The sequence below is a fragment of the Rhinichthys klamathensis genome, unplaced genomic scaffold, assembly GCF_029890125.1.
Source record: "Rhinichthys klamathensis goyatoka isolate OS25496 unplaced genomic scaffold, OSU_Roscu_1.1 h1tg000040l_1, whole genome shotgun sequence".
NCBI classification, from domain to species: Eukaryota; Metazoa; Chordata; class Actinopteri; order Cypriniformes; family Leuciscidae; genus Rhinichthys; species Rhinichthys klamathensis.
In genome coordinates this window covers 940,085-1,516,800 of record NW_026606587.1, presented here as the reverse complement: position 1 = coordinate 1,516,800, position 576,716 = coordinate 940,085, and the positions used below count along the sequence as shown (strand labels likewise).

The 576,716-nt window shown below is 39.0% G+C and overlaps 23 protein-coding genes and 1 pseudogene across 37 annotated transcripts; 12 read left to right on the top strand and 12 right to left on the bottom strand.

The window, feature by feature from the left end:
• Positions 1-2,157: 2,157 nt before the first annotated feature.
• Positions 2,158-13,881, top strand: kdm2ba (lysine (K)-specific demethylase 2Ba). Of its 2 annotated transcripts, none has more exons than XM_056246580.1 (10): positions 2,158-2,528; positions 7,763-8,029; positions 8,530-8,673; positions 8,948-9,034; positions 9,482-9,829; positions 9,914-10,920; positions 11,670-11,833; positions 11,919-12,080; positions 12,199-12,417; positions 13,300-13,881. In XM_056246580.1, exons 1-10 carry the CDS (start codon positions 2,472-2,474, stop codon positions 13,488-13,490), a joined length of 2,646 nt encoding a protein of 881 aa, XP_056102555.1. In that variant the 5' UTR covers positions 2,158-2,471; the 3' UTR covers positions 13,491-13,881. The 2 variants fall into 2 exon arrangements, with proteins under 2 accessions (XP_056102555.1, XP_056102556.1); XM_056246581.1 differs by having other exon boundaries at positions 2,159-2,528; positions 9,521-9,829.
• A 1,804-nt stretch (positions 13,882-15,685) lies between these two features.
• On the bottom strand, positions 15,686-25,436 carry rnf34a (ring finger protein 34a). Of its 2 annotated transcripts, XM_056246582.1 has the most exons (9): positions 25,304-25,436; positions 23,669-23,887; positions 22,130-22,317; positions 21,828-22,026; positions 19,414-19,476; positions 18,260-18,461; positions 18,062-18,091; positions 17,829-17,870; positions 15,686-16,596 (listed from the first exon to the last, which is right to left on the bottom strand). In XM_056246582.1, the coding sequence occupies exons 1-9, from the start codon at positions 25,307-25,309 to the stop codon at positions 16,412-16,414; spliced, it is 1,134 nt and encodes a 377-aa protein (XP_056102557.1). In that variant the 5' UTR covers positions 25,310-25,436; the 3' UTR covers positions 15,686-16,411. The 2 variants fall into 2 exon arrangements, with proteins under 2 accessions (XP_056102557.1, XP_056102558.1); XM_056246583.1 differs by lacking the exon at positions 17,829-17,870.
• A 1,516-nt stretch (positions 25,437-26,952) lies between these two features.
• anapc5 (anaphase promoting complex subunit 5) lies at positions 26,953-37,800 on the top strand. The gene is made up of 17 exons (XM_056246579.1): positions 26,953-27,284; positions 27,427-27,506; positions 27,603-27,706; positions 28,833-29,055; positions 29,938-29,998; positions 30,093-30,194; positions 30,276-30,466; positions 30,622-30,703; positions 31,286-31,378; positions 31,514-31,695; positions 34,501-34,636; positions 34,783-34,857; positions 34,953-35,074; positions 35,152-35,259; positions 36,896-37,043; positions 37,251-37,413; positions 37,500-37,800. Exons 1-17 carry the CDS (start codon positions 27,084-27,086, stop codon positions 37,709-37,711), a joined length of 2,283 nt encoding a protein of 760 aa, XP_056102554.1. The 5' UTR covers positions 26,953-27,083; the 3' UTR covers positions 37,712-37,800.
• A 264-nt stretch (positions 37,801-38,064) lies between these two features.
• Positions 38,065-40,351, top strand: gpx8 (glutathione peroxidase 8 (putative)). The gene is made up of 3 exons (XM_056246507.1): positions 38,065-38,343; positions 38,473-38,734; positions 39,970-40,351. The coding sequence occupies exons 1-3, from the start codon at positions 38,137-38,139 to the stop codon at positions 40,131-40,133; spliced, it is 633 nt and encodes a 210-aa protein (XP_056102482.1). The 5' UTR covers positions 38,065-38,136; the 3' UTR covers positions 40,134-40,351.
• A 7,503-nt stretch (positions 40,352-47,854) lies between these two features.
• Positions 47,855-106,333, bottom strand: lrrc75ba (leucine rich repeat containing 75Ba). 2 transcript variants are annotated; one of them, XM_056246578.1, is made up of 6 exons: positions 105,720-106,333; positions 89,706-89,834; positions 77,099-77,211; positions 49,717-50,062; positions 48,100-48,295; positions 47,855-47,945 (listed from the first exon to the last, which is right to left on the bottom strand). In XM_056246578.1, exons 1-6 carry the CDS (start codon positions 105,990-105,992, stop codon positions 47,938-47,940), a joined length of 1,065 nt encoding a protein of 354 aa, XP_056102553.1. In that variant the 5' UTR covers positions 105,993-106,333; the 3' UTR covers positions 47,855-47,937. The 2 variants fall into 2 exon arrangements, with proteins under 2 accessions (XP_056102553.1, XP_056102552.1); XM_056246577.1 differs by having other exon boundaries at positions 47,855-48,295; positions 105,720-106,331.
• A 6,413-nt stretch (positions 106,334-112,746) lies between these two features.
• Positions 112,747-125,525, top strand: ggt1a (gamma-glutamyltransferase 1a). Its single transcript, XM_056246576.1, has 13 exons — positions 112,747-112,846; positions 114,242-114,418; positions 114,497-114,627; positions 115,189-115,278; positions 116,261-116,453; positions 116,725-116,885; positions 116,972-117,121; positions 120,067-120,203; positions 120,434-120,621; positions 120,861-120,988; positions 121,110-121,222; positions 122,187-122,300; positions 125,049-125,525. Exons 1-13 carry the CDS (start codon positions 112,818-112,820, stop codon positions 125,193-125,195), a joined length of 1,758 nt encoding a protein of 585 aa, XP_056102551.1. The 5' UTR covers positions 112,747-112,817; the 3' UTR covers positions 125,196-125,525.
• Positions 125,526-131,484: 5,959 nt separating this feature from the next.
• ggt5a (gamma-glutamyltransferase 5a) lies at positions 131,485-151,961 on the bottom strand. Of its 2 annotated transcripts, none has more exons than XM_056246575.1 (12): positions 151,541-151,961; positions 145,629-145,756; positions 145,436-145,531; positions 144,929-145,118; positions 144,638-144,798; positions 144,414-144,560; positions 138,472-138,602; positions 137,983-138,167; positions 137,732-137,823; positions 135,234-135,346; positions 131,874-131,984; positions 131,485-131,780 (listed from the first exon to the last, which is right to left on the bottom strand). In XM_056246575.1, the coding sequence occupies exons 1-12, from the start codon at positions 151,705-151,707 to the stop codon at positions 131,685-131,687; spliced, it is 1,617 nt and encodes a 538-aa protein (XP_056102550.1). In that variant the 5' UTR covers positions 151,708-151,961; the 3' UTR covers positions 131,485-131,684. The 2 variants fall into 2 exon arrangements, with proteins under 2 accessions (XP_056102550.1, XP_056102549.1); XM_056246574.1 differs by having other exon boundaries at positions 131,486-131,784; positions 151,541-151,959.
• A 3,864-nt stretch (positions 151,962-155,825) lies between these two features.
• asphd2 (aspartate beta-hydroxylase domain containing 2) lies at positions 155,826-172,646 on the top strand. The gene is made up of 4 exons (XM_056246573.1): positions 155,826-155,973; positions 156,639-157,839; positions 158,743-158,856; positions 171,417-172,646. Exons 2-4 carry the CDS (start codon positions 156,954-156,956, stop codon positions 171,524-171,526), a joined length of 1,110 nt encoding a protein of 369 aa, XP_056102548.1. The 5' UTR covers positions 155,826-155,973; positions 156,639-156,953; the 3' UTR covers positions 171,527-172,646.
• Positions 172,647-176,203: 3,557 nt separating this feature from the next.
• Positions 176,204-195,587, top strand: cabp1a (calcium binding protein 1a). 3 transcript variants are annotated; one of them, XM_056246570.1, is made up of 7 exons: positions 176,204-177,133; positions 189,971-190,001; positions 190,104-190,298; positions 190,383-190,492; positions 190,595-190,669; positions 192,780-192,852; positions 194,554-195,587. In XM_056246570.1, the coding sequence occupies exons 1-7, from the start codon at positions 176,453-176,455 to the stop codon at positions 194,577-194,579; spliced, it is 1,191 nt and encodes a 396-aa protein (XP_056102545.1). In that variant the 5' UTR covers positions 176,204-176,452; the 3' UTR covers positions 194,580-195,587. The 3 variants fall into 3 exon arrangements, with proteins under 3 accessions (XP_056102545.1, XP_056102546.1, XP_056102547.1); XM_056246571.1 differs by having other exon boundaries at positions 176,205-177,133; positions 190,155-190,298; XM_056246572.1 differs by lacking the exon at positions 176,204-177,133 and adding an exon at positions 189,488-189,871 and having other exon boundaries at positions 190,155-190,298.
• Positions 195,588-196,705: 1,118 nt separating this feature from the next.
• mlec (malectin) lies at positions 196,706-203,815 on the top strand. The gene is made up of 6 exons (XM_056246569.1): positions 196,706-197,114; positions 197,896-198,100; positions 199,464-199,642; positions 199,824-200,000; positions 202,451-202,508; positions 203,335-203,815. The coding sequence occupies exons 2-6, from the start codon at positions 197,899-197,901 to the stop codon at positions 203,574-203,576; spliced, it is 858 nt and encodes a 285-aa protein (XP_056102544.1). The 5' UTR covers positions 196,706-197,114; positions 197,896-197,898; the 3' UTR covers positions 203,577-203,815.
• A 3,384-nt stretch (positions 203,816-207,199) lies between these two features.
• On the top strand, positions 207,200-215,310 carry unc119.1 (unc-119 homolog 1). Its single transcript, XM_056246568.1, has 5 exons — positions 207,200-207,533; positions 207,926-208,039; positions 212,581-212,689; positions 213,854-214,026; positions 214,405-215,310. The coding sequence occupies exons 1-5, from the start codon at positions 207,308-207,310 to the stop codon at positions 214,515-214,517; spliced, it is 735 nt and encodes a 244-aa protein (XP_056102543.1). The 5' UTR covers positions 207,200-207,307; the 3' UTR covers positions 214,518-215,310.
• A 4,096-nt stretch (positions 215,311-219,406) lies between these two features.
• LOC130081859 (phenazine biosynthesis-like domain-containing protein) lies at positions 219,407-221,798 on the bottom strand (annotated as a pseudogene).
• A 5,915-nt stretch (positions 221,799-227,713) lies between these two features.
• On the top strand, positions 227,714-232,453 carry LOC130081848 (uncharacterized). 2 transcript variants are annotated; one of them, XM_056246554.1, is made up of 7 exons: positions 227,714-227,792; positions 227,918-227,980; positions 228,151-228,267; positions 228,476-228,574; positions 228,662-228,769; positions 229,970-230,480; positions 231,826-232,453. In XM_056246554.1, the coding sequence occupies exons 1-7, from the start codon at positions 227,761-227,763 to the stop codon at positions 232,354-232,356; spliced, it is 1,461 nt and encodes a 486-aa protein (XP_056102529.1). In that variant the 5' UTR covers positions 227,714-227,760; the 3' UTR covers positions 232,357-232,453. The 2 variants fall into 2 exon arrangements, with proteins under 2 accessions (XP_056102529.1, XP_056102528.1); XM_056246553.1 differs by lacking the exon at positions 227,714-227,792 and having other exon boundaries at positions 227,811-227,980.
• A 1,647-nt stretch (positions 232,454-234,100) lies between these two features.
• On the top strand, positions 234,101-238,972 carry cunh12orf43 (chromosome unknown C12orf43 homolog). Of its 2 annotated transcripts, none has more exons than XM_056246564.1 (6): positions 234,101-234,538; positions 234,658-234,731; positions 234,817-234,915; positions 235,042-235,112; positions 235,302-235,392; positions 238,434-238,972. In XM_056246564.1, the coding sequence occupies exons 1-6, from the start codon at positions 234,530-234,532 to the stop codon at positions 238,774-238,776; spliced, it is 687 nt and encodes a 228-aa protein (XP_056102539.1). In that variant the 5' UTR covers positions 234,101-234,529; the 3' UTR covers positions 238,777-238,972. The 2 variants fall into 2 exon arrangements, with proteins under 2 accessions (XP_056102539.1, XP_056102538.1); XM_056246563.1 differs by having other exon boundaries at positions 234,105-234,538; positions 234,710-234,731.
• Positions 238,973-239,108: 136 nt separating this feature from the next.
• hnf1a (HNF1 homeobox a) lies at positions 239,109-252,464 on the bottom strand. Its single transcript, XM_056246552.1, has 10 exons — positions 251,840-252,464; positions 250,218-250,417; positions 249,947-250,127; positions 248,546-248,748; positions 248,205-248,353; positions 245,689-245,830; positions 245,430-245,606; positions 242,108-242,223; positions 241,214-241,298; positions 239,109-239,434 (listed from the first exon to the last, which is right to left on the bottom strand). The coding sequence occupies exons 1-10, from the start codon at positions 252,133-252,135 to the stop codon at positions 239,304-239,306; spliced, it is 1,680 nt and encodes a 559-aa protein (XP_056102527.1). The 5' UTR covers positions 252,136-252,464; the 3' UTR covers positions 239,109-239,303.
• A 2,169-nt stretch (positions 252,465-254,633) lies between these two features.
• On the bottom strand, positions 254,634-257,079 carry si:ch211-170d8.2 (uncharacterized protein LOC571755 homolog). The gene is made up of 3 exons (XM_056246559.1): positions 256,280-257,079; positions 255,529-255,673; positions 254,634-255,384 (listed from the first exon to the last, which is right to left on the bottom strand). The coding sequence occupies exons 1-3, from the start codon at positions 256,701-256,703 to the stop codon at positions 255,018-255,020; spliced, it is 936 nt and encodes a 311-aa protein (XP_056102534.1). The 5' UTR covers positions 256,704-257,079; the 3' UTR covers positions 254,634-255,017.
• A 922-nt stretch (positions 257,080-258,001) lies between these two features.
• On the bottom strand, positions 258,002-270,326 carry hps4 (HPS4 biogenesis of lysosomal organelles complex 3 subunit 2). The gene is made up of 13 exons (XM_056246551.1): positions 270,252-270,326; positions 268,946-268,987; positions 267,878-267,968; positions 266,651-266,794; positions 266,396-266,503; positions 264,918-265,034; positions 263,519-263,613; positions 261,833-261,905; positions 261,617-261,750; positions 260,058-260,835; positions 259,030-259,156; positions 258,738-258,849; positions 258,002-258,543 (listed from the first exon to the last, which is right to left on the bottom strand). Exons 2-13 carry the CDS (start codon positions 268,978-268,980, stop codon positions 258,372-258,374), a joined length of 1,986 nt encoding a protein of 661 aa, XP_056102526.1. The 5' UTR covers positions 268,981-268,987; positions 270,252-270,326; the 3' UTR covers positions 258,002-258,371.
• A 1,130-nt stretch (positions 270,327-271,456) lies between these two features.
• Positions 271,457-568,792, bottom strand: LOC130081856 (cytochrome c oxidase subunit 6A, mitochondrial). Its single transcript, XM_056246566.1, has 4 exons — positions 568,754-568,792; positions 273,637-273,817; positions 273,165-273,304; positions 271,457-271,816 (listed from the first exon to the last, which is right to left on the bottom strand). Exons 1-4 carry the CDS (start codon positions 568,775-568,777, stop codon positions 271,727-271,729), a joined length of 435 nt encoding a protein of 144 aa, XP_056102541.1. The 5' UTR covers positions 568,778-568,792; the 3' UTR covers positions 271,457-271,726.
• On the top strand, positions 280,131-284,984 carry LOC130081853 (C-type lectin domain family 4 member E-like). Its single transcript, XM_056246562.1, has 8 exons — positions 280,131-280,256; positions 280,720-280,803; positions 281,434-281,517; positions 281,652-281,744; positions 281,876-281,929; positions 282,622-282,761; positions 282,844-282,956; positions 284,767-284,984. Exons 2-8 carry the CDS (start codon positions 280,722-280,724, stop codon positions 284,930-284,932), a joined length of 732 nt encoding a protein of 243 aa, XP_056102537.1. The 5' UTR covers positions 280,131-280,256; positions 280,720-280,721; the 3' UTR covers positions 284,933-284,984.
• pla2g1b (phospholipase A2, group IB (pancreas)) lies at positions 285,921-288,984 on the bottom strand. Its single transcript, XM_056246565.1, has 4 exons — positions 288,918-288,984; positions 287,722-287,872; positions 286,550-286,683; positions 285,921-286,102 (listed from the first exon to the last, which is right to left on the bottom strand). Exons 1-4 carry the CDS (start codon positions 288,982-288,984, stop codon positions 285,981-285,983), a joined length of 474 nt encoding a protein of 157 aa, XP_056102540.1. The 3' UTR covers positions 285,921-285,980.
• On the bottom strand, positions 313,306-330,246 carry prkab1b (protein kinase, AMP-activated, beta 1 non-catalytic subunit, b). 2 transcript variants are annotated; one of them, XM_056246561.1, is made up of 8 exons: positions 330,240-330,246; positions 328,997-329,147; positions 328,733-328,884; positions 323,826-323,919; positions 322,380-322,494; positions 322,163-322,296; positions 315,142-315,210; positions 313,306-313,806 (listed from the first exon to the last, which is right to left on the bottom strand). In XM_056246561.1, exons 2-8 carry the CDS (start codon positions 329,138-329,140, stop codon positions 313,729-313,731), a joined length of 786 nt encoding a protein of 261 aa, XP_056102536.1. In that variant the 5' UTR covers positions 329,141-329,147; positions 330,240-330,246; the 3' UTR covers positions 313,306-313,728. The 2 variants fall into 2 exon arrangements, with proteins under 2 accessions (XP_056102536.1, XP_056102535.1); XM_056246560.1 differs by lacking the exon at positions 330,240-330,246 and having other exon boundaries at positions 329,000-329,147.
• Positions 339,328-340,937, top strand: si:dkey-63d15.12 (uncharacterized). The gene is made up of 5 exons (XM_056246567.1): positions 339,328-339,464; positions 339,631-339,768; positions 340,188-340,222; positions 340,319-340,417; positions 340,573-340,937. The coding sequence occupies exons 2-5, from the start codon at positions 339,696-339,698 to the stop codon at positions 340,669-340,671; spliced, it is 306 nt and encodes a 101-aa protein (XP_056102542.1). The 5' UTR covers positions 339,328-339,464; positions 339,631-339,695; the 3' UTR covers positions 340,672-340,937.
• Positions 341,543-368,374, bottom strand: msi1b (musashi RNA binding protein 1b). Of its 4 annotated transcripts, none has more exons than XM_056246556.1 (14): positions 368,196-368,372; positions 367,896-367,936; positions 366,596-366,677; positions 366,381-366,465; positions 359,626-359,667; positions 359,421-359,513; positions 347,774-347,822; positions 346,361-346,443; positions 346,150-346,267; positions 345,888-345,968; positions 344,364-344,420; positions 344,000-344,062; positions 343,685-343,818; positions 341,543-342,896 (listed from the first exon to the last, which is right to left on the bottom strand). In XM_056246556.1, exons 1-14 carry the CDS (start codon positions 368,324-368,326, stop codon positions 342,855-342,857), a joined length of 1,101 nt encoding a protein of 366 aa, XP_056102531.1. In that variant the 5' UTR covers positions 368,327-368,372; the 3' UTR covers positions 341,543-342,854. The 4 variants fall into 4 exon arrangements, with proteins under 4 accessions (XP_056102531.1, XP_056102530.1, XP_056102533.1 ...); XM_056246555.1 differs by having other exon boundaries at positions 343,685-343,839; positions 368,196-368,369; XM_056246558.1 differs by lacking the exon at positions 344,364-344,420 and having other exon boundaries at positions 368,196-368,374.
• On the bottom strand, positions 377,908-412,536 carry lzts1 (leucine zipper, putative tumor suppressor 1). 3 transcript variants are annotated; one of them, XM_056246549.1, is made up of 6 exons: positions 412,490-412,536; positions 381,271-381,768; positions 379,594-380,436; positions 379,244-379,432; positions 378,854-379,048; positions 377,908-378,762 (listed from the first exon to the last, which is right to left on the bottom strand). In XM_056246549.1, exons 2-6 carry the CDS (start codon positions 381,628-381,630, stop codon positions 378,187-378,189), a joined length of 2,163 nt encoding a protein of 720 aa, XP_056102524.1. In that variant the 5' UTR covers positions 381,631-381,768; positions 412,490-412,536; the 3' UTR covers positions 377,908-378,186. The 3 variants fall into 3 exon arrangements, with proteins under 3 accessions (XP_056102524.1, XP_056102523.1, XP_056102525.1); XM_056246548.1 differs by lacking the exon at positions 412,490-412,536 and adding an exon at positions 384,207-384,314; XM_056246550.1 differs by lacking the exons at positions 381,271-381,768; positions 412,490-412,536 and adding an exon at positions 384,207-384,362.
• Positions 568,793-576,716: the final 7,924 nt, after the last annotated feature.

The window sequence follows — 576,716 nt, the reverse complement described above, 5'->3', positions numbered from 1 at the left end:
AAATTGGTTTCTTGAACATGACAATGAGTTCACTGTACTAAAATGGCCTCCACAGTCACCAGATCTCAACCCAATAGAGCATCTTTGGGATGTGGTGGAACGGGAGATTCGCATCATGGATGTGCAGCCGACAAATCTGCGGCAACTGTGTGATGCCCTCATGTCAATATGGACCAAACTCCCTGAGGAATGCTTCCAGCACCTTGTTGAATCTATGCCACGAAGAATCGAGGCAGTTCTGAAGGCAAAAGGGGGTCCAACCCGTTACTAGCATGGGGTACCTAATAAAGTGGCCGGTGAGTGTACACTCACCTAAAGGATTATTAGGAGCACCATACTAATACTGTGTTTGACCCCCTTTCGCCTTCAGAACTGCCTTAATTCTACATGGCATTGATTCAACAAGGTGCTGAAAGCATTCTTTAGAAATGTTGGCCCACATTGATAGGATAGCATCTTGCAGTTGATGGGATGCACATCCAGGGCACGAAGCTCCCGCTCCACCACATCCCAAAGATGCTCTATTGGGTTGAGATCTGGTGACTGTGGGGGCCATTTTAGTACAGTGAACTCATTGCCATGTTCAAGAAACCAATTTGAAATGATTCGAGCTTTGTGACATGGTGCATTATCCTGCTGGAAGTAGCCATCAGAGGATGGGTACATGGTGGCCATAAAGGGATGGACATGGTCAGAAACAATGCTCAGGTAGGCCGTGGCATTTAAACGATGCCCAATTGGCACTAAGGGGCCTAAAGTGTGCCAAGAAAACATCCCCCACACCATTACTACACCACCACCACCAGCCTGCACAATGGTAACAAGGCATGATGGATCCATGTTCTCATTCTGTTTACGCCTAATTCTGACTCTACCATCTGAATGTCTCAACAGAAATCGAGACTCATCAGACAAGGCAACATTTTTCCAGTCTTCAACTGTCCAATTTTGGTGAGCTCTTGCAAATTGTAGCCTATTTTTCCTATTTGTAGTGGAGATGAGTGGTACCCGGTGGGGTCTTCTGCTGTTGTAGCCCATCCGCCTCAAGGTTATGCGTGTTGTGGCTTCACAAATGCTTTGCTGCATACCTCGGTTGTAACGAGTGGTTATTTCAGTCAAAGTTGCTCCTCTATCAGCTTGAATCAGTCGGCCCATTCTCCTCTGACCTCTAGCATCAACAAGGCATTTTCGCCCACAGGACTGCCTCATACTGGATGTTTTTCCCTTTTCACACCATTCTTTGTAAAGCCTAGAAATGGTTGTGTGTGAAAATCCCAGTAACTGAGCAGATTGTGAAATACTCAGACCGGCCCATCTGGCACCAACAACCATGCCACGCTCAAAATTGCTTAAATCACCTTTCTTTCCCATTCTGACATTCAGTTTGGAGTTCAGGAGATTGTCTTGACCAGGACCACACCCCTAAATGCATTGAAGCAATTGCCATGTGATTGGTTGTTTAGATAATTGCATTAATGAGAAATTGAACAGGTGTTCCTAATAATCCTTTAGGTGAGTGTATACTGTATATAGTATATATTGAGAACTTTGTAAATTATAAAAGTTCAGTTTTTATAATAAATTTACATTATACTAGTATCTGTGGGACATCCTATTGTTTTTCATCTTTGAGAATTTCTGAATAGATGTAAGATGTTGAACAGGTTATTCTGGTGAGTTCAGTCTTAGCATTTAATGAATAAAAGTTGTATTTTGGTTCAAACAACATCTACCCAAATGAGGATGCCCAAATCTGCCATTCAGCAGAATTGGTTGCATGCACTGATCCAAACAAAGCCCACTTCCTTAAATCAGACTTATTTGAGATTTCCTAAATTAAATAGAGGCCCTTAAATGTGATGTATTTGACCATTGTCATTCAAATGAGCACCCCACCATGTTTCACTGCTGCATAAGACTTTCGTGCACTGATGGTTGCAGAAAGGCAAGCAACACAGCAACACATTAGACTGAAGCAATCAAACCCCAAGTTAACCGATAACTTCCTGTATTTGTAAGAGGAAGACAACATCAGACCCTCTGAATCACTCGCAGAGCGAGACCTTGCTCTTGCATGGTAATGTCAGTAGTCCTTTTGTGTGCATCAGTGCCGCCCCTCCCCCTCTCAATCTCCCACCCAGACCCACACAGTACAATGTGTGCTCTTTGTAGGCAAGCCTGTAACTGGACGCCAGGTGGTCTGTGATTGGCTGAGTCGAGGCCCTCTCTCCCCCGTCTTCTTTTTCTGGTGCATATGCATGAGATAGCAGGCTGGTGTGTGCCTGTGCAGCTGCTTGTTCTAGACAGGAAAAGAGAGGGAGAGAAACAGGAGCGAGACATTGGGGAAGGTTAGAGGAAGAGGAATAGAGAAAGGAAATCGGGTGAGGAGACGGAGGGCGACTGTGATTGGGGGGGTTGTGGTAGCCATGTCTATTTTCTGTTTGTCTGGCTGGCTATGAGATCAGGCAGCCATGGCCATGTCACTGAGCGCCGACGATGAGGATTACGACTCGGACACAGCCGAACAGGTCAGCACACTCTCTCTCTTTCTCCACATACACACAAACAATTAGCTGCCTTCTCAGGTTCCCTTCCTTGTAGCACCATGCCCACATTTTAAACAAGGCATGTTTTTTCTCCACCTCCTGCTTTCTTCGCCTTCCTTGCCATCTTTCTTCTCTCTCTCTGAAACAGTTAGTAATAGGACATTGTAGGACTGTGGACTACTAAACGTGTAGTAATAACACTGGAGAGGTTTCCATGCGACAGGAAAGAAAACACATACAATAGAGAAGAGTGGTATCACCACTGAGCCTCTGTCTTATTGTTTGTCTCCATTGAGCTTCAGCTTTCAGTTTTGATTGGTTTGACACATGCATGCTTCCTTCAGAAAGACTTGCTTTAAGGAAAAAAGCATGTTCCTTTTACTTTTTCTTTGTGTTGTTTGGATGTGGTTTTTACTTGTTTGTCTCATTTGTTTGGTTGGGAGAACTGAAATGTTGTAGATGGTAGACTTTGTGGGTTGTGATGTACTCTGACTTTCACACATGTGCAGGGTTTTTAGGGAGTGAAACCTGTATTGAAGGAAGACTAAAGTTCCTCTAAGCAGCAGCATGACTGGACATGTGTTGCCCTTAAGTTCCCTTCCCATGATGCATTGCTGCTTAAATTGTTTTCTAGGAAATGGAACATCATGCTTGGTTTGTTGTTTTTAAGTGCAGACAAAATCTAGACTAGGACACAGATTTTCTTTTGCACCCATTTGAAAGGTTAAAAAATAATTAGGTACAGGTGAACACAACATGCGTTTGATTTGTGCAACAGTTATATATATATATATATATATATATATATTTTTATATATATATATATATATATATATATATATATATATTAGTCATAATCAGTATAGATAAGTCATATAGAACACAGACATATATAAACATATATTTTGGTAGCATGCACATATATTGATATCACTGAACCAAGTAGGCCACGTGTGCTCACTAACAATGTGTGCATTTCAAATAACTTAATCCCTGTTGTGATGTATAACTGGGTCTTGAATCTTTAAAACAGTTTCTTTGGCTGTTGAAGACTGGGGGAGGGGAGGAGCAAAGTGTGTGTTTTTTTTTGGGGGGGGGGGGGGGGGGGGACAATAGAGGGAGGGGGATGCCTGGCTGCTCTTGGGCCCCCTGTCTGGGTTCATCTTGGGTAGTCTATAAGTCAAATGATACATTTGCTAAGACTCTTTTTGGTTTAAAGGTGTGGTCATATTAGTTAATTTTTTTTTTATTGGGGGTTAATTTCACGGACGAAAAACGGTCTATTTGTGAAGTGGTTGTGAATGTACTACAGTACAGTGCGTTTCACTCAGAAGTCGCTTTCAAACCTAGCAACTTTCTGTCGGTCAACATAGTGAATCCTAGCATGGGAAAACCCAGACAACTTCCGGCAAATTTAGATTTGCTCTGAAAGTTAGTCTGGCAAAGAGCTCATTCAAGCCCATTTCCAATCCGTCGAAATCGAGGCACCAATCAGAAACGTTGGGGCGGGCTTTACACGATGAGGACAGCGCTGGGATTTTGAAGCAGATTTTGTAGCCTACATTATAAAGATGGATGCCGCCGTCGAACGTCACTCGTTCGAATCAGCTATCGCGTCTGTTTTAAGCGATTTGAACGTTTCCTTTTTGTTAAAAACCGAGCAAAGAACAACACTCGGGGAGATGTTTCTCCACCGCTCTGCATACGTCATCTCCTTCATCGCTCTGATTGGGTTTAGGTCTATCCGCGACGTTCGTTGGTGATGCCCCTCTGGAAATGATTTGTCTATGACGCTTTGCCAGACCATAACTCAGTTACAACTGAGAATGGTCTGGTTTTAACCAGGCTAAGTGAATCCACCTGACCAATTCGAACCCATTGCGAAATCTGCATAGGGAAATCTTTCGGCTTCATATGAAATTTTTGATAAAAAATGGATTGAAATTACTGAATTTCTTAGAAAATTGGCTAAACACCGGTAAATGTGACTGCACCTTAAAGCTTTAATAGATTAGACTGATTTACACAAATTGCACAGTGCTTTGATCTTCAAATATTTGTTTCTTCCACAGAGCACCTCAACAAAGTTTAACATGTTTTCATTGACTTGGTCATCACTATTGTGCAGAGGCGGTAGTTTTCACTCTTCTGCAAGATCACTGGTTGCAATGAGGCCTTATGACTCATTGGGTCCTTTGACTTGTGTCATGGCATGGGCATTATAAAGTGCCAAGAATTAGACATAATAAACTCTCACCCATGCCTAATAACATATTCACGCACACTGTAATTATGCTTCCATTGGTGTGTACATGGGATGATGTGTGGTTGATCTCATCTACAACATGAATGAGTGTTTTAGGTGAATAGCGTGTTTGTTTGTGATGCATTCAAGTCATATTGTGTGACCAAACTTCATTTCCCATAATTTTTTGTGGCAGCACATATATTAAATAAAATCACTTGAATGGACATCACAGAGTAGGCCTAATTATTATTTCCAAACTCATAAATGGGATCTTCCCACGAGGGCTTGAATGCCACCGCAACAGATGATGCATGTGGATTTTCCAAAATGGAGAATAATTATGGGTGGACTTAGTTTGGAAAAAACATGTCTAGGTGAATTGCATGCTGACAGGAATGAATAGCCTTGAGGAGGAAACATGATGTCCTTAGGTGTAGACCATTGTGACGGAATGATTCCTTCAAGACCCAATCGCAGATCATAGATTGGAGACTATTGATTGGTGGAATATTACAACTAGCCTTGAGAAGACAGTAAAAGGAATGAGGCTCCTCAAAAAGTACAGTCTGTGCTATTTGTTTATTCATGTATTTTGCTGGACTCAGAGGTATCTATGTAGATAGACCTAAAGTTCACATCCATTGATGTTGCAACATATAATGGAAGAGTAACTGGAGAACATCTGAATGAGCTGGTGTCTAATCTAGGATCAGCTTCATCAGTCTAAACAGTCATTTGTTTGAGGTAGAGATTACGTCTTAGATCCTCATACATGTGTATCCATTGGACAGCTGATGAATACTGGCTGCAATAGAGCAGTCTTTTTGAAATGACTATCTTTCATATTGGGTTCCACACTCGGACAGCAGGAATAGAGGTCACAGCTGTGATGTATCACTCCAAAGCACAAAAACACTGTTGTACTCTAATAGTAAGCATTCTTATAGTCTGCAGTCTGTCCCGCTCTGCAGTTCCCTGAATCTGTTGGGATGAAACATAGTGCCAGGCAATGGTTGTGTTCTAGTTGTTTTGGTGTGAATGAAATGGTGTCGTATGGAAAAAAACTGGGTTTTGCAAGGGCAGGAATACCTCTACGGCAGTATTTGCTTTCAATGTCTAAAACACGCCATTAAGATGAATATAGCACCATTGATCTTGACTGTATTTCAGTTTTACAGTTCTTCTATTTAGTACCTCAGAGGAAATATCTCAGAGGAAATATCTCAGATGAAATGCAACTGGAAACGAAATCATAAAAAAAGGGGCGTTAAACCCAATCGTCAACCAGTTCCCCCTTCTGAGCCAATTAAATGTTGAATAGAAGTATTCCTTCACTCCACCAGTCAGCAAGAACTGCTGTGTTGCCATGGTTACATTGCAGAAGGACAGACTTCCAGTACTGCACTGCAGTTTTGTGCTTGTGTTGTAATGTATTTATTATCTGAGCTGAGGAGGCAAGACAATGACACTGTGTAATGGAGAAAGCTGATATTAGGATTATTTTAGAGAGGATGATGATGATGCTAATATCAGACATAGTAATGTTAAGCAAGCTCGACGTAAATGCAAGCTTGACGTAATAAAGAACAAATTGTTCTCACACATATGCATCTGTAACACCTGGTACCAGTGAAAATCCCTTTTCTCCTTTAAAAAAACACTACAGGAACCCTTTGCTAAATCTGTAATTGGATCGTTAGTCACTTTGGATAAAAGCATCTACTAAATGTAATGTAAATTAAGATTAAATCACATTACTATGCGACACATAATTTACTCACCTAAGAAAATGTAAATGTCGACCTAATGCTAGTTTTCAGTATATTATATGCTATATATGTTATACAGAGGGGGCTATCTGGAAACACATTTTTATCTTGATTTGGCGTTGTTGGCAATTTCATATATAGAAGTAGTAGTGATTGCACCATGGCTCAGTGAGTCAGAGATTAATATACAGTAATGCTAGACCAGAGTCCTGAACTTCACTTTCTGTATTTGCAACTAGGTAGTATTTTAAATATTATTACGGGTCCAAAGTACTATTGCACACGATCTCCTCTGTAACCAGAACAAATTAGCTGGAATCCACCATTTCTGCTGCTTATTACTACATTAGAGAGCAATCACAGTGATCCAAATAGCAGAGCAGCATAATTACGTTTTTAAATGGGTTATATTTCAATAGCTGAGCTGCATATGCAATTCAACAGAGATGCACAGTCGAGTAAGAAGTGATGATAAACAATAACTTTCAGATGTTGTAAATCTCAAGGGTGGAAGAATAAAGGATATGAACATAGATTATTTTGATTTGAACCATATATCGCATAGTGGAGTAGATTCATACAGGGATGGTGGGTGGGTAAACAAGAGGGACTGGAAAGAGCTTTGAAACAACGGAGAGCTGTATAATGTGCAGAATGAAGTCATTACAGAAGAGCACCTGTGATACTCAACACGTATTTCTACCAGTGAGCTAATCACATTTGAACCAGGTGCCTGTGCCATTTTTTATATATTTTTTGCCAAGCAAATGGTATAAAGGAGACCATGTGGGCTGCAGCTATGCATTTTTCTCGCTAGTTTAGCAACATTAAACCAACAGCCAACTTAGCCTATTACCATCCAACGATACACCAAAATTAGGTGTTTACTATCAAACCTCATATAGAACCAGCTCATAACAAAATTCTGAACCAATTTCACCCCTGTTCCCAGGTGTCTAGTACACTTAAAATGGCAAGTTTGAAATGCAAATGTAAAACAATACACTAAATAAAAGAACCATCAAAATTGTCAGATTGTGCTTTTAAAAGCATGTAGGAGATTCTTCTGTTTTAGGCCTCAAATTAGCCTTTGGACTGGAGCTGGACTCTATTTTAGTGTTCTATGGGAAGCAGTTCTTCTACATGGCTGTCTTCTATTTTAACTTTATAGTTTAATTTTCATTCTTTTTTTCCATTAGCAACGGCTTCCCAACAGACCCAAGCCTAAAATGGCTGCATCAACAGCAACAACTCCGGCAGCAACCACATCTTCATCCACTGCTACAGCGGTCAAGCTGCCATCCAATCGAACCTCCTCTGGAGCTCGCCGCAGGCGCACACGATGCCGGAAGTGCGAGGCATGTGTGCGGACGGAATGTGGAGAGTGTCACTTCTGTAAGGACATGAAGAAGTTTGGAGGACCTGGTCGAATGAAACAGTCTTGCATTATGAGACAATGTATAGCGGTAAGAAACTCAATTCAAACCAACACTGAGATGATTCATGAACCAAATGTAATACATTAAATCACAACCCCATTTCAGAATTTTTTTCCTTGAGAGACACCCATTTTTAGACTCAATATGATTTAGGAACAGTCTTTGTGAGGAATCTACTTTAGCCAGACCCTTCAATTTCATTGAAATTAAGGAATAAGTATTGGAATTACTTCATAGAGCAAATGAATGAGGAACTGGCAGATGTAGAGGTAGTTAAAGGAGATGCATCAATACAGAGGTTTAGTCATTCATCAAACTGAGATCCAGAAGATATGCCTGAACTTTACAACCAAATTAAGTTAACTGTAATTCAGTTGAATAGTCAGTTTAATTTTATTAACCATCACCTTAAAATGTGTTTACCCAAATAGGCATGTGTTATTTTATTAAATTCATGTTTTTTTTAAGCACAATTTTTCTAAATGTTGATATTCTGGATGTTAATGTGTTGGCATGTGGTTCCACAGCCTGTGTTGCCGCACACAGCAGTGTGTGTGGTATGTGGTGAAGCTGGTAAAGAAGACACACTTGATGATGAAGATGAAAAATTTAACGCCATGCTCATGGAGTGCTCTATCTGCAACGAGATTGTCCACCCAAACTGCCTCAAGGTCAGACCGCACCCTAACCTAACCATTGACTTAAGAACTGTTCTAAAGTAAATGGATTGCAGTGTATACTGTGCTCTTTTGTTTTGCGTGGGCACAAAAGGAAGGAAGAGATTAGACTGAAGTGCATGTTAGTGGGTGGCTCTGTTTTTAACACTCTTTAGTTCCCCTTTAGTGTGTGGGGGTGTAATGTATTCACATTACTTGGCTAAAGTGTGTCTTCATAAACGTTCTTAGACATCTCTTCTGCTCTAAGTTCGGTCTCTTGCCTATACAGGTAAAGGATGCAGCCGGGGTAGTAAATGATGAGCTTCCTAACTGCTGGGAATGTCCAAAATGCAATTATGCTGGAAAAACTGGAAAAGTGAGTATTTGGGGAACAGCAGTACAGTGGTTTGGTAGTATTGAGATACAAAGATTTAAAAAAATATATATATTGTAGTGTTTATTAAAGTCCTTTGTTATGAGTTGTGGTATGCATTGATATGTTTTTGTAACTTTGTTTCATTAATTTCATACTTTTGAAGTTGTTGCCTCACATATTTAGTTCCTGTTTTAGTTTCTTACAAAAAGCATTAAGCATCACTCAGAATGACAAGGCCGTAAGCAAACTGTCAAACCAGATCTAGATGCAAATAAAATGCAAATAGTTGTGTTGTGATCATTTTAATTCCGTTAAGTAACTGACAGGTTGTCGAGCTCTTTCCCTTAATATAAACTCTAAAAATGTTTTAGCAATTAAATAGGAAATGTCATGTATCATACCAATTCATGCTTGTTGAACAGTTTATAATAATCATAAGGTATAAAGTTGTCTTTTGTATTTTCTTGCCACTCTTTGGCCTGCAAGCAAAAACGGGGCCCAGGCTTTAAGTACGCATCCAACCTGCCAGGGTCCCTTCTGAGGGAGCAAAAAGCAGGTCGTGACGGTAGAGAGGAAGGGGACCAGACATTGACAGGTGCAGCATCCATCAAAAGGAAGAGTGAGAGGGAGGAAACTCCCAGGCTGAAGACTGAGGATCTTCCCTCACGTCTACCCCCACTCTTGACCCCCAGTGGCCTGCCAAGACCACGATCCGAAGTTCCCAACTTCTTAAGGAAGAAGAGGAAGTTATTTGATGACGATGAAGAGGAAGAGGAGGCTAGTGCTAAAAAGAAGGTAACATTTACACAGACAAGCATTATTTGCATAAACAAATCTGCTGTAGTTTTTCATTTAGTAACTTTGTTGACACATTTTTAGCCGAAGAAACCCTGGAGGTCTGAAGAGCCTTTGATTCCCAAACTCTCTCACATGAGAACAGAAGAGGAGGAAGACAACTCTGATGAGGAGGAAGAGAGGCAGGAGAAGCGAGAACCGCCTCGTCGTTCATTTAAGAAAGACTACAGCACAGTGAGAAAAGAGGAAGTGCATGAAGAAGAGAGACGGGAGGAGAGAGATTCACCTTTCAGATCCCTAAAGGAGTTTAACACCCTAAAGAAAGAAGAAGACCAAGAAGAAGACAAAGACGAAGATGATGAGGAAGAGGAGGATGAGAGTAATGGCAAACGAGGCAGGGACAGCAGCCCTGCACTGAAGAACCATTCTTTATCGCTTGAGAGTGACGCATCGCGGTGCAGCTCCCCAAGGGCAGGGCCGAGCAGTGAAGGCAGTGAGACGCAAGAAAAGGCACCACGTCCTCGGGCGAGGCGACACCGGCGGAAGCCCCCTAACCGCCAGCTTAGCGCAGAACTCAGCAAGCAGCTTAACATGGAGATCCGTCGCACAGAGCATTCACTGGCCAATGAGAACCAGCAGCCACTCAAGAGTGAACCCGAGGACAGCGAGAACGAGGAACCAAAGAGAGGCTTACGGAACGGGACTTCAGGGAATGTAGGAGGAGGAGGTGGAGGAGTAGAAAGGGGAGCAGGCGGAGAGGGAGGAGGGGAGCGACCACACTTACGAGCAAGGGAGATGAACGGGACGTCTTGGGAGCTGCGGCACTTCTACCCTCCTCAGATCACCCCACTTGGCTTGAACCGCAGTTCACCTACAGTCAGACCACTTCCTGCACGTTCCCCTCCCAAGTGTGTTCAGATGGAGCGGCATGTGATCCGGCCACCTCCAATTTGCCCTCCACCTGATAGGCTACCACTAGCTGATGGGCGTAATCATATTGTGCCCAGAGAAGCGTGGTTGGCTATCTTCAGTCACTTGAGCCATCGTGAACTTTGTGTGTGCATGCGCGTGTGCAGGACATGGAATCGCTGGTAAGAAAAACCTAAAGACTGTTTTATCTTTTCACACTTCAAAATTTAGACTTATTATCTCTGGCCCTGTCCCAAATGTCACCCTCAACTATGCCGGTCCTTCTCAATTAGTTTACACTTTGGTCACATTATGTTGCAAGGACAGTTTGGTTTACAGTGTTTCCCAACTCTACTCCTAGTGGCACACCAACAGAACACATTTTCGAACTCTTCCTATTCAAACATCTGTTTCAACTCATCAGCTCCAAGACTCTAAGACCTGAAATGCATGGATCACATAATGGAGACATCCAAAATATTTACTGTTGTTGTGCCTTTAGGAACAGGGTTGAGAAATACTGGGGTAGTAGACCATTGTAAAATCCCATCTCAACCATGAAATGACAAATAGGACACCCTACAGCAAGGGTGTCCATTCCTTCTTATGGAGGGTCACCTTCCTGCAGAGTTTACCTTCAACCCTCATTAAACACACGTCAACCATCTACTCAAGATCTTCAGGACTTCCAAAAACTTCCAGGCAGCTGTTTTGGAGCAAACTGAAGCTAAACTTTGCAGGAAATTGGCCCTTCAGCAGCAGGATTGTACACCCCTGCCCTGCAATGTCATGGACTTAAGAGACATGTGCAATTGGAAGTTCCATTTTGGGACAGGTCCTATACAATTATTACAATGACATTTTATAGTTGGTCACTTTTAGAGCTGTGGATTTGTGGTTTTAATTAACATCTTTTTATTTATCTTTTTAGGTGTTGTGACAAGAGATTGTGGACTCATATCGATTTGAAGCGCTGTAAGTCCATCACACCACTCATGCTGAGTGGGATAATTCGCAGACAGCCCATCACTTTGGACTTGAGCTGGACCAACATCTCCAAGAAGCAATTAAGCTGGCTTATTAACCGACTACCAGGTCAGTGTTCATGTGAGCAAGTATGTAGATCCACGTCATCCAAATCTGTGCAGCTATTACTAAATGCTTGTGTGTTTGGATACAGGACTGAGGGTGCTCCTCCTATCAGGCTGTTCATGGGTGGCCGTTTCGGCTCTCTGCACATCCAGCTGTCCTCTACTGCGTACTCTAGATCTGCAGTGGGTGGAGGGGCTCAAAGACCCCCAGATGAGGGACCTACTATCCCCTCCGACTGACAACAGACCAGGTATGTTAACTTTCAACACTTCAGATCGATATGCGCACATCCAAGACCCAGAATCAAATACATACAATACAGTGACTTAATCAGATGGCATATTCTCTAATTTGGCTTTGTCTAACAGGTCAGATGGACACACGCAGCAAACTACGGAATGTTACTGACCTGCGTCTGGCTGGTTTGGACCTCACGGACTGCTCTCTGCGTCTCATAATTAAAAATATGCCTCTACTCTCCCGTCTGGACTTGAGTTACTGCAACCATATCAATGACCAGTCAGTAAACCTGCTGACTGCTGCAGGGACCACCACGAGAGACTCCCTAACCGATGTCAACCTTTCTGGTAATTGCACTGTTTAAATATTTAGTCACAAATCCAATTGTAATACTATAACAAATGCTGGACCAGTGCCCAATCTTGAACCGTTGTTTCCACCAAAGATAATTTGGCTTCTTATTGTTCCCTTAAGGCTAATTTACACTGCTCCAACACCAAAAGATATGTTCACTGGGTTTGATTGGGTCAGTATGTTACCCCTGTTGGTGTCTGTTGCAGTTGGTCTGCGTATGTTTTCACCAACTGAACATGTTTAATCTGCATTTGTTAGTTGTAGAATGTCTTAGCAGTGATGTAATGGGGCCAGTTGCATTAACTGCTAAGACTAGTCTTAAAAGTTAGTCATCAATTTGTTTCTTTAAGACTGTTCATATCTTTTTCAAATCAGTTACATAAAAATGTAGATTGGTCTAATTTGACCACGAAAAGTAAGCCCCTGGTTGATTGTCGCATTGGTTGAAATCTGGTGTCTGCAGTGTGAACTGGTCTCGAACCAAAAACATTAGCAGCTAGCGGGCAAGAAAATGCAGCCATCACTTAAAGTTTCCAAAACAACAACTCAGTCTGGCTACACTGACACAAAAAATTCTCTCATTTTAATCAGTGAAGCTGTCAACTCAGGAAGCATCCAATGTGTGCAGGTTGCGACATTTGGCTCCTAAGATTTGTGGGCCTGTTCAGAGTGAGATCCCCAGGCACCGGCACTATTTCAGTGAAAAATCCATAAGTTATTCTGTGGGGACCTATGAAAAAGAATTACTTCAATGCAACTCCTGTGGTACACAGGTTTAACATTTGTTTACTTAGGACCTTAGGAGTCTAATGCTGTAAAACTCTTAATTCCCCCTCACTGATTACTGATCTCTTCTTTCTGAATTCTCTCTTTAGTGTGCAACAGGGTCACTGATCAGTCACTGAGTTACTTCAAACGCTGCGGAAGCATCTGCCGCATTGACCTGCGATTTTCCAAGCAGGTGAGCAGACAGGCATGTGAGCGCTTCATTGCTGAGATGTCGGTCATTGTTCCCTTCAAACTGCAAGAGGATAAACTGCTCCAAAAACTACACAGCACCCCCTAGTGTCTGGGAGGAATTGAACACCAGTCTAAAATGATACCATGTATCAGGTGCACTCATGTGTTCGGACTGAAACTGGATTCGCACACTTAAAAAAAAAAAAAAAAGCACTGCAACACGTATGTGGACAAAGCGTTTGGTCATCTTCTTTCAAACTGGAGAGAAGAGCAGACGTATTGTACTTAAAGGCACATAATTCTGCTCCTAGTCTGAATGGTGTATTTTAATGATGATGGACTTTATTCTTCAAATTCTGTTAATCTTTAAGAGGAGATGTATGTGTTATTACCAGGAAATTGTATTTAAATGGTGGTGTAGTAGAAAGCAGAGGAAGTAATGGGTATATATACACACAACATCCACATACTCACTGGATACTACACACACCTCTTAATCAATGGTAAGCATGATTGTACATTATTCAAAATTCAATTTTTTTGTACAAAAGATGTATCAGTTCAGATTTCTGTGCTATATTTGGTTCAGTCCTGGATATATGTATTGTTCTTTATTTTGTTTTTTAATATAATGGAATTTTTAAATATCTCTGTCCATTTTATGTAATCAGCATTGGAATGTTCCAGTCTGATCAGCATTTTTCAGATGTTTTGACTGCTTTGAATTTCAAGTACTTGCTGTTCTTATCTCAAACAGGTATAGAAGTGGAATTTGTTATTATGAGGTCTATTTATAAACCAGTGCCATATTCCATCTGTTGTTTTACAGTTTTAACAGCCAAGCCTTCAGCCATCAGTAGGGCAGGCTATATTTCATAGCTATGCCTGTGTAGAGCACAGCTCTACAAGTGTTAGACCAAACAAATTACTGATTATTTAACCTTGTTAGCAAGTAATTTGTTTTGTTCAACATATCAGGTAGTTCTGCATTTTTCCCCATGAGGTAAAAAAAAGACTTTGCTGAACCTCCATCCAGTATTTGTCTGAGATTCATCATGTGCTTTTTATTCCTTCCACAGTGATTATTATTGTAAAATGGTAACTGTTATGATGACAGATGATTTTAATGGTGTGTATTATTGTGAGTTTTGTCTCAGGATATTTACTGTCAGAAAGAGGGAGTCTGCCATTTGATCTAAGCCACCATACTTGTACCACTATAAATTAAGGCATTTTTCGCCATCTAAAACATTCTAATGTACATCCGGCTATTTATATTTGTATGTAATTAAAAAAAAATGTACCGTGAGACATTTGAAAAGGGAAGTTATTTTTCAACCAAATGTAAATGTGCTTGTATTAGAATAACTTCAAATATGAAATTTAAAATGTTGCTTAAAGCAGGGAACATTTTAAAGCCAATGTGAAGTGCCATTAGCAATCTGTTTTAATCTTAGATATTTCCTAGTGGGAAAAAATTAAGACATTTTCAAATAGTCAATTTTGATTTCATATTGACTTGGCAAATAATGAACCGGAACAACAAATTGACATTTAATAATCACGATGCAGTACAGTCCAGTGAAAATCTTTCTTAGCACTTTTATTTAAGTATCACAACTAAGTTAATTCGTTAGTTAATTCTATATTAAATTAACGGCAACTGACCAAAAGAAAAAGTTATTTTTTGTTAAGAAAAATAAACTTATCTGAATAGGCATTTACACAGGAATTAAAGACATGTCAGACATAACAGGTAAAACAAGGATGTAATGAATCTGAATATACACCTAAATGTTATATGTAATATCCCTTATAATGTAAAATATATCACCACACAAAAAGAGAGGCTGGTATTGCTGTGGTGCAGCTGATGCTTGTCAGCGCTATGTAATGTGCCATGATGCAACTTCTAACCAGGTTTATCATACACATTAATAATGGCTTCAAAATATGGGTAGATTATTTGTTTGGGTTGTGACGACTTTTTTTTAAGGTTTAACGACGTACATTAATTCAAGTACTAACAACAACAACTGTAGTGCATTAGGAGACAGAAATGCACCTTTTTGGCACCCAAATCATCCCTCTTCTTTTACACCGTGCATCATTTTGAAGTTATGGTTGCTTTGCACATACATAAAACGCACATTTTCAAATGCTATCGATTTAAATCAGTAATATTGTACCGGTTTATGGTCCTACTTTCAATTATGACACACATCCCAAACATTTAAGTATTTGGTGCATAAAAACAGTTCCATCCTCTCTTGTTTGTCACCACTTACACTGGAAAAGTCAGTCACATATTCAAGAAACCAGCAAGTGTCCTAAGACTCTGACAAAGAAAAAGTAATTGATTAAAAAAATGTATGGTCATTTATGGTTAAAGTAATATGATTAAATGATTAACAGGACTAATCTGTTGTGGACCATGAAACGTTCATTATGCCACTTATAATTTGTTGAATGGTACCACTGTCAAGTTATCACGAGGTACAATGTTTCTTGTAGGAAAAACTTTTTTCAAAAATCCAAGAGGCTTCACAATACAAACAGGAAACAAAGGCCCATTCACAGATGCTGCAAAACAAAGCAAAAAGGAAATAAAAGAGCAATAGGAACATTCAGATACTTCCATCCTGAGTTATGGTGCATGATGATGAACCCACTTGAGTAATATATTTGTTTCTTTTCTTGAGTTTCTCACAGTGCTTGCATGTGATCTGCGAGCAGAATGTCTTCAAAGCTGTAGGATATCAAGTCAAGGCTGTGAGGTGTTGCAGCTGAACAATTGCATATTATTACAGAGCCTCTTAGAAGAGCTTGTGGAATGTTTTTACTGAAGCATTTATTGACAAAGCCATTGTGGCCCACCATCTGAAGTCTTCCTCAAACGTCGTGAAAAATTAAGCAGAGGACTTTATCTTCCTCCCTAATTCGATGTGAAGACGGGCACTTGCTGGGTGCGTCCTCACCCAATCCTAATGCAGTCTGCAGGTGGAACAGGACGTACTCCCAGAAGTATTAAGACTTGAAAACATGCACAGCCCTGATAACGTATTGTCTGCATATAGGGCATTCATTCATGCGCTTCCCGCATTTAGTGCAGGTGACCATGTGACCGCACTCCAGCAGTACACAGTCAATGACGGCGTCCATGCAGATGCGACACAGGCTGTCGTCATTTGATAACTGGGTCCTGCAACCATCTGCAGTGAGAGAGAGGAAAAAGACATGAGCCATTACATTGTGTGCCAATCCATCTGTAAGAACATGATCTTGAGTTCATCAATGGGTTCATGTCAATTCTAACCCAGACAGCAACATAGTGTCGGCTCAGATCCGGCCCCCATCTGGTATGCGCTAAATCCACATGTACCAGATGTGGCTCGGATTTGGGTCGACACTATGTTACTCTCTGGGGAAGAACCAATCACAACCAGAGATGGCCACAATTCAAGTAAGATACCTCCAACTAGTGACGCACCGGAATCGAATGGAAATAAAAATAGACCGAAACAGATTATTATTATTTTTTAACTGCATTTTTCAGTCTCAGCGGGCCTAAATCATTACCTAAAAACAGTTAACTCTTCTTCAATGACACAGAACAGGTTTTTCAGTGTAAACACTCTCTAAATAGACACTCTCTTATTTGTTGTGCTGCTCACATCTTTTGCAATGTCTCATGCACGACAGTGTTCTGCACGACAAGGAAGAAAGATGCAGATGTTCACAAAGAACGTGTTTTTCCATTCTACTGCGCTACTTTCCCATTGTTTTTCAATGTAAACGCGCTAGAGTAGATGAACGTCTTTAAACGTTGCGCTTATGTCTTTTGCAGCGTCCTGCGCATGGCATGACTGTATAAAAACACTGAAGAAGTTTTAAAATGCGCATCTGTAGACCTTGCGCCTTTGACTCATTCCACTGACCTGCGTCTCACGTTTATAACAGCCAAAAAACATGTTCTGTTTGAACCGGCCCTATGACTGATTTATTTCCTGTGAACTACACCATGAACAGCACACCCAGTTCAATTACAAAATTACCCAAAACCCAATTACCGAAACTTTATTTTCCCTTTCGGTAAAAACATTCATTTCAGTGCATCACTACATCCCAACTCTTGCATTGTGCAGTTTATTTCAATTCTAGCCATACAAAAAAAATAATACTTGATGAAGGGCATGGATGAAATGGGATAATGGGGGTAAACCGTCAAAGGAGAAACATTTTTATGACCCCTAACAAAACAATTATTACTACATTATAAATCATTTATGGCAGTGTAAACAATGGCACTTTACATTTTTCCTTTGAGAATACATGCTATCTGGCAGTGGCCATGCAGGGAGGGGGTTGAAGTGCAATGACATCACAAACTGCAGTGCACTGGTGAGTGTGACCAGGGAGCATTTCCACCAATCACAAGCCTTACCTCCGATTCCACCATTGCAGATTGGAGGGGGATAAGCTACCACTTAAGTGGGAGGAGCAAAGCACAGCTATTAGACTCAGCTAGGAGTTATTATTAGTTAAACAGTCCATTTAATTTACTGTGGAACCTGAGCAGATCATCAATGAAATCAACTGAGACCTTAAAAACTAAAAAAGCATTTGCACTCTTTTAATGAATTTTTTCATTCAAACTGTGAGGTGAAAATTTCTTACCTGCAGTGATGGGGTTGCTCACATTTTCAACTGAAAAAAAAAAGAGCATGCGTTTATAAAAATGAATATACATAGACATATATATACATACAGAGTCTTTTTAAATATTTTTTTATTTTTTTGGCAAACGTTTATTTTTAGACTGTGTGTTGCTTTATTCATGGAGCAGTGTTAGTGCAGAGCAGTGTTAGCACTCACTAGATTTGCGATTGTCCTCATTCTCCCGGTAAAGCCTCCTGACGCGCTCCACCAGCTCCCACTTCTCACAGCAGCCGGAGAAGCTCACAAAGTTCCTCGCAAGGATCTCCTTCAGCTGCCTGACCGTCAACTGCTCCACGTCACCAAGGGAGGACAGATCTGACAGAGAAGCTCTAGCCCGCCGCCGCGTCTGAGGACTAACCTGATGGTAACGGGACATTCTAGTCATGTTATATAATCTCTGCAATTTAACCCTCGTATTGTCCGTTCAGACCCCCATTTGATGTTTCCCTCAAAAGCATTGTTCCCTTCCTCTCACTGGCATGAGATTTTGTGACTTGTTTCATTCTCGATCTATACACAAAAAACTGAAACATTGGAAATGAACAAGAAAGGCGAAAAATTAAGTATTTTTTATCTTTCATTTAAAAAAAAAAAAAAAAAAAAAAAAAAAAATCCAGCATAATTTGAATTTTCACACAGAAATTAAGGCCTGGTGCTAAAGCAAGAATGCAAAGTGGAACAAACATGCTCACAATCTCTCTCTCTCTCCCCAAGTGTGACTGCAACAAACCATATTTGTATAATATTTGGCAAACAAAATCAGCCACAAATGCAGATATGAAGGGGTGAGACCTAACACACGCACAAATACACATGCACGCACACAAACACTTTCGCATGCACACATACACGCATGCGTGCACACACCATTTCATTTCTGCTTATTGCTATTGGTTTTATTTACATATTTTTTTAAATACAATTTCTTATTCCAAAGTTAATGATTATTTACATTTAGTTCATTAAAATAAATAATTTGTGAATAAAATCGGACTTAAGTTTTTTTGTGGCATTTCAGTTATATTTTTACAAACTTGTGTGGAATTATTGCAACATGTTTTCTTCTAACCAGCAGATTGCACCTAGATCTATATCCAGAAACGACTCCTATTTAATTTAGATCATCATTAAAGTATTTTTTTTTTTTTTCAGAAAAAAATAATATTTTATATGCAAGCTAATGGTGTAGAGTAATTTTGTGGTAAGTGGGTGTGGAGATGATATTCTTATTTTGACCAGCCCAAGAAAGTATGTATTACAGTTCATGACAATGTTAGTCATTTCAATTACCAGTAAGAGAATTAACTCACCTCTGGTGTGTGTTCTGCCTGGTCGAGGTTAAGGAGTGAGACTGAAGTGGAGTCCTCAATATCCTATCATCAGCAAGGAATGTTTGCACAGAAAGAAAATAATTAGCCATCCACACTAAGAACAGCTTTACAAAGGATTCACCATTGACTGCCACAAAAAATCAAGTAAGCCAAGTATCTTTCAGTTACAACATCATTCAACCCTCTTGTTAATAGTGGTATAAATGGAATGAAGTACACTTTAATCCAATGGCAAAATTGTGCAAACCAGTTCATTTTTGCACAGCCATTTTGAGCACAGATTTTTGTGCACATCAGTGCATTCTGGGTAGGATTGCATCAGCCATGCATACGTTCTTTGGAACGTAAAGTCCACACTACAGGCATAGTAACTACTAGCTAGTTTGTAACTAACTGCACTTTATTTGGTTGCACCATTTGTTCAAGGTAGCTAGGTAGTCAGTTCTCTAAAGTAATGCTTGTAAAAACTAATATGGCATTTATCCTTTAATGATCCAATAGCAGCCTTCAAATTCATGAGCAGAAGTTGTATTTCTGTTTATTCTTGATTCTAACTTATTTTGGCTCATGTAGCTAATGGTCAGATCAATACAGTTGGCTGCTTTATCTTTCAATCAACACAAGTTTCTCTGCAAATTCAATTATACTGTGCCTTGTTTACAAAACGAAATGCTCTGAACAAACATATAATCCTCCGATGTGATACGGGACATGAAGCGATGCAGTTCTAAAGTCTATACAGAGACGCAAAAACGCGTGAACATGACGAACATTCTTTCACTCTTCCATTTGTCCAGGTGTCGACAGACTCAAGCGCGTGGAGCATGTCAGAAACTGAATGTGCATCTGTATACTGTATCCAATGTAGACAGCGTCAGTGAATATAGTGGGTCCTATTTGCTTTTGACGTGACGCTCACATTCAGGGTAGGCAAATGTCAGCCGATAAATAAATGAACGCCAGTGGGCGTGGCCTATGATGCGATATAACCATTCGTCGATCTCTTGCTCTGGAGGCAGTCATATGCAAAAATGTATTTGCCTGTGTGACATCACAGATCCCGCAATATCAAAACAAACTGTTTTTGGAGCTTGATTAAATAAATGCTTTGTTTATAATGAGGAGGACGTTTTAAGACCATATGTCAAAAGATCATGAGCCCTTTAAACAGTAGTATGCTATAATGGTCACATGATCTCATCATATTGCACATTTAATGGTACCTGGTTATCTTGGGAATCTATTCTTTATCTTGGGTTATCTATTATGTTGCACTTTTAATCCAATTTTTGTAATGTTTTATTATTCAATTATTATTTAAATGAGTCAAGTACATTGTATTGTGGGATACAATATGCAGCACAATGAGCTCAGGATGTTACTGCTCATTTTGGCAAATATATTAGGGTATTTCATGCATACAGAAAATTTGCATACTGGAATGTATGTAATTGAATGGTTAAAAAAAAACTCATAAAACTCACGGTTCGAATCATGTTACGTTTTTTTGAGATACGGATTGGAACATTTTTTTGGATCAGCAAGAGAAAAAAAAAAAAGAGAAAAAGAAAACTTGGCTTTTCATTTATTACTTAAAGCACACTTTAAGTACTCCGATACCACAGCAAAAACTACTTTCCTAACTAATAAAGTTCAAACATTATTAAAGGCAAACAAATACACTAATTACAAGCATAGATAAATACAATATAACAGTTACAAATAAAATAACAGTAGTATTCATTTCATTTACAGAAATTCAGTAATTACATTTAAAATAACACTATAGTGTTCACTGTATAAATTTAATATAGATTATTCTTTGTTAAAACTGTGTTTTTTGTGGTTTGATTAACATTAATGACATGGACAACAGCAGGTATTTATAGGCTGCTGTCACTTTAAGGCCTAATGCACGGATCCATTATAATGATACACATCTGTTTTCTTTCTCAACTGTTTACGTTCACTTAAGACATAACCGTCTGTCTACCTGCCGAGACAGGTATTTTGACCAATTTTGTGTGTATGTGTCCATCCAAGTGCAAGGAGACGTGAAAGAGGAATCAATTCGAAGTTTGCGCGCTATCTGAAACGCACCTCTCTGTGTGTGCGGCTGTGTGCGCAGATAACTGCAAACCTCTCTTTTGCCTCTTCTAGTGCTACAATGGTTTAACATCTACCGAATGTGTAAACTGGCAAGACACATGCTAATTATAAACTTTCAATCTATAAAAGGTTAAACTTGCAATCTATAAAAGTTAAACTTGCAATCAATCCACGAATCCCGAGCCGTGGAGCTTGGCACGGATCAACTACGTTCCGTTTAACCCCTAATGTAAACATGTTATTCCAAACAGCCATGCTCACAGATTAGAATCAGCTGGACACACCTGATTGGACTCGGAGCTGTTGCTCCTACTGATTGGTTCTCCTTGAGCTGGAGAGAGAGCTGAGAGAGGGGAAGTGGGCTCTTCAATTGAAGGGGGTGGGCTATACAGGGGGCGTGACTGCAGAGAAGGCGTGTCTGGATCATCCTCACTTTCGGCACCTTGATGGCAAAGCACCAAGTCCACAAGGTCCTCTTTCTCCCTAAGGATTCAAAGCATTCAAACAACTCAAAAACACTAATGATATGGTCATAATATACCCAATTATTAATAATGCTCACATACTGTTGCCTGTGTGAAAGTACCTGCAGGTATCAGTGTTAATATTGCGTAACGTAAGGTACTGCCGCAAGTCCTTAACACGCAAACGCATGAGCTGTGGACGCTGGAATGAAGTGCCCTTCAGCAGCTGACAAGTTGTGCATCTGCGCTGGTTTTCCTGAAGTACTGAGCACAGCGAACAAAAACTCTTCTTACAGTCACAACAGATGTGCTACGGTGGAGAAAAAGAGGGAATTTGTGCTTAATCAAAAGGACAAAAAGCAAGGCTGTGATAAAATTACAATCTCTCATCTCAAACTAAAGAAAAGACATGCAGATTGTGGATTATTGCCTAACTCTACTATATGTTTTTATCATGTCAGAAGGTACTTACTAGCCTTGTAAAAAAATAAGTGTGCTTAATTGTACTGAATGCGCATTTGTCCTGTACTTCAAATCTTAAAAGTATATAGTTAATAATGTTCAAGAAGTTAAAGTGTAAGATTTGGTAAAGGTAAGGTAAGTGTACACTTTCATGACGGTTTCTTAACACACTTAAGTGCACTTTTAAAATCGTAATAAGTAAAAATGAGAACTTACTTAAAATAGCATTTTAAGCTTTAAAGTACACTTATTTTGATGTTACTTATTTTAAATGCTTGTCAGTACATTCGGCAGTACACTTTATCCATATTTTAAAGACAACAGAATTATGAATTTACGTACAAAGTAGTCCTACTTAATTGCATTTAATATAAAATAAAACAATACATTTTTGTGTCTGAATTACATTATATTCAGTGTCTGAATGTAATGTAATTAAGTGTCTGAAAACATAACATTCAGTTTCCACTTAAGCATGTTCTATTAACGTATATCATTATAAAATAAGTCATCTTTTTAAAAGTATGCTGCTAAACTGTACTTTTTCACAAAGATAAAGGCCCAATGGAATCAAAATGAGAGATTTGTGCATTTTAGTCTATGTATATTCAATTTAAGGTCATCTATATGTCGAAAAAAACCAAGGTGGAGCAGTGCAAGTGATCTATTTTGTAAGTCAAGAGTAAAATATTTTATGGCTTTAATGAGAAAGTTGATGTATAAATGTATTTGTCGGCTGGATGATTAACATAACCTTGAGTCTAGAAAAAGTCGAATTGAATATATGCCACTCTACCTCTAAAATTGACCAAATAAAGTTTAGTCGATTTTAAAATGTACAATCTTTGTCTTCTGGGAAAATAGGAAAAAAAAATATTGATGATGACTCATCTTGCACGCACACGAATATAAAAATTTGTGTCCAATCAAAAGCTACATAGAATCAAAATGTCCACTACCTTAATAGCACCAACCAGCTATATTTGTCCGGCTGTGATTTACTGTAAATTTTGTTTTACATGTACAAGCCGTCAACATGGTCCCAACTTACAGATTCAGAAGGAAATACATCAACATCAAAAAGAAATGTATGTTTCTGCAGCCATTTCATGGGGTCTTTAATCTAATAAATGCTTTTAGATTTAATGTGCGGAACAAATGAGATTGTATGGCAATGGCAGGTGTGCAGGTCTACCTACCCTTCTCCTAAAGACAGAGAAGGCTTGTCTACAGGACTGACACACAAGGCTGGTGTTGGTGGAGTTGGTAGGTGGGTATGTGGAGTATCCTGCAGTGGGAGCAAAACGAAACGGTCCTGCACCTGCCCCGAAACCTGGCTGCTGCCCTCTCACGGCCCCGGTACCCATCACTTCATTCAGCAGACCACAGCATGATGCCCACATGGACGAGGCCCCCGCCTGCACGGAAAACAATCACAAAAGACTTCAAAAACAAATGATGACAAATTATGAGGTTTTCAAACCTTTGAGGTTGTATTAAGACTAGTGCTGTCAATCCAATTTTTTTTTTTTTTTTACACATTTCATGTGTGGCTGTATCTAAATAGGTTCTCTTTTGCGTCATATTATGCTGGAATGGTTTAAAAGCACTTGAATAAATTATCGGCTGATCATAGGATAGGCCAACATGCAGACAGTCCTCAGTCGGTCTCTCTCTCGCTTCGTAGGGCTGGTGAATGAAACCCAGATAGTGTGATCACATACTGCAATGCATGCTGGGTTAATTGCATTATAAAAAAAAATAAAAAAGGGGCAAGGCCTGGTTGAGTTGCAGTAGTAGTGAGTTGAAATTTGCAGTTATGTGCAGTAATTCGCAAGGGGAGTAACAAACATGCTCAAAGCAGTTGACCAATCACAACACATTGGTCCAGCCAGCCAATCAGAGCACATTGTGCTTTCCGACATGGAGGAAGTCATAGAGACCAGAAATAAACATAATGTTACTGAAAAACAGGGAACGGAGGTGCTGCAACAATTTAAATTATGTGAAAACTAATGTGTTTTTGAACATTCAACCATGAATCTAGCACACCCCTTTTACAAAATCAAGATTTTGTAAAAGTGCATAATAGGTCCCCTTTAAACAGAAAATATTAATCATCGAAATTAACACGTTATTTTTAACAGCCCTAATTAAGACACATCTAACATGTAGAAAATTGCCATTGTGAGAGTGATACTACCTTGTGCATGATAACAATAGTAAGTCTGAGCTGCTGTGCTTTATTTCCCCATTCAGAATGTCCTGCCCAGAAATAGTTCCCATTGACTGGGATCAATCTCATTACAGATGGATGGGAATAGGGCTAAGCTATAACAAGGGATTAGTGTGCTTTAAAGGACTTCTGACTGCAGCTAGTGCTCTTAGTCACACTCAACAGAGAGTAACCATGGTGTTTTTATTTTCATGGGGAGCCAACAGGATAATCAACTCCCAATTGTCATTGTGTGACACAGTGAAGGATCGGTCCTGTTGCTGGGTCTCGCCTCCCAACAAATGAAAACATGAGAACAGAATAGTTTAAAAAAACATTACTGATCATTGCATCTAACAACTGAATACTGAAATACACTACACAAATTATATAATTTGACTGAGAATATATATATATATATTAGGCATGAAAGATGTCATCAATGCACAAAACCACACAATACAAATAATGCATGAAAAGCTAAACTGGAAATCAGCTGTTACTTATCAAGCTGATAGCAAATGTAGCAGATTATTAATGCTAGCCTGATGCACAGGCAGCACAGCCAACATAGAAACAAGTTCAAAAACTATACAAGCATTATGAGAAATTACTGTACCTTCATAGCAGCTCAAAGACACCACGGGAAGTCACCCAGCTGCATGCAAAGGAAGCCAAAACATTGCTCACAAACGGCTAACTCTTCATTTCACAGTCGCTGTCTACAGCTGCCGCACCAAGAGGATCGCTATGACTGTGATTAAGTGTTTTCAGCCAATCACAGTGGTGGATATCCTGTGACGCAATACCAGCCAGCCAATCATCTCGTATCCCCAGTAGTGCAGCGGAAGTTTGTGCATTTCTATTAGAGTTTCTCATTTGCTGTTTAGTTTATTACACTTATGTAATGGAAGTATTTGTTTAAATTACTTTTGTAATTTTAGCTTGATAGCTTAACCCCAGTCTAACGAGTTCGCATCCTAGATCCTTATTATTTGTCGGACAGAATTATTATATGAGCGGAAAGTTAGCGTTTTCAAACAGAGTGATATTACACCATAAATAGTGGTTTAAGTATTTCTTGTGGTTTATCACTTATTAACACTTATTTTAAGGAATGTTTATTAGCAGATTAATTGACTCAGATACTGAATAATTCATGAGTGTCACCTGAGTCACAGGTCACTGTTGCTGTTCCAACAGATGACAATCCATTATTGATCAGTAGTTTTAAGCTTTATGTTTAAAGCTTAGCTGTATAATCGGATTCAGAATTGTTGTTTAGTGGCGTTATGTGTTGTCAAACTGTAAACTAGATATTGGTGAACACCTCTTAAATCTTTGTGGATAGTTTAAAAAAAATCCCCAGACGATCATGTCCCCTTAAGTACAAATGTGAAGGGTAAATGTATTTTGAACAATGTAGGCATAGTCATCACTTGATAAAAATCCACTGACATCATTAAAAAATATTATTTGAAATAAAAAGATGTGAAAAAGCAGTACAATTGGAAACAATATCACAATATCCTATAAACTATTTATTCTTAGATTTTGTTCATGTATATTAATAATTGACATATAGTTAGTAGGATTTCTTTCAAATGTAAAATACCATGTCATTTAAATATTCAATATTTGCGACCTCTACCGTATGCAGATATAAAAATAATAATATTTGCGGACATCTTTAACGATTAAACGATTAACGATTCCTGATTTGTCTCAGGAATATTGAAAATTAGCTGAAACCCCTTGAAATTATCATTAACTCTGTGTTGGAATATATACAGTTGTTGTTAAGGAATCGGAATCGATTTATCAGCACTGCAGCCCGTACTAAAACGGGTTTTCACTAAATCTATTGAACCGTTTTGCAAAGCTGATTTTAACGATTTATCATCATCGGGTTAAATGTCTCGAGTGTCACTGAACCGAAAACCGTCTTTTTCAAAGACACCCGACTCGTAACGGACTCATTGAAACGAATTGTTCACAAGAACCGATACAAGAACTGATCTTTAAAACATAATCGATTCGTCTGTGCTCTACATTCCGTCCTGGAACGTAAACGGAACTGGAGGGTATTTTGATGAAAAGTCTCCGGCTGTTTGTCAGCAAATGATCCATGTGAATATATTCGAATATGTCCATGTTTGATTAATAACCTAACGCATCAAACAAAGTGGTTATGATTATAGATTTTCACGTTGAAGAAAGGCTTCAAATCGCTATGACTGCATTTGAAACACTGTTGATATTTTACCGTATTAGCACACATAATGTAAGCTAGCTTACCACATAGCATAGTTGTTTTTTTCTTCTATTAAACTAGAGTATTTACTGCACCGATATACTTCATTTTATTGATATTTGAGGAATATAAGTCCCGAGAGGCAATGGCCAGTGTGCATGAAAGTCTGTATTTCAACCCCATGATGACAAATGGGGTTGTTCATGCCAATATCTTCGGCATAAAGGATTGGGTCACTCCATACAAGATCGCAGTGTTAGTTTTACTGTATGAGATGTCCACAACCAAACCAATGGCACTTCTAGACAGAAGACGCCTGAACAAACTCATCCTGCCTTTACAACAGGTATGTAGCTTGTTTTCTTGTAGGGCTGTTTATGCCTACCCTGTGTGCCCCTTTTTAAAAAAAATAATGTAATGTTTTCAGACACTTAATTTTCTAGATTAAACCATACTGCACATGTTTGATTTGTGTTTGTGATGACCAGGGTGCAGATTTGACCCTGAAGCAGTTTGTGAAGATAGTAGAGGAATGCTGTCCTCGCATGGTCAATGCTGTTAAAGTCAGGTACAGTAGGCATCTTATCTTTATAAAGAACTTTTCTACCTGGGTTGGTTTTTATATATTAGTCGTACATATAATTATAACCTTCTTCTTTTTCAGGTTGATTTTAATGGCTGGTGGAGAGTTGCAGGACATGGAGCACTTTTTTACTATCCTGCCAAATGCATTCAGTGACTCGGAGGCATTCAAAACTAGTGTTGTTGGTACGTATATGTGTTTCTTTCAGGGCCGTAACCAAAATGACCATCAAATATTGGCAAATTTAAAAGGTTAATTCACCCAAAAATGAAAATTCTGTCATTATTTACTCCGCCTCATGTCGTTCCAAACCGATAAGACTTTCATTCATATTTGGAACACAAATGAAGATATTTTGATTAACAGATTGAATTTAGGCTTTTATTCACAAATCAACATTCATCAATGCACACATCAGTTATGTTCGTTTGACGTGCTAGAACCAATGGCGTTCGTTCTCGCGCATCAAGCAAGTATGGTTGAGCTGTTTATGTTCACTGATCAATGTTTTTATGTGAATAAAAGCTTAAATTGAATCTGTTCATCATATAAAGAGATTGAATCTCTTCAGAAAATTTGGACTACACCGCTCAATTCATATGGATTAATTTTACAATCTCTTTATGAACTCTTTTGAAGCGTCAAAGTGTCAGTTGCGTAGCAGTCAATGGAGGGACAGAAAACGCTCAGATTTCATAAAAAATATCTTAATATGATCATCCTCATGCTAGGAACCCCCACCCTAAAATTTAAAAGACAGTTCTATATTTTTAAGTATAAAGACCTAATTAATACTGTGTAAATATTAGTATTATAAATGTCAATTATGTTACATTGCGGTTTTTCTATTCTCTGTAGTATGGTTAAATGTATTATTTAAATCAAGTTATTTTTAAATTTATATTTTACAAATGTTATTTATTTTAAATTAATGTTTTTGTTTATTTGTTTTAGTTATTTATTCAAATCTAAATGTATTTATTAATTGTAATCAAAGTATTATTTTAATAAAATGTATTTATTTAGTTATTTTGTTTAATCTTTTATATATATATATATATATATATATATATTGAACTGCTTTTCTTTGAACTTTCCACCATTTGTCCACCTATGAACCCATTTTAACTGAAGAATCATATGATGTAAAATGTGTCAGATGAGATCATGTTCTCCATTGAAGTACATTGATCACTTTCTAACAGTATAAAAGAGTGTTAAGGGCTTATTTTGGGGAATACAAAATATCTGTGATTAATGTGAGACAGATTCATCTGTGAATCTGAACCCTTAATCTCTTTGTGTTTGTAGGTCTGTTCATGCGTCAGATGCTGCTGGCCTACAATAAACTATCCTTCAGTCAGGTATATAAGCTGTACAAGTCCCTACAGCAGTACTGCCATCGTGGAAACCAGACGGAGCTGTCGGCTCTGTCCACTGAAGACATGGAGCTGACCAGCAATGAAGACCCCAGCGCCGAGCGCATAGACAAAGATGAGCTGGACACTACATCTCTACACCAGTCCGAACTGAGGTCAGAGGGAATCATGTGTTACTTGTATTATTAGTGGAATCAGGGTTGTGTTATTGTGTTGGGGTCAGTTTGACCCGTATTGGTACTCTTTATTTCTTGTAATTTTGTGACTTTCTCATTTAGGGCCTTGAATGTGCATGCAAAGTTTTAACTCAAATGTGTTTTGGAAAGGCTGTAGAAATTGTGGTTACATCAATTGTGTTAGGGATAAAATTGACCCCATTGGTTTTCATGCAATTCACCAAAAATCAACACTTTAAAAAAAACCAAAAGAGTCAGGTTAAAAAGGCTTTTTCTTCATCCACATCCACAGTTTCACAGTCAACATCTGTGAAAGGATGTTTTGGGTTGTTAGTTTTTTTGGATCTCATGCACTTGACTCTTGCAGGACTGAAAAGAAGTGCAAGAAACCCATTTTACACTCACGAGGGGTTGAGAATCAGACATAACAATAGGCAGAGACTGTTTACACAAAGTACAAACAGCAATAAATACTACTTACACCTAGTACAACTATTTTTAGATAGATACTGTTTATACTTAGCTGTAGTTATTTGCTTCTCAGTGTGCAAATAGTTACAAGAACTCTTTATATTTTTTGTGTCAATTCAGCTAATTTTGCAAATAAAAATATGTGGGTCAAATTGACCCCTAACACAATAGAAATAGATGGAAAATTATTCAATTTCTCACATATTTTTAGTCTCTGTCAAACTACAATAGATGTTTTCTGTTTTTACATGAATGTTTAGTTTTTTTCCATACTGTCTACTTTTGGCAATCTGCATGGAAACTAATGGGAAGTCAATTTGAACCCAACAAGCAGAGGATTATTGAATAGGAATGGAACTGACTGTGGTGGTTATTTTCTGTTTTCATCAGATCTGATGAGACCCAAGGTCCTTTATCTCAGAAACAAGCAGAATACTTCCTTGCACGACAGGTTTGTTTTAAACTAGAAGAGATTTGGCTTTCATAAACACAGCTGTCTATGATTCCTTTTGCCCTGTATGATTGCCATCTTGTTTTTTTCCCAGGCGTACCTCCTTAAGAACGATGAAAACAAGGCCATGTCGCCAGCTAAGTTACAGGACGAGCTCAACAACATTCTCAAATTTAATCCTGACTTTGCCGAAGCTGTAAGCTGAACTCCTTCCTTTCAAGAAACAGAGGATTAATCTCTTTTTACTAAAACTGAGCCTCTCTCTGTCTCTTCACAGCATTACCTCAGCTATCTGAACAGTATGCGAGTGCAGGACATCTTCATCTCCACTCACAGCCTCCTGCACTACTTCGACCGCCTCATTCTTTCCGGTGGAGAGGGGAAAAGCAATGGAGATGAAGGCTATGGCCGCAGTTTACGATACGCTGTCCTTAATCTGGCAACCTTGCACTGTCGTTTTGGACACTAGTGAGTATTAGTTGTCTAGATTATGTTTTGAGCACTACATTGTGTCAGGAGCATTTTAAAATAAATGTGGCAGCAAATCAGAATTTTAGCCTCTTAGTCTGAACTGAACTGTTGTTATATGACTAAAGCTGATTTCTATGGTTGTGTATGTGCAGTCAACAGGCTGATCTGGCTCTGCAGGAAGCCATCCGCATCGCACAGGAAGCAAATGACCATGTGTGTCTCCAGCACTGTCTGGTAAGAGCAGTTTCTCTCATTACTTGCCTCCACAAAATTTAAAGGTTATTAGAATTACCAAAAACATATGCAAACTATACTTTACCTTTATGACCTTTCAATAATATATTTGTAGGTAGGTTTTTAACATGAATACTAATAAGAAATGTTTCAATCCCATTTCAATTACTACCCCATATCCAGAAAAGTTGGGACATTTTGTAAAATGCTATAAAATCAAGAATTTGTGGTCTGTTCATTCTCTTGTACCTTTAACTGACAAAAGTACAGAGAAAAGATTTCCAATGTTTTCACTGACCAACTTAATTGATTTTTGGAAATATAATCAAAGGTTGATTTCTTTGTACTTTTGTCCATTAAATAAAGGTTAAATTACTTTTTTTTTTTATCAAATGCAGCCTTGGTGAGCATAAGAGACGTCTTTCAAAAACATAAATACAACCCTCTACAATGCGAGTAAATCGGTTTAAGCGATTAATCGGTTCTGGTGTCCGTAGAGGTTTGATAGAGGTTGTGTGTGTGTGTGTATTATGCTTAACAGTGCCTGCTGTATTCTTATTTTTTTCTAATTTGTGATTTTAGAGTTGGCTGTACACACTAGAACAGATGAAAGGATCTGATAGTGTGGTACTAACGGAAGACTCTGTGAAAATTGCAGCTCACTTTTGCCTCCCTGTAAGTAGCTGATTAAGATGGAACCATTTTAATGCCCTTATAATAGGGAAATGCTTTGCATAACCACAAGACATAATAAATGGCATCAGGCACATTAATTCACATTCAATTAATGCTCCCCGTTGTGTTTTGCAGTATTTAGCTTCTCTAGGCATCCAGTCCCTGGTCCAGCAGGGCGCAAAACAGGGCATGCCTGCCAACAAGCTGCTGGACGCCCTGCGAGGAACCGACATCATGCACTGGAAGCAAAGCCTCTCTGAGCTGATAGAAATCAGCCTGGCACAGACCACCTCCATATGGAGGATGTATGGCAAAAGGTCAGATAACATTATGAAATTTAAAGGTGACATATATAGCATGTCAAATTTGCCCCTTTTTTGGGTGTGAGAAAAAAACACGCCATTTTGTGTGTGTCCCTTTAAATGCAAATGAGCTGCTGCTCCCCGCCTCCGTTTAGAAGATGGACGATCCTTTACACGACGCTTTGGATAAAACGGCAGTAACAAAACACGTGAATAATCTCACTCATCCAAAATCTCAAAAATAACCAGTTGCGGAGTGCAGCCTTACGCCGCCTTCACACTGGCAGTTGAAATCAGCTCCGATACGGCTTCGAAACGACCGGAAGTCATTCATTTCCTATGGAGATTCGCAGACCGCATGCGAATGGGTCCGAACCGGGTCCGAACGAGTGCGGTGCGAAAAAAATCGTGTCAGTTGGTCATCCGGATGCGTTCAAAAAATTGAACTCTTGCGAAAGGCTACGGCCGGTTCCTATCCGACAATTCCAGCGGAAGTTAGCGTTGCTATGGCACTGATAAACAAACCTGAATTCTTAACTTTTAATAAAATAAATAATGATATTTTATAATGATAAGTTGTCATGTCATTTTTTTTTATTTTCATGATTTTCTAATGTTATTAGGCCAGTTAATACAATTAAAATGTATAATTAAATATTGTGGCCGTTTTCCCTCACCCCGCTCATTCACTCACATACAGCCAGAAAATTCCATGATGGCAAATCGTCGGCTGGTCAATGCTCTTGCTGTTGCTCTCCTATACTGGAGACGCAAGCAGAAAAAGAAGAGATCTAATCTCTCCACCATTTTTGTTCTACTCGCTTCCGACGCTTTTCAACGGTGTAGTACGGCGTCCGCTGGGGGCGTATTGCGTATTACAGAGCTGATTTCAACTGCCAGGGTGAAGGCGGCGTTACGGAGAGACTCTGGAAGAGGTTGCAACTTTTAGACGAACCTTGACGTTTCTGAACGGTTAGTGGATACATTTATGTAGCTGTTGTGGGATTACATTAATTCATCTCATCGACTTGCATGTACCGTCATGTTTAACTTTTTACAAAAGTTGACACAGTTCCCTGAGATCTTTATAAGACAGCTGTGACATTTTTTGGTCAAATAGTGTTCTGTGCTCGTCTGTGCAGCCAACGACTGAACAGTTTGCATGCTTTGCTCGAACTTTTGCCATTGCGTTAGAACTGGTTATACTGTTGTCGCTTGCGTAAACCAAATGGCGACGGCGTTGGTGGAAACGTGCAGATTATGGGGCGGTAATATTATAATAAGACCCCTTCCTACGTCAGAAGGGGAGCGAAATCTGTTCGGCTTATTTTTTGACATGCTTGCAGAGAAAGGCTTACCAAAAGAAAGTTACTGAGTTGTCACTTTTCACGTTTTCTGAGTTGCACCGGGGACCTGATTATAGCTCTTAAACACGGAAAAAGTCAGATTTTCATATGTCCCCTTTAAAGGTGCCCTAGAATGTGAAATTGAATTTATTTTGGCATAGTTAAATAACATGAGTTCAGTACATGGACCTGACATACAGTGAGTCTCAAACACCATTGTTTTCTCCTTATTTAAATCTCGTTTTTGAAAAACACCCCTGAAAAATAGGCGAATCTCCACATAACACCGACTGTGACGCAACAGTCGGGATCATTAATATGTACGACTCCAATAATTTGCACATGCCAGCCCATGTTCAATGCCAGGCGGAACTGCACAGCCGAAGCATAGCAGTTGATCGAACATCTCATTTTCACATCTTCCCAAAGTTGTGTGGGGTCCAAACATTTCACCGACGACTGTTTCCTCAACTTGGGCCAATACAGAGCTGGCCTCGATGAACGTCTAAAAAAAATCGATCGAGCTACCAAGCAACACTTTCTGATGTGTAATTTTGTTCAAGTTCAGACAGGTAATCTTTCTCTCAAAATCGTTCAATACTGTTTATGCATCAGTAAGTCAAGCCAGTGACTAAAATATCAGCTTCACATCGTTTCTTTTAGTAGGATGAAAAAAACCTTATTTAAATTGTGAATAAATTATACAGAAAGCGATCAAAGAACAATCTTTCCACACAGCGCGAGTTTATCTGGACAACTCGTTATGAAATCAATGATGCACGTTACACTGCACAACGAAGCTCTTACTGTATGTACATCATCATGTTTGCATTGGTGAAAGCATTAGAGAGAGTGCAGAAACTGCGTTGCAATGATAAGATCTTCATTCCCGCGATCAACAGACTGTCATCTGCTTGCTCAATGCTCATCACGGCAACATTTTATGTGATGAGAATAGATCTAAATACTTTAAAAACATCTCACGATTCGTTAATCTCGATACCTGTAATAGTAAAAACGTATAATAGCTGTAGTAAAAGTATTCGAGAGAGTTTCACATGTAATACGTAGCTATTTCATATGCAAGCATGTCAGCCAATCACAGCAGTGGCCGGTTACACTGAATCCCACAGCAGACACGCCCCTTCAAACAGAGCGTTCAAATCAGAGGCTAAAATCAGGCTAGGAAAAATGCCTTTTATTTCTAAATTATGACTATTTTTGATCTAAAACACATACTAACATTATAAGGGCAACCCAGGAAACATTATAAAATAATAAAATAACCCCATTCTAGGGCACCTTTAAGAGAACTGTGAAGTGAAATGAAATTTATTTCAATCATATGTAAATAATATGTCTTCAAACAGACTGTAAGGGCTCACACTTCCATTCTGCATTGATGTTAGTGCTACATCTCATACAGTTTTGCAGGTTTTATGTTGTTAAAGCAGATTTTTTGCGTTCTCTGTAGCACTATGGCACGGCAGCAGGCTCAGCTCCTGTTGAATATGAACAGTCTGGAGCCGGTGAACTTTAGCGTGCAGCAGAACAACACTGAGGCCTTTGCCGTCGCTCTCTGCCATCTGTCTGAACTCCATGCTGAGCAGGTACCTGACCTCTCTCACAAGTACATGAACACAAATGCTTCTTGGTGCATACGCTTGATTTCATGTATTGCTCTGTGCCAAAATGTATCGAATGCTAAATTAGCATGTTTTCCAGTTCCAGTTGTGATTCTTTTTTCCGTCTTCAGGGCCATTATGCTGTTGTGACTGACATCATGAAACACTTGAAGCAGCAGTTTCCTCCCCATACCCAACATGCCAAAGTACTGCTGAACAAAATATAGGCTTCATAAAGCACAAATCAGCAGCTGATATATATATGATATATATATTTTTTCTCTCTTTCTCTTTTTAACAGCTCTGGATGCTATGCGATCTGAAAATTAAATTTGAAAAGGCTATGAATGATGGGAAATACCATTTGGCTGAACCTCATGTCACTGCTATCTCTGCCTTAAACAGCACTGAGGGATTGTACAGGTAGATAACGGCACATATTATACGTTTTTTAGTAGGTTGGGCTGTACAAGTGATTGCTAATGTCCTTGTCTGTTCAGGAAAGCCCAGTTGCTGAAAGCTCTGAATCAGACGTCTGAAGCCTCGAAGATTCTACAGCAGCTGCAGCAGCAGTGTGAGAAGAGTAAGAACACCGAGATGATCATCAGGTATGCCTTCATGAAAAGAAAAGTCCGAGATCCCATTGGAAATCTGGGATTCAAGATCTAATTGAAACCTGGAAATAAGTGATGATTGACAAAATTGACTTGCACTTTCTTACTGGCTGCTGAAAATTCTGGTTTGTTAAGTATTTTAAAATGCAAAACGGTTTGATAGAGACCCGACCGGTCACAAGGAGAATCACACCAGGCATCCGTTTAAAGGTCGTTTCAAAAGAAGTTTAATGCTTTAAAGGCAAGGAAGTGCAAAAAGGTCCATACCTTTAGTTAATTGGAACATACCATTTTCTGTAAAACTAACTCTTGTCTCTCTAAACATTTCAGCAAGTTCCCTCGATGATAGTTAAGACAATGGGTCTCATTCATGAAACATTCGTAAATATACGAGTAAATATGCGAGTGATTTGCGCGTAAAGAGACCTTCCCGAAAACTCTTCTCCTGATTCACAAATACTTCGTAAACGTCAGATGTGATAGTGAAATGTGTGTGTGTGTTAATGAATTCCAATCAGTCGTAAATGGGATGCGCGTGCACGTTCATTCTCAATTACCATAAATCCCGCCTATTAAATCCGACTGACAACTATATATGGGCATCATATTATGACATGAATGCGAATGAAAAAAAAAAATTCTCAGATGCAGAAATTTAAATTTTATTATCAGAAGTTCATTCAAAACGCCACATTTTATTTTCAAGCGTACATAGTGGCGTATCGGGTCCTAAAAAAAAAGGAAGCTTGGCAGCATATTAGATGCAGTTAATGGAGTTTCATCTGTTAATCGAACATTCCCAGAAGTGAGAAGAAAATGGTTCGACATTAAGCTTGAGAGCAAAAAACGAATTAGTTCACTTCGGAAAAATAGTATTCAAACTGGAGAAGGACCACCATCGCAGATGCTATTACTGGCTCTCATAATAAGAAAAACCGGATGTAATTACTATATATAATATTTTTTCAAAATGCTGTGCAAATATGTACCCGATTAAGGTGAATTAAAATGCAGCCTTATTAATGAGCAAAACGTTCGGGTGTTAAGCGCACTATTTACGCGTGGCTGGGAGCAGGTGTAGATTTCTTGTGTACCAACTAACATTTGGAAAATACAAACATTTTAATGAATCCGAAAATTTACGCCAGAACCACTTTACACACGATTTACACAAAAATTCGTTCTGCTCGTGTTTTATGAATGAGACCCAAAGAGTTTAAAAACAATCAATCAATAAAACAGACAGGCAAGAGAAAAACAAATATTGTCATTTGAACAACTGATATTTCCTAAATAAATTAAAAGGAGCATTTCCCCACCTCCCAGGGTGTGCACATACCTAGAGGTAAGGCCCAGTCTTCTAACAGCAGGAAATAAAACAGTATAAACCCACATGAACAATTATTTCATGCATGATACAAAAAAAAACAATAAGGACACAATTTTGAGGCATGGAGAAGCAACACTGGCTCGCGATCACACGGTTATTTTTTATTGTAATATTTCACACGATTACTTTTTTTTTTCGCTTTAAAAAAAGACCCCACATTTTTTAAGTGTATATTTGAAATCTTGTTAGAACGGCAGTGTTCCCATGTCAGATTTTAACTCTTCGGTGTTTGTGTGGCAGGGTGATGCTGGCCTCTGCAGAACTCCACTGGGACTCTTCTGGATTTGCATCAGGTCTGCCGTTACTCTTACAGGCTCTTGCTCTGTCACGCCAACACAACCTTCAGAGCTTGACCTCAGAGACGGTGTTACACCTGGCATTTACACAGGTACACCAACAAGAACCTTCACAGTTTGTGCTCAGACACCTGATAATGACTGACAAATGCTCACAAAACATCTCCCAGTTCCTTGATTTCACCTAAGAATTCACTGAAGTGTTTTTTAAGTATACCTGTGTGTTTGTTAGATGAAAGATGAAGAAATTGTGTAATTTTCAACTAGGAGTGTCTGATATTGATCATCTCTCTTGATAGCTGATGTTGGGGATTCCTGAGCAGGCTCTTGCACTGGTGCAGGACGTGTTGGAGTCGGTTTTGGCTCACGGTTCTCTGATAGACAAGGGCAGAGCTCTGCTGTTGGCCGCTCGCTGTCAGATGACTTTAGCAGGAACTACTGCACAGAAACACAGACTGACTGGTACTGCCTGAGTCCTGTTTGACACCCATCTCACTGTATTCAAGTCATACTTCATACGTTTAAGTGATGTATTTTCTTTCCTACAGCACTGGAACAAGCCGTGCACACTTTAGAGGAGGCAGCTGTGTATTTCTCTCGTCTTGACTGTAAAGAGCGTATGAGAGACATACATTATCTACAGGCACGCTTGCATCACACTCTCGGCAACGTCTCTCAACGCAACAAATACGCCATGCTCTTCCGCCTGCTGGATCAGGAGCTGCCGTCCTCCGGGATGACTGTGGTCAATCGTCTTTAGGAAACATCTGCTATGGTGTTAATGAACGACACCAAACATTGTACCGTGTGCATACTGGAAATAAATTTTATTTTGTATGTGAAAAACTACATTTTTACCCTTTTTTTTATACATGTGGGGATGGGGGAAGCAAAAAAAAAAAATTGTGTCATGCTAATTTAAAATGTACACAGATCTTAAAATAAAAGAGTAGAAATTATGAACTTACACGGTAGACAATAACAAAATAGCATTATATGAATTAATGCAAATTTAAGGTGCTGAGCTGACCCTTCAATTTTCCTTCATGTGTGACTGACAGCTTTCTCTACCGAATAACTTTCGGACACGCCCCCTTTCATTTCGACACGCCCACTGTTCTGACCAGCAAAAGAGCCATATTTGAAGTTTTTCTCCCAGATTTCTCCACATATTTATCCTCCATCATGGAGGCGCTTGGGGGATACCCCACCAAATCATCTGCTTCTAAAGCAGGACTGTTCAAGGTTTTACTGAGTGTGGCCGTGTGCATGGGCTCACTGTACCTACTGCAAAGTAAACTGTCAAAGTCGCGAAAAGCCAAAGATTTCTACTCGTATGAAGTGAAGGACGCGAGAGGCAGAGCTGTCTCACTGGAAAAGTATCGAGGGAAAGTAAGTTGCATTTTTTTTTTAATGTTTTAAGTGGTTTGACGTCATTTGTAAGACTTTTGAGAAACATAATTCCCCTAGTTTTGTGCTGCAGTATTTTGACTCGAGGGCTCGCTGTCTCTGTGATAACAGGTCTCTCTGGTTGTAAACGTGGCGAGTGGAAGCGAGTTAACGGAGCAGAATTACCGGGCTCTGCAGGAGCTTCACCGGGAGCTCGGCACGTCTCATTTTAACGTGCTCGCGTTTCCCTGCTCGCAATACGGTGACACCGAATCAGGCACCAGTCGAGAAATCGAGGCGTTTGCCAAATCCAACTACGGTGTAACGTTCCCCATCTTTAGCAAGATCAAAATAATGGGGTCTGAGGCGGAGCCCGCATTCAGATTCATAACAGGTAAGTTAGGTTTTACCTGAGGATAATCTTCATTCAAAAACTTTCAAGTTTTACACAAAATAAAAATTGCAGCACCTTTGCGAAATAACATCAGAACGATTTACAGTCACAATTAGCTGAAAACTTATGTGTTTTCTAGATTTATTGTTTAGAGCGGGGAAGAAGGGCGACCCCTTATGGGCGCTGCCATTTCGACATCACGTGACCAGTTCCTACTACTTGATTGTAAGAAATTATCAATAACAGCAGCAGTATATTTATTTTATATAGCACAGTACGTTTTCAAAATTCAAAGCATAAATATAAAAGTACATTAAAAAAACACAAGGAAACCAAACAAAATTCCATCCTCGCATAATATCAGTAGCTTGAGGTGGGTTGTTGGTGCATCCTAACTAATGCACAATTCAATGCCATTTTGCAGTATAAATAGTGTGAGTTCTGTGTTTACACCAGGGCTGGTGCAAGCTCAACTGCCGCTCTATGCAAAACACTTTTGTGCCGCCCACACCACACTTCACACTCACGAATCACGAAATAAAACTTCATGAATTAGCTCAAGATTATTGGACAGACACACACACACGGTGACCATTGGCGACAGAATGTAGACGTGACTCATGCGACAAAAGTTCAGAAAGTTTAAACTTGCAAATTAGCAGCACATTTTGCGCGCGACAACCAATAGGAGTGAAGACTGTTCACTACCAGCGACTTTCTCGCATCATGTCTCCAGTGGCTGGTGGTGAAAGTTCATTTAGATTTAGAATAACTAACGGGGTGATATAAATGCAATAATTCCAAATGAATGTCCCAAAAAATATCCCCTCTCTTTCTTGCCACCCTAGACGGCTGTCTAGTTTACCTATAGATACACACCATCCCTAGTTCACACTGAAAATTCCCCCCAAAAATGTAAAAAATAACAAAGTGTGGACACTTGGTGGCCTCTTCATGCACTCAACTTTCTTTGTGCAGTGGAGGGCGAGGTGCTATCGTACTCTGATGGGAATTGGGACACAATTTATGGTAGCTCATTGCACACAGGGAACCCACCCATAAATATTTGATCTCAGACCTGTAAATTTTAGTGACAGCCCAGCTATGGGATAGCAAAGCAAATCCTAACCTCTGGTTTGAAATATGAGGACATTTCTAAATTAATTCATTTATAGTAATATTGAATAATGAATAATATTATGGACTCAATATTCTAAAACTTTTTTTCTTTCTAGATTCAGTACAGAAAATGCCGAAATGGAACTTCTGGAAGTTTCTTGTGAGTTCGGAAGGCCAGGTGGTGCGTTTCTGGAAGCCGGAGGAGTCCATAGAGGACATTCGAAAGGAAGCCACAGCCCTTGTGCGGAATATAATACTGAAAAAAAGACAGGAGCTATGATGTGCACAACCCCCCTCAGAGACTCATAAGTGAAGCATTGTGCACATTTAAGTGCGTATAGATCATCTGTGGTCAAATGCGGAGGGCTTCACCTACATTGACATCAATGAGAATGAATAATTCTGGTTAATGTGAATGATACTGACAGAAGATGATCGCTTGAGGCCTGGCTTTGTGTTCTTGTGTATTTAATAAAATTTTACATTTTGTCATTGGTAGTATGATTTTGCAAAACAAAAACAAAACACCTTTTAAATCTGTCTTTTTGATTTTTTTTTTTACTAGTTTGATTCTTGTGACAATATGCAATAATGCACGTTTCTGATAATGTTTCTGGTATGTCAATCAGTCATGCAATCATCAATTAAATATGTCACTCATCTGGAATAAAAGGAAGGTATTGCAGATAAACGCATATTCATAATTTACTATAATGATGTAATTTACGAAAATATTTACAAACTTGCTTATTATAAATGCTTATTCAAGAGGAGCTGAATTTGCCATTGGCTGATGGTAAAATAGTAACAATGAATCTAAAAATCGCAAGGGATCATCAGTGTGAGTAAAATAATGTTATGCTTAACATCTCAAAAAACATCCAATTTGGTTACAGTTATATTTGTATGTTTGATTTTTTTTGGGTTGTTTTAAGCCTTTAATCCTAACAAAATCCATCATCAAAATGATTTTTTTTTTTTTTCAAAGGAATGTTGTTTGATTCACAAAGCTTACATTATAAGAAAAATCTGTATTTTAAGCTCATTTCCTCTGGGTCATAAAAACCATAATGCCTAACACAAAACTCTTGATGCATATTTATTATTATTCCACTTATTTGCTGTAGTAGTGGAGGTTTGTTTGAATTTTTTGAATTTTTAAACACTCTTCTATAAACCAATTTAAATCTAGCTGATTTGACAAACAAAGAATGTCCGATATTCATTTTCGTCCATGTCCACTAGATGGCACAATCGCCCAACTTGACAAATCTCCCTCACACACTTTCATGTCGCACTTTTCACATTGCATTGTACTGATAGATTTGCTCTTGCTTTAAGTGAGAGGTTTTATATGGATTTTTTTTTTTATGTTTGTGGGACTTTGTGTAAAGGGAAAGAAATTAGAAAAGTAAAGTACATTCTTTGTAGAATGCACTAAGAATAGTACATTGAAAGTAAACGAAAGGAAGAAACTTTATCTCTGTGAAAATGACGTGAGTGAAGATTTGGGAAAATAAACAAGAGAGTCCATGTCCTGTGGAATAACTTACATGTATCGGCTCATTCGGCCTAGCGTAACATTTAATTGCTAACCAGGCCTATTTATTTTGTAACCAAAGCTTTGTGCTTCACTCGTGACGTAATATTCACCTAAAATACATTCACACAACATTCACACACAAAAATTGTGTTATGGCATACATAGGCTACCACCACCGGTTTTGACCGGTACAAGAGTAGGCCTATGCATATTTAGTGTGTAGAATGCAGCAGACGGTACAGACGGGTACTGCTTTAAATACAGGTGATTTATTTAATAAATAATTGCATTTAAATTCTGTAAAAAATAAATAAATACATTTGATTGTTATTTGAAGTAATAATTTGTTTTGGTCCCTCCGCCCCTCCCCCTGAGGAGGTCTGTGCACGCCACTGCTAAATAGGCTATAAAGTAATTACTAGCATAATGTATAGAGTGCATATAGGTATATACTAGGCCTATATGTACATTTTATAGTTTAGGCTACATTGACATTACATATTAGTGAGCATTAGTATTTAGCATTCTCTAGCCTACATTATAGCATTATATGTAGGCTAGATGTAGCCTACATTATAGCATTCAGAATTAGATGTAATGTTTACAATGTGAAGTTTAGCAAACTTTTTGGTCAGGGTGGGGGGTTGGGGTATTCTATTCCCCCTTTTTTGGGTAAATCTTTTGCTTCTGTCCAGTGTTTTGTATTTTTATATATCATTTAAGCAGATCCCTTAGAAAGTGACAGGCCTTGTATGCTCATTCTTCATCCTCCTGACTGATGTGACAGAAATGGCGAAGAGACTTTACAAAGACCAGAGTAATGAGTTTGATGTCCATCTCTGCCAACTCAATCACCTTCCCTGCCCTCGTGTTTAACGGGTTCAGCCTGACCTATCTATCATGCTGTTTGTTATTAGAACTGAATGTTCTTAGAGGAAAAACATCTTCAGAACTAAATGTACCAAGTGTCCAGACAAGTGAAAGCGTACATTCTTAAGCTTCAAAGTTCAGCCTGGTGGGGTTACCGCTGCCTGACTGTGCTCTGACATTTTGTGAGCTCTGATCAAAAGGCCTCGCTCGCTTTGACAGCACTGAAGACCCCATAAGGTGCATCGCTGGGCATAAAAATCCATGGGAACTTTCAAGACTGAGCATAACGAATGAAAAATACATGGGGAATATTTTCTTGTTGGCATGTCAATAAATTAAACAGTTAAAATGTCCCAATGTTATACATTGCATACGTTTATTCTGTGGAACACAAAAGGTGACTTTTAGAAGACTATCTTTTGATTGGTCAATGAATCATTATGAGATCATCGTGTGATGTCTCTGCGAGCAGGGTACGCGGAGGAAGAATGGTCTTATTATTGGGAGATATGAGGGTCAGTGGCTCAACCATTTGACAAAGTATAGCAGCTACTGTAACTTGGATCACGTGTATCTTATTGATAACCAATCACATTACAGCCTTGACGTCATTAAATTTCGTTCAGAGTTGTGCGACAGTCAGTCACTGTTTGCGGAGACCATAGAAATGACTGAGAAGAGCCGTAAACTGAATCATACCTGTCGCGCAATTGTCCGTGACCTATCTTATAAAACAGCATTTTTTTCAGTGTAAACTCTAAAAATAGATCAATCCAAAACAAATGTTTATGAGCAAACATGTTGAAGATTAGCCGATGGGCTGTCGGTTCATTAAATGAGAAGCGAAAGCGGTTTATTCAGCATAGAAGCCTCTCCTCCATTGACATCCATTAAAAAAAAACAGCCTCTTTAATTGTTACTCTTCTTTCGGATAAGGCTACAAGTGGCTTTGGTATGGTATGGAAATACATATGTTGACAGGCAGGTAGGACATAAATGCTTGGACGAACATTTTTTTGCTCCTGAGACTAAAGATATGTACATTTTTAATATTTAGAATCCTTCTTTTATTGATTGCTATCAGGATTTGAAGAGATCCATTATAACAAAAAGTGTTATTAAAAAAATGGCCTTCCCTACCTTTAATGTACAGTATCGGTCAAAAGTTTGGAAACATTAAGGTTTTTGAAAGTGGTCTCTTAATCTAATTTATTTGATCAAAAATACAATAATATCACCAATACAGTGAAATAGTATTACAATTTAAAGAAAGCTTTAAGATAATTAATAATTCATATTTAATTAATAAAGTCACCATTAAATCAAAGTTTTTAATCAAAATAACTTCTCCCTCTTGCAGTGACATCTCTTCTCTGATGATGCGTCATCACATCACAGCAATACCAAACAATCCAATTAATTTCCAATGGACAAAATCAAGTCCTGCCCTAAATTTTGTCTTGTGCGAGAAGCCTTTTCACTTAGATATACGTCACAAAAGGAAAGAAAAGACCATTGCAACTTCTGTTTTATGCCAAGTACAATGATGTCCACTTATTTATTTGTTTTGTATTTGTGTAATAATATTAAGACAAACATTGTTACAGTCATGCCTTCAGCATGATACAAGTTTGTAAATTTTCCTTTAAGGATTACATTTAGGCCCGTTCTTTACACAAAGCTATCGTGTGACTTAAAGACTGGGAATGCAGCTTTTATATGGTTTTATGGTGCTTTATGTAGTAAATACGAGTAAATAATGACAAAAAGTTATAAATTGTGGGTCAACTCTCTTTTTAGGAACAAGCCTTTTTTAAATTTCCTTCTAATTTTTTTTTTACCTTTATTTGCTTTTTTCAGTAGGTTTTGTTTAGCCATGGGGTGGCAGACGAGGACTCCGGCAGTATTTCTTCCGCAGTAACGTGGGTCTGTCACATCAACACAGACCATGACATGCATCATAATTCCCAAGACCATAACAGAACTGTCTCGAAAGCCGTTACAGCATTAGTTTATACAAGCAAATGTAACAGGGCAGAACCGCCTGCACTTGTTTGAGATCACAGTGACAATAACAAGTGTACACACACTGCTGAAGATCTGTTTACAGATGTTTAACACACACACACTCTTTATAACCACTATCATATACACACACTGACAAGAACCATACAAGCTCGACTGCATATTTGAGTGGAACTGGGCATCTGTGTCCTGTTACATGTCTCTAGAAAGATAATACGACTTTTTTAAAAGGGATATTTCACCCAAAATTTTAAATTTTGTCATTATTTCCTCATCCTCATTTCATTCAAAATCTGTTGCTATTATTTTTTCGCCAGAGGCTATTTAGGCTACACTAAGTGCAAATAGAGATAGATGCAATGTAGGCCTACACTAAATGAAAATAGCAGTATTTTCTTAGCGACATAATTATGCTATTTACACTAAGTAAAAACAGTATTTTCTATGCACTAGGTGTAAATAGTAGATAGATGCTATTTAAAAAGTGCAAATAGTAGCAGATACTATTTGCAACTCACTTTATAGTAGTAAATGATAAAACAGTATGCAATAATAACAACATATTCAGTGTATATGATTAAAATCATAAATGGATGCCGCCTTATTTGGACATTACTTATCCCATGTCTTTAAAACCCACCCCTACTCTTTTCCCAACCTCTAAAACACTATTTCCGTTAGGTGCTTTATTTATAAACTTTACTAATTTTCGAATATTTTCTTAATTTTTATTTAAATGAAATGCCTCTCCGAGCTGATGTGCATCGAAAAAGGGAAAATACTAAGTTATAGGAGAAAGCTGGAATTGAACTTGTGGTCTTTCCATGTCACTGCTCCTGTTACCAGACAGGTTTCTTTTGTAATTTTGTCTGGCTCAAAAAGACTTGGTGTAACACTTGGCGTAACACTACGCATTGTTTTTCTATGAAACTTAAAGGGAGAATTTGAAGAATGTTCTTTCCATGTAATAGTTTATAGTTACTACTCCAATCAAGCTATCAAACAAAAACAGAACCATAAAAGCTTATCCCTATTATGTGTGTGCTATATTCCAAGTCTTCTAAAGCCAACAGTTTTGAATAAGAAAAATATTTAACTGACATATCATGTGAGGTTGGACATCAAATGCCAATGGTTCATGACCAAATGCTATTGAGGTCATATTTGATCGTCATATTGTTGTAGTTTGCTATTGCTGTGATGTCATTTGAGTGACAGGTTGTCCCTGCCCTCGTACCAGTAAACACATCATCAGAGAAGAGAAGTTATTTTTATTAAAGATTATGAAGGCACATGAATTTGAAAAAAAAAATAACGATGTGCACAGACAAATCATTTATAATAAATGCAATATTCCATAAAAAAATCTGAATTGACCATTTTGACCTCATGGTGACTTTAAAAGAGAGATTGTTACTGTATTTAAAAAAAAGAGTTGCATCACAATTCTTAAAAAAAAAAAAAAACTGCAGTGCATATGGGGGTGAGTAAGTGACAGAATTGTGTTTTTTTTTTTTGTTGAACTATTTCTTTAACATTTCAGAAGAGCTTGTGTGTGTGTGTGTGTGTAATATTCCCTCAGGCTGTCACAGATCCTAGCACAACCACCATCATAAAAACTTCTCTGAATCTGTTCTCCAGCTCATCAATCAGCAGATGGGCACCTCACCAACCTCCCACAGACACATTCAACCATCAAACGCTTTCACGCCGATTTGCCATCTCTTAAAAATAAACAAGAAAGAATTATTTTGCCACGCCCATGGTATTATCAATAAAAGTTTATTACAGAAGCGTTTAACAGTCAGTCTCATAAACTATTTAATACAGGATGTTTGAAGCACAGATTAAGAGGACACTGTATGACACAGATAGAGACTTGCACATAAACAACTTGACCAATAAACTGCCCTCTATAACCTGCCACTGACTGAGTGTATTAGTTTGCTTAGCATTGTGGGTATTGACACCATCATGCCGTTTATGAGTAACAGATACAGCATTACGCAGGTTAAACATCAAACCAAACCAATTACCAAGCCTGGTAAGTGTAATGATCTTAAAGGGCCAAACAACAAATACAAAGACAAGCCGCTTAAAGTTCTGAATATTCCAGATTTTTTTTTTTATATATTCAGCCTTGAAAAGTTAAAAAGAGGTTATTTTGTGTATAATTTGAATTTGTTGAGGCCCTGTGAAGATGGTTGTTGTGTAATATTACATATAATATAGTCTGAAGTTAACGACAACAACACTGAGAAAACATTAAGATAACATTAAACAAATACACACACAAAACTGACACATTTAAAAGAATACATATAATATCATACATAACACTGACATTTAACTATTTGATCATCTGTGATTTACCCCTAAACAACTAAGTGCTGGTTAGTACAGTAACTATTTGTTTGGCTCATTTTTGTTTCAGAATTACGTAAAAATGTTATATTCCAAGACGACAATGCTACAACAAGCGTTTCAGTCACAAACCTGATGAAAACAGACTAAAGTGCTCAGGTAATCAAAGGCCATGGAACAATCATTAGCTCTTTAGCTCAAGGTCCATTTATTTTGACATTAATTACTTGTCTGCCAAAATTTGATTTAAAAACTCTGTTACAGCCAAGGTTATTTTGAGCATGAGGTTAAGAACAGTTAACAAAATGTAAAGTGTACCAGACGTGAATAATCACTTTTAGTAAAGTGTACCAGACGTGACTAATCAAGACTAGAATGTAGAATAGATTTTAAAATACACTATATGGATGAAAAAAGCCATATTTCACTGGACCATTCCAAAGGGAACAGCAATGCTTTGACACAGCAAGACATATTTTAAGAGGTATATTTAGGATGTAGACTATGACTTAAACATAAATAAGAAGCTATTATCATTCAATAAACTTTCATATATAACAAAAAACGTATCTTATACAACAAAAACGTATCTGTGTTGAAATGTACCTGTTGTCTTCTAAGATAGCTTTGTTCATCATTAGTAGACAACAAAAACAAGCCGCTGGCAATTCAACATCATTGACAACTACACGACAAGTGGTGTGTGTGGGTATTCACATGTGAACATTTTGGAAAGGGGGGGAAAATGCAAAAGTCTTGACATAGCAGTTTTGCTTGCGTCACGTGACGTGGGTCATCTGTATAGTCTGTTGAGCTGGTTTCATGGCTTTTGTTGGGAGATTAGTAGAGCACACACAGAGTGGTGATAGGTCCTGCTGCGGCAGAGACAGCCTCAGCAATGCAACTCTGACAAATACGACCAAACCTGACCCCACAAAATTCCTAACCATACCTTGGTTAAAACCGGGATCCATAGCGCTTCACATCAACCGTTGGTATGCATCAGCCAGTTGATTGACTCTGGGATTTCTAATTCGCATTTTTTCCTGTCCGTCACTGGTTCTTTGTGACCGAAGAGGGGCGTAAGAAAGCATCTCTCGGTGGTCGCCTCCAATGAACCCCCACCTTGAGTCAAGGAGCGTCATCTGCCAACACAGTAAGTCAATGGTGAAGCTTTTAGAGCGTTTCAAACTTGCCGTGTTTCACCGTTCGCTGTGTTCAGGTGGTTAGGTGGCTCTTTATATGTGATGCTGTTGGTTCACACATAACCACAATGGGAAGGTCATTGAGCTGCGGTGGAGGAGGGAGATGGTAAAAGGTGTTGATTGGGAGAAATGGTACAGAGAGAAGAGGAATCTCTTGCTTGCGCTCTCCCATTCTTTCTTTATCCCCGTCAGATGAACGTAATTGGTTCACCTCTCGCAATGGCGCAGGTTAAAGCTACCTGAACTTTTCTGTTCCCCAATGCTCCATGGCTCCAGGTCCTCCTCTTCCTCATCATCCTCCTCTTCTTCGTAGTGGCTGGGTTCTTCAATGGAACTCTCCATGCGGTAGCAATAGGGCTGACCCTCTGTGTACTCATAGATGGTGGGGAGACTGCTCTTTAGACTACAGCGTCGCCGTAGGGACACCAGTAGAGACTGAGAACAGAGTAGAAACAGTTAGACAACTCTGAGATACAATTACTTACAGATAATGATTGTACTAAAGTCCTTTTAAGGCAAGTCATTTGACTTGGCAGCCATCTTTGAAATTCCTCTCGGGCAGCTATTTCAGTCATGCAAGTACAGCTCCTATCTCTTTGAATGGGGAAACATCAAATTCTCCAAAGCTGATCACCAAGTTTACAAATAAATTTCATATTTGAACTCACCAATGAAATCTGACAACAACTATCACATCCATTTTTATTTCTAAACGGTCAAATCATGACAAAAAAAACAGCATTTTTCAGACTGGATCAGCAAATGTGCAGTCATGAGCTTCTAATGGCAGCTGAAGTGAAGCAATGACTCTACAAATTGGGGATTGGCTCTTTCATTTAGAAGGCGGGACTTATTTCACCATATTATGAATTTTCTCCCATTCATAATATGAGTGCACCATTTTTCTATTTATAAAGTCTTTGCTGTGACACATTGTGCAGATTAAGGTAGGGGTGTCTATTGTCTGGATGTGGATGTTACAGAAAGTGTATGTGCTCTGGATGAGATCATCTTACATAATTTATTTCTTATTTTAGATGGGATACCAGCAGTACTTGAATTGACAACTGTTACCAAGAAACTTGGTTTAAAAGGTCTAAAATCGCTTTTATTTCGACAAAGGTCAAACTAAATGAGATGAAAACATAATGGTAACACTTTGCAATAAGGTACAATTTTTAACATCAGTTAATGCATTAGGTATGATGAACTAACAATAAGCAACACTATTTATTAATCTAGGTTTATGTAAATTTCTTCTTATTGTTCATTTTCAATTCATGTTTGTTTATAATGCAAAAATATTATAAAGACAATTAACATGAACAAAGATTTAAAAATGCTGTAAAAGGACTTCATTGTTAGTTCAGGACACCTAAAGAATTAACTAATGTTAGGGCTCTTCTCCTTAGGGAAAACTAGTCCCATCCAAATAGAATTTAATTAAATGGTTTGCCCTGCCAGTTGAAAAAGGTGATGGACAACGTGTCAAACAAATATTCATCTTGTATAATGTGATTCGCCCAAGACGAACATGTTCCTGGATCAACATCCTTGATGGTCCTACTTCAACATTAAAGTGAGGAATAAGATTATGCTTAAGGCTGGGGTTAGGTATGATTATGTAGACAAAGATCTTGTCTTTAATTTTAGGGGTTAGTTAGGCTTAAGGCTGGAGCTAACTTTTTGTTCAAAGAATACGGTTCCAGGAGCATCACGGATGTCCTAATGGCTAATTCAGGCTGTGCCTTATATCTGGCAGCACAACCATGTTTTCCACAAAATGAAGCATTTATCACAGTGTTAATACTACATTAAGGGGGACTGTGATTGATTTTAAGATTCTGTTGTTTTACCTGTGGCATGGTAAATATGTCCACGTTGTTGCCTAGGTCAATCCAGGCAAGACAAGTGAACATCTTGGATTCTTTGAGGGCTTCAGACAGATCTTTAAGGATGCCAAGAGTCAGACGGTTCCCATTGAGAGCCAGTGTTGTGAGTTTGGGCAATGCACCCAGGAAGGGCAGAAGTAGACGTAGGCCCTCATCCCGGAGCTCAGTGAAACTAAGATCTACGGATATCACAGCGCCCCCACTGGTCTGGAGGTAATATGCCACGTGCCGTATGTCTCGAGTTGATAAAGGGATGCCAGAGAGGTCCACCGAGTCGCTGCAGAGCTTCTTCTGAAGTGTTGTTTTAAGACTGAAAAGTGGAAAAAAACAATTAATATATACTGAGGAATTACTTAAACAAAGATACAAGCATTAGGGTGATTTTGTCTCTAAATCTGATCATTTAATGCTGCGACTTTAACTAAATTGAGGTTGAGGATTTGGTTATTTGGTCTATATTAAAATCCTTCTCTTCTGGCTAAGAGCAGGGCTCTGTAATAGCTTTGTGTTTCCAGCATTTTAAACTCCAGAGACAGGGGAAAGGAAGAACACTGTGGTGGGGTCAGTGAGTGTTACATGTACTTAACTGTCCAGACTTTGTCCAAAAAATATCAAATCCGAGTTGCAATCATATCAGAATTCATAACAATCTATCATTTTATAATGTGTGAGTAAAAGTAGGCTGTACACTTAATCAAAACTAATGTTTTTCAGCATATTTGCCTGTATGGATTGCATTAAGATTATGTTTTACCCTAAAATTTATTACAAATGTAGCAATCACAGTACATTTCAATATTCTAGTGAATAAAAGTGTAAATCATTTAAATAAAATATGTAAGCCTGGCTTCTTTCTATGAGGATAGGTAAAGCTCTCAAATTGGTGGGACTTTGCAACAAAGACCCAATAAATAAAATGTGTTGATTTAGGTGACTGACAGTATTTAGACATATCTGAAATTGAACCCTGTTATAACATTCAGTGTTCTCAAACTTGTTCTTTGGCATTCAGAATTAGATTATTTCAAATGTATTATATCAAAAGTAGGTAAATAATTTCACTGTTTAGTACAATAGTTTGTGAAGTAGCTTTTGGGAACAACACTACATATATAAATCAGAATAAACATAAAAAAAACTGAGTACACAGTTAGTTATTGCTATCGTGAGAAGCACCTGTTTGCACTGGCATGTGCATTTCATCTTTACTGCATCCATATACAGATAAACATCAATTCAATGAAAATTATCCTTTTTTTAACGACTCATATATACAGTTTATGTGCACATATCCTCTAGCTTCAGTAGCTGGCATCGAGAGCCTTTGCAAAAATCAGATAAGAGCTTTAAAAGCTTTCTTGCATGAATTGCCTGTTACGAGTCTTTGACTTGGCCAATCCAAACCGCTTGTTTCTTCCCTTTGAGACAATTTCTGAGCGTTTGAGCTAGATGCAAGGTCCAAAGTCATGAAAAGACTTCTCAGGTACTCTCTGATGTGCTTTCATGGTAATGTAGGCTTTATGATGGAAGGTAGAAATGCAGCCCATAATGCTTCTACTATACTGCTCTTTGATATGAGGTTATTTGGCAAAGCTATAACTATCTGGCACACTTCAGTCATGCAAATACATTTATTTTGCAAAGCTTCTTTCTTTGAGGACTTGGATAGAGACAAGTTGTGCAGTGATTTTTGTTTTCATCTTCTCATGTACTTTAAAGCTGCTGTAGGTAACTTTTGAAAAAATGTATTTGCTAAAACTGTCATTATGTCCTGACAGTAGAATATGAGACAGATAATCTGTGTAAAAATCAAGCTCCTCTGGCTCCTCCCAGTGGTCCTATTGCCATTTGCAAGAAATACACGCTCCCGGTCAGAAACAACCAATCAGAGCCAGGAGGAGTGTCTTAGCAGTGTCAATCCCGCTCGTGTACGCGCTGATCACACCCCTCTCTTGCACAGCGTGAGCCGTCGTTCAAACTCCATATTGCCGGCGTGCTGCAGCTGTGCCTATGACGGAGAAACAACCTAAACTGGCAATTCTCGAGTGACACCTGCTCATAAAACAAAGAGGTAAAAGGAAAAAGACTGATGACGATAAACAAGCGAAAAAAACAGAATTACACAGAGCCCATTGACTCGGTGTCAAAACTCTTGCCGCATAACATGTAGATAAAATGTCACGCACTCTGCTAAGCAACAATTGAAACCTGCTAATTCACTGGTTTGTCATGTTGCTGAAATAATGTACTAGCACACCTTGTCTAGCATTATATATCGCTAGATTAATTACTTACATACTGTAACGTTAGTTACCGTTATATTAACGTTATCTTACTAGCTATTTATAACTTATAGAAAGAGTACAACGTTATAAAGTAGTAATGGGCGATATAAACGATATGCAATATAAACGATACAAAATTGGTCTACGATATGGATTTTAATTATATTGCAGTATCGCGATAATGCATGTTGACGCAATCTACCCGCAAAATTTAGAGCCACGAGCTGCAAACGGCTGCAACGCATCATCGTATTCGACATCTTGAGTAAACATGGCTGAAAGCGAAACGGAGGAGAGTATAAAAAAACCGGTGCAACATCCATTGGTTCGGATTTAAGCCGTCCGACGAGCAGCAGCAAACTATACTCTGTATGGGCAACAGTTCTGGCTAACGCCTGTTTCACACATATTCCGTTTGCAGTGCATATGTAGGCTATATATTTTTTCCGTACCCATGTTAACAGGCCTGCACGCGGATGCGGTGCGGCAATGCGTTCCAGGAGCGGTGTGTATACAGCAGTGCAGTGATCGTTTCCACACAGTCTATTTCTGCTGTGCTGCACGTGCTGAATTAAAGTGACAGCGAATGGTTCATGGTCAAAATGAACACGGATTGATATGAAAATATAGTAATCTTTTTACTAATATAGTAAAAAAAAAAATTATACTATTTTTCAATCATTTTCTTTTTAACTTTAAGCTCGGGGTAATTAAAGCAAGGAAACTACACAGTAACATTACCTCAACAACGCGACATAATGGATGCACTTGTCTCTTCGTGAAACAAGTTCTTTGTGATTGCAATATTTCTTGTAAAAAAGATTTAAATGCAAAAGAAAAGGTATGAGAGAGCTGTTTATGTCAATTATGTATGTTTTAATTTAAAATGTTTGCGATGTTAACATAAATGTATAAATGTTTTGCCACTTGCTTGAGCAACTTACTATATAAATCTATATAGAAGTAATAATATGTTTTTAAGTGTTATAAATTTAAACGTGAATAGCCTTGTGAAAGAGTGCGTAAGTCTTGTGAAAGAGTGCGTATTACTAGCCTACTGTCTGTGTACAAATAGAATCACAATGCTGAAACTCTTTTATATTATTTTATAAAAGACACTAATAATATAAATAGTGATTTAAAATAAAAAATAGAGGATTAATGTTGTTTGTCGAACAGCCGTAGATCAGTTGCACACTGCAAACCATATGTGAAAGCACAATAGCGCGTGCTGCTCCTGTGCCGCACACCACCGCACTGCACTGCACAAGGAGTATGTGTGAAACAGGCGTGCACTACAGGAAATAAACCCAATACTTTAAGCTTTTTCTTTGTTAAAGTCTCTGCAGCTAGTGTACTTGAATTTTATTCATCTGCAACATTATGTTCTATAATTACAGTTTTGCATAATTAATGTTTTTAAAACAAATACATTTTGCAGTTTGGCTTTCCTTATGGTCTGTCTAACCTGTTCTGAAATGGTTCTATTATAATTTATTTATCGTGATATATATCGTAATCGCAAGAGGCTGCAATGTATATCGCAATATGGATTTTAGGCCATATCGCCCATCCCTATTATAAAGTTACATGTAGGCTATTGCAAAATACATAATGATTTGAGGACCAAGTTTGTAGTCAAAGTATGGGCAGGCCATAGTCAATGTAAAGCATATTATTGACGTTTAGTCCCTATTAGTGAATGTGCCATATAACTTTTTATCCGCTGTTATCGGTGGCCCTGTTTACTAGCCTGCGCGTTCACGACAGGCTCCGCTGTGGAGGACGAGCTGTGGAGGACGAGCTGTGGAGGGAGGGCTGTAGCGCAGCAGACAGCAAGGGGGTGGGACCTGTAAGTTGTGCTTGTTCGAATTTTCAGGCTAAGTCAACGTTTTCTCAAAACTCCCTACTGCAGCTTTAACATAGATTTGCTTGCAAATTAATTCAATTGTAAAAATTAGTGCAAACTGTTATTTAATGTGGTGGTGTTTTTATGTACAGTTTTTGACCAAACTTACATAGACTAAAAACATTATTGGACACAAACAAATTTGGACACGTTAATTGGTGTGAAGAAGTCATTAATGAAATGGTTTGTCTTTATTTTGACTCTAATTAAAAGGACGACAGCCAAAGATGTACTGTGGAAACATACAGTCTATAAGAGGAGATAAAACCTCCTAAAGTATTATTTTCTTCTCAAATAATTTCTGAAGTAGGTTCACAGTCAGAGTTCACTATTGTTCTGCCAAACTGTGGATTCCTGCTGCTGATGAAAGCTGCTGTTATGATGGGTTTTTTCTGATGATGTTGCTGGCATCAGTGCCTTTCTACTCGCCCACAATAAATCTTCTTTTCACTCTCAATGTACAGTTGCAAAGAAATTCATATTTAGTTCAAAGTCCAACATTCACCTGAACTGTACTTTTTGGATTTGAGATTTAGACAGTCAAAACTTGATTATTTTAGAAATATAACAAATGATAAAAAAAGAGATACGAATGTTTATTAGAAAGTGTAATTCAATGTCAAAATACTTTCTCCTTTCCCAGTCTAATATATGATATTCCTTTGTGAAAAAGAAGTGCACTTAATTGTATCTGTGATATATTTATAAAAAACCTACTTGCCAATAATATAATATAAATGAAATGGAACGCCATAAAGTGTACTTAAGGAGAGTGCAATTTCAAGATGTTTCTTTACACATTTAAATACACCTTTAAAAAGTCCACTTTGTAATAATCTCAAATGAAAAGTTTTACTTTAAAAGTGCATTTTAAATCATTATGTTTAAATAATTTTTGCTTTAAAGATCGTATTTGTTGACTACCATCCTAAAGCACATGTACAAGTACTTGATTGTAATTTTAACTGTAGTGTTATTTGACATTACATTCAAAGTTAATATGTAAAAAATTATAATTCATATTTACAAATGTAAAATTCCAAATATACAAACAAGTTTCAATAGAAATGGCATTGAAGTATATTTTAGATTACTATAAATATTTGTCAGTACATTTGACAGTACACTTTAACCAGGGCTTGACATTAACTTTTTTGCTCACTAGCCAATGTGGCTAGTGGTTTTCCAAAGTTACTAGCCACACAGCATTTTTACTAGCCACATTTTTGTTGTTGTGAAATTACCTGATTAAAGTTGACTATGGCGTGCTAAAATTTACTTGAACTAGATTTACAACCCTTTTAAATGTAAAACCACTGTACACACGCAAATCAAGACTAGGTATAACAATACAGGTCATTATCATTAGCTCTGATAAGGTTGTGTGTAAAGCTCCTTTAAAGCTCCTATAAAACCATGTATTAAGATGAAGACATAGCTTCTTATTGCATAATAAAAGTGGTGCATGGATGTAGAAGATTAATAAAAAAATATAAAAAACTAAACTGAAAAAACCTTTAGCATTAGAAACACTGTCTGTTTAAATATCAGAATCGGAATTACTTTATTGAGCCCCGATGGGAAATTCGTTGTTACAAGTTGCGTTTTCTGTGTCTTTGCACAGCAGAAACGTGTCTGACTGGTGTCTGCTGGTAACGTACATGGAGGGCTATCTCGGGATTCGGGCGTTGCAGCATAGACGGCAAAATAGGCTATAAGAATATTTCGTTCTGTATTGACAGGTGCAATATTTGATTTTTTTAAAATTATATCTGCATTTGCCAAAACCTATGGACTTTCAAACATAAAAATGCCATTTATTAATATGTGTTCGTGTCAACATGACATATTTTCCTATTCTATTTAGCCTGGAAACGCTTCCAACAGGCTTGCGTGTCGCGTGAGAAATAGGCGTCGGTTTTTTTTCTAGCATGCACGCGTTTTCGGCGCGGCTCGAGACGCGCGTCACGCAGGCAGTGTGCAAGTTCTAACCTGTTAACATGGGAGCCGAAATAAAAACGGACACACCACGCAGCTGAGACGCGCACGCCACGCAGCCAGTGCGCTTCAGATGCCTTTTGAAAAGACTACAATTATTCAACCCGCCAAAGTGGCTAGTTGAAGTGACTGTGTTACCCGCCACGAGCAAAATCCACCCGCATTTGGCGGGTTGGTGGGTGTTAATGTCAAGCCCTGACTTTAACCATATTTTAAAGACAATAGAATTATAATATCAAATTACATATGAAGATGTATATCCTGCTTAAGTGGGTCAAATAACTCTCAAGTTTAGCTAATTGCATTATAATACGTTTAGCAATTGTATGTCTGAAAACATTACATTCATTTCACAAGTATCTTTTAAAGTGTAGGCTACTTTCCATTATAAGTACTATTTAAAAGCATGTTTGTAGGTTTTATACAGTGTCTGTGGTGCTATTAAAACTGATCTGATAGTATGAGGATGTAGACTAGCCTGCTAACTAATGGTGTGAGTCTGAGACGTGGCTTTGTCTTTGGTTGACCAATAGCAGACAGCAGGGTTCAGGAAACCTTTTTTAAAACATTATTTTTTGCAATTCCATTTGGTGCCTAATGGTGCTAAAATTGTACACTTCCCCTTTAAAACCAAGTGAAATCCATCTGCTGACACATCAGAAAATTAAACACATAATCTTTAAAAAATAAAGTGATGTTAGGGGAAAAAACTCCTTTCAAAACAGCAGTACCTCCCCTCTACAGTCCTCTATCAGAACCATTACCATATCCTTGCCAGTCTGTGTGCTTCATTTTGACCTAGTTCCATTAACAGGATCAATAAAACACAAACACAGACATACATCTGCTTGAAAATCACTCAGCTCCACAGATGTACATGATACATTTTTCATGATTTGGGCCACACGGTAACAATGCACAGTTTGAAATGGAAATATGGCGAGTCTTGCAAAATACACTGCCACACGAACCACAGGACAGAGATCAAAAGAATATTAATTTGCCAAGGAAACACACACACCCACTGAGATGCAAATGCATTATTACAATCCTCTCAAAGGCTGATATCTCTTCATGAAATCCTACTGACAGTCTTCCTCTATTTTCTCATTACAGGTAGCAGGTGGCATCACTCTTCTGTGTTTGCGCCCAAATTCAATTTCTTTTCCAAATATAACTTCAGGTCCAAACCCCCTGGGGTTTATGCTGTATACGAATGTCCAAAGGCTATATTTTGACAAACAGTGGTTCTTTTAAGCTTGCTGCCTCATTTCTGCTAACTCACAAGCCAATCTGCTCTGCCTTTAAACAGTGACATTTGAGGGATCTCTGTGATTAAATGGCAATAGGTTGGCCCATGAAAAGGCTGCGTGCTTTGATGAAATGCTGAAGAAGTTCTTTGAAGATGCGTTAGGAATCAATTTAGATAAAAAGTCAGCAAGGGAGGTGCTTTTGAGAGAAAATAAGGTTAGTCTGACCTGCCAAACTTGCTTCAAAACTGAATGAATTAAAGACAAGGACAAATTGGTTATTAAAAACAAATATTTTTTAGATTTTGCCATTTTAAGCATGGTAAAAAGGTAAAATTAATCATACTTGTATCTAGTTGTGCAGTAAAACATTTACACAACCTTAAAACAGGATAAATCTACTTGAGGATCACAAATGAATATAGTATTTTTGTAAGTTGACATGTAGTTGCAAAGTTACTTATAGTTAGAGGACTGTCTAAAGTGGACTGTCGAAATGAAGTGTTACCGTATTTTTCTTGATTTTAAGGGGGTCAGCGGATGCCCATTTTCCACAAGTTGATGTGATTCTTTAGGGTCTTCATGTAAAGTTTGTAAGATACTTTGGTTAAAATTCCTCAATGGTTGTGTAAAACAACACCCTTTTTACCTCCTCAAAAACAGCTCTGTTTCCAGCGATCTGTTTCGGTGCATGTCTCTTTAAATGATAATGAGCAACTGCTCACCCCACCCCTCTCTTCCATGGGGGGTGTCGACACAAGACACGCAAATGGCTGAGGGTGGAAATATGCTAATATGACAGTCCGTCATCGGTCGTAGGCGGAGCATGAGCAGTATGACATCATATTGCTCAGAAAATAGACGGCTTGATTATTGAGAGTGTTTAGGCTTTTTGAGGATTAAAAAAAAGGAGGGAATGGATTTTTTTAATTGTACAGTGGTTGTGTCCACACACCATATAAAAGTACATTTTGCATCTGATGACCCTTTTAAGCATAATCTCACTAAATTGTTACATTATATCTTGATATATTCATAATCATTTTTTAATATTAATTGTAGTTATATCGATCGATCGCACTTTTTAATTGAGTGACAGTATACTGTATGTATGTATGTATGTTGTGACTTCCAGGTTTTGAAACATAAACTGAGACGCAAATGTGCCTTTTTTCCACTGCAGGATGGGTAAAAGAATAATAAGTAATTTTAATGTGTTATTTATTGGTTTATTTTTTTCGCGACTGGGTGCCAGTTTGAATTACAGTCACTTCGGGCTCACTTCGCGTTCCTTGGCAACCAGTGGCTATGACTGACATTCATTTTCCTTACAGTCAGCTTTCGTACAATCACAGAGACTAAGCATTCTGCACTCAGGCAGCGCCAATGTGTGTTCCCTTCGCAGCACATTTCCAGTCTATGGAAGTATGTGAGTTTTGAAACATGTAGAAGACAAAATTTTGGCCACGCTGAGCTGAAAAGATTTCCTCCTTAGCACCTCATTTTCTCCCTCTAGCCATCCCTGACGTGTCTGATTCAAGCTTCACTCCATTTTGTTTTTGCAGAGTCATCAATGATGCAAAATATCTCCATTATTAATTCTGGCCCAAAGTTACCTTCTGTCTCTTCACACATGCACAAATTGCATGCATTAAACTGACAGCCCCACTAACTATATCACAATTATAGAGGAAAAAGGAAAAATATTTCCATATTTTCCTTTGATGTTTTATTATTCTGACACCTGTGGCAATGAGAATTGACCAGGGGAAAGTAAACAATCTTTTCTGCTTTACTGGCATATTACACAATCAGTAATCAACGTGCTCTTCTCATTCTCACATTCTAAATCGCATTCATTCAGATTTTGTTCACAAATGGTTGAAAAGAGGCAAACAGCATAGCACAGTATCTCCTAGTGAAACGGTTGTTCATTAAAGCAACACCAAGTAACTTTTCTTCTGCGCTCGCCCTACAGGTTGGCAGCGGAATTGTCCATTACCGCTGTCGTAAATAATTTAGCCTACCGTAGCCTACTGTCGCACGCGCACGCTCGCTGTTTATCCAGCACCGGCTTTGGAATCAACAATGGCCACAGACAATTTGAGGAAGTGGTGGGGGAAGTGACGTATGCCGTAAAGCAGTCGAATTTTGTAGTTCTTTTTGTGCTCCGGTTACTACCCAAAACCCGAAGTTGCAAGTAAAAGCGATACAGACCACGTCAGGCTATGGCAGACGTGTCATTTAACCTATTGTAAGTCGATGTACCATCACAAGGGTCTTGGGAATATATTATGAAGGTTGAAAAACTACATAGTGTTACTTTAAAAAGCAAATATACAAATCTGAACACTGAACACAAAAATGTATTCTTGCATTACTGCAGAATCCTACCTAAATATGAATTTCTCATTCAGTGATCTGTTTAAATGAATAAAGGAATAAGGGAAGTCGTGTCTAATATGCTAATTAGAGGCACGAGAAACCAACCAACTGCGTCAAACCAGCAGATTTGACATCTTTAACACCTGCATGACTTTGTGCTAAGGCACATGTATGGAGTCAAGCTCTACTTTCTCAGATACAGCCTAATCTGACAGACTTTTTCTCTAGAAACTGTTCTGCTTTGACAGTGAAAAGACCTAAACAGATGTATGGCAGTCGAGCATGAAAAGAAGATAGCATTAAGACCTTATGATTGTTAGAAGTACTGTGGGTAGTTGTAACCAAACATGACTCAATACATTCCCATGAAATTCTGTGGTAAAAGAGCACATTTAAATCAGAGTAAAAAATCTTTCGTTCAGCATAAAAAAGGGAGCGTCTTTCATAAATTCCAAAGATCTGTATCTCAATATGAGATACCCCCACCCCCACCCCCATGGCTATATAATGGCTATTTAATAGTGTGAATGTAGTGTTTAACGGGTAGTAGGAGAAGGCTTTAAAAAACAGGGAAAAGTAATGTCCCAATAAGGCAGCATCCATTTATGATTTTAGTGAATATAATAACATACACTGAATATGCTGTTGTTATTATTGCATACTGTTTTATAATGTACTACAATACACTGAGGTGAAAATAGTATCTGCCACTCTTTGCACTAAGTATAAATCTAACAACAAGTGCAAATACAATACTGCTATTTCCACTTAGTGTAAATAGCATCTGCCAATAAATTACTTTTGTATAAGAGACTTTTTTCAAAAGCATAAAAAAATGTACCAACCCCAAACATTTGAACTGTACTAGTGTGTTATAGGCATAATTTACAGTGAGGTCCCCAAAACTTTTTTGCATGACAGATTTTGTCCCTGATTTATAGTCAAGCAACTGACTCCAATAGTATCCAGCTGCAGACCCGCAGCACCACCAGTTTCAGAACCCCAGCGCCAGAACCGGAAGTAAGGGGCGGAGCTTACGTTCTAACACCAGCGCCAGGACCGGAAGTAAGGGGCGGAGCTTACGTTCTAACACCAGCGCCAGGACCGGCAGTGAGGGGCGGAGCTTACGTTCTAAACCGAGTAATTTAAAAATGAAAAGACCTTTTGTCGATCAAATGATCAAAATCCACCCAAAATGAGATTGATAATCAATAGAATCTGAAGAAAGCTATTCATTAAATTTCCCGTTCACTCCCCTTTCGTCTTTTGATATTAAACGACTGTAAATAATGACACATTTGTCACAAAAAACAACTAACAATGTATAAGTAGAACTAAAAACGCACGGGGGTGGGGGTAAAACATAACATACTTTAATGATAAATTAAGGTACAGTGCAATAAGCATTTTAAAACATTGATTTTGTGTAATATCATTGATTGTATAGTTATCCGTTTCATTGTATTATGAGAGTTACTTCATGATCATGATGGTGAAAAATAATGCTTGAAACTTATGGGCATTTTATATAAAATATACTTTATTTCACAAGAATATGTGCAGCACGCATTTTTCTTTATGTTAAATAATTTCCTTCTCAAAAATCTTTCCATCTCAGAACCAAGTGTCCAACTTTGGCAATTGTCTCATCTGGGCCATATGTCCCCAAAGCCCATTCAAGCTTAAAGACAAATGAGAGAAGAAATTACATAGTGTATATATATATATATATATATATTAAAAAAATTATCTCCGCCATGCTTGTCTCAATGTCAATAATTCCGCCCCTCCCTCACTTCCGGTTCTGGCGCTGGGGTTCTGAAACTGGTGGTGCTGCGGGTCTGCAGCTGGATATATCTCACTGACACTGGGATGAATTGATACACTAAGAGATAACGTTCTCATAATATTATAGGTCTCCCTGGTGTGTGTGTGTGTGTGTGTGTGGCCTAGTAAACCGTACATTATGGGAACAAAAGGTCCTTGTGGGGGCATTTTTTGGTCAGCATGAGGAAAATAGCTTATAAATCTTACTAAATGATGTTTTTTGAAAATATAAAAATGCAGAAAGTTTTCTGTGATGGGTAGGCTAGTATGGGGACAAAATGTCCCTACAAAGATGGCAATATCTGAAATCCTTGTCCTTGTGGGGACGTTTTTTGGTCCCCATGGGGAAAAGAGCTTAGAAATCATACTGTGGCGAACAGGACAAGGCCAAGGGCCGTGAGAGAGCGGCGCGAGGCCGGTGGCGTGATTGATAATGAGCGACACCTGCGCGATGCACAGGTCTCGTATCTCTCACGGAGGAGCGGAAGCATAAAAGGAGGAGCGACGACAGTGAAGAGAGGACAGGCCTGGACTTGTGTTTTGTTTGTTTTATTATATGTGACAGCAGTCGTCCGTGAGGGGCTGCTGTCTTTTACTTTCATTTTGTTGTTGATTTATTTTTTTATTAAAATCTTTAAATGTTCGCAGGTTCCCGCCTCCTTCTTCCCATAACATCTGAACGGTGTTACACATACTAGGTGATGTTTTTTTGAACATGTAAAAAAGCAGAAAGTTTTCTGTGATGGGTAGGTTTAGGGTTAGGGTTGGTGTAAGGGGATAGAATATACAGTTTGTAAAGTATAAAACCCTTATGCTTATGGAAAGTACACATAAAACATGAAAACTCAACATGTGTGTTTGTCTGACTATGCTGATGGTCTACAAATGGGACATATCAAAAGTCTTCCACCACAAAGCAAAAATGATTTTGCAAAACCTGTACACAAGTAGAAAAGGTGGTTTTCAGGGGCCAGCTCTTCATCCCTGAATGGGTCTGAAAGGCTTTGAGAGGTGAGAGACCAACCAAGCAGAATGAGTGACAGAGAAAAGGAAGACAAGTGCAACAAAGACATGCCTCCCACCGCTGTTGGCATGGCAATGGCTGTTTTCTACCTGAGTGGATGCTTTTACACCTTTGATCAGCGTGAGATTCAGACTTACACCCGCCTCCAGGAGCAGATGCTGGTCTGTCTTTATATGAAGGCCTGCCAATAACACTAACACATTATAGCCTTAACTGAGCACAGGTATACAACACACAGAAGTATAAACACTGCCAATTACATGCCACTTGAGAACCGAAACACCAATCGCTGACATTAAAATCACAAATACAGGTTTGAAAAAACAAAAGGGTGAGTAAATGATGACAGTATTGTCATTTGTTTGTGTAAACTAATCTTTAAAATCTCTGGGATCTCTGATTTACTCCAGAGAAATAAACCCTAGTAATCGTACATGTGTCTCCACTAGAGTTCCAGAAAAGATCTCAATTTTCAACAGTGTCACAAACTGCTTATTTTTGCCAACACGCCAATTCACAATCAAAACCAAACATTGCAACATTAAGTTTATAGCTTGAAGGTTGTATGCAGGGACATTTCTAAGTTCACCCTTTGCTTTTGGGAAACAATCATTATATATTAGGAGTTATATTTTGCTTGGCGACAGTGCAAATAATTTTTTTTAGCCTTGCTGCATAAATTTACAATTCCACGACCCTGGCAAATGGTTACATCAATAAATGAACACACAATCAGTAAGCTGCAATCTGTTATTATGCTAGTCCCTAATTATTAATCAGGCAGGACCACTGGGTGAATGTAATGTCACATAATTAATATTCATAAGCTCTCTAATTCTCTTGTTTCATGGTGCCTATGCCTTGTTGATTATGGAAACATTCTAGTTTTGTTGGTTCACTCGCTAAAGCATACATTTACATACATTTGAAGTCTTTTTCTCTGAAAACTGAGCTTTTTAAAGACGCACTCCGAAGTCTTGAAATTTGAAAACGTTGTTTTCGTGTTGTAGGGTGGATTGTGAAAATGGAGGTATTTGAAAACTATTATGCATGTTTAGTCACACATACTGTACCAATAGATATTTAAGTTTATACTGGTATCTGCCTGATATGTGCTATTCACCTTCACAGTGTTGCTAAAGATACATGTTACTTTGTTCAATCTCAATATTACATTCCTGCAAAGGTCACAGAAAATGTCCTCACAATTGTCCTGAGTGGCATCATCTGGCAGAACCCTCCACGTCTCCCGTCCAAGGCCTGTAAGACGAGGCAGCGCTGGCTGCTAAAACCTACAGTGCCACTGGACAGGTCACTTCCGACCTGCATGCGGTGGCCATCCTGCAACTCCATCAGGCCAAAGCACAAAAAACTGCACGAGGGTAGTTCTGAGCCGGGGTTGATCCAGGAACTGCACACGGTGACTGACTTTGCCCTCTGGGCGAAGAAAGTCAGAGCGAGGGGCCTCGGCCAGACGTTGTCCACCTTGGTGGTCCAGGAACGCAGTGTCGGCGACACTGTCGAGGACTTTTCCCAGCAGTTCTCAACAGTCTAAAAGCAGACTGAGGCCATTAAGCACCTCCTGCCCCGGCGTAATACCACCGTCACCCCCTGCAGATTCTACACCTGCTCCGGCGTGAATGGAGATGATGCCCCCGGAGGAGGCAGATCCAGCCCTTGCATTGCTGTGTTCTTGAGATGCATGCCCGATCAGTCAGCCCCTGTACTGGGCTAGATGACCCATATGTTGTGATTCCCTCTTGGTAATCCCATGTATATTCTTCAATGGTACGGTTTCCCTGTCGGTAAACCAGTGGCTTTCCCTGGGCAGATTCCACTCTGCCCCGTCTCTGCGTCTGTAGTGGTTCCATCCCTGTCTAGGCAGGACCTACAGCAGAGATCTTCCATATGTAGCACTTCCCCACAGGTCAGTCCATATGTGTATTTCCACATGCTCCTCCCTACGGGTAGGATGTGGCCTCTGTAGCGTCCCTCTCGTTTGGACTAGGTATGTTTCCCCAGCGTTTACAACACTGGTCATGGCTGAAAAAAAATAGGAATAAAGAACCAAAGCACTCTTCCCGTGAAGTGACATACAGGAACAGCAGCTACAACCTTCTCTTGTCCCTTTCCTGTGCCTTGTCCCTTTCATCCCATTGGCATTGAGGACTATTAACTTTTGGGCTTACGTGGGGCGCAGGGGTAGGTTACGACTGTATGAGGGCAGTTGCCAAAAGGCCACGCTACGGCTTGCCAGCATCTGCGTCTCCAACTCTCATAACACAGTTCCATACGAACCCCATTTGTCAGTCTTTGACATAACGTTGAACGTGACTGACAGATAGGAAACATCCGTTACTGATGTAACCCTTGTTTCCTGATGGAGGATTATGTCCCTCCTGCCACATCCCTGAACCAGCCCGCTGAATGGCCAAGATCCCTGTCTGGGCTCCTCAGCATAAACCTGAATGAGTAATTGTGTGCCGCCATCTTATTTACCCGTATTTACGGGGGAGTGACTTTGCATGCAAATTCCACACGCCAATTCCATTGGCCATTTTTCTATAACTAGGAGGTGATTGGGGCTCCCAAGTGAAAACCAATTTGTCAGTCTTAAACATAACATGTATTACAAAACAGTATTGTAATGATATTTCTCAAAATTACTGTTTTCACTGTATTTTTGATCAAATAAATGCAGCTTTGGTGAGCATAAGAAACTTTCAAAAACATAAAAAATCTTACCAACACCAAACGGTAGTATGGGTAATTTAAATACCTCAGATTCGTCATTGCATTCATGCATCAATCTCTGTGATGAATTACAATCCTCAACAACTGCAAAAACACATTGCAAATAGAAAATGTTGATGCAAGGGTTGTAGAATTAATCACACAGCCCTAATAAATGTGAAAGCAAAAATAATACATTAGGCCGACCAACAGATTGTGTTTGTATATGTCTGATCATGCATGTGTGCAGTCTGGTTAAATCAGACAGTCACATAATCATCGCCGACAGTCGCTTTACACTGCCAATCAAAGATATGAGGGTTACAGAATGATGGTCCTCTCTCAAGCAGATTCACCACAATGCCTGTCTTACACTCTTGATCAAGCTGCAAGAAACCACACACAAAAGACCTAGCACAACATGAAATCCTACTTCTTTCATCACCACTTGGATCTATCTCTTCCTCCCTCCCTGTTTTGCATTATCAGACTGTTTTGCTCAATTTTTCCTATCATGCAACCCACCCTGATGTTACATTAATCACCCCCTCCCCCCTGTATAATTAAAGTATCTTCAGTTACCATTCACACAAGTTAAACCCCAATGAAAGTCTGATGATATCTCTACAAGACAGGAGCAAACTAATGCAGATACATCAAAAGTGAACAGACACATATAAATCTGTCAATTATAATATAACCAACCCTCTTTCTCATTTTGTTCTTCATTTCCATGTAAATGGAGCTCGATTACAGTGATATGGCACCTAATAGGACCAGCATGCATTCATAAAATAAAAAATAGTGGATGAACAGGCACACTAATGAAGTAACCTATAAAATAACGCAATAAATATTGTCTGAAAACAGTCAGAGATGTCTTAATATAATACGCAGTTCCTCTGTCTGTGCCTGGTTTCTGTTGAGTAGAGCAGCAAGGACCTGCGGACTCTCTGTTTGTCAGATTGACTTATATGAACACAAAGCTCTAGGGAGAGTATAACAGATCCTCCAAATCAGTGCTCCTGAAAGTAGGTTGAAAGTTGGTTAGCAGAACTGTATGAAGAGTTTTAAAAATGTGTCCTAGCGATTGTAAAAACTGTAATCATGGAGTACCATTGTAAGCTTATTATGAGATTTATACATAAAACATGAAAAATGGTTTGCCCATGGTCTAAAATAACTTAATTTAAGATATGTGATTTGAAATCAAGTATTAATATAGCATGTAATTGTTGCCTATCAGTCGCTCATGTTCGACATTACGTGAATCGTCACACGCCCCGGCCCGCAGCGCGGGTATTAACAGGAAGCGGGCGCACGCACCTTTGTCTTTCACTTCAGAGCCGATCTTCCTGTTTGTCTTCGTGGAAACAGACTGCTACTGCATTGAAGAAGCTTCTCTTCTCCTTCTTACTATTCAGTGTTGATGTGACGGCGCGAACAACGAGTGGCCGCGAGCTCAAACAACTGCTGTTGTCGCAGCATAAAGAGTATTGTGTCGGTTCGGTGGGCGTTCTCCTGAAAGTGTACTCAGTGACCATTCCCTGGGTGCCTCAGCACTGTGTGAGAATCACAAAAGAGCTTTTTTTCTTCACAAAAGAGTAACAGGATTCCGCCTGTGCGTTTCTGGATGCGGTCGTTCCCTGGAGCCAGCAGACGGCCACAATAGCTGCCTCTCGTGTTTGGGTTTTCAGCACGCCGAGGCAGCCTTTGTGAATAACTCATGTTCCCATTGCGGGAATATGACTATGGCAGCGTTAATATCGAGACTTGCTTACCTCAAGGGAGGTGCAGTCCCCTCGCCTATGCTCCGATCTAGTGCCTATTCTGGACCTCAAAATAGACCTACTTCGGCGCATAGCCAGGGTGATCTGAGGATTACCATGAGGGCTTCCCCGCTGAGGCAATCTCCGTGGGTCCCTCACGCCTCACAAACGCTGCCGCCATTGGAGCCTTCAAAGAGATGGAGATGAGGATTCGGCTGCGTTACACCCTTCAGGGAGTGTAGCGTTGCCCGAGTCCAATCCAAAATGGGCGGTGAAATAATGCTTTCCCAGTCCGCCGAGAAGGTCGGGGTTGTGTGGAATCCCAACCACGTCCCGAACCGTTTTGGTTAGACGATTGGTTTCTCGGGGCGGGCCGTGCTGGTTCTCAGTGCGCCGCCCTGGTGCCATCACCCTCGATGGCGGAGCAGCTAAGGGGTATGTGGATGTCCCACTAGTGGAGCGTGCCGTTGCGATGCAGCTGTGTCCAGCGTCTGCTTCCTCTTAGCGGGGTAATCCGCGCCTCCCGTCCAAGGCTTGTAAGTTTTCATCCGGTCTTACGGCGAAGGCTTACAGAGCCTGTGGACAGGCTGTTTCCGCCCTCCATGCCATGACGCTCTTGCAGGTCCACCAGGCCCAAGCGCTCATGGACATGCACGAGGGTGGTTCTGACCCAGAGCTCCTGAGAAACTGCATGTTCCATTGGTCAGGCAATGTCCGCCTTGGTGGTCCACAAGCGTCACCTCTGGCTAAACCTGGCGGATATGAGGGACACCGATAAATATCGGTTCCTGGATGCCCCTCTTTCCCAGGTTGGGTTATTCGGCGACGCAGTCGAGAGCTTTGCCCAACAGTTCTCGGCCGCCCAGAAGCAGACGGAGGCCATCCTACACATCCTGCCCTGGTGGACCGCTGCTGCTCCCACCCATCCGCAGACCCTCCGGGCCCTATTTTAACGATCTGAAACGCAAGTATCAAATGCGAAACGCACTCGCAGACCCCCCTTCGGGCAACTATGCCGTCCGAGTCGGGTCCCTGCATTCTGCCGCAGTGCCCCACCCCGGGTACGTCTGTCGTGCTGTTGGTCCCGCTTGCACGGTGTCTGGGAGCCTGGCTAGCGCTTCCCAGCCCGTCTCGCTGCCTCATCCGTACCATCAGACTCGGCGATGCGATTCAGTTCGCCCGGCACCCCCCAGCCTTCAGGGGCATTCAGTTCACCCGTGTTCTGGCGGACAATGCCCCTGTGCTCTGGGCAGAGATTGCAGTCCTACTGGTGAAGGACGCGATCGAGCCGGTCCCTCCAGCTGTTATGAAGACAGGCTTCTACAGCCTGAACATCATTGTACCCAAGAAAGGCGGTGGGTTACGACCAATCTTGGACCTGCGTGTCCTGAACCGGTCCCTTCACAGGCTGCCATTCAAGATGCTTTTCGTTGAATGGTGTTCTTCTCACCAGGAGAACCACCGAACTTGCCCGATCAGAGTTGTGCTTTCCCTCCTGCAAGGTGGGTTGGAACGAAGGCTGTCTATCTCCACCCTTAAAGTGTATGTTGCCACTATCGCCGCACATCACGATGCAGTTAAGGTTAAGTTGCTGGGAAAGCACGACCTGATCGTCGGGTTCCTGAGGGGGGCGAGGAGACTAAATCCGCCTCGCCCACTCTCTATACCCTCATGGGATTTGTCTCTGGTCCTTTCGGCACTTCAGAGACCACACTTTGAGCCTCTGCAAACAGCTCAGTTAAAAATTCTGTCCTGTAAGACAGTACTCCTGGTTGGATTGGCCTCCATCAAGAGGGTAGGGGACCTGAATGCATTTTCGGACGATGAATCGTGCCTGGAATTCGACCCGGCTAACTCTCACGTAATCCTGAGACCCCGGCCCGGATACGTGCCCAAGGTTCCTACCACTCCCTTCTGGGACCAGGTGGTGAACCTGCAAGCGCTGCCTTCGGAGGAGGCAGACCCAGCCCTGGCTTTTCTCTGTCCCGTTCGCGTTCTGCGCCTATAAGTGGATAGAGGTCAAAGCCTCAGAACCTCAGACCAGCTCTTCGTCTGTTACGGAGGCCAGCAGAAGGGGAAGGCTGTCTCCAAGCAGAGGATGGCCCACTGGATAGCGGATGCCATCGCCTTGGCTTACAAAGCCCAAGGCGTGCCTTGCCCGCCCGGGTTGAGAGCCCACTCCACTAGGAGCTAGCTCCACTTCCTGCTCAGCTACTGTTCGGACGCTCTTGCTTAGAATAGAATAGAATAGAATGAGGCATTTATATAGCGCTTTCATTTGTACTACTGTACACCCAAAGCGCTTTACAATCATATCAGGGGGTCTCTCCTCAACCACCACCAGTGTGCAGCATCCACTTGGATGATCCGACGGCAGCCACAGTACAACAGCGCCAGTGCACTCACCACACACCAGCTATAGGTGGAGAGGAGAGAGAGTGATAGAGCCAATTCAATGGATGGGGATTATTAGGAGGCCATGATTGGCAAGGGTCAATGGGTGGAATGTGGCCAGGACACCAGGGTTACACCCCTACTCTTTACGAGAAATGCCATGGGATTTTAAATGACCACAGAGAGTCAGGACCTCGGTTTAACGTCTCATCTGAAGGACGGATGCTTACTGCTCCGCGCTTTGCTCTATTGCTTTTATATTTTTATATTTTATCTCCTTTTAATCACTTAATTTGAACTTCAGCAAATCAGTGCTCAAACGACAAAGCTTGGATTACTACAAAAAAGCAGAATTCTTTTATCCGACCAGCCTCCCACTGAAAGCCGCCATCAGCATACATTCTGGGGAAGGGAAAACACACAATTGCCTATATTCAAAAGGATAAGAGAGAAAATGCCTCTTCTGGTTCAAGAATCTACTTGCTGCACAAACTGCCACAGATTTTTACAAAGGATTGCAGTTCTTGAAACAAAGTTACTTGCAGGACCACCAAACCAGACGGAACACACAACAGAGCTTCGTCATGGACGCCCTCAGCATACAGCCGGTGAGTCCCATGAATCTAGTGCTCCTCGACAGGCCATATTGAGTGTAGAGACACAAGCCGTAACGGATCAACTTACAAATCGATGGCACAAACGGGGAGCGAGACCCAAAGGCACTCGAGACATCAAATTGTCACGAGCATCACATATTGCCGCAGTAGCATCCTCTACCCCAGATACGGCTCTGACAAGGATTGCAAACACTGATTTCCTACCATCACCTATACATCTTGAGAACAGATTTGAAGTATTAATGAATGTAGATGAGGAATCCCCAAATGTGATGAATGTGATAAAACAAAGATCGAATCAGCCAGTAGCTAACACTGATGCTAACTGGCGCTCAAGGTCGAGCAGACAGCAACACTCAGCTCAGAGCGCATCCGGGCCCAGGACTCTGATAGTGGTTGACTCCATAATCAGAAACATTAGCAGCAGGGATACAACTACGTGCTGCCTTCCACAAGCAACAACATCTGATGTAAACAGGGAACTTCAGAACATTCTGATGAAACATAAGACCACAAATCGACTTATCATTCATGTGGGGAAGAATGATATTCATAAAGAGCAGTCAGAACTCCTTAAGAAGGATTTCAATTAACTTTTTGAAACACTTAAAAGACTGAAAGTTCAGACATTCATCAGTGGACCACTCCCAGTAAGAGGAACCAACAGGTTTTCATGGTTGCTTGGGCTTAATACATGGCTGCAAAAAACCTGCAATATAAAAGGAGTGAACATAATTGACAACTTCAATCTTTTCTGGAGTCAGAGACAACTGTTTCAACAGGATGGCCACCACCCAAACATCATTCTTCTGCAGTGTATGCCAATCCACTCAACCTGAATGGCACACACACACCTGGACACAGTATGAATGACCACAGGCCTTTACTTCAGCACCTGAATGGACATGCGGTTGACATATCACACAAGGACAATGATAACACCACTCAGCCACAACAACCTCTGCTCACGGACACAATCTCAGCTGAGCCCTGCCCACAGAGCTCACCGCAGACAGACTGTGACATATTAGAACTGCTCCCAGATTCAGCACCCAAGGACGACTTTCTGGAAAACAGCCAGGGAAGCCAGGACAACATATTACAGCCTCCGATAACACCAGAGCAACAGCCCCACTCACCAGACACGTTATCCCTCTCTCTAGCATCTCCACTACTGTGCTTCTTAGAGAAAATGGAAGAACTAGTGTATGCTGGAACCAAACTATCCCACTCTTTTGCTGCGAGCCCCCAGGTATCAACCAAAAAACGGCAGGCCCCGGAACCACCAAAGCCTGCGGGCCCAGCTCGCCCTCCCCCTCCTCCTGTGAGAGCTATTCGGCCTCTGCCACAACGCCAGGGCCCACACCCTCCTCCATCTGCTCCAGGTGATACCAGCTCTCAGTGATATGTGGGTCTCTGCTATGATAACAGTAACTTTCTAAAATGTTTACAGAACAAGTAAAAGATGTCTATCAATAAAAAGTTTTAAAGATGTCTATCAATGAAAGCAAATATCATTTGGGAATAACCCATATTTCGAATATCTGGGTATTGTGTTAAAAGGTGCTCCAGACATTTTACTTATCATTATTTACAGGCCTCCAAAATACTCTCCAGCCTTTGCTGAGGACTTTACAGAACTGTTATAAACAATTACTGTTTTACCATTGCTGGAGATTTTAACATTTACATAGATAATGCAGAAACCAATATGGCAAAAGAAATCAAAACCGTTTTAAAAACTTTTGATCTGACTCAGCATGTATATGGTCCCACACACAATCGTGGACACACTCTAGATTTACTTATCAGTAAGGGTCTAAACAACGATTGCTATTAAGGATGTAGCACTATCTGATAATTTCTGTATTTTCTTTGATATATTGATCTCTCCTGCCATTGAAGCTAGATCTGTTTGTCAAGAAGAGATGCTTAAATGAGAACACTAGTGTACTATTTATGAAGGCTATATCTTTAACACCAAGCATATCTGCTGACTATGTTGATTTTCTCATTGATTCTTTTAACTCAAAAGTTAAAAGTGTAATTGATGATATTGCTCCTGTGAAAGTCAGGAAGAAGAGTGGCAGACAAAAAGCACCTTGGAGAAACTCAACAGCTGTGCAAAATATGAAAAGACAATGCAGAAAAGCAGAGTGCATGTGGCGGAAGACAAAACTTGTCGTCCATTATAACATCTACAAAGACAGCATCCATGCTTTCAATATGGAACTAGGCAAAGCTAGACAGACTTTCTTCTCGAATATTATAAACAGCAACTTAAACAACTCTTTTTGCTACTGTAGAGAGACTGACAAACCCACCAGGCCAGATTCCCAAAGAAATGCTCTCAGACAGCAAATGCAGTGAGTTTGCTTCCTTCTTCTCTGAGAAAATCAATAATATCAGAAAAGAGATCAGCACATCCTTGAGTTGCGCTTGGGTCAGACATATTAGACCACAACCTGAGAAAGTAGTTAATATGTCTGATTTCGAAGAAATTGATGGCAACATTTTAAGAAAGAGCACCTTAAAACATCAACCTGCGCCCTTGACGCACTTCCCACATCTGTTTTCAAATGTGTGTTAAACAGCTTAGAAGCAGATCTCCAAGAAGTGGTAAATGCCTCACTTCTCTCTGGGAGTTTTCCAAACTCCATGAAAACTGCAGTTGTGAAGCCCCTCCTTAAAAAGAGCAATCTGGATAAGACCATATTAAGCAACTATAGACCGATCTCAAATCTTCCTTTCATAGGCAAGATCGTTGAAAAGGTTGTCTTCAATCAGCTTAATTCTTAAGCTCGAACTGATACTTTGACAATTTTCAATCTGGTTTCCGACCGCATCACAACACAGAGACAACGCTCATAAAGATAATAAACGTTATTCGCTTAAATACTGATTCAGGAAAATTATCAGTGCTGGTACTACTCGACCTCAGCGCTACATTTGACACTGTCGATCACAACATACTTCTTGATAGGATGGAAAACTGGGTGGGACTTTATGGGATAGTCCGAAAATGGTTCAGGTCATACTTATGGACATCCATGACATGCGGAGTCCCTCAAGGCTCAATTCTTGCGCCACTCCTATTCAACCTGTACATGCTCCCACTGAGCCAAATAATGAGAAAGAATCAAATCGCTTACCACAGCTATACAGATGACACACAGTTCTACTTAGCCCTATCGCCTAACAACTACAGCCCCATTGCAAGAATTAGATGCTTTGTTTCCAGTCAAGACTTAGAGAAACTTGTGCATGCTTTCATCACCAGCAGGGTGGATTATTGTAATGGACTCCTCACCGGCCTTCCCAAAAAGACCATAAGACAGTTGCAGCTCATACAGAACGCTGCTGCCAGGATTCTGAGCAGAACCAGAAAATATGAACATGTCACACCAGTCCTCAGGTCTTTCACATTCAAATCCAGACTGAAAACACATCTGTTTAGCTGTGCATTTACTGAATGAGCACTGTGCCACTGTGCGTCCGACTGTTTGTACTGTATTTTCTTTTCTTTTTTATTCTAAACTGTTTTAAATATTCTTATTTCTTTCGATTATTTTAATTTCTTCTATGTAAAGCACTTTGAATTACCATTGTGTATGAAATGTGCTATATAAATAAACTCGCCTTGCCTTGCTTAGGAGTTCTTCCTGGACGCTGGCACACGGTGCCTCGCTGACAGATATATCTGTAGAGCTGCGGGCTGGGCGACACCTAACATGTTCGCTAGGTTTTATAGCCTACACGTTGAGCCAGTTTCTTCCTGTGTGCTCGCTTCAACCAGCCAGTAACACCGAAGTTCCCGCTCTAGTGTCGGCTTGCTGCGCCACTCCCCTCCACATAGAGGATATGTGCGCTTTTTGGCTCCAGTCGAGTTCCCCACTTAGTTCCCCACGTTGAGGAGCGTCTGGGGCCAGACCTAGTGCTCGTATGCTTCTGTAACTTGTGCTAGGCTGGGTTCCATATGTTGTGATCCCTACTGGATGTGGCAGCAACCGTGGCGTTTTCCATAGGCATCACAATTACGTTGTCACGTCGACGTAACGTTGAACGCGAGCAACTGATAGGGAACGTCTCGGTTACAAATGTAACCCTCGTTCCCTGAAGGAGGGAATGGGAGACGTTACTTCCCGTCGCCACGGTTGCTGACCATCGCTGCACGGCAGTCACGATCTCGGCTCCTCAGCGAAAAACAAAGGTGCGTGCGCCCGCTTCCTCTTTATACCCGCGCTGCGGGGTGGGGCGCGTGACGCGATTCACGCACGCAAACGTTCATTGGGTCGTTCTGTAGACACTCGAAGATTATAGGGCTCCATGAAGTGGTCCCAATTTCCCCTTCAGGGAACGAGGGTTTTTGCGACTCAAGTTAATTTATCTTGTTTTGAGGACTTTTAGAAATTTCATAATATCTTAATAATATCTTATTTTATGTATGTCTACATATTTTACTGGACAACAAAATTAATAAAGTAAAAGATTTTGTCATTGAACCATTTGATAGCATCACTGAACCACTGGAACTGCCACATTATCTTTTTTATAAGGGATATGACCTTGTTTCAAAATGACCAGTACAGTGACAGTTGCTTATGTTTAGCAACCCTGCATAATACATGAGACTGTATTAGTGTGAAAATGCCTCTCTCTCTCTCTCTCATCCACTTACTGCTTTATCCTCCCATGAGAGCCTAAAGGTAATGGAGCAGGGCAGCATGGTTAATTCAGTATGTGGAAACACTGCATTGAGCAGAGGCAATGGATTGAGGGTGCACGTAATGGCAATGTGGGTGGTACATGTACATTTATTCACTTTTCAACAAGCACACATATGCAAATTAAATTCTGCAACCATTGACTGGTGCTTGTAAAACACACTGCAAACTGGTTGCTCAAATTAATTTAATTAATCAGGCGAAGTGAACAGATTTATGTTGGATAACTTAGGTTCGGGAGTATTACAATCGGGAGTATGTTACAAAGGGCATTTATGGCTCTCTCTTCAGACAGCACTTCTCAGATCCAGCAGCGGTGCTGTTAAAAAGACTACTAATCAATAGCCAAGATGAAGGGGGGCGTGGGGGAGGGGGGTGCTGATATTAATGGGCCAGTGGTGGCAGGTCAAAGCTGTAATTTGTTACACTCATCTATAATCACACTGTTTGAAACTACTACCAGATTTCTGTTCAATAACTCATGGAACAGATCTGTAGTTTATGCAAATTTCAGAAGATTTCCAAGGTCTTAAAAGGGAAGGAAATGGAAAAATGATGTGGACCAGTATTATCTAAAACTAAAACTGGCAACTAACTGAAATAAACAGAAATGTTGCCTTGGCAACTGACTGAAATAAAATGTTTAAATACTAAAATGTCTAAAACTAAAACAAAAAAAAATTAAGCTAAACATATAAACATATTTGCAACAATAAATTAAATGTATTTTTCACATTTTATACAATACTTGAGTGAGATAAAGCTAAACATATTTGTCTTGCAGTTTACTGAGTAGAAATTTAAAGAGGATTCAAGACAGTCTTTATTAGTATCCACAGGTAAATCCTAACAGAGGCAGGAGAGCAAACACAACCATAATATTGACGAGACCTAACAACACTGAACTGAAACAAGAGAACTTACATATACATGTAAATGAGGATAATTAAAGAAACACACCTGAACTGAATAACGAATCACATTAGTGTCCATTACGACAGATTAGACAGTGCAAAACGAACACAAAGTCCAAACAAAGAGAATCTGTGACAGTACACCCCCTTCCGGAAGACGGGAAGTAGGGTGGGGACTCTGAGGGAGGACGAGGAGATGGCGAAGGGTTGGAGAGGAGTGGGCGAAGGGATAGTGAGAACAGGCAGACTGGAGGAGGCTTTGGTGGAGGACGAAGATCTGGGAGGGGGATGGATAACAGGCCAGTCCAGGGTGCTGAGGTTTGTGGATGAATCCAGGTGATGGCCTTGAACAGGGTCGTGCAAATGGAGAACCAGGGCACAGCCACGAATTCGCACCATGGAATTCCATTCGTAGCTGGAGGGAGGAGCCATGGTGTGAAGATGTTTGACATCACCTTGGGGACGACTGGAGGCGATGACTGTGATGGTGGTGGAGCCCACAGTGCAGACGGAGAGCCGATGAGATGGAGAGTCAAGGCGGCCGTAAAGGAGCTTGGAATGGTGTTTGGAGAGGTGGTGGGAGAGGGAGGCTGTGTGGGGTGAACAGGACTGAAGACAAACACACAAATTGTCCATAGGGTCCAGCCAACACTCACACTCAGTGGTGGGAGGGTTGGCGGGGCTCGCTTCCATTCCCTTGTACTCCACGAGTGCTCCCACGGCAATGGACGATTCAGCTGGCTTGCACACCTGGTCAGACGGGGTCGCCCTAGATTTCCCGGTCTGTCCTGTCTCGATCACAGAGATCGCCCTTGAAATCTCTTCCTGTCTCGTCTCGGCCAGAGAGGCCATTCTAAGTTCCCAAGTCTCGTCTCGTCAAGGAAGCCGCGATTAAATAATATGTTTGCCTTGCCACTGACATCACTCATGAATGTCCTGCCTGCCCTGTTTCACGCGATCTGCCTTGGTGGTCCTCAGCTACGCCTTGGTTGTCTTCAGCTCCACTGTGGGGGTCACCAGTTCTGCCTAATCTGCTGTGGTGGTCTTTTGCTCCACCTCAGTCTCCAGTCTTGCCTCCACTCCATGGACCTGGCCCTCTGTCCCGTCCCCAGGTCCGCCTCCACTCCACTTCCCTCCTGGACTTATGTGACGGGTTGAGAAGCGCTTATGTGATGGGTCTGGTATATGCTCCTTAAGAGGGAGGGGGGCTATGTAACATTGTGACAATTGTGACAATATAATATAATATAATATATAATTGTCACGTTAAGGTCTTGTTTTTTTTGTTTTTTTTTCCCTTTGTTCAGTTTTCCTGCTCTTTATTAGTTAATATGGATCGTTGTGCGCTTCATTGCAGACACTCAACCCATGACAATAATATAATATAATATAATATAAAAGCTGTAGTAAATAGTATATCAGTTTTAGCATTAATGCTGAGGGATGGAATTAAATAATTTACTCCATATCAGCATATTCTGATGTTTTGATGCCATAAAACAGAGAAAGTTTCTCACCAAGCCTGGGCCTTTCGCCGAGTCATACTTTTTCTAAGCCACTTGGAGTGAGGGGTCAGGTGGTAGATGAGCTGTCTGCAGATTTTATCAGTCGACTTCAGAGTCTCTGAGTCCTGAAACAACAACATGATTAGAAAGGCACAATAAGAATAAAAAAAAGAGTCATTTGATTAAACTTGACAAGATAAATGTGGGGCCTGCAGCATGAAGTTCTCATATTCTGTGAGTAAACAAATAATTCACTACATAAGGAGCAGATCAGGGCAGTTTCTTATTGCAATCTTTTTTTCTGAAGTTTGATGGACTTTTTAGATCTAAATTTGTATTTGGACAAAAATACATCTGAAAAAGAATCTTCTCAGAGACTGAAAACAGTAATCTCCTCTGATATATAATCCATAGCGGCTTGGTGTCTTTTTTTTTTTTTTTGTCTTGTGGTTTTGCAAAGATGGCCGTCTGAAGCTTTGAATCATTAAACTCCTTCAATGTCTACCAGCCAAATCAGACTAATTCCTCAGATATAGATCTGTGAAAGTCAAGACCGAACAAATACATTTAAGATGATTCGTTCAAATCATTTTTAAACAAATGAGCTTTTTTTGGCAGGTCAATCTGTCTCTGTCTGTGCTGTCTACAAGTATCTCGATAAAGTAGATAAGAGAGTTGTCATTGAATGTGACACTTTTGTGCCTTTAAATTAAATTACAAAACTCATTGATTTTAATTTCAGAGAAAGTCCATTTTTATATAGCCTACATCTATACAATGTCATCTGAACATGTTGCTGAAGATTGTCTGCATTGAACAGTGGCAGTATGGTTATATTGTAGTTAACTTTACCCTTGATCACACAGGACCAAAGCATGGTCGCATAGATGACACAATTTGTTAACCCCGGAATTAAAATGTACAAAATGTATTACTGTGGATCACTGCTGTGGATTTTGATGTCACAATACAACCAGACTCCCTAAACCAAAATTTCACTGTTGCCTTCTATTAATAACTTGCACCCTGCTTAGATGGAAATCTCTGGACCTCCCACTGGCAAAAGCGAGATGATGGTTTCACATTTAGAGATACAAACCTGGTAAGAATGCACTGACTGTAGGAGGTGGAATAAATCATGTCATCAAATATTTATGCTGGAACAGGTGTGATGTTAAACCAACGGCATTTAATACCCTTGTGAAACCAATGCCCATTACTTTTCCTCTTTGTAACGCAAAATGCTGAGGTGCAAATTAAATTCACAACCGCAAACATTTTGTCTGTAATATTTAGACTGCAAACCAGCTTAAAGTGGACACTAAATGTGATTTTAAAAAGTACTGTACATTTAAATGAAGTCATTGTCGTTGTTTTCAGCTCAAAAACAGGTCCTTTTTATGCAAAGCTTATACACCATATTCACAAAAATGAGTCTGGCTACAATTAATGTTTAAAGCTATTTCCATCTGTGGAATTTTATATAACATATTTGTGAATTTATTTATTTAAAAGATGATTATATGATGGAGAAGTGCATTATAATTGGGCATACATTATACATCTGTGTTGCAGACGTTCACAATTTAGCCAACAGTCCCAGTAAAGTATGCCAGATTGTGTATGAAAGGCCATTTCCTCCACATAAAAAAATAAAATCATGCTTTGGTTCCTCATGATTATGACATAAGTCAAAATTACGAGATAAAAAGTCATAATTGGACTTTATGTAAAAAATTTACTTTATGTAATAATCATGTCATTTTATGTAATTACTTAACCCTTTTATCTCATAATTGTGACTTAGGGTGTATTCACACCAGGAAAGTCCGATAGTTCACTTGCTTTGGTCCGGACCAAATAATTATTTTTTTTTTATTTCTTTTTTGGTACGGTTCGCTTTTACACTGCTCTTTTTGCAAGTGAACCAAAATTTGTAAACAAAACCACACTTGTGCTAAGGTCGTCCATTCATTGGACAAGGATTCTCAAGTAGGGAAATCAGGAAGTGCAAAAAAGGCTCAGCATGGAGATATTTCGTACTGCAATATTTGTTCTTTTACTAATTTTGTGTTATTCTGTGCTACATGGGCAGCTGTGATACATGGGCATCTGCCCAAATGTTAATAAGGCAGCTCGTCTCTTCGAAGCTCCAGGTCAAACCACGACTCATTTAATCAAATGTAGTAGGCTACAACAGATCACTTTCCCATAACGCAACTCCGAGGTTAACCTGTTAACTCAAAGGTGCAGTGCTTTCTTGCAATTGGGTCGGTTCATGTTCACACCGTAAACGAACCGTACCAGAGTTTGTTTGGAACCGTACAGAGACCACCTCTTCAGCTGGGTCTTGGTTCGGTTGTTTGGTCCGCACCCGAGTTCGATTTCTGTATTCACACCTGCCCAAAAGGTCCGCACCAAGGGGGGAAACGAACTAGAGTTCGATTCAATTGAACCAAACAAGGCAGGTGTGAATACACCCTTAGTATCTGTCACGGTTCCAGCCATACCAATCAACGTCAGACCCTGCAACTCCACCTCTCCGTTCCAACTCACCTGACTACTGATTTCCTGCACCTGTCACTAATTAACCAGGACCTGCATATAAGCCCACACTCACTTTCACTAAGCTGTCTGGTCCCATCTCTCACCTACGTGCAAGACTTTCCTGACACCCTGTTTGCTGATCATCGTCATCCTCGGTCTACCCTCATCTTCATCGGTCCCGGTCTATCCTAATTTACAAGAGCTATTTAACTCAAGTTAAGTGATTCCTGTGCTTGCTGACACTCAGTGACATTTACCTGTGTTTCTTCACCTATTCTCCTCAATAAATACCTGTGAACGATTGTCCTGTTGCCTGTGCTTCCATGTTTTGTGACAGAAGACCAGAAGACCAGACCGCAACAGTAATATGGATCCCGGGACTCCTTTAGCCTCGCAAACGATCTGTTCGCCGACTTAGTTCACCAGCTTTGCCAGTCACTCCTTCCTCCAGTCGCCGCTCCCTCACCTGACCTGCCTGCCAGTCCCATGGCCTTACCAGCAACATTCTCAGAACTGCAGCGGCTTTATCCTTAAATGCACTGTTATTTGAGTGATGTCTGCTCATTTCATTTCAGCAAATTTCATTGACTTGGGCTCCGCAGGAGTTTCAAGAGACTTCATCAACCGTTTCCACATCCCACAAATCCCTTGCCAGAAGATGAATGTCCACTCATCCTGGGGAAACCACTCAGACGAGGTATTATTACCCACTGCACTCAATCACTCACTCTTTGCATTGGTGCCATCCATTATAAAAAAGTCACCCCTGGCTAAAACATCGTAATCCTCATATCTCCAGGACCTCTGGTGACATTCTCTCGTGGCATGACAACTGCTTTAAGACAGTTAAACGATTGCCATCGTATTCCCTGTCTACAACTTCTGTCTCGACCCATCTTAGCTACCAAATCATCTGATGTGCTCCTCCTAGCGACCACAAGATCCCAGAGGAGTATGTGGTGTTCCAGTATGTATTCAGTAAGCAACCAGCTACCTGTTTACCACCTCATAGGCCATAGGACTGTTCTATTGAATTGCTGCCTGGTGCCACCCTGCCAAAGGTAAGAGTGTATCCATTATCCTTCTCAGAACAAAAGGCCATGGAGGAGTATATAGAAGAGGCTCTTCGCCAGGGTTACATCTGCACTTCTACATCCCCTGCCGCTTCTAACTTTTTCTTTGTGGCTAAGAAGGATGGAGGCTTGTGAATCGATCATCGATCATAAAGGCATCGATCATAAAGCCCTCAAACAAGCAGACTGTATTGTACAAATATATCCTTCCTCTGGTCCCGGCGGCACTTGAGATGCTGAGAGGTGCTTCCATTTTCACCAAGTTGGACCTGCGCAGCATGTACAATCGCATTCGGATATGGAGGGGGGACAAATGGCAGACCACCTTCATAACACCATCAGGGCACTATGAATATCGTCTTATGCCGTATGGGCATGCGAACTCACCCTCCGTATTCCAGACCTTCATGAATGAGGTTTTCCGGGAGTACCTGCATCGTTTTGTGATCATCTATATTAACGACATCCTGATCTACTCCCGGAACGAGGCAGACCATCGCCTCTGCGCTACGCAGGTCCTCCAAAAGCTGAGGGAGAATCACCATTACCTCAAGTTTGAAAAATGTGAATTTCATCGCTCCTCTATTCAGTTCCTGGACTATATCATCGATGCCAAAGGTATCCAGATGGACCAGAGGAAGGTGGACACTGTCCGTAACTGGCCCATATACACCATCATAAAGGAACTCTTCAAATTAAGCACCTTATCAGATCCTCTCACCTCCCTGCTACGCAAGATGCCCAAGTCTCCGTCTTGGTCTCCAGCAGCCACGGAGGCATTCCATCAGCTCAAGCAGGCGTTCACCACCACTCCACAATGGGTGTTGGAGCAGTGGTATCACAGCAGCAGGGTTATCCAAGAATGCTCCATCCATGTGCCTTTTTTTTTCTCCAAGAAATTATTCCCAGCGGGGCAGAATTATGACATCAGCAATCAGAAACTTCTAGCCATCAAATTGGCTTTGGATGAATGGCGTCACTGCCTCAAAGAAGCCAAATACTTGAACCCTCGTCAGGACAGATGGGCTCTATTCTTCACCAGTGTAACTTCACTGTGTCTTACTGTCCTGGAACAAAGAATCAAAAAGCTGTTGCTCTTTTTCCGTATGCATGCCCCTGACCAACCAATGAGAATTTTTGGCACCTAGACGACCAGATCGCGGAAGCTACCCACACAGAACCTGCTCCGCCGGGAGGTCCTGATGGATGAACTTATGTTCCATTGGCTCTGTGACTTTCCCTTATGGACTCGAAGAAAAATAAGACACCTTTTTAGACCGTGGACCCCAGATCGTCTCAAGAGTTTAAAAGGCATTCTTCTGCCTCATAGGTGTGTCAGTAAATTTGACATCTGTCTACCACCCTCAAACGAATGGGGAGACAGAGAGGAAGATCTAGGAGATAGGACGCTTCCTGAGATCGTATTGCCATAGCCACAAACACAGCTGGAACTGGTACCTTTCAGTGCATACTCAGGTTCCAGTCTCTTGTTTCCCTAGTCAGGAGAGCCGCCAAAGGTGCCAGCTGTCAACCACTGGTTCCAGGAGAACGAGAGGGTCTGGGACTCAGCACACGTCCATCTGCAAAGGGCAGTTAGGAGGCACAAGAGCCAGGCCGACATCTGCAGAGCTGTAACACCCACCTACCTCCCAGGTCAAAAGAGACATACGTCTACGGCTGCCCTGCCGTAAGCTGAGTCTCAGATACATTGCGCCATTCACGATTCAAAGGTAGATCAATCCCGTTGATTGAGCAAAAGCAAAAGCACAGACTAATTATATTAGCCTACATTTGATTACCCCATTAGTCACTTTAGAATTACTGCTATTATAAAAATACACTTACTTGTAAGTTTAAAATTCTACATATGGCACATTTATTGTCCAATAACAATTATTTAGTTTGGCGCGCACAACGGCGCTCGCTCACGGAAGTATGTGAAGTTTAGCGGAGATTCGCTTGCAGTAGGCTTGTCATCTCCTGACAGCAAAATGTAACTATTTGCATTTCTAACATTTACAGATGGATAATATACCTGTGAGGGTTTTGTAAGGATGAACCCAATTGCAGACAGTTTGCGAAAACACACAAGGTTTATTTGACAAAAAGGAAAACAAAACCCACGATGGGGTAAAACAAGACTGAAGGGCAAAAACAAAGACTAACAACACTAGACTAAGACTTGACAGGTAACTAGACAAATAACTAATAACAGCAACAAGATCAGGATTGTACAAGACAGAGTTCTTCACTAGATACTCACGAGAGGGTCAACACACAGGTAAGGTATCACGAGCGGGTCAACACACAGGTAAGGTATCACATGATACACACACTGAGAATCACAATGAACCGGCACAAGACAGCAAACACAAGGGGATTAAATAGAGAGACTAATGATAACAACAGGTGACACAGGTAAAGCAATAATGACAAAACGAGGATAACAAGGGGGCGGGGCCAGAGGACGAGACAACACAAGCACATGCTCCAAACCAAAGGCCACGTGCTTGCACACAAAACATGGTTCTGTCATGATCCTGCCTCAAGAATTAAAGAACAACAAGAACTAGATGGCAGAATCATGACAATACCTGTGAAATATGAGTTATGCAGTGAGAAAAACACCACATCTTAATGCATTAAACTGAGATAATCTGTATGTCTCATGTTTAGGACAAATTGGATTATGCACGTCCCCACAGCAGCTCAATCTGTGTCCTTCGCTATTTTTCAGATACACTCGCATACCACTGTATATTGATATGAACGATATTATCTCATTCCATATCGTTTTATAATATAATAAATATATAGATATATAGTACAAACTCTATATACCAACCAGCCCTACTTAGTATATAAATATTTCATAATTTTTGACATAATTCTGTCTTTTTTGTCATAACTATGACTTTTTATGTAATGTTTATGGCTTTTTTTGGAGGCCAATCTGTCTCTGTCTGTACTCCATGTACAAATATTCTCGACAAAGTCTCACAATTGTGACTTACTATCTCATTATTTCAATTCTATCTTACTATGTCATTATTCGACCTTTCATCTCAAATTTGTGATCTAGCAGGGTTTGAAATTAACACCCGCCAAACCCACCAAATTGGCATAAATTGGGTAAAAATCAACTATGGCGGTTAACGCTGTCAGAATGGCTAGTAGAATCTCTGAATGCCCAGTAGCCACATAATTTTTTGTCATTAATTTTACATTTATCTTTTAATTGTGACTTAATATCTCAAAAAAATTCAAGATGATTAATTAAAATAATCGAAAATGAACAGGCTTTATTGGGAGGTCAATTGGTATGCCATAATTTTGACTTTTTGAGTCATTATAACGTTATGTCATTATTTTGACATTATATCTCATAATTGTGACTTAGTATCTCATAATTTCAACTTTGTCATTACTTCGACTTTTTATCTCATAATTGTGAATTAGTATATCAAAATTTCAAGGCTTTTGTCATAATTTTGTCTTTGTCATAATTGTGACTTTTTGTAATTTGTTTTGGGTTTTTTGGGAGGCCAATCTGTCTCTGAATGAGGTCCATGTACATATTGGTCCATCACTTGTTTGTACAGCTCTGTAGGCCTTGACACGCTAGTGTTACGGATCGTTGTAGCAGTGGAGTTAATTCCCTTGGCTGATGCAGACAAATTATCGAATAAAATATTCAGTCTATGGGCTTATTTTTCTTTATTAATCCCATACCCCCAGCCAACCAACCCCCTCACACACTGCTAATTTTTACGTTTATACCCCAACACCAGCACTGTAATGATCAGCTCCCACTCTATTCAAAATAGCCTAGCCAAAAGTCTGAATTATTTCTTTGTTCTTTTAATCTACATTTTTCTACTGTGAAGACCTGAATTTTACGTAAGCCTAGCGTATATCAATTGATGCACCCAAATTTTGGCTACCGAAAATTTGCGGCCGAAATGGTTTTAGAGGGCTGAAATCAGTCGAAAGTGATGTTTAATTAAAGTGCTCCTCTGATGGTTAATTTTCGTGCACACTGCTTGGATATACTACAACAGGTAATCATGTCAGCTGTGTGGACGCTAAAGCGTCTCACAATATTAATTTCTTGTTTTTAATACTGATTGCCGGATTCTTTAGATCTAAAGGCTACTCTTTTCTGTATGCATAAACAACTTCACTAGCCTAAATATTTGTAGTGTGTCTGCCATAATCGCAATAAGCTTAACTTTGTTAAAGAAAGTCTCAGCTTTCAGATTCTGTCAATTTTTGTCATGAAATTCAAACAAGAAATAGGCTAGGCCTACCGTTTTGGCGCACTTACTTTTGACAGATCGCGTTCAAGCGGCAGCACGGATCAAACAGCTTGTGAACCGATCTACAACTAGTTACAGCAATAAATAAACATGAATAAATATCAGAAGGTATGTTGAAAGATACAGTAGGCCTAGCCTTCAACTTACAGAAATGTATCATGTCTCACGAAGTTTCTCAATCTCAACCTCGGAATGACCTCAACAGTTGTCACTTACCGTTACATTAGGAAAAGCTAGCCTATTCAATGTCCATTGCTCGACATAAAGTTAGCTAAAAATATTTCTAGAGAAGAGCGTTTTTCTATTATGCTCTGTACATATTCATTATGTTTTACTTAACCTGTTACTGATGTCTTCATTATTTAATGTAGGCTATGTTTGAATAAATCTATCAGTTAGGCATTGTTTGATGATTTTTTTTTTTATTGGAATAGAAACATTTTAGGCCTAAAAAGATATTAACATTCTATATTTATTCAATATAAAACTGCCTTATGTGCAATTTAAATGTTTGCACTCCTCAGTTTTTTGAGTGTTAGATTATTAAATACATTTTATTGGTCAGTTGATTATAAACGTTATTTTCGTTTTCCATTTCGATTTTTGGCTAAATTAAAATGTTAATTTCAGTTTATTTCAGTTCATCACTAAAATGCATGAAATAATTCAAAAGTATTAGCCTATAATACAATGATAGTGATATATTATACCAATAAAACCATTTTAAAATAATGTTTTTTGTTTGTTTTTTTCCCTTTCAAGCCATGTTCAGTTTCAGTTTGCAGCCAATCCTATTTTCAGTTTCGGCCCAGCAATTCATTTCAAGATGCTAAGTTGGTTCCATATCAGGGAACTCGAGCTGTGTGACAACGCTTTGGGAACGCCCCTGCGTGAGTGCGTCATGAAGCATGTATGAAATCAGTCCAATGGCGAGACGGAACGTCATAGGCGGGTGACGTCATCGACCAGGAAACTATATAAGCACCCCAAAACACAAGCGCGTCAGCTTCTGAGTCTTCAGCAAGCGCTCTGTGTGTGAAATATATCAGTCTGTGTCTCAAAGTGTTTTAGTCTGTCCTTAGTATTGCTAGGCAGGAGTTTTCACGTAAAAAAACTATAAAAAGAGACTATATTATGGCGAGCGAACAGCAGTTCAGAAAGTGTGTTCATCCCTGCCCACGTTCTATTACGGGTGGGGACACTCACGATCTGTGTGTTGTTTGTATGGGAGTGCAGCATGCCCAGTCAGCTCTCGAGGGAGCTGATTGTGAGCATTGCGAGCGTATGTCAATGAAAACGCTCCGCTCCCGCCGAGCCTTCTTCGAGGAGAGTGGTTCGGTGTGCGCTCCCCGCGGTTTGGGTCCCGCTGCTGCCGAGGCACAACGAAGGCTTCAATCGTGGGGTTCGCAAATGGATCTATCAGCGGGGATTGAGACGGGCTCTGCCTTATCTCAGCCCTTACGTGGTAGATCCAGTGCCTCAGATCTGGGTGTGGAAGCACGCGCTGCGGTTTCTTCCCCCGGGCTGAGACACCAACACTTCAACTATCCAGTTCTGAGGAATTGGATGTTGAAAGTGTTGATACAGCAAAGACTGGGGACTCGTCACTCCAGTCTCCTGCTAGTGAGGAGCTCATGGAGGTGTTGACTCGTGCAGTTGAAAAATTAAGCATTGAGTGGCCAGCTGATAGACAGGAGTCTAGATCTAAAAGCAAGTTGGATGAGAGATTTTTGCCATCTCGCGCTGCACCTCCACGCCGGTTAGGGCTGTTGGAACGAATTCCGAAATTCGAATATAATTCGAATATTAAAAACATCAATACTATTCGAATGCTGAAGTTACTATTCGAATATTGTTTTTTTATGTATATATATATTTTTTTTTTATATATATAAACAGGAAAGAGGCCGCACTATGCATAAATTGTTTTATTTGCACAAACGCGTTTCAAGAAGGCACGCGCCGAAACGCGTTTGTGCAAATAAAACAATTTATGCATAGTGCGGCCTCTTTCCTGTTTAACGTTATATATTCTAATCATCAGGCCAGCATTCTTAAAGTTTAAGTTTAATCATTGAGTGAAGCCTGCTCCTATTCCCATTCATTAATTTTTTTTATATGGAATCTTGCCTTTCTTGCCACCTTGACTTACACACATGTGAAAATGAAATGCTTTTGTTTCGTCTGATGAACAATAAAGTTTTTGAATCGTAACACAATTGTGCACGTTATCCACGCTGTATCATCATAACAATACTGTCAAAAATGGTAAATGTTTAACAACTTAAAAAAGCGCCCGTGAAGCGCAAATATCTTGGTGAAAACTCAACGGATTCGGCGAGCACCAAACTCGTTGGAACCGTCTAGTCGAATTGAAAAGAACGATATAAGTTTCAGAATTTTTGGTGGTGTTTTAGCGGAGATATTAGCCGAAAACCAATCGGTAGCGCTTCAACCATATTCAGCACGAATAAAATGTTTATTGTAATGTTAGATATCCCTCTAGTGGACAGAACGTGTAACAACAACCACATGCTATAGTGGCATTGGCGATCCATAAGCCTGAGTAATGTCGTAAATATTAATAATAGGATGAATTTGAGCATTTAGTATTCGAATATTATTCGAATATTAAATAAAATAAGGAATGGAATTCGAATAGTATTAGAGGAAGATTGACAGCCCTAACGCCGGTGTCTGCCGTTCTTTCCTGATCTCCACACCGAGGTGTCGAGATCATGGAAAAGACCGGTTTGGTCCAGAATATTCACACATCAGACATCTATATATTCGAATATTTCTGAGGCTAAGATTTATGGCTATGGGGCGATGCCTAAGGCTGAGGAAGTGTTGGCGAGCCACCTTTCTCCTGACACGGCATCGTCCTTTAAGACACCGGCGTTGCCCACCAAGCCATTAAATACACCTCGGCTTTGGTGGGCAAAGCTTACTCGGCGGCTGGACAGGCAGCATCTTGTTTGCATACTATGTCGATTCTTCAAGCGTATCAAGCAGATTTGTTGAAAGACATTAGTGAGGGGGAGGAAATAAGTGCTGATGTAATAAGAGAGTTACGTCAGGCAGCCGATCTCTCTCTCCGTGCCACCAAGGAGACGGCCAGATCAGTGGGCCGTTCTATGGCAGCCCTGGTGGCCACGGAGAGGCACTTATGGTTAAACCTTTAAAATATGAAAGAGAGAGAGAAATCTTTCCTTCTGGACGCCCCGCTTTCAACTGCTGGCCTCTTCGGTGACTCAGTAAATACAGTCATCAAGAGGTTTCAGGAAGAGAAAAAGCAGGCGGCGGCGCTCCAGAAGTTTCTCCCTCTCCGCGTGCATGTCCCCAGGGCTGCTGGGCGGGAGCAGACCCGGGCGTCGAGTATCTCCTCGCAGAGGGCGCAACAAAAACGGAGCGTCGCGTCTCGTTTGGGGACTGGGACGAGACCTCGAGACCATCTGGAGGACAGTTATTGTTGCCAGGAAGGCCTCGTCAAAGAAGTCCTGACGTCAGGAACGTCAGGATGATAAGGGTGGTCCCCACCGAGAGGGGAAGGTGTTCGCCGCAGTACACGGCACCCGTTCTCTCTCGGTGCCCTCAGGGGCCCGTTCTGCCAACCCCGCCTGCGTGCCGGGGCGTAGACAGTCCCAGCGAGCGCTTTCCCGAGGGACGTTCGGCCGCTCTGAGGAGCGGTTTAGAGCGGTCAGACCAGTTGTTCCCTGCCGGTGCGCCGTTACAGGGCACTGTGTCTGCCGCTCAAAATATTCCAGAGGCCAGTCTCGAGAGACTGGTACCCTTAGTAGAATTTTTGGCAGAGTGGAAAAGCCTTCCAAATGTATCTCAATGGGTCCTGCAGACTATCGAGAAGGGGTACGCGATTCAGTTCAGATCACGCCCGCCTCGCTTTTGAGGGGTTCTGCCCACAGTGGTGGGCCCCGAGCAGGCTCTGGATATGGAACAGGAGGTGAAAACTCTCCTGCTGAAGGGGGCTATATGAGTTCTTCCTCCCAGCAGAGAGTTGGGTTATTACAGCCGATATTTCATCGTTCCAAAGAAGGATGGGGGGGTTGCGTCCAATTTTAGATCTGCGCCTGTTAAATCGCTCAGTAGGGAAGCTACTTGGATAGCTGGAAAAGATCCTGGATAGCTGTAGGGCTGACTTAAGGTGCACTGACGCTTTTCTGATCTTCAATCATATCATACTTTCAGCATATCAGCAAATTCAGACACAGTGTCTCAGACAACAGGATTTATTCATTTTAGGAATGGTTATGACACAAGGTATTACAATAAGGCCATCAATAGAATGTTTAATCTCATCCATTTTGAGTTTATCAAGTCTTGTGCTTAAAAGTTTAATGAACCAAGTCTTTATGATTTGATTGAACAGACTCAACTAACCTTCTGAAATGCAGACTAGCTTTTAAATGAATACATGAAGAAACACTATTAGGTGCATTAGTTATCATTAGTTATGCAAATCAGATGCCTTAGTTATCATTCCAAGTCTTGTCTTGTGTTTCATTTGTGAGCCATGTGTGGATTACGAAATTGTTTGTGAGCTCAATTTGATGGCTGCAGTAAATCAGTACACTATATGCAAACACATTTGTTTTCATTTACTCTGAGTAGCAATCAACAAAGTGAAGAAAAAACACGCTCAAGTGAAACTGAATGACTCACCTTCTTTGGGCACTGCATGTCTCTAGCCAGACAAAGCAGGAGCTCATGAGATATGGGGTCCACCAGGTTAAGGAATGATGCATTCTTATAGAGGATATCATTGAGTGACGTACCCTCTAATCCCAAGTCCTGAAAAAGAAAAGAAAACACAAAGAGAGCACATATTATCAGTCACTCACTCAAGATGCCTTTTCTGACTGTTTCATCATGTACTGTGTGCTTCTGAATTACATACATACATGTTTATATTTGTCCTTATTCAAACTGGTACCCCCTGGAATTTATGCTGAAAACGATTAAAATATTACTACTATAAATTCATATATACTGTATATATACACTGCCATTCAAAAGTTTGGGATCGGTAAGATTTTTTTATGTTTTTAAAAGAAGTCTCTTATGCTCACCAAGACTGCATTTATTTGATCAATAATATTGTGAAATTGTATTACAATAAGTGTTATGGTCAGCCGCAAAAATAACCCTGTCCACACCTTTATAGCGCAAATTTTTCACTGCATGTCTTTAGTAAATCCTGACAGTAGTTTTGTAATGCCAAAAGAGGGTGCTGGTGCAAGCTGTAAGCAAATTTGGCCCTATATCTAATAATTCTGACTTTTTGTCAATTTCGATTTAATGTCATTTAAAGTCATTTAAATGTCATCATTTTATCGTTGTATTTCATAATTATGACTCATAATTATGACTCAAAAAACAATCTCCGATATTTTGAATTTGGACTGCAGTACCTATTTCGACCACTGTCATTCTTACAGACTGCACCTTTAACAGTACATTATTCAATAACATGCTAAAACTATTTTGCAGAGAGTTGTCATGATTGAACTGGAAACTAATATATATATATATATATATAATATATATATATACTTTATATAAAGAAAAGTGTGCCATTCTAAAAACACAACAGTTTTTGTATTGGTAGGGAGTATTAAGTGCGTACATTCATTGGGTTCCTCTTTAGAATCGGCAGGTGGCATTTGCGCTTGGTTTGGGGGGAAAAATCATGTGATTGTTGTATAATGATTTCTGCCCAAAAATTAGACACGTCTTTCAGATGATTAAAATTAAAGGCTACTATTTAATTCTGCAATTAGAACATTTAACTAGCACAAAAAAATCTTAATTTGGATGAAGCATTAAAATAAAATTAATTTAACAAGAATTACGAGATGCTGCGCTGATTTAAGCGCTATAGGAAAACATCTTTGTTTGACTGGTTGTGAACAAGTGTGGCAAACACACCAAGAATTAATATTAAATAACCTCTGATGATGACGTCAGAGGCTATAAATAGATGTGAAACAGGTGCGCTTTCAGGTCACTTTGTCTGAAGAACATCCTGAAAACGCCCTGAGTGTGGCAATGCATTGCAACATCTTGTTCCCGCTTTTTCAGGAAACAGAGTTACAGTCAAGTAACCCAAGACATTCCCATTCAAAAAAGAGTTTCTCCTGCAGAGGCATAGAAAACTGCGGAGGACAGAAGGCTTCAAGAATAACTGGATGCACGGTCGAAAATGGAACTTTGGGAAGATAGTCGGGGTAAGGACAACAGCTAAGTCCCAGATGGGTGGTCTTTGTCGCCTAGCTTCATGAATGAAGCGGGCCATCAGAGGGTGTTTCCCCACTGAAACCCCGTCAATCAGAGCGTGGCAAGCCGAAATAGCGACCACAAATACTCTGAGATTAGCAGGACATATGCTGCTGACATATCTGCCTGCTTTCCTGCAGAAATTCCAGCACTAAAACAATCTGGCAGTGGACTGGGTCTGCATTATGTACATTACACCACCTTTCAAAGACACAACGCTTAATGGCATACATTCTTCTAGTGGAGGGAGTCCTTGAATGGTCTCTATTACATCCGCTGGAAGTCCAGCATCTCTTAGCCGGTCCCACTCAGGGGCCAAAAATTAAGGTTCCAAAGCTTGTGCCAGCATGGAATAGCATCCCATGCGCATGAGAAAGAAGGTCCATTCTGTTCGGTATCTCCCAGGGCGAGGCGTTGAGGAGGGATATTATTTCCGAGAACCAGACTCTGGTCGGCCAACGAGGCACTATCAGCAAGATGCAAGACCCTTGTCGACAGACCTTGGCCAGGACTCCCGGGAGCAGAGCGCTTGGCAGGAAAGCATAGAGACGTTTCCTGGGCTGGAGGAGTCAGTGAGAAGTAAAGGGGACATTGCGTTGTGAAGCAAAGAGGTCCACCTCTGCTTTGTAAAAGCTTTCCCAGATCTGACTGACAGACACAGTGTGTCACTTCCCCGTGTGTCACCTCCCATCTGGACAATAAATCTGCTCCAAAATTCGTGCTTCCAGCAATGTAAATTGCCCTGTGGGATAGGAACTGTCCTGAGCCCAAAGCAGAACCTGCTACGCTAGTTTGTTCAAACGGCGCGAACGCAGTCCGCCCCGGCGATTTACATAAGCGACTACCACTGTGTTGTCCACCTGCACCAGGACATGGTAGCCCCTTGACTGCCAGAGGAAGTATTTCAGGGCCAGAAATACAGCCATAAATTCAAGGCAATTGATGTGCCAGTCAAGATGATAGCCTCTTGATAGATAGCCAGACCCCTTGGGCTGGTGCTTCTCCCGAACTTTGCTAATAAAACATCATATTGTGACACCAATCTTGGGTTGAGTTTGAGACACAATAACTTTGACTGTCAACCTTTTGAACTTGAATGTTCTGAGAGAACGATTCAGACCGGGAAGGTCTAGAATCGAACACAACACCCCATCTTTTTTGGGAACCAGAAAATTGCAGCTGTAATAACCTGACTGTCTGTCTGAAAGGGGAACATGTCCTATGGCCACTCCCATCTCCTATTGTCCAACAGAGTTCACAGTTATTGTATCAGCAAGTGAGCCTATTCCGGCTTCACAGTAGTGGAGACCACGCCGTTAAAATGCGTAGGACGGCACGCAAACGGTATCCTGTAGTCTTTTCCTACGGTTCTCATAACCCTAGGACAGGGGTCGGGAACCTTTTTTGACCAAAGAGCCATTTTTTCATTTTTGGTTAATGCATTTTTCCAAAAGAGCCACAGTAAAATAATTATATAATATTATTATTAAAGACGTGCTTTTTATCAATAATTTCAACAGCATTAGGCTAAAAACAAACAAATATTTAGCAAAGTTACAATATTAATTGTGAAGGGCTTTCACTGTGAGGTTGAGTTATCAACTGATGAGCATAAATCCTCTCTGTCTGCGTGAGAGAGAGAGAGAGAGAGAGAGAGAGAGAGAGAGAGAGAGAGAGAGAGAGAGAGAGAGAGAGAGAGAGAGAACACAGTACTTACATTTACTGTGTTTACGTGAATACTCGACTTGCCATTTTTATATATTTCTGTATTTATTTGGCCGTTTAGGTGCGCGACCGAAGACAAAGGCTATGCTTTTCCGTGTTGCGCGCACACAGCATCCTGCCAGTAATTCCGTTCTCTTTCGCGAATTATCGCGCTTTTAATATTTTTTTTTCAATATAAAGCACATCCTTCTCTTTTTTTCATTCCTTCAATTTTTGTTAGTAATAACTTAAAACAGAATCGTCAACTGCAATCTGCGTGGATTATCAAAAATACGACCCATTTGTCATAAAAGGTCTCAGCGGCAAAAGTGAAAGTATTAAAGTTTATGCTGATTTTCGCCATTATGCCTACCTTAAACAAGCTGCAGCTGCTTGAATCCCAATGCAGGAGCTGTAGGTTATCACAGAGACAAGTTGATTGCTCTGATGACTCGTAACACTCGTGAGCGCGACCAGCACTGAATAGGCTACGCACTTTTGCCGGTACAACATGAATATACTTATTATCATAAACGTTTAACTAACTTCGGTAGACTGTGCTACAAGGGAATTGTAACTGGCAGATTTTTCTGCAGAGAGCCCATCTCTATTGATGTGTCTTTTTTTTTGTTTCGCTCGTCTGTTGGTTAAGGGGTGAGAGACCTCGCGAGCCACATGATTTTTGCCAAAGAGCCAGGTATGGCTCGCGAGCCATAGGTTCCCGACCGCTGCCCTAGGAGATATGTTTGGCAGGAGTTTCCACGCTGCCAACTTCTCTGAAAGGGGCCCTAATTTTGACGCAGTGTCTGGCAACGCAACATCTTGTGACGCAACGTCTTGTGACACAATGTCTTGATGGGGGAATGTTAAATATCCCCTGCCCTGGGTACCGGCAGGAAGCAACTGAATATTTAACATTTCCCTGGAAACCGCTGCCCCCCGAAACACCAGAGGTGGCAGGGATGGAACAACGGTGTGAGGGTGTCGGGAAGGAGCTCGCTTTAGATGCTGAATTTTTACGCGCCCTGTCCAAGAGGGGGGCATACCCCCTCAATCCTGGGTGCAAAAGCCTCAGGACTACTTCTTCATAGCTAAGATCATCGATCTCAGGTCCAGCTTCTTCTTTAATGGTAGAGGCTGGCACGCTGGTCCCAAATCTTTCCGATAGGGAGCACGACTTGCCACGCTCTGTTTCTGAGTTTCTCTCTTTTGAGAAGCTGGACCCGGTTGCGGCTGGGTGGCTGACAGCCCCTACCCTTGAGCATGACGGGGGAGAAACTTAACCCTGTAGAACCTGAAGCTAAAATAGGTCAAATATTTCACATATTAAGTTTTTTGACTGTAAAATTCTTACAGAATGTGCTATCTTCAAGTGCAAGGTGTCTTTTTTTTTAGAAAACAAATGGCTTTCAATAAATTACAGTTGTTGACCATTTATGTTTGTAGTGAGTTTGTAAATAGACTTTAAATGGACAAAAAGTAATACATTTTTCTGATTTGTAAAAAAATCATGAACGAAAGAATCTAACACTTCAACTTCTAACACTAACACTTTTCTCCATTTACTCTCCATTGTTCTCTGTAAGCCATTACAGAGAACAATGTTAAAATTTAATAATTTTTAAACAAATTAGCTATCAGCAGCATATTTGATTTGTAATTTTACTGACTTGAGAGAAAACTCTCCACCATTGTGGCTTCAATGGTCCTAATTTAGAACTTTCTCACCTTTTAAAATCTTTGTATATTTAGTCTGTTTGTAATTTTGTGTTTGACGGCTGTCCCAAAAAGTCAACCAGCCCACCGGGAAAGTGGAGAACATAACTTTCATGTATAATGCAACTTTGATTTACATAGACAAGAATAACTCTAGAATGGCAAGATTGGGGTGTTTCACTGAGACAGAGTGAAAGCCACAGACTTTCAGTAACAGAGAGGGGATTATGAAACCGCCTCCATTGGGTTATTAATATTCAGAGACCATATGCTTTTATCTATGGTGACTTGCATATTCGGATGGAACAGGTCTTTGCACTCAGTGCAGTTGGAGTGTGCATGCTTAAATGTGTTTAGCTGCAGGGAAAGAGACGCCCACACCTACCCATCTCTCTGTTCCCTACTCTTCTCCATCCATCTGGCACCAAACATTTTTTTCCCCCATTATGGTGTGCTGAATCTCAAAAGAGCACAGGGGTCACTTCAGCTTCTGGAAAGCCCAGGTTAGACCAGCATGAATTTCCATAATGAATATTGGATAGTGCTGGATTGATACTTAAGCTTGTTTCTTTCAACCCAGGCTCATTGGGAAAATGTGCCTGTGGCGACATTTCTGCTAAATGATATTACGTTGCTATGTGCACATTTCACGACACTTTCAACGTGAAATGTCAAATGAGTGGTACTAAAAGTGTGTTCAGTTTATTCTGAAACAGGTGAAAGTGAATCTGACAACATTTTATTACGTTGGTTGTCGTCCAGTACATATTGCGGCAGTTCGGAAATTAATGTTCAGTGAGTGGCGCTAAAAGGTTAATTCTCTATTACATTTGAAAACAATACACTAAACCCTACCCTAACCCAACCGATTGTGTTTAGAAAAAGCAAACATGAGATAAAATCGCATTTGCTGAAGCAACTATGCCAATTTAGCTTTAAAAATTGTTTTTTACTGCCTCTGGTGTTCATTTCAACTGGAAACTGCAGTGAATTGTATGTACAGGTATGTTTTCCAATGATCATTTGTTGGTTTCCTTGGTGCAAATTAGTAGCTATGCATTGTCTGTAAAAGCTAATAAAATACTTTCATTTATACTTTCATTTAGCTGTGTCCAAGTAATGTAAATCCCAATAGTGTTCTATGAAATCCAGACAGCAAGTGAGTAGAATATGAAAAAAGCACATAAAAAGATGTGTAGGCCCAGTTATGTACACATACACGTCTCAAAGAGTGGGCAAGATGGATGTGTTTTTTTTTTTGTGAGTGTCTAATGATGCGTGACTCTTTACCTAAACAAACCATTTTATCTTAGTATGACCAACACACACTGAGAGAAACAACGACATTATTGTGAAAGTCATCTCAAATTGGCCTCAGAGGTTAGGGAGACGGTGAGTAGGACATCATAATAATAAACCTTTTAGGATTTGAAATAATTCCTGTTACTGTGACTTCCAAGAATCTTAATAATAAGATCTCTATGACAAGCCTTTTGAGAAAGAGACTTCGGTAAAACACCAAGCACCGATAGAAAGCTGCCTCAAGTTATATCATACGAGATCTGGGGCTGTCAACTGTTTTTTAAGATGCAGTCCGGCTATCTGGTATCTCTGTATGCCAAAAGAATTATTCATCAATGTGAGTTCACTAGCAGTCCTGTCACCAACACACATCTAGAGGAAGACGGGGCAAGATGCCCCCAGACTAGGATGTCCCCCTTTGGTTCAAATTCCACTTGACCATAGAATTAAGTCCATTTACCATTGCATAAGTTGACATCTGAACATCATCTTTTGTGGGATTTATTCTGTCTGAACAGGTTTAAAGTTAGTGCAGAAAAGTTACCTGCTTTTTAACTAATAAAGTTCATGTTTGTTCCAGAGAGAGTGTTGCACCTTTTCTCCAAGCAAGATGAACTTTTAAAGTTTAATTCCACCTCCTTTTCAGTTGGTTGAGCACCAGTTCTTAGTTTACAAATTTTTTTTGTCACTGAATAATAGTGCTCTCCGAATTTACATCACATACAATCAATCAAAATCAAATATGTTAATGTCTATTTGCACATTTAAATAATTAATTAATATATGTTCAAAAACAATAAATGTAATCTTATATTGCAAATATTTTCACTAAAATATATAAACTAAACTGATACTGAATATAATATTTAATTTGGTATTTTAGGGGTTGTTTACACGACACCATTTTCATAAAAACAGAAATCTTTTTATGCGTTTTAGCCATTCATTTACACAACAACGGCATTTGGGGCCTGAAAATGCAAATTGTCGAAAACGGGTTTCAAAATCCAAGTTTTTGAAACCAATACTGTTATTATCTCTGTGTAAAACGGTGACGGAATATTACGGTTGCGTCTGAAAACTGAAAAATGCTGCCTTCAGAGGATGCATTCCAAGGTAAGAATGCATCAAGGCATGTCCTAATCCAAAGTTAGCTTCACTTCCTGTCTCTTGAGATACCTTCATCTGATCGATTTTTGAAATAGCATAGCATAGATGTATATTTCACTGCCTTTGATATTCCACAATCCTGTGCTTTCCATTCTGTGACAGTTGAGCTAAAGAAAGAAAGATGGCGTCTGAAAGTTGCGGTTGGTCATCAGTTTGTGTGTAAATGTACGTTTTTGACCAACGGTTTCCACTTTTGATGTCATTTCTTAACGAGAGCACTTAATTATTTGCTTATTTATCACCAAAGGTCTATTTTGCTATAGAACATTAAACCGTTCAATGCCTCAGAAGTCTGTCTGAAATGTATTTTGTTGAGGTAGAGGCAGAAGCTTTTGGACAGAGCCTCCATGTTCAGTCTGTGGGCAAGTAGTGTTTCTTTACAAAGTGACATAGCCAACTACTGGCCTGGCATGAATAATACAGCGATTTTAGACGTTTTTGTGGATCTGCACTGATAAAAATGATTTTGTGGTGAAGTAGATACTACAGAAAAAAACAATGTAATTTACATGAAAAAGTTAGTTCAGGCAATAATTTAAAAAACGAAGTAAATTCTATATTAGTACTCAATTCAAGCGCGTAGAAATGAAAGCGTAAATATGAACGTTTTAAAATTAAGTAAAATTACTCAACTGCTAGAGGGTCCGCATATCCCAATTTCTTTGCTGTTACAAATTAGCAAATGTTTCCATTTATTTCCCCTAATAACATATTGAATGATGCATCATCATCCTGCACATGCTAAATTCACACGTTGCAATTTATCATCATTTGTAAATGTTGTTGTACAGGGGGTTATCCTATGTTCTCTTATCAGTTCCTTCCAAGTCCACTCTAATTGTGTTAGGTTCTGTTAGCGGCTCTGAAACATGAGACCTATTTTAAATTCTCTGTTTCTTGCTAATGGGAGAAAGCCTTAATAAAGACTGAGAATGCACACAGAGGACCACACCGTGAATCTCTGGTGACATGCTTGTCACCGCATAGGTATCCAAGACTATCTCTCAGTGTAGATTAAACGCTCTCTGCTCTGGGATGTCAAATTCTCAGTCTAATTAACAGCACATCCTGAGAGAAGGAGACGATGAAAAGAGGAGAATAGAGGGCACAGTGTGAATAAAAAATATGCACACGTGACTAATAGATATAAGATATGTACAGGCCTGTGCATGTCCTGTCCTTGATTCGTATGGCATATTGTACATAAGACAATTTTTACCTCTAGTTTTGTTTATTAACCGCGGAGGAATTAAAAGGAGGAAACTTTTTCATTTAAATAATACATACATGATCAGGGTTTTTCCTGGCTCAAAATGAGGTGGAGGTGGTAAAATTGTAACACTATGGGGTCCGGGGACATGTCCCCCCGGGAGAATTTTTTTTACATTTTAAAGATAAATTCAATAATCTGGTGCACTTTGATTCACTCAAATCTGTTGTTAAAAATAAATAATAATCCACCCGCCAACCACCCATATTCTTTGATTTAGATATCTGCATCTGATCATCACATTACAATTATTCAATTAAGCATGATAATTATGGTAACATATCACACTGAGGTACGCTGATTTAAAATGAACATTTATTTAAATTAAAAGTTCTTCTTTTGGCAAAATTACATTTCCTTTATAGCCTAAACAGAGGCTTTACTCCCTTTTAAACTTAAATTGTCAATGTTTCATTTTTGAAAACACTCTTAGTGGAATGTTTTTTTGTACCTTTATAAAGGGCATTTTCCCCCTAATTTTATTTAATGTATGCTCTAAATTTCTTTTCAAATTCTTACATTTTATCAATACATTCAATTAAAATAATAAGACACTGGCTGTTACCAATCAAATTAAATAATTTACATTGAAAAATTATAACTGTATAAAATGAGATTATGAGATTGTTTTGAATATTTTTTGAATATACAAATAAGGAATGTTGAAAAGGCGACCTGCAGCGACAAAGTCGCTTGTAGTGTGAATGCAGCTTTAATGAGCGAGTCATTGAGTCATTCATTCAAACGATTCGTTCAAACGGCTGATTTATTCAGAATGAGGCATTCACAGTAAACTTATGTTCTCAGCATTATGGGATGACATTTAATTTAGTTATATATGATATGCCATACATGAGTTCATGATTTCAGACCACTGTAATAATATAGGTGGTAAAACGTTCCCGATGATCTCAATAGCTAATAAACATAGGCAGTGCACAGTGTACAGTGTTACCAGCACAACAACAAAACACTATCAGGATAACATACTGTACATGACACTAATATAATGCGATAAACAAAATATAAATAAGAAGAAAATATAATAACAAAATATAATCAAATGGGATGCATCACATAAGAAGTTCTGGGATCCTCTTTTTTTTTTAAACCATTTTCACAGTTAAAAGGCACCAAATTTTAACAAAATTTTACTGTAAAAAGAAATTTGTTTCAAAATTCTTGTTTCTTCTTACCATTTAAAAATATATATATTTGATAAGACAGCTAGCAACAGATCCATTTATAATTGGCAGATGCTTTTCTAATCAAAACAACAGACGGAAATCAAAAGTAGCCAATTTAGATGAGCAAAGCAACAGCATTTGAGTTCATTTGGAATGAGGAGATGAGCAGCTGCAAAGACGAGAACATCGAGAGAGAGAGAGAGAGAGAGAGAGAGAGAGAGAGAGAGAGAGAGAGAGAGAGAGAGAGAGAGAGAGAGAGAGAGAGAGAGAGAGAGAGAGAGAGAGAGAGAGAGAGAGAGAGAGAGAGAGAGAGAGAGAGAGATGGCTGGGTGTAAGTTTTATAGAGTTGGATGGATGGATCTTTGGGAGGAAAATAATGGAAGAACTTTTTAAACTCCATTAAGATGAGGAATAGCTCATATTTTGACACTAATCGTATGATATCAGAAAGAGATTGTAAGGAGAACGGGAACTCATTAACTGTGACAAGTTCTGCCCTCATATCAAGTTCGTATTTATTTATATAGCACATTTAAAAACAGCAAACAGGGCTGACCAAAGTGCTGAACAATAGACAAGATAAATAACAAGGACAAACCACACATTCATGACAAAATATCACAATGAATTAAAAGCTAAAGAAGAAAAATGGGTTTTAAGAAGATTTAAAAAACGGTTAGAGATTGATCCGCTCTGATATAAACCGGAAGGCTGTTCCACAGCATAGGGCCAGCAATCGCAAAGGCTCTGTCCCCTCTATCCTTTAACCGTGATCTGGGGACAGACAGAAGTCTCTGATCACGAGACCACAGGTTTCGTGTGGGATTGTGTGGACAGAGTAGCTCAGACAATAGCTTGGTGCCAGATTATTTACGGATTTAAAAACAAAGAGAAGAATTTTAAACTCAATTCTAAAATGCACAGGTAGCCAATGCAGTGATTTTAAGATAGGTGAAACATGATCAAATTTACGTTTTCTTTTGAGGAAATTTGCCGCAGCATTCTGTACTAATTGGAGACGAGCAAGAGAGTGTTTGGGTATGCCATAGTAAAGAGAGTTGCAATAATCCAACCGCGATGTAATGAGCGCATGGACAGCAATCTCTAAGGTTTTCTCAGAGAGAGAGGATTTGATCATAGAGAGAAGACGTAGCTGGAAAAAACAAGAACTAATCACCGCATTTATTTGTTTTTCAAATTTGAGGTTCTGATCCCAGAGAACACCTAAATTCTTAATGCAAGATGAAGTTGGATAAAGATAATCCAGATCAATGTTACTGCTATTATGGTTGTCATGGGGGCCAAAGACTATAACCTCCGTTTTGGATTTTGAGAAAACGACATTTTTACTTCTTCGTTGCGTTTCAGAGGCAAATACATTTGTGTATCATCTGCATAGCAGTGAACACTTTTAACAAAGCAAGAGACACAATGTCAACCTTTCTTTTTGCTCCAGGCAACATAATAAAAAAAGTCTTAACATTTTGGAATTTTCTTCAGTGAATAAATGTGATTTTTTTTTATGTTAAAGATGCAGTAAGCCATTTCTGAGCAACAATGTTGATCTTTGAAATCAATCCAAACAAACACACCCCTCCTTCATTGATCCACCCCCAAAATGCACAAACACACAATTCAAGAGTAAAGCGCAGAACAAGAAAGTGCAGATGACGGAGGAACAACAAGGAAGAACAAAAAATGAACATACAGTACACTAGAGAATATACAAGCAAGAGTTCTTTGTTAGTCGTCAGCAGTTCACCGGCTCCAGATAAACAATGACCCCCAAAACTGTCCTGTTACTATAGCTAAGATTACAACAACAGCATATCTTGGTTCTGTGAAACATAATCAGAACCAATGTTACTCACGTATGGAGCAGAAACAACGCAACCTCAGCGTCCGTTTTCGTGTCTTGCTGCTTTAGGTCACTCCAGCGCTGGAAAGCTTTTCTAATATTAATGTGGGCTCTAAAGCGGATGCCTGATCATAACCCTTCTATCCCTTTTGAAAGGGAACCCGTACTGCGTCAATGACGCTATTGGGGAATGCCCTCCACGTGAACCGGTGTCTGAAAAGCTATCCAATCGCGGCAATCGAATTTGACCGGCGACAGCCTATGAAGTCACTACTAGTGTGACCCGGAAGTATAAAAGGGGCGCCTAGAGAACATGTCATCCTCTTTTCGTCTTCAGGGACTGTTTTATCTGATTTGCAATCACCTGAAAAAGGTAAGAATCTCAGGTTTCAGACACCAGATGACACACACACAACTTGTGTGTTTATTGTTTGGGCGAAGAGCACGCACGATCAGCTCTTGAGAGACCTGATTGTGCAGAATGTGAGAGTTTTCCCTCTTTTAGAGGAAAGAGGGACAGGCATCTGGGCCCAGTGGTTCGGGTCCTGCTTGTGCTGAGGCACTGCGGAGACTCGGATCATGGAGTTCCCAGATGGAGCTCGCTGACAAGTTTGAGAGAGGTGCTTCTCTCTCACGCCCGTCAGAAGCTCGCGAGGGTGAGCTGCTGGACGAGGATGTGTTATCTCTTACATCCTCTAATCCAGCAGCAAGTGCTCTGCTGGCACCTAGCCCAAGAGAGCAGGAGAGGGCTGATGAGGGTGAAGAAGAGGTACAACCTGAACCCTCACAGCCTCCCTGCCCCGCGTATGATGAGCTGTTGGGTGTTATGGAGCGCGCTTCAGCGAGGCTTCAGCTGCCGTGGGAGCGCGTGAAGGAAGGAGCCGTTCGCGGCAGGCTGGATGAGCGGTTCCTTTTTGGCCATAAGTCCCTAGCTCCCGTGAGCCTTCCATTCTTTCCAGATCTGCATACTATGATCAAGAAGGCATGGAAGAATCCATATTCTGCACACATCCATCGTCAGCAGCGAGCAAACTACGCTGATGTCGAGGGGATGCGTGAACATGGGTATGTATGTGTTGATGCTCCCAATCGACGAGACAAAAAACAAGCAAAAATAACGACTTTATTCAACTATTCATTTCCTTCTCTGTGGGCCTCGAGTTAGTTCACGTAGTGTAACTGCGCACCGCTTCTGGGTTGTATATGACATACAACACAGAAGCGCTGCGCAGTTACACTACGTGAACTAACTCGAGGCCACTGTCTAACTCTAGCACACTGTCCATTGGCAATGTAAAGTAGGAAAAACCGGGCCTATAGTATTTATATGAGTACACCTATGATATCTGAGGCTAGTTCTGCTAACAAGTATCGCTATCAAGTAGTAGGCTTTCACAGGCCTCGTTGAAGGTGGTTCCACTATCTTGTGGGTTTTTAGCAATAAAATAAGATCATCATGTTGTAGGCTCCCTTTGAGCCTCCCTGATTCTAGCCCAGAGCCTGGTCAAATATATATATATATATATATATATTATTTTCCTAGCTACCCTAAGTCTGGTTAGAAGGTTGAAGGACTCTCACGAGGCCTCCCTGCTAGATTAGCCTAAGAGCTGGAGGCGCTCCCCTTATCTAGGATCCCTTTAGAGTGCCACAATGTTTTAAAGCACTACTGTAGATCCAGGATTGAGTAGAGTTACTCCCCTCATTATCAAGCACTATACTGAGTTCTACTCTCCAGGATGCCCGTCTCTATATGTTCCGGTTTCACTATTGGTTTTGTGAGAGACTCTGTTTGGGAAAACAGACAGGTTGTTGGCAAGACTGGGTCAGTAGATTTGATCAGATCAGCCTCCCTGGTGGCATGTGGCTCTATGGTTGACTCTATGTCCCCCTCAGAAAGTGACTGGACAGGACTCCTTTTGGACCCCCTGGCCATATTCCCTTAAAGGAACCCCTTCCTTGGAAGCTGTTGGTTCCAAGCCTTTGAGCGGCCTTGGTAGGCCTTCCGTTGTTCGGAGGCCTCTTTGAGGCTTATAGCTTGGGCAGTGACCGTAGGGAATAATGTCACTGACAGCCTGTATGTGACCCGAAGGGGGAGTGTTTTCTTGGCGTTTTAGGTTGAAACTGCCAGTTCTGACGTTTTGTCATGACCCATAATTGGCATGCACTCCCCTCAGCATGGTGGGATTGTACTTTGTTCCCCAATTCCGTTATCGACGCAGTGCGAGTTCCCTTTCGAAAGGGAACATCTAGGTTATGACTGTAACCTCTGTTCCCTGAGAACAGGGAACGAGACACTGCGTCGTTAGCCATGCCTGCTGAACAGTCCCTTCAGACAAAAGTGGATGACATGTTCTCTAGGCGCCCCTTTTATACTTCCAGGTCACACTAGTAGTGACGTCATAGGCTGTCGCCGCTCAAATTCGATTGCCGTGATTGGATAGCTTTTCAAACACCGGTTCACGTGGAGGGCGTTGCCCAATAGCGTCATCGACGCAGTGTCTCGTTCCCTGTTCTCAGGGAACAGAGGTTACAGTCGTAACCTAGACGTTTTCCAGTGATATTCCTCTAAAACTTTTCTCTTTTGTAATGTCTCTCAGCCATCTCTCTCTCTCTACAAATCCCCCCTACAAATTCAAGAAACCTGTTTGAATTGAATACGACAATTGAACACTACAATAATTGATTTAATCTATTCAGCATCTAGGAATGCCTTAAATATCATATAACATACTAGGCCTACATTGTTTATTTTATTGCCTTTTACAAACATAAGCTTTTGACTTATTCTTACACATACACATGACACACTTAAGCGAGTGACCTCCTGATCTCCTGTCATCAGTGGTCAGCTCTCTCTCTGCTGTTCTGTGCTACTGGCACTCTGTGTTGAATTTGAGCATATGGGTCACACTGTGACAGAACAAATGTACCATAGAAGTATCCAGGCATTAGTATTAGGTGTTTGTGTAGAGTCTAGACAACAAATAATAGCAGCAACAAATCCAGGGAAATGATTTCTTGTAAGATGACTCACTGCAAAGTGAGCTGCACGGTCGGTGTCTGAAGTGGAAATGCCATTTCACTTTACTAGATACAATATAAGGGTCAATGACACATAAGGATGTCTGAGATCATGAAAATGAGAAATGTAGTTTAAAACACATGTGGCATGTTTTTAGAAATATAACTTTTGTATTCACTGTAGATTCATATGTTTGAAAAACATTTATAGCAGTTTTTACACACAAAAAATCATGTTAAAAAAAGGCAAAGTGTCAAGTGGTGCAACCATCAAGTAAAAAGTATTAAAATGTTTTCCTTGCACCTAACATACACATGAGTGTGCACAACTTGAATTTATAAATTTTATTACTTTGTTTATTTATTTATTTTATTTATTTATACAGTCTATACAAATAGAAATATCATGAATTTTGAGTCACAAAAATGTCTTCAAAAGGTCGTAATAAAAAAATAAAGACTAATACTGACTAATAAAAAAAAATACTGACCTTGACAGAGTCATGAGAATCTAAATGGACATTTGAATGTTTTCTGGTCACATGAAAACAAAATGGCTCCCTGCATGTTGGTTATGCCACACTGACTTTCATTTGGAAGACATAAATTCAAATATTATCTTAAATATGAATAATTTTGGATTTTGTTTTTAGATTAATACATGCTTGTTTTACTTTATAATAGTTATATAATATAATTTTAAGAAATAATATTTGAATTATTATAATATATTACAGTTATACCAAAACTAATCAAGTCAACATTTCTTTTTTCAAGAATTGAAATCTCCAGAGCTACTTTAAGCCCCACAAAAACATCAGAATAACGTTTAATTTAGAAAATGAGAACATGTTTACCATAGAAGAAGTTATTTCTGCATGAATTTCATTTTATGATGTCCTTTGAGTGTTCAGGCAACTGATGTACTTGTGCAATATTTGCGTCAGTGATTGCAACTACATGATCTACAAATGCAATGCCAATCAAGCAGAGAGAGAGAGAGAGAGAGAGAGAGAGAGAGAGAGAGAGAGAGAGAGAGAGAGAGGAGAGAGAGAGAGAGAGAGAGAGAGAGAGAGAGAGAGAGAGAGAAAGAGAAATTCATGCATGTTTTACAGCTGCCTGTGTCAGATGCACTTGTTTATTAAGCACTGCTGGACATTTTCACTCACCTTCCTCAACAGTTTGAGCACGTCCGTCGCATCTTCTATCTTCCTCTCCTGGAGGAGCTTCTGAATCTCTCGGACCCAGGCGACTCGTCTGACATACGGGCTGTGGTTGGCTCTCCTCAGAACCCCCGGCAGCTTATCCGACCTGAGCATCAGGGATGTAAACAAGAAGTCTCCGCTCCGATCGCTCTCTCCCGTGCTGTCTAGATGCTTCCGTCGCCTTCTTGAAAAATTATCGTTGTCGAGACTGTTTTGTCGGCTGAGCCTAGAGCCCATGATTTCAGTCACGTTAAAAATCACAGTGTTACTCTAAATACGACCTTTTTACCTCTCACGGCGTAACCATGGCACCCCGGACGATAACGCCCAGCGGTCCCCACATCGGTCCGAACTTGGGTAGCACACTCGGTCTGCTTACAGCCTCTTTGTGCAGTTCGCCCGACGACACACGCAGTAGTTTTCGCTGCGGGTTTGTCAGTGTTTTGTTCTTTATGCCAGCTCTCACGTCCTTGTATTTGTGTTTGTTGTCAGTAAGACACGTCCGCCCGATGCTCTGGTTGGTATTCAGTGGATGATGGTGATGCTCTCCAGCACCGCGCGTGGATCATTACTGCTCTGCTGTCCTGCCATTGGCTCGTGGTGTTTCGTGTATGTGCCCCACATGCCAAGAGAAAAATGTATATGGTGGTGAGGGGAAATCAAAACATTTTAATCGAATTTTAATTGAAGTTTTTTTGTTTTGTTTTTAACTGAGGGTGAATTAAGTTATGGTGAATTGAATATGATGTCAAATTTGAAAGAAACTATCAGTTCTAGACAAAAACAGCCACGAAAAGTGAATTGAGACTTTTGATAAATTTGTCTCTCAGATGTTTCTTCAGTTTAAAAAGACAATTCAAGGATTTCTTAGTCACACTGTTCTCAGATTTGTTGAAATTTCAGTTACACATGTTTTCTTCAAATTCATCCAAAAAGAAATTAGGCCTATTTATGCTCTCTAATATTATTGAATTAAGGGTAACACTATACAACAAGGTCTCAACTTTACAACAAGGTCTCATTTGTACACATTAGTTAATGCATTAGCCTAAAGCAAATCTGTTTATGTTTTGTTACACTTGTCTGCATTTAAAAAATATACACATACATATAACATATAGCTAAAACATATAGCTATAGCCTATATATAGGCCTATATAGCCTATATCCGCATATAGCCTATATCCGCCGATAGGCTATATCAGATTTTTAAATCACCAAATATTTGTATAGGCATCAGCCTTAAAAATCCTTTATCGGTTGGGCTCTACTTCATACACAGAGCGGTCATCGACATGGTGAAAAGGGCGTCATTTGATCGTGTTTTCCTGAAAACTACAGACCTTTTAGAACAACAAGTTGTACCCAACCTAGTATATCGTTGATCATCTGTTTCTCCGTAAAGGGGAGAGACAGTGAGAGAGAGAGAGAAAAAGAGGTGCTCAACAATCAGAGTCAGCTCTTGTACAATTGTGGTCACTGTGGGAAGCTAGTTTGATTTTGACAGACTGTACAGACATGACTAGGCTATAGTTAGTTATTCTTATGTTAGGCTGTATTTTCATAGATTTTAATCTGCTTTTATTCCAATAAAATCTGTTGATTTTGTTCTGTGATTGTTTCCATTTTGTCTTTTGTTGTATAGATATTTATAGATCTCTTTTGCTGTCACAGTTAACATCACAAGAAATGGAGTTGGAGAAAGTGGTTTTGTTTTAAACTAAAGAAAAACCCACAGCTTCCTTTTACTGTTTCTAAAAATTAAGATAGCCTACTGTGTGAGTTTGGGCCACGAGTTCTGGGAGGTGGGGAGGGGGGCCTCCAAGATTTTGTGCCCAGGGCCAGTGGCGTAGGTTTGATTTTGAAATTGGTGGGGACGGGGACATCAATATTTAATATATTTAAAGTTTTGATCGAAAATATTGCTAGGGATATATCAGTGTCACTGGATATTGGTAGGGACACGTCCCTAGCGTCCCTACTAAATTCTACGCCCCTGCCCAGGGCCCTCTGCTTTCTAAGGCCCCATCCACACTACTGCGTTTTAGTTTAGAAACGGAGAATTAAAACGAATACGATCTCCGTCCACACCAGCGTTTTAGCTGCGTATTAGAATTGATCTCCGTCCACATTAAAACGACTGAAAACGCGGATCACGTGACCATTCACCAACACTGGGCATGCGCGTGCCGGTGTAAACACAACTTCATTGATAAAATTATCCCACCATGCTCTGGGTTAACCCCAAACCGACGCTCCGTACGGTCAACGCCGCCGCTGCACGCGGGGAATTGTCACAGATCGCTCGAATAATAGCTTCACTCCGGCGCATGTAGGCAGTTATAGCGTTGTAAAATGCAGAATTTACTTGTACAACAGCTGCTAGCAAAGATATAGGCTACGCCATGACTGATGACACCCAATCATAGAGCCGAGCGTGAGCCTCTACTACGTCATCGTTTCTAAAGTCCTCCGTTTTGACCCGTCTACACTAAAACGCCCTCCGGAGAATCAAAACGAAAAACGGGTCGGCAGCGTTTCTAAACTTCTCCGTTTTGGGTCTCCGTTTTTTCCGTTTTAGTGTGGACGGGAGGTGCAAACGTAGCAAAAGGTCTCCGTTTTTAAACGAAAACGCAGTAGTGTGGACGGGGCCTAAATCCGTGCCTGACCTAACTAACATGGGACGGATTTCGCGGGAAATTCCATAATTCCATCATGCACACTAAATAGCCTATAGCTACTTTTTCTAATATGATAGCTTTTTCGGGAGGGCTTAAGATGCTTTTGGGAAACGCACCCATGATAAGGCTAGTGATGGGAAAACGAAGCTTTTCGAAACTCGAACCATTTCTTCGCAAAATCAGATTCAGGCCCCGTCCACACTAATGCGTTTTTGTTTAAAAACGGAGACCTTTTGCTACGTTTGCACCTCCCGTCCACACTAAAACGGCAAAAACGGAGACCCAAAACGGAGAAGTTTAGAAACGCTGCCGACCCGTTTTTCGTTTTGAATCTCCGGAGGGCGTTTTAGTGTAGACGGGACAAAACGGAGAACTTTAGAAACGATGACGTAGTAGAGGCTCACGCTCGGCTCTATGATTGGGTGTCATCAGTCATGGCTTATATCTTTGCTAGCCGCTGTTGTACAAGTAAATTCTGCATTTTACAGCGCTATAACTGCCTACATGCGCCGGAGTCAAGCTATTATTCCAGCGATCTGTGACAATTCCCGTGTGCAGCGGCGGCGTTGACCGTACATGGAGCGTCGGTTTGGGGTTAACCCAGAGCATGGTGGGATAATTTTATCAATGAAGTTGTGTTTACACCGGCGCGCGCATGCCCAGTGTTGGTGAAAGGTCACGTGATCCGCGTTTTCAGTCGTTTTAATGTGGACGGAGATCAATTCTAATACGCAGCTAAAACGCTGGTGTGGACGGAGATCGTATTCGTTTTAATTATCCGTTTCTAAACTAAAACGCAGTAGTGTGGATGGGGCCTCAGTGTTTGCGATGCACTCGGCGGCACCTGCTGGTATAACGCAGTAAACTCACATTAACCAATTGCTAACGTTTTTCAAGAAAATGTAAGCTAAATAAATCTACAAATATATAATTAAATATGACGATTTTGTAGGTATTTGAATGTTTAGGCTACTGCTTGGTTTGTGTGTTAGGCAGGGCTTGGCAAAATAGGTAAATTACAAGTTACAAATACAATAATCCTTTTTGTAAATTACAAGTTACAAATACAATTATCCTTTTTGTATTAGCTATAGGCTACACGCATGTATAAGTATTACAAATCATTAAATTAATGTAAACCTTCATTATGAAACTGACCTGAGATCAGGATCAGCAGGGTAGCCTATTAAGCGTTCACCAGCTCAATGCCATTTAGCGACGAACCATCCGAATTTTGAAATGTTTCGAAACCATGAAACAATTCGAAACAGTAGACGTAACCAGGGCCGTTTTTAACGGCTAGTCTGGACGTAACGAAGCGTTTGCTGAAATCGCGTGACTTGGCGAGTTTGACTAGATCCGAACCACTGATTGGGAACAAAAGTCAGATTCGTAAATGTTTCAAACTAAGCTTTAATAAGGAGGAGGATTTCAAAAGCGCCAGTCACTAGATGAGCAACTGCTACCATGGGTATGTAGGCTACAAACAGATTGTTGACTTGTGAAGGAAGAGCCGAGTCCAAGCCCACTTTAGCCTACCAAAACGGCGATCCTCCTTGTGTAACTGGCAGTTTTATTCACCGCTAGAGGGTCATCCGTGGATCTGTGGTTTCCGCCACAGAATATTAATAATTGCAACTTTTTATCTCGCAATTCTGACTTTAACTCGCAATTGCAAGTTTAAAAAGCACAATTCAGAGAATAACAGTCAGAATTGCGAGATAAAAAGTCAGAATTGTGAGATAAAAAATCTAATTACCTTTTTAATTTCTTATTCGGTGGGGGAAACAAGCTTCCATATAAAAGTTAGGCTACTTGTAGGGTGTAAGTAGGCCTAGCCTAATTTTAGGGGAAACATCTGAGATGTAGCAATAGCTACAATTTATCAACTCATGAATTGATAAAGTTAAGGTATGGCGCTGAAATGCTCTCTAACCTAAATATGTGTAATAAATATTAAACAGTTAAAGGAAAATGCTTAACACCTTCACGAAGATTCAATCCATATCGCAGGTCTTCTGTTGGCATTGAATGTCCATGACATATTTTGTCTCACTGAAAGCCTTATAGCTGATAATGTGGCCTAGACGGTCGCTTAAGCTTTTCTTATTTAGCTGCTGTAAAGCTTTTCGTTATCTGTTATCTTATAAGTGACAGATTGAATAGACCTTAGCAACAGACCTTACTGATGTCCCCGTCTGATTTGCAGACTTGCAGACTTTTTTCAAAATATCTGCTGAAACTCCATCTGTCTTTTATTTCCAATGTGAAGGCAAGCTATATGGACACACACAAAATGAGTTGGGTTGGTTTTATTGCTGGCTGTAGTAGCATAATATGCCAGTAAATATGGCATATTCCACTTATATGGGTCAAAACATAACATTCTCACATTAAAATCAGTTGTTTGGCTCTGCACATTGTTGCTTTACAAATGAGTGCTTCTGTTGTGTTGTTACTCCATGTAAGTAAATACAATTTATATATTTTCATATAGGCCTACGTGTCTACTTCATATGTGAAAATAGCTCTGATATGCTGTAATGTCAGTGAAATTCAGTGTTATGATTTCATATTATGTGCAATCTCAGCAATACCAGTGGCTCATTGATTGTTCAATTCCAAAACATCTGTCTGTCCAAGTCACTGATAACTAAAACAAGACTGTACATTATATCAGAATGAAAGCGAGATTATAAGCATTTTTAAAAGGGCGTTAGGAGCATGTATCATTTATTAATTCAATTCATGCTAAGATAATTCAGTACTCAGATAAGTAAGGGCTGAAGTTGTTTTAATTGTTTCAAACTGACTTGATTGATTGTTCGATTGTCAGCATTAATGGGATGAATTAATCAAGTAACGTGTCATGATATGTTGTAAAACTTATTTCCAAATTAAATCTGTGAAGTCCTATCTATTCCCCTGAAACCGTTGACACATATAAATACTCATGCACAGACATGCTCTTTATCTATTTTCTTAATTAATTGAAGTTTTATTGCTTGAAGGGACTGCTGAGTGACAAAGCATATTAATAAATGCGGAACAGTGTGTGACACATAATGGGAGGAGCTGAAGACATGCTGACACACACTTAGTAAATTTATGACTTTGGGACAAAAGGTCTCTTGAACAGGTCTAATGATGCTTCAAGTGTCTTGTCCCACACTGAAAAGTGCTGACCGGTTGTTTTTACAGTGACATTTTTACATAACTGTGCTCTTTAACGCCAGTTACAAGGTCATGGAATTTTCTGTCATTGGTATAAAGTGCCAAAGGCCTGAAATGATCTTTAGCATTCCTTAATGGAGCAATTCCTCCTGAATAAAGTTCCTGGAAGCTTTACAAACATAAACATGACATTTTCAAAGTCAAGAATCCCTCATCCCTCATCCCTCATGTAGCTGCGAGTCAACACCAACATGCTACATCAGAGGTGTTTCTTTCAAATCTTACGTAACAGGAAATGCTGACTCACATAAATAAGCTTCAAAAATGATGCCCAAAAGTCTAAAACCACCAGTGAAAATGCTTCTATGGATTATTTTCTAATTCAATAGGCCACATTCATTACAAATTATATTATCAGCATAAAAAAATTAGGCAACCATACTTCGATAACATTACATTAATGGCTACATTACACTTTTTTTCACAATTTCTAAGAATGTGGTGTGAGACATTTTGCTGTAATGAAGCCTGTGCTGAAGCTGTCACAGACATTTCATTCAAAACCGATGATCCATGTTATCCGTCATGATTTCAGAATGATCACAGAGTGTCTTGTTCTTCAGTGGAAGAAATAATATGTGATCTTTTGTACAGGGGAATTTACATGCCAATGTCACACATTTACTTGTTTGATTAGTGACCTAGAAATACTCCTGACTCGTTAATATTTTTTTTTTTTTTTTTTTTTTTTTTTGCTGTGTTTTACAATATTTAATCCTAGAAAATGTCTGGGCATTTTTACAGTTTTAAATGTTTTTTTTATTCAATCTGGTTTCAGACTTGTTTTAAACCCCACTATTATTATTTTGTTGTTGTTTCAATGTCTTAAGGATGGACATTGATTAAGGGTGGGATTAAATGTCTCAAGGGTGGGGTGAATGCACTGTCATCACAATCTTGCAGTAGTTTTACCTATGAAGCTCCTTAAAAACAGGGTGAGGTTTCATGTGAGTAATACCTGTTTTTACTGTCAGGACTTTTTGAAAAATAATCCTGTTTTAGCCAATCCCCCATGTAAAGTTGATTTATAACCTCTGGAGTTAAATTTGAATTAGCACAGATTATATCTGTCCCCAGTCCCATTCACTCTTGTGTTGATACATCCACTACAAGAAAAAGGATACGGTTTTATGGATTATTAAGGATTATGGTTCACCAGACGAAATCATCTGTGAGGTATGTTATGTCTCTCTATCTATCTATCTATCTATCTATCTATCTATCTATCTATCTATCTATCTATCTATCTATCTATCTATCTATCTATCTATCTATCTATCTATCTATCTATCTATCTATCTATCTATCTGTCTGTCTCTCTGTCTATCAATCTGTCTCTATCTTTCATCTTTTTGTCTGTCTCTGTCTATCTTTTATCTGTCTGTCTGTCTATCTGTCTCTTATATTTCTCATATTTCTATTGATCAATTGTCTGTCTGTCTCTGTCTATCGGTCTGTCTCTGTCTGTCATCTTTCTGTCTGTCTGTCTATCGGTCAGTCTATATATTTAATCTTTTTGTCTGTCTGTCTTTCTCATCACTGTCTCTGTCTATCTTTCATCTTTTTGTCTGTCTGTCTGTCTCTATCTATCTATCTATCTATCTATCTATCTATCTATATCTATATATCTATCTAATGACTCTCTCTGACTATCAATCTGTCTCTGTAAATCATCTTTCTGTCTGCGTATCTAATTCTGTCTGCCTGTCTATCAATCTTCTGTGTCTGTCAATTTGTCATCATCTATCTATCTGTCTGTATATCGATCTATCGCGGTCTAGCATATTTCTGTCCGTCTGTCTGTCTATCTATCTCTTTGTCTATCGATCGGTCTATCTATCTATCATCTATCTCATTGAAGTGTGAGTGTTTTTCAGATGTTGTTGGCTGCCTTTAATTACTTCCACAACATCTGTTTTAACTTTTGACTGTCTCGAAATGCATATAATATTGGACTATAATTAGGAAAATAAAATTCAGGGATTGTATCTTGTGTGACTGTTGTATGGCTTGGATTTACAGGGTTGATACAGAGCACAATTTGTAGAGTGTCATGACATTGTAGAATGCTGAGCCTTATTATTAAACTTACAGAACAGCTGTAAACAGTGATGATGATAGTGATGTGTTACTGTAAAGGGTTTATTCAACAGGTCCAGTGAGCTGGGTGACATTTCATTGTTATCCATTTCTCCTAAAAAATTACCTGAGGTTTACACCCGTGCTTCTATTCATAAACAGCGCATGTTGAAAAGGTGATGTAACTTGTATGCTTATTTTGGGGGGAGAAATGTTCTCTATGATCACAAAAAAAATGCATGCCCATATACTGCTGCATATATTTGAAACTCATTGTTTCTGTAAGTACAATTCACTGATCAACTGAGAATGATGAAGTAAATGACATTGAAATGGTGCTGACAAGCACATGTCAGTCTACAAACTAAATAAATATATTTGTATTGTGTGTAATGAGTGATGATCTCATAAATTTCATCAAGCATACATCAAATTACACACTCAAATATGATTATCTCAGAGGTCCTTTATTCACATTCTGTATCCATTCAGGAAAATGGTTAAGAAGTCTCTTGTTGCTGGGCTGGTGGTCTTGCTTGTGGCTGCAGTTGGTTTTTTCATGGGTGTGTATTTGGGGATCGGAAACAGGAGATTTGCTGTATCCTCTGACCATTTCTACTCAAAAGCAGCAGTGGCAGCAGATGCCGGGAAGTGCTCTGAGATTGGGAGGTAAGAGTCCAAAGATCCAGAGTTTCCTTGCATGCCATTGAACGTCACTTACACACCCAGCTTTCTTTATGTTTGCAGGGACATCTTAAAGCGCAATGGTTCAGCAGTTGATGCTTCTATTGCTGCTCTGTTGTGTGTTGGGCTGTTTAATCCACACAGCATGGGCATTGGAGGAGGGCTATTCTTCACCATTTACAATGCAGCAACAGGTAAAACACTGATATTTATGCATTCATCTGATGCTTTCCTAGGGATCGAATCCATGACCTTTGCGTTGCCTTCATTGAACACATTGAATTAAATGTAAAACATACTCCAATAATCTTCGGAAAATCATTTAAACTGCAGGGCTCCACAAAATTTACATCCCTTTCTAGTAACCCTGGCACTGAAGGACATTGTTTTAGGAATTTAATATGACGCAGAGGTTATTTGCCATTCAGCAGATACTTGTCATGCAAAGTGACTTACAGTACATTAATTGATATGACATGCCCAATAGCAACCTGGGGGCAAGTGCCTAGAAAAAGGCCACATGGTTTGACTCAGCATCATGGTGACCACAAATCTTACGTCACTCTTACTTGGTAGTTAATGTCAGCAAATGACGTGAATAACCACTGCCTCATTAGGTGAAGGTAACAAGAGTAAACAACAATTGATGGTGACTCACAAGCCTTAATGTTTTAGTAATTTATAGTCTTCATAAACAACACTCAAAATGACAGTCTTGACAATGAAATAAATAAATTCCATGTTTTTGTCCACAGGAAAGGTGGAGACAATTGATGCCAGAGAAACTGCTCCAATGAACGCTTCAGAGAACATGTTTGGCAATAACACCCAGCTGTCACGAAAAGGTATCTTTGCCATTAATATTACCATAACGTATCACCAAGTCCAGCCTCCATTCTGTATTATAATTGCGTTACTTAGTTACTTTTTATGGAAAGTAATACATTGTTACTATTTTTACACTTTTTCTCACCTGGGCTGGGTTCTATTTTTGGCAAATGTAAAGGCCATAGCACACCAAAAGGTAAATGATGCAGGAGAAGACAGTTCAACACTCTTACTTCAGCAATAAAACATAAATAAATAAAACACAAATGTGATTTTTAACTATGGCATATTTTCCTGATTTTTTCCGGCATGTTTGTCACATCATATGACTTTGATTTGGTGGACAAAAGTTTTTCAAATATTAGTAAAGGATTTTTTTTTATTCATATTAATTTATTATTTTTTTAAGACATAGGCTTAATAATACAAATTTATGCCAAACTACACTACGGTTAAAAGGTTTGGGGTTGGTAAGATTTGTTTATGCCTCATATACTCATCAAGGCTGCATTTATTTAATCAAAAATACAGTAAAACAGTAACATTGTGAAATATGATTACAATTTTAAATCATTCTAATATTCTGATTTGGTGTTCAATAAACATTTCTTGTCATTATCAATGTTGAATACAGTCGTGCTATAATACAAAATCTGATACAAAATTCATCAGAAACTGTAATAGGATTCGTTGATGATATATGTACAAAAGAACAGCAGTTATTTGAAATATAAATCTTTTTGAAACATTATGAATGTCTTTACTGTCAATTTTGATCAATTTATTGAATCCTTTCTGAATGAAAGTATTAATTTCTCTCAGAATTGTTTCCAGAATTTTCTTCTTTTAAATAGTCTTTTTAAATTGCATTAAGTGGTTTAAAGTATTTTTGAATAAATTAACAGATAGGACAGAAAATGAGTGTCATGTCGTTGACCTTATTGCAGTTCTGGCCCTTGAATGATGAAAACACTGTACTGTGTCTTGTTTGAATGGCAGGAGGGTTGTCCATCGCCATACCAGGAGAAATCCGTGGTTACGAGATGGCGCACAAAAGACATGGGAGACTGCCATGGAGGGAACTGTTTCAGCCCAGTATAGAATTGGCACGCAATGGTTTTCCAATTGGCAAGTCCTTGGCCAATGCCATTGCAAAAAACAAAGAATCAATTCTGAGTGACGTGATGTTGTGGTAAGAATTTATCTTTTGGACGCTACAGAAACTGGGCAATCTGAGGAAAATCTACTTATCATAAATGAAAATGGCACATTGAGTTTCTCAGTGTCAAGTAACAAGTGTAGCAAGGTATACCGTTGTGTACTGTTGTGTAATTTGAGATTGCATCAATAATTCTACTGATATTAAACACATAACTAGTCGAACTCGCCACACTCTATAAACACTGCCTCTACTAGTAGTTTTAATGAAATCATAATGATCTTGTCCTCTCTCTGTGTTCCAGTGAAGTGTTTTGTGACTCAAACAAAAACCTCCTGAGGGCAAATGATATCATTAGATTTCTCAAACTCGCTGACACCTATGAGAGGATAGCGGAAGAAGGGCCGGATGTTTTTTACAATGGATCTATGGCCCAGAATATAGTGAATGATATCCAGGCTGCAGGTCACTTCATACTTTCTTTGTTTAACACTATTTATCATGCCTTAAAGGTAATCTAACCTCATTTTAATAAAATACTGTCATTACAGGAGGGATTATAACACTTGAGGACCTAATGGAATATAAGCCAGTGTTAAATGAGACCCCGTTGAAGTTAACTGTGGGGGAGTACACCATTAATATTCCTGATGCTCCATCCAGTGGACCTGTACTCGCTCTGATTCTTAACATAGTGGATGGTGAGTCTTTCTGCATGCTTGCATCAAGGAGATGGATGGATTGTTCTTTACAACGTATTTAAGCGTTTAGAGATCATGTTCAAACATTTGATAGAGATGACTGAGTTATGGATAACTATGAGAGAACATGTTGTTTTTTGAGCAGGATTTGAGTAACTGAGTATGTAATAATCCTTCATCACCCCAGACATATATTAACTCACTCAGAGACGCTATGTCAGAGTGCAGTCTTCATTGAGTAATCCCAGGATTACGCAAAAGAGCTTCATTCATGAGGGCGAGCAGCATCATGTTATGCATTACGAAAGAACGTACTGTACATTTAGCTGATCATTATTGCAAAATAAACGTCAACAAGGCGAGCAGGATAAGATCTTGTATCACCCTGTAGAGGGTTTTACATTTAAAGACCCAGGACCATATATGATGAATGAAGACCAAGTGACCATGTGCTGTCTGTTTCTACAAATTATGTTTTATTAACAAAGTTCGGGAGGAGCACGTTCAGATAATTAACACGAGCACTCAGCAATCAATGATAAGAGGCGTATATAGATTCAGCGGTCTCACCTCAATCCATTGACAGTTTTGCAGCATCCCTCCCCTTCTCCACTCTTCTAGTCCTAACCATTTACATACGGGGGGGAGTACTCTGGGTTCGGGCCGAATTCCGAGCTCGGAGCCCTCCCCCTGGACAGCACGCCAAATATGCATTAAACTTTACTCCCTCTAATTTTATGTAAGTGTGAACTCGTGAAGTGATGTTAGGAGGACTCTCCTTAGGGTGAATCCACGCAAAGCTGGTGGTCCAGATGGCATCCAAAGCCGCGTTTTCAAGGAATGTGCCTATCAACTGGCGGATGTTTTTACAGACATTTTTTAACATTTCCCTTGAGCAAGCGGTCGTCCCGGTTTGCTTCAAATACACCCCCATCACCCCAGTGCCTCAAAACAAAAGTCCACAGTGTAATGCCTAAATGACTATCGCCCTGTTGCACTCACCCCTGTGATCATGAAGTGCTTTGAAAAACTGGTCATGGCTCACCTCAAAGCACACATTCCATCCACACTGGACCCTCAACAACATGCATACAAACATACCCGCTCCGCAGATGATGGTATCGCATTCACAATTCATCTGGCCCTCACACATCTGGAGAACAAAGACTCATACGTTAGAATGCTGTTTATTGACTTTAGCTCAGCATTTAACACAATCATCCAACAGACACTAATTGAAAAATTGTCAATGTGCAACTGGATTCTTGACTTCCTGAGCAACAGATGACAGGTTGTCAAAATCAATACACAGACCTCTCAGCCCATCCCACTGAGCACGGGTGCACCACAAGGCTGTGTACTGAATCCACTGTTATACACCCTTCTGACCAATGCCTGCACTGCAAAAAGTTTGCAGATGACACTACAGTGGTGGGGCTTATCATCAACAATGACGAAGGGATGAAGTGGACCAACTCATAGCCTGGTGTGACTACAATAATCTCGCCTTGAATGTCAACAAGACAAAAGAGATGATTGTTGACTTTAGACGCACCAAAGCCCCACACCAGCCCTTATCCATCAAAGGCACAAAAGTCGAAACAACACAGAAGTTTAAATTCCTGGGCCTGAACATATCCAGTGACCTCACATGGTCATCGAACACCTCCTCCTTAGTAAAGAAGGCCCAACAACGCCTGTATTTTCAAAGAAGGCTAAAGAGATCAGGCATGACCCCCTCTATCCTCACTGCTTTCTACAGATGTGTAATTGAGAGTGTACTATTAACCAGCTGTTTCACGGTCTGGTATGGAAACTGCTCTGCATCTGACAGGAAAGCCCTACAGCGGGTAGTGAAGTCGGCACAGCGTATCACTGGGACCAGCCTTCCTGCTAATGAAGATCTCTACAACACAAGGTGTGTGAAAAAAGCAACCTCCATCTTGAAGGACTCCTCTCACCCTTCCCACATCTGGTTCAAGGCCCTCCCATCTGGGAGGAGGCTAAGAAGCATCCAGGCCAGAACATCCAGACTCAAAAACAGTTTCTTCCCGCAAGCGGTCAGACTTCTGAACCGCAAGCCTGAGTGCACCTAACCACCCCCAACCCGCCAAAAGATTGTGACCATACCCCCATTATAATATATATATATTTATTAATTTACTCGTATCTCAATGCTGCTACACTTATATATTGCTTTAATTATTTGTATAATTTATTGTCCATCTTTTTGTATATCTATTGTTTACATTACTGTTGTCTTTTCTTAGTCTTCATGAATGTGGGAATGTGCGGGAAGAATGTGTTACCCTCGTTGTTCCCTGAAGGAACTGTTTCGTTTTTAACAATTGCCATGCAGTGTGCTAAAAATGACAATAAAGTTGACTTTGACATGATCTTTTTTAAAAAGTCCATCATGATGTACAAAACAAGATCCAACTCAATAATGTTTAAAAAATATGAATACTGAGGTCATTTTCACTGCAATCTATGAAAGAGATTCAAGATGCCAGTGCCAGTTTTGTTTACATGAAACAAGAGAAACGAATGGAATGATACACAGCATTGCCATTGACGATGGAGAATATTAGAAAATATCTGATCGCAGAATTCCACATTCCAGAGAGCCGTGTAACTATGACACAGGATGTTTCTGCATTCCACTGTGCTGCTTTTCCATTGTTTATCTATGTAAACATATATTTTTCTATGTATCAACCTCTTTTACCATAAACGCTACATTTTTAGAACTCCGTGTTATACACAAATGCAACGGTCAAACACGTCCATTTAGTGTATGTTTACATAGAACAGTGGAAAAGAATCACAGTGGAATTGTCCCTAAGACTTACTGAATTGTGTAAGCAAAGTAAATGTTTGCGTTTTGATCTTATGGAAATGTATTACCGTAATTATTCACATCAAGCATTCAACTCTCATTTTAGGTTACAACTTCTCAAACAGCAGTGTGTCCACAGCAGAGAAGAAGACTTTGACATATCACCGCATCGTAGAGGCATTTCGTTTTGCTTATGCAAAGAGGAGTAAACTGGGAGACCCGCGTTACCTCAACATTACTGACGTGAGTTCAGCTATTTTGTACATATTTAGTTTTTTTTTGTGCCTTATACAAGGAGTTATGGGAATTAAAGCAACCCGATCTCATGCAATTTTACTCAAGATCTGTGAAGTGGTTTAAAGAGTGCTTTTATTGTCTGAATATTTTCCCAAGGCCTCTAACTGTTCCGATTTCATGCACCTACGAGTTCAATGGCCTCTTGTAAATCTCTTTTCAATTATCTCCTTTCCCAGCTCATCCAAAACATGACCTCAGACTACTTTGCAGACAACATCAGGAGTAAAATCACAGATGACACCACTCACCCAGACACCTACTACGATCCCGAGTACTTTGTACCCGATGACCACGGCACGGCTCACCTGTCAGTCATCGCAGAGGATGGGAGCGCGGTGGCGGCCACCAGCACTATCAACCTTTAGTAAGAGGAAAAAAGGGCACTAGACCTATGTTTCTCACTTTATTTATTTTTAAAAACAGTGTTCCTCTAACAATATTTATATAGTCTGCTCTCATGTGTCAGTCTGGATCCCTGATAAAGAAAAATATGATTGTTTTTGGTGTCAAAAAAATATTTTAAGTGGACCTCAGGGGGAAATTCTATATTTGTGTTCTCTTCATTTTGATCTGATTATCTTGATCTTTCTTATTTTCTCACAGTTTTGGCTCTAAGGTGATGTCACGCTCAACTGGGATTATCTTTAATGATGAGATGGATGATTTCAGCTCTCCTTACATTACCAATGGCTTTGGGGTTCCCCCTTCACCCAACAACTTCATTCAGCCAGGTGTCTTGGGTTTTACAGCCTAAAATAAAATAATAAAATAAAATACCCCTTTTTATTTCTATAGACACACTGGTAAAATTCAAATGAAGTCATGTACATACTACTTTTTTCTTTTGACAAGGTAAAAGACCACTTTCATCGATGTGCCCCACGATAATATTTGACAAACACAACAGAGTCAAAATGGTGGTTGGGGCCTCAGGTGGGACGAAAATCACTACAGCAACTGCTCTGGTAACCACAAATATCAAAATCTGTTTAATATCTGTATATATATCTGTTGTGGCAACAATTCTGTTAAACATCATCACTGAGTAAGAGACAACTCGGAATCAAATTATTAAAAGAGAAATATTTATTCTTGCAAGAATAGGCCCAGTCGCCAACACAGCAGTTACCCTGTGGAGTGAGTGAGACCCAGAACACAAAATCAGAGCAATCTTTATACTGTTCTTTCCAAGGCTGTTTGCTATAGGCCTTGCCTCTCAGTAACTTTCCACAGACAAAGGACCCAATGTTGGTCCACTCCTCTTCAATGGCTGTGCGAAGTTGCTGGATATTGGCAGGACCTGGAACACACTGTCGTATACGCCGATCCAGAGCATCCCAAACACATTCATTCATGCTACCTACAGCGTGCGACAGCGTGTTCCAGGTCCTGCCAATATCCAGCAACTTCGCACAGCCATTGAAGAGGAGTGGACCAACATTCCACAGGCCATAATCAACAACCTTTTTTTTTTTCTCTCGGGGGGTCCCCCCAGCCCCCCCAATACAGTAAAACTGCACATTTTAGAGTGGCCTTTTATTGTGGCCAGCCTAAGGTACACCTGTGCAATAATCATGCTGTCTAATCAGCATCTTGATATGCCACACCTGTGAGGTGGATGGATTATCTCGGCAAAGGAGAAGTGCTCACTAACACAGATTTAGACACATTTGTGAACAATATTTGAGAGAAATAGGCCTTTTGTGTACATAGAAAAAGTCTTAGATCTTTGAATTCAGCTCATGAAAAATGGGGGCAAAAACAAAAGTGTTGCGTTTATAATTTTGTTCAGTGTGTGTATATACATATATATATGTATATATATATATATTGGATGCATGTGCCAAACATGCAGCAGTGTTTCCCAACCATGGCTTTGAATGTCTTCCTTCACTTTCTCTCTTATAACACTAATTTCACTTGTCCCAGGTGATCCTGAACTCACTGTTCTTTCACTACGATCTGAAGAAAGCGGTTACAGAACCAAGAGTCCACAACCAACTCAATCCCAACATGACAGTTGTAGAAGAGGACTTTGAGCAGGTGGGTTTCTGCACTTGACCATTGAACTTTCTTAATTTAAAGGGTTAGTTCACCCCAAAATGAAAATTCTGTCAGTAATTACTCACCCTCATGTTGTTCCAACCCTTCAAGACTTTCGTTCATCTTCGGAACACAAATTAAGATATTTTTGATTAAATCTGAGAGCTGGATCACTCCTCCATAGGCTTCTTAAAGGAATACTTCAGGATTTAGCATTAAGCTTTGTATTAGTAGAAAACCTGTAGTATTTTTTAAAATTACCGTGCTTTCCACCCTCATATCCCCCTGAGACCAGAGATTTATGTATTTTTTGTCTGGAAAAAATCCTCCGATGACGCAAAAATCGTCATTTTGCGTCCTCTGAGGATTTTTTGGCCAGAGGCTAAAGACTACAGCCAGTAGTAGGGGCTGTCCCGCATGTTCTCAACCCGCCCATAGAGGGTGGGATCTCAACGATCTCACTCACAGAATGTACACATAGTGTCAGACATCTTTTTTGGAAGCTAAGCTAGCAGGCCCTTGTTCTGTGGAGAAAGCTGAGTAACTTAGTAGGAGAAAGCTGAGTACTAGGGGTTACCATTCATCCTCTTTTTCCCGGACATGTCCGGCCGTCGAGATCGTACAAAATGTCCGGGATTCAGCTTTTGCTTTCTGCAGTCGCCATTCATTGTTTACATGCACACCTTTTGTTTCAATCTAACTGAATTCATTCCGATTGGTGAATCTGAATGTAGTGTTTACATGAACGCTAAACAAGTGATCGGTTGATGTGCGTTTTAACATTGCTAAGAAAATTCCCGCTCCTCCGTGAGAAATACGAGACCGGTGCGTCTCACAGGTGTCGCTCATCAGTAATCACGCCCTCGGCCTCGTCCTGCTCGCCACAGTAAACATAATGAATGACGACTGTAGAACGCAAAAGCCGAATCCCGGACATTTTGGGCGATCTTGAAATCCCGGGCAGACTCATCATGGAGACTCACTAGTAGGGTTGGGTACCGAAACTCGGTGCCAATAGGGAACCGGTTCCGACGTAAACGGTAGTAACTAGACCGAATAAGAACGACAATTTCGGTGCCTGATTTCGGTGCCTGACTTAGGCACACGCGCACACACACACGCACAGTCTCTTCTGTCTCGCATGCGCGCTCTTGCTCGCAAGGTTTGGCTGCATTTCACGTGTAAAATTACGCGTCAGAACGCCCTCTGGGTGTGCCGATAGTCTGAATCCATATAGAATCAAGCCAATTCATTGGCTGATGTCGCGGGCGCCGCCTCGACGCACTTACGTCGTCATATTATGTTGGCGCGCGCGCGCCATCTGCTCCTCAGATTTCTTTGCCGAAAAAGGAAGCTGGTCGGCAGCGCAAGGAGCTTGGCAGCGTCTCGTTCCCTATTGAGAGAACATAGGTTACACCAGTAACCAGAGATGTTCTCTTTCATAGGTTCACTCAACGCTGCGTAGCTAAGAAGCAGTGGATTTGGATTTGTAGGCTGCTGTATCACGTGCCGTTTGAACTGACGCGCTACAGCGATCGGTCTCTTTTCAAAGAGCCAAAACGTTATTTATTGTGTGAATCTCGTAAAAATATTGACAGAATCTGACAGATGTGGATTTGTTCCATATCAAAAGTAACCTTGTCGTCCTCTTTGTCCGCGATTTTTCTGTGTGAAAAGGGTCAATTGCGTGAGTCTCACGGTCAATGCGTGAGAGTTGGCAGCTCTCCCGCTAGTAATCTCTATTAATCTCCAGTATTATTACATTGTTTGATACAATATTGTTTTATTTGATATTATGTAAATGTGAATTTTTATTTTATATTGGTTTTATTATTATTTGTATTTATTGTTTAAAGATTTACGTTAATATTGTGTCCAGTTTGGCCCTGTAAATAAAAGGGTATTATTTTTTGATAAAGTGTGTGCGGTTTCGTTTTCTTAAGTACCGTTTCAAGAACCGTTTAGGCACCGAAACCGTTTAAAAAATACCGAGTAGGTACTGGTATCGGATAAAACCCAACCGATACCCAACCCTACTCACTAGTAGCCTATACTTGTTGTTTAACTACTGCGCTCTGTTACCGGTAGACGTGGCCTCCTAGGGCAGCGAAGCAAGTGCATTCTGGGAGTTGTTGTCTTTCATCCACATAAGCCAAAAATACATTTTCTGGCTTTTCTCAGTCTAGAAAGCTCCAAATTAAAAAATAATTTCACATTTCTTCTACATAAATGACCCATTTTAAATACACATTCATCTTTCCAGAGGTGAGGTATCCCTTTAAGGGATTGAAACTTGCCGGCCCAGAAAAGTTATAGACATCGTTAAAATAGTCCAAGTATGGCTCAATCTTAAGTTTATCAAGCGACGAGAATACTTGTGCGCAAAAAAAACAAACAAAAATAACGACTTTATTCAACTATTAATTTCCTTCTCTGTGGGCTTCGAGATAGTTCAAATAGTGTAACAGCGCAGCGCTTCTAGGTTGTACTATTTTAACGATGTCTTTAACTTTTCTGGGCCGGCAAGTTTCGATCCCTTAGAAGCCTATGGAGGAGTGATCCAGCTCTCAGATTTAATAAAAAATATCTTAATTTGTGTTCCGAAGATGAACGAAAGTCTTACGGGGTTAGAACAACATGAGGGTGAGTAATTACTGACAGAATTTTCATTTTGGGGTGAACTAACCCTTTATGTCATGATAAAACAGTTCATTAACTCTGTAAGGCCTGTGTGACATGATTCTACAGAGTGTTCTTGATGGCTTGGCTCAGAAGAATCATGTAACAGAGCTGCTGAGGACGCCAGGAGCAGTAGTGCAGGCCATCGTGCGACAAGGGGACAAACTCTGCGCTGAATCTGATCCCAGGAAAGGCGGCTATCCTGCAGGATACTGAACGCCACTCCCTCTCACCCTTCTCACATTTTGTGGACTTTCGTTCATTGGTGACTCAATCAAGAACCAGGAAAGACTAATATACACATTCAAAAGCAATTAGTCCAACAATCAACATGGACTATAATGCACAAGGTTGCACAAAGACTCCCTGTATTTATTAACTTTTCTTTTTGACGGGAAAATGTTTCATCGGTATCAATAGTGCCTTACTTTCATATTGAACGGTCTATGGTTTTACCAAGCTTATTTATTCCTTTTGTGTGTAGAGAAGAGTATTGATTATCAGTATGTGGGGGTCATTTGGTACCTGATTCCATTGTACAGGTTCTTTGTTGTGTGATTGAGGTTTTTTGGACATGGGGTCAATGTTAAGAGTGCTCCAAAATGAGGATGTGCGACTCTTGTTCAAGTCAGGGAAATAAGTATGAAATTAAAATATTACAGGTATTTATTGTACATCATGCTGACTGCATGGGACTGAGATTCTTCCCAGCTAACAGGGATGTTCTTAGAACTTTGGCTAACGTTCTGGCAAGGTTCTACAGTAACGTTAAAGGGTTAGTTCACCCAAAAATGAAAATTATGTCATTAATGACTCACCCTCATGTCGTCCCAAGCCCGTAAGACCTCCGTTCATCTTCGGAACACAGTTTAAGATATTTTAGATTTAGTCCGAGAGCTTTTTGTCCCTCCATTGAAAATTTATGTACGGTATACTGTCCTTGTCCAGAAAGGAAATAAAGACATCATCAAAGTAGTCCATGTGACATCAGTGGGTTAGTTAGAATGTTTTGAAGCATCGGAAATACATTTTGGTCCAAAAATAACAAAAACTACGACTTTATTCAGCATTGCATTGTCTTCCGGTTCTGTTGTCAATCCGCGTTCAGTGACGCTGCTGACGTAAGACGCTGCTGACGTGTATCTGGTGCGAAAGAGCTTCGTTTACAGTCTGAGGGAGACGCACGCTGTAAACAAAACAACCTTCGCAAACATGTCTAAGGATTTCGACACAGAGGAAGACTTGCATTTTTTTGCCCAGCCATATTTATTTGAACCTGAATACACGAACGCACCAGATAACACGTCAGCAACGTCTTACGTCATCAGCATCACTGCGGACTCGTGAACGTGTATTGACAACAGAACCGGAAGACAATACAATGCTGAATAAAGTCATAGTTTTTTTTTTTTTTTTTGGACCAAAATGTATTTTCGATGCTTCAAAACATTCTAACTAACCCACTGATGTCACATGGACTACTTTGATGATGTCTTTATTTCCTTTCTGGACAAGGACAGTATACCGTACATACATTTTCAATGGATGGAACGAAAGCTCTCGGACTAAATCTAAAATATCTTAAACTGTTCCGAAGATGAACGGATGTCTTACGGGCTTGGGACGACATGAGGGTGAGTCATTAATGACATAATTTTCATTTTTGGGTGAACTAACCCTTTAATACAATGTTTGTTCAAAGTTATCTGGTCTTTAATAATGTTCTCAAAACGTTAGCAGCACAAAATATTATTGATAAATCATTGATCATGGAACTTTTTTTTTCTGAAACGTGGACATTTTTGGACTTTAGTTGGACATTTTTTTAAATGTTACTACTTGATTCAGAATCTTCATAAAACATTCAAAAGTAACATTCCCATAATGTTAGCAAAATGGAACATTTCCTTAAAGTTCATATAACCAAGAAAAAATGCTTTTAAAACATTTAAAAACTGAACATTTTGAACATTCAGAAATACAGGGAATGTTAGCAAAATGTTCTTAGAACATATTTGTGTTAGCTCAGCTGATATTCAAAGGGATAGTTCCCCCCAAAATTAATATTCATTCATCATGTACTCACTCTCAAGTTGTTCTGAACCTGTAGACTTTTTGTATTCTATATTGTATTCTACTGTAGAACACAAAATATGTGCTATTTTCTCGTCTCAGAGCAGTAACAATGAATGACTAGAGATTTCATGCTTCAAAAATGGTGGACAGTATGACTTGTATATATCAAATTTAATTTGTTTTTGTGTTCAACAGAAGAAAAAAAGTCATATTAGTTGGAAAACCATTTCATTTTTGGGGTGAACTACCTCTTTAAGCTTCTATTTTTCATGGTAGACAAACTGGATAACAAGACACTGCTAAAATGTGTGAGGAAACTATTACTATCTATAAGATGAATGTTCGATTAAAGCAGCAACCAACATATTATTTTTTAAATGGTGAACTGGAATGATATTGTTCTTATGGTGAAGAGAAGCTGTTATTGACATCAGAGCCATTCATACGTAAAATCCTGGGAGAATGGCATGCAAGGCATCAGATTACCTCACTGGACATGTTACTCTATACAGCCATTCTCTCCGAGATGACTTTCATAATGTGAAATGCTGAACCGCAATAACAACTGTTTTTCTGTTATAAGTAAATGACTTGTGTACATGAAACAGACCTGAGCTTAAATGTAGTAAAACATTATGTTCACTTCAGGTCTGAATGTTACATTAGAAGTCTGCAAGGCAATATATAATGTAACATTGTGTAACTGTAACTTAAAAACATTTTAAATCAAGCCATGAAAAAGGTTATTAAGAGATACCCAGGTCCATCATAACAACATCTAATATTAAACGTGTGTAGAGATATTCATCAGAAGTCCCTGTTATTATCTAATGTTATCTGATTGTATGTTGAATTACATTATGAGCTATCACTAGACTGTTGAACGTTGTCTTTTTTTGTTACCAAATCATAAAACTGCAATATCATGCTGTATAATGTATATCACATTCAAGCTATTTCATGAAGCTATGTTAATTTATCATGAAATGACACTGTGGTGGAAATGTAAAGTGCATTCAGACAAATAAAATACATTTGTGTATATATTTTTTAAACATCCACTGTCCTCTGGATGCTGCTATGCTGTTAATTAAACTGTTTTGGACCGATAGATGTTTGCCGTCGCATTCATAAGTGTTCGTATAAATATTTTAAGAGCTAATTACTAAATAATGCAAGCTGTATTTTATGAAACAGTGCCATATAAACCAGCTCTGAGGCAAAAACATGTTTTGAAAATTGAAAGGCATGATAGGCTACTAGCCAATTATCACATGGACAGTCTGGAGCAACACACAGGAATACATTTTTATAAAGGTAGAAGAGCAAACTTCTTTGAAAGAATGATACAAATCAAGTAAACAAGATTTAACCTATGAACTAATGAAAATCTGGTTTTAAAGGCCTTTAATACCCGTGTAGTATAATTTCTGCATCACTAAACAGGTTGAGGTTTCACTCCTTACTTATGTTATTGGTCGGTCGGCCAGCTCCCTCCCCAACACACGCCACCGGTTCAATCAAAGTTATTATGTTCTGATTTGTAAACGATCAAGGTTAGTCATGGCTCCATTAGCCCCTGCTGGTAAGATGCCTTAATTACACACATCTTTATTCTTTGACATTTATTCAAATGTAATATCTATAGGCTGCATAGAAGAAAAAACGTGTTGCCATGCTGCCTTATCAGGCAATGACTTTCCAGGCAGCGTTTGTGCACGAAGGTATACCTCACGAAACTGACTTCGGACAGACTTCTGAGGCAACAATGAAATGATATACAATATAGAGCGAGCTTTGGTGGTAACATAGAAAATATTTAATTACTTAAATAGTAATATCTCTCTAGAAATGACAGTGGAAAACGTTGGTCAAACATGACAATTACATGCAAACCGACGACCAACTGCAACTTTCAGACTTATTTTTTAAGCCCAACTGTCACGGAATGGAAAGCAGAGGATTGTGGGATATTAGGCAGCGAAGGATACATCTATGCTGCCTTCAAAAATGAAGTATCAGGATACAGGAAGTGAAGCTAACAAGGGTTTTGGACATGCCTCGACACCTTCCTAATATAGAATGCATCGTCCGAAGGCAGCATTTTTAACCATATAGGCTAGGCTAGGACCCAGCCTTAATTTCATTTTATGGTAGCTTTATTTCATTTAAATTTGTTGAATTTTTCACATTAGCCTATTATTCAAACGTTAGGGGTCAGTAAGTGTTTTTTTTGTGAAAGAAATTTATACTTTTATAAAAATATCATATTCACATAAATGCTGTTTTTTTCTGACTTTCTAATTAAAGAATCCTAAAAAAAAAAAGTCTCATGATTGCCACAAAAGTATGAAGCAGCACAACTGTTTTCAACATTGATAATAATAAGAAATATCATAATTATTTCAATATATATATTGTTCTTTATTTATTTCATTTAATTTGAATTCATTTTTGATCAAATAAATCCAGCCTTGGTGAGAATAAGAGACCTTACAAAACATTTGAAAAAATCATACCGAACAACTTTAAAACAGTAGCATATGTATATTTTTATACAAAAGTGTATAACTTTTAGCTATTTGACATGTTTTTATATTATAAGCATTACTCCATAATGCAGTAGCAGCCTGCAAAACATGTAAGTGAAGTGCCTCAGGCTTTGTCTGTGTGTGATTTGCATATATTTCAATGTTGACTTTCCTCAGCAGGGAAAAGACAGAATACAAAAAATTCAAGGAAGCATTCTTTTCCGCAAAAGCCCTGAAGCTACTCGCTGACAGGAGTGCGGTCACCTGAATGCTCATAACTCACTGCAGGGCTTTGTTAAGATTCATGAATTTTCCGTCAAAGAGTTTTCAGTGCGCACATTCATACTTTGAATGAGCTGAAAACTAAGAAAAATCCACTGATTGACACACAAAAGGCAATGTCCAAAAGCGCACAAGTGTCTGACAGTTGTATTGTCCCACAGCTGGCAGTTGCTGAGGGTGACTGTAAGTTTGGCCTGAGGAGAGATGATTCGGTATTCTACTGTCAGACAGGAAACCCTCTGGCTTCCGTATGCTCTCAGCTCCAGGATGAAAAGCATAAAGGAATAAGAATGAGAAAGATTTTGGGTACCAGCAGGCAGAATCAGGACTAAAGCTCCCCTGTGGACTTCAAATGGAAGTGACTGGGCTTTAGGCATGCACAGACGGCAGACTCTAAGGGTTTGCTGACTGCCACTCAAGTCATGCTAACTGTTTATGCCAAGCGATTACACGACGACGTTTCTTTCTTGTGCTCCGGAATAGCTAGAGCTCATAATGCTCTGTTTATCTTTCCGATCGTGATGCCAAAGCTAATGCAATCACTCGCATTGTTCATAGCCTCCGATGGGATCTCGCTGTGCATTTTCATTAGTCAGACACATCTTTTTTTCAGAGCTTTGCAAGTTAATTATAAAGAAATGCCAGGCGTCTTGCTGTGGAGGCATCATTGGTGAGCAGCTGAGCTAAACATTCCCTTTGACCATCCATCTGCACATTTCAGAGCTATTGAGAGTTGCCAAGAACCTGTGACAGGCGGTCAGCAATCAATAATGTGACTGGAAGACTTTTTGAAGAGCCTGTAGAGTCCTGTTGTACACCATTACAAATGTTTTGACACAATCTAATTGCAATTCTAATTTAAAACTTCAGATATGGGGTTTTCAAGCAACATCCAAGTAAAAATAATCACATAGATGTTATATTATATTCAGGGCCCCTGGGGAATGTGCATGACCTCCCAAAAATTAGGAAATGTGTTTCAGCTAATATTAGATGAGAGTATATAGAGAATAGAACACATCTTACACTATAATGTACGCTACTATAATACAAATAGTAGCATACACAACCCTTAAACATTCAAATATAGATTTTTCGCAGTAATATTTTACATTTTACAATCTTTTCATTTAAATGATGTACATTTAAAGTATTTTAGAGTTAGTTTTTTTTTAGATTCTAATGACATAAAAAGGTAAGATTTCAATTACTCAGAGATCAGTTGTGAAATAATTATTAATGACATGAATAATGAAACAATTCACATTTTTTTCAACAAAAGAGTTTATGTAAAACATCTGTTGTAGTCGGTACAAATGTTGCTTCATTTCTATTTGTTTAACCTTCATAAACAAAATAAATATGAAATAAAGACATTGAACGTGAAAATAACAAACTTTTAAAATGTTTGCCAGTGTTTTAAGTTTTAGAAAAAAATGTGACACTACCATTCAAAAGTTTGGGCTAGCAAGATTTGCCCTTTTAGATGGCACAAATCAACTCATATTATACAAGTTTTGTAGTACACAGTAATTTTTTTAAATGTGCCACTAAAGTAGTCGCCCATGATAAAATAACATACTGTGTATACACACACATACACACATTTCATTAATAATTTTCACATTAAAATGTCAAAACTTCTTGATGGCGCTTGCTGTTATTTGTCAGTTTGCCATCCTCCCAGTGCACTTCATCCACACACGGCACAGATGCGTCAAGCAGAGTTGAGAGATCTGGTGTGAATTAGTCTCCAGCTGCACTCCAGGTCAATACCCTGCAGCTTTTCCATTTTTCCGCGAGTCAGATACAGCCTCTATGCAGTTGTTTTCCTTTGATACTGCATTAACCACATTATAAAACATCTGCGGGATTTTGACTCTGTGTCCAATCTTGTTAAGTGACTCCAAAACTATCTGAGGAAGAAAAGAGATGAAAGCGGCTCAAAAAATATCACTTGATCCTTTACAAACAATTTACAACAGGGACATTTGTGTCTACTTACCTTGTCAAACAAGGGCTCGAAGTTGAGAAAGTTTTTGGAGTCCACAAACACCACAGGGGCGTCGATGGAATCTTGTATCGTCTTGCCGAACCACAGGAAGTTCATGAGAGTCTAGCCAGAGGGGTTTTAGTCAGAGTTGGATTACTAAAGCACAATGCGTTAAATTTGCTCAGTTTAAGGGTAAGATCTACTAACAGCTTTCACCAGCACAAACCTTTTTTTGGCATTAAAACACTACAGTCAGGATTGACTAAAGACAAGCAGTGAAAAATTTTCTCTGAAAAGGTGTGGACAGTCCGGCCGACCTTATTGCACATGCATTTGTACGTTTTTCCCTTTCAGACGCAACATTTATGGGAGGAGAGTATTTAAATGAATCATGCAACATGATTTACTAAGGTTTGTAGTAGTCAATTTACTGGTATTTGCACCATTATTTAACGCACAAAAAAGTATTGCTGCGTCCAAAATCGAATACTTTCCCACTATATAGTATGCAAAAAATAGTAAGCCAACAGAGTTGCATGCCCGAATACATAGTATTCTTCGAAAAACAGTAGGGAAAAAGTACCCGGATGACCTTGTCACATTAATGTTCAGTTAGTTTCTGTTTTGTATGGACTTCACGTGTGTTTCTTTGTCTTAAGCCCAATTCGCACTGGATTAGTATTATCTGGAGACCTCGTGTGATTTAGAAATTAGTATGGTGTATAGCGATATGAACTCCATTCTTCGCGAAAGATGGATAAAAAGGCGCACAGGAAACAAAAACCTTGAAAAAAATTATAAACGGGTTCCGCCAAATCACAGAGATGCCGATTCGCACGGGACTAATATTATCACAGGACCTCTGTGTTCGGTGAAATATGGTAGGTCATTTGCGGGGGAATTTTTACTTTACAAATCACAGACATGGCCGATTCGCACGGGATTAAGATCACAGACAACCTCCACAATTATTACAAATGACTAGAGGTCACCAGGTAATACTAATCCAGTGCGAATAGGGCTTTAGTTTCCCGCCAGTCATCAGTTGTCATGGATACTTCTCTAATCATCACACCTGTTCGTTATCAACTCATTATCACTGTGTATTTTAGTTGCTCTGTTTCACCCTTCGGTTGATGGTTGTTGTTCATGTTTGCGTGTAGACATGTCGTTACATTGCCTTCATCTTCGTGGATTACCTGAGTTTAAAAGACCTTTTTGTTTATTGAAACCTTTTTGAACTTTCCTTCAGCTTCTTCATCTTCGTAATGTTGTGAATGGCAGTTAAGTGACGCAACTAATGCCTTAGGTCACATAACAGTGACAACATGACGGATGTAGTAGGGGAGCGCGGGGCACAACCTAACGCGGGGTTAAATGTAACACGGACCTTTTACATAGTTAGTCAGGATCAAGCCGGTTATGTTACCGCTCTTTTTCTCTCGCTGCCAGAAGACGGTCTCCCGTGAATTTGTGGAAAGTTTTGAAAATATTTCGTGAAGATACTGGACAAAGAGTGGTTTGACACCATGCAAGTAAATTTTTTTCATCATAGGTTTTTTTTCGGTTTCTGAGTTGGGTGTGTACGTTTCCAAATCTAACTTTATATTGCCTTAATCACTGTCTTGTTTGCTAAAACATAGCACCGTTTTGAAACATGTCAGCAACTGTTAGCTAGGCTTAAAATATGTTTCACACAGCGGGGTTAGTTGTAGCACAGTGTTACAACTAAGCCGCCAAGTGTAGGCCTACAATGATAATCAAATGAAAACAGGGAGCCACACAACTTTTCAGGTTTGAGTAATTATTTATATATTTAACTTTGTTGGACTTTCGCAAACAATGTTGGAATTTAAAATGTAGTTTACTATGCATTGATCACTTGTTTATTTATTAAAAATATGGCCTGTTTTTAATGCAATAAACCCTTTAAATTTTGATTTTAAGCTCATTTGTATTATTACTGTTATTAATAATAATAATTTTACATGCAGCTGCCACACACAAATCTAATTCAATTGCAATTACAATATTTGATTTTTATTTATTTATTGCAAAACTGTGCAGCCTCTATCCATGATATTGATCCATAATAGAAGGATGATTGGATGAGGGATGGATGTATGGATATCTATCTATACAGATGCACAACCAATATCAAACTATACAAATAAAATCGTACTGAATTATGTGTGTTACACTGAAGTGTTACAACTAACCCCGCATATGGGGTAAGTTGTAACATTTGCACTTCTGTCACTTTTTAGTGCAACAGTACGAAAATGGCAGGTCCTAGAAAAAAACTTTAAGTGTTCATTTGTAGCAGAGATGTGTATGTTGCTTGTGTAAAAAAAAAAAGTTGAATCTAACTTAATCATTTTTTTAATAATTGAGCCAAAACCAAAATGTGTTAGGTTGTGCCCCGCTCTCCCCTATACCAGAATTTCATGCATACTACACACATTCATACTAAATAGAATTCACTTTTCACAAAGTAAGTTTTAAACTAAATGCAGTACAGTACCTACCGTATAGTATGAGATTTCAGACACAGCACGTCTTAACTAATTTAGCGCTTGACGTGACCGTGATAGTTGCTGTTAGGAGGAGGCACTGCACATAATAGAGTGTCTGGTAGAAGGTAGAGAATTTTTTTCCACTCGTGTTTATTTATGTGGAATTCCAAAGGAAGATGCTATCTGAACATATAGCGTGCAAAGCCACGTTATTTATAATTTGCTGTGTTGTTAGTAGATTACCCACACCTGATTATCATCGCCTCTGCTTGTTTTCGACCCTATGGTCAGCAGTCAGGTTCCGAAAGTAAAAACTCTATAGTGTCAACACTCTCCAAAATAGCTCTTTAGCTCCGCCCACTCCCATGAAGCACTGCAAATAATGTAATTGAGTCGATCTCTCTATGCTTTCAAAATACTTAAATGTTTGTATATACTTGCATATTTTGCAATAAACTTAAAATATATTGCTTTTATATATAATTAACATAAGTAGTTTTAAGATTTCTTCATTTTAATTTGATTATGCTGTTCGCAATGCTTCATGGGATTGTAATTCTCTCACTAAAGCCGTTAAGCACACAGTCTTGTACTTTTGTCTTATTGTCCGATTTTCAAAAAAAAAATCAAACTTTTCCAAACACAATTCAAAAGTTTGGAGTGTTGGGATTCACCTCGTAGCTGGTTGGCTTGGTCTATGGCTTATAACTCTTTATCAAAGACTTTTTATAAATCCCAATGGGAAAAATGAATGGGAAAAAAATCCAGAACTTTCCCCTCCATCGGCTCTTCTATGGGATCATGCTAATTTGCCCCGTTTAAAAAATCTGGCCCTAAAAGTGCAGATTAAACTCACCAGCGCCACCCCGGTGGTGATCATACTGCCCCCTGAGGCTCCTATGACCACGATGTGTTTCTGAGATCGGGAGTAAAGGATCACTGGAGACATGGAGGAAGGCGGCTGCTCACCTTCACATAGATACACACAGAACAGATACTTATACCACAAAAATATTCTACATGTTAAACTTTATCGCCAGCATTTGTATTTTCATTAAAGAACTTACAAGAATTATTTCTTAATCCATGTATTATTTGAGCCGTGAAGCTGTCTAAATCAACATTTTTGATGTTGGGATACCGAAAAGAGTGCAGGGATCTATTTTTACTTGATCTAACCTATAAAAATGACTTGTGTTGGTGCAACCTAATTTAATTTAGTCTGATTAAAAGACATTTTGAATAAAAGCAATTAGTTATCACATGAGGAATGTTTTAGGTTACCTAAATGTACAGGTCCTTCTAAAAAAATTTGCATATTGTGATAAAGTTAATTATTTTCCATAATGTAATGATAAAAATTAAACTTCCATATATTTTAGATTCATTGCACACCAACTGAAATATTTCAGGTCTTTTATTGTTTTAATACTGATGATTTTGGCATACAGCTCATGAAAACCCAAAATTCCTGTCTCAAAAAATTAGCATATTTCATCCGACCGATAAAATAAGTGTTTTTAATACAAAAAAAAAAAGAGTCAACCTTCAAATAATTATGTTCAGTTATGCACTCAATAGTCAATACTTGGTCGGGAATCCTTTTGCAGAAATGACTGCTTCAATGCGGCGTGGCATGGAGGCAATCAGCCTGTGGTACTGCTGAGGTGTTATGGAGGCCCAGGATGCTTCGATAGCGGCCTTAAGCTCATCCAGAGTGTTGGGTCTTGCGTCTCTCAACTTTCTCTTCACAATATCCCACAGATTCTCTATGGGGTTCAGGTCAGGAGAGTTGGCAGGCCAATTGAGCACAGTAATACCATGGTCAGTAAACCCTTTACCAGTGGTTTTGGCACTATGAGCAGGTGCCAGGTCGTGCTGAAAAATGAAATCTTCATCTCCATAAAGCTTTTCAGCAGATGGAAGCATGAAGTGCTCCAAAATCTCCTCATAGCTAGCTGCATTGACCCTGCCCTTGATAAAACACAGTGCACCAACACCAGCAGCTGACATGGCACCCCAGACCATCACTGACTGTGGGTACTTGACACTGGACTTCAGGCATTATGGCATTTCCTTCTCCCCAGTCTTCCTCCAGACTCTGGCACCTTGATTTCCGAATGACATGCAAAACTGAGCAACAGTCCAGTGCTGCTTTTCTGTAGCCCAGGTCAGGCGCTTCTGCCGCTGTTTCTGGTTCAAAAGTGGCTTGACCTGGGGAATGCGGCACCTGTAGCCCATTTCCTGCACACGCCTGTGCACGGTGGCTCTGGATGTTTCTACTCCAGACTCAGTCCACTGCTTCCGCAGGTCCCCCAAGGTCTGGAATCGGTCCTTCTCCACAATCTTCCTCAGGGTCCGGTCACCTCTTCTCGTTGTGCAGCGTTTTTTGCCACACTTTTTCCTTCCCACAGACTTCCCTCTGAGGTGCCTTGATGCAGCACTCTGGGAACAGTCTATTTGTTCAGAAATTTCTTTCTGTCTTACCCTCTTGCTTGAGGGTGTCAATGATGGCCTTCTGGACAGCAGTCAGGTCGGCAGTCTTACCCATGATTGCGGTTTTGAGTAATGAAACAGGCTGGGAGTTTTTAAAAGCCTCAGGAATCTTTTGCAGGTGTTTAGAGTTCATTAGTTGATTCAGATGATTAGGTTAATAGCTTGTTTAGAGACCCTTTTCATGATATGCTAATTTTTTTAGAAGGACCTGTATATGTTTAAGTCATGTGGGTATATATTTTTTTAAATTATGGATGATACAGGTAAGCCTATAATTATATTATGTCTGATAAGCGATAAATGGCAGAGATTGTCTCTTTTGTCTAAATAAAAAATAAAACACTAAAAACTAAAACCAATCATTTGAATATTGCAAGCAAATTTAGGCACCGGAAACAATAAAATGTACAGATCAGATTTTTACAGATTTTTCGAAGGTGTAAATAAAACAAAGATTATTGGAGTATTTTTCAAGAAAACAATTTCAGTCTTTCTACTTCAAAATGTCCCATTTAATACAATATGTTTCTTGCCGTTGGTGAAATTTACTAGCAATTTCTGAGTAAAAATATAATTTTTCAGAATTGTTCTTTCATCTTCAAGTCATCTAAATGTAAAATAGGGGAAATTAGCATGCACAAATAAATATCTAATATCGTCTGATACAATCATTAAAAAAAATCTGTAATGTTGGCTGATAAACAATATGGTACCGATTTATTGTGCATCCCTAAATAACAGTGTGTGTCCACTTGTAAGTGTTCTCCTATTGTAGAATGTATATCGATACTGAAATATTCCATTAATTTTGGGAGCTGCATATGTATATTTGGGAGCCATTTGTGAAAGTTTACTAACCAGCATGAATCTGCTCTGTTTTTCCACAGAAGTCTGCGAGTTGATCATTGAGCAGGATGCCTGTTTTGGAGGAGAAAATTCTGGATCCAAACCTGAGAAACAAGAACAGCAAGTCAGTTTTGACACTTTCTAAAGTACCATTTTACTCCAGTATAGCATTGCGTTTATTAATAAAGTAATAATATAATGACAATATTATCTCATTGTGCTCTAGAGCTTGTATAAAAGGTGAGAATGATACTTGAGTGTACATGTGGTTGATGGTGCTGGTCACAGATACCGCCATCCCATCCTCAGCGAGCACGGACACATGAGTGGTGCCATGTGAGTCCAGGTATGGAGTGGCGTTGTAGTAGCTGGCATCATAAGTGCGGTCAGGGCTGATTTTTGCTCTCACTTTGTCCGCAAAATGCTTCTGAATGATCTCAACTGCCTCCTATTCAAGCCACACAGAACGTCGAGGATGATGAACTAATGCATGACTTTATGTGTGCCAACCAGTGGGTTGCCAGCAATAATGTCAGTGTTGCTGTGCTGTACTCTACTGCCTGCAGTAATGATCACCCAGAACACAGCACTTAAGTCATTATCGCAGATTACACCAGTGCCTCTAGAGAGTGTAATGACTGTAATGTTTCTGTTGAGTTACTAAAGCAGAGCCTGACCAATGGTATCATGCCTATAACGCTTACACAGAAGTTTAATGTGTAAAACAAACGAGTTCCTCCTACAGAGCCTACCGTTTTAGAGGCAAAGTTGGGATCTTTCATGAACTTCTTAAGACCGTTGGCAAATTTACAGGTTTCAACGTAACGTTGGAATGTTAAGACCTTCTCATCCCCCTCCATAGATGAAGAGTTTGGATTAAAACCTGAGGAGCACAGAGAACTTAATCAGTCTAACAGTTTAGAAACAACAACAAAACAAGGTTTTGTTAAATTGATCGTTAATATGATCGAAGAAACAATATATTCATCTTTTGAAGGATACCACAGTGCACCAAAAGACATTTGACTAAAAAGAAGTGATACATTACATTGTGCAATACAACATTGTGGTTGCTACAAGTGTTTTTAGCACATTGTTTTGTGGTTGCTTGCTATGTTGTTTCTCAATGGTTTTCTTAGTGGCAGACAGGGCTTGACATTAACACCTGCCAACTCGCCAGATGCGGGTGGATTGAGGGTTTCATTTTATATATAATATACCGGTATACATTTTTCAATTGTAGTCTTTTAAAAAAGGCATCTGAAATAATAAACTAAGTGCAATGTAGTGTTGTCAAAAATATAGATTTTTCGATATCGATACTGAAATATCTGAAATGCATCCAATACTCATTTTCCGCAGAATAGATACGATACCAGCTGCGCTTTTTCATCTCATCTCTCTGACAGCGAGTTTACACACAAACCCGACTCCCCTCACTCGCTCATTTCATTTGCTCCGGATGAGTATTGTTGCTGTTACAGGGCTTGAATTTCGCCGTGGGATTGCGTGTATTGCGCATAATTTTACTCATTACCACAGATTTTGTGCTCACACCCAAAGTGTGCACATAAAGCCGCCTCTCAGTACTAAATTTAGTCATTTTTTGCTGCTTATTGCACCTAAACAGTAAAATACAACCAAAATAATGTCAAAATGCCGGTCTTGGCGAGTTTTCACGTAAATACAGTCAGTTATGTTTTAAAGGTACAATATGTAAGAATTTTGTAATAAAATATCTGAAAAACCCTTGCACAGTGTTATATATTTCCTGCAGTTGTGTTCATACAATATCCCCAAAGTTCCCAAAGATTTTATTAATTTCAGAGTAATTCTAATTTTAAATAATGGGCCGTCCCTGTTTACTTGTCGCTTGTCAATGACGTAAAATCCGCGTTATCCCTGGTTTCCGCTCGTACTGCCATAGTAACCATGGCGACAGACGTGGACAACAGCGTTACGTCCAGTGGCACGCTCACGTTGTTGTTGTTTCGTTCAAACATTATGGACCATGGCAAGCAGACTTTGTGACAAAAGGAGAACTAAAACGAGGATCAATATCAGCGTGGCGTTTTCGAGATGCCGAGAGTTCCACGTCCGTGACAAACTTTGACTTGACAGAGACGCGAATGTTGCATGTACTTTATTAGACAGGTGAGCAAATGTACATAAAACTAATCAATGTTATATAGTTCAACATCATGCAATGTTAGAAAATGATCTGTATGTTATTCTAATGTTGATCTAGCTTCCTGCTAGTCTCATACAGGCAAACAAACTAACACATAGAATAACATTATAACTTTCACCACACTCAAATGCAGTTTAGTGTGATAGTGTACTGTAGACCAAGTGAAACAGCGCTGCGTTACCTCACAAGTTGAATTCGTCTAATAAACTGACCTGTGTGAGTATTAAAGCAATACCAAGGAACTTTTCCTCTGCGGTCGCCCTACAGGTTGGAAGCGGAATTGTCCATTTCCGCTGTCGTAAATAATTTAGCCTACCGTTGCACGCGCACGCTCGCTGTTTATCCAGCACCGGCTTTGGAATCAACAATGGCCACAGACAATTTGAGGAAGTGGTGGGGGAAGTGACGTATGCCGTAAAGCAGTCGAATTTTGTAGTTCTTTTTGTGCTCCGGTTACTACCCGATACCCGAAGTTACATAGTGGAAGTAAAAGCGATACAGACCACGTCAGGCTATGGCAGAAGTGTCATTTAACCTATTGTAAGTCAATGTACCATCACAAGGGTCTTGGAAATATATTTTGAAGGTTGAAAAACTACATAGTGTTACTTTAATACAGCACTTGCGGGTAGTTCGGGAGAATGAAATGTCCTCATTCCTTTATATCCGCGGGACTCGTGGGACTCGCGTTTGGCGCTGATATCTGTCTCTCATTAGCAATCGCGCCCTACTTTATCCCACAGTCATGTTAAAAACATCAATGTATTCACTCATCCATAAACATTATTAGATCCATCAACTTGACGACAAGTTCCATAATTCCGCTGGAATTTGCGTCATCTACCTACACCTTTGTTATTGTAAGAGGTTAGCGACCCCTAGCGGCGAATTTTTTTTTTACATATTGTAGCTTTAAGCAGAGGTGGGAGTAAGTCACACATGTGCAAGTCACAAGCAAGTCTCAAGTCTTAACCTTTGAGTCTCAAGCAAGTCCAAGTCAATTTTTTATAAAAGCAAGCAAGTCAAGTCAAGTCACTGCCTTATGTCAAGCAAGTCAAGTCAAGTCGTAGCTTGGGTCACAAGTCACTGGCAAGTCATACAAACGTTTGATGATTTCACTGAATTTATATATTAAAATAAGTTAAAACTACATAAGTTGTTGTGGACTATGGTTTTATTTGCAACATATTTTTTTTAAATATGCATTTCCACATACAGCTGAGTGGTTACTACAATAAAAATCTAAAAAATAAAAAATAAATACAATTTCAAACTACATAGCCTAAAATGTAAATGTAACTGAAATTAGGCCAACATTAAAGCATGAAAAAATAAATATGCCTCAAACATTGCAGAAGACCATTAAAAGGTATTAAACAATTCACAATTCAAGTATAATGGTTCCTATGCCACCAAATGGCATTCTTCAAACTGGCATCCCCTTTATATAAGTTATATAACAGCCGTTGGCATTTAGCCTATTATGAAGTTAAAACCGCCGATAGGTGGCGCCAAATCACCGTCTTAATGTACGAGTCATAGAAGCAGTCAACTGATTTGTTCAAAATGACAGATTCGTTCTGGAACTAAGCAACTAGGTCACTGAATCACAAATACGCATAACTCTTTCTGTGGCTTGTTTGGAACTATTGTCATTGGAGAAATAGAGCAAAAACAGAAAATATTTGGAATATTATGTCTAAAATGTCACATCACAATATTCACTCTTTGTTTACTGAACTGTTTTATAAAATCATCACATTTGCAATCGCGCCAATAATCTGGAAATATTTTTTTATATATGTTATAATTATGAAAATAACTCATAGGGCCATTTTTCCACCACATTTTGAATTTTGGGTGCATATTAATTCTGCTGGCATTTTTTCCACCAACCCCCTGATAACATTAAGAGAAACATAAACGACAAAACTAACAGTTTTCTATATTGTTTTTCGTCATTGGAAAGAACAACATTTTTGACATTAAAGCATGATTTAAAAAGAAATGTGGCAAATGTTATACAAAACATATACCATACTAAATTATCATTTGAATATTGACAACATTAAGCTACATTTGAAAACATAATTGTGTATAAAGAGGCATGCTGTTTTGACCAATATTATTCTCTCTAGATTTAAAGATAGTCAAATTAACTATAACAAACAGGTTAAACAAGCCATAGCTTACTTTTAGACGTGGTGAATGAAGTTCGACTGTTCGAGGTTGTGATGGTCGTCCGATATCCCTTGCCAGTTATTATGCGTACAACAAATCTTCTTGCATGAATATGGTCATTTTCTAGTGTTTATATCCAAAAAGATACGATGCAGGGAGATGTTTTTGTATTTAGCGCGCTCACCGCGATGTAGGCTATTTCTGGGCTTGTGCAGCGTCACGCAATCGCGCAGAATCTGATGACTGACGTCAATCGTTCCGTTGCTTTCATTTTGTTTATCAATGGATGTTGCGATGATTTATAGAAAAATGTATATCAAGTCATTCTCGAGTCATACAGTTCAGGTCAAGTCAAGTCTCAAGTCATTGGATCTCAAGTCAAAGTCAAGTCGAGTCATTTTCTTAATTTAGTCAAGCAAGTCTCAAGTCCTTAAATTTGCGACTCGAGTCTGACTCGAATCAAGTCATGTGACTCGAGTCCCCCATCTCTGGCTTTAAGTGAACGTAACCAGTTGAGAAAGAAAACGCATGTGTAACAGTATAATGGGTCTGTGTGTCAGGTCTTAAAGTGACAGAAACCTAATATACCTGCTGCCAAATTATGAGATATTACAAATATCTATATGTCAGTATGTCCCCATGGTATGGTATCGATGTCAAAATTGTGATCAGTGAAAAAGCTGAGTGGCTAGTAACTTTGGAAAACCACTAGCCACAGTGGCTGTTGAGCAAATAGTTAATGTCAAGCCCTGTTGGCCGAAGTCAAAAGAGCTCAAGTCAAGTCTTTATGATATTCTGGCCCCTTTACACCACAATTCAAAAGTATGGGGGTCAGTAATCATTTAATCATTAAACTTACATGTGAACAACATTAACTCTTCGGGGTCGCTGATCACGCCGGCGTGATCAAATCACATGCCCAGTTTAAGACGTCGAAGCATAAAAACAAAGTCACGTTGAGCGCTGCCGTCCACTTCTGTCGAAAGTGCTGGCTTGAAATTCTATTTTACTTTTTGTTTTGTGTTGATAAACCACGTAAAAACGGAGATATGATAATTTAAACTTTATATAAAAAAAAATGACGTGTATATTGACGCGTTCGTAAAAGAACGCAAGATGGGATGTGACAGACGTTGCTTTTATTCTAATAACTTTGTCGATTTTTGTCATAAAACAAAACGGAGAAAAACGTGTGAATCTGCTGACTCTGCTCTTTAGGCTGCACATTTTACGGAATGGAGGAGGAGCCAACTGAGCAAAGACGCGAAATTGAAAGGCAGGAGATTTACGGAGTAGATAAAGAGAGACATATATACGTTATATATAGAGAGAGAGATATTATTGCTAGTTTGAGTAGATTTTGAGAGTAGTTTGAATAGTGTAGATCGTTTAGGAGTAGTTTAGGTAGTTTAGGAGTAGATTTAGATAAACTGTTTTGAGGAGTGGCACAGATGAAAAAAAAAAAAAAAAAAAAAAAAAAAAAAAACCTGATATTTGTTGTATGTATAGTTTGATTTTGTGTTCATTTTACCTTTAGTATGGTATATTTGCACTATTGAGGAACCCCTCTTACTCAAGGAATGAAAGCCCTGTAATGTAGCTGTCTGTGTAATTGTACATTAAGTGTTTTGTAGAGTTTCTAAGCAAAAAAGAAAAGAAAAAAATGCCTATTGCCACACCTGCTTTTTGCTGTATATAGTTTGATTTTATCTCAATTTTACCTTTTTTTTATGTTGTATTAGCACTATTTGGGAGCCCTCATACTCTGGGAATGCAAGGCCTTAAATATAGCTCTCTGTAGAATTGTGTGCACTTTTTTTTTTTAAAGTGGCAAAGCTAAAAAGAAAAAAAAAAGCCTATGGCTACACCCGCTTTATTTGTAAATCATATTTGTTTTTGTATATAGCTTGATTATATCTGAATTGTACCTGTATTTGTTGACATTTACAACTTGTGTCTACATTTTAAACCTTTTAAAATGCTTCATTGAGCATGTTTGTGTTTTTTGTAGTAGAAAAGCTATAATTTTTCTATTCGGATTTTGTGTTTTTTGTGTGATTTTGGGTCCAGTATGTTGATACAGTACACCAAAGTGAAAAACTAATTGTCTGGTCATATAGGTGATGATGTGCTGAAAAAAATGATACCAAAAATTAGTATGGTAAACATTTGTTTATGTCGCAAAATTAAAAAAATTAAAAAGTAATCAAAAAGGGCCAAAATAGCCCAAGACTCTGAAGGGTTAATAGTGATGCTTGTCGTAGCAAGTACAACTAATAAACCTAATAAAGGACAAAGGTACAGGTTAATAAGTTGTCTCACCTAGCATGGTGTTGAGTATGAAGCTAAGTGTAGCTCCGCCTGCTGGCGGTGGAGGAAAGTACATGTCATACTCTCCTAGATTCACTTCCCAGGCATCGGATTCAGACGCCTTGAACAAACTCAAGTCCTCCAGAGTAATTGTTGCACCTGAAATACACAGTAAATAAACTGATTCCTGTATATTTATACAAATCGGAATAATAGAGAGTGACGTTGTGAATTACCTGCAGCTTGTATATCACTGACAAGGTGTTTGGCGATGTCTCCAGTGTATAAAGCATCCGCCCCATGTTCTGCGATAATCTCAAGTGTATCTGCTAGTTTCTCAAATTTCACTATGTCCCCCTCTTTCAATTGCTCACCTTGTTCATTCTGGAATAACTGGCTATAAAACACACACGCATCCAAGTGACTTTTTTGGTCTTAAATTTCATTATATAAAAAAAAAAAACCTCTTGGTGTAAAAGGGAACATTATGAGTCTGAATTCATTCTGAATGGGAGTACATGTGTTACCGTAGTGGTGAGTCTGGCTTCTCCTTTAAAAGAAGTGGCAAAAATCGAGAGAGCACATAGGGAATGCGGACGCCCTCTCTAGCCATCTTGATAGTGGGCTGAAATAAACTGGCCCACGGCAGACGTCCATACAGTTTATGAGCTCGCTCATAGCCACGGATATCACCCGGGACACCGATCCAGTGAGCCCCTATAGAGAGAGAAAGAGAGATAAACTATAGCTATATGTGCTTAAAGTGCTCGATGCACTACGAGTTTTGTAAATATAAAAAATGAGACGACTACTTCCAGTGTAAAGCATAACAAGGTCTGTAAGTAAAGAAAGAAACAGTGCACTGAATCTTCCCCAAGGGGCATTGTACATTATTTATCTAAGTGTATCATATTTTATGCAGGAAACACTTTATTTACACTATCAGCATATTTAAAGGTGAATAATGTGTGATAGAAACAATACTTTGTGTGGTTGCAAGAAACAAAAGTTCATCCATCTTAACACACTCTCACCTTCCGCTGTGTAAATTGTTGTTGGGCACATGGCAAGAAGGTCTGTTTTAAAAGCTTTTGGGACAGTCTCTCTGGCATTGATTATTTTCACTTTGCCTAGATAACAAAGATATTGATAAATAATAACAAAAATATACATTATACCTTACATAGAAATAATAAGTAATTTAAGGTATGTATGTAGGAATCTCACCACTTTGTTCCCGGATTGTAAATATAGAGCCGCCACCGATGCCCATGCTCTGGGGATGTATGATTGACGTGCACAGCAAAGTAGCAATGGCGCCATCTACCGCTGACCCACCAGACTGCAGTATATCTCTAGGAGAAAAAGACTGAAAAATGAGCTGTGGGATACAAAGGACCTCCAAATATGATGATCCCCCTGCAAAGGGCCCTTTTCCTAAAATTTAAAGGCGGCTATAGTTATGTAACAATATAGAAAATTAGTAGTTTCCCAAATTAAATAACTGAAATAAATTGACAGCGTATCAAGGCCCTTTCGCACCAAGGGCGATAACTATAACAATAATAACGATACAGAAGATACAGGCCTAGTTATAAAAATCATTCTAAATGTAAAAGTTAAGTTAAGGAAAGAACGCAAAGAACCTCAGTTAAGGAAAATGGCACAGAAAAAAGAATTCGTTGGAATCACTTTGAAAATTGTATAAAGAATTTTAAAAACATTGACAGCCAATCAGAATGACATAACTGAAGCGTGTTTAAACAGAATGTTATCGTGCGTTTGGTGTGGATGCAAATTAGTTATCATCATAGTTATTTTCTTTATTGTTGATGTAAACGGGCCTTTATTCTACATATTTGGTCCAAACCAGAGTTCGATGCTCCCTCTTCTCCTGCAGGATTCTGTTCAGACTGTATTTTTTCCAGTCATTACCACAGAACTTTTTTTGTCATCGTAGCGGCAGCTATTGTTCAGGGCCGCCCGTTCAAACCAATTGCCTGCTACTTCTGAATCTGATTGCTTTTAGGGAAAGCTGCTCAAACTGCTGGTCTAGGATCAGTTATCTCCGCAATAATAGCATATTGGCAAAACTTTTGTCAATCGATCCAGTGAGTGTCTGTTTGCGCTCAGGAGAACTGTAAAGTCAAAATTAAGTATGTGTTCTGAGTTTGTCACACCACAGAAAAATGTGTTATTAGTCACCCAGCCAAATTTGAATGATAAAAAAGCCAGCAAGTACATAAAATAAGCTATCAAAATCTTGAAAAAATGAGCAGTATTCTCTGCTCTCAAACGCTGGGGGCGTGTCCACTGGCTGCGCTGAAACCACGCCCACTCGCGGGAAAGCTGCCGTCATCGACTCGCCACACTCAACTCTACAGCCGGAATGGATGCTCGCACGGTGGGCACGCACTGCCGATGATGGCACCAGTTGTCGGCGCGACTGGAGGATGAAGGCTGAGACGGGAGATAGTCGGTTCGGCCCCATTCACCAGTAACATCGGATTATCAGTGAATCCCAGTTGTCTCTGATGAAACTATCCCGTGTAAAATGATCACTTACAGAGGTGGGTTTTGGCGGTGATCCTCAGCTCTTCATCAAGGTGGCTCTTCACAAAATTAATCCACTTCTTCTTGATGTAATCGTTTTTCGGAAATGTAAATAAGGACACCGATCTGTTTTGTACTGATCCGGTGATCGCATCCAGGTAGTAACGTTATGCATTTCCGTGACAAAGGCATAGCTAGCTAGCAATCTGTAGGCCGTTACTAATAATAGTACTGACAGTAACTCGCGAATGAGCGGCAAACTAATGTGAATGTGCTCTATATATAATATTGTTAGGAGCGGCCAGCCTCACCGGCTTTAGTGCGTCATCAAGTAGGGGCGTGTCCAGGAGCTCAAGGGCTCCAGTGCGTCATCGAGCCCCGTTTTAGCCCCGCCCGGAAAATAGCAATGGTGAAAAACTGTTTAACGGTCTAACTCCACAATTCAGTACTTCACAGTTCACAGTCTTTGTAATATGTTTAATCAATACATTTCTAACATTTATAATGTGTTTAGAATTTTTTTTTGAAATTGCCTTTACAGGGACTTTAAAGGTTTCTATTTACAATGTGTTTTTGCAGCGTTGAGCAGTGTGGCCCATGGTGTGGCCAATCACAAACATATCTGTTGTATTTCTTGAAAGCGATGGCCAATCAGATGTGTTTAAGTTAGCACTGATTAAAAACACTGGCATTTTGAGTGGTGAGTGGATTCGGAGTTCTGCACGCCCACCAAATCCTCTCAAATAACAAAGTGTAGACATTATAATTAAATATTCATTGTGCAGTCAGCTTCATTGACTATAATGGAAGTTTGTGAGATTGCAATGAACTGAGTGACAGATTTTTATTGATTATAAAGGGAGCGCTTGTATGCTCCTTTTCTGTTAAAATGAACAGTGGCTTGTGAACGTCGTAGACGCTTAAATAACACATATATTTTTATCGGGAGCGTTTATGCTGGAATGTGTAGGTTTTGCGGTGACACATAACTTGAATCTATTTCAAGAAAATCTATTTAAATGTGTTTCTTCTAGCCACCCTGCAGGTTCACCCTCCGCATATACTATAGCCTATATATGATATAGGGCCGTGTGTGTTTGTGTGTGTGTGTGCTTGCCTTTAACTATGACGTCTGGCTCACTTGTTCAGCAGGTTTCACTATAATTTTTTTTAACAGTGAGGACATTTTGAACCTCGCAATCAAACCTATAGGGGGAGACCAGGTATGGTTGTAACATCGGGAGAGTTGTAACACCACCAATTCCACCAATCAGGGATAAGCTAGGAGTCCTATGATCATTTCATTATTTATCCACGTCCTCCCAGATCCCATATGAATGGTTGTCAAGGCTACATGCAGATTTTATAAAGAAAAAGCTGATTTTTAGGTACAAATATAATTTTAATTAAAACTATATATTTTTTTCATACTTAAACTTTTGCAGATAAAATCATATAACTTATATTACATTAAATTGTAGTTTCTCAGGCAAAATAAGATGCATTTTTAACCTGTTCATTTCAAACTATTACGCTAATACGGCTAAACACTGGCTGACAGGGGTGAGGTTGGAGGCTAACACATGTTTAAAAAGTGTTACAACCATACCCTTACATATACAACTAACAACAGTTTATTTGAAATCATTTTATTATAATAACAGAATGCCTAGAGAGGGAAAAGAATGAGTGTGCATGCCAGTGTTTTATAAAAAAGGAACTGATGAGGTTTCAAAGAAGGGCAGATCAGTGAGATCAGTTGCGACAACAATGTTGAAGGCCAGTGGTGAGGATTCTGAGACCTCATACAATGAAAACTTTTATGTTGTCTGTATAGAGCCATTTGGCAAATCAAAGTAAAAGGAAGTGTGGGTAAAATGTGCCCGTCTCTGGGCCCACCAAGCCTGCATTCAACAACACAGATTTGTTTTACCATTGTTACTCTGATTGAGAATATTCACACATATACACTAATTTACACTTTTGTTGTTGTTTTGTTAGACCTATGCTCTTTACACAGGTACAATGCAGTTGAGTGTTCATTAAAGGTACATGTAGGATTTTTCGCCACCAGGGGTCGCTAACCTCTTATACAATACAATACAAAAGGCGTATATCTATGACGCAAAGAATTAAGCGGAATTATGGATCTTGTTGTCAAGCTGATGGATCTTTTATGGATGAGTGAATACTTTGATGTTTTTAACATGACTGGGATGGAGCAGGGCGCGATTGCTAATGAGAGACGTAAGTTATACCGCCACACGCAACGTGAGTCCTGCGGATATAAAGGAATGGACATTTCATTCTACCGAACTACACGCAAGAGCTGAATTAATACTCACACAGGTCAGTTTATTAGACGAATTAAACTGACCTGTGTGAGTATTAATTCACACAGGTCAGTTTATTAGACGAATTAATCTTGAGGTAACACAGCGCTGTTTCACTTGCTCTAACAGTTACACTATCACACTAAACTGCATTTGAGTGTGTTGAATGTTGTTAGTTAGTTTGTTTGTTGGCTATATGAGACTAGCAGTAAGCTAGATCAACATTAGAATAACATACAGATCATATTCTAACATTTCATCATGTTGAACTAAATAACATTAGTTTTATGTACATTTGCTCACCTGTAAAGTAACTTACATGCAACACTCGCGTCTCTTGTCAAGTCGAAGTTAGTCGCGGACGTGGAGCTCTCGGCATCTCGAAAGATGTTGATCTTCGTTTTAGTCCTCTTTTTGTCTCAAAGTCTGTTTGCCATGGTCCATAATGTTTGAACAAAACAACAACAGCGTGAGCGTCCTTCTAGGCATAACCCAGTTGTCCACGTCTGTCGCCATGGTTACTATGGCAGTACGAGCGGAAACCGAGGGAAACGCGGATATGACGCCATTGACTGGCGACTCCTCACCCCTGCTGACACGTCCCGTTTCCTTGGTTAAAATCGCAATTTTCTCACGATTTACAAATAGTTGGAAACATTGGGGATATTGTAAGTAATCAACTAAACAAAATATATAACATTGGCCTAGTGGTTTTTGGATATTTTACTGCAAAAATCCTACATATTGTACCTTTAAGCATAAATACTGCTAAGGAAGTTTGTTTGTGTATTGTTAAAGTGTCTTCGAGCTGTGGTCGATCACAGAAGAGGCATTGTTTTGTATTGTTCTTTTTTTTTGGATTGTTTCAGTAAACCTGTTTTTGAAGAATATTGCATGGAGTGACTGCTGTTTTTGCTTCTTTTGTCTAATTGTTATAACTTACCCCAGCATGTGTTACAACCAACCCTGGTATGGTGGAATAGTTTGTAACGGCACACCATGTATTTGACATCAATAAGGGCTGTGATATTACAGAGATTTGAATGGGTGCATTTTGTAGTAAACAATGTGGGTACTTTACTTTGTATAAAAGTTCAAGCACTCTACCTCAAACATTCATCGAGTTACATATGCTGAAGCAAAAAGTGTTACAACCATACCTGGTCTCCCCGAACACACAATTTGACCAAATCACATTGGTAAAAGCTTTCAAGCCATAGCTCAAAAAGTTCTAGAATTAAATAATCCTTTTTTAGCTGCTGTCAAAATATAATGCAGTCAATAAAATTAAAATATCGCAATTAATCATATGATTTCCAAAAAAGCAGAGTGAAACAGTCAGTATAATCAATAATTTGCCCGTCTATGTTAAAAACTGTTGTCTCTTGAACATGTTACATTGACATGTTAACTTTAGTCAGCAATGAAATACAATTCGACAGATCCTTTTTGCCTTCCCTTGACTGTTTAACACCCCCTGGGCTAATTGTCGAGGAACTGTTGATGAGAGAGATTAAAAAACTAAATAAAAAAAACACACACGAGGAAGTAACTTGGAAAATACATTACCAAACATATTAAACATATTCCAATTGTTACAGCAGACAGTCGCGTATCATAAGCGCGTTGAGACCCGTCATACGCAGGAATAATGATTTTTATTTACAAATTAAATGATCTATAGACGTCTTTAATGATAAGCCTACTTTCTAACCACAGGACTGTCACCTTTCAAAGACCCATTTCTAACAGTGTTTCTTCTAAAGAAACAATTGACAAACAAGCAACAGACTTAAATCTACAACATTGTTGAAGTAATCGTATAGGCTGCTGATGATTTTTTAGCTATATAGGGCTAAATGATCAGTTGTTGTCAAGGAATGTCTCCTTTAGTGAAATGAAGCCAAAGATTTGTCAATAGGATTACTAGGCTGTGAAGATACTTCAACTGATTAACTTCCAACTTTCTGTGAATATCTAACCGGACGTCTCACCTCATTAGCCACTTGTGTCCTCAAATTTACCTGACCCAGCCATCACACAGGATTACAAGAACCTTGTCATTTTCCAGAAAACGTGATATCCCGCATCATTATGCTTGTTCGATTGAAAGATTCGGAAGCTATTTTAAATTATTTTCTAAAACATTAAAGTAATCATCCGAAAGCACACTATTTATGATTCAGACGTTTCAGAATGCAAATAATTATTGTAGCCTATACAGTAAGGCACCGAGTATCTACCATCACTTACCGCCCAATCTTTGAACAGGTTTCCGAGTCCGCTGCCACTGCTCCTTTTTTGTAGAGTCCCTCAGCGCACTCCTCGTTAAAGTGAGCCACGCAAATAATTATAATTACAATAATACATATAAGCGGAATACTCATAAACAAACAAACTTTCTCTTTTCGTCTAGCCATTGTAACCCGACCTAGTGCGTCTTTGCTTTATCACTGAACTTCTTCTCGCGTAGCCTACAGCAGCTGCACTTCCACAATTATCCCTCCCCTTCTTTACACTGTCAACGCATAATTAAGCGCATTGTCAAGGTGTAGAGGTCGAGTCTAAAGCGGATTGCGGAAAGTGTTGCTGTAAGAAGCGTTTTTGCACTCTCCAAATGCCATTTGGCAGACTTTATTCACACAGAGACGTTACCACTGGAGCAAAGGGCTGGACGACCACCTGGCGTTTGTTTACATTTAGGCTACAACCTTTTGTTTCTCACCACCACATATGTTGGGTCTCAGAAATTCCTGCCACGTGAAAAGTGAGTTACCACAGCCATTTCTTCCTAACATGACTCTTAACACTAACAGTTTTGTTGATTAGTTTGATTCTGTTAAAAATACTAATTAACTAAAAAAATGTCACCCTGTTTACATTAGATTACTCCAACTAAACTCTGTTTAGTTGGCTTGATTTTGTAATTTTGTGGTATGTTTCACTTTAATGTAGGCTATCCGTCAAATCAGATGTTACATGGTGCACATTTCTGTAAAACATTACAATTTTTTTTACAGTGTAAGGCAAACATCTCATATCCTATCAACCTGTAGCCTATGTCAACAAAAAAAGGATTTATTCAGAAATCATTCATATTGTAAAATGTCTTTCAATCACTGAAAAAAAATATTTTCATGTTTTATCACAACTTTTTTTTCTTTTGTCAAATCAATCATTACTGTGATTTAGATAAAACTATTTTCAGTTTCTGTTGATTAAACCATTCTTCGTTGATTTAACAATTAGTTTTAATTTTCTACTCAAAATTGTAAGGCAACCAGGTAACTTACTTTTTTAAGTTACTTATACTTTAACCAACAATTTGTTTTGTTTTTTACATACAAGAGACCATGCTATTGTGAATGTAGTCACGGCTAAACAAAAACATTTCAACCGTTAAAAAGTTTCAGCGGAACGGGTTTGCTTTCTCCATGTAGGCCATGTCATGTGACGTATGAAGTCATTCAGTGTTCCCCGCCTCCATTTTCATGTGGCTTCATCTGACAGTAAAGCCCAACCTATACTTCAGTTTTATCATGTACGCTACTATGTGATTATAATTGGATGTCATTAGCATAGTATGTGCCCAAAGTATACTTCAGTTTTACACTTATGTTAGGATATATACAGTCAGTGCAAGTGAAGTACCATTCACCATCATACTGAATACGTGCAGCCATATTTTTCTAACCACGCAGAAACAGACGGAACAACAACAAACTACAGGAGACTGCAACAGCAGACTTTCTCACAGACAAGCACTTGTGTGAAGGCAGTTAAGAGTCATCTTTATTGGTCATAACTTCTGGAGAGAAATAGAGTAGGCTACACACTGGACAAGGATGAAACTTTCTAGTGCACACCCAGATAGCACAAGTCTATTTGATGTTATATTTACATCTGGAAGACGTATTTTTAAGAGTGTTTGCTCATCTGCCAGACGTCTAGGACGTTTCCTGTCAGATGTCAAATAGACGTTTAGAAGATGTCAGTTTAACATGCATTTTAAATCATTACATCTTAAAGACATCTTCTAAACGTCTATTTGACATCTGACAGGAAACGTCCTATAGACGTCTTGCAGATGAGCAAACACTCTTAAAAATACGTCTTCCAGATGTAAATATAACATCAAATAGACTTGTGCTATCTGGGCATTATGTTGAGCGTGCTATCAAAGTATTTTAGGGCTGCCAACTCTCACGCATTCAGCGTGAGACTCACGCAATTGAGCCAATTCTCACGCTCTCACGCCACACCCCCGATTTCTCACGCTGAAGTGTCAACCCGGTCGGTCAAATGCCTGAAAGATAAGTTTATCTATAGATCTAGCATTTGAGGCACACCCCCCCCCCCTCCCCCTCCCCCTCCTCCTCCTCCTCCTCCTCCCCCTCCCCCTCCCCCTCCCCCTCCCCCTCCCCCTCCTCCTCTCTCTACCATTTGAGCCAGCCACCCCACCACCATTTGAGCCAGCCACCCCCCCCCCCCCCTCTTCCCCCTACTCCCCCTCCCCCTCTCTCACGCCAAGCTAAACTCAAAAGTTGCCAGCTCTGATTTGCATCAAACCTGAAGTTTACTTTAGACTTGAAGTGCCCACTGAATGTGCATAGCCTGCACGTAGATATGTATAGGCCTACTATACAGAATTTTATGCATATGCTATTCGGACAAGAGAAAAGCTCTGACATTACATTGTGCTATCCAAAAAAAATTTGAAACCCACTATGGGTGTTGGATAGTGACATGTTGAACAGATATTTAATGTCATTGATTATAACAGGACTGGAATATTGTATTGGCTGGATCGTTGTGGTTTGTTATTGCTATCTCGTGCGCCCTCGCGCCAGTAAACTTCTTTGTCCGTTATGATTTCATGGTGACAGCTGTTAGAAAGCAAAATTGTATTTATGGATAAGTGTAACTTAAACTAAACCTGCATATGACTTGTAAACTTTTTCAAGTAGCCTTCGTAGTATTTTTGTGAGGTAGGCCTATCTCATATGAGGGCTGGGTAAAAGGGGAGGTCCTTAATGAAATCTATCTTTGATTCGCCCACTGACGCAACCCCACCACGGCACATAAGGAAACGGTTCATCTCGTGTGTCACCTCAAGGCAAGTTTCAAATTTGGCACAGACTGTGTATTCTGAACAATGGCAGGTTTAATTTATGCGAATGCAAACCATTTTGAACAGGATATTATAGGCTAGCCTGTAAAGCAGACTTCCGCAAAACTGTTGGCTACTAGCCTACTGAGATGACATTGAAACCAATATAAGAGTAACAACAACACCAAAAAAACTAATCGACGAAGACCATTTGCAACATACTATCAAGATATTTTTAAACAAACCACAAAGCGTTACATTTGTTGCGATTCCATGGGGAAACTGGTCTCACGAGCATGACGTCATATGAAGTTGTCGGCTTGGCATATAATGCACCATGGGAATTGTAGGCTGTTGTGTCACTTGTAACAGCTACTAATGCTTTTATTATAACACGCACTGTGCGAATAAAGCTGCCACATATAAGAACCACGTGGCAGAAGCAGGATTTACTCTGTTCACTTTATCATAATTATCCGTGATATAGCCTTGTTGTTGCACTTTATATTCATGAATAATTAAAAAATGAATTAATATAACAATAACAAATCGTTGAAATCTTCTGAATCTTTTTCAAATCTATCCATTCATATTAAGTGTTTTTTGACTAACGCAAACCTTTTTCAAACCTTTGCGTAGCCTATTGAATTAACAAGGAGAGAAGGGAGACTGAAGAATTCTGATTGTGTGAATGACTGATTATTTTAATTCATAATTTATTTAGACTAATTTATTGTTGTCTTGATTAGGCTACTGTTGAAATGAAAGAGAAATCAATATTGTTTTTGTAATTTATTGGGAAACCGTTTTAAATGCTTAAACACTCTTTCTCTTATTGGTATGTGGACAGCAAATTTTAATGAAGATAATACAATTTATTTCCATGGACGAGTCATTGTTTTGTAGCCTACTAATCATTTTTGTGAAAGATTCATGACTCTTTCGCTCGAGCACAAAATCGGCTTGTCCACCTACCGGTTAACGATATAACCCGCAGAGAGGCTGTAACCCAATACAATAATTCATTTTTATATTTTATGTAATAAAAATTACTTTGGTGAACGGATAGAAAAGATTCGAGTAACTGGGATGATTCAAAATCCTCACCACTACTGACAGTTACACCCCTCTTTATGCGGTTTACAACCTGCATGCATAGTAAGGGGAAGCTTGATTTTAATAGCGAATTTAAAATATTATTTGACCTACAATAAAATTATATATTGTCCATGTTAATGGTGCTATTATAGGCATTATCGATATTAATAATATAATGAAGCATTTGTTATGGTTTCAGTAGCCAGTCAGTCAGTAGCCTTAGCCTATGCGTCTTCTAAACGCCCAGATTTCAATGATGAGACGTCGGGCGTCTGTCATGTTGTTTTCTGCCCGGTTGTCTCTGGCGTTATGGACGTCGTCTGACAGCGCTTTACGGACATAAGGGCAGGACTAGAGACTGCAATGAAACAGCGACAGGGGGGTGTCTGAGAGGGAAGTGTAGAGGAAGAATAACTGGCATTGCTGGGCGGAACAGTCGCTGAAAATCTGACAGACAAGAAGTGCCGCGCAGTTCTCGGTAAATATCAATTTGAATGAACGTCATTTGCGCATTGACTCGTTATAATCGTAGCCTATTATTGCATGCTGGATCTCTTGATTTTTAGCTGGGGTTTCTTTTTCTTTGTGCTGTGTTATTGTACGCATTCCCCTGCTGTTACTCTCTCTCAATCTGTCTGTGTTGACAGACGCCGGGTTTGTTTTTGTCTTTCATCTCTACTAGCCTGTCAGGATGCATTGCATTCTAACCGAAGGGTCCTAATGCAACAGTAATGCAACAATTCCCTGTTCTCTTCGTGTAAGCCAATTAGGCTCTATGGTCTAATTTGTTCCTTCAGGTTTGTGTTGACTGTATTGCAGTATACCTTGAAATTCTCTCATGACTCATGATTCTAAAAAGTGCAGTGCGGAGGTGTTGCAAAGACTGAATTTGAAATGTCATGCCCGTCTGTGTGTGCTGCGGTCTCTATCAAGCTGCTCGTCGGTCTGTGCGTGAGTGTGTGTATGTGGGGGATGTGTGTGTGGGTGGGTGGTATATAAAATGATCATGTGGTCAAACCGGGCTGTCAAGGCAGGTGTGATGCAGTTTGCCTCATCGGCAATGTCGGCATAGTGATATTCTGCTGCACTTTATCACAAAATGTTCTTATATCTTTTTTCTTTTTTTTTTGCTCTCTTTTCCAGGTGCCCTCCGGTGCACTGTGTCTCTGTTGGCTGGGATCAGGAGGCGAGGAGCAGCTGAAATATCTCACACTATCAACATTTCCGAATGCATTGAAACGGATGAGAAAAGCTCGCTTGAATTAACCAAAGCGACTGGAACGCGATCCAATTAGACAAAAAGCTCTTCGAAAATGAAGCAAAAACACGAGGCAGCGTCACTTTACTAAAACAACAAATCAAACCGAACCCAACAGATAAGAATACTCAAAATCATATCTATGTACGTCTAAGAGTGTGTGTTTGAGTTGGAGTGTGAATCTATGTTCGTATGCAGGGATGGAGTGGTCTTTAGAGCGGATGAGGGAATGGGTGGCAGGTGGCATGCAGTCGGTGCGAGAGTGTGAGACCAGTGCTCTAGGCACTGCTCTTTGTCTCGCCTTTCTGTTTATCTGGTACTGCTACCGCGTGGGATGCGAGCACGCCGTCCCTTCGCTCCGTGGTGGTTTCAGCCCAGAGCCACGTGGCGGAGCCCTACCTGGTGGAGTTCTCGCCTCGGATCTCTCGGCCCGCGGAGGCTCGTCGAAACTCCGTCAGGTCGGAGGAAGCGGTGTCAGCGAGGAAGAACTCAACGGCTTCGCCTACTGCCAGTCAACTGAATGCTTCCGTTGCTCCAAGCCTGGCGAGGGCCTGAACCAGCGGCTCTACCATAGCCTGCAGGAGTACGCCAAGCGCTACACCTGGGCCGGCATGGGCCGCGTCCACAAGGGCGTACGCGAGCAGGGCCGCTATCTGCTCTGCAGCCGGCCCTCCATCCAGAAACCTGAGGTCTTCTTCCTACCGGACCTTCCCTCGGCTCCTTTCTTCTCACGGGAGGCGCAGAAGCATGACGTGGAGCTTCTGGAGAGAAGTTTCCCTGCACTTCTGGCCGAATTCGAGAGCGTGTACCGGCTGCCGTCCAGTCGGACCGGCTCCTCGCTTCCACTGGGCTGGAAGGCCAACAGCACACCCCGTGGCCAGTGGTGGACCTTCTATCTGGTGAACCAGGGAACTCCGATGGTGCTGAACGCCAGGCGGTGTCCGCGTACGTGGAGGGTGCTCGGCCAGCTCCGTACCTTTATTGCGAATAATGTGTTTGGAAACGCCTGCTTCTCAGTGCTCAGTCCTGGAACAACCATCACTGAACACTACGGCCCAACCAACGTACGCCTGCGCTGCCATCTTGGTAAGAGGTCAAAGGATGTGAATCTATGTACACTACCTGTTGAAAGTTTGGGCACAGCTACTTATTGTTTATTATTTACAAATATTTTACAACTACATTTTAGAATAATCTCATCTATACTGTGACATAGTGTATCACAGATGGATGTATGGAAATGTTTATAATAATATTGAATTACACTACCATTCAAACATTAAATTGTTCAGCAAGAATGCATTAAATTGCGAGTTAAGTTCACCCCTATTTATATTTCAAATAAAGGATGTTCTTTTAAACTTTCTATTCATCAAAGAATCTAGAACAAAAATGCAACATGGTTTCCACAAAATATTAAGCAGCACAGCTGTTTGAAATATTGATAATAATACAAATATTTCTTGAGCAGCAAATCAGAATGATTTCTGAAGGATCATGTGACACTGAAGACTGGAAAAATGATGCCACCACAGGAATAAATGACATTTTAACATCTTAAACTTGTAATACTTCACAATATTATGTTTTTTACTGTATTGTAATAAAAAAAAAATGCAGCCCAGGTAAGCAGAAGATCTTAATATTTCCAAACCTAAACTTTTTTTTAATGGTGTAATGTTAAACAAATCATATTTGATCATCTTCAGATTCACAGCCCAACTTCATCAGTTTTGATGAAGAGTTTGCATGAATGCTGGATACTTGTTGGATGCTTTACTTTTACTAAAAAACTTTTAGTTATGTAAAGAAATTAATATATAAGTTTATATTTCTCTACAGAACTGATTTCAAGCATTTTCAAGATCATGAGAAAAATAAACTTTAGCCGAACGTTTCCAAACATCTGACTGGCAATGTATGCATTATATGTGACACCAGCAGTCTGTGCCTGTTTAAGGTATAGCCATTTTCCCTCTGTGTGTGCAGGACTGAAGGTGCCCTCTGGTTGTGAATTGGTAGTTGGTGGAGAGCCGCAGTGCTGGTCTGAGGGAAGCTGCCTGCTGTTCGATGACTCTTTTCTTCACACTGCATTTCATGATGGTGAGAAACAGAAACAGTGTGCAGAATAAGTATAATAGATTGTGGTGCAATTAGAAATAAATCATTTGAAAATGAATACATTTGGAAAAACTAAATTGAACCTGTTAAAAATGAACATGTAACAGATTTATACTTTAAAGAGGAATTTATGAATTATGTAGTCTAATAATCTACAGTAAATAATAATATAATAATCCTATTATAGTATTTTTCATGCATAAAAAAAGGCTAAAAGCAAGTAAATACTGTAACCAACAGTGTACTTAGTAATCTAGTTTTTGCACACTTGGAATCATATTTTTACAGCTAACACTAATTTTACAGTACACAGTGAATATGTCATGATTCATGAATATGACAATGAAAAACTGGATATAGCACAGCATAATTTGAAATCTTTTTTTTTTATACTTGCTCTTTCTTGTCCAGTGATAGCTGATAGCTCCTGTCTGTAACCAATTCACACAATACACATGTTTTTATACAGGCTATGCACACTAGATCTAACAGCTGGATATGTCGCAGTTTTTCAGGTTCTGGCCATTAAATGTTTATTAGATGCTCAAAGACTTGTTTAAAATGCGTATTTGCTGAATGCTGACAGTATATGAAAAAGTATTATAGTATTTGCTTTTCAATTATTAGACGGAACTGTTAAAGGGATAGTTCACCCCAAAATGAAAATTCCGTCATTAATTATTCACCCTCATGTCGTTCCAAACCTGTAAGACTTTCGTTCATCTTCAGAACACAAGAAGAAGGTTTTGATGAAATCTGAGAGCTTTATGTTCAGAGAGTAAACTAATGAAGGCTAAGAATAGGAGCTCCATGCATCTGTATTCAAGCACTGCGTCTCTCAGCTCTGTCAAAAATACAAGTCCTGCTTATGACACTTTTTGGCCAAACAGAAAAACGTATCGATGCAAATAATTAAAAAATGCCAAATATCGGCCAATATATCTAGTGTGCAGTTAGTTGCACTAAGAAAAGCTTCACTATTTCTGTTAATCATATTTTATTTACCATATATTATGAATTATATATTATAACTAAATTATGAATGATTCTCTAAAACATTTTAGGGGGGATTTTTTGAGGACAGGTGTGCACTGTGCAGGTAATTCTGTAAGAGATCAGACTTAAAGTCCACAGGAAATCAAAATGGAAGTTTTTTTGGCTTTTAGTATGTGTTAGTTGTTATCTATAATCTAGTGTGCTCCAAAACAATGACACAATTAGTATTTAGAAGATATAAGCATTCAAAACTTACAGTCTCTGTCTTCCGACAAATATGGATCAATGATTTTGATGACATCACTCTGCACTTCAGCTTCTCATCTGATTTTCTGTCCAATCAAATGCTCTCTAGAATCTGAAGCGTCCCGCCCGTTGTACATTATAATTATACTGCGGCTAAAATCGGTCACTTGTTCACACAATTAATATTAACAACCACAGCGCGCACACAGTCTGCTCCGGTTTATAGACACGATAGCACCGAGCGGATCATATGCACGAGTCGGCGCAGACCACATAACGTTTGGCGTATTCTGCATAGAATGCTATATTTTAAAGAGATATGGAGGAAAAACGGTTCGATTAGAAGGAAACTGTGGCTTTACCGAGCTCAATGGCTCTGGCCAGCTGATATAAACGAAACGCTATTGGCTATTTAAAAAAGGGGAGGAGCTGTTTGATATGTCCCGCCCATAGACTGTAAAAAAAAAATGGACAAAGCGTCTGTGACGTCACCCATAGACTTTCTGAATAACGGTTTTGAGGCCGTTTATGGGGGGTATCTTTTGAAAATCTTGGGAAATCCTAACCCCGCCCACCTTCTGGCCAATCCATATATGGGTAAAAGGGCGGCTTTGTGTGAGACTGAGCCGGCCGATGGACGCGCCTCTTCAGCCAAGCAGCCTCAGCTATCTGTACCGTTACAAGATCGACTGGCAGACAGTGGTGGAGGAAGTACTGAATCTCAGTACTTAAGTAAAGTACAATTAACCAGAGACATATTTACTGTAGTGAAAGTAGAAGTACCACAATGACAACCCTACTTAAAGGAGAACTCCGGCGCAAAATGAACCTTTGGTCTAATTACACATTGTTACCTAGTCAACCGTTATCTGAGATTTGTTTTCATGATTATCGAATGCAAATAGTTTTATCTCTAAAAACAGTTTAGCCTATAAAGCTAGTATAACGCTAGTATATTGGGCATCGAGTAATGACAAATAAAAATCGCTTGTTAATACCACTAACAAGGCTCAAAATAGCCCCACACTAACACGGTAGCATAATGAGGGTCCCTACCTTCAAACCGAAGCATTGAGAACTTTGTCAGTGTCCAGACAGTTTAATAAGAAGATATTTAATACATACAGTCAACTTCGCGTATACAGACAGAAGCCATCTTTGAAAAACAGTCTCTACCAGTTGATCTACGAACGCCGATCCAAGTGCGCTGGTGAGATGTGAACGAGCTATAAGTTGTGATAAGGTGAGCGCGAACAGCAGGCTTGGATCGGCGTTCGTAGATCGACTGGTAGAGACTGTTTTTCAAAGATGGCTTCTGCCTGTATACGTGAAGTTCTTTAAGTCAAAAGTAAAAAGTACCTCATTTTAAATGTACTTTAAGTATTAAAAGTAAAAGTACTTGCATAACAATTAATTTTCTTAATGTCTATATTCTAATGATTAATAAAACAGTTAATCCTAACTCATTGAACCTAATAATCCTATAATGATGTTCAATAATGATGGAAAAGCCGTTATTTTTTTTATTTTTTTTTACCATTTCTGAACAAGCTTGCACTTAGGCAATATACACATCAAGCTTAATTTGACGGGGTTTGGCTGTAAACGCAATTCATTTTTGGCGTAATTCTGAACCTCTTGGCTTGCCATACTAATCCTAACCAAACGTATAATAGGCTACACGCACCCCACACCACTACTAAACCTACCCATGCGTATCCTGTGCACGTAAAAACAAATTTCCGCGTACAAATTGCACGATAAACACACTGCGTGCTATAGAGACGCATTTAGTGTGACCGGGTTGATATGGCAACCAAACTTCACTGGTGAGACAAACGTGCGACGAACGGACGGTCAGGATGACGTTTTGGCAGGGGAAAACTAATCCGAAAATGTAACAGAACGTTGTAGAAATGTAGTGGAGTAGAAAGTATAATAATTGCTGCAAAATGTAACGAAGTAAAAGTAATAAGTATGCACTATTGATTCTACTTAAGTAAAGTAAAGATATGTGAAAAATGTACTTAAGTAAAGTAACGAAGTATTTGTACTTCGTTACATTCCACCACTGCTGGCAGACTAGGCTACTTTTTACAGTCTATGGCTACTACATTCACTGCAAAGCTGCTGAAGAGTACAACCCATCAAAATATGTTAACACTCCAATGTGGGACATATCAGTCTATTCTTATGTTACATTTATTCATTTGGCAGACGCATTTACAGTGTTTCAAACGTCAGTTATAACCGGTTATAACCATAGGTAAACTACCTCGGACGCTAACTTATCTGAGACGATTTAATGCTAACTGTTGCAGTGCCACTGCCCACAAACATTGATGCTAAATAGTGCTAACTACGTGAAATAGTAGTGGAATGTCACTTACCGGAAAAAAACAGAGCGAAGTAGCCTACTCCTACAGTGTCGGTTAGTGCAGTTATAGCAGAGCAACCCATTTTATGTACGATAATTCAAAACAAATGTTCAGAAAGGATACAGAAGTGGGATGATGTGTTGTGTCAGATCATGGCCGAGACGTCAAATTTCAGGAATTCCACTCGGCGCAGCCCGTTATCAGCTGTCAATCAAAGTTAACCACGCCCTTATTTGTCATACATTTTATATCTAAATACGATCTAAACTAACCATGGGACCAACCTGTAAAAACATGAATTTATGCTGTGAAAACGGACATTTTAACATGGGGTCTATGGACATTTGCTCCATTTTGGGACCTGCAATTTTCGATGTATTGCAGTTTTTCGCACTTCCGGGTAGGCTTCATTTTTCAGATTAGAATGTTGCCGCTTGGTCCCACCCTATCTTCCTGTTTCAGTGGAAATTATGTCAACACATTGAATAACGCTGTGCGTTTCAAGGCACTTCACTGGGCCTTTAAAATCATCATGAAATCAAAATGGACAATTCTTTTTTTATTTTTTTTATTGCAGTTGTCTAGCAGGAGAAATAGGTTCCCATGTATCCGTTTGGCTTTTTTTTTTTTTGTAACCTGTTTTTTTGGGACCCTAATGGTGTCTAGTTTGGAATTTTTGATGTTGCCGAGGTCAACTAATGTCCCATGGGGTTCGTTTGGCGGCCATCTCGAAGTGATGTCAGCGCTAGGGGTGAAAAATGAGATTATCTCCTGAACCACACAACATACAAAGACAAATGAACCCACTTTTTTATATAATTCTGACACCAGGAATCAAATGGAAAGGTCATTGACATGGTACAACCACTCTTTTTTGGTGAAAAATAGACAAATAACACATTTTAGGCTCATAACGATGTAACTTAAATTGCTATTTTGTTTTTGCAATAGTTTCCTGCATTAGTCCTGTTTGTCATATGCCCATGAATGAGGTGTCAAATCGTGCGGATTATTGAGGAGAGGTGTGCTATATCTTTTATAAGCGATCGGGCGTATAATGTTTGCCCATAGACTTAACATTGCAACGAATTTTGGAGAGTCGTAGCTCTAAGCGAGGATTTCGTAGAAACATATGGGTTACCACATTTGAAGAGGCTGGCAGGCTCTGTAAGAACATACCTCACAATGAGGTGTAAGTTGTACCCCTGGGGGGCAAGATCTGCCCAAAGTTGCCCCAAAGACATACTATGGTGAAGGGACGGCCCATGAAACAGGGATTGCGCATACGTGTTTATCCCACTATGTAACTTGCATAGGAATTTTGTATCAAACATAACTCTGGATCACAGTGTCATAGAGACAGGGGGTGGTCTCTCAGGATCACCATAAAGCCACACCCTAGCAACCATTTAGAACACCCTAGCAACTAGTTCCATAGACTTCCACCGAAAGAGGTCAAAGGGATATCTTGGGATAGAAGTGTCATAGAAACATGAGGGTGGGCTCATTTGACTCGGGGCAGTAAACAGCCAATCACAAATCACCTTCAACACTTCCTAGCCATGCCCTAGCAACCATTGTCGAGCACCCTAGCAACCCAAACCCAAAGAGGGATGGGACATTAGTTGACCTCGGGAACATCAAAAATTCTTAACTAGACACCATTAGGGTCCCAAAAAAACAGGTTACAAAAAAATGCCAAACAGGTACATGGGAACCTATTTCTCCTGCTAGACTACAGTGTTTACAATAAATTATTTATCTGTGCACATTATTATAGGTTTTTTTTTTTTAAATGGGCAGCGGCTATTTACCGTAAGCGTAAATAGTAGTTGAATGCTATTTACAGTTAGTGCAAATAGTGGCAAATACTATTAGCACCTCAGTGTATTGTAGTATATTATAAAACAGTGCGAAAAATAACAATAAATTCAGTATATATGATTATATTTATTAAAAACATGAATGAATGGCACCTTATTGGGACATTGTCCCTTTCCCTAAAGCCCTCCCCTACACCTACCCCTAACAATACCCGTTAATAACTCCTTATTCACACCAAATATCTGTTATTAATGTTCCCTCAAATTCTTTATTCAAAATAATTTCCCCTTAACATTGCAGCGTCATCTTTTCTCTTCTCTAATGGCATGTTTACTGGCGTGAGGGCGGGACAACCTGTCACTGTTGTGGCAAAATCAATTATTAAACAAAAAGCATCACGTTAAGAGACAGGATTCCAAATTGTATAAAAAATAAAGTATTTTATTCTTGCAAGAATAGTTCCCAGTCAACCAAACAGACCAGCTGCAGGCAGAGTGAGACCACGAGGAGGGTTTTTCTAGTAGCTTTATAGTGTTCTTATCTCTTGTCATTCATTTGTTTAGAAAAGGAGGAACAATGGCTTAATGGCCACCCCCAAGACCTTCTAACCCCAGGGGTTTTCTCACCTCTGAAGTCAGAGGTCACTGCCTAATCATCTCCTGATTGTCTCACACACCTACCTCCAGCTGTATCAACATATCAACAGAAGAAACAGGGCCCTTTGTTCTCGATCAACTCAGGGATATCATAAAGAGATCATACGATATTTCAGTGCAATGTCTATTATTAATCAGTCAATATTAACATTTCCGCAACAATTCCCCGCTTTTTATCATTCAGATTACCCATAATCAAATTTTAAGTCATATCATCACACTTATACTCTTCATTTCTGACTTTTGTATAAATGATCGCTCTTCTTAACCATTTGTGCTTAACTCGATTAATATTTTTCATTGTAACTTCCGCTACTTGTATCGTCTGCATAATTTTGTTCACCCTTGGGTTAGACCAGGGGTCTCAAACTCAACTTAACTGGGGGCCGCTGGAGGTAGAGTCTGGGTCAGGCTGGGCCGCATCAAGTATTCCACAAAAAAATAGTATTCAAGTATTCCAAAAAAGGAGCACAACTGATCCAATCTTCTCAATCTTTATTATTAACGTTTCTTCTGATCTGTTCCTCTGAATTTGAACATTCCTTTCTGTACATGATTGGTTCTTTATGAGCTGTCCTTCTGACAGTTGAAGTTCATATTACAAACTTTCTTTATCTTTTCCTTATAACACATATTTGTGGTACTTATATTTCCTCATGTCCTTTTTATTTTCAATATGATATTGAATGTTTTTTTGGAAGGCACATTTCCTTTTATTATACTTAGAAAAACAATTATTGCTTTTGAAATACAAATATTTGCAGTCATGTCTGCCCGTCTTATTGAATTCTTTCTACACATGTATAGTGTCTCAGGCAAATTACTTACTTTGCACAAATCAAAGCAAACCTTCTTATCAACCTGTTGGACACATATTACAAGCTCAAAATGACTATTCTCACATTGTTTTAGAGCAAGGATCTCCAACACGTCGCTCGTGAGCTACCAGTAGCTCGAGGCCTGATTGGTGGTAGCTCGCCAAGGGGCCGTTCACATATCGCGCTCACATATTTTGCACGCTCAAGTTCGTTATTTCAAATGTAGGCGCGCGGCAAGCCCGCTCATAATTGAAGCGACGCGCTAATTTTTTCCAGGCGCAGTATGTTTGTACTTTGCGGTTGTCTATGACAACTATTGACAACAAACCCACCGTAAGCTGTCACGAGACTATCTATGGTAGCCCATAAGGGATAAAAAAATAAAAACGCGGCACACGCCAAGGGGCGCACTAACATTAAACTTTAATGTCAAGTAGGGGGCCACAAAATATCACCCCGCAGGCCTCAAATGGCCCTCGGGCCGCGAGTTTGAGACCACTGGGTTAGACTGTCATTTTCCAATTGAACAGCCTCCTATTCACCCATAAATAACAACATTATCAGAATAACACATTAACATTATTCCACGTCCATCTCTTAATGTCTGATTTTCGTATGCCTGATCACTCTACTTGAATTTTGGAAAGAATATTTTGAAAGTAATACAAATTTTAAAAATAAAAAGTTTGTAGCAAATAGGTAAACACTTTTGTCTAAGACCGGGCTAAACGAGTAAACACTGTTACCGCATTTCTGACATAAAATCAGACCCTCAGTCATCTCAGACATAGGTTACAGCATAGTAGGAATAAAGAAAAATAATAGTTAAAATAAAAATATAAACATAAAATAAAATCCCTCATTTCAAATTTCTTTGATTATTTTTAATCCTACAAATCCACCCTTGGCACCGGTGGCCACACGCATGAAGTCCAAAGGTAGCACAGTCCATAGTCCAAGACATGCTTTCTGTTGTGTAGATGTCATCTTCAGTTGTAATACCAGTTGGTCAGTCTTTGTTTTCCTTTCAGCCCTGCTTTATGAGGCTTCCATCAAATGTTGTTCCACCGTTCATAGATATGCAAATCATCCATCACACACCTAACACCTCCACAAGAACAGGCACTGGATCTGGGAGCAAACGAGTGAGACAGTGGGACATCAAACTCGGAGCTGTATCTTTCTTAGACAGGACACTTGATATTAACTTAGGCAGCATGGATTCTGAAATTTAAAAGAGCATAGCCCAACAACCAACAAAAGCATACAGCATTCTTCATTGGTCAGAGGTTTGATATGGTCAGATTAAAATTTTCTTAAATTGATGTACTTCAAAATATGGTCAAGGGAGAATAAAATAAGATCGTACAAGCTCTTACACTGTTTCTGGAAACATTTAAATAAAACGAAACAAATGCTGGTTAAAAAAAAACATTTCATGAAGTGTATCAGCAAAATCATTCAGTGTAACCAAACGCAGAGATTCAATTGAATTAATGTCCCAAAACATTGTTGAAAGTAAAATGGACAAAATACAAATAAGAAGAAATCAAATAAGTTTCAGAAATGTTCCAAAAGCATTAATGAGAATACAAATATTTGTACTTGGGTGAAAATGAGAAACAATGAGACAAATGAAAACCTTAAGTTATTAAGTACTAAATCAACACTAACAAGCTTTTGTTTAATCAAATGTCTTTTTTTTACACATTTTACATTTAGCAACTGTTAATTCTGTAACACTGCTTCTGCTTAGCCTATTTTATCTTTATAAAAATAATAATGTTTCAAATTTCATCTAACTCTGCCCATTGTTTTGGTCACTATTAGCTTGCAAATGACTTCAATTCGCTGCACCTCCCGAAGCAGTCTGTCCCAATCAGGAATGTAAAACAGAGCTATCAGTGACAGTGGCTGATTCAATCACAATATCCAAATCATTATCATTGGCAGAACGTTAATTTTCATAAGTTGCATGTGTTTTCAATACAACATATTACAGTTCCCCGGCATCGTAATCAGGGTTCTAAATTAACTTTTTTGATCACCAGCCAATGTGGCTGGTAACTTTCTAAAGTTACCAGCCATTTAGAATTTCCACTAGCCAAATTTTTTCCGGTGAAAATAAGAGAAATTATGAGTGCCACTGAATGCATTTGATAATTTTATTAACATTGTTGGCATGAAAAACACAAATAAAGTACAATACAAGACAGAAAGTGCAAACATTTCATTTCAAGTTTGGGATCTATCTCTATTAGGGATGTGCACGAATATTAGAATTTTCGCTCTGTAATTATTATTAAAAAAATAAAATACTAATACTTTTTTTCTTCATTTTTTTTTCGCAGTTATAATTAAATGCACTGGGTGGAGCATTTAACAAGTGGATTGTGTTTTTGATCACATAATGTCGTTGTCTGCCTCGCGAAGTTTGGAATTACTTAGATGAAAATGATAGCCTATTACAAAATGGAATTACGTTTAATCAATTATTAATTATTATTATTATTATCATAATATCACCACCACAATGAGAAATCACATGAAATCCAAAGAAACAGCAGTCGACTGAGGAAGCAGCTGTCCATCACTGCATTAACGACTGCAGGTCAGCAGCTGTACCCCGATATCTTCTGGTAGCAAAATGATTTTGACATATGCTTCCTTTAAGTTTCGTTGAGGGAGACAGGTTTAAGAACAGAAAACGCAAAGTGCTGTTACTTCACTTTGCACACACACACACACGCGCGCGCGTCTCTGCAACGCCTGTGTGTCAGCGCAGCGCGTTTTCTCACTCGAGCATGTGGATATTATTGTTTTTCTCAACATGAACGTGAAACAATATAAACACGATAATCATATGCTGACTCGAGTATGTAGGCTACGGTCTGTACGATAACTGCGCAGTCTGCTTTTTTTTTTTTTTCTTTTTTTTTTTTTTTTTCCCCGTTTGCGCTGCCTGAGCTTAAATGCTTTTGTTGTTTATATATTTTGTTTACACATATTGTTTAATGTTTTCAACTAAAAGAAAACCTTAAGATATATAGTAAGCTTGTTGTGTATAGGCTATTGCCTAATGTATAAGCTTGTAAGAAATAATGACAAAAACCTTAAACTTAAAAAAAATAACGTAGGCTATCTCTCGTTAAACGACATTTAAATTTAAACCCAGAAGTCTGTCCCAACCACCGCCGCATTTAGTTTAATCTTAACTTTTTACTTTAGCTACTTTACTAGCTCCCTCCTCTTTCAGTCTGCTCCCTGCTCTGGCTCGTTCTTCATCTTCCTTGTGTTTTCTGGTGGACGGACGCGTACGCTCCGTTTGTTTCCATGATCATTTCTCGCGCTGGTTTCACTGCAAACTGCGCGCAGCCAATGGGCGTATGAAACGTCATCACGTAGCATTATGGCAGTGTTTATGGGAAATGTAGGAAGTACTGCCAGGGGGATAAATGACTGAGAACAGAACCTTATGCATCACCGGCCAAACTGGCTAGTAAGTTTTTATTAACACCCGCCAAAATGAATTTTAACCCGCATTTGGCGGGTTGGGGGGTGTTAATTTAGAACCCTGATCGTAACCCCTCCTACCCAGTTTCTGTAATTTTCCTTAAAGATATCCCATATCTTTAGTTTACCCCCCCAGGCAGGTCAAACTGTCTTTGTCCCTTAGAAGCCAAAAGGCCTTCATTTACGACCTAAATTACTTTCTGCTCCTCTCAGGAGGGGGGCACGGGACTACATTTTATTACTAAACGACCTCCTGTATTCTCTTCTCGGGCCCTAGGTGTCTATCTTCCTGGCCCATCTGGTTTTATTACGTTTGTTCTTTCCTGCCCCCTTCAGCTGCTAGAAACCCTCACAAAAACATATAACTAAATGAAATTAACAGTTTGGAAACAAATGAATATAAGTAATACAGAATTTTTCCGTAACAGTTTAACTTTGATCATACTTGTCCAGGGAAATTATCCCAGACCCATAATTTCCTTTATAAAACAGATAATATCTTTTCTTCCTTCAATGACTTAATATCAACCTTATTGATTTCCAGAATCTTTAGACATAACTGTCTCTATCATTAACACTAATTACAGACCTTTTAGGTTCAAGAAAACATGATGGTTGTCAAACTAAAACTAAACATCATCAGCATGACTGTTCAGTTATTCATACAGTATAAAGAAATTTAGCATGTCATCAATTTCATTAACACTGGTTTGAGAGCTTATTCTTCTATCAAATGGTAAGTCAGCAGATTCAACTTAATATTATCATTATTCCTCAGCTCCACTTCTACTGTTTCCCAGAAACCCCAAGATCCTATTACTCATATTTCAGTCCCTAAATTACACAGACAGCTATCATAGCCGCTTGCACCTTCAATTTTTGTTATAAAAATATGCTAATCTATTCTTCAATACCCTTGTTTTCATAACATCAATACAATAAAGCGCATTCATATCATCATTTCAATCATATTTTATCATTATTTTTATCATTAAAATATAGAATTTTCCCGTTTTACTTGATAAAACTTTTTATATCACTGTTAATCATATGCAATGCCTTATTTTATTCTGAAACTCATTTTTCATATAATTTCAACTTAATTTGATTTAACAGGCGTTCATAAATAGTTCCATGAATTCTATCTATCCCTAAATGCTACTTCTTTCTGCATTATAGTCTGCTCACATTCTTTATACACATTACAAAAACAATCACAATTACTGCTTTTCACTTTTTCTTCAAACATTCATCTGAAACACTGCTCCTCATTCACAACATTGCTCAAAAACACACACACACAAAGAAAACTGGTGTGTAAAACTGTAGGTGATCCTATACTGGCTGAACGCTATCTCTCCTGGATTTTCCCTCGACGCGCCTAATAATCTGTCAGATATCTCCGACAGATCCGATTTTCTTAACCTAAAAATCGGCCAGGGGTCGTCAATTATGGTTTACCCAAAATCAATATTTCAGTTAGCCCTAATTAACAAATGATGTGGCAAAATCTCTTGACCTGTTCGTAGGTCTCAATTTCCCACCTTTGCGAGAGCTCAATTCTCAGTCAAAACTTCTTGACTCAGCCTCAGTTTAGAAAATCTCTTAACCCATTTAGGGTCTCAATTTTCTTGGTCGAGGACCTCTTGCCCCAGTCTATGCCTTAAATCTCGCACCATAGAAAACAGTTTCAGATATCATAAAGAGATCATACGATATTTCAGTGCAATGTCTATTATTAATCAGTCAATATTAAAATTCCGCAACAGTCACTCACATGACATCACAACATAAGCAAACCAAAACCATCCAATCAATTTCCGATGGACAAAATCAAGTCCCGCCTAAAATGTTTTCTTCTTCACGAAGCCGTTTCACTTGGATATACGTCACAATAGAAAAAGAAAAGACTATCGCAACTTGTTTCATGCCGACTTTTTAAGTATTTTTGATAGACGGATTATAAAATGGCATACAGGAAACCACTCCGAACACATTAGCAACACCCTGGCAACCACTCACAACAACATGCTGAAAAGTTTTGCCGGGGCAAGAAAATGATAGTATTTACCATTTACATCATGAATTCCATATACTGTATGTGTGCTCAGGTTCTGCAGAAGATGGCCCGAGAGTCGTGTTCATGGTGGACCTGTGGCATCCAAACGTGGCAGCAGCCGAAAGACAGGCACTGGACTACATCTTCACCCCTGGACGCTGAAAGAGAGCTGGGAGAAGAGTAAAGGGTTAACAATTTCCATTGTATTAACAGTATGAGATGAGTGCAAAGGGAAAGACAGAGTGTGGAGAGCATCAGTCTCTTCCTCTAGTATACGTACCTTTACTCTCACTTAACTTCTTGGCACTGCTTCAGTAGAGACTCCGATGTACCGTCACTATTGTACATTTATCAATGTTTACAGACCTCTTCAAGTTTAACCATAGCCAAAACCTGCTGGTGAACTGTGCTTGAGACAAAGCCCTCGCAATGTTCATGTTGTTCTTACAATTTAGCTGCAGGGTCACTTTATACCCAGTGAGTGTCATAGTATCATTTCACCAAAAGCATTGACAGTCAATCGCACATGGAAATGCACTTTTTGCCAAGCCTGGTTGCCACAGCTAGGTAGGATTGTATAGGAAGCACAGTACAATGTTTGGTCTGTACATTTTTACTGAGGTTAGGCTTACAGAAGCGAAGCTAAACAGTCGTAAAACGACATATGCTGCAATGACAGTGGATTTGACATTTACAGCAAAGGTATGTGGATATATGGCAGAGATGGTATGCGAAGTGAACTGAAGCACTTCCAGCTATTGTGTAAAATGACCTCCTCCATTAAACGCACTAGTGGCAAGTTATTTTTCTGCCACGTCCAAGTCAGGGTCGGATCGTTGCGATGGGGATGAATACGAGCACATCAAATCAGCCTGCTTTCCACTTTACTCTTTCCTACCTTGAATTTTCGAAACGATTCAAAACTTATCAATCACTTTGTATCTCTGTGAAACTAAAGAGGGACAGGGCGCTTCATATTTTCCGGAAAACGCAACGTTATGGCTGTTAATATGTGCTAGGTTCAACCTTATTGTGCTTTGTCGTACTGCTTGTAAGCAGAGCTTTCGTGGTTGTCGCATCGATATGGGTACATTCCTTTTGTAAGACAGACCGTTTTGAGACCGTTTCGTGAGCAGTGACATTTTATATCATTGTGAGACTTTTGGAGTTGCAGATCAATTTTATGACAATGTTCCTACTTCCATGTTTCCAAATTGTGTGTCATGGACTCACTTTGCAATGGATTGAGTAATTCTGTTGATTTAATAAAGAACTAATTCAATATTTGGCTTTGTGTACTTTGTGGCAATGCTTGTATTTAAATATATCGTGACACGTTCTTGTGTGTTAATGCAAATTAACTGTGGGTGGGTATGAAAAAGATCTGGTAGCAATAACATTAGCTGCTTCTCAGGAACACCTGCTATTTGGACAAACATTAAAGCAACACGCTGGATGTTTGGAGGATTTTGTATATGGGGGTGGCAGATAGAAGGCTAGCGCTGCAAACTGCATCCATTATCAGACTGCAGCTCTGGAGATTTACATAATACATATTCCTCTTTTGCTAACACAGAAGGGAGAGATAAATAGTAGATGAATGGAACGGTAGATAAAAGGCAGATGCAATCCACCTACAGTCCATTTCTGTTCTCCAGATTGCATTTTGCAGAGGTTGCAGATCTAATATTCAGTCAGTATTCATAAGACCTTAATACTGCAGAAAATCATTAGAATGACATTCCAAACTGCATTTTCTTATGTAAATATTTAATGGCCTTTGAACCAACATGTAAAATGTCAAATCCAATTCCCAGCTGCAGCAGACACACTTCCCTGCTAACAAAATAGGCTAATGTTCATATTGTTTATGTTCTCTGAACGTTCAAAATGTCCGGGTTTTGAATGTTTAAAAAACGTTTTTTTCTTTGTTATGGGAACGTTAATATTATTTAAAAAAGATAACTTTCAACAAACATTCTACTAACGTTAGTTGAAGGTTTTTTGTTCATAACTTTGAGGACCTTAGCCAAAATTCTGAGAATGTTCCCCATTAGCTGGGCCTGGGTTGTCACATCATCATTCTGATGATAATGAAATACTTTTCTCAAAACAGATTATTTTCCAAATGGGCGGATTGGTAAAGATTTGATCCGGGCCACATTAACTTTAGCAAAGTTGTAGAAAATGTACATATTCACCATACTGAGTACTAGCTATAGGTAGGCTATAGTTTTATATAGTCCACATAGAACGAGTTTTTTTCCCCGTTTTTTTTTTTTTTCATTCCACTGCGCGGTTTTTCCACTAATAATGTTTTATGTAAACATGCTATAGACGAAAGCGTTTGACCCTTCCACCCGCCTTACTTCTATTGCAGCGCTCAAGTTAAAATATATTAGATTTTAAAAAGACTTTATGTGTGATAATGATTGTACTTGCACAGAAACGTTCATCAGTCTATTGCGATGTAGTATAATTGCCGCAAGGGGGAGCTAGACAGTCATTTCTCGATGGAAGTGACAGGGCGTCTGAACGAGCAGCTAATGGATGAATGTTTCCACTCATCTTCTGAAGGTCAAGGTTAGGATTTTTAATTGGATGAGCAAGGCCTACATCAGCACAAAAGGGCACCTTTTACCAATAGCTGTGTCTGAGAGAGAAAACCGTGACAGCTGTTGGAGCTTGGCAACATAGTGGAGCGACATTATGAAGCAGACAGGGACACTGCAGGGCACATTCCCTGAGCACTACAGCAGACAACACACACACACACACACACACACACACGTACACACCATAGAATTTGTAACCTAACAACATGGGCGAATGCAACAACAACAACAACAACAAAAGTGAGCAAGATGGGAGATGCTAAAAAAATTCAAATTAAATTTTGCATTAGACAACATTTTTTTTGGCAACACTCATCATTCAAGAATATTTAGAAGAAAATAAACATCTATACAGCCTATTTACAAAGTGCAGATACGACATCGTAGGTCTGTAAACCCTGTTAGTAAAGAACAAAAGGCCCTTTACTGAAAGAACCTGAAATACATCATCCATCAGACACATATAAACTGAAGTAAAATTGAAGTATATTTTTCAGAATCTATGCTTTTTGAGAATTCAGGTTATTGGGGAATTGAGGAGAATTGTGCTTATTGAGAAATAGGTTGATTTTCTGTTAGTACAGTACTTTATTTTGTTATAAGAAAGACTAATTAAAGAATGTTAGTAACTCTTTCTGTTCATGCATGATTTATAGCACAGGCAAAAGAGAACAAAAATGTCTCAATTTCCTAATAATATAATTCTATAGATTATAGCCTTACCTTTTATGTTGTGTATGTTTGCATACATCTTTTGAAGATGGGTTTCAGAAATAAGGCTTGGAAATGTGCAAGGCAGAGGTGAACTTTTGAGTTTAAATGTCATGTTTTATGCAGGTTATCTCAGTTCTGGTTCATAAGGAATAAATGGACCGTGGAGTGGCCTGAGGCTGGGATGTCCTGCACATGCTGTGCAATGGGATGCTGTGTTTAATCAAGTGAAAATCTGTGGGCGAATGAAGACTCCTCATCATGATGCGTTCTGAAAACTTTACCACCCCGGGGACACAGAGCACATTCAAGATGGTGGAACTAAAAAAAAAAAAAACCTGAAGACTAAAATGATCAAATTGAGCATTGAAAAAACAATATTAAACTTTTTTTTTTTTATCTCATGATTGCAGTCCTGGTTCATGGATATTATTCTGATATTGCAAGCAGATGCACTCTGTAAAGATAAAAAAAAAAAAAATTAAAACAGTCTGTATATTGCACAAACTGATTTTAGATTTTCTTGCTGATTTTTTATTTTATTTTAGATTTTCTTAGCAACAGTTATGTGATCGTGATCGACTCGATTGGTCATTTTTGGGAAGATTTCTGGGCTTAGAAACACAATCAGAAAGGTCTGAATGTCAAAGTGAAGTCAAATGTCAAACTCCTCTGCCAAATATTTTTGATCTCATGTTTTTACCTTTGTCATTACAAGCTTACTCTAATGAATAGATTTTTTTATGTAACAATTTTAAGTGGAAATGTGATTATCAATACTGGACATAATCAAATATTAAATACATGTTTTGATAAACCAGTTAGCTCAGAATTTGTACATAGACAGGGCATAAATTATAAATGATTTTATTTACATTTCATCTGATCAACCTGTTACCTCAGAAGTTTACATAATTGAGGCTATTGAATACATGTTTTTTTTTTATTAAACATGCATTATAAACTTTATTTAAATTTTGTCAATAACTTGTTATCTCAAAAGTTTACCTTACGTAGGCCTTATTAAATATTAAATACATATTTTCCATAAACATGCTAACTATTATGGGCTATATTTATCTTTAAACAAGTTACCGCCGAATATACATAAATAAATGTGCTTTGCTTCTATGTACCAGAATAATATTTAATGTGTTTAGTGTCCAGGAAAGTCTTTAATTATGTCCAAAAGGGGTGGACATTGGTTAATATGAATTATTATAATTTAAATTAATCCAACCCACTCTCTTATGCATATGGAGTATCCTTAACAAAATATCACAAATGGACAATAAGAGAGGGATCCTTTTTTCATAAGTTTTTGCATACATTGCATGTTGTGTTGTGTCACCCACATGTGATGATGCACACCATACGTTCCACGTGTCCTCTCTCTCTCTCTCTCTCTCTCTCTCTCTCTCTCTCTCTCTCTCTCTCTCTCTCTCTCTCTCTCTCTCTCTCTCTCTCTCTCTCTCTCTCTCTCTCTCTCTCTCTTCCTCCCTCTCTCTCTCTCTGAATCTTTTTTGGTTTATTTCCGAGCCCATCTCCCCTTACCTACGCGTCCTACCAGAATAGCTCTTATACGGAGCAATCAGGTGGCACCAACTCAGAGAGGAGATCTCGACAGCATCGTTTCAACATGCCATCGAGGAGGTGCCGATGTACTCTCAGCACTCAACGCTGGGCTATTCTATTCAAACGATAATAATGAGACACTTCAGAGTTCAGCCTTTACCTTCAAGGGCATTTTACTAAGCTGAGGATGAGTTTCACGCTTCCCAAAAGCGAATCGACGACCTCCTTACTGAGATCCTCCGCACCGGCCAGAAGCGCGGCTCAGCCGCACGATCACCCCGGAGCCCGGCGGACACACCATCAGCGATCCGCGGCGGCCTCTGGAGCGGAGCCGGGGGACTGCGATGCGAGCTCGCGGAGACCCCTGTGTCACCCCTCACTGGTCGGTACCCGGAATAGCGCAGAGAAGAGCCACCCACAACACTCCCACTCCCATGGACACGCTCTTTCCACGGCTCACAGTCAGGAAGACCTGTCAGAGCTTCCAGGTGGAAGGGAACGAAGGACAGCCAGACGGCACCATCATCATCACCATAATCGTCATCATCATCACCATCACCACCACCGGTCCACCCGGGACGACCTGCCCCAAGAGCCCCGACCCAAACACTCTCACGCCGCTCGCATGCCCACCAGAACTCAGTCTTTTTCCGAGTCCAGGGACGAAACGGCTCTCTTTTTTGAGTCACCTCGTCTGGCTCGACCGGGGTCGTCAGCGAGCAGAGAGGCGTGTCCCCCCTCCACCGCCTCATCCTCGCCGGTGCCCGCATCCTCCAGCCGCTCCTCCCGGAGATCAGGGCGGTCCAGCGCAGCATCTTCTGAAGCGGATTTCAACCTGCGCCCGTTCCTCAGCTCAGTGTTCGGACAGGTAAGGCTCGAACACACGCGGAGTATACGACTTTTGAAAGGGCTGTTATTTAAATATAGTTTTTGTAAGCCGTATTTAAGGGCAATAACAAACTTTATGCTACTAGCATGTTATTAGTTAGTCATGATTTTAGGAGGGACGTGCTTAAACGTCTTACGTAAAATTAGGCAATAGGCTAATGCAAATGCTTACAGATCTCTCACCAAGTTGAGGAATCTTAGCTAACATGGAACGTTCCCACACTTTCACAATAAAAAAAAAAAAAAGTAATGTAAATGTTAAGATAAAACGTTCTTTAAATAGCCTAACATTGATACAACATTCTTATAACATTATTAATAATATCTTGGAATGTCTAAGTTATGATGCTGTTCTGAGAACATTTTCAGAACATTATAATGTTATTTATTATAACCCACTTGATGTTCTCATAATGTTGACAGAAAATATCCTTAGAACTGGAATTTATGATGTTATTATTTGCTGAATGTCAACATTAACCTTCTTGGAATATTACAAATGTTTAAATAGTTAGAAAGAGTAAGTTTTAAATTCACAATGGTGGACAGACAAAGCCATTGTGTGGAAAAAAAAAACGGATATCATCATATTCCATATGAATCCAAAGAGGACACATTTAATCTGAAAAATGTAAGCATAATTTATCCATTTTGTTTTCGTCGTATGTTGTTGCAGCATTTTCTTTTAAACAAAATTCAGAATGGCAGCCTACTTGCACAACACTGCAAAAATCACTGTTAGGATTTAAATTGGTAAATGTTGAAGAGTCTATGATCGGATCATTATTGAAGTGATTATTATGTTTCTAGTATGTTATATGTTTGGCAACAGTTCAAGATCTTGAGCAAAAATGGATGCACCTTTTGATGGAAATAAATGTTGTGATGCTATTACCACCAAGAGGTGCATACATTTTTGGTAAAGATCTTGTATTGGCAATGCAAGAGTCAAGCACCCTGTAAAGTCTCCTCCAGCTCATCCCAAAGACTTACAATGAATTTAAGGTCTGGACTCTACATCATCATTCTTTCACAGTTTGAGCCTGATGAATCTTGACATTGTCATCCTGGAATATGGCAATGATGTGTCTTCCTCCATGGTTGTTTAAGAAATTAAGGTGTGTGCGGCAACTTTAGCAACATTTCTGCACAGTATTGCAGGCCAAAAAGTCCTTTGTCTATTGTCAATAGTTACAACAAACCCAAACAGCTTTCTGTTCGTCACTGTGGTGAATCCGCATGAACAATTGAACCCGCTGAGAAGTTTGTGTGGGGAAATCTTTCGCCCTCATGTGAATTTCTTAATTGTGTGAATTCCTGTTGAAATCACTGGATTTCACCCAGAATAATTGGCAAGGTAAATGAGACCGCATCTTTACAGTTAAAAGAGCCAATCACATTTATTTATTCAACAATATGAATTTGCATTTGCTGGACCATCCTGAAAAATACAATTTTGTTGACTGATTTGTTATAAGAAACACAATTTATGATGCAATTGGTTTCAGATTTTATTACTGATTTGAAATATGTCATTGAGACAAAATTTCAACAAACAGTTACATAGATTTCATTCTTTTCCCATTCAAGTCTAAAAATAGCTGCCTGTGGGAATCACGAATTTGGCTGCCGAGACTAGTTTAGCATTTAACTCTGATTATCGCACACAATATCTTGGCATATGATACCATATTATGAAACAGTATCTGTGTCTTGAGTACCAGAATTGCAAAACCTGATTTCACCAATTGCAACATGTTCCTGGATCCTCATCTTTGCTGATCCTGGAACAACATTCCAATCAACCAATCAGATTTGAGGGACAAGTTTACAGTTTATGTCAAGTTTAGGCTTACAACCTGGGTTAGGTGCTTCTACATCACCGTTATTCACCTATCATTTCCCTCTGATATTAGGGAGAGGTTAAGGGTACGGTTATTATCGGAATGAATATGAATTTATTTTCACAATGTATCTCAGTGTTTCCTTATTGATCAAACGCTTTCTGACAGTGAACATCTGTTAGTTGCCGCTGATTAAATGGCTGTCTAGAACGTTGTGGAAGCTTCTCTTCGGTATACACAAATCACAGAAGTTTGCTTTGAAAATCAATTGCATTAATAATAAAAGAGTCTTTGCTGGAAGGATGAGCTCCGGGTGCTCCTTTGTTGCTTTAGACACCCGAAAGGCTGAATGGATAAATACAACGTCCGTTTGTGAAATGCAAATCTTTTTTTTAGGCATATCCGAAAGAGATTCTGTGTATAAATGATTAAAAGCTGTTCTGATGTCTGATGGCACCGACACAATGACTTTGATGCGGTCATAAAACATCACACACAAACACACACGCATTCATTTGCAGCTACACTAATGTGGGTCGTCCTATTATTGTTATCCAGAAAGCTTTTAAAACCACATTGCTACATTTCAGAATCCATTTTAACAAGACAGACTCCTTTTTGAGGGTGGAAACAAACTGGATGGTTAGTCATAAAACATAGACCAGATCAGACTGATTAATAATATCCGGCTCCAAGGTCAGAGCTATTCTCAATGTACAAATAGTAAAAAAAAAAAAACACCACTTGATAGACTAAAGGGTAAAATGAACTGGCGGCTAGTCAGAAAACATCGACAAATGAGACCAATTATGAATTTCGCCTTCGAGGTCAGAGCTTTTCTCACTGTAACCCTCCATCTGTCATTGTTTATATTGCGATGGTTCATCTACATTTGCCTCAGTCCCTTTTTACTTCAAAGCCCTTAACCACTGTTATTATATAGGGGTTTCTTACCTAATTTGATAACAGTTAATATAAAATTATTCCCTATGCATCATTCATGTGTAAAATGTTGGTCTATTTCATTGGCATTCATGAAGGAGTCTCACATCACTGGGAGAAACCTTCTGTTTGCAAGTATGTTGTTTAGGCTGTCAGCCTCAGACGCTGTATGAATCAGTGAGGCTGGCTTACAGTCTCTCACTGTGTGTGTGTGTGTGTGTGTGTGTGTGTGTGTGTGTGTGTGTGTGTGTGTGTGTGTGTGTGTGTGTGTGTGTGTGTAAACACAATTTACCAGAAATGCAGTGTAACAGGCTTCAGATAACATGGGTGACACACTCCCTATTGGTCTGTCTGAATTCCCAACACTTGCCTAAACGGGTGTTGAAATAAGACTGACGAAATTGTCCTTTGAGGACGATGCGACTCTTTCCCTCCATGAATCTCTTAAATGTTAAACCAGATATGGTCTCCCCTTCTCTTTAGCGCTATTCTTAGTCTCAGAACCCTTTGTGCGTGTGTGTCGTTGACCCTGATATGTTTTTGTGTCTGTTGTCAAACACTTGTCAAAGGCTCTAGCATCTCTGCTATAAACGTCTGAAATAAAATTTCTGTCATTGTTACGGCGGACAGGCGTAGGAGAGGAGAGGTGGATCTTGATGCAGCCGTATACTTTTAGTCAGCAATAGGTTAGGCTATTAATAGCATTAATAGAATTAATGATAAACTAAAAAAAGAAAAGAAAGAACAATCAACAATGTGGGTGGAAATCAGACTCACTGACTCATTCTGTTACGAATATCATCCACACACATTTATAGAGCAGTTTCCTTAAAACGAAACTGAACAAAATATGATTAGTTATTTTAATCTATTAATGTTTATGTTTAACAGGGAAAAACCAACATCTTTTCAACAAGTTCCCCCCTGAAAACCACTTAAATATTCCCCGGTTGGGAATCACAGCTTTAAAGTAATCCTCTTTTTCCAAGTCTTGCCTCATCTTTATCCTGTTACCATAATGGGGAACACTTTACTTGAAGGGGTGTGCATAAGACTAACATGACACCTTCATAATCATGACATGACATATGTTATGAATATGAAGGAATTTTTATGCATGTTTGTCACAACTGTCATTAAGTGTCATTCGCTCAATTATGACATTTTTAATGCAAATATGACATTGTTTGAGATGTCTTTGTTATGACACCTTGACATAAACCAATACATCATAACCTGTCAGTGTCTTTGTCATGACAACTTGACATTACTAAGACAACACAACCTGTCATAAACATGACATAGCAGATTAATTATCAAACTTAAGAAACCACTTAGCTTTATTGGTTAACATTACATTAAACTGTCAGGTGGTTGGTTTTGACATTGGCTGTCATGAAGCCATTATAACTGTTTAATGACAAATTTAATTTGTACCACTGTAGTTGAGGTCACGAAAAATATTCATGACACAGTTATAATGGCCTGATGACAGCCAATGTCAAAACCAACCACATGACAGTTTAACTTAATTTAATGTCAAGTTGTCATGACAAAGACACTGACAGGTTATGATATTATGGTTTATGTCAAGATGTCATAACAAAGACATCCTAAACAATGTCATATTTGCATTCAAAATGTCATTATTGAGCGAAAGACACTTAATGACAGTTGTCATAAACATGCATAAACCCTACTTCATATTCATGACATATGTCATGTCATGGTTATGAAGGTGTCATGTCAGTCTTATGTACACCCCTTCAAGTAAAGTGTTACCCAATAAGGTATTATAAGTACAATAAGTATTAGGAACTGCTTTTGCTGTTGAATTTTTTGCCTATGCATATTTTTGTTTGTGTACAGGTGCACTTATGAAAGATATTGTGTGATATATGCATTGCATTGCAATGTTTTAGTACATGTTGAGCTTGTGACTGTCTGCTGACAGGATGAGAGGTGACAGTTAAAAGTAGGTTGCACATTCACAGAGAGCTTGAAAAGGGGACGGAGGGATAAATAAAACTAACATATTAGAGGAGAAGAGGCAGAGAACGGCTTTGGCCCCTGAGTCTGTTTCTCAAGATGAATCATCTCATGGAGAAAAACGAGGGGAAAATAGAGATGGATGGAGGATGACAGATAAAAAGATGCGCATATGTGCGTATGTGTGTGTGAGAGAGAGAAAGAGATTCTTAAGGAACAAAATGAGAGCCAGAAAATAACATTTATCTGTGTGTCTCAGATAACCGAGCAACATAAACAGAGGCACCATTAATTGGCCTCTGTATCCACTCAAAAAGCTTTGATGTCATAATCATGGCTTGTATATAAAAGCATGGCTATGACATTTCTGAAAGGTTTATGAATACTTTTAAGCTCAGAATAAAGGACAAGGACAGCAACTACAACCTGCATTAATACAATTTGTGTACTAAGATGCTGTACCATGGTACTTTGATATATACTATGGTACTGAACCATATTCATGTATTTAGTACTCAACTGGAGAGTTGCAACTCAATAGTGGGTTGTATAGGTCTGTACTGATAGGAATGTGAAGAGAAGGGAAAAAAACAATGCTAACTGTGAATGCCAACATGTGTTCTCAGAAACAATAAATACTACTGCAGGATAAAATACAGAATTCATTAAAGGTGCCCTAGAATGTGAAATTGAATTTATTTTGGCATAGTTAAATAACAAGAGTTCAGTACATGGACATGACATACAGTGAGTCTCAAACACCATTGTTTTGTCCTTCTTACTTAAATCTCGTTTTTGAAAAAACACCCCTGAAAAACAGGCGAATCTCCACATAACACCGACTGTGACGCAACAGTCGGGATCATTAATATGTACGCCTCTAAACATTTGCACATGCCAGCCCATGTTCAACGCCAGGCGGAACTGCGCAGCCGAAGCATAGCAGTTGCTCAGTGTGGATGTACACATGAACACAAAAGTATTCTTTAGTTCCTTCATCCGAGCCTCTGAAGAAACAATGGGTTAATTTTATTTTCTCTGGAAATTTCCAAACATTTCACCGACGACTGTTTCCTCAACTTGGGCCAATACAGAGCTGGCCTCGGCTCGAGCTACCAAGCAACACTTTCTGATGTGTAATTTTGTTCAAGTTCAGACAGGTAATCTTTCTCTCAAAATCGTTCAATACTGTTTATGCATCAGTAAGTCAAGCCAGTGACTAAAATGTCAACTTTACATCGTTTCTTTTAGTAGGATGAAAAAAAACGTATTCAAATTGTGAATAAATTATAGCCTATACAGAAAGCGATCAAAGAACAATCTTTCCACACAGCGCGAGTTTATCTGGACAACTCGTTATGAAATCAATGATGCACATTACACTGCACAACGAAGCTCTTACTGTATGTAGATCATCATGTTTGCATTGGTGAAAGCATTAGAGAGAGTGCAGAAACTGCGTTGCAATGATAAGATCTTCATTCTCGCGATCAACAGACTGTCATCTGCTTGCTCAATGCTCATCACGGCAACATTTTATGTGATGGGAATAGATCTAAATACTTTAAAAACATCTCACGATTCGTTAATCTCGATAGCTGTAATAGTAAAAACGTATAGTAGCTGTAGTAAAAGTATTTGAGAGAGTTTCACATGTAATACGTAGCTATTTCATATGCAAGCATGTCAGCCAATCACAGCAGTGGCCGGTTACACTGAATCCCACAGCAGACACGCCCCTACAAACAGAGCGTTCAAATCAGAGGCTAAAATCAGGCTAGGAAAAATGCCTTTTATTTCTAAATTACGACTATTTTTGATCTAAAAAAACTTTGATCTAGGGCATGCCTTTAAGAGCAGGTTCACTTACAGCAAGGATAAGTGTGGTTTGTGCCAAGTTTGCCGAACATTTTGAATGGTTACTTATTAGCTTACTTATCGATTATATATGGTGAGGTCAGGTAAAAGGAGGAGAAGGATCTAGTTGCAGCACTTTATTAATAACAAAAAACAAAGAAGACTATCCCACTGCGAAGAAGGAATGTGGTAGCATAAACAGGACGTAATCAGGATTAAACAGAACAGGTGTGTGGAAACTAGGAAATCAGGTAAACAGGAACAGATCAAAGAGTGAAAATGAAACCAACTAACCATAATCGTTAATGTATCTATTGTATTTATATATATTATCGATATATCGAATATATATAATCAACATAGTCTATATATATTTTATTGTACAATTACAATTTACAGCACCTTCTAAAATTGAATAAAAACATAAACAAGCAGAAACACACCAATGCACATTCTTTATTCATCGTTTTGTAGATGTAGAGGTAAAAAATCGGATTGAATTTTATGCAGGAAAGGTATCGCCATCTTGCTCCGACCAAAGTTATTTGAACACACGTGACTTTGTAATTACGACTGCCCAACTCGTGAATACAAATTTCTCAGGAGGACTTGAACGCACCAATATTCACATGTGAAGTGGCCTATCTAATGTATTGTTTGCATAATTACACAATTTTATAATTAATAACAAAATAATAAAATATTCACAATGCATATGATATTTGTATTGTCGTAGTCTAATGATAATTTAGTTATTGTGTAATCAGAAATAAAACAGCTGAAAATGAATTCTGCTTATCGGCAGTTGCGAGTTTGAGTTCTGGTTTGAGGTCTTTTCATTGGACCAAATCTCCTAGTGGTTTCCTCTTCGTCCCCCTATAATAAAAGCAAATATAAGGTAACATTTTATTTTGATGGTCTCCTTTAGACATTCTGTTGACTATGTAAGACTGCTGGAAGAACTGTAAGAGAGGGCTACTCTCTGAGAGAACAAAGGACATTACTATTTGAACTCACTCTTGCGCACCATTCAAAACGCAAGTCTCACCTCAGAATCATTCTAATCTACATCTCTTTCCCTCTACCCCCACTCGTGTTGAGATCACCTGAAATTCATCCAGAATATATATGGTTTTAATGTGAACAATTATCACACAGTTTTATACATGTTTGGTATCATTTAAAGTGTCTCAGTGCGACTGGTACAAATGTCTCATTCCCAAAGAAGTAAATTGACAACAGGTAATAAAGTTCTTGAGAGTTTAGAAATATCTGGCACACAGAAGGGTGTGACTTTCAGGCAAATGGTCCTCTGCTCTCAAAAGGTGTAACCTCTGAATGCAAATTTCCATTGTTAGCCCATGTTTCCATGTGAAAGAAGTTTCTGTCTATATAAAGAAATGCTCGGGGCCTTCTGTATCTCAGATCAGCCCGTGAATGTTGAGAGCCGCCGGGACTCTCGGCTTCATGTATTTCCAAATGTTGGGTTCGCATCTCTTCTCTTTATTCCAGAGCATTTGATGTTATTGTATTGATTATATTTTAATTGATTATGAAATTGGCATGATACATTTACCTGACATAATAAATTGTTACATTTGATTTTTCTAAATGACTTTGACATTATTTTCATTAAAGGGATACTCCACCCAAAAATTAAAATTCTCTCATCATTTACTCACCCTCAAGTTGTTGCAAACCTGTATGAGTTTCTTTCTTCTGCTGAACACAAAGGAAGATATTTTGAAGAACGATTGGAACCAACAGTTGTTTGGCACCATAGTAGAAAAAAAAATACTATGGAAGTCAATGGTGCCAAATTTCCAATCGTTCTTCAAAATATCTTGCTTTGTGTTCAGCAGAAGAAAGAAACTCATACAGGTTTGCAACAACTTGAGGGTGAGTAAATGATGAGAGAATTTTAATTTTTGGGTGGAGTGTCCCTTTAAAGAGTTAAAAAGTATAGTCAAACATTCGCTCACATTTAATAATGCACAGATATCATTAAAACCTTTTTCATTTTGGAGTGAGATGAAATAACGAGAAAATACATATGAGAAACTGTATTGCATTTAATCAAATTACTTTGCCACGCGGAAAGACAGTAACACACAGATACCTTTCCCGCTGATCGGATGCCTCCATTGGGCCGATCGAGCCGGGCCTTACAACTATAAGTAACTTTGCAACTACATATCACCTAACTCTCATTAGAGTATTAGTAGACTGTCTGCTTAACCTCTTAATGTCTGCTAACACTTTATGTTGATGCTCCTCCAACAGGCCTGTTACTGCAACATGTCAACTTATTCTAACCCTAACCGTTAATACTCTAATACTTTAATTAGAGTTAGTTTACATGTTGGTGTGAAGTTACTTATTGTCAACAGAATGTCTGAGGGGACCAAAACAAAGTGTAACCAAATACAGTATATATTTTTTAAAAGCAGATAATCAGAATCAGTAAAACAAAAGCAGTATTGGTTGATCTGCATCTTTGGAGTGCATTAAAGTGACTAAAGTGTGTGTGTGGTATTTTTTTTAGCTGTCTGTATAAATGATTGTTTGGATTAGAGACCAGGCCTCCAGCTGTGAGAATGGCAATATGCATGTCTGAATGAGACCCACTCTCCTCCCATTCTCTAAACACACACACAGATTCTCATTTACACCCTCCTCTCTCCCATTTGCAGAGCTTCTTTGGCTTAGTAATATTATTTTATTTTATTATAATTAATTTATCTTAAACCAACGCCTCTCACCTGCGCCAATGACGAGAATGAAACACCTCATACTGCCCTGATTCCCAATGTACTGAATTTACTGAGAGCCCTTCATAACCCCATTTAATGACGTCTAAAGAAAAAACATGTTATACAAAAAGATTAAAAAGTAAAAATGAGTGATGTTATGTTCTGTTTCATGATGTTTTCTCCCAATTTGTTTTGACATCCAAGCCCATTTTTACGTTGTTATTTCACTGAGTGACCTATTTTTAGCTTTAATTATCAGTAAAGACCACCATATTTTGTACAATCAGGGCATACAGTCTTTGTTCAGGCTTTCAGGGCAAATCTTTGAACAATCTTAGAGCCTCTATGAATGCTGATTGCGGAATCCTCATTCTGCGCGTCAAACAAAAGACGGGAGTGAATTTACATTTTGAAAGGTGTCCCAGTTATTTTCATTTGCATACGCCTTGGTTCTCATCAGTTTCCAGATAATGGTTATTAGTGGTGCGTGCACTACAGTTTACACATTAATGATAAAAACCAGGCGGCTTGTGATATCTTACTTAAGATTTTCATCTGACTGATGATAAAACAAAGAAATTGAAGGAGGTATTTGAGCCTGATAGGGACCTGAATATAATGGAAATTTGAAGGTGGATTTGTGATTTGGGCCAATAAGCAACCACCCAGAACACCCAGCAACCACATAGTGAAATAAAAATACCATGATAATGTCAGGTTTATGTTAGTTTCTGTTAACTCTTATTTTGACATTTGTTCCTGTTTCCCCACTCTGTTATCAGTATATATAGACCGTAACAATCAGGAGATCCCAGGAGAAGCGTAGGAGAAAAAAGCAAAACCATAATTCATAAACGAGAACTGACAAGGGACTGAATTGAACAGGGAGTATATATTCACGTGGCAAACAACCCCTGACAGAAGAACAGACCAAAACATGAGAGGAAACCAAAACTAAACAGAGCAGGGAAACAGGAAAAAACGGAAACAAGGTTGTTGCATTTTTGTGTTACTATTTCATGGACTTGAGCTATATGTGAACTAACAATGAACAGTTGTATTTTTATTAAAATTATATTAAGGTTAATAAATTATAACAAACATAGTGTTCATTAATGTTGGTTAATGCATTAACTAGCATTAGGGGATCTTTTTGTAAAATGTTACCAATAAAATATTTAGCACACTACAATGTACAAAAACAAATATTTTTTGAAGTTGTGAATACAACAAAGATTATTAGAGTGCATTTTCCAAACTATTTCATTCTTTTAACTTAAAAATGTATTGTTTAATTCAATGCGTTGCAGTTTCTTTGTAATTAATTGTGAAGTGTACTAGCAATTAGAGTAAATTTGAAAAATTGTTTCCACACCAAGTGTTTTCCCCCAGTGTAGATATGTACATTTAGATACATTCATGTTACACATTGATACTTTTATGATCTTTTTCCACAATGTGACGTCTAAGTGATTTAAATGTTGATATAGTTTGTCTCTCTCTAATATGAGCTGTTTTTGATAAAACAAAATTTTGACTTCACTAACTATAAATATGCCTCATGGTGGCATACAGTCAGACTCAACACATTAACTGAATGATTTTCTTTCCCAGTCCTATTAAACCAGATAATGTCTTTTATATGTCGTTGGTGTTTTTTATTGTCTCTCTCTCTGTATCTATCTCAATCTCACCTTCCCTTCCTCTCTGTTTATAGTCACCATGAGAGTGTATAGATCTAAAGAGCCAGTCTACACAATGTGTTCAGTAAACTGTTATGATGAATGAATGGAAAACGTTGGCTGGATTGCTTATTTTCATTAATGGGAATGCTTTCTTTCTCTATCCGTCTCTCTCACACATACAAATTCACACATAGACAGACAGTCCTTTCTCTGTGACATTCACAACACATGTGATGTGGCAGTATATAAATAACATAAGTGATGTTTTGTGAGTGCATGTGTTTGTTTTATGTATAAGATTGGATGTTGAAATGCATATACAGACCTGACTTGCTGTTCTTAATTGATGGTCTTGTTGACTATGACCATTGATTCCTATGAAAACAGCAATGCAGAGAAAAGGAAGAATAATGTTAAAACATAGATGTTAACATATTTGTTGTGATTTGTGTGTTTCTATGAACATGTTAATTCTTAGGAACCTCATTAAGGTGTTTCTATAATCAGTGCAGCATGTTGTTGCTGAGCTCCTGATCGACCACATCGTGAACTATTCTCTGGTGTCATTCACCCTCAGGAGTGTCTGTCTGTTTAACACAACTCAAAGTATCTTTCATTTTTATAGAGCATGTTCAAGAGCCTGGAAAAAGTGATGTAACAAAAATAGATGATGTTAACACAGAGATTTTTGGGGCAATTGTCTTATAGTTGAATTTTTGAGCTATACAACGACGAAGTTCTGGGACGCGGAGTCAAACAGAGACATATTGTATCTGAAAATAAATGACCAGAAGACCAGTTGTAAGTTCCATTTGAACTTTTGAAGTAATTTGCCATTTGTATTGTTACATTATTAATAACAGGAAAGGTTGTGGGCTCTAACTCCACAAACTGAATGAGTTCAAAGGGAGATAGAGGGTCCCAGGTCACTCATGACCCAAAATATGCATCTGCCAAATGAATGAATGATGTGAAAGCTCTAATTTAGAAACAACAAATACCCGAACACACACATAGACCTACTGCAGTGTCATGCACGTTGTGATTGATGCGTTACTGTAAATACGGACTTGCTTATGTGTGGCTTTGCCTTGGAATGTTTGATACTACTTACATAAGCAACTTAGATTTTATTATTCTGCATGCTGTTGCGTAGGCGTATGTATTTACGTCGCATAAATTGCTTCTCCTTTGTTTTGGTCTACAATTTAGGTCGCATGATGTTTTTACATGTGTGTGTGCGTGAATGTCATGGTCTTACGTCAGTAAAGACGGCATGTTTATACTCCTCTCTTCCCCCGTGGTGAATGCTACAGCTTCTGTTCTCCATCTTTCTCCTTCTCTTTCCTTCATCGCCTTTAAAGGTTGTCACTGTTAGATGCGGACAGATGCGTCTCACTTGTCGGGATTTGTTCACTTAGCTGTGACGCTGGAGAAATGCCATTGCCACGTGACCAGGACCACCTCACCTTTTTGTAACGCACTATAAACACTATAAAACGAGTCTTAATACACCTTGGGTGTCTTTGAACGACTAGAAGCAACAATGGCTGCTCTGGGTGGTTTGGATGCGTCACTGGTTAAAGGTTTTCTGCTAATGAAGCCATCTCCAGAAGAACTTTATTTCATGGATGACCTGGATTTTATTGTGAGGGACAGAGTTTGGATTTCTGAATGTTTTGTCTTTAAAATTTAACCTTTGCTTATGTTGTTTTGACTTTTTTCCCTTCATCTTTTGTTGTTACAGAATCGAGAGTTGAGACCAGAGGAGATTGATGGTAAGTTAGATGATTGAAAACTTATTTTAGCTACTTTACCTTCTTCAAACCTGTATAAACTACAACGTTTTATTGTTTTATTAGACCTCATGTTTCATTTAGCCTGTGTGTTAACATGCCATTCATGTGTTTGGTATGTCTTGACGAGTGAAGAGTTGCGAGAAGCGTTTAAGGAGTTTGATAAGGATAAAGATGGATTCATCGGCTGTAAAGACCTGGGGAACTGCATGAGAACTATGGGATACATGCCCACAGAGATGGAACTAATAGAACTGAGCCAGCAAATCAACATGAACTGTAAGCTTCTGGTTGCGCACAGCCATAATCCTATTAGCTATGTCTTTTCACTGCAAAATATTGACATCAGTCTGTTTTTCTTAGTAGGTGGCCATGTGGATTTCGAGGACTTTGTAGGGTTGATGGGACCTAAACTCCTTGCTGAGACAGCGGACATGATCGGCATAAAAGAGCTCAGAAATGCCTTCAAAGAAGTGAGTTATATAATATAAATATATTCTGTATAATATAAAGAATATAATATACAAATAAAACATTTAAGAAATATAAAAAATAAATATATGCATTGTTTTCAGTTTGACACAAATGGAGATGGTGAAATAAGCACAGGAGAGCTAAGGGAAGCTATGAGGAAGCTGCTGGGACAACAGGTTAGTGCTTTTGGTATAGAGAGAATTGTGAGAATGTGCTTAAAGTGACCAAGAAATTAAATTATCAAATTTTTTTTATCTATTATCCGTGCATATATAGCTTCTTTTTTTAAAAAAAAAGATGTGCACTCATAATCTTTAATCAAAGTAACTTCGTGTTTACTGGCGTGAGGGCGGGACAACCTGCCACTCACATGAGATCACAGCAATAGCAAACCACACCAATCAATTCTCGACTTTTGTTGTTGTTGTTGTTGTTCGAGAAGCCATTTTATTTGGATATACATCACAATAGGGAAGAAAAGACTATCGCAACTTCTGTTTCATGCTGACTTTAAAGTGATATGAAATGAAAGTTGACCCTTTCTATTTTCTAAATGCATGCTTATTGTGAACAAATAATCCATGCATACGTTTCGCTTTCTTTTTTTTCTTTTCGCCCTATAATTTTTCATCAAAATTTCACAACTAAATCTTCTGGTGAAAACAGCTTAAACCCCACCCCTTGCTTACAATCGACTACTTGCGTTCAGATCCGCCTCTATCCAAATCCAATCAACAACCGATGGATAGAACCAAGAGCCCAACCTACGTTTATTTTTTCAATGTAGGTTGTACGTCACAATACAGAAGAATAGATCTGTCTCTGTTAAAGGGGTCATATAATGGTACATGCACTTTTTCAAGTTGATTGTACTGAAATGTGTGTTGGCAGTGCCTGTACACAAACATCATATAATGATAAAAATCCATCCAGTGTTTTTGTTTTAATCTCCTTATATGTTTTCCCCTGCCTCAAATCAAGCCATTCGACCGTGTGATGTCACACAGTCGGAAGCCCCCCCCGCGATTGTTGATTGACAGCAGCGTTTCAACACAGACCCGCCCTCGCTCGTGAGCCAGCTGTCAATCATAGTCTGCGCGGACCGGCGCGGTCATTGTTGATGCTGGAGCACTGTCTATGAGCAGAATGGCGTCTAAGCGATTGTGGTGTTCTGTTCTTGGGTGTAATAACGAACACAGCAGTCATTTTAATGTTCCTAAATCCGAACCGCTGAAGACGCAGTGGCTGAGTTTTGTTTTCGAAGGGAATATTCCCCACGAGCAACGTCAATGCTTTCATGATTGCGTGAATCATTTCTCAGCAGACTGCTTTATAAACGAGGGTCAGTATAAAGCTGGTTTTGCTAAGAAGCTACTCCTGAATAAAGGATCGGTACCAGCTATTTGTGTTCCTGCTGAACCTCTAGAACAACTGAAGTGAGTGTAACGTTTTATTAACCTTTATATTAATATTTATATCTTTGCAAATCACTTCACGATGAATGAGTCTAAGGTTTACACTCAGGGTACATTACTGCATGTTTTCTATGTACGACGTTCTCCATATAATTCATAATCCCACGTTTATAATGAACAATGCGTTATGGTTATTGTGTTACAAACGGTGTATGCACAGAACAGAGGGGCGGGGTGAGCAAAGCTCATGATCATTTAAAGGCATATGCACTGAAACGGCGTGCTGAAAACAGAGCTGTTTTTGACCAGGTAAAATAAGTGTTTTCTTATAATACTAATGAGAATTTTTAATTAAAGTATATTACAAACTTTTAATTTAGACCCTAAAGAATCATATTAGCTTGTACAAAAATGGCATTATATGACCCCTTTAAAAGTTCTACTGTTATCTGATCTGCAATTAGGTTACTCTCCCTCATGTTTTCTTGTTTGCACTTTATTTTACAGTACTGCACTTTCAATGTACTTACAGTGTATTTACCAAGAAAGTACTGAGTAATATTAGGTAACTACAAGGTTTATGGGGTAGAAGACTCAGGGTTAGACCCAGTTATTATAATTATTACAATATAGTATGTAGGGGAACAGAACTGTAAATTAAAGTGCTACATTTTCTCAAACCTGAATGCTGTTTACTAAGGATTTACCCATTTTGAAAAATCTGCACACAGTTTAATTTCCATACAATGACACTCCATTGTGACCACATTTTGATTAGATTTGTTTGAGGGAAAAGACCAGAATCGTTCAGTCAAATTTCTGAACGGTTCCTGTCACCTGATTCTTAACAATCTATTCTTGTTTTTGTTAGGTTGGCCATCGAGACCTAGAGGACATACTGAGAGACATTGACTTGAATGGAGACGGCCGAGTAGACTTTGAAGGTAAGAATCTCAGTAGCACTATAACAGGGCCGTAACCACCAGACATTGAGAGGAACAAGTGCCACCAATAATTAAAAACGGTCAAATTGTCTCCCCCAATATTTGCTATTCTTGATTCTGCTCTTCCGCTCTACTCTGTTTGTTGTTTGGATGACAAAAAGTTTTAAAAGTAAAAATTTTAGGCTGGTCTGCCACAGCGTTTTTCCATTCCAACGTGCAAATTTTCCATTGTTTTTTTATGTAAACACGCGCTAGACGGACGTGTATAACCGTTGCACTCGCGTCTCGCATCTTTTGCAGCGCCTCGCCCACGTTCTGTGTGAACAAGCCCTAAAAGCGCTCAATGTCTAAAATGACTGAGATGGCCAATCAAAGCAAAGAAGGCGGGCCTTACTGCTCACAGTAGACAAGTGTGAATTCCAACGTGACGCTTTAGATTTAACAGTGAAAAGGTGTGTGGAAAGATGAAAGTAGCTAAACATTTAGTATTGAACTGTTTCAAGATAGAAATGTTAAACAACTAACAGTAAAATCCAGTGGTGCAAGCTTCTTTAAAAAAAAATTAATTCTCAGTTTTGAATTAAAAATATATGCTATAATTTAGATGATTCATGTCATCCATAAATGTAACGAGAAAAGAAACATTTTGCGTTCTCAACATATTAGACATGAATAAGAGACAATGTGTGCATATTTAAAAAATATGTATTATTTTTTCAAATAGTTTAAACTACTATTAGACCGTGAGCTTCTTTTACTGTTCTTGTTTCTTTGTCTTTATTCCCTTAAATTCCTTTTAATCCTTTAATTATTTAATTCCTTTAAAAGTCCCCCTGTAGTCAATATTTTTAGCCCTTAAAACTCATATTTGATCTAAAAAATTACGTTTTTCCGGTGAAAAAAATTATTCAGCCTAACATGAAACATGAATATGCTAATTAGTCCCGCCTCCACTCCTTCATGCCAGCTCACAGATTCACTCGACCAACTTACTGAGGTAAACGCTGCACAACGGTATCGCTCTTTACAACGTCGGACACATAACGGTAATTAATATGATTAGCCTTTTGCTTGACTATGTTATCAAACAGCTAATAATGTGTTGGTAATGTTACACAAGCTATGTTCCAACTCACGCTTTGAACAACTCAGAACATCAGTGGGAAAAGGCATATAGTTTATCAAAACATCGTAAAATATACATCATACACCCGCTTTATTGCTAAATCTACCCGATTTTTCTTATCAACAAAAAAATATACCGGGATCGCCTGGCATCTCTCGAGACTCCCCTAGTTCGCTGTTAATGATATGGTAAAACCCGCCAGTACGTTGACGTGATTGGCTACAAGGTAGTTTGTGACGTCAGAAACAGCAGTGATTTCAAACTCCGTCTTTCTTTCACTGCAGTTTTAAGGAGAAAATACTCAGCAATGGTGTTGACATGAATTTGCACATGGTTTGTCTTAAAGCACATAAAAAACACCATGCACATAGACATATAAATAACATTAAAAACTTGATTTCCACCACAAGGGGACTTTAAATAAAAAGTCCAATTACGTCCCCCTCAACCACGTTAGTCCCCCCAATGTTCAAGACGGAGTTACGGCCTTGCTAATAAAAAGTAAAAGCAGACAATAGATGCACAGTGTTTTTAAGTTAAAGTCTCTGTATTTATTTTCTCTCTGTCTCTTTTAGAGTTTGTGCGAATGGTGTCCCGCTGAAAGGGCAGCGTTCACATAGTGTCTCCAACAGAAGAAAGTGAGATGCTGTACTGCTTCCTGCTGGTCAAAGCAGACAGAGTATTAGACTACTGCAAGAAAGGCCCTGCTGAGCCGGCAGTGGTGTGTGGTATTAAAAAATGAAAACTGGAGTTTTTGGAGAGAGAAAAAAATTCATACGCACACACACACAAACAAAAAAAAGTATACAAGTATACTGTAGCCAAGTGTCTCTGCACTTTCAACCATGCAAGACCAAACAAAGTTTTTTACACGCACATTAGAGTACAATGCTTGATTATGGCAATATTACATTAAGTGTTGTCCCTGTTGTCCCATATATGTGTCTCCTTGTGATAAGCTAGGTGAAGAAAATGATGTCAGAAAGTTTTCAGTCACACTCTGTGAAGTCTATTTTGTTAGCAGTAACGTAATGGCGTAAATGCATTGACTTCCTGATAATATGTTATGCGAGTCAAGCTCATAACTCCAGTTTTGAGGCTATTATTATTTGTCCTTGTCAAACTATTTGCCTGTTTCTCTTCTAAAATCACAGTGCATGACTGTAAAACAAATATATTCCACTGTGCAAGATGGAACCAAATTTTGTTGCTGGCCTCTATAGTTTTAAAGATTTCATTTTAACACAGAACTGAGTGATTTCTAAGTTTAGAAATGTTTGATTCACTATTTTAGTTATCATGACATACTTGTCAGGCAACTGATTTCAAGAGCACAGTTTCACTCTACACAGGCCTATTTGAATCAATGCAAATGTTCAATACCCGATCATATGCTTAAGAAACAGACAGTGAAGATTTATTTATTTGACTTGAGCCTCTTTATGTCTGTTTGCGTGACCAGTGTCGGAGGCATTCGTAGTCTTAACTGTTATCTGATCTGATTATTGCATGCCAAAAAGACCTTCATATGTAATATAGTGGTTTTAATACCTTGTAACAAAATAAGCAAATAAAACTGTCTATTAATAGTGTATATTTTTCATCACCACATTTGTGTATAAGCTTCATTACTCTATTAGTTTTTACTCAACTAAAGGTTTGCCTTACCTGCTCTAAAGAAATGCTATTTATATACACAAGGAGCAACAATTTGGCTGCTGTCTGCTCAGCTGTTCTCCAAATCATTCAGCAACGAGCATCACTTTCCCAGCGGCTGGAACAGACTGTACGTGTTGTCATGGCAACGAGGCTTTTTCCTCCGGACCAAAACGGGACAGAATTTTTTTTTTTCTGCTTTTTCATTCTGAATGCAGCAGAGCTAGCGAGACGAGAGCTAAAAATAATACCACATGCCACCGTGTGGTAAAAGACACGCAACTGTCATCATGATGGTTTTACCAGACATGCGTCTAAATTTAAAAAAGAAGCCTATTTTTTTGCGTTTTAAATTAATGTAATTTATAAAGAAATATATTATTGTATTAATTTAATTCATGAATCAAACATTCTGCAAGGCAAATGTGAAACTTCCTTCATAGTAATGTGTTTTTAATAAATATATTGTTTCACAAACCAACAGTAATAATAATATTTTTGAACATATAATATTGTTGTTTTACATATGAACATAATTGCTGTTTTATGATTTTATTATACATTTACATTTTTACATTTACATTTTGACATTGCTTGGAGTAGCATAAGCCAGGTAAGCAAGGATTTAAAGGAAAAGGAAATCATTTTTATTAATATATAACTTAAAAATAATAATAAGTCTTAAAAATAAGACTTAATTCATTATCCAGTTCTGTTCTATATCTATAAAAATAATTATAAGTCTTAAAAATAAAACTTAATTCATTCTCCAGTTCTGTTCTCTATCTGTCTAATCCCGCCCACCTTTCGCTGCGTAGGTACAATGTTACCAATGAACTTAAGCCAGCTAATTTATGCGAGGAAGTGTGTGAAAGTTGATACACTTGATTCGCTGGTTCCAGACACTTTCATCGATTGTGATTGGTCAGAATCTGCCGTACTTTACGAGTATATTCCTATCACAAGCAAATCAAGTCGGAGAACCTGTTACTCGACTTTGTGTGATTGGCTTATCTCCGCAAAAATCCCGCCCCCTCCGGAAACTGACTATCATGTTAGTCTGCCTCTCCTTACTGTTCCATCCCTTCAACCTGCGCTGCTGACTGCACACATACCCACAGTACTGACGCGGCCCTCCCGGTCAGAAATTGCAGTGATTTCAGGCGCAAAAAGCTCAAAGATAACTGTGTTGAGCAGCATATAAGCGTTGAATAACCACGGTGTGATCATCTATTAAACGAGAGAGAGAGCACACGCCGTACACAGGGGTGCAGATGTGAGGGAATATACCTGCAGACTACAGCTGCCACACTGATGACAGAGCAACAGGGAAGTCAGTTAGCCAGCTAACCACCCAGAGCTAAACTCGACTATCAGGCAGGTAATGAACGGCGATCTGGACGGCTCAACAACAGCGAGCAACCCAAGCATCTGAACGGAGCCGGCCGTCCACTACAGAGAGTATTTCGCAGACTGCACAGTAAGAGTGACATACATATTGGCTTATATTGCTTTGGGCTTTTTACACATTAAATTGTTAACCATTCTGGACCATAGGTTATGTTTTTCAAATGGTCACACTGTTCATTGTTCGTCGCCCTGCTAGGTTTTGGTATTAATCCTAGATATTCATATTTCTCACTGCACATTTGTATAGCCTGGGTTAACCTTCTCATTTGCATATGCATGATGTCGATAAAGCCGATTGGACGCATACAGCTCGAGACGTGCACGAGCTAACTGCTCGTTTATATGTGTAAATGTCGCCACGTTAAAAAAAAAGCTACATATTGTAAACAGAAAATAGTCTATTCATTACGTTTTCGTCTCTATTTCACATTTTTTCTCGGACAATGAAACTAAACAGTGCGTGAAAGTTTCTACAACTGAACGAGGCGTCTGAATATTTAATGAGTTGAGCTGCGAGGCAGTTTATGATTGGTTGTTTGTTGCTAAACAACGTGCTGTCACATTTTAGCACACAGTCGTTTTAATCAGTGCACCATTGTTAATATAATTAGATGTTAACCTGGCTAGCCCAGGGTTAAACCTGATGTTGACTCCATTTAAAATTATCACAGGATTAAAAATGGCCATTCACCCTGCGTTTAACACCGCGTTATTGTCGTTTTAAACCACAGGTCAAGCGCAGGGTGTAAAGCGCACGCGAGTGCCAGTCCTAGTTCACCGGCTTCCTTACATACCGTTTTCCCCGCTTCTGCTTTTCTTCATTCTTTCACTTTTCCTCTTGTACTTTGCAGGCTATGAGGAGGGTGACATTGCGCTGTGCTGCCCGGCTCGTATTTGCAGCTTTGTGGCTGTTGGTGGAAGTGTGTCAGGCCGAGAGCGGGGCCCCGAGTCTGGCCGAGCGAGTCATCTGGGCTGTAAACTCCGGCGGGGACGCGCACACTGACGTGCACGGAATTAATTTCAAAAAAGATCCACTGGAAGGAAAATTGGGGAAAGGTGAGTACTTGAGTACGTGACGGATTGCAGAGGAGTGTTGTATTTTTCCTCCATATTTGACTGCAAAGAATAGTAAAAGAATAGCAAAACTCGAGAGCATGTACAGTGAATTTGAGAACTTTTACAATACATATGTGTACTTTTTTTGTTGGTATTTATATTTGTGAAATTTACACTCATGGGCTCTAATGTGAAAACCTGTGAAATAAAAACCTATCTATATGTATTCTGAATTTGAAGCTGCAGAGATGTAGTCACAAATGTGTAAAATGTCATTCACAGAAATACAATGACATACACAAACTTGTAGTACATAGTTGCACTTATTCTTACATTTTACACGTTTGTGACTACTTGTCTACCGCTTCAAATTTAGAATGCAGGTTTGCGACTATTGTCTGCGAGTGCAAATCTGAACATTCAATTTCAGATTTTTATTTCACAGGTTTTCACATCGGAGCTGTGAGTGTTAATTTTAGCTTACAAGTACAAATGTTTATTGTACAAGTTCTCAAATTCACATCTACATGCTCTCAAGGTTTTTTTTTTTTTACCTTCATACTATTGTTAGTGGTGGTCTGGAATGAATGAATGCATGAATGAGTGTCCACGTCATTCCAAACCCATATGGCTTTCTTTCTTCCATGGAGCACAAAAGGAGTTATTAACCAATGATTTTTGTCTCAGTCCACATTCACTTTCATTAGAAGAAAAAGATAAAAGTAAATGGTGACTGAGGTATCTTTTGTGTTCCTCTGATAAAAAGAAAATCACGTGGATTCGTAAACTTAAGGGTGAGTAAAAGATGACAGAATTGTCATTTTGAGTGTACTATCCCTTTAAGAATTACAAAATATTAAAGGTATTCCGGTTGCACTGTTTTGTTTTATTACAGTATGATTTAAAATTGTAATAAGAATGTCAATCATACTATATTATCAAGTGGAGAACTGGTTGTCTGGTTGGCTCATAGTAGTTTGTTATTAGAGCTGTTGATCATATCAGGAAGTTCGTGTCACTTGAAATTTGATGACTGTCACTTCCTGAGTCTGATGAGAAATGCAGTGCGCACATGTCAGGGCCTGTATAGTGCTTTGTAAAGACATGTTTATTTGTCCTATTTCACATTATTGCATCATTGTCACCAGATAATTAATGACCAGTATTATAAACGTGGTACTTAATTTTCCACTCTGCTCTTTGTTGGTTATAAATAGATATTGGAACAAAATGAGGCGTCTGTGAAATCCTTAATCTGGCTTGACATTTGCTTAGCATGTTATAAAATAATAAATGGGACAACACTTGCGCACAAACTCAACATTTGGCTCTGTTGGTGTTTTTTTTCCCCACCTTGCTCCAGCATCAGACTATGGTCTCCGTCTGCCAATCCTGCGCTCCAGCCCGGAGGATCAGATTCTCTACCAGACGGAGCGATACAACGAGGATACATTCGGTTATGAAGTACCCATCAGAGAAGAAGGAGACTACATACTGGTCATGAAATATGCTGAGGTTTACTTTGCTCAGTCTCAACAAAAGGTGTGAATTTTGCTCACATCCATGGTGCACACAATCACTCTTGGTAGTCGATATTTGAACGTGGTTATGATTAATAATTCATGATATTCCAAGGTATCCATTTCATAGTTGTCCCTCATCTCTTTCTCTCTTATCCTTTCTTTTATTGTCTTTTGAAACCCCTTTTGTTTGCTTTTCTCAGGTTTTTGATGTGCGTTTAAATGGCCATGTTGTGGTGAAGGATCTGGATATCTTTGACCGTGTGGGTCACAGCACGGCTCATGATGAAATAGTGCCATTCTCGATAAAAAGAGGAAAACTGAGTGTGCACGGTGAAGTTTCCACTTTTAATGGAAAACTCACGGTAGAGTTTGTTAAGGTAAGAGTCACCCTATATTTTCCTAGTACCTATATGGATCTGCTGGTCAGTGTGAGAGAGTTTTGAGCCAGTTGACCGATACTTTTACTTGCCCTTTCGAGCCAGTGCTTCTGTGTCATTCAATATGTTTCCATCCAGCGTTTTTTTTTATGTGCATTTTGGAATATTGCATATGCCCAAGATGCGCATAAATTCTAAAGATGTGCATAAAAACGTATGCGCTCAATTGAGACGGATACTTTTTTAATCCTATAAGAAGACATGCGCCTTAACTATCGTGGAAACACATTTACCGAATAAATCCCTCGATGCACAACCAAAAACTCATGTGACTTTACCTCAACAGTGGATGTGATTGGATGACTGGACTAACCAGTGGCCAATTTCATCGCACAGCATCTCCAATGTTGGTTTGATCACAGCCTGTCTTCAGAATGATTTGGTATAATGACCTCCCAGAAGTGTCTCGCATGATTGTATTTCCAAACACAAGATAACATGACAGCTCTGAGCAATTTCTCAGGAAGTGACGATTTTGCTCTCTTGAACACATTGGATGGAAATGCTGCTTTATTCGCAAATGTTTTATGCAATATTAAAATTTTGTGAATAAGTTAAATTCGCAACTTTGAATGAAAACAGCTATTGAAAATTTCGCATTAATTGATTTTGAATTGTCATGGTCTTGGTTTTCACTTTAACTACATTGTTGTTGCAAGATCTGCTACTCTAAACTTAGGCTTTGTTGAATTTTATTTCTGATAGTCTTGGAAGTATCAGTAAGAATGTATTGTAAACTACAAACCAATAGTAATTTTTTGCATAAACTGTTGTTTTCCAGCAAAAGTATGATTGTGAATTTATAGAGTTGCATTATAGCTGTAATATTCTGCATGTTGCACATTTTCATGTAATAAAGTGAAGAAAAACTTTTTATATATATTTTTTTTATTCTAAAAAGTTGTCGTGCCTGCATGAAAACAATGTAAGTCAGTGATTAGGACATGCATTTTTCTAGTGTGCATTTTTCAACATATTATATACACTACTGTTCAAAAGATTGGGGTCTGTAAGGTGTGTGTATGTATATATATATATATATATATATATATATATATATATATATATATATATATAAAACCTTTTTTTGTATTTTTGAAAGAAGTCTCTTATGCTCACCAAGGCTGCATTTATTTGATAAATACAGTAAAACAGTAATATTGTGAAATATTATTACAATTTAAAATTGTTTTTAATATAACACTTTTCTGTTTTAATATATTTAAAAAACGTAATTAATTCCTGTGATGCAAAGCTGAATTTTCAGCATCATTTCAGTGTCACATGAATCATGATCCTTCAGAAATCATTATAATATACTGATTTGATGATCAAAAAACTTTTGTTATAAAGCTTGAAAACAGTTGTGCTACTTAATATTTTTGTGTAAAAAACAACAACATTTATTATACATTTTGTTCAGGATACTTTGAATAGAAAGTTCAAAAGAACAGCATTTAAAAAAATAGACATCATTCATAGGAAATTCTTGCCTGTCACTTTTGATCAGTTTAATGCATCCTTGCTATATAAAAGTATTTTGTTTAATGACTGACCCCAAACCTTTGAATATAGTGTAGGTTTACCAATAACAAGATATTTTTCACATGAACATAATGCAAGTTACTCAACGGTTTCCACTTCGGCGTGGTAAAAATCCCTAAAAGCAAACATAACTCTTTCAGTGACAGTTATGCAGCCATCTTTTATTGAATAAACAAGACATTGGTCAATTAAATGAGCCTTGTTATTCGTTTTATTTTTCATTAAAGGAATATTGATCGATTATTGGGATGAAGTTATCCAGGCACACACACTGAAGCTTAGTATTTCCAAGAAGACGAATTCTGTCAAAACTAATTGTTTCTTGGAGCGTTTTTTGTTCCAGTAGTGTAATTTAATCGATCGTTTCAAAGCAGTTCCCTTTTCCTTATGTAAACAACAAATGGTTTTATCTTGTGGGCTTTCTGTCAGCGATTAGTCTCTGCGGAACCGTGCACATTGAGCATGACGACGGAAATCCAGAGGGAAGGTGACATTAATGGATATGAGGATGCGACACACATCAGCGTATCTGTCTTATGTATTATGCTTTTGCACCTGCCGATATGCAGTGCTTTGACAAATTGTGTCCGAACTGTTAAGCGAATTCTACTTTGATCCGGTTGCATAGTATTTGTATCCGTTTTTGAGGTTCGAAACCGATGGCGCAGAGAGCCGCATAACTGACCTTTTGCACGCCTCGGGCTTTTATTCACTGTTTGCAACTGCAGGCCAACCGCCACACAGAATATACTAGAATTGATTTGCATGTTTTCTCCATGTGTTTGCTTGCATTCATCCACTGTAAGCACTGTGAACCCTAATCTATCTATCTCTTGTGTCCACAGGGTTACTATGACAACCCAAAAATATGTGCACTATATGTGATGAAGGGCAAGCTAGAGGGTAAGAGGAACCCCTGGGATTGGTTGGGTTGCAAGTTGTCCATCTCATAGGGCTCTTGGATTCGTAATGTGGAAAGCACGGATAGAATCGCAGAGTTTAGTCATAAAACTGGAATTTGCTGTATAACGTGTAATGGCATGGAATTTGGCAAATTTTGGATTAATAAACCAAAAGAAGGGCTGCACACGTAAATGATATATAGGACTAGTGTCTGTTAATATTAAAGAGCAAAGGCTGCTAAATAAATATAAAGTCGGCATGTTCTGCATGTCTCTGTATGAATGAGTACCCCGTTTTGTATACTACATATACTTATTTTATTTACTTATTATCAAGGATTTTCATAATTTTTCTTCCATGTTTTAATGACATTTCATAGGGCCCTATCACTGTACAAATTTTAATGAATTTTTAAATAAACTTTTATTAATTCTATTGATTAGACATGCTTTTTGATTATTACAATTTAATCAAACCATTCAAAAGAATTCCGAAAATAACAGGGAATTTGTATTCAGAACTGTCTCCCTTTAAAATATTTTTTATTATAAGTTTCATTATTTTAATTAGACGTGTAACATTTCGATTTTTACACGTGTAACATGTAAAAAATTGAGTTTAACCATTAACCGAATCCATAAAATTAAAATGGAATAAAACAGAATTTGGGGAGTGGGAAATGAAATTTGGGGGGGGGGGGGGGGGGGGGATGATGATTTCAGAGGGCCCTATTCTTTGTCTTTCCTCTGTTGTATCCATTCAGCTGTTTTTTTATATTTTTTCTTTTTTTGCACTTTCTCATAACAACTTCTGGTTTATTTCTAAGATGTCCCAAAACTACAGCCACATCCTGGACTAGAAAAGAGAGAGGAAGAGGAGGAGGAAGAGGAGGAGGGGGAGGGTGTAGAAGGCGAAAAGAAGAGCGCATCCACCGCTCCAAAGAATCCGGTTCGGTCCGGGCCGCGCACCCCCAACCCGTACGCCGCTGACAACAGCAGCCTGATGTTCCCTATACTCGTGGCGTTCGGGGTCTTCATCCCAACCCTCTTCTGCCTCTGCCGCCTTTGAGGGTAACAAGTGAACAAGAGGAGGGAGAGAGAGGAGAAAGGACGGACATCAGGCTGTGGAGGGGTGGGGGGAGGGGCGCACAGCCGTGGGGACAGGCAGAAATATAGACTGACATCACAGCAGACAGAGAGAGAGAGCAAATAACGGGCGAGGGACATGCAGAAACGAGGACGTTTCAGATATTGCTGGTTTTTTTAAAAGAGGTGACCCTGAAAATACATGGATTTCGAATGCGAGTTCATTTTGTGCGTGTGTTTGTGCTTGTGTTTGTACACATTTAATACCAATTTTAGTTCGAGGAGATCCAAGATGTACCGATTAAATGCACAGGACTAACCACTTTACAAACCTGGTTTGTCTGGTCTAGCAGGAGAGAGATACTGAGGAAAAGTTGAGGACACTCCTAGATCACGTGTCCCAACTCATGGAAAGTTGTTGGCTAGGAGCTTTGTTTCTGATCAGCTGTGCTGTTGATTTGCTGGGGGGGGGGGGGGGGGGGGTTGTTTTGTTTTTCCTGTTGCTCTGGTGGGAGGCAGAAATGGTACAAGAATTTTCAGAACCCTTTTTGACACTTTGTCAATCATTTGGTTAATGCATCTAAACCTCAGTGGCGAATCATAAAGCGTTTTTGTGTTATTAAATGATTTGAGACCATGGTTCCTATTAACCTCACACTCATACAAGTTTCTCTCATTAATTTCCTGCAGCTTCTTTCATTGTTTGTAAGATTTGAAAAGCATATCACACATTTTCAGACCACAGCAAAACGTATTGGATCTCCAGCTGCACAAATGCAGCTTTTCCCCATTTACAGAGACATTTTGGTCTCTGAATAACTGCATGCGTTCGTTATTAAAAGAGAGCATAATTGTTTCCCTTTCTAGGTGGAAACATGAGTTCGTAACAGAGGGTCTTTAATACACTGGCCTTTGGCTCCCAGAAACTATAGGATTGTATTATTGGACTAATGTGCATTTTAAAGTGTTATTCCTTTAATTTCTCATCTCTCATTGGTACATGATGTGTCTGGGATAGCATCTTAGTATTGGCATCTTAATTGACGTTTCAAGGGCTCGGTCACCTATTACACGGTGAAACGAACGATAGATGCTTTAGTCAGGATGTTCTTTGTCACGTTACCATGTTTGCTTTTGCCACTGTTAGTTTCCTCTTGGTTCAACCAGACAGGCCGTTTTCAACAACACCACTAAAGATACTTGGATTAGCGGCTCACAGAAAACCACCAGAATGCTTGTGGCGGAAGAATTCAACAGATACATGCCTGCCACACACTGTGAAAGGGTCCTCAAGATGGCAAAGTTCAGCGCTGTCATTTTATGTTGAGTGAACTTTTGCATTCCAACTCATCCATCGCTCTTTCTCTCAGCGTATTCTGTAACTGGTATAGTTTTATCACGTCTTGCTATTTTAGATTGTTTGCATCCCTCGCTGCTTGTTCCCCCCCCCCCCCCTTATTTGTTTTTCCAAATGCTCCTTTTTGTTTCGCTCAAGCAATCCTGCCTTAAAATGTGATTTAGTGTGCTATCAAGAGACCAACTCTCACACTGCTGAAACATCAGACCACAATCGAGTGCTCATGCCACTGTGCTGTCTGACGTGCGAGCGCCTGTCTGTCCTCTTGTGTGAACTTGTAACTTATCTTGGCCTTCACCTTCTCAAGAGTTGGATGAGAGGGCAGGTTTTGCCTTGGTTTAATAGGAAACAATCATAAAAACATCGAGGCAACTTTTTTCATTTATCAGAGTTGCAGAACGTTGATTGCTTATCGTCGCCAAAGTCATTTTCTTTTCTTAAAAACTTTTACACGGTGCATGTGTATATAAGGTACTTGGTTTGTTGTGCCATACGGTTCTTTTTTTTTTTCGTTCATATAATTACTATTGGGGTTTCTGGGTTCTTAAATATCTGGCCGAGTGGAAGACTGGCCTTGAAAAATTGTTTGGTTGTGAATCATGATAATGGTTTAGTTTGCATCCACATAGACATACTGACCGATCGTCAGAAAGAGCTTGGATTGTATTGAGGTTTGTTAATTTACAGTTGTTTTTTTTATGTTGTATAATTTAAGCAAAAGGGGTTGAAAATAACAAATATTGAAAGACTTTATTTTCCAGGAAGTAAGTAGTTGATTTTTTTTTTTTTATTTCCTCAGGATCTTTTGAATTGATTTGTATTTTTTATGATGAGTTTTTACTAGTGTGAATTATTGCACTGCCTGGTGTTGTTTTAAAAGCATTTTTTTTGTGTGCGATTGTTTATTTTTATTTTTGTCATGCATTGTGTACTTTTGATTCCTTGTTGCCTTAAATTTGAATACATCCTTGTGTGCTTTACCATTTTTTTGTGCTCTGATCTTTATTTCTGTAGGTTGAGTTATTGCATGGTTGTTGAGTTTTTCATCGTTTTGTCATCTGAAAAACAGGTTGTTCAGTTTTTCCCTGCACAGATGCACAACTTCTTGGACAATAGCCAAAGACCACACGGAGGCCTTTCATTGTGTCCTCCTTCATGAAGAGCTCATGTGTATTACTCCATCCACACCACACCAACTGCTGCGTTTATGAGGGATGTAGTTTCTGTGTTTTATAATGTTAGTCATGTTAAATTCCCTGTCCCCTCTTTAGCCTCCTCCCTCAGAACTGAAGAGAACATGAACTGGTGAAATAGTATTGGAAAAGTTACCCGCCCACACTGTCTTTAGAGAAGGTTTCTGAAGTGGGAACTGCAAATTATTGCTGTTTCTTTTTAATAAATGTGCTATTTTATCTATCTGGCCTTGAAGGTATCTTTAATGAGGTCATTTTCATTGTTTCATTCATTCATAATTCATAAGTCGGTTAACAATTATAGTTCAACTTGAGATTATTAATCAATTCTATAATTATTGAAATTGTAATGTATTTTTACTAATATTGTGCCTTACCAAAAGCTGAAGTTTGCTTAATGAGCAATTAATTTATAATAATGAACAAAGTTATCAAAAATAGTAAACTATATATATAAAAGAAACCATAATTTTTTTACTAACATAGTGCCTTTACCAAAAGTTGAAGTTTCCTTAATAAATGAACAATAAATTTAATCTGTAAAAAAAGTTCCAATGAGTTAAAAAAATATAAACAATTACTTTTTTTTGTTTTTACCAATAAAGAGCCTTACGAAAAGCTAAAGGCCGCTTAATCAACGAACAATTAATTTACAAAAAAAGTTACAATTAGTAAAAAATAGATATAAAGGATATATCTATTAAAACGAATAATATATAAAAAATGTAGAAATAAAATGAATGAAAAAATGTGGGGGTTTTTTATTTATAAGAAAAAAACAAAAATATTCAAACAAGATGTACAAGACTTAATAATGGGCTTAGAGAAAATGAGATGAAATGGATTGAAGTATATAGAGGCCGAATACTTAAAATAAAATAATAGTTTAAAAAAAATAGCTGGCTCAAAAGAATAATAACATTCTAAACAAAACTGTTTTTAATAAACTGACGTGAGCTGATGGGGGAAACTTGAGAAAGCAAACAGAAATTACGGTAACCATAGCAACTTTCGAACGCCTTCAGCCAATCAGAGCGCAGTCCTGTCGGCGTAGGTTCTCCATAGTGACGCGCTACGCCATCTTGCATATCAGCGAGCGCCGAGTTCAGTAGAGACGCTGTCTAGTTTGCGCTTCAACGCTACACCAAGTGAAATTTCAGAGAGATGAACAGTCAGAGCTCCCGCAACGAAACAGCAGCCGCCGCCGTTAACGGCTCGGATTCAACGGCGGCGGCTTCCCGAGAGCGCAAAACTGGAGGCGGCGTTCTGAAAAGGCTGAAATCGCGACGAAATCAAGTGGACCGACGGCCTGTAACGGAGGAAGAGCTGCGGGCGCTGGGGAGAGACATCACTCCGGATGAAGTTTTGGGACTCCGCGCAGTCACTCGCGGTAAGAGCTGTGGGACAGCGCTATGATACCCGCTTCATCTCACAACTCTTCAGATCCTCTTAATGTAACGTTACATGTGCTATGAGTTACAGCATCTTCTGAGTAACGTTATATGTGTGTGTTTACTTACTTTATAACGTTATAGTAAGAGGCCCAATCCGTGAAAGACATTTTAATTAGTTTCCAGAGAGCACTTAATGTCTATTTTAAACATGGCCAATTAAGCACTGTGGATACTGCATCATGTTAAGAGTATTGCTAAATAGCTTTCTCAGTGCACAGATTCTTGCATGTGTTTGCTCAAGTCTTTTATTCAGACTTCAGAGATTACTAGCATATACTATGTTCCTCCCATGTGTTACTGAAGTACATGCCACATTTTCTCTCCACAGACTATCTTTGTAAACTAGAGGACAACATCTACAACATTGACTTCACACGCTTTAAGATCAGAGACCTGGAAACGGGGACAGTCCTTTTTGAGATTGCCAAACCGCCACACTGTGGTATGTTTCCTTTCTTTGTCCTCAAGTTAAACTAATAGATGACCCCACACAATGGTTCTTTTATGACAACTAACTTTATTACTTTTAACGTAAGTGAGTTTTTTTCTTTCGACATCATTCTTTTTTATAATAGTGCCATAACTGGATCTTACAGTAAAAAGACAGTCTTGTTGGTGATGTATGTTGGAGTTCTCAAATAATTTAGTGTTTAAACCCTGTGCTTTAATTACAGTCGACTTCAAGCTCGTATTCAGATTTGCCTCCATCCAATCAACAACCGATGGATAGAGAGCCACAACTTACATTTTTCTTTACTTTTTCAATAATGCATATGTATATCAAAATACAGAAGAAAAGATCTGCCGCCACTTGCGTTACAACACAACTTCTATGGTATCAAATTTATTTAGAGGTTTCTGCTGTCATGGACTATTGAAATATGAGGGAATTTTTGACATACGTTTGTTCATAAATAAGTATAATAGTATAAAGCAATCTCTACAAAATGATTTAAAGAAAATACTTATGCCGTAATCATGAACCGTTGGAAAAGTAATAGAAATTGATTGGTCAAACGGGGTTTGTTGTTTTATTATTATTGATAAATTATCTTATTTTAGGTTTTGTTCATATTTTGAGTTAGATTTTATTTTTATATTTTCTGTTTCATTTGAATTTAAAGGTGCCCTAGAATGTTTTTTTTTATTATTTTATAATGTTTCCTGGGTTACCCTTATAATGTTAGTATGTTTTTTAGATAAAAAATAATCATAATTTAGAAATAAATGGCATTTTTCCTAGCCTGATTTTAGCCTCTGATTTGAACACTCTGTTTGAAGGGGCGTGTCTGCTGTGGAATTCAGTGTAACCGGCCACTGCTGTGATTGGCTGATATGCTTGCATATGAAATAGCTAGTACCAGAGCCATAGAGAGAAAGAGTTGCGACACGCTTTGATGTCGCCGCGACGGCTGTCACGTGGTTCATGTAAGCCCCATTAGTTCCAAAACACACGCGGGCTGTCATGTTCTTCTATGGACAGACAGCAGCGATTGGATTATTAAACGGTAAATATAAAATAAAACACACACCCAAGTACTTTTTAAGCTGTTATTGCATTTTGTTAATGTCAGTTTTGCATTTGGAGAGGCAGGGTGACAACTTAGATAAGTTTTAGGCTATTTTTTTGGAGGGAAAAGCTTAGTGTTCATGTTCGCATGGGTAGTCCTGGCTTTAGCGGCTCTAACTTAACTTTTCCATGTCATTCATCTGATGATGGACGTCTCATGATATTTATTTTAGCACAACTGGGCTGTATTAGGCTATTGATTCCTGTGATCTTGCTTATAAATTCCGATTCAGCCATTAGCTTACCTTCGTGATCACGCAAAGAGGTCTGCAGTCCGTTCAGAATTCCAACCAACACAAAATATAAATAATTATGCTGTGCATGTACAAATGAATGATTTAGGAGGGAAATAGACTGCTCCCATAACGTAGAAAGCAACGACTATATACAGCAATGTTCGGTAAATATTCAACCGAAAAATATTCTTCATAAAATGAAACCGGAGAGATAGTTAATGAGTGAAGTAACTATGTTCCTTAATAAAAATAAGCACATGCATAACCCTCCCTAACCCATTTAAATAAATGAATTGTGTGTGTGTGTGTATAATATTATAGGCTATATATATATATATACATATAAAATATTATTAAAAATATTATATACATCAGGTTAGCTAACGTTAGTGAAGTGTTGGTCACGTAAGCTATCGCTGCAATTAACCTATTATCTTCCAATAAACATTTACTAAAACTGGCTACATTAAATATAACTACAGACTAGATTCACGAGAGGTCGGCTAATGTGTGTAAAAGTAAAAAAAATACAGTAATTTCGTTAATTTACCAGCGAACGAACTTCTGAAGCACTGAAAATGAATGGGGTTCAATGGAGAAACTATCAGTGTTTGGAACTATTGGCCGCTCCACGACACGCGTTACTTCCGCATTCCAAAGTTCCTATGGCGGTCTATGGGAGTGTCGCAACTCTCTCTCTCTATGGCTCTGGCTAGTACGCATTACATGTGAAACTCTCTCCCGAATACTTTTACTACTGCTATTATACGTTTTTACTATTACAGCTATCGAGATTAACGAATCGTGAGATGTTTTTAAAGTATTTAGATCTATTCCCATCACATAAAATGTTGCCGTGATGAGCATTGAGCAAGCAGATGACAGTGTGTTGATCGCGAGAATGAAGATCTTATCATTGCAAAGCAGTTTCTGCACTCTCTCTGCTTTCACCAATGCAAACACGATGATGTAAATACAGTAAGAGCTTCGTTGTGCAGTAACTTGCGTCATTGATTTCACAACGAGTTTGGCAAGTGTCCAGATAAACTCGCGCTGTGTGGAAATATTGTTCTTTGATCGCTTTCTGTATATAATTTGTTCACAATTTAAATACGATTATTTTCATCCTACTAAAAGAAACGATGTGAACCTGATATTTTAGTCACTGGCTTGACTTACTGATGCATAAACAGTATTGAACGATTTTGAGAGAAAGATTACCTGTCTGAACTTGAACAATTACACATCAGAAAGTGTTGCTTGGTAGCTCGAGCCGAGGCCAGCTCTGTATTGGCCCAAGTTGAGGAAACAGTCGGTGAAATGTTTGGAAATTTCCAGAGAAAATAAAATTAACCCATTGTTTCTTCAGAGGCTCAGATGAAGGAACTAAAAAATACTTTTGTGTTCATGTGTACATCCACACTGAGCAACTGCCATGCTTCAGCTGCGCAGTTCCGCCTGGCATTGAGGGCTGGCATATGCAAATATTTGGAGGCGTACATATTAATGATCCCGACTATTGCGTCACAGTCGGTATTGTGTGGAGAACCGACCGTTTTTCAGGGGTGTTTTTCATAAACGTGAATTAAATGAGAACGCGAAAACAGTCCAGTTTGAGATTCACTCTATGTCATGTCCATGCACTGAACTCTTGTTATTTGACTATACCAAGGTAAATTCAATTTTGAATTATAGGTCACCTTTAATTGAAAGTTTTGGGAGTTTTGTTTACTTTTTTAAAATATGCCTATATAGTTTTTATTAAATTAGTTTATTTTGTTTTAGTTAGTACTTCAACAAATGAATAAATGATCAAATACACTCACCGGCCACTTTATTAGGTACCCCATGCTAGTAACGGGTTGGACCCCCTTTTGCCTTCAGAACTGCCTCAATTCTTCGTGGCATAGATTCAACAAGGTGCTGGAAGCATTCCTCAGGGAGTTTGGTCCATATTGACATGATGGCATCACACAGTTGCCGCAGATTTGTCGGCTGCACATCCATGATGCGAATCTCCCGTTCCACCACATCCCAAAGATGCTCTATTGGGTTGAGATCTGGTGACTGTGGAGGCCATTTTAGTACAGTGAACTCATTGTCATGTTCAAGAAACCAATTTGAAATGATTAGAGCTTTGTGACATGGTGGAAGTAGCCATCAGAGGATGGGTACATGGTGGCCATAAAGGGATGGACATGGTCAGAAACAATGCTCAGGTAGGCCGTGGCATTTAAACGATGCCCAATTGGCACTAAGGGGCCTAAAGTGTGCCAGGAAAACATCCCCCACACCATTACACCACCACCACCAGCCTGCACAGTGGTAACAAGGCATGATGGTTCCATGTTCTCATTCTGTTTACGCCAAATTCTGACTCTAACATCTGAATGTCTCAACAGAAATCGAGACTCATCAGACCAGGCAACATTTTTCCAGTCTTCAACTGTTCAATTTTGGTGAGCTCTTGCAAATTGTAGCCTCTTTTTCCTATTTGTAGTGGAGATGAGTGGTACCCGGTGGAGTCTTCTGCTGTTGTAGCCCATCCGCCTCAAGGTTGTGCGTGTTGTGGCTTCACAAATGCTTTGCTGCATACCTTGGTTGTAACGAGTGGTTATTTCAGTCACTGTTGCCCTTCTATCAGCTCGAACCAGTCTGGCCATTCTCCTCTGACCTCTGGCATCAACAAGGCATTTCCGCCCACAGAACTGCCGCTCACTGGATGTTTTTTCTTTTTCGGACCATTCTCTGTAAACCCTAGAGATGTTTGTGCGTGAAAATCCCAGTAGATTAGCAGTTTCTGAAATACTCAGACCAGCCCTTCTGGCACCAACAATCATGCCACGTTCAAAGTCACTCAAATCAACTTTCTTCCCCATACTGATGCTCGGTTTGAACTGCAGGAGATTGTCTTGACCATGTCTACATGCCTAAATGCACTGAGTTGCCACCATGTGATTGGCTGCTTAGAAATTAAGTGTTAACGAGCAGTTGGACAGGTGTACCTAATAAAGTGGCCGGTGAGTGTATGTTGCCTTGACTACTAGCTGAAATAAAATAATTTAAAATTAATAAAGTAAATAAAAGTAATAAAATGTGTTTTTTTTTAAATGGTTTAGTTTTAGTTAACTATAATAACCCTGACTCATACACTCTTTCTCAACTTGTTGCATTCAGACCTTAATGAGGAGGATGAGGAAAACGGAGATGTTGACACCAGTGCCGGGCGTTTCGTTCGATACCAGTTCACAGCGGCGTTCCTTAAGTTGCGCACAGTCGGAGCCACGTAAGTCTGTCGGGCATGTGCATTCTGCTGTGTGAACAAACCTCAGTGGCTCTGAAATCCAGTTGACCAACTCATGTTTTGAAACAAAGGAGCTTGTGTCATCGGCTGCAACACTTCAGCAATGTTATTGTTATTAGCCAAATCCCACAGAAATCATGAATAAATCATGATTTTGGCCTCAGTAATTCTTCCAGTTGTGCAGTAAACATGAGCAAACTTCAGTCTGTGTAGTCGATTGTCATGTTATCTGTTTAAATTAGTGTTATTGGATGACATTAAAGGGTTAGTTCACCCAAAAATGAAAATTCTGTCAGTAATTACTCACCCTCATGTTGTTCCAACCCCGTAAGACTTTCGTTCACCTTCGGAACACAAATTAAGATATTTTTGATGAAATCTGAGAGCTGGATCACTCCTCCATAGGCTTCTTAAGGGATCGAAACTGGCCGGCCCAAAAGTTATGAAAGACATCGTTAAAATAGTCCGAGTGACTACAGTGGCTCAACCTTGAGTTTATCAAGCGACGAGAATACTTTTTGTGCGCAAAAAAAACACAAAAAAACCCCTACTTTATTCAACTAATCATTTTCTTCTCTGTACGGCCATGATATTTCACGTAGTGATATTGCGCAAAGCTTCTAGGTTGCACGTTACACGCAGGCTCACTATTGGCCGACGCTGGTCATGTGTGTGATGCGTGACGTACAACCTAGAAGTTTGCGTAGTTTCACTACGTGAAATATCACGGCCCACAGAGAAGGAAATGATTAGTTGAATAAAGTCGTTATTTAAAAAAAAAAATTTGCGCACAAAAAGTATTCTCGTCGCTTGATAAACTCAAGGTTGAGCCACTGTAGTCACTCGGACTATTTTAACGATGTCTTTCATAACTTTTGGGCCGGCCAGTTTCGATCCCTTAAGAAGCCTATGGAGGAGTGATCCAGCTCTCAGATTTAGTCAAAAATATCTTAATTTGTGTTTCGAAGATGAACGAAGGTCTTACGGGGTAAGAACAACATGAGTAATTACTGACAGAATTTTCATTTTTGGGTGAACTAACCCTTTAAGCACTTTTTTACTGACCTGAATGGGTTTTTAGTGCATGGATTGATACTCTTGTGCATTGATATGTAATGTCTCTTATCTCCTTTCACACTCTCTCAGTGTGGAGTTCACAGTTGGCGATCGACCGGTTACCAATTTCAGAATGATTGAGAGGCATTATTTTCAAGACCGCCTCCTAAAGAATTTTGACTTTGACTTCGGCTTCTGTATCCCGAACAGTCGGAACACGTGCGAACATATTTACGAGTTCCCTCAGCTCCCAGATGACCTCAGTGAGTGTCCCGTAATGAATATAACAGATCTTTTAGTTCTTAAACCAGACGTGCTGTTTTGTTCGGTTTTATGTTTTTTGCTTTACTGTACTACAATTTTATTACATTTAACAGATAATACACTGCAAAAAAAGATTTTTTACTTTGAAATGTTGTCTCGTTTTACTGTAATAATATCTACAAATGATTAATTTATACAAAAGAGTAACCAATTGCTTTACAAGTAACACATTGACCTGACTTTGTCTGACATCTCACTTGTCCTGTCAGGCTTGTATCAAATTTCAGACCTCACTCTCTTGCCAATGCTCAGATAGAGGACAGCGCATTACATGTTCGTTTTCATTTGTTAAAGTGGCGTTCCTTTGTTTCCTGCAGTACGGTTGATGATTGAACACCCGTATGAGACCAGATCAGACAGCTTCTACTTTGTGGACAACAAACTCATCATGCACAACAAGGCAGACTACGCTTACAACGGGGGCCAGTAGTGCTGCTTCAGTAGGAAACCTGACCTAAGTTTGTTGGAGTGACCGTGTGGTTTTGCTTAGTGTTTGCGTGGAATGCAAATACAGGACCGTCTCCTCGCTACCAACAACACGGTGTTGTCACCAGCATTACGATCTGGCAGCATCGACCCACCCAACTGGAAATAACCATTCCTTCTATGAAGTTCCTGCATTCCACAGACTGCACACACTACTTGTGGGTTTGGTCCAAAAAAAAAGCCGAGCCTTTCTCCTCGACTAGCCGGAACTGAAGAATTCCTGTCCTGTCATCCTGCTTTAGGGGCGACTACAATAGAAGAGTTGTTGTTTTGTAATGTTTCTTCTCTTATGTCTTGCACCCAACACCATCATGTGTCTTGTTTTGTGAGATTTTTAAAGCTCTGAAGTCCTGTTAACCGAACTGAATCTTGAATATCTGAATGGGGTCTTTCTATGCTACAGCTTTGTTCAAATGTGCTAAAATGCCGCATAAATCTTTGGTTATTAAACAAAAAGAGGGTTTTTGCACAGATTTGCAGTTTTTGTAGTTCATTAAAGGGGTAGTACGGCATTATTGGGGTATATCATCACTGAGATTGCAACACTCGGACACGTGATCAGGGTTAGTATGTCCAGACAGTCCAGTTAAAGAGGATGTGATCTGTTTTCACCATAACCCTAAAGGGGGCGTTTACATGACACCTTAAAACTTTTTAATGCTTTTTGGCTGTTCGTTTAGGACGTTTACATGACAACAGCGTTTTGAGGGCCTGAAAATGCAAACATTTGAAAACGGGTTTTTATAGTGCAAGTTTTTGAAAATGATACCGTTTTCATTTAGTAGACATCGCCAACTACTAGCCTGGCAGCAGAACACAGCGTTTTCGCAGATCCGTGTGAACAGGGATTGTTTTGACAACGTTGTTGTGTATATGTGAAAAACTTCCATTTTTAGTACTTCGTTGTTGTTGTAAAACGTACCCTAAAACAGTTGCAGTGTTTTATGTAACTACACTACCGTTCAAAAGTTTGGGGTCAGTAAGATTTTAAAATGTTTTTGAAAGAAGCCTCTTATGCTCACCAAGGCTGCATGAATTTGATCAAAAATACAGTAATATTGTGTAATATTATTACAATTTAAAATAACTTTCTTTTTGAATTTATTTGATGGTAAAGCTGAATTTTCAGCATCATTACTCCAGTCTTCAGTTTCACATGATCCTTCAAAAATAATTTTAATATGCTGATTTGATGCTCAAGAAACATTTCTTATTATCAATGTTGAAAACATTGTGCTTCTTACTTTCTTTTTTTTTTTATAGGAAAACAATGCATTTATTTCAGGATTCTTGTTGAATAGAAAGTTAAAAAGAACTGCATTTATATGAAAAACATTTGTAACATTATAAATGTCTTTACTGTCACTTTTGAGCAATTTAATGCATCCTTGCTGAATAAAAGTATTAATATCTTCTTTTTTTTTTTAACTAACCCCAAAATGTTCAACCCTAAACTGACCATTTTTATAATGTACTTTGTTTTATTTTGTCTAACTGCTTTATGTCAAGTGTTTATCTGATTGAAAACAAAAGTGGGCTTTTCTTATGATGTGTAGTTTCAGTCCTGTTGGGATCTGGCCGTAGGGCATCTGTCTGTGTCATGTAGAGGGTTTTTAATGTCAGGCTCAGCTGTGCATACATCCAGAAACCATGTTTCCACTCGTGTCACACACAGAAAGGGATGGGATTCCCAACATGGCGTCCTTGTGCACCTTTCAAGCTGTTTAGCCTCTATCAGAGCTTTGATGTTTACCTTTGATCTAATTCTGATTCATGATGTTTAATAGCGGTTGTGAATTAGGCGATGTGATTGGCTGAAAATTTCAATTAAAAAAAGCTTATGGATACCCACCAAGAAATGCCTAACTTTACATATTTAATAAATTTTAATTTGATTTTATTAGATCATGATCAAAGCAAATCATGTGACGGTTGCAAGATACCCATTGTTATTCATTCACAAAGTCAGTCATCAACTCTCAATATATTCACAAACAAGTCAATTGGTCAGGAGACTTTCTTACATTTTTAAGTGTCCATAATAGAGAGAAGTTATAATATGAGGCTAGAGGACCCATGTTTGTGAAGTAGGCCTATTCGTGGTTGGTTGGTTGCATGTCTGTCTGATGCATTATAGTCGTGCTGTTTACAAGTTAAAGGGCTGGGTTGAAAATGTTGATTTCTCGATTTTAAATCCCAAGAATCGATCTAGGCTATGCTGTTTTCAGCTGAAGCGTGAACAAAACGTTATTTTATTTTACGAACAAAATATTATTTTTAGCATGTCTCTGTCCCCCATCTAATAAACTGAAAAAGCTTCATTACTTTTGATGTGAAACAAAGTCTTAGCTTCAAATACCGTCAAATTTGTTACGAACTTCAAACAATGTCGCTTTGCCGCTCTTTAATGTGGCGTGCAAGTGTAAGCGAAGCTCCAGCGATTTTTTTGATGACGTCTAAACAAGGGAGTCGAATTAAATTGAATCGAGATCGGAGTTTAATCGAATCGTGAAATTTGTGTCAATACCCAGCCCTAATCGGTACCATCTCTGTGTTGACATGCTGTAACCTACATGAGGCAATTTCCCACACAGATTTTGATCCAGCCTATATTACCTTTGTTAAACTGCACACAAGATAAAATATTTTGGTTTTATCAACTCTCCTCTCTTTTCAGTGTCTTCAAATTATGTTGCAACCCCTTGAGTTACTGAGAGAGATAATAATGTCTTTATTGTTCTTTAAAATATACAGTTTATTGTATATCATGGACACTAATGTGTGGATTTAGTCATAGCAGCTGTTTTAAGCCTCTGGGGTCCTTCGGCCCAAATGGACCCGAAGCATTTAAATATATATATTTTTTAAAATCATTGCTTTATCGGAATGGTCCGAAATTTGGTGACTTTGTTGGTACTTGGCATATGAACACCCCAAAAAATTGGGGACAGGATTTGAATAGTCTAAGTGGTTGTAAAAAAAATAGTCACACTCAGGACCTTCGGGTCCAAATGGACCCGCATAGGAAATGAATGGGAAATTGGCAAAAATGTGAAAATACAGAGTTATTTTGTGCGTACAAACTACAAATCAGCCACGATCCAGAAAAAAAGCACACAACAGTGAAGAGGTGAATCTATAAAACATCAAGAGTGCAAAACAGACACATCCACACACACACACAGACACACAAACACACTTTTATACACATACACACTAATAAATTCAGATTACATATGGGTTTTGAATTTTTAAAATGCTCAGTTTGTCCACCAGATGGCATCCATCTCATTTCAAAAATTGCTTTCATGAGGCCTAGGCTTGACTCTAAAATGAAATACAGCTTTAAAAAAAAAATTTTTTTTTTAAATTTCTATTATATTCAATGGGGAAAAAATGGGTCATAATTATTGCATTAATATTAATTATAAATCATTTTTATTTTTGAAATTATCTCAAAACACCAAAAAAGAAAAGAAAAAATATTATAAAAAACAAGTAAAAAAAAAAAAGATGTTTTTCTTTTAATAAATATTAATCCCACCCTTCCGGCCCATTTGGACCCGAAGGTCCTGAGTGTGACTCTGAAATGAAGGACCCCAGAGGGTTAAAATACTGCTCATGCTTTACATTTGTTGTGTAATAGCCTATGTCAACTGGAATACATTTCGTTTTTTTTTTTAAATGAGCCATTTATTGGGTTTCTGTGAATTAAGTCTTAATTCACCCGTGCACAAATTAAGGCAAACAAACAATCCATGTAAAAATCCAAGTCATTAAATCTTGCATTCATTGCAAAAAAATTATATCTTCCTCAGTATTTTTGAATTGGTTTCCCAATAAAAAGCTAAACATCTTTAAATCCACACTGTAAAAATTTATGATCAATAAGTTATGACAACAAGTATGTTTTTCCATTGCTAACTCATCAACTCCAACTCATCAAAATAGGTTAAGCAGTTTTCAACTATGTCGATTTTAACTTATATTATACAAGATTCAACTAATTTTTTTAAGTCAGTTTAATGTCATTTAAGTTTAAATTACTTTAAACATCCAAGTTGATTGTACTTAAAGATTTAAGGCAGCAACATTTGTTATTTATTGATTTATTTTTTACAGTGAAGATACATTTACTTTAGATGCAAATGCAAAATTAATCTTTGGAAAAATGTAACAAAATTAAGCGAGTTTATGCTTAAAACAAGAACAAATATCTGTCGATGAGTTATTAAAACTTTCCTTTGAAATAAGTTTTTCTAAGCCTATTGGCAGATATTTTATTCTTGTTTTAAATCATGAACTCGCTTTATTTTGATCAGAGATATATATAAAATACATTTTATAAACTTTATCTGTTTTATTCTTGACTCCACAGTAAAATCCAATATTGTACCACAAGGTGGCAGCAACGTCACTTGGACAGCAAATCATTTTAAATCCCATCTCAAAATATTTTCATTGCTTATGACATAAATATGACATAAAGCATTTATCGCTATTTGGAAATAACTGCTGCTTTAATTTAATAAATATAATCATTTACACTAAATATATTATTGCAATACTGTTATACTAAAATACTGAGATGCAAATAGCATCTAACTACTATTTACACATTTATTACAAAGAAAACACTGCTATTTTTACAGTGTATATAGAATATATCGCTAATTTATTTTCATTTTAATTTTAATTCATAAGTATAATTACTGGATATATGGTGTACTGTCCTACACTACAGGAGGAGCAGTGGCCATTTTGAGCAAAAAAAAACTCAATCCCGTCACACTCAACCCCATCACATTATATTTCTCATTGTTTCAGGGTTGTAAACTTGTGACAAGGTTGAGTTTTTCCATTTCATTTATGAATAATTTGAATTAAAAAAATAGTCATGGTTTCAGTAAAGATATAATTCCCAAAATCATGACAACTCATAATTTTTTTTATAAATAGAATATTTGATGTAATGTGTCCACTTAAACATCCTATGTCAGAAATCTAAGCCAGATCAGCAGCAGAAAGACTGTGATTTGCAAGCAGATTCCTTGACACAGAAAGAAGGGCACAATATAAGACAAATTTTTTTTTAACAAATGCCAATCAGAATCGAGAACCAGAACAAACTTTTGTATAAATTTGATTAAATGGCACATAACTTAGAATGCACCTTCACAAGAATATAAACTAAAGTGGAAATTGAATGCACTTGATTTCCATCAAAACTATCCGCAAATTCAATGAATCGGTTGTGCAAGTTTGTCTAGATTTTAAGAGTTCCTTGAAGAATGATCAGTGCCTGACCAATGATGTCCACTCGACCGTCATCTCTTATCTCCAGCTTTACCTCTCCACCACGACTGGAACACTGGTAAGCTAAAAAAACAAATATAGAGGAGATAAATGTCTTTGCAATCTGAGCCACTTGTTTTGTTAATGTTAGAATAACTTGTATTCTTTTTTTTTTCATTCCAGTGTTTGTGATGACATGACATGAAGGAAAAGAAGGCTGTTACCCATCATTTTCTTTTTCTCCAACTTCTCAGACCAATAGCCAGCAAGGACTGTATGTGCAGACCCTTTTAGAAATAAAGTTGTAGTATGATGCATTGATTTGTATTGGCTTAGTAATATTTATGAGTTTACATTGTTCACATTTCTCATGTTCTTCTCACCAGTGACTGGATCTTCAGGGACGCCAACCCAGGGTGAGAAGACACGGGAGTAGAAGTCATATCCAGACTGAGGTCTGTGTTCCTTTCAACGTAACGATGAGACTTTTAATCTTACCAGTGGTCTCATTTCTCACAAGAGTCTCTGCCTCTGGCCTCAAAGACATAAGATCGGACCTGCCAACAATAAAGAATTGACAACGCTGTAGAATATAGCATACAGAAGCGTACTTCACATAGAATTTAAAATAGATTATTCCTTTTTCTATGCAAAGCTGTTTTCACATTTAATGCATACAAATACATTGCCATTATCGATGTCATTTCTGCCATTATCGATGTCATTTTCTAATTTCAGAAATGTCTAGCAGTACCTGTTGCATGTGTCAGCTAGACGAATCATTAGATTTTTTATGGCTGGACTGTAGCACACATCCTGAATGGGTAAGTCTCCAACAGCAGCCTGAAAACATAAGGCAAAATGGTGACACAAAATAGTTTCTGCTTGTGTCATTCTAAAAAAAGAAATAAAACTGGCAGTGTTACCTTCAAAAGGTCCTTGATTTCATGTTGTACCTGCAAATGAAACATCCAAAACTCAAATTCAGACCAAAAGCAACTACTTGATTGAGTCCATTTTGGTTTTGTTGAAGAAAGTGTCCACAAAGTGTCTTTTTTGGTCATACCTGGGGCTTTGGTTTGTTTAAGGGGAAGTCCATTATTAAAGATTCTTCATGCTGGCGCACCATAAGCTCCCCACTCATAGTCTCAAACACCACAACAGGATTGATATTCTCTGTGTGAGGATATTGTGCTTTTAGAATGGTCACCAGTCCATTGTTTTTGGTAAAAGATTAATGTCAGGACGAGCGTTTCTTACTTTTAAGGTAAAAGAGCACTGCTGCTGAGGCCAGTGTTGCATGTCCACATAGTGGATACTCACTTTTGGGGGTAAACCAGCGTAACCCAAACCTTGCCCCTTTGAAAATAAATCAAACCAAAATGTAAACAAGAGTTGTTTGATTATTTCAAGATGCATCTCAGCAGCAGAATACCTGAGGTAAAATCCATAGAATTCTGTTTTGTGATGAAAGCAGTGTCTGATAAATTCATCTCTGCAGCAATGCTTTGGTAAAGATCATCGTGCAGCTCCTAAATGTATTACAGAGAAACATTTTATAACATTGTAAAGCGCAAACACATTTACATTTTATTACCACGAATAACTAATCTATACGTTGACGTATTTAGAAGACTATCTTGTGAGTGTATTAGCTACTTACATTCTCTATAAGACATACTGCAGCGGGATTACCTTTGAAAGGTACATTGGTAAAAGCATCAACAGTAAATATTGGAATTTCCATTGTCGTGGCAAATTCGCTGTCTTTGACTTCAGTTCTGGTCCCAAAAAAAGCTTTGAGTAAAAGTTCCAGGTCTCAGGCGATTTTAATTTATTGAATATGCAATAAAGTTGAGATGCCAGCTGTTTATCTGACTCATTCAATGTAAAACCTCACTTCTTTTTTTCTTTTTCTTTTTTTATCGTTATACATCCAATGGGCGCTTTTCTTTTCGCTCCACCTCATGAGACCATTGCCTAAAAAAGGCATCTTTGCCTCTGCCAAACTATCTCCACAGTCCACACACTAAAGTTTGGTTGAGGTGTACAAACTAGAAACAATCTGGCTTGTTTATCCACAGTGGCGTAGGGAGTAGGGCGTAAATATATAAATTAGCCTACTTTTGAAGCGATCGCCCCGAGTTCGAATCCGCCTGTTGCGATCTCCTTTTACCCATTGCATATTAGATTGGAAAGGCTTTTATTTTCAACAAATATGAAGAACATCTGTGAAAAGTGGAATTAAAATTGCTAACGGTTATTTAATAATAAAGTGCTTATCAGGTTAAAGGGGGAGGTGTAGGGGGAGGGCCCCAGATAGCAATGAGTCGGCGGACCACCGTCGGTTCTCCGGCGGCAGTAGAAGCGTCAGAATGGCGACATCGCAAACACGTTGGACGGCGCACCGCCGGCGGCAGCCGCTTTTTAAAAGCGGCAGCCGCCTTCCTACCGCCTTCGTTAAGCGGCCGGCCCGCGGGCCAACCGCCGTTCCGCCGCCTTTATATTGAAGGCCGTCCTTCCGCGGCCCGCCGGAGGCAAACGCTATTTTCGAGCGCTCTGCCGCCGCTTATTCTGGCTATATATATACTTTTTATTTATTTATTTATAGCATGCAGTTTATCAAGAATAATGATTGCTCAAACCAGACAAATTTACAATTGGCATTTTTATTCTACATTTCAAAGTACAGTAACTGTCATTTAAACAAGATGTTTCAGATCACTGAAACATAACAGAAAAATAAATAAATCAATATACTAACATGCAGGTTTCCAATTCAATTTTGGTTAAACAGCCTTACAAGCAAATTACAACACTTACAATAAGTGTTCATATAAAAAGGACAGCTCTAGGGTAAAAAATTACCAGTAAACATTATGACAAGTAAAGAGGATATTTGATACCAAATAATGTGCAAGATACCAAATAAATAAAAGTATAACTACATTTACAAACCATTTCTAACAATATGATAAGTGGTAGTAATTTATAGTAAAGCTCTGGAGTAGAATAGGCCATTATAACGGCAATGCTGACCTGTGGCACAAGGATTTACAAGCTTTATTTGAAAAAGAAAAAAAGAAAGTAATTTCCACAGTGAGTGAGTGTAGTCTGACACTTCTGACTTCTTAAAGGGTCTTGATTCTACTGACTGCAAGATAAAGAAAGGATTCCAGTTGTCAGTGATTCTGGGGTGTCAGTAGTCAGTCTAGTTTTAAGTGGTCGGCTGTGGGTCCCTCTCAGCTGTGCGGCGCCTTTTTCTGCCTTCACGGTCAGATGCTCCTTTCAGGTAACGCGTAACGTTAACCTGGACCGCCTCATCAGTGCATCCTGGGTTGCCGGGTCCTTCCGGATGGCTAATATAGAAAATACAGATCTGTCATTTAATTTGAATTGCATGAGGACAATAGGACATACACATCTACTTAAATCAAAAAAAAAATATCCAACTTACTTTGAACAATGGTCTTCAGGAACATGTCTCTGAAACATGCTTTATCCCCTACACCAAGCTGAAAATCCAAAAAAGTGTTACAAATTACATTTCTCTGAAGCTTCTCATAAATAAATAAAAATGTGAAAGGCTAAGGATTCAGACTGTAATATATGCAGTATACAATGTTAAATTGTACTTTATATCTAGGTCTACTACATGTACAGGTAGCCCCAGTGGGAATTAAACCGACAACCACAGGTGCTGTTTGCAAGTTGTACCTAATTGCTCAGTGCAAGCAAACGTCTTCAACATTGTTTGTTGAACTTGCTTCACCTGCTCTTGAAGTAAGATTTTACAATTCGTATTTTTATATGTAATATTGTAGTGTTTATTATAAATGATTTATCTGTGCACTTCATTATTCTTTTAAAATTCATGTAGCCTTATAATCTTTAATCAAATACGTTACCCTTCCCTCCCCCCTCGAAACGACTTCTCTTCTCTTCCGGTCATGTGCTATGGCGCGAGGGCGTGGCAACTCCCCTCAAACCGTGCTATGAGCAGAGATGGAGAACAGGAGCGCTAGAGTAAAACCCTGCCCTCCGTTCAATATACCGTTTCACTTTTAAATACGTCACAACACTGGAGAAAAGTCGTTTGTAACTTCCGGTTCATGCCGACTTCAAATAGAAGCAATAGTTTCCAAGACAAAAAAACTTCACAAATAACATCACTTACTTGTACTCAAACTCTTGGCTCTGTGAAGTGGAGTCTGGATTACTGGGGAGAAACCTGGTAGCGAGAAAGAGGAAACAGAAATTTGAAAATCTAACAAATGGTATAGTTTAGTGGCAGGATCACAAATCCAGCATAACAGCAATAGATTTTACATACCAGTTCAGCATTTTCCTGGTTTTCTGGAATCGATGCATCTTTCTAGAGTTTTTTTTCTTGAGACTTACAAGATTCTAGAGTAGGGAATAATGAATATAAGAGTCAGTTATCCACAATAAACAGAAAATAAATTACACAGATGAAATACAGGAAAATCAAATACACAAGTCAGACCCATTTACCTGCTCCCTTCATGAACTTAAAATGATGTTTCTCCCAGGTGCTGTGTGGAGGTGTGCAGAGGATGGCTAAATTGTTGCCTTCGTCTTTTTGCTGAGGTTAAATGGGGGCCAATGGCACATGCTCTCGCTGAGCCACTCTTGCGGAACCACTGCAAATGGCAGATCCTCCTCGTTGATAAACTGAACAATGTGAACCATCTAAAATAGAAGAACATTTTGCATAAAGTATACTTTTTGATTAATTTCCAGGCAAAATCAATAACATTAAAATGCTCACCCCTTCAAAAAACGAGTCATTTTCACAAGTGGATCAACAGAAAACCATGTTCAGAAAAACACAATCATATACATATACACACATATATACATACACACATATATATATATATATATATATATATATATACACACACACACATAGTTATTTTTGTAAGAAAACACCAAAAGTTAAACTTTCTAGATGTAAAGCTTTCTTTCTAGATGTAAAGCTTTGGCGATCTACTGTAGCTAGATACATTTCAACATGTCGAACATGCTTGAATTCAGTGAGTAAAAAAGGCGAAGCAGCATGTGTTAGCTAACACTGTAAGTTAAACTAGACTAGCAGCATGGTTGTCGAATCAAACAAAACATCATTATGTTTAGTTAGAAAACAACACAAGTTATACTGATCAGTCTTTCTTGTCGTAAAGATGTTGCTAACGTTACCATTCCCACGTGGGCGGGAGAATTGTCCTTCAGGATTTAGTTACGTAAGTTAGTTAATTATTCGACTGACCAATACTATCTTAAACCACATACTGTAGTAGGCCTACTCACACTTGCATAAACATACGTAAATATAGTTAAAAGAAGAAAAGAAAAAACTAACGCCAGGAAGAAACTAAGTAACGTTAGCCTAACTAACATTAGCTATGTCAGAAACATGACGCAAACTTTGTAAACAGGCTAACTTACTAGCTTGACTAGTAAGGCAAGAACATATTTGAAAAAGATGAACTAAAAATGTAAAAAATGAACATAATATTGCGTTACACAAAAAGGAAAAATGTACTTACTTTAAAGATCGTAGTCAATGACTAGATAGGATATCGTCTCCAAATACTGAAATCGTGTGACGACGACGAGTGGCCACTGTTGTGTTGGTAAATCTGCTTCCGTTTTTTAGGTACTGCCCCTCTCGGCCGGTGGAGGTACTTCTCTGTTTGTGCTTTAATACTTTCTTAAACATTTGTACAGATTGCAAAACTCGCTATTGCAAATGAATCCCTTATACCTGTAAAAGGTAAAATAAATAAAAAAATCGAACTTGTAAAAAAATGAAAGACATAAACGAAATTTCCTGGGGTGACAGAGAGACAAAATATTTCTAAATATTTCACTTTATCTTTCAGGTCAAAACAGGGATTTTCATGTTTATTATAAATATTACCATGGTTGCAAATTAATAAAAAAAATCTAAAGCATACCCAAGCTTTTGGCCAAGTTGCAGATGTCTTTCACTGTTCACTGATTTCAGGCATTGGTTAAAAGTCTAACTTCATCCATTTATTCTGCTAAATTGTTCATACCATGAATGAAATATTTATTTTAAAACCTAATCAGAATCAGAAAGATATTTATTGCCAAGTAAGTTTTACAAAAGGAATTCTTTTTGGACTATTTGTGCATCTCACTTGTGCATAAATCAAAGAAATGAATTGTCACCTTAAATAAAATAATTCTATATATTTTACATAGGCCTATCACTGAATCGCTTCAGAGTTTCAACGTAATTTAAATGTATTTTCCTAAACCTTATCATGGAATCAGACTGAGTCAAATCTGTTATAAACCCTATAATGACTTTGGTACCTAAAAATTTGATATAATTCACATAATAATTATAATCGCTTTAAATGTGAAAGGTAAAATGCTGTCAGTTCCACTCATGCCAATGACATGGCTGGTCGATTTCAAAGCGGCTTGCCGCCAGCCGGCCGCGGTTCATTTAGACGGCGGCAACCGCCAGAGAGAATGAAGTCGGCGGCCCGGCGGCTGTTCGCCGGCGGCATCTCGCAAGAAATGGGAGTGACGTATTCGGCGGCAAACGTTTCTTCTCCGCCAGCGGGCCGCACCTATAGCCGACAGTTTGGGGCCGGCGGCAAAAAGAAGCCGTGCCGATATTTTTTGCTATCTGGGGCTTGTCTCAATAAGGCGGCATTTATTTTATAGGCTAAATATAATCATTAAGGCCTATTATTGCATACTGTTTTATAATGTATTAAAATACTGAGTTGGATATTACTCTTATTGCAAAGAAAATACTGCTGGAGTAGGCTATCGTTTTTTTGCACATTATCTTAAGTTAAAATATAGGAATTTACACAAGTTGATATTTGCATATAAGTCATAGATTTTACCTTTCAGATGCATCTCTGTTACTGTTCTCTTGATTGTCATCGGTTAGGCATTATATCAAATCTATTTACAATATGTAAAAGTCTATCCAGGGGAGTAGTATGTGTTGATCCAGGGGGCTTAATTCTTACTCCAGTAGGAGGCCATCTTTCTTTTAATATGTGACAGTTTGTGTTATAAAAATGACTGACAACACATTAGCGAATGTTTATTTATTTCCTATTACACGTTGGCCGATGCAACGTCATGCAAATGCTAAACTTGTATCTAGGCCTATGCTACCATTTAAAAGTAAAATCCCATTGTTCTTTGGGGGGAGAGATCTTTCCCCATCCTACTTACCCCTAACACGTGTTGTGTATTTCTAATAGGAAAACTTTTAATTAGGCTAGTCTGTTATGCCAATATACACAGCATATTTGGGACGTTGTCTTCATACTGATCACGTGCTGAAAGCAAGAATAAACTTGCTTGGTAGGTTTTTGTTGATCTTACCTGGAAAGTCAGGTCTGTTTGCTGATTTTAGATGGGTGTTCGGCGCTTTTCGGCTGGCTGGCCTGGAGATCTGGGAAACCAGCTTACAGAAGTAAGCTATCTCAAGCTACTTATAATAAACAATATTATAATAAACAATGTTTGTTAGTTTACTGAGGTGGGCGGATAGTTGAGCATTACGTTGAGCATTACGTGAATAGGAAAGGAAGATTTAGGCCTACTGAAAGTGAAACCGATTTGCAAGACTGGAAATTTCATAGAGGCTACTCTGTAAGTAGGCTATATCATATTTATATAAACACATTTAAAAGTGTTACCATTCTTTTATGACCCTCATATTTTCGCTGCATTTACATGTTTTTAATGTGAAAACCACTAAGTTTCGATTTCTGCAAATAAAAAATGGATGATCTCATATTTGCTTGCCTTTCTTATACTCACAGGTCTCAATACAAGTTTGTCTGCTCTTAAAGGACACCACAATGAGTCTAAACGAACCGCTTGATTTTAAAAGGTGCACAAAATTCTGTATTTTTGAGTTTTTATCACTGTGTTTTGAAACGAAGAATCTTGACGTGTTTAGCTCATATTTATCATGGGTAAAGAATTGATTACAAATCATGCTGTGTTGATTTCAAGCCAACCCAAAAGAAAAAGATCAGAGACTGAACGAACTGCCAAAAAACATGCCAAAAATAAAAGGTAAAAAACTTAAGGTAAACCTTTCTATTTAGCCTATGTGTAAAGAAAGCTATAAGCCATATTTGCTGATATAGAGGAGGCTATTGAAATAACATTTATTACAGTTTAGTAAAATGTATAAATATGAACGTTTTTATCACACAGTTCTGTTTGACATTCTCACCCTTTAGACAAAAGTCAAAGAGAGCAGCTTCTCCTACATCCAGTTATCTGTCAATGAGGACAGACTGTTCAATGGATCCACCAACCAACTTTAAAGGTGGAGAGACATTTCCTTTGCATTCAAGGTGATTTTTACTTGAATACAAAAATGAAAGCAAATTTGACTCCATTATGTTTCCAATAATATACCAAATATTAAAATAACAAGAATCTAAAACAATAATTTAAAAAATAATTACATTCTTTCTCACGACTTTGTATTATAAGACAAAGCACCAATTTCTAATCGAACACATACAATGCCATGCGCCAACACTATTCTTAAAATGACAGGATTAAGAGAAAACGAGAGACTTCACCAGTCACTGGTTATATTTCACTGAAAAGTGACAACCCAATGAACGTTTCAAAAGGCATTGCATCTGACTTAAAGTAAGGACATTTGTCATATTTGTAATAATATGTAATAAAATGTAATTAAAATAAATAAGTAGCCTAAATGACACAGTTTTCTTACAGAGTAAGAGCAGCTTCTCCTACATCTGCCTGTTTGCCTTTGAAGACAGACTGGTCAATAGATCCACCAACCAACTTCAAAGCTGCAGAAACTTTCCCATTGGATCCAAGGTGAAGTTATTCGTTATTTGTTCAAATAAATAACATTTAAAAACTCAGCATTAAAAAGTTAGTTCACATCATTTACTCACCCTCATGCCATCCCCTATGTATATGACTTTCTTTCTTCTAATAAACAAAGATTTTAAGTAAAATAATTCATCTCTGTGAGTCGATGCAAGTGAATGTGTGCCGCTCGGTTGACGCTTGCAAAACCACACACACGCCAATCGTGACGGTGATCCTTATGAACTCAGTGGATGGATCAATGTCTTCTAAAGATAAATGATAGGTGTGTTTAAGAAAAAATACTAATATTTTTAAATCTTTCCCCACCATTGACAAGATTTTCCATAATTTATGACACGGCGCTTCCCCGCAATTGACACATTCTCTCTGAAGAAGAAGATCTGCGTAAACCAGAAGGAGCAGATGGAAGTTGTTTACGAACATAAGATAACGTGGTCATTAAAGAATCAAAACTGCCTAACGTTATCGAATTAACTTCTCTCCTGAGCTTCACAACACACTTACTTCAGGTGTCACAATGTTCCTCTCATGAAGGCTCACATGACAGTAGAATGGAAGCAATGATTTATAGTTATAAAGTTAAAAATGTTTGTATTTTTCTTACCCAGACCTAACATTTCACTTCAGAAGACATAGATTCAATCACTGGGGTTATATGGATCGGTCACCGTGATTTTGTCAAGTGAGTCATGGTCCTGGATCAACATTCCTGTCCCAAAATGTAGTCCTTACTCAATCCCTACCCCTAACACTACCCATAACTTTTCCCTAAAATCAGAGGGTAATGAAAGGTGAATGACACTGATGCGTAAGTACTTCACCCTGGTTCTAATAAACTGTAAACTTGTCCCTCAAATCTGATTGGTTGATTGGAAAGCTGATCCAGGATCAACATCGATGTTGATCCAGGAACATGTGGTACTTGGTGAAATCACGTTCACCGTGGTTTTATATAGCGTCGTCAACCAAGTGGCACACATTCAATGGCATTATATGAACTATATTTTGGAAACAGTTTCGTTTGTGTTTATCTGAAGAAAGAAAGTCATATACATCAGGGATGGCATAGTGTGAGTAAATGATGAGAGAAATAAAAATATTCGGTGAACTATGCCTTTAAGCAATGCGACAGCAGTGTACAGAGTTTCATTTAGAGAATTACTTTAATTTTGTGACTTCCAGACTTCTGACAGAGCAAGACTTAAGGTGTCGAGTTTGCAAATCGATGTTGAAGGACCCAGTGTCCATCCCCTGTGGACACAATTACTGCAACGCTTGTATTAATGCATTCTGGGACAATTGTGCAGGAGAATATGTTTGTCCACACTGTGGTAAAGCATCAGAAACACGGCCAGTGCTGAACATAAATGCAGATCTGGCTGAGGTGGTTAAATACAAGCAGCAGACAGGCTTCAGTCCAGCCCTTCCACCACAACCCTATGCCGGACCAGAGGACGTGGCCTGTGATTTCTGCTCTGAGACCAAATTGAAATCTGTGAAGTCTTGTTTGACTTGTAACGCGTTCCTCTGTGAGACTCACGTCAGGCAACATTACACAATACCAGCACTACAGAAACACACATTGTCTGACGTGACTGGAGACATTAAGACGAGACCCTCAGAGCAATGTCAGAACTCGGACAACAGCTTCAGTAGCACTGCCGGCGGACAACAGCATCATGCAGATATAAAGGTTTGGTATCCAAATGAAATTATGCGATAACTAAAACAAAGCAGTAAATTTGACTATTTTTAAATCAATAATGCATACTTTATTAAAGTTGTCATGAAATGGAATTTGCGATCTTTATAGTGATATAGTGTATAGTGAAATCAAGACTGCATTTACATTAGGTTCAACCCAATTCCGATTTTGTTTCCTCCCATGTGGCACAGATCAGAAATGACCCACGAACGTGTAAGCAGGAAAAAAGCACATGGATTCCGATATTCTCAGATCAGTTTCAGGCCTCGTTTATGTGGAAACAAATCTGATATGAATCAGATACGTGCATTTGCATCTACCATGTAAAGCGGACAGATCGGATATTCCACTGTCAATGCGAGTCGTACATCATTGAAAAAAAAATTCTTTCTGAAAATTTTTTTTTTTTCATGCTTGTTGACCTTCTTCGTGTGTGCCAGTTAGCCTAATTAAGTTCACCTGTTATTCATTCCATTGATTGGTTTTGGTCCGTCTATTTAAGCTCCATGTTTTCTTCAATTCTTCGGCAGTTTTTGCTGTGTTATGTTTGGTGTTTTCTAGTGCCCTGAGTTCTTCTAATAAAAGTTAAACTGCTGGGTTTAGATGGCACAAAATTACTGTTGTTTTCCGGTAGCCTATATTTCCGTTCAGTCAAATTTTGCGCCGCAAACATCCATGACTCCTTTTAACTTGTCTATGCTTTCAATAAAGAGTAAAGAGATCAACAGAATCATTTTGGGCGGGATTAATGTAAACACAGGTATCTGATACCAGTGGTGTCCAAAGTGAATGTAAGGCGGGACACATATTTAGAAAAGGTCAAAAGATCTGTGCACTAACTAAACATCCAGATCTCCCTCTCTGAACTTAATGGGTGGAGCTTGACCTCGTCCAGCTCCATCTCTGTGGACCTAATGTGGAGCTTAGTTTTGGTCATGGATAGGTTTATGGGTAGGATGTGTTGCTTGACGTCAAACTCTACCCATTGGCTTTGCAGTGAAATGTCTTCACGAACAAGAAAAAATGCAGGGCGGGACTCGATTTTGTCCATTGGGAATCGATTGGATTGTTGGATGGTTGTGATTTGCTATTGCTGTGATGTCATGTGAGTGACAGGTTGTCCCGCCCTCACGCCAGTAAATGCATCATCAGAGAAGAGAATAGATGTAGCTGAAAGAGGGAGGGGAAGTTATTTTGATTAAAAATTACGAGAGCACATGAAATTAAACAATAATGTGCACGCATAAATACTGCAATATTCCATAAAAAATAAGAATGGTCAAATTTGATTTCATTGTCACTTTAATTTGCTTGATGTATTTTCTTTCTGTAGGAGATGGCAGTCGCTGCCAAGCTTCAGACACGTCTAAAAAGATCTGCAAAAACCTTCAGACCTAAAACAAAAGAAAAAAAAGATCATGTTAGAAAAATTGCGCTTATGTGCTCCACACTACAGCAAGAGGTTTCAGGGCTCAAAGAAAAACTCTCAAAGTTAGACAAGAAGAATACAAAGACAGAAAAATATGAGGATGAAGAGGAATATGATGATGAGGAGGATGACTTTGGAGAGGAAGAAGATGATGATGATGATGATGATGATGATGATAATGATTATGAGGATTATGGAGATTATGGTGATGATGGTGATGACAATGAGGACTATAGTGAGAAAGATTATGATGCAGAGAATGATGAAGAAGAGGAGGATGATGAAGATGGTTTAGATAGTTTTGATGATGAGGACGGAAACAAAGATGATTGGGAGGAAGATGATTGGGAAGACTATGAAGACAAGGAAGACTATGATGATGAGGACAGTTCGGAGAAAGATAGCGATGAGGATTATTATGATACGGACTATTAATCATCTCTGCTTACAATGACTATTGTTTTTCTTAATATGCATATCTTTTTGCAAAGACATTTCAAAGCATTTCAGTGGGAAATAATTACAGTTAAAACAGCCAATACTTGGTTTCAGTATATACTGTACATTCTAGTAGTGTTAGGGAAAGTTACTTTTAAAAGTAGACTGTGTTACTCCCTATGAAAGTAATTAATTGCTTTAGTTACTTTTTAAGAAAAAAATAATGAGTTAGTAGTACGTTACTTTTTAATTACTTTTTGTCTCTGGAGGCTTGCTTGTTTGTTTGTTTGTTTGATTTTATAACAAAAAAAAGTTATATTTTTGGTAAATGTAAAGGCCCTTTCACACTAAAAGTGAAATGAATGAGGCTCAGGCTGAAGGAAATGCAAATTCATCCGAGGGCGCAGCACAAACAAACCTTTCAGCTGTGCTGCCATTCTTACTTTCAATTTCTCTCAACATAGGAACAGGAGAGGTGTCAATAAATGGTAAAACAAAATACCTTGTTGTACTTATTTGAAAAAGTAACTGATATTTTGTTGTAAATTTAAAAGTAAGACGTTACTTTACACATTACTTGAAAAAAGTAATCTGATTACGTATCTCACGTTACTTGTAATGCATTACGCCCAACACTGATTGTTAATAATATTTCAAGATGAACTTATACTGGACTGAAGTTTAATTGATTATCCATTGCATCATATATATATATATTTTTTTTTATTTAAATGTTTGTTAAAATGTTAGCATCAAATACAATGCACCAGGCTTTTGAGGAACATTTGTACATCTCTCAGTTATCATTGTATTGCAGTGCATTACATGTTTTGCCCCCACAATAAAAACTATAAAGAACATTTAAAATATCATACATAAATCATATTATTGGAAGATATGTGACAACTGATATTTATATGCATTTATATGCTATGTAGTCTGCAATACTGTTGTAAAGATCTCATTGATTTTCATTACAAGCTTTCAGACTTTTTTTAGCCAACTGCACCAAAATTGCATATTTATTCTCATTTTCGGCCTCTAAAATTACGAGCTCTGTTTTCATCTATATCATATGAGCCATAAAAGCCTGGAGCATCAAATATGATATTCAACAAAAAACATTCTTCTCAAGTTCAAACGTGCTGCATAACACATGATAATGAACCTTATTGGTTCTTGCAGAAGCTCAAACGTGCTGCGTAACATGAGAATGAACCTCATTGGTTCTTGCTGAAGCTCATAGTGCTGCGTAACACGAGAATGAACCTCATTGGTTCTTGCTGAAGCTCATAGTGCTGCGTAACACGAGAATGAACCTCATTGGTTCTTGCTGAAGCTCATAGTGCTGCGTAACACGAGAATGAACCTCATTGGTTCTCACACGTCAAGCGAACATGCGTAAGCTTCCATTTACCACATCTGTGTGAGCTGATCAATGTTTATACGAATAAAAGCCTAAATTCAATCTGTTCATCATATAAAGCGATTGTGCCTCTTCAGAAAATTTGGAATAAACTGCTCAATTCATATGGATTTCATATAAGTTTTTTGAAGCGATCAAAAAGATCTTAATTTATATTCCGAAGATGAACAAAAAAGTGTTGCGGGTTTGGAACAACATGAGGGTGAGTAATTAATGACAGAATATTTGGGTGAACTATTAGCTATAAAGAGGCCTACTATAAATGTTGATTGTGTATGTCTGTCTTGGTAAGGCAACTCCATTACAGCAGGGGGCAGTAAAGCACCTTATGCTTGATGCTGCAACCTGAGCGTTGGTTTTCGTTTTAACTACACGTGAAACGAAAGCTCGTGTGCTGTGGACTCTGAAACAAATCGTTCATGAACGACACATCCCTACTCTGAATGCGTGACGTTAAAGTGGAGAATTGCACGTTGTGTCAGTCACTTTTTAAGCATTTCTCCCGAAATGCTCCACCACTGTGTACTTTAATGTTCCTGCGTTTTTTGCGCGTCATGTCACCCAGTGTAAACTAATAACATGCTTGACGTCTCAACTGCGTAGTTTCATAGCTACAAACTGATGGTTTTATTCATTAAAACTGATGAACCTTGAGGATGTCTGAAAGCAGCAGCAGTGAGGATGAAAACTCTGCAAGACTGAAAGAAGCTGTCTGGAGCTTTGGACCACCGGATATCAAGGTCAATGGAAAAGGTAACGTCAGAGAATGTCTAATATGCGCTTTGGTAACGTGTTTTATTAATAGAGGTCTTTATTTTTTCGAGATGTATGCAGTGAATAAAATGAGATGAAATTACTTCTTACCAATCAAGCGTCAACATGTATATCTGAGGACTAACGCAGTGCTGCTTTTATCCCTCACAGATGGAGAAAACAAAAGTCGTAGGTGAGTCAGTATATGCATTTAAAACGCTTTGAGATTGGATCTCAGTGGTTATTTTGTCATGAGTTTGGATAACTTTGTTACACAGAGTCGATGTTTCAAAGCATGAACATGATGGGAATGAACTCGGGACAACACCTGAGTTTCAATCCCATGTGGCAAAAAAGTTAGGAGCCATATTAGACGGGTGAGACACTACTAAAAATATTATTTCTCACGTTGAACTTTTGAGTATATTTGTCATTATCTTTTATTTCTCTGCTGGTCAATCACTTTCTCTCCCTCACTCGTTTACAAACACACTTAACTGTAGGTGCATTTCAGAAGTGTTTTCTAAGACAGTGGACCCAGAACCTGCTCAGTCCAAAAACAGAGATGAAGAAGGTAAGCAAACTCATCAATTGCCAATAGAGATCTTATAGTTAAGATTTTCCTTGAGGTGCGTCAAGAAAAATAGTTACTACAGTATATGTACAATAACGCAAAGTTACAAAGTGACATATGTACAATAATATCAACATATCGACAAATCTGGATTTCAAATAGCTGACTGTTTCATGTCATTTTCTAAAGGTTTCCGTCTGTTCTCCACATCTACCTCTGGAAAATGGATGGAACCATCACCTCCTCCACCTCCTAAAAGGAGACCAATTCCCAGCTCTAGGTGAGTCTGAGTCCTGCTTATGATAGAACATGCACACTAGGGTGAATTTCACGAAAACATACATTGGCCATATTTCACCCCATAATTAGTTTTTTTTTTTTTAAGGGGAAAAAAAACATTAAAGGGTGAGTTCCCCCAAAAATGAAAATTCTGTCATCAGTTACTCACCCTCTTATTGTTCCAAACCCATAAGAATATCGGCCACCATATCGGTATCGGCAGATGTATATTCATTTTTAATGTTATGGTTATCGGCCCAATGAGAACATTTGGCCGATATATTAAAGCCGATAAATAATGGATTATTTCCTCTAGCTGAGACACTTCAGATGTGCACCATTATAGTTTTGAATTGCTTGAAATATGATTGGAATCACTTCAAAAATGGAAAATGCAGTTAAAGGGATAGTTCACCTAAAAATGAAAATTTGGTCATTTACTCGCTCTCAAGTTGTTCCAAACCTGTGAATGTTGGTAGCCATTGACTTCCATAGTAGGAAAAAAATATTAGGGAAGTCAATGGCTACAATCAACTGTGGTTACCAACATTCTTCAAAATATCACCTTTTTTTGTTCAACAGAAGAAAGAAACTTATACAGGAACAACATAAGGGCGAGTAAATTATTACATAATTTTCATTTTTGGGTGAAACTTAATTTAATTTACCCGCTAACAAAGTGCTTCAGTTTATGGATATTAATTCAGCTTTTCAGCTACAGAACACACCGCTCAAACACCAATGCTGTTATTTAATTGCTGTTATTTATTTTATTTTATTTTCAAAAACATTGATGCATTATTAATAATACCTAGCACTTATTTTTTCTTGTAATATTTTCATTAACAATATGGATTAGTTAAATTCGTTTAATTTTTGTCTGTGTGGAGGCTATTGTATTTTATTTATCCATGGCATATGCATTTTGGTTCTTTATACCTGTTATCCGATGAATTGTTTGCATTTTTTAGGTATTATTTTATTTCTTTAAGGCTATAGATTTAATTAAATTTTTTTAATAAAGGAACTTGAACAGGAGTGTAAAATTATTTTTAAGGAATCTTACACACTTGTTCAAACTATGTCTGATATATGTTGAAGTGCTTGGGACATGGCTTTTAATGGTGAGCCTTTTGTTTTTGTAATCAGGTTCTCAAAAAAATTATATCAACATTTGGATTTAGATTTATAGGCCTATATATATATACACTCACCGGCCACTTTATTAGGTACACCTGTCCAACTGCTCGTTAACACTTAATTTCTAAGCAGCCAATCACATGGCGGCAACTCAGTGCATTTAGGCATGTAGACATGGTCAAGACAATCTCCTGCAGTTCAAACCGAGCATCAGTATGGGGAAGAAAGTTGATTTGAGTGACTTTGAACGTGGCATGATTGTTGGTGCCAGAAGGGCTGGTCTGAGTATTTCAGAAACTGCTAATCTACTGGGATTTTCACGCACAACCATCTCTAGGGTTTACAGAGAATGGTCCGAAAAAGAAAAAACATCCAGTGAGCGGCAGTTCTGTGGGCGGAAATGCCTTGTTGATGCCAGAGGTCAGAGGAGAATGGCCAGACTGGTTCGAGCTGATAGAAGGGCAACAGTGACTGAAATAACCACTCGTTACAACCGAGGTATGCAGCAAAGCATTTGTGAAGCCACAAAACGCACAACCTTGAGGCGGATGGGCTACAACAGCAGAAGACTCCACCGGGTACCACTCATCTCCACTACAAATAGGAAAAAGAGGCTACAATTTGCAAGAGCTCACCAAAATTGAACAGTTGAAGACTGGAAAAATGTTGCCTGGTCTGATGAGTCTCGATTTCTGTTGAGACATTCAGATGTTAGAGTCAGAATTTGGCGTAAACAGAATGAGAACATGGAACCATCATGCCTTGTTACCACTGTGCAGGCTGGTGGTGGTGGTGTAATGGTGTGGGGGATGTTTTCCTGGCACACTTTAGGCCCCTTAGTGCCAATTGGGCATCGTTTAAATGCCACAGCCTACCTGAGCATTGTTTCTGACCATGTCCATCCCTTTATGGCCACCATGTACCCATCCTCTGATGGCTACTTCCACCATGTCACAAAGCTCTAATCATTTCAAATTGGTTTCTTGAACATGACAATGAGTTTACTGTACTAAAATGGCCTCCACAGTCACCAGATCTCAACCCAATAGAGCATCTTTGGGATGTGGTGGAACGGGAGATTCGCATCATGGATGTGCAGCCGACAAATCTGCGGCAACTGTGTGATGCCATCATGTCAATATGGACCAAACTCCCTGAGGAATGCTTCCAGCACCTTGTTGAATCTATGCCACGAAGAATTGAGGCAGTTCTGAAGGCAAAAGGGGGTCCAACCCGTTACTAGCATGGGGTACCTAATAAAGTGGCCGGTGAGTGTATATATACACACATATATAGGTTCTCTGCTTTCAAAGATAGTTATCGGTGCATCCCTATTGGAAACACGCATGAAGATATTTTTAATGAAATCTGAGATATTTCTGTCCCACCATTGAAAGTCTATTCACTTTAACATTTTTAATAAATCCAGATGAATCAAGCGGACAAAAATGTCTTTTAAATGGATTTATTTCATGATCTCATTATGAACACTTTGAAGTGTCAGAGTTTTGGGTGAATAGACTTTCAATCGAGGGACAGAAATCTCTCAGATTTCATTAAAAATATCTTCATTTGTGTTTTCAAGATATGGGTTTTGAATGATATGAGGGTGAGTAATTGGTGACAATTCATTTTTTTTGTTTGATGGATCTAACACTTTAAGACAAAAGTCACTGTCCAACAATATTACAGTAAATGAAGGAGAATATGCTTAATTGTCATAAATGTCACTGCAAATAATAGCTTTTCATTGCCATTTCAATGTGGTCTCTCTGTCTATCTGTATCTATCTATCTATCTTTCTGTCTTTAATAATTAACAAGCTAGTAAGTTTATAATAAATTTTGCATTAATGACAATCTATATTAATGTAAAAAGTATCTTGTTTCTTTATTTCTGCAGTGACAGTGACAGTGAGATGGAGATGAGGCTTAGAGAAGCTGCTGTGTCTGTGTCAGACATCCTCGGCCCTTTAGCCCAAACCCTCACAGAGAAGACAGAGGGGAAAAGTACGACAAACGTAGAGTCTGGGAAGGAGGACACAGTCGCAAAGAAGACAAAGAAAAAGAAGAAAAGAAAAACATTCACAGAGGGAAGTGAGGAGAAAAGTATTCATGTATCAGAGAAACAGTCTAATGGAAAAGGAACAGAAGCGCAAACAACTGTGGTCGAGAATTTGACAAAGAAAAAAAAGAAGAAAAAGAAAAGAAAAAAGTTGAATTCATCAAAGGGCGATGATGAATGAAAGACTTAATTGTTCGAAATAGCAATTATTCTGTTTATGCTGTTCTGGATGTTTGTATATAGTTTTATTATGTTCATTGAGGAATTAACAGTTGACTGCAAAGTTAAAAGAACCTGTTTCTTGCCAGTTCAGCATTTTCATGCTATAAATCCCTCCCAAAAAAATCATCAATAAAGTAGTTTATTTTGCAATTTTACTACAAAATATTTTTCGAAAGTCTAGTCTAGCAGACTGAAATCTAGAACAGTTGCATTATATTTTACATGCATTTTTAATTAGTCACATATTTGAAACCTGAAACTAATTATATACGTGTGGTGTGCACACGAGAGTTTGTTTTAAATTAAAACTTGACTGTCCTTTTATTGAGCATAATTGAAGGATTTGTGAAAAAACATCATCATTAGCATGGGTAGGCAGCAGATAGCAATATAGCAGGACAGATCATTGTTTTTTTTTTAGTTTTTCATTGTTGTCTGTTTGCTCTCAGCAGCTTTTGGAAGTGGTATTGTCATCAGTAGCTGCAGCTATTGTGCAGTAGAGACCATCTGTGTAGGGATGTACGGGTCGATGTCCCCTGGTGAAGAGGAAAGCAGGTGTGAAGGATGGGTTTCACTTGTCTGGGTCTGAGGGTAGAGCTCCAAACTATCCGAAGACACTGGTGAAGTGAGTGAGATTGATTAATGTTAAAGTACATTCTCTTAATCCAATTTATGTACATTGACTACTATTAGTATGCCATTCATGGGTTTATCTCCCCCAAAAGTGTAAACATTAAGCCTACTAGACACCGTCTAAACATCCTGTTCACACACACTCCGTTTGCAGTATGTATTGTAGTACGTATGCGGTGCAGGAGAAGCACGTGCTTATCCGCGGCTTTAAACAGAATAAATATAAACAACGCAATATTCGATTCATTATTTCTATATAGAATTATAGGCCTATGTTAGGATGCTCAAGCAAGTGGCAAAACATTTAAACATGATACTTCTTACGTAGAAAGTTAGTAATCACAAATACTTTAAACCAACTTACCATCCACACCAACAGCCGAAGAAATTGCCTCCCATGCCTTTTTCTTTCGTGTTTAAAACTTTATATGAAAAGTCCTGCTGGTCATACAACACTTGGTGTTTTTCCACCTCACTGTTTAGACGATCGTCATCCATTGTAGCTTTCTTGTTCCGAGTGTAGTTCTCTGACCACCAGCATGTCACATAATAGCATGGTGCGTTCTAGTGCATCTCACATTAGAAAAAAGTACTTTAGATGTCATTTTTACCGCAGTAGTTATTTTTGCAACTCCTGGTAAGTCTAAGGAAGCTTGTTTCCGCCACAGAATAATATATGGTAATTGTGACTTTGTCTTATAATTCTGGCTTTTCCCCTGCAATTGCAAGTTTATATCTAAATTAAAGAAATAAAACCAGAATTGCGAGAAACTCCGCTATAACATGCAATTTGCTGACTTATTTCTCGCAATTGTGAGTTAATATCGCGCAATTCTGACTATATCTGAATTGACAAAAATTGAATTTTTTTTTATTCTTATTTCGTGGCGGAAACAAGCTTCCATAGTTTAGCTTTTCTTTACTGTGAAAAATAATAGTATACTTAAATTCTATGCATTTATGGTAAAATTGGTATATTTTCATGTCGACGTGTGTTCATTTTGACCATGAATTGCGTGACTAGATGCAAGCTATCCCTGCACTGGCCGCGCCACAGCCATGTGCAGTGTGAATGCTTGTGCCTGTTTCGTGGGAAAATACACACTGCAAACGGAGTATGTGTGAACCTGGCGTCAGTCTCTTAACAGCTCGGGGTGTGGCTACTTTAAGCAGGTGGAGCCAAAGGGTATTTGCCGGTGCGGGTCCATGACTGACGTGCACGCGCTGATGGAAATTCAGCTTCGTTTCCAGAAGTGCAAGCCCAAATTCGCTGCATTTAGACTGCCAAAGATTAAACGGGTCATGAACTCGCCGAAGTGAACGGGGCATTGAGATGTACAAGTTTAAAATGCGTACCGGTACTCGGCTTCAAACAGTTGTGGCGTGTCACTTCAAAAAATGCTCCGGGTACTTTGGCTGCTTATAAGTGAGACGCTCGCGTTCGCTCTCTAGACTGTGTTAGCTTTCTCAACTGCTTACTTGACACATAGAAACACAGCTAAAAGTTTTCCTAATATATTGGACTTTTTATTGTAAGTAGCCTACTTTTACCCAGACAGCAACATAGTGTCGGCCCAGATCCGGCCCACATCTGGTACATGTGGATTCCATACGTACCAGATGTGGGCCGGATCTGGGCCGACACTGTTGCTGACTGAGTAGGTGTCACTATGTTGCAGAAATGAAAGGAGAATCATAGATGGGTAATGCAATGGTTTCATAGTAGTAAGATCTGAATTCGGCTACCGTAACAGGGTTTGTACCTGGTTCTGGTGAAGTGGATTGCAGATGTAAAGACTCCTCTTCAATGGGAGTGTCTGTGTGACCCTCAGGATCTGAGGTGAGAATCTGATCAGGAGGAAAAAGATTAATCATTTGAAAGAATCGCTGTAGATTCACAATAGTTTTACATTAAAATTAAAGGTAAAAGCTGTTTTGAATGTCTATAACACAGTTTTGTTTTTGATTTGAATCACTAAATGATAATGAATGTTGTCTTTGAATAGATTCAAATCCATAAAATAAATTCCATTCCTCGTTTTTATCTCTTGGCCATTTTTACACGCACAAAAAAAAATCAGATTGTAAAAGCATAATGTAAATGTGATAACCTGATTAAGTTACAAGAGCAGTTTCTAGAAATTCCAAGACAGTGTTATGTAGATACCTTATGTGAAATTTCGTCTGTTAAAGAAAATATTAATTTATATCAGATCAAAAATAATTCTGGGTGCTACATGCAGTGATTAAAACGTCACTTTTTGGATCTTCAAAGTTTTGGTTACCTGGACTTTCACACAGAAACCTCTCATATAAAAAAAAATCAGCATTCTTTTATGCATAGAAAATTCAAAAGAACAGCATTTATTTGATATAGAATGCTTTTGTAACATTATGAATGTCTTTATTGTCACTTTTGACCAATTTAATTCACCCTTGCAGAATATCTAACTGACCTTAAACATTTGAACTCAAGTGTATCTCCAAAAGAGAATTATGGGTATGTTTTAGTTTATTAAGAATATGCTGGATGTCATGTTCACATGTATGAATATGCCTGTGAGCTGTGAGTAAAGCCCAGTATACGAACCTTAATCTAAAAATGATGTGCATGTAAACATGGTCAGTGTGGTGAGATTGTGATGTTTGGTTCTTGCCTGTCGAACAGCTGTGAGGTTAGTCAGTGTCCCAATGCTGTTGCTGTCTGCGATGACCATAGCCTGGGACAGGAGATTGGAGGAGGGGTAAGAGCTCAGGTCTGCTTTGCTATACACTGAAACACAATATTAAAGCAGAATTTTGGTTAAGGCAAACTAGGTTTTTACATGGTTCTTGTCCATTCAAAACTCATCGGCACCATGCTATTGTTGTGTTGTAGCTAAAGTGTTCTGATTACTAGTATGTTGCTACACTACGGGTCAAAAGTTTGGAAAAATTAATATTTTTTTTGTGTGTGTGTTTAAAATAAGTCAGTTATGTTCACAAAAGCTGCATTTATTTGATCAAAAACTTTTTTATTATTTTAATATATTTTAAAATGCAATTTATTTTTTCTGTCAGCAAAACTGAAATCACGTGTCACATGACCCTTCAGAAATCATTCTAATGTGCTGATTTGCTGCTCAGTTATTTTGTTGTTGCTTAATTATTTTTTTAATAATGATTCTTATTGTTAGTAATATTTTTGTGGAAACTGACACATTTTGTTTTCAGGATTCTTTAATGAATAGAAAGTAAAACAAATTGACAGAAAATAATATTTTGAAATATTATAAATGTCTTTACTTTCACTTTTGATCAATTTACTGCATCCTTCCTGAATGAGTGTTTCCTTGTTTTTCTTCTTTTTTATTTCACTACCCAGAATGGTAGTGTATCACTGTTTCCACAAAAAAATATTAGCATCACAAATGTGTTCAACGTTGATAAAAAAAAAAAAAAATGTTTCTTGAGCAGCAACTCAGCATATTAGAATGATTTCTGAAGGACCATGTGACACTGAAGACTGGAGGAATGATCCTGAAAATTCAACTTTACAATTGCAGGAATAAATTACATTTTAAAATATATTAAAATAGAAAACACTTATTTTAAATTAATAATATTTCACAATATCACTAGTATTGTTGCTATTACTGTAGTTTTGATCAAATAAAATGCATCCTTGCTGAAGAGAACGTCTTTCAAAAAACACCACTATAGTGTATAGTATGGAAGTAAAATAATCCCAAATGTTTTTGAAACAAAAAGCCTGTTGAATTGTACTACTTGAAAAAAATATGCATTGCATTAACCCTGCTTGTATTTTAATGCATTGTATTATTAGGGCTTGCATTTTTATAGGCTGAAATTTAGCATGGTTGAATATTTAAGCTGTGAATATTTCAAATCAAATCATTTCAAACACATTTTCATTAGTACAATTTCAATAATCCATATTCACCTTTCATATTTCATATCCCAAATATTCAAACTGATTAAAAATACAACCTATAATATTCAACAGGCGGTTTTCGGTCCATTTTATTTCGCTTTGCAAATTCGCTTCCACAAATTCAGTGGTTCAAATTCGACAGTAAATTCAACATTGACATCCAGGAGCTGCAGGAAAAGTAGTAGATAACCGAGCATAATCTCCATCTGCTGTTAGTCGACCACACCAGCAGGGGGTGCAAGCGCGTGTTGTTGACGAAGACCAGAGCAACAGTTAGTGCAAGCCATTCATTCATAAAAACTTATTTACAAAAATGTAAGTGTATTTGTGATTATTATGACGTCTGTTTTATGTGAAATTCAGTTTGTTCACGATTACTTTTCCTGTGTAGCCTACATGCATCTTTCTCTACCATGAACGATAATGTTATTCCCCCGATGCGGATGTACAGATCCAGTGTTACATTTGACATATTTCTCTTGGTTGTTTAGTTGCCTTAACCTTATATTGCAGCGATGTGCTGCATGCAGTACTAGGGTTTGGTTTCCCTCAATATGTCAGGATTCCCCTGCTGGACATATAAAACGCTTAACGTAGCTTAATGGACATAAAAGACCAAACTCGCAGGCTAGCAGATGGACTCAGAATATGAATTTAACGCGCAAAGTTTAATGCTGAGCGTTTCCCAGTGATATACTGGCATAAATTTGGTTTGACATTGGAAATTCGCACATTTAGGGACCGTCTCTAAAGTTACATACGAAATTGGTATACACGTTTCTAACTTAAATCCCATTTGAAAAGAACGACTTACAGTCATAAAACCAACTGTAAAGTGTTCATGTAGGTGTCAGGCTCAGGCATAATGCGCAATTTATTTAAATAGATTGAAGTTTGCTATTGAAGTTAGAAACGTTTAGGCCTATAGGACTTGTTACTTTAGAGACGGTCCCTAAATGTGCGAATGTCAACCCAATTTTACATTTAGTCTTTTAGCTGGCACTTTTATCCAAAGCGACTAGTTAAACTAACAATATAGAACAACAATATGAAAGTGCTACTTCCCAGTTTAATCTAATGCAGTACATGTACAATACATACTTTCCAAATAAGGTGCGAGTTTGGTCTTTTATATCACTGTAGTCCATTAAGCTACGTTAAACGCTTTGTCCTGACGGAATTCGGGGAATCTTTGAGTATGATGATGTATTGAGGGAAACAGATTATAATCCCGTTCACTGTAGAAAAGGCTGATAACATAAGGCTACACAGGGAAAGTAACAATGAATGAAACATAAAAACAGCTTTTGTGCCTTTATCATCTTTTCCGCATATATACTGACCCAGATAATCGTCACAAAAAACATAATGCATGCTGAGTTTTTATGAATGAATGGCTTGTGCTAACTGTTGCTCTGGTCTTCGTCAACAACACGCGCGTGCACCCCCTGCTGGTGAGGTCGACTAACCGCAGATGGAGATTATGCTCAGTAATCTACTGCTTTTCCTGCAGCTCCTGGATGTCAACGTTAAATTTACTGTCGAATTTGAACCACTGAATTTGTGGAAGCGAATTTGCAAAGCGAAATAAAATGGACCGAAAACCGCCTGTTGAATATTATAGGTTGTATTTTTAATCAGTTTGAATATTTGGGAAATGAAATATGAAAGGTGAATATGGATTATTGAAATTTTACTAATGAAAATGTGTTTGAAATGTTTTGATTTGAAATATTCACAGCTTAAATATTCAACCATGCTAAATTTCAGCCTATAAAAATACAATGCATTAAAATACAAGCAGGGTTAATGCAATGCATATTTTTTTCAAGTAGTACAATTCAACAGGCTTTTTGTTTCAAAAACATTTGGGATTATTTTACTTCCATAGTATAGACAGCTATGGTGTATGTGGTTTCTATGATGTTTTGGATGGTTTCTAAGAAATCACTAGATGGTTTTAAGTAAAAAATGTCGCCCCATAATAATAGGCATGCTTGTCAAAGCACCACTAATTAATTACACCACTAATTAAGTGTACTTACTGTGGCATGGGAACTGTGCCATTGTTGCCATGAAGGAGCTTGGGCCAATGTGCGACTGGAGCTGCTGTGCTATTGGCTGCTGAGGTGAGCCTTGAAGCTGCTGCTGAAACGAGATTGGCTGAAGGGTAGTAAACCCTCCCCCCATGTTGACGGTCTGTGGTTGAGAGGACGTCAAACCTACCGTGAAATACATGCATTAACATTAATTAGCAGTGTTTTGGTGTTAAACTGTTCATGTAGATCACTATATGCATTATACCTATGAGAAGTGAGGAGTCTCCTAGACTCATTACACTTGGTAGGGAGGCCATGATCAGTCCTGGAGGGGCAGCGGAGGATCCGGACAATCCATGCAATGAAGTGAGAGTACTAACAGGAGGTAAGGAGCCACCACCAGATACCTAAGAGAGGAATAAAAACTCAGACTGTCAAGCTTCAGTTTTCATTTGCCTTAAAGGGATAGTTGACCCCAAAAGTGAAAAATCTCATGGGCTTTTTTTTTTATGTCTGTTTTTATCCATACAATGACAGTCAAAGTGGTTCTAGTGTTGTTTTGGTCCCCACCGACTACTATAGAATGGACAAAAGCTGTTGAAAATTTCTATTTTATTTCTATTGAAAAATATATTTTGTGTCCTGCAGAACAAAGAAATGTGTACATGACCCAGTTTCAGTATCACATTAAAAGCTTAATTTTTTTAAATAACGGCATTAACTAGCTAATTGGCATTGCTCCATGTGAAAAGCTCAATAAACATAATAAAATACTGATATAGAATGTAAAGATAAATGTAAAATATCTCTTTTTGAGCCATGTGGTCATAAAATGTCACTACAATTAAGATGTCATGTCAGAAACATGAAATTTATTTAATATTAAAATATGACATATTCAATGCATAATATATTAATTCCAATATAAGGCAGGCTTCAGTTTTTAGTACATTAACCATTTAATATGTAATGTGATGATAGGTCGCAAAGTGGCTGATATAAAAATATTAAAAATATATAAAAATTGTTACACACACACTTTGAACAACATGAGGGTGAGTAAATAACTTCTACCGGTAATTTTGAAAAATAGAAATAAGAAATGATTGGGAAAAAAAACTTTGTGAAACTAAATCCCCCAGTAGGTGGCGGCAAGTCAGCATAATAATGAGTGAGTAATTGAATCATTCAAAATGACCGATTCATTCAGGAACTAAGCAAGTGAGTCATACATTTATGAATAGGTCATTGAATCATTCAATCAACCAATTTGTTCAAAACACGGACCATTCAGGAATAAAACACAAATGTTGTTCAAAGATGTGCTACGATTCTCCTATGGAGTTGTTTGGAACTATTATAGTTAGCGAAAAGGAGCAAAAATAAACGATACTGTGTCTAAAATATAAAATAATAACTTATTGTTTGTCAAACTGTTGAATAAAATCAATATCACATTTGCGATCATGCTGATATTCGGGGAAAACAACAGCACTTATACTGTATGTCATACATGCAAAGAAAAAAAAAACACTAGAAAAGGGGCATTTTTTGCACCCATATCTTGAATTTTGGGATCAGTTTGGTGGCATTTTTGCCTCAAAGCCCTGTTAAAGGTAGGGTACGTAATTTGGGAGAGGCTAGGAATAACAAGCTAGCTTTAAAAGTACAAGATCCCACCTTCCCTTCAGAGTGTCTAGGAGGAACTGTAAAAGGTGTCTGTTTGTTTTTGGCGCTCAGTGACTGTGTCTATCTGTGCGTTCACACCGCCGGCGGCGAGAGCGTCAAAGTGGCCGGAAGTCATTCATTTTCAATGAGAGCCGGCGGCGAGCTCCGGCGAGGGCGGCGCGGCGCGTCTTGGACGGTGAGAGCGGCGAGGAGCGGCGAGAAGAAGTTGAAATCAGCTCAACTTTAGGGAAATGAGCTATGACGCGGTTCGGCGGCAGCCGGCGGCAACCAATCGGAATGTAGATGTGCTCCGTTTGAGAGGATTCCAGAGAACGCAGTCAAGTAACAAAGGTTCCGACCACATTAGTTCCCAAGCAAAATAGAGGAGAGGTTGATCATTTGAATTTCATAAGAAGGCGCGCAACACTATTTATAGGCAAGATATTCGTGCTAGAACGCTTGTTTTTCAGCGGGAATGCAAATTAGAATAGCATTTAACCATGAACACAAAAGCCACACCAAACAAATGGCTTTTAATTTGTTTATTTCGTTAGCAAACATGTCACTATAATTAAGTTCTTTCCATCGATACATTTTCTGCAAACATAACGATCGACATGCTTGTTTGCTTCGCGGCCCCTTTAAATAAAGTTTTAAAAAAGACCAAGCATTCGATCTACGTCAGAGCATCAGAGCGTCCACGAATCTTTCCACGGCGTCGCTGACAGGGCGGCGAGAGCGAATTTTGCCGCTCTCGCCGGCGGCGGTGTGAACGAACGGTATGTCTGCGCGAGCAGGGTGTGCAGAGCAGAGGTATGGAAACACAAATGCTGACAGGCAGGTAGGACATCCCATTATTGGATGAACATTTTTTAATCCTGCGACTTCCACAGAAGATACATGTTCATTTTTTAATATTTAGACCACTTCTGTTATTGATTTCTATCAGGACGAGAAGAGCATTTCAACCAGTATAACAAAAAGTGTTATAAAAAAAGATTGCCTACCCTACATTTAATTGCCGACCTGCATTCCGTTATTGTGAACACAGACTGTTCCTTTAATCTCACTGATTTATTGTGATATGTGTCAAGAAGTGTATTTTATTCTCACTGGTTTAAGATGGTGTGCATCCAGGAGTGTATGACTGGGTTCTAGCTGAACTGGACTGGCGAGACGACCGCCACCACCCCTATCTTCACCACTGGAGCTTCTCATTGTGCCCAAACTCTCACACAGCACTGACTGGCTGTACTTCAGACCTTCAGTGAATGGACAAAAGAGAAAGATAGGTAAAACAGGTCAGATTTAGGGAGAAATCTTCAAAGAATTCTTTTAAGTCATTCAAAATCAACCCATTGGACACTAAAAAGGTTTCAAAATGGAGTAATTGTTTTTGCACGAATGACAAGCATCAGTCAACAGATGGTATATGAGCTTGAATGACTTCGTACCTGGTGAAGGACTAGATGATAATGTTTGTCCTGTGGAGGAAGCAGATTGGCTGCTGTAGGGAACGTCCAGTGCTAGTTTGTGGCGAAAGGCCTCCTCTTTTCGCCGATTCGCGAACCAATTGTATACACGAACTTCCGTGACCAAATTAGAGCCCAGGCCAGCCAATTGAGAAGGAGAAACTCCCCTCTGAAGACACTCCGCTCTAAAACACACACATGCATTCAAGCGGTATTACCCAGCTTCTGCTTACCAAATTTGAGTGCTCTATGTCTATATGTGAATAAAAGCCTAAATTAAATCTGTTCATCATATAAAACGACCGCATCTCTTCAGAAGACTTGTGTTAAACAGCTCGATTCATATGGATTTCTTTTGCGATCTCTTTAAGAACGCTTTGAAGCGTTTTGTGTAAATAGACTTTTAATGGATGAACAGAAATCTCTCAGATTTCTTTAAAAATATCCTCATTTGTCTTTAGAATATAAACAGAATTGGTTTGAAATGACATGAGGTTAAATAAATGTTGACAGAATTAAAATTTTTGGGTGAACGATCCCTTTAACCCTTTAATATCTTGGGTCTTACTCTTTAGCGACCTGGGAAGTCATTCACTACCATCCTCCCCCTCATTAATTTTTTTAAGTTAGATATCAACCTTCTTAGTATTCCTCCATCAATTCATTATAAACAATATAACAAGAAAAAAATAAAATCATAAAAGAATGCCTGTATTCCCATTTATTTATTGTAAAAAATTGTATAGGGTCGCAAACAACCCGAGGTTTGTAACAATGTATAAGTATGAGAAAAAGTATATATTTTTTCTGAACAACAACAATTTAATCTTTGATGCTGAATTGAACACAATGATAAAGTGACGTTTCACTCATAGTTACTGCAGGCAGAAAACAAAAGAATAGGAAGAATCATCAGCAAAACTTGAAATGGTTCAGTGATTTACTGCAGAGCAAGTACTGAACGCAATCTAATATTAGTGTCACTGTAACTTGATGGTGGATCTGGTAAAGAAGCTGTCAGCGATCAAAATATTGATTTTGAAGATGTTGAAAATGATAGCTTGCGAATATGAGCCAGATGCTGAATGTACTGGGAAAAACGCTCTGATGAGGACAGTGATGATGGTATAAAACATCTGCTCAAACTGAACCCTTCCAAGCTCCAAAAGGTTACAAAATATGCTTTATTTTATTCTTCTGTAATTGTCACTGTAATATCAGGAGAGTTTTAAATTATCGTGACAGGTAGAGATCCATCCGTGATAGAGATCCGGGTCTCTTAGGACCCGAATATATATAATAATGATAGGCGAAACATTCATGCATTTAAGGGTTGAAATCAATTTGGGTTATGACACCCAGTTCACTCCTGTGTCCATTTACCTGTTGCACTCCTCCACCAGTCCCTCCCTCTCCTCCTTACTGGGGTTCTTCTGTCGTTCATAAGCCTGGAACAGGATTTGCTGGGAGGCAGGACCCCATTTGAATCGATTCCTCCGTCCCTTTCTCACATCCTCCCCGGATTCCTCTCCTGACATGACACCGCGACTGGCATTGGTGAATTCTGCATTCATCAGTGTGAGATGAATTCATTCTAAAAGTGTACAAAAACAAAATCTTGTAAAAGAGAAATAAGAAATGTCCATATACTCACGTTGGCTGATCTCTGTCTGTTTCTTGATGTACCAGCTGTACAGGGCGGCACGCTTTTGGTTCTTCATGGGTGTGCCCTTGTTGAGGTGCTGGGAGAGATGGGATTGGTTGAGGCCCGTGGACTCCACCACCTCTCTCTGTGGTAGGTTGTGCTGCTGCATGTAACTCTTCACTATTTTAGCCACATGCCAGGGATCCTGTCTAACACACCAACACATTAATACATTAGAATATGCCTTTCTGAATATCTCCAAATAAGTTCTCATGAAAGTGCATGAACAGCATGAGGTTTATTTCGGGATAATTCTAAGGAAATTGTGCCATTTTTGCTTATAAATTTCAGGATTTCTTTTTTTTTGTCTCTCAAGAATCATATTTTTCTATCTTAATTATGTGATTACGGCCTTTCCAAATATTCTATATGTATTTTAATTACGGTATTTAAAAAAAAAATTTGAATACTTTTATTCAAAGGTAATTTTGGGGTCAGTAAAGTTTTTTTCTATTATTTAATACTTTTATTCTAAGGTCATTTTTTAAGTTCATTAAATTGGTTAAAAGTGACAGCAAAGATTTATGTTACAAAATATTTCTATTTCACATAAATTCTTTATATTCATTAGACAATGTATCAGTTTCCTAGAAATATTTAGCAGCACAACTGTTTTCAACATTGATTACACACACACACACACACAGCACACACACACACACGCACGCACGCACACACACACACACACACCATATATTTATATTAGTACATAGTATATATATAGTATATATTACAACGATTGCACTGTTGCCTGTAAAAAAAAACCTACAAAATATTCGGAACATTTTATTTTCATTTATATCAAGACAAAACACTTTAAAAATGTTTTGAGAGAAGGGTGAGGGGGAAGAGGAAGGATAATATAGAGGTAGAGATGGTGCAATGTTTACACTGTAAGATAAGGAAAGAGACACAGGGCCAAAGTCCAGTAAAAGAATAACCTTTGTGAAAGCTATACAAACACACAAAGCCTCACAAACACACAAACATATCCAACAGCAATGCATTTCAACTATACAAATCACTCACACATATAAAGCTATTTAAATAAAGAGCATTACAAATCCATTTTCATCACTGTTCAAAGAACCACATTTTTGGCAACAAACCTCCCTTCACAACAGCACTATCTTTACAATATCACCACAGTCTTGTGTACACAAACACACACACACAGCGCGATGCCACTCTGTTAATTTTAACCAGTCGATGTAGCTCATTTATTAAAAAGAAAGAAATGGCCAGAGAATAATGAATACGGTGGGTAATTAGTAACTAAAAAAGGTGGAACCTCCTTTATATTCACCCCATCAGTTGGGAAGCAGAGCATTAGAGGAGAGAGGAAGCCAATGAATAGGAATAGAAGAGAGAAGACCTGAGATCAGCCAGAGAAAAAGAGGAGGTTTAATCAGGATGTTATGGAGTAAAATAGTAAGTTGAGAAGACGAAGGTAGATTCTGATGATGCTTCTTTAGAAGAGCAACATTTGAGGCACTAAAGTCTTGTTAGATAGTTCAGCGTGTGTGTTTTGGATGAAGTTTGGATTGATTGAACGTTTTTTAGTTACTCACTGCAACAGCTGGTCGACTTCAGCCCGTTGCCTGGCGGCCTCCTCCGGTGGAAGTCTCTCTAAATCATGGAAGATGGGAGGAGGATTGTCCATCTCTCCCTCCTCAGAGCTCTCTCCGTCGGCCCGGTCCGTTCTCTCTCCACCGGCCGAGCCCCGTTCTCTCTCCAGGTCTCCCATGGCCTGGATCAGCAGCTCTTTGGACAGTCCCGAGCCCAGCAGAGACCACACCAGCTGCTCCTGCAAGGCCGACAGCCGGCCGCTTCCTTCTCCGGCTCTCCTCCCCTCTCCTCCCTCCATCTCTCGTGTTCCGAGGTGTTTTAGCAGCCGTTGTTCTTCTATAATTTGCTCGCACACACTTCGTGCGCAAACAGACGTACACACACGCAGTTATCGGACGCGTTCAGTATTCACCTGTTTCTCAGGGTTTGAGTTCTGCAGACCGTCCTTCAGAAGAAGAGCTTGTTTTCATTTTCTTTATCCTTTTCTTTTCCTTGTTTTCCAGTGTTCCTCTGTTTCTGCTCCTGTATTAAGTCTAGACACCTGATGTCCTTTTGCTTTGAAATCTGATTTTTTGCTACTTGCTTTTCCCTTCATCCCCTCCTCCTTACTCTGTCGCTCTCGCTCTCTCTCTCTCTTTCTCTCTCGTTCTCTCCCCCTCTCTTTGTGAACTTTGGCCTCGGCCTGTGTTGAGGGCAAAGTGTAGAGTCTAACCATTCAGTGAAAATGAGCATTACAAACACATTCAACACTCACACTGTAATCTTGCCTGAGAGTCTTGAAACGTTTGAGACTCCTGTTTACATGTTCACATCACATACTGCACATAATGATGTTTCTTAAAACTTCTTGCACTTTTATGTACCATACCATTTATGTACCAATTGTTGCAATTTAAAAAATATATATATTTGAAAATGACATTAAAACTTGGAAACTTATTTATTACAATTATTGGAGTCCTTTAAGTATACATTTTATTTGATAGGTTTTATTGTTTCACCCTTGTTCCAAACTCAGACATTTCATTTTAAAAAAAAAATCTTAAAAGAGAGTGAAATAAACAATTTTGATATTTATTGTTTATTGTTACACAAATTATGACTTACCTTCAGTTGTGATGTCATTGTAAGGGGTTTTCCTTTGTGTTTTTTGCGTGACAAAACAATTGAAATTAGACTTAGCAATAAAGGAATCAGACATTTTGTTACAAACATGTTGATCAGCTTTAATTCTGCTAAATGATTAAATCAAGATAACAAAAGCAGTCAAATGTCAAAAGCATTCAAATGTATAATTTAACTTGCAATCTGCCAAGGAGTGGAAAAATATGTCCAAATAGTCCATTTAATGTCAAAGAATTTTACATAAACACAGGTTTATAAATAAGCTTTTTTCACAAAATCTGTCATTTTCTGTTACTGTTTGGATGTAGTAAAACTCCCACTGCAGCAGAAAACTTCTGGGTCGTGTTTGCGTTTTCTTCTGTCGCTGCATGGTCATAATTCTAACCTTGAAACCTTGACCAGCCACGCATGTGAAAATCTAATGAGAATTGACCAAATACTTCTAATCTAGCTCAGAAGATATGAATCATGTCTTTGTGGCAGTTTTACTGATGATAATACAAAACTCATTCACCTTGCAAATGGTTGTTGAAAGCAAAAATGAAATCAGCACCAAAAAATAAGTAAGAAACAAATATTGGATTTTAATAAGCAAATATGATGCAGGGCGATGAACTTTCACACCTGTGTCCGTTTATGTGACATCAGACTGAGGTGTTTACTTGATAAAGCCCTTTCACTTCCTGCCTCTCTCAATATCACAACCTAACCCACAGTTATCCTTCAATTTGTTGTCCACGTGTAATCGTCAGTGCCACTTTTTCCACTCCATTTAAAAATAATTGCATCTATATTTGTCAAAAATTGAAGTCTAAAATACATTAACATATATTTTACACATTTATAAAACTGTTCACCCTGTAGTTTTTTTTTTATTGAGCGTATAGTTCAACTCTTGTTAACTTATACAAAGTTATTGTCACTGTTTTCAGAATGCTAGGGACTCATATAAAAATGTGCTTTAGGATAGTAGCATCATCTGTAAAAGTACAGTACACCTGCACTGTACAACTGGAAAATGGAGCAAAATATATTCAAACAAACAAGAGAAACATCAACTCAAGTCTTTAACTCACATAATTAAAGCTTAAATATTCCCTGCAATAAACCATAACGTATACGACAGTTTGAGGTCGGTAAGATTTTAACTGTTTATGAAAGAAGTCTCACCAAGGCTTAATTTATTTTATTAAAATGACATTAAAAACAGTAATATTGTGTAATATTATTACAATTTTAAATAACTGTTTTCTATTGTAATATATTTTAAAATGTACTTGATTCCTGTGATGCAAAACTGAATTTTCAGCATCATTACTCCAGTCCTGAGTTTCACATAAACCGCCGCAAGCATTTGAATGGTGTATTTCCTAACATGTGTAAACAGGAATTGGTAAATTGTGTGCATTGCATGACCTGATGTTTATATTTGAGTAGTTAAAATAGCAATGGATGCTCAACACACTAATCAAAATTACAATCTGAAACATTTTTTTCTCTCTTGGATTCTCATTCAAACCTGAAAATGACCATGTTCTGTATGTGAGTGTGACCCTTTTTGTATTTAAATTTGACTTTTTAAAAATCCAATCCTTTTCAAAACCTTGTTTGAGACAAAACAACACACAGGCAACAGGAACAAACTCTTGGACACTTAGATACAACTCAAACAAAGTTTTTATATATAGAACTGTAATTATACACTATTTACATTTATCTCACAAATAACACCCATAATTTAATAAATTCAATTTACATGCTGAAGTGCATAGTTTTCCATATAACATAGGCCACTCTGAATTACAGTAAGCTCTCTGGAGCTGAAGCCCCATTGTCACAGAACAATGGGAATCATTAGCAATTCTTCAAAAAATAGCGAACCATCCAGGGAACATTCACACCAGGTGTTAGTGGACTGAATGGACGGAGACTTTATGGCCACAAAGAACTTGTGAAGGGGGAGCGCTAGGGATTGACAGTCTTTGGTTGCACACAGAAGCACTTTCTAAATGTATTTGCTAAAATCACTGTTCAATATGGTTTGCGAACGTCTTGCTATCTGTACGTCAGAGCGATGAAGGGTGCATGTTCTAGATGCACACCGTAATTTGGACAGGGCTGTGCGATATTGTCCACTAAGCTGCAGTGTAAAGCCAGTCCCAGCTCTAAAGAGGGCTGCAGGGGGGCGGCACCCTCCCTGCCCTCATTTACCTCCCCCCACACTACAGGCACTGTGTCTTGAAGGGATGGGGGTCTTTGCTTTCGGACAACGGCCCCTGGTCTGGTCAAGCCCCTCACCCGATGCATTTCCATCAGGCTCGGGCCTCGACTGGATCCTCCGATCGCCCGCTGCAGAGCCTGGAAGAGGGCGAGAAGATCTACTCTCAGCTCCACGACACCATCTCGAAACCAGACACTGTACCTGCAGAGAGAAGGACAAAATTGGGATGATTTTATATATTTTTATTTTTTATTTTTTATATCTGTCATTTAATTTAGTCATTTCTTTGGAGAATAGTGTTATTAACAACATTCTCACTTCATCTATCAAGTTCCTCTGCCTCACCTGGTAGGGAACCCTCGTTTCTCCAGTGAGGGGAGCACAGGTTGGATGTTGAGGTGTTGGGGGTTTGAAAAGTGAAAATGAACTTCCGCTTTCTCCAACGGTGCAGACAGCACATCTTCGCCAAGCAGAAATTCAATGTTGGAGTCTTGACAAGTCAGAAAGAGACACTTTATGTTAAGGGACAGTGCTGTCATGCAGTATATACTACTGTAAAATATAAGGATTATTGTACCGACAAATGATGTGTTACCCTGTTGAAAAGACAAGGCTGGCTTTGTGCTGTCTAGTTTGGTGGTCTTTCAATTATATTTCAAGGGAATTTCAGAATTTCAAGGTGCCTGTTGCTCAATTAAAATAGTCATTTAGTAATTTACCACCCATGGCTATAAACACACACACATATAACTTTTTTTATATTAAGTAATACAAGTTATAATGCCAATATTTTTGGTCAAAACCGCCCTACAAAATCAAATCGCTTGGCGCTCCTGTTGCTATCTTTTTTGACTAAATTTGAATAACGCTGCTTTATTTTAAACCCTACCTTTTGTAGAACTTCACTCTAAACTTCATTTAGATGTTTTGAGACTTAATTACCTTTAATTTACTGCTCACCATAAAAAATGTAGCCGGTGAAGCTTTATCTAATCGAGGAACGATTACGTGAATAACATCGGGGCCTTAAGCCTAGTGGAGACACCAGCATCCCATGTTGCGCATCAGTTTCTCAGCAAGGTATCGAACTACTTACCTCCAATTTTTCCGCCTTGTATTCCCTTGACACTTCCACAGTGGTACCCCACTTGACAACAGCGATACACCCGTCTAACGAATCTGAAGAGGGCTTGTTCTGGAAAAACAGCACGACGTGGACCATCACTCATCGTCGATAATATCTTCAGACGGTACATCTGGCCCCAGTCCCCAAGCGGACTGGTGCTCTCCGTCCACGGTGCGCTCAGGAGGGCGCACTGGTCGTGCTCGGATCCCGGTTCGCGACGGCTCCGTCTCTGGACGTGTCCAATACGGATTTTACGCTCTCCTTGAAACGATGTCACCTTGCGAAGCTGTGAACGAAACGATCGGCACTGTACTCCTATAGTAATAGCCATGAAAGCAAGGACAAGCAGTGAAACCCGCGTGCGCGTAACCATGGCCATCTCAAGTATCCACATATAGTATTGCTCACCGGAGATGCTCGTCTTGTGCTCTCCACGATACGACTAAAGAGGGCGAATCCCCCGGCTCTGACAATAAGCTCAGCTTGTTCTGTGGAATTTGAATTTTGGCTTCTTCTGACTCTCCTCCCCCTGGTTTTGTTTGGGACCCTTAAGCAGCCATTCGCACCCCCATCGACCTTTTAAATGTGTCTGCATAATGAGGCGCCTAGAGCCCTGCCAGTTCAGTCTATTCTTATTCTCACTCCTAATGACCATCATTACAGAGCATCTGCACCATCACCAACGAGCTGCTCATTTGCAAGAGAAACAACTTTGGACCGAGGGAAGCATAAAACTTTCCCCAAAGTGCACTACCCTGACAATGGCTCCACAACCGACAGAGAGGTAATCTGGAGCTCTCCTGGATGCTATATAGAAACCAAACCATTCATCTGGATGCACATACACTGGCCCTAAGTAGTATTTGGACACTTAAGCTACTCTTTGTAATTCATAATAACCTACTAATGTATGAATTTAATTGCACAGATAACAAACAATCAAATCAAATTGCCTTTCTCCGAATTAACTTCACATTTGAAGTTACTTTTAACCAGGTACAGTTTAAATGTTACGTTTACTGAATGTATACAAACTCATTTATCAAGTTCTTACAGGTGTCTTATCAGGTGTTTACCACAGGTGTAGTTCATCAAAACAATCCAGTAACATTCGGCATCTATAAAGTCTTTGTGTAGAACAACATATGTATTTTTATAATTTGAAACTATTTTTTGTGAAATATTTTTGCCTTAAAAGTGTTTGCAAATACTTGTAGAGCAACTGTAATATATAGGCTACACCACAGAATTTATTTGATTTAATATAGTAAAAACAGTAATATTGTGAAATATTATTTTCTATTTATCAGTTGTATTTTTAAAGCATAATTTATCTCTAATTTTCAGCATCATTACTCCAGTCTTCTGTGTCACATGATCCTTCAGAAATCATTCTAATTTACAGATTTGCTGCTCAAGACACATTTCTTATTATTATCAATATTAAAACAGTTGTGCTGCTTAATATTTTTATGGAAACCGTAATGCAAGATTCTTTTATCAATAAAAAGTTAAATAAATTAACAGCATTTCTTAGAAATAGTAAGCTTTTGTAACATTGTCTTTACAGTCACTATTGATTAATTGAATGTGTCCTTTCTGAATAAACGTTTAAAAAAAGTCTTACCTTTGAACATTTGTATAAACATATTTCTGCAATATATCTTAACCATCCCGACAATCTCAAACAAGTGTACTAAAGGACGTTTATTAACACTCAAGCATAATTGGCTTCCATTTAAAAAGGTGAAAGTTTTAACAACTATACACATCTAGCTTTAACTGTAACACTGAATGGTCCCACATTTAAAACCGGAATCAGTTCTCTAAACAGCAAAGGGTTACAGCAGAACCAGTCTCTCCGGAGGGAGACACTTCCTCTATATTTTTGTATTTTACACTTTCATCCTCTACTTTTTATAATGAAATGAACAAACAGCAGCCTATTATATAAAAAGCATTCATTACATTCAGCAGTATAAGAGAGACATACTGTATATAGTATAAACATGGTGGATATCTATGACAAAAGATATCAAAGAGGAATTCAAATCCAAGAAATTTAAAGCAAGTTAACCCCATGTTTAAGGAGCCGCTGACGGGCTTTTCTGGGTAGTGAGAAGGCACTATCCTGAGGATCAGGACTTCCAGAGTTTCTGACAGGTGTTCCCTGCTGGAGAAAATACGTCTCCTGGGCGGTGTTACGGGTTCCATACACTGCCGCGCCAGCGTTCCTGTAATTCAGGACACAAACACTGTTTACATAGCTGAAATGTGCGTAAAACTATTTTTAACACTCATGTTTGAACCTCTAGCATACAGTGATGATTACATACACATAATTATTCAGAGAAAACCTGTGAAACATTTTCAAAACACACATTGTATGACAGAAATGACCAAAACAGGCATTCAAACACACTCTAACCTGACAATGGCCTCCTGTAGTGTGTCTAAGTGTGAGAACTGTGAATGGAGCAGTGCAGTGGCCCTCACAAAGGCACGATCCTGGGGTCCAGCGGAGCGCCCACATACATTAGCTACAGAACAATAGAAAAGTCACTGTGTATTTTATGTATGTTCCTGAAATAGTTAAACATTTGTCAACATTTAGACTGAGTTGGCGAAGATCCTCAGTAAGTTTGGCACAATTCAAAATTCAATTAGGATACTGTTTTTTTTGTGTGTGGATGTTTATATATGTACGAGATGGGACTTACTAGTGAGTGTGTTTTGAATGCAGTCATAGTGGGCAAAGGTGTAGGGCCCCGGTGGGCCGGGGGTCCCTGGTAAGGTGTTCCTCAAGTGAGCCTCAAGCCCATTCAGTGATGCCAAGCTGCTGTGATGCTGCAATAACAACAGACAACACTTTTATAACAGAAAACACAGCTATACACATTGAAAAGTTTGGGTCAGTAACATTATTTTTATATTTTTGAGTTTCATGCATTGCTCACCAAGGCTGCACTTATTTGATCATCATCAGTATTCATTATGTTTATTGAGCATTCATGTGATGTAATAATAAAGGTAATGTCATAAGACATTTTTTTATAGTTTTTAAAAATTGTTATGTTATACCAAAACTGAGTGATACCAGACTTTTGAGTTATACACTACCATTAAAAAGTTTAAGGTTGGTAAGATAAAAAAAAAAAAAAAAGTTTTCTCTTATTTTTACCAAGGCTGCATTTATTTGATGAAAAATACAGTAAAAACAGTGATATTGTGAGATATTATTGCAATTTAAAATGGCTGTTTTGTATTTTAATCCATTTTAAAATGTAATTTATTCCTGTGATCAAAGCTGAATTTTCAGCATCATTACTCCAGTATCACATGATTCTTCAGAAATCATTCTAATATGCTTTTTTTATTTTTTATTTTCTGCTCAGAAGCAATTTGTATTATCAATGTTTTTATAGATTTTTTTGAGGATTATTTGATGAATAGAAAGTTCAAAAGAACAGCATTTATGGATTTTTTTTGTAACAATAGTAAAATCTTTACTGTTTCAATATACTGATCCCAATATATATGTGTGTGTGTATATATATATATATATATATGTGTGTGTGTGTGTGTGTGTGTGTGTGTATATATATATATATATATATATAGATTGATATATATATATATATATAGAGAGAGAGAGAGAGAGAGAGAGATAGGGGGTTCACATTCAGCACAATTCATTAAGTTAATATGTATAAAATATTTCAAGTAGACACACACACATGCTTCTCACCACTTCATCTCTGGCCGTAGGGTCTGTGTTGAACTCGGGCTCCACCAGTAGGGCCAGGACCAGCCCATTGACTCTATGCTGGTATAATACTGAGGGCACTAGAGAGCTGTCTACTAGTGGTTCATGTGGTGGAGGTGCGTTTGTGGGCTCAAATTTCTCCTTGAGTCTTCCTTCGACTTGCTTGCTCTTTGTTCTACTCTCTTTCTCTGTTTCTTCATGGAATTTGCCATTCTTATTGGTCACATGATTGTTAGTGTCCAGTTTATCTTCACTTTGACTGTGGTTGTCATGGTCAGAGGCGTCCAAGTGGTTCTCAAGACAGTTTGACTGCTGATACCCATTAGTGAGGGCTTTTATTTCTTCACTCTGAATGTCCTGATCTGAATTTAAACCTTCTCTTCTGGTTTCTGACCCAGAGTTTGCATCTATATCCTTCTTTGTGTTTAGGCCTGTCAGACTTCCTGTCAAAATGTGTTCTTTTACTGCACACAAGTTAGTTCCATTAAATACGTTGTGGTCATGTGACTCAGGAGTGAAATACTCTGATTGGTTCATGAGATTGGAGTGAAGGGGAGTGTTAACCCGTGAGGGAGAGGAGCTGAAACACGCTTCATCGGAGAGGGAGGAGCGAGGAGACGACGGCATCGTCTGATAGGATGTTGGGGGACATTGTGTGAGGTCTAAGCTTGAGTCAGTATCTGTGGTTGGGGTGTCGGATAAAGTGCGAGACAACAGGCGGGACTTGAGAGGTTGGCAGGGAGGTTGATTGCAGTGAGACCTAAGAATGAGAGTACATATAAAAATCAATCGATATGTATTATGTAATTACACAACTGTCCAAAAGTTTGGGGTCAGTAAGATTTTAAATAAATTATAACTTTTATTCAGCAAGGATGCATCAAATTGATCAAAAGTGTGAGTGAAGACGTAATGTTACAAAAGATATCTATCTAAAAAAAAAATTATTGAAGTTCTAAAATGTGAAAAAAAAAGTATCAAGGTTTACACACAAAATAAGCAGCACAACTGTTTTTAATATTGACTTCACATTGATATACAGAAAGTGAGCAAAGAACATTCCCCACTACTGAAGCGCTCCACAACTTTAGTCTAGTGGAAGTTATGCACTCTCGCAAAAACTCCCACTGAAGCTGTCTAAATCAGCCAGTGAAAGTGTGGTAACAAATCTGAACGCCTCTGATTGGCCATTGCATTCATAAGCTCAACAGTAACATGTGTTGTTATGTGAGCATTGGTTATAAATAGTCAACGCTGCAAAATAACATGCAAAACAAAATCTGATGCTACGTGAGAAAATCTAAATGTAATGCCGCAAATCAACACTTTTTTATTAATTTTGACTTTAATTGCGACAGCCGTAATAGATTTAGCTTCATTGTGCAGGAATTTTTTTACACCCTTATCCTGAATTTGGAGAGCATTTTTGTTCATTTCTGTGTTTTTTTTTGCCACAAGCCCACAATAATTTCCTACCCTGGTGTATGGAAAATGTATAGAAAATGTAAGAATATAGTTATGAATACTTTTGGGAGTTGTACCTGCATGCTCTATCCACTGGGGGGCGGCGGAGCATGTGCAGTTCAGTGGGTGTCAGGAACACCTGAGTGGTGACTGTGAACGAGGGCGGTGAACCCACAGAAGGACTCAGGCCATTGGCCGTCACCCGGTAATCCTTTATTGAGATATAAGGAGAAACACAACGATATAAGATTGTGCATATGCAATATCAGGAATCACTATGAACTTGATTCTACCTGGCTGTAAGTTTGCGTCTCGTACACCATCACCTTCACTGTCAGCGCAGGAGGCATCTGAGTACTCACCACCCTGTACAACACAGACAAGTCACTCTGTTTGTGTGTTTTCACACTTGATTGCTCTGTTGGTGCGGTTCATAGTTTAAGTGTGAACACTGTTATCCGAAATAGGGGTATCACAATTTACCGGTAGACTGGTAGAGAGTTTGGACTATCGTCTCTATCGTGGTTGCACTCACGTGACGTTGCTGTCACGAAAGCTTATCATTTGCATGCTTGTTTTTAAAAACAAGTGATTTCAAACCATTGAAGCGCAACAAGCAGCTAAAAAAAAACTAATTTCCTTAAATGTGCGCATTTCTGAACTCTGTCTGAGAGACGCGCGCACGTGAGTGTGTTTGAACTGAACTGAGTTCTTTTTGCTTCCAAATTGGGCTTGAACAGTTAAATACACACACTTGTGTGTCAAAATGCACGTCTTTGCAAGTATCCTCTTAAACAGTCATTTATGCATGTGTAACAGTATATTGAATCCGTGCATTCGGTCTTAAAGTGACAGCAGCCTAATATATGTACTTCCTGCTGCTGTCAGTGTCATTAATGTTAATCAGAAAACAAAAGAGAAAATCTCTCACTGCTCTTGACTGGATCACTTGTTTAAATTTAATAAGAATAAATGCATATTTAATTTACACAGTGAAGACTATTGCAGTGATTTTTTATACTTTTTATTCAGGGCTCTCAAGTTTTAAAGACAGACAAGAGTGACACTATTGCTTGTAATTAGTTTCTTTATTCTTATTTTATCACTGACTGTTTACTTGTCTTCAGAAAAGCTTAAGTTTTTTGTGACATTGAAATTTCAATGGTATCAAATTTTGATTTCATAAAAAGCTTATTTAAAGCAAAAATATATATATTGTGATATATATAATTGATTATCGTGATAATATAATGTGATATACTATATTGTGATAATATAATGTGAATTACTATATTGTAATATGTGCTCACATATATACTATATGTGAGCACAATATTGGTGCGCACTACTATATTGTGCGCACCAAGCAAGCGGAGCGAGACCCACATTTTCAGGGGGCCTTAATCTGCTTCTAAATAAACTGTGGTGCGGTTTGACTGAAATATGAACACAACACGGACCAAAGACATCTAAACGAATCAAAAACAGGACATAATGTGACAAGATGTAACCCTAAAAAGGGCAGAATGCTCAAGCATATCTGGTTCTTCTCATTATAGGAGTTATGTTACCCATTGCAGTTTAGTGCAGACATCGGAACCGTCGTCTCCTTGCAGCAGATCTTTGTGTGCAACAGAGGAACTTCTGCCACTGTTTTGACTACACACTTTATAAGCTCTTTGAGAGTTCTCAGCTGGTAAAAATACCATCATATGTACGCACATGCAACATGTGGGTTTATTCCAGCACACATGGTTATGCATGGTTTTGGATGTTCGGTTAGTTTTGTCGCAATATACAGGTATACATAAAAGCTGTTTTTTGTTTTGTATAATTAGGTTCGGTGTTAAAAATGAGCGAACTGAACTACAAGTGTGAACATACCCTTAAATGCTTTAGCCAGTTACAGACGCAAAGATCAATATTTATAATAAACATGGATTATAGTAAACAAAATCTGTTCAGCGGTGAAAGCTCACCTGCCCCTGTAGAGGATACAACCAGCCAGCACCAGAGGACATCGCTGACAAGCCTGTAGAATGAGGGCAGCCTTCAGCAACAGCAGAGGATCAATCTGATGCAGGGGTGACGAGAAGTGACCAGTTAGGGTATATAGACCGAGAACATTTTTTCACAATGAACATAACTATATAAAGCCAGGTGCTTCACATATGAGGGTATTTGTGTCCAGAAAAATTAAGACTACTTAGTTGCACAACTATTTCCATGTTCTACTTTTTACGGCTCATGCATTTCCGGTAACAGCATTCAACGCACCTACAGTACATACAGACAGTTACTCACAAGAACGCAGATTATTACTACTTTTTAGTGCTGTCAGATGATTAAAACACTGAATCAAGTTCTTTGCACTAACAAATTATTAAAAAAATGTAACCTACTGAGCTGTTTCTGTAAATATTTGTACATTTTTATTAATTGGCCTTTTTCAGGCCTATTTTCTTTTATTTTTATCGCTTTTATTGATATATTACTTACCGTATAATTGTATTTGTACAGCACTTTAGTCAACGAAGGGCGAAATAATTTAATGTAGAGTTTAATGTATCTCATGATTATGTATCTCCACATTTACTTGTGAATTTGAAGATACTTATTTTATAGCTTTGATTGATTTTAATGTGCAATATTGGCTGCTCCTGAAATGGGTCAAGAATTTGCATTTATTGCATGCCACGGACGGATCAAGAACATAACATAAGCTAAGTGTCTAAAATTAAAAAGTTTGCCCTTTTGGTACTTGGTGTTGAACTGAATGGAGGAAGCAAACCGTCTGCTTAAACAAATAAATATAGTCATTACGAATAATGCACAGAGGTTTCAGTCGCCAGTGAAGAAACCATGATGAGCCAAAGAAAGAGAACAAAGAGGGCTGTTTTTTACTATTCACTGAAGAAAAGTTTGTTTAGGATCAGTTGGGAAAGTGCATGATATTTTAGGGAAGCAAGATTGCTTTACAACACAGTGACTAGTTTAGAGCACTGATACCCAGCGGTGAAATAATCTTGTGTGTTTACCAGCCACTGCTTTCTCAGATCTGCTGGAGTTGGATTAAAACTTCATGTTTCATTGAGGAAATGCAATGCAATGATCCGAATATCTCTTCTTCAGTCTCTGAAAATGTTCAGATTTTTTCAATCTTTCTGCGGACACTTATTTTAAGTGGCGTTCAGTAAACTAGGCGACTACAGCACATTAAAAACATAAATACCTGGAAACTACAAGCTCAGTGCAACTATTCCATTCCCAGAGCGCTTAATTCCCAGCTTGCTGTTGCAGTACTGACTGAATGAATCATGTTCAACTTTAAATGTTTTGTGGCACACTGTTAACATAATGAGAAGAGCAGGTTCTTACGTGTGTGGAGTCAATCGTCCTCAGGCAGCTGAAGATGTTGTGCAGCTCAGTGGAGCCGCCCTGCAGGTGACAGAGATATCTTGCCCATCGTAGAGCCAACTCCTCCTGACTGTACAACTGCCAGGCAAAACACAACACATGTGGAATTATGCTTTAATATGTATTAATTAGGGCTGTCAAATGATTAATCGTGATTAATCACATCCAAAATAAAAGTTTTTGTTTACATAATATATGTGGGTGTACTGTGTATAATTATTTTATATATATACATACACACATGCTTGTATATATTTAAGAAATATTTTCATGTATATACTGTATATAGATTTATATATAATTTATATTATATATAAATATTTTATATATAAAAAATTTTTTTTCTTAAATATACATGCATGTGTGTGTATTTATATATATACAAAATAATTATACACAGTACACCCACATATATTACCATATGTAAACACAAACTTTTATTTTGGATGTGATTAATCGTGATTAATCATTTGACAGCCCTAGTATTAATTTATGACAAAAAAAATATGTGCAGTACGTTCAAAAGTTGGTAAGATTTTTTTAAATGTCTTTTTGCTCACCAAGGCTGTGTTGTTTGATCAAATATACAGGAAAAACTGTCAGTGTTACAATTTAGAATAACTGTTCTTCTATTCTATTATATTTTAGAATGTAATTTATTCCTGTGATAAAAAGCTGAGTCTTCAGTTCAGTGTCACATGATCCTTCAGCAATCATTGTAATATTCTGATTTGCTGCTAAAGAAACATTATTATGAGAAGAGAACAGCTGTGCTGCTTAATATGGAAACCATGATTCAGTTTTTTTTTAGGATTACTTGATGAATAGAAAGTTTAAAAGAACAGCATTTATTCGAAATAGAAATATTTACCGTCACATTTGGTAATTTTAATGCATCCTTGCTGATTAAAGGTATTAATGACCCCAAGGTATATGTTAAACAAATATATACATTTTAAAGAGGTCATTTGATGCTTTTTTAATGTTTACCTTTTCCTTTAGTGTGTAATGTATCTGTGTGTGCATGTATAAGATCTATTACAAAGCTCATAGTCTCCCATGAAGGGATTATCTATCAGAGAACACTGTTTCAGACCTGCCTAAAACGCCTCGATCGAAGTCCAGATATTACGATACGCACTTGAGGTTTTTAGCCAATCACAAAGCACTGAGTCAGCTGGCCAATCAGAGCATTCTGGGCTTTTTGGAAGGAGGGGCTTTATAGAAACTGGAACTCAATCTGAGCGTTTCAGACAGACTGGGAATAGAGGTGCTGCAATAATGTAGAGTATGTGAAAAAGAATGCGTTTCTTTAACATTAAAGCATGTTAATCTTTTCTAGTACACCAACTAAAAAAAGACCATTTAAAAAAAAAACATCCTATGTCCTCTTTAAATCATAATCCGTGAAGAGAATACTGTAGGCCGTGAGGATGCACCTGGTAGCTTTGACGCACTGGTCCATTGTAGAAACAGAAGAGGGCAATCAGCTGATCTAGGAAGTCACACACGCTCACATCAGGAATGTCTACCACACAGCTTAATGCCTGGAAACCAGAGAAAGATCCCATTCAAAAGAGTTGTAAAACCACAATAAAAAAAACAACAACACAAAAGTCAGTCAAACCAAGACTCTGTTCGAAAACCAGTTAGGAAGTATTACGTCATTACACAAAGCTACAATTTTCTCTTACCCAAATAAAGTTATCCTTCATGCGGACTGCATACTTGCTTTTGCGCAGGCGGAGCAGACGTACGGGAGATGAGGACAGTTCAGACACACAACGACACACACCGGCCAGCTGTCCACAAAGCAGCTCTTGTTGGTCTGTTGGTGTCTGTAACAGCACACATACTGTCATGCATTCAATGCCTCGATAGCAGAAAGTATTATGAAGGTTGTCTTCTAAAACAGACACAAATTAAGTACTTGCAAATATATTATATACTCGATTACATGTTTTTCTCACAATGGCAGTAAATTATTCATTATTCATTGTATCTCCCAACAATTTCTTTTTTTTATCTGTTACATTTTCACTTCTAAAAAAGCCTACTGCTTATGTACGTTCAGAAGGACCTCCAGGTTTGTGCAATTTCACACACAAACCAGCCACTATATGTGCCTATCACTGAAAACTGAGACCAACACAACATTTGATCACTGGATTTACATAAAACATTTCACTTTTACGAAGAGTTTTCTCAACATTGCACATCAATTCATGACGAACACAATAATTATTTGAATTATTACTCAGTAAGTCATTTAACCATATTTAACTATCTCTGAAAGGCTTTTGTCTTTCAAACACACTAAAATGAACAAACTCGCATTATTTCAAATTGACATGCAATGCAGGGATTCCCAAACTTTTTTTGTCACCTGAACCTCTTTGACCTAATATATTTACTTGAAGGCCCTGAGATAATAAAATTTAGACAATAATAATAATAATAAATAATAATAAAATTAAGTTAATGGTTCTCTGATGTCATTTAATGTTCACATGACATACAGGTAAACAAATAAAATATATATTTTATATTTTTTAGTAGGTGTTTTATTTTGATTGTTTTTATTTTTAAAAAAAAGAAGAATTTTACATGTTTATGATTTAATTACTTTTCATTAAACTCACAAACCGCAGTCTTGGAAACCCTGACGTAATATTTAATGCTCTTCGTGTTGTTGATAAAGAAATGTAATATTTTTTCTTTCTCTTTGAATTCTTATATCAATATGGTACAAGATTATTCTATTCAAATCAATGAGATAAACAAGTTAGGTTAAAAGTAATCTAAAAGTAATCCACAAGTAGTCAGATTACCTTAAAAGTGTAATGTAATGGATTATGTTACAAACTACAATATTTGTCATGTAATTTAGAATCAATAACCGACTACAATTTATGGCTTACATCCTCAGGATAGAAGTAGTATATCCCATCTCTAGTCAGGTCACCCTCCTCTTGGACCTTTGAACTATCATACAGGAAGAAGAAACCGCATCTAGAAATATAACCAAACATGCATGGTAAAGTTAGCCTAAACTTCTTACCTTCCAGTATTACTGACAAAACTTCAAGAAATTGATGCCGAACTGTTTTCCATTCATGTAAAGGATGATAATATCCCCAAGCACGTATAATACACTGGACAATGAACTTTCTGTTCTCCATGACTTCATTGATGGGTCAGATTGTAAGGAATGCATTTCTAATGAAAGGTTAAGTAGCTGTGTTTAATATACGGACACAAAATATCACTTTGTTTAAAGAAAGCCTGTAACAAAAAAAATTACACAATAATAAACAATGTTAGGAAAAGTTATTATATTAATTATGTTACTTTGTATGGAAAGTAATGCATTATGTTACTTTTGCATTACTTTTTCTTTCCTGGCTATGGTTTACTCTCTTTCAGCCAGGCCTTGCAGGTATTTTGTTTTACAGAAAAATTTTTTTTGTTGTTGCAAGTGTTTAACGCAGCAATGGATTCAACAACATACCCTATATAACACCAAACACCTTCATTTTTCTTTTAAATATATATATTCTGATCATTTAGAATATTTCCTGACTAAGAGCTATACAGTATATGCCACACCAAATAACATAACTAACAAACTAAAAAAATATATCTCTTAACATTACAGGTTATATTACCAACTGTACAACTCTCTTTATTGAACGCTGAAGGTTTGTTACTTTTGTACTTTTTGTCTGTTCCCACACAAATGAGTGCGCATGTCTACGTTATAAAGAAGAGAGATGGATTTTAATTCAGTAGTTTAAAAAAATGTTTAAGCAATTAAATTAAACTGAAAAGTAACATGGATTATTTTTTTAAATAAAGTAGCTCAAATATTAATGCGTAAATTTAAAGAAATGTGTTACTTGTTACATCAAAAAGTAATCTGATTACATAATGCATCGTGCATTACTTTTTATCCCCAACACTGCTCATAAACGGAATATTATTCTCACCGTCTGGAGTCAGTCAAAGCAGCTGTCTCAGCCATTGGTGATCTGTTGAGAGAGCAGCCATCTGGTTAACTTACCTACATCACAAACTATGATTAACTGTGTTTGTAAGGGAGAATCTATCAATGGGGAAAGTAATATGCATGGAAAAACTTAAGCATGGCATAAACTTCGATTGGTCTGAGACCACATGAAAAATATGGGACATTTTTCATTTAAACTTGGTAATAAAAATGTAGGATTTAATCATTAAAATACAAATAAATCGAACATCATGATGTGACCATCTATTAATTTGGAGGAATTGTACTACTACTTGAGTACTAGTAGCTACTAAATGCATCCACTTTAAAATGTTCTTCAACTTTACATTTTCAATGCAAACATTAGTTTGTTACTCCTTACAATTCCGTTTAGATCTCCAAAGTACAAGGTATACTTTTACAGGTCATTGAAACAAGGTGTTTACTTTAAAGGGATCGTTCACCGAAAAATCAAAATTCTGTCATAATTTACTCACCCTCATGTTGTTCCAAACTTGCATAGATTTCTTTCCTCTGCTAAACACAAAAGAAGATATATTCTTTTGAAGAATATGGGCAACCAAACAGGCCCAAGGCCCCATTGACATCCATAGTATGGAAAAAAATACTCCATTATCAACTGTTTGGATACCGACAACCTTTAAATAACTTCTTTTGTGTTTAGCATAAGTAAGAAATTCAAACAGGTTGGGAACAACTTAGGGTGAGTAAATGATGAAGAGATGAGAAGTTTCATTTTTGGGTGAACTATCCCTTTAATTAGACAGCTTTCACTTTAACCTAGGCTGATTACTCCTAATGCCTTACAATGTTTGCGTCATGTAGAAAATACTTTTTTACTTTAATATTGGCTGTAAATATACAGTAAAATAACGCATTTATTGCTGTGTCAAAAGTAACAAAAATATATTGGAATATTTAAAGTAAACCTTTAAATACTTCTGTACAATTAAACGCGGAAACTTTTTACTTGCACAATTAAGTATTTATTTTTTCGAGTTAATTTTTTTATTGAGTAAATTATTTGGATCATTCTCAAATCATGCTGGAGAATGATCATAAGGTTTTGCAGTAGTGGTGTTCAGTGCTGCTGATAACCCGTTTTAATGGGAAAATGCATTTTAAAAGTTGATGGGCATTTTAGTCATTTTTATTATGTACGTAGCATGTGCTGACTGAACACGCAAATGAGACGACAAACAAATCGGTCCTCAATGTTCATTGTACAAACAAGACGAACTGATAGAAACAGTAGATTGACTCACCATCGGCGGGTTGAATGAAGTGCTGATAATCTTCACTCATGTCAATAAACTTCAGCTGCGTTAATGAATCCCACTTAATGACTCATTTCCGCTTAGAAAATACGGGAAAAACCTCACGACAAAACAAACATCAGTAAAACATTCCGTATAAATAGGAAATACGATCTCATGTTTCATGAATCCATTATATTTCGAATTTGGGTAGGAATGTGTGTCACAAGAGTCAAGTCATGTGAGTGTCTTGACAGTACGGCGGGCCTGGAGGGACAAACTTTCTCCACTTACGCGTTTTCTGGGGGAGGCATCATATACACATTTTATAGACTTTATTTATATATATTTTAAAGTCAAATGTTCTGTAAATACACCATAAACAACCTTTTAAAAACATGTTGCTTTAACCGTTTCCTAAACTCCCCGGTTTCACAGACTAAAATGCATGTTTGGGCTGTTTTAACTGAATAGATCTTATATCTTAAATGTCAGTCACTGTTTGGACTCTCAAAATGCATATCAGTAATGTTTTCCTCCTACAGCATGTTAATAAAAGCTACTGAAATGTCCTAATTAAATGGCTAAGGTCTAATCATGGCTTAATCTAATGGCGCTTTTCCACTGCATGGAACGGTACGGCTCGCTTTAAATGGTACCACCTTTGTCGAGGTTCCAAGCGTACCGTACCGATACTAAAATGTGACGTGAACACACTGCAGATCACTGATTGGTCAGACAGAATCGTCATTGTATTTGCGAGACATCAAACCCGCTAGATTTAAATAGCCAGTAACAGCCACCGCTGTAGCACCTGTTTTAAAACTACTTGCTTGAAGAAAAAAGAAAGAAAGAAAACTTCCAAAAAAAGAAATGGCTGAATCGTGGTCAGTGGACGAAGTGCAGACGTTCCTCTCGTTGGTTGCCGAGGAGCGGATAAACTATAACGGTCAGACTATAATCCCACCCACTTTGAAGCGGTACTAACTGCAGTGAAAAAAAGCAAACCGAGCTAAAGCGAACCGAGCCGTGCCGAGTCGTACCACGCAGTGAAAAAGCGAAGCGAGCCGAACCGTACTGAGCCGTACCAGCACTGGAAAAGCGCCATAAGCCCTGTCTGTGAAACCAGCCCTACATTTAGCATTTACATACAAGTAAAACATCCTAGGATCTAAAAACTTCAACCACTTCCTTCAAAAATTAAACTTCAGACATTTTATCATTTAATTAATAGATTTTTATTTTTCAGTTTAAGCTGACAAAGTGATGCAATGGTCAATTGAGTAAATGTAACTGTTTCAATACGGTACTTCCACTAGGTGTGGAAAGCACAGAGGTAAGATCAACAAACTGGAAAGACGTCATGTAAACTGAAAGAAACTGAGGAGTGGTCCAGGCCTGGGCAGATGTCCAGGGATGAGAGAGGGGATAGAGAGGGCCCTCTGGTCCCTGTAGGAGAGTTCTGGGAGAGCTTCTAACACCCTTCACTCATCATGATGCTCGTAGCCGTCAGGGAGGGCGTTGAGGTGGGGGTTGTGAAATAGCGACTTGTTGCCGTCACCCCATGGGAAACGCTAATGCAAATGAGAAAAGAGAGGCATAGATGTGAAGTGTATTGCTTGAATAACAAAATTATCAAATTTATTAATAATTACACAAATATGTTCACAAAAGTCACCATGTGGCATTTTTCATTTAGTCAAATGTTTTAGTAAAAATATATGTTGGTAAATGATTTTTTTTATTAGTAAAAATAGCACGTGATTAGCCTTTCCCGTTCTATGACTATAGTATACAACACATTTATTTTGTCATTTAAATTGTAAATATAAAAAGAAAGTGCATTACTATTGCATGATTAGTTATTAATAGGTCGCATTCTCGATTCAAATACCCACGCAATCTTATTCCAAAATGACAGCGATTCGGCTCCGTCTACTAAACCTTTGACAAGAACAATAACAGCGAAACACTGAGATCTGCATAGGCGCTGGCGTTGAACACGAGAGAGTAGAACAGCTTCACAAACAGCCTTTTTTTATCCTTATAAGCCTTTTAACCAATATATATTCATGCAGAAATGTTTTAACCGTGTTACTACATCTCTAACCCTGGTTATAATTGAAGCTCTGTTATATGGAGTAATATAGATGATCAAAGGCTGAAAAGTATAGAGTTATATTTTTAGCTGTTTTATAGTCCTCCTAACAGGAACATATCAGCATTTCTCTTTACTGGTATATGCATTGCATATGGTTATGGTGTGTGATGATTAAGGGGTGGTGATGGCGCAGTGGATAAGACACATGCCTTTGGTGTGAGAGACCCGGGTTTGAATCCACTGTGAGACACCAATGTGTCCCTGAGCAAGACACTTAACCCCGGCGTCAGAGGCGTGCGACCTCTGACATATATAGCAATTGTAAGTCGCTTTGGATAAAAGCGTCACAGCTAAATGAATAAATGTAAATGTAAATCACAGCCTCATTCCTGGAGGCCCTCTAATGTCTCATGCACAGAGCTCCAATGTCAGGATAAACCAGCAACTCACATTTACTAGACAAATCAAATCATGTTTCTTGGCTTTCAAACATGATGCATAGCTTTAGCTGACAAATACCTTTATTTCACGGTTTGCCTGTTCTTGGAGATATTTGCACGACCCATTGATCTTGAATGACATTGATTTTCAAGACCAACAACAGTGTGTTAATGTATAATCAATTAATAACCAGCCAAATTTAAAATAGGGTATTTGCAATACTTTAAAACAAAACTGCCTCAAAAGTGCATGCCCTGCCTCCACTGAACTTCTGCACTCTCTTTTCATATAAATCAGCATGAAAATGCATAAACTCTCAACAAACGCCTATAATGGTGTTTTTTTTTGTGTGTTTTTTTGAGAAAAGTGAGTGTTTTCACCTTGCTGCGGATGCGCAGGTGGCTGTAGGGAACGAACTCCGGCTGGTCATGTTCGTGTTGGGACCTGAGGTACATGTTCAACATGCACACCGCGACTCCGGGCAGAGCCACCACAAACGTCAGGATTTTCCAGGTCTTGGCTACATGAACATATGAGAAATAAGACACATTCTGTTTGACACGTCTTTGACATTAACTTAGCACCATAATAACACATCAACCGGTTGACAGGCTAGTCGTTTAGTTCACTTAACTATGTAGTTATTAAGACGTAATTATCTCATTTTTCGTAAACTCACTATACAAAAGACTAAACTAAATGCTACTCTACCATCTTTGTCAACCACAGAACAAGATTAAACGGCCATTCGTGTCACATTCGCAAGGTCAAAAGGTAGAATTACGGCTGTTCGTAACAGTTGGTGTTTTTTATTACAGCGTCTGAATGAAACTGATTAGAGTTGTAACTGACCTGCTTGTTCGCCGTGAGCTGCTGCAGCCGAAAGCTGACGGCTTTGGGTCAGCGAGGCAGACTTGAGGAGCTTCTGGGATAAACGTCCGATCGCGGCCATTTTCGCGGAGACTGGAACCGACAGGGGCGGAAGAAGAGCATTAATGCCGCTGCTGGTGCTGGAGATTGACGCGCCCGCCATCTAGTGACAGGGATGTCCAACAACGGCTTTCATTCCGAATTTAATTTAATTTAATTTAATTTAATTTAATTTAATTTAATTTAATTTAATTTAATTTAATTTCATTTCATTTCATTTCATTTCATTTCATTTCATTTCATTTAATTTAAACATATTGTACAAACAATATGCCAAGGAAATATAATGAAAAAAGAATCGCAGAAAAATTTAAACATCTGTAGAGTTTTCACTGCTTTTAAGTTTTGACTTTTGGATCTAGTTTCCAAATATAATTTAACATAAATTTTAAATTTTAAAATAATATATATTATGTATATATTATTATACATAATATAGTATTACGACATATTATTTGATGTAATAAAGTAATTCCATTTGACTTTATTACATCAAATAAATTTTTTTATAAAGATTTTTTTATCACCATCAAATGAAAAACTTTTTAGCATTACATCACCTTCTACAAAATTAACAAACATCGTAGCTTTTCTTTGTAGGGAGTTCTTTCCCCCCCAAAAAAATATCCCAAATAAATAATTATAGTCTCAGTGGAAATTTTACAAAAAACACAAATATCTTCCATATTCTCTTTAAAATGCTGTACCGTACAGCATTTTAAAGAGAATATGGAAGATATTTGTGAGTAAACTTTTATATGAAACCTCTTTGACTTGTGATCTTTTTTTACAGAAGGATACATATCGTTATGCCAGTAGGTGGCGACAAGTCTCCACAGCCTGCACTCGAAAGCCATTGGTCAAGTGAAACGACGGGAAGAACCATAGACTGTAAAAAATGGGAAGAACCCCTGACGTAGATTATATAATTATGGCCTTTCAAGGCAGCAAAAATAATAGCGCTAAAATTTCAGATAAGCTTGGATCTTCAGGCTTTGAATCTGTGAGTGAAATAATGCATGTATGAATCGCAAGTATTATGGTTAACATGCAATAATAACATGAGATTCCCATTGGAAACACATTAACGTTAGCCTATGTCATTCTACTGCTTTTATTCTAGTTTAGAGTAGAAAAGGGCATGTGAATAGCTCGTGCACAGTTGTTTTTCTGATTACCACTACGGTATTTATATTTTATAGCTACTTTGTCACGCATCTTTGTCACGCATTTCTGGCAACTGCAATGTTCTTGGCAGAAACCCCAGAGCTGCGGTTTGGCCGGGTGGAAAGGACCAGCCTCTCCGGCGTCATCCGGCCATTCCACAGAATCTTCACTTTCCAAGTTGTGCCATGGAAAACTGTATGTGTTGCAAGGAAACAAGTTGATCAGTAAGTTGAAGTTGTCTTAAATATTATTTACGCTTTGAAGATTCAACAACTGCACTTCATCAGAGTGTTTTTTCTTTTCTTATTGTTTATGTGTTTTTGCGTATACTAACATCTTTTGTATCAAATGTAATGTTGCACGGATTTAATGCGACGTAATTGAACCTCTAGTATTTCAGAGAACGTTGTGAAGTGGCATTTTCTTATATTATCATCAGATAATCACTTGATTTACACTTTTGTCCTTACATTCAGGCTATAGGCTGACCTCAAGGAATGCAGGCTAACAATCTCTCAGATGATGTGGAGGGAAATCCTGACAGGGAGGATCCCTTCTACCAGCAAGGCAAGTAATATAGTATCATTGCAGCTTATTATAGCAGAGACAGTGGTTATGGGTGTTGGCTGCTTTTTTGATACACTGGTTTCAAGTCCAATTCAGGTAGAGGTATCTATGAACTGAAAAAGACATGACATCTGTGCCCATTAGTCTGTCAGGCGTTTATTAATTGCATTGGTATAGCGCGGTAGCGGGACACTTGGCACACTTTTCTATTGCCTTTGTCCCCCATCAAATACCTTAGTAAACATTTGAATACATTTGATAGCTTAAACACTTAAAACTCATCCTGTGGAAACCAAATTTGAGAGTCCAGTTATTTTGTAAAATAAATATTTTGTAAAAGTTTAGCTCAGTTACAGTAAACATAAACTTTTATAACTTTCTCACACTTTTTTTTTTTTTTTAAGTGAATTGCTTTCACTTCTGCAATAATCTGCTGAGTTTAAAGGAATAGTTCACCCAAAATGAAAACGATCCCATAATTTACTCAACCTCAAGCCATCCTAGTTGTATATGACTTTCTTCTTTCAGCCGAACACAATCTGAGTTATATTAAATAATATCCTGGCTCTGTAATGGCATTGAATAGTCCCTGAGTTTTTGAAGCTCCAAAAAGCACATCCATCCATCATAAAAGTAATCCTTACGACTCCAGTGGGTTAATAAATGCCTTCTGAAGCGAAGTGATGGGTTTTTATAAGAAAAATATTAATATTTATAAACTATAATTCCTGGCACTGATGTATGATGTAGGCATAGAATTGATGAACGCGGAAGCGCAGAGGATAAAGCAAAACCAAACAACGGTCACAAGTTAGGAGTCTAAAACTACCGGTTTTATTACGAAAAATGGCGGAGGATTTCGATATAAGATAAGAGGAGCATCGTTCTATGTCATGAGAGGTCACCCTTCCGCCAGAACTCAACTCTCTCGTGAACGCGCGTACGGCCGTTGCCGGAAGCCAGTGATTATAGTTTATAAAGTTTTAAATACGGATATTTTTCTGACAAAAACCCATTGCTTCACTTCAGAAGGCATTTATTAACCCACTGGAGTCATAAGGATTACTTTTATGATGGATGGATGTGCTTTTTGGAGCTTCAAAAACTCGGGACACTATTCAATGCCATTACAAAGCTGGGAAGAGCCAGGGTATTATTTAATGTGACCGGTGACAGGTGACTAAATGACAAGTTCAAGTAAAATATGGTGGTATCTGGAACTGTTTTGCAGGCTTTACATCAGCTCATTTGATATATAGTGCTTGCTTAAGATATCCCCTAATTTAAAGTCTCTTCTAAACTGTTTAATTTTGGCATTTAAAATCTATTTACGGTACTATTTCTTTTTTCCCCCATGCTGTGTTCAGGCAAAGTGGCTTGTGTCATGTTCACGGTTCTCCTCATCCTTTCATTCTTGGTAATAGGAATCGTAACGGGTGTCAACTGTAAGTCAGACTTATAATGATGTCAATTGTCTCTGATGTGTTAATAATGGATGTGTAACTGGCTTGTTTTTAATTTCATTTAACATGCTGAAGTCAAGAAGAATCCACAAGAAGATCAGACCAGAGGTCTTCTTTCTGATGACATTACGGCTATCCCGTTCCAATACAAAGGTGAAAGCAGTAAGAAATGTTTCATTTAAAGATACAACTAAAATATGAAAGGATGTCAGTAAAATCACAAAGCTCTAATAAATTGTATAATTATTGGTAAGCAAGTGTTGTCTATAGTCGTGTGTTTTGTTCTATCAAATACAGGGCGCTGCTCGGATGGTTGGGTTTCCTATAAGAACACCTGTTATTTGTTAGTGAATGTTTATGGGAAGTGGGAAGTATCACAGTCTTTTTGCCGCAACAGTGGGGCGCACTTGATGGTTGTGAACAGCGAGGAGGAGCTGGTAAGGACATGGACACAGACATGTTGGTGTTGGTATTACATTTTTATCCTCATTTACACTACTGTTCAAAAGTTTGGGATCAGTATGATTTATTTATTTTTTAAAGAAATTGCATCGATCATATGTGACAATAAATGTGTTTATAATGCTACAACGAATTTCAGCACTGTTTTCAACATTGATAATAATTAGAAATGTTTCTTGAGCAGCAAATCAGCATATTAGAATGATTTACACATCTATTTACACAAGCATTTACACAAGCATCATGTGACACTGAAGACTGAAGTAATGATGCTGAAAATTCAGCTTTGCGTCACAGGAATAAATAACAATTTAAAATATATTAAAATAGTAAACATTTATTTTAAAGGTACATCTAACTTTTGACGCTTTAGTGGTTAATAAACAAAACTGCATGCGTCCTGCGAAAGAACATTGTAGCTGCTAGCCGGAGATACTTTCTGTTCTATGACGAGTCACACAGGCACTGTAAAATGTATATGATTAATAAGTTATGACAACATATGTTTTCACATCACATTGACATTAAAAAGTTAAGCTATTTTCAACTTTCAAGATTCAGCCAATTTTTTGAGACAAACAGTTTAATGTTATTTATGTTGAAATCACTTAAACTTCCAAGTTGATTGTACTTAAAAATCAATAATTTTTTTTTTTTACAATGTGGGATACACCACAGCGGTTGCCTTCTCGCCTGGTCTAAAATAGTCAGAATATAAACGCTTATTATAGGCGTAACGTAGTGATTCAGAATAAGACAAAAACACACTTTGGAAGATTGAGTCCTGATGTAGGCTACTCGCTTATTTTATACATTTAGCAAATTTTGAACAAAAAAAGTTACATAATGTACCTTTAAAATGTAATACATTTTTTTTAACAATATTACTGCATTTATGATCAAACTTACCAACTTTTGAATGGTAGCGTATTTCTGAAAGCATAGATATTAATCATAGGTGTATAATTAAAGCACATTGCTGTCTCTAGGAGTTCATTTCAAGAACTGTCCAGAAACAGACTGACTACTGGATAGGCCTCAAGAGGGACAAATCGGGCAAATGGTCCTGGGCTAATGGAGACGATTATCATTCACCTCCACAGTAAGAGAGCATTGACTTCCATACTTTTGAAACAAGTGTTTTATGTCATCTGTGAATGCTTTTTAATTTCATTAAACAGCAGCCATACTGTATGACATGCCAACAAGATCATTATGTCATCTTCCGAATTCTTTGTGGTTTGTGTTCTTTTCAGTTTCTGGGATGAAAATCAACCTGCTCATGGTGGCATGGAGTCCTGCGTCCACTTAAAAGAAACTGACACAGTGCGTCGCAAGCTGTTGCATGATGCTGACTGTTACAGCGAACGCTATTTCATTTGTGAACGCAAACTAGAGAAAGGCATGTGAACTTTGCCCTTATTCCAGCTGCATTAGACTGTTCTCCTAAAATCCTGCCCTGGACACACACCTTCTGATATTGTACATGGTCTCTTTTGTTTTGTAAAACTGTACTTGCCTGACTGGTGCAAATTTGATGTACTTTTGCTATGCATAAGCCACATGTTTTATAGTATTCCAGTGTAAAGTCCAGTTATATGAACACATCCGAATCGGTAACTAATTTTTGGCACAATTTCATCTGAACCTAGATCATTTGATTAAACATACAGTAGGTATTATTATTAATATTATTGCTTTATCTATATTCAACCTTTTAAACCAGTGTTCAAAAGGCTTCCTAGAATATCATTAAATATGATCATCTCACTTCAAAAAAATAGTTAGTTATAATTGTTATTATTTAAATATATTTTTAACGTGTATCTGACAAAGGCACAGGATTAAGGTCTGTTTGTAGAGATTTGATAAGCAATCATAATTCACAGTCAACTGCAGTCAACAGTCAAGCTAACAACACAGGCAAGACAAAGAAAGTCATTAATCATAACTAGGAGTAGAATTGAGATGATGACCTCTGGTGGTGAGCTGGATAAGCTGAATTTTATTTTGTGAAGACGTTACAATGGAAAATCTACTTCAATATATCAAAACGGTTCAGTTGGGTTTAATATACAGATGAAAGTAGGGTTTTTGACTCAATCTTAAAGAATCCTTAATGCCAAAAAGTATTGAAGCTTGTTTCCGCCTCAGAATAAAAAAAGGTAAAAGGTAATTGCAACTTTTTATCTCACAATTCTGAATTTGAACCTCAGTACATTCAGAATTGCGTGATATAAAGTCGCAATTGCGTGTTATAAAGTCAGAATTTGAAATGAGAAATAAATAAATAACTTAATGAGAAATAATTACTCGCAATTGTGAGAAAAAAACTCGCAATTGTCTTTTAAAATGCTTTATTCTGTGGTGGAAACAAGCTTCCATTAAAAAGGTTTTATATAAGAAGAAATGTCTTTAATGATTGCATAATACTTTCATGTTTAATGGGTTATTTCAATTTTTGCAGTGATCAAAAGCTTTTGTAACATCATAAATGTAAAGATACTGTCACTTTTGATCAATGTAATGCATTCTTTCAGAATAAAAGTATTAATTTAATGTTAATAAAACAACAACTTGATGACCCCAATCTTTTGAACGGGAGTGTACGCATCCAGCTATATTCAAAGCATAACATTTATGTCAGAGAAGAACATTTCTTATATGACGACGAGTTAATCAGAGTCGTTGCTTAACTCAATATTTTGTCATATTTCAAACATGCAAATGTTACAAAAAGTCCAACAGGATGTTAGGACTGTCAATTCCGCTCTGGGAAATGGTTTAGGTGTCGTTGCGTAAGGACAGAATGACAGAGAACAGCCACCAGGACACTGACCGCAGCAGAGGAGGGAGATTCGACAGGAACATTCTCTTTAAACAGTAAGATTCACTGCATTTCACAGTTATTGTTTATTCTTTTTTTATTTTGTATGTTCACATAAAGTGTCTTCAATGTATGAACCTTCATGGTAAAATCCTAATTTGTCGGCAATGAGAATGTTTTTACAGTTTTCATGGTCTTTTAAGAATATGCTTGATGGCTTTTCTATTTGGTTTTGTGTATTTTGACTGATAATAAATCTCTGAAATACAGAAGTCCTTTCATTCTGATGTGTTTTTCTCCATGTTTGTGATGGATGAAGCTCAGATATAGTTTGTCAGTCTAGAGGTTAATATTCAACTGCTTCATTGCATGACCTTGAAACTTGTGTGTTTAGTACATTTAGTCTCTTATAATAATACTTATATGTTGGGACAAAAGTCATTAAATAAGAGAAATACATTTCATTTCAATTTGAATTATTTGGTGTAAATACATCCTTCGTCCTGCCTTATTCCTCAGACATGGAATCTATATCATATGACCGGTTTAGCACTCCTGAGGCAGAAATTAATAACACTGGACAGAAATTTATACATGTATCAGGTGAGAAAACCTTTTTTTTTTTCAGTTTTTGAAAGGAATGTTTGTAAATTGTGCTTTGTAGAAAATGTTGACTCAAAATTAAGAACAAATCTATCACGCCACCTTACTAAGAAAGAAAAACATTTCAAGTACCCAGAAAAGGGTGAAATGCCAAATCCTTATTTGCTAAATAAATATATTGACACTCCATGATAACCCAGCTAACAAGAAACTTTCTCGGATCTTTGGCTAACGTTCTGGCAAGGTTCTCTCAAAGTTATGAATAAACATTCATCCAGTAACAATAGAATGTATGTTTAAAGTGGTCTTTAATAACATTAGCTCAAAAACATTATTTATACATCGTTCATGGAACGTTCTTCTAAATCATTTAGTTGGACTTTAGGTTAACTTACTATTTGTTTATGGTTCAGAGAACATTTAAACGTAACGTTCCCATCATATTTGCAAAGTTATAAAAAAACATTTAAAATTGGACGTTTTGAACGTTCTGAGAACATTCAGAAATAACGTTTTCATAACTTAATGGGAACGTTAGCAAAACATTCTCATAACATTTGTTCAGAATGTAGTTTTTTAGTCCATGTTTGTTTCATATTCTTTTGTTATAACTTTAATTCTTTCCTATAGGTAGACAAAACAGAAAGATGTACATAATATATGGCGTCCTCGTCCTCTATGTGTTTATACTGACACTGGCTGTAGGAATTAAAAGTATGTTGTGAGCATTTAACTTCCACACATTAATTTGTTTATGTCAAATTTAACAAAACCTATTGGATGTCACTGCATGTTTTTTTTTTTTTTTTTTACCAAAGTGTTTTGATTTTCATTATGATTTTTAAAAGTCTCTCAGGTCAGCAAAGAGGTAGCTGATGTTAGACTTTCTGTGGAGTCTCTCGATGTCTCCATTAAAAAGGGCCCTGGAGCTCTGCAATTTGGTAAATAAAGAACCATTTTTATGTCTTTATAAAATAAAAAAATGTGTAAAAGTTTATGCATATACTAACAATGCCTGTGAAATTAATTTGTTGTGATTTTTATAATTAATATATTCATTTTTTCCACCCAGAAAATGCTCATTTCTCTGAGCTTTTGATGACTGAGCATGTGATCCCGGTGCAAGGTGAGGCTCCTCATGACAGTGGGGTCCAAAAGTCAGAGACCACTATTGAGAATACTTTGAATCTGTACTTTGCATTTATATAACTGAATAATAATACTACTAATAATATATCACCAGCATAACAATGTGAGTAAAACCTTTAATTGAAAAATGTACATGAATTTCAAAATGCCTTAGTACTTGAGAGCGTGATTACAAAAATGTTGTATGTTGCACTTAGCGATATTTTCCTTTTCGAAGTGATTCCAATCATATTTCAAGCAATTCAAAACCATAATGGTGAACATTGCGCATCTGAAGTGTTTCAACTGAAGGAAATTAACTATTAATAATCGGCTTAAATATATTTTAACGATAATATAAAAAAATGAACAAATATGCCGATATGGTGGCCGATATTTTGTGCATCCCTAGTATTTGGTTTCTCATCAGCTTGAGCTTCAATGGAAGAATATCTTACTCTCTCTAGAAAGAGTCACATGTTCAATGTTACAAATGTACTACTTTCTATTAGATTATGAATCCCAGATTTTCTATGTGGACTCAGACTTTTGGACTTTTTACTCTTTAGCAAAATGCTCTTTACGCCTGCTCTTTACTCTTTAGCAAAATTTTTATTTTGTGCTTGGCAGTGAAACCTGCCTGATTTAAGTTATGATTTATTTGTATTATATGCATGTTTAACTGTACAGGTCCCTGCCAGGAAGACTGGGTGTTTTATAAAGACTCATGCTACTTTCAGTCTTCAGTAAAGAAGAACTGGCAACTTGCTGAGAACAACTGTATCCAGAAAGGATCACACTTAGTTGTTGTCAATGACATGGCTGAGCTTGTAAGACAAGAACACACACAGCCTCACAATTATTTGAGTCTTATGTGAGGTTAAATATGAGTTTGGTCTCTTTTTAAACCAGGACTTCCTGTCTTCGATCGTTAAGACGTCTAACAGCTACTGGATTGGGCTTGTTGAGAAAGAAAAGGAAAAATGGTCCTGGGTAGATGGAACAGACTTTGATGCTACTGAACAGTAAGAATGAATATAAAAATATAGCTGCGAGCAGCGATTGCGCGCCCAAGCCGGTGGCACCGCAACCCCGGGGCCTTTAGTTACCTAAAGGCACCGGAGTGGCGGTGCCGCCGGCTTTGGCCCTTCATCGCTGCTCGCAGCTATATTTATATTACAGTTACAGTTTTTCACCATTGCTATTTTCCGGATTTTTTGGGCGGGTCTAAAACGGGGCTCGATGACGCACTGGAGCCCCTGAGCTCCAGGACACGCCCCTACTTGATGACGCACTGAGGCCACTGAGGCTGGCCCCTCCCCTAACAATAGAGCACATTCGCATAAATGCGTAGGCTACTACCTGGATGCGATCACGTACAAAACAGATCGGTGTCTTTATTTAAATTTCCTAAAAACGATCACATCAAGAAGAGGTGGATTAATTTTGTGAAGAGCCAACCTTGATGGAGAGCTGAGGATCACCGCCAACACCCGCCTCTGTAGCGATCATTTTACACGGGATAGTTTTATAAACTTTCGTCGGAGACAACTGGGATTCACTGATAATCCGCTGTTACTGGTGAATGGGGCCGAACCGACTATCTCCCGCCTCGGCCTTCATCCTCCCGTCCCGAAAGCAGTATCAGCTAATTTCACCGTCGGCAGCTTTCCCACGAGTGGGCGTGGCTTCAGCGGAGCCAGCGGACACACCCCCAGCGTTTGAGAGCAGAGAATAATGCTCATTTTTTCAAGATTTTGATAGCTTACTTTATGTACTTGCCGGCTTTTTTTATCATTCAAATTCGGCTGGGTGGCTAATAACACATTTTTCTGTGGTGTGACAAACTCAGAACACAAACTTTATTTTGACTTTACAGGGACTTTAACAACTACCTTACTATAGCAGTAAGTAGGAGTTCACTGATGCAAAAGTCATAGTTAATAGTTAGTTAATGGTGAGAAATGGACCCTATACTAAAGTGTGACCAATAAATGGAGTTCTTGTCTCCCAAAAGAAAGAACCAATTGAACTGCTTGAAATGAGTCATCAGTAATTCCAGTCTTATGTCCTGTACGAACCTATGTAGGTTTGTAACAATCATGTTCCGCATGTACATACTATGTACTTATTGCAATTACAGGGCAAAAACTAGGTACCAACCCTGAACCTACCCCTAAACCTAACCTTAACCCATATAGTTAAGTAATTATATTACCAGTACTTTCTTGGGTAAGTACATGTACTGCAAAATAAAGTGTAACCATAAATTTGCATAATGCCAGCCTAAGGTCTTCATTGGCTGCCTGTTAACGTCTACTTTGACCCGCCCTTAAACACTGTAGTTGTAGCTGAGGCCTGAAAGAGTTTAGTTTGTGTTGTCGACATGTCCTGCGATGCGAAAGCAAACCCACTTTGCAGGCACTTCTAAAGGAAGGGTACTCGAGCTCGAATTGATATGGTAAAATTGACGCCATCGTGACTGTTCGTATCACTGTGTATACAAGTGCTAAAATTCAGATAAGCTAATGGTGTTTCATTTCCATCACACGCTATAAACGGTAGACCAATCACAACAAACTTGGCCATCTGACCAATCAGAGCAGACTAAGCTCTCGAGAGGGAGGGGTTTAGAGAGACCGAATCCTTTATCAAACCATTTCAGACACTGTGAGTAAAGAGGTGATGCTGCAATGTCTATTATGAGGAAATTAAACTGTTTTTTGACTTTGAATGCATGTAAACCTGTTGTAGGAGACCTCCAAAAACAAAATGAGGAACCTTTAAAATAGCATAATAGTGGCACTTTAATCTAACTCTTGATGTCTATTTCAGCCACTGGGATGAAGGTCAACCAGATGACTGGGATGTTCGTTTGAATGGTGAGGACTGTGGGCAGCTCCACGCTCGGACAACTTTGGAGAGACGGAGGCTGTGGAATGATGCAGACTGTACGCTCTCTTTTCCCTACTTCTGTGAGAGCAAACCCAAGAGCCACTGATAAATAACTAAACTCAAACACAGCAAAATGTCTTAAGAGAACCTTTCTTAAGTTCCTTAAGCAACACTTTTGCCTCTTTTCCAGTAAAAATATATTTTAACATCCTTATTTGAGTGGCAGGATTGTAGATAATAGACTTAAGAGAAGATACATCTTGAATTAAAAGTTGAATTGAAGTTTTCTGTAAAATAGTTTTTATTTTCTTCATTTAACCGCAAACGTTAGACCATTTTGTTAGATTTGTGCTAAAAAAATTTACCAATGGAGTAAGTTTATAATAAACATCACTTGGTAAGATCAATTTTCTATAAACTTATTATTATCTATTATTAAACTATTAATATCTAAGGAAAATGTGCTTCTCAAGTGCACTTAAGGATGTTTAGGTGTTTTTATTTGAAAGACTGAAGACAATTATTTTTCAGTGTATACTACATAATGTAAAATATTATTATTTTTAAAATGAATGCAACCGTCCACTAGTATCCATGCAGGGTTACAACCAAAAAATTTTTTGTTTGTTTTTGGGGTATGTTTTATTTCATTCATTAGAGGTCATATTATGACCTATTTGCAAAAAATAATTTTCTTAATCAGTATTTTTGGCTTTATAAACAAGGAAAATTTACTTGAGAAGCAATTGCATAAGATTATATGACTTATTTTCAGAGAATATATAAGTTTTGTTTTTCATCCCCCATTGGCAAATAGTTTTTAGTTGTTTTAGGCATAAACCTCATACAAAAAGAATAACTTCCAACGGGAAGAAAAATAAATTGAATTCTTATGAACAGATATCCTCTAAAAACAATTCTTAATATATAACACTTCATAACTAACTTGGGTATTTTTACTGGAAAACAAAAACAAAAATATTAAGGAAATGATAGTAAATATTATTAATGGCATTAAATACCATTAAATAATCTCTCTGCTATATGAATCAAATATCAATTAGCATGAACACAAAATAAACAGTTACATGATATACCATTTCTATGTTTAATGAGACTTTAAGGACAGTCTTAAAACTTTATCTAGTGTCAGGTCATTTGCAGTTATTACTTGGATAGTTGACATGATCTTGGTTGTAACCCGCTTGTGCAAAGCATTCGGCGGCTTTTCTGTCACATTCACATATGAACATCTCACAGGGGCGATTCTTGTCAGCTGCAAGAGACAAAACAACAGCAGTCCAGTTCAGTTCCGGTCTCAGTTACTAACAGAGCTTTCAGACAGAATTATTTAGTACAGTTTGTCCTACAGCTAACAGGAAACATTCTTAGAACTCCCCTAACATTCTGGCAAGGCTTTCTCAGAGTTATGAACAAACATTCTTCCAGGAACGATCAAATTTATCTGGTCTTTAATAAAAAAAAACATTATCTACGTTGTTCATGAAACATTTTAGTATCTAACATTTTTAAATGTTACTACTTGTTTCATAATGTTCAGAGAACATTCAAAAGTAACATTTCCATGTTTGTAAAATGGAATTCTAACATTCGCATAACCAAAAACTGGAACGAGAACATCTAGAAATAATGTTTTCATAACATAATGGGAACATTGGCAAAATGTTCTTTTATAACATATTTTTGTTAGCTTGGGACTTACCATTGCAGCTGATTTTCCTTGCCGGTTTGTCGCATGAGAATGAATATATTTCAGTATAGGGGTTGTCTAAGATACCCCAGCAGTCATCCTGCTGCCATGAGTCCGAATAACACTGATCATGCACCTGACAGCACCTAGAGAGCAATAGAGAATGCAGTGCGTATGTTTATAAAGTTAGTCGCCTTTCCTTTTTGATTAATTATTGTATTCTAAGAGATTTGCTTCTTGCCTGCTGTGGGGAAAGAAATGTAACAATACATTACCTAATTAATATTCATGAGCAAAGGTGATAAGTATACCATTCCAAACTTTTTCTGAAAAGCTCCTTTAGAAGGTAATGTTTAAATTGCTTAACTGTAATACATTCTTGTCATCAAATGCTCTCAACAGAATTAGCAATGCACTGATTTTTACTGCCTGCAAAAATAAAATCAACCTGAAATCAAAATGAACAGTTCTTGTTTTTTTATAGAATAGGCTATTGCAGTATTTATTATGAATGACTTATTCGTGCACATTTCGTGAGCTTAGAATTATAAGGTTCTATCTCCGTTTAGGGTAGTTCTGAGATATTGAGCATCAACGTTTTTACATCCCTGCTGTTTTGTGAGATGGAACCTTTTTATTTTATTAATAACTACTAACAAAATTTTTTTTTTTTACAAAAATAACACCACACAGGCATTAATAAACACCTAATGGATAAAATTATGTCAAAAACTCAATTTCGACCAAAAGTGGAGATAGAACCTTATAATTCTAAGCTCACGATTTGTTGTTTTTTATTCATGTGGCTTCATAATCTTTGACTAAAATAACTTCCCCTCCCTCTTGCTGCTCTGATGAAGTGTTTACTTGTAAGGGCGGGACAACCTGTCACTCACACATGACATGACATCACAACAAAAGCAAACCAAAATCATCCAATCAATTCCTGATGGACAAAATCAAGTCCCGCCCTACATTATTACTTGTTCGAGAAGCCGTTTCACTGGGATATGTTGCAAATTAGTGAAGAAAAGATTATCGCAACTTCGGTTTCACGCTGACTTTAATTTGTGCAACGTGTATATTTCGGTATTTAGTTATAAACTGTTCATTAAACCTTTCAGTCTGAGCAGGCCGAAGTGTGACAGACAAAACTGTCTCGGAAACTATTGTTTTAATCTGACCTGTCCAGTTCATCCACCGGGTTGCCCGAGCCTCCTTTGCCGCAGTAACATCCGTAGTCTGCGTAGTCCAGTGCAGGCCAGCTATCGGGGATGGTACAGAGGATCATGGACCTGAACTGCCACAGCGCACGGTAGTCTATTGTCGCCAGCACTGTTAAACAATGATAGTTTATCAGTGCTTCATACCGATTAGCATCAAAATAATATGTAAACAACAGACTGCGTTGCTTAATCATCCATCATTCTACTTTGTCTTTTCACACAAAGCTATCATATGGCTTCAGAAGATGTGGAATATAGCACATAAGTCATATGAACCGTGCATTTTTATGATAGGCCTAGTTCTTTTGCATTATTTTTCGAGCTTGGCAGCCCCAGTTCTCATTCATTGTCATTGAATGGAAAATAAAGGACAGGGTATTTAATATTCCATCTTAAAAGATTTAACTACTTTTTGTGTTCCACAGAAGAAAGAATGTCATACAGGTTATGACATGAGGGAGAGTAAATGTAATTTTTTGGGTAAACTATCCATATGAGGAAATTTTTACCTGATCTGCACCATTCATTCATATAGCCTACAAAGACTTCAGTATTCAATAGAAGCACCATATAGCATAGATTTATCATCATCATCATAAATTTAATAATATCCTTTTTATACCAGGTAGTTCATTATATACTGCCTTGCAAAATATTTATAAAAGGTGTATAGCAATTTTATATGGTTTGTTTCTGCTTCACATCCAGCAATCTGTCTCCTGGTGAACTTGTAGAGGGAGTGTCAGATGGTCAAATGTAACAATCAATTTAACCAATTAGTTTCTTACATTCTTAAGTATTTTAAAATAATTATTTTTAGAAATACATTTCATAACCACTTTCTTGGTGTCTAGACTTGTTTTCTGTCGGTATTACATTCCACCTTAGTGACACCACTCTTTTTATTCACTGTAAAAAAAAAGAGTTGCTTCCTTAATTTTTGAAGGTAAGAGGTGTAATTATTTTGACTGACTATAGTGCAATTATTTGACTGACTAATTACTGTAATTAGTAAATTCTATTTTTCAAATAATTTAAAAATCTATATATATCATATATCTTTATTAAATATTTGCCTTACATAAGAGAAATGATTAAAACAATAAGCTCCTGTACAGTAGTTGAATAGTAAATCACATTTTAAGTATACTCACAGGCGGGCAGACTCACACTAAGGACCACGAGAGACAGAAAGGTGTGCATGGTGAAGACGAAGACCATATGAACGTGTGTGTTGCTGATTATTTATAGAACTTATTATAACCTTGACGGGCGGAGCTCACTGATAAGTCACATGAGATATGTTACAGTTTTTTACAATCATTTTGTTACTATTTTCAGAACCTTGATGTCATTTTTCACAACTCTAGACACAAAACTCACAACCAATGATCAAAATGCACATTTTTCAAAACTAACCCTTTTCTCAATTGCTTGGTTACAATACATATAAAACTTAGATCATTTGTTCATTCAACAAAAATCACCTGTTCAATATGACACAACTTATCATCACAGTACTTCTATTTCTAAAGGCAATTCACACATTACATTTCAAATGAGTGTCTATTCATTTCCTTACAATGATCAACTCTTCAAAATGATAAGTAACTGTTGCATTACTCTTAATGGATATGTATGGAAACACACACACAATGTTTACAGTAAATCATGACAGTTTCAAGATAACGAGATTTATTGTCACCAATTAGCGTGGAGCATGAACCAATTAGACTACAATATCCATGGATGTAGCCTAATATTTAATATTTTTGCTTTGATTCCAATAAACCTATGTTGTGATTGTACTGTAGTGTTTTGCATCAATATTTTACACACTTTGTTCAGTGATTCCACTCTGTGTGTATTCTCTCTACTACAGTGCTTTCACAGAGATGTATTTACTGTACATGTAGACCATAATGAAACCTGGATCACCTATTGTGTTCTACAATATTTAATGATTGTACGAACAATGACACAGTGAAACTATCGGTTGCTTGTGTGTGGGTGATCTATAGTTATGTTTCAATGGTATTTCACAGTAAATTTGTTTTTTGAACCAATGATTGTGCAAGTGCAAGATTTCTTTAAAGATGTGAATGCACAATGCAATGTTTTGAACATTAGACAGCCTGTGTTACAAGTGATAACCGTTTTGAGTTTTGTGTCTAGAGTTTTGAAAAATGACATCAAGGTTCTGAAAATAGTAGCAAAGTGATTGTAAAAAAACTGTAATACAGTATATGCATTCACGCATGCACACAAAAGCACGAACATACAGTTTGTTGTTGAGATCTTTACAGCTTTGTGCAAGTTAATTGTGTTTATTTACACTTGTGTATGTAATGTGTGTGTGTGTGTGTTTGTTTGTTTTTGAGTGTGTGTGTGTGTGTGTGTGTGTTTTGTTCTTTGGGAACATGAGCATGTGTTGGCAATTTGAACAGCTGGTACAAGAATTCCTTTTTTTCTCGAAAAAGTATGAGACTTTCATAAAGCCCTGGAAAAAGTTGCGAAACGCTTGAGTAGCCTTCATGCAAACCAGCTGTCAGCACACAAAAGATTATTTGACCAAATAACAATAATGTTGTCATTGTTATATATGCATGCACATTTCACTGATTGCAGCCTATTTTGTTGCCGTAAAGGATTGTGAGAGTGACCATGAATGCAACAAGAGCAGTGATAAAGCTGCTGATCTGAACTGCAAACACTCGAGGGCAGATGAATATTGGAGGCGTTATAGGGGGATTGAGAGAAACACTCCGCCGCTGCCTTGTCACACTGGCAGACGAACATATCACAGTCGTCATTACTGGCTGAAAGAGAGAAAGAGAGCGGTAACCCTTGTGAAAAAGAAGTGTGCTCAATTGTGCACTTGTAGTTTACAGAAATTCTCATACGTGTTTTATGTACAGATAATACAATAATGAAATAAAAGTTCACTTAAGAGAGTACACTTCAATGAACATGTTTCTTATGCTTAAGTACATTTAAAAAGTGCACTTTGTAATAATGTGAAATGAAAAGTTTACCTTAAAGGGGTCATATAATGGTACATGCACTTTTACAAGTTGATTGTACTGAAATGTGTGTTGGCAGTGCCTGTACACAACCATCATAAAATGATAAAAATCCATCCAGTGTTTTTGTTTTAATCTCCTATGTTTTCCCTGCCTCAAATTGAGCCGTTCGATTTTGTGACGTCACACGCTCGGAAGCCCCTCCCACGATTGTTGATTGACAGCATCGTTTCAACACAGACCCGCCCTTGCTCGTGAGGGAGCTGTCAATCATAGTCCGCACGGACCGGCGCGGTCATTGTTGATATGCTGGAGCACTGTCTATGAGCAGAATGGCGTCTAAGCGATTGTGGTGTTCTGTTCTTGGGTGTAACAACGAACACAGCAGTCATTTTAATGTTCCTAAATCCAAACCGCTGAAGACGCAGTGGCTGAGTTTGTTTTCGAAGGGAATATTCCCCACGAGCAACGTCAATGCTTTCATGTTTGCGCGAATCATTTCTCACCAGACTGCTTTATAAACGAGGGTCAGTATAAAGCTGGTTTTGCTAAGAAGCTGCTCATGAAAAAAGGATCGGTACCAGCTATTCGTGTTCCTGCTGCACCTCTAGAACAACTGAAGTGAGTGTAACGTTTTATTAAACTTTATATTAATATTTATATTAATCTTTGCAAATCGCTAGCTGCACGCTTCACAATGAATGCGTCTAAGGTTTACACTCAGGGTACATTACGGCATGTTTTGTATGATGTTCTCAATATAATTCATAATCCCACGTTTATACTGAACAACGCGTTATGGTTATTGTGTTATTGTGTTACAAACGGTGTATGCACAGAACAGAGGGGCGGGGTGAGCAAAGCTCATTATCATTTAAAGGCATATGCACTGAAACGGCGTGCTGAAAACAGAGCTGTTTTTGACCAGGTAAAATAAGTGTTTTCTTACCATACTAATGAGAATTTTTAATTAAAGTATATTACAAACTTTTAATTTAGACCCTAAAGAATCATACTAGTTTGTACAAAAATGGCATTATATGACCCCTTTAAAGTACATTTTAAATCATTATGTTTTAATGATCTTTTGCTGACTAATATAGGCTACTAAACTAAAGCACATGGAAGTAGCCTACTTGATTAGTTAACTTTAGTGTGTTTTCAATGTTACATTTAAAGTGAATATATTTATTACAATATATAATTTACTATTAACTGCAACTTTATTACAAATGAGTAATTACAAATTTAAATACATGGAAGTTTTAATGGACATGACCTTAAAATACATTTTAGTTTCTGTACATTTGGCTGTACACTTTAACCATGTTTCAAAGACAATAGTTTTAAAATTACATATGCATTAAATCGTACTTAAATGGGTAAAAAAAATAACTCTTAAAGTCAACTCAATGAAAAAAAAAAAAAAGAAAAGTTGCTGCCTTAAATTAAGTCATTTCTACTTAAATTGCATTAAACTGACTTTAAAAAATGAATGTAATCTTTTATAAAGTTACTTATTTTGGATGAGTTAAAGCAATGTAAAAACATATGTTGTTTTGGAATTAAAAAATACTAAATGTTACTTTGAATTAGGCACATTATTGATTTGTGTTTTTTGCCGTGTATTTTTTTGAAGTAAAATAATATATATATATATATATATATATATATATATATATATAGATATTTTTTTTTTCCAGAAATATGATATTGTTCAGAAATATGATTTTGTTGAATTGTATATAAATATCCATTTTTTCTTCTCTCTCCTACACCAGTATTATATTGGGTTTGAGTTAACTTTATATTGTGTGAGACATGTTCTCTACGTATTCTTTGAACTTTCTCTCTTCAGGTTGCCTTGCACAGCGCGGCCAGGTGATTGTTCTATGACTAATTAACTGCTGCTCAAAATGAACTTGAGATTGTCGACGAAGGCTTGTAAGCCGCAACACTTTGGTGTGTACTTCTCACCAGTTTTAAAATGATAAAACCATGATGAAGTAAAGGCTTTTTAACTTTTTCAACATTATTCGAGTGCCTTGGAACACAGTTTCATATTTATCTATTGTTTACAATCAGTTAATGCTATCACACAACCTCAGCCTTATATTTTAGTAAGGTTATAAATGTAAATGTACACAACAGTTATAGTTCTGGGACTTTCCACTGTTTGTATCATCATCTGTTTGTCTGTGTTTGTTCCAGAGAGACTGATAGTCTATGTATTAGAGGTGCAGTTATAGGCCAGTAAAGGTGTACTATCATAATGGCAGAGGTAAAAACATGTTCTGTTAAAACAAGAAATGATAAGAATGTAAATGTGTACCTTGAAATGCAATGTAAGTGTTGTGATGAGGCGGAGTCAGGAGGATCCATTTGCAGCATTTATTAGAATAATCAAAACAGGCAGGGTCCAACAGTGGCAAACAGAACAGAGAAGGCAAGGCTGAGACAAACCAGGTAAACAGGCAAAGGGTCGAGGCAGGCAGAGAAGAATCAGAGTCCAGTAAACAGTCCGGGGTCAGGGCAGGCAGAGAAGGGTCAGCAACGATAAACAATCCAAGATCAAACACAGGAATCAAAACTCGGGAAATAATGCTCAGAAATGATGGCCGGGGCAGATCAAGACTTCGCACTGAATGAGTGTGTGAATGAGGCTTATATGAGTGTGTGTGAATGAGGTGCAGGTGTGAGTGCAATCAGTCCCAGGTATGAGGCATGATGGGAATTGGAGTTCGATGGGTAAAGTTAATATTCCGGAGACGGTTCCCTCCTGTGGTGAAGAGGAGGTGGTGCGGGAGCCTGCTCCGTTACAGAGCCCCCCCCCCCCTGCGAGCGGCTCCTGAAGCGAGGAGGCAAATGACGCCGGGGTCTCCCACGGGGTCGAGGGGCCGGTTTTTCCGGGTGCATCCGATGAAACTCCTCCGTGAGTGTGGGGTCTAGGATGTCTCCGGAGTTGACCCAGGATCGCTCCTCCGGACCGAACCCCTCCCAGTCAACCAGATACTGGAGGACGTTACCCCGGCGCCTGGAGTCGAGCAACTCGTGCACACGATAAGCCTCCTCGCCGTCGACCAGGATGGATGGGGGGTTTGGGCCTGTGACTCCCTCCTCCGACTCTCCTCTCAGACCACCGGCAGGTTTCAGGAGTGATACATGGAATGTAGGAGAAATACGGTAATTAGCGGGCAGGTCTAATCGAAATGATACTGGAGAAATTTGTTTAACAATTTGAAACGGACCAACATACCTGGGACTGAGTTTGCGACATGGAAGTCGAAGTCTGAGGTCCCTGGTTGAGAGCCAAACCCATTGGCCAGGTTGATACTCTGGAGCAGTGCGGCGATGACGATTAGCCTGGAGTTCTTGGCGTCTGACGGCGTGAAGTAGGTGAGTGTGTGCTTGATCCCAGACCTCTTCGCTCCGTTGTAGCCATTCGGTGACAGAGGGTAAATCAGTGGGTTCACCAGACCATGGGAAGAGTGGGGGTTGGAAGCCCAGGATGCATTTGAATGGGGTGATTCCAGTGGCGGGTTTGATGAGGGAATTCTGAGCGTATTCGGCCCAGAATAGATACCTGCTCCACTCAGCTTGATGTTGTTGACAGTAGGATCGTAGGAAACGAATTACATCTTGGTTGAGACGTTCAGTTTGTCCGTTGGATTGGGGGTGATAACCGGAAGTGAGGCTGATGTTGACGTTGAGGTGTTTGAAGAAAGATGTCCATAACCTGGAGGTGAACTGAGGTCCTCGGTCAGAGACGATGTCTTCGGGGAGGCCATAGAAGCAAAAAACCTGGTTGCAAAGATGTTCAGCAGTTTCTAGAGCCGTAGGAAGTTTGTGAAGAGGAATTAATCTGCAAGCTTTGGAGAAACGATCCACAATGGTGAGTATGACAGTGTGACCTTGTGAATTGGGTAAATCTGTGATGAAGTCGATGGCTATATGAGACCAGGGGCGTTGCGGTATGGGGAGTGGATTTAAGAGTCCGGCTGGCAGTTGTCGGGAGGATTTGGATGTGTTACAAGTTCTGCAGTTCTGGATGTGTCGGGTCGTATCAGACTGTAAAGTTGGCCACCAGAAGCGGTTCCGGAGCAGATGGGTGGTCGCTGTTATGCCGGGATGTCCAGAACTGGGTGTGGAGTGTATCTGTTCTGTGAGTGCAAAGGTTCTGGAACGAATAAGCGACCCTCAGGACACTCGGTTGGAGGTTCTGTTTGACTGTTGAACTGCTCGATTTCTGTTATAATATCCCACTGTACCGGAGCCACTAGGAGTTTTTCTGGGATAATGTTATCTGTGACAGGGAGTTGAGCGGATTCTTCCGTCTGGCGGGAGAGAGCATCAGCTTTAATGTTCTTGGACCCTGGACGATAGGAGACAGTAAACTGAAATCTAGTGAAGAACAAGGCCCACCTGGCCTGACGGGGGTTCTTTGGCTGACCGAAGGTATTCAAGGTTCTTGTGGTCGGTAAGGATAATGAAGGGTTGGGTTGCTCCCTCCAGCCAGTGTCGCCATTCCTCGAGAGCGAGTTTCATGGCCAACAATTCACGGTTTCCTACATCGTAGTTTTGCTCCGCTGGAGACAATTTCCTGGAGAAGAAAGCACATGGGAACATTTTTTCCGGATCATCTTGGCGTTGTGAGAGAATGCCCCCCACTCCTGTGTTGGAGGCATCCACCTCCACGATGAATTGAAGCACTGGGTCTGGGTGTCGGAGAATGGGAGCAGAAGTGAACAGGGCTTTGAGTCTGTTGAATGCTTGATTTGCTTCTGAGGTCCACTGCAGCCGGTTGGTGTGGCGTTTGGTCATGGCGGTGAGAGGAGCGGCTACAGTACTGAAGTTTCGGACGAAACGTCTGTAGAAGTTGGCAAAGCCCAGGAAGCGTTGCAATTCTTTGACGGTTTGGGGTAAGGGCCAGTCCAACACTGCTTTGACTTTTTTGTCGTCCATAGCCACTCCCTCCTGACTGATTATATACCCAAGAAAAGACGTGCTGGTTTGATGAAACTCACATTTCTCTGCTTTGGCGTAGAGTTGGTACTGCAGTAGACGTTTCAGGACCATTCTGACGTGTTGAATGTGTTCTTCTAGGGAATTCGAGAAAATTAGAATGTCGTCGATGTATACGATCACCCATCTATCCAACATGTCCCGAAAAACATCATTCATGAACGACTGAAAGACAGAAGGACTGTTAGACAGGCCGAACGGCATAACCAAATATTCATAGTGACCACTGCTGGTTGAAAACGCCGTTTTCATTCATCTCCCTCCCGAATGCGAATGAGGTTATAGGCATTGCGAAGGTCCAATTTGGTGTAATATTTGGCCTGGCGGAGTTGTTCGAGAGCGGCTGGAACAAGAGGTAAGGGATAGCGGAACTTAACAGTCACCTCATTGAGTTCACGATAGTCAATACAGGGTCTCAACCCTCCATCCTTTTTCTTAACAAAGAATAAACCTGCTGATGCTGGAGATGTTGAGGGTCTAATGAAACCTTTGGCTAATTCCTCCTCAATGTACTGCTTCATGGCTTCAGATTCAGGCAGAGATAAGGGAAAAATTCGACCTTTAGGTGGAACGGCTCCGGGCATGAGTTCGATGGCACAGTCAATGGAGCGATGTTCAGGAAGTTGTGATGCTTTCCTCTTGCTGAAGGCTTCAGTTAGATCTGCGTATTCTGGAGGGAGTTTTATCTCTTGTTGATCAGAAGTGGGGTTAGTTGAGATGGGTTGAGGAACTTGAGTGATCCTATTCAGGCAGTGTTCGTGACATGTGACATCCCATTGAGTGATTTGACCCTCTCTCCAAGAAATTTGTGGATTGTGGATGCGTAACCAAGGCAGACCGAGTATTATCCTATGATGTGGAGCTTGAATGACGTAGAATTGAATTTTCTCAGAGTGCAGGGCCCCGATGTGCATTGTGATCTCTTCGGTTACCCGGTGAATTCTTCCCCCTCCGATGGGGCGTCCGTCTAGCGCCTCCACTGTCAAAGAAGAAGAACAGGGGTTCAATTTTAGCTGATGTAAAGAAGCGAATTCGTGGGAATGAAGTTCCCCGCAGCTCCTGAATCGATCATAGCAGTGGTTGAAATGCTTTGGTCCCGGACGGACAAACGAATGGGTAGTAAGAGGTTGGATGTACATTGATTCTCTTTGTTACTCACCGCTTGGGTCCTATTGGCAGGGCGAATGGGACAATCGATTCTCATGTGGCCTGGCCGACCACAGTACAGGCAGAGGCGGTTTTGCTGGCGGCGTTCTACTTCCTCTGGAGAGAGATGGGTGAACCCCAGTTGCATGGGCTCGGGTGCCGTGGCGGCTTCGTGTGTGTATCGTGGTGGGGCTCTAGGGTGGCGGCGAGAACGCATCAGATTATCAACCTGGATGGCGAGATCAATGAATTCATTCAGGTTCCTGCCCTCATCTCAGCAGGCCAACTCAGACTGTAACTCGACTATTAGTCCCTTCCTGAAGAGTGTTTTAAGAGTATCCTCGACCCAGTTGGTTTGAGCCGCGACAGTGCGAAAAGTGAGAGCATACTCGGCAGCGGTGTTTCGTCCTTGAGAGAGAGTTAACAACTGTTCTCCCGGATTCCCTTTTGCAGTGGAGTGTTCAAAGACATCACGGAATTGCTGCAGAAACCCCATGAATGAGGGAAATGCAGAACCATCGGGTCTCCAAACTGCCGTAGCCCATTCTAATGCCTTTCCGGTGAGTAGTGAACAACGAATGCAATACGTCCAGCATCATTGGGGTAGAATGATGGTTGCTGATCGAGGTAAAGCATGCACTGTAGCAGAAAACCCTTGCATTTGGTTGGGTTGCCGTCAAATTTCTCAGGGAAAGCAAGACGAGGGTGGCCGGAAGTGTTGACAGCGTGGGAAGATGCACCTTGTGAATGTTCAGCGGGCGCGCTGAAGGTTGATATTCGCAAGCTTTGCAGTGATTGAACCAGATCCTCGGTGAGAGAAGTGAGTCGGCTCAGCTGATGGTGATGCAAGGATAACTGGGAAGCTTGAGCAGACACCTCAGTGGCGAGCTGCATGACTGCTGCTGGATCGAGTGTTGGCGAAGTCTTCTGTTGTGATGAGGCGGAGTCAGGAGGATCCATTTGCAGCATTTATTAGAATAATCAAAACAGGCAGGGTCCAACAGTGGCAAACAGAACAGAGAAGGCAAGGCTGAGACAAACCAGGTAAACAGGCAAAGGGTCGAGGCAGGCAGAGAAGAATCAGAGTCCAGTAAACAGTCCGGGGTCAGGGCAGGCAGAGAAGGGTCAGCAACGATAAACAATCCAAGATCAAACACAGGAATCAAAACTCGGGAAATAACGCTCAGAAATGATGGCCGGGGCAGATCAAGACTTCGCACTGAATGAGTGTGTGAATGAGGCTTATATGAGTGTGTGTGAATGAGGTGCAGGTGTGAGTGCAATCAGTCCCAGGTATGAGGCATGATGGGAATTGGAGTTCGATGGGTAAAGTTAATATTCCGGAGACGGTTCCCTCCGGTGGTGAAGAGGAGGTGGTGCGGGAGCCTGCTCCGTTACAGTAAGTCGCTTTGGATAAAAGCGTCTGCCAAATGCATAAATGTAAATGTAAATGTTCCAGGATCATGCATTATGAGTGAGCCATTAAATCAACTGATTTGTTCAAGAATACTGATTCATTCAGGAACATGTAAGTGAGTCATTCATTCATTGACTCAACCGATTTGTTCAACAATGATTCATTTTTGGAATTTGCAGTATTTATTATAAATTATTTATCAGTGCACATCATTACCCTCTTGCGTCAACATCTTTCTCTTCTCTGATGACATGTTAAGTGGCGCAAGGCCAACCTGTCACTCACATGACATCACAGCAATAGCAAACCACAATGATCCAATCAGTTCCTGATGGACAAATCTAGTCCCGCCCTACATTTTTTCTTGTTGGAGATGACATTTCACTCAGATATACTTCACGATAGAAAAGAAAACACTATCTTAACTTCTGTCTCATGCCGACGTTAATTTAGAGGCTTTGCTTGAACTATTGCTGGTGGAGAAAAAATAGACCTATCTAAATTTGTGCGAAATATTATAATGATACATACAGTATTTCTTGCGACCGGATAAGCAGGTTTGAAGTAGGAGTCACTAAGCAGTAGGGGTGGAACGGTACATGTATTCGTATCGAACCGAAACGGTACGGGCGTCACGGTTCGGTGCACGAATTTACACGGAGAATACACGGTATAAAAATAAATAAAACTCGCGTGCAAATTAATGTAATGCGGAACTACCGTTAGATACGCGGGTTCTTTGGGGACACATAATCTGTACCATCGGCTTAGCTCTGAACGTGCGTTCACTTCAAACGTTGGCTTTATACGCGCGTCCTATTCGCTTTGGGCTAGCGTCGAACTAGACGCGAATTTGACGCTCTATTCGTGTTTGGTGTGACCGCATAATGAAGGCTGCGATGTCAAGATTGCAATGCTGGACTGTGTCTGTGTGTGTGTGTGTGTGTGTGTGTGCGCGCGCGCGCGCGAGAGAGAGGCGAGATCGAACTGTGTGTGTGTGTGTGTGTGTGTGTGTGTGTGTGTGAGACAGAGAGAGAGAGGCGCGCGCGACCGAACAGTGGAAACATAAAAAAAAACATACTCCGTAATTTTGTTCATTCAGATCATTAAACCTGCAAAGTGTTTAGCCTAGCCTACTTATTTTTGTGTACACTCGCAATAAAACACAACATTGTGCTTTTGTCATTATGTAAACTCTTGTCAAACTGTAACCTACAACTGTCACTCAACCAAAATCACACACACACACACACACACACACACACACACACACACACACACACACACACACACACACAGGGCCGTCGCTAGTGGGGTGAAAGGTGGTGACAATTATAATCCAGCAGTTATACTATTTAGCCCCCTGTAGTATGAATAATTCTAATATTTATATTAGTTGTATGCCTGAGATTTAAATGAAAACCACAAAAACGTGCAATTTGGGTAAATATTTTTCCAAATATCTGCTTCTCTTACCTCCATAAAAATGGTTTAGTCCGACCTAAAGTATGTATTAATTATTCAGTCAGAGTCAGTGACAAACATCAGATGGACCCAATAAAATTGTAAGTCCCGCCCCAGCTCGTGAACAGAACCAATCAGAGTTGAGGCGGCAGCCTGAAGTTAACGATGAAGTTGGTGGAAGAGCAGGAGACTGACTGACTGAAAAATGTCTGGGAAAAGAAAACAAATCAGGGAACCAGAAATGCCAGGAAAAGACGGAGAGGGAGGCAAGGAGAGTGGTTGTATCCCAGTCGATCAAGACGTTCTTAAAGACCGGTTATATATTGTTATTTCGCTGGGAATTAGAAAACTTCCGTCTACAGTCTGCCGTGTACAGTCATTTTTTATTATCGGTGCGCGCCGCAATCGACCGAATGATTACGTGATCTAAATTCCTGTCTTTTTACAGTACTGTAACTAGAGTTTTAAAAAAATTACACGAGTCACGACGCATTGCATTATGCATCTGACCTGCCGGCTGATGATATTTAAAACATCGAGAAAACACGAAGACAACACTCTGCACTTGGATGAATAAATGTATTCGCTTTATTTAATAATATTACCAGTTCCATATTATATTTATTAAAAAATAAGACAATGAATGCTTTTATTTTTTTAATTAGACTGCATTCTTGTCAAGTTTTTAAATGTTTACTTTTTGATTTATGAATTATAACAGACTGATGGGGAAAAAAATGTATTACTTTTTAAAAATTGGTTTTATTATTATTTAACAATTTCATGCTTTTTTATTAGCTGTAATTTTTATATAAACATTTAACTTTTAAAATAAAGGTTTTACAACAACATCACCATCTTCTGTTATGTGGGCCTCCATGTTCATCTATTGTACAGTATATGATATTGGTGGAGGGTGGTGGGGGCCCACATCAATATTTTTTCAGGGGGCCCCGAATCCTCTAGCTACGGCCCTGCACACACACACACACACACACACGCACACACACACAAACACACAAACACACACACACACACACACACACACACACACACACACACACACACACACACACACACACACACACACACACACACACACACACACACACACTGTTTTAAAAGAAAAACATATTTATCCGACTCCATTTCAAAACAGTCTGTGGGTCCCATCTTTTGGACATTCGTCATATTGCATTGGTTTCCATTTCTTGTCCTCGGAGCACTAATCTCACACATTCTACATTGATTAAAAAAGAAAATCGAATGTGTTTTTAATGGTAGTATTATTTTAACAAAAATCAATTATTTATAATTCAGATGAGAATAATGTTACATCGTTAATTAATAATGTTAATTAAAATTAAGGAAAACAAATATATTGATCTGAAATATAGCAAATTAATTTTAAATTAATTCAGGTACAATTACCAAACATATCGCAAGGTCTTTTTGTCTTTTCATTAAAATAATTAATAAACTAATTATATAAAACTATTGTCAGTGCACTACAAATAAACTGGTTCTATGCCTTTATATAATAAAACTTATTTAAAAAATACAATGCCTTCTGCATTTTTGTTTTGCTTTTCCCTCCATTGTACCGAAATCGTACCGAACCGTGATGTCTGAACCGAGGTATGAACCGAACCGTGACTTCTGTGTACCGTTCCACCCCTAGTGTGTAACCATAGCGACAAAAACGACCAACTTTCGGATCCTGCACTTAAGCCTATAATTTCGTTTTTAAAAATATAATTATGTATTTAAAAGTTGCAGAATGGATTCATTTGGAGACTTCGAAATCAGCAGAGATAGGCAGGCAAATGCAAAACAACATTTGACAAGTTATTGCTTAGCTTCAACACTAATGTTTTTTTCCCCTCCGGTCTCGACTTGGTCTCGGTCTTAGTCTCGACTTGGTCTTGGTCTCGACTTGGTCTGTCTTGGTCTTGGTCTTGGTCTTGTCTTGGTCTCGATACCATCTGGTCTTGGTAGTGTCTTGGTCTCGGTTTAGGCGGTCTCGACTACAAGTCTAGTTTTACCTCACAATAATGTCGTGGTACGTTAGTGCTTGTTTTTGTATAATGGCGGGGCTTCTCCGTCTGTGTGTTTAATTGTTGAGAACGCTGTTGCTCTACAAGCCTTACGTGTCTCTATTGAAAATAACGTCTGTTGTTCTTGCACAATGTGTAACATTGTTTATTTGAAGGAATAACTCTGCAGTTCATAATTATTATATTCAGCTGAATTTAGCCTGTTGTATATTGTTGCAGTTACTGTGCAGCAAATTAATCTTTGACCAGGGATATAGTGTATTATTGCATTTCTAAGTTTGTATTTGCTTAGTGATAAGCATTTATTATAACACTGCATTTAAGTCTTACATAACAAAACTATAATTTAATATCTTGATCGTTTTTTGTTTATTATATACCTGCTATGCATGTAATAACTTTTTGACATTTATATAGAGAGTCTACATTTACTGATTTATGCCTGTATCTCTGTTTTTCAGAACCACACACATTAAACTTTTATTTTAATAAAACACCTAAACGGAACATCTTGTCTGCATTCTAATCGATGCCCCCTGGTGGCCACAACCCTTTAAAGACCAGTCAAATTATACAGTCCTTTCCAATCATCAAAACATTTGGTCCTTCGAGCCAGAGTCGCGTGGTCACCGTGGGATTGTTTAGAGATGTTCTCGGATCAGTATACACGCCCAGTAGATGCCCGACCCCGCCGAGAGAGCCGGCGGCCGGCATGGATGGAAGATTATGACATCCCCCTTCAAGCATTGCAGCCGTCCTCTCGTTCACTTCATCAAGCGGCTAACGTTTCAGAGCCACAGCGGCCCTACGACAGCATGGTGAGATTTCCAGAGAGACACGCCAGGATGACGCCTCTCACACCACCATTGCTGCATGAGGACGGAAGTGTCATGCGGGGAGCGGAAGCTGCCTATCCACGCCAGTTTGAGTATACAGAACCCCTCTTTCAGAGTACACCTGCCTTTGATCGATCGAGGCCTGCCCCAGAAACAGCACCTGAGGTCCTTGAAGCTCTGTATAAGCTGAGGGAAGATAATCAAAGGCTGCAGCAACAGGTAATGGACATGCACAGGCGACTTGACGCCCGCACTTCCCTTCCAGACCTACCAGCACTGCGACAGACAGCCTTTTCTCCCTTCCCTACACCAGCCCCCCCCCCCCCCCCCCCCCCCCCCCCCAACAGCAGCATAACATAGAGCAGGATGGCGGTGCGTACCAAACCACGCCAATTCCACCACCTGTGCAAGCTGGTGGTCACACTCTGCCTCCGGATGATGACGACTGGCCACCGCCACCACCCCCAGCAGTAGACAACGTTTATCAGCCACCATCACAGGATCTTATGGCAGAGCTCATAACAGCACTGAGAGACATTAAGATGACACATCAGCAGGAGTATCCCAGTCACCCTGAGCCCCCTCCTCCAGTGCCCGGGGTACAGACACCAGAGTACTGTGTACCCTTCCACCACCATGAGACAGTGTACCGCGGGCCTAAACCTACAATCCCTGCATTCACCAAAGGAGATCCGAGAGAGTTCGCCAGGCTTAAGGTCGCTCTGGAAAACCTACTGCCTGTGGACGCTACGGAGCGCTTTAAATACCAGATCCTGGTGGACCACTTAAAGTATGAGGAGGCACTTCTAATAGCGGACTCATACACTAACTCACTGCAGCCCTACACTGACACTATGACAAGCCTAATTGATCATTATGGACAGCCTCACCAGCTAGCTCTCAGAAAAATAGCTGATCTAATGGAGGCGCCTAATATTGCACGTGATGACTTCAGTGGGTTTAAGCGATTCGCCCTGAAAGTGAGAGCACTCGTCGCAATGTTAGACCAGCTTGGGGACAATGGAAAGACTGAGCTTCACTGTGGTTCACATGTGACACGGCTGCTGTCCAAACTGCCTCATGATATACGGGCTGAATTTAAGAGGTTTCTGTACCCAATGCGTGTTACAATCCCAAGCCTATTGCACTTTTCTGACTGGCTTGACTACGAGCTGAAGATGCAAGAGACGGTGTATGAGCCTCTAATCGGTGAAAACAAGAACAGAGCAGGACCCAGGACAGAGCGCCGCCGCGATGCTAAGAGTGGTAAGAGCACCAACATCATGCACACCACAGACCGACATGAGAGCACACCGACAGTAGAGAAGGCCTTATCTAGCACCAAGCAGCCAGAGAGGACAGCATACTGCCCTTACTGCTCTAACACGCAACACTTCCTAGATAAGTGTGCAAACTTTGCACAGCTTACAGTGGAACAGATAACAGCGTGGATCAAGACCAACAAAAGATGCTGGCGATGTGGTCGCACACACCAGGCTGCACAGTGCCGCCTGAAAATTACATGTCACAAGTGTAAGGGGAGACACCTGCAAGCTTTGCATGACGTGAATATAAAACCTGCAGCTGAAGATACATCCTGCCTCATCAGTACAACTAATGAAGTCCTGTACATGGACAGGCGGGCTGGATGCAGCCAGGTCCTATTGAAAGTGAGCAAAGTGCTTCTGCGTAACGGTGAACACACCTTGGAGACATATGCCATCCTTGACGATGGGTCGGAGCGAACCATTCTCCTCCCTGCAGCAGCGCAGAGCCTTAAGCTTACTGGTGAGCCGGAAAATCTGATCCTCAGAACTGTTCGACAGGACATCAGGGTTCTGCACGGAACTGCAGTGTCGTTCTCCATCTCCCCAGTAGACCATCCAAAGAAATCCTTCAAGATATACAGAGCATTTACTGCTGATCAACTGGGTCTGGCTGAGCACACTTATTCAATGAAGGCACTTCAGAGGAAGTACAAACATTTAAGAGGCCTCCCTCTCCAGACGATTAACAGAGTGCAACCCCTGCTGTTAATTGGGTCAGATTATACCCACTTGATCACTCCAGTGGAGCCTGTGCGTTTAGGACCCCACGGGGGACCGGCCGCCGTGAAGACAAAGTTGGGCTGGACACTTCAGGGGCCGACCAGGTACAGCAAGCAGCAGGCAACATCACAACAGTGCCTGAACGTTTCCACCCTCTCACCCACTAACGAGCTTCTACAGAGTGTCGAGAGATTGTGGCAGCTGGATGTTCTGCCCTACAGGAGTTAAAAACTTGTCACACGCTCCAGGCAGGATCAGGAGGCAGTCCGCCTGCTGGAGGCGAAGACCACAAGAGTAGAGGTTGATGGAATTCAGCGCTACGCTACTCCCCTCCTCAGGATGAAGAACATGCCACAGCTTCAGGCACCTAAGGAGGCTGTGTTAGCTAATCTCCGCAGTACAGAGAGGCGCCTGCTGCGAGACCCGCAAAGAGCAGCTGCATACTGTGCAGAGATTAGAAAGCTGGAAAAGGCGGGCTATGCAGTTAAAGCGTCAGAAGAGGAGCTGAGCAAAGCAGCCGAGTCCTGGTTCATCCCACATCACATGGTGAGCCATAACGGAAAGAACAGGATTGTGTTCAACTGTTCCTACATGTATAAGGGAAACAACCTCAATGAGCTGCTGTTGCCTGGGCCCACCTTAAGTTCCAGTCTACTGGGTGTACTGCTGCGCTTCAGAGAGCATGCAATTGCTGTCAGCAGCGATATTAAAGGCATGTTTCACCAGGTGAGGCTGCTCCCAGAGGACAAGCCCTTGCTGCGCTTCCTGTGGCGAGACCTGAAGACAGAGGAACCACCCAGCATCTACACATGGCAAGTCCTTCCATTTGGCACCACATGTAGCCCCTGCTGTGCAACTTATGCGCTGCAGAAATATGTGTTTGATCACAGTCAGCCAGGTGAAGATGTTCGAGTGTCGATAGAACGATCCTTTTATGTGGACAACTGTCTGCAAAGCCTCCCATCTGTGGAAGAAGCCCATCACCTGGTAGACAAACTGACCTCACTGTTGGCTACAGGTGGATTTGAGTTACGCCAGTGGGCCAGTAACACCCCTGAGGTCATCAGCCATCTGCCCAGAGAAGCAAGATCTGAGAGTAGTGAGTTGTGGCTCAACGAGTCAGGCACTGACCCACAGGAGCTCGCACTGGGACTCCGCTGGCTCTGTAATTCAGACACCTTAAGGTATAAATACCGTATGCTGGACCAACCCACACCCACCATGCAAAACATTTACAGAGTCCTGGCACGCCTGTTCGACCCTCTGGAATTTATAGTCCCCTTCACTACGCGTGCCAAGGTCCTGGTGCAGCACTTGTGGGACAAGCAGAGAGACTGGGATGACCCGTCACTGCCTGAGGATGTGCTGCAGCCATGGCTGACGTGGGAGGAAGAATTGCAGCATATCTCCCAGATTATACTGCCTCGCTGCTATGTGAGCCCTGAGATGAACACTTCAAACCTCCAGAGAGACCTACACATCTTTGCTGATGCGTCAGAGAAGGCATATGGCTCAGTGGCCTATTTGCGGACGGAGAGCTCACACGGCCGTGTGGAAGTGTCTTTCCTGACTGCTAGATCCAGAGTAGCCCCGAAGAAGCAGCAATCAATACCAAGACTAGAACTGTGTGCTGCCCTGACAGCTGCACAGCTAGCTGCACTACTCCAAAGAGAACTGACTGTGAATATCCGCAATGTTATCTTATGGACAGACTCCACAACAGTACTCACATGGCTTCAGTCCGACTCCTGTCGGTACAAGGTATTCGTGGGAACACGGGTAGCTGAAATCCAGGAGCTGACTGATATCCGGGCCTGGAGATATGTGGATTCTGCCAACAACCCAACTGATGACATAACGCAGGGAAAAACACTGCTGGAACTGGCTGGTAAGAACAGATGGAGCCAGGGCCCTGCCTTCCTACAACAGTCGCCTGAAGTCTGGCCTACACAGCCAGCCACAGAGGTGACAGAGAATTCTGATGAGCTGCGAAAACTCCCTGCCTGCTGTTTCACTACAAGCATACAGACTTCTCTGCTACCAAATACTGATCAGTTTTCTTCGTTCAGAGCGCTGATAGAGGCGGTTGCACAATCTAGCTCTGTTTCATCAGTGAACCCCGTCAGCCTTTCTGCTGATGACTACCAAGAAGCAGAGAGAGAAGTATTGAGACGAGCCCAGCAGGAAAGCTTCGCTGAGGAGCTCAGCCTCTTGAGCACCGGTAAGCCAGTAGCTGCCACCAGTAGGCTGATCTCCCTAGCACCAGAGTATGATAAGACTGTGAGACTTATCCGAGTTGGAGGAAGGCTCCGCCGCAGCGACCAGCTAGAGCCAGATTCTATTCATCCAGTGGTCCTGGACCATCGGCACAAAGTGACCCAGCTCATCATCCAGGACATGGACAAGAGCCTTCGCCATCCAGGATCAGAACGCCTTTTTGCAGAGCTGCGGCGAAAATACTGGATTTTGCATGGCCGTGAAGCTGTTAAGCGCCACCAGCACTCCTGTCCGGATTGCCAGAGATGGAGAGCCTCTCCAGTTGTGCCCAAGATGGCAGACCTCCCACAGTCCAGACTACAGCTGATGAAGCCCCCATTCTTCTCTACGGGCATGGACTGCTTCGGGCCTTTCACAGTGAAGGTTGGCCGTCGCCACGAGAAGAGATGGGGCATACTATTTAAATGCCTGACGACGCGCGCTGTGCACGTGGATGTTCTGTCCAGTATGGACTCGGATTCCTTTCTGATGGCCCTCCGCCGTTTCATTGCACGAAGGGGTAAGCCAGCAGAGCTCCGGTCCGACCAGGGCACTAATTTTAAGGGAGGTGAAAGAGAACTCCAGGAGGCTTTCAGGTCATTACACCCCATACTCCAGGCGCATCTGGCTAAACACCAGATTAAGTTTCAGTTTAACCCCCCAAGCGCCCCACACTTTGGAGGAGTCTGGGAAAGGGAAGTGAGGTCTGTTAAAGCTGCACTGTATGCCACCATCCAGTCACAGACTGTCCCTGAAGAGGTCCTACGGACAGTACTTATTGAAGTGGAGGGGATTTTAAACTCCAAACCACTGGGTTACGTGTCAACAGACGTGGCTGATGCTGACCCAGTGACCCCCAACTTGCTCCTCATGGGGCGGCTCGACCCCTCTTTACCACAGGCGGTCTATGCTGAGTCTGAGCTCCTGAGTCGTCGCCACTGGAGACATACTCAGGTGCTGGCTGACCAGTTTTGGTCCTACTTTGTCCGACACTACCTCCCAACTCTTCAGACTCGCTCCAAGTGGCACAAGGACCCTGCACAGTTGCAAACTGGAACCATAGTGATGGTGGTGGACCCGCAGCTGCCAAGAGCGCAGTGGCCTTTAGGTCATGTCACTGAGGTTATTCCAGGAACTGATGGAAGAGTCAGGACTGCAGTAGTCAAGGTCAAGGACAAATTCTACACGAGGCCTGTCGCTCGCCTTGTAGCTCTGCCTGCCATACCAGATACTGATACGGTCAGTCCTTCTTAGAGAGGCAAATTTAATATAACAAATTTGGGGGCGGCTGTGACGAAGAATGACTTCTTCAGGCAGATAAAACTGGCTGCTTGGGAATCAGCCAATCAGGAGCGGTACTGCGCTCTGCGGTCCGCGGAAGAAGACAGCTTTCATTCAGTTTCGGGAAAGTTTGAAAGAGCGCTGTTGTTGAAAGACTGTAGTCTATATTGATTGATATAGAGAGTATAATATAGTGTTGCTGTACTTATTATAAGTTCCTAGAATTGTGTGCGTGCAACTACCAGTAAGTATACTGATGTTTGTTGTTAGTTTTACCTCACAATAATGTCGTGGTACGTTAGTGCTTGTTTTTGTATAATGGCGGGGCTTCTCCGTCTGTGTGTTTAATTGTTGAGAACGCTGTTGCTCTACAAGCCTTACGTGTCTCTATTGAAAATAACGTCTGTTGTTCTTGCACAATGTGTAACATTGTTTATTTGAAGGAATAACTCTGCAGTTCATAATTATTATATTCAGCTGAATTTAGCCTGTTGTATATTGTTGCAGTTACTGTGCAGCAAATTAATCTTTGACCAGGGATATAGTGTATTATTGCATTTCTAAGTTTGTATTTGCTTAGTGATAAGCATTTATTATAACACTGCATTTAAGTCTTACATAACAAAACTATAATTTAATATCTTGATCGTTTTTTGTTTATTATATACCTGCTATGCATGTAATAACTTTTTGACATTTATATAGAGAGTCTACATTTACTGATTTATGCCTGTATCTCTGTTTTTCAGAACCACACACATTAAACTTTTATTTTAATAAAACACCTAAACGGAACATCTTGTCTGCATTCTAATCGATGCCCCCTGGTGGCCACAACCCTTTAAAGACCAGTCAAATTATAAATTCCTTTCCAATCATCAAAACACTATCTATGAAAAATTTCAGTCAGGATTCAGACCGCATCATAGCACAGAAACTGCGCTAGTTAAAATTACAAATGCTTCTGACCAATAGCTTCTGACCAAGGCTGTATACTAGTTCTCTACTCGATCTTAGCGCTGCGTTCAACACTATAGAATAGATCATAAAATACTCTTGGATCGACTACGAAACTACACTGGTGTTCAGGGACAGGCAAGCTGGTTTAGATCGTAGCCAGGCCTACTTATCAGACCGTTATCATTTTGTCAAAATTCGAAGATAACGTATAGACTATGGAGTGCCGCAAGGATCGGTGTTAGGCCCTCTGCTATTCTCAATATATATGCTGCCACTTGGTAATATTATAAGAAAACAGGGAATTAATTTCCACTGTTATGCTGATGACACTCAATTATATATTTCATCACGAGTCACGATCAGATGAAAACACTAATGGTCTGTTCACACCGAACGCGAATTTAATTATTTGCGCGAGTAGATTACATACAAAGTCAATGCAAAGACGCGAATAGGCATCATTCGCGCCGGGCGTTGCGAATGACACGAATTGGGCGACGCGTTTGCCGCGATCGTCTTCCGCGCAAGTTGAAAAATTTGAACTGAGCGAATGTTCAAGCGTCTAACTAGACACGATAGACGCGTATTTGACGCTCTATTCGTGTTCGGTGTGAACACACCATAACTCATCTAAATTGACAGAGTGTCTCAAAGATATAAAATGCTGGATGACGTGTAATTTCCTGCTATTAAATTCAGATAAAACGGAGGTAGGCCTATTACTTATTGGTCCAAAAAACTACCCACAAAACCTCTTACAATACAACTTTAATTTAGAAGGATTTCCTGGTTCTTTATCCACTACAGTAAACGACCTGGGTGTTATACTAGACCGCAACTTGTCTTTTGAAAATCATATTTCATGTTACAAGAACAGCCCTTTTCCACCTTAGAAACATTGCTAAGCTACGTAAGATGCTATCTGTTTCTGATGCAGAAAAGTTAGTTCATGCATTCATGACCTCGAGACTAGATTACTGTAATGCTTTATTAGCTGGTTGTCCTGCATCCTCAATAAACAAGCTACAGTTAGTGGAAAATGCAGCAGCTATAGTTCTTACTAGGTCAAGAAAATATGATCATATAACACCAATTTTATCATCTCTACACTGGTTACCTATTAATTTCCGTATCAATTACAAAGTATTACTACTGCTAATAAAGCCCTAAATGGTCTAGCACCTGTGTATTTAATGGACCTTCTATCGCCCTACAATCCATCGCGTTCTTTAAGATCACTAAATTCGAGGCTTCTGGTCATTCCAAGGATATCTAAGTCCACTAAAGGAGGGAGGGCGTTCTCACATTTAGCTCCTAAACTCTGGAATAGCCTTCCTGATATTGTTCGAGGCTCAGACTCGCTGTCCCAGTTTAAAACTAGATTAAAGACGCATCTCTTTAGCCAAGTATTCACATAATGCTTACCTTTTATACCACTGTTGAATAGATCGAATGCATTAATATTATGAACAGCAGCTATGCTAATTATTTCCCATCTGCTTTTCTGCTGTTCTACCTATGCTGTTATATAGGTAAATAGCGTTCGTCAGCTCCAGTTTGTATCCAGTCTCTCACAGAGACTTCAGATGCCCCAACACCTGCGATGAGATGACTCGACCGGCGTTATGTTATGCCCTAAATTAATACATGAATTACTAACTGTATTTTTCTATGTACATTTCTGAAATGCACTTTCTGTAAAGCTGCTTTGAAACAATGTGTATTGTGAAAAGCGCTATACAAATAAATTTGAATTGAATTGAATTGACTATTATGATTATGGATTACACTCAATAAAGCTGCATTTGGATCTTCAACCCAAGTAGGAGCAATATACAGTACATAACAATTCTCATGAGACAAACTACTCAAGCTTTAAACAAATACATACTACTTCCAATTACTTTGTGTTGTATCTACTTATGAACACTACCCTCTTAAAAATAAAGATTTTAAAAGGGAGTTTTTGCAGCAATGCCATAGAAGAACCAATATGGGTTCCATTAAGAACCATTTTGTGAACAGTTCTTAATAGAAGCATTTTTTTTTTCTCAGTGTGAAGAACATTTTATTAAACTAAGTATCCCTTTTCCAATATTTCTCTATACCTTTTGTCAAATGGAAAGGTCCCACGGATGTTAAAGGTTCTTCATGGAACCATCAATATTTATCTGTCATATAATCAAAATGTCGCCATATTGAAAGCAAGGTGGTATAAATTCTGGTATGGTTAAAATTCCCTTTCGGTCACATAATACCAGAACTTGTTTAATTGTAATCATTACAAATGACTGAAATGTGGGCTTATATAGTTTATGATCTTAATCTACACAGAGCATAGATGCAAAAGACATATTTCTTTATGGCTATGGCACACATACAATGCATGCTACCCTTGACTTGTCACTTTAATGTTAAAGTCAATATAAAACAATGATTATTTCATCTTATCCTAATTAATAATATCCACGGGTTTCCTCTAAATGGTTTAAGAAATAACCGCTGTGGTTTTCCAACGTAGTACAGGTTTACTAGCAAGATAAATCTCTATGCTAATCACTCTCTTCTCTAACAGCTTTCCTTTTGTACACAGGATTTTCTTTTATTCTTTTATATGCAACCAGCTTGTTATTATAATAAACCAGTCTGTCAACTAGTTCGGTGCAGTACATACTTTGCATTTTTCATTAAATCTTTCACACACTGTTATGACTGAGAAAAATGACTTTGACTTAATATCAGATCTCAAAGAAAGATTGATTATAAAGAGCTGCTGCTAAATTTATCAGCAGATTTGGGGCAAGTCCTTTCAGCAACAGCTGCTATTTTTCTCTGCCCATGTGTTCCACTTTTGATACAAAGCAGGTTACACTGAAGAACAAGACCATAATGCAGCTCTTGTGTTAATTGCTGTTAGATTTAAATGAGTTCATTATGAACACTATAAAAGATTATCATAATTGTAATGGTAAAAGACTGTAAAATGCTATGGTAAAAAACAAACAAAAAAACTGCTAATTGGTTAACACTCAGTAAGTTTCCTTACCATATAAGGTGGAAACTGTAATAGATCGAACAGGAATTTTTTACAGTAACATATTTTAAAAATATTAGTTTTTGGAAGTGAAAAACAACAAGCCATCTTATAATTTACAGTGACGGAAAAAACTAAAAAAAAAAAAAACTAAACTGACATTCCTAGAGTTCCCTTTTCAAATTTGATGGTTTTTCCACCAGTTATGTACATTAGGGTTTAATATTACACCCTATATTTGAAATGAATGTGCATTGCATTATTGTACACTTGACTTGAAATGTTGCTACCATATTTTTTTTTACAGTGAAGTTCTGGCAACCACAGCTGCCGGGTTTTAACTGTAAATCACATTTATATATATATTTTTTAGATTTACAATTATTTTAATTGAAACAAAAATCCTTACTATCCTTTAGGATAGATTCCAAATGATGATTTTATAATAGCATGTTTTTCTGCCCTCTTAAATGGCTCATGCCAGGCTGCTGTATATGAGTGATACTTAAGTTGCAGATCAGTGCTTTCCTGCAAACCATCACACTTTACTTCCAACAAAAACACCACAATTATTTCAGTTTAGCAAGACTTTCAACATTGTCGCCTGGTAACATCACATCGCTCAGCCAATCCTAATCATGGTTTAGCACTGACCAAAACTGTTGCTATGAAACTTGTGTTGGGATTTTGACTTGTTCACAAAAACATTTTTAATCTGCAGGAGAACCTTCAATTACCTCTAAGCAAAATGTAACAGAAAGAAAATCTTGAATTAAGAAAAACAATGCATCATACCCTTATATAGACTATACGTAATTCTCATATTAAAGCCCAATATGTCAAAAAACAAAACAAAGCCGATCCAACACTGATTTCAAAGTTCAGGGTGTGATTGTTCCATGTAATTAAATCATACACAAATAATATCTTAGTGTGCAATAATTTTGTATTGTTTAATTGTAATTTTATCAGCACAATGGTCCATTCATCAACAGTTGTTTTATGGTTCATTTTATTCGCAGATATTTCTCAAGCAACGTGATGGGAATGTTCATATCAAATATCAGAAACCTTTTAGTGACATCCCTGGAATCAAGATCTCAAAGATAATCATCACAGATGTCCTTCGAATAATCTAGCAGTATTTTAGAGTCAAAAACTGAAAAGCCACACACAAAACAATTATACATATCTGCAAGCCTGATAAGAAATATATTTACATTTGTCAAACACATTACAATATGTGTGCAAACAGAAACAATGTAGATTTTGGTTTATGGATCAGAAGATGACATTCAGAAACAGATATAAACTCATACAGACAAAGTTTTGTGTTGTTTGTTAGGTATGGTCCCTTTCTTTGATGGGTAAAATGATACAGTATCAGGCAGAATAGTGTTGGTCCCACAGTTGAATTGAGATCAGATCGGCTTGTACAGCAGTGTGGTCACATACTTCTTTTTGTAGCGATGTGTCGCACTAAGTACCATTACACCATCCTGTGTGAGGAAAGCAAACACATTTACATGTCAAGTCACCTTTATTTATATAGCACTTTATACAATACAGATTGTTTCAAACAGCTTTATATGGAAGCTTGTTTCCGCCACAGAATAAAACATTTTAAAAGATAACTGACTTTTTATCTCACAATTGTGAGTTTACATCTCGCAATTCTGAGATATAAAGTCAGAATTGCGGTATATAAACTTACAATTGTGAGAAATAAACTCGCAATTGTGACTTTTCTGACTTTATAACACGCAATTCTGACTTTATATCTCCCAATTGCGTGTTATAAAGTCAGAATTGCGAGTTTATTTCTCACAATTGTAAGTTTATATACAGCAATTCTAAATTTATATCTCCCAATTGCGTTACAAAGTCGCAATTGCGTGTTATAAAGTCAGAACTGTGAGATATAAACTCTGTCAAGTCTTTTTTTCCTCAGAATTGGACTTTATAACTCGCAATTGCGACTTTATATCACGCAATTCTGACTTAATAATTTGCACTTGCGACTTTACTTCACGCAACTGAGATCAAAAGTCAGAACTGCGATCTGCGAAATGTACCTTTTTTTTTTTTTATTCTGTGGCGGAAACAAGCTTCCATAGTTTTACGGTGATAAACAGGAAAATAACGATTCAATGATGCATACACACATTCAATTCTGCTGTAAAGACACGTCAGTGACATCAAGTGAAAGATGCTGGTCATCTCTACAGTAGTAACTTAAAGGGATAGTTCACCTAAAAATGAAAATTCTGTCATCATTTACTCACCCTCATGTTGTTCCAAACCTGTACGAGTTTCTTTCTTCTGTTGAACACAAAGAAGATATTTTAAACAATGCTGGTATTCAAACAGTTGACGGTAGCCATAGACTTCCATAGGCTTTTTTTTCCTACTATGGAAGTCAATGGCTACCATCAACTGTTCGATTCCCAACATTCTTTAAAATATCTTTTGTGTTCAACAGAAGAAATAAACTCATTCAGGTTAGGAACAACTTGAGGGAGAGCAAATGATGACAGAATTTTCAAATACTCATCAATTATTCACCCTCATGTTTATTTTCAGACGTACACAAGTCACATCTTTTAAAGGAATGATGCTTTTATGGTGCTTTTGACATTTTTGGAGCCGGTCAGCCTTTCATTGTATAGAAAACAGCAGGACTGTAATTCCATACATTAATAAACATACATTATTTGAGCGAAATGAGGGTGATTGACTGACAGTGACAAGATGTTCATTTTTGGGTGTGGACATTATTAGATAATTTCCTTCTATGAGCGTCTTCCTAAAGTGTGTGTAGTCTGCTACCGAACCTTGATGGAAAGGGCGTACAGGTGGTTGAGCATCACATGGTTTGGTTCAGGCAGCAGGGTTGGGTCACACTGTTCAAAGCAGACACAGGAACATGTTAGGGAAAGTCACTGCTTTCTAAAACTGCCCACACTCAGCAATTTCCAACCAGAGGCCCTTTTCTTATCTTTTCTTATCTCTTTAAACCCAAAAAGAAACTGCTTTAACAGCAACACTATATTTACAAAGAATCCGCCTCCTCTCAAGTCACTTGCTGGGTTTCCATCCATATGTTTTGTGTTAGAAAACCCGAATGAAAATACTTTAATATCCATGTTTAAATAGCTGTGTTTAAGTAATAGTAGTAGTTTAATGTTATATATACTGTATATATATATATAGGGGTGTAACGATACACGTATTCGTATTGATTCGTATTGGTTTTCGGTACGCATTTTTAAACCGAACGGTTCGTTGGACCATTTTTCGTGCCAACCAAAATTTCGTTATTTCAAATGTAGGCGCGTCGTGCGTGGCAAGCGCGCTCATAATGTAAGAGGCGCTGGCGTGACCCCAACATTGCCCAACATCAAATGGCAAATGTAATGTAAGCGGAACGAAACTGAGCTAGTCGTTATTGTGTGGTTGACGGACCGTTTATCAGTTTGGACCAATGCAGCGCGAGCCGATCTTACTCATCAGCACTGTTACTACACAGCGAAATCCAGTGAAGAGAAAATTTGAATTCGCCACTGAAGTAATAACATCGCTGCGAGATCTAGTGAGAAACATTCACATTTCTCCGTTATTAACGGATCAAACAGCGCTGATGTGGAAACCAGGAAGAAACATTGTGCCATGAATGAACTACTCAGTGTCCACAGATCAGCAACATTCACCATGGATTTACTGTAGTAACACTACTAACTGAAGTTAGGCAGGAATAGTAACTAATTCAAGTAACATTACGTCGGTTTTATTTTGACATTATGAATACAATTGCTGCCCTCAAATGTTAATCTGAACTAAAATAAACCTTAACCCTCTGGGGACCAAGGTGTTTTTGGGGTCCTTGAGATGTTTTGACATGCTCTGACATTTGTGCTTTTTTCAGTTGCTTATAAACATATTAATGGCACAGGTGAAATTAAACTCTATTTAGCACACACAGGGCTACCATAATGTGTTAGCAACATGTATGTACATGTTTGTATTTTTGAGAGAATATTGTTTATGCGTGGTTATTGAAAAAACTAAAAAATAAAGTTTTTGAAATAAGGACACAAAAAACATACTAAATATGAGTCCACAAGACTTTTGACTAATGTACGTTGTTGCCTCGAGTTTTTGCTTCAAAATGATCTGAAAATCATCCTTCCTAATCATTCACATAAAACAATAGATTGTTTTAAATTGTGAAAAACATTTTTTTGTTTGCCAAGGCAATATGCGGATGGGCGGAACGGCCCAACCCCTATCATGAATAATTAAGTGGTTCTCAGACAGTGACCCTGCATAATAATGAGCCTTTCATTCAGGGGTGTCACACAAGAAAGAATGTAAGGACAATATATATATATATATATATATATATATATATATATATTGTCATTGCATTCTTTCTTGTATATATATATATATATAGCCTACATGTATATATATATTGTCATAGCATTCTTTCTTGTATTTATATATAGCCTACATGTATATATATATATATATATATATATATACACACACACACACACACACACACATGTATATATATATATACAAACAATAAAAATATAAATGAAAGCCAAAAGCACATTTTTAGTCATACCTGGAAACAAATCCTGGTCAAATGCTATATGGGCCATTCTACAGAATTGGTTCAAAGTTACAGTTGGAAACATCTTGAAAAGAAAATAGTCTTTTCCCATAAATGTCTTATAAAGTATTATTTTTTAAAGTAGACCAATACAATAAAAATAAACCAGTCGCATTTCAAAGTCGCTCGCGAAATGACCGCCAGGTGGCGCAAAGGGACATTTATCAAAACGTAAGTGGGGCTAATGTCAATTAACAGTAAGGATGAAATTCTACAAGTTATGGTAATTTACAAATAAGCCTACAACAAACATTTATTTTTAAACAAATATTTTTAAATATGCAACATGCACGTTTAAACAACAAACAATACAATCTGAACCAGCGCTTCCTGTATTGAGACATGCAGCGCGTTTCAGTTACGATCCTGGTTCCAGTGGCCTTAATACATTCACGGCTTTTTAAAATGTCACAAAGCGTTTTGAGATGGTTTTGAATGAAATATTGAAGTTTATAATTAGGGTATTTTGGCACACCACGCTGAGTGGCTATGCATTATTCTAAAATCTGGCTTTATTCTGGCATGTTGAATTAGAGTTTGACAAACGCGGCGGCGCGTTCATTTGGATTTATTTTTCTCATAACAGCTAAAAGAACTTACTGCGTAATTGTTGGTCATACAGATAAGATATCGTCTTTTAAAACTGTAAAAGGTCTACTTTTATTCATGTAGGTAGGCTAAAGTAGGCCTACACTCACAGGCTAACGACAAAACGTTTTCTCGCTCATGTGAGAAACAAACGTTTGGGCGTTTTTCTCAGTGAGAAAATTCATAGCCGAGCGGTAGAACTTACAGTTCGATCATCAAGATGACACGGGTTCAAATCCCGATCAAACATGGTCTACTGCAAATTTTATATTTATTAATGCAGAGAGATTTGTCTAGCTCTAAAACTCTGTTACACCATACAGTTTTTTGGTTATATTTATAAAATAAAATTACCATGCATTTCCATTTTACACTAGGAACAATAGTATCCAACAGAACGACGTTGCACCAATCGTACGAGGCTACCAATCGTAATTTAAAAAGCAGTTCTGTAAAAAAAGTAATTTTACATATATAGCCTATATATATATTTTTTTTTTATTAGGCCTATTATTATTATTATTTTGATTCCCTACAACCTAGAGTTTTTAAAAACATGGTTTTAAGTAAAGTGTGATTTGCCAGGAGGGACGGGGATTTCCTTCTGGTCTAAACATCCCTGCTTCTGCTGAATTATTTGAATCCCCACACCCCTCCCTCCACAGTAATCAATGCTATAGGCTACTTCACCAATAGACCATATCAAATATAAAATAGAGATATGCAACAAGCACGTTTAAACAACGACAAACAATAAAATCAAAACCAGCGTTTCAGTTGTTCATTAGTTCCAGTGGCCTTAATGCATGCACGGCTTTTCAAAATTTCACAAAGCGTTTTGAGATTATTTTGAATGAAATATTGAAGTTTATAATTAAGTGTTTTGGCAGACCACGCCGAGTGGCCCTGTGCATTTTTCTAAAGTCGGGTTTTATTCGAACTTTTGCTAACGACAAAAACAGTATATCTGTCGTCTCTGTCTCCAGGAACTGCGCGTCACAAAAATGAACCGAAAGCCACTTCAGCTCAGTCACTATAAGAAATCGGCTCTGTCTAAAGCCTTTAAATGTCTAAATATTCTGGCTAATAAATGTTATCTGATTATGTAATCCATATGAAAACGAGAGGTACAGAGGATGTACTCAAACATGTAGCCTGTAAGCGCTTCCCAATGAAAAAATGACAAGGGTGAAAATCTCGCTCTAATTAAATGTAGCAGGCTAAATCGCCCTGGATTAAAATGTAAAAACAGATCAAATAATGTATTTGTCGAAATGTTGCGATATTGTTTCATTTAAGTTCATAATTATTCAATACATGTTATTTAATTTAGCAGCATTACCACGAAGCACCGTGGTTCGATATTTATTTGAATAATAAAAAAAAATAAAAAAAACTTAATTCACAAATTGCATGCCTGGTTGAAAGGATCCAAAGATCCCTGTAGACTTTAATATTGAGTTGAACATTTTGTTCATGACAACAAATTAACATGCGTTTTTTCAGATTATATTTAGTTTTGCTTGGAAAAAGCTGGCCCAAACCAGTTTTATTTCATGAATTACTGAAATAATGAAATATTTAGTAATAAACTTTTATGACAGAAATATCACTAGGCTACATGTAACTTAAATCATTTAATTCCTTCATTATCAACACTGTCTAGAATAGCGATTTAAGTGTGAATTGCGACTTCTCTTTGTGTTAAATCAGCCTCAGACTCCGATAGCCGGTGGGGGGTTGGAGGGACAGTTCAGTGCTGTATCGAGCGCGCAGGACAATAGGCCTAGGTGTTAATGTTCCTCTTTCATATGGAGAGCGAGGGAGACTAAATAAACTTGTTAAAAAGAGATTCAGCGCGAGAGAGGCAAAGAAAAACGCATGTTTTAATTTGATTATGTTGCTTTGGACAATTTTCGTTTTGTAGGCCTACTGTTTTAATTGTTTAATATAGCTGTAATTTCTTTGGCAATACAAATTTAAAATGTCGCAAGAATAAGATTAGCCTAGTGTTTCTTATTTTGCATCGCAAAATAAATAAACTCTAAACCCGATGCAACCCTGTTTTAAATAAAAAAAAAACTGTCCCGACACTTTATTTAAACCTTGAAATGTTCGAACTTGGTTTCAAACTTAAGTAATTTTAGTGTTCTTTTACATTACACAATAATTTAGCAGACTAAAGACGAGCTTCTTCATTTTCATTTTCTGATGCAATCGGCTGACAATCTTCCTTCATCAGTTTATGTCCTTTGTGCAGTGCTGCGGTTCCAGGGATGTAGCAAATTTATGTTGTAATAATAATTAAACAAAACTCTTGACTTTAAATAAGTAAACAGTTATAAACAGTTAGCTATTTAAGCATCAAGAAGGTTAAATACAAACGCTGTTGGCCAACATCGGTTAACAACATGTATGCCACATTGAGATTCGATCTCGGGTCGATTGAAGCTCCTCGAAGCTCGTGTTGTTGCCTTAACCACTGAGCTATCGTCTGTGCGTCTGTAAATGTTTTTATTGCAATGTTTTATTTTTTCATTATTTATTCAATTTCATTTCAGTAGCCTAATTTCAGTATTGTGATTATGAATTATTTTAACTACGTTTCACTTGTTGAATACATCTGCTACCAGCTTTCAATCGCTCTGAATCAGTGCGGTGCGGCGGCAGATTACGCATTAGAGAGAATAAACAAACACTTTTCAGAGTCTATGATTGTAGCGCCTCTTGGCGGTAAAAGGCAGCAAATACACCACACATTTTACCGCCGCGGTGGAACGGCTGATGTGGGCATTGTCATGGCTTGCCTCGACATTTGCGTTTGAATAGCGCGCGTCCTCCGTGGGCGTGTCAGATTAACGCGTAATGAAGTGTAATGAGCTGGGGGGAAAAAATCTGACAGCACTCTCTTTTCATACAGATTACATAAACTGAGAATATTTGTTTTTTATATAAATTACTTCATTGAAAAGAAGAGAATTCAAGCTTCATAAAGAAAAATCTCTCGTGCCTGTATGACAAGTATTTGCAGAGTTAGAGTTAATTTTTCGGACGTGTTTCAGAATGGACTGCACTGACAGAGAGAAGGCAAAACTCGCATCATGTTTATTTTTCTTTATTTGACAAAAAGCACAAAACTTTGTTTTTATTGTGAGTATACAGAAAAATAATAGACAATTAACAGGATCGATTGATGTATAACACTTATATGTACGATCAAAATCAACAGAGTATTTTAAGTCTATTTTTCTGCTATGTGAAAAAAAAAACGGCAAAACGCGCGGGCGCGTTTCTGGTCCCCAGAGGGTTAAATAACTACTACTATATTACATTTCATTTTGTCCAAGGAGCTGTTTTGTTTTGTATGCTCCTAAGAAAAGTCAAGTATAGCTCCATCATTGCTCAAAGTAAAAAAATATCATACTTTATAATGTTAGTTTTAATAAAAATAATTACAAAAATTAATTCAAGGAAATTTCTCTGGCATTTCTTTCTTTTTGCTGTATATCGAGAACGTACCGAACCGTGACACAAGTGTATCGTATCGAACCGAACCGTGAATTTTGTCAACCGTTACACCCCTAATATATATATATATATATTTCAATGGCAAAAATGGTAATGTTTTAGTTTTAAGAAGAAAATACTCCGCAATGGTGTTAACTTACGAATTTGCACATGGTTTGTCTTAAAGCAAATTAAAAACACCACATAGACATATAAACAACATTAAAAGCTTGATTTTCACCACAGCGAGACTTTAACATTAGTTAACATGAAATAAAAAAAAATATGGAACATGAAAAATACTTCTAAAGCATTTATTAATCTTAGTCAATGTTAATTCCAGCAATTACTAATGCATTATTGAAATCTAAAGTTGTATCTTTTAATATTATTTAATGGAGCTAAGCTCACATGAACTAACATTTTATTTTTATTAACTAAAGTTAACAAAGATTTAAAAAATACTGTAACAAATATATTGTTTATTGTTAGTTAATATTAGTTAATGCATTATCTAACAATAACTAATGGAACCCTATTGGAAAGTGTTACCTAAAAAATATATACCATTGCTGATTTTCTATTTCTTTTATATACTATTAAAGTATTTATGAATCACATTTATTTTGATATTTTTAGTTTTCATTTTAATAGTTTTAGTAATTTTGTAATGGGCTTTTGTCATTTGTATTAGTTTTTATTTTATTTTTCATAAATATTTCAGTATAGCTTTAATTTTTGTTTTAGCAATTTTACTTTAGTTAGTTTTTCTTTCTTTGCTTTTTTTAAAATCTAATATTTATATTTGATTTTATTTCAGATTTATTTCAATTACTGATTTTATTAATTACTGAAAATGACTTTTAATAGTTTAAGTTTTAGTTGCAGTTAACAGTAACTGTTATTGAGGCTTTGTGACAGCTGGGAAAAAATAAGGGCCGGTTCTCAGAAGAGAAATTCTGCGGGAGTGGACATAAAGCGGGATGAAAACAATTTACCCAGAAAATTGGGTGTAGCAGCTTCTGTCATTAGATTGGGCGATCACATCTGCGTTCAGGGCATAGCAGAGCAGTACTTACAGAGATTCCAGTTTCTTTGTTGAGGAGCACCTGCAGCAGGTGAGGAGGGAGTATGGGTGGAGAGCGCAGTCGGTCTTCTGATTTGGATGCGTAGGGATCCTGATGGTACGGGCCGGGTGGGGAGCTGGATAAGTCTGGCAGAAGACGTTTAAGATCAGAACCTGCAGCAAATTTTATTTGTGTAACAGTGAAGGGCTTTATATTGATTAAGAGTTACCTGACATGTCGGCACATTTCTCGGAGTCTGTCTTCAGTGCGTCGAAAACCTCAAAGTCTGTTTTCCTCACTTTAATGACATTATTCACCACACCTGACTTATTAGTCACAACAGCCTAAAAAAAAGAAAAAAAGATCACATGTTGGCGACACTCACACTGTCGGTCCAAATCCGGTTATTTGCGTATCTGATCTAAAATTATTGACTGTCCAGATTGTGTGCATCGCAACCGTTCAGATCCGGTTTGTGTGTCTGTGCCGCTCTTTTGTTTTCCGGAATATCTGCATTGGTTTCTATAGCAATGACGTTGCGTTGGTAGGTATACGCCAAAAACAACAATAGCAATAACAACCGCAACATGGAGGGTCTTGCAATACAGATGTTGTCTTATTTACTCAAATAAGACAACATGACAATGTGTAACAACAACCTTGTTTCTGCAGCGACTTTCAGCAGGTTTCCTATAACAACGTCTGACGATTACGTTTTAAGTGCGTGAGAAAGTTACAGAGCAGGCGAAATCCGATCTGAGGTGCGTATCCCTAAAGCATCGTTAGCCAGCTATGGTCCCAAGTTCTATTCGTTTTCACACCTGAAAGTCCGCACCAAGGTCCGAACCAAAGATCACGTTTTGATACATTTTATACTTTCAGAAAGTTTTGGTTTGGTTTCACACTGCAATTATGCGAGCGCACTAAAGAACTTTACGTGACATACTTGCGTCCTGTCGTCATCATCTATGTGGGCTGCATCTTGACATTGATTGGTTTTGTAAATGGACGTGCGTCTGACGTCAGCGTGTTGTCAATTCGGCGGGTAACTTTGACAACATGAATGAACAGACGCATATCGTTGCAACTATATTGTTATTTTTATGAAATAATTACCTGCAGCACCAACTATACACAAGGCTAGTTCAAATTCGCCAAATCAACGTCCTCGTCGTGCGAACATTAACAAATTGACTTCTTATGTCATCAGACCATACTTCAATTAAAAACCTTGTCTCCTCCTCTGCCCATGTGCTACCACGGCTCATTTTTCCTGCCACCTTCTGTTTTTTCGGCTATGCGGGAACCACCGGAACTTCCGGACCAAACAAGGTAGGTGTGAAAGGGCCCTTAAACTCTATTGGTAACGCCGAAACTTGCAACCATAGTTGGCTTTGGGAAACGCACCCCAGAGCGGTCAGACTGAAACGGATTTCCAGAAATGTGATTTGAATAGGATTTCAAACCACATATGAATTTAGCTTGAAACGGATTTGTAAAAAAAAAATATAAAAAAAAAATATATATATTTATATATATTTTTTTTTTGTCGTTCACACGTCGGTTTACAATCAGATAAGCACAAAAATTGGACTTGGACTGGCAGTCTCAACAATGTTGCTGTTGTAAATGAGGATGATCAGATAACTGAAAATATTAAGAGGCTTATTCTTACCTCTTTGGGGTCTAATATCCAGTGTCCATCCACATAGAACTTATACTGGTGTTCTCCTTCAGGCAGGTCAAGTATTGCCACAAAATTATTATGACTGTTAAAAGAGAAAGAACAAAACAATAAAGCAAAGCACTTTCTGTTCGGAAAGTTCTGTTCTTTTCCCATTTATGATGATGGTGGTAGTGAAATGAAGCCACATGCAGGGTTCGGCATGAGGTCACATGAGTGTTTACTGTTGTTGTTGTTTGTAAAGTTGCTTGTAAGCACACAGTTTTTACTGACAAAAAAAAGAGGCCAAATTTACATAATCAAAAAGAAGATGTAAATGCTATTTCAATAACATAAGAAAAGTGTTTTTTGTTTCTCTTGCAAAAGTTGTGAAGCTATACTAACTATGTACATTAATAATAAAGACTACACCAGGGGGCTGTTCCATAAACCAAGATTAGAGTATAAGCCAGGCTTATTTCGGTTAGTCAGGCTTATTTTTGGTAGATTCGGTTTCATAAATCAAACTTAAAATAGTTCAAACTCAGTTACCCTGGCAACTTATGCTGGGAAACTAGCCTGGTCCAGGGCAGGCTAACTGTCAGGCTAAGCCTCAGTTGTTACACAGATCCTCAACACTGACCGACAAGAACACAATGATATTACCACTGACAGTCTCTAATACCATTATTGGACTTTATAAATACACAGTATACAGAAAATCAACTTAAATAAGGCTACAATAGACAATATATAAGGCGTTTTAAAGTTGTCCGTTTAGGACATGTCATTTTTGTAATAAAGACATTTTAATTAAGGAATGCCTCGGTTATCAGAGAATTCTTTCTCTACACTGTCTCATATATATATATATATATATATATATATATATATATATATATATATATATATATATATATATATATATATATATATATATATATATATATATATATATATTTTTTTTATGTACTTTATTATGTCTTTCAATTCAACCACATTTAACACAATTATACAAATGGACAGTTCCTTTAAAGACATCATATTTTCCCCCAATAAATATTCCTTATTTTTCCTTCTACTTTTTTTTTTCTTTTGTGATAATACCAACACATACATATAAATAAAACAATAAATAAATATTAATAAAATATAACATTCACATATATCAAACTCTTATAATGAATGACACATAATTCCTAATAGTTATTCAAGTAATATTATTTAAATATCAAATATTCAATATTAAATAAGTAAATAAATAAAATAACAAATAACTAGAAATAAAAGGGAAGGTTACATAAAAATGTATAGTTAATGTAGGCCAATATATATTCCTTTATTTTATGGAATATTCTTTGATTTTAGAGTTGCACATATCTTTTCAAAATGTATACATTTGTTCTTAATTTAATGTTATCCTCTCCATAATGTACTTTAGAAACTAAATCTAACCACTCATTTAAAACTGGGGATTCTTGCTTTCTCAAAAAAATGATTGTATTAAAAGCTGTACTTCTCAGCATTCTAAATAAGTATATATCATCTTTATAAAGTAGCATAGGTCCTATACCCAAAACTATATTTTGTATCTTTATATATTTAGTTTCTTAAAAAAAATCTTCCCTGAATTAGGCTACTTCTGTTCAATTTCTTTTTTTTATTAGAAGTAGGCTATAAAATATATGAGTGTAATGAGCTAGAAGTTCACTGCAACTTATCCAACATCCTAAAGAGAAATTATTATAATTAGAAGATATTTCTAGTGTTAGAAAATATCTCATATTAATTTTCCACGCAAAATGTATATTTTAGTCAGAATTATTGCGCTCCTATTTGGCGCGCAGCAGCGCTCGTTCAATATGAAGATTAGCAGCAAAATGGATACATTTGCACGACTTTCTAACATTTACAGATGGAGAATATAACTGTAAAATGTAATTTTTGCACTGAAGGGGGAAAAAAAAACATGTCACAAACGCATAAAACAGCACAAAATATACGCTGATTGATGGTGGATCGATTTGATCCACGATCGACCTCTATGGCTGCTTCAGAAACGCGTGCACACGCAATTATCTAGACTAGATAAACCTGGATCAAATTAGTGAGATTGCGTGAACTTCAATTACCTTTTATGGAACCACTTTAGCCCCAACTTATTTGTTAGGCTCATTCAAGTCCGGTTTTGGAGTTTAATCCCCGCTTTTCTAAGCTTCATTTATGGAACAGCCCCCTGGTTCAATGCAAGTTGAGCTCAATCAACAGCTTTTGTGGCAATATGCTGATTACCACAAAAATGTAATATTGATTGATCTCTTATCTTCTAAAAAGCAACAACAACAAAAAAAAAACCCTACGCAAAATCAAGGTTACAGCGAGACACTTATAAATGGAAGTGTTCCAATTTTTGGAGTATTTAAAAGCAGAAATCTGAAACTTAAAACTTAAAGAAATCTGAACCATACTTACTTTGTTTGCCTAATTTGATCGTTTTGTGGTGAACAATTCGTCCATGTAAGTCAATCCACACAAACAAATTTTTTGGCTTCGTAATCTTTAATCAAAATCTGAAATTTCCCCTCCCCTCTGCATTGGAGGACCTTCCCTGATGACGTAGGTTTGACGGTTTGGGTGTCTGCTTAACATCCGTAACCACGCCCCTCCAACTGACAGTAGACAGGCTGAATGAAAACACCTACTTTTCTAGATCCAATCAGGTGCTAGTTGGAAAAAAAAACCACGCCCACTATTTTGCCTCATTTAGTATTCCATTTCTCTCTGAAATACGTCACAACACTGGAGAAAAGTCGTTTGCAACTTCCGGTTCACGGGGACTTTAAAGCAGCACTAAGTAGGAATTCCGTTTTTGTCAAACAGCGACCCCTAGAGTGGCTGTGGAGTACTTGTTCTGTCGTGAATAGCACTCACGCAGAGATGGCTCGCACTCACGGCCGGATCACCTCCCCCTGTACACTGGTACCTGTTCAGTAGGATGGACGCTGTAACAAGTGGAAATAAGGAATGGCCCCTTTAAGAGCTGCGCGCGCCCTGTTTAACTGTCGGCAGTCTGTATTGTATGTGCGCCTCGAACACCACATGTATACGGCGCCGGGTTATTTCTGTTTGATGCTCATTTTATCAGAATTTTATCAGATCTGTTTTTTGCCGTAAAGCAATTCGTTACCTCGCGAGACCTGATATCACACCATACTTCCTAACACTGAGGCCGGCGGCTCGCCGGCCCAAAGTTGCAAGGGTGGTTTTGCGGCTCACAGGCACCAGGGGGGTGCGAGACGACCACCATTCAACACGAAATCAGTAATATAAACATTACAATGACTCCAAAGCTGTTCGGTTAAGGTAAAAAAGTTACTTAGTTCACCTTTAATTTATAAAAGCACCAACGGTACTGTTCAAAAGTTTGGGATCATTAAGTTTTTTATATTATTATCAATGTTGAAAACAGCTGTTTAATACTTTTTTGACTCTTTGAAGAATAGAAATTGCAAAAGAAAATAATTTCTTTGAAATATAAATATTTTGTAACATTGTATGTCACTTTTAATCAATTTAATATGTTGTTTCCAGGACTTGACATTAACTTTTTTGCTCAACAGCCACTGTGGCTAGTGGTTTTCTAAAGTTACTAGCTAGTCAGCATTTTCAAAAACTGCCATATAGATATTTGTAATATTATCTCTTAATTTGGCATCAGGTATATTAGGCTGCCGTCACTTTAAGACCTGACACACAGATCCATTATACCGTAACACATGCATTTTCTTTCTCAACTGGTTACGTTCATTTAAAACATAACTGACTGTGTTTAAATGAATACTCGCCAAGCCCGGCATTTTGACATTATTTTGCATGTATCTGACTGTTTAAGTGCAATAAACAGCGAAAAAGAACTCAATTTAGTACTGAGAGGCGGCTTTATGTGCACACTTTGGGTGTGAGGCTAAAATCTGTGGGATACAGGCAAGACATGCGCAATACACGCAATCCCACGGCAAAATTCAAGCCCTGTAACAGCAACAATATTCATCCAGAGCAAATGAAACGAGCGAGTGAGGGGAGGCAGGTTTGTGTGTAAACTCGCTGTCAGAGAGATGAGAGAGCGAGAAAGCGCAGCTTGTATCGTGTGTCTATTCTGCAGAAAATGAGAATTGTATGCATTTCAGATATTTCAGTATCGATATGTAGCCAAAAATCTTTATCTACATGCATGCTGTAAATGTTAAAATAGTGGGTGAATTTTTTTAATGCTCGCTTTTGTCTTTTACCTCCCTCTGCCATTTTACACTAGTGACAAGCGTGAATATGACGAATGATGTCAGAGATATGTCAGTGGACTATAACGGCAATAATCGATTATGGTCTATTACTGCATCAATGCAGAATCATCCACATGACATCCGCATCGCGATGCATCGTAAAAACGATTAATTTCAACACCCCCTAGGTTTTAGGCATTGCATTGTCATGGCATATAACGTGAGAAAAAACAAACATTTTACATACTTTTGAAACAGTGAGTATTTTAAAGTTTACGGACTGGCCCGCATTTACTTCCACACTGTACATGACTCACTGTAAATCTGATTTTTGCTTTTTCTTTTAAAGAAAAGGAAGGACATACATTTTGTGCAAATCAATATTGTTCCACAAGTGCTGTCAGTTGAGCTTAACTTGTATTGAACATGCAACATTCCTTTAAATTAATTTGAATAATTGCATTTATCTTTTAATTCCCCCCTGCTCTCTGTGAGTCTATCCGAACAGACCTACTACTGAGGTCCAGCTGGCTTAAAGCACCTTGAAGAACATTCAGCTCTAGGATTTTTAGGATGATGTAGATACCTCCCACTGTCTACCATGTCATGCTAATGATCTAATGGTCTGTCAGCACTCACCTCTTAGTCAAGGGAATTTTGCTGGCCCAGTTGTTAAAGGAGCCAGACAAGTAGATCTCTTTCCCTGGACCGCTCCAGCGGAACACAGTGGGCCTTTCCTCTGGTGGGGCTTTAATATCTGATTCCTGATCTTGTCGCCAAGCTAGAAACTCCTAGAAAGACAGAGAGAAAGGTTGATGAGGTGTCTACAGCAAATAGTGGTAGAGCTGTAATAAATGAGTTAAGGAACATGTTTTTACAATTAATGCTTCACTGTAAACACACCACCTTGGCATCATCTGCTTGGAAGAGGTCTCCGTCCTCCGCGCTGTCCATCAGGATTTTGGGTCGAGCTCCATCTTTACCACCACGGCTCTCTCGCCTGTTCGTCTTCTCCGCTCCGCTTCTCTCACTGCTGGTGTTGCCCATGCTGCTGCTTATTTTCACGCATGTTAAAGTCAGTCACCATGATATCAAAATTGACAATATTTTTATGGAATACTGCAGTATTTATTATAAATTATTTTATTTATCTGTGCACATCATGTTTGATTTCCAATTCAATACCTGCGATTAGTACCTGATGTTAAGTAGACAACTTTTAAATTCATGTGCCCTCAAAATAACTCCCTTTTAGCCACATCTAATCTCTGATGACATGTTTACTGGCGCGAGGGCAGGACAACCTGCCACTCACATGACGTCACAGCAATAGCAACAACGATCCAATCAATTCCCAATGGACATAATCAATTTATATTCTGAGAATATTTGGTATATTTCAGTTTCCAAAAAAAATAATATATATATTCAAGATGAAAACACATCAAATGGACGTTTCTGTGATGTATGTGTTATGAGGGACTAAATTGTCTAAATAGACCCGAGCGAACAAGTAACGTTCATAGCATGCTTGCGTTTAGCATCTGATGTCGACGACTGAAAGGTAACGTTACTGTCATTATTTATGAAAGATTGACATGCCACATACGACAAATATATGTCCAAAACAGAAGTATTTTGCTTAAAATTGACGTCTAAAAGAAAGTTAACTTACAAGGCGCCAAAGGACAGTTTGCGCCACACGAGTCGAACAGCAACAACAGACGCTGCAGCCAAAAATACCTTTGTATTTCCATTAAATAATTAATCATGGGTTTAAAATACATTAAAACAAGTCTGCACTGAAAGTCGTTTTAGAAAATCCCACATTATTCACAAACAATCAAATAACAATAAACACGCGATTAAAGAACATAACCTTTGGCCGCTGTTTACGATTGTTTTGGCAATAACTAATGTTATTTTTGTTTAGTTTTATCAGTCTAGAGTTACATAGCCGATTCTACAGTTGAGGAACCCATGAGTACAAAGGACGTAAAAGACTGAGATGTTTTTTTTTTGGGTCGTCTTTTTTAACTTTGTTGTTCCTCTTCTTGCGTGCAGGTCTCGCCTACATCAACGACCACAGTCTATCGCCCTTTCATCTCGTACTGTGGTAACTTCCCTTATCATTTAACTAACTTACCTCTGAAAACTTTTTTTCTATTTGCCCGTAGCCCGCGACTGTTTCTTTTCATAACGCCATTTTCACATTGCCTCACAAAAAGGTTAACTGTAAACACACCTCTTCCGCCTGCTATTCGAGCTCTGTATAGTTAAACCAGTGGGAGACGACTGGGAGTGTTGTAACAGTTTTATTTCCAACTCCTGTAAAGCCTTTTTCTGTTTTGTGTATTTTAAACTTTGATTTAATGTATACATATTTGTCCGATTAGTGTACTGTAGAAATCTACAACTTGTCCAAAAACTACGTAAAAAGATATGTTTTGACTACTTACTCAGGATTGTTACACTAATAGAAAGCGTTTTAAATGTATGTATGACCTGTGAATTATTATTATGGAAATCAAAATATACTTCAAAATGATTATTTTATAACCCATCAGCTTCGTTTGAATTGATAAAATTTAAGTAAAAGTAGTTTAATTAAAAGCACTGGAAATATTGTAGTTCAAAGCAGCACATAAAATATTGTATATTTTTATATTTAAATTATTTTGCATTAATTAAACAATATTTGTTATATAATTCTTTTTTTTTTTTTAAATGTGTAGTTTTTTTTATATATATTTATTTTATTTTACTTTACTTTTTAGGGACTGTGCCAGATTGGGTGTGTCCTATGATGGAGTGAGCCAGCTGTGTTTAAGAGTCCACACATGTTCATCAGAATCTTGCCACATTCTCACGGCTGTCCAGTTTCGCAGTGTCATGACATGACTGGCAATGAGGTACTGAGAGAAGTGGAACTGTATCCGCAAAGTACACTTCAATAAAAACAGACATGGGTGGCAACAGTGAGATGGACCACCAGTACATATTGGAAAAACATCAACTAAGATTGATGGTAGTGGTGACACACTGATTAGTATTACTATAATCACCCATATATTGAAGTACACTGAAAACTTGTCAATGAAACACTTAGAGTAAATACTACCGCTAGTATTCTATCACATGTGTAGCTAGTAGTTCTTTGCTTTGATTGCCAAGACTGGAGACAAATTCTGCTATATTTAACCATAGCTGGCTATAATATTACATATCAAAATACAGGATACTCCAAACGCTGCAGATTACATTGGGTGTGAATGAGGAGAGGGAGTGGCTAGTGCCCGCTATAATACATTAGACAGACATTTGTGCATTTAGTATATTGATACATTTCATACATTACACATTTATTCATATTTTCCTTAAAAAATTATCATACTTTCTGTAATTTTACATTCACCTGTACAACATAACTGGTTGTTTTTTCTGTAAAAGCATTGGTTATCTATTTGGGTGCAAGCATCCTTTTAGTATGGCATTTTTAGGACAAACACAATGTACACCTCTAAACTACACATTTACATACAACATTTGAAGTGTCATCATACTCGGTCAGACTTGCAGTTGTACTGCCTGCAGGAATAAACATCACCCTGATATATCTTTGAGGTGGTATGCATATGAAGTGACTTTTAGCGTAAGATTTTCTGTAGTTTGGATTCTTGGCCATGCTTTGAGCAGATCAGACCCACTTATACATTCCATTTGAAAATATTATTTACTTATAAACCCGGGATGGTTCAAGCACATTGTGCCACCACAGTGAAACCACGTTCTGGGTTTGGCTCACAGTGTCCTCTGGCGTTCACTGGAACCGATCGCCACCAATTTACAGTATAGCCTTCCTGCCATACCGGTCTCTCCACCATCAGATTGCATTCTGTTTAGTTGATATAAAAAAGACCAATAAAAGAAGGAAATATTTTCTCAGTGCATAAATCATGCTACTTAAATAACAGGACATGCAAATGAGAATATAATTTACAATGATAATTTAAAGGAATAGTTCACCCAAAAACAAAAAGAGTTTAATTTACTAATCCTCATGTTGTTTCAGGCACTTATTATTTTATATCATGGAACAGAAAATCTGGTGTTAAATAGGAACGGGAGCTTTCAAGCCTAATAAACAATTCAAAAGCTCCATAAAAGTAGTCAATACGACTCTATAAGTCTTCTGAAGCCACATAACAGCTTTGTGTGATGAACATGCTTTTTCGGATATTACGTTTCATGTAGTGTGTAATCTCGCTGTTTGTGAATGTAAAAGTTTCAAAGATCAAAGTGCATGATAAATGGAGTTCTTGTCTCCCAAAAGAAAGAACCGATTCTGAACTGCCTGAAATGAGTCATCAGTAATTCCAGTCTTACGTCCTGCACACACATATGTAGGTTTGTAACAGATCTGCAAAATGCCAGCCTATGGTCTTCATTGGCTGCCCGTGAACAGCGTCTACTTTGACCCGCCCTCAAACACTGTAGTTGTAGCTGAGGCCTGGAAGAGTTTGGTTAGTGTTGTTGACATGTTGAGAAGATGCTGTTTTCTTCGCTACGGAAGCAAATCTATTCTGCATGCAGTTCCAAAGGATGACAACTCCGGCTGGAATTGATACCGTAAAATCGACAACATCGTTACTGTTACTATCCCTGTGCTGAGGAAGCCTCCGGAGCTGAGATTCAGATATGGTAATGGACATTTAGTTTCCGACGCACACTGTAAGTGGTAGACCAATAACAACAGACTAGGCCATCTGACCAATCAGACCAGAATAAACCAATCACAACAGACTAGGCCATCTGACCAATCAGAGCAGAGTAGGCTCTCGGAATGGAGGGGTTTAGAGAGACTGAATTCTTTATCCAGCCGTTTTAGATGGAAAAGAGGTGATTCTGCAATGCAGATTTATCTTGGATGCATGTAAACCTTTTTTTAGGAGACCTCCAAAACAAATTGAGGAACCTTTAAAATAGCATCCTAGTTCCACCCGCGCTCTCCAGCTCCAAAATCAAGATGTTCTTGGCCCTTCTTGGTTGGTTCTGCCACCGCTCCTTTTATTGTATCTACATCCATGCTAGCTCTGTCTGTTTGGTGATGTTTGCTACCAGCCTCTTCCTGGCCTGGCCGTCAATCCCAAGCAATCCAAGGGTCCCCCAAAGCAACTGCCCTGTGAAACCCCTGCAGCCAACCTCCACCGGCAGGTTTCAAGCCTGTTGGCATTTGAGAATCAACGCCTGATATTTCTTAAGCTTACCCTGGTGTGCTTCCTCCATTCTTTCTTCCCAGGGTACTGTCAGCTCGACAAGTACCACCTCCTTGGTACTCTTCAACCAGAGCACAATGTCAGGTCTAAGGCTAGTGTGGATTAATTCCTCTGGGAATTTGAGCTGCTTCTTAAGGTCTGCCCGCATCTCCCAGTCATTTGCCGAGGCCAGGACTCCTTTACTCCTCCTCTCAGTTGCCACGCTCTCCCCAGACCTAAGAAACTGAATGAAACAAGGCCCCTTACAAGTTGTCTTGGTTTCTTTCTTGCCTGCTCCACCCCGGCAGCCAGCTTTAGTCAAAATTTGGTGCCGTCACCAAATTTCCCATCTGCCAAACTTGTTCTGCACGAGGAAAGAATACGCTCAAGGTTCGCTGGCCTTCCACAGAGTGTGCATTTGGGGTTTTCTGCCAACTCCCATGTATGTAGGTTTGATGGAGTAGGTAGGACCTTGCAAACATGGACCACAATAAAAACTTAATCCGGTGCTCTTCCATGCTCCAGATGTCCTGCTAAGTCAGAACCCTCTCCCACACACTCTCCCACCTCATCCAGCTACCTTGCTTATTCATCGCTGCGGACTTAACATACTGACTTTCCTCCTCTGCCTCCATAAGGATGAACAGAATCAACTGATTCATATAAAAGATTCAACTTAAAAGAATGATTTGTTAACAATGAGCAGGTGTCAAGATTTTCATTAATTAACGAGTTAAATTTTAGTCTCTTTCTCATATAAAACTATCATATGACTTAAGAAGACTTGAAATATAGCACAAGTCACATTAACCACTTTTATAATACTATATGGTGTCATTCTGTCATTTTTTTTTTTGCCAGTCCTCATTCACATTCATTATATTTAAAAGACTAACCAGAACATTTTTCAAAAGGTCATATGGGTTTGGAAAGACATGAGTAAATAATGAGTGAATTTTTGAGTGAACCATTCCTTTAACAAGTCACATTTATAATATACTCGAAACATTTTGTGCAAATGAGTACCGTGGTGAAGTGTACAATGCAGAAGACAGCTATGATCAGAAGGCCAATAACTAGAGAAGCGATTCCCATGTGAAGAGCCTTCCTCCCCAGTCGCTGAGATCCTTCATAGTCTGCTGCATCGTAACTGCTTTGAGACTGAATGAGAGAGAGAGAAATCCTAATTGTGAAATGAACCAATTTGAAAAAATAAATCATTTCAGGATGGAAAAACTCAGAGATTCATTTGATCGAGGTGATACAGGAAGTATGCAATGTGAAATTTGCAGCATATTTCATTCGCAGCATCAGTGGCTGGTCTCCAAGTGAAAACTAGACTTCAGTATGTGGCCCATAAAGCAGACAGCAACGAGGGGCATAGTGATGATGCCAGCGTCATTTCGGCTCTTAATAAGATCAGACAGCAAAATGAGACTTGGACATACAGATCACTGGCACAAGATCACATTTAATGGGATGGCAAAGTTGATTTGATGTCACTGAGATGATTCATATATAAAAAATCAGACAAAGCAGGTGGTCTAAACTCTTTTATTAGACATAAACATCACTAAACTTTCAGATTTATGCCAAAAACATGAAATGTATAACATTATATTTAATGCAGGTTTAAGTAGTGTTTTTTTTTAATAGTACTGATGGTTTTTAAATAATATTTAAAAGTATAAATCTCTGCTAAAAAAGATAAAACATTTTGTGTTAACCACTCATACAGTGCATGTGCATAAAGCCACCAGTGTGTCAGAGGGCAGTTAGATGGGTTGCGTGATTTGCGATGCTCATTTAGTTTCTCACAGGCGGTGTGGTGGCGGCTGCAGCTGCTGTAGTCAGTGAGCCCTCACGTTTTACTGTGTAGCAGAGGTAGAGTCAACCTGAAACTAGTGGTGTTCTCCACAGCAAACCCCTGCACTTTACCCCATTCAGACCCCGCTGCCTGGTACTGCAGTGTTCTGGTAGTGGCATTTGAAAAGCACAGATTGATTGCTGGATTCAGGGCAAAAGTATGACAGGAATGGGCTGCTGGTAAAAATGATTCATTTTTATGCCCATTATGTGAATGGATCAGACGTATGCCACGAATCACTGTAAATATACAAATGAACATATCCTACATTTATACCATTCTGTCTTGATCTGCACCCAATGATTTATTTTACCCTATTATGTATTATTCTTTATTATAGTATTAAACCTGTTAATAAAGCAATAAGCCCTAAGAAGCCAGGATTTACAGTGAATTAGGACACGACGCAGAGCGTTTAGCTGTTCTAAATTCACTGTAAACCACAGCTTCACGGGGCTTATTGCTTTTATAAAATGGTTAGTCCATAAAAATAAAATGTATTTTTGTAGAGCAATTTACAATGGCTTTAAACGCGGCAGAGTTACGCACCAGTTAGAATCAAGGACTATCCGTTTTAATCATAAATTATTAATTAAAAATAGTAAGGTTGTCATTAGACTAATCAAAAACTAAGCATGATTAATCTGATTTTTTTTCCAGTTAAATTTCTGTTTTTCACCCTCAGTAACAATTGATATTGATTTAAAAACTCATATATATATATACATATAATTTCATAAAATAATATATTATTATATAACATAAAATAATATATATATTATATAACATTGAAATAATTAATTTGTATTAATATATATGGTAGTAATATTGTGTAAATAATATTTTATTTATTAAAAAATACATCATTTGAAATAATTTTATTTTTATTTATTATTACCATATATATTAATAAAATAATACATGTATTTTTAAATAAATAAGTAAAAATAAAATATTATTGTGTGTATGTGTATATACCTGATACATACACACACACTGAATATTATAAGAACAGACAGGGTTTCTCATTCTCATTAAAGTACATCAATGTTATATATTCTGTAATAGTACAACACACACACACGCATATATATATATATTTATATGTATGTGTGTTGTATATTGTATTATACATAATGTACTGTTACATAATATATCATTTTAATGTATTTTCATGAGAATGAGAAACCCGGTTCTATATAATATTCAGTAAATTCATTGCAAAAATAGCATGTATTGACATTAAAAAGAAAGTGAGTTACTGGGTGTACATTTTAGTGGCCAGACCGTATAACTGTTACTGCATCTCTCATTCTGAGGTCAAGGTGTGACAGGTCAGGTAGAAAACCACTGAAAAAAAACTTTCCTGTTTACCTACAGTACAGTATAAGCATTGGTGGAGAACAAAAGCCTGTGAAAGTTCATCATCATATCCACCTTTCACGTGCCTTGTGCAAGTGAGCACATCTGCAGGCTGGCGTGTGAATGTTCGCGTAGGGGAAAGGGTGTGAGAGAGTGTATGCAGTCTTGCTTGCATGTGTGGGAGTGCTAAAAAGTTAACTGCAAAGATACTTGAGGCCTATCTATTTATAACACTTATATGTCTATCTGGACCATAAGAACATTAGGTTTAGTCCGATTTCAAAGCCACACGTATAACACACGGCTAAGTAAACCCAGAAGAAACATACCTTTTAAGAAAAACACTCTCTACAGCGTATGACCAAAACTCTGTAGAAACACTGTACGTTTTGATATATAACCTCAATTAAGATTTTGATTTAATAAAGCACCATATGAATGTGAAACTCTCAAGTTAGATACAGAATAACAAAAATAATAGTTTTTTCTACTCACCATCAGAGAAAAAACCAACGCCACAATGTTAATAGGCCATGCTGGACAAAAACAAGTGAAAATAGTCAAAAAAATGTAATTTTTCAGCGGTGGTGCCTCTTGAGCCTCAGCACTCCTTCCCAAACTGTGGTCGGAACTTCCATCGATAGAGCAGTTTGTCTTTCCATCCGACCGATGAAGACCAGGACTCATGACGCAGGAGTTATGAAGGAGCAGGAGATGGTGAGAACATTTACAAGAGCAGGAAACTGAATGGAAGACTGGAGGAGAAACAAGAAGGCAAGAGCTCATGAAGACACTCATGGGGGATGTCAGATGATTGGGTAAGTGTGAAAGGCGATGGATGAGAAGTTGAGTGAGTCAGAGATGGCTTATGACCTAATTACCAACCGGGCTGAACACTATCCCACTTCAGAGAGGGAGAGAGAGAGAATGTGTGCGGGACGTTGAAGCAATGTAAGATGTAAGCGGAGAGGCAAGAGGAGAAAAATAAGTCTGTCTACTTACCCATATTACCATTATCTGTCAAAGGGAGAAGGGAGTGTTAAAGTTACAACTGATACAGCCATATGGATAATGGCCTCAAAATCACATTACTAGGCTGCCAAGAAATGCACACTGGCAATTTTCCCACGGTTTTTGCTGAGTACTGTAAGCGTGGAGAGCGAAAACAGCGCGGCATAGAGGCCAAAAACTGCATTGCACATTACAGATGCAAATTTCAGATAAAAGTTCTGTGTGAGGAAAAAATTCAAGTTTTCAGAGTTTTAGTGTCAGTACTACATTAAACTGCTATATATAATGTTGATAATGTATAATAATGCAATGGGGGAATATTTGTGTGTCCTGATAATGCCACATGTAAACCAGTAAAAAGTGGCCTACATTATTTTAAATATATCTAGTCAGTGTCAGAGTGCAAGCATATTCGTCTAAAATAATTCTGTATTTTCAGCTTCAGAATCATGACATTTTTTATTCTGGTGTCATTATTGTCCTGTGATTATCATCACCAAGTCCAAACCCAATGTAATACCAGATGTAGCATTTTAATCAACAATAAAACATTTTGTTAACCTTTTACCATAAGTCTTGGAGTATCACAATAATATTGTATCGTGAGTTCAGTATCGTGATTTCAGTATCGTGATATGTATCGAATCGTGACATGAGGGTATAGTTACACCCCTAATATATATATATATAATAGGGCTGGGCAACGATTAATCGCGATTAATCGCATCCAAAATAAAAGTTTGTGTTTACATAATATATGTGTGTGCAGTGTGTATAATTATTTTGTATATATAAATACACACACATGCATGTATATATTTAAGAAAAATGTTTTATTAATATATCAAATATTTATATATAATATTAATTATGTATAAATATATATAAAGTATATACATGCAAATATTTCTTAAATATATACATGCATGTGTGTGTATTTATATATACAAAATAATTATGCACACTACACACACATATATTATGTAAACACAAACTTTTATTTTGGATGCGATTAATCGCGATTAATCGTTTCCCAGCCCTAATATATAATGAATCGTAAAATTAATTATAATGCAGAAATTAAAATCATGCTCATCATAGAAGAGGTGCATTGAAGTTGTTGCATGTATGAATTGCATTTGAATGTATTTATGAATTAATTAATAGATTTGCTAAATGAGTAATCTGACAAAAATGAGCGTCACAGAGTGGCCTGTCTGTGGGTGTCACTGGAGCATGTGAGTTTATGCAGATAAGGTAATGCTATCAGACTGCAGGATACACCACACAGGAAAAATGAAAAACACCTGCCACTGCTTAACGTGAGAAACCCGCTGTCTCTGCACTATAGATGAAATGACACGCACCAGTCTCTCTGCTCTCTTCGCAACCATCTGGTTCACAGGTAATATCAGCGTTTTTCCTCCTCGGTAACACTACTTATTATCGACATGATGTCAATAGCTTGATGAAATGAAATTAATTGAATACTTTGCTTTTTTGCTACTTTCTCACAGGTCTCGTGACTCTCGTCCCTGGAGATTTAACGTTGTCATATGTAAACATATCTGTGTGGCAAAAACCTGAGACAATACAATGGAAAGGCACAAGTGAAAACATCACCTGTCACATTAAAGCTCATTTAAAAGTGGGAAGAATATTGGTTAAGTGGTTGCAAGATAATCAAACTGAAATGAAGAGTGAAACAATTGCAATATCTGAAAATCGATCGTCTGTATCTGGAGCTGTCTTTATTAACGCATCGCTGGACCTGCTGTCAATACGTCTAAATCATAGTGTTACCTATTACTGCAAAGCATGGGTGGATTTACCTAAACTTGGACTCGCTGTATATGGAAATGGGACGCATGTATATGTGGGTGAGATTTATTTTTTACTCTTTTTAAAATGTTCATTCTATTCTGTTTAAAGACTGGTAATATCATGCACACATTTCATGGAACAGTATGCACTCAACACATTTTTTCAGTGCTTAAAAAGTCTCATGAACAATCCAAATGATAAACATTTATCCTTTGCAGTGCCTAATTCTCCAACTCCCACACCTGTGACTGTGACAGCAAACCCCTATAATAAGGGCACAGTTATGTGGTCATTGGGATTGGGTTGTGTCTTGCTAATCATCAGCATTGCCTGTGTTATTCACATGCATATTAAAGGTAAAAAAATGGTGAAATTTCTTTCAAAATTGATGTTTATGGGTTGATCGCAATGTGTTTCAGATCACTAACAATGGCATACTATCAATTACTACACTGTTAAAAAAAGGTTGCTGCCTTAAAGTTTTTAAGTACAATCAACTTAGATGTTTAAAACATTTCAACTTAAATTGCATTAAACTGACTTGAAAGTTGAATCTTGTATTACATAAAAAAAATTGAAAAATGAAATTGAAAATTGCTTAACTTATTTTGATGAGTTAAAGTAATGTAAAAAACACATGTTGTCATAACTTATTGATCTTATAATTTATTGATCATATAATTTATTACAGTGTACTGATAGCATACTATCAGTTTTTAAAATAAACTAAATCCAAGTAACTGTAAAGTTTAACAGGCTGATTTTTTTAAACTAGGACACTGGATAAAACCTAAAGCAAAAGAAGTCATGGTGAGTAACATTTAATTTATTTTGAATATTGGCAGAGCTTATGGTCTTTCAGAAAAGTAATACAGTACTTAAAATAAATTATTATTTCACTCTCAGGTTGACGCTACCCATGGATCACCCTGCCCTGAAACTCAGGAAACTGTTGTTTATGCAGCATTAAACATTCCTCGGGACAGTGTGAAATCAAGAAATGAGGTAAATAGTGCCCATCAAGAGCATTTAAGTGATGCTTACATGTTTTAGCCTAGTAAGCAAACGGACAGTTTGCAGTTGTCACTTTGTGTTATATCATAGATGTGCATTATATATCCAGATGGAATTATTATGTCATGTTATAACTTGTCTTACAGAACAGTGCAGCTCTGGCAGTCTCTTCAGTGACCTGCACAGAGGACTCAGTGACATACTCTGAGGTCCAGATAAAGAAAGGACCAAAGGATGCAGGTTGAGCACTGTAATCTCTTTCGCCTTGGATATGGGACAGGGTGTTTTAATGGGACTTTAAGCTTCTGGTCCTGTTTGATTTTGTCAAGGTATTGCTGTAAATACTATAAAATGTTGATATAGTTTTCAATGTTTTTCTTCATGCAATACTCATGAAGGCTTAATTATTAAGTGCTGTTGTTAAGGCTCACATTTGAGTCTGTTTTAAGCCGTATTGTGCTCAAGGTAAATGTCTATATTTAAGATGCAATTATACAAACATCTGATAAAACCTTCAAAGACTTTTTCTTGTTTTTTCAGTGATCAGGTTAGAGTTCTTTAAAAGGAGCAAAAACTAGGACTTTAAAACTAGCTTTAAGTGCACTGAAAATAAACAGTTTCAAATGGATTTTATATAGGAATTAGCCTGCAGTTTTTAAACAAGCACAAACTGTTTAGTTAGCTATAGTTTTTGTAGCAATAAGCGTCATACATGAAGATGACAAGAACGGTTAATTGACATAACAGAGATGTTTATCGTAAAAGACTTATGTGTTACCGCCTACACAACCCCATTTAGAAGCTTAACGGTAAAAGCCCTATTCATATGACGTGCTTCTACAATAAGATAATGCTGTTTCATCCTGACAAAAATCTTTAGTTTCGTTGTATGTCGCAAAAATACAGATTTCTATGCGGGGGTGTTCAGTGAGCGCTTTCAGAAGAGAGATTCAATAGCAGACCGTAGGCGATTTGACAAGCCCCGAAGCCACAGGTGAAAAAAAAAAGACTAACATTAACAGGCAACGTCTGGCCTGAAGTGAGTCATGCGTTCAGTTTTAAACCCTGTAGGAGTTCTGAAATTTGAAATAATTGAATTGCCATTTCCAAATATACTTTATTTTATTTTTTTATTTCATTTTTTTAGAGAGGGTCAAGCTTCAAACAAGAAACATTAAAACTTTCAATTATTAACAGTCATCCTGTTTACTTCATAAAAAGTGTTATTAGTGTTGCTTTTTTTTTAAAACCAGTACCAGAATCTTCATTTAATTGAAGTATATTCATATTCATATTCAAATTATTACAAGACTTTAAACCTCTAAAAGAGATTAAGGGAATTGTGTTACGAATATAAACTTGGTAAAAGCAATGTAACAGCGTGGAAATAGGGGTTACAATTCACATTTTAAATCATCTTACTGAAGATAATACATTAGATCATGACAGCATCAGACAGACATGCATTCGCTCTAACACACACACACACACACACACACACACACACACACACACACACACACACACACACACACACAATAGTAGCATCATTCACATTGCCTTCTGTCAACAAAAAAACAAAATAAAAGAGTTCAAGTTCATCAAATCATGGAGAAAAAAAAAAACATTTTTGGACATAAAGAATACCATGCATTCGCGTTCTTGAGTGTAAAAAAACCTCTTAATCACGCTGATAGATCTCACCAGATCAAAAAGACAGTATATACAATATTTTACACAAACAAGGTCAAATCTAAGTCTGAGAAATATGTTCTCCTTGTTATTACTGCTATTTTCATGATCAGTGTAATAAATCCAGTTGCAAAACTAACAAAATATACATTTTGATGTCCCATCACACTATATTCTTCAGTAGAAAATGTACCAAATGCATCTGAAAGTGATTTAGTCTTTTAAATACACTACAAAGATCCACATAGATTTGACACAGATTATTGCTCTTATAAGAACTGAAAAGACTTTTCTACAATTACAAGCCTACATTTATATAATCATCAGAAAAAGACAAAACTTCAAACAAGAACTGAGAGAGAGAAAAGAAACTAAGACAAAAATACACTTAAGTTGTTAGCATTTTAAACTGAGAAATAAACTAATTATTTACAGGTTTAGCTCTATATAAGAGGAGCAGGAGGTTAGTTAGACTGATATGACAGTAATTCATAAAACCAGAAATATGTCACATCACATTATTAGTGTTGCAGCCACCATTCCATCAGCTTAGGGCTGATTCATCTCATCCAAAACCATTTAATGACAGAGAGCTTGATAAAATAACAATAAAACCCTGCGGCACGTAGAGTGCATCCATTATTTTCGATTGAGATCACCACATACTTTAAAAATCCTTCCTTATGATGTAGGGAAGACGTCCGAATAATGAATACTGTTGTACCTGTCACTCATTTCAATGGTAGCCGTTAGTAAATGCCGTAGCAATCAGAGGGCCCTGTGAAGGTCAAAATAAGGCATTGTAATTGCAGCAAAAAAGACACAGGAAAAACGAATGATTTATTAAATTCATCGTGTGCATTAGATGTTCTCCATCAATGATGTGACACTTGTTTTTTAAATTCAAAAATACATTAAAACGTCTATGACGTAATTTTGTGAATTATTATTATAACATTTTTTAATAGATAACAATACAAATTATTTCTTAGAAAATTAATATTTGAAAATATGCCCTGCAGACACTCATGACTGTGTCAGGGTCAATAATTTGACCTTTTTCACATGGCAAGGTTAGTTCAGGTTGAAAAATGTCATGTGGTGTGGCTTGCCAAACACTTAATATTTAAGAATTAATATCATGATACACTGCACGTATTCAAAGTGTAAAAATTAATAAAATACAAAAAAAGTTGTTTTTTTTAAACCATATGAAACCGATATGAATTTTTCTTTTTACTTTGTCGACAGCGTTATTTTAGTATTATTTGTTTTTGTTTATTTCTTATTTGTTAATATTTTGAATTCAGATTTATTTTGATATTTTCAGTTAACATTTTAATTGTAGTTTACATTTTTAGTAATGTTGTTATGTGCCTTTGTCATTGTATTATTTGTAATTATTTTTCAGTTTTAGTCATTTTAGTACTATTTTATTTCAGTTCAGTACCAAAGTAACATTTTTTTTCATGTAATATTTGCCTTTATTTTATTTCAATGACTTTTCTATTCGTTTTTCTTAATAGTTTTAGTTAACCGTAACAACACTGCATTCGACTGACTCACCCCAAGGCTGTGGCTGAATCCAGTGCTTGGAGCGGGACTTGCAGCGCTGATATAGCTACTGACAGTTGAGTCCTGATTGGCCGCTCCATACAGGTCTGCCATCGGCCCAGGGCTGCTGGTACCTAAAAACCCACCTGAGCGAGAAGGAGTTGAGCCTACAATAGAAATCAATATTCCACAATATCTCAATCACTTTTCATGAACATGAAATCTTATAGAAATAGGTCAGCCGGATAGTGAAAAGGCGCATTGGGGTGGGTGCGCTTATTTCCCGAGAATGGGTCATGTGTAGGATGTAAAATTAAATTCTCGCACCTCTGACCACAGCTGCTGCTGCGGCGGCCGCCGCCATGGGGTTGTACGCCGTTAGAGGAATGGCTACAACAACATCCGCATGCAAGCAGAACGAGCAAACAAACAGGAAAGAGAACTCAATCAGTATCAAGAAACATTACGGCTTGTCTGAAACCAATGGGAAAAGTGCTTGCATCATACAGAGTAAGATATGATGGTCTGATAATTTGTGGTAACGCCCGAGTAAGCTGTTAAGCAGGATTTCCTGGGTGGTGGGGTGTCAGCGTAAACTTACAGCACTCAAATCACACTTTGTTGCGTGTTGGAATACGGTGAGCGGGTACCATGTGCAATAGCTGCTTGTAAAGCTCTTAGAGGGACTAACCTGTGAGCTCAGGGGGGTGGGGTGATGTCAGAAGGGGGGTCCTCTCTAAGTGGAATTCTAGAATAGAGATAAACACAGAAAGCCGTTTAAACATACACACAAGTGCCGTTCAGACTACACACATGGAGAAGCGCTATAGGGCCTATGGCAGCAAAAATGAGTGGCAAGGCCTCAAGTTAGTGCACATAGAAAGACAGTCTCAGACCGCCTCTCTGAGATTTACAAGCAGCCATGAGTCTCTGTGAGTTTCTTTAAATTACTGATTTAAATGCTGTTGAAAAACTGTGATATATGACAATATACACTACCACTGTACTTTAATTCAGCAAGGATGCATCAAAAGTGACTGAAAACCCATTTATAATGTTATAATATTTAAAATATGAAATATGGTTGGAATATTTCTATTTCAATAAACTGTGTTCTTTTGAACTTTCTATCCATCAAAGAAGCCTGAAAAAAATCAGTTTCCACAAAAATATTAAGCAGCACAATCATTTTCAACATCGATAAAAATAAGAAATGTTTCTTGAGGATCAAATGAGCATATTAGAATGATTTCTGAAGGATCATGTGACACTGAAGATGATGAAGATTCTGCTTTGTCATCACAGGAATAAATAACATTTTAAAATACATTCAAGTTGAGAACTGTTCCTTTAAATTGCAAAAAATATTTCTAAATTGGACTTTTTACATTTATTTTTGATCAAAGAAATGCAGCCTTGGAAAGAGACTTCTTTCAAAAATATATAAAAAACTGAACGACGGAAATTTTGAACGGTATTGTACATGTAATCTAATATATGTGGTGTTTTTACACATAATATCTGATCACAAAATGGGAAATATAAATTTTTTTTTACAGTTAGTATATTCTTTTGTGCATATGCAAATACATCAAATTCTTTACCAATACCGCATGTTCACAAGCATATTTAGCAACTAGTTAGTTATGTTACTTAAAGGTTCTCTAAGCGATCCTGGGTGACGTCACTTTTTGTTGACGTTCGAACTATTGTCAAACAAAACGGAGGCTAGCTAGACCCTCCCTCCTCCTCATCCGCACACTAACCCCCCAAACCCTTCTTGTCGGTCACTGGCTGGAACAGTTTGTTATGTTCCGTGGTGCGGGTAAGCCCAGTTTGTTTTTGTTGCCGTTTGTGGAGCCTGGGGTGTCTTTTTACAGTGTGTTCAGGGGACAGGCAGCCAGCGGACAGTGAGGAGATGTTTGCTGTATGTGACAAAAAAAGTTTTGGCCTAAAAAACGCGTGACATCGCTTAGAGCACCATTAATGTTGGCAACAACCTACCATTACATAATGCTCACTGAATTGTGTATATGCAATTATAAACTGATAATAAATCATTTCCTGATTTAAAAACCCAATATTTGATTAGCTAAATACTTTAGGGTCTTAAGATGTATCCCAGGAAAGAGTTAATACCCATGAACCAATGTGTGAAAAGCTGTACGGAGACACTGATACAATATTACAGTATGAGCCAGACATTGAGTCTTACCAGGGAACTGATATGTGTATCCTGGTGTGAGACTAGTATAGCTGCGACCAGCATATGTTGCTGCCTGGAACCCTGGATACCCTGGGGAAAAAAATGTCACCCATCAAATCATATTCGATTAATGTTGATCAATGTAGTAGTAGAATGAAAGTATATCATTTGTGTATTCAGTATGAATTCTTGGACCAGTACAGGTTGCACTTTTCACTCTTAACAGCAGAGGGCAGAAGAGTCCACACTATGCTTTTCATGCCACTCTTACCCAGCATTCCTATGCCAAGCATGAAGGCGTCCATCCCATAGGGCATGACACGAGCACGACCTCTTGAAGAGCCTGTGGGTGACATCACTTCCTTGGGTTGGGCTTTCTTACACTCCACCTGTGATTGGAAAGGGAAGATATCAGTCAGTCAAATATAAGTTTTAACAGTGCGTCTGAAACGAAACAGTGTTTCAGAAAAAAAAACTCTCACCATTTTGTTGTTGATCTCGTGGAAGTGGATTTCACAGACTTTCTCCACTACATCTTCATTCTCAAATGTCACAAATCCAAACCCTGAGGGAAGAAAGAGTCCAGACACTCAGACCGTAGTTTACATTTGGATTTCCACTTTAGCCATCATTATAAACAATGTCTACAGTTCATATACTTCAGTTCAACTTCAGGTGAGAAGTTTGAATGCCAAACTGCCAAAGAAATCTACTTCTTTTTTCAATAAGTATGCTTAAGACATCACAAAAAGTACCATGATACTACCATGTTTTTAGGACATGTTCCAAGGGAGTACCATAGTGTACATCACCTATCACCAGCTGATACCATTACTGTACTTTTTAATTAGGTATAAAGTGGGGTCCAAAAGTCTGAGACCACTGATTACAGTTTATAAAGTTATAATTATGGATATTTTTCCTATAAAAACACATTGCTTTGCTTCAGAAGGCCTTTACTAACCCCCTGAAGCCGTATGGATAACTTTTATGATGGATGGATACGCTTCAAAATCTCAGTTACTATTCACTCCAATTATAAAGCAGCATATTTTTTGGTATAACTCTGTTTGTGTTTGTCTGAAATAAGAAAGTCATATACACATAGGACGGCTTGAGGGTGACTACATTATGGGATCATTTTCTAACTAACCCTTTAAATATTTTACCTCGTAACATGTCCTTGTAAAATGTCAAAATAACATTTTCCCACTTCATATTCACATTTAAATGATCCAAGATTGTGGTCTCAGATTTTTGGACTCCACCAAGTATTTGTAAAAAGGAATTTCGTGTGCTTTTTCCGTATGCCTGTAACTTCTCCATTTTGAGGTTGAATGTTTGTGAATGTAAGTGTCCTTAAGGTTCAACCTTAATACTGTAATTAAGCAGATTTCCTGTGACCTGTATTCTATTTTAAACCTTTGCGGGCATACACACTTCCAGTACGTCTCCGTAAACAGTGCTAGATTTTCTCAACAAAAAATATGTGCTGCTAGATTTTTTTCCAGCAAAAACTTGCTTCTCTCTTCTCAAGTGCTGCTCTCGTCCCCTGTCTGTGTCTCCACGTGTCTCATCTCCTCCACCTCTCCGCTGGGTTGAAAGGCTGTGGTAAAGCCATGCAAGCTGTCATAATCGATGAGCTGTAGAACCGGCGGGGGGAGGGAAGGGCGCTTAACAAGGTTTTAGCCTAAACCCTGATTAACGAACACACTAATTACTCAATCTCTCTCCTCACCTACCGCTTATCCTACAGAGTACAGGATGGAGGGCCATGGAGAGGAGACGGAGACAGATTGGAGCAGGTTTAGGAAAGGAAGGGTCAACCAGGAGAATGGCTGCCATTGACGTGCTTAGTTATTTACTTAGTTAAAGAAAGATGAAGGGAAATGTACCTCTGTGCCTGTTGGTGGTTTTGTCAAACATAAGCATGGCGTCATCCACCTGTAGGACAGGAAGAGAGAGAATTCATACATTAATTTATTATTTGTTATGTAGCATTAGTCAGTTTTCGATCCTGTGCTGCGTTTCCTATTGTAACAGGAAGTTTGTGACATGAACCATAATATACTACATGAAAGTCAGTTTCAGTTGATATTAGGGGCATTTGATAGGACAAAAATAATATGCGTACACTAGTTTTGTCAACTTTTAGTAGTACGCTAGCTTATACAGTCCATAGCTTTAATGCTAACTGACATCCATTAAAGGCCACAAACTCAAATTTTGAAAAAGAAGTACACTTTAGCATACTTTTAAAAGGAGTACTCAATACAGATAAGTGTGAATGAAAGTGTACTTTTTTAAATGTAATATTGAATAACACACTACAGTTATAATATTAATCAGGTACTTTACATGTGCTTTAGTATTTTGGTCCACATATCAAATAAGTGTACTTCTTTAAAGCACGAAAAATTATTGATAAAACAAAATGATTTCAAATGTACTTTAAGGTAAAAATTCTAATTTGAAATTATAGTAATATTTACATACATTTTTTTATGTGCACTACATGTGCACATTCAATTCAGTTAAGTGCATTTCTTCACAAGGGGAGATCAGATAAAAATAGACTGTTACATTCTCACTTTAACCAGCAACACATCTCTTTATTTCATAGGCTTGTTTGAATACTACCTCATTAGATTGAATGCTAACTACAATATCATAGGGTTTCTGTTAGAAGAGGTGCAAAAGTGTATTTGTCTTGTGTTTTAGTGTCTGTATGTGTGTGTGCGCTAAAGTGCGTCACTGTGAGCATACTGACAGATATCTCCAAACAGCGTAAGCCTAAAGGTTAGAGGTGAAGGTCAAACTTAGAGGGCATAATGTGTAAGAGAGAGAGAGGCAGAAAAACAGTTTCATATTCAATCCAAATCTGAAAAACAAGTGGACAGCCTGACCAATCAACACTTAATGTGCACAAATGCTCACAGTCTCTTGGTGAAAACAAACTAAAAGACCAATAACACTCTCTGCGCTCTCTCCATTTCCTTTTACTCATCTTTTATTGTGAGTGCCTGGAAAAAGATATCCACTTGCCTAGTAGTGTAGTATGGTTTAATATTACTACTAGTTATTAATTGGCTGATATTTGGTCATTTTGAGATCATCGGCCGATAACTGTGTCCACTTAGCCAAAATCTTATAACAGCCTTGCACTTTGTTTTATTAATTAATAAAATCAATGCATTTTAAAATTAGTGATGCACTAAAAAGATTTTTTTTTTGTTTACCAAAACAAAAACAAAGTTTTCATTTAACCGAAAACTGGAATCAAAAATAAAGTTTAAAAAAATGTAATTTGGGTAATTGAGTAATTGAACTCGGCATGCTGATCAATGTGTCATGTTCTCAGGTGATACACCATTAGTAGTGAATTTCTTCAGCAATGAGCCGCCTCTTGTAAATTCAGCCAAACAAATTTTACCTACTCTAGCATCATTTTTAACCAACTTGTTTGACTATTATAGCTTATCCGTGTTGATGCTTTCTCGACTGCCGTTTTCTCACCACTGTCATTTTATCCACATCGCTATGATCAGATGCTTTCTCGACTGCCGTTTTCTCACCACTGTCATTTTATCCACATCGCTATGATCAGATGCTTTCTCGACTGCTGTTTTCTCACCACTGTCATTTTATCCACATCGCTATGATCAGATGCTTTCTCGACTGCTGTTTTCTCACCACTGTCATTTTATCCACATCGCTATGATCAGATGCTTTCTCGACTGCTGTTTTCTCACCACTGTCATTTTATCCACATCGCTATGATCAGATGCTTTCTCGACTGCTGTTTTCTCACCACTGTCATTTTATCCACATCGCTATGATCAGATGCTTTCTCGACTGCTGTTTTCTCACCACTGTCATTTTATCCACATCGCTATGATCAGATGCTTTCTCGACTGCTGTTTTCTCACCACTGTCATTTTATCCACATCGCTATGATCAGATGCTTTCTCGACTGCTGTTTTCTCACCACTGTCATTTTATCCACATCGCTATGATCAGATGCTTTCTCGACTGCTGTTTTCTCACCACTGTCATTTTATCCACATCGCTATGATCAGATGCTTTCTCGACTGCTGTTTTCTTACCACTGTCATTTTATCCACATCACTATGATCAGATGCTTTCTCGACTGCTGTTTTCTCACCACTGTCATTTTATCCACATCGCTATGATAAGATGCTTTCTCGACTGCTGTTTTCTCAACGCCGTCATTTTATCCACATCGCTATGATCAGATGCTTTCTCGACTGCTGTTTTCTCAACGCTGTCATTTTATCCACATCGCTATGATCAGATGCTTTCTCGACTGCTGTTTTCTCACCACTGTCCTTTTATCCAAATCACTATGATCAGATGCTTTCTCGACTGCTGTTTTCTCACCACTGTCATTTTATCCACATCGCTATGATCAGATGCTTTCTCGACTGTCGTTTTCTCACCACTGTCATTTTATCCACATCGCTATGATCAGATGCTTTCTCGACTGCTGTTTTCTCACCACTGTCATTTTATCCACATCGCTATGATCAGATGCTTTCTCGACTGCTGTTTTCTCAACGCTGTCATTTTATCCACATCACTATGATCAGATGCTTTCTCGACTGCTGTTTTCTCACCACTGTCATTTTATCCACATCGCTATGATCAGATGCTTTCTCGACTGCTGTTTTCTCACAACTGTCATTTTATCCACATCGCTATGATCAGATGCTTTCTCGACTGCTGTTTTCTCACCACTGTCATTTTATCCACATCGCTATGATCAGATGCTTTCTCGACTGCTGTTTTCTCACCACTGTCATTTTATCCACATCACTATGATCAGATGCTTTCTCGACTGCTGTTTTCTCACCACTGTCATTTTATCCACATCACTATGATCAGATGCTTTCTCGACTGCTGTTTTCTCACCACTGTCATTTTATCCACATCGCTATGATCAGATGCTTTCTCGACTGCTGTTTTCTCACCACTGTCATTTTATCCACATCGCTATGATCAGATGCTTTCTCGACTGCTGTTTTCTCAACGCTGTCATTTTATCCACATCACTATGATCAGATGCTTTCTCGACTGCTGTTTTCTCACCACTGTCATTTTATCCACATCGCTATGATCAGATGCTTTCTCGACTGCTGTTTTCTCACCACTGTCATTTTATCCACATCGCTATGATCAGATGCTTTCTCGACTGCTGTTTTCTCACCACTGTCATTTTATCCACATCACTATGATCAGATGCTTTCTCGACTGCTGTTTTCTCACCACTGTCATTTTATCCACATCGCTATGATCAGATGCTTTCTCGACTGCTGTTTTCTCACCACTGTCATTTTATCCACATCGCTATGATCAGATGCTTTCTCGACTGCTGTTTTCTCACCACTGTCATTTTATCCACATCGCTATGATCAGATGCTTTCTCGACTGCTGTTTTCTTACCACTGTCATTTTATCCACATCGCTATGATCAGATGCTTTCTCGACTGCTGTTTTCTTACCACTGTCATTTTATCCACATCGCTATGATCAGATGCTTTCTCGACTGCCGTTTTCTCACCACTGTCATTTTATCCACATCGCTATGATCAGATGCTTTCTCGACTGCTGTTTTCTCACCACTGTCATTTTATCCACATCGCTATGATCAGATGCTTTCTCGACTGCTGTTTTCTCACCACTGTCATTTTATCCACATCGCTATGATCAGATGCTTTCTCGACTGCTGTTTTCTTACCACTGTCATTTTATCCACATCACTATGATCAGATGCTTTCTCGACTGCTGTTTTCTCACCACTGTCATTTTATCCACATCGCTATGATAAGATGCTTTCTCGACTGCTGTTTTCTCAACGCCGTCATTTTATCCACATCGCTATGATCAGATGCTTTCTCGACTGCTGTTTTCTTACCACTGTCATTTTATCCACATCGCTATGATCAGATGCTTTCTCGACTGCTGTTTTCTTACCACTGTCATTTTATCCACATCGCTATGATCAGATGCTTTCTCGACTGCTGTTTTCTTACCACTGTCATTTTATCCACATCGCTATGATCAGATGCTTTCTCGACTGCCGTTTTCTCACCACTGTCATTTTATCCACATCGCTATGATCAGATGCTTTCTCGACTGCTGTTTTCTTACCACTGTCATTTTATCCACATCGCTATGATCAGATGCTTTCTCGACTGCTGTTTTCTTACCACTGTCATTTTATCCACATCGCTATGATCAGATGCTTTCTCGACTGCCGTTTTCTCACCACTGTCATTTTATCCACATCGCTATGATCAGATGCTTTCTCGACTGCTGTTTTCTCACCACTGTCATTTTATCCACATCGCTATGATCAGATGCTTTCTCGACTGCTGTTTTCTTACCACTGTCATTTTATCCACATCACTATGATCAGATGCTTTCTCGACTGCTGTTTTCTCACCACTGTCATTTTATCCACATCGCTATGATAAGATGCTTTCTCGACTGCTGTTTTCTCAACGCCGTCATTTTATCCACATCGCTATGATCAGATGCTTTCTCGACTGCTGTTTTCTCACCACTGTCATTTTATCCACATCGCTATGATCAGATGCTTTCTCGACTGCTGTTTTCTCACCACTGTCATTTTATCCACATCGCTATGATCAGATGCTTTCTCGACTGCTGTTTTCTCACCACTGTCATTTTATCCACATCACTATGATCAGATGCTTTCTCGACTGCTGTTTTCTCACCACTGTCATTTTATCCACATCGCTATGATCAGATGCTTTCTCGACTGCTGTTTTCTCACCACTGTCATTTTATCCACATCGCTATGATCAGATGCTTTCTCGACTGCTGTTTTCTCACCACTGTCATTTTATCCACATCACTATGATCAGATGCTTTCTCGACTGCTGTTTTCTCACCACTGTCATTTTATCCACATCACTATGATCAGATGCTTTCTCGACTGCTGTTTTCTCACCACTGTCATTTTATCCACATCGCTATGATCAGATGCTTTCTCGACTGCTGTTTTCTCACCACTGTCATTTTATCCACATCGCTATGATCAGATGCTTTCTCGACTGCTGTTTTCTCACCACTGTCATTTTATCCACATCGCTATGATCAGATGCTTTCTCGACTGCTGTTTTCTCACCACTGTCATTTTATCCACATCGCTATGATCAGATGCTTTCTCGACTGCTGTTTTCTCACCACTGTCATTTTATCCACATCGCTATGATCAGATGCTTTCTCGACTGCTGTTTTCTCACCACTGTCATTTTATCCACATCGCTATGATCAGATGCTTTCTCGACTGCTGTTTTCTCACCACTGTCATTTTATCCACATCGCTATGATCAGATGCTTTCTCGACTGCTGTTTTCTCACCACTGTCATTTTATCCACATCGCTATGATCAGATGCTTTCTCGACTGCTGTTTTCTCACCACTGTCATTTTATCCACATCGCTATGATCAGATGCTTTCTCGACTGCTGTTTTCTCACCACTGTCATTTTATCCACATCGCTATGATCAGATGCTTTCTCGACTGCTGTTTTCTTACCACTGTCATTTTATCCACATCGCTATGATCAGATGCTTTCTCGACTGCTGTTTTCTTACCACTGTCATTTTATCCACATCGCTATGATCAGATGCTTTCTCGACTGCTGTTTTCTCACCACTGTCATTTTATCCACATCGCTATGATCAGATGCTTTCTCGACTGCCGTTTTCTCACCACTGTCATTTTATCCACATCGCTATGATCAGATGCTTTCTCGACTGCCGTTTTCTCACCACTGTCATTTTATCCACATCGCTATGATCAGATGCTTTCTCGACTGCTGTTTTCTCACCACTGTCATTTTATCCACATCGCTATGATCAGATGCTTTCTCGACTGCTGTTTTCTTACCACTGTCATTTTATCCACATCGCTATGATCAGATGCTTTCTCGACTGCTGTTTTCTCACCACTGTCATTTTATCCACATCGCTATGATCAGATGCTTTCTCGACTGCTGTTTTCTCACCACTGTCATTTTATCCACATCGCTATGATCAGATGCTTTCTCGACTGCTGTTTTCTTACCACTGTCATTTTATCCACATCGCTATGATCAGATGCTTTCTCGACTGCTGTTTTCTTACCACTGTCATTTTATCCACATCGCTATGATCAGATGCTTTCTCGACTGCTGTTTTCTTAACGCCGTCATTTTATCCACATCGCTATGATCAGATGCTTTCTCGACTGCTGTTTTCTCAACGCTGTCATTTTATCCACATCGCTATGATCAGATGCTTTCTCGACTGCTGTTTTCTCACCACTGTCCTTTTATCCAAATCACTATGATCAGATGCTTTCTCGACTGCTGTTTTCTCACCACTGTCATTTTATCCACATCGCTATGATCAGATGCTTTCTCGACTGCTGTTTTCTCACCGCCGTCATTTTATCCACATCGCTATGATCAGATGCTTTCTCGACTGCTGTTTTCTCACCACTGTCATTTTATCCACATCGCTATGATCAGATGCTTTCTCGACTGCTGTTTTCTCACCACTGTCATTTTATCCACATCACTATGATCAGATGCTTTCTCGACTGCTGTTTTCTCACCACTGTCATTTTATCCACATCACTATGATCAGATGCTTTCTCGACTGCTGTTTTCTCACCACTGTCATTTTATCCACATCGCTATGATCAGATGCTTTCTCGACTGCTGTTTTCTCACCACTGTCATTTTATCCACATCGCTATGATCAGATGCTTTCTCGACTGCTGTTTTCTCACCACTGTCATTTTATCCACATCGCTATGATCAGATGCTTTCTCGACTGCTGTTTTCTCACCACTGTCATTTTATCCACATCGCTATGATCAGATGCTTTCTCGACTGCTGTTTTCTCACCACTGTCATTTTATCCACATCGCTATGATCAGATGCTTTCTCGACTGCTGTTTTCTCACCACTGTCATTTTATCCACATCGCTATGATCAGATGCTTTCTCGACTGCTGTTTTCTCACCACTGTCATTTTATCCACATCGCTATGATCAGATGCTTTCTCGACTGCTGTTTTCTTACCACTGTCATTTTATCCACATCGCTATGATCAGATGCTTTCTCGACTGCTGTTTTCTTACCACTGTCATTTTATCCACATCGCTATGATCAGATGCTTTCTCGACTGCCGTTTTCTCACCACTGTCATTTTATCCACATCGCTATGATCAGATGCTTTCTCGACTGCTGTTTTCTCACCACTGTCATTTTATCCACATCGCTATGATCAGATGCTTTCTCGACTGCTGTTTTCTCACCACTGTCATTTTATCCACATCGCTATGATAAGATGCTTTCTCGACTGCTGTTTTCTTACCACTGTCATTTTATCCACATCGCTATGATCAGATGCTTTCTCGACTGCTGTTTTCTTACCACTGTCATTTTATCCACATCGCTATGATCAGATGCTTTCTCGACTGCTGTTTTCTTAACGCCGTCATTTTATCCACATCGCTATGATCAGATGCTTTCTCGACTGCTGTTTTCTCAACGCTGTCATTTTATCCACATCGCTATGATCAGATGCTTTCTCGACTGCTGTTTTCTCACCACTGTCCTTTTATCCAAATCACTATGATCAGATGCTTTCTCGACTGCTGTTTTCTCACCACTGTCATTTTATCCACATCGCTATGATCAGATGCTTTCTCGACTGCTGTTTTCTCACCGCCGTCATTTTATCCACATCGCTATGATCAGATGCTTTCTCGACTGCTGTTTTCTCACCACTGTCATTTTATCCACATCGCTATGATCAGATGCTTTCTCGACTGCTGTTTTCTCACCACTGTCATTTTATCCACATCGCTATGATCAGATGCTTTCTCGACTGCTGTTTTCTCACCACTGTCATTTTATCCACATCGCTATGATCAGATGCTTTCTCGACTGCCGTTTTCTCACCACTGTCATTTTATCCACATCGCTATGATCAGATGCTTTCTCGACTGCTGTTTTCTCACCACTGTCATTTTATCCACATCACTATGATCAGATGCTTTCTCGACTGCTGTTTTCTCACCACTGTCATTTTATCCACATCGCTATGATCAGATGCTTTCTCGACTGCTATTGTCTCACCGCCGTCATTTTATCCACATCGCTATGATCAGATGCTTTCTCGACTGCTGTTTTCTCACCACTGTCATTTTATCCACATCACTATGATCAGATGCTTTCTCGACTGCCGTTTTCTCACCACTGTCATTTTATCCACATCGCTATGATCAGATGCTTTCTCAACGCAGTCATTTTTGTTTATTTTGTTATTGAGAGGAAAGCGAGCAACACATATTTGCATATTCATCTAAACGCCGCTCTCAGCACCGTGAACGGCATTGTGATGTTCCTCATCAGTATATCCGCTGCAAAGGAATTTAAATTTTTTATACCCCCTGAGCAAAGAACAAAAAAGAATTTCGCTGTGAGTATATCAGGGCCTTAAGGTTCAGAAATCATAGTGTTGCTCTCACTTTTCACACGTTTGTATTTAATATCTTGAAAACCTTTCTATTTTCTAGTATCTTTTGTAATTGAGTTCTAAATTGAGTCCCTTCTTGTTCTGTGTGCTTCTTCTCATGGTGTCTGTTTTTCTCTCTCCATCGCTCCCTCTCTCCATCCCTTGTTCAAACCAGGCCAGAACACAAAGTGACCAGTGAGGCAAACTAATCTGCAACTTCCCCGGGTGGCTGCGACTATCATCTCTCTCTCTCTCTTTCTCTCTCTGTCTGCATTCCACACTCAAGTATGGCTCAAGAATGATGAATTATTTTCTATCAAAGTCTTGCACCCAAATCACTGACAATGTGTGATTGAGGTGTGATGCAAAGAAACAATTGAAGATCTATAGCACATCAGTTTTTGGGGTGTATTGTTGTTACTTCAGTTATGAACATTTGTCCTCCCCCTAAACACACAGTCTCTACCTCGTTTTCTCTCCTACACACACACACCCCAAACACAAAACCTTTTGCCCGCTAAATTACTTGGGGACAATGGATGGGCAGGGTCACCGTGGTAACCGGGTAGGAGGGGGGCTGAGGGCAGTAGCAGCTGTTCCATCAAATTAATTCAGATTCAAGTAATCTCCCCCACCTTCCCCAGCAAACAAAACTCACCCCTTCAAACTCTCAAACTCTACCCCAACTCTTTCTGTCTCTCTGCGCCTTTCTTGTTCCCTCTTTCACGCTTCCCCACCAAACTGGCTCAAATCGCACTCAGTACACCTTTGAAAAACCTCAGAATGAATCTTTTCTGTTATTTTATTTGAAAATTGTATTTAAAATGAATCATTCTGACTGTAAATTCTGATTGTATGAGTCATGTTTGATACTGTTTTAAATTGACTAGAAACAAACACGTTACCGTACATACTACAATAATTTTCGAATGTTTAGGATCAGTAAGATTTTTTTTTTTTTAAATAAATTATTACTTTTAGAATACTTTTTGAAGTTTGCTTACATAAAAGAATCTGAAAAAAATGTATCACGGTTTTCACAAAAAAAACATTAAGCACAATTTTTAACATCGGTAATTATAAGACATGTTTCTTGAGCATCAAATCCGCAAATTAGAATAATTTATGAAGGATCATGTTAGGGGTGTGCGATATCACGGTTTTTGATCGTGCACGATTAAAATGTCTCCACGATCTGCTTTTGAAGAAATATCGTAGTATCGTGCATTTTATCAGTTGCAGTTCTGGCGCCGAGCTCCGTCTCAACATAGGCCTACAACAAATGTTAACGCAGAGGAACGGGACACTGCAGTTCACAGAAGTTCATTATTTGCATGTGCTTTAAAGCCTTGCTGGTTAAACATAATTCACGTGCTGATGCGCTGTTCTGACGTGTGCTTTCTGAGCGCATACACCCGAAGCACACGGGCACTAAAAGCCTGTCTAACAGCGTCTGTTTACTGGACTACGTTATAAGTTATCTTTCGAGTCTTATTGCACTAATATTGTCAAATACACACAAGGTTTACATAAACAAAGTTGGTTATGTCTAAAGTGAAAGCAAACGCAAAAAGCAAAGCAAAAAATGAGAGAAAATCTGCTTGTCAAATGCGTGTATATTAGACGCGTCGCGTGCAGCTCTTAAAGCGACAGTAGCCAGTTAGTAAACAAGCTGCCTCTTGTCCTTAAAGAGATAGTTCACCCAAAAATAAAAATTCTGTCATTATTTACTCACTCTAATGTTGTTCCAAACCTGTATTAATTTCTTTCTTCTGTTGAAAATAAAAGTTATTTGGAAGAATGTGGCTAACCAAACAGTTGCTGGTCCCCATTGACTTCCATAGTAGGAAAACATATACTATGGAAGTCACTGGAGTACACCAACTGTTTGGTTAGCCACATTCTTCCAAATAACTTTTATTTTCAACAGAAGAAAGAAACTTATTCTGGTTTAAAACAACTTGAGAGAGAAAATGATGACAATTAAAATGTTTGGGAGAACTATCCCTTTAATGTTAATAAAACAACAAAACACAAAGAGGAAATCACTCACTGCTCTTGACAGAACTTTAGTAGTAGCTTTAATAATAATCAATGTATAATTTATACAGTGAAGTCTATGTTGTGTTTTATTTTCGTATTTGTTCATTTAGCCTAATTACTTTCTTCAATGCTACTGTTAAATACCCCTTCTGTAGCTGAAAAAATAAAGCACTGTTTATTTCATTTGTATATTAAGTTGTGTATGCCTAATGTGTATCTTTGTTCCTAATTCTTAATAACAAAGAAAATAATGATAAAGATTTTTATCTGCGCCACTTTGGCCTAAATGTCTGCCATTCTTTTTTCTTTTGTTACCTATAAGGCTTTTTTTTTTAAATAGGGACATTAGTTTGGCTGTAATGCTCAGTCACTTGCAAAATAGTAAAACCAACATGAAAAAGAATCGTGATAAAATCGTTAATCGTGATTTTCCTGAAAAAAATCGTGATATGATATTTTTGCCATATCGCCCACCCCTAGATCATGTGACACTGAAGACTGGAGTAATGATGCTGAAAATTTAGCTTCGATCACAGGAATAAATTACATTTTAACATCTATTAAAACAAAATATTTCACAATATTACTGGTTTTTACTGTATTTTTGATCAAATAAATGCAGCCTAGATGAGCATAAGAGACTTCTTTCAAAAGATTAAAAAAGTCTTAATGACCCCAAATTAATATTGCTGAATGTGCGTTACTTGGCAACTATAAATTGCTTAACATTGGACCTTTATCACTTATCGAAAGAATTGTTTATTCTGATTATTATCATATGGTATTGTATTTTATTATATTCCTTTAGCCAAGCCTAAGTACATCACTTACCCATAGTAAAATCACTATACCATACTGCCTCTCAAGGCTTTTCTCTTTATTTTATCACCATGATATCCCATAAAGCCTTCACTTGTTTCACACAAAGGTGACTTACCTTTCCGAACTGGTCAAAGTACTGCTTTACATCTTCAATAGTAGTATTCACTGACAGGCCTCCAACAAAGATTTTCTTTGTCCGAGTCACCAACTGAAAAAGAGAGAAAGGGTGAAGGGATGAAGATCTTCAAAAATGACAAAAATCTGGATATTATATAGCACAAGCGTCTCGTCTTGACCATGTTGACCAGTCAGGCACATACCTTAGGCTGGGCTCGCCGCGGGAAGGCAACTTTCGGGTCAATCTAGAGGAGAGTTTGAGAGGAGAAGGTCTAGTTTAGAACACAATTCTGGAGAAAGAGGAACACTGACACCAACACACCCGGGACTGCAAATGAGAACATCAGTGAGAAGCTCACATCCTCTGAGCTCTGGTTTCAGTTGGTGTCTCTTGCAGGGACATCTGCCTGTGTGTTTTAAAGGCTCTGGCTGCACCCTGCATTAACTGTACTGTCTGAGAATGATGGTACAATACATGCATGGTTCAGGGAAGGACAAGAGTGATGAGAAATATGAAAAAGAAATGTAGATTCATCTAAAGAAAGAACAATAGTGACCGTGAGAAACTATATTCACACTGACAGTGATTTTATTGCTGGATGTTGGCAGATCGCTGTACTATTGGTCGCTTGTAGGCATTTCTAATATTATTGTTGGGCTGCGCAATTGGCCGTAACTTTTGGACATCCAATCACAGATGAGATGTTTTGTCTGTAAAAATAATTGTCACTCTATTTTTACAATGAATCATTCTGGAAGGAAGTAGTTTGACATATAAATGGCAGCAGTGCATAATACATCATAATAACTGTTGGGTATTCATACAAATCATAATTTTGAAAATTATATACACTACCATTCAAAAGTTTGGGGTTCGTAAGTGTTTTTAAAAGAAATATTTTATGCTCATCAAGGCTTGATTTACTTTATCCAAAATACAGTAAAAACAGTAATATTATTAAATACCATTACAATTTAAAATAACTTTTCTATTTCAATATATATATATAAAAAAGATTCCTGTGATGGCAAAGTTCAAAGCTGAATTTTCAGCATTATTACTCCAGTCTCTTACTTCAGTATTTTTGTGAAAACCTTGATCTATTTAAATAGAAAGTTCATATTTATGATATTATTTCATATTTGTTTCCTATTGTGATATTATAAATGTCTTTACTGTCTCTTAATGTTTCCTTGCTCAATAAAAGTTATTTTATATTAAAAGATAACATGCTCCACTGTCTTCACTCCAACTGTCAGTCACCGCAATGTGACTTTTCTCAACGCTAGCGCTCACCGCCGCTCATGGCAAACTGGGGGTTGCTTTGTCGCTGTCAGTGTGAACGGTAACAAGAGTGTAGTAACGAAACAAATGACAGAAAAACGGTGAAAAGTGTACAGGTTTCTATGAGAGGCAAGTATGACTAGACAGAAGAGGCTGTCATGGCCTCCTGTGACTGAGTGCACCGGATAAGAGAAGGGTCAGCTTTCCTGTAAACATCACTGGACGACATGAAAAACACTCAGGGAAACACCAAAACCATGTTTCTTTGGAAGAAGAGTGGTCAGAAAACAAAAGGCACAGAAACTCAAGCAGAAAAGCATCCTTGACCCACACACTCTTTTGACAGCCAAACAAAAAGTATTTTGTTTGTTTGTGTTTGTTTGTTTTTGCATGTCTTTCTTTCTATTTCTTTTCTTTTCTTTCTTTCTGCAGATTTGAATACTGTTTAATTGTGTCCAAATCTGGAAAATGAGCTGTAAAACACTGTATTCAGCTCCTTGAAAACTACTGTATATTTGTAATTAAATACATTAAAACAATTTTGAAGTAGCTAAAAAGCTAGCACTATAGATCTGTGTAAATGTAGCAACATTTGATATACCATTAGTTTTATTTATTTATTTATGAACCATGTGCAGAAAATTTATGTCGATCAGCACCCGTTGAAACAATCAACAAACTAGATTACAGATACTCAAGATACTCTATATTAGTCTATAGTCTAGTCCATCTATTTACCAAATGCTAGTCTACATCATGCTGTACTGAGGTTAAATTCTAGAAGACAGTGAAGGCAGTACAGCGCTAGCAGCAATAATGATTAGTCTGTCCCGAGAGAGGGTTCGAATAGAGCTACGCTAAAGAGCTAGCACCTCTGAGGTAAACTACAGCAGTTTACCAGAGTTGCTTGTTTATTTTCATACACCAGACTACGAGTAACAGAGTTTCATTGTGAATCTAGAGAGTAAAATGAAGAGGCTTAGCTAATCTGAACAGAGATCTGATGCAGAAGCTACGGTTTATGTCTATAGTTTCTAGACTACTCTGATAGTCACCTCCGGTCCACAACATTGCTGAGGCCGCACCACTCCTGTGCACAATCAAAAACAAACAAACAGACACACACACAAACAAACAAAATCAACATACAGCCACCGACGCACATGAGAGGAAGGCTGAGGATAAAAAGTATGGTCACATAAAGCAGATTATTGTCATTGGAGTTGATTTTGACTATGTGGAGGGTGAAGAGACATTGAAAAGTAATGGAATCAGTAGTATAGGGGCTTGTATGTTTAACCATCATAGACATTTATTTAAATCAGATTATTAGTGGTTGATCAATATAAGATCTTTGACACTTTTTCAGTCTTTAATATTTGTTAATATCCTTTGCATTTTATCCAGGAAATGGGTCAATGAAATTATTATTATTATTTAAAATACATCATACATACAATAAATACACATCTTCTATTCTGAGTATGTCTTTACATAGTGCTTTAACAGTACATTTAACCACTACAGACATTCACTAATAGTACGAGTTTTTCAACTCTTCTACTTTTCACTTCTTCCGTCTTTAATATTTGCTTATATCCTTTGATATTTTAAAAATGAAATGAAATGAAATTAAAAATGATTTTTTTTTGTCTATTAATTCTGGTTAAGAAATACATTAAAATGCAGTTTATACAAAGAATTGCATTTCTATTGTAAGCATGTTTTTTTTATTCTGAATTAAAATTTATTTTGATATTTTTGGGGCCATTAAATCAAATTATTAAAAATATCAGGGTGGTACACCTGTCCTGATAATTATTATTATTATTATTTTTTTTAATTTAAAGAATGCAGTTTTTGAAATAATCTTTTATTATTATTATTTAAATAATATTTTAACAAATCTGCTCCACTGCTTATAAAAATGTATATAAACGTATATATGCAACTAAAATGAATAAAACTTTTTGTTTTAAAAACTTAAAACAGGTAATTATATCATAACCCCTGCAGACGCTCATGACTGTCAAAAAGTCTTAAAAACCAGATAATTTTATGGCAAAGCAAGGTTAGTTTAGGATGTAAAATGTCATGTGCTGCTATACCCCCCCCCCCCCCCCCTAAAATTAATAATTTAATAATTAATAATACAATTAATTAAATAAATAAAAACACTTTTTTTGAGAAAATATTATGATGTGTACACTCACATGTATCCAAGATGTAAAGGAAATATTTATTACGTTTAACTGGATGGTTACACCAAAGGACATTTTCATTATAAGATTTAACATTTTGTTAAACAAAATAAAAGTTTTTCAAAACCACCTGAAACAAACAAGAATAAAAAAAAGCAAATGTCTAAGAACTTGACGTGTGTTAGGGTATGCACCTCGGGTATAACAATGCACCTTGCTTCATGTTTTTCGCATACAGACAACAATGTTGTCAAAACGATCCCGTTTACACGGATCCACGAAAACGACGAATTTTATTCTGATATTCTGCTGCCAAGCCAGTAGTTGGCGATGTGAGTTTGTAAAGAAACACTAAGTGCCTTTAGACTGAATTTGCAAGCGCATAACGTCACTGTTTTCACAAATTCAAGTTTTTTGGTAATTTACACAGAGACGATAACTGTATCGTGTTCAAAATCAGCCCCCAAAAAGCCGTTGTCATGTAAATGAACGGCAAAAACGCATAAAAAGTTTTCAGTGTTTAGTGGTGTCATGTAAACGCCCCTTTAAACATAAAGTATTTTTCCTTTTCTTTATCTTGGACACTATTTATTTGCCATTGACCCAGAGGTCAATATTACAGTGAGAACGCCTTTCCGAGTATGACTAACAGAGCTAGTACACTTCAGTATTGAAGTGTGCACTACAGATGCACACTGTGTACGGAGATTTTGATTTGTGTGTTTACTTTAAGGGTGTTTTAAGATGCTGTCAATACTTCTTTGTGGCTCAGGGAATAACATTCCCCTTTGATTCACAACTTTTCCATTTTGAGGAAATATAAACATATAGCTAGTAGCTAGCTACACAGCTTTCTTTAACATAAAAAAGAAAATATTCCAAACATGCATACATGATTTCTGAAATACAATAAAAAGGATATATGTGTCCACAATGTGTCCTTAAACGTCCAAAATTGCCATCCCTGTCAAAACTATTTTAAGTCAATAGACTTAACTAACCAGGTCAATCCTTCAGGGTCAGTCGCTGGCACCCTGTTAGCAGAATGTGTATCAATCACATGCAGACGAACACGCAAGGACACAATCTTACAGAATGATTGCATCATCTACAAGAAAGTTCAACAGTGCGTCCCAAGACCGCTGACTTAAAAATCGTGATTTTTATGAGTTGTGCCGCACACATTTCTCTCTTTCTTTCCTGGCCTCCCCTCCTCCACCGGCCCATCGCTGAGCTCGTTAAGCTAATCTCCAGTTTAAAGTCGGCCCAGGCGAGCAGCCATAAGGCACCTTCACAGGGGCACAGTCATAGAGGTAAAGCAGGACAAAGGCCTCCATGTTCCCCTGGCTCTGCCTGCCTCTCTCTCAGGGGGGAGGCACTTAGAAAACAGCACAAGCGGCCACGCTGTGGAAGACTGGAGCTGAGAGACACTTTCTAAATGTTCTCTTTAGTTATTATGTTGGTTTTATTTAAGAGTCCGTTGGGCTTTTCCAGTCTCTGTCAGCCTCGGAAAACGCTTTGAATAGTACGGAAGCTTATTTCCGCCATGGAATAAAAATATAAAAAAGATATCGCAATTCTGTTTACTGTATATCTCCTCATTCTGAAATTTTTTGTCTCAAAATTGCAAGCTTATATCTCACAAAAAAGTTTACCGTGAGACGTTAGAGAGAAAAGTCAGAATTGCGAGACGTAAACTCCGAATTCTGAGGGAAAAACGTCAGAATTGCAAGATGTAAACTCCGAATTCTGAGGGAAAAAAGTCAGAATTGCGAGACGTAAACTCCGAATTCTGAGGGAAAAAAGTCAGAATTGCGAGACGTAAACTCCGAATTCTGAGGGAAAAAAGTCAGAATTGCGAGATGTAAACTCCGAATTCTGAGGGAAAAAAGTCAGAATTGCGAGATGTAAACTTCGAATTCTGAGGGAAAAAAGTCAGAATTGCGAGACGTAAACTCCGAATTCTGAGGGAAAAAAGTCAGAATTGCGAGACGTAAACTCCGAATTCTGAGGGAAAAAAGTCAGAATTGCGAGACGTAAACTCCGAATTCTGAGGGAAAAAAGTCAGAATTGCGAGACGTAAACTCCGAATTCTGAGGGAAAAAAGTCAGAATTGCGAGACGTAAACTCCGAATTCTGAGGGAAAAAAGTCAGAATTGCGAGATGTAAACTCCGAATTCTGAGGGAAAAACGTCAGAATTGCGGAATACAAACTTAGAATTCTGAGAAAAGAAGTCAGAATCACGAGGAGTAAATTCTGAATTCTGAGGGGAAAAAATCTGAAAATATTCAAAATCTCGAAATGTAAACTTAGAATTCAGAGGACATTTTTTCCAGAATTGTGAGATGTAAACGTGCAATTTTGAGGAAAAAAAGTCCTGAATTGTGAAATAAAAAAATTGCAATTACCTTTTTACATTTTTATTCTGTGGCATCAATAATATCCCACAAGACAACTAAATTTTAGGGTAATTCCAAACAAATTACCTGAAGAGTATTTTTGAAGTACAGAAACACACAGTTTCGTTGTGGTTTGCCGTGTACTACCTGTTGCCATAGTGCAAGGCTGTTTTTCACTCAAATGAGGAACTAGTTCAAACTTTCAGAAGAGGGAGAGAAAGTGTGAAAGTTTTTTTTTCTTCTCCTTCAAGCCTCACCCTCCCTCCCCACTGACCCCCTGGGGGGGTGACTCCACTGTCGCCATGGCAACCAACGGGCACCATTGTCCCAGGACCCGCCTGCTCTGCACAGTGACAAAGACTCTCACAAATAGATGCACCACAACACACAGACCTCTCATCAAAGTTTCCCATTTTTTAACACTCTTACTCTAACTAGTAATCCGTTTGCAAATACAAACGCAAAATAATGTTTATTTTATTATTTAGATTGTTGTCATTTATAAACTAGGCCTTACTTTAATATATATATAATATATCCTTTCTAACAGTAATACACCTGTTAGAAAAACATCACACAAGACTCAAGGACTTTCCACAAGGGAGAAATCTGAATTCCGCATGAGTCTAATGTGTTTGGTGAGACTCTTGAGACAAGGCACCACAAAGGCTACCCAGCATACCCTGTTCGGGTCCCCTAGTTACCATAGTGATTGACACAGAATAGGAATGCTTCCCTGACAACCTCATTGAGGAAAGGCTGAGATGGGAACTTTTTCTCACTCTCTCCCGAATTGTTTGACCAAAACCCAAAGTGAAAAGGCATGAAACCTCACATGCATACACAGCATCTGCGACGATAGCGAATCGCTATATCATGGCATTACAGTCAGTCACAGACACTGCACTAAAACTCAAGAAAGCGAGAAAAATAAACTAATATAAAAAAAAAAAAGTGTATCTAAAGTATTTTGTTAACGCACCCCTTGGGTAATTGACAGAATAAGCCAAAGGATGGCAATGACGCACAGGAAATGGTTAGCAGAACATAGTTAAATGATGTTAAAACTCACAGTTTTGGAGTCCAGCTCATGTCTGGTCTGGGCCAGAACTTTGTCCACGCCAGCTTGGTCAACAAATGTGACAAATCCGAAACCCCTAGGCAAAAGAAAGATAAAAATTACAACACCGCCCTCCACCCATTCTGTGTAAAAAGGACAATACAGTCAATAATAAAAGCCTTTGTATGTTTGCTGTCGCTTCTGGGTCAGGTTGGTTGTTCCCTTACCTTGAGCGCTTTGTAACTGGATCTCTCATCACCATACTCTCTTTCACTTCACCAAATTTGCAGAAGTAGTCCTTCAAACCCTCTGAGAAAGCAGGAGAAGAAGACTTATTTTATCACATTAGGGCCTGAGAAGCTTAAACAGTGTGGGAAAACCAAGAATATTCGTGGATGACATCAACAGTGAACGAATGACATCATCAATAGAGATGATCTAAGAAGCATGATGTGAAATACAAGGTGAGGTCATCATCATGTAGTGAAATATACAAGACTTTTAACGTTAAGTTTAGATCTGGATTACATTATCCACTCTTTAACGATCTATAATTGATGTCTACATCTAGATATTTTAATAAAACATTAAATATGATTTTCATGTCCAAACTTTAGGCTAACTAGATCTTAGGCCAAAATATGTTCCTCAGCCACCTCAGTTACCGACTTTGCTGTTAAGTAGGTGTCTGCCAAGCTTAATGAAAATGTTAATCTATTAAATTTCAAAATAACTGGCAGAATCAGATGACAGGAAGGCTATTAAGCATTTTGTGGCGTGAACAATACCTCAGCGTAATTCAAAACAACAATGTGTCCTACATTCTGAGGACAGCCTACAGCATGACAGCAGTTGGTGAAACTTTCTCCATTCATTCAGCTAAACCTGTTGTATAGCCTTTACACAAAGGATCAAGCCAAATTACAGAGCAACCCAATGGACGTATTTTGCCATCCAGGACTGACTACTTGCTTATTAGTTGCATGCACAAGGTGAATGACATAACTGGAGCTGTACAAACAATATGCATTATAAAAACGTTTTTTATCATTATTATATATCACTGTAACCTTATTTTTTTTTAAGTACAATCAAATTGGCTGTGTAAGTCATTTCAACTTAAATTACATTAAATGGACTTCCAAAAATTAGTTGAATCTCGTATAACTTTTTTTTTTAAATGGCTTAACTTAATTTGATGAGTTGAAGTAATGTAAAAACATCATGTTGTCATGACTTATTGATCGGCTCATTTTATTTATTTCATTTTTTTTTTACAGAAGCCTACCATCTTTGATTTACTTCACAGTAATTTCTTACATTTCAACACGATTTTAAGCAAATATTTTCTTTATGTTGTAAAATTCACAGTTGGTTGAAAAAGTACATTGAATTTGCAGGTTGTAACTGATTTTACTGTAGACTTTTTAGTTGGTTGACATAAGTAGACAGTTATTCAGTGTTTTATTTGAATCAGATCCCTGTCTTTGGCTGACATGTGCAGAGACTTAGTAAAGTGTTACTCACCTTGCGTAGTCTGCCAGCTCAGACCACCGATGAACATTTTGCTGTGAAAACAACACAAACAAGTGATCAACAAGTGCTCCGGGTTAGCGTATAAATCTGAAAAGACCGAAGAGCCGCATCAAAATGTTCAGAGATTGAAATAACGGCAGTGAGTCTCAGTGAATCTCATCCGATTGGATGAGAGGTGCGCTGGACTCCGCCAAAACACGTTTCCCTCTTTGTTGAGTTACTTTTTAATTGATTTCGCCCTGACGCTCTTATATGTAGATAAGTAAGAGGAAGAGCAAGGTTTTTTTTTACCAGGGGTCGTGCGGAGAGTCCGAGGAGGACAGGTTACTTTGGCTGCCTTCCGACTCCATTGCGCGGCTGTGTATCCCGTCCGAGTATGGTGCGAGAAAGGAGGCAGAAAGTGTGGAGAGGGGGATTGGCATGGGGTGAGTTAGAGCTCAAAGCCCAAAGACTCCACCTCTCTCTTGGTCCAGTCCCGACGTGAAACACGGGGACTCTCGAGAACTGACCGGGAGTCAGTGGATTACCTTCCATGACACGATGATGACATCAGAACAACTGAAACGATTTAGTATCACGTTAACTGTTAAGGCGGGAGATCTGTCTTTTTTTACTTTATAGTGAAAATTATTTATTTATTTATTTATTTAGTTAATATAATAGCATTATAAACATATTTATGTATTTATTATTTTATGTACTGAAAGTACATTACGTTTTTTTTTTTGCATACCAAGCATCCATACAAAAGGGTCAGTTACAATAAGTGTCAGTTACAATAATAAACTAAAATAGAAATATAGCTGGCCTGCCATTAATGTTAATAATAAAGAGAATGAATGAATGAAGCAACATATCTACATAAGACTAGGCTATACAGACAATAAAAAATAATAATAATAGTGAAATGTCGATATGAAAAATCATCCACAGCCCTCCCCTAGACAAACAAAGAGTGACATTTTAGAGTTTTCCAAAGTGATTTCTCTAACTTTATAGCAATGAAATGTGGCTCCAGTGTTACACTCTTACTTTTGGAAGCCATGTTTGTATGTGTTTGGCTTTTCTTATGAGAATATGTTTCTGACGTGTATTCAGACCAGACTTTCTGTTTAGAGCCTGATAACTTTCCAGGTTACCCTGATTTTTACTTTCATTTTCCCAATGTTATGAGTAGGGGGTTTTGTGAGATTAGGTTTTGTTCAGCAGAAACAATTTTGTGAAACAATGAAACTGATTCCTCTCTCTGTCTCTATATATGCCATTTTCATATTCCCTGAAACCTGTTGATAAAATGGCTCTGGTGGAAACCCAGTCCACTCAGTCCATATCAGGACAGCATATCAGCATCACTATTAACAACAATTTCAGAAATAGAGATGCAACTAGCAGGAGTTTTCAACCTTTACAGACCTAGTGACCCCCCAAAAAGTTACTTGAACTTCCTGTTATTTGAAACCAGAACATGGTTTAAAAATACATTTGATTATTGTTCAGTCAGATTTCAGTTCTCCATACAAGACACAATAGTATAATCCTTTCAAATTATTCTTTTGTGAAAAATACATAAACGCAGACTGTGTGCAGTGTGAGCAGGTGGTACTGGAGGCCATCTTAAAATCAATACAGATTTATATGCCCGTATGGCCTAATTTGACATATACGAGAGGGGGAAAAGGCCACTGCACATTGCCAAGTGGCTCTCTACAACTAGCCAGATCTTCTGGAGATTTATATGTCATAATAGGATTGTGAGTAAGCGCTGCTTGGCTGTGTGAATTTATGTGCCTGATTTGTCTGTCCCACTCATAGCACTCGTTCTATCTAATTCACACACTTAAGGGCTCGCAATGGACAAATGTAATTAGAGCGGAACATAAACATATGGTAGCAACAGAGAGTTTAAGACATTAATCCTCGCTATTAGGTACGGTTGGATCAGTTCTGTGCACAGCGAGTTTCCATGTAGTCTCCATTTGTGTTTTTATCTTTAAGAGACACCCCATAATGAATATTCTGTCATCATTTCTTACCTTCATGCCATTCCAAACCCATAAGTCTTTCTTTCCATCTTGGAATGGCAAAAGGGGCATTTGTGCTGCTCTCTATGGGGACCATGCAGGGCATGGCAAGCACCAAAAAGTACTAAAGCATCATACAAAACCCATAAATCTGTCCTATTACACTATTCCAGGTAATCCTAAAGTCAAACAAGCTTTGTGTGAGGAACAAACTGAATTAAAGTTGTTATTCACTGAAAATTTTGCTTGATAACTGGTCACCATTCACTTTCATTGTATGAAGAGCAGCTTGGACATTATGCTATAAATCTTTATGATATTTATGATATTTATCCATGTGGTGAATTTTTAAGAATAAGGTTTAATTTAGATAAACGTGTACATTTTGTCAAGAAGTATTTTTTACATTCTGAATTTGGGACAGAATGATTACAAAGAATGTAATACCTTGAAAATCCATTCTAAATTTGGGGTTTTTATGCAAAAAAGAGAGAGGTTGAACGTGTGTGTAATAATATTTTGATCAGAGGTATAGTTTTATTTAAACAAATGTAGATTTGTTTAAGTTGCTCGTTTTGTGACATTTAAAAATACATTTATTTTTTTAAAGCGTCTAAAAAAAAGGAATGCCATAAAACACTCTGAATATACATATAAATATACATCGATACACTCTGAAAAAATGCTGGGTTAAAACAACCATTTCTGGGGTATTTGGCAACCCAGCGCTGGGTAAATATTGGCCATAACATATAGATATTGATTAACCTTCCTTTAAATTATGATAAATTATACATTTCTAATTTGTATTATATTATAGGCCTATATATATATTACACACACGTTATCAAGTTATGGAAATACTTTGTCTGCAATTTTCACACACACAACTATCTGCATAGCTACAAATAAAACAATGTTCATATGAGATGATTTTCAGAGCTACTGTGTTGCTGTTTTCTTGGGGTCTCATAGTGTTGCTGAGGTTTTAGTCAGCATGTTCACTGCTTATGGCTGAGTCTTAAGTATTTAATTAGTGCCAGCCATGGCTAATCTCTCTCTTCAGCACACACACATAAACACACACACACACATAAACACACACACACACACACACACACACACACACACACACACACACACACACACACACACACACACACACACACACACACACACACACACACACACACACACACACACACACACACACACACACACACACACACACACCTCAACATGTGACCCCATCACCGGTCACTACAGGATTACCCAATCTCTCTAGCATGCTTAAACACATGGTAGCCTGTACAGAGGAGGACTTGTGGGTGGCAGGACTTCTTTAAATATGTAGTGTAGTTTCTCTGAACAGTTCTGTGCTCTGTGTGTCCAATGTGTAAAATATTTAACTGCACACCACATGGCATATTTATAACCTAGCTTTGAATTTGTATGCATATAAATAAAATGTAACCTATGCAAATAAGGTCTTAATATATTAGTCAATAAAAATGTTTAGTCAGCCTAAAATTAAATGTAGCCTATATGTGCGTGTTTTAAATCAGGGATCTTCACCAGAAGGTGATCCTCATGGGTCCTGATACTTAAAGTTTGATTCTAAACTAAATGTGTGTGTTTTTTTAAATAGCCTACGCAGTTCGAATTTTTTCATGAACATATCAGTGGGGGTCCCTGCTCTGTCTCTATCACCTCTTCCACTAGAGGGCAGCCTTTACCGTAAACGTGCAACGAGATGTTGTTGATATTCATAGTTCGGATTTATGCAAACATGAATGAGCTTTTACGATTATTTATGACTTGCAAAGATTTGTTTGTCAGTTGACGAGAGAGAGAGAGAGAGAGAGAAAACTTAATTCACAGAGTTGTTCACAGAGAATGCGAATGGATTATGTGCTCCCTCTAGAGGACGAACCGAATATATTTTTCACCTTTGATACAAAAACACTTGACTTTATTTTAATATTGATATAGCCTACACAACACCAAACCTGTTCATTAATCACAATACCTAATAATAATAATAATAAGTATTATAATATGTTTTTTATAGCATTTTTCATTAACTTATTCGACATATATTTTTTCTTTCTTTCATTTTTTCAGTCGGTTTTCATTAAAGTCATAGTAGCCTACTCTTATTTTGACAATTTACAGAAACAGAAGCAATATTTTTTTAGCGGCAGGTTTGGATTTCCCTTGACAGCTGAAGAAGAACTGACGTCCACGTGGATTAACGGAAAAGAGGAAATTACGCATCCAAATCATCGGTAAGCAAACATTTCAGAGAAGCCAATCATTTTTATCTCATTAATATGGTTTAATCTTGTAATCCTTCAGATAAAGAATTAAGGCAATGAATAAGATAAAGATTTTTGGCTTGTCTGGGCAAATTTTCATTGTTGTGGGCGTGTGCATTAAGGCCCTAGTTTTTATTTGCTACATACCGCAGTGGGTAGAATTTATTGTTGAGGATAACCCCTTGAGATGAAACATCTCGTTTTCGAAGGGGTCCTCGAGACAAAGATAATACATTCACTCTCATTAAAGCTCTACCTCATTCCGCCTCGCCCGGCCCACCAACTCCTTATTGGAAACAAATCCATATATAAAACATATTGCTACAAAAATATATTTTTGAAGGAATGCAATGATGTGACCAGGCAGGCTATTCCAGTCTGAAGGGGCTTTGAATTTAAAGGCACGTCTACCACTCTCTTTGAAGATGTTTGGCATATAGTGAAGGAGAGATATTCAGTGTCTCAATCTATAGCTGGGTCTATATGGAATTAAATATTCCTTCAGGTAAGAAGAAGAATTATAATACACACATTTAAAAATGACCTGATACCAGTGATACTGTCTTCTGGCTTTTGGTGATAATAAGTTCAGGGAGTCATACATTATTACACAGTGGTGAGTAGTAAAAGGACATCTCAGCACAAATCTACATATATTATTGAAAGCAACATTCAATGCCTTCAAGTTTGATTCTGATGAGTTTTGATAGACAACGTCCGTATAGTCTAACATGGGAAATTTTAACTGACAAAATTCTTAATCTAATCAGTTGAGTGAAACAGTTAATAGAGCGATACAATATTCGTAAATTACAATTCATCTTTTTTTACAACAGAATTGATATGACACGTAAAGGAGAGTTGTGAGTCAAGCCAAAAGTTCATCAACTTGTACAAGTTGAGTATCGTCTAGGAATATGAGTGAAAGATTGTTATCTTGATTCATTGAAGCTGAGCTGGTGGGGAACAATATGCTATGACTTTTTCTTATTCAATAGAAAAGGGTTGGATTGGAACCAAAGTTGAATAGCATTAAAGTTAGATTGCAATGAGGATTGAATCTTAGAGACAGACACATTAGATGTGTAGATCACTGTGTCATCTGCATATAGATGGATACAACAGTCTGAGCAAATTAGAGGAAGATCATTGATAAATAAAGAAAATAGAAGGGGCCTTAAGGAAGAGCCTTGAGGGACACCTTTGTCCATTATTAAGGACTGTGATACACACAACCATGAAAAGAAACACGCTGTCGTCTACAGTGGAGGTAAGAATTCAACCAGAGAAGAGAATTTTTAGAAAGGCCTATCGCATATAATTTGTCGAGAAGCATATAGTGATCGACCATATCAAAGGCCTTAGTGAGATCTATAAACATTGCACCAGTTGACATGTTATTGTCTAAGGAAGATGAAACATCATTGGTAAATTTTAGAAGAGCAGTAGTTGTAGAAAAATTTAGTTTGAAACCAGATTAATTTGGAGACAAAATTGAAGCTGTCTTTACAAACCTTGTTTTTTTTATCATATCTACATCAGATTGGAATCAGATCAGATTGTTATCAGTCACACAGAGGACAATGCGGAGCAGCACTTTGGAGGAGATTGAGGTGAAACCCCCCCCCCCCCCCCCCCCATTGTCAGTTGTGTAATAACAGAAGGTCACCACAAGAGGGCGACTCCACAATATCAATGAGTTTTTAAAAATAAACATTTATAGTTTTGTCTGTCAGACTTAGTACTAAACAGTAATTGAAAAGCACTGAGCAATGTAACATTTTACAAAACCTACCTGAAATATTTGCAGTGGTTTGATAAAGTTTGAAACCTTTGTACCCTGTAGGCATTAGACCTGAAGAAATATCAACATCTTCATGTTACTGATAGTAACTGATACAATATCGTTTATGTCTCCGGTAGGGTTGCTTTGCATGCATATTGGCATTTTATCATTTCCTGTCATTTGTTTGGCTCTCAGTTTCAGTGGTCTTTTGTAATGCCATAGCAAAGGTTCTGGGCTTATGAAAACTCATTCACCTTACACTAGCAAGAAAAGAAAAAAATAGTGCTGGGTAGATCACTTAAATTTTAGTCAGTTACTAATTCCAAATTACATGATAAAAATTGTAGTTCGTAATGTAATCCATTACATTCACAGCATTTAAGATAATATAATCTGACTACTTTTAGATTCCTTTTGACCCAACTCGTTTATCACATTGATTTGAATAGAATAATCTTGTACCATAATAATACAAAGAGAAAGAAAATGTATTCCATTCTTTATCAACAACATGAAGTGCATTTAAAAAAAAGAAATTGCATCTGGGTTTCCCATAAATTGGAATCAGTTACAGATGACAACAATTAGTTAGTATCTAGGAGGAGTTTACTTTTCCCTTTATTCTCTCTGGTAGCATGAGAATGCAGAATCAAATGCAGAAAATTACAACATAGAAGATTATTTGTCTGCTCTGGGTTCCTCATCTGTGTTGCAGATTGATGTCATCACTCATCACCTGCTCTGGCGGTTGCGTTGTCTTTCATCAACTTTGATTATTGCTTAGGTACTTGAAGATGAACAATAAAATAACTGATTGAAAACCAATTGAAACCATATTCAGAAAACATCTTAATTTATTTAATCAAAATAAATAAGAAATATACAACACATACATGCATCCAAATGCATCTAAAGACAGCCTTACACCCCAGCCTGCACCATCAATAATATGATTATCAGTTTGTTCTTATCAAATCAAGACTCCTGGAAGCTCTAAGGACTAATTTACAAGGCAGCTTTTTGGGAAATTTTGTGTGATGAAACACTGGGTAACAAATTTGTGCAATGAAAAATGGAAACCGTCTGACCATCTCACTCTTTCTGTTTGCCGTTTTAAGCAACATTGGTAGGAAAACCTGTCATGTGACCTGTTAAATAGGCCTATAGTATTGTATTTTTGTGCTACAAAGGAAGACATACTACTCTGTTATCATCATCTTGTGTGACTACAACTGGATTGGTGACTGGATTGTTGACTAGCTTTCGTTTTGACTCGCAAGGTCTCTCGCTCTCTCCCTTTCTGCCACGCGCGCACCGTATGTTATGCGCGCAGTATGTTCTATCTCGCTCTAGATTCCGGGAGATTTGAACTAATTTGCAGGCATCAGGGAGACGCTATCAATATACGGGAGACTCCCGGAACTTCCGGGAGACTTGGGATGTCTGCATTTTGAAGTGATAACTAATTCAAACTCCCACCGAAGAGTAAAATAGATCACTGTTGTCCAGTTACTTTAAGAACCATTTTTCCACAGGAAGACAATTATTTTGGACAATTCCAGAACTGTTCCAAAAATGAAAATTTTGTTATGTACTTAACTCTTATTGTTCTAACCAAGTATTATTTTCCGTCTTCCATTAAACATTATTGTTTACAAATCCATTATGGCCTGGTTTCACAGACAGGGCTTAGATTAAGCCAGGATTAGGCCTTAGTTCAATTAGGACATTTATGTAGCTTTTATAAAAGTTCCTTAGAAAACAACATTACTGGTGTGCATCTTGAAACAAAACAATGGCACTGATATATTTTAAGATTTGTCAGTGCAAGTTGCTTTCAGTTAAAACAGCTCAAACATGCATTTTAGTCGGGGACTAGACTTAAGCCTTGCCTGTGAAACCGGGAAGAAATGAGAATTACTTTAGACAGAAGGTTAGACAGTGGATAGTGATTTATATTTAAAAAAGAAGAAGAAAACCAATACACAACAAAAGTAGTCCACATGACTCATGCGCATGTTCTAGGTCTTCTTTTTTAAGTCATTGTTTGAGTAATAGACCAAAAGTTAAGCATTTATTCATGGGTTATCTTCCATTCCAAATTTTTTAAATCATCTCATTGATGCTTTTTTTTAATTAGAAGAAAATGTCACCCCTTAGATGCCCTGTGCTTGGCTTGATGTCATGAAGCCAAAACAGGATTGGTTCTCATGTCACATGACCAATCATACCAGGGCAAGTTTGGGAGAAAAAAAACACAACTGAGATTTGAGCTACAATATCCCTGTATACATATTGTTTCTATGAGCCTGTCTGCCAAGGTGATAATGTGATAAGAATTCTTGTCATATAAAACAAAGAGAAAGTGCAAAACTAGCATTTACAGCAAATAAAATATTCACCCCACTTTATTGCCTTGTAGTGAGACTATATATTTGCTTAAGGTTTAGGCAAGAAGCACTGGATTGTTTGGGTAAGTGGGAGGTAAAGCATTTGGTTGAATGCACACAGATTAAAGGTGCTGTAAGCAGTAGCCATTCTGGAACTTCTGCAGATTTAACCCCCATAACCCCGCCCTAATGTTATACCATTGTAATCAGAGATCAGAAAGGAGAACAGTAGCATATATCATTTTTGCCAAAGTTGTTAAAACTAAACTGTAGCAAAATAATAGTTCTTGTATGACAAACTACATAACAACTGTTAATTGCTTATGAATCCGAATATGGTGCTTAACTTGAATTAATCAACTAACTTCAACTACCACACTCATAAACACCCCCTTCCCATTTATGGGCTGTCCTATGAATGCACAAAATGACTGACAGGCAGAAAATGGCTAAACAAAGAATCTGACTGTGGTCAATTATTTGGATTTTACAGAATTTATGGCTGCCACAGAAACAGATGTGATAGTTTAAAGCTGCAGTCCGTAGCTTTTTTTGGGTTAAAAATGATCCAAAATACATATTTGAGAAAATACATAACCAGCCAGTGTTCAAAACTATCTGCTTGCCTTAGCTCGATTCAAAGCGGTAAGCTTGTAATAATGTTTTTAATTCCAGTGGTACTGGTGGATTTCCGCGGGAGATTCGAGCATGTCTTTGCGTCATTACATCACATCTCTACACATAAGGGAGGTGTCTCGCTAGTTGGCTATATTGCGTGTGAGGATGCTGTAGGTGGAGATTTATAGCCTTTTCTCACAGCACTTGATATAATTAATCTTATCAATTTGATGGTGGATCGAGAAAGGTTCAAACGACAATCACCAGTGACAACAGATTCACCCGCTGTAAAATGCAAAAGACTTCGTTTGGACTTCGGACACAGAAAAAAAGAGACTGCAACCGGACCCATGCGAAAACAAGGAAACAAAATCCTACTTGTTTTGTAGGATACAAATCCTACAAAACAAGGATACAAAGGATACAAAGGATACAAATTTGCACGGTTTTGCGTGATATGATAACTTATAAGCGATTGTTAGATTTAATCAGCGCGATTTACTGCAATGTCAGAACCAGAACAAAGGTGGATGTTTCTTACTAGTTCAGATGACATTTTCCGGTGAAAATTGTTATGTTTTATACTTCCAAAAAGAATAATCTGTGATTCTGAATGCCAGTATCCACATCGGCGCGGTGACTGACAGCCTCACACTCTCCTCAAACATTGTGTTCATCTGTGCCGTGTCGAGGGTGTTGAAGTACAACTCACGTAAAGTTGATAATTCCGCGAATGACTGCAATTTCAGATTTCGAACAGAGATGGCGACAAAGAGGAAAAACGCCGGACTGCAGCTTTAAGAAACATCAATTCAGTGAGATCTGTCAAGTCAGAGGGATATTTTCTAATTGACAATTCTATTTGTGCCATTCTAATTGACAAAATCGCTTACTGCATCTTTAATTGGGATACACATGGCTGACATCCTAATATTTTTAATTAAGTGATCAATCTAAAAGGAGAAAAGCTTTTTGTGGTCTGTACAGGTGATGTTATATTCTTAAGTTTCGAGCATCTCCTGACATCTCAAAATCTTCTGTGACGTTATGTTTCTCTCTTTAAATTTTGCTTTGTGAATTCCGCCCACTAGTACATTCATCCTTTTAAGACCATTCGGTTAATTGTGAAAACGTTCATCCTCTATGACCTCATATCTCTGTGGCTACAACTTTATCAAAGTTCAGGTCAGAGCTATGGCTGTCTATGTCCATCTCTGTCCGACTATCCATCTCAGCCGTTAGCTCCTTCAGAATCTTCTCCAGGTCCTTGTTCTTTCTGTACATCTGCAGATAATTGTACTGCAACTGCTTTTGGTATTTGATTACTTTGTCTTTCTCTTTATTCCATGTTTGTCTCTCTTGCTGGAAGCTATTCATCATCTTATGTTTCTTTTGCTTCTCTTCCTTCAGTTCCCCTCTCAGCCTTTCTACCTCCTTGTGTAGGGTATCCAAGCCATTATGATGTAGTATTTTACTGGCACCTGTTCCCTCCTGGGATTTTGATTTGGCTTGACTAGCACCAAAGGCCTCCATCCGAGCTTGGCTTATCTTCAGTTGCAGCTGTTGCTCCTCAACCTTGGCTCTCATGGTCATTAGCTTCTGTTGCTCCTCTTTGGCCAATGCTAGGTCCTGCTTCATGCCCTTGATGTCTGTTTCCAGCATGTTTACCTTCTCCCTGAGGAGGTCAGCCTCATTCTTCTTTCTTTGAAACTCATTCTTAGATACCTTTTTAAAAACAGATATCAAAGTAAGTCACATGTAACAGTACAGGATGCAGTAGCAACTGCAAGTTAATCTAATGTCAACGAACACATACCTCGACCTCAGCGCACCGCTGGTGAAGAGCTTCCTCATACTCCTTGATCTTCTGTTCCAGTTCTTCCATCTTGCATTTGGACTCCTTCAGAGAAGCTTTGAGACTGACAATCTCACTGAGTTTGTTCCCAACATCGGCTTGGGAGTCCCTAAGTTGCTGCTTCAGCAGAGAAATCTCACCTGACTTCTGGCACACCTACAAATATAACATAGGGTAAAAAAAAGTATAGATGCGGTTAGTTTTTTTGTAATTTACAATTTAGCTCTTCCCCCTGATTATCCCAATATTTAGAATAGTACTCAATATAGACATACTGTATTTATCAAACATAGATCACATTCAATGTATCCACATTTGTCACTAAACCACAATTAGGTCTTATAGACTGACCTCCCACTGAGTCTCTTCTAGTGTAGGTACAAGGTTTCTCTGGCTCTCATAGATTCGAAGTCGGCTTTCTGCAGTGTCCCTGTCACGATTTAGCTGGTCCACTTCCTCCTGCAGACGTTCCTTGTCCTGTTGAAGTTGTATCACCTGAAGTTGCAATAACTGTTGGGCTCTCAAAGCCCTCTGGGACACCTGCAGTTATACACAAAACATCATTAGGATCTGTCTGGATAAAGGTGAATAGCATGCTTGATTGACTATAAAGGTAAGGTAAGGTACTCTTACTGGTTTTGGATTAACACCAGACTTTATACATATTCCTTCAAATCTATAAAATATTGTAAACAACTTACTTGACGAAGTTTTGTAGAACAGCGTTGTTTCAACCCCTCCATCTCCTCTGCACAGTAGCGTTGCTTCTCCTCAAATAGCTGACATGTGTCTGACTCCTTCTCCTCAAGGCTCGTTTGTAACTCTGCCAGCTCAGTTTCACGTTCCAGAAGTTTGTGCTCCAGCTGCTGTATTAGTGATTCATTCATTGAAATTGGTGATCGGACACAGCCCCCAGAGGCTGATGGTTTGGGGTTTTGCTCTGAAATTGTAAATCTGTGTTCAAGAAACTGCTCTTGGTTTCCAGAGAAATCAATCTTTTGCTCCGTGGATGAGACTGTCAGTGCTGCAGCAGTTATTTCTCTGTTCAAACTTATTGCAGCTGCCACACTTTCACTGAGGACACCAATGGATCTTGTGTTGCCGTTTGTGGACTCGCCACTTCTGTTTGTTTCACAAAATCCATCGGCCCAACTGTTTCCATTAGTCCCACTACACATCCTACTGGATCCAGAGTTTCCATTCATTCCAGCTACAGCCCCCTGTGGGTTCTGAGATGTTTCCATGTTTTGGCTAAGGCCTCCATGGCGCACCATGTGATTAGTTGAAGTGCTTAGGTTGTCCATCTGGCTGCTGCCACTGGTGCTGTGGGTAGGCAGGCTGGACATAGAGTTCCTTCCAGAGTCAGAGAAGGTACCAGAATTTGTCTCCAGCTTGGGGTCCTGAAGATCTTTGAGCCTGTCTATGGGACTAATTCTCTTGCCCAGGATAGTGCTCAAGTTGTTATGAGTCTCCACCAAGGAACTGCTGCTTCGAGGAAGAACAGGTTTAAAGGCGGTCGGCCGAATCAAGGCGTTCTCTACACTCTAAATGAGAGGGGACAAAAAAAAAAGACAGATGAGTGTTTTTGAGATTTAAAGTGCACAACAACCAACTGATCATTCATGAAGCTCATGTTTAAGGCAGGACACTATCCATCTTAAAACCTATTGATCAGATGCTCTCAAAGTAATTACTCTCATAACTGCCAGGACATTACAACAAAACATTTAGCATAAATGATTGATCAACAAGGCAATCTCAACTATACTTCCTTCCTTTCTTATTCTTCTCCTATTTTTCCCAGTCATGTTCTCTTCCATATGGTAGTATGTTTGCCCTGCTAGTTTAGCATTAACTTCCTGACCTAGTAAAACTCGGTTTATTTTCCTAGCTAGATCCTTCATAAATGAGGCTATTCAGGGAAAGAGCAGCTTGCCTGCTTGCAAGTGCCACACTGCCATTGGACCGAATCTCTGGAGAGATCAAGGCATTCTTACCTCGTCAATCTGGGGGTTTAATTAAATGGAGCAGACAATGCTAAGCTCTTAGTGAAAGTGTCAGGGTCTGGTGGGGATTACTTTACATCAACTATATTTGACTGTTGTTTGATTTTGTGTGATAACAATGGCTGGGGGGATGGGTCATCTTTTGGGTTTGGCTGCTTTAATATGAACTAAGCAGACATTTAGATTTTTACTGCTTTATAAACGGAATTGTTTACGGACATTTTTATAGGATAGAAATACTTCCTTAATATACAACAATATAGGCACTGAAGAAATTAAACTCTTGAGGATATGTTATTTTGGCAATATGAAATTAACTCTGTAGCCCAAGCCTTGCTTTGTTTACTTTCTGGCTAACTCCAGTTCTGTTACCTTTTCTAGTTTTCCAGACAGCGGAACTAATTCTGGTGGCCCTCTTCTCCTGTCCACCTCATTGTCCATTTCAGCTGTTCTTCCTTGACTGTCTTCAGCTGTATTAATGTTATGTTGAGCAGCTCGGGGCTTGTTGCTGACCTTGATGTAAAAGAAGTCATCGTTTTTGCCTGAATGATAGCTGACTTTTGAGTTGTTGTTGGTGGTGCAATGGTCCTGAGAGAAGCCATACTTCAGAAGGCCATCCAAGCTACGGCCTGTTTTCTTAGACTGAAGCCCCTTTTTGAGTTTGTTTTCAGAGGCTTTGCAGTGTTTGCTGTGAAGGCTATGGCCTGATATCAAACTGCTGACACTACCCATGTTTGCTGGGACATCTGGAGAAAGCAGGTGGTGGTCTTGATGGTGGCAGGTGTGTAATTACAGAATTTTAATGATGGAGGAAGGTCTGATGGGCTCATTGCCTTGTGTGGAGATCCTTCTTATTCCCATTTGGGAAACCTGGTAAAACATGGATTTTAAGAAATGAAGTGAGATGTCTCTTGTTGTCATTAGAGCAATATAGCACCAGGGTCTATGTATAATTTATCTTAATGTTTACTTTACTTAACGTTCAGCAAACAGGTCCTATAAAAACAGGAACTACAGCATGTCTTCTTGTTGGCTATTTGCCCACATGGTGTACAATAGGAGTAGACCTATGGCAGTTATCCTGAATATCCTGATTTACAAAATTGAGACCACATTGAACGCATGCTATGAACAAGTAACCAGAATACCCTCCTCTTTGACAAACAAAGCTTGACAATGCTGCAAGCTTGAAATTAGTGTAACTAGGTCAAACATCTTTTCATTTGACTTGGTCAGTAGGTCAAAAGACCTGCCAATTACTTTTTCCCCCTTCTTGTCAGGCTACACAAAGTTGAGTATGTTTACATGCACAAGCAAATACCATACCAGGCACAGCAAGCTCACTGTTTGCGATGCTCAAAATATAGGAAACAAATGTACATATTAAATTGTTGTTGGGGTTTATATGAAGGTATCTCTGAAGGGAACTGACTGTCTTCTGAAATGTTTAAGTGCCATTTTCATTTCCTCTTACCTCCGTATAAATTAGTGTTTATAAGCGCAGTGCTGCTTTGTGTACAGTAATACCTAAAGATACCGCTGCTGTCCCATAAGCGCCACCTACTGTCAGAGTGAATTTGCATTTTCATTCATTCAGTCATACTGCTTTTTTTGTTTTGTGCAGGTGGCTTATGTAGCAACATTTCACAAATCTAATGTCAGACCATTCAGTTTTTGCTTTAAATCTAGAAATGATACAATCTAATTAAAAAGCAACTGCTAATGCTTTATGTGTAGCATCTTTGTTTGGATTACATGATTAAAATACAGTGGTTGACTCTAATTTGGCCAGTTTGCCTGTTATAGAGCAAATAAACAACAAATAAATTTGCTTAAAGAAAAAACGCAGCAACCGGTATCAAAATCGGCAAATTTGCTTGTAAAAAAATCCGAATCCGAATCGGAATCGGACATGACAAATCTGCATCTTTTATTTCTTCAGACAAGCATTATTTAGAAAAAAAAGCATTCTTACTTGATGAGGTAGCTTACATATATGTATAAGGCTTCATATTTTGGAAATAATATTCCACTAAAGGGAGCCCGCTTGGGAGACTGGACCTGTCAGCCACCTGACAACAGTTCAAGAGTACCAAAGATCTGTCTCCAGCTAATCAACCTTCTTTTATGATTCATGTGCCTAAAGCATATAATACACATCCATAATCAACACATCATGCCTTCCATCTGTCTTTCAGAGCAGATAGCAAGGGGCTTTATGAACAAAAGACCTGCCACCATCGTCACACGTGGCTTTGTATAACTGGCCTGATATGTTAAAGGCTTATTAGCTAGAAAGAACAGAGCAAATATGCCAGCTGTTTCTTAATTATTAATAGCACATTATGAAATCATGCATTACAAAGAAATTGTATCTTTTTATGTTATTTTATTTTGTGCTGCCTTGTAGCTGCTTTGAGATAAGAAAACCTATATATGCAACCACATACTTGTGTTTGTTGTCTCTATATTCCGACCGTAAGTTTCCTTGTTGCATGTCATTTCAAAATCAAATATAATACGGTATAGAGGCATATTAATGACTTCTTAAACACTGATTCAACTGTTTGTACTGCCAGAAGGATGATATTCCAGACAACTCAGTTATCATTCATGTGGCTTTATTTAGCATATACAGTGATTTAAATAAGGTTATTTGATACTACTTTTGGATTAAACATCTGTTTCAGCAGAAGGACTTAATAGCTTCAGGCAGCCCTTTGGCGGTCCCCTCCAATGAAAAGCGACCTCATCAGAGTCTTTGTTTAAGAGAGTAACACATATTTTGTCCTCGAGTCATGCCAACCAATGATGTAATGCTAATTCTCTTCTTTTAGACAGCACTGCAAATTAATCACAATGCTTGACATTATCATCAGTTCACACATTCTCACAACACGTAATACACACTTGTTAAAAAAAAGAAGTAAAACAACTCCCATAAATCACTGGAACAAGCAAACTGTTTTTGCCAATCCACAGAGGGAAGTATTTTTGTTGTGATGAGTTTGCACTTTTCATTTATGAAGAGCAATCTATACACACTGCATATTATTATATTAATGCATAATTTTTTTCATTTAAAAGGTACAAAACAATCAGCAAAAGTCAAGTCAGACATTGCATTGTGTTTTGACACATATGCACATACATCACTTCCCACCATGTGCTGCAGGTAAACAATCTCAGTTGGACCGTCTCAATGTCCGTCTGGCTTTAGTAACCTAAAAATCACCTCTTTTTACTCCGTGATTACGTTCAAGTTCAAAGGCTTACCAGAATAAAATAGATGACATAATGACACTTACTCTTCGAACAAATAAATCCACAGACACCGCGTTTGTCAAATCTGAATCAAATCTCCTTCGCATGCTCTCCGTGGCGAGTCAGAATGTGTTTGTCCTTGAGTGAACCACTGAATACTATATAGACTGCCTGTAGACAAAAGTCTATCACGCAAAGTGGGCGGATCTTATCACCACTGAGAGTTTTTTTTCCCCTCCATATCTTTTTTTGGAATAACCGACATGTAAATGTTGCTGGGAGACGGGACCCCAGTGTCCCCTGGGGTCCCCTGGGGGAAAGAGGGGGCAGAGACCATTACACCTCTTTACATAAGACGTGTGCCGCTAAAGAGATTAACTCACTGCTGCTCACAATGAGCTCCAAGCCCCCCTCTGTCAATCTCACTTTCATTCCCGCTCTTTCTCTGTCATACACACTAACACTAACATAATTACAATACACGAACAAATATACAAGTTTCAGTAGCTCTTGTGAATCTCACTGACTCGCTCGTTTAGTAATAGTTATCTTTCACAGTTTGTTTTTTATAAACACACATGCTTTTCCCAGTTGGCTCTCTTTGCTGCCCTCCCCTCCTCTCCAAACTGCCCTGCACCCACTCTGAACAAACACCCCTCCTGGAAAAGAAAGAAGAGCTTGATGTTCCCTCCCTCCGTCTGTGTCTTTGTCCACTGAAGTGTGCCTGTTTTGTGTGAGGTTCAGTGAACTCGAACATTTATTTAAGCTGAGTGCTACATTTACACCATAAAATAAATGACTCTCTAACTACCTCTCAAAAAGAAGTGTGTGTAAGCTTGTTTCCTCCACAGAATAAAAAAAAGGTAATTGCGACCTTTTTATATCACAATTCTGAATTTTTTTCCCTCAGAGTTGCCTAATATAAACTCGCAATTGTGAGTTAGAAAGTCAGATTTGAGTGATATAAACTCGCAATTGTGTGTTATAAAGCCAGAATTGCAAAATATAAACTGTTATATTCTCACTTTATAACTCGCAATTGTGAGAACAAAGTCAGAATAGTGAGATAAAAAGTTGCAATTAAATTGTTTTATTCCGTGGCAGAAACAAGCTTCCATAGAAGTGTGTTTCCATAATGTGAAGAATGTATCTTTTTTGTGCAGATGTGTTTTCAAAATAAACTTTAAAATTCCAAAGCAATTGAATATTTTAATAACCTCCAAAAGCAGTTGAACATATGTTTGTTTAAATGACCCTCTTGATACTTTCATATTGGAGTAGTCAAACACAAGTGGCCCTTTGACTTGTAAGCAGTCTAAATAGTATTTTTGTTTTGTTGTCCAGAAAGAAATATATAAATTACTTCAATCACTTTTATTTTTAATAAAAAAGTTTTTTTTTGGAGTAAATTTAGTATCTAATCTATCTAAAACAATTCTTATTTGGGATATGAAAAGTAAAGAATGTAAGAAATATTCTCTTTCTCTGAATTTTTTTTTGTTTTACTTGAAAACAAGACAAAAAGACTTATAAGAATACTCACTTCTATTTATAGATTTCTTGTACAAAACAAATTCAATTCAGCACATTTGTTTTTACGTCTGCATCTGGATTTTATTTTTGTGACTTTTTAAGAAATTATCATAAGCATTTTTCCCAACAATTGTTCTAAAGTCGTCACATAACTTTCTGAAAATGATAAAAATATCTAAGAGTAAACTCAAAATGTCATAACCACTGCACAGCTATTGCTCTTCACCGAAGTTTTTGCATCTGTGTACATTCACCTGAAGCGCAAATTCAGCACCGCGGGGACCAGAACAAAGAAGGCAGACTTTCAGATAATCAATCTGGCTGTGAAACTCTATCCCAACTCTGCGGATGCATCCCTTTTGTCCATAGTTGTGTTGTTTGGAGGGAATGTTAGATTTCGAGTTTTTCAATGCTACAATTGTGAAGAAAATAGATTTTTGATTTGTCACCCCAAGTCCCTTCCAAGTATTAATTTCATTGCACAACGACAAGATGTTGTTTTGGGGGTGAAGTTTGATTTGGCAAGATGACAGCAGAAGGGATGGTATTGATTCTTCAGATGCTCTTTGTAAGTGCTTAGTGGAGGGATCAATGCAATCAATATGTAAAAACAGGCCATAGTCGTGGACAATGGGACTGGCACATTTGCAAGTGTGCGAGGAATCAAAGGTCGGCCAGTCTACGGCTGTGGCCCCTTGGGACAGGGGGCACAGACAGCACATTGAATACGTTTCTTTAAATTATGAATGTGGATTTAAGTGTCTAGGAGTTCCCAGAGGAGTTGTTGTTTAATATGGTACCTTGCAATGAAAGTGAGAGGGCAGCAGTGTAATAATAAGATATGCTTATGCATAATGTCATTGGCCCTTATTGGTCAGTTCAGAGTAGGGCCAATTTTGATTTATGACATCTTCAGTTGGATGCAGTTCTGAGTCTCACTCGGGATACAACTGATGTCATAAGTGGCCATGTGCCAGATGACTGTTTTGAACAAAAAAGGAAAATTCTGACTGACTAAGGGGCCAATTACACGACACCATTTTCAACTAAAAACTTTTTAATGTGTTTTTGGCTGTTCATTTACACGGTAACAGTGTTTTGGGGGCCTGAAAATGCAAACGTTTGAAATCTGTGAAAACGGTGACTTCATGCACATGCGTATTACATGTTCAGTATATAGTACATGTGCAGTGTTTCTTTACAAAGTGACATCGCCAACTGCTGGCCTAGCATGAATAATACAGCATTTTTAGAAGTTTTGGTGGATCCGTGTGAACAGGGATTGTTTTGACAACATTGATCAAAATTAAGAGCTTCAACCCATGAACTGCTCATTGAACAAAGAAAAAGCATTGATTTGTACCAGGAAAATAAAGAGGGCTCAAACATCTTTTTAGTTATGAGAGTCTCAGTCTACATTACATTATCAATGGTGTTTTAGGATGCCAAACAATTATTATAATAATCTAATAATGATTTATATAATTATTCCTATGACGTAAAATCCATAGCCTATAAATGTACTATATAAATGAAAATGAATATTTTAAAAGTATATTTTAGTCTACATTACACTATAAAACAGGAAAATTAAAATACTTTTGTCCTAATTTCTTCACTTGCAAGAAATAAACCCTTGAGCTTTTATTTAGGAGAAAACACCAGATAACCATGCTGATCGCGTGAGCAAAGTGCACTTTTCTTTCAATCACTCAGCACAAACAGGATGCCTATTCTTAAAGTCTTGTGCTGTTTTATAAAGGCACAAAGCCATCATGGTTTCGATTTTAGTTTGTTGGCAAAATATAACGCTAGAGACCTTTATGTTAGGTAAGGTTATACATTTTACATCTCATATGTGTTGGGAAAGGGGAGAAGAGAGAGTTCGGCAAAAGCCGGATTCGAACTTGGGTCGAGCGCATCAAAAGCTACCTTCAAGCATTTCACGCGCTACGACCTACGCCACTGTAGCTATTCCGTGACGTGCGTCTTTTTTGCTAAAAAGACAGGCACTTAGTGCAAATATACGCTCCGTTATCTAAAATATATTTTTTTCTTCCCCTGGCTTGGGCCACAAGTGCGCATGGCGAACTTGCAATGAAAACATTTTATCAGACCGGCCCTCGCAGCCTCGAAACACTACCGGCCCACCGGGGAAACTCCCGACTCTCCTGATTGCCACTCCACCCCTGGTGCCCAGGGCCAGGGGTGCGGCCAGGGATTTTGGGCCCCATGAAAAAATATGAGGTAAGGCCCCTATACTGCACCCGTTCAATTAATAAAATCGATCTCTGGGGCCCCTAAAAGTGTGTGGGCCCTTAGAATCGTCCTAACTTTTCCCCCCTTAGCGGCGCCCCTGCCCAGGGCCCCTTAGATGTCGTGGGCCCCTGGGCAAGTGCCCAGTTGCCCTAATGGTTAATCCGGCCCTGCCTACAGCCTATCTTTCTTTTATAAATATATTAAAACTAAAGACTTTTTGGAGATATGAAGGATGCAATACTAGGTACTCAAGATTAACATGAGATTTAACACATACCAAACCCCAGTTCTAAGCTACAATTTTATTTTATTTTTTGTTTTAGTTTTAGTTTTATGTTTATGTTTGGTTTATGTTTCAAAAAACGAATGTCTTATAATTAAGGGAATTCAAGGAAAAACAAGTTTTGACTGTATTTAAAATATTGTCAGTGTTTGCCTTGTTGTTCTGTAAAATTCATATTGTGAAAAGACAATAAAATATATTATATATATATATATATATATATATATATATATATATATATATATATATATATATATATAAAAAAAAGATTAACATGAGATTGACTGAAACTGAGTGTTTCACCCCCCCTTTAAGAACATTTTAATAATCAGAAAAAACATTTTCCATTATAAAAAAAAGTTTTGTGCATTGAAAAGGTTCCATGGATGTTAAAAATTCTTCTTCATGGGACCACAAATGCCAATAAGTAACCTTTATTTTTAAGAGTGTAGCTGGAATTTTATGGATTATGAATTACATTTAATGTCTGTATAATAACTGACACTTTGCCCTGCCTGAGAAGATCTTTTTTTAAGCTTAATTTTCAGATTTTGGCCTTTGTAACCCTGGGGCTCATTCAGACACTATTGTAATCACCCAGCAGTAGGACACATGATTTACAGTTTGTTGGAGAGTTAGCTGTGGCTCTTTATGCGCTCTGCTGTTGCATCATTGTTCTCAGAGACAGATGAGAACGATATGACCTAATCATACAGTCAATGAGCTGAACTCAGTGGGAGCCGTGACAGAGCGTCCGCTTGCCGCTAATAGATGCTTAGATGTTATTGAGGTGGAAAGTCGGGCTGCTTTAATTGGCCATGAAAGACCTTTATCACAGACAGTGGGCCTCTTTTGGGTGCGTGTGTGTGTGTGTGTGTTGGTTTTGTTCCCCTCGCATGTTCCACTTGTTTGTCAACCTATGCGGGACAAAGACGTCCTAGAAGTGTGGCCAGCAGACGTTATCCAACGCATGGCCAATCCATTACCGCATGAGACCCAGTTCTGGCTGTTGTACTGTAGAAGATTTACTGCAGTCTGAACAAAGCATACACTGCTGCACTTTACCACACCTGGGACAGCCAGATGGCACCCATAGACTTGCATCTGTATTGTTTGGAATAATTCCCCCCCCTTTTTTTTTGAATAAGTGTCTCTTCCTATCATGGTATGTATGACCTTTTTGCTATGGGCTGTGATATCTGCGTGCTTTGCATGTGGTACTAGGTTTATTTCAGAAATGTAATACATCAAGAATTTGGAGGCTTTTTCCAGAATGTCTATTAAAAATAATAAACTACTTTTGGGGAAATGGACTTCTTGGTGCATTCACTGAGGCATCTGTTATGTTTATTTTTTGATCACACTTTATATAAGGTGTCTTTTTATAACTTGCGTCAACATTTTTTAATTGTTTATAATTTATTGCAAAACAATGTAGCTTCTATTGAGGTGGGATATGGGTAAGTCTCAGTTTTCGTGGTATGGTGTTAGGGTTGGTTAAGATGTAGCTCCATGGAGAGGTGCATAATTACAGATGTAATTACAGAAAATAATTACAGCTGTAATTTTATGCAGGTATTTTTATAATATAAGTACAATGTAAAAACGTGTTTACACACTAGGGTCATTGTTTTAAATGATTAATTTACTCTTAGTACATAGTTAAAGACACTTAACCCTCTGGTACTGTTCACGTGTCAGTCAAAATTGACTGATTTTTAAATGAAATGATTGTACTATATTTTAGTTCGATAATGTTTTTTATTTAATATTTTGTATTTTTAGGGGATTTTATGGTACTAAATTATATTTATTCAGTAGGTATAATCCATTTAATCACTTTTCGAGCATGGACCTGAAAATGAAATTTCCTACTTAAACTGTCATAAATCTTGAATGCTTTGGCGCACAGACTTAAGTTTGGTCTTTTTTTCTCTTCTTAAAGACATCACTTGGTAGTGATGAATTCAAAAAAATTTGAATTAAAATGCACACAAATATTTTTGTACATTTTTAAATGAAATATATATTTTCCAAAACACATTTTACTCTGAAACTGTGAGAAAATCAAAGCCATAAATCTAAACAAGCTGTGTTCCAAATTTGAAGTTGATATTTAAAATAAATAAGCTTTGTGCGCAGTACAAAACATTTCCAATAGATGCAATTCGCCCCCCATTCATTTCCAATGCGGTCATTCATTTTTGACTGTGAACAATACAAGTATGACTATTTTTTTTCACTACCATTTAACCTTTTCAATTTAACCTTTTTTGGGTGTTCACACAGCAAGTGCCAAAACCTTTACCAAGTTTCATACCATTTGTACCATTCCGATGAAGTAACCGCACCACGAACAGCACCAGAGGGTTAATATCAAATGTTTTTTTTATGACCGTTTTTTTATATGAATCTGGATATAGTGTCAATACTGGAGTGCAGCCAGACGGGAGTGTCCCGTGGGAATAATGTTTCTCAATCACAACAATGCTGCTCTGCATGAGCACATATGCTAATTAGCTGAATCAGCTGAACTTAATTTCACTATGAATTCATTCGGTTCATTACACAATTTTGAAATTTAACCTGTTACATGTAGAATGAGGCTCAGGTAAATATTTGCAGATGGTTAATAAGCAGGTTGTAGGCTCAAAATACATACAAATTCTCCATTTCATCTGTATATGTAATAAACTAGTGTCATCACGCATGTTTAAAGACGTTGGATGTATAATGCTGTCTTATGGATCCATTCATCTAGACAGGGAGACTTAATTGGTGGTATATTGTGTGCAGCTGCTAAGGGTCTGTGGGGAAAAGTCTTGTTAGCTATCTCTTTCTCTTTCTCTGTCCACCAGCAGATGTGATCTTATCATTCCTAATCAAGAAAAAAACTGAGCACAATGACCATCTGGAGCTAAGCCCATCACAGTGTCCCAAGCTTTTTCACATCCAACAATGTTAATTTTCTCTCATTAGCTAGCAATTTGTGTGTAATCAGTAACTGGTATAAAAGGCATTCGAATGTGTTTTTTAGTCCGTTTTATATTCTATTGATGTTTTTTTTTTTTGCCCCATGATGCAGCAGTTACTTTTTAAAACTGTGCTTTCCACCAGTCTGATTGTCTCTGTATTTTGTTTTGTGCTTTTTTGGAAATGTTTACCACACAAAATGGGCTGATGGCCGTCATAGGAACAGTCTGCAGGACTGCGACCCAAAATGTCTGACATAGTCGGTCTGAAAATGATAATTCACCCAAAAATGTTAATTCTGTCACGATTTACCTTATGTCATTCCAAAACTGTATGACTGACTTTCTTCAGCAGAATACAATATATTTTGATGAATTTATCAGTGGTTACCAAAACGGTTTGGTTATCAAGATTCTTCAAAATATCATATTTTGTGAAAGTCATACAGGTTTGGAATGACGTGAGGGTAAAGGATGATATTTCATTTTTGGGTAAACTATCCTGGTTAAAATCAAACGGTTTACTTGCTCATGTTATCTATTTTATTTTCTAATTTCATTGGACCTGTGTTTTGTGAAGTCACGGTCTTGCACTTTTTCTGTAACACTTTACAATTTAGGTTTCATGCTTTTCATACTTTTAGTGCATTTATTTATCTAGGTAATATTAATTTCTACATAAATGTATACATGGAAGTTAATGAACATTGGTTAATGTATTGTGTGTCCAAACATGAATTAAAAATGAACAATAGTATATTGATTAACATTAACCTCAATTAATAAATGCTGTAAATAATTGTTATTGTTAGTTCATAGTTCATTTCACTTGGACTTGCAATGTTGCAATAAATTCCAGCCCATGTAAGAATATCAGACCAATTTTGACCACGCTATGAACATATTTGACTGAATATCATGCTGTTCACGGAAATCTCCATCCCCTTTCTACAGGAATTTCTCATACTTGTCTAACCAAGATTGTGGAACTTAGTGTAGAGGCAAACAAATTATCTACACCAATCCAATAATTTTACAATGCAACACTGACCTTATTTATTGTACAGAAAGTCTGTTGGAATTTGGAAGTGGACAATTTCACACTAAAATGCATTATGTATTCAACATGCAACTCAAGTCACCATAGCAACTATAAATAAAGGATTTTTGATGGTTTTAAATTCGGGGCATTACCTTCTTTAATATACACCCCGGCAGTGCACTTATCTCATGCTGGATGAACTGAGATCTGAGTCCTGAGAGAAGTAATTGAGTTGTACATAAAAGTGGGTTACAGAGAGAGCAACATTTTAGCAGGATATTTATATTAATTCTTAGATTTGGCTGAGAGTAACACACACACACATACACACATGCCGGCATCCCATTGGTCACATTTTTTGAACTCAAGCTCTCAGCCACATCTGGAGCAGTTGAGAGTAAATGCACTCTTGAAATAAGAACTCTCGACATGAAGGCATATGCATTACAGTGATGGAGTGAATAATTCAAAAGGAAGGACATCTCCTCCTCCAGCATCACTCAGAGTCCTCTCCAACACCCTCACAGCACTTTCTGAACACTCTCTTATGCACGCCGACCACTTAGAGTGCTTAAGTGATGCGCCTTCCTTTGAAAGTTAGATTTTATGTATAATTGTACGGAGGAGAAATAAATTAATGGCATTGTCTATGAGAAACGTCTCGGTTACGTATGTAACGTTACGTCAGTGACTGACAAAATGTGGGTTTTGCTTAGAAGCCTATCACCTTCGGGCTCTACAAAACAAGTCAATGGCCAGGAAATACCATGGGTCTGCGGAATTTGCATAGCGCAACTCCGCCCCACCGCGTGGGTATAAAAGGAGGGACGCTGGTGGGGCGAGACTGTGACTTCACAAAATAACTCGCATTATGTTATCCTGTTGAGGAGCCAAGACTGAACTCCAGGCTGTCCCAGCGGTACAGCGGTTGTGGCAGGGGGGCGTAACGTCTCCGTTCCCTCCTCAGGGAACGAGGGTTACATACGTAACCGAGACGTTCCCTTTCGTTCAGTCACTCCAGGTTACGTCAGTGACTGACGAAATGGGGGTCCCAATTTAATCAAGCCACAGTGGCTGTCTTCCAGTGCCCTGCGCAAGACTGAGCTCCCTGTCGGGAAACTAGCACGGAAGAAGAGCTAGGCTTAATGCAGGAATACCAAGGTACACTGGGTAGCATATTCCAGGAGGAATATGTAACACAGCGCCTACCCTGGCCTTAGAATACCTAGAACTACCTAGGGAGGACTTAGAATACACATATGACCCGAGTCCGGGATGTATATGCAGAAACTCAGAGGTATCCAGCCCGCAGGGTGGAATGTTTCAACCTCGAGGCAAGGGAAAGACATGAGCTCGGAGGAGACTTACCGTGGAAATACACATGTGGGGGTTGCCCAACGGGGGAACCATGCACACGGAGGCACCTAGCCAATCACAAGGGCTGACCGACCGGGCATGCACTCTGGTGACGGCATCAACAGTGCAGGAGGAACTCAGGGTCTAAGAAGAACTCATCTGAGTGAAATAGTGCACGTATCCAGTCCGTGGAGTGGAATCGTGCAGCAAGCGATGACACCGAACAGGTCCTACTTACTGGCTAGAGGAAGCGAGTACATGAGAGGACACTGGCTCTACCCAGAGATTATAGACTCTCGCGAATGTGTTGGGTGTTGCCCAGCCTGCAGCTCTGCAGATGTCTGTTAGCGAGGCACCATGCGCTAGAGCCCAGGAGGAAGCCACACTCCGGGTGGAGTGTGCCTTCACACCTAGGGGGCATGGACGACCCTGCGTCTGGTAAGCCAAGACAAGTCCACTATCCAGTGAGACAACCTTTGCTTGGAAAGAGCCTTTCCCTTCAGCTTCCCACCATAACAGACAAAGAGCTGGTCTGAGGTCCTGAAACACTGCGTTCTGTCTACATAAGCACGGCGGGCACGTACTGGACAGAGCAGTGCCAAAGCTGGGTCTTCCTCCGCCGAGGGCAGTGCTTGCAGATTCACCACCTGATCCCTGAAAGGAGTGGTGTGAACCTTGGGCACATATCCAGGCCGGGGTCTCAGGATCACGTGAGAGTTAGCCGGCCCGAATTTCAAGCACGGTTCGTCAAGCGAAAATGTCTGCAGGTCCCCTACCCTCTTTATGGAGGCAAAAGGGATCAGGAGCGCTGTCTTAATAGACAGGAACTTAAGCTCCACTGATCGCAATGGCTCGAAGGGAGCTCTCTGCAGGGCAGATAAGACCACTGCGAGGTTCCAAGAGGGTATAAGAGGAGAGTGAGGAGGAAGACTCGCCCCCCTCAGATCTTCTCCTTGCCCCCCTCAGGAACCTGACGACCAGGTCATGCTGTCCCACAGTTTTCGACTCCACAAGGTCGTGGTGCGCAGAGATCGCAGCCACGTAAACCTTCAGAGTGGAGGGAGACAGCCTTCGTTCCAACCCTTCTTGGAGAAAGGAAAGCACCGACCCGATCGAGCATTTTCTGGGGTCTTCTCAGCAAGAAGAACACCAGGTGACAAAGAGGTTCCACTTCAGAGCATAGGCGTGTCTCGTGGACAAGGCCCTTTGCAGAAGTGATGGTGGTAGGGTACTCAAACCTGCTGCGTCCCGTCCAGAACCCACACATGCAGGTTCCACAGATTGGGACGTGGGTGGCAGAGGGTGCCCGTCTCTGAGAAAGGAGGTCCTTCCTCAGAGGGATTGGCCAGGGAGGTGCTGTCACGAGGAGCACTAGTTCGGAGAACCATGTGCGGGTGGGCCAATGAGGCGCAACCAAAACGAACTGCTCCTCGTCCTCCATGATCTTGCACTCCCTGATCTTGCACAGGACCTGTGCTTGGAGAGGACCTGTGGACCTGTGCAAGAAGGCTCACTGGGGGAAACCCATACTTGCGGAGGCCCCGCGACCAGCTGTGCGCTAGTGCATCCGTGCCGAGGGTCCCCTCGGTCAGGGAATAAAACAAGAGGCGGTGGGAAAAGTCTGGGGAGGCAAACAGATCTACCTGTGCATCGCCGAACTGTTCCCAAATCAGCTGAACCGACTGGGGATGGAGTCTCCATTCCCCAGGAAGTGGCTGAAACCGTGAGAGTTTGTCGGCTGCACGATTCAGCTCTCCTGGGATGTGAATGGCTCGAAGCGACCTCAGATGCTTCTGACTCCATAGGAGGAGATGGCAGGCGAGTTGCGACATACGGCTGGAGCGTAGACCACATTGTTGGTTGATGTACGCTACTGTCGCCATGTTGTCTGAACGGACTAGTACGTGTTGGTCCTTGAGCAACGCCCGAAAGCGGTGCAGAGCCAAACGTACTGCCAGCAACTCGAGGCAATTGACATGCCAAAGGCGCTGGGGTCCTGTCCAGGAGCCCGCGGCAGCATGTCCGAAACTTGAAGTCCATATCACAACCCTATATCACACCCCAAACCTCCCTCCCACAGTGCCACTAATAAACCATAAACAGATTAAACAAGAAAAAGGCATTTAAAGTCATATTAAATTTAGGTATTTTGTCCTGTTGTTGTTATACCCATATAAGAAAGGAAACTGCCCCAGTGTTTTACAAACAGATCTTGACGTTTCTTCAAACAAAATGCAATTTTTTCAAGAGATACATATGATGATACTTCTGTAGTCCACATAGAAGTAGTAGGTGGTTTAGAGTCCTTCCACCTCAAAGTTATGCATTTTATTGCTGCTAAAAGAGCTAATCTAACAAACCTCAGATTAATCCCCCTTCGTTCATCCAGTAATGAAGTGTCCCCCAACAAGATAAATTTGGGCTCCCTGAGGCCCTGTCCACACGGACACGGGTATTTTTATAACCGTGACTTTTTTTACGTGGTTCGGCCGTTCATCCACACGAAAACGCACTGAAACCGAACATTTTTGAAAACCCCTGCCAGGGTGAGGATTTTCAGAAACGCCGGTTACAGTGTTGTCGTGTAGACAGTGAAACCGGGGTTTTTGCCTTGCGACGTCAGAGTGTGCGCCGTTATCAGCTGTGTTTGACATCAGATTTGCGCTTCTGATTGGCCAACGTGGCTTTAGGGTTAAGGTTTATATCGCCGCCTGCTGGCGTGGCATGCTCTTGACCGCGCTTGATTGTGTGTTTTTACGTTTTCATGTTGACGGAGACCGAGCATGTGTGGACGGGATTTTTTTTAAAAACGCTGTAGGAAAAACTCCGGTTATAAAAATACCCGTGTCCGTGTGGACATGGCCTGAGTATATTAGTACCGACAACTGTGCCAATTATCTCTAAGACCCCTTCCCAGTATACCTCAATGTCAGGAGAAGACCACAACATGTGTAAAAGTGTCCCTCTCTGCACTTTACATCTGGGACATAGCTCTGAATAGTTACTTTTAAAGGCGTGTAGTCTTACTGGGGTATAATAGACTTTAGACATTAAATTGAATGAGTTTATGGCGGCTATTGACCGACAGAGTCTGAGTTTTCTCACATATGGTTTCCCATTCATCATCCCTGAATGAGCACTCCAGGTCTTTTTCCCATTTAGATTTAACATTGCAAAGATTGCCATCAACTGGGACAGTTTACCATAAATAAATGATATAAGACCTTTAGGGTCTTTTTTATCAGATAAGATGTCCTCCAGGGGTGAAACGGAAAGGTTAGATAGGCGACCACCTTGCTGAGTCTGAATGTAGTGTCTAACTTGTAGGTATTTGAAGAAAAATTTAGAAGGGAAGCAAAATTTCTGTTGTAGATGCTCAAAAGACATGAGTGTATCCCCATCGTAAAGTTCTTCGAAAGTTTGAATACCACAGTCATACCATTGTTTGGTTATGCCATCTTTAAGAGCTGAGGGTAGGAAAAGATTATAATAAAAGGCAGTGGATCTGAACAAAGTTTGTTTGCATTTAATCTTTTTCCTGAGGTCTATACAAATTTTACAAGTACCCACGATCAGAGGATTAGAAGTAATTTTTTTTAAGCAATTCAGAGGGACAAAAGGCGTTGCAGCAAGAGCTATACCCTGTACTTGTGCTTCCTCTAATTGTCGCCACGCCGGAGGAGAGGCGCATTTTGATCGCCAAATCCAAATTGAGCGCAGCTGAGCTGCACAGTAATACAAATAGAAATTGGGCAACTTTAATCCACCATTCCGGAAATGTCATACATAGCTTGACCCGTGGCACTTTCCTTTCCATAAGAACCTCGAAATAATACTATTAAGTTCCTTAAAAAAAACTTTGGCAAAACAGGGGGAAGTGCCTGAAACAAATATAAAAACTTTGGTAGTATAGTCATTTTGATAGAATTTACCCGGCCAATTAACGAAATAGGGAGAGATTTCCACCTATCTAAATCCCCTTCTACTTTTTTAAGTAAAGGAGCATAAATTAAGTTATATAACTAAGACAAATCTCTGGATATTTGTAGTCCTAGATATGTGAATTTATCCATATTCCAGGTGAAGGGAAAATGTCTAAAAGATAATCGAGTTGCAGCAATATTAAGGGGCATAGAGACACTCTTGTTTACATTAATTTTATAACCAGATATGATTCCATAATCTTGTAGTAGAGTCGTCAATGCTGGTATAGTAGAGTTTACGTTAATCAAATACAACATGATTTTGTCTGCGTATAGTGAGGTATATGCCGAGATTGAAGGGTTGTAAAACCACTAATGACGTCATGCGAGCGAATTGCAATAGCTAAAGGCTCTATTGCTAGCGCGAATAAAAGGGGAGACAGTGGACAAGCCTGTCTCGTACAAGCGTGTCTAGGCATGATATGGCCTCTTGTATTTCGACCTTAGTGATGTCCCCCTCCAAATTGTCCCTGGAAACTTTAGTAAGAGATGGTATGTCCAATTTATCAAGGAAAGTATGTGTTTTCACCATATCAGTACCTTGGGAGGTATATAACAATTTATAGAATCGCATAAATTCCTGATTAATAAGAGTAGGATCTCTGAGTCTATTGTCAACTCGACGTATTGCATTAATAGACCTCACTGCATCTTCTTTTCGTATTTGCCAGGCCAACAATTTGCCAATTTTGTCCCCATGCTCATAATATCGTTGTTTGGATCTAAGGAGGACACACTCTGCTTCTTTAGTGGACAGCATATCGTACTCAAGCCGCAGTGAGTTTAGTTTCTGAAACATATTTTCATCTCCACGGACAGAACAATCCTGTTCCAATTTTTTGATGTCTTTAGAAAGTAGATTCAGTTGTCTCAGATATTTTTTCTTTTTACCAGATGAGTATGATATAATTATTCCCCTTAGATAGGCCTTTAATGACTCCCAAACCACCCCTGGAGGAGCAGAGCCCACATTAAAGTTAAAAAACTTACTATATTGTCATTTAAAAAAGCTATAAAGTCAAGGTCATTGAGGAGATAGTTACTAAATCGCCATCTTCTAAGATGTGTTCCGGTAGTAGGAGCGTTAACCGTAAGGACTAATGGGGAGTGATCAGATAAGGTCCGTGGAAGGTATTCACATGAGTCAACTAAGTATTCCTGTGTTTTGTGCAAAAGAAAAAAGTAAATTCTAGAAAAACTTTTATGTGGCTGGGAATAAAAAGAGAAATCTTGTTGGGTCTTATGTAAAGCCTTCCAAATATCTATCAGCTCTAATTCAGACATCATGTGTTTCACAGCTCTTGCTGATGGTGTCAAGGCAGAACATTTAACAGGTGATCTGTCTGATGGGTCTAGGACCAAATTAAAGTCACCTCCAATGATTGTACAAGGCAAAAAAAAGTTTGAAATGTAAATTATGGAAAAATTGAGGTTCATCTTGATTGGGGGCATACACATTTGCTATTGTGATACTTTCAGATGCAATATATCCTTTAAGGACAATATATCTTCCGCAGTTGTCTTTGACCACATGTTCCAAAACAAAAGGCACTCTGCGGTTTATCAGAATAGCAACTCCTCTTGAGTGAGAACTATATGAAGCAAAAAAGACTTGTCCAGGCCACTGACGTGATAGCTTACAATGATCCTCCTCAGTCAAATGGGTCTCTTGTAAAATAGCAATGTCTATCTTATTTTTCTTTAAAAACAACAGTATTTTCTTTCTCTTTAAATTGTTATTAATCCCATTAACATTCCAGGACAAACAGTTATATTTATCTCTTTCAGTTATAAGTCAAAATAAAATAAAAGCAACACAAAAAGATAGAGAAAAAAAAAAGCAAGAAAATGGCACCCCCAACCTCCCTTCCCTCCCCACTTAGTTTTCAAATAAGCCTCTGCAGTGTCTTTCGAGTTGAAAGATTGCGCGCCCTCTGGCAGATCCACTCTCAACGTGGCCGGGTACTGCATGCTGTATGAAATACTATGGTCCCGGAGCCATCTTCTAAGAGGAGCAAACACCTGTTTCTTCTTGTAGAGGGTCGTTGACATGTCCCGGAAGATCATGATTTTGGAATTGCCATATGTAAGCTCTTTTTTCTCCCGTGCAGCATTCAGTATTGAGACTGTATCTCTGAAATGAAACAATTTAATCACGATGGCCCGTGGTCTTTCGTATTCTGCCGGCCGGCGCTGAAGCGTACGGTGAGCTCGTTCAATTTCAAAGGGGCGCCCCTGATCAACACCGATGATTTTTGGAAGCCATTCCTCCACAAACGACACTGCGTCTCTCCCTTCTACCCCTTAGAAGGGGTAGAAGGGAGCGATTTACGCCTGGAGCGATTTTCAAGATCATCGACCTTATCTTTCAAAGTAAGTATTTCACACTCCGCATGCTTTTTACGGTCCGCGATGTCCTCACGCAGACTCACAATGGCTTCCTCAAATCCGTCTTGGAGTGATTCGAGTTCGCACGGTTTTTGCCTCGTTTCCTGAAGGTCGCTGTGTACTTTGTTTACCGAGTCCCATATTTCGCACAGACGCCCGTCTAGCATGCCTTGAATTTTCGCGAAACCTTTCTCCAGTTCTAACTGGAACCATTCAGGAGGCGAGACCAAGCTAGCCGTCAAAGCTGAAGGGCTGTCATCGGTGGCGTTAGTTGTTTCCTTCTTGTTCTCGACAAATTTTTTAGGGGGCATCCTCAAAAGTTGCCAAAAGAAGAGTTTCCAGTTTAAATGAAAGAAAATACAAGCGTAGCCGCGTTTTACTCAAGGATTTTCTGTGGGAGCGATGCTTTCCGCGTCTTACTCTATGGCGGCCATAACCGGAAGCCGATAAACTTATACTTAGCCTCTAACACATACACTGGCGAGTAATAAAAATATATTAGCCAATGGCTAATGATATACATTTAGTGGCCCAGAGTGAAGATGTAGTCGCATATGCGAGTGATTTACTCACATTGTAGAGGGTTGTCATTATGAATTAGTATGTCAGTTTTGACTTTTTATCTCATCATTTGATCTTTTTATCTTTTTTGTCATAATTAAGGTACCAAAGCGATTTTTTTCTTTCTTATGTGGCAGAAATAGGCTTCAATAAAAATTACAGCTGTCAAATGATAAAACATTTGCTGTTAATTGCGTATCAATATTTGTTAAGCCCCCAAAATGAAGAAAATTCAAAGATATTGTGAAATCATTGAATAACTCACTCAATACAACCCTCTACATTGCAAGTAAATCACTTGCATATGCGACTAAATTTCAAGCTAGGCTACTAAATATTGTGTATCATTATTATCATTATCATAATCGTTATTTTAGTTTTAAATTTAAATTGTTTTTCGATAATACTCATGTCTTGATTCATTAGTCTTTTTTAATCAGTGTTTTTTTCTAAGAGCTGTGATGTTCTATTATAACCACCACTGCACTGATGATGCTACACAATAAGTAAAAAAACTGGTGCCATCTTAATTTGACCCTATTTCTCACCACATGTGGTGTGAAATAAAGGAAAAGAATGATGGTGGGTTAAGTGGTCTTGATTATGGCCTCCTCTTCCATTGCCCTTGAACCTTGGCTGTTTTGGATTAAGGTGTGTAGGAGACTGATTGAAATGCAGGAAAAAAGAGTGGAGAGGATGATGGAGGGGGAGTTGAATTTGGAGTTAAATTAAGGGTGTGTAGGTTGGATAGAGGGAAAGTGAGCTCAGTTTACTAAACAAGCCAAAACTGTTGCCAACAGCAGCACTGAAAATGTAACCATTGTAATGATGAATCATAAAGTTGTCATTAGCTAAACTATTAAAAAGATTAGAACTAGCAATGAATAATATTTTCGCAAATTAAAACGATAAATAAAGGAGTTTGAAAAACAAATAAACAAAAAACAACTAAACTGAAGCCATAAATGTGCAGTACAATATGAATGAAATGTAATGTATTTACAGAGAAAATTACTGGTTTTAGTATTTTTAACCAATGCTGTACTTCTAACTGTACAGTATCAGCTCATTACAACCAGGGGTGTGTTTAGCATACTGTATCTACTAGTACTCTACGTCGTTGGACTAATTAACTAGTCACGACTGTTTCCTGAAAACTGTAGTAACATGGTCTCACCTCTGTCGTTTGAACTACATTGGTTCAACAATATAGGACTGTCGTTATTAAAGTCACGTGCAGTTGGAGTAAAAACTTCTGCTGATTATCTATTCGAGATATCCAAGATGCTGCTGTAATGAACATGGCAGCTAATGACTACTTCACTGTTTTTTCCCATGCCATTTTGCTTTATTTTATTGGTTTGATTCATTGCCGGTTTCCTCATACATCATACTTCGGGGTGCCCTTGCACATTTAACACACATCCACTCTTCAAAAACACCATTGATTGTTGACACACTAAAATATATTAAAATGCATATATATACACTCACCGGCCACTTTATTAGGTACCCCATGCTAGTAACGGGTTGGACCCCCTTTTGCCTTCAGAACTGCCTCAATTCTTCGTGGCATAGATTCAACAAGGTGCTGGAAGCATTCCTCAGGGAGTTTGGTCCATATTGACATGATGGCATCACACAGTTGCCGCAGATTTGTCGGCTGCACATCCATGATGCGAATCTCCCGTTCCACCACATCCCAAAGATGCTCTATTGGGTTGAGATCTGGTGACTGTGGAGGCCATTTTAGTACAGTGAACTCATTGTCATGTTCAAGAAACCAATTTGAAATGATTAGAGCTTTGTGACATGGTGGAAGTAGCCATCAGAGGATGGGTACATGGTGGCCATAAAGGGATGGACATGGTCAGAAACAATGCTCAGGTAGGCCGTGGCATTTAAACGATGCCCAATTGGCACTAAGGGGCCTAAAGTGTGCCAGGAAAACATCCCCCACACCATTACACCACCACCACCACCCTGCACAGTGGTAACAAGGCATGATGGATCCATGTTCTCATTCTGTTTACGCCAAATTCTGACTCTAACATCTGAATGTCTCAACAGAAATCGAGACTCATCAGACCAGGCAACATTTTTCCAGTCTTCAACTGTTCAATTTTGGTGAGCTCTTGCAAATTGTAGCCTCTTTTTCCTATTTGTAGTGGAGATGAGTGGTACCCGGTGGAGTCTTCTGCTGTTGTAGCCCATCCGCCTCAAGGTTGTGCGTGTTGTGGCTTCACAAATGCTTTGCTGCATACCTCGGTTGTAACGAGTGGTTATTTCAGTCACTGTTGCCCTTCTATCAGCTCGAACCAGTCTGGCCATTCTCCTCTGACCTCTGGCATCAACAAGGCATTTCCGCCCACAGAACTGCCGCTCACTGGATGTTTTTTCTTTTTCGGACCATTCTCTGTAAACCCTAGAGATGGTTGTGCGTGAAAATCCCAGTAGATTAGCAGTTTCTGAAATACTCAGACCAGCCCTTCTGGCACCAACAATCATGCCACGTTCAAAGTCACTCAAATCAACTTTCTTCCCCATACTGATGCTCGGTTTGAACTGCAGGAGATTGTCTTGACCATGTCTACATGCCTAAATGCACTGAGTTGCCACCATGTGATTGGCTGCTTAGAAATTAAGTGTTAACGAGCAGTTGGACAGGTGTACCTAATAAAGTGGCCGGTGAGTGTATATGTATATATATATATATATATATTTAAATAGAATGAAGAATATAATGAATTTTATATAGCATGCTTATTGTGCCTAAGAGCATGATCTATTTAAGTCCACATGTCATTTAACAAGAAACTATGCTTCTAACCACAGCTCGAGAGCAGAAGTTCAAACCATAAGTTGGTGACACTGTTTGCGAATGTTCTTTGGAACTATGGTTTTGGGAAACGCTAAATCATTGAACTATGTTGGTAACAACGGAACTTGCAACCATAGTTGGCTGACGATGCTTTCGGGAAACGCACCCCAGATGGTGTAGTTATGATATACCAGAAAGAGCTAACGGTGCCATAACCAGTCAAACCTTAACTCCTTGATTTATTCTTTCAAAAAGAGCCATCCAATTAGACAGAATGGGAGCATCATCTAATTAGCATCTTCGAAGTATTTTATCAACAAACTTGCAAAGGGTGACGGATAATTAAAGATTTTTCGTAGCAGATTCCAAATGGGCCTGTTGATAACGGATTAATTTTCTGAAGTAAAATAGATCCTTATACTTCTTATAAGACCCCTACTTCTAATAAGAATAAGAAAAGATGAAGATTTTTTATTTATTTTTGATTTAAATAATGCAAAGATGGTTATCATATTTCTGCTTTCCTTTAGCCTGGCATGCCAGACCTACATCAAGATGTTAGGTCTGGGAACTCTCCATTGACATGCCTCAATCCGAGGGGCGGGATAAACGGTTACCTTTCAAAATCCCTCTGCACGCAATAGGATAACGCTACAACCAACCAGAGCAACGAACGGTTGTGGATGAGTGAGTCCCATGCGTTTTTCCACCAGCGGAGCTAATTGATATATTAAACTTTTGCCGTATCAGGACGGCAAAAATCCGAACACATCTTCCTTTTTTAAGAATGACTTAAGTGACGTTCTCTTAACTCCAAGTCCTCCAGAGTCGCGGCCAAAGCCGATTCGAAAGACCGCTGCATCTTCATTGTTTTCAAGTAGCAGGGAAATCACCTATGGAAATCACGCGGAACGTCATGAACTGTGCCGTCATTGTGTTAAGCCCCCCCGCCGACTCTATACACGATGTGATTGGCCCGACCAGTTTTTGTTTTTTCCAGCTCAAAAGCCTATGGAGAGTTGCTAGACCACACTGGCTGCGAAATAATTTTTGCTGCCGCTAGGGTGCGTCTAGATTTCTAGGCTAGCTTTCCTTGGCTCTAATTCTCTTTGGAAAAGTGATCAGATGTCATCAAGCATCTAGACTTTTGTCTCTGATTGATCTCTGTTGTCTGGCTCCTGGTACCATCAAAGATTCCCTGAAAGCTTAGATGCCTCTGGAATCCATCCAAAAGTAGTTTTAGAGCCCAGTGTATCTGGGAAATATATGCTCCATGTCATTTTCATGAAATATTTACAGATATGCTCTCTTCTCTGAACGAGCCCTGACAGATAGAGACAGCACAATGCCATATTTTCATTTCTTTTTTAAGAACCATGAACCCATGGTAACAGCAAAATAGGCAGCTGATCTTAGACCCCATGATCACTGATGTATCTAAGACCACCAGAGCACTCCCCATGCTGAAAGATATAATTAGACGTGCAAAACTAAACTGTCCAAATCAGTTAGTCAGTGAGCTGTAATTAAGCTGCTTTAAGGTCATGTGCAACAGACACCAATCTGTGTCTTTGCAATAAATGGCTGTTTATATAGAGCCCTGTGTAGGGGTTTCAAGGTTTTTGAACCCCCAATCAGGATGATCCCACTTATTTACATTAATGTGCACTACTGTTTAAAAGTTAGGGAATACAAAGTAAAAAAAAAAGAAATGAAATTAATACTTTTAATCATTATATTGTTTAAAAGTGACAGTAAAGGCATCTTTACACAGCCGAGTTAAGGCTGCTCTAAAGCGGCTCTGTGTCTGCTCAGAATTATGTGTAAAGACGCAATGCTGCATAAAAGCAGACTTAAAATATGATGGGTCTGACCCACCTCAGCCCCAAGTATCAAAGGCGACTCTGATACTGTTTTGGTTCAATGTGAATGAACGCGGACTTGTGCCGCTCTAAACTATGTCATTCTCATGACAACCAAAAGCACGCCTGTCAGCTCAAGCGGCGCGAGAATCAAGAAGCTGGAGACAAAACATACAGGCCAAAACATACAGGCCTAGCTCCTGTCACGGTTTCCCCTGGTCCTGTCCCGCACTACACTTCCCAGCATTCCCCTGGATCCTCACCTGCACGCACTCTCCCTGATTGTTATCACCTGCACCTTGTCTCCTCATGATCGCCACTCATGCTGCATAAAAGCCTCAATCACCCTACACTCCTGGTCCGATCTCGTCAATTCTGGTCCCTGGTTCCCGAGTAATCTTCAAGAGACATTTCTGGTATTTTTGGTATTCCTAAGTATCTTCTGAGCATTTGCTTTACCTTTTATTTTGGAGTCTGCATACCGTGTATAAATAAAGCCTAAGTTTATTTTACCTGTTCCTGAGCGTTGTGTGACAGCTCCATATTGTTTTAGCCAAATTAAAAACATGTCAGCCAACAAAAGACAATAAAGTAAAAGAGTCCTACTCACATCGTGAAGCAAACCACCAAAGTTACAGAGTCGTCGACGTGTGTAATAGGGATGGGCATTTCAAGCAATAATAATATTCGATGATCAATGGGAATTATTTGATTATTATTCGAAAACAGAATAATAGACTGTAAAAAAAGAAAATCACACCCCTCCCCCACATGGTCACCGGTAAAACAGCGTTCACTCAAATCCGCTCCGACATTAATTTTCTCTGTACTATACTATATGTGTTGTAGTCAACACATATAGTATTAGTCATTAAAGAAAACACATTTAGTTTAATGTTTAAAATATATATTATTTTTTAATTTAACCCCTTACCCGTCAAAGATCGCAGAAACATAGTTTTCATAATCTATGTTGATTATATGAAAAGTGAACAGCACTTTAACAAAGTTTGTTAGATTGATTTTCTAAAGAAATATACTTGTGAAGCTGCTGGTACCAAAACAGTGTTGCAACAGATGAGTGTTTAGATCCAAAACACACTTTAAAGGAGAACTCCGGCGCAAAATGAACCTTTGGTCTAATAAAACATTGGTACCTAGTCAACCGTTCTCTGAGATTTGTTTTCATGATAATCGAATGTAAAGAGTTTTATCTCTAAAAACTGTTTAGCGTATAACGCTAGTAATGGGGGCATTTAATAAGTAAAAAGAAATCGCTAGTTAATACCACTAACAAGGCTCAAAATAGCCCCACACGAACACAGTAACATAATGAGGGTCCCTACATGCAAAACGAAGCATTGAGAACTTTGTAAGTGTACAGACCGTTTAATAAGAAGATATTTTATAAAGACAGTCAAACCACGAACGCCATTCATACAGTTCAGAAGTTCACTTAGCACGTCGTTGGTGGTTTGATTAGTCGAGACTGTTTTCCAAAGATGGCTCCTGTCTGTATACACGAAGTGGACTGTCTTTATAAAATATCTTCTTATTAAACGGTCTGTACACTTACGAAGTTCTCAATGCCTCGTTTTGCATGTAGGGACCCTCATTATGTTACTGTGTTAGTGTGGGGCTATTTTGAGCCTTGTTAGTGGTATTAACTAGCGATTTCTTTTTACTTATTAAATGCCCCCATTACTAGCGTTATACGCTAAACAGTTTTTAGAGATAAAACTCTTTACATTCGATTATCATGAAAACAAATCTCAGAGAACGGTTGACTAGGTACCAATGTTTTATTAGACCAAAGGTTCATTTTGCGCCGGAGTTCTCCTTTAATTCTTCTTTTAAAAGAACGTCACTCATGACACCTTATTCAGTGCCAGTGATCCACACCTCGACTGCATCTCTCACCCACACAAGATTTCATAAGCACGCATGAGTAATTTCTGGAGGCAGGAAAGAACATGTCTCTCTCTTCAAAGGATTAACTGTGTACATATGAAAGGCCAGCTCTGATACCTCTGAATGTTTTGAATACTCTGAGGTGCCAAACTGGAACAAAATCATTCATGAGATCATAATGTGCTCTAACCGTCTGTCTAGTAGTTGACACAAGATTGTCAAAAACAAACAACATTGGGAAGAGCTGCATACCATCTTGAGTTATTGATCTTTTTGGAGGGAAACAGGTGTTTAAATGATCTTTTGGCGAATATGTCTGGCATGAGGATAGGGGAGTGAAACGTCTTGGACTTCCAGCAAACTGGAAAATAACTGACTCTGTTAAAACCTGTTGATAAACTCTATTCAGGGTGAAGTCGTACACCAACTGTTCCTCCCACATGCAGAGATGGTAAGAGAGAGTAAAAACCAAGGAAACAGAAAGCGTTTATACAGTTAGGATACAGTCTCAGGTTTCACACAGCTTTGGTGCTTGTATGTGTGGTTCAGGTGTACCCTACGTTATGGGGACAAAATGTCCTCACACATATGGCAATATATGAAATCCTTGTCCTTGTGGGGATTTTTTTTTCCCCCAATGAGGAAAACAGCTTGCAAATAATACTAAGCAATGTTTGTTGAAAATGTAAAAATTCTGAAAGTTTTTTTTGTGATTGGTAGGTTAAGGGATAAAATATACACACTATACACTATAGAAATGTCTATGGATATGGAATGTCCTCATAAAACATGAAAACCCAAGGAGAAGGCCAAATAAGGCATGTTTAGATGCTGAGATGAGATGCCTCATGAATTATTAATTTATAAATGTCACGTTTTTGTTGATGCGCACCACATGATATTTTAAAACCTGAACTAATTTGCCTTATCATAACAAGGTCAAATTATCTGATATATTTGAAGAGACTTATTGACCTTGACCCAGTCATGATCGGGGGGCCGAATCTAGGCATGGGTAGAGGTAAGCTGAGCTCTCCCCAAACATCTGGCTTGCCCCAATCAGACTTTAGGCAAAGATAGTGTTTTTTTAATGATTTGTGCATTGATTAAAAGCTATCTGAGGCCGGCTGTGTGTTGAAAAGTTTGAGGAAGAGCTGAAGACTGCCCCAACATAACACTAGAAATTGTTGTATTTTTCTTTGTTAGCTGAAAGCAATGGCGCGTAATGCACTAGACGCCTTCGGTCCGTTGGGGAAAAGCAAAGACTGACAGTCACACCAGCGATAACGGACAAAAATATTTGCATGCACATTCCATCTAGGTGTGAATTACAGGGAGTTTAACGGATATATTGTATGCAATTGTTTTGATAGAGGTAAACAAGATACATTTCTAGTTTCAACATTATTTATTCTTTAGACATTCCCCTTTAAATACAATAATCAGCTGTGTGCAAAGTGAACCATATTTGGTTTTTGACTATTGAAAATAGGTAAAATTCAACAATTTGCCACACTGAGGTCTCCATATCTATTGGATTGAACCACATAGGGCCTTGAAAATGAAGCCTTGAAGATTTCAAACGAAAAGTTTAAGAACCAGAATCTAAAATCCTAATAAGATAACTTTAATACTTTTTAAGGGACAGGCACGCAAACTTTGGAAAAACAATATTTATCTCAGACAGGTATATTCTATGCAATTGTGTTGATAGAAAAAACCCCAGATACTGTTCTAGTTTCAACATTATTTGATGTTCAGATATTCCTCTTTAAAAGAAACAAGTATCAGCTGTATGCAAAGAGACCCAAATTAGTTTTTTGACCACTGAAAATGTGTAAAATTGACCAATTTACTCATGGAGCCGCATTAAGATCCTCCATATCTCTGGGATTGAACCATATAGGGCCTTTAAAATGAAGATACCAAAATAAATGTTTATTTAAAAACAAAATCTAAAAGGATATCATTCCAGGCATACAAACTTGGGACAAAAAAGTGCTTTTTCACATTTTTGAACTTTCATCATTGGCAAATAATGCAACAAAGCTTGCTAATGTCAACGGATTTAACTAATAGACCTACCAATCTCTTTGTAAAAATAAAATAAGGATGCTGCCATCTTTCTAAAGTCATTTTTACCTACCCCTCTGTAATTTGTCTCCAAATCTCAGGTAAAAATTGTCATTTTGACCCCCTCTCTAAAAAATAGTGGATTACTCAGTCAATAATACATTCATGCCATTTAATAATCTGGCTTTGGTCACTATTTATGTTTGTCTTTCTTCGGAAAAAATATTAACAAAATCAAAAATTTGAGCTGGGGAAGTTTCTGAAATTTGGTTGATTTGACATTGAATGACCCATTTTATAAAGTAATTTTGGCCACCCCTGATATGGATCATAGCCTATGGTTAAGCCTAATACATTAACTTAGCAGTTGAGTTAAATGCGCATGAACATAACGTAAGTGTTTAAAATGGTTTAAAATGCATGGTTCAGTTGAAAGTTTGCCCTCTTTGACTAGCTGTTAAGGCTGCTAAGCAAACTGTCTGCTTAAACAAAGAGTTTGTGGTTTATCAATCAGATGCACGTGTCTTGTTTACTTTCAGAATTGTCATAGGATGGTGGTATTTTTTTTAGCATTTTATTTAAAAAGTGAAAATAAGATATCTATCTATCTATAAACGGTGCTCAGTGAAGAGCCGGTGCAGAGATCCATATTACTGTATGGTAAATTTACAATTTAACTACTTTTTGTTAGAATTAATTAATTAGTTAATTGTGCAGCTATACATTAGCCGATGTATATAATCATTTAATATCACACTTATTCGTATTAGGGCACTGCATGTCCATACTTCACTATGGTCCACCTACTTTGACATCTCTGTCCTCTTTTCTTGTGTGTATGTATGAACATAAGCCATGTCTTTGCACTTTGCATTCACACACCCACTCTCTGAAAACTTGCCTGTGCAGATGTCCTGTTAAACTCTTCCTCTGACAGTAAATCTATGTGTTTCTCTGCCTTCCCTGAGCTCAAAGACTCATAAGTAAAAAGATCCTGCGCTCCCACACGTCTTCAAGTACTTGTGTATTATCTGAACTTGCCTTGGCATGTAACAGGCTCTTGTGTTCACATTGTTATTCTGTTTAGACAGTATTACCTTCCCCCAGTCTGCAGTTTCTTTGAAACTCGGAAAACAGGATGAGGCATGCTTTTTTGACTTTATGTCATGTTATCATCATCATCATCATGACATAGTTTTAACCTTCTAATTAACATTTGCCAAAGTTAAACGATAATGCCAATTTGGCTCATGACATTTTAACAGTCAAGTTTGTGTGGTAAAACCAAAATTTATGGGAACCTGCTAACAATAACTGTTGACGGTTTAAGGAGATAAAAATGGCATAACATGGAGACAAAAATAAACCTGTTATGTAAGAGTGCTTTTCTGACATACCGGTAATTCATTTCAATCTCTGTGTCACTGATCACATTTGGTTCAATCAGTTTGTGTCTCCTAGGTTTTGCTCATGAGCTCAGCTAGTTCGATCCAGGTTCAGGTACATGTTGCTTACAAATAACATTTCATATTTGATCATATTATGATTGTTATCCTATTTGGCCTATTACTGTATTGAACTCATAAAAAACACTCATATGATCATACTGTCTGTGTCTCGTGAGTAGAAGTTTCATTGGCTCTCATTTAATTTGATCAGCAATAATAATTCGTTATTATATAGGGCACAACGGGGCTAAAGGCACACCGGGGTAAAAGGCGCATTTGACTTTATTCTCTTTTAAACCACTATATGGCACAAAAATTCAGCTCAATTTTCTTAACATCCACTTTTGATGATGCACGTGGAAATTTAGCTGATCCTTGACACGATTGCCAATAGCAACGCAAAGTTGATTCTGTGCTTATTTGATCTAATATTTAATGTTTTTTTTTTTTTTAAATGTTGTAGATTTAAGTAGCAAATGAGTATCGATAAAATACGAGGTCTGTATTTTGAGACAAATGTCTTAATGAGTTTCAGTTTTGTTTAAGAAAAATAAAGCAACAGTTTTTTTTAATAACTGAAGAATATGTAAAAGTATGGTATTTGGGGCTAAAGGCACAATTATTAACATGATAATAAACAGCCGACTGACTTTTGGCTGACTTGATGGTTAGTGTCAGATGGGAAATATCATATCAAGTTGGGTGTCTAGAGATAATCACATATTTATAATGATACCATCATATTTAAAAATATAATATTAATCATATAATAAAATATCATATTCATTTGGTACTACTGTAAATCTTTATTAAATCATTATGGGATCTCATTCATTGCTTTTTTAAAATAATTTTGTTTCTGTATTTTTAAACATATTTTAAGTATATATTTTTTCCAGTATATTTATCAAAATAAACCGAAAATAGTGCAAACATGGCTAAAGTGAACAAGTATTAACTTAACATTATTAAAAAATTTACTTAACATTATTAAAAAAACATTATTTTAGATAAATTATTTGTATAAATAATGTGTGCCTTTTGCCTCATGTGTGGGGTAAAAGGCCCACCTCATACAAATACGTTTTTTAAACAAAATGAGCCACTTTTATGATTAATTTCACACAAAATCTGTTGCTCCATCAATGTTCAATAAAAACATATTTTTCTTAGGAAGTGCCTTTAGCCCCATTGTACCATAAATATTACACACATAATGTGTTTCATTATATATAAAAACACACTAGATTATTTTACAGCATTTATTTACCTTTGATAATGTTAAAAAATGTATATTCATGTTAGTTCACAGTGCAATAACTAATTAGTAAATTGGAAGTGTATTAATCTTAGTTGATATTAATTTCAACATTTTCTAAAACATTATTAAAATCAAAGGTTGTATTCGTTAACATTAGTTAATGCACTGCAAACTAACATGAACAAACAATGAAACGCTTTACTTTATTAATTAAGATACTGTAACAAATGTATTGCTCATTGTTAGTTCATGTTAGTTAGTTAATACGTTAACTAATTTTATCTACTGAACCTTATTGTAAAGTGTTACCAATAGATTTATGCTTAAAACAAACAGAAAATACTAATAGGGTAAGAACTTGTTTTCAGAGAATGTAAGTTCTTATACAGTTTTTTCTAAGCATGCGTCTTGTTTTTCAAGGATGTTTATATACTTTTACTGTAAAACAATATAATAATAATAATAATAAAAAAAGTAATAAGGTTCGTTTTTTATAGTGAAACAGAAGAATGAAAACAACAACATTTCAAATCATCCGATACCAACAATAAATGTAAAATGAAAAGTGACTCACCGTGCTTCATGGTCCCTCCAAGTGTGTTTTTGTTTTTGCTGTGTATAAATGCCCTGATTATATTTAAATGGAGAACAGGAAGTTACAAGCATTATCTCTCTGGTCTCTCCTCTCGATCTTTCCTCCTCCTGTACTGTGAGTCTCTACAGACTGCCATGATGTGGGTGTTTTGTATAATACCCACCAGTGCACAAACCCTCCCTCTCTTTCAGTTTATCCCTCCCTTTTCAGTTTATCTCTTTCCTCAAATCCATGTTTGCAAGAGCCGCAGCGCCGTTTCTGCGTTGATATCTGCATTCTGCAATGCATCTTTTATACTTTTGCTCATATACGATTCCATGCATGTATTTGGTCGTCTTCTGTCCTGGCATGCTATTAATGTGGGCAGTGATCCATCGTATGACACTTCACTCATGTGCACTCACCTAAAGCGCTAATTCTACCGCATGTGCAATTTTACAGGTCTGCCAGATGGTGATCGAACATAAAACAAGCTGCGTTAACATGAACCTCAGGAATCCAAGCATAACCACTTATTAGATAGGATCACATCCGTCCTAGATAAGGGCAGTGACAGTTAAGAGGGATATGATACTTCAGACCTCCCAAGGGCCGGCTTTTAACGGGGCCATTCCGGCCCTCGAGTCCAGTGCCATCTATTATAGCTGTAACCTTGGTGTAGTAGAGGATACTCTTTCTGTGTACTTGTGCAAGGATGCATCCTTCATTTATGTGAATAAGCAGTTTGTTCACCTATTACTTCACAGGTCTTTCTTATGTTATATTAGATCGTGGATCGCAGAAAACAACGACATGCAGTATTAATCTAAAGCTCCTTCACTGACTTTATTTAAGGAAGTCAGTTAGGTTCTGTCCCCAGGCAGATATTTCCAGCCATGCAAGTACTGCTGCTCCTATCTACTTATGAAAATTATTATTATGAAAGACATCAGTTTGTGAATATTTAAATAACATTCGACATCAGGAATAAAATCTGACAACAATGATATCATTTTGGGATGGGCAATATTGATACTAGGGCATATTTTGATTTTTCGATTAATCGTTTTTTAAACTGTGGTCGATTTGATGTTGATTCGCAAAAGCTAATAATCAATCTATTTTTCCGTGGTCATTTCCGCAAACATTGAACACAATGGGCCCTATCTTGCACTCGGCGCAAATGACTTTGTACACTGACGCATGTATCATTCCTATTTTGCACCCGCGCAAAGCGGGCTTTTCCCTCCACAGACACACGTCGGTTAACTAAGAAATACACTTGCGCTCCCCGGGGCGGTTCAGCGCAAAGAGGAGGCGTGTTCTGGCGCAAACTTTCCCTCATGCTATTTTGCTGTTCTATAAAACAAATGCGCCACTGACCAGAAAAAACCTAGTCTAAAGTCAGTGGCGCGTTGCGCGTTGTTCATTATGCTATTTTAAGGGCGAATGCTTGGCCATAATCAATGTAGCGTGTGCACAACGCGCATACACGTTGATTCTCTCATCTAAGCAGCAGTTTTCATTTTTGCAAATCATACATTATTACGATAGATAGATAGATAGATAGATAGATAGATAGATAGATAGACAATTTATTATAAAAGCATACATGTAGCTTACACATTTACCCAAATTATCATACACATGTTTAACAGAAGTTAATTTGGGTGGGTTTCTCCGCCCAATGTCACTTCTCTGTGTTTTACGGCCCTGACGAGAACGTTGCTCTCCTCGGCTGTGAACCGCTCCTGGTGCGCGCCTGGCAAATCCGCCGTTATAATAGGAATCCGCTTTAGAACAAGCGCACCTGCTCTTAAAGGGAATGTGAGATGACGCTCTGATTGGTTTATTTCACGTTACGCCCAAACCACACCTATGAATAATGAAGCTACTTCAGACCAACCCCTTTTAGATTTGTGCCTGGCGCAAGAGGCATTTATCCCGCCGGGAAAATAATAACAGCGCCGGGATCCGCCCAGAAAGTTACTTGCGCTTTGCGCTTTGACACTTGCGTTTCAGATCGTTAAAATAGGGCCCAATATCTCATTGACGTTAATCTTATTACTAGTCTTCTCCACTAGATGTCATCCTTTTATTTACCTTCCACGACACTGGGACCCTGATATTCATTAACCCTTTCACGCGTACGATCACACCGGTGTGATCAGTCTTGGCTGGTCCCTGGAGCGTACGATCACACCGGTGTGATTAGAACGGTCAGTGCATCACGTGATCAACTGCTAAATTCAAACGTGCTTTCGCGCGTTGGCTGGCGCTGAGCCAGAGATGGACGCACTCAGTGCTGTCATATATCACAACTATTGAGTATTTTAAACCACATAATGTTTATTTTAGGTTTCAGACATTTAAATACACATAAGTACTAGCAAAACAGTGATTTTGAATTAGTAAAATAGACACTGATGTCTATGGAAACGGCTACAATAATCATTTCCATTATAATAAGACAAAACGTTTTATTCATATCAGATACACATTGTGTAAGTAGCTTTACATTTTACCCTATTCTTCTCCTAGTTCACCGGCCACTTACTTTCATGTATTTTGTGAGAAACAACAGATCCGATTCTCTGAACTGTGAAACAAACTAACATGGCGCCGCCCATCGCGCATCCAGCTCAACTAACGCGATCGTTATAAAGACGTTTAAACAACAAAACACATCCACTTGCACATATTTGACAATCGGAATATCAGTGTTTCATGCTATAGCTAATACATGTGTGAATATTTTGAATAGAAAAGGAAAAAAGACATAAAAGCAGATCATCACTCATTCAGCTCTGTGTTGTGATTGCGCTGTGTCACGTGACAAGAAATGACGCGTCACCATGGAAACATTAAAGTGACAGGTTCTAAATAACGGTCGCCTTGAAAAACTCACGCTGGGGGGTCAGTTAGAATATTTTAAACGTACGTGCGAAAGGGTTAAGTGCTTAACATGGCGGATGCAGGTGCACCTTTTAGCGTGAAAGACATTTCGTACAATTGAAGGAACTGTCACGGTCCTTATTGTTTTCAAGCCTGCCTAAGCATTCAGGCTAAAATGACGCGAAAGAACTCGCGCACGCTCTGTGAGAAGCTTTGTGTGCGCACAGATCCGAAACACACAGAAATCTGCGTGTTTCAGGCAATGTGCGAATACTAAAATTAATTCTCCTTGCGCTTAATCGGACAAATCCACACAAATTTATCTCAAAATGCCGACCATGACGAGTATCCTAGTAAACATAGTCGGTTATGGTTTAAGTGAACGTAAAGAGTCGAAAAAGACAACGCATGTGTATCATTATACCATTATAGCTGCACATTAGTCTTTAATCTGTGTTTTAGATGTTAATCAAACTACATAAGACAAATACATCACTCTCTGCTCTTCACTTAATAACATTTTAGTAACTTTAAAGGGTAACTAAACACTGAAACAACTTTTTTTAGTTAAAACCCTTTCGCACGTACGTTTAAAATATTCTAACTGACCCCCCAGCGTGAGTTTTTCAAGGCGACCGTTATTTAGAACCTGTCACTTTAATGTTTCCATGGTGACGCGTCATTTCTTGTCACGTGACACAGCGCAATCACAACACAGAGCTGAATGAGTGATGATCTGCTTTTATGTCTTTTTTCCTTTTCTATTCAAAATATTCACACATGTATTAGCTATAGCATGAAACACTGATATTCCGATTGTCAAATATGTGCAAGTGGATGTGTTTTGTTGTTTAAACGTCTTTATAACGATCGCGTTAGTTGAGCTGGATGCGCGATGGGCGGCGCCATGTTAGTTTGTTTCACAGTTCAGATAATCGGATCTGTTGTTTCTCACGAAATACATGAAAGTAAGTGGCCGGTGAACTAGGAGAAGAACAGGGTAAAATGTAAAGCTACTTACACAATGTGTATCTGATATGAATAAAACGTTTTGTCTTATTATAATGGAAATGATTATTGTAGCCGTTTCCATAGACATCAGTGTCTATTTTACTAATTCAAAATCACTGTTTTGCTAGTACTTATGTGTATTTAAATGTCTGAAACCTAAAATAAACATTATGTGGTTTAAAATACTCAATAGTTATGATATATGACAGCACTGAGTGCGTCCATCTCTGGCTCAGCGCCAGCCAACGCGCGAAAGCACGTTTGAATTTAGCAGTTGATCACGTGATGCACTGACCGTTCTAATCACACCGGTGTGATCGTACGCTCCAGGGACCAGCCAAGACTGATCACACCGGTGTGATCGTACGCGTGAAAGGGTTAATGATCTGTAAGAATGGAGCTTCATAAATGCTGTTCTTTGATTCGAGTACATTTTTTGACATTTGGGTATAAAGTGTTTTAATTTTCAAATATATGGTGTAAAAACGTATGAGTGCTGCCCTCTTCAGGTTAAACGGAAAGCTCCTGCAGTAGGGGTACTCTCTGACGTAGGATACTCTCTGACGTAACTCTGTCACGCCCTTGGTGCGAGCTCACCACGCCCTTGGCAGCCCCTGGTGTAAAAGCATCTGGTTCCGTCAAAACTACTGTAGCGAGTCAGGAGTTGGAATTACGAGTATTGAAAACGATCAGGATAGTTTTATATTTGAAAATCAACAAACAACAAATAAAACAAGCAGCTCTATGCACTTTTTTAAGGCAAGATTCTATTCTGTGGCATTTCCTTCTGACCGTCGTCAATAGCAACGCATTATAAACACAGTGCAAATCCATGCATCACAACGGACGCGCTCTCTCGTTTCATTCAAATACAATTTGCCGTCTTGCGTCTCCGTTTTTGATTGTATTGAAAATAAAATCAGAGTTAATTTATTGTTTACAGAGTTTGATAATATTGTTGTGATCATCTTGTCTGGACGATTGTTTTGTACGCTGTACAAAATGGATTTATAAACAGGTAAGATTTAAGACATTAATGCGAACTTTTCTTCGTGGAAGCTTCACGTTTATTTCGAGTGAGATAAAATATTTCAACTCAGAACAACATTTTGAAGTGTATTGCAGCGACTTTTTTGTGCATGTTCTGCAGACAGGGTGACCATCATCAAGTTTCCCTCAGGACTTTTGTAAAAGCCAAAATATGACCACACACCTCAGATTTGGCCCTCTTAAAAGGCAGAAAAATCAGATGAAGGTGGGGAAGAAAATACTTCAAATGACCGCTCTGTTGCAAAGCTACTTGCGTCACTCCAGTCGGTCTCCATTTTAGCGAGTTTGACAGCAGCTGTCAATCAATCCCTCACTGCGGTCTCAGTTCGTCCCCTCTATCTCCGCTGGGCTCTGCCCACTTTTCCAGCATTTTTCAAATATTGCCAGTGGGTGGAGTCAGGCTCTGACCAGGGGTTTAGTTACCCTTTAATAAGGATTAACCTTTATTTAATTTGTAAATTGTACTTAATTCAAATTATGTACCTGAGAACTACTGTTAGACCTACCTGAAAACCTTAAAAGCACTGATTATTTCATTTGTATCTTTGTTCTATTGTATTTAATAGTTTGTTCCTTTTTTTATTGCTGACTGCTTACTTGTCTTCAATAATCTTTGAAATTTATATTAGTTAGTTAGTAGTTTTAGCTGTGGTTTCGAAAACTGGAATTAAGAATTGTTAAATTCACTGGTATCTAAAATGTTGGTATCATAACCTTATTTATTACAATTCAAGGATACATGGGTCAAAAACAATAACTGTTTAATTAATTTATTACTTTTTTGTGGTGGGGCCAGTGAAAATTTAATCATTGAATTCATTGAATCGAATCTGTGTAATCAGATGTGTGAAACAGTGATGTTAAACTTTCGATTGAGAGTGTTAATGGCCAGTTCTGCTGGAAGTTGAATGAAAACTGTATTGCACTTGACAGTAAAACACTTGTCAAATGTCCCTCTTGTGCTACTGATAGAAGCTCTGTTTGTTATTTATTCATTTTCTTCTGTCTAAATGCTTTATAAACATGTAAAGGGATTGATGTTTACCCTAGTCATCCTGTTTCTCTTTCCTTTTCTCCATCCTACACTTGTTTCTTGCTCCCTCAGTCCATGGTTATGCAACAGATAGACTGAATTAATGATCAGTGTTGATACAGCCGAAACAACAGTGTCATTTCTGATGCACAAATCAGGAAGGACACAGAAAAGCACTTTTTTTTTCTTTTACAAAAGACTGCTTAAAAAATTAACGTGATACTTTCCACACCAATTCAGTGTGGCGTTTGCAATACTTTTGAGTGAATATTGATGTATAATCAACTAAAGACGGAGTGTTTTCGTACTTAAACGTGTCAGTTTGGTGTACTCAATTTAATCTGTAACCTAATGTAAAAAAAACAACAAAAAAAACGTACAACTGCCTGAAGGGCAGTTACTGTCTCAGTGTATGTGAATTATGGGAAAGTAATTTGTTGCAAAGGGTTACCCACTGTAATCTCAGTTCAAAGGCAAAGAGTTCATGTGTAAATATGTGGCGAGTTTATGAAAAAAAACCTTTCCGGTTTTATAGTCATGTTTGAACTTGTAACAGCAACAGGGAAGGTAAGGTTTGTTATTTACATTTTTTAGCATTTGTCCATGTTGGAAAGAATTTATGACAAGTCAGAACATAAATTCACCATCTCTTTCTGCTCATTTCTTTCATTTCTGCTAATTTTTTTTTTAAACGTTTAAGTAATTGTGTCTTCTCTTCTGCACTGCTACAAAACAAAAACTGTAAGGGTTTTCTTAACTTAAGGAATGTGTTGTAACAGGTAGGGCAGGGGCGATTCTAGGATTTCAATTTTATAGGGGCTCAGCTCAATTTGTCTATTTACTACTAGGGTAGGCATGAACAATAGAGTAGGTTCTACACTATAGTCAATCCCTGAATATTGAATTAATTTCTAATCATTTTAAACAACCAGCTAATATTCATTAACATACGTTAAGACTATAGACAAACTTAATACTACTGTATATTTTCTAGATTGGCAGTATGTGGGTACAATATATTTTTGTTTTACACTTATTTTTTCAACTCTGTTTGTGCAGTAAAATTACCTTTAAAGAAGAACTACATTTTATAATTTTCATTCATGGAGATAACATGGAAAATGTGCCATGCTTTAGGGGATGATTTCTGTCGACTGGTGGAAACGCTTTTAACATGGAAATGACATGACAGTACCACTATAACCAGTGGATGACTGCAGAGGACCACTCATTAGCTCATTTGCCATTTCCACTCCCTTTTATAGTTATGCTTTTGGATTAATTATAAAATAAATATCATAACAAATTTTAGCAATTTTATTGCACTGAAGTATTAAGTATAGCAAGAGTAGGAAAGGTCACAAAGTCCTCTCTTAGATGAAAGGAATTTCATAAATCTACAAAAATAAATAATCCCAGATTTGACAGTGGATGGGAAACCATCTTGAATTGCTTTCGCATCATATTATGTAAAATGAATTTATGACAAAGAACTACACGTAGTTTTCATAACAATCAATCAATAAATGCACACACGTTGTCCTCTGCTTCTGACGCTGGGGCTTCATATTAGATGTGCCTCACTCTTCACTGGCGTGATTTTCATTGCACAAAGGTTCTTTATAGAGGAAAAAGGTTCTTTAGTTTATTTAAATGTTCTTCACACTAAGAAAAAAAAAAGATCTATTAAGAACTGTTCCCTGAAAGCTTATTTGGGGAGGTTCTTCTATGGAACATTTTGGAAATTTTATTTTTAAGAGAAGACATGGGATGCATCAACATTAAAATAATGGCTGCATGGTACGATAAAAATAAAAATCAACTCAGTTTTATCTGAATAAATAAAACGAGTGAATGCTGTAACGTGTTTGTTCAATTTTGGTTTCGTTTCACTGTGTTCTGTTCCTTTTTATGTCCCTGAGTTCCTAGTTAGTTTCCTTGATTGTTAATTAGTCACTCGCACCCGTTTCTGTTCAGTTTGATTACTCTCTCCATGTACAGTTTTTAAGCCCTGAGTTTCATTCTGTTCCTTTGTGTAGTATCGTCTAAGTTAAACGTGATAGTGTTCCTTATTGTCCTGCGGTCTCTTGAGTTTTAGTTTGTGGATTAAATAAGGTTTTTGTTCTTTATCTCCTTCGTTACACACTTCACTACAGCCACACGTGACAAATAGGCTAAGGCATCACAACATTATATTGTACAACATGAAAAATAGATATTCATTTTGAGATTTGATAAAGGTTGCATTTAAAGTGTTATTAAATATAGCCTTTATATAATTTTTTAAAAGATTACCTTTAAGTGATCTTTTGTCATAGGTAATCTAAATGTAAAAATAGGGGAAATGAGCATGTACAATTAAATTTCCTCAGTATTGACCGATATCAGTGAATTAAAAAAATCTCTAATTTCAGCTGATATCTGGTATTGTACCACTATATTGTGCATCCCTACACTATATCCTGTTACATTTACTGTAAAAATAATGGAAGCTGCATGTGGTTGCCAGAAATTCATGTAAGTAATATAGTGACAATGTTTCAGGTATTATGGTACATTGCTACTTATGATGGTATATTTAGTGATTTAGGCTAATGTTAATATATCAATCTACTAATAATACAGGTGGGAATGTGTCTCGCTCGTCTACTCGTGATCGGATTGACCAAAATACATCTTAATTCCAGGTGTAAGCATGGCCTTTCTCCCTTCTACTTCTGTCTCTCTCTTATTCACATGGTCCTTTATTAGCTATTTGACATTGACGCACTAGCTCACCTCATTCCCATCTGTTCTCTTCCTAATGTACTTCACAGTGTTGGGGGAGAGAGGTAAGTGACCCCTGCTCACATCTACTCAATACTCTACAAACACATCCATGCTCCTGACCACATCCTCTTGCTGAGAAACCCCAGGGGACGCGCTCTGAGCTGAAGGCCACATCAGGTCAAATAACTGCTGATGTAGAGCCAGTGTGACGCTCCCTTCAACTACCTTTTTGCCTTGCCAGATTCTGCTGAGGTTCAAACACAGATGATTCACTCCTAGTGAAGAATAAGCTGTGATCATGGTTCAAAGATACAGACAGAAAATGTTACAGACAGACAATGATACTTTGTCGCCATCTCTGTTCGAAATGTGCAATTGCAGTCATTCGCGGAATTATCAACTTTACGTGAGTTGTACTTCAACACCCTCGACACGGCACAGCGCGGATGAACACAATGTTTGAGGAGACTGTGCAGCTGTCAATCACCGCGCCGGTGTGGATCCTGGCATTCAGAATCACAGATTATACTTTTTGGAAGTATGACCAACATAAGAATTTTCACCGGAAAATGTCATCTGAACTAGTAGGAAACATCCACTTTTGTTCTGGTTCTGACATTGCAGTAAATCGCGCTGATTAAATCTAACAATCGCTTATAAGTTATCATATCACTCAAAACCATGCAAATTATACTTTGTTCTCAACTTGTTAATGTTAACAACGTCAGCATTGCGTGACTACATGTAATGTCTTTCCGAAATGTATCTTTTGTTTTCGCATGGGTCCGGTTGCAGTCTCTTTTTTTCTGTATCCGCTCCGAAGTCCGAACGAAGACTTTTGCATTTTACAACGGGTGAAACTGTTGTCATTGGTGATTGTCGTTTGAACCTTTCTGGATCCGCCATCAAATTGATAAGTTTAATTATATCAAGTGCTGTGAGAAAAGGCTATAAATCTCCACCTCCAGCATCCTGACACGCAATATAGCCGACTAGCCGAGACTCTTCTTTATGTGAACAGATGTGACGTAATGACGCAAAGACATGCTCGAATCTCCCGCGGAAATCCACCAGTACCACTGGAATTAAAAACATTATTACAAGCTTACCGCTTTGAATCGAGCTAAGGCAAGCAGATAGTTTTGAATACTGGCTGGTTATGCATTTTCTCAAATATGTATTTTGGATAATTTTTAACCCAAAAAAAGCTACGGACTGCAGCTTTAATTTTTATTTGGATCCCCATTGGTTTCCAAAAAGTCTTCCCGGAGTCCACTTATCTAGGCCTACACAATCTAAAATTACAATATATTATCAAAATTGTATTATACTATTATAGAAATTAATATTTTTCAGTAGGAACACATTACAGTGACCAACATGACATCATGACTTTGCGTAAACATACACGCCACTTTCAATTCAAGTGGCGTGTTATCTATACGCATTTTGAGCTTTCCGCGTGTATGTCCACGCCGAAATCTTTTGCGTGTATGTCTACGCCATTAAACGTCCGAGTGATTCCGCGTGTATGTGTACGCCGTTAAATGTCCGAGCGAAACGAAGCAAAATCTATATCTACATCTGTGGAGCGATATTTCTTTTCCTAGGATGGTAGGAGAAGACTCATAAATGGTATTAACCCCAGTGACGGGTAGGTTTAGGGACGGGGTTGGGGTAGGTCATATATACATAATACAGTAATATAACGTTAAGTCAAAGGCGTTCATAAACACGCTGAAAAGCGATTATGCGTGTTGATAGCACGCCAAAAATGGAAATACGAATTGGCGTGTCATACATACGCCATTTCATGAGATCAGTCTGCAGTGACAGTAAATACATTTATAATGTTGCCAACGTATCTTTCAAATAAATGCTGCTCTTTTGAACTTTCTATTTATCGAAAAACCCTGAAAAAAGAATCATGGTTTCCACAAACAATATTAAGCAGCACAACTGTTTTCTAAATGAATGATAAGAATAAATGTTTCTTGAGCAGCAAATTAGCACATTAGAAAATCAAAGCTGAAAATTCAGCTTTGCATCACAGGAATAAATTATATTTTTACACCATATTACATATAAATAAACGGCTATTTTAAATTGTAACAATTGTTCACAATTGTTACGGTTGGGTGTAGGCAGGAAGCACGAGGAGATCAGGATTTCCAAAAACAATATACTTTACTAATAAATCAAACTCAAACTGATACAGGCAGGCAAAGGATGCACAGGTAACATACACACACCTTTCACAAACGAGAACCGACAAGGAGTGAAGGAGAACACAGGGTTTACATACACAGAGAACAGATAGGGGAACAAGACACAGCTGGGGCAAATGAACTAGACACAGGTGAATAAACTAAACACTAACGAGCAGCGGGAAACTGGAAACAGGACTGAACCAAATACACAAAGAACGGGGGAAACAGGACATACATGTAACATTAGCCCCCCCTCCTGCAAGGCGCGTCCTCGCGCCGTGTAACATTAATAAGGGTGGGGGGGTGGGCGCCCTGGAGGCTGACGAGGGCGTGGCCTGTAGGAGTCCAATGCCTCCAGGGCGGAGCAGGAAGTGCAGGCGGCCAGGGTGGATCAGGAAATGCAGGCGGCCAGGGCGGAGACTTTCCCTCGGACGGCCAGGGTGGAGACTGTCCCTCGGGTAGCCATGGTGGAGAGGCCACTTCAGGTGGCCAGGGTGGAGAGGCCACTTCAGGTGGCCAGGGCGGAGAGGCCACTTCAGGCGGCCATGGCGGAGATGCAACTTCGGGCGGCCATGGCGGAGACGCACCTTCAGGTGGCCTATATCCCCCCCCCAAAACTTTCTTGGGGGGAATCACAGACTCTGGGACAGGCTCTGGGACGTGGACAGTCTCAGGGTGGGCAGACGGGACATGGAAAGTCTCTGGCTGGGCTAGCGGTGAAGGCCCGGCTATGCTGGACGGGACCAGCGGAGAAGGCTCTGAAGGACTGGACGGGACCAGCGGAGAAGGCTCTGGCTCGGCCGGCGTGACGCGAAGCTCTGGCTCGCCAGGCGTGCAGGGAAGCTCAGGCTCGGCAGGCGTGCAGGGAAGCTCAGGCTCGGCAGGCGTGCAGGGAAGCTCAGGCTCGGCAGGCGTGCAGGGAAGCTCAGGCTCGGCAGGCGTGCAGGGAAGCTCAGGCTCGGCAGGCGTGCAGGGAAGCTCAGGCTCGGCAGGCGTGCAGGGAAGCTCAGGCTCGGCAGGCGCGCAGGGAAGCTCAGGCTCGGCAGGCGCGCAGGGAAGCTCAGGCACGGCAGGCGCGCAGGGAAGCTCAGGCTCGGCAGGCGCGCAGGGAAGCTCAGGCTCGGCAGGCGCGCAGGGAAGCTCAGGCTCGGCAGGCGCGCAGGGAAGCTCAGGCTCGGCAGGCGCGCAGGGAAGCTCAGGCTCGGCAGGCGCGCAGGGAAGCTCAGGCTCGGCAGGCGCGCAGGGAAGCTCAGGCTCGGCAGGCGCGCAGGGAAGCTCAGGCTCGGCAGGCGCGCAGGGAAGCTCAGGCTCGGCAGGCGCGCAGGGAAGCTCAGGCTCGGCAGGCGCGCAGGGAAGCTCAGGCTCGGCTGGGCTGGACGGAACCAGCGGTGAGGGCTCGGCTGGGCTGGACGGAACCAGCGGTGAGGGCTTGGCTGGGCTGGACAGGACCAGCGGCGAAGACGGCTCTGGGCTGGACAGAACCAGCGGCGAAGACGGCTCTGAGCTGGACAGGACCAGCGGCGAAGACGGCTCTGAGCTGGACAGGAACAGCAGCGAAGAGGACTTTGAGCTGGTCGGAACCAGCGACGAAAAGGACTCAAGAGGATGAGACTCAGATTGGACGGTCTCAGGCTGGATGGTCTCGGCGAGACTAGACTCAGGCTGGACGGTCTCGGCGGGACGAGACTCAGGCTGGACGGTCTCGGCGGGACGAGACTCAGGCTGGACGGTCTCGGCGGGACGAGACTCAGGCTGGACGGTCTCGGCGGGACGAGACTCAGGCTGGACGGTCTCGGCGGGACGAGACTCAGGCTGGACGGTCTCGGCGGGACGAGACTCAGGCTGGACGGTCTCGGCGGGACGAGACTCAGGCTGGACGGTCTCGGCGGGACGAGACTCAGGCTGGACGGTCTCGGCGGGACGAGACTCAGGCTGGACGGTCTCGGCGGGACGAGACTCAGGCTGGACGGTCTCGGCGGGACGAGACTCAGGCTGGACGGTCTCGGCGGGACGAGACTCTGGGACGATGGCCCATTTGGCAGCACGCGCTGACATCAGCGGGGGATCGGCCAAGCAGGAAATCAGCCCTGGACGGCCATAAACTGATCCAGTAGTTGGCTTGCTGGTTAGCGTGACGTGAACTGACTCTGGTAGGGTGGCTTCCTCTTCGTGGGTGTCGCAGAGCCCAACGGTGAATGGCGACCCATTATGCAAAAGCACCCACTCAACGAATGCCTCGAAGTTCTCTCGAGGTCCCACACCGGGCAGGCGTGCCTTTGTCTCTACATTGAGGCCAGTATGAAAAAAAACACTCAATGAGAGATCGGGGAAGGAGGTTAGGCACGCCAGGTCGAGATAAGCCGCGGTGTGGGCCTCGAGAGATAGCTGGCCCTGTTCCAGCAAGATCAGCTGCACTGCCGCATCCATCGTTGTTTTTTGGGTCGGTTCTTCTGTTACGGTTGGGTGTAGGCAGGAAGCACGAGGAGATCAGGATTTCCAAAAACAATATACTTTACTAATAAATCAAACTCAAACTGATACAGGCAGGCAAAGGATGCACAGGTAACATACACACACCTTTCACAAACGAGAACCGACAAGGAGTGAAGGAGAACACAGGGTTTACATACACAGAGAACAGATAGGGGAACAAGACACAGCTGGGGCAAATTAACTAGACACAGGTGAATAAACTAAACACTAACGAGGAGCGGGAAACTGGAAACAGGACTGAACCAAATACACAAAGAACGGGGGAAACAGGACATACATGTAACAACAATATAGTTTTTACTGTATTTTTGATCAAATAGAAACTTGGTGAGCATAAAAGACTTTTTCAAAAACAATTAAACAAAATCTTACTCCAAACAATAGTTTTTCTTTGGTCTTGGTTTGTTTTGTATAGTTATGGTCCCATCAGCAAATCAGCACTGTCATGATGTCATTTCCCTACTGCTCCAAAGTGATTAGTCACGTGAGTCGTGACATTTAACTCTTGTGATTGGCTCAAAAAAACTGGATGCAAAACTGAGCGCCCATATACAGTATAGGCTGGATCCGAAATCACATACTTCCCTATTATGTTGTGTGAAAAAGAGTATGTAACAAAACAAGTGTCCAAATTTACAGAACTCCTGGAAGACCTACTACTTCCGGCGATATTCTGAAGTGTGCATATGATGGACACTTTACTATCCCATGGGCATGAGGCCACGGGAGAGGATATGTGAATGGCAGATAGAGAAGCAATGTAACTGACGCTGGTTGGTCACATGATAATGACAACATGGCGAATGTAGTACCTCCAGATTACATTCATAATACACACAATCATACTATATAGAATGTACTTTATCACTTATTCAAAATAAGTACCTTCTCAAGAGAGTATGCGATTTCAGGCGCAGCCATGATTTGAGTTGTGAACATGATGTAAAAACTGGGTTTAGAAATCTGAACACAGTAATTATGCCATAAAAGGGATGTAATCAGTACATATTTTGTATAGGCCTAATGCAGTGAATAGTACAATATCAAAACCACTTGCATGTTCTTGTACCAAACATTTGAGGTAAAAGGAGCACTCGCCCCCCTCTCAAATGTTGATTTTTTTCATAAGAATGTCTTGCCAAGATGAAGCGTCTCTTTCTGTCATTATATGTCAGCTATGTGTGTAAGCTGATACTGCATGTCCTCGCCTGTAAGTTACAGATGCAGATAAACCCTTAGCATGGGGAAAGATTCACACTGAACTCTCTGACTGTAGTTTTGGCTTGCGGCAGGCATTAGGACATGATCTGGATCTATATTGATTCTCTCTCTCTCGTTCTCTGCCCTCAGGACACATGTGGTATTGAGCTCCTCTGTGAAGGGATCAGTCAGCGGGTGGAGAGTCAGCTCAGGAAGCCGACCCTGCGAGCATATGGGTGAGTTTCTGATTACTGTACTCAATATTCACATTGTGTTTGCCTAAAAACTCCAGACCTCTAATGTTTCAGCTCTGCCCTTTGTTCAGTTTTCTTTTGAGTCTAGAAAATCAAAAACTAAATGGTTAACGGCCATCGGCTACTTTAAAGAAACAGATTTGACTATATTATATTAAAATAAATTACAGTCATTAAAGTAGTGCCCATTAACCAATAAATGGTGACTTATAGTGAAACACTGCCCCCTTGGGTTCACACTGTGTCAACAGTGCTGGCTAAAAGTGTACTTGTAGTGTGTTATTCAATATTGCATGTAAAGGTAATATATGTAAATGTACTAAATTGCAACTACAAACGAATAATTACAAATACATTTAAGTGACATAACAGTATAATTAAACAATAAATGCTTGCCAGTACATTCGGCCGTACAGTATATATTTTTTTAAAGTAGTAATTATGAAATTAGCTACACTTAAAGATGTACTATATCCTACTTAAGTGCATATAAAAATCACTCTTATGTTCAACCAACCATATTTATTAAAAATGTAAACTATAAGACATTTTGATTTAATTGTAAATAAATGTTCAAAAATATAACATTCAGTTCACACTAAACTATATTCTTTTATATATTCTATATTCTGTATTCTAAAGACTCTTTTTAACTCTAGTGCTGTTCGGTCATTAAAAAAATGTACGATTAGTTTTTTTTTTTTTTTGAATTTTTGACTTAATTTTCTGTGTGAACACACACACACACACACACACACACACACACACACACACACACACACACACACACACACACACACACACACACACACACACACACACACACACACACACAATATCATATATAAATAATAATCATAATAAAATATCAACTTGAATTTTGGAACACAGCTTGTTTCATTGATGGCTTTGATTTTATCACAATTTTAGAGTAAAATGAGTTTTGGAAAATATATATTTAATTTAAAAATTGAAAATGGTATTTTTGTGCATTTTTCATAACAATAACTTTTTTCTAGTTCACTTTTTTAAAACTTTTTTCACTTCAGCAATAATCTGCCAAGTGTAAAAGTCAAGTCTTCAAGAATTATGAAATTTCATTTTCAGGTCCATGCTTAAAAAGTGAATAAATGGATTATAACTAGCCTACCTAAAAATAACCTAAAAATACAAAATATTAAATAATAAAATATTATCAAACTAAAATATAGTACAATTTTTTAATTGAAATTAAAAAAAATTCACAAGGGACTTTTATCCAAATCGACTGTGCATTCACTTTTTAAATCTTGCCAGTTTGGTGTGTGTGTGTTTTTAAACTAATGTTTCTTATTTGAACTTTTTTCAACATCCACTTTTTACAGTTGTTTACATACGGCTGAACTGTGAATGTATAATGCAGCCACAAACAAGATTTTTTTTAGATTGATATTAGACAGGTCTAAATTCATGCCTTTCGAGAAACCGTCATCGTATACGTTTCATCTTGGCTCAGAGACAAAGCAGAGCAATCTTAAAGCCAATAGCTAAAGATTAATTTTCAGTCAACTGCATAAATGTACTTTCTATTTGAGTCAACAGTTTTTTTTCCTCGACACATCATTCTGCTGTGGTGTTGAAACCTTCGATCAGCCGTTCATGACAGATGCATTTCCTGTTTAGTGCTATAATTCCTAGTTATGTCACAGCATACTGACAAACTAACTCTCTGGAAGTAACACACACACTCTTATTTGAAATCAAATATTTCGTTCTACATTATCAACTCTGTTCCAGGGGGTTTCAATCTTTCAGAATTAGAAAGAGCTTCATTGTCAAGTGTGCTTAAACACAAAAGGTATTTTTCTTGGTAGTGGAGCTTTCAGTATACACACATAAATACGACAACAACACATAATATAACATTAAAAAATGAAAATATATGAAAGTGTGAAGATAGTTAGGTTATGTTGGAAAAAAATGCTAATGGTAAGGATCCTCCAAATGGGGAAAAAACAGCCTAGAAAGGACAACATGACTCTTCATCATACAGTATGGAAACTGCAAAGAAGAATAGATAAACATTTAGAAATAAATACAGGATGTTTTTCACAGAACTATATATTTTTCTATTTTTCACCCCCTAGCACCCCCTTGTGGCTTCTTTGAAAATCCCTGGTCGGAAAAGTGTACACAGCCATTCAAAAGTTCTCTTTAATCTTTACGTTTTTTAGTTGTTTTTGAGATAAGTCTCTTTTACTCACCAAGGCTGCATTTATTTGATAAAAAAACCCAGTAAAAACAGTAATATCGTGAAATATTATAACAATTTAAAGGAACTGTTGTCTATTATAATATATTTTAAAATATAATTTATTCCTGTGATGCAAAGCTGAATTTTCAGCATCATTACTCCAGTCTTCAGTGTCACATGATCCTTCAGAAATCATTCAAACATGCTGATTAGCTCAAGAAACATTTATTATTATTATCAATGTTGAAAATAATTGTTCTGCTTAATATGTTTGTGTGAACTGTGATTCACTACCGTTCAAAGGTTTTGGGGTGAGTAAAAAAAAAAAAAAAAACTTTATTAAGCAAGGACACGTGTATCAAATGTGACTGTGAAGACATTTATATTGTGACAAAATATTATTATTTAAAATAAATGCTTTTCTTTTGAACTTTGTTGTCATAATTTTCACAAACATATTAAGCACCACAACTGTTTTCAACATTGATAATAACAATAAAAAATATTTCTTGCACCGAATCAGCATATTATGCTGAATATTCAGCTTTCCCGTCACAGGAATAGATGACATTTTAAAATATATTCAAATAAAAAGGTATTTTATATTATAATATCATTTCACAATAACTGTTTTTACTGTTTTTAAAAACAGCTGGGTGAGCATAAGAGGCTTCTTTCAAAAGCATTAACAATTCTTAAAGATCCTGTTTGTGTATCATGTTTGTGATACAGTAAGATCTACTGGGTCAAACTGGACAATAGGAAAATCATGCTAATCTGAACAATGTATCAACCATTCTATGCAACACTTGTCAACCACGTAGAGCACTTCCTTTCGGATTTACTCTAAACTATATCAGCAATCATGATTCACACCACCAGGGAGGCATCTCACTCTTATTAACAGCTATTATGAATGATAAACGAGTGGTTTGGGATGAGGTGAAGTGCCTTGGAATCTCAATTACCCTTCAAAAGATCTAGTACTTTGAGTGGTGAAAAAAACCCTCTAGTATAAGGCATTCATAATGATGAAGATTATTCTGAATCCTCATAGACATTGAAGCATGAGGGAAGAACCAGTTTGGGTCTTTTCTGTTCTGAGCATTTTAAAGGTGGGTTTTTTAATCCAGCTTTAAACTTTAGAAATATTTTTTTCTTATTTATTTATGCATGTATGTATTTATTTATTTTAGTCATTTACATAGTTACTTTATTGTTCAAATCAGGGAAATTTTACTTTCTAAAGACTTTTTTCAAACAAACAAATACATTTTTAAAAATATGTTGGTATTTATAATGTATAATTTGTATTTTTGATTAAAATAACAAAAAAAAAATCTTTTTTGATTTTTTTCTCTGTAATTCAGAAACAATATATTTCAAGTCACTGAAGAAGTGAAGACTTCTACATGATGTCAAGAGAATGGAGAGGTTTTCAGAGTTATTGTCATTACATACTAGAAAGGTCTCACTGCCAGTGTGTACAAAAAAATAGCATTTTGAAAAAAATTATTGATGGGGAAACCTGTTTCAGGTATATTATTTCACAGCACTTCTATGAAATATGGGTTAGCCAGTGGCCTACTGAAATATTCTAAATGTCCACTATGAGGCAATGTTGATCTTTTTTATATGAGGTTTCGGAAAGGAAAAGGAACCAATTTGAATAATATGAAAAAAACAACAACCCAAAAACATATCAATGCTCTGTCTTCAGCAGAGTCAACAATATGTGGTGATTTATTATTATTATTTTATTTTTTGAATGGAGAGGCCATTAAAAGGCAACCTGCTGTTTGCTTGGGTTGTGTTAAAATGTAGAATGCACGGTGAAGACTGGAGATTGAACTTCAGATGCAGCTAGTAATTAGATGACGGCATCTAAAGCCCCTTTCTTCCCACAAAAAAAGTCATTTACAGGAATGCTATTTGTTAAGGAATCTGCTGTAACAGGTCATATATGCTCATAGATGCAGAACTTCACTTTCCACATAAACCTGTCTGGCCACATTTTAGATTCATGTTTAAACTGTATCCATGTTAGCCGAAAAATCTCAAACCTGGTAAAAAGTGCAGGTTGTGCTTAAAAAAAAAGAAGAGATTTCCCGACAGACAGATTCTCATTCAGACACCCACGTCAGACATCACAGCCATCAGTAATAATAATAAAAGCACACACAGTTTGAAGATTAGACAAGCCGCAGACACACAATCAGCACCTCAGCCCTGAATGTCAGCAAGAGAAACTGAATGCTTTCTGGCTGAAAAGAAAAGCGCTTACAGAGACAAAAAGAGGCTCACATAACAGTGCTGATGATGTAACGGTGGAAATGGCTGCTTCAGATTCCTTGGTCTACTGATCTCAAGACCACACTAAAAAAGGTGTTGTGACAGCTCTGCTTTAGGTGCTGTTTGAGAATGTGGGATTTTGACAAACAATTGTGAAGCACTCACAGAGAACACTCTTGCCGGCGCTATTTACTGTTATCTACCAACACAAGCGAGGAAGAACACTCATGGGTGGCTAGTACACAACACACTGTCAAGTTGATCATATATTTTTAAATTGGAATTTTGCAATTTATCAGTTGAAATCTAGATCCAAGGGAAATATTCGGATGTAAGAAAGGGACTTTTATCTCTATAGTCAATGTGAGTTTACTATTTGTGTGACTGTAATGTTGTGAAATAGGTTATTCAATGAACAAAAAGGGTAAAGGGCGGGACTTTTATCCATTGAGAATTGAGTGGATCATTGCATGCACTGTCAGAGACATTTTATATCTTTTATGGGTACAACAGCTGGTTCCTCGGGCAGTACCCTCAGAAATACATCCTTGTTCAATGCAATTAGTGCAATGTTGTTTTGGACCTCAATAAATTATCGTATGGGGAAAAAAACGGTTCTTAAAGCTTCTTCAAAAAAGGTCACCCTTTTTTTTTGTTTTTACCAGGAACAGTGAGAATATAACTTTTGTTTATATAAGAATATAAATGTATAACTTTCTTTTCTTTTTTTAAATGAACTGACATAACACATTTCCCTAGTACTAACAATAAAATGATGCACTTTTGGTATTTATTAATTTATGTGCACATTTCTCCCCATAGTTCGTATAAGCAAATATGCAAACATTTGGATCTTCACTGCAGTAAAATTCTACATTCTGTAAGTTAAAACACAAAAAACCCACAGGAGATTTAATTTTGTATTTTGGCCATATTGCTGCTATCTGGTGTATAAATAAACATAACGGCTTCATGTCAAATCAAAATCATGTTATGACAATAATGGACAGACATCCCAGTGCACAAAAATTCAAGATTTTATGCTTAGAAAATAAACATTTCAATATTTATTTGAATATTATCAAACTATTATTTGTCAAAGTTTGTTCTATGTTTTCAAATAATTTTGAAGCATATTTTGTTGACCCGCATTCATTTCACTCTCTTAGTCTGTCTGTATAAGAGTACAGTATGTGTGTGGATGGGTGTGAATCTTTTGCACTCTGCATTTTTTATAGTCTCAACATTTCTGTGTTCATTCAAAATTGTGGCTGATATATAGATTTTATTCAACATATTAAAAAAAATCCCATTTAGTTCTTATGGTCAGTCAATAGGCTTTATGCTGAACGTCACATGAACAAAAAGGAAAACAGGTCACATTGTATCTGCTTGTCGGAGAAAGTGTTAACGGCAGTACGAACTGATGCCGATATCTATAGACTTTTAAGGTAATCAGCTAACTTTTAAATGTTAGTGAGAAGAAAAAAAAAGAAAAAAAACTTCTAGATATCAATCTGCATATGCGATGGACATTGGTTATGCTCATCTTTGCTCACTCCTTTGAATGTATCTTGAGTAAAATGGCTCTATATTTAATCAAGCACATACAAAAGACCTGAACCGGAAGCCATGCAGCAGCAACCTGTTTTACGGAATACGGACGTTTGTGGCGCATAACCCCCATTTTGACCGAGAACAGCTAAGATGTGACTTAAGGTGATGATACACAGGGCAACTTTTTGAGCAATGTTGCAGGGCAATCTTGCCGAGCGATTGTTGCTTGGGCACTTTCCCATTAGAAATGGGCAATACATTTCTATCTGGATAATTTAGATCGGTCGTGGGCCCTGTGTCTCATCTGGTTGCCCGTTGACGGCAACATTGCCCAGCAACATTGCTCAAAAAGTTGCCCTGTGTATCATCACCTTTAGTGTACCTTTAAGATATGAAATCTGAACAAATATGTCTAAACAAGACTTCAATTGATGGGTCTAAGTGACTATGTAACTTTTGGCCATCTAGCAGTTACAAAACAAAACTGCATGTTTTGGTTGGGCTTCTGCTCTGCGTGACTCTGCGGATGAATATGACCCTTCACAATAGATAATATCTGTTCAATAAAATACCTGTTGAGTAATGGAAATGCCATCTCCTCGTCACTTTTACAACATTTCAAATCCCTAAGTTCTCGCCATCTCCGAATAGTCAAGCCAATTTTGATTCTTGTTTTATTTCGAGCTCTGTCACATTCTATTTTTGCTAGCAGACTCTCCTCTGTTCTGTGTTTTTTAAAAGATTATTCCCCAGCGGTTCAAGATTTAGCGCGTTACATGTCAACGTTTCTCACTCGTTGTGACAACTAACCTATGCCAATGGCGTGTGCGCAATTTCCTGTGAAAACCATCCCGATAGGTCTAAAATATAAACACTTATAACATAGTGAATCAGGGGAAGAAAAAAACATGTTTTGGAAGAAGGATTTATGAAGTATTGACTATTTAAATTTTGTTAATTTTGAACAAAAAAAGTTACATAGTTTACCTCTAAAAAAGTCACCAAGAAAAGCTTATAATGTTAAGAATGCATATTAGTTCTCTTTCATAGGTTTATGAAAGGTAGTGATGACGCAATGGGAAACTCCCTTGAGCAGTGCTGATTGTTTGAACCCGTATAGAATCACGCCAATTTATTGGCTGATGGCGAGGGCACCTCCTCAGCGGCGCTACGTCATTCACTCTTCAGACGGTGAATGCGTGATCTGCTCCTCAGATTTTCTTCCTCAGAAGAAGTGGTTTATCTGGCCCATGCTAGTTAAGCATTTTTCAATTGGATATTCTCTTTTTGTGCTTCAGCGACTGCAAATAGTGGAACTTGCTTCGTTCTCCTCTCGGTGAAGCACTATGGATCTGCCTCGTTGCCAACCGCTGTGCTCCCGCTTCATTGCAAGGGACGACCCGCACGGTAAGTGTGTGAAATGCCTCGGACTGTCACATGTACGCGAGGCTATTTATGGCGCTTTTATGTTTTGCAAGAATTTTAAGCTCAAAACTCTCCGCGTGAGGCTTGCTTGCTTTGAAAAGGATTTGTCTGCTCTCCCCCTTCACTCTGTGACTAATGAATCGACTGAGGCCCTTCATGATTCCAAGGCCTGAGGATCAGATGTCGAGCTCGAGGATATGGAGTGTGAGCAGGCCGGTTTCTCCTTTTCTCTCTCTCTCTCGCGCCACATTTATTCTCCTGTGGAATTTCTCCATGATTATTTATGCCCCAGTCCAGAGGCACGCGATGTCATTTCCTTGGAGGATGGAGGATATTTTATTCACCACGGCATCTGATTCGGAGGATTTTGGGCCCGCGGCCGGGAAGCTTGGCCTTCTACGTACACTGAGCTCGTGGACGTGCTAACTCGCGCAACTGTGAAGCTCAAAATTGAGTGCCTGACGAGCCTCGCGATTCTTAGTCCTCCAAGGACTTTCTGAGTGACCAATCGAACTATTCGTCTAACTATTGCAGCGGTCTCTGACTTCCCCAGCCTGGTTGGTTCTGTGGAGCAGGCCTATACTAGCATTCCAGCAGTTGAGGACACTCACCTATTGCCTTCTTCCACTCCTCCTTGGAAGGCCCGCCCTCTTCTCCGTTCTAAGCCCTGTAGGACCACTTCCGCCCTCATGGGCAAATCCTACATGGTGGCTGGCCAACAGGTATGGCGCTTCATACCATGGGCATTCTTCAGACCTACCAAGTGGACGTCCTTAAGGAAATTGACCAGGGTGGGGGCTTGACACCAGAAGCGGTCAAGGAGCTCCGCAGAGCTACAGACCTGGCGTTGCGACTAAGCACACTGCAGACGCAGTTGGGCGCATGATGGCTGGTTTGGTGGCTATTGAACGCCATCTTTGGTTGAATCTCACAGAGAAAGTCTTCCTTCTGGACGCCCCTATCTCCCTGTCAGGTTAACCATCAGGTTATCTTCCCTCAACACACCTTCTCGCTCAAGCTGCTTCTGGCTTTCTCCTCACGTAGAATGCTCCAGAGTCTAATCTTAGCTGTCAAAGGATGCCTCAGGCCCTCCTCCACCAACTTTATCATCATTCTGACTCAATCCAGAGAGTTAGTGTCATCACAGGAACGTCCTTCTCCGCCACCTCCTGTCTCTTGGTCTCAGGCTGAATGCTCAGAAGAGCGTCTTAACACCTACTCAGTAGACCATTTTCTTGGGTGTCCAGCTCGATTCTCTCTTGATGCATGCCTGCTTGGCCCAGTCTCCAGTCTCAGTGCGTGCTTGACCCATTTCAGGCTCGGCCATCGCGCTGCGGTGGGTACATGTCGCAGACTTCTGGGGTTCATGGCAGCAGCCTCACCTGTGCTGCTTTTGGGTCTGCTTCATATGAGGCCATTCCTGTAGTGAATGAAGCTGAGGGCCATTCACCCTTCTTGGTCAGCCTTTAGTCTGGTGAGAATATCGCGCAGTTGCCTTCGTGCTCTCGGGAGGTGGAAAGACCCTCTGAACGATGGACGCCTCCCTGATTGGTTGGGGTGCAGTCTTCAAAAGCAGACCGGCCTGCGGCGTTTGGACGGGCAAGCTTCTTTCGTGGCACATAAACTGCCTAGAGTTGCGAGCCATCTCTCTGGCTCTGGATCACTTCCTCCCGGCTCTGATGGGATGTCATGTTATTGTCAGGACAGACAACATGGCAGGGAGGTTCGTGGTCACACAGCCTGAACAGGCATGCGCACTGCCGCCTCCTGTGGGCTCGGGACAGGTTCCTGTTACTGAGAGCAGTTCACATTGCAGGGGCCCTTGAACCTTGCAGTGGACCTTTTTGTGTCGCAAGACTCAATTCTGTGCCTTCTTTGTTTCTCCCTGATGCCTCTGAGGATAGATGTCTTTGCTCATCCATGGCCGGATTTGAGACTACCGTAAAACTTCAAATAATAGCCCGGGCTTTTATTTTCCCAAATCGTCGAACTGCACCGGCTTGTATTTGAGACAGGCGTCTATATGAGACAGGCCTTTATAATTTAGTGTTGAGATGTTGTTCATTGAGTGTAGCCCTAGAGTCTCTAATCTCTAAAAATCTCCAAATGCTCCACGTGAAACTGCGGTCTTCCAACCTTTTACTATCTTTTACTATCGTGTCAATTGATTTGGATTAATATGCGCGAGGGAGAGAGAGCAAAACAGCGCTCGTGTTGTTTGAAGACGTGAGAGTGCGCGGGCGCAGCCGGGGCGCTCTCTCTGCTCGTTATGCGCCCTGTCAAGCACAGCAGTCATTCTATTCTACATCACTCACCGATCAAAAAAAGCTTTGGTGGGACAAAAATGTGCTTTGGCGGCCGCCAAAAAGCGGACGATCTGACGGGTTTTAGAAGATTACATTCAACCCGAAACTAAAAAACAGACCCGGCCTCTATTTGAGCCCGGCCTTTATTTACCCGAACCTGCAGCCACACCAGGCGTGTAAAAGAGACAGGCGTCTATTTGGGACTCGGCTATTATTTGAAGTTTTACAGTATATCCATTCCCTCTGGTCAAGTTGCTCCCTGCAGTCCTTTGCAGGGTGAGGGAGTGCGGAATTCGCCCTCCTATTGGGTGCCCCATTTTTGGCATCCCAGACGTGGTTTTTGGAGCTGAGCTCCCTGGTACAAGGGTCCCAGTGGGAAATTCCAATAAGGAGAGATCTGTTGCTCGACCTGAGATATGGAGGCTGTGGGTGTGGCCGATCAGGGGCAGTTGCAGGCTTCTTGTCTTCCCGCTAATGTTCGGGAGACCATTAATAAGGCTTGTGCGCCTTCTACTAGACCACTGTAATTTTCTAGGTGTAAGGTCTTTGAGTCTTGGTATACGACTCGTGCTGTGAACCCAGTCAGCTGCCTGGATGGTTCAGTGCTGGAATTCCTGCAGGATAAGTTTGTGGCTGGAGCGGCTGCGACTACTTTGAGGGTTTACGTCAGGGCTGTCGCAGTCCGTCGGGAGTCAGATGAGGTCCCCTTAGGTAGACACCATCTGGTCTCTTTATTTATGCATGGAGTTAAAAGCTTGAGGCCTGTGCGTCCTGTTAGTGTCCCCACCTGGGATTTATTGGTTGTTTTGAAGGGGTTATTGGAACCTCCTTTCGAACATTTGGAGTCAGCTCCTGACCGGATTCTGACTCTCAAGGTGATGTATTTGTTAGCGTTAGCCTCTCTCAAGCGTGGGGGGATCTGCAGTCTCTTTCTGTAAATGAGCCTTGCATGGAGTTTACCCTGGGTCTTGTGAAGGTGTTTCTACGACCCAGGCCTGGTTATGTCCCCAAGGTTTTGTCCACGTTGAGTTTGGTCTGACCTAAACAAACTAAAGAAAAGAGAAAGAAAGCCCTTGGGCCAAATCTGGCAGCGCTTAGCTTGGCGTGTGTGGTATATTGCTCCCATTGCGTCATTGCTATGCAGCGTTGAGTGAACCTATTAAAGAGAACATCTTGGGTTACCTGTGTAACCCATGTTCTCTGACGCTACGTTTGCTGCCAAGCTCCTCTCGCTGTCAAGGGGGGCTTCTTCAGTGGAAAATCTGAGGAGCAGATGGTGCGTTCACTGTATTGAGAGTGAATGATGTAGCGCCGCTGAGGAGGCGCCCGCGCCATCAGCCAATGAATTGGCATGATTCTTCACGGGTTCAGACAATCGGCACCGCCCAAGGGCGTTGAATGTGAGTCTACTAAAACAATGCTAAATTGCTAAAATAGCTGTTTGGCTAAAGGTTTACATTATCCAATAGTCACAAAGCCTAAGTGATGTCAAAACTCATTCCAAGGAGAAAGTTTACACTTACATTACATTTTGATTAAAGATTAAGAAGCATATATGCCCCAATGAATCATTCTCGATAAGACCAGGAATGTGCATTCAGAAAGCAAATAGGGTCAGTTTTGATTTATTGAGTGAAAACATTATGAAAAAGAAATCAGCTACTGTAATTTTGATAAACTGACAATCGTTCAGTGTCTATTATTGTTTACACCACCATGGGGTGGTATTGCATATACAGTATAATTTACTTAGTATCTCATATGCATATCACATTTTTATGCTATTTTGATTGTACCCTTTTCTGCATAATGTGTTATTCCACATAACTCTAACTGTAATTGTAACTCTCTCACGCTATTACAGGCCCCCAAGCACTCTACAAAGGTTTTATTAATTATTGGCAAACCCATGTCTTTCCCCGCAAGCATGCCATTGTGGTTTGCATTTAATAGAAGCAAACTTATCTGGCTGAATGAAATGAGCTTGTGGTAAGAGAGGGAACAGTGAATGTTTATCTGTGAAAGAGACTCCCAACAGGGAATTTATGCGGGGAACTCGATGAGCTAAAGTGAGCCAAGTTGCACAAATTGTACTATTTATCTGTGTTTTTGCTCTGAACTCTGGGACAATTTAGTGTCAATAACACCTTATAAACTATTAAAAGCTACAATAATTTATTTTTACCATGCTAAAATGTACAAATGCAATTGAATAATTTAATTTATTATAATTTTATGTTAACAGTTTCACTTTTTTTACAATGTTATTTTTATTTCATTTTGAATCACACGTATGACAAACTGACAGCCCTATTTTTCAAGCTCTCAAACTACAACGGATGCCTAAACGAACGCTTTCATCAGCCTGAAATGCATGATTGCTTTTCATGATTAAGTATACAGTATATGTAGCATAACAACAGCAAAACAAATGTTTCATGTTTTTGTGATAATTTCTAGTGCTTGTTTCCCCCTTAATGTTTCACAAGAGTATCCATTTCACTTGATAAATCTCTGTTTGCATCAAACAGCCTTTTTTTAATCACATCAACTGCACACTCTTTTGCTTGTTCTGTTGAAATGCTGTTGATTTCACCCTCAGGCTGCGTTGCGAAGCACGGCAGTCTCACAATCGAGGTGGCTCCGACTGAGTTTGATTGAATTACAGTCAGCAATACAGTGGACAAGTCCCTGAGGACTACGGTAAATCTAATCACATGCCTGTGGAAATGAAAAGGCATGGCACTACCTGCCAGTGTCTATGTGTGTGTGAGTGGGTGGGGGGTGAAAAAGAGAGAAGAGGCCACAACAGGTAGTATTGCAGCGCAGGAACATAATAAATACAGAAGAATTGGAGCAGTGGGAAGGACAGGTGTTAAATGGACAGCAAGGGATTTGAGGAAAGGAAGAAAAGAGTGACAGAAGTATAATATAATAATAAAACCCAAGGAAGAAAGCCTTGAATAGTGCAGAAGATGGGTACAAAGCTTAAAGGGATTGTTCACCCAAAAATGAAAATTAGCCCATGATTTACTCACCCTGAAGCCATCCTTGGTGTATATGACATTCTTCTTTCGGACAAATACAATCAGAGTTATATTAAAAAATGTCCTGGCTCTTCCAAGCTTGGTAATGGGAGTGAATGGCTGTATGTCTTTGGAAGTCCATCAAAGCACATCTTTTCATGATAAAAGTGCTGGATTTCTTTCGTAGTGTAGACGCTCATGTGGTTGAATGTATTCGAACAGCCACAAAAGACCACCTTCTCTCCACCCACTGACCCAATGCGTTAACATTATGGGAAGCGCGCTAGCCATTTGAACTTTAAACTTTTTTTGAGCTGAAGACCCAAGTTTGGTTTGAAGATGAAAAATGTACCAAGCACAATGTTCTCTCACCATTCCTGATTTTTAACACGCACTCACAGTGTTCGGTGTCTTGCAGCTCTGATAAATTGATAAATTGACTGGTACACAGTTAAATTCCATTTCCTTTTCATTTAGTGTCAGACTATGATTTTTATATACCAGTATACAAGTTTAGCCTAACGTTCAAAAGTTTAAGGTCGGTTAGATTTTTTAAATGTTTTTAAGTCTCTTATGTTCACCAAGGCTTCATTTATTTGATCAAAAGTACAGTAAATACAGTAATATTGTGAAATATTATTACAATTTAATGTAAGTGTTTTATATTTTTATATATTTGTTGTGGCAATGCTGAATTTTCAGCATCATTACTCCAGTCTTCAGTGTCTCATTAACCTTCAAAAATCATTATAAATGGTGATTTGCTGCTCAAGAAACATTTCTTAGTATTATCAATAGTCGCGTTTCCATTACCCTTCAAATTGCGCAAATTGAAATTGCGAATTGAAAATACGCCCAATGGAAACACGTCAATTTCGCAAAAACTCCCATTTATCGCAAAAAAGTTTTTACACTCGCATGAGGTGGTTTTTCAGGCAATTCGAAAAAGAAATATTTCGCAAAACTGCAACGGAAACAGTTTTTGCGCATTTACAGGTCACCTGATGTAGATGACGCGGTATGTTTGGACAGAATATGAGACAGAGTTCTTTAATTCATAAAAGACAAAATAATTACAGGAATACTGGATTCTAATGCCACAATCAAGACCTCGAAGCCGATATGAGGGAGAAAGCACCAGCCGCTTCAAGTATAAGGGTCTTTCCTTACCATTAATGCTTGGATAACACGTCTCCTTCGATTAATAATAATGGCCAGTGCAGTGGCTGGGATATACGTAAACCTACCAACATCCGTCGCCGTGATTTTTGGAATGACTTATTGCGAGAGGTATAGTTTTTTGTCGACATTTCTAAAAAATCGCAAAAGTTTTGCGCAAACCTGTAATGGAAACGTGCCTAATGTTGAAAGCAATTGTTTTCCTCAATATTTTTATGGAAACTGTGATACATTTTTTTCAGTATTCCTTGAGAAATAGAAAGTTAAAAATAATACAAATTATATATATATATATATATATATATATATATATATATATATATATATATATATATATATATATATATGTTGTAAAAGTCTTCACTGTCACTTTTAATCAATTTAATGCATCCTGAATAAAAGTATTAATTACTGTCAGAGTAAGTAATTACTTGCCTTGTGGCAAGCCTTCCGACATACAGCGTAGCTTGCGCCCCCGGTGACCCTAATTCGAGTCCTAGCTCAAGGTACTTTGTTGATCCTGTTTCCTCTCTCTGTATATGAATACAACTTTTTAATTGTGTATATACTTAACATACTGGATTTATATACAACTTACACTTGTTGAAGAGCTCTGCACTAGTGATAGTCATTGTACTGACTTGGATCTTTGATGTTGTTCATTTGATGTTCATTCATTTTGCTGAGCGTGATTCAAAGATCCAAGTCAGTCAAATGATCCGATCTTCCCTTCTTCGACTACTGCACAATAAATCACAACTGTGTATTGCCACCTAGTGGACTCTTATGTCTCAACATTCACCTTGCGCTTGTGCTGTTGTACTTGCACTCCGCATGGAAACAAAAAATACGCTGCACACGGATGATGTGCGGGGACCCTCCTGATGACGAAAATTGTCACGCAGGCCATGGCAAAACTTGGGCTTTGTTAACAAACGAAAGGATGTTGGGCAAATGCACATGCACATGCACGGCCAACACAAAATTAGCAAATTGCTCTCTGAGACAACTCGTTATTCCCAAGTCATAAAACATATTAGTTCAAAATTAACATTGAATATTGTTTGTGTTGTAATATATAATAAGAAATGATATTTTGGCCCTCACAATAATAAAAATAGTAATAATAATAGTAATAATAATAATAAAATCTACAAATTCATAAAACTTTAATGTACATTGATCTAAAGCAGAGTGAAATTGACAGTCAGAGTGTGTAGACTGAAGAAGTGTGTACACTCAACGGACAGTTTCAGTTTGAGATAAAACAGCTTATTATTTTGGCTTCAGTGGTTTGATTTAAATCTTGTCAATAGCGTTCCCTGCTCTCCCCCCTTGTATTATTTATGCTCGGAGGCTGCATTGGACCAGCACTGCCGTATTTTCTGCCTGTAAGTGTTTGTAGTAACCTACTCATTGAACCAGTAAATTGATCTGACAGATGCTGATGCTCTTATATTGTACGCCTTTAAGCAAAGTTTTGGCAGATAGCATCAGATTAGGCTCATGCCCTGGACTGCCAATAAGCAGAGTCTGCAGTCTAACCATCTCTCAAGAGTCTGTCTTGAGTGCTACCCATGGAAGCGTCATAAATCATGTGATTGATTTGTTCTTTTTGACTAGCATAGCACCTTTGCTAATCTCCAATAGCATCTACTCAATGATCAGTGCAACATAAGCCTACATCTTGTTACATCGTATTTGTCAAGTGCATTTAAAAGGAGTGCTCCTATATCTAAATCTGATTAACATAGAAGTGCACAATGAGATAGGGACTAGTTTACTGGAGTTATTCCAGATGTACCCAAGCAGAACTTTTACTGTGAACTTATGTTTTAAGTTGTGTGATCCAAATGGGTTTTGCCTCTATGTACTTACATAGAGGGACATTAAATAATGTTTATATATTACTAATGTGAGCAGGAAGAACTCTTGAGTCCAGCCAAGGGTGAGATTATCCCAAAATGCTCATCCATAATCCTGTAATGCTTCCAAATTCAGAACATCCTGCTGAGAAACTGATGTTGAAATTATCCTAGTGCACATAACACACACACACACACACACACACACACACACACACACACACACACACACACACACACACACACACACACACACACACACACACACACACACACACACACACACACACACACACACACACACACACACACACACACACACACACACACACACACACACACACACACACATATTTATTGTGTAACATTTAATTGCATTTATTGCATTTTAATTGCATATATTCTCTTGTCCAGTGGTTTTAAAAATTTTCAGGCCAAGATTTTGTTACCATTTTATGACTGCTGATGTTATAGGCTATAGTATGTATTATAGTATTATAGATGCATAACTTTTACTGTTTAAACTTTTTATCATTCAAAATAAAACATGAAAATTAAGATTTAAATAAAACAACACTTCAATTATTATTATTATTATGGTGTACATACATTTCAAAAGTTTGTGCCACAAAACCACTTTGAAAAACCACTTTGTGGTCAGTTTTTATTTTTTATTTTTTTTAAATAAATTAATACTTTAATTCTGCAAGGTCACATACAATTTTTCAAAAGTGACAGTAAATACTTTTACAATATTACAAAAGATTTCTATATATTCTCTAGTCCCGGGCTTTTCAAAGTGGGGGCTCCAGCAAAGGAAAAAAAAGCGGGGAAAAAACCTGTAAAAAACGTCAGCATATTTATATTATTATAATAATTTGTCGCATAGCCTATCTGAACATTATACTTTTAATGCTAATCTTTTAGAGATGCACCGATTGATCAGCTGGTGACCGGAATTCGCAGATTTTCACGTGATCGGCCATGACAAATGTCAAATGCACTCGGGCGCCGCATGATTAACATGCAACATCAGCATCCCACGTGCACATGGAACGCACATGTAGGAAACCTCGTGAATTACGGCCGTTTCAGACCGCAAGCGCAAGCGGCGCCGTGCTGCTCACGCTCAATTAAAGTGAAAGCACACATTTGATAGACAAAATAAATTTGATTTCACACAAAAAGTGCCTAAAAGGCACATAATTTGCATGTCAAGTGTGTTTTAACAAGAACTGGAGAAGGCTATGTCAGAAAAGAAAATGAAGACTCAAAAATATTTATAGAAAATGTACCCATTTAAACTTGTTTTTATTATTCAGTTTGGGTAAAAGTATATGGTGTTTTATAAAAAAAATAAAAAATTTTTTTTTTGTGTGCTGTAAAGTGGTTAGAAAAAATGAAATCGGAATCGGCTAAAATCTGTATCGGCAGGTCAAACTCAATAAAAAATCGGAATCAGTCTTGAAAATTGTAATCGGTCCATCTCTATAATCTTTCTGATTGTCTGGTATCAAACACCATCACATAATCTGATGTTCACCTCGATGTTTTATTTATTTATTTATACATTTGCCATAGTATTGTCGATGGGTTCAATTACACCTCCTGCAAAAGGGGGGCGTTGTCATGGAAAAGTTTGGGAACCCCTGCTCTACTCCACTGTGGTTCTCAAACTTTTCAGGCCAAGCTTTTGATTAATATCATATTATTATTGCTGATGTATGAGTATGATCAATTAATTGTTTTTAATAAATTAATACTTTAATTCAGCAAGGTCACATAAATTGATAAAAAAGTGACAGTAAATACATACAATATTATAAGATATTTATATTTAAAACAAATATTTTTTCCCCCCTATTCATCAGCACCAAATCAGAATATTATAATGCTTTCTGAAGGATTATGTGACACTAAAGACTGGAGTAATGATGCTGAAAATTCAGCATTGCCATCGCAGGAATATTTCAAAATATATTAAAATAGAAATCAGAAAAAAAATATTGTACAAATATTTCACAATATTTCTGTTTTTGATCAAATATTGTAAATGCCTTGAACATAAGAAAAGAACAAAAACAAGAAATCCTTTGAGAACCGCAGCTGTATTTTACCTAGGTTATAAAAATATGTTACACGACAGACCTGGTTTATATTGTGCTGGTGAGTACTATTTGCCATGTGTAAATATGTGCAGTGGATCACCTTTGGCAAATTGCAACAGTAGTGTGCATTTCTGTAAAACAGAATGCTGGCTTAGTCATTCAATGCAAGACAGTCAGTTTACTTAGGCGTTCTCTCTTTATTTGACAATTTTCCGGCATGCGGAGTATAAAGAATGGAAAACAGATCAGAACTGCTTTCCATTTAAAATCAGGACCTCCGTTCGGCTGAACTCTGCGGTTTCAGCAGCACCTGGGTGTTATTATGGACTAGATAATATCTTGTTTGATTGTAACATCACCAATTCTATCTGTTTAAAGTTATATCTGTTTAGTGCGGCACAAAACGATTTCCAGACTGCAATTTAAACCAGAAAATGACAAACACTAATAGGTATTTCATCGCCTTGTTTAACCACCCTGAAGTCTCACAAGGTTCTATTTTGTTTTGTTCCCAATTTCAGTCTGGCCCTAATGCAAATGCAGCCCTTCTGTCTGAACAGTTTGTGTGTGGAACCATCAGTTAACTGCTGTAGGCAGTTGAGTTGATGACAACATGGTGCACTAGAATTGAAGAAATAACTGGAGGATAAACGCTGAGAATGACATCTGCCTTTACTGAAGTAACTGACATTGATTCTGCTTTCATATCTGTTTACACTGAGCTAAAAATCTGCAATGTGTATATATATATATATATATATATATATATATAAACCTCCTTAAAGGAATTGTTCCCCCAAAAATGAAAATTGTGCCATCATTTACTCATCATTTATCTTCTTTTAGGAAAGCAAAAAGAAGATATTTTGAAGCATGTTTCAACTGTTTTTGTTCATGCAAGTCAGTGCCCAAACCAACACTGGACTCCATTGACTTTCATTATATGGACAGTTGAAACAATACAAATGCACAGATGAATTGGCGGCCGATATTTATTTGCTGATTTCTGATCAATTTAACCATCGCCATATTGCCTATAGCATAAAAAAGTCTGATACCAATGGGTTTGAGTAATTAACTGCATTAAGTCACTGAGTTATATAATGTCTGTTGCATAATCTAACGTTTTTCTCTGGGTAAAATAATTAAATACTTGCCAAAACAAAGTAAAACCTGTACAAAATAAAGCAGGGCTCGATAATACAGAGTGCCCGGTGCTAGCGTGAATGATGCTCGGGACAATTGACAGAATTGTCACTGCCCCGATCGGGCCAGTGCTGCATCGTCATGAAAGATTATCCTTTGGACGTGTTTTTATGCCTTGCCAATATAAACATTCAAACGCAAGAAGATGTGAAAGAGAACTCAATTCACACACAATTATATCAAAATGCCCATCTTGGCGAGAAACATAGTTGTTTATATGACTTAAGTGAATGTAAAAAAAGTTATGAAATCAAACGCATGTGTGTATCAGTATACTGGATCCGAACAGCTCTTAAAGTGGCAGCAGCCTAATATTCCTGATGCGCTGCTTTCTGTTTTAATGTTGATCAAACAACGAAAGAAAGAAAATTGCTCTCTGTTCTAGACTAAATAACTCTAAAATGTAACTTTACTAAGGATTAATATATACAGTATTTAATAATCCGGAACTAAAGATACAGCTGGTGATAATTAACCACAGAAACAAACAGGACATAATCAAAAACCGAAACTAAACAGAGCAGGGAAATGGGAGCCAAAGGAACCAATAAATAAGAGTTCATAACCCTGACACAATGAATATGATTTGATGATGCAGCAATAAACTAGCTTGTATACCTTAATGTCAATCTATAATTTGTGGGACTGATTTTTCCCCCTGATTATACAAAAAACTCAAGTTAAAAATTCAGATTGCTACATTCCTCAAAAATACCAAATACCATGTACAGTTGAATGTTAAACTGCTAAAACTATTTTACTTATCCCAAACACATTTGATTTCATTTGTGTTTAAGAATTGGTAGGCAGATATAAATAATGTGTGGTCCCATTATCATTTATCCATTCTTTACTGTACAATAAATTGTAGTAAATATACAGTAAATATATTTGCCTAATTCACTTTTCGAACTGATAGCAAATAATAAAAAGCCACATTTGATAAAATGATCAAATAAAATTCTGTATCAAATTTATAGGCAAGACAAGTAGTTTGTTTAGGCATGGTTGGTAGGGAAATTACAAACCTGCGCACACATATTCAAACGAATGTAACTATAGAATAAATTTTTAATGCGCATGTGAACGCCATCCGGTCACAGGTTCGCGTTTAAAGTCTGTTTAGAGAGAACGCCGTCGTCTTAGTGGCCTCTAATGTAATAACAAATGATAATTTTGCTGGAAGTGAATCAATCAAAACCAACTTTAGCCGGAAATAACATTATTCAAAATCGCTATAAAGCCAAAACAATCTCTGTTACCGTAAATTGTATGTTTATCTCTGTAAAGCTGCTTTGAAACAATCTCCATTGTTAAAAGCGCTATATAAATGAAGATGACTTGACTTGACATTTATCAGCCGATAGTGATATGACTAACAATATATCAGTGTATCCATTTTTTTTTCAGTGTAATGTGAGGAACCAAACTTTCTGATAGATGTAGGCTGTTTTGTAAATGCAATGCATGTTTAATCAGATTACAAGTGATCACGTAGCAAACTTGGGTCCCTAATTTGTAAATGTTAAGTGTCCCCATGGCAGTAGATATTGGAAAAAAATAGCATAAATTCTGAATTAACAGGCTTGCAGAGACCGTATAATAAGCACGGCTGTTGCAGGAGAGTCTGATGAGATGTTTTTGCTATGCTCACACACAGTGTATTCCCCGCAGCCTTTGTTGGTTTTTCTCAGTGGCTCCAGCTTCATTTGTTCTGCTGGGCCTGGCTGCCTCTCACACCTCCACCCGGCTCTCTTTCTATTGGGATCGCAATGAATGGCTGTGAATTTTAAACGCTGGATTAGAATCCCTGAGAGAGAGCAGGGAAGTGGGGAGCTTTACAGGCAGCAGCGTGCTAATGTGTAATTTTCAAACATATTTTTGCTATTGGTTGGTCCTTCAACCCCAGAATGTCAATCTGCTTAGCAAAACCAGAAGTTTTTGTTGGACAAACTATGAGTGAAAGCACGGACAGATCAGTTTAAAGATATTTGGAGGAAATCGCTTATATTACACTGCCTGTGGCGTAAATTCACAGTCCTTAGATTAGCGCCAATCCTCGCTAATATGAGGCCAGAGCGTTTGGTATTGAGGTTAAGCTTATGCATTCTAAATCCTCTCTAAATCCCCCTTACAACACTGTAGCTCTGTTAATGACTGTGACCAGGGTTGTCTGGGCTGGGATGTCAAGAACTTTACCATAATGTCACATGCATACGTTATCTAGAGACAGACATATAACTGTTTGCAAATGATGTTTTACTTAAGATTAAGATCCACAAGTTACATAAGATACAACCTTTCTACATGCTATTTGCTTGAATTTATGCTTTCGTGCAATAGGGTTAGGGGCAGAAATGTTTTTAAAATATATTTTATTTAATGTTTTTGAAAGAAGTATTTTATGTTCACCAAGGCCGTATTTATTTGATGATATATATATATATATATATATATATATATAGGAACAGTAATATTGTGAAGTACAATTTAGCAAATATTTTCTATTCGAATATGTTTTAAAGTGCAATTTATTCCTCAATTTATTTATTCTTCAGTGTCACATGATCCTTCAGAAATCATTCTAATATTATTAATTTTTAAAAATGATTATCAATGTTGAAAACAGTTGTTCCCTTTCGAGGGAACTCGCGATGCGTCACTTGACGCTTTGGGAACGCCCCCAGCGTGAATGCGTCTGAGCATCAATGTCAACTAGTCCAATGGAAAGAATGAGCGTCACGGGCGGGTGACGTCATGACCAGGAAGGCATAAGAGCACATCCGGTGAAACGCGGCATTAGCTTCTGTGTCTCAGCAAGCGATCTGTGTTACTCTGTCTCTGTCTATTTATTGTTGTCTGTTCGATATTATTGGGAAGAGTTATGGCGAAACAACTTTACAAACTCTGTGCTTCTCCCTGCCTGCGTTATTTAACGGGTGGGGACACACACGAGCTTTGTGTAGTTTGTTTGGGAGTGGAGCATGCGGTATCAGCCTCCGAGGGGGCTGATTGCAACATTGTGAGAAGCTTTCGCTTCGCATGCTCCACTCCCGCCTGTCACTTTTCGAGGAAAGTGGCCAGGCTCGCGATCCTCGGGGTGCAGGACACGCGTCTGCCGAGGCAGCGCGGAGAATGCATTCCTGTGGATCGCGAATAGGATCTCGTTACGGGGTTGGAGACGGGTCCGCGGATCTTATCTCCTCCCTTTCCACGAGGGATCCAGTGCTCTCTCTCCGGTCTCGGAAGCCTGCGCTGCGGTCTCTTCCGCCCGGGGAGAGAAATCAATGCTTCAGTGCTCTACCTCCGCGGAGGTAGATGTGCTGGGCATTGAAAGTGTACACAATCATGGGGGAAGTGGATTTGCCATCTCTTCCCCAGCGTATGAGAATTATATATAGCCTATATATATATATATATGATAGTTTATATATTATATATAAAATAAAGTGTATATATATAAAGAATGTATATAAAAAAAATATATATATAATAATAAGCTGTTGGAGGTGTTTACTAAGGCTGTAGATAAATTAAATATTTAATGGCCAGCAGAAATAAGGGGGCACTCGTCCTTAAAATAAATTGAACGAGTTTCCTTCCCTCTATTTTTCCACCTCCATCACGGGGCCTTCCATTTTTCCCGATCTGCACAGCGAGCTGTCTAGATCATGGAAAAAGCCTTACTCATTTATTAGCCCCACATTCATGTATATTCAGATATTTGGGGGTTAAGAGAGTATGGCTATGGGGCAATACCCCGGGTAGAACAGACACTTGCGAGCTATGTCTCCCGGTTCAGTATCGTCCCTGAAGGCGTCGGCTTCTCTCACTAAACCATTAAAGAAAACTATTTTTTAATCTAGTGGGAAAAGCATATATGGCGGTGGGTCTAGCACGAGCCTGCTTGCACACTATAGCAGTGCTGCAAGCATATCAGGCTGACCTGCTGTGGTATTTGGACAGAAGTGAGGGAGTTTGGCCCGATGGGGTTTGAGAACTCCGTCGGGCCTCAGATTTATCTCTCAGGGATGGCAGCCAAAGAAATGTGGTCACTGAGAGACACCTCTGGCTCAATTTGATGGGAATCATGGAGAAAGATACAAGATAATCTCTCCCTCGCTATGCCCAACCCACTGGGGCTGCTGGGCGTGAGCAGCTCCAGCCGGCTAGTTTCTCATACACAACACAGCAGCCAAAGCCTTCAAAGCAGAAGCCGGATCCGAGGACCGTTCTTCATGCTGAGAAGGCTGCGGCTCAAAAGAAAAGGTCTGGCGCCACGGCGTCAGACCGGTGAGGGCAGCCCCAACCGGGGTGGAATGGTGTACACCTCATTATACGGTGCCCTTTCCATCTCTGTGCCCTCAGGGGACCGTTCTGCCAACCCCGCCACCCTTGGTGCTTCGGGGCGCAGCGTTCTCCAGCGAGCTTCTGGCGCAGCGTCAACTCGACATTGCGTTGGACTCGCAACTCCCAAACCTGAGGGGGGTTCGAAAACAGTCAGTTCGAGGGTTCCTGCCAGTATGTTTCAGGTCCCCGAACTGGCTGTCTTTATTACACCAGAGGCCAGCCTCGAGGGGCTGGTTCCCTTGGTAGATTTTCTGGCAGCGTGGAAGCTACTGCCAAATATATCTCTATGGGTAATGGTAATCTCTCTGGTAATGGAGCAAGGGGTAAAGGCCCTGTTAGCAAAGAAAGCTATAGAGCAGGTGTACTCACCCGACATTGCGTCGGGTCTTTACAGTCGTTATCTCATTGTTCCAAAAAAGGATGGAGAGCAGCGTCACATACTAGATCTTCGTCTGTTGGAGTGTTTGGTGCTGGAACTCAAGTCCAAGATGCTGACACTCAAACAGATCGTGACTCAAATCAGATCCGAGGACTGGTTTGTCACGATAGATCTAAAAGACGTATACTTCCATATCTCCATCCTCCCTCAGCACAGGAGGTTCCTGAGGTTTTCTTTGGGGCAAAGAACACCAGTATCAGGCACTTCCTTTCGGTCTAGCTCTATCACCCCGCACATTCACGAAGTGTATAGACGCAGCTCTGGCCCCGCCAGGCTGCAGTGTATACGCATTCTGAATTGCATAGATGACTGGCTGATTCTAGCGGAATCAGAACAGTTAGCGGTTCGGCACCGAGGTGTCGTTCTCGCTCATATGCAGATGTTGGGGTTGAGGCTCAATGCCAAGAAGAGTGTGCTTTCTCCAGTACAGAGAACCACTTTCCTTGGTGTGGTATGGGATTCAGTGACGATGCGGGCCACTCTGTCGCCCGTTCGTGTAGCTGCTATCCTAACAGCCACAAAAGAGCTGAGGCTAGGCCAGTCACGCACTGTAAAACAGTTTGAGAGACTGTTGGGTCTTGTGGCAGTAGCGTCCAACGGGATACCTTTTGGCCTGCTGTACATGAGATCTTTGCAGTGGTGGCGCAGGACCAGAGGGTTCTCCCCGAGGGGAAACCCACTTCGTATGATCAAGATCACGCGGCCGTGCCTTCGTGCCTTGGTTATATGGAGGAAACACTGGTTCTTAACCCAGGGTTCGGTGTTGGGAGCTCTTTGCCATCGAGTTGCTATCTCGACAGATGCTTCCCTCACCGGCTGGGGAGCGGTATTGGAAGGCCGCTCAGCTCAGGGCTTGGGAGGAGTCATCATCTCGCTTGGCACATGAATTGCCTAGAGATGATGGTCGTCTTCAATGCGTTGAGACATCTCCTCCCAGACCTGAGGGGCCATCAGGTGTTGTTCTGAAACAGTGACTGTTAGGCCTCAGGGCAGCAGCGTTCAATGTGATACCCTTTGACCTGCTGTACGTGAGACCTTTACAGTGGTGGCTCAGGACCAGAGGGTTCTCCCTGAGGGGAAACCCACTCCGTACGATCAAGATCACGCAGCAGTATCCCCGCGCCTTGGTTATATGGAGGAAACTCTGGTTCTTGACCCACAGACAACACGTTGGTGGCCTATTATTTTGGTCCCTCAGGAAATTACGCTGTCTGAGGGCAGTGTATATTCCAGGGGGGCCAGAATATTGGAGCAGACACCCTGTCGAGGCAGGGCTGAGGCCAGGGGACTCCACCCCGAGGCGGTGGAGCAAATATGGGAGTTTTATGGCCAGGCAGAAGTGGATTTGTTCTCGTCTCAGCATACGACGCACTGTCCACTCTGGTTATCCCTCACTCAACCAGTCCCCTCGGGGCTGGTTGCTATGGTGCAGACGTGGCTGAGGCTACGTCTGTACGCATTTCCCCCTGTTGCTCTGCTCCCAGGAGTTCTGGAGTGATTCCGCCAGGATGGAATAAGCCTATTTAGTAGCACCACCCTGGCCGAGCTGAATTTGGTTTGCGGACCTAATTTTTCTCCTCGTCGGACCTCCCTTGGAGGTCCCGATCAGGAGAGACCTTCCGTCTCAGGCAGGGGATGCAATATTGCACCCCCGGCAGGGGATTTGGAAACTGTGGGTTTGGCCTCTGAGGGGGCCCAACTCATAGAGAGTGGTCTCTCAACCGAGGTTGTTGAGACCATTCTAAGCTCCAGAGCTCCCGCTACGAGGAAACTATATTCACTATTTCGAGAGTTTTTCACTTCTTGGTGTTACCAGCGTCAGTGGGATCCGGTTAACTGTTCAGTAAACACAGTATTCGAGTTTCTGCAAGAACGCTTTGTATCAGGTCTATGTCCTTCCACGCTTAAGGTATACGTGGCGGCCATTGCGGCTTTCCACGCCCTGGTGGGTAGTACATTTTTGGGTCGAGACCCCCTGATCACTCGTTTCCTTCGTGGCACTTTGAGGCTGAGGCCTGCAACTTGCACTAGGGTGCTGGCTTGGGACCTTGCAATAGTTCTAGAAGGCCTATCTGGGGCTCCCTTCGAGCCCTTAGATTTGGTCTCAGAGAAGTTCCTTTCTTTTAAGACTATTTTCTGCTAGCTATTTCGTCCCTATTAGAGTCAGACCTTCAGGCCCTTTCGGTCCCCACCTGCCTTGAGTGCACCGGGGATGGCCAAGGCATTCTTACCCGAAACATGGATATGTTCCAAAGGTGCCTACCATTATTCCGAGGCCTATTGTGCTGCAGGTTTCTGTCCTCCTTTTACATCTGCGGACCAGGAAAGGCTGAACCTCTTGTGTCCAGTGCGAGCACTGGATACTTATGTTTATCGGACATCTTCAATGAGGAAGTCCGACCAGTTATTTATTTGCTTTGGATCACCTAAGAAGGGTCTTCCTGCTTCTAAACAGACGGTTAGTAAGTGGATAGTCGAGGCTATTTCACTTGCATACGAGTACTCTGACCATCCGTGTCCCTTGGTGGTCAGAGCTCACTCAACGAGGGGTATGGCGGCCTCTAAAGCCTTGTTATTTGGGGTTTCTCTCCAAGACGTTTGTGATGCGGCAGGCTGGTCTTCACCGCTCACATTCGTCAGGTTTTACAGTTTGGACCTGGATGCTGCCCCAGGTTCTCAGGTGCTTAGTGCTTAGTTCCAACAGACTGACACTCAGGTACTTGGAATTCTGGCGTTTTGGGTATTCTCGTTCCCAAAGCGTCAAGTGACGCATCGCGAGTTCCCTCGAAAGGGAACGTCTCAGGTTACTACTGTAACCATAGTTCCCTGAGAAAGGGAACGAGACGATGCGTCACCCTGCCATACTTCCTGCATCCCTGTGATCGGCTTGCTTCGACTTTTTGAAGCTAATGCCGCGTTTCACCGGATGTGCTCTTATGCCTTCCTGGTCATGACGTCACCCGCCCGTGACGCTCATTCTTTCCATTGGACTAGTTGACATTGATGCTCAGACGCATTCACGCTGGGGGCGTTCCCAAAGCGTCAAGTGACGCATCGTCTCGTTCCCTTTCTCAGGGAACTATGGTTACAGTAGTAACCTGAGACGTTTTACTTGTCTGCTTAATATTTTTTTGTGGAAACCGCAATTCATTTTTTTCAGGATTCTTTGTTGAATAAGTTCAAAAGAGCATTTATTTCAAATAGATCTTTTTTTTAACATTGTGAATGTATTTACTGTCACATTAGAATGCATCCTTCCTAAATGCATCCTTCATGAATTAAAGTATTAATTTATTTTAAGAAAATCTTACTGAGCCAAGACTTTTTTTAAACTGTAACTGTAATTGTCTTTTTTGTTAGAATAATGAAAATTATATAATTCTTTATTCAATTTGTTGCAATACATTATTCTTTGTATAGTACATTTATTAAAATAAACATTTATTGGTAATGTGGTTGTCACCATAGATATCAATAATAAAGGCTAGATGTCTTACGGCGGAGTCTCTATTGTCATCACCGTCGGCCATCTTGTCACAGGCAAGCTTTCTGGCGGGCTCTGTGGTACCTGATGTAAGATGAGTGATCAGCACGAACACAAATACTCTTATCTCGTTGAAATCTTGACGGATTTATAAACGGTTTGGTTTCATACAAACGTTATTTACGTGGCTATAATTCTGGATGATTATTTATTTTTTACACTTATTATTCATAAGTATGCAGTGTCATAACTACATCTCTGACGTTTATAACAAACCAAACCGTTTGAAAATCGGTAGAAAATTGAGCAAGTTATGGTTATTTAAAAAGTACATGCACCATTAAAACACAATGTTACGAGTGAGTGAGCTGCCTGTGACAAGATGGCCGCCAGGTGCAGACGTCGACCTCCAGTGTTTCCCCTACCATTGTTTTGGGGGGGCGGCCCGCCCCCCCAAAACGACCCCCCGCCCCCCCTAAAATGCTGACGAAATCCAGTCATAAAAAAGGAATTTAATGTATAACACGGAATTTGTAAATTTGAGGAAAAAATAGAAAGCAGTTCAGTACACTTGAAATCAAATCGCGATGTAGACTAGTGTGTGTGAATATTAAAACACAAAGACTATTTAAATACGAATCCTGCATGTTCTGTGTGAATGAATGGTGCCGCCGACGCGCAGTTTCATTTACCACACGCACACACACACACACACTGAAGCACGTGTGACGCTTGCGCTGTTTTTTGGCTCTCCAGGCTCTAGATCCACTCTGAAAGTCACTTCGTGATCATTTCACCGCTTCATTTGAGAAAAACTATCATCATGACAAACACACAGAAACTCAAAAGGTCTTCACGGCAACCCGTCAAAATAAAAGTTCGGTTTAACTTGACAGAAATATATTACTGTTGTACATTAGAATGGGCTCTATGCACGGCGGTATTTCCGGTGAAGGTCTAAGGATGCTGGATTACTTCCGCCGATCGTAGAGTCCAATGCTATACCGAGAATTTATATTGGTTTTTATATTGCTATACTAAAGAAACGTTAGTCACAAAAACAGACAAAACAGAAACCCCTCATTTTGTTTATGCTTCTGTGTTTATTATATTAAATAAACATAACTATATATAAAATTAAATCTAAACGTATTAAAGTTTCGTTTCAAAGACGAGAGGACAGTAAATTTTGAAGACTCTGCCATAATCCCGTTTTCCTCCGCTTTAAATCTCCCCAACCGGAAACGCAAGAGCATCCTTGTGTCAAACGCGGAAGTTATGCGTGCATATAGCCCATTTAGATATGTCCCAATGTAATAATACACTAACACTAATCCAAATAAATTTTGAAATTTGAAATTTAAGGCATAATCCATGTTTTAATTTTAACAGTAAAGCTCATTGTGCAGCAAGTTATTTGACAAAAAGTTTATTTAATTTCATATGATTAGAATTGATGATAAATGATAAAATTTGTGTTTTATGTCTTCATTTTATTACCAGAAAAAACACAACACAGAATTAGTGTGACATTTTTTTTCATATATTTAAAAAAAAAAAGTTGTATAAGTTTAATGATTCATAATACGTGATTTCAATTAATAATTGGACATGCTTTTTGATTGCAAAAAAAATTTACACAACGTATCTGTAACACGCCCGCTCCGCAACACTAGCAGACCCCCCACCCCCCCCCCCCCCCCCGGAAAAAATCCTAGGGGAAACACTGACCTCCATTGGCCAGCAGCGCGGACGAGACATCAAGCCTTTATATTGGATATCTATGGTTGTCACGGTTTGGGTTTTGTTTCTTGTTCCTGGTTCTTGTCTGTCATGTGATCCCCTGTTCTAGTCATGTGATCTTGTCTTGTGTTCCCCAAGGGGGTAATCCATCGACCGGAAGTTGAAGCCGGCCGGGTGCCGCCATGTTGTAGCAGAACTTCACTTGCGTTAGCATTCCCATTGACTCCCATTCATTTTGGCGTCACTTTGACAGCGAATAACTTTACATCTGAGGCGTTTAAAGACTCCATTTGTCCATTATTTATTTCTAAAGAAACACGACCATGTATAAAGGGCTCCATTACCTTCTATGTTACATTATGGCCCCGTAGAAACAGATTTAGTAAAAATAGGCTAACGATTGCGTCATAACCACTCGACTCTCTGTCGCGCTGTACAGAAATTACCGTACAGACAGGAGGAGAAGCTCGCAGGCAATCGGGGGGACGTCCCGTCAAGGGAGAAGCCCATAGATAATGAGTCCATAAAAGCAACGGAATACTTACTCCTGCTCACTCACGCCAAAGAACTCTTTGCTCAAGTTCCCCGTCTCTGCCAGATTAACGTTGGCAGTTTTCACGCACAGCTACTAGAAGATTAACGTCTGTCAGACAGGTTGCTCACGTCATCAAGCTTAGTTTGAGTCAGTTTGAGTCAGTTTGAGTCTGCGCGTCAGGAACGGAAGTTCTCAAAAATCGCTAAAAGTGGGCTTCAACTGTCTCAACTGAGTTCCAATGAGATCGTTCTGTCCATTTCTTTTACTGTCTATGGTGTTCCCTTGTCTGTTGTGTCATGTTGTCATTGGTTGAATGTTTAAATGTTCACAGGTGTCCCTTGTCTCGTCGTTAGTCCTGTATGTATTTAAACCCTCATGTTTGCCCTGTGTCTTTGTCGAGTATTGTTTGTTCTATGCCCTGGCTCCAGTTTCTTGTTCTCTAGTCTTGGTTTGTGTTCCTGTTTTAGATTAGAGTTGTCCATGCCTTGTCATGCTTTTGTTTTGTGTTTATCTTGTTTTGTAATAAATTGCGTTTTGGTTCTCACCTCAACATGCTTCCAGTGGACTTAATTGTAACAGTGGTCATGCTGTTAGACCTCCAAAATATGAATTGCAATTTAAATAAGTATATATTAGGGCTTATTTTTTACTTCAATTCTAGACTTTCTGGAACTACTGCAAGCTTCCATTTTGCAGCACTTCAGACAGCCATTAGTGCTTCTCTCTAATTGGGTAACATTTGTAAGCCGGGTCATTGTCTTAGCATACAGAGAATAAAGAATCCTCTGTTTACTCGTCAGTATGTTTAAACAAAATGTAGATTCATTTTAAACGGAAAACCTCATTATTTTAAGATAAGTGACGTTTCAAGTGTGTATTATGGCCCTACAGTGGCGTCTCACTGGAAATGCTTGACGCACTAATTAGATGAACCAAAGCCTGACTTAATAATGGGATATGCCAGGATAAGTAGGGATCATTTCTGCTGTTTCTTTTAGTTTACACAAGAATAAGCAGGTAAAGTCATTAAAGAGGTCTCATTTGGGCACCAAGCTAAGCTCGTCTTATTCCAGCACATACTGTATCATATTAGGTACAAACTTTGTCAAGAACATAATGCGACTAGAAAAACGAGGCAACAAGTGAGAAGTAAATGATGTCAGAAACAAAACATATGCATCTATTTTCATTTGAAAATGTTCATCTTTCTGGGTTACGGTAAAAGTAAAGGTAAAAAAAAAAAAAAAAAACTCAGTATCAACGATAGAGTGAAAGGCAAATCTTCTGGAATATCTGCACAATTTATACTCCTCACACATTTACACACCAAGGACAAGCAATTCAATCTTCTGAGAAGAGATGATTCCTATACCTTGTTTGTGGCACTCACAATGACATTGCTTCATAATATGGATACTGGGAGGTCCCATGAGTAGTCCATGAATGTATTTTCAAAGGATTGACGTGTTGTGTCTTGGTTTGCTTAACATAAGCAGGCCTTTCAAGGTCCTTAACAAATGGCAATATGTGTTGAGAATAACAAAAAGGAATATTTCTTGACTCTTACCTCACTCGGCGTACACCTGTAAGATGAAATGATTTAACCATCATCTGATCTGAATACAAACAGCTATATGAATATGGTATAAGAATGTCCATTGAAGAGCAGATGCACAAAGGGAAATGAAGATGCTAATAAAAGTCAGTATATTCAGCAATCATTGTTTGGCTTCTAACATGAAAAAAATACACTCACCGGCCACTTTATTAGGTACCCCATGCTAGTAACGGGTTGGACCCCCTTTTGCCTTCAGAACTGCCTCAATTCTTCGTGGCATAGATTCAACAAGGTGCTGGAAGCATTCCTCAGGGAGTTTGGTCCATATTGACATGATGGCATCACACAGTTGCCGCAGATTTGTCGGCTGCACATCCATGATGCGAATCTCCCGTTCCACCACATCCCAAAGATGCTCTATTGGGTTGAGATCTGGTGACTGTGGAGGCCATTTTAGTACAGTGAACTCATTGTCATGTTCAAGAAACCAATTTGAAATGATTAGAGCTTTGTGACATGGTGGAAGTAGCCATCAGAGGATGGGTACATGGTGGCCATAAAGGGATGGACATGGTCAGAAACAATGCTCAGGTAGGCCGTGGCATTTAAACGATGCCCAATTGGCACTAAGGGGCCTAAAGTGTGCCAGGAAAACATCCCCCACACCATTACACCACCACCACCAGCCTGCACAGTGGTAACAAGGCATGATGGTTCCATGTTCTCATTCTGTTTACGCCAAATTCTGACTCTAACATCTGAATGTCTCAACAGAAATCGAGACTCATCAGACCAGGCAACATTTTTCCAGTCTTCAACTGTTCAATTTTGGTGAGCTCTTGCAAATTGTAGCCTCTTTTTCCTATTTGTAGTGGAGATGAGTGGTACCCGGTGGAGTCTTCTGCTGTTGTAGCCCATCCGGCTCAAGGTTGTGCGTGTTGTGGCTTCACAAATGCTTTGCTGCATACCTCGGTTGTAACGAGTGGTTATTTCAGTCACTCATCAGCTCGATGAGTGACTGAAATCTTCAGACTGAATACTTCAGTCACCCTTCTATCAGCTCGAACCAGTCTGGCCATTCTCCTCTGACCTCTGGCATCAACAAGGCATTTCCGCCCACAGAACTGCCGCTCACTGGATGTTTTTTCTTTTTCGGACCATTCTCTGTAAACCCTAGAGATGGTTGTGCGTGAAAATCCCAGTAGATTAGCAGTTTCTGAAATACTCAGACCAGCCCTTCTGGCACCAACAATCATGCCACGTTCAAAGTCACTCAAATCACCTTTCTTCCCCATACTGATGCTCGGTTTGAACTGCAGGAGATTGTCTTGACCATGTCTACATGCCTAAATGCACTGAGTTGCCGCCATGTGATTGGCTGCTTAGAAATTAAGTGTTAACGAGCAGTTGGACAGGTGTACCTAATAAAGTGGCCGGTGAGTGTATATGAATCAAACTGGCCACAATAGGCAAAGAGAGTAGGCAGAAAGTCTAATTACCATTTAAAAGATAAGATTTTTCATTCCTCCCTTTCTGTGTTAAATGTAATTAACAGCATTGGCTTATCTAGGTAAAGAAAATGTCAGTGGCTGGCTGTATAGATATGACAAGTCCACTTTATGGTGGTGATAGAGAAAATGTCTAGAGTATTATACTTTAATATTTGCAATTAAAAAAAACCAGAGATATTATATATATATATATATATATATATATATATATATATATATATATATATATATATATATATATATATATATATATCGATTATATTATAAATTAATAATTTATATGTTATAAATTATACTATATATGTATGTTTATATATATATATATATATATATATAAATGTATAGTTTATAAATGTATACAGCACTTATGTATTCATTCATTCATTCATTCGTTAGTTTTAGCATGCGGATGAATAATATTCATATTACATATTATGATGATGTTAATGTATGGTCTTGGAAGACTAGATCTGCTACACTGCTGCTGCTGCTGAGCAAGTATGTACTTGCTACTACTTATAGATACACAGACATGATGCTATGAAAATGTGAGATTTACTGCTGCTTCTTGAATAGACATGCATAAATCCAGTAGCAGATCTAGGCAGGTGAAGAGTTTCAGAGGAACTCTGATAGTGCGCTGCAAGACTAGCTTACAGCAAACAATGAACCAGACTATTTAAATGTTGAGCAAGCAATCTCATTGGCTGCAGGATTAGCAGAGACCAATCAGCTTGTGCCATACGCTAATGATGTGATTGCTTGCAGACTGCATGTAAAGGACCAGCCCTGCGCCATCTAGGTAGCATGAATGAACTAGATATTTCATTATTCACTTCCAATTTTTCTGAGATATGTGGGAATTTATTCTATGTAGGCCTGCTGATGTTAGTTAATGATGAAGTTATATTAAGTCGCTCTTATCAGACACATGACTGTCCAAGTCTGGCAGATTTGCACTTCCATTCTTTCAATAGATACACATCCTGTCCAAAGTTTCTGAACTATCCGCAGACCCTTATGAAACTGCCAAAACTCAGATCTGGAGCAGGACTAAGGGGAGTGATATTCTTTTTCTCAGCTGACTAAGGGGAGTGATAATCTTTTCCTCAACTGACTAAGGGGAGTGATATTCTTTTCCTCAGCTGAACCTAAAAGTATGGCCCTCTTTTATGCAGTGCCCCTGTCTAATGGATAACAATAGACATGACAGACAATATTCATTTTCTCTTTGTTCTATTTAAAGTTACAGTTGTTGGCACTTTCCACAAATAAGGTAATTTGATGGTTTAAAAAAAAAAATGCTACGTAATGGATGCTATGTCACGTCTTCTTCTCTTTTTGAGAAGTCTGGTGTTCTGTCACGATGTAGTCCAAAAAGGGAAGACGATGATGAATAATAATAAAAAAGTTTATTTAAACGATTCAAATATAATACAAGTAGCGTAACAGTGTGTAAAATAAGCAACACCAGATAAAAAATAAATGAGGGACAAATGATAAACACCTGTGATAAATAATGAATAGCCATGACAACTAAAAGGTGGCGGGAACCTAGACAAAGGAAAACAGGAGACAAATGAAAACGAACTAAGTTCATGATAATGAACATAATTTCAAAATAACTGAATGTCTGTGACAGTTTTGTCTTTTCTTTAAAAAAATAGAATAAGAATAACTAAAATGTGCAAACCTCATATAAAATGAATAGAAAATTAAATTGGCTAATGTAGTTTGACCTCCTGAGGTTGATAATTACACTTTCTGAAGGTTGAGTACTTCTTTTCACTGTCCATTTGTTGAGAATTTCAGACACTTTTTTTGTGTAACATTCCAGTAGTTAGCCAGCCATTTCCTCAGGTCTTTAATCCTCACAGTCATTTATGACATTATTTGAGGTTAAATGAAATAGGACTGTATTTCTGTACTCCTTGTGTGCTCTTGTTAGCATGTAGGCCTCACTACTAACAATTTTGTATCTATCATCATCAACAAACCTCTGAGCTGTTGGTAAGGGTTGAAATTACCTCTGGGGTTTCTGGTGAAGATGTTGTCTGTCAGTTGGCTTACTTCTACCTCTTCAATTTCGACACCATCTAAAGAACTTTTTATTCTTGAAATTTCAACCCTCTGGCAATATCCTCAAATATTTTCTGGGTGTGTTTAGAAAGCAACATGTTTTTTTTTCTACTGTAGATTTTCACAATAATAATAATAAATAGGATATTTTCTCCTGGAAACGGTCCACCTCTTGAATCAGTGTGTTTAATACTTTATTGTATCACTTGATGGCACAGTGGTATTTAAATTAAGCATGCACATTAATAATACATCTTTGGCCAGCTAAGGGGCAGATATTTGATATAATTTCAAACGACCATTTGAAACAAATACTTACATTATTTTAGGATGTACCGACAACAAACCAGGTTGCAAGATGCTTGTTATTCAGCAGGACTGAAGCACATTGTTACAGGAACTGTGCAAAACTGAAACCAATCATAACAATCTAACATACTCCATTTATATGCCCAGATTTGCTGCAAATTTGCTGCTGATACGACCATAAACCCCCAAATTGAGTATTTGCTTTAAAATTAGAAGGTATTATCATACTAATGAAGTATGAATATCATTTAACAGTGAAAACGAACATATTTTGTGTTGTTTAGGAGAGATTAAGGCGGAAGTGGGTTTTGCTAGTGGAACAAATTACCTACAGATCAAGCCAAATTTGACTCCAGGCCTTTTCGGAGATAGTCAAAATGAATAATTTATGTGGAAGGACAGAAACCTGCTCATTGCTGTGCTCAGTCAAAATGAGAAGGGAAAAAAACACAACCACTAGATGATTCAAGGTGGCACAAAATTGGGTTTTTAATTAAACGCTTGATTACCTCCTATTAATTGGACTTCAGTTAAAATAAACGCCTGGGACTAATATTTTAACCTCCCCGAAAGTGGGGTTCCCTCGCAAATGATCTAGAATAAAACCACTTCATTCATATGCATGCATTATCTCTACTTAACCTTTATGTCACAGTGGAAAATGGTTTTGTTTATAAAAAGAGAAGCAGTTGATCAGTAAGCTGATATGAACATAACATATTCAAACTCTATAAAACATCAAATAATGTTCAAATATCAGAGTAATTCCAGTTAGATCACTAGATATATCTGAAAATAGATTGAGCTCTTGTCTGATCTACATTATATGTCACTGGTATACGGTATGTTAAGCCTCTGTCTTAAGTCATACTGTTTGTTTGCTAAAGAGCAATGGTATTGTTTGAAACAGGAAGTTGAAGCAGAACAAATTGCAGTAGGGATTGTACCATTTTCATCAAAATAGCCAATGGAGCACAACAATGGACATTTTCATTTTAACCATTAAGATTTCTTTAAAACATGACCCAAACAAATTAGCTCTGATGTAAATCACAACATAACAAACAAAAATGTATTTGAAAACCACACAAAAATATGGCACAACTTGTGGGAAAAACAACATCATGGCCATGAACTAAATTAAAATGAAGAAACAATTTCCCCAATCCCCAATCCCCAATTAGGGCCAATCCCCAATTTTTAGCGATTGGCCCTAAAAATAACCCTATGGAGAAAATGTATATGATTTTTTACTTCTTGAACAAATTGTTGTGCCTTTTTTTTTTTTTTACATTCAAAGCAACATACCGCCATTTGCTATGGTAGTTGTTATAGAAGGTATTAGGGGCAAGCGACAACTTTCATTTCACATTTTTGAGAGCGTATATTGTCCTAAAAGAAAATTTAATCAACTAACACTAGTACTAACACTAGTACACTAGCATTTAAAGTACATTTGTCTAGGCTAGCAGACATAAAATCCTGGACTAAAATCCAGAAATGGATCATTCCAATTTAATTGGATCTTAACAGTATAATACAGGCACCTCATAGTTGAATTCCTCTATGTAACTTTATAAGTTGAATATAGCACAAACATACACACCACCAATCATCATTCACATCAACTGCTGCAAGATCAGTCTGAGATGTTTCTATGTGCGAGTATCTGATACAAAAACCGACTGTTTCCACTGAGACAGAGCTGACTTTGTGTGTGAATGTTTGTTTGTGCGAAACAAAAAAATGACTGGTTCCACTGAGACAGTACTGGCAGTTTATTGAGTTGATGATTTATGTGCTTGCTGCTGCCCTTTCCACATCCTGCACTAAGAATGCAAAGCACAGGTAGGTTGCAGCTTTTTAGGGAGCACTCGCAATGTATTTGTGTGTTTTTGTGTGTGTGTGTGTGTGTGTGTGTGTGTGTGTGTGTGTGTACATACCCTCTGTTGAAATTCTGATGCAACATTGTGCCTCGGGCAGTCAGGACTATGTTCTCAAATCTAGGCAGTTCATCACCGGCACCTTGGTAGACATCTTACCAGAGAACTGATTTGACACTCTGCATGTGCAGGAGTGAATGTGGCCTCGTATTTTCATTAGCATAAGTGTATTTATACAGCATGTATACCATGTTATGAAGGTTACATATTTTAAGAATCTGTATGCATCTGTTGTTCTCAACAGTAGAATTGGAAGCAAACAAAGCCTTACCCTTGTTATATAATTATATATATTATATTACAATTAATTGAGAGGCTGTATGGAATATTTGTGACCAGTTACAGCATGTAAATTACACACTTTGCCTTATATCAAAGGATATACAAAGATGGGCCACTCACATTACTATGAATGGAAGAAAGTGCAACGCACAATATGGCAGAATAAGTACTGCCTTCAAAAAGAAAGAGCCAATCGCCAATCGGCCAAAAGTCATTGCATCACTGCAGCTACCTTCAGAAGCTCTGTTTGCTATAGAAGGACTGGACATTGGCTGGTCCAACCTGAAAAATATATATTTTTTTGTCATGTTTTGAGTGTTTAGAAACAAAATTTATGAGACCGCTGTTGTCATATTTCATTGGTGATTTCAAATATGAAATGCAATCGTAAGCTTGGTGAACAGCTTTGGAGAATTTAATGTGTCCCATTTCAAAGAGATAGGAGCTGGGCTTGCATGACTGAAAGAGCTGCCCAAGAGGTGCTTCAAATATGTACTAGTGTTTGAAAGTTTGGGGTCAGTACGATTTTTTGGTTTCACTTTATTTTGATCGTCCCTTTAACACATTCTGTTGACTATAAGTAACGTTGCACCTACATGTCTACTAACTCTCATTAGAGTGAAAAAAAAAATTGGAAAAAAATTAGTACTTTTATTCAGCAAGATAAATTTTAAAAAAAGTTTTTTCTTTCTATTCATGAAAGAATCCTGGGGGAAAACTGTATTACAGTTTCCACAAAAATATTAAGCAGCACAGCTGTCCACTTACTCTCATTAGAGTGTTAGTAGAGTACTAGTAGACTGGTTGGGTTAGAATAAGTTGACATGTCGTTGCAAAGTTACTTATAGTCAACAGAATGTTCAAAGGAACCATGAAAATAAAGTGTCACCCCTATAATAATTAGAAATGTTTGAGCGCCAAATCAGCATATTAGAATCATTTCTGAAGGATCATGTGACACTGAAGACTGGAGGAATGATGCTGAAAATTCAGCTTTGCCATCACAGGAATAAATTACATTTTATAATATATTCAAATAGAAAACAGTTATTTTAATCTGTAATAATATTTTACAATACTACTGTTTGACTGTGATTTTGCAAATATATGCAGTCTTGGTGAGCATAAGACAACTTCTGCCCCCTTTTATCCAGGCCAGCCTGCGCCACCCCCTCTGCCCCGGGCTATCTGATGTTCTCCACAAACACCGTTCTAAACTCAGGGGTGCAGAGAGAAAGTGGTGCAAATCGAAAGATCCCACTGACCTTGTTTTGTATCAATCCCTCCTCTCTTCCTTCTCTGCTAATGTCTCTACTGCTAAAATGACATACTACCACAACAAAATTAACAATTCTTGCAGACCCTTGCATATTTTTCAAAACATTCTCCTATCTTTTTAAAACAACACCTCCCCTTCCTTCATCAACCCTAACAGCTGACGACTTTGCCACATTCTTCATAAATAAAACAACAATCACCAGCGGTTCATTTTCCACACCACAAACTGACACAAAGATATTAACAGCTAACACACATATTCTCCCCTCCTTCCAATCACCCTACTACCAGTCTTCTTGATCCTATACCCACTCATCTCCTTCAAGCCATTTTTTCTTCAGTAGTACCCGCACTCACTCACATCATCAACACCTCTCTTCACACTGGTACCTTTCCCACAGCATTTAAAACCTCTTAACCGTCTCCAGAGCGTCGGCGCACTGAAGCGTTTTTTTATTTATTTAGTTCAAATATACTATCAGATTTAATGTTATACCTTGACAAACTATACATCATTAAAAAGATATAAGACTCAAGATTCAGTATTTGACCACTATTGTATTCTGAGAAACTTATAGTGACAGTTATGTCTTAATTTGTGTCAGGAGTTATGAAATTAAAAAATGAGTCGTTACCTTTAATATGAATTATGAGCCTCAGCCGGTCTCATTCAGAAAAAAACTCCCGTGCGATCGTCATGACAGCGCTTGACAAAACAACGTCCCTCAGGGCTTTTAGCTCAAACATGTGCAGATTTGGAGAAATATTGATAGATTCTCATAGCTTTACATTAGACTTCTATAGACAGGAATAATATTTATTGAATTTATACCCAAATGCGTCGATGTAATCATTTTGAGCGCTGTATACTCTGTACTGTGTTATCAATTCATCCTGAAAGTGAGGGCGCTGTTTGAACAGAAGTCCATAATATATGGATCACATGAAGAAGAGCCATAATCATGTGACATTCAGGAAGTCCTGCCACAACAAAGCTATCCGAGATCGCTGTAAAGTGCAGATAAAGATGTTTTGAAGACAATAAACATGATTGCAATGATATTTGATTTACCTGTGTTCTTCGAGTCATGTCAGGTATTTTCATAATAATTGATTATATGTATAATGTAATGCTAATCGAGATAGACTTTCAAATTGTGCAGAATACAATAAAATAATATATTTTCTATCTGATTTTTTTATCTGAAGCCAAATCAGATTACAGAAAGTTATTTAAAACACTCGACTTGCGCTATAAAGTAAGTTTGGAGAACAAACATAGTTTTATTCTCATAAATTGTCGTGTATTGATGGTGTGCTAAGCTAACATGCTAGCTAGTACTGAGCACCTGCTACCTTACTTCGGTGTAATTTTTATGATTTTTTTCTAAATAAGAATGCTTACTGAAATGTTTCGTTTTTCAAAAAGGGCATTTGATACAGTTTCACTGTGAAGTGAGAACTTTTATAAAATAAATGAGGGATTGAAACAGTGTGAATTGCTAGTCGTTAGTGATTATAATGCAGACAAAAGAAAAGCATATTTAGAGCAATAAACTGGCTGGAGAGGTGTGAATATGTGCAGGGGAGACTGAGACTGAATGGGGCTCGTTTTTGCATCACAAAACAATAGAGGCAATAGACTGAATAGATGCTTATAAGAAAACAATAAACACCAGTCTAATCAAAATAAAGTCATATGACATGATCTTGAAAAACATTGAACTAAATACAGAGTTTTAGACTTATCATCTTCAAATTTTAAATATAACATGGCCAGACATGTGGCTTTAGCTGCAGTGCATTTCTAGATTGCTACAATGCCAACTTCAATTTTATTTTCATGAAGATGTTTCATAAAAATAAATGTATAATAACTTTACAAAACTTTGAAGCTATTTATAACTATTTTTTTCATTATGATAATAATTAATTCTACATTTACAATAAACTTCCAGGTGTCAGCTTTCAAATGAGATCTTACTTGTGCTTTTAGTACAAAGGGTTCATGAACTGTATCTGTTTCAGTTTGGGAATGCCATATCTGGGGATTTTTCAAAAATGGGCTTGAAGCTTAACAGGTTAAGGCTCGGATAACCCCACTGCTTGAGAAACCCACTCTAAATCCAGCACTTCTAGACATTCATTGCTAAAACACTTGAACAAGCAAGAACAACCTCCCGGACAACAACCAGTCTGGTTTCAAAAGCGGGCACTAAACTGAAACTGCCCTGCTCTCGGTTATTGAAGCTCTGAGACTGGTAAGAACAGCTTCCAAATCCTCAGTACTCACCTTGCTGGAGCTGTCTGCTGCTGCTTTTGACATAGTTAACCACTAGATCATCCTGTCTTGTATAAGTCACAACATCTAGCTACTGGGGTGTCTCAGGGCTCAGTGCTTGGACCTCTTCTCCATCTACATGTCACCACTAGGATCTGTCATTCAGAAACATGTTTTTCCTATCACTGCAACACTGATGACAAACAGCTCTACCTCTCATACCAGCCAGATGATCCGACAGTATCTGCCTACATCTCGGCCTGCCTGACATTCATTTCTTGGTGGATGAAGACCACCTTCAAGTCAACCTTGCAAAGACAGAACTGCTTGTGCCCTCAGTCACCCCAACACTTCATCACAACTTCTCCATTCAGCTTGGTTCGTCAACCATAACTCCATCCAGGACAGCCAGGAACCTTGGAGTTGTGATTGATGATCAGTTAAACTTCACAGAGCACATTGCTAGAACTGCCCGGTCCTGCAGACTTGCCTTATACAACATTAGGAGGATCGGGCCCTTCCTGTCAGAGAATGCTACACAACTACTTGTCCAAGCTCTTGTTCTATGCAGACTGAACTATTGTAAAGCTCTCTTTGCAGGCCTTCCAGCTTGCACTGTCAAACCTCTGCAAATAATTCAGAATGCTGCAGCAAGAGTGGTCTTTAACGAGCCTGAAGAAAGCGCACGTCACACCTCTCCTCATAAAATTGCACTGGTTGCCAATAACCGCTCACATCATATTCAAGGCACTGATGTTTACCTACAGAACAACCACTTTATCTGCACCCCTATACCTAAACTCACTTACACCTATGTGCCCTCCAGAAGCTTGCGTTCTGCAAGTCAGCGGCTTGCTATTCATACACTATTAAAAAACAAAACAAAACTAACAAATCTTGCTTCGTGTACTGTGCTAGATTAATTGGGACTAGTTACAGCACTTGCATATTGTTGCCCTATTGTTGTTGGTTTGATTGCTTCTATCGCTCTCCTCATTTGTAAGTCGCTTTGGATAAAAGCGTCTGCTAAATGATTAAATGTAAATAAGAGATTTCTTTCAAAAACAAATCTTTCCGACCACACACTTTTGCAAAGATTTGCATAAATTTTAAATGAATAATCTAGATATTGATAAAAAAAAATCCATGGTCATGATATGCATCCTCTACCCATGTGCGTATCGATTTTAAAATGATCTTCTTTCTAATATACATTATAAGATCATCCAACCTTGTTTTTATATTCTGAAAAAAAGAAAAATTAAATGGAAAAAAAGAGAGAATTATCATAAATGCACCCCAATTTAGATAAGATATTACACTCTTCACAGTAATAGTCATGAGGTCTGTGGGCTTTTTTTTGCTATGTTCTACCATTATATTCTATAGATGGAATCCACAAAGATACAGAGAATTAGAACAGCAATAAGTTCAGGATATCTTATCTTAAACTTTTTCTTATACATTATTTACGTTATATTGCTCTTCTATGTTGTTAGGTCATTCCTAGTTGAATTACAACACAAAATGTGCAGAAATTAGAAGATCAGTGGTGGAACATTCCATACAGAGGGAACATTGAAGTAGGAAAAATAAAACACTGATGCAATTACTGTAAGTTAGTCAATACCTTTCAGAGAAATTAGTTCACATATAGCTTCAAGAAATAAAATTAATCAGCACTTTTGATACTTTTTAATATGTTTGTTAGCAAAGCAGAATATAAACTTTTTACTTTGTGCTTTAAACTCTAAATTTCTTTTTGTCAGGTTGTTTTTCTATTTGTGCAGACTGTGCTTATTGGGAGCCAGGTCTTTGATATGCCCCCACATTGAGCTGTGGAGTAAAAAAAAGTCATCTAATGAATACTTTGCATTTATACTGATGGAAAACCTCCACCAAGGGATTTATGAAGCCTATTGAAATTTACATGATTTGCAAGGGGCAATATAATGAAAACAATTCACAGTATCAGTGCTTTAACCTTTGGCTCTCTGTTAAAATATAAGTATATTAATTAGTTTATGGTATAGAACATTGAGTTATGGCTAAAAAGATCAAAACATATATCTTTCAAATATTTAAGAAATGCATGCCTCCATTACATTAATGAATCTGTGTGAAATGGCTGACTGAGGGAGAAAATGCTGCCTGAAATGACAGGGAAGGCAAAAAGTTTGAGTTACCAAGAGTTCCGTGCTGTTACAGCATAAAAGTACATGTCAGAATGTCACGTGTCTTGGCACTGCAGGAAGTTTCTGTACTTCAGTGCTGTACATTAAAAACAAGCTCATTATTTGTGATAATGTTTCGAAATTTTGAGACAGACTCACTGAGTTCTGACTTTGCTAAACAATTGCATATACTTCTGCAGAAGCTTGAAATCAGTCTGATTTAAATTTGGTTTTTAAAAAAATCATTGCCAAAATTGTAAATTTAGGGAAATTTGAAATTTTGAAATTTATTTGCCAAATTACACTTACGCCGCACTACAGGGACTCATCCCACAAAATGAGGTCATAGAAAATAGGAACCAAACAGTTGTGGGGCACCATTGACTTCCATAGTATTTCTTTTTTCTACTATGGAAGTCAATGTTGCCAAACAACTGTTTGGTTCCAATCGTTCTTTAAAATATCTTCCTTTGTGTTCAGTAGAAGAAAGAAACTCATACAGGTTTGCAACAACTTGAGGGTTAGTAAATGATGACAGAATTTTCATTTTTGGGGGGAGTATCCCTTTAAAGGTTGGAGTTTTCCTCATTTTTTTTAATTAGGGCATTAAGATCAATTTCCAAAAGATGATTTTTTATGCCTCTTTTTAGTCAACTTTAGCATGGGTGTGTTCACTTATGCAAAGCACTGTATATATTTATGTGGCCGTTTTGTAATTATGGAATGAGCAGTTTTTCCCCCATGAAAGAATGAAATATGTTAAGTTACCTTTGTCTTTTTTTCAGTTTTCAAATTACATTCTTGTCTCAAATTAACCCTCTGGGGACCAAGAACGCGCCCGCGCGTTTTGCTGTTTTTTTTTCCACATAGCTGCAACATAGACTTAAAGGGTTAGTTCGCCCATTTAAGACATGAAGTTGTATGCAATCCTTACCAGCACTATAGTACATACACACTGACCCACTCTGTTGTCACCTCCCTGGTCAGAGTTCTGTCCGCTGGAAGTTTTTCAATAAAGTACTCCCGGTTATTTTCCGGGGCCACAAAACTGTGCTTTTTACGTGAAAAAAAAGATTTGCGTTTCAAAGCTTGATTAATTTACCACACAAAAAACACGCCGGTCAAAATTCACACCTCAGTTTTAATCGGCACTATTTTCGATCCATTTCTATCAATCCGCGCTGCTGTCAACGTCAACAGTGCACACGTTCCGATCGTGTGATTTTTTTTTCCCAAACCACTTCAGCGGAAATCCCGCCCTGCAACTGATTCTAAAGTTGTCATTTGGTCATGTCAATCACTGTACAGATTGCCTACACCAAACACTGATCCCTAAACCTACCCGTCACTGTAACCTAAACCAATGAAATCGGCTGCAGGGCGGGATTTCGTGGTTTGGGAAAAAAAAATCACGCGTTCCGATCAGCTGTTCCATAGTGTTTACACAATCGATTGACAACGACGTAAAAAGTATTAAATTAACAATGGTGCGAACTTGTAAATTCCCAGGCTGTGACCACAATTGTGCCGGGATCAAAGTTCAGATTCCATCGTTTTCCTGTTTCGAATATAACTATGAGACAGCTTTGGCTGGTTGCCATCGGCTACTCTGCGGGAGCTAAAATATCCAGAATAAAGGATTTTCGTGTGTGTAGTGCTCACTTCAGCGAAGACGATCCCCAACCAAGGAGGAAAAGGAAAATTAAAGAGTTTTGCTGTACCAGTACCACGGGTAAGCTCTATTTACTAACTTTATGATTAAACTGATGTTTAGACTCCATTATAAAACACGTGAAAAGATGTCTAATAAAAACAGCTATAGGGATATTGGTACAATTTGCTGAGAAAACTATTTGATTGAACACACACACAATTGAGGTTTTGTGTTGCAATCAATAACATTGTCGTTGTGCTAAAATTACTTTCATCATCTGATCCGTCTGGCATTGTGCTAAAATTGGTTTCATCATCAGAAGTTTCGCAGTCAGACATGTTGTCAGCGAGTCGCGCTATCAACAGCTGATCGGAACGTGTGCACTGTTGACGTTGACAGCAGCGCGGATTGATAGAAATGGATCGAAAATAGTGCCGATTAAAACTGAAGTATGAATTTTGACCGGCGTGTTTTTTGTGAGGTAAATTAATCAAGCTTTGAAACGCAAATAATTTTTTCACGTAAAAACGCACAGTTTTGTGGCCCCGGAAAATAACCGGGAGTACTTTATTGAAAAACTTCCAGCGGCCAGAACTCTGACCAGGGAGGTGACAACAGAGTGGGTCAGTGTGTATGCACTATAGTGCTGGTAAGGATTGCATACAACTTCATGTCTTAAATGGGCGAACTAACCCTTTAAAATACTCCGTCATTTATGGTCATATAAATAAAATCAATACATGATTATAAACTATAGAGGGTCTTCTTTTTTTGTGTACACTCACATTAACATCAAAACTTTTTTTTTAAATAAATAAATAAAATAAACAGGGTGCGCTTTCAGCTCACTCTGTCGCCGCAAAAATCTTTCTGAAACATGTCTGGAAAATGAACGGAAACTCCGCTAATACTTATCACACAAACATGAAACATACGTCTAAAGAACGCTTTAAATTTCTACTTTTAAATAAAACAATTCACATTTAAAACAAATATTCTCCTGCAATGTAATCTGTCTGAAACTAAAGAGAAGTACAGTTTCTCCTGTCTCAGCTCATTATCGTTAATTTGTTCACACCCACTCGCAGAGCGCGCTATTCATAAGATAATGTGTTGAGGCCATTTGCAAAATAGATAAACGCCCCCAGGCAAATGCTGTAAACACACAATATTTTTTAGTCAGATTAAGATTCGTCTTGCGCGGCTATGAGGAATAATCCTGGGACATTTACCACAGAAGTGCTGGTTTATTTTCACTTCGAGGAGGAGCAACAGATTCAGCTGAGAAGTGTAAGTGTTTTGTGCTTTGTTCTAATCGCGATATAGAATAACGTTAGTGTCTGTAAACGAAAAAATAGCATAGCCTACTGTTTAAATGTGAATCATGTTTCTGTGTGTGTGTGTGAATGAATGAATGAACGCACAGATAGCACTGTTGCGATACATTATTCATTCACAAAGAATTCAGGGACATTATTCATTTCCCTAAAGGTTGGAGTTTTCCTCATTTTTTAAAATTAAGGCATTAAGATTTTTTATTCCTCTTTTTAGTCAACTTTAGCATGGGTGTTTTTACTTATTCTAAGCAGTGTGTGTGTGTGTGTATATATTAGGGGTGGGAATCTTTTACCATCTCACGATTCAATTCGATTCCGATTCTTGAGGCCACGATTCGATTCAAAATCGATTTTCGATTCAAAAAGATTTTCGATTTAAAACGATTCGATTTTATCCATAATGATTTCTAATCGGGTTTCTGATCATGATCTACTCTCATCTGCTTTGCTATACAGAATGATAAACGGAGACCAGTGTTTCCTCTAGGATTTTTTCCAGCTGTTGTGGCAGGCCCATTTCGCCAGGGGGAGGGGGCGTGGCCCATGAGTGATATTCCCATTGGCCACGCCCCCTTACCCCAGGTGTTTAAACCTCCCCTAAGCATTATAACATGAAAGGCTCGAATAAGAGCGGCAAAGCGATTATGCGCATCCCGTGCGCAGAATGATGCACTTGAAGCAACGCGAAGTCACAGCGCGCAGCGCTCCGGATTGAAAAGTTCATAGCACAAAACGAAGAGATTATATCTGTCTATCTATGCTTAATGTATTATATATATGCAACAGTTTATTGAGCATTTTCTTTTAACAGTTTTAAATTTCAGTAACAGTGCGCATGAAGAATAATTCATAGCGCTCTCCAGTGCTATAATCTAACAGACACCCGGGAGAAAGGATTATGATTTAGAAAACGCTATAACGCGACGCGCTGTGTGAATGCTGAATGGAGAATGACTGAGGAGAGATGAGTTTCTATTAACTTTAACTAACGACTTAAATATTCATTTTTACCTCACATTATGCTATTGAATGACTTTAGAAGTCTTGGAATATAGTGCGAACACTTTATGGTGCTTTACAATGTTTTTTATGCCTTTAGCTTAACAATAACACAATAGTATACACATTAATATCGGACCTCACTGAGAAGCGCAGCCGTGGCGGGATTATTTTAGGTGTGGCGGCCGGCCACGGCAGATGAATGTAGAAGCATCATATTTAGAAGCATCAGAAGCTTCATAGAAGCATCCACATTTGCTTCCTTTGATTTGCCGCTCACGTTCAAAAACCGACTGCGTGCATGACGTCCGGACGTCCCGTATAGGCTATAGTTACAAAAATGGAGGCGAACAGCCAGCTGATTTTATTTATTTATTAAATCGATTCTTGGACATTTCAGATCGATTCTGAATCGTTGCAAATGAGAATCTAGATTCTTCTGTGAATCGATTTTTTGGCACACCCCTAGTATATATATATATAATTAAAAAGCAATTTTAACCAGAAACCAGTCTTTTGTTGTGTATCTTTGGATTATGTTGTGTTGTAAATAAATCCAAACAATCTAAAAGCCAGTCTTTTTTAAATCTCCTCATTCTTTGTGCAAGGCTCCTCATACTGATATGGCCTGATAGCACCTAATAGGGCCATTATGGGAGGGTCTTTGTCTTTCTCAGGGGTGAAATGCCATACATATTAATGAGAGATCACGCCTCCTCGCATAAAGCTTTCTCACACAAAACACGTCATACACATTCTAAAAGACTTTATTGACTTATCTGAATGAGTAGTCAGGATGATTTTCACATAGTTTTGGAGCAAATATTATAGGCTATGTGATACAATTTTAAAAAGTCTTGTGAAGAAATAATCAATATGTGTTTTGTGGCCTTATTTCAGAAACTTTTATTTTTAAGTTTTTCAATAACCATGCATAAATAATATTCTCTCAAAAATACAAACATGTACATACATGTTGCTCAAATATTATGGTAGCCCCGTTTGTGCTATATAGAGTGAATTTACACCGTTGCCATTAACATGTTTATAAATAACTGAAAAAAGCACAAATGTCAGTGCATGTCAAAACATCCCAAGGGCCTCAAAAAACCCTTGGTCCCCAGAGGGTTAAATGTTGTAATGTTGCGTTTAACCAGATCTGAGAATTACAGAGAATTCTTAGTTTCGTTGAAAGCCAAGAACTCTTTTGAAATGCATATAGAGAATATGAATAGGAAAAATACTTGAATGAGAAAAAATACCAGAAACCAAGGACTCTAAAAAAGTGGGCTGTCACTGATGCACTTAACAACCCTGTCAGACACGTCTCAGTGGCTGTTCTAACACTGGGTCCTAACCTTATGCGACATGATAAAATCACAAGCAGTATAGATCCTATGTTCTCCTTGTTATTCTGAGTCATGACCCTAACCAACCATGACAAGCAATGAGCAACAAGTCATTGTTAGTGGCTTGGTTTCTATTTTTGTTGTGTTTTGCTGCATTTTTTGTTGTGTTGTGTGCTTCGCCCACAACGAAATGTCATTGGTCTACAGATCAAATCTCATATTTTCTGATTGGCTGTGATTTTGTTGCTGTGCAGCAGTGTTTTGCTTTCAGTTAGCATAGACATATTTGTTGGAAAATTGTATGGTTAGAACACAGCAGGGTTAAAGTGAGATTAAAAATGGTCATGTAAACTTAAAATACCAAGTTCTGTTATGAAACTCTAGATGGTGCAGGCTGATGGTTCCTTAAAGCAACCTGATGACATTTACATCTTAACTAAATGGCACAAGCTGATTGGTTAATGTCGCATCTGCAGCCAATGAGCTACTAGATAAGGTAACGTTCTTTTACTCCTTATCTTGATGGGTTATTGCGTTCATCAGCCATTTAAGTATCGCAATGTTATTGAATATTATATATATATATATATATATATATATTAGGGCTGTGCTCAGAATATCGATACAACGATACATCGTCATGAACTCCTGGCGATGCGCGAATCGATACAGCAGCTGCCGTATCGATACTGTTCTGCTTTTGAATGTAGCCAATCAGGGCTCGAATTTCGGCGCGGGATTGTGGGTATTGCGCATAATTTTAATCATTCCTGCAGCTCTCCCACTTATAATGCGTGAAATTCCCGCAAACATTGATTCACTTTAGCATGTAGGGTTGTATTAGTAAATGAATCCACACAGATTATAAAATCAAATCAGTAATTTAAAAACTTTCTGCGAGACGCAATTTCACTAACAGCTTGAGTTCAATGGTGCTGCGTCTTCTCTCTCGTCTCTCAAAACGGCTGCTCAAGGCAAGCGTCCAGCGCAGCAGCCGGTGAAACTACACGCTCGCGTTTAGGAGTCGGGACATGACGGAATATTCACTGCTTAATCGGGCCAGCATTGCATCGTGACTAAAGTTTACCATTTGCACGTCTTTAAGTCTTAACAGTTTAAACAGTCAAACGATTTTAAACTATTCAGCACTTGCGCGCTCTCTGAGAGTTGGTTTTCTCTGCGTGCATATGAAGGCCTACATAGACTGGAGTAAAGCCGCCTCACATACAGTACAGCTCGCGAGATTATATCGCTTTAACAGACTAGAACACGCAAAATGATGTCAGAAATTTCGGTCTTGGTAAGTATCCTCTAAACACAGTTGGTTATGTCTTAAATAAGCATAAAAGTTTTGAACAGAAACGGCAATTCCCCGGTTGTATGATGAAGTTAAGCGAGATATTCTGCTGTCACTCTCTTAACCCTGAGCATGTCAATCAATTGTTGTTTCTGCATAAAAATCTGAAAATGTAATCATTTAAAATGATTTCAACGTAGAATAAATGACATTGTTTGGTGCACATTCCAACACTTAAAGGTATAGCGGAGGATTTTCTTTTTCCGGGTGGGTAGTCTATACTATTGGTCCACCTAAGTGTCAATCATTCTGGTGATATATTTACGTAAGGCCTTCGTACGTGCTCGTCCCTATGTAGTTTTCGCTTTCTGCGCATGTGCACTTTCAGGTGTATTATGTGTGATGAGTTACGGTTTCAGCCATTCCTTTGAAAATGGCTGAGGGTCGAAAGAGAAAACATGTATACGAAGTGATAAGAAGAGAAAGGCCGCAGAATATAGAAACAAGACCAGAGTGATTTTGGGTGAATATTTCACACGCTGGCGTGCGCTAAAAGCACAGGTTGGGCTTCCCACTGATGCCGCAGTCGCGAAGATTCTACTAGACAGGTAAAGTTTGGCATGCTATTTGGAGAAATCCATTTAAAATCACTGCTAGTAAAAGTTAATGTATGATTAGCAATGCTAGCCTCTCGTGCACACGTTTAATAGGCGTTTCCTCTCGGGAGCAAATAGAGTGTAGCGCATGTGCATTTTTAAAAAAATTGGAGAGGGCGGGTCTTCTCTAAAATTCGGAAAGATCCTCCGCTATACCTTTAAGACCTGTTAAATCCTTGGTGTTTAAAAGAGTTTGAGAAAACTAAGTTAAATTTAAGTTGTTAGCGTTTTTGCTTTTATGGAATGTTTTAAGTTTTGTTTAGTCATTGATGTAGACATGCTTCAGTGTCACTATAATTGTCATTTCAGTTATTGAGGCAGACTTTAAAAGCAGAAGGAAGAGCCATTCTAAGCTTTTTTTATTTATTCAACTCATTGTTTATTTAATGACAAAAACTAAATTGTTTTTCAGTTATCACAGCTGTTATAACACTGGTTATTCAATAAACAGAAATTACTGTTACTAAACTCAGCTCAAAAGAAATTTAAATTCCAAATTGATATCGTGATACGTATCGTATCGTGGCTTTAGTATCGTGAGATTGTTGGTGATACACAGCCCTAATATATATATGTATGTATCAGTCAAATGTTGAAGGTGTCAACATGAAGTTACTAAGCAAAATTAATTGAATATATGTGGCACATTTCCACTGTGACAGTAAAATGAATAACATCCTATCTGACCACAATTCAGTTTCTTATGTTTCTCTGAGGCTTCTTCAGTAAAATTACAATAAATGATGAGTGACAGAGGAAAAAAAATCATTTGACAGTTCTGGAACTAATTGAAAATACTGTCTATTTAACAATTTAGCTGCATGGCGAGAGTTGAGAGGAGACTGTAATGGCTTCTTTACATTGCAAAGTGCGTAGATATACCACAAAAAGGCTCATTTACCCTTAATGAGATAAATTAAATTACACCGAAAAATTGCAAAAATAATGATATGAAATTCACTCAAGCACCTTATTCAAATGTTGTTTTGGCTACTAAGCCTTATTTGCCATCTTGAATAAGCAGTCATCCAAACAAGATCCAATTTTTCAATACCAATCCTCACAATTTATTTAAAAAATGTCAAATAAATAAGATGAATCTACAAACTAGCTATGATTTCACTACCTTTTCCTACTTATAACATGCTATGCAATGCTAATTTTACACTAAAAAAAATCAATAATATGCTTTCCACCGAGGTAATTTGTTAACTTACGCTACTGTTTTAACATGATAAGGGGCATGTAACAATATTCATACTTTTTGGTTTGTCAACAGGCTTATTTAATTCAGTGGAAATGAATGAGCTTGTGCTAACAAGCATTGTTGTTGCTAGCACTCAAACGAAACACCACTAGCCCAAGATTGTATAGAGGTAATCTTTCATGCTGAAGTTCTGTCAGTAGACAAACAAATAATTGGGTCTGTTCTGGAACTCGGTGTCATAGGGCGAAACATGATTTAGAATGAGCACTGTTGAGTTCTGCTTCCTGTTATGAAAAAAAAAAAATCACATACTACAACCCTGCAGCTACAGGTTACACACACATGCACGCACGCACACACACACAAACAAACAAACAAACTGAAAACTCTAACTTAGAAAACAGTGAAGCACAGAATCTTGAAATGTGCTGGATTGTCATTGTATTGAACTAATGAAGAATGACACATTATAAATTCACTTTAGAGTGAGGTGATGAGCTCCATTTTATAATCATGATGAAGAAAATCATCTTAGACTCATTATCTCGCAAAACAAGTTTGTTTTTGTCTAGTGCACTGCATGCAACTATTATACAGATCCTTCATATTGAGGGATAAGGATAAAGTTAAATTATGCCTTTTTCTAGTGTATGCTCATGAGCTGTATGTTGTAGAAACCGAACAGTTACAATGGACTAAATTCTAATCTATAGTAGTTGGTTTAGCACCATCAATTTCCCTGTTGTGGTTATTCAATGCAATCTATTGTTAATTCACACAGAAGGAGACTTCTGATTAACAGAGTCCTCGTGGACCACCAAGCTCCTCACCACACTCATGCAGCTCTTTTTAATTAGGACACAACACTCAATGATACATTTCTCAGAAATTCATTTGAATTCAAGTGGCCTTGAGTCTGTGTCCCTATTCATTTTCAATAGGTGGCTTTACACCAGGGCAATCAATCGATACAGAATTAGAGAGCCCATACTACATGTGGCCAAATACTGGGCATGTAAGTGTGTTGAAATTACACATTGCATGGGTGATTTTTGTGAACACTTTTTGTTTAATTTACAGAATTTTAGTTTTCAAGTGTTGTACCTTAAATGATTAGTTCACCTCAAAATGAAAATTTTCTGATAATTTACTCACCCCAATGCCATCCAAGATGTTCATGTCTTTCTTTCTTCAGTGGAAAAGAAATTAAAGGGATACTTCAGGATTTAGCATTAAGCTTTGTATTAGTAGAAAACCTGTAGTATTTTCAAATTACCGTGCTTTCCACCCTCATATTCCCCTGAGACGAGAGATTTATGTATTTTTTGTCAAAATCGTCATTTTGCGTCATCGGAGGATTTTTTGGCCAGAGGCTAAAGACTACAGCCAGTAGTAGGGGCTGTCCCGCATGTTCTCAACCCGCCCATAGAGGGTGGGATCTCACCGATCTCACTCACAGAATGTACACATAGTGTCAGACATCTTTTTTCGGAAGCTAAGCTAAACTAGCAGGCTCTTGTTCTGTGGAGAAAGCTGAGTAGTAGGGGTTACCATCCTCTTTTTCCCGTACATGTCTGGCCGTCGAGATCGTACAAAATGTCCTGGATTCAGCTTTTGCTTTCTGCAGTCGCCATTCATTGTTTACATGCACACCTTTTGTTTCAATCTAACTGAAATCATTCCGATTGGTGAATCTGAATGTAGTGTTTACATGAACGCTAAACACGTGATCGCTTGATGTGCGTTTTAACATTGCTAAGAAAATTCCCGCTCCTCCGTGAGAGATACGAGACCGGTGCGTCTCACAGGTGTCGCTCAGTAATCACGCCACCGGCCTCGCGCCGTTCTTGATGAATGTTCAAACATGATGAATGGCGAATTTAGAACGCAAAAGCCGAATCCCGGACATTTTGGGCGATCTCGAAATCCCGGGCAGACTCATCACGGAGACTCACTAGCAGCCTAGACTTGTTGTTTAACTACTGCGCTCTGTTACCGGTAGACGTGGCCTCCTAGGGCAGTGAAGCAAGTGCATTCTGGGAGTTGTTGTCTTTCATCCACATAAGCCAAAAATACATTTTCTGCATTTTCTCAGTCTAGAAAGCTCCAAATTCAAAAATAATTTCACATTTCTTCTACATAAATGACCCATTTTAAATACACATTCATCTTTCCAGAGGTGAAGTATCCCTTTAAGTTTTTTGAGGAAAACATTTCAGGATTTTTCACCACACAATTGACTTCAAGCGCAACCAACATGTTGAAGTCCAAATCAATGCAGTTTCAAAGGGCTTTGAAGTGCTTCAAAGGGCTCTGCACGTTCCCAGCTGAGGAATAGGCTCTTATCAAGCGAAACGATTGGTCATAAAAAAACAAACAAAAAAAACCATTTATATACTTTTTAACCCTCTGGGGTCTGAGGTGTTTTCGGGGTCCTTGAGATGTTTTGGCATGCTCTGACATTTGTGCTTTTTTCAGTTGCTTATAAACATATTAATGGCACAGGTGAAATTACACTCTATATAGCACACACAGGGCTACCATAATATGTGAGCAACATGTATGTACATGTTTGTATTTTTGAGAGAATATTGTTTATGCGTGGTTATTAGGGGTGGAACGGTACACAGAAGTCACGGTTCGGTTCATACCTCGGTTCAGACATCACGGTTCGGTACGATTTCGGTACAATGGAGTGAAAAGCAAAGCAAAAATGCAGAAGGCATTTTTATAAATGTCTTAAGCCTTGTATTTTTTTAAATAAGTTTTATTAATAAAGGCATAGAACCAGTTTATTTGTAGTGCACTGACAGTAGTTTTATATAATTAGTTTATTAATTAAATTATTAAAAAGACGAAAAGACCTTGAGATATGTTTGGTAATTGTACCTGAATGAATTTAAAATTAATTTGCTATTTCAGATCAAGATATTTGTTTTCCTTCATTTTAATTAACTAACTTTATTCTCATCTGAATTATAAATAATTGATTTCCGTATAAAATAACACTACCATAAAAACTTTTGTTAACAGTTGTAGGTTACAGTTTGACAAGAGTTTAGAGTGTGACAAAAGCACAATGTTGTGTTTTATTGCCAGTGTACACAAATATAAGTAAACAATTTGCAGTTTTAATGATGTCCTGTATGAAAAAAATGACGGAGTATGTTTTTACGTTTCCACTGTTCGATCGCCCGTGCCTCTCTCTCTCACACACACACACACACACACACACGCACACACACACACACACACACACACACACACACTGTTCATCGCGCGATTCGCGCCCGCGCCTCTCTCTCTCTCTCGCACGCGCGCGCACACACACACACACACACACTGTTCATCGCGCGATTCGCGCCCGCGCCTCTCTCTCTCGCGCGCGCGCACACACACACACTGTTCATCGCGCGATTCGCGCCCGCGCCTCTCTCTCTCTCTCGCACGCGCGCGCACACACACACACACTGTTCATCGCGCGATTCGCGCCCGCGCCTCTCTCTCTCGCGCGCGCGCACACACACACACACACACACACTGTTCATCGCGCGATTCGCGCCCGCGCCTCTCTCTCTCTCGCACGCGCGCGCACACACACACACACTGTTCGATCGCGCCTCTCTCTCTCTCGCACACACACACACACTGTTCATCGCGCCTCTCTCTCTCTCTCTCTCTCTCTCTCTCTCTCTCTCTCTCTCTCTCTCTCTCTCTCTCTCTCTCTCTCTCTCTCTCGCGCGCACACAGACACACACACTCCTGCATTGCAATCTTGATCGCAGCCTGTTCATTGCTGCGTTAACAGTCACACCAAAAGCGAATAGAGCGAAATTTATCGCTATTTAAGAGGGTTTTTTTTTTTATTTGTACCGTGTATTCTGCGTGCAAATTCGTGCACCGAACCGTGACGCCCGTACCGTTTCGGTTCAATACGAATACATGTACCGTTCCACCCCTAGTGGTTATTGAAAAAACTAAAAACTAAAGTTTATAATATAAGGCCACAAATAACATACTAAATATTTGTCCACAAGACTTTTGACTAGTGGATGTTATCGCCTAGAGTTTTTGCTTCAAATTGATCTGAAAATCATTCTGCCTTATCATTCACATAAAACAATAGATTGTTTTAAATTGTGAAAAACATTTTTTTGTTTGCAAAGGCAATATGCGGATGGGCGGAACGGCCCAACCCCCTCATGAATAATTAGGCAGTTCTCACCTGAGCAGTCTGCATACTAATGAGCCTTTCATTCAGGGGTGTCACACAAGAAAGAATGCAAGGACAATATATATACACTACCGTTCAAAAGTTTGGGGTCAGTGAGAATTTTATTTTTATTTTTTGGAGGAAAGAAAACAATACTTTTATTTATCAAGGAAGAATTAATTTGATCGAAAGTGACAGTAAAGACATTTATAATGTTACAAAAGTCTTTTGAACTTCCTATTCATCAAAGAATCCTAAAACAAACAAAAAAACTGTACAACTGACAGACCAACAACTGTTTCAACATTGATAATAATAATAAATGTTTCTTGAGCATCAAATCCTCATATTATACTGATTTGTGAAGGATCATTTGACACTGAAGACACTGACACTGGTGATGCTGAAAATTCAGCTTTGATCACAGGAATAAATTACACTTTACTATATATTCACACAGAAAACAGCTGATTTACACTGGAGATAATATTTAATACTATAACTGATTTTTGTTGTATTTTTAATCAAATAAGCGCAGCCATGGTTAGCAGAAGAGAATTCTTTTAAAAGTATTTAAAATCGTACCGACCCCAAACTTTTGAACGGTAGTGTATATAAATAAATAAATGTTTATACACACACACACACACACATACACACATATATATATATATATATATATATACAAACAATCAAAATTTAAATGAAAGCCAAAAGCACATTTATAGTCACACCTTTTAGCCATCCACCGCGGTAAAAATAAACCAGTCGCATTGCAAAGTCGTTCGCGAAATGACCGCCAGGTGGCGCAAAGGGACATTTAGCAAAACGTAAGTGGGGCTAATGTCTGTAGCCTAAGGATGAAATACTACAAGTTATGGTAATTTCCAAATAAGCCTACAACAAATTGTTGGTCATACAGATAAGATATAATCTTTTAAAACTTTAAAAGGCTAAAGTAGGCCTACACTCTCACAGGCTAAAGACAAAACGTTTTCTCCCTCATGTCAGAAACAGACGTTTGGGTATTTTTCAGTGAGAAAATTCATAGCTGAGTGGTAGAACTTACGGTTCATCATCAAGATGACACAGGTTCAAATCCCGCACAAACATGGTCTGCTGTAAATTTTATATTTATTATTGCAAAGAGATTTGTCTAGCTCTAAAACTCTGTTACACCATACAGTTTTTTTTTTTGCTTATATTTATAAAATACAATTATCATGCATTTCCATTTCACACTAAGTAAAAATACAAAAAAACAAAATAGTATCCAACAGAACGACTTTGCATCTGTATAATAATAGGCTACCAATCGTAATTTCAAAAGCAGTTCTGTAAAAAAATAAATTATATATAGCCTATATATATAGGCTATATATATATTATTTTTTTTATTCCAGGCTCTCATGCCACACCCCCGATTTCTCACGCTGAAGTGTCAACCCGGTCGGTCAAATTCCTGAAGGATATAGTTTATCTATATACCTGTTGAGCCACTCGTGATCGACTAGTTATTATACCGCAAATTAGTTAAAATATCCCGTAATCTATCTAGAGCGAGCGTGCATGCGAGACAGATATTGTGCTCCAAACCGTGCGCGCGCATGGCAGAGAGGTCTGTTCCCTAACCTAGAGTTTTTAAAAACATGGTTTTAAGTAAAGTGTGATTTGCCAGGGGGGATTGTGATTTCCTTCTGGTCTAAACATCCCTGCTTCTGCTGAATTATTTTAATCCCCACACCCCTCCCTCCACAGCTAATCAGTGCTATAGGCTACTTCACCAATATCAAATATATAAAATAGAGATATGCAACAGGCACGTTTAAACGACAAACAATAAAATCAAAACCAGCGTTTCAGTTGTTCATTAGTTCCAGTGGCCTTAATGCATGCACGGCTTTTCAAATTTCACAAAGCGTGTTGAGATTATTTTGAATGAAATATTGAAGTTTATAATTAAGTGTTTTGGCACACCACGCCGAGTGGCCCTATGCATTTTTCTAAAGTCGGGTTTTATTCTGGCATGGTGAGTTAGTGTTCGACAAACACGGCGGCGCGTTCATTTAGATTAATTTATTTTTCTCATTATTACAGCTAAAATAACTTAGTAGGCGATTCCGTAATTTTTTGGTCATACAGATAAGAGTAGAGTAGCTTACATCGTTCAAAACTGTAAACTTGTATTCATATTAGGCTAACGACAAAAACAGTAGGCTATAGGCTATCTGTCGTCTCTGTCTTCGGGAACTGCGCGTCACAAAAATGAACCGAAAGCCACTTCAGCTCAGTCACGATAAGAAATCGGCTATGTCTAAAGCCTTTAAATGTCTAAATATTTAGGCTAATAAATGTTATCTGATTATAGGCTAATCCATATGAAAACTAGAGGAACAGAGGATCTACTCAAACATGTAATGTAAGCGCTTCCCAATGAGAAAATGACAAGGGTGAAAATCTCGCTCTAATTAAATGTAGGCTAAATCGCCCTGAATTAAAATGTAAAAACAGATCAAATAATGTATTTGTCGAAATGTTGCGATATTGTTTCATTTAAGTTCATAATTGTTCTATAAATGTTATTTAATTTAGCAGCATTACCACGAAGCACCGTGTTTCGATATTTATTTGAATAATACAAAATCAAATAAAAACTTAATTCACAAATTGCATGCCTGGTTGTAAGGATCCAAAGATCCCTGTAGAATTTAATATTGAGTTGAACATTTTGTTCATGACAACAAATTAACAAGCGTTTTTTCAGATTATATTTAGTTTTGCTTGGAAAAAGCTGCCCCAAACCAGTTTTATTTCATCAATTATTGAAATAATGAAATATTTAGTAATAAACTTTTATGACAGAAATATCACTAGGCTACATGTAATTCCATTTAATTCCTTCATTATCAACACTGTCTAGAATAGCGATTTAAGTGTGAATTGCGACTTCTCTTTGTGTTAAGTCAGCCTCAGACTCCGATAGCCTGTGGGGGGTTGGAGGGACAGTTGCTGAACAAAGGTTTTAATGTTCCTCTTTCATATGGAGAGTGTCGGATAGCCAGCCTGATGAGCAGGCAAAATTATTGTAAGGATAAATCTGTGTCCAAATGTAGGCCCCATATTTTATATAAATTTATAATAGTAGTTTTAGTATATTATAAATATTGTAGTTTATTTATTGTAGCCTATTTAAAGTTTTTTTTCACACAAAATTTCAATTGAAGTTATTGTACGGTGAATTCAACAAGGCATGCTGTGTCTTTGAAGCAACAATTAAAGGCTAAATAATTTTTTCGTGATTTGTATGGCTGACACGCAGCGACATATACAGTAGTATTATCAGAGCGAGGGAGACTAAATAAACTTGTTAAAAAGAGATCCAGCGCGAGAGAGGCAAAGAGAAACGCATGTTTTTAATTTAAATATGTTTCTTTGGACAATTTTCGTTTTGTACTGTTTTAATTGTTTAATTTAGCTGTAATTTCTTTGGCAATACGAATTTAAAATGTCGCAAGAATAAGATTAGCCTAGTGTTTCTTATTTTGCATCGCAAAAGAAATAAACTCTAAACCGATGCAACCCTGTTTTAAATAAAAAAAAAACTGTCCCGACACTTTATTTAAACCTTGAAATGTTCGAACTTGGTTTCAAACATAAGTAATTTTTGTGTTCTTTTACATTACACAATAATTTAGCAGACTAAAGACGAGCTTCTTCTTTTTCATTTTCTGATGCAATCGGCTGACAATCTTCCTTCATCAGTTTTTGTCGTTTGTGCAGCGGCTGCGGTTCTACAGGAATGTAGCAAATTTATGTTGTAATGATAATCAAACAAAACTCTTGACTTTAAATAAGTAAACAGATATAAACAGTTACCTATTTAAGCATCAAGGTGGGAAAATATAAACGTAGGACAACATCGGTTAACAACATGTATGTTACATTGAGATTCGATCTCGGGTAGTATGAAGCTCCTCGAAGCTCGTGTCGTTGCGTTAACCACTGAGCTATCGTCTGTACGCTGATAATGTTGTAAAGCCTCATTCATGTAGCCTAAATGTTTTTATTGCAATGTTTTATGTTGAAATGTTTTCATTATTTATTCAATTACATTTCAGTAGCCTAATTTCAGTATTGTGATCATGAATTATTTTAACTACATTTCACTTGTTGAATTCTTCTGCTACCAGCTTTCAATCGCTCTGAATTAGCCGCGGTGCGGCAGCAGATTACGCATTAGAGAGAATAAACCGGAATAAACAAACACTTTTCAGAGTCTATGATTGTAGCGCCTCTTAGCGGTAAAAGGCAGCAAATACACCACACATTTTACCGCTGCGGTGGAACGGCTGATGTGGGCATTGTCATGGCTTGCCTCGACATTTGCGTTTGAATAGCGTGCGTCCTCCGTGGGCGTGTCAGATTAACGCGTAATGAAGTGTAATGAGCTGGGGGAAAAAATACTGACAGCACTCTCTTTTCATACAGATTGCATAAACTGAGAATATTTGTTTTTTATATAAATTACTTCATTTAAAAGAAGAGAATTTAAGCTTCATAAAGAAAAACCTCTCGTGCCTGTGTGACAAGTAATCGCGGAGTTACAGTTAATCTTAGGACGCGTTTCAGAATGGACTTCACTGACAGAGAGAACGCAGAACTCGCATCATGTTTGTTTTTCTTTATTTGGTGAAAAGCACAACACTTTGTTTTTATTGTGAGTATCCACAAAAAAAATAGAAACTTAACAGGATCTAATGATGTACAACACTTATATGTAAGATCAAAATTAACCGAGTATTTTGAGTCTCTTTTACACTGATAAGAAAAAAAGCGAGACAATCGCGCCGGCGCGATAGCCGACCCCAGGGGGTTAATCACAATTGTTCGTCTTGTGCTGGTCAGCGTTACGTCATCACGTTGGAAACGTGTTTTTTTCCCCCTAAAAATTATCAGGACATTTTCATTTTGAGGTGAACTAATCCTTTAAAAAATATAATCTGTACTGCAGTGCTATTCACTCAGGATGGGGTGTTTATTGGAAATCATAATAGTGGTTCCTTGTTGATTTGATTTGATTTCTTAGATTTTCACAGACCTATCAGTAAACTCAGACACACAAAAGAAACACAGTCATGACGTCATCACCGGTAGAGGGACACACGAGACACAAACCGTAACACTTGTTTTCCAGTACAAATATATAAACATTTTAAAATCAAGATACATTTACTTGAGAAGAAAAAAAAACTTTTGCTTTCAGAAAAGCAAGATCTATCTTAAGAGTAGAATACATATTTGCCAATGGTCTAAGAAAAATATATTTTAAATCTCCAATGGTGGATAATTTTCTTGTTTTAAGCTTAAACTCACTTTCTAACAGCTTTCTTTTGTAGAACACAAAGACATTTTGTGTGCATGTGTGTGTGTGTTTTCATATCTCAGTGTTTTTTTGTCCGTACAATGAAAGTCTGTGGGGTCCAAGACATGGTTTTGGACACCATTGACTTTTATTGTTCGATCAAAATCATTCAAAACGTTCTTCAAAATATATCTTCAAAATACCATGTTGTGCCAAAACAGGTTTGGAACGACATGAGTGTGAGTAAATGTTGACAAATCTTCAAGGACAATCTGTAACATTTTATTTTGATGGTCCTTTTGAACATTCTGTTGACAATAAGTAACTTTGCATTGACATGTCAACTAACTCTAATTAGAGTATTAGACTATCTGCTTAATATCTGCTAACACTTTATTGTGTTGGTCCCCCAACAGACATTCAGACTATGAGTAACTTTGCAATGACATGTCAACTTATTCTAACCCTACCATACTAATACTCTACTAAAACTCTAATGAGAGTTAGTGGATGCAACGTTACTTATAGTCAACAGAATGTGTTAATCTAGGGACCATCAAAAAAAAGTGAAACTGGACATTCTCTTTAAGGAATTAGCTTCTGTAAGAAAATGTGTCCTTGAATTTCTGGAAATGTCCTCTTGTACCTGATGTTGTCTCCTGCAATAGGACTGCTCCTTAAGGATAGTCCTTGGATGTCTGTCTTCTGTGAACCAGAGATGGGGACTCGAGTTTGAGACTCGGACTCGAGTGCGACTTAAGTCGCACACACAGTGACTTCAGACTCGACTTGAGACTCGTCCTCGAAAGACTTCAGACTCGACTCGGACTCGAGCTGCGGGACTCGTGAACAATGTTTATTTTTAGGAAACATCTGATGAGCTGTCTGTTATTTCCCTCCCTCCGACCCATTACCTAAAACCTGCCTACATAACACGTACTACGTGCGCGTGGCCACACATGAGAGGACAACAAACAAACATGTCGACTGCACCGGCCGCTGCTGTGCCATTTATCGTAAGCTTTGTGTTTAAAAACTTAAAACAAGACGGGCCAAATAAAAGAAGCGCTCAATGCAAAATATGCGGTATCTGCGCGCATGCACCTCAAGGTGTTCCATGAGGGAGAGAGAGCGTGAGAGGTATGGGTGAACGAGAGAGAGAGAGAGAGAGGGGGACGTGCGAGAGGTAGTGCGGCGCGAATGCGCTACGGCGCTCTGCAATCAAATACGATTTTAAATAGGCTTAGTAAAAAATAAAATAAAAAATCGAAAATTAATGTGTGGCGGTCAGCCAGTGTTGATATTGTGGTGGGCCGCCACAAATATATGAACGTATGAGGAACCATACATCATTTGGTTCCAATAGTGTTTTGCATTTAGCTACACTGTGATGTTTTGCACTATGTCAATTTTGGTGCTGTGAGGTAGGCTATAACATTTTCTATATTTGGTCTTATGGCTCCAGCTCCACAGAGCCAGCACAATAGGAGCCAAGGCCTTTCATTATAATTCAGCAACAGACATGAGAGTCTTTTTTCTTCAGAACCTCAATTTTTACAGATGCAGATATTAACTTAAAAGTAAAGCATTCTTGGTGTTTTTGTCATGTTGAAATAGCCTGTTTACACTGATTATATACCTAAATCAAAGCTGATACTGTATGCTAATAGATAAAGGAGTCATAATAACATTACATGCTTTGAATTCCTTATATATAGCTATGAAGTGTTCTAAGCAGCCTGGATGGGTCGCTGTACGTGATACAACACTTATTATAACCACAAGAGACTTGAGACTTGACTTGGACTCTAGTTCAGAGACTTGAGACTTGACTTGGACTCTAGTTCAGAGACTTGAGACTTGACTTGGACTCTAGTTCAGAGACTCGTGAGCATCTCTGCTGTGAACAGTTTTGGCTAAAAGGGATTAAATTAAGATGTATTACTTGGAAAAAGCTGTTGGGAAGTGATATGCAGGTGTTGTAGGCTACATGCTGCTATCCGACATCAAAGACATCCTTCAATCCTTATACCTTTTGGACGAGAATGTCAACATATTTGCCTGATATGCAAGAGTAATGTGAGGAAGCTTTGATATTATTCCAAGACAAATTGTTGCTGTTGGTTTGTTGACATCAGTGACGGGTATCTTTTGTATATAGTCAGGTTCAAAAGTCGTGATCGCTAATACAAATTATTCTATTTAGCATTTATTGGAATTTCATTTGCCTTATTTCAAGATATTAGCATACAAATTGAGTGTAAATTGGACAGAAAACTAACATGAATATCATGTCTTTAGTATTTGGGTTGTCAGCAGTCAAGCAGTGTTGCACTCTACAAGTGTGGCAAACCTGGGGTACGATTGGTCAAACATTCTTAACTCTTTCGCCGCCTGCATTTTTTAAAAAAGTTGACGGCCACCGTCAGCATTTTTAATCATTTTCACAATACTTTCATGGCCCCAGAATGTTTTGTTGTATGAATATCTGCATGCATATTAAAAGAACAGAGCCTCTACTTTAAAAAATATATATTTCAGTCTTTATGCATTCTTTTTTATCAACACTTGAATGTGGGTAAGTTTCGTAAAAAAGCAACATTTTGAGCAAAAAGCTGAGAAAAATCACGTTTTTGTCAAAGACTACAATGTGCATAAGCAAATCTTTCATCTTTTGTTGTTTTTTCTTCTTTACCTGTGTTTTGATCCGGAAATTCAGTACTCTTTCAGAAGAGACCCCCTACCATATAACAGTAAAAGCATGGATTGACGAAAAGTTCTATCAATGGTGGGTAAAGAGTTAAGAATTAAATTCTTCTTAGCTGCCATTAAAGGGATAGTTCACCCAAAAATGAGTTTACAAAGAGATCATAAAATAAATCCATATAAATCAAGCAGTTTAATACAAGTCTTCTGAAGAGACACACCCACTTGATGAATAGATTTAATTTAGGCATTTATTCACATATAATCATTGATCAGAGAACATAAACGTAAACTGAATGGTACTTTTCCAATTAGATAAATTAGATTATATTCCCAGATTCCCAAATGAGGTCTCAGATAGATATGGATCCCACTATCCTCATTACACAATGGCTTCCTGTTCTCAATACATGTGAGAGGTTCCTCAACAAAGCAATAGCAAAAATGGGATGAATCAGATGATCTGCACATAGCCGTCCATATGTGGGCATTCAGTCTTCCCTTGTTGTGGGTTTCAGTATTGTACAAACACGAGGACATACCCACGGCTTGCCAAGAAGACAATGAAAAATATGAGCTTATAGAGTTTTGGCTCAGTGAGTGATGAAAAGGAGGGAAAAGTGTGTACGTGCACAGGTTCTCAGATGCCTGCGAGAGAAATCCGTCCACAGCATGGGATCAAAAAGAGTGAGAGAAAAAGCGGGAAAGGTGAAAAAGCATAGGATGAATCTATCTCTTCAGTACACAGAGGAGATGAAACAATCGATCCTTTGCTCTTGAGCAGAGCCTGTTGATGATGATGAACCTTTGCAGAACTTTCCTGCTGGCCACAGCACTGCGGCCCTGTTCATCCCAGTCCCCAAACCCAGCCGACTGCAACCCATCATTCTCTGACAGCCTGCCTCTACGCTGCTTACAGCCCAATCTCGCCTCAGATATACAAGGCTGGAGAGAAGCTACTGGAGATGCTCTCGCAGTGTGCTTTTTTAAAGGGGCAGTTCAGCCAGAAATGAAAATCCGTCATCGATTGATCCACCTTAACAAGAAGTAGAAAGGTCAAGTGTTGTTTTTATTAGGTAATGTTGAATTTCAGTCACAGCGTTAAAGCTCAAAGCTGTATTAAACATTTTGGATGCGATCTGGCACATTTGGTCTCTTCACTCTCCCAAAGAGATCATCTAATTGCGAATCAGTGGAGCCTGCATGGCCAATATTATGATAAAAGTGTCCATTACTTTTCAAGAGTATGTCATAATTTTCTCAGAGGACGGTGTGAAATGAAAGGATGCGCATGGCCAATGAAATTTAATCGTGTCTTTTGTGGCATTTAAATTATTTTCATCCTTGTCATTTTAAAAGAACGTGTCTGGTTTTGAAACGATAGGCTTTGTTGCTCAGTATGTTCTGCAAGTTTCCCTTCTCTCTTTAAATCAAATTTATATTTAATTTTCAGTTTCTGCAGGTGTGCACTATGACATATTCATTCCTTTTGGCTAAACATTAATATGTGCTTTTCTACGGGACGCCCACAATCACACAGACTTCACATGAAGTTATTCCATGAAGCACATCTTTGAAATAGTTTGTTTGTGCAGTGCTCCTGCGCTTATTTGGGCAATCTTTGCGTGACGGGAATCGGAAAGTCCATTTATTCGGCTGACATTTATTTTGTCATGCACATTGCAGGGGCATTTAAATGTTTGCAAATAGACACGAACAACTATTTTTATTTATTTTTTTATCTGACGTGGTTACGGTAGAAAGTCATGCTTGTTCTCAATGAGTGTTGGACTCCAGCAGGGGTGTCCCTTTTCTCAGATTCTGTTCGTAGTGTTCATGGACAGGATCTCAAGGCGCAGCTGGGGGCGGGGGTTGGCATCACTGCTATTTGTGGATGATGTTGTCCTGATGGCCTTGTCGGGCCTTGATCTCCAGCGCTTACTTGGGTGGTTTGTGACCAAGTGTGAAGTGGTGGGAATGAGAGTCAGCACCATCAAATATAAAGCCATGGTTCTCAGCCAGAAAAAGGTGAATTGCCCACTCTGGGTTGGGAGTGATTTGCTGCCCCAAGTGGAGGAGTTCAAGCATCTCGGAGTCTTGTTCACAAGTGAGGATAGTTTGAAGCAGGAGTTTGATGGGTATAGAAGCAGCAGTAATGTGGCCGTTGTACTGGACCGTTGTGGTCATCGCTTGAAGCGCTCGATTCACCAGTGTATCTGTGTACCAACACTCACCTATGGTCATGAACTCTGGGTAGTGACTGAAAGAACGAGATTGTAGGTACAAACAGCTGAAACTAGTTTTCTTCACAGGGTGGATGGGCTAACCCTTAGAGAAAGGGTGCAAAGCCCTGATATCAGGGAGGGACTTGGAGGTGGTTTAGGCATCTGAGCTACATGTGTTTAAATCCAACTTTGTATGCCCTTCCCTTGCTAACTCCCCTCAGTCTCGTTCACTCGGGTGTACGTCATTGCTTATGCTGCATGAGTGCCCACAACTGCCAGAACCCTTGAAATGTGTTTAACCTTCATGCTTCCCACGCATCCTGTAACAAATCCTTCTCTCGCCGGTCAAAATTACCCAAATCCCTAAAATTAAACTTTTTTTCCCCCGAACAAATGAACCAGAAATGATTTATACGTGAAAGAAGGCGAACCCTCCACGCACACCTACCTATTACGCAGTGTTTCCTCTAGGATTTTTTCCAGCCGTGGTGGCAGGCCCATTTCGCCAGGGGAGGGGGCGTGGCCCATGAGTGATATTCCCACTGGCCACGCCCCCTTATCCCAGGTGTTTAAAGTTCCCCTAAGCATTATAACATGAAAGGCGCCAATAAGAGCGGCAAAGCGATTATGCGCATCCTGTGCGCAGAATGATGCACTTGAAGCAACGCGAAGTCACAGCGTGCAGCGCTTCGCATTGAAAAGTTCAAAGCACAAAGCGAAGAGATTGTATCTATCTATGCTTAATGTATTATATCTATGCAACAGTTTATTGAGCCTTTTCTTTTAACAGTTTTAAATTTCAGTTAACTTACAGTGCGCATGAAGAACAATTCATAGTGCTCTCTACTCTAGTGCTGTAGTAACAGACACCCGGGAGAAAGGAATATGATTTAGAAAGCGCTATAAACTCCAGCAAGATAAAGTAATTTTATGCAAACTATAGATCTTTATCTACAAATAAAGTATAATAATGGGAACATTGATCTTGAAGAGAGTGTCGTCGTTTTACTGTCGTACCCGAACGTGACGTGCTGTTTGAATGCTGAATGGAGAATGACTGAGGAGAGATGAGTTTCCATTAACTTTAACTTAACGACTTAAATATACATTTTTACCTCACATTATGCTATTGAATGACTTTAGAAGTCTTGGAATATAGTGCGAAAACTTTATGGTGCTTTACAATGTTTTGTATGCCTTTAGTGGGGCTTAACAATAACACATACAATATCGGACCGAGAAGCTGCAGCCGTGGCGGGATGATTTTAGGTGTGGCGGCCCGCCACGGCAGAATGAATGTAGTGGAAACACTGTTACGTAATCGCCATAGACCAATGGTACTACAAAGGTTTTTACTCTTCCGGAGCTAACTTTTCTGGAAAGTTCGCTTTAGCAAACTGTTTCGAATTCCCAAATCGAACTCCAAACGAAGTTTGTTTTGGCCTGATTTTGTTCAAAATTACTTCACATCAGTTCGTTCTTCAATTTCGCTTGAAGTATATTGGGGCCTTAAGCCCCTGATCACTTGGAATCTGCTATTATTTACAGGTTTTTTCCCCTTATGAATTTTTTATGCACCTTTCTATAGGCCTGCATGTATGCTTGGGCTGTTAAAAAATTAAATATAAACCAATATTAATATAAAAATATAATTATTATTATTAGTTATACAATAATAAAAAAGATACGAAAATGATATAAATACAATAAACTATAACTGTTTAAAAAAACAGTCAATTTAAGGTATCTACAAGAAGTTTTAAGTTTTGACATCACAATCATGGTGCACTGTGGTCTATGGATCTGCCTGAAGATTACATGTTGAGTAGACTCGCTCCCTTGGTCAGAATCGAGGGGTCCAAATAAACTTCCCTTGTCCACTTGACGAAGTTGAACATATATTTTTAAAATGGCGGCAGGGAGTTCACGAGTTTGTCTAAAAGTGGAGTAAAAAGCAGCCCTGCTCAGGACTCCTCTCGGACGCCTTCCGGTGGAGGTGTTCCAGGTATGTGCAACTGGGAAGAGACCCTGGGGCACACTGGAGGGATTGTATCGCCCGACTGGCTTAGGGAATGCCTTGGGATCTCCCAAGAAGAGCTGGAGGAAGTAGCCTGGGAAAAAGGACATGCGGGCGTCCCTACTTAGCCTGCTACCACTGTGATATGTTATTATATTACATTACTAAAAACACAAAAATCTATCAAAACAGTAACATTTGATAACATAGAGTAAAACTGTTTTAGGAATCCATTTATTTTTGTGCCTTTTTCATCTTCCCATAGACATCTGTGTTTTGTTAGACCAAGCTTTACTGTGGACTTTAGCTCCTGCTGTTCCTTTATCTCTGCTTCCCAGTTTACCTTTATCAAAGCCTTCCCTCAACACTGTCTGCCTGGGATTAGTGTGTGCGTGTGTGTGTTGACCTCATGTCTGATTGGGTGTGGGCTGAAAACAGTGTTGTGGTGGATTGGTATGTTTAAGTGTGGATTAAATAACACTTCATTTCTCTTCACTTCACAAATCTTTTTTTTTGTAAAAGTGAGCAGCAAAAATGGACTCTAAACTTAAAAGTGTTTCCTGAAGGTATTGGTACTGACCTAAGCAAATAATGTTTGCTGATAGAAATAGGACAGAAGAGATGGGATTGGTGGCTAGGCTGTCTTTGCTTAATTTAAAAACCCTACCTGAAGAATTTTTTTTTATATATATATACAGTATATATTTTCAGATACGTATTTTATTGCTCACTGTTTAAAATTCAGCATTAATTACCTGTGAGTTTATGCTATTTGTCAAATATTTTTGAATGTTGACTGACAGATATTGATGACAAGCTAAACAGAAAAAAATTTCAACAGTGGTTTGTTGATGTACCTCATGAATTTTGTAAGGTTAGCCTGTCTAAAAATATAATGTTGTGGGGTTTCTTGTCTTGTTCGTTCTGCTGTCGCACAATATAATCAAAGTAGGTTTTGGCACTTGGATTTTTGACAAGACGTGAGCTGTTGTCAACCAATAAAGTGTTTTCTGTAGCACAACATGACAGACTTCATAAAACGTGTTTGCTCTTGCCAAACTGACAAGAAAAATAAATTAATCTTTAGGCTCCAATTCCTCTCTGGTGTAGTTTGGGGGAGCCTATTGGGCTTCTATAATCTGCCATCAATATCTGACAGTCCCTGACTCTGATATACAGTTCTCTGACTGAGATTCATCAGTTGTGACATGCTAGCAGTGACATGGCTCTGACATGACAGATAAGACAGATTTGTTGAATATACAAGTGCATTTATAAAAACTCATTGTGTAACCAAACACTGTAGTTAAATAGCTTCAGTTTAGCTTTAATTATTTTGATGGTCTTAGTCATCATTGTTAGACAAGAATTGATGCCTAAAGGCCCGTTCACACCAAGGACAATCACTAACGATAGATCTACAAATCGTTCTAAATGAAAAGAATAGCAGAGTCCACACCACAACTATAATGATAACTGCACAGAGAAACAATATAGTTGGAGTCATTTTCAGAACGATTTTTTTTGAGCCGATGAATGATTAAAAACATTGGCAGACAATCAGAATATCCTGTTTTAAAGAGATTGGTGACATAACTGCGTGCTTACAATAAACAGTCCATCAGTGTGGATGCTAATATAGTTATCATTATAGTTATCTTTATTGTTATCGTTCTTGCCATGAACGGGTTTTAACAAACCTAATCTGTCAGCATAGTCTAAAATGTTTTGACATGTGAATTCCTTCTTTGTTTATTTCCTAAGGCTGTCAGTTTAATCAATGTGTTTAGTACAATTAATTATAAAAAAATAATCTAATATCAATTACGTCATTTAATCATGTAAATGTAAATATTCATCAAAAAATCCTGAATTTTTTTTTTTTTTTTTGAGCACCAAATCCGTATTTAATAATTTCAATGTGACATTGGCTGCTGAAAATTCAGCTTACATCATATTCAAATAGAAAACAATTAATTTAAATTGTAATAATATTTCACAATATTACTGCTTTAATGTTTTTCTGATCAAATTCAGTGAGCATAAAAGACTTCTAACTGTCTAAAATTTCAGTACATTTTACATAGTACATTTTAAGCTTCTTCATTTTGGGGGATTTTTAAAAAATCTAATATTAATAATATGATTGATTCTGATTAATTGCATTCAGGATTTAATTAAACAATCAGTATACCATGTCATTAATTCGTGTGCATTTTTAATCAGTTGAAAGCTCTAATATTTTGTTTTCGCCAATCTAAAAAAAATAGTTTTGAGACAGATTGTTTTCTTAATGTCAATCTTCAAACCCATATTAATCCATTATACTAATGAGCTGTAATGGCAGCAGTAAAGATGAGATTAGATAACAAACCAGTCTAAGTATACCTCCAGGTGTTAGTTTGTTCATTAAACATTCCCAAGACTGTTAAACACTATTTTAGTGCAGCGTCAGTAAGATTAGGTGTATGTGGCCTCCCACCACTCCTCAGTGAAGTTTTCATCTCCTCTGTGAGTGCACATACACCTACAACTCCTCTCATTAATCAGAATTCTGCCCCTCTTCTCCAATCCAATTACAGGCTCTTGCAGGAGGGCCTGATCAGGGAGGAAATCAGGCACCGATTTGTTGAATTTCAGTATCAGGAGTTTTCCCAGGCTTTTTTGCTTTATTTATTTATTGCCAAGAGAAACTCTTCTTCAAACTTCTTCAATCATCCCTTCATATTTGTCTAGTTGCCTTTGGGTTATCACATATTTTCACGCTGTTCTTCTGTAAGAGATCAAGTCATTGCAGGCTCAACTGTGATATGTTGCATTCCTTTAGAAGTTCTTCTGTCGTTTTCAAATATTTTTACAAGACAGTAAGAAATAGTTCCTTCACCTAGTGCTTCCATAAATCATCACCAATACCAAACTCCAATAGTATTTTAAAAATACTTTTTGACCTCACAGCCATGATACAATGAACAGCTGTCGAATGACTAACCTTGAGGGGAGTGTAGCACTAAGATGTGCGATAAGGGGGTTTCTTTTTTTTATTTTAATTTGTTTCATTTGAGAAGATTTTGTGTGAGAGGTGAAACAGCCGTGTGTCCGCTCTGGTCTGCACTATTCTTGAGCTGAAGCTGCTGCAATGTCTTCACTTATTCAACTGAGCCTTTCATTATGCATCAGCTCAGGCTAATACAAACCTCTCGAGAAACCTGTGAAGAACACAACTGATATTTGAGGCATTACAACTGAGATTTCTTGGGTAGACTCAGAAAGCTCTAACACTGGTTCCCTTTCGAGGGAACTCGCGCTGCGTCGAGAATCGACACATTGGGGAACGCCTTCAGCGTGATGCATCTGAAGCCTGTATGGAACTAGTCCATTCTTGATTAGTGTGACGTCACCCGTGACGTCGCATGTGATGGTGATGCGGAAGCTATAAAATGACGCCGGATCATAACAGGTTCAGCTTCTGTTCTTCAGCAAGCATTCTGTGTGACTGTGTGTCTTATTTTGTGTTGTATTGTATGTTTATCCCTTTATATATTTCAACATGGCAAGCAAAGAAAAACAATACAGGCAGTGTGCATCCCCTTGCCTGCGCTATTTGAGCGAGGGTGATACACACTCGCTTTGTGTTATTTGTCTGGGAGTGGAGCATGCACAGGCAGCGCTCGAGGGCGCTGTCTGTGCTAACTGTAATCTAACTGTGATCTAATGCCCCTGAGAACACTCCTCCCACCTGAGCCTGTTCGATGAATCTTACTGTATGTCCCCGTGGATCAGGTCCCGTGTCTGTCGAGGCAGCGTCATGGGGATCGCAGAGGGAGTTGGCTGATGATGTTGAGATGGCCTCGGCCCTTTCTCCGCTCCATGGCAGCTTTGGTAGCTACGGAGAGACATTTGTGGCTGAATTTGTCGGGCATTGGGGACAAGGACAGGGCCTTCCTCCTCGATGCCCCGATTTCGTCTTCTGACCTCTTCGGCGACGCAGTCAATACTGTCGTCGAGAGGTTTCAGGAGACGAAACGACAGTCAGCCGCATTCAAGCAGATTATCCCCCGTCGTCATCCTAGGTCTCATGGGTCTGCTGCCAGGGGGCAGTCCCACAAGGCAGCCACCAGCTCCTCACACCTGCAGCAGCAGAGGGAGAGTGTTGCCTCTTGTCCTCCCCCCACAAAAGGCCTGGAGCCAGAGGCAACACCCTCAGCCGAAGTCCTCCAAACTGAAGGCAGATCTGAGGACTGTCATTCAGGCGAGAAAGTCTTCGGCGAAGAGGTCCTGACGTGTTGCGCAGGCCTCTGAGGGTCTCAGACCTCACACCTTCACGAAATGCATGGATGCTGCCCTTGCTCCTTTGAGACTTCAAGGCATTCGCATCCTCAACTACATCGATGACTGGCTCATTCTGGCACAGTCAGAGGAGATGGCGGTTCAACATCGAAATGTTGTTCTGAATCATCTAAGCTTGGGATTAAGACTCAATGTCAAGAAGAGTTCATTAATTCCTCAACAGAGAACTATTTTCCTGGGGGTAGTATGGGACTCAGTCACAATGCGGGCACAGTTGTCTCCTGCTCGTATAAACACCATCTTGACCACAGTAACGAGTATCAAGCTAGGCCAGATATCATGTTGTAGTACGAACAGACAATACGTCGGTGGTCTCATATATAAATCAACAGGGGGGCCTGAGATCACGCGCTCTATGCAGATTGGCACATCAGGTTCTTCAGTGGTAGGGCAAACTTCTCTCAGTCAGAGCCATGTTTATTCCCGGGGACAAGAATGTGGGAGCAGACATCCTGTCGAGGCAGGGGCTGAGGCCCGGGGAATGGAGACTCCGACCCGAGACGGTGGATTTGATATGGAGGGAGTTTGGTCAGGCGGAAGTGGATCTGTTCGCCTCTCACAAGAACACTCACTGTCCGCTCTGGTTCTCCCTCACGCATCCAGCTCCTCTGGGACTGGATGCCATGGTGCAGACGTGGCCGAGGCTACGTCTGTTCGCAGTTCTAGAGAGGGTCCGGCGGTACGGGATCAGCATGCTCCTGGTAGCCCCGTACGACCCAACAGTCATAACCGGAGACGTTTTCTTTCAATTGGTTTTACCTTCACTGCTTAATGTTTAAAAAAAAGTTTTAGTTTTTTTTTAGAATTATTAACCTTTATACAATATTATACATTAACATTACACTCAATGTGTAAGGATTTAATTTTTTTTACTCTACACTTGATGGTTACATGACGTGACATTTTTAGTCATCAAATTGATTGAAAATGGTATAAAGGTTTTTCAAAACCATATAAAACCAACATAAATATGAAGTGTACATTTGTTTTAAAGGTCCCATGACATGACATTTTCACTTTCTGAGGTTTTTTAACATTAATATGAGTTCCCCTAGCCCAGGGGTAGGCAAGTTCGGTCCTAGAGAGCCGCTGTCCTGCAGAGTTTGGCTCCAACACTGAAAAAAACCTCTCCTGCCTATAGCCTTAGTAATCCTGAAGACATTGATTAGCTTGTTCAGGTGTATTTGATTAGGGTTGGAACTAAATTCTGCAGGACAGCGGGTCTCTAGGACCGAACTTGCCTACCCCTGCCCTAGCCTGTATATGGTCCCCCAGTGGCTAGAAATTTCAATCGGTGTAAACGGAGCTTTGGCTATCTTTCTCTGCCTTTGAGAAAATGAAAGCTCAGACGGGCTGATCTTGAATCTCCTCCGTATGACGTCATATGGAGGAAAGGTAACCTCCCCTTTCTCTGCTTTGCCCGCCCAGAGAATTTGGCTCGCCCATGAGAAAATGAGCTAGGAAGTACGAACGCGCGAGCGCGATTTGAGTTTTTCCTCGAGAGATATCATGGCTTGCAAACGAGCGAAGCATGGCAGTTGATCAGTGTTCGGATGTTCAAATGAACACAAAAGTATTTTTTAGTTCCTTCATCCGAGCCTCTGAAGAAACAATGGGTTCATTTTATTTTCTCTGGAAATGCGCCAACACAACTTACCAAAGTTTTGTATGGTCCAAACATTTCACCGACGACTGTTTCCTCAACTTGGGCCAATACAGAGCTGGCCTCGATGAACGTCTGAAAATAAATCGATCGAGCTACCAAGCAACAATTTCTGATGTGTAGCCTAATTGTTCAAGTTCAGACAGGTAATCTTTCTCTCAAAATCGTTCAATACTGTTTATGCATCAGTAAGTCAAGCCAGTGACTAAAATATCAACTTCATATCGTTTCTTTTTGTAGGATGAAAATAATCTTATTTAAATTTTGAACAAATTATATACAGAAAGCAATCAAAGAACAATCTTTCCACACAGCGCGAGTTTATCTGGACAACTCGTTATGAAATCAATGATGCACGTTACACTGCACAACGAAGCTCTTACTGTATGTACGTCATCATGTTTGCATTGGTGAAAGCATTAGAGAGAGTGCAGAAACTGCGTTGCAATGATAAGATCTTCATTCTCACGATCAACAGACTGTCATCTGCTTGCTCAATGCTCATCACGGCAACATTTTATGTGATGGGAATAGATCTAAATACTTTAAAAACTTCTCACGATTCGTTAATCTCGATACCTGTAATAGTAAAAACGTATAGTAGCTGTAGTAAAAGTATTTGAGAGAGTTTCACATGTAATACGTAGCTATTTCATATGCAAGCATGTCAGCCAATCACAGCAGTGGCCGGTTACACTGAATCCCACAGCAGACACGCCCCTTCAAACAGAGTGTTCAAATCAGAGGCTAAAATCAGGCTAGGAAAAATGCCTTTTATTTCTAAATTATGACTATTTTTTATCTAAAAAACATACTAACATTATAAGGGCAACCCAGGAAACATTATAAAATAATAAAATAACCCCATGTCATGGGACCTTTAAACTTGTAATTATAATTTGTTGTATTTAGCATTGTTTCTCTGTTGTCTTTGACTCTATCAGAACGAACCATTGTATTTTCTAAATTGTATAATACTTTTTATGGAAAGGCAAGGTTTGTTCAGTTTGTGATAAATAATGTGATATGGCTCTCCAAAAACAATAATATTTATGAATAAAATAATAATTTGTCATATGTCAAGTAAATAAATAAATATTTTACATTCACAAAAAAATATACATTTTTAAATGCTATTAAATAATGATTTCATTCTGCACTCACATTAATTCTAAATATTGTATTAGTTTATAAGTTCTAAATCGTTGCAACACGACATTTTTAGAGTCATTAAATTAAAACTTGGAGAAAAAACCCCCATAATAAAACAACATGAAATTAATTAATGTTTCAAAAATATATATTTTTCTTTACCATGGACCCGTATTATTAGTAAATGATCCAGTTGGATTTAGCTTTAGCTTTGCACAAAAATTTCTACTTTAAAATCAACACTCCCTCTTTAATTTTAATTTCAGGGCCATGGCCCTGTACCCCATATGCGGAACTTTCTCAGATACCCAGACTGCATTCTGAGTGAGTCATAAACATTTCTTAAATTAGTTTGGAGAGGGTTGTTTGGTTCTGCCTCGAATGAAGATTATCTGGAGTTCACAAATACCATCGCAAATAAAGCCAGACCTTTGATTCCATTAGGCTACAGGATGTGATTTTAGCCTTCTTACAAAAACATTCTTTATCTTTCTCTCTCTCTCACTTTAATTATATAAATAATCCATCTTGTCTACACCCTCATGATGTCAAGTTTTGAATGACTGGTGTATTGTAAATTTCACATCTCACGCAGGAGCATTAAATAAAAAATGATCAAGTTCAGAATTCTTATTGCCAATACATTTGACAGGAGCTCAATGCAAAGACCATTTAGTAAATTGCTGAGGAGAGCCGTAGTTATACACGGCTGTACCGTCATCTCCTTCTAAAAAATGTTTTCTGCTGTGGTGGCAGACCTGTACGGGGTGGGTTTATGTGCTGTCCAATCATAAAACAATAAACAAATATTATTAATGGCCACCATTGCAGGGCTAAACATTTCAGTAAGTCTGCAATTTTAGGAAAGGCTCTAAGTCCATACTCTCATGAAGTTTTTAACCTTTAATGACTTAATCTCTCAGAGTCCATTATTCCATCCGAGACACTCTTGTTTACTGCTCCAGGTTAGTATGACTGTTGTAACTGTAGATCTGTATAAACACCCTGACAAGTAACTAAAAATTTAAAACATGCCATTTGTCCTGGCTTTTTGTGAGAGCACACATTAAAGTCGAAAAGCTGCAGACCTAATGAAATGTCATTTCCCTTCCTTCCGAGTAATTTCCATTATTTGTGGAGTCTATTCATTTCAGTCCAAAAAGCAATATAACCCAAAACCGAGCCCTCACAGTTGTGCTACAGCAGCAAAACTGGTGGTTTTGAAGAAGTGCCTGTCCAGCACAGCTCTGCAATTTACTAATTGGTGATACTAATCAACTCTCTACTGTCGGCTACATTTAGTGTTGAGAACATTCAGACCGGAATGTTTTACTTCACATCACAACAGTGTACTGTGCGAGTGAAACCACACTGAATTGTTTTGAAATCTGTCTGTCTGTTCCATCTATCTTGAAAAATAATTCTTGCACAAAATCATTGAGGATCAATTTAACAACACTAAGCAGCATTTGAACTGCATTTCTCAAAACCCCCAGAAAGCATTAAATATAAAATAAAATATATAAAAGTTATAAAGCTACTCTGTTTTGAAAACAGCATGCTACTGTTAGTGACTACGTTTGGTGTACTGAATGAATTCCTGACTGAAATATTTGAAAAATATTTTATGAGATTTTAAATAATTCAGTTCTGGTTTGATCAGCAGTGTACATAATAAACGGCCATTTGCTAAATAAATGAAGATGCTGCGGAGGCCATGATGCCAGTGGATAAGAGGCACAAGGATGCAGAGATGTCACTGGGTGCGCCCAAAATCGCATACTCTCTTGAGTAGGTACTTATTTTGAATAAGTAATAACTTCACGACCGCTAAAAAAGTATGTTCTATATAGTATGAATGTTTGTAGTAATGTAATCTGGAGGTACTACAATTGCCATGTTGTCATTATCATGTGACCTACCAGCGTCAGTTGCGTTTCTTCACTGCCATTTACAAATCCTCTCCCGTGGCCTCATGGGATAGTAAAGTGTCTATCGAATGCACACTTCAGAATTCCGCCGGAAGAAGTAGGTCATCCGGGTACTTTTTGCACTCTTTTATGAGTACTGTGAATTCGGACATATTTCTTTTGTCACATACTGTTTTTCGCATACTATATAGTAGGAAAGTATGCGATTTCGGATGCAGCCAAAGACGCTTCCTGTAGCTTATCACTCTCTCTATTCACACAATACAATTATGGCCCCAGAATTGTACGTTGAGCTGGTACACAAGCACAGATGACTACCATAGTTCCTTTGGGGGTGCTGTTCACCTGATTCCAACAGAGCACTTTGTGACCACAGGGTCACGACCCTATGTTGCTTAACCACAGCCCTGGAAACAAGCCCTGCAGCACTCAAATGGTTCCTCAGATCTCTGATTCCAAGCAAACAACTGACAGAACCTGCCAGAAGTAGAATGGCAAATTATCCTTCCACCTGGCTAGAGTGGACAATGCACAGTTGTCATGGTTTGGGAATCAATCAACACACACACACACACACACACACACACACACACACACACACACACACACACACACACACACACACACACACACACACACACACACACACACACACACACACACACACACACACACAGAGAGTGAGAGAGAGAGAGATCCATTCTATTAAATCCTCATCTGTCCAAACTCTATTTAAGCAGAGAGAAAATCACTCAACTTCCCCCAGTAGTAATTCCAGAATAAATTGAGGAGATTCAGAAATGGAGCGGGAGTAGACATGAGTTTTAATGTCTGTTTAAATAACAGTGACCTGTCCTGCAGAGCAGCTTTGTACTGGCTGTCGCTGATAATCCCACTGGCCATCTGATGAACTTCTCTGTTGTTTTTATGGCCGTGAAGCCTTCCAGGAAAATCGTGAGCATTTTCATGAGTTAGTCATGAGCAAAGTTCCCGTCAACCTTGAGTCAGACACCTGCAGCACTTGGCCACTTGGCTCTTTCCCCTCTTTCATTTCTTGTTAGATGGAAAACAGAAAGAAGAGGAGGTAAAAAAAAGAAAGAATTATAGGTCATCCCTGCAATGCTGTAGATGAAATTAAGGAGAGGTTACAGAAAAGGAAACCACACTTCTGGATTCTTTATACACAAACAGCTTTTAATGTTGTGGGATTGTTAAACACTACATAACGTTGTTTGTTAATGGAATTTATAATAAAAATGATACCAATGCTATATAGTAAAGAAATATACTTAAACTACATATACTAAATATCTTTAGTTATGACTATATGATTTTGGCATGATTTTAGCAATAATTTAGTAATATTTTTTATATATACAGTATATAAAACAATCAGCTAAAGTCATGCCAAAGTCATACATTCAAAATTCTTTAATAATCAAACCAGATCACAGGAGATCACTGGAAAATATGCAGAAATACAAAATAGCATAAACTCACTGAAAATAAAGATGATAACTGACCCCAAACTGAACAAAACAAGTAGTATACACAGAAGCAAACAAGGCCTGCGTCTGAAATCACATACTCTCTTGACTATACTTATTTTGAATAAGTAATTACTTCACGACCGCTAAGTATGTTCTATATAGTATGGATGTGTATGAATGTAATCAGGACGGACTACATTCGCCATGTTGTCCTTATCATATGACCTACCAGACGATGAATAAGGGTCTTATCAAGCGAAACGATCGCTCATTTAAAAAAAAAATAACAACGTTTAAGTTTTATAAGCTCACATGCTCGCCTTTCTCTGTTCTGTGTAACTCTCCTGTTCGAACTCGTTCATCAAAATGAACAAATCTTTTTCCGAGTCAATTCGTTCATTTAGGTCGTTAAATGTATCAAATGACTCGAAAAAAGATTTGTTCATTTTGATGAACGAGTTCGAACAGGAGAGTCACACAGAACAGAGAAAGGCGGGCATGTGAGCTTATAAAACTTAAACGTTGTTATTTATTTTTTAAAATGAGCGATCGTTTCGCTTGATAAGACCCTTATTCATCGTCTGGAATCGTTTAAAGCCCTTTGAACAGTTTGCAGGTTGCACTGAAACTGTCTTTTGGACCTTGGACCGTTTGGTGCCCAGTAAAGTGCATTATATGGAGAAAAATCCTGGAATGTTTTCATCAAAAACCTTAATTTCTTTTCGACTGAAGAAAGAAGACATGGACAACTTGGATGACATGGGGGTGAGTAAATTATCAGCAAAAGTTTTTTTAAAAGTGAACTACTCCTTTAATGATAGACAGGTGTAATTAATCATAAACCAAGGAAATTGGGGATTAACAAGACTAAACTGCAAGGAAACAGACAGACATTGACATATGAATAAATACACAATGAAATCTAACATATCCCTGACACTAGCCCCCCTACCTCAAGGCACATCCCCCCGCTGTAAACTAAAGTCCAAAAGTGGAGGGAGGGAGGTGGACGAGGAGCTGGCAATTGACAGGAAGCTGGATTAGGCGGTAGAGGTAAACACCACGGTGGAGCCGATGGAGGGAGAAGCCAAGGTGAAGCCCTGATGCACTTCCTGGGCAGTGCCTGGGGGCTGACTGACAGCGACAGAGCAGGACGAGGTGAAGACCCAAGCTTAACTGCGAGGCCGATGGCCCAGGGCGACATCGTAGGCATGGAGGACCGAGGTGACGTTGTCGGCTCAAGTGACCGAAGTGCAGCCAGAGGGAGCGCGGACCAAGGCAGAACCAGAAGAAAGGAGGAACCTGGTGGAGCCGAAGGGGTGGAGGAAGTCTACAGAGACAACGGGAACAACGGGGCAGGCAGGATATCAGATGGCACCAGATCATCCAGAAAGTTACCAGGGACAGGTTGATGAGCAGAGAGTTTGAGGCTGGGGCATTAGGTGGGGACTGGCTCCATGGTCGACAGGTCACTGAGCCCACGGGCGTCAGTTTGGTTTGAAATGTGCTGGGGACAGAGACGCATTCGAAGTGCATTTTCAGAAGTGCTGGGTACAAACTTGTCAAACTGTCGTGAGCTTAGAATTATAAGGTTCTATCTCCGTTTAGGGTAGTTCTGAGATATTGAGCATCAAAGTTTTTACATCCCTGCTGGTTTGTGAGATGGAACCTTTTTATTTTATAAATAACTACTAACAATTATTTTTTTTTTTTACAAAAATAACACCACACAGGCATTAATAAACACCTAATGGATAAGATTATGTCAAAAACTCAATTTCGACCAAAAGTGGAGATAGAACCTTATAATTCTAAGCTCACACTGTGCAGCCTCTCTGCTCAACCCGTAAATAAAACCATCTATCCGCTAATATTGTTTGAGTTCTTAAATGGTCTAGTGGTAGATCTTTTGCCAAGCGTGTCAGAGGTTACGGGTTCTAATCCGCACTAGTATAGTTTTTTTCTCTCTCATCAAAACTGAATATGTTCATCATTGGTTACAGTCTATATCAAGCAGGGATACGTTTGTGTGCATTTTATTTTGTGATTTCACCGGAATGAATAGAGAGTCTCCGCAACGGCGATAGATTGAAGCGTGCGTCCAAGTGAAGACTGCGCGAGCCACAAGAGAACACTGTATCCATGACACTGATAGCAGCGGACATGAGCACTCAGCTTGCATGAGTTCAAAAACAAAACATTTTAGCGCTAGATCTCTTCTTTAAGAGCGAACTAAATGAATGTTAGTTCATCTAATGTAGTTAACTGGAGATGTTTTATTTGTATTAGGTACATCCGTGCCTCAATGTTTCCAAAAGTGGTGGGTACAAAATGACTCATGACGAAATCTGGTGGGGACGCGTACCCACGGTCCCCACCGAAATCGACGCCTATGACTGAGCCAGTGCTCACATTCTGGCTCTAGGTTGGCTGTTCTAACGGTGCTGACTCCTGGGGGACCTTACAGTAGCCTCAGGACGGATGCGGTGACCGGCTTTAACTCCTGGGTGGACTCTGTGGTTGGCTCTGGCTCCTGGGATGGAGAGGGCATTAGCTTGTGGTCTACAGTTGCTGCTGACGTGGTGGGCATGGGTGATGTCTTATGGCCCACGGCAAACAATCTCTCTGGTTTGTCCGGGGCCCTCTGGGCTGGGACGATGTGTCCTATATCTGGACCAGGCTGAGAGATGGCTGCCGAAGGTGTTAAAGGTCCTGGGGAGTCGGAGATGCTTTCATCATCCCAGTGCACCTCACTGTAGACCTCCGGGATGTCCTCTACAAGTTCCTCCAGCGTGCGAACGTTCTGTAAGTAACACTTCATATTTTTACTCATTTGAGGGTCGGTTGTTTTGTCACGTTCTTGGTGTTCTACACGCATGAAGTACTAATTTAAAAGACTTTTGAAAAAAGCACTATTTCAAGTACCAATTCAAAAGTTAGACAATTAAAAATAATAATAATAAAATAAAGTCTAAAGGCTTCTTTTCAAGAATTTTATTCTTTGAATAATTTTCTTTTTCATTATGATATCAGGACAGTTGTTTTACCATATATATATATATATATATATATATATATATATATATATATATATATATATATATATATATATATATATATATATATATATATAATTTATTTTAATTTTTTAATTTATGCCATTTATTTTAAAAACAATTCTAAATGAAATTGTCATAGAAAATATGTATTTAAGTCATTGTATGTCTGCATTACATTTTAATTTTTATGAAACATAATTTCCTAATAAATTGCCAGTTTTGATGCCTGGGGACATGACAAAAAAAATCCACTCAAACTGAATTATAAACTTAATTGCAATACTGAGATAAAATAAAACAAACTAACATGACTTTCATCTTTAAACGCTGTGAATTTAATAATTTATCAAACATATTAAAACATTACAACTTTAATTACAAAAAAACATCAGTTTGGTTTCGTGATATAAATAACAATTGATATTTTTAAGGAATATTTTTAATTTGAGTGAACCATTTTAACATCAAAGTTACTAAGGACAAGAAAACTCTAAAGCGCTATAAAATAGAAAGCAGTAAAATAGATAAAATAGATTCTTACTTTAGATGCTATGAAATATGCATCCGATGTAAACGGACTGCACGTGTAGAGTGTGGATTATTTTTACTGGTGCGGTATTATTAAAGGTGAGAAGAGAGGTGACTGAAAGCCAGGCGATGTGGAGAGTGATAAATGACAATAAGCCTTTTTGTTTCTCCAGTGAAATCTGATGAAACGATGCACAGAGTCATTTATATCCTCTCAGGATGATAGAAACAAGTCCTGAGAGATCCTAAGCATTTGTCTCAGTACTTTAACCATCTTGTTAAGAGGCAGTTTGCTTAGAGGCTCAGAAATGGTTATTTGATTTATGATTGCCTAATTACAATCCTCTGAGCAATAGTTGACATGTACTGTTGCAAAGTTACTTGGGTAGTAGAATGTCTAAAGTGGACCATCGAAATAAAATGTAACCCACATTTTTTTTTTTTTTAAGATTCATTACATACTGTCCAGCATGCAGCTATTCCATTGGAACATTATGCTTATCTTAATGCAAGACAGGCAGTGACAAATGGAAGCAGGAAACCAGAAGAGCAAACCGCATCTCAGATATGATTCATACACAGTGGAATTACAGGGATAAAGAAAATATAGCAATCATTATGAAACACAGATGATGGTGAGAGGATTGCACTCAGGTTCATCATCATTCTCCAGATCAATGTTTTCATCTCCTTTGTGCAAATGTGGGATGAAACTTTTATTTGTTCTTTTCACACTTGCACTGGGCTTTTTTCCAGACCAATTATTTGCTCCTTTCTATCTATTTTCTTATGTAAGCTCTGCTTGAGCTTGTGAGTTTGTTCAGGTATTTAGACTTCCCTCAGGAGATGTGTACCTCACACTACACAGGTTGATAACAAAAGATTATCTGAATCTTTACTCTTTCTCAAGACATGATTGACAGGCTGTTCTAAATTTATGGTAAAGAAAACATTATAAACAATTATTTTGAGAAGTCATATTTCTATGGATATGCTATTATTGACTATAGACATCCTGTGAGAATGATGCCTCTCTTGTACCAGGTGATAAGTATTTTATAATCATCTCATGATTTGCCTGAAACACATTACTGTTCAAAAGTTTGGTGTCAGCAAGAAAGACATTTATAATGTTTCAACAGATTTGTATTTCAAATAAATGCTGTTCTTTCTGAACTTTCTACTCATCAAAGAATCCTGAAAAAGAAATCACGGTTTCCACAAAAATATTAACAGCATGGCTGTTTCAGAAGGATCATGTGCTGAATGCTGAAAATCGTCTCAGGTTACGACTGTAACATTTGCTCCCTGAGAAGGGAAAGAGACGCTGCGTCGTGGACACTTTGGGAACGCCTCTGCATGATTGCGTCTGAAGCCTGTGTGTTAAATAGTCCAATGGCGAGACAGAACGTCACGGGCGGGTGACGTCACGACCAGGAAAGCATAAAAACACATCATGAATGACCGGCGTTAGCTTCAATTAGCCGAAGCAAGTCGATCACAGGGATGAAGGAAACAAGGGTTACAGTTATAACCTGAGACGTTCCCTTTCGAGGGAACTCGCGCTGCTTCAAGGACGCTTTGGGAACGACAATGCCCAAACGCCATGCTTACAAGTGCCTGTCCGTGTGAATACTGAGAGCACAACTAAGATATGAGCACCTGTGAACGTCTCAGTTACGTATGGTAACCCTCGTTCCCTGAGTAGGGAACGGAGACATCTCGTCGGAGGAGTTTCCAACGAATTGGGATCACGCTAGGGAGACCAATTGCCTTCGAGTGAATTAAAACGAGCCAATGAATATTGGCATGCAAGACTTGCATTCCGCGCCCCGTCTGCCAGTGCGGGTATAAAGCGGAAGCGAGCGCACACACATATGCTTTACGCTGAGGAGCCGGACGGTGTCCAGTCCTCCACGAAGGTACAGCAAGCATGGCGACGGGACGAGACGTCTCCGTTCCCTACTCAGGGAACGAGGGTTACCATACGTAACCGAGACGTTCCCTTTCGTTAGGGAACTCCTACGTCTCGTCGGAGGAGTTTCCAACGAATTGGGATCCCTAATAAAACGCCATGGTGCTGGCCCCTTCCAGCGCCCAGCCTAGCTACCCGCCTAAGCAGTTTCTTAGTTTTCTTTACGGCGGGAGCTAGCTAGGAAGAGTCACACTGCTGTTCCGCAAGACCCGCTCAGTGGACTTTGGATAACACTGGGGAAGCGTGCCCCGTAGGAGGGGACACTGCGGAGCCCCTGCCCGCCCGAAGGGAGGCACTGGAATACACGTATGTACTAACCCGTAGGGTAGTGAAACATACGGCAGTCCTTGAGGTAGTCAATGAGCGTAGACCACCTTGATGGTTGATGTACGCAACGGTCGCAGTGCTGTCCGTACGGACCAGTACATGCTTGTGCAGAAGGCCCCTTGAGGCGGCACAAGGCCAAGCGTACTGCTTGCAACTCTAGGCCGTTGATGTGCCAATGCAGATGAGGCCCCGTCCACAGACCTGAAACTGCATGCCCGTTGTACATGGCCCCCCATCCGTTGGCAGAGGCATCTGTGAAAACCACAGCGTGCCTGGACACCTGGACTAAGGGCACTCCGGCCCGTAGAAACGCAGGGTCCGACCAAGGACCGAAGGTATGGCAACAGTGCGGGGTAATGTTGACCCGGAACGTGCCGCTCTGCCACGCCCATCTCGGGACTCGATCGTGAAGCCAGCGCTGAAGCGGTCTCATATGCAGCAGGCCGAGCGGCGTTACCGCGGCTGCCATATGCCCCAGGAGCCTCTGAAACTGTTTCAGTGGAACCGCTGACCTGCCCTGAAAAGACTTGAGGCAGTTGAGCACTGACTGGACGCGCTCCTCTGTGAGGCGCGCAGTCTGGCCGACCGAGTCCAACTCCATGCCGAGATAAGAGATCCTCTGTGTGGGGCAGAGTTTGCTCTTGTCCCGGTTGACCTGAAGTCCCAGACGGCTGAGGTGCCGGAGCACCATGTCCCTGTGTTCGTACAACACATCTCGCGAGTGAGCTATTATAAGCCAGTCGTCGAGATAGTTGAGAATGCGAACGCCATGTTCTCTCATGGGAACAATGGCCGCCTCCACGACTTTCGTGAAGACGCGGGGCGACAGGGCCAAGCCGAAGGGTAGGACCTTGTACTGATATGCCCAACCCTCGAACGCAAACCGAAGAAACGGTCTGTGTCGAGGCAGAATCGAGACATGAAAGTACACGTCCTTCAGGTCGATCGCTGCAAACCAATCCTGGGGACGGATGCACTCGAAGATGCATTTCTGCGTAAGCATCTTGAACGGGAGCTTGTGAAGGGCCCGATTCAAAACACGCAGATCCAGGATTGATTGTAACCCACCGCCTTTCTTGGGTACAATGAAGTAAGGGCTGTAGAACCCAGACCTCATCTCGGCTGGAGGGACCGGCTCGATCGTGTCCTTCGCCAGCTGGGCAACGGTCTCTTTCCTCAGGACAAGGGCGTTGCCACTCCGCACTTGGTGAAGAGGACACCCCTGTACCTGGGAGGCCGATGGGCAAACTGAATTGCATAGCCGAACCGGATGGTGCGAATGAGCCACCTGGACGGTCTCGGAAGCGCCCGGCTTCGAGAGACTGAACCAACGAGCCCACTCGGACCACCGGCGTACCCGCGGAGGGGCAGCGAGGTGGAAGGCAGGGACCCACTCTCGGAGGCATTGCTGTGGCCGAAGGTGGGGTCTGTGTGTGTGGTGCAACACTTACCTGCCTCCACCGGGTGCAAACAGCAGGGAAGGCCCATCTTTCTCTGGAGCGTTCGACTGCTGACTGTCCCGAGGCAGGAGGGGAAAGGAGCAGCGAGGCTGGGGGGCGGCGAGTCCTGGCTTACGCGCCTCCTTGCCCGGCGACAGATGAGAGTGACGAGGCCGTAGCGGCGACACTGGCATCTGAGCGCCTTGGCCAGCGACAGCGGCAGCGTTGCACTGCGCCCCCAGGGTAGCCCGGGAAGTGTGGCTGTCAAGTCTGAATCCGATTCAGCACGAGCACACACACCATTACAGTGGGAACTCAGCGTCATAATTTCCAGAGTGTAACAGCCCTCTCTCCGATGCAGCGATCGACATCTGATCCTCCCCTGGAGCCCTGAATGAAATAGCCGGTCCCTCATGAGAAGGACCAGAGATTCCACCCGAAAGCTGCCAGGCATTCAAAACAGTGAACGTGGCCATACTTTGATGGCACACGGCACGCTGAGCGCTCAACCCCCCGTTTTTAGAAAGGCAAGCGAACAACGTGCCGACGTGGTCATGCTCTCGTAAGAGAGCTTAAACCACCCACGAACAGTCTCAGCATGTTTGCGATGCGCTAGAGGAGTGAGGGTTCCGAGGAGATGGTCTCGTCAGAGAACGCTCACTGTAATCCTCTAATCACCAATGCCATTAGCCCAAAATAGCCCTCCACCGTTGGCCACCAGAAGAGGAACTAGATCGGGAAACAGTCAAAGGCGCACATCTAGAGCGCCGAATGACGCGCGCTGGGTTGCCGTGACAACCCGCGCTGTCAGCCGGCAGCTCGACGGCACACGGCACGCTGAGCGGCTCAAGCCCTTATGAGAAAGGGGAGACGAACAACGCACCGACGTGGTCAAGCTCTCATGAGAGAACAAACCACCCACGAACGCAGTCTCATCATGCTTAAGCCCAGGCACGTGAAACAGTGATCATGGCCGTCAAATGAGGACAGGAAACGACCGCATCCAGAAACACACGGGTGAAACGTTATCCTGAAAAGGACGTGATCTTCACCCGTGTTGCTCTTTTCACAGAAAACGCTCTCTTATTGTGCTGAAGCACACAGGGATATACGCGGCAACACAGCGGGGAAACTGCAAGCCCGCTGTGCGCACTCAACCGAATACCAGCTGTGACTACAGCTCTTTGAAACAACAGCAGATCGCGTGAAGCAGCAGCTGGTCCCCGGGAGATCGCGAAGACCACACCAACACAGAGAGGTCTCGGAGAAAACAGCAGACTCGTTGAGCGTGAAGATAAATTATTAATCTTGAAGCTCATCCACTCAGAGGACACCACCGGTCGGCTCCGAAGCTAAAAGCATATGTGTGTGCGCTTGCTTCCGCTTTATACCCGCACTGGCAGGCGGGGCGCGGAATGCAAGTCTTGCATGCCAATATTCATTGGCTCGTTTTAATTCACTCGAAGGCAATTGGTCTCCCTAGCGTGATCCCAATTCGTTGGAAAATCCTCCGACGAGACGTAGGAGTTCCCTAACGAAAGGGAACCTGGGTTAGCGCCCAGGTCCAGGTTGAAGAACCTCACGAATGTGAGTGGAGAGGACCAGCCCACCGCATCACAAACATCTTGAAGGGAGACGCCCGAAATTAAGGCCTCATCATCGTCCAGGTCCCTCAGCAACAGATCAGCCTGGTATGCCTGCAGAATGGACATTGTGTGTAGACATGTGCCAGCCTGACCTGCCGCCGTGTACGCTTTACCCACTAGCGCCAATGTTCGTAATGGCTTAGTGGGAAGCGCCGGGGTCTTCAGGGACAATGCTGAGCAAGGGGACCGATAGCTTACAACCGTCGCTTCCAGCTTATAGGCATTGCTCCATAGCCATATCTTTCAGCACCCTAATATCTGAATTAACATGCACTTGGGGGCTGAAAAGACGGTACGAGGCTTGTTCCATGACCTCGATAATTCTTTGTGGAGGTCAGGAAAGAATGGAAAGAAAGTCCCTGTGGTGGAGGTGTCTTGTTTGGTGACAAAGCGCTCATCCAGTTTTCTTTTTGGACGAGCACCCTGTTTCTCGGCTGGCCAATCAATGTTTAACTTGACACAGCACGAGTATGACCTTCACCAGCTCCTCATATGCTGGGGATATGGGTGTCGAATCCTCTACATTCCCAGCCTCGGTGCTCAACACATCACCCTCCTCAGAACTGGATAGCTGAAGCACCGGGCTATCCCCCTGGGCAGAAGAAGCCGCATCGTGGGCTTCCGATCCCAGAGAGAGAGCGCTGGATCCCCCGGGTAAAGGCAGAAAAAGGGCGGCGCCCGTCTCTAACTCCTCTGAGAGATCCATTAGCAAACACCATGATCTCAGCTTCCGTGCTGCCTCGGCAGCAGCAGGGCCAGAACTGCAGGGAACGCGAGCCTGAACACTGTCCTCAAAGAGTGACAGACTGGAGCGGAGCGTGTGAACAATGCTCGCAGTCAGCCCCCTCGAAGGCTGAAAGAGCATGCTCCGCTCCCAAACATAACACACAAATCGTATGTATCGCCACCCTTAAGGAAATGAGGGCATGGAGGATCACATGATTTGAATGCCTGCTTATTTGCTATTTTTCTCTCATATGTACTGCACTTTATTGGGACAGACAACAATAAATAAGACAAACAGTACGAACACATATCGCTTGCTGAGGCAAAGAAGCTAAAGTTGGTCATTCTGGATGTGCTTTTTTTCTTCTCTGGTCGTGACATCACCCGCCTGTGATGTTCCGTCTTGCCATTGGACTAGTTTACACACGTGCTCGAGACGCAAATATATATTTTTAAATATATTAAAATATATTAAATACAAACCATTTTAAATTGCAATAATATCTCACAATATCACTGTTTTTACTGTATTTTGGAAAAAAAAAATGCAGCCTTGGTGAGCAAAAGAACATTAAACAAACAGAACTTACTCCAAACTTTTGAATGGGAATTTTTCTTTGTGCATTGTAAATTTCTTAGTGTTATGAAATTGGACAAAAAGAAAAAAGAATCGGCTATACACAACAGTTATACAACACTTTCATGTTCATATTTAAGATGCTGGATTTTTTATTTGAAATACTAATAATATAGTAAGGAAATTATTCTACATTAGATACTTATTGGTCATGAGAATTACTCATGCAATGACTATAATGTAAAAATGACTTTTAATTAGTTTTAAATTAGTTTTAATTAGTTTTAAACTTTTAAATATGTTTTATTTAATAAACCTATTCAAAACTAAACATACAGTAGACACATGAAATATGCAGTGCTTGATATGCAATCTCGCAACACTAGTGAAAATTAATGTTGTCACATATCAGAATAGTATTATATTTCATGTGTTTAAGCATGCTGGACATCAGGCCCGGCTCCATGGGGAATCCATCTTAGTCTCTAAGCAGATTTCTACCAATGGTGGTGAACATTTGAAAACATCACAAACCTTCTGCTGGTGACCTGTTACAAGAGGCACTTTCCTTAAAAAGAGAGCGCAACAACATGAAGCATTGTATGGAATTAAAAACCTCTTCATACTCAAATAGTTTCATTGCTGGATCCATGCAGAGAGATATTTTCAGCCACTGAGATTGTTTCATGAGGCTTTTTGTTTCCTCATATCATGAGGCTGTATGCTCACCACAAAAGGACATTATCTGGATTTCTCTTGGCTTTAGGGACTGTAAAACTCTTCTGATACTACTCCTTCCTCCAGGGGGGGCCCTCTCACAGAGAGATCACATCTAGGCAGGAGATGTGCTCAGCATGCTAGCCTCAAGTAATGTTTAATTATTCAAATTACACATTGCACTTAGCTGTCACGGCTGGGTATGTCTCTGTGCAACTTTTACCCTGCAAACTAAGAAAGAGACTTTTTTTTTGTCATCAAATAGCCTTTAGACTTTATGCTGTTTGATATGTAAGGAATAATGAACATTCAGGGTTTATTTTGCAATAACAACTGACTGGATGTTGGCTATTCTGCTTATTAAATGGCTACTTGGCACAGAAGAACATAATTTGACCTAAAATATTGATTTGAGTTGAAATATTTTATTAGCTTGTTAAAGGCCTAGCAAGCAGCTTTGAGCCTAGACAAACAAGCAAGTTCAAACCAGATGGACATTTAAGGGATAATATACAGTCATATCACTTACTACACAGTTTTTCTCTACATAAATAATGACACGGACATGTGTCATATGAGAGACATGAAAGAAGCGGCACCCTCAGACACCCAGATTGAGCGGTCATGCTATTGGCAACGGTCCTTATCGAGGAATAACTGACCTTGGAATCTTGCGACTGACCAATCAGAATCAAGCATTTCAGAGAGCCGTGTAATAAGTTAAATTAAACCTTTGCCCCTCTTTTGTAGCAATGAAGAGAAATCCTTTGGACCCAGCACAGATTATAATTTCATTAATTACAAACTGAATATCTGGAGTGGGTTAAAACACTTCATTACATTATAAATTCATGATATTCATAATTAATGTGGTTGGTTATAATTGATGCCAGTGAACTCCCAAGACATCTCGACCATGTAAATATACAATTTTAACCACAATTACTTACTAATATATCATAGGCAGCATGTTTTTATGGCATAACATAAAATCTGCATATTAAGCCTTTTAAAGTTGAAATGTGCTAACATATGATTTATGAATACTTTGGAGATGTTTACTTTTTCACATATTTTCCACTTTTGCCCTTTGCAATCCCCTCTAAACCTTGTTATAGCTAAATTTCATGTGGTTTTTCCCAGTCAGCTGAGCAGCAGGATGTTTCAGTGGTGCGTTCGACCAAATGCAGCTCCTCACAGGAGGTGGAGAGCTTCCACCGCAAGTCAGTAATAGATAGCCTACAGTCACAGCGTGAACACACGGCACTAAATGAGAGAGATTCTCGCCTGAGGATGTTACGTATGTAGCGCGACAAATCTGTATATTGACGCCATGGGATTAAACACATGGGCAAAAGTCCAGATAATTTTACTGGCTAGTGGGTCAGATTGATGCATTAGGCCAGCGCTGCACCATTAAAAGAAAATACTGAACGTTTTTTATCACTGAGACAATTCCGTGTTAAATGTTACTTTTGTCTTGCTAATGTTTGTTGACTCATTAACAGGTCTCATGTGACGTCCATAACCTTGAGGAAAACTCAAAGACGGGTAAGCCAGACTGCATTTGGTTTTCACTCATCTCTTAAACTGGGTTAAATCACCTAATTCTCTCGGTTTTACACATCATTACATCAGCAGGGGTACTGATGTTGTAAATAGGAAACCATTAGTAAAGCTGTAAATGCTTCCTTTTAAAATTTAAACATGTACATTTGAAAACATCTGACAGCTCTTTTGAAAACATGAAAGTAGAGTTTTTGTATCCCAGAAATGGAAATGTACATGCCTGTGGCAATATATCTGCAAAATGATATTACGTTGCTTCTTGCACACTTCACAACACTTTTACAGTGAAATGTCCAGTGATTGGCTCTAAAATCATGTTCAGTTTTATCCGAACCAGATGAATGTCAGTCTGGAAATATTTTATTACTTTAGATATTGTACGTATCATAAGTTGTATCGCAAGTGGCTCTAAAAGGTATAAAGCTAATTGATAGTCTCAACTAAAGCAAATGTAAGAGAAAAAGGCATTTGCTGAAGTAACCATACAATTTTATCTTGCTTCAAGACTTTCAGTTCTTTTATCGTGACTTGTGTTTCACAGAACTCGTACTCGAATGCTTCACATCGTAAGTGTAGTGCTGTACCAGGTGAGCCATAGAGCAAGTTTACTGTCAGGAAATCCATATTTACGCAGCTGGATATGTAATGCAAGCACCAAAATGTATTAGTTTTGGTAAAAGTTAGCTATGGTAAAAGGCTTTTGAGGTCATAACTGTGCAAAAGTAAGTCTTTATTAATCAATAATCTGCCTTGTAACCATAATTTGTGTGAAAGAGAATACAGTACAAGCTGTTGTCGTTTTACTGCCTCGTGTTCGTTTCAGAGTTCAGAATTGTATGTTGAATAGAATTGATTATACATAATCACTGGTATGAATGGCAGCTTCAGTTCATCACTGACCACACAGCACACAATGTAACTTTCCTAAAGATCTAGAGTTTAGTTACAAGTCTGTTCTAACATTTATTCCTGTATAAAATCTTCAAAGACTTTGATTAAGTGCTTCAGGTGTGTTTGATCACAGTCACGATGTAAATGACCATGAGCTGAGTTAAGCACTTCTGCCACAAGTAATCTGTTCCTCTGACACCTAAATCTATTTATATTATGAATGTGCTGAATATATATAAAGCAGTGACTGGATGGGAAAGATGTGTTTGAACGGATGTAAATATAACATGAGACATCCTTGTGTGCCAATTTAATTCCAATAAAAGTCTTTAAATTCAGTTCCGCATATTGAACTAATTTGGAAAAACAAACAGGAGACACATTTGCAATTCAAATTAGAATTCCAAAGTATATTTTATATACACAGTAGTTAGGGTCAGTAATATATATATATTTTTTCTTTAGAAATAAATGAATATGTTTAGTATTTATTATAAGGACAACATTAAATTTATCAAAAGTGACAGAAGGCATTTATAATGTTACAAAAGATTTCTGAATAAATGCTGTTCTTTCGAATTCATCAAAGAACACTGGTTTCACAAAAATATTAAGCAGTAAAAACTGTTTTCTACATCACATAAGAAATGTTTATAGAGCAGCATATTAGAATGATTTCTGAAGATTCATGTGACACTGAAGACTGGAGTAATGATGCTGAAAATTAAGCTTTGCCATCACAGGAACATACATTCAAGTAGAAAGCATCTCAGTTAACACTGTAACCTTGGTTCTCTGAAAAGGGAATGAGATGCTGCATCGAGAATGACGCTGTGTGAATGCGTTGTAACCACTTCAGATTTAACTAAACCCAAAACCAGTCATATAACTTTTAAAAGGAAACCTGCATGCAATAACATAGTTTAACAAAACATAAACATAATCAGACTCTTATTGAATGCAAAATATTGGTAGTTTATATTTAGTAAAAAACATCCAAGCAAAGAATAGTAATAGTCACTTAATTTCAACCTTTCGTCCAAATTATTCACACCAAAACAAACAAACAAACAAAAACAACAACAAAAAAGAAAATAGGTAGATAGAGTTCAAGAAAGACCAATGTCCGTGGGTGATGAATTAAGTGGAAAAAAATGAATAAAGTCTTATCTGAATTCCATTCGAGGTCTCAAATGCCCAGTATATCCTCCAGGATAACTGTCAGTATTAATCCATTTGCCTATACTCAATATCAAAGTTCATGGAAGATCCGTATAAAGGTGATAGTCGAATGATGGGTTGAAGAGCTTTTTGGCACAAATGAAATCATGAAACTTCCCCACACAAACCATAATCCTCCAGAAAACATAAAAAAGTCCTTCTACAAAAATCAAAAGAAGCCATACAATACCAAACAAATAATATAGTTCAAACACTTCCAAAACAAAATGCAAGAAATAAGTTAGACATTTATTTCATACACAAATATAACATTACTTACTTTCAGTTGAGCATAAAACAAATGTTTCTCAACAAGGCCTCAACGAGCACATGGCAAGGCTATAGCTGTGTCCCAATGTGAAGGCTGCATCCTTCGAAGGCCGTGTACTTCGAAGGATGCAGCCTATTCGTCCTTCGAAGGACGCACCATGTAGCCTTCATAGGATTTTCTAATTGCGCAACCAGGTGTTCCCTATTACCGCTCCTGGCGCCAAGCAACGGTGCGGAGTACATAATTCATTTGATATTGAGTAAACAGCTATGGAGACAGAATTGGCTATTGCCATTTTTTTGTTTTATATTTTACTGGAAGACATGGTAGTATGTTTCAGCCCCGGCGCCGCCGAGTCATGTATTTTCGGCTTAGCCCAGAGCTGGTTTACTGTGTACCTATTCAGAGACTGCGTCCATAAAAAAATTACACTTTAAACTGTTCAAGTATTGGGTGTTAACTTACGTAAATAATGTAATGAAATATGAAAAGAAAAGAAAACATACATAGGCACATATATATGTATATATATACAGTATATTTAAATGTTCACTTATATCGTGGGCTACCTTGATGCGATTTTGTAGGCTAGTGTATTCTTTTATTATGTACAGAAATGGACCATGTTGAATATATTTACACAGGTTTTCAACCCTATTTGAATATTTAAAACCAGTTGAATATAAAAAAGTCCAGTGCAATGTTACTCCCGCTCATCATCGGCAGCTGTCAGTCACAGTTGCTAGGCGACAAGAACAATCCGTAAGCTAGACCGGTCCGAGCGCTTTAGATGCGCACTTTGATATGGGACACAGCTGTAGTTAGCAACAATTTGTTAATATTGTGACAAAAGACCTACATTTTGCTACTTTAATTTTCAAAATAATCAGTGGTGGAATGTAAGGAACTACATGCTTCGTTAAGTATTCATGTACAAATGTGAAGTAGCCTACTTTTTTCCCTCACAGGACAGCAACACTACGCATTGTTTTACATGAAACTACACAAAAGTATATAGTTTAAATGTATCAACCTTGCAAACACTCAGAGACCATTACAAAAAAAAACAATGTCCAGAGCCATGAATTCTCTTTTATTTACACATTTAAAGTTGCATAAAATAATGAAATAATGAATAATAAAGAAATAATGTACAGAAATTATTTTTTCCTTACAAATATAAGTGAAAAAAAAGTTAAACAAGAATATATATATGTAAATAAAAAAATTCTCAATCATTCTTTCAAGAAGAGAAAACAGCCTGTACATCCTCTTCCTACTCTCCTCGCCTCTGCAGCCCCATGTCTTCTCTAATCAAGTCCCAAAACTCGTCCTCTCCGTCTCGCCTTCTTTGTGGTGCTGGTTCTCCTGCTGGTGCTGATGCTGGTTCTGCTGGCTCGTCTTCTTCTTGGTTGCACACAGCTGAACTCGGCCCTGGTCTGTCCTCAGGGATTGAGGACAGTGCCTCTGTCCCAACACTTTATCCATGAGGACAAACCAGGGCCAAGTTTCAGCAGTTTCCCACTCACACCCTCACCTGTCCCAGGACACCTGCAATCCTAAGGCAGGTCCATTTTCTCCAGAATTATGCTAAAACAAAACAAAAGGGAACCACTTATGAAAAATATTAAGACAGGAGTGCAATCTTAACATTAGTGCAACCTTAAAATTACAAAATATGACACATCAGGATATGATTACAAAATACTTCAGAAATCATATTTCTGGGTACTCAAATTTGGTTAAAACCTTTGTAGACTTAGCTTGCATGACAGCACTACAAAAACACATAAAAGTGAAACCCCATTGCCATTAAAATTTTTTTTATAATAGGCTACACAAGTGAGACAGACTAGTGCAAATATTGCAAATAGGTTGTTGTCTTACGCTGGTGGAGTTTTTCACCCTCGTAAAGAAATGGTCATTTTCAGACCGCAATTGAATAAATTGAGCCGTCTGCTCCTTGTTACCTGAAACAATTATTAAACTAATATTAGCACAAGTTTTGCCTCAAACCACATGACAAATGAAGCAATAGTGACGAATGAGTTAAGATGAATAAGAAAGAAAAACTTGTGGGTTTTAACTCTGGTTTCTCTAGCTATTTGAGTAAATGAAAACATAACACTTACATTTAAATGTGACCTTGGGAGGGTGCAGCCTTTGAATTGGGACGTCCTTCGTCGCGCCGTTATGACGCAATCGGCCTTCAAATACGGCCAACCGGCCTTTAAATACGGCCTTTGGAGGATGCAGCCTTCACATTGGGACACAGCTGTTGCTTCAGCTTTTGCACGCTGCACTCACTCATTCTACCATATGACATGATTTATACACAAATACCCTAGTGGTGAGGAAGAGAACAGGCCCTATAACAGGCTTGTGACTGTTATAGCGTCATGAAGCACGTGTGAAATCAGTCCAATCACATGACTGAACATCATAACCAGGAAGCTATAAAGCGCACCCAGACCAAACAATGTCAGCTTCTGATAGACCGAAGCAAGTCGATCACATGCGGAAGTATGGCAGGGCGTCGCAGCGTCTTGTTCCCTTTTCAGAGAACCAAGGTTACAGTCGTTACAGAGACGTTCCCTGTCAAGTGAACTCGTGCTGTGTTGAGAATGACGCTGTGGGAACATTTAGACCAGTGCCTGTCTTGTGTGAAATCAGGCGACCACAACGAAGACAGAAGCGCCTGAGACCCGGGGGTGAAGCCCAAATCTAGGTTATAAAACCTGAAGAATGTGTGCGGAAAGGACAAGCCTGCCGCATGAGTAGGGAGAAAACAAGGTACCAACAGGTTTCTCCCCAAAGACACCACCCAAAGGTGCGAGGTAAGCAGCTAGGCCGCCACGAAAACCTTTAGAATGGAGGGGATAACCCTGCAAAAAAATCTATCCTGCAGGATTTCCAGCACTGTACCAAGGGGGCAGTTAACTGGATCCAGCTGATGATTTCTGCCAGTTTCCTTGTTCCTTTTTCCTCAACAACCTTAGTTAAGAGACCTGAGTCTATGAGTTTGGCCCCCTCAGAGGCCAAACCCACATCATAACTCTGCTCTCCAGTAGAATGATCTGGGAAACCGTGTACAGATGCAGCCTCGGCCAAGTCTGCACCATGGCATCCAACCCAAAGGGGCTGGATACGAGAGGAAGAACCAGTGTGTTGTTCACTGAGACTCAAATAGATTCACTTCCGCCTGACCGACTTCCCTCCATATAAGCTCCACCATCTCAGGAGGGAGTCTCCATTCCCCAGGCCTCAGCCCCTGCCTCATTAGGATGTCTGCTCCCCGAATTTGGTGCCCAGGGATGTAGAGCCTGAGCCACCATCACCAGGCAATTAAGTGCCAAGAGAGATGATGACGCCTCCACAGACAAACTTAAATAAAACATTTTTTTGTGTATTTTCAACCATATAAATGCAGCCTTGGTGAGCAGAATTTTCAAAACATTAAAAAACCTTTGAATGGTAGTTTATTTTTCATCATATTTATTAACTTCAGGATTTTGTGAACCATGGTGGAATAGCACTTCCTTTCCAAGAACTCTCTAATTGACCCCATAATTTGATTTATTATTTTTTAATAATGTTCAACTCACATTGTGGTGGATATTTTATAATGTTTCAGGGCCGGTTCTAAACATTTGGAGGCCCTAGGCAAAATGTATGTTGGAGCAGTAATGTAATCATCAGCAGAATTTAGAAGATGATGTACTACAGCTGAGGTACTTTTTTGAAACATTAAAATGTTGTCGTATGTTTGCTCTTTAAGTTTAAATACAAACTTCTTTTCTTTTACTTTAGTATTTTGCTAGTCAGCTCCCGACGCAATGCCATTCATTGTACGAATGTACGTGTCTGCGCTCGTGCTCTTTTAAACTCATAACAAACCAGCAAAAGATATATTCTGAAATGATGCAGATTGACAGATCAAGTTTATTTTTGGAATACATTACAATCACTCCAAAATAGACGAAGACAACTTGCACACCTACATTACGAGCTGCACTTCTTTACGTGCCTGCTTAGCCTTTCGCTGAAGTCAATTCAATGACTTAAAGGAGCTGTATGTAAGAAATTTATTTCAATTAATCATAAAATGGCCCTGAAATGTCACTAGACATTAAGAAATCATGTACATTTCAAATACTTATAACACTGACAACAGTAGTCTGGCCAGGATATTGTCATTTAAAAAGTGCAGTTGCAGCCCTCAACTGATGTTGATGTTGTCATGTTGTGTTTTGGTCTGATGCTCCACCCTCCACCTATCTACCAATCACGAAGTCAGTAGTGTTGCGGCATCCGGGTTGCCAGCTCTGCTCTAGTTACCACAGCTGCAGCTCGTCACGTTCCTGCTGGATCCTGCAGCCGATCTGGCAACCTCGAGTCAGGGAGGAGGGGGAGGGGATACACCACTCTACAGTAATTTGAAAGTGATTGCAGTACTAGTTTTGGCCACAATCTTACATACAGCTCCTTTAAACTGAAGTCAGTCAGCTGCTGAAAAGTTGTGTTTTTGCATTTTCGTACCCTACCTTTTCATACATTCAGAAGGTGGGACCCATTTTGAAACTATGACATTAATTGGTTTAATTACAGGTGAGTGTCAATTCATCTACATCCAATGGACAAAAAGCCTAGTATTTTGCTGTCCGTCTTGATTGGTGGGCTAGTGAATAGGGGAATGTGACGGTTATGGAGGCACCGAGGCCCTAGGCAATTTCCTACTCTGCAATTAGCACCGACCCTGTATAATGTTTTATTTCAATATAAATTCTTTTCAATAAAAACAATAATAATAATAACAACAACATTAAAAGTTGTTAATGTTAATTGCTGCGACAGTATTGAACTTATTTCAAATTGTCTAATCAATTGAGAGAAAATATTCCACCCAAAAAAGAAAAAATAGTTCATTTTAAATTCATATTCATATATTTTAATGTGTTGTTGCTTGTAAACTAATGTACTTAGCAGTTAATTAAATTCCTCTTGCCGTTCCTCATCAACATCCTGTTGGGTGTGTCCAATTTAACTAAAATTCAAAATCATTAATTGAAAAGAAGCCAATAGTTAGATTTTGAATTTCGCCCCAATATGAAATTCGAGACAATCGAGATAAAGAGAGGTGTTACATTTGCTCTCACAGCGCAGCCGGTATTCTTCAACATGATTACAGTGAGGGCTGCAGAGGTCATACATGTCAGTGATGTTTCTAGCTTCCCCCTCATAGCAAACATGATTTATTGTCTCTAGTTTGACAGTGTTCTGTTAGTGGTCACATGACTCTGACACATTCTGTGAACTTTTACCTGCAGAGACAGTCCCTGAACTACTGCCATGAACAAAAACTGTAATGTGTGCATTCCTGTCAATCCCAGGGACAAGCAATAGGGCTTAAAATAAAAACACTCACCAGATGATTTTTTGTGACAGACAATTTTACCAGCTTGGCCTTTGTTTGCTGGCGTTGTTGTCGGGATGTGTGTGCTATGTGTTACACAAAGTCTTACAAATCTGTGGTTCTCGAAACAGTATTTTATGACAGTGGTATAAAAGTCTGTGAAATACACATATGCATACACATGATAATCCCCTCACTGCACTCTAATAGTCTCTCACTCTAATAGTCTAATAGTGACAGCTTGTATGCAAAGAAAATATGAAGTGCTGTTGACTAAAAATTGTCAGTGGTTCAAACAACACATGCACATCTATGGTAAGATGACCGTCCCACCTTGATTTTTCTATTGATCATAGACGGCATAGATCTCATCTCAACACTTGATGAATGTTTTATCTATTTTAAGTGTGTCATTTATTTAAATATCTAAACGTCTATAAATATTGCCTCGGTTATGAGTGTAACCTCAGTTCCCTGAAGAGGGAATGAGACGCTGCATTGATTGACGCTAAGGGAACGCTTTGCGTGATGATGTCTTGAAGCACTTGTGAAATCAGTTCAATGGTGTGGCGGAACGTCAGAGGCGGGTGACGTCATGAACCAGGAAACTATAAAGCCTGCCCAAACAAAGCAGCGCTAGCTTCCTAAGGTCTGAGGAAGTTGCTTACAGGCACATAGGAGATATGGCAGGTGACACAGCATCTCGTACCCTCTTCAGGGAACCGAGGTTCCAGTCGTAACCGAGGTGTTCCCTTTCAAGGGAACTCGCGCTGCGTCGATTGACGCTAAGGGAACATCTAAACCAACGGCACCATAAATCGGGAGAAAAGCATACAAGCATAGCCTTGGTCACATCTGTACCATTGCATCCAGTCCGAGAGGAGCTGGATGCGTGAGGGAGAACCAGAGTGAACAGTTCTCAGGACGTCTCTCGAGACGCAAACAGATCCACTTGAGCCTGGTTGAACACCCTCCATATCTGCTCCACCACCTCGGGGTGGAGCCTCCATTCCCCGGGCCTCAGCCCCTGCCTCGACAGGATGTCTGCTCCTATATTCTGGAGCCCAGGGATGTAAGCTGCTCTGAGTGACAGCAGCTTCCCCTGAGACTACAGGAGGATTTGGTGCGCCATTTTGCATAGCAGACACGAGCACAAGCCCCCTGATGATTTATAAATGCGACAACCGATGTGTTGTCTGTGCGGGCAAATTCTTGAGGGCAAGAAATACCGCCAACATCTCTAGGCCATTGATGTGCCAGGAGAGATGATGGTCCCTCCATAGACCCTGAGTCGAGCGTCCTTCCAGGATCGCAGCCCGTGAGGGAGCCTTGGGGAACGCGAGCCTGAGCGTCCTTGCGAAAGAACGGCAGGCGGGATCGGAGTGTCCGCATGGGAAGCACCTTGCAGTGCTCCCTCGAGCGCTGACTGTGCATGCTCCTCAGCCAAACATGCAACACACAGGACATGTGTGTCTCCACCCGTTAAATAGCGTGGGACAGGGGTGCACACACAATCTGAACTGCTGCTGCTTACTCACCATCTTTTTATATATACATAGTGACAATACAACACCAGATAGACAAAAAACTGTTTCACACAGAGCACTTGTGAAGACAGAAGCTAGTGCTGCTTTGTTTGGGCAGGCTTTATAGTTTCCTGGTTCATGACGTCACCCGTCTCTGACGTTCCGCCACACCATTGGACTGATTTCACATGTGCTTCAAGACATCAAAGCGTTCCCTTGCAGCGCGAGTTCCCTTGAAAGGGAACTAAAACTATAAAAAAGTCTAAACTGTTTTTGCTGATTAATTTTGAGTCTCTTGAAAATAGAGGCGTTGTATTATGTTCAATATCAATGTGTTTGTTAATGAGGGATTCATGGACGGATACATTTTGTTAGATTTTGGAGTAAATTACAGTTTTTACTTTTGCATTACTTTTTCTGACCTGGGCTGGGGCTTGCTTGTTTTTTGTTTTGTTTTGTTTTTATTTATTTATTTATTTTGTCAAATGTAAAGCCCCTTTCACACCAAAAGTGAAATGAATGAGCCTCAGGCTCAAGGAAATGCAAATTCATGCCTTTCAGCTGTGCTGCCATTCTGGATTGCACTCTTCAACAATAAAAAAACACACAAAAAAAAACACATGTGATGTTTATCTAAAGTAATTTTTATTAATTGGTATGGTTGAATTGGATCATTGAAGGTCAGCGGCAAAGAAAAAAATATTTCACTCATTTAATTATTGCAGGTTTGCATAATACTCTAAATTGACGTTTTACTGTATTTATTCATTTTGAGGAATACTGAATTTGTTTTTGTGCAAATGAGATGAATAAATGCATGCTTGCATTTAGTCTAGAACTACAGTAACCATGATGTTTACACATCGCACACAATGCCTCTGCACATACTCCCGATTTCTCTCAGCATGGGGACAGGAGAGATGTCAGTCGATAAATGTAAAAACAAAGTACTTGAGTTACTTATTTGAAAAAGTAAATCAGATATTTTGTTGTACATTTTTAAGTAATGCGCTACTTTACCTCTTACTTGTAATGCGTTCATTCTGTAAAAGTTTAGACATTGGGGTAAGATTGCCTCTTCAAATAATAATTTTACACTTTGTGCTACAACATCTAAATTAGCAAATGTTTCTATTTCCCTTAATAACACATTGACTTATGCATCATCATCCTGCGCATGCTTAACATAAAGTAAATGCACATTGTTCTTAAGGGGGGTGTCTTCCCCCATCCCTATACTCACTAAATTACGATTAAATACTTACTGTCTGGAAACTATATCCACAAGCCATATTTTGAGGCAGGATTTGGCCCCATGTGGGAGAATGTAGTCCCTCTCCCACTTTGACACAATAGATTGCAGCGCTGCTTGGTTGTCCTTTGGGACCGAAATAGGGAAGGGGTATCAAGGCCACTTGAATACTAATGAAATTCTGAGAAATGTATTGCTGACTGTTGTGTCCTAATTAAAGGGAGCTCCATGAGAGTGGCGAGGAGCTCGGTGGTCCACAAGGACTCCGTTAATCAGAAGTCTCCTTCGATGTGAATTAACAATAAATTGCATTGAATTACCTGGGCAGGGGAATTGATGATGAGCCCGGGGAGGGGTGGTCCTCTCTTTTTGCACTTTCTCTGGTGTGAAAATAATGATCTTTCTCCCTCCCCGGCTTCCTCATCTCAGACACGGCTCTACAAGCCAAAAATAAGTCATCTCTGTCTGTGAAGAGCAATCATACAGATGATGCATTTCTGAGTTGTTAGCTGTATATGAAGAGATAAATAATAATTATGTCAAAACATCAGAGATTTGTGCAAACAGACTGGCAGGTGCATCGTGAGAATTTCCCAGTCACAGCATGAGTAGTGCTACCCACAATGCACTGCGGTGACATGCAGCTAGCCCTAATTCTCTGGGTTTTTGATACCAGATGTGGTACCATTTTGCTAACTGGTACCTTCACATGCAAATTAGACAAATTTAACTCACTAATAAAAGAGATGGCGTGGAGGTTTATGTGAAATGATCTGCACTCATTGATCTTACAAAGATTAGTACACCAATTAATACACCAAAAGTGAGCGGGGAAAGGTTCAGATAAAATTCTGCAGTCTTCAAGACAGGTATAAAAGTGCATTATATATATGGAAGTTCTGCCTCAGAATTATGAAATAAAAAAGGTAATTGCGACTTTTTATCGAAAAATTCTGATTCTATTTCTTGCAATTCCAATTTTATAACTTGCACACAAAAAAAATCTGAATTGTAAGATAAAATGTTGAAATTACCTTATTATTTTTTTTATTCTGTGGCAGAAACACCCTTACTTAGTCAGAAGCATCATGAAGGAGTTTCTTTGCCATGTGGTTGCACACAAGCCTAAAATCACCATGTGAAAATGCAAGTGTCAAGTGGAGTGGTTTGAAGCTCACTGCCACTGCTCCGGTCCAAGAAAAATACTCTCTCTAGAGTGATGATTTATGTTTTACCATATGGCAGTCTGATGGACAAATCGGGGTTTGGCAGATGTCAGATAAACACTACATGCCTGAGTGGCTAAAACCAACTGGAAATAATTAGAATAATAGATAGAGCCTGTTCAGGTCTCTTAATTCTGCTGAAGGGAAATATTTTCTTAATGCATTTTTCAAATCGGTGACAACATTTTGGGTGTGCTACTTTGATTCAATGGTTAAATTGGATAAAATAAATAAATAAATAAACATTTATTGGGAGATCCAATTGCAATATAAAGGAATTATTGTTAATTAATTAAATAAATAAAAACAAAAATATAAAAATAAATTAAATAAATTACCTTTCAAATTGACACATTAAATATGAATATTTAAAGCATTTAATTAAGCAAATATAATTAATGTTTAAAAAGTAGTTAAACATAACAGTAAACATAACAGTAAAATAACAAATACATTATTACGATTATTATTAGCATGTTTTACAAATAATATACATTTATTATTATTATTATATGATTAAAATAATACACGAATAACTCATTATTAAATCTAAATGTATTTTATTTTATTTATTATTGTATTTTATTTTATTTTAATTTTAACCATTGGCCAACCAGTTTTCTTTTTCTAATTGTCAGTTGATTTAAAAATGCCATTGGATAGTTCATAAGTGAGAGCGCCAATTAACTTTCCTTTCTGAAATTCTGCTTTCAGGTGAGTAAGGGAAAATACATAAGATACAAATAATAATAATAAGATGATGTAATAATAATAGATGTTTCCTTATTATAGCTGAAGCCAAGCAAAATATTGCTTCATCAAAAATAAAGCGAAGATGACAAACAAACGATAAGGAATAACAAAAAAAATTACATATACACTAGAGTATATACAAGCAAGAGTTAATTGTTAGTCGTCAGCAGCACACACGCTCCATACAAACAATGGGACTCAAAACTGTCCTGTTATAGCTAACATTACAACATTACAACTCTTATGAGCTTTTCTCTTTTGTAATGTCCCATCATGAGTGGACATGCCACCCACTGCTGACACTGCACCTTTAAAAGGCCCTTTAATTTTGGTTAATATGAATGCATGTATATTGTTCCTCTTCCTAAACAACAATATAACAACCTTCTGTGAATTTGCATTGAGACTGCCATCATACTGATGTTGTTCTCTTAAACCTCTGGTGCCTTGTCACAACGCTCACCCTTCACTGCTGACCCGTCTTGACTGCTGGTGTGCTGCGGCCTAATCATTTCTTACAAATACAGATGGCATTCATTTGATAAACACACTGAGGCCAAATTAAGTCTGTATGTCAGCAGCCTTTGACTCACTGTCTCCTTTGAGCCAAAATCTCTCTGTCTTTCATCTGTTAGATACCGCACACTCTCACTGCATTACATCTGAACCTACTTTGGTAAATGCCAAGCATGCCAGGGCTGAAATGTCAGAGTAATAGGTTGGTTTACAAGCACAATGTGTTCAGAGCGTGAGCAAGCACATTTGAGGGAGGGTTCAAATGTACAGTACTTAAGGTGTGAAAATGCCTTAAAGGTTAATCTACTGATGTTTGGCCTCAAAACTGTAATGTGCTAAATTGAGAAATGTAAATTTTTGCTAGTAGGGGAAATACATTTATGAAAAAAAAATACAATAAAAGAAATAAATTGCAAACTGTGATGTCCTTATCTCTTCAGGAGATCTTCCTTACAGTATTTTCAGTACAAAAGTAGTTGAGGCAGTTTGCAGTTAAAAAATCCTGGCATGCCTTTTCCAGAATTTTCATAGGTGATTGTCTTTAAAATGAATGACATTGTAATTTAATTGTTAACATTTAACAATTTCACTTAGATGGAACGATATATACTATATATACTGTAGCAAATCTCAACTGCCTGATTTTTTTATTTATTTGCTAAATGTAACTATACTATCACCCAGTTTTTTTTTTAGATAATGTTGAATATATAAATATGTCCAGCTTTATCCACCTACATACAGTATACTCGCATAGGGCGATATATCATATCTCAACTGCTTTAATTGCTTTTATCATCGCAAAATTTAAACTATGTTATCGCCCAGCTCTATTCGGCTAAATGCGACTATAAGGGATGAATTGGGCTCTGCAATCACGCCGGTGTGATATGCTCGCTTTTTTTCTTATCAGTGCAAAACAAACTCAAAATACTCTGTTGATTTTGATCTTACATATAAGTGTTACACATCATTCAAAACTGTCTTCTTTTATTTGTGTACACTCATAATAAAAACAAAATGTTGTGTTTTTTTGTAAAATAAAGAAAATAAACGTGATGCGCGTTCTCCCGTCTCTCTCAATGTGAAGTTCATTCTGAAACGCGACAGAAAATGACCTATAACTCAGAAAACGCTTGTCACTATGACATTAAACATGTCTTTACGAAGCTTGAAGTCTCCATTTTTAAATGATGTAAATCATATCAAAAACAAATATTCTCTGTTTAAGTAATTCGGATGAAAGCAACGACATGTAAAGTTTCTTCAGCCCGAGCTCATTAACTCTAATGTGACCACGCCCACACGCGGGCGAGCTGTTCAAATTCAAATGATCCACGCGGAGGAGCGCAGAGCTGTTACCGCCCTTATCACCTCTAAACAAAGAATCAGCGACTCCAGTACTGCTCGAGTTTGGAAGTGTTTGGTATGTGCACCTTGGATTTACCTCAGAAAAATTAGAAGAACACGATTTGATTATGGGAACGATTTTTAAGGTAAGACACATAACGAATGGAAACGTTTGAGGTAACATATGATAATCCATATATTTTTGTCTAGTGTAGTGTTACTGAAGTGTTCCTTTTTAACAATGTATAGGCTGCCTGCTATCTATCTGTTATTGTTTTATGCAGCCCTACACAAAGGCTATAACAATGCACAACAAACGTGGTTCATATATATTTAATAATAATTTTAACCAGAAAAATCTAAAATGTATTCCCAAAATCGTGCAGCCCTATAGTTCCCTTTCGTAGTCACTCCGAGTTACGTCGGATGACGGTGAATGGGGGTTTCGCCAGAAAGCCTATCATCTTCGAGTATTAAAAAACGAGCCTATGGCAATGAAATGCCATGGGTCTGCGGAATTTGCATAATGTATCTCCGCCCCACCGCGTGGGTATTTAAGGAGAGACACCTGCAACAGCAGATCATGTTTTCGCTTCGGAGCCAAGAGCATCTCTTCACTCCACAAGCCAAATCCTGAGCTTTCTCAGTGACTACATCTCTTCGAGACGAGCGAACTCTCCGGTGTTGGTGTGACGGCGGTATCCAGTGAGTTTCACATTGTCTGCGAGCTGAGCAGTGGTCTGCCAGTCTGTGTGTTCTCCCTGGTCGCTTCAACATCCGCAGAGTTTTTCCTCTCACTAAAGAGCTGCACGCGGCACGTCTTTTTAAAGACGCGTCTTTCTAAAGACGATCTGCCCGTGTTTTTCTGAGTGTGGTATTCTGATAGATTCAGCTGATGGGCGCGAGCGCTGTTTTGAGTTTTTGGGCTTTGATCGCGCTCAGACAGCGCTCGTGGGTGTGTCACGTTCTCTCACTGGGAACGTGACCATCGCAATGTAACGGTCGAGACTCGATGAGCTCAATGAGTGAGAGTCCCCTCATCCACACCCCGATCTATTTTTCTCCACGTGAGATAATACTTCGGCTGGTGGCCAGGGTGACCTAAGACGGCAGGTTTGGAACTAAACCGACGAAAAATTCCTCGGTCCACACCCCGTCTTTCACATTGCAACCTGCGTGGTCCCAGGTGAGTTCGCCGGCCCGCCCGCGGGCCCGCGGTCTCATTCGGTCCCCCGGCTGATGAAATCATGTATCACCGCATCACAAGGTGAGCTGGAGTCCTCTAGAGATGATGGCTCGTCTGTGCTGCCGTCCTCGGATGTGCTAGCATAACGAGTTTGATCCAGAGTGCACAGCTATGCTTCCCGGGCTGCCGCGAGTATCGGGCTTGTGTGGAACCTTCTGCCATGTCCCGAGCACTTAAGGCTGTTGATGGGTTTTGGGGGTGGCGAACCCAAATCCATTCTACCCGGACGTGCATGAAGAGATCATGAGATCGTGGAAGTCTCCTTGACTTTTCGCGACTGCTCAGTGGCCTCTTCCGCCTTCTCTGCCCTTCTAGAGGCCGCGGCCTAGGGTGCACTGGGGTTCCCCCTGTGGAGTGTTCTGTGGCAACACTTATGTGTCCCCACAGCGCCTCCACCTGGCGTGGCGACTCTTAAGCACCCCTCCAATGCCTGTAGGTTCTTGTCTACTCCGGTGGCGGGGACCTATAGAGCTGCGGGGCAGGCTGCCACCTCACTGGGTGTTATTGCCATCCTCCTGGGTGTTCAATAACATGCACGAGGGTAGGGCTGATTCAGGGCTCATCCTTGAGCTGCCTGCCGTCACCGACCTTGCTCTCCGAGCGACGTAGGTGACCGCACGCTCCCTGAGTCAGGTGATGTCCACATAGGTGGTCAGACACCTCTGGCTAACCTGGTTGATGTGCGCGAGGCTGAGTGATTTCGTTTCCTCAACTCCCCCATATCCCAGGCTGGCCTCTTCGGCGGCGTGGTCGAGGACTCTGCCCAACAGTTCTCGGCCGCCCAGAAGTGGACTGTGGCTATTTTGTCTGACCCCGCGGCTTTGCTGCCTCCAGCTGCCGGCTCAGACGCCTCAGTCCGCTTGCTGCCGAATGCGCCCTCCTGCGACTTCCGCCCCCTCCCGCCCGGCCCCCAGCAGCACCGGGCCGTGCCGTGGAGGTGGTCACAGGAAGGCGCCCCTGCCCGTACCGGTCCCGCAGCCCCGCCAAGGCCAGGCTTGTAACAAAATATACGAGCTCAATGAGTGAGAGTCCCCTCATCCACACCCCGATCTATTTTTCTCCACGTGAGATAATACTTCGGCTGGTGGCCAGGGTGACCTAAGACGGCATGTTTGGAACTAAACCGACGAAAAATTCCTCGGTCCACACCCCGTCTTTCACATTGCAACCTGCGTGGTCCCAGGTGAGTTCGCCGGCCCGCCCGCGGGCCCGCGGTCTCATTCGGTCCCCCGGCTGATGAAATCATGTATCACCGCATCACAAGGTGAGCTGGAGTCCTCTAGAGATGATGGCTCGTCTGTGCTGCCGTCCTCGGATGTGCTAGCATAACGAGTTTGATCCAGAGTGCACAGCTATGCTTCCCGGGCTGCCGCAAGTATCGGGCTTGTGTGGAACCTTCTGCCATGTCCCGAGCACTTAAGGCTGTTGATGGGTTTTGGGGGTGGCGAACCCAAATCCATTCTACCCGGACGTGCATGAAGAGATCATGAGATCGTCATCTCCTTGACTTTTCGCGACTGCTCAGTGGCCTCTTCCGCCTTCTCTGCCCTTGTAGAGGCCGCGGCCTAGGGTGCACTGGGGTTCCCCCTGTGGAGTGTTCTGTGGCAACACTTATGTGTCCCCACAGCGCCTCCACCTGGCGTGGCGACTCTTAAGCACCCCTCCAATGCCTGTAGGTTCTTGTCTACTCCGGTGGCGGGGACCTATAGAGCTGCGGGGCAGGCTGCCACCTCACTGCGTGTTATTGCCATCCTCCTGGGTGTTCAATAACATGCACGAGGGTAGGGCTGATTCAGGGCTCATCCTTGAGCTGCCTGCCGTCACCGACCTTGCTCTCCGAGCGACGTAGGTGACCGCACGCTCCCTGAGTCAGGTGATGTCCACATAGGTGGTCAGACACCTCTGGCTAACCTGGTTGATGTGCGCGAGGCTGAGTGATTTCGTTTCCTCAACTCCCCCATATCCCAGGCTGGCCTCTTCGGCGGCGCGGTCGAGGACTCTGCCCAACAGTTCTCGGCCGCCCAGAAGTGGACTGTGGCTATTTTGTCTGACCCCGCGGCTTTGCTGCCTCCAGCTGCCGGCTCAGACGCCTCAGTCCGCTTGCTGCCGAATGCGCCCTCCTGCGACTTCCGCCCCCTCCCGCCCGGCCCCAAGCTGCACCGGGCCGCGCCGTGGAGGTGGTCGGAGGAAGGCGCCCCTGCCCGTACCGGTCCCGCAGCCCCGCCAAGGCCAGGCTTGCGGCGCTCCCGTTACGGGCAGCTCAGATGTGGGTTGCAGTTCTTCAGGGAGTGGTTCCAGGGCCACTCCTTCCCCCGGTGGAGGGCTGGGGGAGAATCTTTTCTAAACCAAAGAGCTGCATCCCATCTCTGAGCCCTCAGAGGGCCGGACGACAGTGCGCGACTCTCCCGGGCCTTGCCGCTCTCGTCCCCCTCTGTCTCTGAGGGCGCGGATGACAGTGTGTGCCGTCTCCGGACCACACCACTCTCGTCCCCCTCTGTCGCCAGACCCCTGGCAGAGCAGACCCCCGTGGAACGCTGGTCTGCCGGATAGTGATGAGAAAAAGCCTGTCCGCATGCTTAGAGACACCGGGGCAGCTCAGTCATTTATTTTAGAGAGTGTGGTGCCATTTTCTGATCATTCCTATTCTGGTACTGATGTACTAATTCGAGGAATTGAGTTAGGCTGTGTTAAGGTGCCTCTGCATAACGTTCACTTGTCCTCTGATTTAGTTTCAGGAATGGTTAAACTTGGTGTTCGTGAACGGTTACCAGTGGATGGTGTAGGTCTGATCATTGGGAATGACATAGCAGGTGGCAAAGTTTTTCCTTTTCCGGTTGTGTCAACTAATCCTGGGCTGGGTGATCAGGCAGCATTAGCAGTTACATTTCCTGCGGTTTTCCCCGCATGTGCAGTAACTCGAGCACAGGTTAAGAAATATGAGGAGGTAATGGATTTATCTAGTCTGTTTCAAGACTCCTCTGATTCGGTACAGTGTGAACTGTCAGTTAAACCTGAAAATTTGAGTGAGTCTAAGGATTTTTCTGACCTAAATGAGGTTCCTTCTTGTGTAGGGAAACAACAGTTAGCTGCTGCTCAGCGATCTGATCCATCTTTAAATAGCTGCAGAGAAGTTGCTGTTGATTTGAGTAGGGTTCCAGATACTGGTGTGTCTTATTTTTGGGATGATGACGTGTTGATGCGTAGATGGAAACCTTCGTTAGTTGAGGAGGCGGATTGGAATGCTCTGTATCAAATTGTTCTACCTTCAGGTTACCGATCTCAAGTTTTAAAACTTGCACATGAGCATCTTCTTTCGGGACATCTTGGCATAACGAAGACATACAAGAGGATTACTAAATATTTCTTTTGGCCTGGATTAAAGTCCAGTGTATCTCAGTTTTGCCGCTCATGTCATGCTTGTCAGGTAGCGGGGAAACCAAACCAGGTAGTTCCTTCAGCGCCTTTGCAGCCTATCCCTGTTATCAGTGAACCTTTTGAGCGGCTAATAGTTGACTGCGTTGGGCCATTGCCTAGGTCTAAGTCTGGCCATCAATATGTGTTAACTATTATGTGTGTGGCTACCAGATATGCTGATGCTATTCCACTGCGGTCATTAAAAACGAATGTAATAGTAAAGGAGTTAGTAAAGTTTTGCTCAATTTTTGGCCTGCCTAGGGTCATTCAGACTGACCGGGGGACTAACTTCACTTCCAAAATGTTCAAGCAAGTTGCAAAAGAGTTAGATGTTAGTCATCGTTTGTCATCTGCATACCATCCCGAGTCTCAAGGGGCGCTTGAACGCTTTCATCAAACTCTAAAAACCATGCTCAGAACATACTGTGGGGAAACTGAGAGGGATTGGGTGGAAGGTCTGCCTCTTTTAATGTTTGCGGTGAGAGAGACCGTTCAGGAGTCAACAGGTTTTAGTCCCGCGGAATTAGTTTTTGGTCATACTGTTCGCGGTCCACTAAAATTGCTTAAAGAGAAACTACTGTCTAAGCAGTCATTGCCCACATCTGTTCTTGAGTACGTGAGTTCATTCCGTGAGAGACTTCATTTAGCTTGTGAAACTGCAAAAACTCATCTGGCGGCAGTGCAGTCCAAAATGAAAGCACACTTTGATAAGAAGAGTGTAGCACGTCATTTTGAAGTTGGTGATGATGTTCTTGTTTTACTGCCGGTGCCTGGGTCAGCTTTACATGCCAAATTCTCCGGTCCTTATACAATTGATAAAAAATTGAGTGACACTGACTACGTAGTTCACACCCCTGATCGTAGGCGAAAGACTCGAGTTTGCCATATAAATATGTTGAAGCCTTATGTTGTAAGAGATGGAGGTGGAGCTAGTGTCTCTAAAGTTTTACCTGTGATGTCTGTTGTTGTACCCTCTCCTTACAGTCCTGAAGATGATGGATTGTCGGGGTGTGATGCTAAGTTTTCGTGTGGACGTTTCCAGAACTCTTCTATACTGGCTGATCTAGATTCTTACCTGTGTTATCTTCCTGAGAACCAACGTAGTGAAGTGGGTAATTTGATCCGAAAATATCCTGCTCTTTTTTCTGATGTGCCACGCCAGACGAATGTTCTGGTTCATGACATTGATGTTGGTGAGAATTTGCCTGCCAAACAGTATCCCTATAGAGTTAATCCGGCAAAACGTGAGGTTATGAGGTCTGAAGTTGAGTATTTGCTCCAAAATGGTCTTGCAATGCCTAGTGAAAGTCCTTGGAGTTCACCTTGCTTGTTAGTCCTAAAGCCAGATTCGACTTTTCGTTTTTGTACTGACTATCGAAAAGTAAATTCCATCACTAAGCCAGACTCTTTTCCCTTACCCCGTTTAGAAGACTGTATAGACCGAGTCGGATCAGCGAAGTATGTGACTAAGCTTGATCTTTTGAAAGGCTACTGGCAAGTTCCTTTAACACCACGAGCTTCGGAAATTTCTGCATTTGTAACGCCAGATAACTTTTTGCAGTACTCTGTTCTCGCCTTTGGGATGCGAAATGCACCTGCGACATTCCAGAGGTTGATGCATAAAGTACTGGCTAACGTGCCAAATTGTGCAGCGTATCTGGATGACATAGTTATCTATTCTGATGGATGGCAAGAACATCTAAAGTCCCTTGAGTGTGTTTTCCAACGCTTGGAAAAGGCTTCCCTTACATTGAATTTGACAAAATGTGAGTTCACAAAAGCAGTTGTGACCTATCTTGGGAAGAAGGTTGGTCAGGGACAAGTGCGACCAATTGAAGCTAAAATTACTGCCATGTTAGAGTTCCCTATTCCCACAAACAAACGCCAATTACGCCGGTTTTTGGGAATGACCGGTTATTATAGGGGATTCTGTAGAAATTTTGCTTGCATTGTGTCTCCCCTAACTGATCTACTCAGTGCTTCTAAGAGTTTTGTGTGGACTCCTGAGTGTGAATGTGCATTTCTAGCAGCTAAAGATGTTCTTTGTAATGCTCCTGTTCTCTCTGCACCAGATTTCGATCTACCTTTCAAGTTACAGGTGGATGCTAGTGCTACGGGGGCTGGAGCGGTGCTGATGCAGGAGGATTCTGGAGGTGTGGATCATCCTGTATCCTACTATTCAAAAAAATTTTCAAAGTGTCAGCTTCATTACAGTACCATCGAGAAGGAGGCTTTGGCTTTAATGTTAGCTCTACAACACTTTGAGGTTTATGTGGGAGGTAGCAACACTCCTGTAATTGTGTACACTGACCACAACCCGCTTATATTTTTGTCCAGGATGTACAACGTACAACGGTTACGGCCAATCCTGGATCTGCGCGTCTTGAGCCGCTCCCTTCACAGGCTGCCGTTCAGGATGCTCACGACCAAACGCATTTTCGAATGCGTGCGGCCACAGGATTGGTTTGCAGCGATAGACCTGAAGGATGCCTACTTTCATGTCTCCATTTTACCTCGACACAGACCGTTTCTTCGGTTTGCTTTCGAGGGGCAGGCATACCAGTACGCAGTTCTCCCATTCGGGTTGGCTCTGTCTCCTCACGTCTTTACGAAGGTCGTCGAGGCAGCCCTTGTTCCCCTGCGCGAACACGGGGTTCGCATCCTGAATTACCTCGACGACTGGCTAATATTAGCTCACTCTCGAGTCCAGGTTGTGAACACAGAGACCTAGTGCTCCGGCACCTAGCCCGTCTGGGCCTTCGGGTCAACTGGGAGAAGAGCAAACTTTGCCCCGTGCAGAGGATCTCTTTTCTCGGTATGGAGATAGACTTGGTCGCCATGTCCGCGCAGCTTACGAGCGAGCGCGCACACTCACTGCTGACTTGTCTTCGACAGTTCGAGGGCAAGAGTGCGGTCCCACTGAAACTTTTTCAGAGGCTCCTGGGGCATATGGCATCCGCAGCCGCGGCAACGCCACTCGGATTGCTTCATATGAGACCGCTTCAGCTGTGGCTTCGCGATCGGGTCCCGAGGTGGGCATGGCATCGCGGTACGCTCAGAGTTCCAATAACTCCGACCTGCCGTCAGTCCTTCACCCCGTGGCGGAACCTCAGCTTTCTACGGGCCGGAGTTCCCCTAGAACGAGTTTCCAGGCATGTTGTTGTCTCCACAGATGCCTCTGCCACGGGCTGGGGCGCCATGTGCAATGGACATGCAGCCGCGGGCTCCTGGACAGGACCCCAGCGCCTCATGCATGTCAATTGCCTCGAGTTGCTGGCAGTACGCCTTGCCCTGCACCGCTTCCACGCGCTGCTCCAGGGTCAACACGTACTTGTCCGTCCGGACAATACCGCGACAGTAGCGTACATCAACCATCAGGGTGGTCTACGCTCTCGCCGTATGTCGCAACTCGCACGCCACCTCCTCTTATGGAGTCAGAAGCACCTGAGGTCCCTTCGTGCTATTTACATTCCAGGAGAGCGGAACCTTGCAGCCGACGAGCTGTCACGGCTCCGGCCAACCTCTGGCGAATGGCGACTCCATCCCCAGTCGGTCCAGCTGATATGGGACCAGTTCGGGGACGCACAGATATATCTGTTTGCCTCCCACGACTCATCCCATTGCGCCCTGTATTACTCCCTGACCGAGGGCACGCTCGGCACGGATGCACTGGCGCACAGCTGGCCGCAGGGCCTACGCAAATATGCGTTTCCCCCAGTGAGCCTTCTCGCACGGACTCTGTGCAAGATCAAGGAGGACGAGGAGCAGGTCATATTGGTCGCCCCATACTGGCCCACCAAGACCTGGTTCTCCGAACTGATACTCCTCGCGACAGCACCTCCTTGGCCAATTCCTCTGAGGAAGGACCTCCTTTCTCAGAGACGGGGCACCCTATGGCACCCTCGTCCCGAACTCTGGAGACTCCACGTGTGGCTCCTGGACGGGACGAGGCAGGTTTGAGTACCCTGCCACCTGCGGTGGCGGCTACCATCACTTCCGCTAGAGCGTTGTCCACGAGACACGTCTACGCGTTGAAGTGGAACCTCTTCGTCAACTGGTGCTCTTCTCGGCGAGAAGACCCCAGGAGATGCTCGATTGGTGTCGTGCTTTCCTTTCTGCAAGACGGGCTGGAGTGAAGGCTGTCTCCCTCCACCCTGAAGGTGTATGTGGCCGCTATCGCCGCTTATCACGATGCAGTTGAAGGTAAGTCTCTGGGAAAGCACGACCTGATCATCAGGTTCCTGAGAGGAGCGAGGAGACTGAGTCCTCCTCGCCCTCCTCTCGTACCCTCTTGGGACCTCTCAGTGGTCTTATATGCCCTGCAGAGGGCTCCCTTTGAGCCTCTGCAATCAGTGGAGATTAAGTTCCTGTCAATGAAGACAGCGCTCCTGGTTGCACTGGCCTCCATCAAGAGGTTGGGGGATCTGCACCCACTCTCCGTTGACGAAGCGTGCCTGGAATTCGGGCCGGCCTGCTCTCACGTGATCCTGAGACCCCGGCCTGGATATGTGCCCAAGGTTCCCACCACTCCCTTCCGGGACCAGGTGGTGAACCTGCAAGCGCTGCCCCTGGAGGAGGCAGACCCAGCCTTGGCACTGCTCTGTCCAGTACGCGCCCTCCGTGCTTACGTAGACAGGACGCAGTGTTTCAGGACCTCAGACCAGCTCTTTGTCTGTTATGGTGGGAAGCTGAAGGGAAAGGCTCTCTCCAAGCAAAGGTTATCCTACTGGATAGTGGACGCCATTGCTTTGGCATACCAGCATAACAGACATCTGCAGAGCTGCAGGCTGGGCGACACCCAACACATTCGCCAGATTTTACAATCTCCGAGTGGAGCCAGTCTCCGCCCATGTACTGTCTTTTTCAAGCTAACATGGGAGCCGTTAGGTGTCTCGCTTGCTCGCCATTCCAATCCACGGACTGGATACATGTGCGATATTTCCTCAGGTAGCCTTCCTCTCTGAAGCCCTGAGTTCCTCCAGCACTGTTGACGCTGGCGCCAGTGTCTATTGCCTGTGCGTCGGCTAGGTGCCTCCGTGTGCATGGTTCCTCCTCTGAGTAACCCCCACATGTGTATTTCCACTGTAAGCCTCTTTGAGCATGTGTCTTTCCCTCGGCAAGCCACCTTGCCACTCCTGGAGTTGAAAGTTGCCACCCCACGGGTTGGTCACTCCAGTGTTCCTCCATATGAAGCCCCCTCGGCCATATGTGTATTCTTAAGTCCTCCCTATGGGTAGGCATGCTGTGGCATATCTACCCTGAGATATGCTTCCCAGTGTACCTTGGTATTCCTGTGTTAAGTAGGACTCCTTCGTCCGTGCCTATATCACGACAGGGAGGTCAGACTTCGCAGGGCACTGGAAGACAGCTGTGAAGGTGGCGTGATTACACGGGGACCCCCATTCTCCGTCATCCGACGTAACTCGGAGTGACTACGAAAGGGAACGTCTCGGTTACGGATGTAACCCTCGTTCCCTGAGTAGGGAACGGAGACGTTACGTCTCCCTGCCACTTCCGCTGTACCGCTGGGTAGACGCCTGAGTTCAGTCTCGGCTCCTCAGCGAAGACATGATCTGCTGTTGCAGGTGTCTCTCCTTAAATACCCACGCGGTGGGGCGGAGATACATTATGCAAATTCCGCAGACCCATGGCATTTCATTGCCATAGGCTCGTTTTTTAATACTCGAAGATGATAGGCTTTCTGGCGAAACCCCCATTCTCCGTCATCCGACGTAACGTCTCCGTTCCCTACTCAGGGAACGAGGGTTACATCCGTAACCGAGACGTTTCTCTTGATATCAGCATGTTCACAGGTGTTTTATTTTATTTTATTTTTTACAGGGACCAGATGCCCCACTGATGAGTCCTGCTGACTTCAACATTCAGTCTCTGTACATGAACATGGTAAAATGAAAAATCAAACACCTTGGAAATGACAGGTATGTACTATGTTTCAGGAATGGCACAAAGTTGTGTGACTGTTTAAGCCTCTGTCTTTAGATTTGTCCTTTGTTGTGTATCTTTGGATTATGTTGTGTTGTAAATAAATCCAAACAATCTAAAAGCCGTTCTTTTTTAAATCTCCTCATTCTTTGTGCAAGGCTCCTCATAATGATAGGGCCTGATAGCACCTAATAGGGCCATTAGGGGAGGGTCTTTGTCTTTCTCTGGTGTGAAAAGCAGTAATATTAATGAGATCACGCCCCTTCGCATAAAGCTATCTTACACAAAATACGTCATATACATTTTAAAAGACTTTATTGTCTTATCTGAATGAGTAGTCAGGATGATTTTCACATAGTTTTGGAGCAAATACTCTATGCTATGTGATACAATTTTCAAAAGTCTTGTGTAGAAATAATTAGTATGGGTTTCATGACCTTATTTCAGTGACAATGTTTTTTTGTTTTTTCACAAACCACGCATAAACGTCATTATCTCAAAACTACAAACTTTTACACACATGCTGCTGACATATTATTGTAGCAGAGTTTGTGCTGAATAGAGTGTAATAATAATAATAATAATAACCTTTATTTTATAATAAGACTTTAGCCATGAAAATGTCACAAGTAACAGAAATAAACACAAATGTCAGAGCATGTCAGAACACCTCTAGGACCTAGAAAACACCTCAGACCCCAGAGGGTTAAGATATTATGAACATTAAAATCGTGATTTTCTGTTAAGCTGCTTTGAAACAATATTGTGAAAAGCCATATAAATAAATTTGTCTTGACATTGATGTCACAAAACACACATGAAGGACTTCAAATACTACATGAGGTATTGATATTTTATGTTGTATTTTATTATTTTAATAATAAATTAACTACCTAAATATATTTATGCTATGCACAATGGGGAGAACAAGTATTTGATACACTGCCGATTTTGCAGGTTTTCCCACTTACAAAGCATGTAGAAGTCTGTAATTTTTATCATAGGTACTCTTCAACTGTGAGTGAAGGAATCTGAAACAAAAATCCAGAAAATCACATTGTATGACTTTTAAGTACTGTATATACCCGAATATAAGACAACCCTGAATATAAGTAGTTAATTTATTGGGAAGAACATACCGACAAATGAATTCAAAGCTAGCGCTGGGTGGTGTACACGAATGATGCGGCGCAAAGGCCAGACACTGCGTCGTAGAACAAGTCTGGCCCAGCGCCTGCCCTCAGACTTCGAGGAGAAGTTGTTGATCACCGTTCATTTTCTGCAACTGAGTTTTGACGGGCTCCGTCAAGTGTCCGCGGAATGCATCCAAAACGAGCATATTTCTCCTCTTGTGAAGCGCACCGCGGCGCCTGACCCACACTACCTTGAGCCAGTCCACTACCAGGCCAGTGTCCATCCAGCTCTTTTCTTGGGCACATACGAGAAGTCGAGGAGAATATTTAGGTAGTTAATAAATTAACTACCTAAATATATTTATGCTATGCACAATGGGGAGAACAAGTATTTGATACACTGCCGATTTTGCAGGTTTTCCCACTTACAAAGCATGTAGAAGTCTGTAATTTTTATCATAGGTACTCTTCAACTGTGAGTGAAGGAATCTGAAACAAAAATCCAGAAAATCACATTGTATGACTTTTAAGTACTGTATATACCCGAATATAAGACAACCCTGAATATAAGCCACCCCCCCCCCCCCCCCCCATTTTCTAGACTTATTTTTTTGGGGAAAAAACTTGTTTTCAACAGAAAATAATTTTATTTGAAAATTCTAGTGGTAATTCATTGGAAAAAACATTTTAACACAATTCATTAAATATTTGGATTAATTTGTCACAAAATAAAGTGCAATCTGTCAATGAGTTCAGAAATGAATGAATGAGTGACAAAAATTAATAACCTTTTCACAAAAATGCAATAATTATGTATGTACTGGTAATTGTGGTACTTTGAAGATAGATATAAAATAACCATCTGCTTTTAATCAAACACATCTGACATTAAAGTCTTTAAACAAACCAAACTGTGGGGTTGCAATAAGAACAGACCAGTGCAAATGGACCTTTATGCTGCACATTACACTAGGCCTATTCCTCACAGAGATCGCCTTCCTCGCTGTGCTCACTCTCGCTGTCATCACTATCATGATGCTCCACGAGCCCCTCCCACAGAATGTCATCCTCGCTCCCATCAAGGGCATTTGGTATGCAGCATTTCTTAAATCCATGAATGATGCTCTCCTGGCTTATGGCATCCCATGATTGGAGGATCCAAGTACAGAGCAGATGCACTGCTGGCTTTTTAAGTTTTCCAGTAGGCGTCAGTGAGTGATCGCCTGACAGGAGCCACTCAGTGTACCTCTTACGCAGATTATCCTTGAATGGCTTGTTGACGACTACATCCAATACCTGTAGCTGGCTTGTCATCCCCCCCTATATGATCACTAGATCACCGTTCATTTTCTGCAACTGAGTTTTGACGGGCTCCGTCAAGTGTCCGCGGAATGCATCCAAAACGAGCATATTTCTCCTCTTGTGAAGCGCACCGCGGCGCCTGACCCACACTACCTTGAGCCAGTCCACTACCAGGCCAGTGTCCATCCAGCTCTTTTCTTGGGCACATACGATAATGCCAGCTGGCATCGTCTCCTTTGGCATAGTCTTGCGTTTCAAAATCAAATAAGGGGGAGTTTGGTCCAATCCGCAAGACACACCAACATTACAGTGATTCGATTTTTTTTTCATTTCCAGTAGATCGCACAATAACTGATTTGTCCCCTTTCTTGGCAACAGTGACAGATGTTGGCATTTAAAAAAACACTGGTGTTTGGTCAGCATTCCCTATCTGATCCAGGGGGTATGAGTGAGTTTTCCTCAGTTTAAGCATACTGTATATCACTGAAAAGACAACAACTTCTCCTCGAAGTCTGAGGGCAGGCGCTGGGCCAGACTTGTTCTACGACGCAGTGTCTGGCCTTTGCGCCGCATCATTCGTGTACACCACCCAGCGCTAGCTTTGAATTCATTTGTCGGTATGTTCTTCTTGGCTATCTCCAGAGCCCTAAGCCGAATGATTTCTCTTGTGATTGGCATTGCATCCTGATGTTTTTCTATCACATATTCATAGATTCTATCATCAAGTTCTGCAAACTTGCCACTTTTAAGGACCACGGAAAGTTTTCCTTTGGCTGTTGGTATTTTTTAGTCGTTCTTTTTGTGCTGGCCACCGTCGAATGTTGCATTCTGTGAATTTTTTGGCAGCTTTGCAATTATTAGATGATTCCGCCTCATTCACAACCATAAGTTTAACCCTCTGGGGTCCAAGGTGTTTTTGGGGTCCTTGAGATGTTTTGACATACTCTGACATTTGTGCTTTTTTCAGTTGCTTATAAACAAATTACTGGCAAAGGTGTAATTACACTCTATTTAGTACACACAGGGCTACCATAATATGTTATCAACATGTATGTACATGTTTGTATTTTTGAGAGAATATTGTTTATGCGTGGTTATTGAAAAAACTAAAACTTAAAGTTTCTGAAATAAGGCCACAAAACACATACTAAATATGTGTCCACAAGACTTTTGACTAATGGATGTTGTCGCCTAGAGTTTTTTCTTCAAAATGATCTGTAAATCATCCTGCCTTATCATTCACATAAAACAATAGATTGGTTTAAATTTAAAAATGACACTTTTTGTTTGGAAAGGCAATATGCGCAGGGGTGTGACCTGCTGTGATTCACACCTTATACCCCTTTTCCACCAACGCATTTTGAGAGACGGTTCACAATATAGAACAAATAAATGAAAAGAAAAAAAAAAGACAAGACAGGAGTAACTAATCAGAAAAGATTACATATAAAAGGAAAAGATTAAAAGACTTACATATTTCAATTGTTTTTAAAGCCTTCTTGGTTCACGAGTTAGAGATAATCCCAAAGTAATGTACTTGCAAGCGTTTCTAGCTAAGATGTATGGCGACGTACACAGTGACGTAACGACGTCGTTCGCTGGGAGCTCTAGTCAGTGGAAAAACAAACAGGTTCTGAGAAGGTTCGCAAGTTGAACCAACTCCGAACCAACTTTGAACCAGCACCAGTTCCGAACCAGTTCGTTTTTGGTGGAAAAGGGGTATCAGAAGACAACGGGCCCGCATAATGAGCGCATAATGGGGCTGCATACTAATGACCCTTTCATTCAGGTGTGTCACTGAGCCACAAGAATGCAATGACAATATATATATATATATAGGCCTATATAATACAAAATTGGTTCACAGTTCCAATTATTTATGTATTTTTCAAATTGTGCTTGCAAATTGTATAATATCAAATGTAAACATTTCTAGTAATTGTGCAGTTAATTCTCATACTGTTTTTACAGAAAGTTTGGGAATATATTCCAAATGTGTCACTAATAAAACACAATACAAAAAATTTAAAGAGGAGGCTTATATTGAGCTTTTAAGATTTACCTAAGATTTATTTAAATGTAGCCTACATATATTTTTGCTATTTTAATAAAAAGGTTATAATTACAACCACAATTAAAATTAACTACATTTCAAATGTAATCTTTCTTTGTATATATTAAAGTACATTTTATCATACATATTTCACAGTTGCGGATTAATTAGTTTGAATATAGCCTACAATCGAACAAACACTATAATAACATCTTAGCAAACAAGCTTATTTGATGTGGCAGTATTTTACAGTAAAAACGACATCTTGTCTTTCATATGTAACATATCGTTTTTATGATTAGGACATATAAATGTTAATTTGCAGTTTAATACGTTGCTTATACAAAAATATTTTATTTCAACATATTTCAGTCGATTTTTACTCATCTCAGTATTGGAATATAGTTAGGTAAAAGCTGTTCATTCATTCACACACAAAAATGCGATTCATATTCAAACAGTCTTTTTGTTTACAGACACTATTTCATATCACGATTAGAACAAAGCACTTGAAAATAAAGAATGTACCTATTCCTCAGCTGGATCCGTTGCTCCTCCAAATGAAACTACCTGCAGGCTACTTCTGAGGTAATTTTATCCAGGATTATTATTAAGATAGTATTATTCCTCACAGCGTCGTAAATATGAGTCTCTTTCGGTGGGTTATCCAGCTGATGTGGGCGTGGATCGCCTCAGAGCATTTGTGTTTGAATAGAGCGCGCGCTCCGTGGGCGTGGTCAAATTAATTTTAATGACCTGAGACGAGAACGACTATCATCTCTCTCTTTTCGTACAGATTACATAAAATGAGAATTTTTTTTTAATATATAAATTAATTCATTTAAAAGAAGAAGTATTTGCAGAGTTACAGTTCATTTTTCGGACGTGTTTCAGAATAGACTTCACTGACAGAGAGAACGCACAACGCGCATCATGTTTATTTTTCTTTATTAGGCGAAAAGCACAACACTTTGTTTTTATTATGAGGTTCCACAAAAAAAATACAAACTTAACAGGATCGAATGATGTACAACACTTATATGTAAGATCAAAATCAACAGAGTAATTTGAGTCTCTTTTGCACTGATAAGGAAAAAAGTGAGCTGGTATCGCCGGCGAGACCGCCGACCCCAGAGGGTTAAAGTTGACATCATAACTGTTTCGAACGTGTTGGTTTATTTGACCAACTTTTGAGAACTTAGCGCTTTTCTCAAGATGATCTCTTGACTTCTCCATGGCGGCACTTTACTGTTTATTTAATTCATAACACTGTCACTAATTATCCTATCGTGTTGGCGCCCTCTACTGTTTCCCCCTGCTTTCTCCCTTTCCCCCGTGATTTTGTCTATATCGGTAATATAAGACGACCCCCCATTTTTCAGCCTATTTTTAGGACAAAAACCTTGTCTTATATTCGGGTATATACTGTAATTAATTTGCATTTTATTGCATGACATAAGTATTTGATACATCAGAAAAGCAGACCTTAATATTTGGCACAGAAACCTTTGTTTGCAATTACAGAGATCATACGTTTCCTGTAGTTCTTGACCAGGTTTGCACACACTGCAGCAGGGATTTTGCCCCACTCTTCCATACAAACCTTCTCCAGATCCTTGAGGTTTCCGGGCTGTCGCTGGGCAATATGGAGTTTCATCTCCCTAAAAAGATTTTCTATTGGGTTCAGGTTTGGAGACTGGCTAGGCCACTCCAGGACCTTGAGATGCTTCTTACGGAGCCACTCCTTATTTGCCCTAGCTGTGTGTTTCGGGTCGTTGTCATGCTGGAAGACCCAGCCACGACCCATCTTCAATGCTCTTACTAAGGGAAGATCTCGCGATACATGGCCCCATCCAACCTCCCCTCAATACAGTGCAGTCGTCCTGTCCCCTTTGCAGAAAAGCATCCCCAAAGAATGATGTTTCCACCTTCATTCTTCACGGTTGGGATGGTGTTCTTGGGGGTGTACTCATCCTTCTTCCTCCAAACACGGCAAGTGGAGTTTAAACCAAAAAGCTCTATTTTTGTCTCATCAGACCACATGACCACATCCTCCTCTGGATTATCCATGGTCATTGGCAAACTTCAGATGGGCCTGGACATGCGCTGGCTTGAGCAGGGGGACCTTGCGTGCGCTGCAGGATTTTAATCCTTGACGGCGTAGTGTGTTACTAATGGTTTTCTTTGAGACTGTGGTCCCAGCTCTCATCAGGTCATTGACCAGGTCCTGCAGTGTAGTTCTGGGCTGATCCCTCACCTTCCTCATGATCATTGATGCCCCACGAGGTGAGATCTAGCATGGAGCCCCAGACCGAGGGAGATTGACCCTCATCTTGAACTTCTTCCATTTTCTAATGATTGCGCTAACTGTTTTTGCCTTCTCACCAAGCTGCTTGCCTATTGTCATGTGGCCCATCCCAGCCTTGTGCAGGTCTACAATTTTATCTGATGTCCTTACACAGCTCTCTGGTCTTGGCCATTGAGGAGAGGTTGGAGTCTGTTTGATTGAGTGTGTGGACAGGTGTCTTTTATACAGGTAACGGGTTCAAACAGGTGCAGTTACTACAGGTAATGAGTGGAGAACAGGAGGGCTTCTTAAAGAGAAACTAACAGGTCTGTGAGAGCCAAATTCTTACTGGTTGGTAGGTGATCAAATATTTACTGTATGTCATGCAATAAAATGCAAATTAATTACTTAAAAATCATACAATGTGATTTTCTGGATTTTTGTTTTAGATTGCGTCACTCACAGTTGAAGAGTACCTATGATAAAAATGACAGACTTCTACATGCTTTGTAAGTGGGAAAACCTGCTAAATCGGCAGTGTATCCAATACTTGTTCTCCCCACTGTACATTTTGAAATAAGAAATTGGTTTAATTTATCATTTTTTTTAAAGATATGATCCTTTCTTCAGCAAGTCTGTGTCTATTATAACATACTTTGGACTTGTATGTTGACTTTGAATAATATTAAAATACTAACACTCTTTATTGTGATAGTTAATTGATGCTAATTGATGCTAATTGCAAGGAAACTGTAGGATCATATAAAAGCAAAGTTGTACCACTAGGTAGATATGTTATTTTTCTAAGTATTAATTATTAGTAAAGCAACTCATACTGTAAATGTGTATTGCAATACAAAACATTATTTTTGTGCTTGTTTATCTCAAACCATCTCAGTTTATGTTTATGCAGTAGTTTCTGAGTGCTTGGTTGCTGTGTATGAAACAGTGAAGTTTTGCAGTTGGTCCCTTTGAAGAGCTTATAATTTATATCTTCATTTCAGACTGCAAGAATGAGTCATTATTGTGCTTTTTTTGTTTTGTTACAGTTCTGCATATATTCACTGCTACAAGCAGGAAGAACACATTCAGATTGTACACATGTTTGGGAAATAAATACTTGAATTGGCTTTGCTTGAATAAAGGGCAATGCTTATGCAACCTTGTGCCAATATGATGCTTGAAAGTCTCCTTTGAAATCAACTCTTTTGTGTGGATACGTGATAAAACGGTAAATATTCAAAAAGAAAGGAAAAATCATAACAAGCTTCAATTCCTTGGCTGGATTAAAACACTGCAATACCCACATAGACAAATCCACCAGTTTACCACCCTTTATTATTTCATCACAACTTTACATAAGAAAGGCTTAGAAAGCCCTCTAAGGATTTTCAGCGCTTGGGAAGCAAAGACGACCCTTTGAACAGTGTAATTAGACTTTTCTCTAAGGTACACCTCTAAGGAAATCTTCCCTCGGTCTGTGTGAGAGTCGTACCAGGGTGAGCACACACCTTTAAATGTGCATCTTCAAATAAATATGCCAGGGTAATGGGGGGTAACTCGAGGTAATGTGCTTTACCACCAAACAACTCAGCAGAGACAGGTTTAAATTAAAGTTGTTATACACTTGATTAACCTTTCTTCAAAAAATAAATTAAAAAAAATCTGTACGGCAACTGTCTGTGCTTAGTATTTTAAAGACTATTTACAACATAATTTTAATATATTATCCTTTTTGCTGTACAGTATGTCTAATTCTGGGTCTCAGTAACTCTCAGAATACAAGAAGTGTATGTTAGGGGGCTTTTACACTGGGCTCGTTTGCTGCGGTCCGAGCCCGAGCACGTTTGTTCCCGGCGCCCGCCGCAGCGTTGGTCTGGTTTCACACTTAACTTGATTCTATCGAACCTTGGTGCGTTTCCGTGCATATTATGTCATCGCAAACGTGCACGGCGCATGATAGAAAACAACGCGGGGCAATATTGTGTTTTTTTATTAATTCGCTGCTATTATGCGCAGTTGAGTGAACAATACAGGTTTACTGTGCGTGTGTCACATAAGGTGGCCTTCTGCTGCTTGCTAACGGACTCTTTTGAGGAGACAGTGGATTTCCAAATATGGTGCCCTGATTTCACGCGCAATGCACAAATACACTGCAGGCTCACTCTCGCTCGTATCCAAGGTAAATCATCAACACTATCATCCCTTACAAGTGTTTTATTTAACTGAATACATCACAATAAGCTAAAACGCATGCGCAGGTCACTTTACTTCCTGAACAAGTGCACACCCGAGTCCGTGCTGCTTTCACATTCACGCGAACCGCGGCACGGTTCGGGAGCAACCGAACTCAGACCACCTCCTCCAGGTAGTCTCGGGTTCGGTACCCCAGTGCGCACCGGGTCCCATGACAGCGTTCACATTAGCGATTTTTCATGTGAACCGTGCCCCGTTCCGAACTAAACTGCCAGTGTGAAAGCCCCCTTAGTGTCATGATTCCTGTCCTTTTTTTTCATGTTGATTAGACTTCCACAGGTGTGTCTTGTTAACTTAAGCTTGTTTGCCCCTGTTTATTTAAACCCCTGTGTTTCCTGTTCTTTGTCAGGTCTTGTCCTACATGGATGTACGTTTGGTGTTTCTCGTTCTGTTCTTGGTTACCTGGTCTCTGTTATGTTTTGTTATTAAATTGTTTTGCATTTGCATCCAGCTCTCCCTTTGTTTCTTGAGTTCACCCTGCGTTACAGTTAGGTTGAGTGAAATGGTAAGCATTATTATGTGCCGCCCTGTATCAGTAACAGCAAAAAAATAAGAATCATCAATTTTGAAGTCATGGTAATAGTAGAGGTAAAGATGATATGTATATAATGTAAATCAGACCAAATATACTGTATATTTAAATAATGTCATGGAACAACATTAGAATAATTTCCCATATGATTTCCCCCTCCCACGATTGTTGATTGACAGCAGCGTTTCAACACATCCCCGCCCTGAGCGAGCTGTCATCATAGTCCGTCATTGTTGATACGCTGGGGGAGAATGGCGTCTAAGCGATTGTGGTGTTCTGTTCTTTGGTGTAATAACGAACACAGCAGTCATTTTGATGTTCCTAAATCCAAACCGCTGAAGACGCAGTGGCTGAGTTTTGTTTTCGAAGGGAATATTCCCCTCGATCAACGTCAATGCATTCATCTTTGTGCGAATCATTTCTCAGCAGACTGCTTTATAAACGAGGGTCAGTATAAAACTGGTTTTGCTAAGAAGCTGCTCCTGAAAAAAGAATCGGTAGCAACTATTTATGTTCCCTCTGCACCTCCAGAAGAAGCAGTGACGTGCACAGGTATTTTGAGGGGCAGTTGCCCCCCCCCCCCCCCGCGTCAGAGATGAGATACATGAGAAAAAGAGTTCCTCATATTAGTTTAATTAATTATTTTTATTTATTAATTTTATTTGAAAAGAAATAATCTGGATTAGGGGTGGGCGCTATACCGGTATGAACGTGAATACCGGTATTATGTTGTGCCATGATATGGATTTTGCGATACCGAGGATACCGTATTCATAAATTCAAATTTTGCAGTTATATTGTTTTGTTCAATTTGGTAACTTACTCTTTACAACTGTTAACACTAATGACGATACAGAATCGAATACGCTGTTTAAGGAAATGGCTGATTTGGCGCTTCATACGCGTGAAGTTGCTGAGGCGATTAACCGCTGTCCTGTGACGCCTTCAATGAAGGACGTAACGTAGAACACATCGCTAGTGCTAAGCGGCTGTTCATAAAGGATGCATCTTTTGCGGTGGAATGGGAAATTACAAGGTAATGAGATATGAGACGCAAGTTTGACTTTTAACTTGAGCGCAGCATTTTTAGAATGCCGTTTCATTTGCGAGACGCGGGTGCAACACCAAAACAAGTTCGTCAAGCACAAAAAAACGTTAAAGTTCCAGGCTACTGTATGTTTGAGATGTCATGTTTTCATGAAGGTTGAAAGGCTGAAAGCTGCTATTTATTATCTTTTTTTTTACAAAACATTTACTGCTAATAATATTATCCACGTGGAGACATTTCCCCGCAATGTAACGTTAGGCTATGAATAACAGGACACGACACACACATAAGCGCGCGCATACACACACACACTGGTCCACTATCTTTGGGGACTCTCCATAGACGTAATGGGTTTTATACTGTACGAACTGTAGGCCTTTATTCTGTCTCCTTACACTAATTAATTAGTTTGTATGAAATTTTTTATTGTTTTTTCTTGTATAATTTTAAGTTCTATTTATTTGGTGCTTTGTTCAATCTCAAACCATTATTTTATTTTTATTATTAAGATGTCTGCACAAGAGTTAACTGTAATCTGTGCAAACATTAAACTTAAATTAAACGTCTCACTTTGGTCTACACTGGAAGTGTTCTGCTCGCTCTGCTAAAGCTAAACTACAATTACTAAAACTGAAACTAAATAAAATAAAAACTATATAGAAATGTGTTTGCAAAATAAAAACTAAATGAAAAAACTAACAAAACCATTAATGAAACTAGCTAAAACTAAACTGAAATTAAAACAAAATTGAAAACGATATTAAAATAAAAACTATTTTAAAAAAGCAAAACTATAACAACAGATATTCCCGGAGACAGAGCACACCCGAAGACGGCTCTCACTCAGAAATCAATAAAGTCTTCATTCGCTGCCGGTTCTCATTATGACAAGACGAGCAAAAAGTGGAAAGACATAACAAGTGCATTCAGGCCTACCTCATGTTGCACGTTTGCACTTTTTGAGAAAAAAAACAAACATTTCAGGTCTATGTCCAATGAAATGCCTCACCTTTTTCTAGTTATCTAGTGTTAAAATACATATTTTGCCTGTAATTTAACTAAGGTGTACTAAAATGTGATTCCAAATTTTTTTTCTCATATCGCGATATAATATCGATATCGTCCGGACAGTGAAAAATATCGTGATATGAATTTTTGCTCATATCGCCCACCCCTAATCTGGATTGAATGGAAAAACTCGCTTGTATTAAAAAAAAAAACGCTTAGATTTTGGGAAAAAATACAATCCTTTTTTAACCTTTTGGCTTCCCGTACATTCAGTTGTGCTTCTTGCTCGTATTCAGTTCGTGAGCTATGTAAACCATTTGCCATTGCCACACAGTCACACCTGACACTTCAGTGCTCCCAATACAATCCTCCCTCCTTTAAACAAAACAGTCAAAGAATAAGTACAACAATGTAGAACAGAATGAGGTTCAAACAAACAATATTTATTGAATAGAGTATTTTCTATAGAATGTTAACATAACAAGTGAATATTAACGTAAACATAAATAAGAAGAAAATAATAAATTATAACCCTGAGCTTTGGCTTTTGGGATTAACTTTGGTTCTCTCTACAGCCTGGGTATTTTCGGCATCAGTATGATTTTTTTATTATTATTATGCATGTTGAAGCAATTCTTGATTTATGGTTATTATTTACTGAGGGATGTGCATTCATATTCTGTAACAAGCTTTTTTTTCCGGGAGTAGGTTGTTAGCCTTCTGCCCAACCCCCAGGCTTGGAGGGCCAGTGGTTTTCTGTCAGGGTGTCCTTCCCTTATACTGCGTTGGTCCGCGACACCATACGGTGTAACCCCCCCCATCCGCCACCCGGGGGGACGCGCCTCATACGCCGTGCAGTCCCAGCGCGAGGTAGTCCAAGCCTTGTGTGCCTCCGGGCACGGAGAGAATTAAGTTAAGTAAGTGCATTCATATTGACCAGTATGTCCAGCTAATCAACATTTTAAATTCAATATAGCCTATAAATCAATAGTCAATCAATGTCAAATTGTCAATACATTGCTTTCTATCTTGCATTATTAGTGCAGTTGTTTAGAGTTTTTAACTACACTGAGACTAGATAATCAGTGTCTTGTTTTATAATGTGTACTTTGATTGGGGGTGCCATCATTCACGTGCATGTATTGTACAGTATGTCTGGTCTCCACATATTTCTGCTTGAAAAATGCGCGTTTCATTTCGTGCACCCGCATGAACGCACGATAACACACGCGACGCGGTTATGTTTTCTGAGCTGCAGTAAACAAACACCGTTGCACTTTGTCGTTTATCAAAAACAAACGTAAAAAAATTGTATTTTACTCTCACTTTTGTCAGGCACAAAGTGATGCAAGAGATGCACTGTCTGCCCAGCTAGGTTAGCAAGACCGAAAAACATCAAACTATGCTGACATCAAACTTAGAGAGGAGAGAACACAAGTTTACCTGATTGTTGTTCCTGCAATTCACTCTCATGGTTTTTTTCTTCTTCCTCTTTTCGTGACCAAAAGGAGAGTTTCGCTTCATTTTGTCATGGATGTTGTACACATTAATTGACGCGCTATGACACGAGATGGAGGCGGGGCCTTAAGTAATTTGCGGGGTCTTACGCACCGGTCGCGTGCAGCGCTGCAGCCACGTAAACAGTTGAGCTGAGTGCCCGAATGGAAGTGAATGAGGCTTTGCGATTTTTTTTATTTTTTTATCTAGGCCTACGTGAAATTCTGCATCCATTGTACGATTTTTTTATTTTAAATTTTTTTTTCCTCGGAAGGGCAACCTGAGTCGAGAAGGGCATATGGGCAGTTGAGCAACCCCCCTGTGCACGTCCCTGAGAAGAAGTAAGTGTAAAGTTTTATTAACCTTTATATTACTCTTTGCAAATCGCGAAAAAAAATTTTTTTCCTCAGTTGGAGCTGCCTTAATAAACATAAAAAATTCCAACATTTATCCCACAACTATTTACAGAAACCACTACACCGGGATGGCGGAGTTGACATGTTAAAGTCCCCGTGAACCGGAAGTTGCAAACGACTTTTCTCCAGTGTTGTGACGTATTTCCGAGAGAAACGGAATACTAAATGAGGCAAAATAGTGGGCGTGGCTTTTCTTCCAACTAGCACCTGATTGGATCTAGAAAAGTAGGTGTTTTCATTCAGCCTGTCTACTGTCAGTTGGAGGGGCGTGATTACGGATGTTAAGCAGACACCCAAACCGTCAAACCTACGTCATCAGGGAAGGTCCTCCAATGCAGAGGGGAGGGGAAATTTCCAATTTTGATTAAAGATTACGAAGCCAAACATTTTTTTTGTGTGGACTGACTTGCATGGATGAATTGTTCACCACAAAACGATCAATTTAGGCAAACAATGTAAATGTAGTGGTCAATTTTGAATTCATGGGTACTTAAAAGCTGTGACTGCAGAGACTTTAACATTGTTTGTATAAAATATAAACAACAACAAACAAACTTTCAGGACTATGTGTCCTACTGTGAGATCCACAATAAGCAGGAAATAGGAAAGTGGTCATTCCTCAGAAATTGCTCACTGCACCTTAAAAAAAGGTTATTCATCTGTCTGTCTGCAAACATGGTTTCTGTTCTTAAATAGCATAAATACTTCTTAAAATGCAGTTTCTTCTAGAAGTAATTTCTTCACTTCTTTAACTTCCTCCCTTGACTACAAAGTGCTTGCAAACAACTGTCAGCTATAGCCTAGCCACATTTGCATGTCAGATTATTCATTCTTAAGATTATGTTGCTTGTTGTCTTAGACAGGGCTGGGTCTCTTGTGGGGTAATGCAACGTGGCTGGGAGCAGTTGTTTCAACATACAAATGGCAAACAAACCAGAGGATGACTAAGAAGAATGAGGTCTGGTCTATCATGGGATGAAATATTCTGTTTGTGTTGACTCTTCAAGCAGATGAGTAGAAACAATGACTGATGCTAATATGTAACTGCAAGTGTTTCTGCAGAAGATGAACACCGTTACAGCATAGAGGAGAGCAGGGATCACTGACTTTTTTTTGTTGCTTATTTATTCAGAAAATGTTTTGCGCAAAGTTTTATTAGCTGTCATTATATCTGTGTAAACACAATTTACATTCATTATATCCATGCAGTAGCTGTGACATAATAAATATGACAGAAAATTAGATCATTAGGCAAATGTATATATTCTGTGCATATAATAATGGTAGTAGGGATGGCTCGATTCCACAATTTTGGCTTCGGTACGATACCAGAACCTAATACCTCGGTATCGATACTAAATCGATACCACAGGTAAAAAAAAAAAAAACAGTCTCAAAATTTAAGTGACACTTAAAAAACACTGCTTGAAACTCTCCACTACCAAATGTGCAAAGAAAAGGTATCAAATTGTAAAAAAAAAAAAAAAAAAAAAAATACAGTAGGTTAAATTTTGATTTTGAAAAAAAAAAAAAACCCACTGAAATTATACAATTAAAATAGGTTAATATCTATAATAGATTCACATATAATAATAATAATAATAGAATAATGAAATGTCATGTGAACCATTAGCTGTCATGCATCAACAGAGATTTATCAAAATTGATTGCATTTATTCATCTTGGTTTGGTTACTGTTTGGGTTCATATTAGTTTAATGCATTGCATAAAGTAATGTTAACATGGCAAAAACATGTATTAGTAAATTAAATTTTCTAGGTCATTTTAATTACTGATTGATATAGATTAATAAATGCTATATTACTGTTAGGTCAGGTTACCTAATGAATGTTGACAAATGTAGCTCAATTGTAATATTAGTAATATTCATATTACTACTATTACTCTCTCCCTCTCTCGGCTTATTGCTCTAGGGGTCGCCACCATAGACAGTATAAGAAGTGGACAGAGCCATCTCATTGGAACTCAGTGGAGACAGTTGAAGCCCATTTTTAGCGATTTTTGAGCACTTCCGTTCCTGACGCGCAGACTCAAACTGACTCAAACCGACTCAAACTAAGCTTGATGACGTGAGCAACCTGTCTGACAGACGTTAATCTTCTAGTAGCTGTGCGTGAAAATTGCCAACGTTAATCTTGCAGAGACGGGGAACTTGAGCAAAGAGTTCTTTGGCGTGAGTGAGCAGGAGTAAGTATTCCGTTGCTTTTATAGACTAATTATCTATGGGCTTCTCCCTTGACGGGACGTCCCCCCGATTGCCTGAGAGCTTCTCCTCCTGTCTGTACGGTAATTTCTGTACAGCGCGACAGAGAGTCGAGTGGTTATGACGCAATCGTTAGCCTATTTTTACTAAATCTGTTTCTACGGGGCCATACTGTAACATAGAAGGTAATGGAGCCCTTTATACATTGTCGTGTTTCTTTAGAAATAAATAATGGACAAATGGAGTCTTTAAACGCCTCAGATGTAAAGTTATTCGCTGTCAAAGTGACGCCAAAATGAATGGGAGTCAATGGAAATGCTAACGCAAGTGAAGTTCTGCTACAACATGGCGGCACCCGGCCGGCTTCAACTTTTGGTCGATGGATTACCCCCTTGGTCGCCACCATAGATATCATATAATAAAGGCTAGATGTCTTACGGCGGAGTCACTTCTGGCATCACCGTTCGGCCATCTTTTCACAGGCAGGCTCTGATGTAAGGTGAGTGATCAGCATGAACACAAATCCTCTTATCTCGCTGAAATCTTGACGGATTTACAAACGCTTTGGTTTCTTACAAACGTTATTAACATGGCTATAATTCTGAATGCTTGAACATATATGTTATAATTATTCATATGTATGCAGTGTCATAACTACATCTCTGACGTTTATAACAAACCAAACCGTTTGAAAATCGGTAGAAAATTGAGCAAGTTATGGTGATTTAAAAGTACATGCACCATTAAAACACAATGTTACGAGTGAGCGAGCTGCCTGTGACAAGATGGCCGCCACGTGCGGATGTCGACCTCCATTGGCCAGCAGCGCGGATGAGACATCGCCACAGCGGCACTAATATGCCATTCATTTTACTATCACTAATACTAAAATTAATATTATTCACATTTTTATTCTTTATTCATTCAAATTCAATTAATATATGTTTGTTTGAAAGTACAAAAATGATGAGACCTAAACTTAATTGGTTCTAGCGTGTCATGCAAGCAGATTTGAGCCTTCGTGTTTACCGTATCATAATTGATAAGCTCTTATGTATGTGCGCTGTTCAGTGTTCAATAAAAGTCTAAATTAAATCAGTTGAATGATGGACTAACCTGTCGATCTCTGAACTCTTTGAACAAGTCAAGATGAGCAACTGACAAGTGCTTCGGCAGATTTGATGTGTTGCCTCCCCGTTTGCAGAGTGGTGCATTGAGATCTGTTTCTTTACTTTTTTCATTACTTTTGTAGGCAAAGTAATGCCTTAATTCACTCATACTGCTCTCTCTATTTATTAATTTCGGTGTGTAGAAATTCGAAGAGCTTCGTTTGATCCATCGTGTTCCTCTGTTGTCACCGTTTGCCGGTTTCGCGTGACCCGCGTCAGTTTAGGTAGCGCTCTGCCACCTAGCGGTGAACTTCGAAACAGCAGCGCATCAAATACAGAATTGAACAAAATTATGATATTGTACCATTTTTGAAATATAATATATACCGGTATTTTTGCAGTACCGGTATACCGCACATCCCTAAATGGTAGTCAAAATACAAATCATCACACAGTAGGCTACTAATCATTAGAACATCAGACTACATGTAAACACAGCAAGCAACACAAACTGGATGATAAAGAATTGACATATTTTAATAAATGTAGGCTACCCAAAGCCGAATAAATACCAATAACAACTTCTTGGTAGTTTCATGTTTTGAATTGTATTTATACTGTTACAAAACTGCACTTGAGTTCACTATGTCGTCTTTGTCTGCACTGTTTTAACAATGTTACAATTTATCAATGACGCTCAGGATCTATTGCATACCAAATCCTCCAACATTGTTCTCTCAGTCATCTCTCCTTAATATCTTTACGTGATAAGTGAAATCTGATGTAACAGACTACTGCAGCAATCCTCTTTTTTAAATTAAAAGCCGTATTTAAAAAAAATATATATAAGCACAATTTAAAAACGTGTATAAAAATACTTTTTCAAAGGATTAATTTAAATGTTAGTACATAGTAGTTAAATATAAAGTACATGAATCGGATTAAACTTGATGCGTTTTACCAAGTTGATGTGGGCGTTGACACTGTTTGCATGGATCGCCTCAGAACATCAGCGCTGTCTGTAGGCATGTTCACACTAAGCAATATCTCTCTCTTTTCATATAGATTACATACCGTAAACAGAGCATATTTGTTTTCGTTTTGAATTAGATCATTTAAAAGTAGACACTTAAATGTTTCTAAAGATATATTGCTCGTGTCTGTGTGACAAGTATTCGTTAAGTTTTATTCTATTTTAGAGACGTGCTCCAGAAAATTCACGGACACCGACATAGCAGAAAGCACAACCTGTTTGTTTTCTTTATTTTACAAAAGCACAAAGTTTTTTTTTTATTGCAAGTGGACACATAAATAAGTACACAGTTTCAAATGATGTATTGCTTTTATCTGTATGACCATAAATGACAGATTTTTTTACGTCGATTTAGCTGCTATGTGAAGAAAATACAGCAAACGCGCCAGCGCGTTTGTCAACACTAGAGGGTTAATATACATGTGTGGGTCCCATGTTTTAAATGCATAAAAAAACGTTTTTATTGATGATGCATTTATAAAGCATTACAATTTTCTCTGCTTTCTCATACAACACAGCAGCTGAAGGTAATTTGCTGGTAAATTGTGCTGTTCTGTAAAATTTGATTTGGTGCTACACCTTGTTATCTAGTATAAACCTCCTTCAAGATTTTACACTATTTCATCCCATGTGGATTTGAAAACATGCTCCAGAGAAGTTTTTGAATTTGAGCTCTGTCAGTACCAACATAGTTCAATGATTTGGTGTTTCCCAAAACCATAGTTCCAACAAAAATGTGCAAACAGCATTGCAAACATACATGGTTGGAACTACTGCACAGCTCTCGAGCTGTGGTTAGAAGCATAGTTTATTGTTAAAATGACATGTGGACTTAAATAGATCATGCTCTTGGGCACAATAAGCAAGTTAACATTCAGTACATCCTGTATCTTTCATTCTATTTTAATATATACATTTTAATCTATATATTTTAGCATCTCATTTTTGTATGACCAGAAATGATAGAGTATTTTAAGTTGTTTCCACTGTTGATAGGAAAATGCAAGTGTTTGCGCCCGCGCCCGCGCCCTCCCTGCCATGCAGTGCGCGCTCCACACTCCGCTAAAACACTTGGATATGCGTCAAAATCTTGTTTATTTGTGATAATCTTAGCCCTGTATTATGAATGAGATGTGACGAATTGCTTTGATCCTTTTTTGGATAAAAGCGTCTTCTACGTAGCCTAATAAATGTTATAATAATGATGATAATTATTATTATTATTATTTGCGCACACGGACCCCAAACTCACCGCGTCTTCTAAGTCAGGTGACTTTAAATGCGCAAAACCTGTTTCCATTGCAGTTTTGCGAAATATTCCTTTTTCGAATTGCCTGAAAAACCTCCTCATGCGAGCGTAAAAACTTTTTTGCGATAAACGGGAGTTTTTGCGAAATGGACGTGTTTCCATTGAACGTATTTTCAATTCGCAATTTCAATTTGCGCAATTTGAAGGGTAATGGAAACGCGGCTATTGTCAACAATCAATGCTGTTTTTGAATAGGGTAAATATGTGTAAATATGTGCAAGTTCGACATGTTCCTGGATCAACATCTATTGTTGATCCTGAATCAACATCCCTGTCCAAAAAACATAGTCCTAACCCTATCCCTACCCCTAAACCCTTAAAAGGCACAAGGTGAAGGGTTGAAATAATACATGGTTTATTCTTCTCTTATCAAATATGCTTCATGAACGCAACCTGGCATGGGCAAAAGCCAGGAAAACAGATTTATATTCAGATTGGCTTGATTTCAGGTGACTGCGCAACACATGCACTGTTGCAGTCAGTAAAGAATAAAGCATTTCCTTATACAAACATCATTTAATCTAAACAATTCATCATTTTTTGGGAAAACTGTTAAATCTTTAACTGAAAATAATAATGGTATATAACTTCCATCATGTATTATGAAAGGCTCTCATGCAATCATTGATAAAGTAAAAATGCTTAATTGTTTCAATGAACACTTCATAGTTTCTGGCTTTTTGTTTGATTCAATTAACACTAGAAGTGCCAGAATTCCATAACTACTAGAACTGCCATAAGCGGTCATTTTGACCGTTAGATTGCAAACTCTATATCTTTGATGATAAATACCCAATTGAGAGATTAATGCATCTATTGTATTAGGGTACCTTTTAAAAACAAAACAACACCAAACTGTACATTTAAACAAGTTTAATTATACATTTATAAATAATAATATCATTAGTAGCCTACCGTAATTATCACATATTCACAACAGATAGGCTATATTTCCATATCCATTCAACTTAACTCAGAACAAGATAATAAAGTATCTTATTTAGATATTCTGTTGACAGTGAGAGAGACAATGTCACGGTTTATGAATTCGCTCTCTCCTTTCTCGTCTTGTGTTGTGTGTGCGTGCGAGGGAACCCGCGATGAATCAAGCATCAAATAAAGCAATATGACATCGAACAAAAACAGTGATGTAGTCATTAGATGCCATGTTCGTTACAGCAGGATCTTGGAGATCTCGCATAGATAATCAGCAGAAGTTATTACTTTTCCACCTGTGAGTGCAACACAGTCTCATCCCAAGGCGTCATCTAACTGACGCTTCTGACCATGCGTCAACATGCCGACGCACACACCACCCCCCAAACGTCAACATGAGACGCTCATCCTCGGGCGTCATCAAATGCCGCGCACCCTTTAGCGTCAGTTAGATGACGCTTCCGTTATGGGTAGGTTTAGGTCTGGGGTAGGGTTAGGATTAGACCACTAGGAGGCGCGTCTCATATTGACGCTCAAGGGGTACCCTGTGCGTCGGCATATTGACGCATGGCCAAACATGGTCTAAAGCGTCAGTTAGTTGACGCCTTGGGTGTGAGACTGGGCTGGTGAGTGCATGGTGGCATTAATCACAGTCCTAAATTGTTGAACCGAAGAGGTTTAAACGACAGAAGTGCGACCATGTTACTAAGGTTTCGGGAAAACAGCCTTGCCTTTGGTTAGTTTCTCCAATGCTGCATCGTACTATGGTAGTTAGTTACATCGTTGTATGGGAAATGCACCCCAGATTTGTAACTGTAGGTTGCTGCACACTCCTCTTTCATACAGATTAAAAGAAAATATTTTCCATTTGGGCCGTATGGCTTAAATTCAGCTTTGCTTGTTCCAGATTTGTTTGATTTCCCCTGAACACATTCTTTTTAATCCATTCATTTAAAGCCAGTCCATGATTCTGGCATTTCCCATCAGTAATATTCAACTGAGCCATTCAAAATACATTTCCCCTTCTGTCAGAGTGAAATCAACATAGTTCACTCATGCTGTTTCTAATAGATTTACATATGTTTCCTCATTAGCAGAAACACATGACACGGATGGGTGGATGTTTTTATACTGTATGCTCTGATGGCTTGCAATGAGTGAAAAACCTACTCGGATATTACTGATGCAAGTAATAAGACCTCTCTAAGATGGAAGGTGATGAAAATAAAATTGGATTTTAAGGTTTAGCTTTATGAACACATTCCTTCTCAACATGCACACGTGAATGACTGCGCTTAATATTCATAATGCCTAGAAACGTTGCTGCCTTGCTGGAGAATGTTAACTGCTGTAAAAAGTCTCATACATTGGTGGCTTTTATTCGTCTTACTGTCGGGACGCAGAATGAACGATAAGACGATATTTAATAAAAATATTTGAGAAAGCAAGAAAACTACACATTTAATGTAACATTAACGCAAGTCAAAGAACTAAGGAAGACTGAAGGCTTAAAAACACGAAAGAAGATCATTAACAATACAGTGTGAACTAATTAGAAACCATGACAACGAATGAAAGACTAGGGCTGTGTCCCTATACCCTCATTCACTATTCCCTACATTAGTCCACTAATATAGTTTACTTGAGGGTGTGAATGAAAGAGAGCAAATTCGGACATTGAGTGCACCAACAAACTGGCAGCTCTAGTAATATGAAAATATTTATCTCTTAATAATCAATTAACAATGAATTTATACCTGTATGATATTACACTGTAGCCACATTGGACCAGCGGTTTGGAAAATGGATGGATGGATGATTCAGCTGCAGGCGCCACCTTCTGGTCAGACGCGGATATTCGTTTGGCGAGCGACTCTCACAGTGCATTATGCGTATTTTCTAGCCGTTGAGCGTACATCGGTTGTACACTCATTATTGTGGTGCATTGTGGGAGTGAATGAGTGCACTCGATTTTGTCCACTATGATTTCGGACACCACTACAAATGGCTGTCCCCTCAAATAGTGCCCTATTTAAAGGTGTAGGGGGCGATTTCGGACACAGCCTAGAACTCAGGTAAAACATAGACAACGAAAACTAGGACTAAGTCATTAAAAAAGACAGTGAAACATTTAAAAAAAAAATTGTGGCTAAAATGTAAGATGAACAGAAAGCTGTTAAGGTCCTAATTAAGTTGAAGCATTAAGTGTATTAAATTATTCTAGAAAATTTACTTTTACTTTACCAAATGATGTGTGGATAATAGATGTCTATTTTTTGTCATTATGTAATCTGGTTGTCGCTGCCAGCATATTATTGGATTGACTTTTTTTTCTAACTAAAAGTCCATTAAGGTGCTTTTGAATTACGTACATTGCTAAGTGATGGAGACCCAGAGAGTTTTGCTCTCCACACGCTTATTTTATGGTAGTCAGAGTTCAGTTATGAGTTTGTTGACAGTTTACAGTTGACAGTTTGTTGACAGATTTGTACAAGATCACGCACTGGAATAATCAGTCAGGTTTTTTTTTTTTCTGGCAAATCTGACATCATTTAGCTCTTCTGTTCCACAAAACTGTTCTATATATATAAAGCTTCATCCTTTCATTTCTAGTTTATGCTGAGGATAGAGATGGACAGTTGAAAGGAGCAGTAGCTATTGTTTGCTGGGATCAAATAAAATGAAATAAAACTAGCGGTGTCAGTGATTTGCGTAGCATAGCTGTCAGTAGTCTGGCACAAATTGCCCATATAGCGCCCCTGGCTTTCAGATGGGTTCACGATTTCACAGCTGCTGTTAAAGCTCTTTGCCATTTATTGAAGTGTCAGAATGCTCCATTGTGGTGGGTATTTATCATTGTTAAAATGCCTGAGATGGTGAGGACACGTCTCATTCTACCTGTCATTTTCACAGAAGAGAGCCCAGAACAGTCCATATTTAACCATCACACTTTCTCTCTTCCTCGCTTGTCTTCTCTTCTCTCTCTCTCTCTCTCTCTCTCTCTCTCTCTCTCTCTCTCTCTCTCTCTCTCTCTCTCTCTCTCTCTCTCTCTCTCTCTCTCTCTCTCTCTCTCTCTCTCTCTCTCTCTCTCTCTCTCTCCATTTGAAGGGCCTAACCAAACAACCTGATTTTCTGGATGCTCTATTTCCCTTTAGTATGGTTGGCCAGCCTGAGACATTTTGCAGTGGAATAAATTCCTTTCCATGTGACATTTGCTTCAGGAGGGACTAATCAATGACGGACAGAGAAGAAATGGTGCTGTCTGCCAACCCAGGGTCTTAAAAACAACTTGAAATCCAAATTCATCGTATTAACAATCTTCATGTATGGTTGTTGTTCTGAATAGATTTTTTTTTAAATGTGTATTTTTATATGTATTTTAAATATTTGTATTTTTTCAATTTATTGTATTTTTAAACATTTAAACATCATAACAAATATTATGACGTTCATGTCTAAATTTGGTCATTATTTGTTATTAATTTATTTTTAAAATACTTTTGAATGATAGTATATCCCTGTTTCCACAAATAAATTAAGCAGCAAAAACTTTCATCATTGATAATAATAAGAAATGTTTATTGAGCAGCAAATCAGCATATTAGAATGATTTCTGAAAGATCATGTGACACTGAAGACTGCAGTAATGATCCTGAAAATTCAGCTTTGTTATCATAGGAATAAATCTTAAAATATATACAAATAGAAAACAGATCTTTAAAATTGTAATAATATTTAACAATATGACATTCACTTATATTCACTAAATTTCAATGCAAAAATTAAAAGTGATATGACATTGTGGGTCAAATCAAAGATTTTATCATGGGCCAACTTTGGCTTATGTTACAGTCAGAAATACATAATTATTATGGAAGTAATGTCATTTAATATTGAGTTTCAGTATGTGATGCTCGTGTTATATGTCAGGTGAACAGAATCTCTTTGAATGCAACTAATGAAGTAAACATTCTGTGAAAATTAGAGACAATCTGTGTCAATTTCCTTTTATTTAAAGGGGTCATATAATGGTACATGCACTTTTACAAGTTGATTGTACTGAAATGTGTGTTGGCAGTGCCTGTACACAACCATCATATAATGATAAAAATCCATCCAGTGTTTTTGTTTTAATCTCCTTATATGTTTTCCCCTGCCTCAAATCGAGCCGTTCGATTTTGTGACGTCACTAAATCGGACGCCCCTCCCACGATTGTTGATTGACAGCAGCGTTTCAACACATCCCTGCCCTGAGCGAGCTGTCATCATAGTCCGCCATTGTTGATATGCTGGAGCAGAATGGCGTCTAAGCGGTTGTGGTGTTCTGTTCTTGGGTGTAATAACGAACACAGCAGTCATTTTGATGTTCCTAAATCGGAACCGCTGAAGACGCAGTGGCTGAGTTTGTTTTCGAAGAGAATATTCCCCTCGATCAACGTCAATGCTCTCATGTTTGCGCGAATCATTTCTCAGCAGACTGCTTTATAAACGAGGGTCAGTATAAAACTGGTTTTGCTAAGAAGCTGCTCCTGAAAAAAGAATCGGTACCAACTATTTGTGTTTCTGCTGCACCTCCAGAAGAAGTGAGTGTAAAGTTTTATTAAGCTTTATATTAATCTTTGCAAATCGCGAAAAAAAGTTGTTCATGACCATTACCTGTAACATCAATCTGTCAACGAACTAACGTATACATCAGTAAACACTCAGCATTCGTATATCACTACTCTACCCTGCCAGTGCATACAATAATAGATCAAAGTGACATTACCTTAACCAACCATTCAGAAACGTCCTGTTCGAGCCTTAAAGGATTAGTTCACTTTTAAAAAAACTTTTGCTGATAATTTACTCACCCCCATGTCATCCAAGATGTCCATGTCTTTCTTTCTTCAGTCGAAAAGAAATTAAGGTTTTTGATGAAAACATTCCAGGATTTTTCTCCATATAATGCACTTTGCTGGGCACCAAATGGTTCAAGGTCCAAAAGACAGTTTCAGTGCAAACTGCAAACTGTTCAAATGGCTTTAAGCGACACCAGATGATGAATAAGGGTCTTATCAAGCGAAACGATCACTCATTTAAAAAAGAAATAACAAAGTTTAAGTTTTATAAGCTCAAATGCTCGCCTTGCTCTGTTCTGTGTGACTCTCCTGTTCAAACTCGTTCATCAAAATGAACGAATCGTTTTCCGAGTCAATTCGTTCATTTCGTTCGTTAAATGAACCAAATGACTCGAAAAAAGATTTGTTCATTTTGATGAACGAGTTCGAACAGGAGAGTCACGAACGTGCATCACAGAACAGAGCAAGGCGAGCATTTGACATTATTAAACTTAAACTTTGTTATTTATTTTTGAAATGACCGATCGTTTCGCTTGATAAGACCCTTATTCATCGTCTGGAATCGTTTAAAGCCCTTTGAACAGTTTGCAGTTTGCACTGAAACTGTCTTTTGGACCTTGAACCGTTTGGTGCCCAGTAAAGTGCATTATATGGAGAAAAATCCTGGAATGTTTTCATCAAAAACCTTAATTTCTTTTCGACTGAAGAAAGAAAGACATGGACATCTTGGATGACATGGGGGTGAGTAAATTATCAGCAAAAGTTTTTTTAAAAGTGAACTAATCCTTTAATTGTCCAGCTTTGCGGCCGTCATCTTGTTCCGGGTCCGACTGATACGGTTGCACAGATGTGTCCTCAGCTGCCATTCTTTCTCCAAAATATACCCTCAACTGTTGTCAAGGCAACACTCCACATGCGTTGTATCAAAATGCACCAAAGAACAGAGGGGCGGAGTGAGCGAAGCTCATTATCATTTAAAGGCATATGCACTGAAACGGCGTGCTGAAAACAGAGCTGTTTTTGACCAGGTAAAATTTGTGTTTTCTTACAAATAATGAGAATATTTAATAAAAGTATATTACAAAGTTTTTTTTTAGACCCTAAAGATTCATATTAACTTGTACAAAAATGGCATTATATGACCCCTTTAATGTGTAATGTGTAATTAACTGGCCACATCATTTTTTTTTCTGTGCACACAGGGAACAAAAAGATTCTGCCATTACAAACATGACTGAAAACTGAACTTGAGCTATAACTTTGTGTTCAACTTTACCAACTTTTGACTACTGTCCTATATTTCAGAAACAACGGTGGTAGAGGAAGCAGAAGCCTTGGGTCAGTCTAGAGTTTACTTTTCATTCTGATGCAACAAAAGTAAGATGAAAAAGGCATTTAATTCTCTTGGGAACCCCATACTCACCAACACACACTTCGGAAAGCCTTTATGTCTAACATGTCTACAGGAATGGTGAAATTTTAATCCAGGATGACATTTCAGATAACTTTTGTTTCTAATCTCACTCTTATCTGCTAGAAACAGTATGTTCTCCCAGGTTTACCCATCTGACCTGTATGCTTAAAATATCTGTAGCTCTGAACAAGTCCATTCAACTGAGAGAACATATGAATCTCACACCACACAATTTTTTTGACCCATATTGCCTAATATCTTCCCTAATATCTTTTTTTTGCATGTGCTTTCACACACTACAGGTGATTTGGTATTTTGATAATTGAGCCATTCAGTTTGTAGTTTTTGTGGATTCTCAAGTGTATAGGACTGCAAACGCCACAATAATTTAATTTTACATGCTAACAAACCAGTTATAGTCCTTATGTAGTGACTTTTTAGCCATTTTAAAGCAATCAACAGTGTGGTTTGAGGTATGAATGTGAGTAGTTTATGTTGGGAAAATCTCTTAAAGGAAAGTTTACAGCAGAACTTATTTTACTCACAAACTCTAACAACCCCTTAGGAATTTCCATTAAGAAGTAGCACAGCCTGATCTCATTAGTATGATTGTATGTAACATTTGCACATTATAAATAATTCCGTTTTTATTTAATTTCACAGAAATGAAAAAATCTGTAAATTTTGCACATCTCTAAAGTTATTCCTATTTATATTTTAGGTTTATGTTTTACTTATATTTTAAAGTGTAACTTCGCCGATTTTCAACCCGCTTTGGGTACAGTGTTACAATGTCAGTAGTAGGCCTATACAGTATGTAAATTAATAATGTTTATTCACGTTTATTTGTCAGCAAAAGTCTTTTGCTTTTGACAGCTCCAGACCTTTCGTGAAAACTAAAGAATTATACTTCCGCATTTTTGTATCCCTGGCCATGGACAGATCGGCAGAGGGTTATTAACAAAACAGTTATTATAAAGCTAGGTTTATCACTGAAAATTGTAATGTACTATCTCCGCCTTAACGATCCTTTGCAAACTTTTGCCACTGCGTACAACACGCTGGAGGTTCCAACCTTCACTGGAAACCGAAACTCACTCTCGCTGAACCATACTAGATACAAGTGGACACCATTTTATCTAAAAGTTTCCAAATTTACTGCTAAAGCAAGGCATTATTTGACTCTGGTCAAGCGTATCCATATGGGTGTTGAAGTTTTCCTACTGTTTGGCATAAGGGAAAACACCAGCCTTTTTTCCTCTGTTTTCTCTAGTTAGCACCGATCCACCCCCATCCCCCCCCCCTCCTCCTCCTCCTCTTCCTCCTCTTCCTCTTCCTCCTCTTCCTCTTCCTCCTCTTCCTCCTCTTCCTTCTCCTTGTAATGTATAGGCAAATAAATAATGTATGTTTCCGGTGTCCATTCAAAGAAGAGTGTTCAAGAGAAAAACAGTTTAAAAACAGTAATTATTTATGCAATTCTGTTTGGTGACACTAGTGTTACACAAATTACACAATTCACTTAAAATCAGCAGATTATAAAACTGGATGTCAACCCACATTCATAAAAGTTCAGTTGTCCCAACACAAGCTCGTTCCCTTCTGATTTCTCTGTGTATTTTGTAGGCTTACTCATTAGCAACACAACAAAAAGGTCAAACCAAGTGAAAAGAAAATTACCCGAGAGGTTAGGGCTAGATAGAGCCAAGAAAATTACAATTGTAAATTAGCTTTGATATCCCTCGTCAAAAGAAACCTTTATTAGAAGACAACAGCCTTTTTACCAGACGCTTAGGATGGTAAATGTAAATGACTTATCTGCTATTTGGCAATGATGTTTCAACAAATAAGAGGATTCTTAGTCACCCAGAGGATGTGGGCTGCATTTTTCATTTAATGGTTTCCATCCCATCACCATGAAGCTTTGGCCCTCAGAAACCCCTTATTTTCTTCTCTACTTCTTCACGGTTTTTATCTCAGCGTGCTGTATTAGCATACGTGTTGGTAGAAATGGCGACCATTATTGTTCCTCCCACTTGGCATCCAGCAAAGATGCATGAAACCTGAAGAGGAGGCTTGACTCACACCTGAGGCCTTCTGCTCCTCATCACGGATGCCATAAATTTCCATTAAGGTATCAGAAAAGGTCTTCTTGTGACATCACGTAGCTCACATCTGAAAACCTCTCTGCGCATATGCTTTTCTCATTTGTATAGCACAGCTCCCCTTGACTCTATCAATCCTTATTTTTATGATTAAATAATTCCTCTCTAGGGCTCTTCTCAACCACTTAACCGTGTTCGGCGTCATTGTACACCACGTAATGTTGTTACTTTGATTGCAGCTTACTTTCAACCCCATTGCACAGCATTTAATGAACAATACTGACAGGAATAGTCATAGGTTGCAATGAAGTTAAAGGTTAGCTATTCATTCATTTAGCTTCATGTTACTGTAATTTAATTGCTCAATACCATGAAGTTAATATATACTTATCGCTATGCAACAAGGCTGGCTGCTTTTTAACAGGTAGATGCTCAAAACTCATGGCTAAAGGCCCGTTAACCCATGATGATAACTAACGATAATGATAAAGATGTAGTTCTAAAAATCGTTCTAAATACTGTATAAAAGAATAGCAGAGTCTACATCACAACTATAACGATAACGACAATTATATCATTGGAATCACTTTATGAATTATATTTTTTAGCTGATGAATGATTAAAAAATGTACAGCTCATCAAAATCCAGTCTGCTTTAAGAGCTCGAGCATTTAATGCGGCAGACCACAAAACAGCAGCGTGCTTGGAATAAACAGAAAGATATCATCTGCCTGTGTGTACGTGAATATAGTTATCTTTATAGTTATCGCTCTTGGTGTGAACGGGCCTTAAGACTGGACGCAATTGTCATTTTTCATTTTTAACTGTGCTAACTTTTATTGCATAGGCTACATTAAAGGATGGTTGGGATTTATTATCTAATTTTGCTCTCCGTTTTCTAACACATCTTTCCACTTGTGTCTCATTTCCTCATACTCCATTATTCATAAAGATATTAGTGCCATGTAAAAGATGATTTTTATAAGCTGTCGGGAATCCACCAAGGAAGTGAGAGCTCTGAGGGGTGACGCTGTTGCATCTGTCAAAAAGTAAGCCGGACGAACATCGAGAAAAGATTCATTGTCCCCTCTTCCATCTCGCTCAGAAGACTCTCAATCTGATTATATGAAACAACATCAGTGCGGTCGCAAACACAAAGGCATAACTGTCTCAGCTACCCATCTCTGTAGTGGGAATGAATTCGGAGATGCATTGCTCAGGCCCGGTGGAAATAAGAATCCATTTAGCCCCAGCTTTCCCTAACAATGCTTGAATTCATCCCCATTTAGAGAAGCCTTTAACGGGAGTCCAACAGCATATTAATGCAGTATTTATGATTGGCCCATTTAGGCTTCGCAGAGTCCAAAGTGCCCTCATTAGCCCCTCATTAACACAGGACAAAGAGCAGAGATGTTAATAAATCCTTAATTGAATTACATTCCTCCCTCTGGAGAAAAACGACGAGAGGAAAAATGGGAAGGTTTGGTGCTAAAATGATTAACACGATTTTAATGACCATAATTCAGTGGCATTTTACTGGCGGTTTTTCATAGCACATCAAGAAAATGTGCCTTTCCTATAAATAATACAATATAATTATAAGTACAATGAAAAAAATAGATGGGAAAATTTAACTAGAAAAACAATGAAAGCAACAGCTGTCATGTATTATTTGTTATACATGAGAGGCTAAGATGTCATCATCAAAAGTGCCACATTTAAAAAATGATATATCACATCAATATTTACAAGTTAATGTAATTCAAATACATTCATTTCTAGTATTCTGCCTATGATTATTTTTAATTGTTGGATTATGTGCACAAGTGTAGTCATGTTCAACATGAAATTACTATTATGTATGTGGATGCATTTATTGATTGATTGTTGTCTGGTTTTCATGCTGAATGCATTATTCCTGGCCATATTTTGAACAATAAGAATTAGTATATGTTATTCCAAGAAGAAGAAAAAGGTAACACTTTAGTTTAGGATCCAGTTCTCACTATTACCTAGTTGCTCATTAGCATGCATATTACTAGGATATTGGATATTTATTAGTATAAAGCACATACTAATGCCTTTTTCTGCATGACCATATTCTACATCCTTAATCCTACCCAACAGCTAAAATTAACAACTATCTAACTATTAATAAGCACTAATTATGAGTTTATTGAGGCACAAGGTCATAGTTAATTGTTAGTTAATAGTGAGAATTGGACCCTAATCTAAAGTGTGACCAAAAATAAAAAGTCTTTGCAATTTTTCCCTTTCGGCTGATGTCATTCAGCACATGTGGGTAACCGGATAGTTTTAACCAATTGTGAAATGGCTAGGGATTATTTTAGCTGTAGTATGTATAACCCACTTTTCACAACCCATTGCATTCCTGAATCAAGAACCACTCTATATTTCTCCTAGTTGTTTCACTCAGAAATATCCCAAGTAAAATACATTTTTTTTGCGGTCATGGCCCTTTTTTGAGAATTTTCTCAGTTGAAAAAGTGTTAAAATTGCTTTTGACACATAGGAAGTCTGTAATAAAACAATTGCTTTGGGTTTTTGAGGGCAACATTGTCTTATGGCCAAAATAGATTTTCATATTGGAAGATTAAGTGATATTAAACATGTACTAGACTTTCTATCATTCTTGGGGTCAACTCCAGTATGTAGTGGTTAATGCCATTTAGTAATAAAATCACAACATGTTAGTCTTTCACCTTACTAAGTTCAACCCATATCAGTAAAGGTTTGTCTTGTTAAAATGGCATATTGATTTTTGTAGATATAAAGCAGTGCAGTGAAATTGTTACTGCAAAATTCAAACCATTTCTGCACATCTATCTTAATGTCATTAAATGTAAACCAGACTTGAACATATATTTTTTACCCTTTCAAACAATTGATTTGTTTTGTTGGGTGTTGCTGTCTCTGTATTTTTTTTCTCATCATCATATAATCTGCATTTTATAAAGCTATAATCTAGTCTCATAACAATATGTATATGATTTCTCAAATCCCATCTCGGTGCAAGTGCGACTGCACCTTGTTTCTGTTTGCTTCCTTGCTGGTTGCCTACAGCTGGGTTATAATGAAAGTGTCCACTGACGTTTTCAGAAAGACATATGTGAGAGTCTGTATAGCCTACCTAATCTTTTTCTGCCGTAATCACACTAGTCTGGCATATTTATTGGGGAAATACAGTTCTGTCCTCTCGACAGTGTGGTATATCATTATGGGGCAGATTTAACTGTAGAAAACAGCTTCCGTCTCATTGGCTCTCACAATCATGCTCTCGCTGGATGCCTTCAGTTTCAAGTTGCTAGAAAATAAGTTTTGTAATGAGGCAGGAGAACATGAATGTCTCTTGATCTAATGGAGGAAGTCAGGTGCTGCATTTGCCTGTTGTGGGGCGGAGCAGAGAATGGTGGTAAAGAGTGGGTGGGGGGGTTACAACACGAAATGGCAGGTTGGCGTTTACACTAGATTAATGAGCTAGAGGAATGATGTTCCTTATCACAGCACTGCACATGTTTCTAAATTAATGCAAAAGAAGGTGCGCGCTCTCTCTCTTCCCCCCTCTCTTTTTTCTTGTTCACTTCATTCCTTCAGGTACTGTATGCATCAGCCAGTGCATTTGAATCCAACCAGCCCCCTCTGTTTTCATCTCCCTCCATTTATTGCTCACCATAACAAGGCCTGCAGAATGGACCAATGGGAATCAAAGTGAAGAGTCCTTGTTTTCTTACAATGCTTGCGAGGCAGAAATATTGATAGGCTATTCCTCCAACATTCAGGATTGGGGTTTGATCTAAACCTCTGACATGATTGCTGAAAGGGATAGTTCACCCAAAAATGAAATTTCTATCATTAATTACTTACCCACATGTCGTTCCAAACCCATAAGACCTTTGTTCATCTTCGGAACATAAATGAAGATATTTTCGATGAAATCCGAGAGCTTTCTGATCCAGACTGCAACGCCATTACCACTTTCAAGGTCAAGAAAGACATCGTCAAAATATTCCATGTGATTACAGTGGTTCAACCTTAATGTTATGAAGCGACGAGAATATTTTTTGTGCACAAAAACAAAAATAAACATATAGACTTCATAAGGCTTTGATTTGTAGATTTTCTAATTGTTATGTGGTAATCTTTATATTTTTAATAGGCCTTCATTTAAAATGAAAAGTTAAAAATTTCCATTTGACTTGCGCTACGCAGTGTGCAGTATATTCTAAATGCAACCAACTGCAAAGTCCTTGCAATATTTGCAGACATAATTCCAATTTGATGAGCAGAAAGTTCAAAAGAACCACATTTATATGAAACAGAAATCAAATGTCATTGCTGTCAATGGTGATCAATTGAATTCATATTTGAAAGAAGTATCTATTATGCTTATCTATCATTTCAGAAATACAGTAAAATATGTAATAATATGAAATGTTAC

Excerpts from the sequence above, each read along its gene's own strand:
- kdm2ba (XM_056246580.1), top strand. The coding sequence starts at position 2,472 with ATGGCCATGTCACTGAGCGCCGACGATGAGGATTACGACTCGGACACA. Across the intron at positions 8,674-8,947 it reads TCCACCCAAACTGCCTCAAG|GTAAAGGATGCAGCCGGGGT; the intron begins GTCAGACCGCAC and ends TTGCCTATACAG. Across the intron at positions 12,418-13,299 it reads AACCGATGTCAACCTTTCTG|TGTGCAACAGGGTCACTGAT; the intron begins GTAATTGCACTG and ends TTCTCTCTTTAG.
- rnf34a (XM_056246582.1), bottom strand. Across the intron at positions 22,318-23,668 it reads TCTCTGTCTTTAGGAGAAGG|CACATCTGTTGTGACTGTAA; the intron begins GTAGGTAGACCT and ends TCTCCACCGTAG. Across the intron at positions 17,871-18,061 it reads GAGCAACCCCATCACTGCAG|TGGTAGCTTATCCCCCTCCA; the intron begins GTAAGAAATTTT and ends CTCCCACTTAAG.
- anapc5 (XM_056246579.1), top strand. The coding sequence starts at position 27,084 with ATGGCCAGTGTGCATGAAAGTCTGTATTTCAACCCCATGATGACAAAT. Across the intron at positions 30,467-30,621 it reads CACTGTCGTTTTGGACACTA|TCAACAGGCTGATCTGGCTC; the intron begins GTGAGTATTAGT and ends GTGTATGTGCAG. Across the intron at positions 34,858-34,952 it reads CCCATACCCAACATGCCAAA|CTCTGGATGCTATGCGATCT; the intron begins GTACTGCTGAAC and ends TCTTTTTAACAG.
- gpx8 (XM_056246507.1), top strand. The coding sequence starts at position 38,137 with ATGGAGGCGCTTGGGGGATACCCCACCAAATCATCTGCTTCTAAAGCA. Across the intron at positions 38,344-38,472 it reads TGGAAAAGTATCGAGGGAAA|GTCTCTCTGGTTGTAAACGT; the intron begins GTAAGTTGCATT and ends CTGTGATAACAG. Across the intron at positions 38,735-39,969 it reads CGCATTCAGATTCATAACAG|ATTCAGTACAGAAAATGCCG; the intron begins GTAAGTTAGGTT and ends TTTTCTTTCTAG.
- lrrc75ba (XM_056246577.1), bottom strand. The coding sequence starts at position 105,992 with ATGGGCTCTAGGCTCAGCCGACAAAACAGTCTCGACAACGATAATTTT. Across the intron at positions 89,835-105,719 it reads TGCTCAAACTGTTGAGGAAG|GACTTGGGATTAGAGGGTAC; the intron begins GTGAGTGAAAAT and ends TTTCTTTTTCAG. Across the intron at positions 50,063-77,098 it reads CGGCGAAAGGCCCAGGCTTG|TCTTAAAACAACACTTCAGA; the intron begins GTGAGAAACTTT and ends TCCACTTTTCAG.
- ggt1a (XM_056246576.1), top strand. The coding sequence starts at position 112,818 with ATGGTTCACCAGACGAAATCATCTGTGAG. Across the intron at positions 115,279-116,260 it reads CACCCAGCTGTCACGAAAAG|GAGGGTTGTCCATCGCCATA; the intron begins GTATCTTTGCCA and ends TTTGAATGGCAG. Across the intron at positions 121,223-122,186 it reads TCACTACAGCAACTGCTCTG|GTGATCCTGAACTCACTGTT; the intron begins GTAACCACAAAT and ends CACTTGTCCCAG.
- ggt5a (XM_056246574.1), bottom strand. The coding sequence starts at position 151,707 with ATGGCTAGACGAAAAGAGAAAGTTTGTTTGTTTATGAGTATTCCGCTT. Across the intron at positions 135,347-137,731 it reads AACAGAGCAGATTCATGCTG|GTGAGCAGCCGCCTTCCTCC; the intron begins GTTAGTAAACTT and ends ATCTATGTGAAG. Across the intron at positions 131,785-131,873 it reads TCGAGCCCTTGTTTGACAAG|ATAGTTTTGGAGTCACTTAA; the intron begins GTAAGTAGACAC and ends TTTCTTCCTCAG.
- asphd2 (XM_056246573.1), top strand. The coding sequence starts at position 156,954 with ATGGAGTGGTCTTTAGAGCGGATGAGGGAATGGGTGGCAGGTGGCATG. Across the intron at positions 157,840-158,742 it reads ACGCCTGCGCTGCCATCTTG|GACTGAAGGTGCCCTCTGGT; the intron begins GTAAGAGGTCAA and ends CTGTGTGTGCAG. Across the intron at positions 158,857-171,416 it reads TCACACTGCATTTCATGATG|GTTCTGCAGAAGATGGCCCG; the intron begins GTGAGAAACAGA and ends ATGTGTGCTCAG.
- cabp1a (XM_056246570.1), top strand. The coding sequence starts at position 176,453 with ATGAGTTTCACGCTTCCCAAAAGCGAATCGACGACCTCCTTACTGAGA. Across the intron at positions 190,002-190,103 it reads GAGACCAGAGGAGATTGATG|CCTGTGTGTTAACATGCCAT; the intron begins GTAAGTTAGATG and ends TGTTTCATTTAG. Across the intron at positions 190,670-192,779 it reads GGAAGCTGCTGGGACAACAG|GTTGGCCATCGAGACCTAGA; the intron begins GTTAGTGCTTTT and ends TGTTTTTGTTAG.
- mlec (XM_056246569.1), top strand. The coding sequence starts at position 197,899 with ATGAGGAGGGTGACATTGCGCTGTGCTGCCCGGCTCGTATTTGCAGCT. Across the intron at positions 200,001-202,450 it reads TCACGGTAGAGTTTGTTAAG|GGTTACTATGACAACCCAAA; the intron begins GTAAGAGTCACC and ends TTGTGTCCACAG. Across the intron at positions 202,509-203,334 it reads GATGAAGGGCAAGCTAGAGG|ATGTCCCAAAACTACAGCCA; the intron begins GTAAGAGGAACC and ends TTTATTTCTAAG.
- unc119.1 (XM_056246568.1), top strand. The coding sequence starts at position 207,308 with ATGAACAGTCAGAGCTCCCGCAACGAAACAGCAGCCGCCGCCGTTAAC. Across the intron at positions 207,534-207,925 it reads ACTCCGCGCAGTCACTCGCG|ACTATCTTTGTAAACTAGAG; the intron begins GTAAGAGCTGTG and ends TTCTCTCCACAG. Across the intron at positions 208,040-212,580 it reads TGCCAAACCGCCACACTGTG|ACCTTAATGAGGAGGATGAG; the intron begins GTATGTTTCCTT and ends TGTTGCATTCAG.
- LOC130081848 (XM_056246553.1), top strand. The coding sequence starts at position 227,874 with ATGGGTAAAGAATTGATTACAAATCATGCTGTGTTGATTTCAAGCCAA. Across the intron at positions 228,575-228,661 it reads GGCATTGCATCTGACTTAAA|AGTAAGAGCAGCTTCTCCTA; the intron begins GTAAGGACATTT and ends GTTTTCTTACAG. Across the intron at positions 230,481-231,825 it reads AGCATCATGCAGATATAAAG|GAGATGGCAGTCGCTGCCAA; the intron begins GTTTGGTATCCA and ends TTCTTTCTGTAG.
- cunh12orf43 (XM_056246563.1), top strand. The coding sequence starts at position 234,442 with ATGTCTGAAAGCAGCAGCAGTGAGGATGAAAACTCTGCAAGACTGAAA. Across the intron at positions 234,539-234,709 it reads TATCAAGGTCAATGGAAAAG|ATGGAGAAAACAAAAGTCGT; the intron begins GTAACGTCAGAG and ends TATCCCTCACAG. Across the intron at positions 235,393-238,433 it reads AGACCAATTCCCAGCTCTAG|TGACAGTGACAGTGAGATGG; the intron begins GTGAGTCTGAGT and ends TTATTTCTGCAG.
- hnf1a (XM_056246552.1), bottom strand. The coding sequence starts at position 252,135 with ATGGAGGGAGGAGAGGGGAGGAGAGCCGGAGAAGGAAGCGGCCGGCTG. Across the intron at positions 250,418-251,839 it reads GAAGTCGACCAGCTGTTGCA|ACAGGATCCCTGGCATGTGG; the intron begins GTGAGTAACTAA and ends TTGGTGTGTTAG. Across the intron at positions 242,224-245,429 it reads GGCACAGTTCCCATGCCACA|TGTATAGCAAAGCAGACCTG; the intron begins GTAAGTACACTT and ends ATTGTGTTTCAG.
- si:ch211-170d8.2 (XM_056246559.1), bottom strand. The coding sequence starts at position 256,703 with ATGTGGATACTTGAGATGGCCATGGTTACGCGCACGCGGGTTTCACTG. Across the intron at positions 255,674-256,279 it reads ACAAGGCGGAAAAATTGGAG|ACTCCAACATTGAATTTCTG; the intron begins GTAAGTAGTTCG and ends TGACTTGTCAAG. Across the intron at positions 255,385-255,528 it reads AAACGAGGGTTCCCTACCAG|GTACAGTGTCTGGTTTCGAG; the intron begins GTGAGGCAGAGG and ends TTCTCTCTGCAG.
- hps4 (XM_056246551.1), bottom strand. The coding sequence starts at position 268,980 with ATGGCTGAGACAGCTGCTTTGACTGACTCCAGACG. Across the intron at positions 260,836-261,616 it reads CCAGTGGATAGAGCATGCAG|GTCTCACTGCAATCAACCTC; the intron begins GTACAACTCCCA and ends TCTCATTCTTAG. Across the intron at positions 258,544-258,737 it reads CTACAGGAGGCCATTGTCAG|GAACGCTGGCGCGGCAGTGT; the intron begins GTTAGAGTGTGT and ends CCTGAATTACAG.
- LOC130081853 (XM_056246562.1), top strand. The coding sequence starts at position 280,722 with ATGGAATCTATATCATATGACCGGTTTAGCACTCCTGAGGCAGAAATT. Across the intron at positions 281,745-281,875 it reads CCCTGGAGCTCTGCAATTTG|AAAATGCTCATTTCTCTGAG; the intron begins GTAAATAAAGAA and ends TTTTCCACCCAG. Across the intron at positions 282,762-282,843 it reads TCAATGACATGGCTGAGCTT|GACTTCCTGTCTTCGATCGT; the intron begins GTAAGACAAGAA and ends TTTTTAAACCAG.
- pla2g1b (XM_056246565.1), bottom strand. The coding sequence starts at position 288,984 with ATGGTCTTCGTCTTCACCATGCACACCTTTCTGTCTCTCGTGGTCCTT. Across the intron at positions 287,873-288,917 it reads TAGTGTGAGTCTGCCCGCCT|TGCTGGCGACAATAGACTAC; the intron begins GTGAGTATACTT and ends ATTGTTTAACAG. Across the intron at positions 286,103-286,549 it reads AAGGAAAATCAGCTGCAATG|CTGACAAGAATCGCCCCTGT; the intron begins GTAAGTCCCAAG and ends TGTCTCTTGCAG.
- prkab1b (XM_056246561.1), bottom strand. The coding sequence starts at position 329,140 with ATGGGCAACACCAGCAGTGAGAGAAGCGGAGCGGAGAAGACGAACAGG. Across the intron at positions 328,885-328,996 it reads AAGCAGATGATGCCAAGGTG|GAGTTTCTAGCTTGGCGACA; the intron begins GTGTGTTTACAG and ends CTGTCTTTCTAG. Across the intron at positions 315,211-322,162 it reads ACAAAGAAACTGGAATCTCT|TGTGACCCAACCCTGCTGCC; the intron begins GTAAGTACTGCT and ends TGCTTTGAACAG.
- si:dkey-63d15.12 (XM_056246567.1), top strand. The coding sequence starts at position 339,696 with ATGTGGTCATTGGGATTGGGTTGTGTCTTGCTAATCATCAGCATTGCC. Across the intron at positions 339,769-340,187 it reads TATTCACATGCATATTAAAG|GACACTGGATAAAACCTAAA; the intron begins GTAAAAAAATGG and ends TTTTTAAACTAG. Across the intron at positions 340,418-340,572 it reads GTGTGAAATCAAGAAATGAG|AACAGTGCAGCTCTGGCAGT; the intron begins GTAAATAGTGCC and ends CTTGTCTTACAG.
- msi1b (XM_056246555.1), bottom strand. The coding sequence starts at position 368,326 with ATGCCAATCCCCCTCTCCACACTTTCTGCCTCCTTTCTCGCACCATAC. Across the intron at positions 367,937-368,195 it reads GACTCTCCGCACGACCCCTG|CAAAATGTTCATCGGTGGTC; the intron begins GTAAAAAAAAAC and ends TTGTTTTCACAG. Across the intron at positions 345,969-346,149 it reads GCTTGGCATAGGAATGCTGG|GGTATCCAGGGTTCCAGGCA; the intron begins GTAAGAGTGGCA and ends TTTTTTCCCCAG.
- lzts1 (XM_056246549.1), bottom strand. The coding sequence starts at position 381,630 with ATGGGTAGTGTCAGCAGTTTGATATCAGGCCATAGCCTTCACAGCAAA. Across the intron at positions 380,437-381,270 it reads TGTCTGGAAAACTAGAAAAG|AGTGTAGAGAACGCCTTGAT; the intron begins GTAACAGAACTG and ends CCTCTCATTTAG. Across the intron at positions 378,763-378,853 it reads AGCGGTGCGCTGAGGTCGAG|GTATCTAAGAATGAGTTTCA; the intron begins GTATGTGTTCGT and ends GTTTTTAAAAAG.
- LOC130081856 (XM_056246566.1), bottom strand. The coding sequence starts at position 568,777 with ATGGACATCTTGGATGACATGGGG. Across the intron at positions 273,818-568,753 it reads ACATCTTGGATGACATGGGG|ATGGCGGGCGCGTCAATCTC; the intron begins GTGAGTAAATTA and ends CCCTGTCACTAG. Across the intron at positions 273,305-273,636 it reads AGCTCACGGCGAACAAGCAG|CCAAGACCTGGAAAATCCTG; the intron begins GTCAGTTACAAC and ends ATGTTCATGTAG.